The sequence below is a fragment of the Mesoplodon densirostris genome, chromosome 10, assembly GCF_025265405.1.
Source record: "Mesoplodon densirostris isolate mMesDen1 chromosome 10, mMesDen1 primary haplotype, whole genome shotgun sequence".
Taxonomy (NCBI): Eukaryota; Metazoa; Chordata; class Mammalia; order Artiodactyla; family Ziphiidae; genus Mesoplodon; species Mesoplodon densirostris.
The window spans coordinates 4,334,548-4,911,263 of record NC_082670.1 but is presented as its reverse complement, the minus strand read 5'-3'; the positions used below and the strand labels follow the sequence as shown (position 1 = coordinate 4,911,263).

At 46.7% G+C, this 576,716-nt stretch overlaps 3 protein-coding genes and 1 pseudogene across 10 annotated transcripts; 3 read left to right on the top strand and 1 right to left on the bottom strand.

Annotated features, from left to right (window-relative positions):
* Positions 1-45,527: 45,527 nt before the first annotated feature.
* NRN1 (neuritin 1) lies at positions 45,528-54,233 on the top strand. 2 transcript variants are annotated; one of them, XM_060110884.1, is made up of 3 exons: positions 45,528-45,813; positions 49,919-50,063; positions 53,066-54,233. In XM_060110884.1, exons 1-3 carry the CDS (start codon positions 45,759-45,761, stop codon positions 53,292-53,294), a joined length of 429 nt encoding a protein of 142 aa, XP_059966867.1. In that variant the 5' UTR covers positions 45,528-45,758; the 3' UTR covers positions 53,295-54,233. The 2 variants fall into 2 exon arrangements, with proteins under 2 accessions (XP_059966867.1, XP_059966866.1); XM_060110883.1 differs by lacking the exon at positions 45,528-45,813 and adding an exon at positions 48,540-48,856.
* A 77,956-nt stretch (positions 54,234-132,189) lies between these two features.
* Positions 132,190-132,699, top strand: LOC132496998 (peptidyl-prolyl cis-trans isomerase A-like). Its single transcript, XM_060109817.1, has one exon. It carries the CDS (start codon positions 132,205-132,207, stop codon positions 132,697-132,699), a length of 495 nt encoding a protein of 164 aa, XP_059965800.1. The 5' UTR covers positions 132,190-132,204.
* Positions 132,700-186,453: 53,754 nt separating this feature from the next.
* FARS2 (phenylalanyl-tRNA synthetase 2, mitochondrial) lies at positions 186,454-562,321 on the bottom strand. Of its 7 annotated transcripts, none has more exons than XM_060109822.1 (7): positions 562,241-562,321; positions 509,403-510,046; positions 481,299-481,458; positions 469,355-469,486; positions 368,829-368,989; positions 331,471-331,622; positions 186,454-192,654 (listed from the first exon to the last, which is right to left on the bottom strand). In XM_060109822.1, exons 2-7 carry the CDS (start codon positions 510,021-510,023, stop codon positions 192,516-192,518), a joined length of 1,365 nt encoding a protein of 454 aa, XP_059965805.1. In that variant the 5' UTR covers positions 510,024-510,046; positions 562,241-562,321; the 3' UTR covers positions 186,454-192,515. The 7 variants fall into 7 exon arrangements, with proteins under 7 accessions (XP_059965805.1, XP_059965811.1, XP_059965809.1 ...); XM_060109826.1 differs by lacking the exon at positions 186,454-192,654 and adding an exon at positions 246,024-246,099; XM_060109825.1 differs by lacking the exon at positions 186,454-192,654 and adding an exon at positions 259,549-259,994.
* Positions 532,850-533,488, top strand: LOC132497717 (large ribosomal subunit protein mL48-like; annotated as a pseudogene).
* Positions 562,322-576,716: the final 14,395 nt, after the last annotated feature.

Sequence of the window (576,716 nt, the reverse complement as noted above, 5' to 3'; positions counted from 1 at the left end):
GAACAAATATGTTAGAAATCTATATTAGAATGCTGTTTCCCAAGTCCTTTATTGGCCATGGACAAGAAGACACAACTTATTTATCTCTCAGGGCTCTGTTTACCTCTCTGCGTTTCTTTGTTCATTTGTAAGATGAGAGTAATGACAGAACCCATCACACTAGGGCTGTTGTGAGGCTTAAATGGGTGGGTGGATGTGAAGCCCTCAGACCAGTGCCGGGCCCTGCACAGGTTTACTGTTATCTCCCCTGGGCTTCCCAGTTCTGTGAGCCAAACTTACTATCTTTGCTGAAGCAAATCGAGTTGGGTTCCTGTCCCATCTCCATAAAGGACCTGACCATAAAGATCATAAAAGACATAACAGACACAAACCTGTGAAGTAGGTTTTATTTTGCTTGTTTGTATTGGGAGTTAGTGAACCCAAGTAATATTCTTTAGCAGTCCAGAATATTCAGTTTGGGCCTTCAGTTCCACGTAAACCATGGGAAATTGGAAGATGCCTATTTTATGATCATCATAAATATTTTGCACCTTAGATTTTCTGAAACCCCCCCAGTAATATAATTCTCCAAACACCTGGTTCACTTACTTTTTTACTTACTCCCCCACTCCCTTACGTTACTGTCCATTTTAATTATTATAGTTATATAACGTCTTTATCTCTCTTGTACCTCCCTTCTCCTTTTTCAGCTTCTATTGCTTCTGCTTGTACTTTTACCACTGATGCCATTGCTTTTCCAAAAAATTTTTTACTGTTTTTGGCTCTTTGCTTTTCCACATGAATTTTAGGAAAAGCCTATTGAGTTCCATGAATAATTTTATGAGAATTTTATTGTTGATGTGTGAGATTTTTATTGGAATTGCATTGAATTTATAAATTGTTTGGGAAGAATTAAAACCCCTGCAACACTGTCTTCTCATCCAGGAAGGTGGTATATTTTGACATTTATTTGCATCTTCCTTTATGTCTTACAGTAAATGTTTTTAGTTTTCTCCATGAAGGCGTCATATTTTTTGTAGCTGTATTCCTGATAGCCTTACAGTTTGGGATAATATTGTGAATATTGTCTTTCTTACAATCACATTGTCAATCACTGGTGCTGCTGTTGAAGAATGCTATTGATTTCTGTATAAAGATCAATATCTAACAACTTTGGCAAGTGTTTTTATTAGTTCGCACAGTTTACCTGTAGAGTTTCTTGAATTTCCGTAGAGACATTCACATCATATGCAATGATAGCAGACAGCCATATCCTGCCACCAAGTCACATTAGTATTGTTATTGTGGTGGAAATAGGTTATTTTTAACCCCATGTTTCCCATTTACTTATCTTTGCTCTTGCAAAGAGCAAGATAACCACCCCTAACTATTGAATTCAACTTTTTCCCCCCCTGAATTAGAACTTTTGAAGGGTTGCATCCTCAGTTAAAGGGTGAATTAGAACAGGAAGATAAAGTTTGTTTGCACCTAATGGGTTCTGAGTGGAAAGAAGAGGTCTCTTCTGAGATTTCTAATACCCAGCCTTGAACATCATACAAGTTTGAGATTCCAATTTCACAGCTCTTGTGGTCAGACCTCAGGCAAAACCAAGAAATAATAAAATGAAATTCATCTTGGGTTGCTGATACCCCTAGGGTTGTGTCAGAGCCAAACCCAAATCACTCTGGAAGGGCACATCCATAGCCCAGACCACAAGGTGTTCCACAGGGGAAAAGTCCAAATAAAATGAATCTGCATAAAAATTACAAAACTGTTGAGGAAATAATTCAGAAATGGGCAAGAGTCAGTAGACATAGATAGCAGGTTTAGAATTCTCAAGAATGTAAGATAATAGATGACCAAAGAAAGAATACAAATTAAGTATGTTCAAAATAATAAAAGACATGAAACAGCTGAGAAATAAACAAGTAGATTTGCAAAGGTACCAATTCAACTTCTAGAATTTAAGGATTTAGCCATTTAATAAACAACTCTTTGTATATGTTAAATAATAATTATGACCATTATGAAGAGAAAGTTAATGAAATGGATAACATTTTTTTAATTACTCAGAAAGCAACAAAAGGAGTTAAAAAGATGGAAGGCATGATGGCAAAGTTAATAGACATGGAGAATAAAACAAGAAGATATGGTGTGTCTAATAGAAATTCTAGAAGGAAAGAATAAATAAAATGGGACATACAATGTAAAAATGTTAGAACTTTACCAGAATTGAAGAACAATAAGCTTCAGATAGAAGAAATTCTGAGTCTCATGCAGGATAAATAAACATCAACTCACATATAGAAACATTCTAGTGAAATTGCGTAGGACTGAAATCAAAGAGGAAAATTTTAAAGCAACCAGAGAAAGTTACCTACAAAGAAACAACAGACTGTCAACAGACTTTTCAACTGGAAAAATAGAAGCCTGAAGTCAATGAAATAATAAGTTCAAAGGACCAAAGGAAAATTCTACACCCAGAGAAACAACCACTAAAGTGTGTGAATAAAATGAAGATATTAAAAAATTACATTTTCCCTTACTTAAAAATTGATGCATTCACAATGCATTGAAAATATTAATAAAGAAGAAATCACTTATAACCCAACAACCCAGGGATACTTGCTATGAATGTTTGGGTTTCTGTCTTTCCAGATATATGTCCTATCCCTTATATTTAAATAAAAATTCTGTGAAACTGTTAAGAAACACAAAATTATAAACAAGTAAACACAAAACAGAGGGATAGAAGAGATTTTAAAAGTATAATAGAGCACAAGGTATAATTTTTTCTTAAAAAATTAAAATCGCAACAAGGTAGACCACTTTATGCAAAACTGAAAGCTGCTAAAATGACTCAAGAAGAAGTTGAAGCCAGCATAGATTATAATTTTGGAACTATCTGGGAAAATGAAGTATCTCCTCAAAACACTCCAGGTTTAGAATGTTTTACAATTACATTTCTCAAACGTTTAAGAAATGAAATTCCCAAACTATATAAGCTGTTTCAGAGCCTAGAAAAGGAAGACAGGGACAATCCAAATGGTTTGAAAAGCAAGAGACTCAAGAAGCTGTAAAAGTAAACTGAATATAGGCTGCATCATTAGTATATCCTGATGTATGTGTCAGTATTATTCTACACAAATTACTCATAAAAATGTCACAGATTTTATTATCTTATCATCCTATTTTATCTGTTAGGTTGAGAGTTTTGTTTTGTTTTTTTTTCCATTTTTTTAAATTAGTTTCTGCTTTATAACAAAGTGAATCAGTCATACATATACATCTGTTCCCACATCCCCTCCCTCATGCATCTCCCTCCCTCCCACCCTCCCCATCCCTCCCCTCCAGGCAGTCACAAAGCACCGAGCTGATCTCCCTGTGCTCTGCGGCTGCTTCCCACTATCTATCTACCCTACGTTTGGTAGTGTATATATGTCCATGCCTCTCTTTCGCTTTGTCACAGCTTACCCTTCCCCCTCCCCATGTCCTCAAGTCCATTCTCAAGTAGGTCTGTGTCTTTATTCCCGTTTTACCCCTAGGTTCTTCATGACATTTTTTTTTCTTATATTCCATATATATGTGTTAGCATACGGTATTTGTCTTTCTCTTTCTGACTTACTTCACTCTGTATGACAGACTCTAGGTCTATCCACCTCATTACAAATAGCTCAGTTTCGTTTCTTTTTATGGCTGAGTAATATTCCATTGTATATATGTGCCACATCTTCTTTATCCATTCATCCGATGATGGACACTTAGGTTGTTTCCAGCTCCGGGCTATTGTGAATAGAGCTGCAATGAACATTTTGGTACATGTCTCTTTTTGAATTATGGTTTTCTCAGGGTATATGCCTAGTAGTGGGATTGCTGGATCATATGGTAGTTCTATTTTTAGTTTTTTAAGGAACCTCCATACTGTTCTCCATAGTGGCTGTACCAATTCACATTCCCACCAGCAGTGCAAGAGTGTTCCCTTTTCTCCACACCCTCTCCAGCATTTATTGTTTCTAGATTTCTTGATGATGGCCATTCTGACTGGTGTGAGATGATATCTCATTGTAGTTTTGATTTGCATTTCTCTAATGATTAATGATGTTGAGCATTCTTTCATGTGTTTGTTGGCAGTCTGTATATCTTCTTTGGAGAAATGCCTATTTAAGTCTTCTGCCCATTTTTGGATTGGGTTGTTTGTTTTTTTGCTATTGAGCTGCATGAGCTGTTTATAAATTTTGGAGATTAATCCTTTGTCAGTTGCTTCATTTGCAAATATTTTCTCCCATTCTGAGGGTTGTCTTTTGGTCTTGTTTATGGTTTCCTTTGCTGTGCAAAAGCTTTGAAGTTTCATTAGGTCCCATGTGTTTATCTTTGTTTTTATTTCCATTTCTCTAGGAGGTGGGTCCAAAAGGATCTTGCTGTGATTTATGTCATAGAGTGTTCTACCTATGTTTTCCTCTAAGAGTTTGATAGTTTCTGGCCTTACATTTAAGTCTTTAATCCATTTTGAGCTTATTTTTGTGTATGGTGTTAGGGAATGATCTAATCTCATACTTTTACATGTCCCTGTCCAGTTTTCCCAGCACCACTTATTGAAGAGGCTGTCCTTTCTCCACTGTACATTCCTGCCTCCTTTATCAAAGATAAGGTGACTGTATGTGCGTGGGTTTATCTCTGGGCTTTCTATCCTGATCCACTGATCTATCTTTCTGTTTTTATGCCAGTACCACACTGTCTTAATTACTGTAGCTTTGTAGTATAGTCTGAAGTCAGGGAGCCTGATTCCTCCAGCTCCGTTTTTCGTTCTCAAGATTGCTTTGGCTATTCGGGGTCTTTTGTTTTTCCAAACAAATTTTGAAATTTTTTGTTCTAGTTCTGTGAAAAATGCCAGTGGTAGTTTGATAGGTATTGCATTGAATCTGTAGATTGCTTTGGGTAGTAGAGTCATTTTCACAATATTGATTCTTCCAATCCAGGAGCATGGTATATCTCTCCATCTGTTTGTATCATCTTTAATTTCTTTCATCAGAGAGTTTCTTAAGTCTTTCTAATAGCGTGGCTCTCACTCTTGAGAACTGAGTACTATGCAGATACAAGCTTTGCTTTCAGTAAGATTCTACACATTGCAAGTTAATAGTGTGTCACATGACACAGTGAAGAAGCAGATTGTTAAAGTACAGCTTTCATTGAAGGACAAATTGGTTCAAATTTATATTCATTCCAAAAGTGTTACAGCTTCTCCCCCATAGTAGTAGAAATCCAGTGGGCTTTTTAAAAATTATTATCAAAAGTTCTAGGTGTCTGGTTAAAATATGTAGTTTCATCTATTCAAGGATGATTAATCAAGATTACTGCATCTTTTTCCATTTCTTTCTTTTTTGAATCAAACTGCTTCATAAAGTTTCCTACATATTTTGTGATGACTGACTTTAGTTATACAACAATTGCCTAGAGAACAGAGATTGTTTGTCTCCTTCCACAGTGTCATTTATCTAACTAAAATAGCATTTCCTCCTAGTAGGTAAAATACGGCATCAGGACTTCACTATGCTAATAATCTTAAAATGTCTAGCAGAAGAAATAATTCTAGTCACTTAAAACTTACCCATAGTGCTCGGCAAAATTAAAGTCCTTTGTAAAATGTATATGGTCTCTGGGTATTATAAAGGAAAATATTGTAGTGGATGAAATTATCTACCCGTCAAAAAATTCTAAAATATTCGATTGCTTTTGCTTCAAAAAGCCCTTTATAAAGTTAATATTCTATTTTGAAAATTTTAAATGATCTTATCTTTTATGCATATAATAAATGTTTAGTCTGTTAATGCTTCAATGGTATGATAATATATGCTCTTTGAAATCTAGAGATGAAAGGCGTTCCGCAGAGCAAATTATTATTTTTTATTATTTTTTGGCATATAATGTTGCTACTACTGCTTCTATTATGAATGTTTTGAGACATCAAAAATCGAATTTGAAAATTAGAAGGTGCTTTGAAGAGTTAAGGAGTTCTTTTTTCTTTGCTTTTTTCCGTCTATCTATAAATCTTGGAGATCATCCTAAGCCAGTACATACAGTTCTACTCATTCTTTTTAATGATTGCTTAGCATTACTCCATAGCATGAAGAAGTCATTAATGAACACTTTTTTATTTTTCACTGTTTCAAATAATGCTGCAGTGAACAAAAGGATATGCATATATTTTTATACATGTGAGTACTTTGCCAAAGAAGTTTCTGGAAGTAGAATTGCTAGTTCAAAGGACATATGAACTTCTCTTTTGACAGATACTGCCAAATGGTTTATAATAAGGCTGTGTAAAGGTAAATAATATGAGACCTCAGTAAAATATAAAAAATATTAAATTCATGCTGAGCTAGCCAAAAAAAAAGGAAGAAAGAAAGAAAAAAAAAGAAAACAAATGAAAACAAAGCAAACCAAAAAGAAAAAAAAAGCAAAGAATTTACAAAGGAAAAAAGTCAGCATGAAAGCGAAAAGTTTAGATTAAAAGGCATCCAAACTGGCTTTTCCCTGAGGTTGACTTTCAAACTCTAGTGATCTTGGGCCTCCACAGTGACAGCCACATGGATCATGGGAAACAGGCAATAAAATTTAGGGTTCAACCAAAGTAGGAATCAAATAGAAAATAACTACATAAAGCTGAGACCCCCAAAAGTGTAGAGTTTTTCTGTAAGGGTGAAGAGGAAATAAACCTTTAGTTGGAAACTTTCCTCACTTAACTCTTGTACTAAATGAAAGGCAAATAACTTGCCTTAAGAATTTGTAACAACAAGTTGATTCTTACACAAATTTGGAGACCAAGTTCACAGCACGTGTAAACAAAAAAAGCCTCAAATGGATCATTTAATTTACTGTAATCTAAGATAATTAGTACTTCAGGAAACTAGCAGAAATAATGCAAACCCTCTGTGAAGAAATGGAACTTCAATGTGAGTCTCAAAGCATTTCCAAAGATAAAAGTCGAAGGAAATGAATTCATAGCTCAAAGTCTTCCTCAAAAATACACATGGAGATAAGTACTATGAGTGAGAGCCAGCAGGAAAAAAAGGAACAACAAAGTCAGAACCACTAATACTTCTGAATATAAAATTAATATGTTTAATATGTAACAAAAAATAAAACTGAGATTCAAAAATATGAGTAAAGAAAATACAACCTTAAAACAACTAAAAGACTTGAATCTAGGAATAAATTTAACCAAGGAGGTGTACTCTGAAAATGTTAAGACACTATGTTGTACACCTAAAGCTAAAGTAATAGTGTATTTAATTATAACTCAATAAAAAGAAATATTCATTATGTCATACACCTGAAACAAATATAATACGTCAATTACAATGCTTTTAAAGAACTAAAAGAAAGACCAAAGACTTGAAAAATATGCAATAGAACCACTTGGAATATAAAACTCCAGGATGACTTAAACAAGAGTATAGACAAGATTGAAAATAAAACTACTAAAATGGAGAAGTCCAAAGAACCACTTCCAGAATGCACTCGAAGGAGACTAAGAGATGAAAAATATAATATGGAGCTTAAGAAACATGGAGGATAAAATGATAAGACTTATTTTATATCCAAATGAAATTCCAGAAGAGATAAAAGAGTAATATCACTTGGAAAAGTAATATTCAAAGAGATTATAACAGAATTTTCCAGAACTATTGAGAGACTCCAAGCCTCAGATCTAGAACAATTCAATGATATCAAGCAAGATACATAAAAAGGAACAAACACCTAAGTACATTGTCATGAAGATACAAAATACCAAAGACAAAGAGGAGATCTTAGAAGCAGCCAGAGAGAAAGAGAGTTTACTTAGAAGGAAAGATAGTTATACTAATGGATGACAGAACAGAGTGGAATAATACCTTCAGTGAGCCAACCTAAAATTCAGAGTATAAACCTGGAGGTATACACCCAGGGAAACTCTTTCAAGAATGAGAGTGTATAAAGACATTTTTCAAATAAAAAAACAGAGAGTTTACCACCAAGAGACCCTCACCAAAGGAAATCATAATATTTTTAAGAAAAGCTCTGTATCTTTAAAAAAAGAACTTACTGGGCTTCCCTGGTGGTGCAGTGGTTGAGAGTCCGCCTGCCGATGCAGGGGACGCGGGTTCGTGCCCCGGTCCGGGAAGATCCCACATGCCGCAGAGCGGCTGGGCCCGTGAGCCATGGCCGCTGAGCCTGTGTGTCCGGAGCCTGTGCTCCGCAGCAGGAGAGGCCACAACAGTGAGAGTCCCACGTACTGCAAAAAAAAAAAAAAAAAACAGAAAAACAACTTACTAAGCTACTGTGTAAAACTAGTGTTTTAAATTACTAGATAGAATGGATTGTTTCTAGATGAGCACAAGGCAATTTTACAAGTGATTTAAGAATACTCAATCTTTAATCCACAAACTAAAATATTTCAGAAATGTTTTTTGTGATTTGGTTCATTTAAAACTATAGAGCAGAATCTCAACTTTAAATTTACATTTGTACTTTAGTCAAAATTTTCTCAGTGCAGAAGAAATTTTATTTGAGTGTGTATGATCTACATTAAGTTCATGCATGATTTTCAACCTTTTATAAATATTGGCTGCCCCACTTACAATGGAGGGAAAAGTCTAACCTTTATAAAGATGTATAATGCCTAAGAAGCCTTTTGTTGCTACCTGCCAAAATATGCCTTTATCCTGATAGTCTTATAAACTTGGTATTAAAATCCCTATCTCAAAGGAGAATTCTGAAGCTTAAATCCTTTCTCAGTATCCCTGTATCATTAGACACATAGACCAATTAGACACATAGATATATCTTCTGTTGTTATTTTTTTTCCTATGCCTAAGTGTTGTCTCCTCATCTAGACTTAAAGCCCACTGAAGACAAGGATCTTTCCTGATTACTTTTTATATCCCAACTTAGCATTTATGAAATGTTTTTTGCAATTGATGATCACAAAGACAATAATTTTAAACTCTTTCTAAACCTGTTCAACATTCATAATAATCCCCACTTTATCCATATCAGTGTCCACATTTTTATAGGGGGGTCTATAAAAATATCCTCTATCCTGCTTCCACGGGTCTCAACTGCCCCAGACTCTGCCATGCCAAACTCACTGGCCTTGCCAGTCTAACATATAAAGAGCTTGAAACTAACACAACGTTGTAAGTCAGCTATACTTCAATTTTAAAAAATTAAAATTTAATAAATAAATTAAATAGTAAAAAAGAAGAAAGTGAAGTGAAACATTTAAAACGCTGAAACAAAAAAGAAAAACCCATCAACATAGAATTCTGTATCTAGTGAAACTATCCTTCAAATGTGAAGAAAAAATAAAGACTTTCCAGGACAGACAAGCCCCACCACCGGCCTCACCTGCTTCCTTGGCTCCACCCTCTCTGAGCTCTGCCTGCTGCCAGCTGTGACTGCCCCACATCAGTCATTGCCAGACTTCCTCCACTGACTGTCTAGGTCTTACTGGTGCCACACCTCCAGAGTTTCCTGTGAAACAGCTGGAAAACGTTCTGTTTTCCTGTGGCTTCACTCTCCTCCCCTTCAATCTCTCTTCCATTACCCTACACCTGTCTTGCTTAGCTGAGAAGCCTGTATATATCTGAACCCCGAATGAAAATACTATTAATACTTCCATCCCCTAACAGCCAAATGCAATGGATGGACCTTGTTTGGATCCTGACCTCTCCCTCCCAAATAATTTTTTTCTTGGTTATGAGCTGAGTATTAAATGGCACCAAGAAAATATTAATTTTGTTAGGGGTGATAGTAGCATTAGGAATATAAGAAAGTTAATATTTTTAAGAGATGCACACTGAAGCACATAGGGATGAAATGGCATGCTAAATGGGATTTGCTTGAAGATATTTCAGCAAAGAAAATCAAGGAATAGGCACAGATGTTGCAAATTTTGGATAGTTGTTAAATCTGGGTGATAGGTATATGGAAGTTTACACTATTAATTACTCTACTTCTGTGTGTGTTTGAAATTTTTCATAATGATTTTCTTTAATTCCATCTGCACTGCTCCTTCAGACAATGTCTCAGTTTCCATTTCATCAGATGCTAAATAGATGCCAGGACAGGGCTTGCTTACCTAGTTCAAGCTCCATTCATTTCCTAGTCTAGATGTGACCCAGCCAAGACCCATTATAAAATTAATATTTCAATTAATTCACTGGTACAAAAATCTTTGCCTGTGCTTCTTGGTACAACAAATTTATTGCAGGGAAATTCCTGGCTCATACTGACTGTTTGTCAGAAAGGTAAAACCAGTTACATCCTATCCAGTAGTGGACAGGCTGCCCTTTTCACCACACACACCCTTGCCAAAACTAGGTGGCTGTTTTTTTAAAATAACCTCTTATAAGTATGGGGTGGAAAGATAAATAGGATTAAACTTGGCACAGACAAGGGGAGAGGTTGTTTAACGCAGCAGAAACAGCCTCAGCAAAGCCACAGCGGTGGGAAACGATCTGATTTCTTTAGTCCTGCGTTACCAGAGTTCACTCATTTAGCAAATATCTATTTGCCGAGAACCTCTGTATTTAAATGGATATTAGTGGCATTAGCTGCTAAAACTATACCAGTAGCTTACAAAATAAATGAGTCACAGGATAAACTGTACAGCTTGGGGAAAACAGTCACTAATAATGTAGTACCTTTGTATGGTGACAGATGGTAACTAGATTTGTCACGGTGATCATTTTGTAATGTATAGAAATATCAAATCACTATGTTGTACACCAGGAACTAACATATTGTTATAGGTTTAATCAGTTAAACTTCAAAAAAACCCAAACAAACAAACTCATAGAAAAAGAGATCAGATTTGTGGTTACCAGAGGGGGGGGGAGGTGAAATGGATGAAGGTGGTCAAAAGGCACAAACTTCCAGTTATAAGATAAATAATTACTAGGGATGTAATGTACAATGTGATTAATACAATTAACACTGCTGGATGTTAGATATGAAAGTTGTTAAGAGTTCTCATCACAAGAAAAAAATTTTTTCTTTTTCTTTTATTTTCTATCTACGTAAGATGATTGTTCACTAAACACATCACAGTAATTATTTCATGATGTTTGTAAGTCAAATCATTATGCTGTGCACCTTAAACTTATAGAGAGCTGTATGTCAATGACATCTCTATAAAACTGGAAGAAAAAAATATATTAGTAACTAATTGAAGCTTTATTCCTTATAAAGTAAGAAGAAATGAGGGAGAATGTGTCTTTTAAAAGTTAGCAGTTTGCCAGGAAGGAAATTAGCCTTCTGCAGACTTTCTGGAATATCTAGAATCTCGTGGAGTCCAGCCTACACCTCTCCTCTTCCTTCCAGGCCTTCCCCAGTGCACTCTGGTCACTAAAACTTTAGAAACAAAATATTTCTAAATATATTATCGAGACGGCTGACATCCAACATTTTCCTTTATGTTGTTACACTTTAGGAAAGTGTCACAATTTATAGCCCTTTTTGCAGCAGTAGATTCTCCAACAGGAATTTGTGAATCCTTCCAGAACAATTAAAGAGCAAGCTCTCCTTTAATAAAGACAGAGGAAGACACATTCATTTTCCAGTGGGGCTGAAATTCAGAAGACTTCAACAATCACATCCTATTCTCTAGAAACCTTAATGTTTACCATGAGGAGAGCAATATGTGTTCCAGGTTAATTGGAGAGGAAGGATCTTTCCCTTCGGTCGTCGCTGCAGCTAAATGAGCCCTGCATTGCAAAGCCTCGTTGCTCTGCGTTTAAAAGCCAGAGTTCTCAACTCTAAGAAGCTGCTTGGCTGTGTTTAATACTCCGGTTGCTTCAACTTGCTTGGCAGCCGGCGCATTTGAACGTGAATGATTGGAAAGGAGGAAGTGGGAGCAGGGGCGGGAGCAGCATCTCCCGGTGATGTTTTTCGGGGCTTAAGCAGCACCTGCTCGAGCACCTGCACCGCACTGCGCAAAGGGCCCGGGTAGCGCTGCAGCCCCGGACCTCCGCGCCCTTTGCCTAAGCTGACGGTCCTGGCTGACACCAGGTCGGTGCTTTACGGTCAGGCAGAAGCCAAAAGTAAACCCTAAAATCAGTATTTATTCTGGCGTTTTGGCTGTAAAGTCGTTTTCAAGAAATTAACCTTAAAATGCAGTCATACCTTCCCTTAAAAGCCAAAATCAAGAAGAACGGTGATGTTAAAAAGAAAAGAAAAAGAAAAACCCCTACTTTTCTTACTCCAGAAATGCGTTAATATGGATGGGTAAATATACAACAATGCAGTACCTGCTTTTCATTTAAATGCTTTACCATGTGCGTTTCATTTACAAGCCATGTTTTCATACATAAGCAACCTCTCAGCCTTTGGGGAAATACACGTTCTTAAAGGAATGTTAAATATACATATATGCTCTATGTAAGACAATAGTCTTACACTGTTGTAATATAGGGCATATTTAATAGTATATAATAGTCACTTAAATGTATATGCATAAGGACAGAGATGCAGTGCCCTCTGCTGGAGCGAATTGAACTTGACTAACCTCTCCGCTGGGATAGTTAATTTACCTTTCCTGTAAGTGACTATCAACACCAGAAAATAAACCCTAATGGTAGTGATTCTTCATGTCTGGTGATTCCTCCCTGGCTTACACCAGCAACAAGCAAAGCGCCCTTACACGTGCTGTTTGTCTTAATGATGCTTGCTTACTATGCCTTGTGTTCGATCCCTCATGTTCAAAAAGGCTATTCAAGTTTACTCTTAAGGTGCACTTGTGTTACCATGGAGGACAGTGCACAACGCAAAGTAAGGGGAAATCTGACTGATTAATTTATTTGAGCCATTTAAGCAAATAATCCCGGCTCTGTAAATCCCAAACCACATACAGACTTTCTTTAGTATGTGCTATTTGAACTAATCAGATGTAATTTTAAGAACCAGAGAGATGTGGGTTCAATCACAATATCCATGTTAAAAATGCTGGGCAATTCAAGGCATTAGGTAAATTGGGAAGTACTGCTTTAAAAGCTACATTTAACAGGCAACTTAAATAATACAGAAATCATCATTTTGAATAATTTGTTCTTGAGTAGTGCAGAGACCACATGGAAAGACACATCTGCTTTCTTACATGGATTCAAATCTCTTATGTGGATTTTTGAAAATTGGGAATAATAATGAATTTAGGAGTTTGTGGGCAATAATTAAAAATAATAGAAAAGATTATTTTAAAATAAGAATAGTTTCAAAAACTCCACACACTACAATTTAACATGTATGCAGCATTGAGGGACAGCTGGAAAGCAGAGGGATTCTTAAAATATTGGGTCTACCATTGTGCTGTAAGGGTCTTCACTGTGACAATGTTTCCTTCTCCAGAGGAAACCCTTGTCCTGACCTGAATCTCATCTCCTGGCCACTGAGTGCAAAGATCCACGCGGTTAACCCTCCACAGATTTTCAGAAGCTGGACAGAGCTTGTTATGGAAGTTCACAACCTAGGCAAAATAAGCTAGCTGGAAAATCTGCTGCCCGTTTCCTTGGTGCAGGAAATTTAAAAAGAAGATATCAGGCTGATAGCTTTCCACCTCTGCTACAAAGAAACATGGGAGAGGGATTTTCTAGAGCCTCTTAGCCAGTCCTAGTAGTAACATGGAGGAGAACTGCGTGGACTGGTCCCAAAAGAACCATGGCTTACCCCACCACCCCCCGCCCAGGTTTCCCAGAGAGTCTCAGGCAGCCACATGGGCTATTTTAGCTCCGCTTCAACCATCACATGAAAGTGTTTACTCTCCTAAGAAGCTCACTTCTGTCCAAGGTCAAAAGGGTGAGGAGAGGCCATGAACTGCTCCCTTTGTTGTGGTTCTCAACCTGCCATAAATATAGGGATCTCCTCGTGGACCTGTGGAAAATTTGAAGTCCACAGCTGCCCCTGGAAACTCTGGTTCAGTGAGTTTGGAGAAAGGCCCAAGAATCTGCATTTTAGCAAGCAGCTCAGGTGACTCTGGTACAGGTAGTCCTTGGAACACATGTTAGAAACACTGTTTGAGGAAGTGAAGAAACGTACATTTTGCCAAATGCACTGACATCTTAAGACCTTCTCTTTATGAGCATCCATCTTTTAATGAGCTCCTCATGGAATACGAACCCCCTTGTATTCATTTTTGTCCTTACATAAATAGTATTGTAATAAATGTAGCGATTACTTTGAGATTCAACCTTATAACGTAGACACCTGAGACCCTTCTTAGTTCCACGCTAGCCCTCTGCTGTGCTTTTTACTTTATGCACCAGCTTCAGGGACTGGGTTTTCTGCTCCTTCTTAAAACTGTCTCCACCTATTCTTTCTGGCCAGAGTCTTCATCCTGCAGCAACTGCAGTAGAAGCAATCTCATTGCCTCTCTCCACCTATTCTGTCTCTTAAAAAGTGCACAAGACATTTCAGGTTTTCCTTGAAGGTTTATAGCAACCAACAATGAGGGAAAGACAAGGGGAAAATAAATATGGGTATAGAACTAGAGAGAAATATCACAATCTCATATAAAAGTTACCCCCAAAATTCAGCTTCTGTTTTTAGCAGCTATTGACTCTACAATGGCAATACCTATTTTTTTTTTATTTTAGCATCTTTATTGGAGTATAATTGCTTTACAATGGTGCGTTACTTTTATAAGAAAGTGAATCAGCTACATATACATATATCCCCATATCTCCTCCCTCTTGCATCTCCCTCCCACCCTCCCTATCCCACCCCTCTAGGTGGTCGCAAAGCACCGAGCTGATCTCCCTGTGCTATGTGTCTGCTTCCCACTAGCTATCTGTTTTACGTTTGGTAGTGTATATATGTCCATGCCACTCTCTTGCTTCGTCCCAGCTTCTCCTTCCCCCTCCCCCATGCCCTCAATACCTGTTTATTCCTCCCTTCTGTCCTTCCTTCCTTCCTTCTTTCTTTCCTTCTTCCTTCCTCCTTCCCTCTCTCCCTTGCACAGACTTGTATTGATTAGCACTCTGGGCTTGAGGACACATTCCATACATACTCCACAAGGCCACCAAAGTACTGGGAAAGCACCAAAGAATGGAGGTTTCTAAGCGAGCCTTCACTGAGAGTTAACATGAGAAGAGCCTGGAAGAAAGCGGAATTGACTGAGCAGATTGTGGGGAAAAGAAATTCCCTTCAGCAGAAAGAACAGCCCCACACAAGGCCACGGAGGATAAAACATGTCATATTCTGAGAAGCGAGTAGTTCTGGGAAATTGGAATGGTAGGCAGGGCCAACTCATGAAGGACCACATGGGTCATAATAGTGACCATCTTATAAACCATGTATAAATGACCACACAGAACTTTTATAACCTATAAAGCTGGCAATTTTATAAATCTAAAATCTAAGGTAAGGTCCAAACCAAGTTGGGTGAAAGGAAGAGTCGGGCCTAGTAATTATTACTTCGGGATAGCAGACATAAACTGGGCTGTCCGGGACAACCCAGAGGGATGGCTGCTCTAACCATAGGGTGTCCTGGCTGGGGTGATAAAGTCCTTTGACTCATGTCTTCCTCCTCTTGGGGAGAAAGTCTTCATCTTAAGAGCTTCACCCCCTTTAGAATCTAAACACCACGAGTCCAGCTACTTGGAGATAAAACCCAGATGCAATAAGTTCTTTTCTTCACAAAGAAAAACTCTCCTAGGTATTTCCTCAATTTAAAAAATAGTAGCCTCTTGAAAGGCAGGATGGAATCTTTCAAGGTACTGCTGATGACATTGACCACAATGTGACTTACTTGATCAACCGCGTTTTTTTCCTTCTTCAATGATAAATGACAAGACGGATTTAGTTACTACATCATCTTAAAGCTACAAGGTGTGTGATTTCTTAAGTACAAAGAATTCCTTATATGTTTATGAAAAGGTTCTGCATTTCATATTAAATCAGAGTTTCTACAATATACTGTCTTGGGGCTCTAATAGTACTCACCTAACATTATCAATATCATCAAGGGAGCCAATGAGAAAGTCAGTTCTTGTTTCTTCTAGCTAGGAAACAGGGGCTGTGAGTCATTCTTGGGCTGGAATAGTACATAGGACCTTCCAGCTGCCACATGGGCCCATTCATTTTTCTGCTCATGAACAAAAAAATCACAAATGGAAACAAGTATTTGGCTTTGCTCCGGATTTAGAATGAAATATCTTTATCCAAGGACTAAAGAGTCTCCGTAGCAGACGTATTGTGATGTTGTTTCCCTTTTGAAGCTCTTAATCCTTTTTGCCAGTGAGGCCAGATGTGGCCTAAACGAACCACATTAGTCAGATCCCACTCAGGGCCATGTCAAGGGGGAGTTCAGCTCTGGTAATGAGAAATTACAACTGTCTCTGCATCTCTCTACAAAGGTCACTTGGTCCTGTTCTGACAAATAATATTTGTGCAGCCAATTATAAGAGGTGCTCTAGAAACCAGGGGATCTTGTTAATTTGCATACACGAGGTCTGGAGTGGAACCTGAGAGTCTATATTTCCAACAATCTTCTGGGTGATGCCTATGCTTCAGGTCCACAGACCACACTTGGAGTACCGGGGGTTTAGAACATATTCAGAAACTAAAACAGCAGTGTTTCTGAGCTGTTTCAGTGGTGACAGAGACATCAAGCCAGAAAAATTAAGATGTTGAATCATTCCGGAATATCTGAGATGTGCGGCGATCTCTTTTTGCACCCCACGTCCCTTAGAACCACATGTGGGTTACGAATCATCACAATTCCTTACACAATTGTTCAGGCGAGTCTTATTTTGGATTCTCACCGAGGCTACTCATAAGCAAACTGATAACAACACAGTTTACTTGTAGCATTGGACTTGCTCACATTCAGTACCCTTTTCCCATTTCATGGTGCCCATCCCCTTCCTCTTCATCATCCCTTCTCCCCAGCCCTAACCTCCCACCTTCATCTGAATCAAGGACTTCTCAATCCTGACCCCTAATCCCCCTTCCCACAAAAACATCTTTCAGGAGGAAAATCTAACTCGTTCATGTGTAAATAATGACAGCTTAATGAGGTATTAGCTAAACTAAGAGGATGACTCTCTAGAGGTAGGATCCCAAGCACCATCCAGAGGGAAGAAAGCAACACCTGGGAGCATGAAGGCCTTTCCAGCAGTAGTCTGGGGCCGGCCTGAATGTGCATCCCTGAGTCTCCTTCTCGACTTTCCTGTGGCCTAGAATCCCTCACACCTACCCCAGAAGAAGCCTCTTCTCCAGAGTGGTCCTAGAACTTGGCCTTGGGCCACTATGAGGGCATCTAATGCCCTGTTGGATATTATATTCCTGTTATTGAACCCAAATATCTAAATGGGAAATTTCAATCTCAGATTTATTTACTTATGTTTACCAAGTTGCCTGGGTGGAGTTAGAAAACCCCTCTAAGTGAAATCTTCTAACTCCAGAACGTCAGATTTTGCTGTGACTGAAAGAAGGAGGGCCCTCTATTTATTCTTCATCTTTAGGTGCGTTACTTTTGTCAAATGTCTGCAAACTGGGGGAAGCAGGAACAAATGGCTGACCTCTGTTTCCTCGTCTCCCTTCTCCCTTTGTGCCCTCAGAGCACTCCTCTGTCTTAGCTCAGTGGAAAAGTACAGTGATTCTTGTATCACATGGGCTGATTTCTTGAGTTAAATTGCTATAGGGCTGAGTCACGAGGGCCAAACTAAAAATGCTTCTTACCATAGGTTGCCCAATCTGTCCACCATGTCATTTATGAAGTAAAGAAAATATTGAATTAGGATACACAAGGACTATGAATCCAGATGTCCAGCTGGTAGAAAGATCGTAATGAGAAAACAGAGCTGACCTCTTTCAGCAAAGCTAGGAAATGGCAGGGGATGTGAGAAGCAGCTGTTCACTGTTGGCAGCTGCAGCAAAAGGCAATGTTACGGAATGTCAAAAAACGGCATATTTCATTGCCGCTTCGCTACTGCCCTTTAATGATTCAGGAGCGGAGCCATCTTTAACGACACTTGGCGTGCTGTCTGGTTTAAGGGCGAATAAAATGTCCTCATTTCGTCAGCCTTTCCAGAGAAAGAGATAATGGTCCAAATGTGTCCTTCTCGTGTGCCACTTGAAAATCCTTTTATCTAGAGGGAACACAGAAACGTTCCCCTCCTCCATCTTTGCCTATGAAATAATTCCTGCTTTGCTTAGAGGACATCTACTGAGATATTTTTAGATCCCATTTCTACCATGGCATCTAAATACTCTAAATAATGTGGATCATAGTTCTAGGCTATAATACCAAGTTAAAGCTGAGAGAATTTTTACAGCCAATAGCCCTCACTCGGGCTTTCCTAATTCAATAGTGAGGAAACTTCATTATCATTATTTTTAATACATTTATTTATTTATTTTTGGCTGCGTTGGGTCTTCGTTGTTGCACACGGGCTTTCTCTAGTTGCGTTCAGCGGGGGCTACTCTTTGTTGCGGTGCGTGAGCTTCTCATTGTGGTGGCTTCTCTTGTTGTGGAGCACGGGCTCTAGGCATGCAGGCTTCAGTAGTTGTGGCTCATGGGCTCTAGAGCTCAGGCTCAGTAGTTGTGACCCACAGGCTGAGTTGCTCCGCAGCATGTGGGATCTTCCCGGAGCAGGGCTCAAACCCGTGTCCCCTGCATTGGCAGGCAGATTCTTAACCACTGTGCTACCAGGGAAGTCCCCTTCATTATCATTAATTGTAACATATTCATTTAAAATGAGCTCTGTCCTTAAAAGTGTCCTCACCACAAAAGTCATAAAGGTATTTCCTCACAGTTCAGCCTTGTATGCATTGCATGAATAAAGAGGACTTAGTGATTAATCATATTTGATCAAACTCAAAGTAAACCAACTAATGAGTTGTTAAATAAATCAGTTATAAGGTATACCTCTTATAAATTTTACCTAATGTTGACTAGACCCAGGTTCAATGGAAGAATCTCACAGGTTCTTTAATTGATGGCATTTATGTAAGTATGACGCAACATATAAAGTGTGTTATGGGAAGTGCACTATGTTTATGAAATCACTTGTTTTAATGCAAGATGTTATGATTTTGAGACACCTGGCTTGTCAATATCAATTCTGAAGTGCATCACAAACAATTTGTCACATTTAATTATTAAAGTACTTGGATTTTTAAGTAATTTGCCTTTTACATTGGCCACATTTATAAATTACCATTTGTGTGTGTGTGTGTGTGTATGTGTGTGTGTGTATCCCTAATGCCATTACTCCCATTCATATTCCCTCTGAATTGTTTGAGAGAGAGAGAGAGAGAAGGGTGATGTTGGAGAAATAACTATTAAGTCAAAACTGAGTTGCACCAATGGTAAGCAACCACTGTAAATGCCACCAATAATACTTCCAAGTGAGGTCCTCTAATTACCTATCTCATCCATGAAGGCATCTCCCACCAGTCTGTTCCTTGCTGGTACATCCCAAAGGAAACAGCTTTGGAGCTGCTCTCACAGCCCCACATCTGAGGGAGACTCAGACCATGGCCTCCAAAAGCTGCCTGCCACTGCTGGGCACGTGGAAGGGAAAGAAGCCCATCAAGAAGCCAGACAGTCGTTCACATAACTAGTGATAGAGACTACACCATCTTCCAAAACTTACCAACCTGGATGATCATCTTAGAAGTATAAACATAAAATATCCGAGTCATCAAAACAATTTGCTCACACCAACACCGACTTAAAGCAGTAATGGACAGAACTTGTAAAATATTCCAGATTGGACCCTCAGTGAGATTTGAGAGGTTTGGGAAGACAAAACCAAATCAGCAGAGGAAAAATATGAGAACAAGAACAAACTCTTGGGAATACAAAATAAAAAACAGATGGTATGATTTTCCACCTAAAACAATCATAAGGGCTGACTAGAAAAACTTTTTAAAGCCATACTTTTTGGTAAGTTGTTGCGTTGAGGTAATTATAGAGCTTTTTAAATCTCCCTGAATACCCCCTCCCGTCATAAAAAAGAGAAACTAGAATCACATAACCAATAAGCCACAGATAACATCTACAACAAAACTAGATGATATGATATTCCCAAGAACCTCAAACAGGAGGAGCAAGGGGGAGACAAATAGGGCCACAAGATCCATGCGGTATCAGCCACTGTGCAGAAAGACACAGAGGGAGATAACAGGGTGTCTGTCAGTCTCAGAACAGAAGAACCCCACAATTGCCAAGAATTTTACATCACTCAAACTGACATTCAAACATAAAGTCTGCAGAGAAGCTGTTGTGGACATTCAAGAACTCAGGAATGTGTTCCCATGATCCTTTCCTGGAAATCCACAGGAGAATGAGCCACAATCAACCAAACTGAGTTGAGAGACCTTGATGAGGGGACTGGAAGGAATATAGGTACCACGGGATTCAAACAGAAAAAATCCAAATGAGGGGAACTCGACAGAAAAAGAGGGCAAATTTGTCAGCAACTACAACAAACGAAGAAGTGGGCTGAACCTATAGATTAAAAGGCATATGTGACATATCAGATAATTACAACGTGTTGGAATATGTTTACAGCCTGATTCCAACAAACTTTAAAATAAAGACAATGAGGGGCTTCCCTGGTGGCACGGTGGTTGGGAATCCACCTGCCAATGCAGGGGACATGGGTTCAAGCCCTGGTCTGGGAAGATCCCACATGCTGCAGAGCAACTAAGCCCGTGCGCCACAACTACTGAGCCTGCACTCTAGAGACCGCGAGCCACAACTACTGAGGCCGCGTGCCACAACTACTGAAGCCTGCACACCTAGAGCCAGTGCTCTGCAACAAGAGAAGCCACGACAATGAGAAGCCTGCGCACCACAACGAAGAGTGGCCCCCGCTCGCCACAACTAGAGAAAGCCCATGTGCAGCAACAAAGACCCAACACAGCCATAAATAAATAAATAAATAAATAAATAAATTTATTTTATAAATAAATAAAATAAAGACAGTGGGGAAATGTAAACACTGGACATTTAATGATATTAAGAGACTGTTGTTAATATTAATTAGGCATGCTAATGGTATTGTAGTTATACTTTTTTTTTAGAAAGGAGACTGTATCCTTTAGAAATGTATAATGAAATGGGATATCTGGTGATTGCTTCAAAATAACCTGAAGTTGCTGGGGATTGTGCACGTGATACAGATGGAATGGGATTGGCTGTGGGATGATGCCTGTTGGGACTGGGTGATAGCAACACAAAGATTTATTGTATGTTGCCTTTAGTTCTGTGTATGTTTGGAATTTTCTATATTAAAGGCTATAATAAAACTAGATAAATTTATAAAAATCAGAGACAAATAATCACAAATAATCCACAAATAATCAGTTGGGTAATATTATGAAAAAGGGAGTCAGCCATCTTAATAGCAACAAGGAATATATAAAATAACTAGAAATTAACTTAAGAAGTAGAAAAGACCTATAAAGGAAAAACATAGAAGGCTCAATCAATAAAGAGACATTTTATTCTCCAAATGGAAAGTCAACATTTAAAGATTTTTCCACAAATTTATCTATAAATTTAATACAACTCCAATCAATATTTAATAAGATTTTTTGAACTAGACTGATTAGTTATAAAGTTCACCTATAAAAGAAAAGAAAAGAAAAGAAAAGAAAAGAAAAGAATGAGAAAATTTTAGAAAAGAATGAAGACGAGAGGATATTTGCCTTACCAGTTAACAAAATACATTGCAGTATTGGAGAAATTAGAACAGTGCAGTGCTGTTCTGGCCCAGAAAAATCAATCAGTGAAATAGAATAGAGATTTTGGAAACAGACACAGTCATTTATAAGAATTTATTGTAGGGTAAAGATGGCATTTCAAATCAGTGGGAAAAGGATGGATTATTCAGTAAGCACTGTTGGGACAATTGGATCTCCTTTTGAGAAAGAAAGAATGTTAAATTCAATCCTCATGATAATAATTTCCAGACATTAAATATATAAATGTAAAAATTAAAACTATCAAAATATAAGAAATATGAGAAATTATGTTTATAATTTTAAAAGATGGAAAGCTCTTCTTATCAAGACACTCTACAGCTTTAAGGTCTCTATGTACTGATATGGAAAGAACTCCAAAATGTACTATTAATTTTTTTTAAAAAGGTACAGAATGATGTGTATCATTTTATACCTTCTGTGTATAAAAGAAGGAAAAGTCGACATCTGTATTATCTATATATGCATTTGTTTCTATACACAAAAATAAACTCTGGAAAAATACATAAGGCACTAATAATAGTAGGATCTGTCACAGTTGGGCAGTAAAGGCAATGAATGGGAGTGCACAGGGGTAGGAAAAAGATTTTTCACGGCACAACTTTGTTTTATTTATTTTTAATTTTTGAATTATGTGAATGTACTTCTCATTTCAAAAGTTAGAGAAATAAGTACAATGAAAAAATTTTCATAACAGATATTATAAACAAATTGAATAGATAAACAACAGAGGAGAAAAATGTTTGTCATCTAGATGACAAAGAGTTAAACTCCTTAATAAATATAACGCTCTTTAAACTAAAGAAGGGAAAAAATAAACACCAGAATAGAAAAAAAAAAAGCAAAATGTATAAACAATTTACTTTCCAAAAATATAACCCAAACAATGCTTGAAGCCTTAGAGAAATTCAAAGTCAAATGACAAGTATTTTTGCCTTTCAAATCAGCAGATGGGTAACACCGTGTCTAAGGCACCATCATCCCCGCTATGGAAACAACCGGAGCCCTGTGCATTCCCTAAATTTGTTCTCCTCCTCTGTCCACCCATTCTTCACACTGCAGCCACCATGGGCTTTAGGAATGTCGATTTGATCTTGTGTCTCTTACTAAATTCCTCCAGTGGCTCTCATTGCTCTTAGGATAAAATCCAGATGTACTACCAGGCCCTGCACTAGCTGGCCCCTGCCTGCCTCGGTGGCCACCTCTCCAACTACTCCACTTACTGGTGATGAAAAGAATGTGGTAGCTCTGTATGTATTGACATGGAGACTATCCATGCTGTGTTGCTAAGTTTTAAAAGCAGGTTACAGTATGATCCATTGAAAAAAAATGCATCTAAGGTTACAGTATGATCCCACTGGGAAAAAAAATGCATCTAAGCATTTACTTCAAAGATCCTCAGAAAGAATACACATTGGCTAATTACTTACAGAGAGATAGGAGGGTCGTACCCAGAGAGGGGCCCTTGATCTGACCTTAGTAATGAACCTGCTGATGGAGCAGCTCCCTGTAGACACATGGGAAAGGCACCATTGACGTGTCATGCTCCAGATTCTGATACCACCTTCCACCTGTCCAAACACCTACAGTGATGACAGTGATTGTCCTGATGGCCAATAACCATAAATCTTAAGTAACATGACTTCAGAGCTTAGGAAGGGCACAGAGTCATTTAAAAAAAATCTCTGCCTGCTAGTATTAAAAATAACTTTATGAAAGAAACATAGGACTTTACGCATTGTGTTTTCTCACAGCTGTCTGTATCATTTCTCAACTAATATTCCATTCCTCCTGAAAATGTCATGGGCGATTGTTTTGTTACTAACACAATCTATTTTCCACCTCCTCCAGCTGCTTATAACTCCTGAGAGAGAATGGTACAGGGAGAGTATATTTTGTTTTTTGCTTCTGTGTTCGTTGTTTTTAAAAATGAGGCCATCTCCAGCGGTGACGGTGAGGGGTTTTGTTTGTTTGTTTGTTTGCTTGGAGGTTATTTATTTATTGGTTACTCTTCGCCCTTCCTTTTACTCCCCTTTTGACACATGTGTTGGTTGCCTGAACAGCCCTCTGCAGTATCTCAAATCTCCTGATAGATGGACTTCGATCAGCTGCTCTCTGATAGCAAAGGCAAACAAGGGAACCCCCAGTTTAGGATTCAGTCTGCACACAGAATCACAATGGCCTTCATTTGTAACTTCCTCGGTCTTCACCCCCTTGCCTGACTCAGCTCGTAGAATGATCTCTGAGTGCTCTGAACGCTCCAGAATCATTTGTCATTGGTGTGGGCTGCACGTGATCAGCTCCGAGCAGCATCTGGTGGCCTATATGACTTGGTGCAGCGACGTTCCAGCACCTGTACTGTGCTCAGGGTCCACCCACCGGGTCCCGTGAATCCCACTCGGCTTTGGTCTCCACATCTTCAAGTCTTCAGTCTGTTTGGACGTCCATCTGGAGCCACTCAAGATGTCCAGTCTCCTTGCACATGGACCCTTAAAAACCCAAATTCTGAACCTCTCCCACATTTCCTTACCTCTGAAAGATGATGGTCTCCCCTGAGACTGAAAGGAGGGGGAAATGTAACATCGACACACCCTTCCAGAGGTGTTCGTAACCCAGTACACAAATCTCTCCCTCTACTCCAGGTTACTTTCAGCCGGGTATGGGTCTTGTGGATCCCCGTCAGCCACAGGGGATGCTAGAATATCCAGAACCATCCCAGGGTACAAGGGTGCAGGTGGAGGTACCTCAGTACTAGCAGATTAAATCACAATTCCCTTCCCCTCTCACCTCTTTGGCCACAACGATACAAGGACAAGTGTTTACTTAAACTGCAGACAATGGGAGAAAACATGCCCTTCACAGCCCTCCTACACTGCTGTCCACCCTAGCTCGTTCCTAGCCTGACCAGTGCAGGACGAAGCAGCAAGGGCCGCTGCAGCTTGAGAGCACGGTGAAAGGAGCTCTTACGTGTTTTTTTACATGTATCCAGTTGACCTTTGAACCATGATGAGGTTAGAAGCACTGACTCCCACACGGTCAAAAATCTGCGTAAACCTTATAGAAGGCCCTGGTGTCCGCAGCTCAGCATCCACAGATTCTACCAACAGTGGATCATGTGATACCACAGTATTTACTATTTTAAAAATCTGTGTGTAAGTTGACCCACACCCTTGCTGTTCAAACCCTGTTAATCGAGGGTGAACTGCAGTTTCGGCCACTCCATTTCCCAGTTCTCAGTTTCCTTTTTTTTAATAAATTTATTTATTTATGGGTGCACTGGCTCTTTGTTGCTGAGCGTGGGCTTCTCGTTGCGGTGGCCTATCTTGTTGCAGAGCACAGGCTCTAGGCGTGAAGGCTTCAGTAGTTGTGGCACGTGGGCTCAGTAGTTGTGGCTCGCGGGCTCTAGAACGCAGGCTTAGTAGTTGTGGTGCACGGGCTTAGTTGCTCTGCGGTATGTGGTTTCTTCCCGGACCAGGGCTCGAACCCGTGTCCCCTGCATTGGCAGGCAGATTTTTAACCACTGCACTACCACGGAATTCCGTTCCTCAGTTTCTTCATCTCCAAAATAATATAGGTGAGTTAGAATAAACGGTCTTTAATATCATTTCCAGCACCACCCACATGGACCTTTCTGTGGGTGAAGATGCTGTGTGTGGTCACAGGACCCATTTCTGGAAACCTACTGACCAACATGCAAATCAAGTCAACTCAGCTTATGCATCGATTCCAAGCTCTCTGTTGTAATAAGTGAACAATCTCTATTATTAGATTTTTTGCTGCATATCTCTAAGGCTAAGTTAACAGATATTCGTAATTTCCAACTTGAAGCACTACAAAATCTTGGTATTGTCAGAGGGAAAGTACACTCAGTTTAGTTTTTCTAGACTTGAATATAGTCTTTGGAAAATCAGTTCTGTCATCTCTTTCCCTATCTTACAAGAATGTTCTATTCCAAGCATTCTGGAAAACAGCTAGTTTACCACAAATAAGTTAACCTATACTTCTGTCGGTGATGCAATTAGAACATTCTGGCATTCTAGACTTATGTTTTTAAGACTACATTTTGTGAAAAATCTTTTCCTTTGTCAAATGTCGAGAATTATTAAACATTCATAAGAAACTCATTTTGATCCTTTGCCATAAACCGGCACTGGTCAGAATGGTCATCATCAAAAAATCTACAAATAATAAATGCTGAAGACGGTGTGGAGAAAAAGGAACCCTCTTGCACTGTTGGTGGGAACGTAAATGGATATAGCCACCTTTGAACCATGATGAGGTTAGAAGCACCGACTCCCACGCGGTCAAAAATCTGCATAAACCTTATAGAACGCCCTGGTGTCCACAGCTCAGCATCCACAGATTCTACCAACAGTGGATCATGAGGTACCACAGTATTTACTGTTTTAAAAATCTGTGTGTAAGTTGACCCGCACCCTCGCTGTTCAAATCCTGTTAATCAAGGGTGAACTGCAGTTTTGGCCACTCCAGTTCCCAGTCCTCAGTTTCCTTTTTTAAAAAAATAAATTTATTTATTTATATTTATTTATGGCTGCACTGGCTATATAGCCTGTATCAGTTAGTCATTGGCGGCAGCAGGCTACCTGGCAGGGAGGGTGGACATAATCTCCCTACATCTGTGGACAAGGGGCTCCTGTTAGTGGAGGGGAAAGCTCCAAAAAAGGCTGCCGCCTTGTGCTGTCAGCAGACAACAGGAGTTGGAGGCTCCTGCCCAGTAAAGATGACCTGGGCAGAGCATCAACAGCATCTACTCCAGAGAGGTAGCCTATGATTACCCCTGGTGCTGTGGGGATAGAGGGACAGCTATCCCCAAAGCCAAATCAAACACTGTACTCAAAATCATGGGAGAGCCTGAACACTTCACAGTTTGGAACTTTCAGAGGGAATTTTTTTGAACGGAGGGAGAGACGGTAACAATAAATTACCACCCTTGAAAACTGTCAAATTCTTCCACTGGTTTATTGATTCAAAAAATAGGTACTGAATGCTTAAAATTTACTAAGCTAGACTTTGGGGCTATATAGATGAATAAGTCTTGCCCCGGCCCTTAAGTTTCTCACCATCTGTGATGAGGACAGGTGTTTGAACAGATGATGACAGTTGACTTGCGGGACGTGTAATGGTAGGGATATGGGAGCACCTACAAAGAAGAATTGCTACCTTATTCTATGTGTTACTCTGTTCCAGGTGCTTGAGATATACACACATACATATCAATTGCCACAATGACCCTATCAGATGAGGCTTTTTTATACCCCTAAAGCATATGAGACAAAGGAGACCCACAGAGATTAGTTGACTTGCCCAAGGTCACACAGCTGGTAAGTGATAGGTCGGATTTTCTAATTCATGATGGATCCCCAAGTCTCTGCTACTGACGACATGTGTGCTCTCACCTGTTAAGCTGGGAAGGCAGAGAGAAGGAGTAGGAGAAGAATCTCCTGATGATTTAACCTGTGAATCCCAAACTGGGGGAGTCAACTGGGAAGGGAAAATGAGATGAATTCTAAGATCGAGCACAGTGAATATCATGGTTTTTGCATTCTAAGCAACTGGCATATTTTATGAGCAATCTCATGGACTGCCACACTCCAGTTTTGAAGAAGAAAAATAAGGTCATGTGCCAGCCTGATATGTCTTATCTGCTGAAGCAAGGTAAAACTCTTACATCCTTTTTTTTTTTTTTTGCTAAAATAAGGGAGACATATTATCACTGTGACTATCAAAGTATGTGTGAATGCAGAAATGTTCATTATTTATACAGCAACATAAATGCATTCAGCAATTTACCATACATAGCACCTGCTGAACAAACATTTCCCTTCCCCAAAGAGCTGAGGAGAGTACAATATAGGACAAAACAATGCAGGAAAAATACAATCTAGACAAATAGAAAGTAGTTTGTGGTCTATATGGCCAGAAAGCTTCATGGAACGGAAGTCATACTCTGTTTAAAGTATTCTGTGGTGAGACTCTATACATTGCATTTGTAAAATACGGATTTGCCTAATCAGATCTATCATTTTTACATGCTTCAGGAAACGAATGAAACCGTGTTTCAAAATCAGCTCTTTGGAAATCAAAGTTGAAGAAAGGGCATTGGTTTAGGAAATGGAGTTGAGAAGTGGATAGAAAAAACAAAAGGGGATGTAAAAATTAATACAGAATTGGTCGTGATTGAGAAAGAATTTGCATAACAGGTTAGAGAAGGGCTGTTTGTCTTATAGAAATGTGTTTCTGGGTTGAGCAATGGTCAGAGCAAGGTCAAAAGGCCCTCTGCAAGTTACTTACTTTTTTCTGTGGCCACAGATGTAATCTCCACGGTCTGCACAAGCAAGTCATAAATGTGGGTTGTGGATCACAAGAGGAAATGGACTGACAAGGGGCTTGAAGGAGAGAGGTCAGCTCTATTTTGGACAAGTTATTCAAATTAGCTATTGTGATGATGGTGATGAATCAAATTATTATTGGGGAGTTATTTTTAAACTGATGGTGCAAAAGTTAAGGAATGCATATTATTTAAAATGGTGTGAATGTATCATTAAAATACCCATTGGCGGGGCTTCCCTGGTAGCGCAGTGGTTGAGAGTCCGCCTACCGATGCAGGGGACACGGGTTCGTGCCCCGGTCCAGGAAGATCCCACATGCCACGGTGCGGCTGAGCCCGTGAGCCATGGTTGCTGAGCCTGCACGTCCAGAGCCTGTGCTCCACAACGGGAGAGGCCACAACAGTGAGAGGCCTGCGTACTGAGAAAAAAAAAAAAAAAAACCCATTGGCCAATTAATATTAAGGTGGCCATATAATTTATTGCCTAAGCCAGACACTTTTGTAGATAAAAGGAGGTACGATTAACAATCACCCCAGTACATAATGGGCAAACCATGAGTGTTTCAGGCGAATCTGGACCTACAGTCATCATAGTTATTTGTGAGCCATGAACAAAATGAGGACATGGCCAGGTTACCAAGGAAAATCTGTGAAAACTGAACCTTCTTTATTCATCTTCAGCCTTCAGGGAAGTCATTTCCCCTCCAGGAAGTATGCTGACTACAAGCCTGCACTCCATAGAGCCTCCTGGATGGCAGCCAGAATTAGGTTTCAGACAAGTTCGAGCAGTGAGTTTGTCCTTATCACCTACTGCATTTCTTAACCAGTTTCACTGACTTCAAAGAAACTTTGAAGAAAAAAGAAGAACCTTTAAGATGTGTGTGAAACCCACAACTGAAAGGGCATTTTCGGCAGTATTTCTGGCTCACTGCTTAGGAAAATACTCCCTGGTGAATGTGAGTCAACATTTATCCACCCAGCAACTCTCTTCACTCTTCAACAGAAGAAGTCAATGGACTTGTGAAACTACAGGCCAGTGTTCCCCAACCTCACCAATATGAATGTTTGGGGCCAGATAACCCTTTCTTGGGGGTAGGGGCTGTCCTGTGCGTTGCAGCGTGTTTAACAGCATCCTTGACCTCTACTCACTAGATGCCGATAGCGCCCTCCCCGAGTTCTGACAACCAAAAATGTCTCCAGACACTGCCAAGTGTCCCCTGGGGGCAAAATCACCCACAACTGAGAATCACTGGTATAGACCATGACCTTTTTGTGCCATTTTATCTGCTACCAACTTGGCGCATACTCTAAAGGTCTACAAATCCTTGCGTCTTTCAGGTGGAAGGGATCTCAGAGGAAATGACTCCTCTCTTCCACATGTTTATTAAAGCATCTGTAATATCCATGGCAGATGATGATCCAGATTCTGCTTGGCTCTTCCAACAACAGGGAGTTTCTTCGTGAAACAATCTGTTGAATGGTTGGCATTTTGAGTATGAGAAAGTTCATTAATGCTGAGCCTAAATAAGCTTCCCTCCTCTCATCCTAAGTTCATCCAAGGAGCCCTAAGAAAGGCATCTCCTCCCTCTTCTACCACACAGCCCTTCTGATGTATGGATTCTCCTTTTTTCCCAGAGAAGCCTCTCTATTTCCTTCCACAATACCTCCCTTAAACAACCCACCAGTTTATCTCTCTGCCTCAAGACTTTCCCAATAACCAAAATGATGATGGTGATGACGTTGGTGGTGGTGGTGATGACGGTGAGGAGGAGGAGGATGGTGATGGGGGTGATGATGTTAGCCGTCATTTACTGAGTGCCTTCTATGTGCTGTGTGCTCTTTATCCACCACACTGCAGTCCAATGGACCAAGCATAGTCACTGCCCCAAACAAAGTTGGCAGATTAACCTGAACTATGACTGCCACCATGTCATTCCCTGCTTCATGAACCTACCTTGGCTCTCTACTGCACAGCGCTCTCCCAGACTTCCAGAGCTCTTCCTCGGCTGTCTCCACTTTTGGAAGCCAGTAGACTTCCTCACTTCTCCCCTCTGAGAGTCCCCAGTGTCATCTCCCCAGTCCCTTCACGTCCCACCACACACACATTAACCCACAACTTCATACACCCTGATTCTTATTTCCCTGGAATGCCTCCTACTGCCTCTACACCACACAGATATAGTTCCTCCTTCAAAGCCAGGTAAAAGTCCTCCTTGATTTACTTCAATTCACTCACATTTCGAGTAGCTCTTTTTGCCAACACTGTGCTGCCCACTAGGATGCAGAACTCAGACTGGCTCTCAGATAACTTGTGACAGAGACCACGTTTAGTTCCCCGTGAGACCCCTCAGCCTTCCCTCCTCTCGCTTCCAGCCCACTCAAGACAACTTTGGCCAGTTCAGAATCTTTCCCTACCTCACCCCCGAAAGAGAGTTTTACCTTTGCCCAATTACCTTCAGGGGCTTTATGAGACAGAGTTAAGAGAATGGATAGAACAAGAGAACCCGGGCTTCCCTGGTGGCGCAGTGGTTGGGAGTCTGCCTGCTGATGCAGGGGACACAGGTTCGAGCCCTGGTCTGGGAAGATCCCCCATGCCGCGGAGCGACTAGGCCCGTGAGCCACAATTACTGAGCCTGCGCGTCTGGAGCCTGTGCTCCGCAACAGGAGAGGCCGCGATAGTGAGAGGCCCGCGCACCGCGATGAAGAGTGGCCCCCGCTTGCCACAACTAGAGAAAGCCCTCGCACAGAAACGAAGACGCAACACAGCAAAAATTAATTAATTAATTAATAAACTCCTACCCCCATCATCTTAAAAAAAAAAAAAAGAAAAAAGAAAAAGAGGGGCTTCCCTGGTGGCGCAGTGGTTGAGAGTCCGCCTGCCGATGCAGGGGACACGGGTTCGTGCCCTGGTCCGGGAGGATCCCACGTGCCGCAGAGCGGCTGGGCCTGTGGGCCATGGCCGCTGAGCCTGCGTGTCCGGAGCCTGTGCTCCGCAACGGGAGAGGCCACAACAGTGAGAGGCCCACGTACAGCAAAAAAAAAAAAAAAAAGAAAAGAAAAAGAGAACCCGCATAGACAGAAAAGGGAGAGAGAAGCCAGAAAGACCACAAAAAGGTGTGGGTTGGTGCTGGGACAGGTAGGGGTGTTTTGTTTGAAAGGCATTAGAGCAACCACTGCTACCAGGGGCATTTAGGAAAGAGAGGAGACAGATTTCTGAAGAATGCCGCTGTAGATGATAACTTAGATCACCTTCCGTCTTCTTCCCGAGACACAGGAAACATTTTTAATTACTTTTAGTTACTAGATGGTGCTTATTTGACTGCAACAGCATTAAAAAAAAACCAGGGCTCTGTGGTCCTCAGTTTATATTTGAGTTATATTTATAATCTAAACTGGGACTCTGGGAGCCACTTATAATTATTCTAGAATAACAGACATAAATGAGGACTGTGCTGGGCAAACCGGGATGTCCAGTCACCCTATTTATAATCATTATAAAATGTGGCAAATAGAGGGATGAGATGTGCCCCTCTTAGAAGCCCAAAGGATGAGTATCTAATCCAGCGAGTGGCAAGAGAGAGGAGAAAATATCTGGAGAAGAAAAAGGCTTTCTGACTACAAGGGCCTATCGTGCACTTTCTCTTTTCTGAATTGAACATTTTAGATCACCTAAATTACATCCTTTCTCATGTTAATTGTTCATTTTTTCTAGTGTTCAGAAAAGAGTAAAAAAAAAAAACAGTAAAACATCCGTCTTTTTATCACCAAAAGAGAAAAGAAAAGAGCATCATTCTTCTGCACCTCACAATGCTGGGCAGTGTGGGAGATACAAAAAAAAAAAAAAAGCACAATAAATACATGTGGTCTGAGCAATCTTATTTCCTTAGACTGGGTGATGTGCACCCATTTTTCAATTATTTTGTAATGGCCTCTGAGCAAATACTCAGTACTGGGGCAAGAGTCTGATGTCGATACTTTCAGGCAAGCAGGCAGACATTTCTACTTTTGATTAATGGAGACGAGAGTGAACCTGAGTCTCATTTACCAGGCTTCTTCAACATCCCAAAACAGCACCGAAGAGTCCAACACATCTATACACCTACATGGCAAGTCGGGGTAAACACTATTTGGCTTCAGCTTTGAAAAAGAAAAATGCTCATTGCACGCACCACCACTTTCCTCCCTCCACCCCCAATCTGCAGCTCTGACATTGTACTAGTCGGCTTCAGTAAAGAACTTCAAACGCCATTCTGTAACCAGTGGGCAGGGTCCAAGGGAAAATGGATGCTCTCTCTTATTCAGTTAAATTCAATGTGATGTAGTACCCAAGAGAGCGGAAAATCCACACTGCACACTGCCTTAGCAGCTCGCCTGGGGTTCAAGCAGCGTTCTGGCAGCGGGGGTACAGGTTCTGCAAAATCACCTCTTTGGGCCCTCCAGGGTGCAGACGGGGTGGCGAAGGTTGGGAAAAACCAGTGAAATGTGCTGGGGTAAATGCCCAGACTCAGACAGGAATGCCACAGGCACGGAAGGGAGCTTATAGCCATCCGAAGTGGGTCTTTTGATTTAAATGTCAAATGAACATTGATTTCTCGCTGACGAGTACAAGAATGTTCTCTCACCTGCCTAACCCGAGGGGGCACTTTCACTGACTGGTCAGGTCCATCATAAATTACTTCTTGGCTACCCAATTTCAGGATTGCTTAAGACATACTTCTAGGATACAACCAGTTTTCCTGATAGCTGATATTTATTCATTCATCTATGCATGTATTTAATATAATAAAACTCAAGCATTATATTGAAGGAAAGAAGGGGGAGGGGAGGAAGGAAGGGAGGGAGGGAGGAAGGAGGGAGGGAGGGAGGGAGGAGGGAGGGAGGGAGGGAGGAGGGAGGAAGGGAGGGAGGAGGGAGGAAGGAGGGAGGAAGGAAGGGAGGAAGGGAGGGAGGGAGGGAGGAAGGGAGGGAGGGAGGGAAGGAGGAAGGGAGGGAGGGAGGAGGGAGGGAGGGAGGAAGGGAGGGAGAGAAGGAGGGAGGGAGGGAGGGAGAGAAGGAGGAAAAACGTTTCCTTATAACCAATTCAGGCTGAAGAAAGAATCATCAACAATTCATTGGGTTCCAAAGAATGACAGAAGCTTGGATAAACTGCTGGTCAAATTGCACACCATCCCCATCTTCTCTCCACTTTAGTTTTTGAGAAACATAAGGGACTCCAATAAGACAGATCCTATTTTCCAACACAAATGTTATTAAGGAGTTCTGCTTCTAACCAAAACTGAAACACATACGTTAATAAAACCACTTTCCTACTTTTCCACTAGAACACACCATCATTGTCATCATTTGATGGAGACTATAGATGTCACCTCAACTTCAGGCTCAATTCAAGGCAGATTCTAACTGGGAACAATCTGTCACAAGTTTCCGGTACATTTTATCCTGTTTTGTGACAAGACACTAGACAATTAGGCCAAAGGGTACAGGGAATAAAGCTCAGTAAAGTTCTAGGAATCTAAAGTATAATGTGTCCTTTTATTTTGCTGCTAATAAACATTTGATTGTTGTTTGGAGAACATGTAAGTGGAAACAGTGATTTCCTTTCTGTGACTCTCCTGGAGATGGTAGTTACTTCTTCATGAGCAGAAACAAGAATTTCCTTTCAGCCGCTTGCCTGTGAACAAAAGCCCACTTAGCTATGCAGGCAGCATGCCTCTAAAAGACTGGGTAAGAGATTATCTCACGTTAGCTTTAGACATATTTCTTTGCTAAGAAAACATTTGTTCCCATAGCTGAAGTTGTATGCAATTTGCAGTCTCTTGTGGTTTCATAATTTAGAAATCAGTTCATGGGGGAAATATCCAAATCAATTTTCCAAGGCACTTATAATTACTGAAACGCTTTCTTTCTAACAATACTAGGAAGTGCCGTATTCTAAGATTAATCTCCTTGAAAAGTGGAGTTGAATACAAGCTTTCTTTTTTAAGATTTCATCATGTTTGTGAAAATCCCCTCAAAATGTGCCTGCTTTCTTAAACAGAATATGATGTGCATAAACTACTGTCCTTTGTGATTTGAAAGGCTGTCATGACCGATGCCAGATAATTCCAGGGGGAAGAACTAAAATTTGGAAAAGAAACAAGAGGTCTATTTAATTTAATACTTGAATCCTTACATGGGATCAGTCAGCCCACTATCTGGCGTTGTCATACTCCTTCTGGTTCAAGTTTATAAAGTCCCTAGAGAGGAAGACAGGAGCCTGAATCCCACGTGCTCTAGCACCCACCCACCCACTGTCACACAAGCTCATATATGCAGGGACATATGCAGAGGTGCCACACAAAACAAAACCATTCTGTTTACTATAATTAGAGGAGCAAATTCAAGCCCCACAGGGGCCAGGGAGGTAAATAAGAGAAGTACATTGGAGATACAGCAAAACACAGTCGCAGGCTGGGATGGCTGGAGAGCCCACTGTCTGTCTAGAGGGGGAAGCTGTGCTCAATTCCAGCTCGTTGGGCCAAGAAAGGCTGAGGGTCCCATTGCTGCCAGCTTTCCTGACTTGGAAAGAGCAACTGGCACTCCAGATTGTTATTCAATCTCTCCCTGTTATTCAAATGCTGTGTAGAATACACAAAAATTATCTCAGGTCAAATGGCCTGAGGACCATCTTTTGTCAACACCTTGTAAAAGGCATTGGACTCAAGCTCTGATGTGGATACTACTTAATTTTTATAAGTTAAATTGATGAGCTGAGTTAAGCTACGTGCAAGTCCCTAAAAATTTACTTTGTGTCTCTGGACCAAGACCTATATTAGGAATCAATCGACCCAGATCACTCCTGTTGATTCCGTTTCTTAATGTCTCAAGAATCCACCCATTTCTTTCCATCCTTTCTCACCTGCCACCTCGATAGCTTCCTGCACAGACTCCCCGCCTCTTCCTGGCCCCATTCACTCCATGACCCACAGAGCTCTTCTTTGTCCTGTCCAGACCAGGTCACGTTTCCACCTTCACGTGACACTGCCCTCCTTTGAAACCCTCCAGTGGCTTCCCAGGGCTTCCCAGGGCTTTTAGAATAAAATCCAAATTCCTTAAGGTGGATTGCTTGGCCCCAGCCTCTGTCCAAACTCATCTGGTACCACTGTCCCCTTACTATACCCCACCTTCACTGGCTGGGTTCTTTGAGACTCTCACACATGCAAGTTCCTTCTCACCTCAAGTTTTATTATTTCTTGGCTCTTTGCTCAGCTGTTGCTTTTTCTCTTTCAGGTCTCAACCTAAATATCAACTCCTCAGAGAAAACATCCATGATTGCTGTAGTGTCCCTCAAAAGGGTATGGTCAAGTCCTAACCCAGATACCTGTGAATGTGGAAATAAGGCCTTTGCAGATGTAACCAAGATAAGATGAGGTCATGCTGGATTAGGATGGGTGCTAAATCTAATGAATGGTATCTTCATAAAGAGAGAAAGATTTGAAGACACAGAGGAAGCATGACCACATGAAGACAGAGGCAGAGATTGGACGTAGCTACCAGCCAAGGAATTCCAACGGTGCCAGCAACCACCAGAAGCTAGCAGAGCACCCTTCTCTAAAACCTTTAGAGGGGAAGGACCCTCTAGAAGGAGCATGGCCCTGTGACTCCTTGATTTTAAGTCTCTAGCTTCCAGAACTGTGAGACAATAGGCTTCTGTTCTTTTAAGCCACCAAGTTTGTGGTAATCTGTTATAGCAGCCCTAAGACACTGATACAATTGCCCAATGTAAAGCGGTTCTTTCTGTTAGCTCTTCTTTCTCACACCATGAGAAAGTGTGAGCTCCTTTCACCGTTTGTAATTATTCATCAGTTTGTTTGCCTGTGTCTTCCTAGACCCTAAGAGGCATGAGGTTGGAAAGCAGGTCCATTTTGCTCCCCCGATACACCTAGATTGCACGTGTATTATGGAAGATGCTCCGTAAAGGCTCTCTTAGTTTACTCATGGGCGTTAATACTTCATACTCTTTGGGGCTCTTAATGTGTAGGGTGGTTTGTCCTCAAACTGAATAGCCTCAGATTGTTGGTCTGACACCTACTAGTTCTTCTGTCCTCCCAGAATCATGGAATTACAGTGCCGGAAAGAATCTTAGAAATCACCCAGCTCCCCACAACCACCAGCCCCCACGGGTTTTTCAGATGCGAAAATTGTGCCTTCTGCCTATGCAGCCAGCTGTCACTCCTTACAGCTGCCCGTATGTCCCTGCTTCTGAGCAGCGGCCCTCGATTGGCTACGACGGCCTCGCCTGAGGGTCCGAAGGCAACTTTCCTTCACCTGCAGAAGCAAGCACGTGGCTTGTGACAGCTACTCGCTGCTCAGTGGCAGTTTTGTTTAATTAAAATAATAGAATTTTAAGCCTGGAAGCATCCTCCTTAGACATCATTTGAGTAAAGGTATGCCCTCATTTAATTATGTCTCAGTTATATGCACTTTAAATGTGGTGAGATTTATGGCTGTGAATTACCCAATTATCCACTCCCCCCAAATTCGCCCAGATATTTCTAAGCATTTCCCAAAGGGCCACCTCCAATGGGCCAGGGACATTCCCTTCAAATTCCCCTGTTCAAACACCATCCAGGAGCCTGCGGGGGCCCCAGGACAACACTTGTGCTTCTTCTGGTGCCTTCTGTTCACCTCTTGAATCCTTCATCCCGAATGTGGGGCATCACTTCTCACAATACAGCTGTAAACTCTTAGCGAGCCTTTCCTAGGATCAGGAGTGACGGGAGGGAAATACAGCACAGAAAACAATACCCAACCACAACCGCAGCCCACAACTGTCCTGGGTTCTGCCTCACTCCAGCCTGCTTCCTGCAGTCAGAGTAGCTGATGGACGTCCACCACGAGTGGGAGCACTTCAGCCTTCCCCGTGCCCCAGTGGAGCTCTGGCCACAGAGAAGGCAGGACGCCCTTCCTTCAGCTCACACTAAAGCCCGCCTCACTTCCTTCTCCAAGACTGATTCCTCCCAAGAACGCTGCTCCCTTCGGTGACCCACCCCCGCCAACAGTGTCGTCCGGCTCTATGGATTAGTTTGCTAAGGCTGCCTGCCGCAAGCAAGTATCGCAAACTGGGTCACTTAAAAGACAGAGATTTATTGTCTCAAGGTTCTGGAAGCTGTAAGTCTGAGATCCCAGTGTCATCAGGGTTGGTTCCTTCTGAGGAAGTATCTGTGAGGGAGACTGTTCTAGCTTCAGGTGGTTTACCTGCAATCTTTGGCATTTCTTGGTTTAAAGAGGCAACATCCAATCCTGACTCCATCGTTGCATGGCTGTCTTCATCATCTTCTTTCTGTACATGACGGTCTCTGTGTTTAAATTTCTCCTTCTTATAAGGATATGAGTGATATTGGGTTAGGGTCAACCCTGATGACCTAATTTTAACTTGACTACCTCTATAAAGACCCTACTTCCAAATAGCCCATTCTGAGGTCCTGAAGATTAGGACCTCAACACATCTTTTTGGAAGGATGCAATTCAACCCATAACCTATAACCCCAACGAGACAATCACAGTGCAGCTTAACGTCCGTCTATTTCTTAAAGTATGAGTTATTCGCTTTGAAATAATGCTTTATCAACTACAGTCCAGATTTGGCTGCTTCAATCTCTTTCAAATTCTTTATTCCAGTCTCCCTCAAAAAACCTTGGGGTCCAGGTTCACCCAGGGTTATGTGTTTTACACATATGCTTTCATCAGTGACGATGTGCAATGTGTCAGGGTTTTGGGGTGCTGTTCACCCCTCCTTTGGCCCAAGGTCCTGAACAGAGTACACACATGAACACAAACTGATGAGAAACAGAGAAGAGCTTCACCCATCTGGGCAAACACTTGGCATCTCACAGCAAACCTCTAATAAAAACTTGAGTAGAGAAGATGGCTTAATCTCTTTTTTTCTGCATGTATTCTAGCTTTTTAAATTTTTAAAAAATTTTTATGTGATTTTTAATGGTTACACTCCATTTACAGTCTTTAGAAAATATTGGCTATATTCCCTGTGTTGTACAATATGTCCCTGTAGCCTAGAAGATGGCTTAATCTTGAGGCCTAAGTGGGCCTCCCTCGGCCCACTCCAATCTTGGGACCAATGTGCCACGCCCATGTGTCTCTGGAAGGAGAGAGAGGTAAGCAGGCTGCAGAGCAGATTCCAAGTTCACGAACGTAGCAAGCTGTCCAGAGGTGGACCAATCTCAGAGGCTCCTGAAAACAAACAAAGGCCATTGCCAACATAAGAAATGACCAAGAGTGGGAAGTGGCTGGGGGAAGTCACTGGGGGAAGTGACTCCAGAAAAACAGGCACTGAAGAACTAGGCAGAAATTGAGACAGAGAGACCCAGAGTGTTGCTCCATTGCCCCCTGAGTAAGAAGGGTGAGAACCCCTGCAGTCTGAAAACTGAAGCCCAGGAAGCAGAGAAGGTTTCCTCTCTTCCGAGGCCATGCACCACAGTGAGCTTGTTAAATACAACACCACGCTTTCTCTTCTCAACAACTCCCATAGGGTCAATATCTTTATGCCCGTTTTAAAGATAAGAAAACTGAAGCCTAAAGGAGTAAATAACTGGACCATACTTTCACAGCAAATAAGTTTAGGGAGGAAGCCAGAACTCAGATCCCACGGTGGTCTGTCTGACACCAAGTGTCACCTGCAGTGTGATCATTTCCATCCTGTGTTAATAAATGATTCACGACCATCAGGAACTTACTGGCTGAAATCGGTGAGGTTGAGTTTACTGTTTTGTCAGGGTGAGATGGACTGACATCCCAAAGTTTATCACCAGGAGCCTCTTTACACCCACAAATGGAAAGGAAGTCTATCCAAAATGTTTTCATAAAGACTGTCCTGGAGCCCAGCCTCACACAAGGACGGAAATGGGAGAGAGGATGTCTGTGCTGTGGCCGCCGTGCTGCCAGCCAGGCTCCCTTCTCAAAGTATTCACAAAATAATCGATGACATTTGTGGTCAGCCTGGCCTCCAGATCAGGACCATCTCAGTGTTTGAGCAGCACATGTTCTTGAAAATATAATCACATTTTTCAAAAGTATCGTTGGAAAAATATACATCTGGTAAAGTGACAGTTCAAACAGATGAATTAGTTGAACTTATTTTTTAAAAATCATGGAATACTTTAAGATGAGCAAAGACGACACCCATAGGCTCTGTTGGGAGAAGTGTCTGCTCTTTCTTGTGTGGACACAGGATCCTGATGGGCCACTGAAGCTTTCACTCTGGGGATAAATAGCTACTTGATAAATGTCACTTGTAACCCTTCCTCCAGGTGTAAAAGAAAATAGTGGAATCAAACTATATTCCATTGAAAGAAATAAGGAAGAGCTGCCAAATTTAATAAGTTCCCTGAAAACAACTAGTAAGTTCCCACAGCAGGTGAAATAACTAGGACTGTGTATGTACGTGCGTGTAAACACACATCCCGTTCCCAACTCTGTCTTCTGAGGAGGCCCAGAAACGATTGCTCCCGAGCAGCGACAGGCACTGTCAGGGCCTAGATCTTGCTTTTGAAACTGCAAAGAAGCAGAGCTTTTGGAGAAAGGACTGATTCCAGGGCTGGGTCAAGACAAAGCGAGCCCAGAATCTCTCTTTGTGTCAGCTAGTAAGAACTCTCAACGAATGATCAGGATACACTGAGAAGACATAAAAATCAGCTTGAAGGGGCCCCCACCGGCTAAGTAGGGGACAATTTGGGCATTAAAATAGGGGCTAAGCCACCTGGCTAGCTTAGTCAGTAGAGCATGAGACTCTTAAAATAGGAATGAGAGGGGATTACAGCACATTAATAAAACAGAAATCCATGAGATGATACTGATATAAAGGAATAAAGGAAGGAAGGAAGAAAGAAAAGAAAGAAAGAGAAAAAAGCAAGGAAGGAAAGAAAGAGGAAGAAATAAAGAAAGGTAGAGAGAAAGGGAGAAAAAGAGAGAGGGAGGGAGGGAGGGAGAAGGGGGGAAGGAAAAGGGAAAGAAGGGTGGGAAGAAGGAAGCTCTTCCTTACAGTAGAATGTCAAGTAACAAATTTAGAAGAAATGAGGAAAATAGAGAATCACCATTTGGTAACCGTCATAGAGGTGGTTGACTTAGGAGTGGTCAGTGGATTCTAAGGCCTTCATGCGGAGTTATGATAAGGACTAGGAAATCAGTGTAATCTCAGAATACTTCCCTCCAAAATACTTACCAATTACAAAGACAGAAATGATGAAGTTAAGGAAGAGACACCTGACAAACCAGGCAATTGAGGTTAACATCCCCAGTGGTGGAACGGGTCAACATGCTGTTACTCCCTAAGGAGATTCATTGAGAAGAACACCTGGTTTATGAAGTAGTCTCACCATGACTGTTTGGTGTGAGTGTGGTGGTGAGAAAACATCACATGGACCAGGGTGAGATCACCCCCAAAGGAAAGGCTTTCAGGATACGAAAGACACGGAGACACTGAGGGTTTGAACATTAAGCCAGTTTTGCTTACATTCCTGGAATAAACCATACATGCTTTCTCTTCTGTGAAATGCCTTTTCATGTCTTTTGCCCAGTTTTATTTCAGGGTGTGTGTGTGTGTGCATGCGTGCATGCTTTAAAAAATTGGTTTCAGGAATTCTTTAGTTCTTGTTACCAATTTTGGTGATTTTGGTGATTTTCGTAATTTGCCCTTTCCTTTCCTTTAAGGTGTTACTTTATGAGCAAAAGTTTTTCATGGTCAAATTTGTCAATCATTTCCAGCTCACGCTTTTTATGCTTATTTAAAGTTTAAGAATATTCATCTATTGATGTATATTTCACTTAGTTGTTAAAGCTATTGGGCGGGGCACTATCTAAGTCCTTAAACCACCTGGAGGAGATTTTTTTAAATAATTCATTTGAAATAACTTTAAACATAAAGAAAAATTGCCAGAACAGGACAAAGATCTCCCATAGCCCTTCACCCAAAGATTCCCCAATATTAACATTTTATTGTGTTTTCTCACTGCTGTCTATTTATCTCCATTACTGCTATTCCTTTTCTGAATCCTATGGGAACAACCTGCAGGTATGACATCTCATCTCCCCTAAGTACTCCAGTGTGTGTCCCCCCCCAAACAAGGACAACCTTCTGTGTGATCGCCCTACAACTCCTCAATTGGGAAATCAACATTAGTATCAACTAATGTCCCATTCACAGACCACAATCGAATTTTGCTAACTGTCCCAACGATTTCTCTGACCTTTTTGATTTAGGATCTTATCTAGGAATACAGATTGCTTTTAGGTGTCATGTCTGTTCTGTTTCAGTGTGAATGGGGACCACATAGATGTTCACTCTGTGACAAATTAGTGAGCTGTGCAGCTCTGTTTTGTGCATTGTTCTGTGAGTATATTTCATAATAAAAATGTTAATTTTAAAAAATAAAGTATTTATTGTGAAATAGAAAGCTAATCACACGCATACATTTCAAGCATAACATTTGCTCCCAGGATTCAGATTTCTGCATTAAAATCAAGTTTCTTCTGCCAGCCATATATTTAAGCCCTAGAAGTCTCAACTAATTTTAAAGCAGTGATCAAAAAGTGAAAAATCACCTTACCAAGTAGCAGATGCAAAGGGAGACCCAAGCCTCCCAAGGTGGGTTTTTATTAGGACTCTACCACCACATCTCGAAAAAAATTTAACCCCCTCTGGGTTCACATGATTATTTAAATATGGTATAGTTGTCGTCATTTTAAATAAAAGAACTATATACATTAATATTCATATTTTGATTAAGGACTCTAGTTGAAGGTACAAAAAATGACAGACTAAATTTATGAGAGAGATGTATCTTTAGAGCAATCCATTCTAATATAGCAGTGGGTTTTTTTCTGACCCAGGAAGAGGTAGGATTTCCTAGTAGACCAGGCAACTGCTCTCGCAAATAATTTCAAAGAGGTGTTTTTAAAATGGTAGCATCTGGAAAGTCCACTTAGGAGGGATTGGTAGAGAGAGTTGGGAAATGGACTGGCTCAATGCTTTGCCCTATTACCAGTGCAAGAACACACGCACCTGCACCTGGTGTCCGCAAGTGTGTGGAACATTGCATGCGCCGCTGGGGGCGGAGGCGTGCGGTTGGGGGGAGCTGCAGGACCCTGAACCGAGAAAGGAAGGTGGTGCCAACCAGGCTTCAAATTAGACTTGGTCTCTTTCTGGCAGTTTTAGGGACAGGAGTTTTGCACATTTATGCCTTAATTATGCAGACCTACTTTCGGGGGGGGAGGGGTACCTCTGGCTCATTTTGATATGCAGATCCAAACAGCACCAATTTTTTTTTGTTTTTTTAATCCTGAACTGCACACATTTCTTTAACTTTAAATGAAATTGCTTATCAAAAGGAAACGTGCCCTTTGCAAGAAGGCACCTGTAACAAGCATCCTTGCATGGACTTTATTCCTTGGGCTGCACATCCACAGTATTCTAGAAAACCTCCAGTCCACAAAACTCCGAAGGCGAAAACCGCCTTGGAGATCAGGTCGCAGTCCGATCTCCGCTGTTTTTTCAGATTACCAAACTGCAAGTCAGAGAAGCGTGGGGACAGACCAAGGTCACCGCACTACTGACGACACAAGGCCTAGGACCTGCGTCTCCCCACTCTCGGCCAGGCCACTGCTTTTTCGCTTCAAGTATGATGTGGAGTGGACATTTCAAATTAAGAAAAGAAAGGAGGAAACCTTCGCCAAGGCCACCTTCAACCGTGGATGTTGCCCGCAATGTCCCTAAAGAGCCAGCATGCGTTGGTAGCCCTGGACTTCATTATCCTTTAATAAAGGAATTAGGAAAAACCAACCTCTCTTGGAGCCCCGACGGCAGAACGACCAGTACTTTTAAAATTAAGAATTAAAAAAAAAAAAACACTGTTAGCATCTGCTTTCAACCATTTACCCCAATATCGTTTATGCGCGGTACTGACTCTGCTCTCTCACTTCCTCACTTTCCAAACGACCCTCACCAGCGAGGGGAGGCTGGGCTGCACATGGAGGAAAGTGGAGGGAAGGCCAGCGGGGGTTCCAGCGACGGCGCGCCCCACCCCGCGGGATGGGCTGGGACCCAGGACCGGCCCACCCGAAGCTGGTGGCCGTGCGCACGCGCAAACCGCCCGCCCTCTGTTTCACTCTGCTTTATTTAGCCCTTCAGCGCTGCCAGCTTGCACACCCCCAACGCCCCAAGTTCGGATGACAGGGGGTGGGATGGGGAAATCCCAGGGCACTCTCAGAAAACGACGTTTTGTAAGATCCGGAGAGGGGGTGGGCGGGTGGGTGAGCAGGAGAAAGGCAAGGACGTTAGGGGCAAAAAGCCTCACACCGCCCCCCGTCGGGCCCTGCAACAGTCTGGGCTCGGAGCCGGCGCCCCAACTCTGGGCGGAGGAAGGATAAACCTGGCGGGCAGCACGCGCGGGGCCCAGAGGGGTGGGGCGGGGCTGTGGGCGGGGCCTACTGCGGCTCCCCGAGGCCCCGCCCCTCGGACCAACCTCTCGCCTTGCCATTGGAGGCCGTCGGGGGCGGCTCCAAGAGACACCCGCCTCTCGCCACCTGCCCCCGCCCCGCCCCCTGGCCGCCCAAGTTTTCGGCTCCTCCAGGAGCCTCAGAGCGCAGGGAAAGGAAACACCCGGGGATGCCACACCGCCCCTGGACGCTGGAAAGGCTACCCCCACTGCCGCCCAGCCCGTCCGCCTGGTGACGTCAACAGGGTGGGGCCACGAGGCCCCGCCCCTAGGCCCCGGGCCCTGGCCCTCGGGCCCCCAGCTCTGGGTGTGCCGCTCCTACGGGATGTGGGGAAGGGGCCACACTGCGCAGACGTTCCGCGTCACAAAGCGCCGCAGTCAGAGCCCCCGCGCCCCCCTTCATCCCCTCAGCCTCCACAGCACGTCCCACCGCCCTTGTTTTGCCCCCTTCTCGCCCTTTCTCTGTCTCTGCATCTCCAAAGAGATGGGCGCGCAGGTGGCACAGTGCCTGGAGAAGCAGATTCGATTCGATATCGCCTTCATCCGTCTGCATATCTACCGCTTACTTAATATCTTGTTTTCTCCTGTAATTTTGGGAGATTTAGCGGGTCCTTTTCATCTTTCATTTCTTTTTTCTCTTCACGGGCTCAAAGTCGGCCGGCTCCTTCCTTAGCATTTGATTAAAGAAGCTAGGATTTAGGCTTCTTTTGGTGCAGAGAAAGGGAAGGAAACCAAAGCCTAACCGCGTTTAGAAAGAAAATAGCTCTGTTCCTCTCTCATCCTTAACTCACGCTGTCGCGGTAGCACCTCGCGCGGGCACAGGCGCAGCTGCAGAAGCACTTGGTTGCAGAGAAGGCTGCGTCTACACAGGGTTTGCGCCCGAGAATCAAAAGACAGTGCAGGTGTGTGTGGACGCGGGTGTGCGTGTGCGTACGTGATGTACGTGTGTGCGTGTGTGTACGTGTGTGTGCGGCCCAACAATAACCTTAAGAGGCGCATCAGGATCAGAAGGAACCCCTCACACTAGCGATCGCCTCGTAAATTTCCGAAAGCTCTGCGAGTCAGTAAATCCTAGTGTCCGAATCCCTAGTGTTGCAGAGGCTCCTTCCTCCCTGCTCTCCCCGCTCCCCAATACAAGTGTCGCCGTGCCTCTTGAAGCGGCCCCTCGCCCGCGGGGGCGTCACCGAGGACGCGAGGTGTATATTTCAGGACCCCCGCGTGTGCAGATTAAAATAAACCCCGCGGGCCTGGGCGTGTGAGCGCGCTCCCGTGCCGTGTGCGCGGGAGGGTCTGGGGCGCTCCGCTCGGCTCGAGGGCGTGCGCGCGTGTGTGTGCTCACGCGCTTCAGGCTGTGCCCCGAGTGCAGCTGCAGGGTTGGAGGAAGAGAGTAGGCCAGTGCAGCGGGGCAGGCGGCCCAGGGGGCTGTCGAATTACGGAGCCGGCTGAGCACTTCTTCCCTTCTCCCGCTCTCGCTCCTTTAAACCCCGCTGCAACGTAGGGAGGGAGCTGGATTCGCCGAGTTGCTGGTGGAGGAGGGGGGAGCAGGTTGAAACAATCGAGTGGGCGCGCCAGGACTCCCCGGCTCCGGGTGGGGAGGGGAGAGGGAGCCCCGGTCCTGCGCAGAGAGGGGGCGGGGTTGGGGGCCCGGGAACAGCGAGAAGGCGGGGGGACGGCTGCGGGGCTGGGGAAGTGGTCACCTCCGAGAGGCGAGAATTCGTTCGGATCGCACATTAATTGGAGATAACTGATTAATTCGAGCTTCTGATGACTATAAATGGCGATTCTCTACCAAGGTGTCTTTATTTTTTTTGAAAAAAATCATTCCGTGTCATCCCCCACGTCAGGCCTGCTCGTGGGCGTGAGGCTGTACTTCCTCCGCCCCTCCTAATGGAGTGAACCATTCCCAGCACTTCCCCCTCTCCCTCAGCCTCTCTCTCTCTCTCTCTCTCTCTCTCTCTCTCTCTCTCCTTCTCTCTCTCTCTCTCTCTCTCTCTCTCTCTCTCTCGCTCTCGCTCTCTCTCTCTCTCTCTTCCTCGCTCCCTCTCTTTCTCTCCTCCCTCTGCCTTCCCCGTGCATAAAGTCTCCGTCGCTCCTGGAACTTGTTGGCAATGCCTATTTTTCAGCTTTCCCCCGCGTTCTCTAAACTAACTATTTAAAGGTCTGCGGTCGCCAATGGTTTGACTAAACGTAGGATGGGACTTAAGTTGAACGGCAGATATATTTCACTGATCCTCGCGGTGCAAATAGGTAAGTGGCCGGCGGACCGGGCTCGAGGAGGTACGGCGGACGGCCGGGGCCGAGGTGCCCAAAGGAACCGACTGGCCCGCGGCCGCCCGGGGGTGCGGAGAAGTCGGCAAACCTCCAGGGGTGGGAGCATGGGCTCCAAGGGACTCGCGCGTCCCGGGTTGGTTTTTCTAAAAAAAAGGGCGGGGGAGACTCCAAACCTTCGCCAGGAAATGTGTGCGGCCGGCGTTTTCTGGAGGGGTTTCCCCCCCTTTTTCCAAAGCGCACGTCCGTTTTTGCTCCCCTCTCTTGGGTTTACCAGGTTTGGTGCTCTCTGGGGAAATGCACTGGTCCCTGCGATACTGCAAGGTATTATTTTTAAGGGTCAAAAGGTGAATGCAGGAACAAGATGGCTAGGCAGCTACAACTGGAAAGTTTATGTGCAGAAAGCAAAGATATTCTGGGGTTCAGACTGCAGCATTTAGAACTTTGTCATCCTCCCGCCCCCCCCCCACCAGCCCCAGTATCCTAGCTGCAGCATTCACACCGGGCAACGCAGACCGGGCTGGGGGGCAAGTTGAGAAGGATAGGGAACCCCAGAGTACGTCTTTTAATATGCTTATCATTGAGGAGCTTGAGTTCAGCTAAATATATGTGGATATAATTTTCTATGCTCATTTGCCTGTTCCTTTCCACATAGGCATCAGTATTTTCTATATAAGAAGGGGTTAAGAAGTGCTTGCAATATGCCGTGTTGGGTGCCTGTTATTTTTGTTTGTTTGGGACTGATTATGGGTGGGTTTATATAGTCCCCATTTTATGTTCTGGAATCTTGAGTCCTAGCTACCCTGTCGTTGTTTAAAAGTTCACATTTTTTCATCCAAAATGAAGAAGGCATTATGGAAGGGAGCACTAGAAAACCCCCTTCCCTGATGCGGGTCAGAGCATTAATGAATGTGGCCTAAAAGTGAAAGTGAAGCAGATTATTAATAGAATGGACAAGAGAAAAAATAGAAACTCTTCAAACGGGTTTTCTGGAGACGAGGGAATTGTTGGTGCCTGTCACTTCAGGCTGTAGCATTCTTTGCAGACAAATCCTTGCAGTATTGCGGGGGGTGGAGGGGCTTTAGGGAATCGGTTTGGGGCAAGAGATGAAATGCATAACATGTTTGTTCACGAGAAATGTGGAGGAAACAGGCTTTGGCGTTATCTGCATATTAAAATGGATTCTTTGCAGTGGGTTTTTTATGCATTTGACATGATTTTGAGTATCTGGGGTTTTTTTGCATGAACATTGTAGGGGCTTTAGAATGTGTGGATGCAGGATGTTGACGTTGCCTTTAATTCTAAGAAACGATTTGCTGTTTTGAATCTTTGACATTAGTGCAAAGAGCTGCAATGAATAAAGAACATTTCTGATTGCAGCAAATCCCTTAAATCTTGGAAATAACTGGATGTGGCTTTTGCAGTTAGCCTGCAGATTTTTAGAGAGCAGGCGACAGCAGTTGTTTTTGATATAGGGGTTGTAATATGCTTTCCCGGTAGGAAATAACCTTACTATGGATGGGGTAAAAAAGACAGCGATTGTGTATGCGAAATACGCTTGGAACACAGTAACCTCGGCCCGAAAATGACCATTTGTTGGCTGTGGAATTGCAATGGAGCATACTTGTTCCCGAATGTCTGCCCTTTCCCGCACCACAGCCTCGATCTTTATTAATTCCCGGCTGGGAACTGTCCCAAATCACTGACATTTGGCAAGAAAAGCGGGGGGTGGGGCAGGGACGGGAAGGTGGAGGGGTGGTGACGGCCAATGAAGGCTAGGCGGGAGGAAGTTTGGAATGAATGAGAGGTCGAACGAATGAATGAACGGAAGGAAAAGGCACAAGACGCGGACACCGCAGAGAACGGGGAAGTAGCCTGGGTCGCCCGCCCGAGCCTCGCTGAACCAGGGTTCTAGAAGGAAGGACAGGGTCGCGCCGGCTGCCCCCTGCCCGGAGGCGTGAGCCTGCGAAACACTTCCCGCGCGCAAGCCCCCGGCCTCCCCAGCCAGCCAGAGACCGCGGAGTCACAGTTGCAAAAAAAAAAAAAAAAAAAAAAAAAACAGAAATTTTCACGACTTCTTATTTTACACGCGCGCGCACACACACACACATGCGCGCTGTGACATGTCTTCTCCTCCAGCAGCCCCCGGAAAGACAACGCGACAGGAGCGCTTCCCGCGCCCCCCACCCCGGCGAACCCCAATTCTCCTTTAACATAGTGTCAATGCATCTTAGGGGCAACTTTTTCACCACCGAGTCTTGGGGGTGGAGGTCAGGGGTAAGGAGAGACTGGGTGCCGGGGCGGCAGGGCGGATGGACTGTATTTTATTTCGTTTCCTCGCTGCAAAGCAGCATCTGTGGTACGGATTATAGAGGGCGACGCGCAGGGTTGCTTTCATCGGGACCGGACCGCGTTCTGTTGGAACAAAGATTCGTTTATTCAGTGTTCTAGCTGACACTTGAAGTCGCAAGGGCTCTTACTGTTTCGTAGGGGGACCGGGAGATTGATAAAGGTTTATGTATCTGCCCGAGCCGAGGTCGAGTCCCTTCCCCAGAGCTTCCCGTTCCGGATTAGAAAGCGCAAGTCCCGCCCAGCTCTTCCTGCAGCAATTTGCAAACGGTGCGCTCTCGGAGGCCTCTGCAGCTTCGGTCACCTTCCCCCTCGCCTGCTTCTGGCCTGGGCACCGGCGGCTTAGGGTGGTGAGGTCCTCCCCGGAGACACCCACACGCGAGCCGCGGCGCCCTGAACACTGCCGGGAAGGGCCCGGCGCTCAGGGTCCGGGCACTGGAGGCCGATTTCGATTCCGAGAAGATTCGCCCCTTCTCTCCCCTCCCCTCGCCCCAGCAGCGCAGATCTGCGCTTCTTGCGCGCCCTCCTGGGGTCCCGGGTGCTTTTGGCCGCTCGCCTCGGAATCTTTAGCCCGGCTCGTGGGCCTTGGGAAGGAGAGAAATGGCCACGGCAGCGCGCCGGCCGCCTGGAGCCGCGGGGTCTGGCCGACCTGAGACCAGGAGCGAGGACCTCGGTGCGGCCTGGGTTTCTTCCTCCTCCCCCCCCACCCCGCTTCTCCTTCACCTCCTCCCACCGCCCCGACTGCGATCCCGGTCCTCTATGGAGGGAGCCCGGAGCTGGAGGCCGAGAGCCCCTGGCGGCAGCCACCTGGGCCCTGAGACGCACTGCTGGGGCCTGGCGAGGAAGGGTCTCAGCCCCCCGCTGGCGGGAGTGGTGACCGGCCTTTCCAGGGGGAGCCGAGCCGCGGATAGAGGCGGAGGGAAGTAAGGGGCCGGCCTCACGGGTTTGGCCTCCGCGGAGGTGACCCGGGGTCATTAGCTCACACACATCCTGACCCTGCCGGGCCGCGACTGCCCCAGACCACTCGTCGCCCCTCGCCCAGTCTCTCGGGGTCGGGGGGCGAGGACCTCACTAGGAACGCACACTGCATGGTAGACAGTCGGTCTTAGAGTGAAACAATCCATGTCGGTGGCTGCTGGTAGCTTCCAGCGACTTTATTCATTTGTTCAGTCAGCAGTGTTTGCTGAGCGCCCGCCGAGCCCGAGGCTTCTTCGCCCGACGTGGCGCTCGGTTCGGCTGCGCGGCCCCCGGCTCTGCCGCCTCCCAGCCCCTTCCTCGCCCCCGCGCTGTGCTTTCGGACCCCCTCCGTCGCCTCAGAAAGGGAAGATCTCACTTGGAGAGCCTTGACGGGCTCGCTGGGGAAGCGCTGGGAAACGAAGGAGGGCGTGAGGAGAAAGAGAGAAATAAAAGAGGCGGGGGAGGTGAGAAGAGGGGGCGATGGAAACAGAAAAAGAGACGGAGCCACATGCGGGAGGGACTCGCACCATAGGAATGGCCTCGCCTCCCCCTGTCCACCCGCTCACGCACCGGCCATCCGCAGGAGACGCGCAGTTGGGTGCGGGTCGCTCGTTCTCGGGCCAAACCGTTCATTCACCTTTGGACCTGGCGCTCCCCGAGCCCGGGCGCTAGTGGACACCGCTGGACGGGGTGAGGCGCGCCGGGCCCAGGCGGGCGGGCCGTCGGGCTGCGGGGCGGGGTCGCGGTGCTGCTGACCGGTGTCCCCTCCTCCCCGCAGCGTACCTGGTGCAGGCCGTGAGAGCAGCGGGCAAATGCGATGCGGTCTTTAAGGGCTTTTCGGACTGTTTGCTCAAGTTGGGCGACAGCATGGCCAACTACCCGCAGGGCCTGGATGACAAGACCAACATCAAGACCGTGTGCACGTAAGTGTCCTCTCTGGCCCTCGAGGTTTCCGTTCGTGGGGGGGACGCTGCGGAGGTGGGAGGGCGCCCCGCCTCCCGCCGGCGGTCTGTATTTGGCACCAGTGCGAATCCGCGCCTTCTCACCTTCTGGCTCCCACCCTCAGGCCTTTGCCGGGGCCTGCCCCGCCCAAGGGGACCCTGTGGCCTGGGATGGGCAGAGGATGATCCTTTCCGCCGGGCCCAGTCCCACCCTCCGCAGCCTGACCCGCGCGCAATCCACGCGCTGGAACCGGGGACGAGGGTTTGGAGAGCAGCTGGCAGTTCCTCGCTGCGCTTTGAGGCCGTCTTCGTCTCCCTTTCCTGCTGCGCGAATGAGCACTTCCCGAAGAACGGTTGGTTTGGCCTGAGAGGCGTTTTTGGTAGTTCTACTAGGTTCGCTTAAAAGGAAAGGCACTCCCCAATTTTGTCCACTTCCTCTAATAAAACTCCCCTCCGGTGCCCGCCAAGAAAATTCGCGAGCAGCAAGGGAGTGCGGATCCCTCTTCCTCTTTCTAGGAGAGAGACGGAAAGAATATTTTGTTTTGTGCCAATGACTTTGCCCAAGAGGAGCATGTCCCAGATGTCCAGTGATCACCTCTGCGGAGTTGGTAGCCAATTCGGAGCTTTAGAGTAGTTACCCTTCTTGCTTCCCCCCTCCCTCCTGCATCTGCAAGGTGTCCCCAGGCCAGGCCAGGAGGGAGTTCATGGACAGGCCCAGTGGCGTTTTTCCAGAGCTTGGCTGGAAAGCACAGCTCCCACTGGCAAATGAGGGTAGCAGAGCCCTACTGTGGTGGACCAGCCGCATTTTAGCTGCTGCAGACCTTAGAAATACTCCCATCTTCTGCAATACACACGCACACACACTTTTACTTTATTTTTCAAAAATAGTTGTGACCCTCCCCACCCCCATAATGGCCCTTCCAATAAAGCCAAGGCAAAAGGTGTTCCTTGTTTCCCATAGGTTCGAGTGACCATTTTCTGCACCATCCTTAATTTTGCTACACACAGTCTTAAATACCCTGGTGGCCACCAGAAGTCACAGCGGCTAAGTGGCTGCTACTTTCCTATCAGGAAAGGGACAAAAGGCTGGGTCTGGGAGGCACACCCACCTACTTTAATCCTAAGTGTCTGATGATAGGTAAGAAATGTACCTATAACAATGGACAAGAGGTTAAATACGGATCCGCTCTCAAATCCTCCATCATTTGCCAGAACTTGGTTATTCCAAGCTATTTTAATTTTTTAGCAGGACTTTCGTCCTGGAAAATGGAAATGAGGTGGGCCCCTCTCAGAGGTGGCAGCCACAGCTGGGTCAAGGCTCCCACACTGTTGGTGGCACTGAAGCTCACCTCTTCTCAGCGCCACCTGGATTCTGTCGTCTTCCACCATGTCTCTCTTCCAGGAAGGCCCTGTCCCCATCTGGGCATGCATAAGGAAAGGAGAGATTTAGACATCCTTTGGGAGGCGTCATTATGCAGAGAGCTGTCCTGCCGTCTCTCGGTTTCTCTAAATCTCAGTATTTATTACAAATTGAGGAACCTGGAAGCCCTGCACCCCAGGCCCCCCGGTCCTCATAAATCAGAGACTCATGGAGGTCATTAGAAAACAGCCAGAGCTCAAGGCAGTCCAACAAGCATTTATAACTTGACTGTCAGCCAGAAGATGGGGTGGGGGTGGAAACCAGGATACATCGTGCTTACAGGCCAGGCTAGTGAGTAGAAAGGAGAGAGGGGAGAAAATAACAACCAAATTTCGTGGAGGGGCCTCCCTGGTGACCTGGCGCTAAGGGCCCGGGCGAAGTGGGAGCCGGCCCGAGGCTCACTGATCGCCCCAGCCCCGAAAGGAGACAGCGCCCCAGGAATCGATCACGGGTTGGAATGATACTTAGTCTCGAGATCTATTTTGGGTTTTCAGAAGAAAGGGGGACAATAAAAAAAAAAAAAAAGGACAAGTTGGAGGAAGGTTGTGGGGCGGGGCTCGGAGTCGAGTCCAGGAGGAGCGAGGGGCTGAGCTCGGCGCGGGGCTCTGGGAAGAGGCGAGAGGGGAGGGCTGGGAGTAGGGTCCCTCGAAGGCTGGCAGCGGCGGGCACCGCGCCGGCCCAGGAGTCCGGGCCTGGGGGTGCTGGCAATACACCCCGAAGGCTGCGGAGGTCCAGGGCCACGAAGAAGCCTCGGGAGAGGGGGAAGGGCAGGGCCGGAGCTCTGGGGTTTGAGGAAGCTGGAGGAGGCCAGGAAGCCAGCCCCGGGGGCCCGGGCGCTGACACTCACCGAGCCCGTGGAGAGGAGAGGCAGGCCGCAGTCTCCGGACCGAATCAGAGCCGGGGCGGGGGCGGCGTGGAGAGCAAGGCGAGGGACCACGGAGGACCGAAGCAAGTGAGGAGGAGGAGGAGGAGGAAGTGAGGAACGGAACAGAGGAAAACCGATGGGAGGGAAAAGGAGGAAGACAAAGAAGGGGAGAGGGAAGAAGGGGAAAGGGGAGAGCGGGAGACAAAAGGAGGAGCGGAGGAGAATGAAGGCCACGGGGAGAGTGCGCGGCGGCGTGGAGAGGGAGGGAGGGAGACAGAAGGGGCGGGCGGAGGAGAAAGCGGGAAGCCCGGAGGGGAGGGCCGTGCTCCGAGCAAGCAACCCGCTTGCAAGCCAAGAGGCATTAATGGGCCGCAGCTTGCGAGGCTTAGCACTGTTTTCCTAGCTTTGCCCGCGGAGGCCCAGCAATCTGTTTGCGCAGGCCGAGGTGCCAGCGCGGCGCAGCGGGCGCGGCCCGGCTGCCGGGCCGCGGAACCAGAGAGGGAAGGGGCGGCCTCCACCTCGGTCAGCGGCATCCAGGCTGCGCGGAGGTCCCGGGAGCGCCCACCGGGCCCCGCCCGGCGCCGGGCCGGCGGAGAGGGGGTCGGAGGGGGGCGCCGGCAGGTTTGCCCGGGGCGCAGGCCCGGGGTCCTTCCCGCGCCCAAAGTGAACCCGCTTCTGTTTTGTTCTGTTCCTCGCCAGATACTGGGAGGATTTCCACAGCTGCACGGTCACAGCCCTTACGGATTGCCAGGAAGGGGCGAAAGATATGTGGGATAAACTGAGAAAAGAATCCAAAAATCTCAACATCCAAGGCAGCTTATTCGAACTCTGCGGCAGCGGCAACGGGGCGGCGGGGTCCCTGCTTCCGGCGCTCTCCGTGCTCCTGGCGTCTCTCTTGGCAGCTTTAGCGACCTGGCTCTCCTTCTGAGCGCGGGGCCGGCTTCCCCCGCGCGCCCACACACACTCACGCCATGCTCCCGGAAATCGAGAGGAAGATCCATTCGTTCTTTGGGGACGTTGTGATTCTCTGTGATGCTGAAAACACTCATATAGGATTGTGGGAAATCCTGATTCTCTTTTTGATTTCGTTTGATTTTTTGTGTTTTATTTGCCAAATGTTACCGATCAGTGAGCAAGCAAGCACAGCCAAAATCGGACCTCAGCTTCAGTCCGTCTTCCCACAGAAATACGAAAACGGCAAACCCACCCCATTTTTTTAATTTTTATTTTTTGGCACAAGAATCTCAGGAACGGCCCTGGGCCACCTACTATATTAATCATGTTAATACATGACAAATTATGGGCTCCTCCTAATAGGAAAGAGAGGAGAGGAGAAGGCCAGGGGAATGAGTTGAAGAGAGAAGCATCTCGTGAATAATTCACGCTCATGTCTTTCTTACACAGTATCTTGTTTTGATCATTTCCACTGCACATTTCTCCTCGAGAAGAGTGAAAGGACGGATTGTTGGCCTTGTGTTTTAAGGCTAGGAGGGAGAGAGGAGAGGGGTTGAGGAAACCTCGGGTTAGAGATACAGGCTGCCAGAAAAAAAACGCTGCTGAAATCACTGAGAGGTTAAGCTTTACCTGCTCGTGTTGATGCATCTTTCCAAGTCCACTGCCTTGATTTTCCCTCTTGTTTTAGCTGTTACACATACAGTAATACCTGAATATCCAATGGTATAGATCACAAGGGGGGGGATGTTAAATGTCAATCTAAAATATAGTTAAAAAAAGATTTTGACATAAAAGAGCCTTGATTTTAAAAAAAGAGAGAGATGTAATTTAAAAAGTTTATTATAAATTAAATTCAGCAAAAAAATTTGCTACAAAGTATAGAGAAGTATAAAATAAAAGTTATTGTTTGAAATGGGGGTGTCGTCTGTTTCCTGCCCCAAGCCTGCTTTCTTGGCCGAGTTCTCGGGGTTACCTGAAGGGACACAGGATGCCAGATGATAAGTTCACCTGTTCACAAGCCACCTGCTAAGCTACCATCTTCAAGCAGACCCTCCTCCACCAGGACACCTTGCCACGTCCCTGAAATTGTGTTTACTTAAGAGAAAGGGGAGGTTATATTTTAAATAAGTAAACGGCAAGGATCCTTTCTAGGTGAGGTCTGGGGGCACTGGGCTTGCGCGCAGCTGACAATGCACACGCACACCCACGCGGGTCGGAGCCTCAACGACCGGCCCCGCAGACCGCGTCCTCCCGGCGACACGCCGCTTCCTCTGCGGTGACCAGGGGCTCCTTGCGGAGGAACCACCATTAAGGGCTCTCTCAGAGGGGCCAGGCGCTGTGGTCCCTGGCAGGGATCAGGTGAATCCTTTCATAATTAGTAAGACAGCTCAGCTGAAATGGCGAGGAGATGGGGCCTATCGATCTGGCAGTCGAGCTGCTTCCACCCCCCCTATTTATAGGCCCGCGTGGCCTTACAGAGAAGTAAACATCCACGAATAAATGCAAGCAGAGGAGCGCGGGGTCCGGGGCTGCTGGATGCGAGCAGGCTGCGGGGAGGCAGACCCGAATGTGGGTCTTTGTGCTCAAAGACAGCGAAATCGGATTTCTTGGACAAGGTGAGGGTGGGAGGGGGCTGGGGGTGGAGATGGGGGCGGGGAGGGAGGCTGAGAAGGCTGCAGCGGGTTCCCGCGACGCGCTCCTGGAGGGTGCACGGGGCCCTGAAATGCAATGTGTAAACAATCACTAGAGTAACAGTTCATAAATCAAACCCAGTAGGTTGCAGCCCAATCTGCATTCCCGCCACGGATTGAATTCCAGCAACACATGCGTCCCTGCGCCCCGAGCGCTGGAAGCCGCCCGGTTTCTTAATGGCAGCATCTATTAGCGCGGCGGGTTCACGCACGCCACCTCGCCTCCACTCCTGGGACTATTTCCCTCGCTGCCCCCAAGCCGCCCCCTCCTCCGCCGACCCCGCAGTCTCAGGCCAGACCAAAGGAAACCCTCGCTGCCTGCGCTGCGTGGCCACCCACCCCGGAACGCTGGCTGTTTGGGTACATAGAGTTTGGTTTTGATCGTTTCATCTCAATGTAATTTTCGGCCTAAGTGTAAGTGGGACGATTCTAGCCTGAGTTCAACCCCTGGAATTCAAATTAAAATGTCTGAGCCTGTTATAAACACGAATCTATTTAATGATGGGGGGGGGAGGAGGAGAAAGAGGGTCTACTCCGGCTAGTCTTGCTTCGATAGCCTCCCCGCGCTATTCGTGTGTCTACCTCCGCAAACTGGGGGCGAACCAGCGCGCACCCCTGGGCCCATTGCTCGCCAAAGGAAAACGCACGCGGCGTTCACCCATGCTTTGGGGTGGTGGTGGGGGGAGACCCCCGCGACACGAGGAGGACAGCCCTCCCCTCACAGCGCAGGCTTCCCTCCTAGAAAACGACCTCCTCCGAGATCTGCAAGGAGGCGAGGCTGAGGGAGAGGCAGAGGGGCGGGGATTGGGACCGCGGGCTCGGTCGCTCTCATCTCCAGGAACCTGGTCCTCCTGCTGCGGCTCCAGCTGCCTCCCAGGTGGGGCCTCCCTCCAGGGCGGCCTGTCCCAGGTCGTCCGGGGGAGCCTCCAGAGAGCCGGGTGCCGTGTCGGGGCTCCCTCGCCCTCTGGTAGGCCGGGGAACACCCTCCAGCGCTCTTGGAGAGGGAGCCCAGGGAGGGAGGGCCTTGAGCCCCGGAAACGCTGCCGCACCTGGCTCGGTAGAGGACTTTTCTTCTGGTTGTGGTGATTGTTTAGATTATTCTCGCGCCGCCTTCGACTATAATTTGTTGTTTGATCATGATGACATCTCCATATGTTAGCTGGTGTTATCGTTTTTAAGCAGCAGCGCGGTAAGCCCTGCGCCCAGCTCGGGGGAGGTAGTAACCAACCAACGTGAGCACAAGTCACGTCCCATCGCTGAGATGGGGTTTGGGGGTGCGGGCGGTGAGGAGTGGGTATCAGGCACCGAGCGGATCGTCCTCCCGACCTCCGCCCGGCGGTTCCAGCTCTGCGCATCGCTTTGCACGTGGCCCACTCGCGCTAGGCTGCCAGCCCTTGAGGACCTGGGGTCGGGGAAGGGCCCTCCCACTCCATCCCTTGCCCAGTAGATTCAAGGCACAGAAGTCCACTGGAGTGTAATGTCTGGTTATCCTCAGGAAAATGTCAGAGAGGCCAAGTCCAGAGTCCCCGGCTCGGCCCCCCAACTTCAGGGCCCTTGGGAGGTGGACGTATGGGGGGGGGGAGGAGACACGCAAAGGAAGAAGAAGGACGGGGGCGTGGAAAATGGAGGAGAAAGATGGGGAGAACCGGTCCGGAAGCAGGGCGAGCGGAGGGGAGAGAGGAAAGCAGGCATCTTAGACTGGAGACGACAGCGCTGTGGACAGAGGGGGAGGAGAGAGATGAATCTGGGACCTGTTTTCATTCAGGATCCTCAGGGAAGCGAATCAGCCCAAGGACCACCACGTCGATTCTCTTTCTGGGCATCTGGAGATCCTTTCACTCCTGCTGAAGCCTGGAGGGCGAGGGCCCCACGGGTGGCAGCGCCATGGGGCTGGCCAGGCCGAGCCCAAGCGTGGGAACTCGAATGGACGACACGGAAAGCAGCCTTTCCCCTTCTCCACTTCCCGAAATTCCCTCAGTGCTGGCAGAACTGCTTCCGGAAAGGTCTTCCTTCGACCCTTCTCTCCCTCTCCTCGCCCCACACAAGGGGCGGCGCCCTGGCAGTGCCAGGCTGGACGCGGGTGGTCCCAGGGAGAGGCCCACTCTCCGGAACAGTCTACCGCCCTGTCCCACGGGACCCGAGGGAAGGTTCGCTGCCTCTCCTTTCTTCCGAACACCCACCAAAGGAAATCAAAGCGTTGGTGCCCTTGCCCCTCGCCCCTGGAGTGAAAAGAAAGTGGGGGGCGGAGAGCCATGAGGACACGCGCTGAGCGGTTGGCTGCTCTGCACTCCGGAGCCTGGGCATCAGGGAACTTTCTAATGAAGTAGTTTGGGGGTTTCCCCCAAGGAGAAGAACGGCATCTCCCAAGGGCCTTTCCTTGACATTGAGGCGGGGGCGGCCTGGGGCCCAGACCCAAATACCGGCATAAAAAAACTGGGCCCACAGAGAACAGACTGGTGGTTGCCAAGGGGCAGGGGGTTGGGGGAGGGATGGAGTGGGAGGTCGGGGTTAGCAGGTGTCAGCTTTTATGTAGAGAATGGGTAACAATGGCTCTACAAGTCCTACTGTAGAGCACAGGGGGTTATGTTCAATATCCCATGATGAACCATAATGAAAAAGCATATTTAAAAAGGGATATATATATATATATATGTGTGTGTGTGTATAACTGAATCACTTTGCTGTACACCTGAAACTAACACGACATTGTAAATCAACTATACTCCAATAAAATACATTTAAAATAAATAAATAAATAAATAAAACGAACCAAGAAGAAAGAAGGAAAAAAACTGGGCCCAGCACTGCCCAGCCAAGCTCGGGCAGCCTCCCGGCTCCAGCCCCCGAAGGAAGCGGGGACAAGGAGTGTAACCTCCTGTCCAGATTCTCGCCCTGGAAGGACATGCGTTTAGAGTGAGGACCCAGGAGCCAGAAGACTGCTGTTACCATCCACATAACCACGGGTGGCTTCCTTAACCCCTCTGGACCTCAGTTTCTTCCTCTGTAAAATGGGGATGGTCATACCTACCTCATGGGGTTGTACTTTGGGTCAAATATGATAACACGGGTGAAGCACTACAGGCCTCTTACCTACTGTTGGCTATTATTATTCTTGTTTCCCCCTGCCTCCGAACAGGCTTAATCCCATGGGTCTCACTGAGTTCTTCAGAATAACCTGGAGGAGAGAACCTCTTTACAACCTTTAATACTGTGGAGCAGTTTTCCCTTATACTCCAGCAGCTTAATTTCCTCTTGCTACAGGCTACCCAGCACTCCGGCCCACTCCGGCCTTCTCAGGAAGCTCTAGATAATCTCCCTGAATTAAGTCAGCCTCTGGACAGGCTCTGTGATTGCAGACCCTACCCCACCTCCAGCTGGCGCCAGAGCCCAGGCCGGGCCCCTGGCTCTCCCTGCCTTCGGACTCCCAATCTGGGGTCCCTGGTTTTCTCACCGCTCAGGGGTTTGCTCCTGGAGTCTCCTCCACAGCTTCCCTCCCCACCCCTAGCCCATCCCCCAACGCCCGCCATTTAGAGTAAACTCCTCTCTCAAAATTTAACCCAAAAAAGTCATTCATTTATTGTAATCCGCCACGCAATACAATGATACATAGAGCGAAGAATATTAACCCAGCCTGCACTAATGGTAGTAGACACATGGGTCCTCACACACCTCTCCCCGTGCTCATGAAAACATATCCTGACATACACCCATACTGGGCCTTTTTTCAGTTTTACAAAATTAGGATATATATTTCTCTTCTACTAATCCTTCAAGATCAAGAGCTAAGCAAATAACTCCTTTTAAATAGTTACACAATATTTCTTAGACAGCCATACTACAATTTATTTAATTTTCCACCCATTGATGGACTTTTAGGCTTTTCAAGTTTTGTGTGTTTGTCCTACGAATATTGTCGTAATAAATATTCCTCTTCAAACAACATTGTGTACTAGTATTTTTATTTCTTCGAGAGACTAAATTCCCCCAAACTTGGATTGCTGGACAGGAGGGTATGCATGTGTGTTTATTTGTTATTTTTTAAATGTATATGTGCTTTTCATTTTTTTAAAAAAAACGTTGGATTACTTTCCCAAAGAGTGTGGATTGCCCATTTCCCCACATCCTGATCAACACTGTATGTTAACATTTTTTTGGTTTTGTCAACCCAGTAGGTAACTGGCAGCTTTCTGGAAGGTCATACTTCCCAGCTCTGCATTGGGTGCTCTGGGCCCCTCTCTGCCTTGATCACCACCAGAGGCCCCCCAAGACCACCACCCAACTGCTGGGGAAGGTCCAGCTAAGTTTTGGGTCCCCCTCCCTCAAGCAGTGGGCAGCGGCAAGGGCCAAGTCAGGCATAATCACTCCTGGAAACCCCCTGACTTTGTCTCTAATATAATCCACATGCCTCCGGGCTTGGCCAGGGACCACGGGCAGGTGCAGTGGGGACTCGGCCACTTCCACTAGGGCACGCCCCCTGAGGCTCCGTGGGCCAGTGCCAAGGCTGGATCCCCTGGCCTGTCTGCAGTGGAGAGTGAGGAAGGAAGAGGTCCACAAAGATGACAGCTGAACATCTCTTTTCCATCCAATGAGACCAGCTGGGAGCGAACCAGGAGGAAGGGGGATTCAGGGTACAGAGACCTGGATTATACTCCATCTCTTGTCTCTTCCCCACTTACTCTGCCCCGCTTCTTAAAAGATTTAGCTTACTTTTATTGAGCACTTACGACGTGCTAAGTATTAGGCTAAAGCTTTGCCAACATCATCCCATTTTTGCACCCATTTCTGTAGGCTACTGTATTAGTCTTATTTCACAGATAAGAAACAGGTTTAGAGAAAGGTTAGAAATTTGCCCCAAATCAGCAGGCAGAGCTGACATGTGAGCACGCATCTGTTTCAGGAAGCTGTTTTAAGACTTCACTTTGCTGGTTCTATTACTATTTTGAGCAAAAAGAGAGATAGAGAGCACGAGATAAAAAAAAACCAGAAATGACAAAGAAACATGAGTTCTGTGATAGGTAGAATAATGGCCTCGAAAAGATTCCTAACCCCTGCAAGCTGTGAATATGTTAGTTACACGGCAAAGGGGGGTTTAAGGCCGCAGATGGAGTTCGGTTGCTAATGGGCCGACCTCAGAATAGGGAGGTTATCCTGGGTTGCCCCTGAGGGCCCGATATTCTCACGAAGGTTCTTAAAAGTCAAGAGGGAAGCAGAAGAGGTCGGGGTCAGGGGATGTGAGAAGGACTCCACCCACTTTTGCTGACTTTGAGGATGGAGGAAAGTGCCCACAAGCCAAGGAAGTTGAGCAGCCTCTAGAAAGTGGAAAAGACGAGGAAATGGATTCTCCCCCAGAGTCTTCAGAAAGGCATGCAGGCCAGTGATGTTAGCCCAGCGAAACCCATGCCACACTTCTGACCTACAGAACTAACTGTAAGATAAGAAATTTGCATTGTTTAAGCCACCAAGTTTATGGTAGTTTGTTATAGTTGCAAACAGAAAAATCATACAAATCCTAATTTTTATATTACAGATAGTCAGGGAGCCTGGGTGTACAGGATGTATGTTTGCTGAGAACTGCTCAGGGCCCTTCTTTGAGTTTTGGGAGGTAGAGGTAGGGGTGATGGCAGCTTTATTTCAGCCTGGGGGGGGGTGGGCAGTAGTATATGTGAAGGAAGGAAGACATCAGGGAGTAAGTTTCAAAGGACAAGAAACAAAAAGTTGTGTTGACGTTTTACCGTGTGTTGGCATAGAAACTTTCTCATTATCTTCTCCTTTTTGTGTCCCTTTGAGCTGCAAGCACCTCCTGTTTGCTTCCTTTTCCTCTGGTAATTTAATGGACATGCAGATGAGTTACTTGATTCTGTACCAGTCGCTTGCAGGCCTGCTCAGATATGAAGAGTTCCTCTACAGTAATAGATGGTTTGATGGGACATTCATGAAACGTATCACCAGGTGGTCATTCTCTTGATAAATCACAGCAACTGATATTAGCTACAGACATTATCACCTGGACAAATCATGTGTTGGATGGAGTTTTTAAAGGTGGTGGTGTTTCCAACTTCGTACGTGACCCAGAGAACAGGAGGAAGTGGGTCCAATCTCTATGGACGTCCTGGAATGAATCGCTTGCTATGGGTGTCTAGGAAGGGAGGTGAGTAAGAGAAACACAGGAAAAAGCAAAGCCACACCGGCCACAGGCAGGCACTGCCTTCCACATGGAGAGAAACTCCTTAAAATAGGCCAAACCTGCTAAAGAGGAGAGGAGAGAAAAGGACACACTTGTCCATCTGGGTTAATCAAGTCACACATTGCTTTGTTGACATCAAGATACCACTGTGGGAGTCTGTTCTTGAGTAAGAAAGAAGCAAGATGAAGCAAGCAAGCTGGTGGACGAGGCCAGGCACGGAGAGTTAGCTTCAGCCTGATGGACAGATTCCTGCCCCTGGGCCAGCCTTATCTTTCCACTGCCTTGGGGGGTCTGCAGAGCTTTGGGCAGTGACTGTGAGAAATGGCTCTGGGACACTCCTAGCTCTCTGGTTGCCTCCCCAGGCTGCTGGATTGTGCCTCCTTCAGGCAGGAGAGAAATCCCAAGCAAAGGGTTTCATTTAACTCTGGCCAAACACTAATTCATCACAGTAGGCAACCTTGAGGGGGACAGAGAGCATCTCAGGTGTGTGGAAGGTACCTCCATCAACGCCAACTCCACTCCGGAGCTGTGACAGCCCCCGCCTGGGTGCCAGCCAGCTTCTGGAGGCGTTCTCTCTGCCTAGTGCGTGGGGCCGTCACGTCTGTATCAGGCACACCTGCTACCTTTCACAGAGCAGCCTTGAGCCAGTGCAGTTTCCTGTGTAACTATTCTCCTGCCCTCCTTTTTGCACTGTGTCCTGCTCTTTTGAACAGAATGAGAGGGCCAACTGCATTTCCTACATTGCTTTGTTTATAGGATGTGTTGTATATTTTTTCCTCTTTCTGAAATAGTCTTTGGCACTTTTACAGATAGCAGAAAAGAGAGGCTCAAATCTTTATTTTCAGGAATTGCTATACATGTATATTCAAATCCAAAATGTATTCATGTATACCCACTTACACAGATATTCATAATGACAGTCTCCAATTCAAATACTCTCTAATTCATATACTCTCTAACTCATATGCATTCTCTCTAAGACACACGGAGATACACACAGGCTCAACACACGCACACATTGCACTTGGTGCTTTGACCTTATTCCCTCCAATTTGCTCTTGGATCTTGCTTCCTAGGTACTAAATTGTCTCTGCCATCTTGTATTTCATTCTCCAGATGCTCCTTTCCCTCAGCTTACAAACACACCCAAATCTCTGGAAGCCTAAAAGATAACCCCCTCCCCTTATCCATCCTATTCTCCCCCCACTGCTGACCCATTTCTCCATCAAGCTCCTGGAACAACGCCCAGCCCACGGCAGGCACATTGGAAGAACGTGTGAAAGATGCATGCTCCTTCCCGGTCCGCCAGCCTCTCACTTCCCAGCCCCCTCGCTGCCCCAGCGCTGGCCTCCAGCTTCTCCCCTTCCAACTACAGACACGTCCTCCTCGTTGGCCTCCTCCCTTTTCCCCATTTGTATTTTACTATATAAAAATTATCTTATCTGTTTTATTTTCAAATTTACCAAGAATCCACACTCACTGTAGAAAAATTAGCAACTGCAGGTGACCCAAAAGGGGAACATTAAAATAACCATCATTTCTCCAGCCAGCAACATGCATTTTGGTCTCAGCATCTCTTCTCTTTCTACATGGATGTGATCACGTCATTTCCCTTCTCAACAAGCTTCACTTCTTTTCCATTGCTGAATCATTGCTGAGAGGTTCAGGCTGCCTGCATGGCACTGAAGACTCATCAGGATCTGGCCCCTTCTCATCTGGCCAGACTCTGCCCCCCACCCCGCCCCCGGAGCCCTCTGGGTCCCCACCTATACCCTGCAGCCACAGGGGACTCTGTGCCCCTCCTTGAAATGAAATGTCCTCCCCGACTGCATGCCTTTGCTCACTTCGTTCTTCCAGTCTGAAAAACATCGCACTTCCATCCATCACCTCCCTCCACCTATGGATATCTTACTCTTTCTTCAAGACTCCTTCAGGCCCCATCTTTCATGAATCTTTCTCTGACCCCCTAGTCAGAATTCTTGGGTGGCCCCTTGGTTGCCTCTTGTCGTTCTTAATTTTGTCTGCTGATCTGTTTTGTCTTTAAACCAGAAGTACCTTGAGGTCAGGGACAGTGTCACAGTCATCTTTGCATCTCCCACAATGCCTAGCACTGCACGCGGCACAGATATTTATGGAGTGAAGAACACTTCCAGCCCCTCTTGCCTCACACATATGTAGTTGTACATCATAATCTTGGACGCATAAAGAAAGGTATTGCTGATGCCAACCCATCTCTGGGCTGCTTCTTGCTAATGCTTTTTCTCCCTCAGAAACTTTTTCCTGGCAGCCTGGGAAAGTTTATCCCTGGGAAAGCAGAGGCATAAAATTGTTGGATGCATGCCATGGAGTCCATCCAGTGGTTAGAATCAAAGGAATAGACATGCCCTTGACCATGTGTATAAAAGGAAATGAATGAATAATAGTGAAAACAGGAGGGTAGAAAAAGAAAAGAAGCAACTCCTCCTTGGTATATCCTTTTCATGCTTCTCAGAACAACTTACTATACATTTCATTAGCTGCTGTGTCCTTTCACAAGCTACAGGGAGACCTGGAAGACTCATGTTCTTCCCTTCATTCCCTCCCTCTCATTCAAGGAACTCTTGGAATCAATAACTTTCCTGCCTCCTTGTTTGAAGAAGAGAATTCTCCCTGCTTCCTCTTCACTCGGATTATGCACTTATCACCTCAAGTGTAGACTATGATAGTGCATGCGGTGACCAGCCTCTGGGATGACCTCCAAGGATCCCTGACTGCTGGTCTACGTGCCTGTGTGTAGTCATTTTGCACAACGAACCAAGGCTGGCCCCGTGTGACCAATAGAACATGAATGAAGTAATGATACGTGACCTCCAAAGCTCGGTCATGTAAGGCATTGCAGCTTCCTCCTCAGTCTCTCGGATCATTTTCTTTAGGGGAAGCCAGTTGCCATGCCATGAGGCGACTTAAGCTTCCCTGTGGAGAAGCCCACATTGAAAGGAACTGTATCTTCCTGCCAACAGCCAGTGTTGACTTGCCAGCCCCATGAGTGAGCCCCCCGTGGAAGCGGGTCCTCCAGCCACAGTCGGAACTTCAGATGGTTGCAGCCCCAGCTGATCTCTGACTGCAGCTTTGTGGAGACCTGGAGCCAGGACCACCCAGCAAGCTGCTCTCAAACCCCTTACCCACAGAAACCGTGAAAGATAATAAAAGATTCTTGTTGTTAAGCTGCTGTTTGAGGATGTGTTGTTATGCAGCAATAGCTAATAAAATGCATCTGGTATTTTCTTTCATTTTATCCTTCAGTGTTTGTGCATATGTCCACGTGAATTTTGATAGGTTTTATTTGTGACACTCAAAAAGAAAGGACTGCCTCTATTGATATTTAACCGCTGTGTAGTGAATAGCAAAGTACTTCGAAGGGGTTGTCAAGTATCTAAGTACTTTAAACAGTGATTGCCATCATCCGGGAAGCAGGTACCCTGAGGCAGTTTGGGAATATATCAGTGTGTCCCAACAGGAAAAAAGAAGAGTCCAGGTGTTTCAGACAGAGGTAACTTAATACAAGGGAATGGCTAAAATGTGTCAGAAAGTCTGGAAGAGGAAAGGAAGTGATGTTACCCAAAGACAGTAGGAAACCACTGCAGTGCTTAGGTCTAAAGGAGCCAAAGAGAAAATGGCATTACCCAAAACCCCGTGGCCACTGTGACAACGGAGGCTGCTGTGCTTTTCTTCCCACCTCCCAACCTCCTGTCAGAGCCTCCCATTGGCAGAAACTAACAGGAAGCAGTAGGCAAAGGAGTCTGGGAAATGTAGTTTGTGAGCTTCCAGTCCTGGCAGAAAAGATAAAGACAGGGCAACTGAGGAGCTGAGGGCCCATAGACATTATTTGTCTCTGGGAACAGTAACAGAGAAACGGAAATAAAGGTGTATGTATTTGACAAGCCTCTACTCAAAACTAAAATATCCAACATATTTGTGACTGGAGAAACTCAGAGAAACAGATGCTCCCACATTCATCTTTCAATGCATAGTCCAGTAGAAATAGGTTCAAAACTCTAAATTCTTCTGAAGAGCCGCCACATCAGAGCCCTTTTTATTAATTGTAGAAGAACAAATCTAACAAGAAGAGCCAACGCCCTGAGCACTAACACGGGTCAGTCACAGTTGTAACTGCTTTTCAATTGTTAACTCATTTACCTGCTACACATTTCCACAAAGGCGGTCCTACTAGGATCTGTTTTGCAGGTTAGCAAACTCCATCCCAGGGGGAATGAAGTCACGTCATGGTGACTAGCAGAGTCAGGGTCCCAACATGGTAGCCTGGTTCAGAGATTCCACTGTACTGTCCCGCGTGCCTTCATCACCTTGCCTAAAATGTGGGAGCTACACATCAGCTTGTACCTATGCCCAGAGTATTCAAAGAGTTTAATAATATCAAGAGGAATAAAAGACAAGGCCTGTCAGAGCACAACCCCTGAGCTATGGGGCCAACGTTAGACTCGGCTGGTCCAAATGTCCACTCTACTATAGTGCAGCCCATTAATGCTTCTAGAATTAGAAAGGTCATGGTTATTGAATTATCTAGGACTCACTGAAAGAGCCTTCTTAGTCTGGAAGTATCCAACCCCAAAATGGAGAAGATTAATAACCAGTACCCAGGGAGGGCTTGTGAAAGGAGAACCATGAGCTTGGACAGAGATGAAACCCCAGGCAGAACACTACAACCAGGCGGCTGTTTCTCTGCAGCCTGCACCCCTAAAAAACCCTGAAGCTGACCATTTCAACAAGCTCACTTCAGGTCTTCCCTTTTGATGGAGAGGCAGAGAGGAGGAAGAGATTGGATCCTCAGAAATTTCATTCCAGCGTCTAGGACAACTTTATTTTTTCATACTTTGGGGGTTTATCTCACTTTTACATTGTGATATAGTTGACATATAATGTTAGTTTCAGATGTACAACGTGGATTTATCTTGTTTTTAAACAGCTGGTGATTTGTACCGTTTTGAAATAATCAGTGACAGGGTCATCATACCTTGCGAGATTCTAGGCTGAAGGGAGAGGAGAACAGAGAACATCACGTAATAGCCCCAGACACTCCCACCAACCACTCTTATCTTCTTAAGATGCTGTTTCTTTCCTGGAGACTACACATTGGCCCTACTTGTTAGGTTTTAAAAGGAGTGGGGCAGTAGTGGAATGTATGGATTCTCAAATAATTTTAGATAGCAGATCCCCGGTACTGAGTCCCCCTGAGTCCAACACGAGGAGCACAATGCTTCTTCTGAACTAACGTAAATGGCCCATGGAGGGTGGAAGGGCAGGTCCACTCTGCCCAGGAGCTGTCACCAGGCACTTTTAGAACACTCCTGTGTGCTGGGTTGCACTGTTCAAGGTTAACCAAAATGGATCCAATTCCTGACTTCCAGGAGGGGTATTCAAACAGAGAACAATGACATGGAAACATAAAGCCTTACATAGCTCTTTTAAAAATTGAAGTATAGTTGATTTACAATGTTGTGTTAGTTTCTGCTGTACAGCAAAGTGACTCAGTTATACAATATATATATACATTCTTTTTTATATTCTTTTCCATTAGCTTTGACCGTAACGAAAGCGACTGATTTTCACGCAATTTATAGGAAAAAAATGTTAATTGTTTTATAGCCATTCCATGTACAGATTTATACAATAAGCCAGTCAGGCTTCCCTTTGCCTCATTCACGACCAGAGGAGAAAAGCTGGTGCACCCTAAGAAGAAAAACAAACCTATTTTGGGTGGCCGTGTGCCTGTGTGCAGTTATGAATAGAGGCATATGGAAAGAAGAATTAATACAGAAAAAACTTTCTCAAAATGAATGACTTGTTTTGAAGAATATGTGTTTCTTTCTTTACAAATACAGAGTTACAACAAGACAGCCATCTCTGCTGCAGCTTTGCACCTCAGCAGGAAGGAGCCATTCTCTGCTCACTCAAAGGACACACAAACTGTTAACCCTTCCGTCCAAACATCCAACTCAGGGAGGTGGTAACTCCAAAGCTCACACTTACATACGCCCGAGTAGCCTTTTATAGTTTTGTCCCTCTTCCGTTAGGGTCTTTTTATAATAAAACTGTCAACATGAAAAGAAAGCAGTTGGCTCAGTACCACAGACAGTGATTTCCGAGCAGGTGCATCATTACGAAACGGGGTGAAAAATACCAAGTCACAGATGTATGTCTGCTACAGGGACGGGAAGCAAAGAGATGCAAGGACCCGTCAGGGTTTGGATTTTCATTTGCTGTTTCTATAAAATGCCTGTCCCTACTTGGCCCAACATCTGCCTTATTCTCTGACCTCACTTCCTTCCAGCAATTTCTCTGTCCCAGATGTCCCAGGCTTATCAGCCTTAATGCCTTTGTAGTCATGATTTCCTCTGCCTCTCGCCAAAATCTTTGCATAGAATATTCTTTCTTGTCATTTCGTTTCAACCTCAATATCACCTCTTCCCAGATACCTTCTCTGATCTTCCATTGCCAAGTGATAAGCACCTTCCCTGGAAATCCCCCCTAGCAAACAGGCACTATCACATTGCCTGGATGTGTGTTTCTTTTTTTACAGCACTTACCACTTGCACAATTTAATAAATTCGTATCAACACTGTTGCCTCCTCTAAGTTTCAACATCCCAGGGCAAAGCTGTTTCCCAGGCACTGGGCAGACAGACACTCTGGGTAGCTCTCTCTCCTAAAGAGGCTGAGCTTCGCCTCCGGGTCTCCCCTTTGCCCCCTCCCTGTGGACTGCACAGGTAGTAACTGCTCGGCAGTGTTGGGCTGGCTGATTCCTCCTGGGTGAGCTTGGTGCTGGGGCAAAGGTGGGTTTCTGACCAACTGCACCCCATAGTCAACAGCCCCAGAAATTGATATCTGATTACAGTAGAAGGGTCCAGAAGGTACTACACAGCCCAAAACCACCACTGGGTCAAAGGCCCTGACCAGATGTCATCTGCACAAACACAGAGCGTGTCAAGGGTAAGGTGGTATTTATATATTAATTTTCGCTTCGTGGGAAACCATACTATCTTAGAAATACCTCATACTTTTTTTTTTTTCCCTTCGGTACGCGGGCCTCTCACTGTTGTGGCCTCTCCCGTTGCGGAGCACAGGCTCCGGACGCGCAGGCCCAGCGGCCATGACTCACGGGCCCAGTTGCTCCGCGGCATGTGGGATCTTCCCGGACCGGGGCACGTACCCGTGTCCCCTGCATCGGCAGGCGGACTCTCAACCACGGCGCCACCAAGGAAGCCCCATACATTTACTTTTTAACAAATATCATCCCAGTGAGAAATCTCCCTTTCTTTGTAATATGCTATAAACACATGTAGCAAACTGCCACTTTCCTAAGTAAAATCAAACCCTGGTCCTTCAGAGTTGGCAAAGAAGGGAGAATTTCCATGAGACGGAAACCCCATCTACCTCATCTACCTGACGTCTGGGAGATTCACTGCTCCCTTGAGAGTCTCTGGGAGATTGTTTCTGTCACCACTGGCCTGGCCTCTGGGGGGTGCTGTTGCTTCCTCTTTGACAACTTGCTCCCCTCCCCCAACCCAGGGGGGGTTCCACCTTGGCTGTACTTCCCAATGTCCTGGGTGAATTTTTTTAATACTTATTTATTTATTTATTTATTCATTCATTCATTCATTTCACTGTGTTGGCTCTTAGTTGAGGCACGCAAGTGGGATCTAGTTCCCTGACCAGAGACAGGAGAAGGGCAAGTGGGAACAGGGAGAAACAGGAGCTCCTTGAGACTACCAGGTGAGGACATTGGAGAGGGAGAGGATGTGTGTTTCTAGGGTTCCTACTTGAAATTCGGAACACTTTCCCCATAGATCAGTGCTTCTCAGCCAGGGCCAATTTTGCTCCCAGGAGACTTTTGGCACGGTCTGGAGACAGTTTGGATTGTCACATCTGGAGAAGGGGTGCTACTGGGGTCTAGTCCACAGAGGCCAAGGATGCTGCTAGACATCCTATAGTGCACAAGGCAGGCCCCGCCACAAAGAACGGTCTAGCCTAAAGTGTCAACAGTGCTAAGGCTGAAGAACTCCGCCAGAGCCCAATGATGCATTTGGTAGTTGGTTGGTGATTTGGGAACTTGGTTTAATAACTCAGGCATGGTGGCTTAAAAAGGTTTTATAGGTTGACTTGAACATGCTGCTAAAAATGTCTCCATGAGATCACGTATTTTAAGCTCCACTTGGTGAAATCACACAATTACATGGCTCATACTAGGTTTGTTTGCCTTGTTCATTTCCTTGTGAAACACCCTTTTTAAGTTGTTGTTTAATTGCTGACCAATCACCCCAACTAGGATAGAAGCTTCTAGAACATTGCCTGATCTAAAGTAGACAATCAACATGTGCTGAATTCATTAATTAAGGTGGCTGGGACCTGCCTGGTTGTTATTATAAGCAGAGCCCATCTCGCATACATGTTTCCGTACCTACAGTCTTGGCTAGGATCTTTGCACAGAGAAGAAACTTAATACTGACTACTGAGGGCATGAATCAATGAATGTAAATGAATGACGAATGAATGAATGAATGAATAAGCAAACAGCCCAATATCTCCGTGTCCCACGGTAAAGACTGAGTGAACACGCATGCTACTTTAAAGGACTTTTTTTTAAAATAAATTTATTTATTTATTTTTTGGCTGCGTTGGATCTTTGCCACCGTGCCCGGGCTCCCCCTAGTTGCGGTGAGCGGGGGCTACTCTTCATTGCGGTGCACTGGCTTCTCATTGCGGTGACTTCTCTTGTTGTGGAGCACAGGCTCTAGGCACACGGGCTTCAGTAGTTGTGGCACGCAGGCTCAGTAGTTGTGGTCTGCAGGCTCTACAGCGCAGGCTCAGTAGTTGTGGTGCAGGGGCTTAGTTGCTCTGCAGCATGTGGGATCTTCCCAGACCAGGGCTCAAACCCATGTCCTCTGCATTGGCAGGCGGATTCTCAACCACTGTGCCACCAGGGAAGCCCCTTTAAAGGACTTTTAAACTCATGGTGTGTCGAAAGGCTTTGCTGCCTCATGTTCCTGGTCCTGCTCATTAGAACCTCCTCCCAGGGAGTCAGGCGGAAAGTGTAGACTGAGTCCTAGAGATGGGGCTCTTAGCAGAACTCCAGACCCGAACCGAGGAAGTGATTACTCCCTTCCCTCTGAACCACTTTCTAAGAACGTTTTGGAGCTCTGCCATCATAGGATGAATGCCTCATGTGGTGTAAGTTAGTAATACGGGAAATCTGATGATTTAAATGTCTTAGAGTAGGCAAAAAAAGAAAAAGAAGCCTTGTGACAATCTTCTCTTTCCTGTTGTTTTCTATGGAGAACACGCTGATTTTTATGAGCTATTAGGACTTTATAATCTTTCTTTCCAGAGTGATCTATCAGTGTCAAGCATTGTTACCATCCTGTGGTTCCCAAATTCCTCTCTTGTGGGCAGTAACTTAGCCTTATTTTTTTTTTCTCTGTGATAAACCTTTGCATGATTAGCGAGTCTCTAATTAGGAATTATAGTCACCTTGGAGGTCCCAGCAAAGAAAAAAGTCAACAACTTCAGATGAGAAAACTAAATGGTCCCCATAATATCTCTCACAGCCATTTTCTTTCTGAACCAGATCCACCCAGGATCGTGTCTGCATCTGGCTGTCGTGTCTCTTTCACCTCCTCGAATCTCAGACACTCACAGGCTCACGGCACATCAGCTTGGTTAACGGGAAAGCTGTGAATAATCATTTTTGTACATGAAATTAAGAGTTTCCAAAGGAATCATTAGTAATGCAGGATTTTACTCTTGAAATAATAAATATTTATTTGTACATCAGCTGACAATGGAATTTCAACATATAAATCACCATAAGAAGACTTTTTACCCAAAGTTGTGTAGAATGCTTACTTCTGATTGACTATTCAGGTAGTGACAATATAACCAAATGGTGTATAAGCCATCTTACTTGTGCTGTTATGCTGATTACATGGGATAACACTCCCAAGCTTGTTTATCATACCAGAAGTGACACAAAGGTTGGCATTGTATGAGTTGTTTTGGAGTCTCTTTTTCACTTGATATTATAGTTTAAACAATTCCCTATTCAAAAAAAGCAAATTTCATTGAATTGTTCTCAAATGTAAAAAAGAGACAATACCATGGGTAAATTTCATACATGACCAGAAATGGGAACTGAAATTTAGGGTCTTTTAATTAACTAAATTGATGCATGCAGGATTTTTTTTCCTCTCTTTAATGTCAGCTCTAAAAACCTCTGGATGTCACACAACCCAAAATTGGTCAGATTATCAATGTATTTGTCAACTCAGCTGTTTTGAAGTCCAATTATTTCAGTTTCTTAATGGCTAAATTGCATCAACTGTGCAAAAATCCAGTGACTATAAAGGGAAACACGTTGAGTATGTTTCTTCTTGAATATTTTTTAAAATCTATGGTTATATTCATGACGTGAAAGGAAGATGCAACGCAATCGCACAAACAGTTCTGTTCAAATATGTCCTTATGGAAAACTCAAGATGCAAGGACTGTATAAAAATGTGAAAGTCTAAGGAAACAAAATAGAAAGTTAGTGAGGAAATGCTTTCCCTCTGCTGGAGACTTCTTTTTCTTTCTGGAAAAATAGGAAAAATTTATCATCTGTGCCCTCTCGCAAAGACCTAACAGAAAGAAAATAAACCTATGCAACAAGGAGAAGCAGGGCTCATTATAGTCAATGATGCTAAGGGAAAAAAGGCAGCGTGAGGAATAAAATAATGGTATTGGGGCGCTGCGTAAAGCTCGGGGGAGGGTAATAATGTTCTTTGAGAGTTTACTAAAATATAAAGGGGTTCTCCAAGGAATGGCAAGCGCTGAAGCGCTTAAATATCAGAAGTGCAAGGCTAGAGGCTTTACGAGGATATGTTTTGTTCACGGAAAAGTTCAACGTTCTAAAGAAAATCTCTTCAACACCCAGCACACCTAAATCAAATGAACACTTTTGAAAAGGCAAAATAATGGCCCCTCAGCGATGTCTACCTCCTAATCCCTGGAATGTGGTACCTTACTTTGCAGAGAAGGTTAAGGACTGAGAAAGAGAGACAGAGAGAACTCTGGGTTATGCACATGGGCCCCAAAAAATCCTTCCAATGAAGGAATGTCCCAGCTGCTGTCAGAGACAAGAGGGAAAGAGGAGAGATTCAGAGTGTAACAGTTGCAGGATCTGAAGGTGATGGAAGAGGCCATGAGCCAAGGGCATCAGTGGCCCCTAAAAGCTGGAAACAGCCCTCAGCTGACAGACAGCGAGGAAACAGGGAACCTGGTTTTGCAACCACCAGCAATGAACTCTGTCAATAACCCCACTGAGCAGGAAATGGATTTCCCCCAGAGCTTCCAGAAAGGAATGCAGTCGGCCCACATGTTGCTTTTAGCCCAGTGAGACCCATGCTGGTCTCCCAGAACTGGGAGATAATAAATGTATGTTGTTGATGTTACTAAGTTTGTGGTGATTTGTTATGGGAGCAATAGAAAATGCATACAACTTTTACCAGGCAAAATAATGGCCAAGTCAGCACGGGTAAAATCAGATACAGATCTTCCTCAACTTACGATGGGATTATGTCCCTATAAACCCTTCGCAAATTGAAATTTTCGTAAGTCAAAAAGCATTTAATACCCCTAACCTACTGAGCATTCTACCTTAGCCTCACCCACTTTATTTTTTTTTTAAGGCAGAGAAGACAAAATTTATTCTAGTAGAAGAAGACAACGATAAACCAATGGCTTTCGAATATTTTTACCACCACCCACAGTTGCAGCACATTTTACGTCACCTTCCAGTAAACACAGACACATACGCATGCACATATATGAAACTGAAGCTTGTTTCACAATGCAATACTTATCTCGTAGACTGTCAGCACCTCAAAAGATGACCAGGAAACCTGCTGTCCAGCAAAGCTAACTTTGTTAGACTCGCTGCAGTCATGGAGAACGCGACCTTGACGATCTGAGTCGGGGGAGGTGAGGAAAGGAAATTTATAGGTTTGGGGTCTGGACTCAGGTAGCTCAAAACAGGTCTTTTAAGACAGGCATCAGTTGGAGCCTGACCTACTTTAAACATGCTCAGAACACTTACATTAGCCTGCAGTTGGGCAAAATCATTTAACACAAAGCCTATCCCTTAATAAAGTATTGACTGCCTTGTGTACTTTATTGACTACTGCCCTGGAAGTAAAAAAAGAGGATGGCTGTCTGGGTACAGAATGGTGGTAAGTGGACGGGTTGTTTACTCTCGTGATGGCGGGGCTGCCTGCGAGCTACAGCTACCACCCGCTGCCCAGCGTCACGGGAATGTATATCATCACGTGCTGCCAGCCTGTGAAAAGATCCAAATTCAAACTTCGAAGTTCAGGTTCTACTGAAGGCGTACCACTTTCGCAACACCATAAAGTGGAACAACCGTAAGCCAGGGACCATCTACATCTGAAACTTGGAGTTTCCACATACAGAAATGGATGTCTTGAAGTAAAAGACATCAGTTAGGGATTTCCCTGGTGGTGCAGTGGTTGGGAATCCGCCTGCCAATGCAGGGGACATGGGTTCGAGCCCTGGTCCGGGAAGATCCCACATGCCGTGGAGCAACTAAGCCCGTGTGCCACAACTACTGAGCCTGCGCTCTAGAGCCCATGAGCCACAACTTCTGAGCCCACGTGCCACAACTACTGAAGCCTGTGCGCCTAGAGCCCATGCTTCACAACAAGAGAAGCCACCACAATGAGAAGCCCACGCACTGCAATGAAGAGTAGCCCCCGCTCACTGCAGCTAGAGAAAGCCTGCACGCAGCAATGAAGACCCAACGCAGCCAAAAATAAATTAATTAATTTTTAAAAAAAAGGCATCATTTAAAAGTGGAGAAATTCTATTATGGACCCACTGATGCTGTTGCACCTTTCTAAGAGTCAAGATTCTAAGGCAGGATTTGAGGGCGATGGTGGCCCTGCGTTTGGCTCTGACTGGGTCACAGACAAGGACTTCTCCCTTTGTTCTTGGGGCCTTGATCCATCTTGTGTCTGAATGTTCCTGCTTCAGAGGAACATTCTCTCTGCATCATGCCTTTGCCCACACAGAGGACCTAGTCCACTTCTTTTTGGTGGGAAAACTATGTTTTTAAGTGGAAGCTCTGCTGATGATAGAATCCCATTTGGTCTGAAGCTTGGATGCCATGGCACCCCTACGTGCCAGTCAACGCTCTTGTGAAATGTGTAACCATTTCATGCCTTTGGTTGAATGAAAGAAAGAACACAGATGCTAGAAAACATAACTTTATTTATTTTTTGTCAACTGTAGATCTTTTCTTGTGCCCTTGAGTGTTTTGCCTGGCCCTAACTAGAAGATATTAAATTATCTAAGTTCAGCTGCATTTGTAAATATCTTGGTTAGCAAATCTATTAGTCTTTGTCTGGATAAACCCAACTTCTAAATTTAATGTTTCCATTTTTTTTTTAAAAAAAAACAAATCTATGCCTAAATTATATCCACGCCATGTGTGCAGATCACATTCTGCAGACCTGGTCAGTTGGGCATTGTGGCAACTCAGATTTAGGACCCTAGTTAAATACAGAAAGAAAAGTTTGGTATTAAAAAAATATTTCCATGTCTCACAAAACTCATCATAGTAAATGAGCTTGGTTGAGATTATTAGTTTCTTCCTTCCCACCTGCCTTCCTTATTCCTTTTTCCTTTCCTTTATTCATCAAATATGTATTACATCCCCACTATGTATACTATGTTAGTGCTAGAAATCCAATGACTAGCAAAACATGTATATTGCTGTCCTCATGGGGCTTGCAATTAAGGGTTCTATCAGGACATTAAATAACAGCACCAATATATATATGAAGACACTGAAAAAAACGTGTTTAAGAGGGGCAGACTTACTAGAGAATAGACTTGAGGATATGGGGAGGGGGAAGGGTAAGCTGTGACAAAGTGAGCGAGTGGCATGGACATATATACACCACCAAACGTAAAATAGATAGCTAGTGGGAAGCAGCCTCATAGCACAGGGAGATCAGCTCGGTGCTCTGTGACCACCTAGAGGGGTGGGATAGGGAGGGTGGGAGGGAGGGAGATGCAAGAGGAAAGAGATATGGGGACATATGTATATGTATAACTGACTCACTTTGTTATAAAGCAGAAACTAACACAAAATGTAAAGCAATTATACTCCAATAAAGATGTAAAAAAAAATGATTTCTACCTCTCAGCCATGTGAGCATACAAGGAGAAGAAGGCCATATGCAAACAAGGAAGAGGACTCTCACCAGATACCAGATCTCTCAGCGCCTTGATCCTGGACAGCCAGTCCCCAGAACTTAATAGTGGAAATATTAAGATGTTGTCAGATTCTGGGTATATGCTGATGGCGGAGTCAATAGGATTTCTTGGAAGGCTGGATGTGGATTGTGAAAGAAAGTAGAGTCCAGACTCGTGAGCCTGAACACCTGTAAGGATGGAGTTGCCATCAGCTGAGATGGGGAAGGTTGCAGGTGGGGAAGGTGTTAGAGGAGAGACTGCAAGTTCAGCTTTCCCACGTATGGATCTTAGAGGTTTATTAGATGCCCAAGGGAGACGGTGGGTAGGCAGAGCACACCTGGGGTTCAAGAGATCTGGGCTGGAGACGTAAAATGGGGAGGATTAGTACATGGGTGGATTTGAAGTCAAGAAAAGGCCTTGACGGGGAAGAGGATCGGGGACTGAGCCCCAGTGCACCCTGGCATTAAGAAGTCGGGGAGAGGGACTTCCCAGGTGGTCCAGTGGGTAAGACTCCACGCTCCCAGTGCAGGGGGCCCGGGTTCAACCTCTGGTTGGGGAACTAGACCCCGCATGCTGCAACTAAGAGTCTGCATGTCACAACTAAAACATGCTGCAGGGAAGATCCTGCATGCCTCAACTAAGACCCGGCACAGCCAAAATAAGTAAATAAATGTTGTGGGGTTTTTTAATCTCCTTATAAAAAAAAAGAAGTTGGAGAAAGGGAGGAACCAGCAAAGGGGCTGAGAAGTAAGAATTTCTGCTTCCAGCCCTGCTCTCACCTCTCTCCACATCATGACACGAGCGCTAGGACACAGCCAGGCGTGTGGTGGCCCCTGGAGAAGTCCACGCCTCAGTGTCCGAATTGGGCCTGAGCCGGGGGCACGCAGTGCAAGATGACTAGCAAATGTGCACAGCGGGCCTTCCACGTGCAGGTGCCAGGACTTGTCACATCTCTGCTGTTTGCATGTTCGCTCTCAGTCACTGGTCCTCATTTATAAAAGGGAGATGACACACCGACCTCACGGGGTCCTGGTGAGGATGGAGTGAGAAGAGCCCCATAGAGCATCCAGCCCAGGATACGTACAGGATGACGAATGATTAGTACCTGCCCTTTTCCGGATCACTTACCCTCAGTTATATAATTGGATGGTTCAGAAGCTAAAAATTCTGAGCTCTTCCTCAAGTCCTGCTGCTATTTTTACCTGTCCTTTCACAAAAGGTTACAGCCCTGTTGGACTGTCAGGAAGAGGGCAGCCCTGAGTCACTTCCTCCCTCCCCTCTAGGGTCCTGCTGAGCCAAGCTGGACAGGACAAGGCTGTCCACCTAGCTGCCCGGGCCACGAGGGCTCCCATTCCTTGACATCCAGGAGGGTTATCATAAAACCACAGGCCTTGCCAGAGATGGGCTGACCTCCGACTTTCTGAATTGATCGAGCATCTTCACTGCCCTGAAACCCACTTCCTGAAATTGATTGCTGTTCCTCCCCAAAGTAAGCAATGATTAGCAGGTGGTTGATGTTAAAATTTGAGGCTGATGTATTTGGACTTCAGATAGTGATAAGGCTCCTTCCTTTAAAAGATAAGAATGATGACGTATACACACTACTATATATAAAATAAATAACTAATAAGGATCTACTGTATAGCACGGGGAACTCTACTCAATATTCTCTAATGACTTATATGGGAAAAGAATCTAAAAAAGAGTGGATATATGTATATGTATAACTGACTCACTTTGCTGTACAGCAGAAACTAACACAACAGTGCAAATCAACTATACTCCAATAAAAATAAATTAAAAATAAATAAATAAAACATGAGAGTGAGTGTATAGCTGTGGTCCACAACCTTGGCTGCAGATCAGAATGACCAGAGGAGCTTAAAGATACTGATGCCAGGGTCCCACCCCAGAGGCTCTGATACAGTCGGTCTGGGGTGTGGCCTGGGCACTGGCATATTTTAGAAACTCCCCAGGTGATTCTACTGTGCATGCAGGTGAGAGCTGATATAAGGTAAGTGCTTAGGTAAATGTCCTTTCTCTGCCCCCAGCAGGTGTCTCGTCGTCTGGGGAGTTGCAGAGTACAGCTTGCCTTTCTCTGGCTCCTAGACTCACCCATGTGCTATGGGTGCAGGTGAGACCCTTCCAGGTCATGGAAGGCAATGGCCATGCCAAGGAGTCTAGGCAGGATCTTGCTAGAACTGTTGTCAAAGTGTTTGCAGAGGGTTTGCAGCTTGGTCATAGGAAATGTCTTCTGGTAGCACCAGGGAGGATGGATTGGCATGGGGATGGCTGGAGGAGGCCAGGAGACCACTGAGGTCCCAGTATGAGATGACAGGAGCCTGAATCAGGGAGGAGTGGTGGCAAATGGCAGGGATGTGGCGAGCAGGGAGGCGGGTCTTCACCTTCTCCCATAGGAGCTGGTCCAGGCCTCCCAGCCCTGCTGTGTGGAGCCCGCCCTACCCATGGCCTCTTGGTTTGCTGGGGCTTTTGTTTGCAGGCCTCAATGTCTTCACTGAGTTATCTCTTAATCACGATCATGATCACATTTATTATGCTTTTGCTTTGGGCCAGGCTCGTGATTAAGAACATCTGGCTTTACCATGAACAAAACTGAGGCTTATCAAGGTTAAGTGACTTGCCCAAGGTCACACAGCCAGTAAGAAGTGGAGCTGGACAGAGGCAGGTTTCAGACTTAACCCTTGACTAACCCTTAACCCAGAATGACTACCTGTCGCCCACTTCCCACCCGTGATGCACAGGTGCCTCTCCCCTTGGCTAAGGTATCTCTTTTTGAATTGAGTCTCAGAACCAGCCATGTCCACGGGCTTCATGTGATTTCATCCCGGTCCTTTCTGACCAGCCTGGCCTTGGAGTCTTGGTGCCAAGACCAACAGGAAAATCCAACTTGTGGTTACATCGGCTAGACTGGCCCAACTCTTAAAATCATCCTAATGCACATTATTTCACTCATACTTCCTCAAAACTGGAAATACCCTCGACTCCCTTGAGTTTTCCACAGGCTAAAGTATTGAAGCTCCATAATTTCTCTATTTTTTCAGAAAAAAAAAATAGAAAATAGTGTTGGTAAGTGAACTTAAACTTTGTGAACCATCAGAAGTTGCTATGCTAGACTTCGAGTGCAGATTCCAGCACCCCTAGAGAAATCCAGCAGGCAGGGGGCTTACACTTCAAGAACTATGTCAAAACTACTGGAAATGCCACCTGGAATCATGGCCACGATAATTGGAACTAACCTCTTAAGGCTTTGTCTGTTACCCAAGTGACAATTTATTTAATCTACATTATGTGTATTGTGATTAACATTTAATGAAGACATAGTATATGGCAATACCAGGCTAAGTACTTCACATAGATTATCTCTCATTTTGACACCTCCATTTTATAGATGAAAAAACTGAGGCTCAGAGAGGTGAAGTAACTTGCACAAGTTTCCAAGTTGGTGTGTAATAGAAACTGTATTTGAAACTAGACCTAACTTGAACCCTATGTTCCAAACCATTAACTGTATTGTTAAGACCCTTGATTATAAAAAATTGTTGGCTCATTTGTATATTAATGCTGCCACTTTACACATTGCAGTTATTAGCAACATTCTCTCTGAGCTTTGCTTTAAAATGTGTGTATTGGAGCGTTTTTTCCTATAGATAGTATTGTTGTGTTTCCATTTAACTCTGTAATTTGTAAAGTGCCGTTACTGGTATGTTTCAAATAGATTTGCAGTTGGTAACGGTTAATAAGCCAAGGGGTGATGATGGGGAAGTCGTTTCTTCTCAAGATCTTGAGCACCGACTGTGTGTCTCCTTGTCGTGGGGTGCCCTAGGGATGAAAATCATCTGGGCAGCCTGGGACCAGGGTCCACTCAGCCTTCAGTTCCGTGCGGGGCACAGGGCTCTGAAATATAAGGGGTCTTGCAGCACCAGCCTTCTATGGTGTCTCTGGTCAGCTGCTGGTGGTACTCTAGCAGCTCACTGAAGCGTCCTCTGGCTCTATGATTTTACAGCTTCATTGTTGGATATAATGCTATCCTCTTATAAAACAAGAACCCATCTATATTTTGCAGAACTCGGTCTATGGCATTTATTAACATCAACCTCTTGTTAAACAGTTGATTCAGTAAGATGTTTCTGCAAAAGTAGAATCATCAGGGCTTCCCTGGTGGCGCAGTGGTTGAGAGTCCGCCTGCTGATGCGGGGGACACAGGTTCGTGCCCCGGTCCGGGAAGATCCCACATGCCACGGAGCGGCTGGGCCCGTGAGCCATGGCCGCTGAGCCTGTGCGTCCGGAGCCTGTGCTCCGCAACGGGAGAGGCCACAACAGTGAGAGGCCCGCGTACCGCAAAAAAAAAAAAAAAAAAGTAGAATCATCACAACACAGACATTTACATCCTCTGAAGAATATGGAATCCGGTCACCTGGTCTCCCCACCCGCAAAAGCCAGGCAACTTGGAGGGGCACCCAAGTGCAAGACCAAGTGCATCCAGCCATCCCATTCATCAGATGGCTATGCCGGAGCCACCTGCTGGCAGTATCGCTTTTTCTCTACAAACTGGAGTGTAACTGCAGTTTTGGAAATTACAATCTCATCACCAGTTTGAAAGAGCCCTTTGGTAATTCTTTGGGGAAAGCTAAGCACTATTTGGTGACATGGAGAGTTTCCTCTAACTCAGTTTGGAGAGGGGAATGCTTGTGTGCTAGATGCTATTTAAGTATGGCAGTTCTGAGACTTTGGTGCCCCAACTGGGAGCTCCTCTGCCAGACAGGGACCCTGAGGGTAGGACTCATAGACAATTTCACCAGGCACAGGGTAACTATTCGAAGTGTGTTTGCTGAATGAATGGGCAAATTAATAAATGGTTACATTCCAGGATCAAAAGCGTTTTGAATTCAAATTTCTTAACTTTTACTTCATAAGAATTTCCTTGGGGGCCATATATATAATTAACTCCTGTCTGTCACAAACATATTCTATATGTTTTATAGATTCTTCTAATACTGAAGAGGATGGGCGTGAGAATCATTGTTTACGGTGGCTAAGATTTTCCAGTAGGATTTATGATTAGAATGTAAGGCTTTCTTTAGTATAAAATAATATGTGAACAAAGGCAAGAAACCATATAGGAGAGAAATAAATGTCAGAAGAATTTTCCTCCTTCTTTTAGGTAGAACATAAGGAGGAGTTTTTTCAGGTTTTACCATACAGAGGAGTCTTGTAAAAACTTCAATATTCTATTGCATTCAGCTGAAATAATATAAAACCTCAGTAAATTTTTTTTTTTTTTTTGCGGTACGTGGGCCTCTCACTGTCGTGGCCTCTCCTGCTGTGGAGCACAGGATCCGGACGCGCAGGCTCAGCGGCCATGGCTCACGGGCCCAGCCGCTCCGCGGCATGTGGGATCTTCCCGGACCGGGGCACGAACCTGTGTCACCTGCATCGGCAGGTGGACTCTCAACCACTGCACCACCAGGGAGGCCCCTCAGTAAATTTTTTTAAAAATTTAGTATCCAAGTAAAACAATCCCTTAACTATAAATATTAATCTTCAGTTTAGATAAATGAATATATAAATGGGTCTACCAGAGCTTTGCAAGTTCTAGAATTAGTGTAATTATCTAGATGATTGTTTTAAATGTCACTTTCTGTCTTGGTCAGGATAGAGTGACATATGGAACTTTGTGTCTTCCCCCTCCAGAGAACAGTCTGAATACATTTTCACTTACATTGGGGTGGGCAGGAGCATGGTATGGTGGTGGCTGCAGTTTGGAAGTTTATGGGAAGAAGGTGAGATGGGTTTTCCGCACAGTCTGTGTCAAGCCAGCATCATCCCTGCCCCTTCTGTGTTGATTTCTGCCTCGCCGGAGAAAAGCCTGCAATTTCTTTTCCCACTGTGGGTCAGGGTTAGGGCTTCCCAAAGACAAGTGGAAAAAAATCACTTCTGTCAAGCAGCTGAGATGATTTGCTGTAGTTTTAGGGAGAGAGGCGATCTCCTCAAGAGCCGTGCGCTGCGGGTGGGCAGCTGAAGTCGGTGTCAGCAGCTGCTGGTGGCGTTGAGACGCCCTCCAGAGAACCACCTGCTTTGGCGCTTCAGACAGCTGGAGTCCGGTGGCAGCTCCCCTGGGATTCCTGCTCTTCCAGATTTCCTGAGAGCAGACGTCCCCAGCCCTACTCAACCGCCATGTGTTTCTTCGAATTAAATCTGTTTCTACTCAAAATACTTCCTGTCTGCTTTTTTCCTGAATGAATCCTGACTATTCGACCATTGTCACCTTACTAGACACTTTAGGGAAAAGTGAGATGTAAGGTCCGTGTTGTCCAATAGCACTCCCAGGTGACCTCCCTTCCAGGTGATCCTGGGTCCAGTGTTCCGGCAGTCTTGGAATGGGGAGGGGGGAAGGGGAGGAGCTGTCCAGCGCCTGGGGGTGAACAGAAGTCCCACCTGGGCAGGTGTAGAGCATGGGGTCCAAGGGAGTCAGGGGGAGGGCAGGAACGGGACCCAAGGATCGGGTTGGCAGCAAGGAGTGGGGGTGGGGTATAGAGGGGGAGCCCAAAAGTTCAGCAGAAACTATGGCCAGGAGAGAGAAGGACATCTTCAGAGCCTCTGGGTGGGAAGGTGGGCTGGTGGGCTGGTGGGTTGCTTCTCATTGCCACACTTCTCTGGCCATTTGAGGGCAGGTATAACAAGGAAACAGACCCAAAAGCTGAGCAAACACGTTGTCTTCAAGGGGCAATGACATCATGCGCAGATTTCACTTGCTCTGTTGACTGAGCTGGAACCATGTCTTTTATATAATTAAAAATACTATACCTGAATGACTTGTGCCAACTTCAACTGTTTGTCCTGTTGCCTGACTCCTTGGTGCTAGAGAAACACACCTGGCCATGGCCTCGTGCTGCGTGAGTTGTACTCCCTTGCCCCTTGATTCGGGGCTTGGCCACGTGACTGTCTTTGGTCAATGGAATGCTAGCAAACATTGATACAAGGAGAGGTTTCAAATGCACTTATGTGATCAGGCTCATTCTCTTGTGCATCTGCTCTCAGCGTGGGAAGACTGTACTCTAAACAGGTAAGACCTCTCCATCCCGGGCCCCAGAATGAGGTACACGGAGCAGAGATGCTACAACAAACCCACAGGCACAGGGGTGATCATTAAATGCTTACTGTTGTTTTCCATGTTTCCATGGAGATTGTGGGGTTGTTTGTTATGCAGTGAATTCGCATCAATGGCTATATGATACAGGTTGCACACATCCTATCATATCATAGATACTGTTCTTTATGGAATAATTAAAGAATTTTCAAGGCTAGCTTTGACCCCATTCAATTTTCACGATCAACGTACTCTGACTTTAGACTCAACTGCATGTGCAAGATGAGATTCCATCCTACCTTCAGTGATAACTGTGTTTCAGTCTTATCTCATCAGAAAAAGTTGTGCCGATTTGTTGTAGCTGATAAACTAGCTGGTGTCTTTACACAACGAACAACTGGCTTAGAATTTACCTGGACAAAAAATATGCATTTAGAGATCCATAAAAGTCTCTGTCTTCTTATCGGCATTTGAAACCTGTACTTCTAGATAATTTTATAATTGCTTTCATCCCTCATTTTGCTTAGAGAAGTTTACACAGCAGAGAAGTGTCGTTAAGAATAAACAAACTAAAAAAAAAGGCACGATCGAACTGAGAAACATACATGATCATTCATTTGGCACCATCTTCTAAAGTTTCACACTTCAGGGATAAGCAAAATTAGTATAATTCGCTTCTTAAATTGCTTACTAACATTGCAAGTGAGCCAGTGCAAGAGGAAGGAAATTGTAGCTTTCAATGGGATGTGACAAGGCAAGACTTTGAGGGTTTTAGAGAACAGAGTGATGCTGACAGATGCCAAACCTACTGACCCCAGCACTGATGGCTCCTGGAAGGGGACCTGAACTGTCTGACCCCTGAGTCTCCCTTTGCCTACAACTTCAGACTTGCGTGGTTGAAGGGCAATATTTCAGTCACCAAATTTCTCCACTGGCTTTTCACTCCCCGACCTGCATGTCGATGGTAAGTCACCCTGGCAGTTGTTTTTTAAGACAGAAGCCTCTTGTTTCTATGGGTATATCATGGTTGCTATGGTTACAGTCCCTTCCTTGAGTTCGGGTCATGCCATGTGGCAGACAGGAGGACCCTACTTTCGTGAGCCCCATCTCCAAACACTCAGTCTGGGGGAGGGGGTCCGGAAGTTTTCCCAGTTGATTTCTCACCGTCTGGGTCGAGAATGAACAAGAGGTGTCTCTGAAATGGCTTCCTCAGGTACTCCTGTGTCACCTGTCCCCACATAACCGCCCCCCCCCCCGCTGTGGCCCTGCTTCCCATTTTTCTCTCCAGGTTTTGGGTGGACAAAGTACAGTGAGGCTAAAAGTGCAGGACAGTTGGGTCTGAGTCCCTGCCTCAGTCCTGTCTTATTAGCTGAGTGAACATGGGCAGGATACTCAACTAATTTAAACCTTAACCATTTCGTCTGTAAAATGGAGATAATAATAGCACCCACCCTATAAGACTGTTGTGAGAATTAAATCAGATGATCCTATAAAGGGCTTCGTACAGTACTTGGCATTCAGTACATTCTCTATTAAGGTTAGCTGCTCTAATAGAAATGACATGTTCATGGCAGCACTATTCACAATAGCCAAGACATGGAAGCAACACATGTCCCTCAGCAGATGAACAGATAAAGAAGATGTGGTCCATATATACAATGGAATATTACTCAGCCATAAAAAAGAATGAAATAATGCCATTTGCAGCAACATGGATGGACCTAGAGATGATCATACTAATGAAGTAAGTCAGACAAAGACAAATATTATATATCACTTACATGTGGAATCTAAACAATAATGAAACTAAAAGCAAATGAATCTATTTACAAAACGGAAACAGACTCACAGACATACAAAACAAACTTATGGCTACCAAAGGGGAAAGGTGGAGGAGAGAGGGATAAATTAGGAGGATGGGATTAACAGATACACACGACTATATATAAAATAGATAACCAACAAGGATTTACTGTATAGCACAGGGAACTCTATTCAATATACTGTAATAATTTATAATGGAAACTAATCTGAAGAAATAATATATATATAACTGAATCCTTTGCTGAATGATTATATAATAATGTGCATACTACTCCTGAAACTAACACAATATTGTAAATCAGCCATATACTTCAGTAAAAAAAGAAAGAACAGTTACCCTTATGAAGGGACGATGCCAGGAAGTAGCGTCCCTCCTAGGCATGGAGGCTTTGCCACAGCAACAGCAGAGCAGAACGGTCCCCTCTCCACCACCACGCCCTGGTAGCCGCCCCCAGAGGCTCCAGATAAGACAGCCGGGTATTTGAGGATGTGGTGTCCGGCAACCTGGCCCTTCACCAGGCTCCAGTGGACCCCTCCATACTCTTTAGGACCAGAGGGGCACAGCCCCGAAGTCTCAGTCTCTCTCAGCCCCTCTGGGGTGGGTGGAGGGGAGGCCAGTCAGGGTTCATGCGGCACCGGCCCTGCCTGATCCCTAGAGGAACAGAACGTGAGGTGGGACGGTGTCCCCAGCTTCCGGGGCCTGAGTTTGATATCGTACTTCAGACCTGCTGAAGCTGCCCCAGGCTTCCCCAGGCTGCTGTCTGTCCTGGTTTGACACACACGTCTGTCATTAGGTACATGCCGTGTGACCGGGAGGCCGTGTCACTGGCGAGCCACGCGGTGACACTGTCTCTGGGATGCATTTGTAGCCCTTGTGCCTCCCGCCTCTCACTGCTCTGCTGTGCTCAGCTGCCCCCTTTACCCCTGCCTCCCATCTTAGCTCTCGACGTTGGGGTTTGGAAGGCGCCCACCTGTTCCAAAATGCACTGAAAGAACACAAGGTCCTGTGAGGAGAGGACAAACCTCTTCAAGCGTGGTTTGGGGACCCTCACCGCACCAGCCCTGCTCACCTTGGCGGGGGATGGGCTTCTACCTTCCCTGACCCTTATCTTCACTTTTTCAAGCTGAGCTGTAAGTTATGTCCACTTGCCCTTTAATCCAAAGTGACTTGGCTGGATATTGTAAAGAATGCTCGCTAGGGGCAAGGCCCTGCCTGAACGGGAGGGGCCGCCAGGAAGCAACATCACACGACTGTGGACCAGGAAAGGAGGAGGACGGGCAGGGATGTGCCTGCGTCTTCCTGATGGACAGGGCCAGGGGCAGTTGGAGGAACGTTTACCCAGGACCTGATATCTGAGAAGGTGTTTAAAAAACTCCCCAAGTGGAGGGAAAAGAAAATGAGCCAGGTGGGGATAGGAGAAAAGATATTTCAACCTAAAAGAAAAGCATGAGAAAGTCAAGGGCGTGAGAGGCCGGGAGGACCCCAGTGGATCCTCTGGAGTGGCTGGAATGTAGGGTGCGAAGAAAATATGATATTTAAAAGGCTGATAGGGCTGAAATAGGGAAACACTTCAAATACTAGAATAATATATTCAGGGAACTTTTGTGAATTTTCCACTGTATCATACCCTTAAGACACACCTGTAAAACCAGCCAGTGGCCCCAATTTCATATGGCATCACAGGGAAAAAAAGAAAAGGAAATAAATAACGGAAGTACCCCTTTCTTCAAGATCAACGTTTTTGTGCTGCCCTAGATGAAGGTCAAAGGTAAATCAACCTAGAAATGGTCTTATTTTAGATTAAAATTTTATTTATTTATTTATTTATTTTTATTTTTATTTTTTTTGCAGTACACGGGCCTCTCACTGTTGTGGCCTCTCCCGTTGCGGAGCACAGGCTCCGGACGCACAGGCTCAGCGGCCATAGCTCACGGGCCCAGCCGCTCCGCGGCATGTGGGATCTTCCTGGACCGGGGCACGAACCCACATCCCCTGCATTGGCAGGCGGACCCTCAACCACTGCGCCACCAGGGAAGCCCCAAAGTTAGTTCTTAACAGAGCTAATTCTCACCTGGAGAGCCTAGTGCTGCTTTCAAGTGGTCAAGCAGGAACTTCATTACTTCACTAATAATCCTTCTACAGATTCTTACAGAGTCTTAATTCTTGTACAGATTCTTCTGTACAGTAGGAGGAAGCCCAGCTAGACCCCAATAAGAGAAAAGTCAAATTGGATGAGATCATTGCTTCGATGTTTTCTCTTTTAATATTGGTATTCAAGGTTCTTGGAGACATCTTGATGTACTGTGAAGAACTTTGATTGGACAAATACAAGTTCAGACCTGGTGTAGATTCTCTGGAGGCAACTGTGCAGAGTTAATACCATCTTTATTCTCATTAATTTGTTGTATTTCTCCATTAGTTTCTTAGGCTTTCTGTCGAGCCAGTGGTTCACTGTGTGACTAATTAAACAGTACTTGACTAAGATTACAAACAAATCACACAATGGTTGAAAATCTCAGGGCAGCCAGATGCTTTAGCTAAGAAATAAACCAAGTTTTGGAATATGAGCAGGTTCCTCTGATCTGTACTGATCACCACACACGTTCACATGATATGGGCTCAGGTTCTCACATGGTTCCATCTAAAATGTATGTATTTTGAATAAGAAACACATTTCACATTTTCCAACATTGCAAAGTAAAAAGTATGTAGTAAAAACTTTCCTTCTGACTCTACAACCCATTGCCTCTTTCCATGGACAACTTACAATTGCTTGGTCTCCTGCTAGAGATACATTGTGCACATATAAACAAATAATATATATTTGCATATATATATGAAACCTTATTTATTTTGCTTACCAATACATCTTGAAGATCAGTCTCTACCAGTACGAAAAATCTCTCATACTCCTTAATGTCTACTAATGTTCATTAGATTGTACAGATGTACCATAATTTTTTTAAATTATTTCCTCTTGATGGACATTTAGGTTGTTTCCAAGCTTTTGCCATTACCAGCCATGCTCTAATAATTAATGACTTTGTACATTGATCATGTTTCACATTAATAAGTACACATGTAGGATAAATTCCTAGAACTGGGAATTAGTTGCTCAAAGAGTTCATGCATTTGACTATTTATAAAATTGCTAAATTGCCTTCATTTAGAGATTGTGCCGATGGAAGCAACATGGATCTCTAGATCCATTCATGTTGCTTCTAAGTCCATTCATGTTTTCATGTTTCTGAGTTCAGACTGCTTCATAAACCCACTGTGAGTGTGAAGTTTGCAATGACAGAGAGAGCAGGGTGTTGTGAGAGTGGAAGTGTGACCGCCCAGAGAGATGGTCACCGTTAAGGGGCAGAAAGGAGCTTCCTGGGGCTGAAGCTTAGAGGGCAGGATGTGAAGGCTGGGGTACGTTAGGAGCAGGTGGTGAGAGATGGTAGCAAGGTAGGCGGGAACCAGATCCCAAATGGACTTGGAAGCTGCCATTATCCTAAAGAGATTTGGAAGTGGTGAAAGTGTTTCAAAGCTGGTGGGAAGGGGGGTGCAAGAGGAGACATGGATTGGAAGGAGGCAGAGTGGAGGCTATTGTACTAATCCAAGCACAGGAGGACAATGAACTGGCTCAGGGTCATTAGGAGAGAGAACGCAGAACACTGGAAAGATCTGAGACACATGTGAGAGCGGCTTCTCCCAGGATGTGGAGTCCGGGGATGGAGAGTGGACAGGAGAGATGGACCAGAGGGTTAAGAAGAGGATGACGCCCAGGTCCCACTGTACCTGATCTTTAATTAATGACGGCAAATGGACCTTCAGCATCCTGTTTAAAAGTACACCCATTGCTTAACTTAGACCCTCTGAGTAGTGTCCAGTTCTCCCAATCCTTTTTTGTTTTTTAATGTTGAGCCTTCTTTTAATTTATTTATTTTTATTTTTGGCTGTGTTGGGTCTTCGTTTCTGTGCGAGGGCTTTCTCTAGTTGTGGCGAGCGGGGGCCACTCTTCATCGCGGTGCGCGGGCCTCTCACTGTCGTGGCCTCTCTTGTTGCGGAGCACAGGCTCCAGACGCACAGGCTCAGTAGTTGTGGCTCACGGGCCTAGTTGCTCCGTGGCATGTGGGATCTTCCCAGACCAGGGCTCGAACCCTTGTCCCCTGCATTAGCAGGCAGACTCTCAACCACTGAGCCACCAGGGAAGCCCTCTCCCAATCCTTAAAATACCTACTCCCCACATCCCGAGTGGAACTCTTACACCCCAACTAAGCAGACTAATTATAGGGACCAATTAAAAGACAAAAAGCCTAATTCACTCTGAAAAGGATGGTATCAATTAGCTAGTGCTAGAATAATGCTAAACTACAAAACACTCCCCAAACTCAGCTTCTTAAAAGAATATCTATTTGTTCTCTTGCATCTGTGAGTTGGCTGGGGCAGCTCACCTAGGCTGGGCTTCGTGGGGCCTATTGCATCAGCCATGAACGTGGCTGGGTCTGGCTCCGTATGGGTTCCTCCCAGGCTGCAGATGCAGCAGTTACCTAGAGAAAGTGCATCTCACTGAGATGGCAGATTGAAGAGAACACGCCCAAGTCACACAAGTGCTTTCCAGCCTTGGATCACATCAGGTCTCTTAACATAAGATCGACTAAAGCAAATTCCAAGGCCACACTTGAAACCAAAGGTCAGGGAAGTATGGGCGCCCATGAGGGTGAAGGTGGCTGGGAGTGAACAGTTCTGGACGAAAATCTGATCCACCACCGGGATGCAATAGAATCCTGTATATTATAGCTTGTGAAGCTAGTTGGGGGTAATAAACATACTACCTCAAGCAAGATTACTGCGAGAGGAAGCAAAATCCAAACTCAACAGAGTGTGGAAAGAAACTCCAATACTACTGAAAATTCCCATCATGTTATAAGTGAGAGGTTGCAAGGTTTGCCCTAAAAGGGCTTCTTCTTTCTTTCTAGACATTACGTCCAAAATTTCAATAGCAGCCACCAGGTGAGCAATGGCACCTGATCTATGATAAAGTGGACCAACTGCTTAAACCTGCAAATCACAGAGAGACCCAACAGGAAACACATCATTCAGCCCTTCATGAATTTTCTACCAGAGTATTACTTCTGATTCAAATAACAGCATAAATATTTAACCTCTTGCTGTGTAGAAGTGATTTCATATTCAGCTTCAACTGTTATTAATCATTAGTTGATAGAACTCTGGTTTTAACTTCCAGATTTGAGGTTAGTGACCTTCTGACATACACACATTAGCTTCAGAGCTTGGCTCCGATGTTGAGGCTCTAGAGAAGTTTTCTCATAAAAACCCTTGCCATTGACTTGCAATTTGCCATTTCCTTCTGTCTACTGTGCTAATAACACTGTTCCCTCCTCCATTGCCTTAATGAAAGGTTTTTATACAGGACTGCAAAGTGCCAATCGCAGAGAGGCTCTTGGAACAGCGTTCTAAGGGGGTTTCAGGTGTGTTGCCAACCTTTTAAAGTAGGTGAGATTTCAAATAAAAATCCAGTTTTCTGGCCTTGCTTTTTTTAAAATTTCTTTTTAAAAATTTTTATTGGTGTATACTTGATTTACAATGTTGTGTTACTTTCTGCTGTACAGCAAAGTGAATCAGTTATACATAAACATATATCCACTCTTTTTTAGATTCTTTTCCCATATTGGTCATTACAGAGTATTGAGTAGCGTTCCCTGTGCTCTACAGCAGGTCCTTGTTAGTTATCTGTTTCATATATAGTAGTGTGTATATGTCGGTCCCAATCTCCCAGTTTATCCCTCCCCCACTTTCTCCCCCTGGTAACCATAGGGTTGTTTTCTACATCTGTGACTCTATTTCTGTTTTGTAAATAAGTTCGTTTGTACCATTTTTTTAGATTCCACTTAAAAGCGATAGCATACGATATTTGTCCTTCTCTGACTTACTTCACTCAGTATGACAATCTCTAGGCTTTTCTTTTTTTTTTAACATCTTTATTGGAGTATAATTGCTTTACATTGTTGTATTAGTTTCTGCTGATTCACAAAGTGAATCAGCTATAGTATACATATATCCCCATATCCCCTCCCTCTTGCGTCTCCCTCCCACCCTCCCTATCCCACTCCTCTAGATGGTCACAAAGCACCGAGCTGATCTCCCTGTGCTATGTGGCTGCTTCCCACTAGCTAACTATTTTATCTAGGCTTTTCTTGAAACTTGGAAAGATCTGGCCAGTCGGGCTGCATTCGCAGGTTCTGAGGCCTGGCTGGGGTTGAACAATGCTGCCCCCTACAGGCCGGGCTTGCACTCTCCAGTTGGGCCCTTTCGCCTCCATTTCCAGAGCTGGCTTGGCCCCTGGGGGCACGGCAGTAGTCACCCTGCTTTCCACCCTTGTACCATCTTGGCATCAATGATGGCCTTTCTCTAGTCTGTGTGATATTTCTGTGCACAGCATCCTCTCTGACAGGAGAAGGGAAATTGGTCTGTGTCTCCCCTCCGTTTCTTCTGCAGCTCACCCCGTATAGCGTCCTAGGTGAGAAGAAGGCTGATCTCCTGCTTCAGCATAAAAGCCTTCGGTGGCGCTTTTCAACCAGAAAACTGTCTCCCTGGTCATCATCCAACCCCCCTCCTCCCACCCTCTCTGTGGCCACTACATCTCAGTTTTGCATAGGACACCCAAGTCTCTAAAGAATCATTCTCTACCCCAGTGCCTCCAATTTACAAAAAACAACTTCTTCAAGTCTCAGGTTTTCTTCAGAAGACCTTTGGAAAACCACAATTTTTAGTTAAAATTATATAATAATTTTTTCACACCTACTTTACAAGTTTTATTCTCCCTTCTAAAATGTCTAAAGGATTCCCCACTGAGTAAGGAAGGGCCTACGATCCCTCTTTGTGACCCTTCGTGGTTTCTTCAAGCTGTAAAAACTCAAGGCTTCTTTTAACAAATTTTCCAGAACATTCCAGCTCTCTACCCAAGGATCTCAAGGGGGATTCAAGAACCACGATAAGTATGTGAGCAGCACACCTCAGCTGCTAACTGCATTCTCCCGTAATCACAAAGCAAAAGACCAAATCGATGTAATTTCAAGGGAGAATAAAACAGACCGTGAAAGGTTAGCATTCGCCTTGCTTAGAAATTGAAGCAATTATTTTTCTTCTGGGTTGTCTGTGAAAGAACGCACGTGCGTATGTGGTCTCGGCTGTCCATCGCTGCCTCCCTCAAAGGAGCCCTGGGAGTAGTTCCAGAAACCCCCCGAACCACACTGACACGGAAGCCCCCAGACTCCTCCCAGGCAAAGGCAAAGTTTAAGCAGAATAGACTTAATCTAGCTGTTTGGACACATCCCGTGTTCCTGAAAAATCTATTTCTGGCTCTAGGCTTCATTATAAATGTCAGGACATGATATAGTTATGGTTTAAAAGGCACTTGCACTAGAAGTCCCTCTTCCCAGACACTTGCACTGTTTTGAATATATTACCCTTTGGGGTGAAATTTCTGCTCTGCATAAAAAGGTAAATTGGTATGGAATGCTTAACAAAATCCAGGTTTTGTCCTCTTATCGGGATGCAATACCATCATCAAGGAAATGAACGATTCCTTCCATTAGAATCTCAGGGGCATTCGTTGCCAGAGTCATGGTGGGACACCTGTTTATCTGGTCTCAGGGGCATTCATTGCCACAGTCATGGTGGGACACCTGTTTATCTGGTCTCAGGGGCATTCATTGCCAGAGTCATGGTGGGACACCTGTTTATCTGGTCTCAGGGGCATTCATTGCCAGAGTCATGGTGGGACACCTGTTTATCTGGTCTCAGTATTTGCAGACGCGTGAATTTTCTTATTAGTCTAAGTAGTGAGTTAAAAGCGGGGGTGACGAAGAGAGAAGGGAGAGAGGAGGAGAAGGTTTGCCTCTGTTACCCTGGTATATACATGGTCATGGACCTTCTCCCCTCACGAGGGCGGAGGTTGAGACCCAAAGGTCAAAAGCCGTTTTCTGTGAGGTCAACGTTAAAGCAGGGAATCCTCTACCTTTACAAGTAGCAAGGGATGCTGAGAGTTGAAGGGCCAGCTAAGCAAAAGAATGCAAGGGCAAAAGCCGAAGTTCACATACCGGCTCCAGGAGGGCAGGGAGAGGATCGAGGTCAGGAGCCTGGAGTCAAGAGTTGAGTTTACTGGCAATGAAACTGGAACGAATCCTGACTGGTAAAGAGCTGATGAGGCCGGAGGGGCTGTCTTGGGCGGTTGTCCTTAGCCTGCCAGGAGACGCTGAGTTCAGCGATGCTTTCAAAGAAGGTCACCAGCCACGTGGAGAGTGTAAGCCGTGAGGCCAGTGATTTCAGGGACCGGTTTCCAGGACCCCACCGTCTTAGCTGGAAGTGCAAATGCCTGGATATCAGTGTCATCGACGTGACCTGAACATCTCGTGTGCCCCATGTGTCAAAACCCAGAGTGGATGCTTGGAGGCAGGTGGCCTTCTACATAATTGCCCAGTTACTCAACTGCTTAATCCTTCTTGGTTTTGGATGGCAAACAATTAGTAACTGTGACGGTCTCATATCAGCCCGAGTAAGTGCTTTGAATTAAGGAAGGTTTTTGTTGAGAACTTGAATGTTTGGAAACCCAGGGCTGTGTCTGACTTTCCGACCGAGTGGGTGTGGAGAGGTGGGTTGCAGTAGCTCTGTCTTGACATGGCCCCCAGCAGCGTGTGAAGGGCTCCTTTCTGCCAACAGAGGAAATTCCTCCTGCCACCCCGGGGGCTCTCATTTCCTCTATATTCTGTCTCCTGGCTCCCCTGCGTGTGTGGGTGAGCAGTAAGCGCCTTAGACACTTTTGAAGAGACCTGTGTTAGGAATGAATCTCTAAGGCTTTTAAAAACCTCCCAGTGAACAAGGAAAAGTGGTCTTTCTCACCCTGATAGAGACTTTCCAACTTTTAACAAGGTATCAAGGTAGAAAATGGGGTGTATTTTGAGCCACCACACTAGGAATGAACAACCACAGATTTCTCCTGGTACATTTATAGCCCAAATAGACCCTTCCAACCCCCAAGCATTATGTAAACGTTGACTTACTGGATCTTTGCAATCCTTGCAGGATGTGGGAAAGGCAGCCCCTATTAAGTCTCTGCCCCTGCAGGGTCCAAACTACAGTTAGAAGAGTCCACGGCTGAACTGAGCTCCAACAGTAACTGAGCATCTTGCCAAAGGAGCAAGGAAAGGGGTTGGTTGGCAGGTACTCCCATAATTACAGCAGAAGTCCTCTTTAAAATAGGGATCATTTGAGCCATATTCTTGTGAGAACGGGACAATGATGTTGGTGGAAGCATTTAGCTGCTTCTTACTTTAAAAGGCTATCTAGAACAATTCAAGGTAGAAAATAATTTGAGATTCTTTTTTTCCAAGTAAGATGTTTATTACTTTCAGCATCAAGTTGCTGAAGATTCTATAGCAATGACAGCCAGTCCTGCTATGGTATGAATGTTTCTGTCCCCACAAAATTCATATGTTGAAATCCTAACCCCTAAAGGTGATGGTATTAGGAGAGAGGCCCTTTGGGATGTACTGAAATCAAGAGAGTGTGGCCCTCATGAGTGAGATTTGTTCCTCATAAAAGAGACCCCGCAGAGATCCCTAGCCCTTTCCTCCAGGGGAGGGTACAGAGAGAAGTCTGCAACCCAGAAGAGGGCTCTCACCGGAACCAGACCCGCTGGCAGCCTGATCTCGGACTTCCAACCTCCAGAAATGTGAGACAGAAATTCCTGTTGCTTACAAGCCACCCAGTCTGCGGCATTCTGTTTAGTAGCCTGCATGGACTCAGGCATGCTCCTTGGAGGGTGCTGCTGCTGAGCCATGTTACTAGGGCGTGTGCGGCCATAATTTTTCTAGCTGTCCGCCAAGGTTCAGGCCACAGGGTGAAGCTCATTCAAGGACCAAGGTCTTAGTTTTGTCAAGTGACAGAGTTCACAGTCTCTGGGGAAGAGGCATGTGAGAAGCCCCACGTCCTCCATGGCTATGAGCCCAGGAGCTGGGGCTGGAGGGAATGACCTATCCACAGCCCTTCTCTGTCCCTCACTGTGGGGGAGAGGTTTGGACCACTTTACAAGGGTCTCCCTTGGTTCCTAATTAGCACTCTAGTTCCCTTGCTGGAATGGCCATGACACCATGAGCAGGGAAAAACAGCCCTTGGGTCTGCCTTCACACTGGTTTTATTCTTTACCTGATCTGGAAGAACACGAGCATCAAAGAAGCCAAAGGTCCTCATCTTAATTTCATTCAACACACGTCTGCTGAAGCTGTATATGTCAGAATGCATCCGTCATTAGTACTTGATCATAGACTGAAAGGGGAATGGCTGGGAAGAGAGGAATTCGAAAATGACTAAGTCGCGGTGGCTGCCTTCATGGACCTTACAACGAGTTTGAGAAACATCACATGCAACTTACCTGTCAGGTCACTATAAGCCTGAATATGTGGCCCCAGGTTTATACAAGAGCCTGTTGGGGACTTGTCATCTGCTGGGAGATGAGGGTTACATCAGTGAAATCCACCTGTGCCTTCAGCTGTTAACAGGAATTCCATGCGGGGCTGGCTGTTTTGGGGAACTGTTCTAATATTTTAGTAAAGCATGCCAGATATACTCCTGGTTTTCTTAATCCAAAGAAAGCTGTTCTTTAGCTATAAGTTTTGTTCCATTTACTTTTGATCACCATGGAGGTAACTTCTACCTAAGGCAAACATCACTGGTGTATGATTCCATGGCACCTATGCACCAAGGCATTGGCTGATTTGTGATTGGCTCCGGTGTGGTCCCCAGTGAATTTAGGAACACGACTTAGTGACTCATTTTCAGCCTCACCAGCAATGAATAAGAGCTGGAGGGAGACAAAGCCAGGCAGGACCACCAGGACCTTTAGGCCAGAGCCCTGGGCGCCCCTTTCCCGTGGGCTTGGTGAGGCAGGATCTGGACGCTGCAGAGAGGGATGTGAGGAGTGGGCTCAGAAGAGGTGGGGAGGCGAGGGAGGCTGTATTGGAGGGTGATGAGTCTCGGTGTTTCGTCATTCGCCTTGCAGAGACTGGGGGCTGGGCGGGGGGACGGAGGGTTCGGCCAGTGTGAAGGGAGCCTTGGGGCCCAGCCTGGGTGTGGGAGTTGGAGAGAGCTGAGCTTTTCCAAATAAGAATCTAGGAGAGGGCTTCCCTGGTGGCGCAGTGGTTGAGAGTCCGCCTGCCGATGCAGGGGACACGGGTTCGTGCCCCTATCCCGGAAGATCCCACATGCCGCGGAGCGGCTGGGCCCGCGAGCCATGGCCGCGGAACCTGTGTGTCCGGAGCCTGTGCTCCGCAACGGGAGAGGCCACAGCAGTGAGAGGCCCGCGTACAGCAAAAAAAAAAAAAAGAATCTAGGAGAAAATGAGTTTGCAGAAAGGGCTGAGTTTTTCTTTTCTTTTCTTTTTTAAAAATATTAATTAATTAATTTGGTGGCGCCAGGTCTTAGTTACGGCAGGCGGGCTCCGTAGTTGTGGCTTGTGAACTCTTAGTTGCGGCATGCATGTGGGATCTCGTTCCCTGACCAGGGATCAAACCCAGGCCCCCTGCATTGGGAGCACAGAGTCTTATCCACTGCGCCACCAGGGAAGTCCCATGAGTTTTTTGACAAAAGCGGTGCCCAATCCACACTTCAGGAACGGCTTTATGTGGGCAGGGAGGGGCTGAGGTCCTCTGGCTAACTGGGTCCTCGTGGTCAGTACTGTAGCTGCTGTCATGGGTCAGGGGGCGATTCATAAACGGAACTAATTCAGAGGAGCAGGAGCCAAGGTGCGAGGAAAATATGAGCCCACCTGTGTCCCCTGCCCTCTGCCCAGGACAGCTTGGGAAGGACACAGGGCCCCTCTACAGGGGACCCTCCCCTTCGATCTGGGACACCCCACGTGTGCCTGATGTGCTGCCCTGGCCATGGGCCTTTTCTGACTAAGAGCTGGCAGGATGCACTGAGGAGTAACTTCTCTGCTTCTCAGATGCAAAACCGGAAGGCAGACCGACCTGCTTGGGGCCATCCTGAAGGGAGGACTCCCAGCAGCCAGAGCCTCGGGTACACGGGAAACCACCCTTCTCAGACGCATCCCACAGCTGACAGAGGCTGGGAGCATCCCCGGGTCCTGCCTGGGGACCTGCACGGGCTTCCAAGGAGACTGCTGGGGCCTTTGTCCACAGCCATCCCGCGGGAGGTCCCTCCCCCCCAGCCGTGTGCTCTCTTCCTTTCCGCAGCGCCAGCCCCTCACCTGCAGAGACGTGGGTTTCTCACGGGTCTTTCCAGCATTTCTTTTTAGGAGGATTGTTCAGAGGGAAGATGCTCATTAGGGGGTGTATGTGCGCATTTGCTTCATCTGTGTTTGTCTTATTTTCACGCTGCCTCTTAGGCCTTAAATTCTAAGGGCAGGAACTGTGTCATTTCCACATAAATTGTCAGTGTGCCCTGAGGTGCAGGCAGCCCGGAGCCGTGAGCCCAGGAGGGAGAAGTGATGACAGTGCCCCGCATGCGGGGGCACCGGGGCTGCAGGAGGTACAGTCACCTCTCACGGGGGTGAAGGCCCCCCGGGGCACAGCTTTGTTCCCCTCCCACCCAGGGCTGAGCCAAGCTCTGGCCTCGCGCATGACCTAACTAAAGCATCTGGGGGAGAGCTGTCTATTTCTAGGCCACCCAAAGGAAGGGAGAAGAGTCCTAGTCGGACTCGCTCAGTCATGCAAACACAAATCTCTTGAGCAGCCTTTACATTCTAGCTTCCGGGGAAAAGCAGTGCCTAGGAGTGGTACAGTCTTTTTCAAATGGAGCTTATACTCTTGCAGACTTTAAAGGACTAGTTAGACAATTTGCTGTTTTTTACAGTTATCAGTAGGGATATAAGGAGGTACAGGAAACGTGAGAGCAGATGGAAGGCTGGCCTCACGTGGGGCGTCCGCAAAAGCTGCTCCTGGGAGCTACTGCGTTTCATTACATCTAAGACGCCTCCCACTGTAAGACACACCGTTATTCTACGTACGCTAAGAAAGAAAAGTAACACCTCCAATTAAATAGGACATGAGGCTCTCTTACGGCTTAGAATATTTATTTTATTTTTAATTTGACATAGATTTTTATTACATGTCAGTGTGCATAACTAAGAGAGAAAATATACTAAAACAGATTCTTAAGGAACCACTAAAATGTCTTCATATTCAGAGCCCATCTCTTCCGAATCACCTTCAGCCAGAGCTGATGTCTGTGCTTCTCCTCGAGTTATCAACCTCTGTGCCACCAAGTGCACTGGTGACATGATATTTCTTAAAAGAATGTGTAAGAGAATGAAAGGCTATTGTTACTTGCCCTTACGCCAAGTATGCAACCATGTAGCGCTAGTGTATTTTTTGTTTTGTTGTTGTTGTTGTTGTTTTGCGGTACGCGGGCCTCTCACTGTTGTGGCCTCTCCCTTTGCGGAGCACAGGCTCCGGACGCGCAGGCTCAGCGGCCATGGCTCACGGGCCCAGCCGCTCCGCGGCATGTGGGATCTTCCCGGACCGGGGCTCGAACCCGCGTCCCCTGCATCGGCAGGGGGACTCTCAACCACTGCGCCACCAGGGAAGTCCGCGCTAGCGTATTTTTGACTCTTGCTCGGGGTCTGCTGCTAAACAGATCTGATCCGCCATTTCCCCAACCCAACACCACGACTATTATCTCCTAGGGGTTAAAAGAGTGCATAACACCGTGGTGGAAACAAAAAAAGTAGCACAGAAATTCTTCCCTTGAAGAGATTTTAATCTAATCGTGGAGCAAGAGAGCATCCCCTAAAAAATAACAGTACACGATGATGAGTTAGAAGAGTTGGATGCCTGTATCAGAAAATCAATACCACAGGAGCTCAGAAGAATAATCAGTTTAGTCCCAGAGGAAGTAAGGCACGTGTCAAGCTAAGTGCAGGGGTCAGCAATTTTTTTCTGTAAAGGACCAGATAGTAAATACTTTAGGCTTTGTGGGTTGTAGGGTCTCTGTCACAATGACTCAATTTCGCCATTGTAGTGTGAAAGTAGCCAAAACAATACATAAACAAATGAGCATTCCTGTGTTCCCATAAAATTTTATTTACCAAAAAAACAAAAAAGGGGCTCATATTGTGTCCCTCATCCGCTACCAAACCTGTAGGACTATTCTGCAAGTTCGGATGCTGGCGCTGTTGATGGGTGCATGCACACAGGCAGCGGGCAACTGTGTCCCAGCTGCTGCCAGCAGAAGCCAAGGCACCCCCATGTGAGGCACCCCAATTTCAGAAATGTTACGACATGGAACGCATCTTTTAAAAGCAATGAAACATGGTAAATAGTTTCTAAGATGATGTCTTGAGGATGAGCAAGGACTAGCTGAGCAAAGAAGGGAGTGGGGGAGGAGCTGTCCTGAAGGGAGCACACAGAGCTGGGGGGCGCAGGTGCGTTCCAAGAAATTAAAAATACGGCGAGGCTGGTGCCCACGACAGGGGAGAGGCATGTGCGAAGTGAACTGACAGGCAGGGCTTGTCTCTACCTGTGCAAGGCCTCACAAGTCGCCTTAGGGATGTGGAATTTCACCGTAAGAGCAAGGGGAAGCCCTTAAAACGTTTCCAGCAGGAAGTGGATACAGGAGGGAGAGAGGGAGGCGCATGAGAGGAAAGGTAAGACCTTTCCATTTAGAATCTGAGGATGGGCTGGGTGAGGCCCGAGTGGAGGTGGAAGGTCAAGCAGAGGGCCTGGCAGTGACCCCGTGGGAGAGCAGGGGGGCTTTGTGATTGGAATTTGGGGCTCTATTCACGACTGACTGGATGGGAGGTGGTGAGAGGGAGGCGGGGAGTCCAGGTCGCCTCCCAGGGAACTTCCTGGAAGCAGGGCGACTCACTGAGTCAGCAAACACGGCAGGGGGGCCAGTTTGGGGATGGGAATAACACTGGTTAATATTGGCCACGTGGCATCTGAGGTAGCCCTGAGACCTCCAGGTGGAGACCTCGTGTAGGCAAGAGAACAAACGGGTCTAGAGCTCCGAGACTGGGTGTCTAGGCTGGAGAAGTGCACTGGATCCCCTGGTCAAGGAACTAAGATCCCACAAGCCACATGGTGCAACCAAAAAAAAAAAAAAAAAAAAAATTTTTAAAGTCCAAACCAATATAACAACTTGGTAATAAATCATTCAAAATGAGACACTGGACTTCAGAGCCTGATGTACCATTCAAGTAAAATTATAGAGATTTAGTTCAGAAGACTGTGTAACATTTATGGGGGAAATGTGCGCCTTGTTTTCTCTTCTGAGTCTGTTTTCAATTCTTGAGCTGAACTCTCCAACGTTCTGTATCAACTCTCTGGAACGTGTGTCCCTCGTGTCCTTTTCTGATGAAATGTCATGAGTTGCCCTTTGACATTCAGCATTTGCCAGCCTTGGCACTGAAAAGCTTTCCCTTTGTTCACTGTAACACAGTTCTCTTTTTCCTAAAGTCAGATTTCAGATTCTCTTCCTGTGAGCCCAGAAAATGTATCTCCCTCACCCCTTCCACCCTGATTTTGAGTCTGTGGGCTTGAAAGTGATGTTGTGGGAACCAAGCAAAGGAGCCAGAAGTCAGAACAGGTGGCTTGATTCAGCTCTCCCCTCCTCTTCTCCTGGAAACACCTTCCTCATCCCTCTCAGCCTTGCTAAACCCTCCCAATGCTTCAAGGTCTGCATTGCTTGTTCCCTTAGAAGGCTTACAGGAGTTCCCACGTGGATCCTCCTAGGTGAAAACTTCTAAGAGCAAAACGAACCCATTTGGTCTTGTTCATCATTTCCCCAGCATCTAGCACTGTACCTGGCGATTGTCAGACACGAAAGAATATATGCTGAGTCAACTGATGGCTTTAAATGAATGGATAAATTCGGGGTGCTTCGCCCATCTCAAGCAACTGTGAAACATCAGAAAGGGCGGAAAGGAAGAGAGGGTCATCCTTCCCCAAACACACACCATCTATATCACATAATTCAGCAATTAAGTGCATTGAGTGCTCATTTGACAGGACACAGAATCAGCAGTGTTTGTTTCTGTGCCACCTTGACAGCAATTCTAACTCATCTGACTTACTTAGAGGGGATGATAATCACAAATGACAGTGTCTACGATGGCCTCGCCCAAAACATAAAGTGGATCTTTGTTTTCTGGGATTAATGAGCATTGAGGTATGATACGCTTTGCATTTTCCTTCTCTTGTTTTATTGTTTTAATAGTATCGTATTATCTGTTGGGCTACACGACATTTGGTCTACATGGCATCATCTTGTGAAGAATATACATGCTGGGTGTGATAGGTAGACGAATACCCCTTTCCCCCAAAGATGTCCATGTCCTCATCCCCAGAACCTGTTATGTTACGTGGGAATGGGGAATTAAGGTTGCAGATGGGATTAAGGTTGCTAATCAAGTGACTTTAAACTATAGGAGACTATCCCCAGTTTAATCACAAAGGTCCTTTGCGTGTGGAAGAAGGAAGCAGGAGACCGGGTGTCCTGGTGATGCAGTGTGAGCGAAACTCAGCTGGCCGGTGCTGTCTGAGAAGATGGACAGACCATGAGCCGAGGGTGCAAGCAGCCTCTAAACTCAGAAACGGCAAGAAAGGCGATTCTCTCCTGGAGCCTCCAGGAGGAATGCGGCCCTGCCAACACCTTGATTTTAGCCCAACAAGACCCTTTTTGGAATGTTGATCCCCAGAACTGCAAGATAATACATTTGTGTTGTAAGCCACTACACTTCTGGTAATTTGTTACAGCGGCCATAAGAAACTAATACACTGGGGTGCTCAATCAAATAGACCAGGAGGGGGTACAGACGTGCTTTACAAGTTATCAAAAAAGATACAATGAAAGCATTTATTTTTCTCATTTTGTCCATTTGTGTGTATTTTTTCTCTCCAACCATTCCTCATTGGCAGAGATTGGGACCTATGCTTTTGCAGGATTCAACACAGAGTGACTTCACACCATAGAAGGTGGCCAGGAAACAATGGTGGGTTAGAAATACACAGAGGAGAGAAAATGTGTTCAGTGATTCAGTGAAACCGAATTAAATTGGTGTTCTTCCAGGAACTCTTTGGTAATAAAGGGAAAGCTCACAACCCGAAACAGAGTGATAACAGAAGCGATGCTCTCCTGTTGCCTAGAAGCTTGGGGTCAGGAGATGTCGCAGGAAGGTCCAGGGTCCACGACGGGGAGTACACGGCTGGCGTGGCCCTCGGCAGGACATCCCATTTGTTTCTAGCTCTTCGTCCACCTGGTCTTTAGCAGAGCCGGTAACAGGTAACTGCGTCTAACAGATGTGCATTTCTGCTCATCTCTTCTTCCGTTTGCAGACGTGTCCAGGAACAGAGAGCATCAGAAGGTGGGCAGGGGAGGGATAGCCAAGGGCAGTAATGAGCCTGGACTATTTTAAAACTTTGGTAATTGGTGCCGGATGGTCAAGAATAGGCACGAGGGCTTCCCTGGTGGCGCAGTGGTTGAGAGTCCGCCTGCCGATGCAGGGGACGTGTGTTTGTGCCCCGGTCCAGGAAGATCCCACATGCCGTGGAGTGCTGGGCCCGTGAGCCATGGCTGCTGAGCCTGCGCGTCCGGAGCCTGTGCTCCGCAACGGGAGAGGCCACAGCAGTGAGAGGCCCGCGTACCACAAAAAAAAAAAAAAAAAAGAATAGGTATGTATTTTATATAAAATCCACAGCTAAAAGAGACTATTTTCCAGAGGGAGAAAGAAGTATTAGCAAACTCGGGGTTTCATGAAAACTTGAATAAAATTTCACTTGTCTTTTCAAAGCATTAGTTCATGAGCCCAGACCCTTTTTCTGAAATGAAGGCTAATGCAACTCAAACACACTCGTGGGCATTTATTTGCTCATAACTTTCCTGTTAGCTACCTTAACCTGAGACTGTTGGAAGGATTACCTGAATTAGTGTTTGCAAAGTGTTCAAACAGTGATAGGCACCGTGGAAGCACTGTGTGGGGGTTACTGACCATTATTGTTAAATCCAAGTAAACCACCTCCTTAGAACTCTGAGACAGAAATGGAGCACGGCTCTTTCTGTCTCTTTCCATCTATGCAATGACACACCAGAGCTTAAGGAATGATTTGGTGGGTCCAAGTTGACTCTATGCAACATGCCAGCCCAAGAGAAATCACAGGAGCTAAGTAAGTTAAGTCCCTCGTAGAGGTGGGGCAGCGGCAGGGTTAGAGCCTCACCGAGCAGCCCAGCTCAGCCACCAGCAATGCCACATCAGGAAGCCACGTGGCTGGAGAGGGAGGGGACTCTCTATGCATCCGTCTGTACATCCTGCACGGTCTACAAGGAGGCCAGCTCCAGTCCTGATAAATATCCATTGAGTGAATGAGTGAATGAGCTGGGCAAGTCACACACACACACACATGCACACACACACAGCCTCCATGTCCCATTCTGTAAAAATAAAAAATAAAAAAAAGTGAACCTCAATTGTTTCTAGAGACCATCCCAGTGCCTTCTTACTAATTTTTTTCATAAAAAAGACCAATAATCTTTTAGAGGAAAGATTATTGAAAAATAATAGGGAAATCTGTGTTTATAAAGCATAAGCAAATGAAAACAAGGTCACCAGCACCAGTTCCTCTCTCAATTGCCTCTTCCTTTAGCTTTCAGACTTTAGGGTCAGCACATGACAGTGAGTGATGTATTAAAGAAAATAATTATGACTATTTTAGGTCACGTTCTCTGGGAATGTTCCCTCCCCGAGGAAGAGATGGGCATGTAGGAAGTATTTTGTAGAGTGATCTCAGGATGCACACGCAGGGGAGTAAAGAAAGCAGGATTTGGGAGAGGAAGGAGTTGAACTGCTGGGCAGTCACGTTAAAGTCCCCAGTCAATCCACCGAGAGCCCAGGCCTGGTCCTTCCGAGCTGTTGGGGCTGGAAGCATGCGGGCTGTGCTTTCACATCGCCCACTGCCCAATCTTGACCAGTCATTGGACCTGATTGCCACAGAGGAGGAGGGACATGGCCTTGGGGGAGGTAGCTGTCCTTGATTAAGGACATTTCCCAGAGAAGAACACAGCCACCTCCACCGCAGGGGCTGTGGAAATGAGAACCTCAGTCCTTGTGTTGGTCATCTGTTGCCGTGTAACAAATCACCACTCACTTAGCATCTTAACACAGCACACGTTCATTAACTCACTGTTTCTATGGGTCAGGGCTCTGGACACAGCTTCACTGGATGCTCTGGTGAGGGTCCCACAGGCTGCAATCAAAATATTGATTGGGCTGCATTTCCATCTGGAGCTCCACTGGGGAAGAACCCACTTCCAACATCATTCAAGTTGGTGGCAGAGCTCACTTCCCTGTGGTTGGATGACAGAGGCCGGATTTTTGCTGGCTTTTGCTGGAGGCCACCCTCAGTCCTAGCGGTCGCCTGCAGGTCCGAGAAGTGGCCCATGTTCCCTGCCACATGGGCCCCTCCCACACAGCCAGTTTCTTCGTGAAGCCCACAAGGAGTCTCTCAGCTCAGAGAGGCTGGTGCCTCTTTCAAGGGCAATAACCTGATTAACTCAGGCTCACCCTTTTCATTAACTCAAAATCAGCTGATATGGGGACTTTAACTCTCTCTCTCAAAATCCCTTGACTTTTGCTATACCAGGGGGTAGAAGCAAGTCCCAAGGCCCACCCACACTCCAGGGGAGGGGATTATGTAGGGAGGGCATGAACATCATGGGGCAGGAATCACGGGGACCACCTTGGGGTCTGCCTGCCATAGTCCTCAAGGGGGAACCTTGGTGGTTCACTATCTATTCACTATAATAACTCAGACTATAAAATTCGGTAAATAAGATTCTCCCAGGGCCAAGTGGTTTTCGGTTTTAGACCCATTTTGCAGGCAGTTTTCGCTCTTTGGGGTTCTCACAGCCCACACAGGCAGTACCAAGACCTCCATGGTAGCAGGGGACATTACCCAAATCTGTATTTATTACCGGAAAAGTTGTACCTGGGTGAGCACTGGCACAGCCAATTGTGGAATTGTGGCATAGCCACATTGTGGAATTCCACACGCACCTGGGGGGTGACATTTGTCAAGACTGAGAGCTGTGTTTATGCTGCAAGGGAGTGGGTTAGTCTCTCCAATCCGAATCTTCCGCCGAATGTCTAACCACACATCAGTGGCCGGACTGTCAGACGCAATCATGGCTAAGTTTGCTTGTAAGAGTCAACAGGAAAGTGTTCCCTTTGTCAAGTGAAAATGGCAAGGGAATTCAAAAAAAAATCTTCCCTAAACTGTGTAAATTCAGTGTTATAAAAACAATCTGTGTGTAGGTTACACTTATAAGTTTTTTATGTTTTACTAGAAGCAGAGTAGAGGGAAACATAAAAATTGATCTGAAGATGCAGGACAGACCCTTGCAGGAACCCCAAACTACCAATAACAGCCCTGGAATTTTGGTGTGCCACCAATCCCAGCCATGGACAGACCCAAATGGAGAAAACTGTTCCAGGCAGGAAGGGAACTATCTGTTTAATTCTCTATGGATGTCATTGCTATCTCACTGTCAGTTAATGCTTCCAGATAAGTACAACACCTACTCACGCTCATTTTACGGAAGAGGAAACCAGCTTTGCCTTCTTGTGGTTCAGAGTCTACTGATGGCCACAATAAACCCATAGATCCAAGAAGCACACTAAACTCCAATCAGGAAAACAGAAAGAAAACTAGACCAAAGCACATCAGAATCAAAATTCTGAAAAACTGTGAAAAGGAGACAATTTTAAAGGCAGCCAAAGAAAAAAGACATATTTTATGGAGAGAGTAAGAAAGCTAAGAATTAAAACAGATGTTTTGTCACAGACAGTGCAAATCAGAAGACAGGGGGATGGCATTTTTCAAGTTCTGAAAGAAAATCTGTCAAACTAGAATTCTATATCTCATGAACATATTTTTCAAAAATAAAGAGTAAAGATTTTTCAGACAAACAAACAAAGAAGTGAGAGACTGGCACCAGCAGACCTACGCTACAAGGAAAGTGCAAAGGAAGTTTCACTGTTTCATTACAAGAAAAGGAAGTCTTTCAGGGTGAAGAGAAATGATGCCAGATGAAAACTTGGATCCACATGAAGGAAAAAAGAGCCCCAAAAATGGAAAATGTGGGGAAATATAAAAGACACTTTTTCTTGTTTTTAGGTTTCTTTAAACTCTCTCTGTTCCAATAAGTGGTGTGAATTCTGTCTCTGGCTGGTTCAGCCGCCTTATTTCTTTCCCCAGGTCTGTCCCATCACCAGAACTACACCATGACCCTCCTCTCTCATGGCTTCCCATTGTTCTTAAAAAACTACAGGGACATCCCTGGCGGTCCAGCAGTTAAGACTCCACGTTTCCACTACAGGGGGCGTGGGTTCGATCCCTGGTCGGGGAACTAAGATTTAGCATGACTCACGGTGTGGCAAAAAAAAAAAAACTGCAAGGCAAAATTACATTCAAGATGTACAAAGTCACCGAGATTAATAATTATAATGTAGAGAGACTTCCAAGGATGGTCATCAAGATGCCAACAACCAATGGACCTAGCTGGCTTCTTCCTTCTTTCCTTCCTTCCTTCCTTCCTTCCTCCCTCCCTCCCTCCCTTCTTCTTCTCTCTCTCTCTCTCTCTCATTTTTTAAAATGTGAAACATTCCCCTCTTTAAAAACACAAATATTATAGAGAGGCCAGAAATAACCCCACGCATATACGGTCAATTAATTTACAACATAGGAGCCAAGAATACACAGTGAGGAAAGGAGCATCTCTTCAATAAGTGGTGCTGGGAAAACTGGACAGCCACACGCAAAAGAATGAGACTGAACCACTGTATTACACCATACACAAAAATTAACTCAAAATGGATAAAAGACTTGAATGTAAGACTTGAAACCATAAAATCATAGAAGAAAATAGAGGCAGTAAGAAGCTCATTGATATCCGTCTTGGCAACGATCTTCTGGATCTGGCAACAAAAGCAAAAGTAAACATGTGGGACTACATCAAGCTGAAAAGCTTCTGCACAGCAACAAGAAGCCATCAACAAAATAAAAAGGCAACCTACTTAATGGGAAAAGTATTTGCGAATCATCTAACTGATAAGAGGTTAATATCCAAAATATATAAAGAATTCATACAACTCAATAGCAAAAAACCAAATAATCTAATTTTTTAAATGGACAGAGGATCTGAAAAGACATTTTTCCACCAGCACCACACAGGTGACCAACAGGTACATGAAAGATGCTCAATATCGCTAACTAGGAAACACAAATCAAAACGAGATATCACCTCACACCGGTTAGAATGGCTGTTATCAAAAAGACAAGAAATTGGGCTTCCCTGGTGGCGCAGTGGTTGAGAGTCCGCCTGCCGATGCAGGGGATACGGGTTCATGCCCCGGTCCAGGAGGATCCCACATGCCGCGGAGCAGCTGGGCCCGTGAGCCATGGCCGCTGAGCCTGCGCGTCCGGAGCCTGTGCTCCGCAACGGGAGAGGCCCCAACAGGGAGAGGCCCGCGTACCAGAAAAAACAAAAAAAAAAGACAAGAAAGATGTTGGTGAAGAGGTGGAGGAAAAGGAAACGTTGCACACTTTGGGCGGGAGCATAAACTGGTGCAGCCGCTATGGGAAATAGTCTCTTTCCATGCTTTTCTAAAAACATGCTTTTCTTTTTCAACTATTTTTTTTTTTAATTTACAGAAACTTGAGAATCAGAGAGGTCAAGAGATGGATCCAAGGCCACGGGGGTCAGTAAACAAGCTGGGATTGGGGGTCAGATAACCTGACCCAGGGGCAGTGGACAAGAGGATGGGCTGCCCGGATCTCCTTCGGGAACAATGTACTCCCCAGCTGCTGTACATGCTACCCCAAGAGAGCCCCCAGTGTCCAAGGTCACACACCCTTTCTGGGTGGCTCTCACCTGGATGGAGGGTACAAAGGACTCCAGCCCTGTGGGCACTGTACCACAACTCGACTCCTTCCTCTGCCCAGTTCTGCTTCTTTCCTCTCCCTTCCATGAGTGGGGGTCCCCAGACCCCTCCCTCAAAAACATGCTGTACAATAAGCTCCATCTCAGAGCTGGCTTCCCAGAGAATCCAACATGTGACAATTGGTATCAGTAGTGGGTCAAGAAAGCAGACATTAAGATGTGACATTGGACCTGGATCAGCTGCCACCAGACTGACAATAAAAACCCCATTGCTGTTGCAGGCAGAGTCCAGACACCCCAGCACAGATTGTTATAGCTTTCACCAGTGGTCAAACGGGATGGCCGGTCGGTGGGTGGCGGGGAGGGGCGGGATGCATTAGCTGGTGTGATGCATCAGACGTATGAGAAATACAAGGGCATCATTGCTATAAGGACAGCAGAACTGGGGGGTTACTGCTGGAGTTGATTAACTTCTGGAAGAAGATAACCAAAAGCTGATAGTGGTTAATCAGCAATTAAAAGCTAGGTTTGAGGATTCCCTGGTGGTGCAGTGGATAAGACTCCACTCCCAATGCAGGGGACACAGGTTCAAGCCCTGGTCCGGGAAGATCCCACAGGGCACGGAGCAACCAAGCCCGTGCGCCACAACTACTGAGCCTGCGCTCTAGAGCCCACGAGCCACAACTACTGAGCCCGTGTGCCACAACTACGGAAGCCCGCACACCCTAGAGCCCGTGCTCCACAACAAGAGAAGCCACCGCAATGAGAAGCCCGCGCACCGCAGCAAAGAGTAGCCCCCGCTCGCCACAACTAGAGAAAGCCCGCATGCAATGAAGACCCAAGGCAGCCAACAATTAATTAATTAATTAATTTTTTAAAATTTCTTTTTAAAAAGCTAGGTTTGAAAGCAGGAGGGAAGCATATGAAAAGGCTCTCATCTCCTGTAACAGGAGGGCAGGAAAGGCTGAAGGCAAGGACTTCATCTCCAGGGCAGCAGAGTTTCAGGGAAAGTTACACTAGGAAACAAGGCACGCCCGCCGTTCTGGGAAAGAATGGGACCCTGGCACATGGGATGAGGACATCTGGGTTGATGCTGCTGAGAATCAGGGAAGGCCAGATTCTGCTGCCCCCCCATCCCCCCCAAGCCTGCAGGAGCGGCCCCTCCTCCCCACCGCTTGCTTGAAGATGGTGCAGAGGCCTCGCCCCATAAGACATGTGCTCCTTCCGGGACCCCATCCACAGCCCCTCTGGCCACAAGTACAACAAAGGTTAAGTCACATGTGCTCCTTTCGGGACCCCATCCACAGCCCCTCTGGCCACAAGTACAACAAAGGTTAAGTCACAAGTGCTCCTTTCAGGACCCCATCCACAGCCCCTCTGGCCACAAGTACAACAAAGGTTAAGTCACAAGTGCTCCTTTCGGGACCCCATCCACAGCCCCTCTGGCCACAGGTACAACAAAGGTTAAGTCACAACGTAATCCAGCCAAGACAAGGAGGAAACAGACTACAGCCCAGGGCAGCTGCAGGGCCCGGCCAGCTGGAACAGCAGGACGGGCCCCGTGTGGGAGGGATGGCCTTGGGGGTGCTGGAAGCAAGGGGTACAGAACGTGAGGCTTGATGAAGGAAGTGTTCTTGGTTTGGGAGCGTTCTGCTGGGATTCAGGGTGGAACATCCAGGTGAGGCCCTAGGAGATGGTGTGGACATGCTACCAGGATGGCCTCTAGAGATGGAAAAAGTGACAGCTGTGCCAGGTGAGACAGAAACGCCGGCACGTCGGTGGCAGGTGGCGCAGACACAATTAAACTGCCAGGGGGATGGGCCTGGTCAAGTGGATGGACTGTGTAAGGGCAGAGGGCATGCTCCACAGGGGGCCCCGGCCTGCCCTGCCCCCTCCAAAAGGGCTCCAGCTGCACGCGGAGGTTCTGGGCGCCTCTACAGAGACGCTGCTGCACAGCCGGGCTCGCCGACAGGAAAGGGGACAAGAGGACACCCAAACGGCAGAGGCCACCTGCAGAATCAGGTGGAGGCAGTTATCCCAGGGAGTGTCCCGGTCAGAGGGGCAGACAGAGGGCCTGACCCACAGGGAGTTAAGGAAATAGTAGACAGAGCACAGGGCCCTAGAGGCAAAATAGATGGGCGGCCAGTAAGGAGAGCGCTCCATCTGTGCAATCAAGGAGGGATGAGCTGGAGGCTGAGGGTGAGGCCCCAGTTTTGCTCAGTTTCCAGACTGGATCCAGATTTGGGGTCCAGAGCCCAGTGACTGAAGGGGAGCCTGGGTCCCCAGGAGGAAGGAAGGAGGGAGGGAGGGAGGGAGGGAGGCCTGCAACACATGGCAAGTACAAGGGTAATGGTTTCCCAAATCTTCTCCCAAAAGACCCATGGTTGGTTACGTGGATAACCGTACACTGAAGAAAGCCCAATACTCCAACATTTTGGGGACCATTGGACACTGGGTCCAAATTGACATTGTACAGTCACAGAGCAATGTCAAGTCTGTCTGCCTTAGTCAGGAACATAATAAATGGAGCCCTGGCCTAGGCTCAGCTCACACTGGGCCCCCTGTGTCCACAGACACCCCCCTACCCCACCTCCAGTGCTCATTCCCCTGGTCCCTGAATGTCTAGCTGGGGTGGACATACTTGGAGGTCGTCACAGCATCCACACTGGGTCCTTAGCCTGTGGGCTAAGAGCTGCTGTAGTGGAAGAAGCCAAGCGGTGCCTCTGACATCACTGCCCCTCCCCCGGCCAAGTGTGTAGGGAGGGGGAGGGCCTTGCTAGAAAGGGCTTTGGGGCCAAGAATCAGTTTCCTCAACTCCTCCAGCAACCGGTCTCCCCAAAAGGCTAATAGAGGTGTTTATGTTTTATACTGAAAAATGTAAAAACCATTCTTCGCTTGCAGGCTGTACAAAACCAGACAGCAGGCAGGAGACACCGTGGTGTGGTCTTTGTCAAGTTCACCGTTTTCACAGCAGGCCAAGTGGACTGTGAGATCTCCTGAGAGACACAGTGAAGTGCAACTTTCCCTTTGGGTCAGGTAGTCCCTAGGACACTGGACTGTTGAATCTTGGACACATCCAAGTGTATTTACTTTTTTTCAAAACTCCGAAGTTAGTCCTAAACAGAACAAACTTAGATCAAACGTATGTAACCTGGGAGTCTAGTTCCTCCGTTAAATTACATGCAAAGTTCTGTGTGCGTGTGTTTTTCTGTGAGGAGGTCCGTGCATAGCTTTCTTCACATGTTCAAAGGCTCTGTAAGCCAGAGTGTGCCTCAGCCTGGGCCCCTGCCCTGGGGGTCAGGGGTGGATGCCGCCTGGCTTCCCCGGTGAGGACCCACCATCCACAAAAGGCTTCTGGGCTGCCACCAGCTCCAGAGGGCTTCGGGCATCCGAGGGATGCAGGGGAAAGCTGCCCCCATCGATAGAGTGAACGGTTCAATAACTCATTTTGCTGCCGAGGTAGTAAAATAAATAAATGAGAACCTGGCTGGAAGTTGAAACCGTCCGTGTCCAGAGCTTCTCAGAGGCCGAGCTGAGGGGCTTTAATAGCCTTGGTCGGCACAGGACACAAGCAGACTGTCCCAGCAGTGTGCCCTCTGTTTCCTCGGTAACCGGACTTGAAATAAGATGATGGCTGGAACTGGGTACCAAATCAATTTGCTCTTGGTAGAAATGTGGGGAAGGCAAGCTTCCCATAACACCACAGACTGCACTGTCCAGTTTACTATCATTTTAGCTTGTGTGTATCTTCCTCTCAGTTACCTCCCTTCCGGCTTACCCAGCCCCTTCCTCCCAACCCCAGACCCACCCCACAGCCCCGCAAAAAAAAAGAAAACCCAAGTTCCAGTCATGCTATCATCATCAGTAGGATGCTTCTTTCCGGGCTGTCTGTTGGGGGAGGATCAGGTGAAAAGAGCTAAAGGCAGATGCACTCGGGCACAGCTCTTCTGTGCTATGAGCCTCAGCAGTGGTGCCCTGCCCGAAGCAATGATGTAGGAATTGCTCCCTTGTGAGGCCGGGTGTGAAGACATTGTTCCAGGCCTTACCTCAGAGGGAAGAAAATTCCCAAGTATTCCAGCAGGTGAATCAGCAATTCTTAGACTTTGCCTGGCTTCAGTCTCAGGGAATTATACCAGTTACCACTTTGGCTAGATCAAGAGCAGGGTAAACATCAGGAAGACCCTTCCCGGAGTACCATACAGCTCTTCTGCTAACACTTATCACACTATAGTGTAATTGCCTAATGATTTCTATGGGCTTCTATTCAGCCATGGACTTAGTAAATGACAGCAGCTGACGACATGTATGAGGAATGAATGAATGAATGGATTTTAATGGAGATTGTGGTGAGCAGTCCCTCAGCCCATGCAGAGTCCTTGGGTTTTTTATTCTCTTGTCATAGCCTCCTTCCCACTTTGAGTCCTTACTTCCCAGACTTACAAAGGAGGGGACCCCCACTCCTGAGCCCAGAGGGCCCCAAGGAGAAAGCGTTCTCCCCAAGTCTGACACATAATGGCATTCGATAAATGCTTGCCAATTAAAGCTGCACTGATCATCATGCAAAATAATCCGATGCTATTTTACAACCAGTTTTGGGCTTCCACCTTTTATATGGTCAAGTTAATAATTCAAGAAGCTTTCATTGAGTGTATCAGTCAGGATAGGCAGGCATCAGCTAACTTCCTCTCTAAAGGGCCAAATAGTAAATATTTTCTGCTTTCCAGGCCATGCAGCCCCGTCAGAACTATTCCCCACTGTCATGGCAGCATGAAAGCAACTTTATGTATATGTAATGGGTGTATATGAATGGGCGAAGCCTGTGTTCCAATAAAACTTTATTTACAAACACAGATGGAGGGCCAGATTCAGCCCATGGGCAGTAGTTTGCCAACCCATGAGCTAGGCTGGGTTCTAATAACAAACACCACCAAAATCTCAGAGGCCAAGCACACTGAAAGGCTATTTCTTCTCATGCTACATGTCCAGTATGGGCTGGTGGGAGAGGGGGGCTTTGCTCCAAAGTCACTTTACCCCATCTCACAACACTGCCATCTCCATGGGGGGCTTCAGTGTCCCCCACAGCAGGAGAGAGAGGGCCTTTGCTCAGGAGGGATACACATCACCTTTAGTCTCACATCCTGGTCTGAAACTCATCACCCGGCCACGACTGAATTCAAGGGTGTGGAAGATTGTAATCCGAAAATAGAAGAGAACTGAATATTGGTGAATCAGAGTACTATCCATCATATGCAGCATTAGCGATGTGCAAAGTCCTGTTCGGGAAAAGACAGTGGCTAAAAGGAGGCCTCTGCCTGACAGTGGGTGGCACAGATATGACTGTGCAAACAGCAGTAAGGCAGCAGTGAGAGGGGAGAGGAGTCTGCCGTCTCTTTAGCCGAAAACACTATAGTCAGATCTGAGATGAAAACACAACATGTGGCCAGGCTGTTGGGGCGAGTGTTCTAATTACTGACACATTCAGCGGACAATGCAAATTCAGACAACATCCCTGCCCCATCAGTGCCTTCAGCCTGTGTCTGGACTGAGGAACGTGGGCCTGCAGGGGAAGCGGGGAGAAGGACGGAAGAGAAGGAAGCAAATGCAGCCTTCCAGGCAAGCGTTAGGATGCAAAATTTTAAAATAATTAAATGGGGGCTTCCCTGGTGGCGCAGTGGTTGAGAGTCCGCCTGCCAATGCAGGGGACACGGGTTCGTGCCCCGGTCTGGGAAGATCCCACGTGCCGTGGAGCGGCTGGGCCCGTGAGCCGTGGCCGCTGAGCCTGCGCGTCCGGAGCCTGTGCTCCGCAACGGGAGGGGCCACAACAGTGAGAGGCCCACGTACCGCAAAAAATAAATAAATTAATTAATTTAATTAAATGATTACCTGGGAAACTGTAGAAAAACTTCTACAAAACAAAAGGCAGACATTTACACTATGTCAGCCACAAACACCAGTGGACTCGCGTTTTGACCCTCATGTGTAACTTGTGGGAGAAATCATAGTCAAATTCATTTCCTAAGGAGGGGAAAAGCTGGAATTGGAAAAGCCTGGAGTGAGGCTACCAGTGAAAGGGAAAGAAAAGAGACAAACGCACACGTGGCATGGCCCTCATCCATCCCTGCCTCCAAGCCTGGGGGCACAAGGGCCCCCCAGCCTGGGGCAGAGAACCCCTGAGACACGAGTGGCTCCAGCCTCAAGGCGAATGGCTTACCGGCCTAATGAAACAATCCATTTGTCAGTTCCCAAGAACACTTACCTTCTCCCCAGAGACGTCCAAGAATTAATTAATACTAAATGCTTGTCAGGCCCTTTGTCAATGTTAAGGATTTGTTTCATGTTAAAGGCCAGAGCAAGCACAAATAGAGATTTTGGCTTTATTTTGCAAATACTCCATCTGAGGATGCGCAAAAATGACCTTGCCACGTGGATAGCACAAGAGAGAGAGGCTCTCCTATCAAGAAGGGTCATCTCCACACCACACAGAAGGCAGATGATACACCTGCCTGCACGCAGCCAGATAATAAGTACACGATTTTTATTATGATCTTGTATGAACGGGTAGGTACAGCTAGAGATAAGAACCTTATTATATCCTCCAAGAAACATCGTTGGTATCTACAATAAGCTACAAGAGCATGTGACTGTTTCTTGGGATGACAGTGGAACATCTGAAACACAAGGCAGTGGAAGGTTGTCTGTCGTCTAGAGCAGATACAGAGGCAGAGGGGGCCTTACCTGGAGCCAGTCAAGCTGCAAAGTCCGAGGGAACCGTCTCCAAGGCTGCCCTGGCTTCCGACCCACCTGCAAGGTCAGGCGCTTTCCAAAACGCCCCTCACTTCCCATAGTTTACGGGGAGAACTCACAGAACTCACTGAAAGCTGTTACACTCACAACTACAGTTTATTCCAGGGAAAGGGTTAGAACCAGATAAAGGAGACACACACAGGGCAGAGTCAGGGTCCCAGACACGAGGCCTCCACCGTCCCCAGGAGCCCACCCTCCCAGCATCAGCGTGTGACCGTCTGTGTCGGGTAATCCCCACCAGCGAAGCTCACCTGTTACGGATGCACGACTGATGCTCTGCTGGCCCACGCAGCTGAATCCACTTCCGGCTCCCTTCTCTGCAGTTTGGGCCGATGTCAAACTGAGGGCTGTGAGTCCCCCCGTTAGCATAAACAATCACGTGGGGTCCAAGGGGCTCCTCGTGAATCACCAAGACGCTCCAGGCAAGCGTTAGGATGCAAAATTTTAAAATAATTAAATGGGGGCTTCCCTGGTGACACAGTGGTTGAGAGTCCGCCTGCCAATGCAGGGGACACGGGTTCGTGCCCCGGTCTGGGAAGATCCCACGTGCCGTGGAGCGGCTGGGCCGCCTCCCAGGAGCCAGAGACAAAGGTCAGCTCTCCTTGTGGAAGGACACATGCCTTACCACCCAGCTCCCCAGGAGAATGAGGAGATACCCCCGGTAGCTTTGCCTGGGAAGCCTGCTGGGGGCAGGGGGTCTGAGCAGCAGTGTCCAAAAGTTCGAGGGGAAAATGATTATGTCCCCAAGGGGCAAGTCAGGGGATTGTTTATTTACGCTCTTCAGCCTAAGTCCATCCTGGACGGCACAGTTTCCCGGAACAAGATTCCAGGCCTGCAATCTCTTCTTTCTTCTTCTGTTTGCTCATGGGCCTCACTTATCCACGGCTCAAGGTCTTCTCCAACCTCACGTTCTTTGTGAAGTGTGACCGTTTTAAAAAATGGCTTCCACACATATGGAACTTCCTGGTATTTCTCAAAGTTGACGTGGGTGTGGGAAAATGGGATACAGCTGCTGACGTGAGAGGCCCTTGAGGCAAGCGTTTTGGAAGTTAAATTGGCACTATGTATCGAAAGGCCTAAAAATGTATCCCTGATCCTGAGAATTTGTTCTAAAGAAGTAAGTGGTGTATGAACAGCATGGTTTATTTTTATGGGTGGGGGATCATCGCAGCGTCATCCGTAAGAGTAAAGAAAAATTAGATACAGCCAGGAGCCCAGCCATAGAGGCTGTCAGACATCTCATGACCTGTCCAGAGGCAGCATGCTATTCCTTCATTCAACAAATGCTTATCGAGTACCTACTCTGGGCCAGGCACTGCCCGGAGGTGAGAGAAGCACAGAAAACCTGGCTTGTGGAGCCCACATGTATATATGGGGGACAAGGGAAGGCAACAAACACAATACACTTTTCATAAAAGTACAGCATGTGGCGTGTTGGAGGGTGATACTGGGCTGTGGGGAAAATGGAGCAGGGCTGGCAGTTGGAGAATATGGTGGGGAGGGGCTTGGGGAGGAGCTAGAAAACACAGTAAAGAGGGGAGTCAGGAAAGGTCTCGTTGAGAAGAGGACGTTCGATGGGGGTGGGGGAGAGAATGTTCTAGAATGTTCTAGAAAGAAGCAAGTGCACATCAAGGGCCTAAGGCTGGAGCACATCCAAGGAATAGCAAGGAAGCCACTGCACTGAAGTAGAGTGAGCGAGAGGGAAAGGGGGGGCAGTGAGTCTGACCACAGTGAGACCCTTGCTGTTTCCTCTGTGGAGGGGGCGCTGTGGAGGGCTTGGGACAGACGAACAACGTGAACCCCGGTTCTCAAACGACCACTGTGTGCTGAGTGTTGGGGACAGACTTAAGGAACAAGCTCAGAAAGTGGCGGTCTGTGAGGAAGCTACGGCGATATTCCACACGTGAGGTGAGAGTGCCTCGGACCCGGGTTGAAGCAACGGCAGAACCTGGATCAACTGCAGAGGTGGAGCCAACAGGATTTGCCACCATATTGCCACCATATTGGATCCAGGGTTTAAGCTGTGACAAAGCACGAGAGAGGCCTGGACATATATACACTACCAAATGTAAAATAGATAGATAGCTAGTGGGAAGCAGCCGCATAGCACAGGGAGATCAGCTCAGTGCTTTGTGACCGCCTGGAGGGGTGGGATAGGGAGGGTGGGAGGGAGGGAGACGCAAGTGGGAAGAGATATGGGGATATATGTACATGTATAGCTGATTCACTTTGTTATAAAGCAGAAACTAACACACCATTGTAAAGCAATTATACTCCAATAAAGATGTAAAAAAAATAAAATAAATAAATAAATAAAAGGACAGAAAGCAAGAAGAGTCCATCTTTCCGAACCACGTACAGGAGAAAGCACAATGACGTTGAGAAAACATTCAGAATACGTTTCTCGGTGAAAAGGCGTGCTGTAAATCAGTGGGTTCAAAATGATTCCATTCTTGGAAAGGAAAAGACATAGGTGTGCACACAGATGTGAAAAGGCTTGAAGGATGTCAGCTGAACTGTGAGCACTAGTTACCTCTCGAGAGGGATAAGCAATTATTTTTATTTTTCCTTTTGCTGATTTTTAATTTCTACTTTCCCCAATATGAATATGCATAGCTTTTTAACTAGGAAAAATAAAGCAAGTCATTTAAATGTGATGCTCTTTCCCATGCTCAGTACAGAAACCTCCGCCAGGTCACTTCGTGGCTTTCTCTGTTTTCCTGATGGTAATTAGAGCTACTAAAGACGTTATAGCTCCAAAGAGAGAAGACAGTAAAGATGTAGAAATCTTTGTTGTATTTCCCAGAAGCAATCTCAGGCAGAAGGGGGTCTGCGCCTCATGAACTCAGAGGAAACAGATGCTTGGGAAAGCTTTCACGGCAAAATATAGTATAGTAACATCTCAGCTTTCAATTCATGACAAATTGTTTAACACAGATGAAGTGCCCAGAATGGTATCAAGAGTGACTGGGTCCATCTGTTGGTGCTACCTTGCTGTTGAGGGTCTGTCTCTTGTGCTGCCAGAAGCAGCAACACAGGGAGGTGGGGAGAATGGGGAACTAACATTGTGTAGCTCAGACCTCAGGCGTTACCGGTGAGTGGAGAAAGGTGGAAGGATTTGCTGGGATGTTCAAGGGCTGCTGCCTGGAGGTTGCAGAAGCTGACATCGATCCTAAAGAAAGAGGAGGGAAGGATGAAGGTAGGCGCAGAGGAGAGGAGAAAGTTCCAGATTAAATAAAGGGTTTGTTCTCTTTACAGCTCTTCAGTAAACGAGGACAGCTTCTCTGGAGAAATCCCCTTAGGAACATCCTAGTCCCCTCCTCATATGAAGCCCTATTACTTCCGGCGCGTGGGGGCTGCTCACCCAGGGTCTCCTTGTCTATGGAAATGGTCTTGTCTCCCTAAACCAAAACCTGAACAGAGTCAGGATTACTTAACTAATCCTTTCCTTTTTTAAATGAACAGTGAAAACGGAAACCTTTAAATGATGTGCTCGAGGATATTTATGTGTCTAAGAAATGCGTTTCTTCGGCATAATTTTAACCAGCCTCACAGTTAATAACTAAATAAATGGCTCCCACTTTTGGTTTTGGTAAATATTTCTCTCTCCATCGTCACTTATTCTCTTATGGGAGCCATAGACTGCACCATAAACTCAGCACAGAGAACTGGTTTAAGTTTCTTTGATGCCATATTTAGTACAAATTTCCGATCGCATCCATTAGGGAAGATAATGGATTTCTTTCCTTTTCTAGAAAACCTGTACTTCTATGAGAGTGACAAAATGAGCGTTTTCTCCTCCCTGGACCTGGGCCTACCCCCGTTCTCAAATTGTGCAGATTTAGAAATCGGCACGAGGATAATTCTCTCCCATCCTGTAAATGTCCAACCTCTGTCACCGCCTTCACTGGAAAAGACCTGGCGGTCCAGGACGGGAGGACCTGGCCCCTCCCCCGAGCCTGCGCGGGCGCAGCCGACTGTAAACTGAGTCAGCGACCAGTGACCCGGCCAGCGTGACGCGAGCTGGCAGGGTGTCGAGTTCGGATGCTGCTTCTCCCTCCTTAGCAACGCATCATCTGCCACCACGGCAGACGTGACCCACGGAGGACCATGCTGTGCCCACGTGTCCTGGAGGATGTGCTCCTGGAGGGCAGGTGCCGTGACTCGTCACCAAGGTCAAGATTCCGTGGTGGGAAGGTGGCGACATCGCCCCCTCCCAGCCCCACGCATTTCTCTAGTCCCCTTCCCTCCTCTGGACTTTTTCCAAGGCACCTGTCACCATCTGACCTACCAAACGTGTGTTACTGTGTCTTGCTCAATGACTGTCTCCCCCCCTGCAGTGAGAGCTCTGGGGCAGGGGCTTTGCACTGTTTTACACTACTTCGGTGAGTGGCCCTCAGTAAATACGTAGTGAAGAATAATTAAAGCGTCCCCCGGCATCGAGGAGAGCACCTGGAACACAACAGGCACTCGAGAAATCATTTCTGAATGCATGAGGTGTCTGTGGGTTTACACATGTCATGTCATTTAATCCTACATGACAGGCATTATTATTCCCATTTGACAGACAAGGAAACTGAGACACGACAGGTTCAGCAGCTTCCCCGGGGTCCTGTGAGCGGTGAACGGTGGAGAGAGGATGCAAACTCAGCTCTATCTAGAGCCAAACCTCTTGTAATTATGCTAAACTGAACAGGATTGTTTACTGTGGAAACAGACCATTGAGAATGCATAGATTTATGGATATAAACATGCACATTTTAATTACAGCTTGTAAACACGAGTAGCTTGGAGACAAAAATCTAATATCTGGCCCAGGTTCTCTTTTGCAGTTACCTGTTTATCCTTGGATTGCTTCTCTGATTGCGTCTGCATCATCAAAATATATTTTAAAATATTTATTGTGCATCTATTTTGTGTCAGGCACTGTTCTATATGTAGGACACATCAGTGAACAAAAAAAAAAATCCTGTCCTCATGAAGTTTATTGCCTTGCAGGGGAGAGAGATAATAAGATATGAATATGAGAAAAAAGTATATTATACAGCATGTTAGAAAGCAGTAACTATGGAGAGGAAAAGACAGCTGAGCAGGGTAAGGGGGAGGAGTGCCAGGAAGAGTGTACGGAGAAGTGCAGGGACCACGCCTAGATGTGCAAGAGTGAGCCAGGCAGGGGGAAGGGCCAGGACTAAGGCCTGAAGTGTGCCTGGCACATCCAAGGAAGGAGGAGGCCAGTGTGGTAGCACTGGGGTGGTCCAGGGGACAGCAGTGAGAGATGGGACCGGAGGGAACAGGGCTAGATGTTGCAGGGAAGGACCCTGCTTTTATCCGGGGACAGGTGGGAAGCCACTGGAGGGTTTTAGAAGAGCTGTGACACCATAAACTTTGGTCTCAAAAGGATCCTCTGTGGCTGTGTTGAAAGTAGACTCCAGGGGACAGAGGTTGGAACAAGAAGGTCAGGTAGGAGGCTATGCATTAACCCAGACAAGAGCGGATGGTGCCTCGAAATAGACCAGGAGCCATTGAAGTGGAATAAGACATCCAAACTCTATTTTCCAACATACCAATTATTTCTACCTTCAACCGTGCAGCCTCTGCGGCTGCTTCTCTGTCTCTCTTTTTGTTTAACTTTTATTGAAAAGTGCATACATTCTCAGGGTACAGCTTGATCAATATTCACAAAGCGAACACACCACCCAGATGAGAATCTCGGAACCTCACCTGTGTCTTCTGCTAATCACCACCCCCTTTGCCTCCAAAGGTAACTAGCCTTGAACACCATAGATTAGGGTTTTTTGGGTTTTTTTTAATTTATATGACTTTAGAGGAATTATACGACTCTTTCGGTATCTGGCTCTTTTTTTTTCAGTGACGTTTTAGTGTATAGCAATAGCTGGTTCATTTCATCAGATTTCCAGCCATTCTGTCCACAGTTTACTCTATTTCCTCTATTATTTATCATAGTTATTTAAAATCCAGATCTGATACACTCACGTATCTGTTAGCAGCAGGTCTTTTTCTATTGCCTATTTTTGCTCTTTGGGTCAGACGCCAGTATTGTGCTTGTAAAATTGTAAAGGTTCTGAATGACGTCTCTTGTTCCTGAAAGGATTTACTTGTGCTTTTCACAACTAGAATGGGAGCGGAGCACGTTCATCTCACCTGTGGTTGAGCTGATCAGGAACAGTTTCAGCCTCAGAGGCCGGTCCACTTCTCACTTGCCCTTACCGCTGGGGTTCCACCTGCCAGCCTGGGGGTACTTCAAGGATCCCTTCTCATTGGCAGACCCTGAATCCAAAGTCCTGTCTTCCCAGTATTATGAGACTGTTGAAATCTCGTTTTGGTTTCTCAGCCACAGAGCTGCCCCTTTCTGCTGGTCTTCTAGGCTTTTCTGCTACAAATAAATTGGCAAATACCTCAAGAGAAAAGCAACAGAGAACACCAGGCTCATCTCTCTGTGGTTCTGAGGGTCTGAGGATCCACCCTGCGGTCCTTTCCTCTGTCCTGGGATGTACAATTACAATGTATAGACTTAGCAGCTGGCAGAAACCCAACCAAGAAGACAGGAAGGAACAAGTGGAAACTCCAGAAAGTGCTCCCCACACCAGATAAGATAGCAAATCCAGATGGAAAGGCTGAGAATGGTGCTATTCTCAGGAATCTAATGAGCACGGGGGTGGAGGTCACCATCCTACCCCCATTCAATGTATCTGTTATGGTTTCTGCAAAAATCAGGTGGATTTTCATGACTGATGGTAGATTAGCAAAAACTTATCCAAGTAGGAGTCCCTACGTAGCTGCTGAATGAGATGTGGTGTCTTTTTTTTTTTTTTTTTTTTTTTTTGCGGCACGCAGGTGTCTCACTGTTGTGGCCTCTCCCGTTGCAGAGCACAGGCTCTGGACGCGCAGGCTCAGCGGCCATGGCTCATGGGCCCAGCCTCTCCGCGGCATGTGGGACCCTCCCAGACCGGGGCACGAACCCGTGTCCCCTGCATCGGCAGGCAGACTCTCAATCACTGCGCCACCAGGGAAGCCCGAGATGTGGTATCTTAACCGGAACAGCCCAGCACAGACTTTGGTACTGGGGTTGTGGCTGTCCATCTGGAAAATGCGTTCTTTTCAAACCTTCTCAGGAGAGATAACCCAAAGCAGCTCTGTGCTACATCAAGAGGATGGAAGTGTGTGTTCACTGCCTTACCCCGGGGGTATGCCCGTTCTCCTGCTCTCTGTCATCTTGACAATCCCTGGAAGATCATGCTGCTCTACTATATTACTGGCATTATGCTAACCAGAATGGCAAATAGGAAGTGGCAAGGGCTTTGGATGCTAGAGTAAAACATATGTGTGTCAGAGGGCAGAACATGACAGCCCTTTAAGCTTTCAAAGTCCCGACATATTGGTGAAGACTCTAAGAGGTCAGTGGTCTGGGGCATGCCCTCTAAGTTAAATGATTACCGCCTTATAAAATGGTATGTGGCTTGAGGACACTTTGGATTTGGCGGGGGGGGGCAGCCTATATTGCACTTGATAGTATTTCTATGACCTATTTCTCGAGTGCCAGTCTTGAATGAGGCCCAAATTATAAGAGGGCTCTACAGAAATTCTAGGCTTCAGTGCAACCCACCCTGCTATTGAGGTCATATAATTTATCAAATCCACCAGTGCTAGGGGCATCCAGAGTAGAGAAAATACTGTGAGGGCTCGTTGACAAGCTCTGGTAGGAGATCTGCAGTGCAGAATGCCTAGGTTACTAGAGTAAGGTCATGGCCACTCCATTTCAGGGACTATTTGTTGTGAAAACACTCACCATTTAAAAACCAGCTCTTGAAGTGATAATAGATAATAGACATCAAGTTGAAAAGGGAACATCAAGTGATTATATGACCGGAGCTGGACATCATCAGATCCACCAAGTCGTTCAGGCATCTGATGGAGATGGTATGTTTAGGGTCACGTCTGAGCAAGTGCAGAGGGCACAAGGTGTCCCAGGTCTCCATGTCACCTCCCTCCATTGTCCTGATACCTCTCTCAGCTTTACATCTATAACTATGGGGGCAGGAGTGGGACTGCTATGATCTATTGGTAAAGGAAGGAAAACAGCTTGTTCCTGGCTCATGGAAGTGTTGGTTCCAGTCGTCAGTGCTGGCTAACAGTGGGCTGCTGTCAACACTATGGCTCTATCAGGGGTGACCCTAAAGGACAGTGGTGAGGGGAGATCTTCCTGGCAGGCAGAGCTGTGAGCAGTGTGCCTGCTTGTCCACTTTGTATGGCCTGAGAACTGTCCTAAGATAAGGATGTACACAGACTACTGGGTTAGTGGATAGCTTGGCTGGTTGGTCAGGGGGATAGAAGGGACAGGTTTGGAAGATCAGAGACAAAAAGGTCTGGGAAGAAGCATGTAGATGGATCTCGGGAAGTGGTCACAAAATGTGCAGATCTTTATGTCACTAGAGAAGATTCAGCACGGAGTGGTCACTCACTGGCCAGGTCGACAGGAGGGACTGGCTAGTGATATCAGCCATCCTCTGTCCTCAGCCACCCCAGCACTTGTACAATAGACCTCTGAATGGCAAGAGAAAAAGAGATGGGGGAATATTAATTATGGCCTCAGAACCGGATGCACAAGTTGGCACCTTAGCTTGGGATGCACGCTTTTGAGAGAGCATAGCCTGCCATCACCTTGAACATTCAGTAACAGAATGGACTTGACGTAGGGATGAGGGGATCCAGGCTGTGCAAAGGGCGGGCTGCAGAAGATGCCCGTGATGCCCCTACGTCACCTCCCTTTACCCACCTCTGATCTCAGCCGCCGCTGCAGGGGATAGTCCCATGCAATCTCACACTCAAGCTGATTCTGCTTTCTGCACCAGGGCTTTCTAGTATACGTGTTGCTGAAGCGAGCACTGCACCAGGGCTTTCTCAGAAAAGCTTTGAGCCCTTCAGTCCACGCACAACACAGCCCGGAAGTGCAGGGTGTTACCACGCCAGGGGCAGTCCTCACCAGCAGGGAGCGGATAAATACTTCCACCTCTCATCCCTCAGATGGGCAACTGAGAAGCATCCTCTAGACTTCTCAGAGGTCCCAGCAGAATCAATTCCCACTGCTTACGGCAGCAACCTCAATAATACACGTGGTTCTTCCTGTCTCACCCTCCCTGCCCTCGCGCCCACCTCCTGCTTCACCTCTCATTTAAAGAAACTGCTCCCAAGCCTTGTCTCTGGCTTTGCTTTCAGGGATTCCCAAACTAAAGCAATAGATGCACCTGCCAAAAAGAAACTATGTATTAACATCTGACAGGAACCAGAAAAGCAAGATTCCATCCAAAATCAGAGGAGAATAATTCAGAAGAGTAATTTGGGTGTGGGTATGTGAAAGGGGGCATGGGGAGCTATTTTATAACTTCAGACTTAGCAGGTCCAGTTCATTCCACAAGCCAGTATTAAATATAGGTTTTTCGAGCTGACAATGTGAGCATAGAAATCAAAATTTAGAAAGGCATAGGAGACGTTTGTCTTTCTCCTGTGCTTTGAGAACATATGCTCACATTGTGTGCACATATCACACACACACTGGCCTATAAGGGAAAAAATCACTATAGCCACACAGGGGAACCTGGCTCTTTGGACCACACAGGTATTATGAAGGCATCATCCGTGGGAGAGAACCCAGTTACGAGCCAAAGACTAGAGAGGAAAAAGCCTTTGTTGTGAATAAATAGCCTGATGGACCCAAACATACTCAGTGGCTGGAGAATCACAGGACAGAGGAAGTCCTTTTTCATCTACAGAGTGAAGGGGTTTGCGTGTATTAACCACGTCTGCTGCTGGCCACACTTTCAAGAACCACACATGTGCCTTCTGTGACTTCAAGGTTTTGTGAAACACAGTTTGAAAACCTGGGCCAACCCACCCCTTCTTCTAGAAGTGTCTCCACTCCATCCATCTCTGGAAGAGAAGAACCCTCCAACTTTGCTAGAGCGTCCCAGAGAAGGGGACTGGTGCAGATTCCCAGTTACAGTGTGGCGGCGCTGGACTATTTTGACCCAAATGGATATTCCTTTAATGCTTTCTCACTGCAGCCGAATTCTCATTCTTCATGTCCTGATCTCAGTGGAAACAGTAAGACATTGCCGTCATTTTACAATATCCTTTTACAGCCCTCAAGGTAGTTAATAGTTTTTATACTGGATTGGGCTGTGATTAATGGGAATTAAAGGAGGCTGAGACTATAACTATCAAGCAATTCCTTTTTTTTTTTTTTTTGCGGTATGCGGGCCTCTCACTGTTGTGGCCTCTCCCGTTGCGGAGCACAGGCTCTGGACGCGCAGGCTCAGCAGCCATGGCTCACGGGCCCAGCTGCTCCGTGGCATGTGGGATCTTCCCAGACTGGGGCACGAACCCGTGTCTCCTGCATCGGCAGGCGGACTCTCAACCACTGCGCCACCAGGGAAGCCCAAGTTTCTGTCTTTTAAGCCAGCTGGCGTGTGGTACTTTGTTATGGCGGCCCTAGGAAACGAATGCACTTATATTAATGATTTCTCTCTGATCAAGTCTCTAACATGTATTGATCAGGATAAAAGTGTGTCTCCACAATTCACCCCTTTCTTTGCTTTTTGAGAGACTTTGGAAGCTTATGAATTAAGAGGCTATTTTCAGAAATAGTGATGCAAGTTTCAATTTTGGATGTATTTAATTATAATCTATAAATCAGTAGCACTTCTCCCATAAAGATGTATCCAAAGTCCATCTGGGATTCAAAGAGGTACTGAACTCAAACAGCTCAGTACCCCAACAGTCCGTAATAGATACACAATTCTCTCTAAGCATAGCAAGGCATTATTCTAAAATTAAAATCATCACTAAAGCTGGGTGACAGAATGCCTTTATGTGGGCCTCTACAGGCCCGGCTATGCCAGATTTAATTAAGGTGTTTTATTTGCATCGATAAATTCTTATCCAAGGTAAAATAAAAGTGATTCGATTTGTTCACACTCAATTTCGTTTAGGGGTACAACTAGTGGTTTAAGTCTATTGCAAAATAATTCAACCAAGAAATCAATTTTAGCACCTACAAGAAGCCCAACCAGGCTATAATTACAATCTTCCAAATGCTAATTGCATACATTTTCAGATAGGAAATATACATATGTATCGTGTATCATCTTACTGTTTACCACCAAAAATTATACTTGCATAAAACATGGGAAAATTATCTTCATTATTTATGACCCCCAAAGGGTAGGATGTTCCTTTTATAGCCCTTTCTGGATCCATCCAGGTTAGTAAATTACTGTCTTCCTTGGCTGTCGATGTATCTTTTATTCTTCTTGAGCTGTTGGAAGCTAAAAGGGGTTGAGGAAGAGAACCCCATAGTAGGAGGCAGTGGGGACCAGAGATCACAGCAAGAACTGGGACCTCAGTGCAGAGCCTGGGTTTCTGGGGGGCTTCTGCCGCCTGGCTGGTCAGAGTGTCCACATCGAATAAGACAACAGGCCACGAGCTGGGGGATGAGTGACCTAATGGAGGAAGTCATGAAAATGAAGCTTATTTCCAAACAGGAGACTAAATACATGCTCCAGGGAGGCTGTAAGGTGACCGCACCTGACGAAGAACCAGGATACATACGACAGCATTCAACAGGTTGTTCTGAAAGTCTTAATGACCTCTAGAGCATTCTGCATCTAAAAAAATCTGTGTGGATCATTTGCGTGGAGCAATTTAAGAATGCAAAGGCAGGACACACTTGAGTTGGGGTTTTGTTGTTTTGAAAGACACAGACCTACTAGAGAATGGACTTGAGGATATGGGGAGGGGGAAGGATAAGCTGTGACAAAGCGAGAGAGTGGCATGGACATATATACACTACCAAATGTAAAATAGATAGCTAGTGGGAAGCAGCCGCATAGCACAGGGAGATTAGCTAGGTGCTTCATGACCACCTAGAGGGGTGGGATAGGGAGGGCGGGAGGGAGGGAGATGCAAGAGGGAAGAGAGATGGGAATATATGTATATGTATAAATGATTCACTTTGTTATAAAGCAAAAACTAGCACACCATTGTAAAGCAATTATGCTCCAATAAAGATGTAAAAAAAAATAGACAATATTCTCTTACTATCTGCCAAACCACACTCTCTGTGACAAGGATGCTCGCATGAGTACAGCAGGTCACAGTCTACAAAGGTCCAACAGGGGCCTCTCTCCCTGGGAGGCTGATTTGCAAGTGATTGTTACTGTCGCGTCTGCTTTAGAGTCGATGAAAAAACCAGGGGAAAGGAGAGGAAACTGAGGATGGGAGAAGCTAGGTGGTTCAGCCAAGACCACACAGCTACTGTGGTACCACATTTTGCCACTATGCCTATTTGATGCTTACATTTCACAAGGAATGGCGAATGTCCCAACAAACACACATTCACTATTCTATTTACTATAAGGAGTTATTTTGTATAGTTCTCATGTACCACACAGCGTCTTCTTGCCTGGGACTGTGGAGGGAAAACTCTTGATGTCTTAGCACATAAAGAACTGTTCTCCTGAGCACGGGGAGAGGGGGTCCCTTGTCACACAGCCCAATATCCCTCTGGAGAAACGGATGGATGTTCTTCTGGGCCACCTTTACTCCTAAGGACACCTATGTGTCTCTCCAAGGTGCCCAGGTTTTGAAAGGGAAAGGCAAGGATTGACTCAGAGAATGAAGGTGGGAAAGGTGGGGGGACAGGTGGAGGTGAGGAGGATGGAAGGTGTCAGCGTCCCTGACATTGACCACGACCCGCTCACTCTTGGAGAATTTCATGTGACTCTGGCACTAAGTTTATGGGGAGATGGTGACAAATGCAACGTGTCCAAAGGGAGCGTGGTGGGCAGTTAGGAAAGAATCCTCACGCAGAGCTGTTGAAGAAACTGGGCGTGGTTAATCTGGATTGGAGAAGTCTCGAGGAGACATCACACCTGGATCCTGCTAGGCCAAGGACTGGCACAGAGACAGGCAGACGTTTTTTGGTGGATGCACAGGACATAGTGAGATAATTAGAAAAAGAGTACCAGGAAGGAAAGTTCACCTCAGTTTAAGGAAAATCATCCTAACAATTACAGCAGACAAACAGTGATGATCTATGGAACTTTCCATCTTTGGCTGGAATTATACAAGCAATGACTGGATAGCTGTCCCAAAGAGCACCATCTGGCTCAACCAAATGGCCTTGGGTGTCTTCTAGATCTAAGTGCTGTGCATCTAGGAATAAGGTCTTGCCTCCCTGGTTTCATAATTCCATGGTGTTTGCTATAGACCTCTCCACAGTGCAGTAATCCCTTTTTAAAAAAATTTATTTATTTATATTTGGCTGCGTTGGGTCTTCGTTGCTGTGCGTGGGCTTTCTCTAGTTGCGGTGAGCGAGGGCTGCTCTTTGTTGTGGTGCACAGGCTTCTCATTGCAGTGGCTTCTCTTGTAACAGAGCACGGGCTCTAGGCACGTGGGCTCAGTAGTTGTGGCTCACAGGCTCTAGAGCGCGGGCTCAGTAGTTGTGGCACATGGGCTTAGTTGATCTGCGGCATGTGGGATCTTCCCGGACCAGGGCTTGAACCCGTGTCCCCTGCATTGGCAGGAGGATTCTTAACCACTGCACCACCAGGGAAGTCCAGTAATTCCTTTTATCTTTTATGATCTCAGGGCCACTTAGAATATTATTTCTTTGGCTGACTCCTTGGCTCTGAAGAGCAATGCCAAAACCTGAAGGAATCATGAAGTTCTGATGTGAAACCTCTATTAATTTCGGATGAATTTCTTATCTTAGTAGATATTTATTCCCCCTAGGTACCTCACAGTTTGTAGGCATTCAATGAAGTTTTGATGGTTGAATGAATGAATGCATGCATGCATGAGTGTGAACATTACTTAGCTAATTATGAAAACAATATTCCAGGCTTCGAGGACAAAAGAAGAGGGGAAGAATCCAGAAATCTTTTGAACATTTTAAAGCAGATGTAAGTTAAAAATTAATTAGTAACAGTTGTTCATGATTTTTTTAAATACCCTTAGCATTTTATTTTTTGCTCTAAAAATAGAAAATTCCCTTAAAGTGATTTTTTAGTCTATAAAAATATATAGCATACATTATACTAAATGGTGAAATATTAAAAGCACTTCCTTTAAAATTGAATAAGACAAGGAGGCTTGCCATTGACATTTCCAGTAAACAGTTTACTGAAGGTTCTACATTGTGCAATCAAAAAAGTAAAGAAATAAAAAGGTGAAGGACTGCAGAGCAAAAAGCAAAGTTGGCAAAATTTCCAGATATGATTGTCTGCCTCAGAAAACCCAAATGAATCTGAGTTTAGTAAAGTTTCTGGATATAAAATCAATATGCAAAAGGCTGCACATCTAGGGCTTCCCTGGTGGCACAGTGGTTGAGAGTCCACCTGCCAATGCAGGGGACGTGGGTTCGTGCCCCGGTCCGGGAAGATCCCACATGCCGCAGAGCGGCTGGGCCCGTGAGCCATGGCCGCTGAGCCTGCACGTCCGGAGCCTGTGCTCCACAACGAGAGAGGCCGCAACAGTGAGAGGCCCGCGTACTGCAAAAAAAAAAAAAAAAAAAAAGACTGCACATCTATATACCAGCAAAGAACAGTAAAAACTACAAAATAAAAAATTTCAACTTCTAACAGCATCAAAAATAGAAAGTATGTAGGAATAAATATGGCAAAGATTAAAGGACTTTCAGGTGAACGTTTTCAAACTCTCTCAGAAGTTGGTGATGGAATTGTAAATTGTTATAACCATTTCAGAAACATAACATTATCTACTGAGGTCTACTCATGTACACTCTATGACACACCAATTCCATTCTTAAGAACATACCACAGAGAAGCACTTTTTCACATATGCCAAAATATATATGCAGAAATCTTCATAGAAGCACTGTAATAGCAAAATTTAAAAGCAATGTCCATCAGTAACAAATGTCCATCAACATCAAATACTCATCAACAGTAAAATAAATATATGACAGCATATTTATTCCGTGAAATATTCACCATGAAAATGAATGAACCGCAGCTATACACATTAGAATGGATTAATCTCAGAAGTAAGACATGGAATGAGAGACTAAGGGACTAAAGAATACACACAGTGTGCAAAGAAAAAGGCAAAACAAACAATTTGTTATTTGTGGATATGTATGTATGTGATAAAACTATAATGAAAAGTATAAATTAATTAAAATTCAATATAGTGTATTTTGGGGAAGAGAGAGAAGACCTTTATTGGGAATGAGCTTAAAGGTGCCTCCAAAGGTCCTGTTGGTGCTCTCTCTCTTAGGCTGGGTGTTTATCTTACTATTATTATGTACACTTTCCTATGTCATATTTCTCAGCTCTGTAGTTTTTTTTTCTTTTTCCAGGAAAATGCTCTTTAACACGATGTGGTACTTATCGAAATTTATCCATTCATTCTATTGATGGTGCATTACTGAATAACATCTACTTAGAATGACCAAAAATACAACTGAGCGTCATGGACTGTATGTTTTCAAAATGTAAAGATTAAGAACTGGCTTGAGGAAATTATATAGGAAGCATGTTATCTCCCTATTTCACAATATTGAAGGTCTAGAAAGACCTCGTAGCATTACTGAAATGCTACCACTGGTCTTAAGTAATGGTCAAACTGAGGAATTATTTGCAAAATAATTGGGATCGATCATGATGAGAATATATCAGGCAGTACTCACTTTACCTGCGGGCCACAGACGAACGACTCAGGATTCTTGGTTGCAAACAAGAACCGACACTGGTCAACACAAGAAAAAATGATTTCTCAGAAGCCTGTGAAGTACAGTTGAGCCTTGAACAACTCAGGGATTGGAGCACCGACCCTCCAAGCGGTCCAGAACCCACCTGTAATTTATGGTCGGCCCTCCATATACATGGTTCCTCCACATCCCTGGGTCCGCATCCTCGGATTCCACCAGCCTCAGACCATGTTGTACCATGGTATTTACTACGGAAAAAAATCTGCTCTAAGTGGACCCGTGCACTTCAAACCCGTGTTGTTCAAGGGTCAGCTGTACTTGTGGAGCTGGGGGGAAGCCTAGTCGGCCAGGTTTGAAAAGCAGACATGACTGATGGAAGTCTGTGAAGGTCATGTCGCAGGAATCAGCCAGTTAGGGCACCTCTGCTTCCTCTAGGGCTGCCACCATAGCTACAAACCCGAAATGACCCCTGCATCCTGGCCCCTCTTACGCCCTATTCCAGGCTCCACTGAGAGCATCCAGTGGCCAGGTTCAGGTCACACATCTACCCCTTTGGTGCCAGGGTTCAGGGTGAACAAATGGCTGAACTTTGTGACTTCTGTATTCCATAAATTTAGGAAAGGAATACAGGTGTCAGGAACCACAGATGAACGAGTGAGAGAATGAATAGAAGCAGAGGAAAGAAGGAGGGAGAGAGAGAGGAAGCTTAGAAATGATCTGCCATGTTCATCAAAAAGTTTGCTCCTGAAGCCCCATCTAAGACTCTGAATCTAAATTTCAGAAGTTGGTGGGGAGGGGGAGGGTCCACAGAAATCTTCCATTTATGTAACCTGCATGTCAGGCGATATTTTTAAATTTGAGAAGATTGCTGGCATCAGTAATGCAGGCCCGTAAATCTACTTACTCTTTCTATGACTTTGCTTTTACTCTGTGAAGGTTGGGGCGTGTCCTAAAAGAATTCCAAATTTCTTTTCTCCCTAATTGTTCCTTAACCAATTTAGTCGTCTCTGTGTGCATTTCTTGGAGATGCATAGCAGTGATTTCAATTTATGAATGAAGAAGTTCAGGATTTGCCTACTTAGAGCCCCAAGAAAATATCATCTGAGTATTTAAAATAAACAGTATTTGTCACTTAACCACGATGCTCATGTGCCAGGCACTATTCCGGTCATTTTACATGTCTTACCTAATATAAGCCTTCCAACAAGCCCCATGAAACAAGTCTCCTCACTTTACAGATGATGAAACTGAGGCATCAAGATGTAAAATAATCCACTCAAGGTAATGAATGGAGGAGCCGGGATTTCAATCTAGTTAAATTTGCTCCAGAGTTTCAGCCACTATTTAATACTGGCTCAGTAAATGTCAATTTCACCAGAGCAAAACAGACATTTTAAAATTCACTTATTGGTCATAAATAAATCAACCAATAAAAATGGAGCACAATCAACAAATACAGATTTATAACCACGAAAATGATCTCTTCTTAATTTGGCCTTCCGAAATCTGCTTTGACTGTCTCTGCGCTCACGGCTAAACAGCATGTAAACAAAAGTCTTGCACTCAGGGAGCACCCGTGAGCTCCCAGGCCACTCGCCGGCTGTTTCCCGGTCAGCTCCGCCCGTTCTCAGTGGGCAGGTTTCCTCTGGGGAGCAGCGTCTTCCCTCCCATCTTTACAGGGAGCTTCCTCCTGGAGAAGCTTAAAGCAAACCTGCTCTTCCTGCCGTAATCTTCTCTGCAATACACCCGTTAAGGATTCAACCTGGGTTAAATGTCGTGGATTCCTTTAAACAAGAATTTAAATCAAACTGAGGCTTTTTCCCACACACCCTACGTATTAAATAATTATGAACAAAAACATGTTATGGGGTCAGAACAGGCATAAATAAGAAAATAGGCATATCTGTATATATATATAATGGAACACTACTCAGCCATAAAAAAGAATGAAATATGCCACTTTCAGCAACATGGATGGACCTAGAGATGATCATACTAAGTGAGATAAGTCAGACGGAGAAATACAAATATCATATGATATCGCTTACAGGTGGAATCTAAAAAATGATACAAATGAACACATTTACAAAGCAGAAGTAGACTCACAGACATAGAAAACAGACTTACGGTTACCAAAGGGGAAAGATGGGGGTTGGATAAGTTAGGGGTTTGGGATTGACATACACACACCACTAGATATAAAACAGATAACCAGCCTTGCAGACACCGCTACCCTGGAGCCTCCCGCGCTGCTCAGCCATGGTCAACCCCACTGTGTTCTTCGACATGGCCATCGACGGCGAGCCCTTGGGTCGCGTCTCCTTTGAGCTGTTTGCAGGCAAAGTTCCAAAGACAGCAGAAAACTTTTATGCTCTGAGCACTGGGGAGAAAGGCTTTGGTTATAAAGGGTCCTGCTTTCCCAGAATAATTCCAGGATTTATGTGCCAGGGTGGTGACTTCACACTCCATAATGGCACTGGTGGCAAGTCCATGTATGGGGAGAAATTTGATGATAAGAATTTCCTCCTGAAGCATGTGGGTCCTGACATCTTGTCCACGGCAAATGCTGGCCCCAACACAAATGGTTCCCAGTTTTTCATCTGCACTGCCAAGACTGAGTGGTTGGATAGCAAGCATGTGGTCTTGGGCAAAGTGAAAGGGGGCATGAATACTGTGGAAGCCATGGAGCACCTTGGGTCCAGGAATGGCAAGGCCAGCAAGAAGATCACCGTTGCTGACTGTGGACAAATCTAATAAATTTGACTTGTGTTTTATCTTTTTAATTTTTTTTTGCAGTATGTGGGCCTCTCACTGTTGCGGCCTCTCCCGTTGCGGAGCACAGGCTCCAGACACGCAGGCTCAGCGGCCATGGCTCACGGGCCCAGCCGCTCCGCAGCATGTGGGATCCTCCCGGACCGGGGCACGAACCCGTGTCCCCTGCATCGGCAGGCGGACTCTCAACCACTGCGCCACCAGGGAAGCCCGTAACCTGTATTTTATCTTAACCACCAGACCATTCCTTCTGTAGCTCTCAGGAGGGCCCCCCTTCGCCCCCATCTGCTTGAAATATCCTATAATCTTGGTGCACTCACTGCAGTTCTTTGGGTTCCACACTGTCCTTACCTCCCTCCAAGTTTAGCTGAATTGCAAAGTTAAGTTTATGATTATGAAATAACAACTAAACAACAAAATCAAATAAATAAAATAAAATAGATAACCAACAACGGCCTACTGTACTATACTCAATATTTCGTAATAACCTATAATGGAAAAGACTATGAAAAAGAATAGACTGTACACATATATAAAATATATAAAATTATATATATAATTCAGTTATATATATATATATATATATATATATATATATATATATATATATAACTGAATCACTTTGCTGCTTTGCTGTACACCTGAAACTAACACAGCATTGTAAATCAAGTACACTTCAATAAAAAAAAGACAAAAAATAAAACAAAAGACATGTACAATCTATTAAAAAAAAGAAAAAAAAAAGAAAACAGGCATATCGATTGAGCGGTGTGACTGAAAGTTTCAGGCATCCAAGGGCTCCCTGGTTACATCTGGCACAGTCAACATAGGTGTCAACAAAAGAAAAGTAGGACGTGGCCCCTGCCTGTGATGCCACCTAACACAGGTAGGCAAACGACACCAGGTATTGTAACAGGACAGCAGTAGATAATATATGCTAAGGAGCTAGATTGAATATTCCCCTAAACAGATGGGGGAAATGTGGGCTGGAGGACTGAGTGTTGGGTGATTCACACATAACTGCTTGAAAAAACACGCCTAGCGGGGACAATGAACGAGCAAGTGTCAGTACATAGTGAGATCTCTGTTGGTTCTACCCATCCCAGTCTTATCCAACATTTTTACAAATGATCTGGAAAAGAAGAGAGATGGCATAATTGATCAAATCTGTGTTGTCATGAAACTAGGAATGATAGCAAATACATTGCATAAAAGAATCAAAATCCTAAAGGCGTGAGGTGTTTCTCCAATCCGCCAGCACGGTCGGGGTTGTGATGTGTCCAGGTGAAGGGGGGCATGTTCTCATCATGCCCAGGGTGGACTCACCACACCTGCGGTGGTCCTTCTAAGCAACACGTCCAAATGGGAATTTTAAGATACAACAGATTCTAGGAAGTGACCAGGATAATGTGACTTGACACCCGTGTAAACAAGGGGAGATACGCAATCCAGTATAGGGAATATCGCCTATGATTTCATGATAGCCATTTCCATACATTTAAGAGAATATATATGACATGAAATAGGGCTTCAATTTCTTCTGTGCCATTCCTCAAGGCTAAACTAAGACAAGATAGATTTTTGACTTTAAAATATAAGCTGTACAAGGGAAAGAAAAAGAATGTTTATGTAGTACCTATCCAGAGCCAGAAATTGTGCTTCAAATTTCCTATCATCCTCCCCCAAATCAAATAAAATAAGTAGTATTATCCCATTTTATATATTGTTCTGCATATCTATTGCTGAATAAACTACTGCAAAACTTAGTAGTTTAAACCAACTTATTATTCTTATATCTCATCATTCCGTGGCTCATAAATTTGAAGAAGGCAGAGCAAGGAGAGCTAATCTCCGCTCCACGATGTCTGGGGCCTCGGCGGGAGCGTCTGGAATGGCTGGGGGCTGTCCGGGCATCTCTCTCTGTCTCCCCATCCAGCCCCTTCACGAGGGGCAGGGGGGCTTCCTCACGACACGGCGGCCTCAGGACAGGTGAGTCTCTGCAAAGGGCTTGGGGCTCCAAGAGGTGAGGCAGGTGCTGCCGTTCCTCTCAGGGCTGGGCCTGGACCAGCAGAGCATCACCTCCTCTGCGTGCACTGGCCAGGCCGTCCGAGGGTCAGCCCGCATTCAGAGAGAGGAAGTGGGAGGAGCCTCAGAAGGATCGGCGGCGTCCATAGTCGATACACAGGTGAAGAGGCACAGGATGGTGGGAAGCAGCAGACCCAGGACTCAAACCGGATCTAACCAGTTATCACGCCCTGGCGACCACTCAACACCACGTCTGTGCTCATGGATTCAAGGGCGTCCTGCAAGGTGACCTCTAAGGCCATGTACTTTCAGCCTCACAGTCTCTTCCAAGCTCCAGCCCTTTATCTCCAAACGTGAACTGCACGTATCGATTCAAATGTGTAGCAGCAGACATGAGTTCTGAACTCATCACGGGTCCTCTCTCCATCCCAAACCAGCAGCCCCTAACACCCGCCTAGGCTTGCTGGCTCAGCACCTCCTGGGGACTCTGTCTCTGCTCTCACTCGTTCCCTGGGTCCTCTGTCAGTCACCAAGGCCGTGGATCTGCGTGCACCACAGGCTGCTCAAGGGTCTGGTGCACCTGCCTCGCCAGCCTCCCTCCCCGGCCCTCTCCCCACGCTCGCCCCGACCCAGACCCTGCCCTGTCCACCCACCCACCCCCTACCAGGTCTCTGCCCAGCCACAGTCTCCTCAGAGAGACCACCCACCAAGAAGAGCATCTCCCATTAGCCCTGCCCTCCGCCAAGCTTGCTTTACTCTCCTCCACTCGATTTATCGTTTCCTGATACGGCAGTAGCTGTTTATCTGCTTATTTACTTACTGTCCCTGTCTCTCGCTGGAACAGTGCTGTTTGGTAGAAATACAACACGAGTCACATACATTTTACATTTTATAGTCGCCACACGTCAAAAGGCAGAAAGAAGCAGGTGAAATCAATTTCAATAATATATTTTATTTAGCCCAAGATACCCAGAATATTATCATTTCAACACATAACCAATAGGAAAAAAGTATTCATGAGCTCCTTTACATTTTTGGTCTCAGTTTTGAGTTCTGGTGCATTTACAGCCCTTCTCGTGCAGATGGGCCACATGTTAAGGGCTCAGCAGCCACGTGAGGGAGGCTCGAGAATATAAACGCCGTGAAGGCAGTGGCCTTGTTCTCCAGTTCACCTCCGACTTCTCAGCCTGGAACAGCGCCTAGCACTTAGCAAATGTTTGTTGATCACCTGCGTGTATGCAGGCATGGATACAATAGATGACGTGCATCCCTTGCTTTTGACCGTCCTCCTCCTACACCTGCCTGCTTACTCCTCACCTCCCATGAGGCACCTGTCAGCCCCCACTGGTGCGGCCAGCAGCTACTCCTTTTCAGCCTGGGTTGCTCTAACCCTGTCAGCAGTTCCAGAGGCCACCAGAAAGGGGCTCCGAAAGTCACAGAGCTGAAAGCCCAAAGGCCTTCCTTCCGTACCACCTGCCGCCTGGGAAACCTCAGGCAAGTTCCCAAACATCTGTGACTCTCATTTTCCTCTCTGTAAAATGGGGTTTCTCTATAGCTCTACCCCCAGCCATTCTAAGAATCAAAATAAAGCAACATAACTAAAACAAACAACTCAGAAAATGGGCAAAGGGCTTGAATAGACATTTCTCAAAAGAAGATATAAAAATAACCAGCAAGGGCCTCCCTGGTGGCGCAGTGGTTGGGAGTCCGCCTGCCGATGCAGGGGATACGGGTTCGTGCCCCGGTCTGGGGGGATCCCATATGCCGCGGAGCGGCTGGGCCCGTGAGCCATTGCCGCTGGGCCTGCGCATCCGGAGCCTGTGCTCCGCAACGGGAGAGGCCACAACAGTGAGAGGCCCGCATACCACAAAAAGAAAAAAAAAAAAAAAAATAACCAGCAAGTATACGAAAAGATGCTCAACATCACTAATCATTAGGAAAATGCAAATCAAAATCACGAGTTACCACTTGTATACATTAGGATGGCTACTATCAAAAAAAAGACAGAAAATAGCAACTTTTGGCAAGGATGTGGAGAGATCAGAACCCTTGTGCGTTGGTGGTAGGACTGTTAAATGGTACAGCCGCTGTGGAAAATGGTATGGCATTTCTTCAAAAAATTACAATAGAATTACCATACGATTCAGCAATGACTCTTCTGGGTATACACCCAAAGAAAGTGAAAACAGAGTCTCGAACTGATATTTGTCCACCCATGTTCATAGCAGCATTATTCACAATAGCCAAAGGGTGGAAACAACCCAAGTGTCAGTGATGGGTGAATGGATAAACAAAATATGGTCTATGCAGACAATGGTGTATTGTTCAGCTTTGGAAATTCTGGAACATGCTACAAAGTGGATGAAACTTGAAGACATTGTGCTCAGTGAAATAAGCCAGTCAATAAAAAACAAATATTGTGTGAGTTTCCTAGAACAGTCAAGTTCATAGAGACAGAAAGAACAGTGGTTGCCAGGGGCTGGGGAAGGGGGAACAGGAGTTAGTATCTAATGGGGACAGAGTTTCAGTTTGAGAAGATGACAAATTTCTGTGGATGGATGGTGGTGATGGTTGCAGAACAATATGAATGTACTTAATGGCACAGAACTGTACGCTTAAAATGGTTAAGATGGAAAATATTATGTCTATTTTATCACAACAATAAAAACTAAAGCCATGTCAGTGAAAGTGCTCTGTTAGCTGTAACATGTACACAAATGTAAGTCGACATCATTCCTGGTAGTCTGTTACCCACCCTAAGCTGCTCACCCACACACCTGTGCGTCTCTGAGGTCCCAGTAACATCACTAACGCAATGCAGTGAGTCCCCTAGGGAAGTACATCCTCCTTTCATCTGTCTCCTTTACCTGTCCCTCTGCAGACATGTATAGTGGACCATCTTACCTGAATATGTCTTTTAAACTATACCAGTCTGGGGGGCTTCCATGGTGGCGCAGTGGTTAAGCATCTGCCTGTCAATACAGGGGGCACGGGTTTGAGCCCTGGTCCAGGAAGATCCCACATGCTGCAGAGCAACTAAGCCCGTGCACCACAACTACTGAGCCTGCACTCTAGAGCCCATGAGCCACAACTACTGAGCCCGTGAACCACAACTACTGAAGTCCGCATGCCTAGAGCTCGTGCTCCGCAGCAAGAGAAGCCACTGCAATGAGAGGCCCACGCACCGCAACGAAGAGCAGCCCCTGCTCGCCGCAACTAGAGAAAGCCCATGTGCAGCAACAAAGACCCAATACAGCCAAAAATAAATAAATCTAAATAAACAAACAAACAAACAAACAAATAAATAAATAAAATAAACTATACCAGTCTGAATACTTTTAAGGTGACAAAACGTGAAAAGGGATGGAGAAAGCAAGATAGAGAGATGTGTGTGTTGTGCATTCATGGATTTGTGTCTAAAATACAGCAATGTTATTTTTAAAGTCGGCAAATGTTGGTTCCACCTGCCGGTTTCTTCTGGTGACCTGAATCCGGGTGTGCCTTCTCCTCCTGCTTTGGACTCAGCGCCTGCGAGTTGTTTGTCCCCAGACCGGCAGCGCGTAGTGGATGCGGCAGGAACAGGACTCAGCGTGCAGCCTGGGGAGCCTGAAATCTGTGCCTCCCCCACGCAGCGGACGCAGGAGCTGAGGGAAGCAATAAGGCCTAATAACCTCCCCCGTCCTCCTAATTGCTTTCTTCTCCTGACGAGGAAGCACACCAGCGGCTCCAGCAGCCCTCAGGGAAATCTCTGCTTGTTATGAGGCCGGTGGGCAATCCTTTCATCACCGTGAAATGCTGGCAGTTTGTGTCAACAAATCCAATTTCAGTCAATCAATAGACAGCCAGCCTCCCGGATCTGTCCCCCATGCTGGCAGAGCTGAGGCGGGCCTCCCCTGCCCAAGGAGCCCCTGCAGGAAGGAGGCCGCTCCCGCCAGAGCCCAGGATGCTCAGGCAGTCCTGCCACCAACAAGGATGACCCCACTGCCAGGGGTGCAGCCAAGAGCCAGCTTCACGCAGACAGGCCTGGGTACCAGCTCTGGCTCTACCACTGCTGGCTGTATGGCCTTTGGCGGGTTCTTCACCTCTTTGAATCCTTGTTTCAAAAGCGGGGCTGTCGATGGACACTAGGTTGCTTCCATGTCCTGGCTATTGTAAATAGAGCTGCAGTGAACATCGTGGTACATGACTCTTTCTGAATTACGGTTTTCTCAGGGTACATGCCCAGTAGTGGGATTGCTGGGTCCTATGGTAGTTCTATTTTTAGTTTTTTAAGGAACCTCCATACCGTTCTCCATAGTGGCTGTACCAATTCACATTCCCACCAAGAAGATGTAGTACATATATACAATGGAATATTACTCAGCCATAAAAAGGAATGAAATTGGGTCATTTGCAGAGACGTGGATGGATCTGGAGACTGTCATACAGAGTGAAGTAAGTCAGAAAGAGAAACAAATATCATATATTAACGCATATATGTGGAACGTAGAAAAATGGTACAGATGAACCGGTTTGCAGGGCAGAAATTGAGACACAGATGTAGAGGACAAACGTATGGACACCAAGGGGGGAAAGCGGCGGGGGGTGGGGGTGGGGGTGGGATGAATTGGGAGATTGGGATTGACATGTATACACTGATGTGTATAAAACGGATGACTAATAAGGACCTGCTGTATAAAAAATAAATAAAATAAAATTCAAAAATTCAAAAAAAAAAAAAGTGGGCTGATGATAGTGGCAGCCTACCGGGCTGTATGGTGGGGAAACTAAGTGCACACGAGGCACACCAGCCTGGCCTTGGCGACCCGCCAACTCTTAAGCCAAATAGGGCAATAAATGGAGCTACTGCAGATTCTACAACCATCATTAGCACCTTCATCACCACCACTGTCATTCTGAGGATTGTATGGAAAACAGCTCAGGAAAGAGCCCACGTGGCTCTACCAAGACGAGGAGGCATCCAGAGCTAGTTCGCCAAGGTTCACTCAGCAAAGATGCTCAGGATGTCATCAATGTTTGCAAAAAGAAATAGCCAGACGGCAATGTCCTCATCAGAGGCTGGCATTTGCAGGTAGAGGGGCCTTAAGGAGGCTGCTCTGTTGTATGGCAGACACAGAGAAGGAACCTCGTCCCAAGAGCAGGGCAAGCGGGGCCCAACGGTGCTTCCCTGAGATTTCTGCATTTCCCCTGAGAAGCCAGAAGGAATGAAGGCCTCCCCACAAGGAGCCCTCTCCCCTGTAGGGGAGACCCCAGCTTCGTCAGTCTTTGGGGGCTAGAGGTCCCTGCTGGGTAACAATGAGTTAACACAACTCTCTGTTTCATTTCCTGCCAGGTGGGGGGACTGTCGCACCTGCTAGATTGGGGGTGATACACGATTGCCTTAGCATGTGAAGTCCCCAGACGAGAAGCCTTCAGAACAGGATGCAGCAATGGGAACCAACTAATCAAGCAGCTCAGGGCTTCCCACGAGGTCCAGGAGCCTGTCATTTCTAACGAAGCACGGAGGCCGATGTTCCTCCGGCAGGAAGTGGTTAGAACAAGTAGCCTGGACTGCATTTTGTGGCTGCTGCTGCTGCTACCTTTGTGTTTAACTGGGGAGGAAAAGAGAGGAATTAGAGGTGAGGCTTTCAGACACAGAATATGCCCTGATAGCGACGGACCTTCCACTCCAAGGCAGGCATGGTGAGAGGCCCTTCCACATTTATGATTTCATTTTATGTGTCACAATTACTCTGCAAGGCGGGTATATTGACCTCTTTTGTTAAATGAGGATGGGGAGGCCCAGATGTCACCAGAGAGCTCGCGGACCTGGCACAGAGCAGGTGCTCGGTAATGAGAGAGGGACAGAGGCTTGCCTGGGTCACAGTCAGCAGGAGACGTTCAAATGCAGGTTCGAAAGGTCCAGGCCGCTACTGATCCCACTGTGCTCTCTCCCTGCTTGCTTGTTCCGGGCGGGATACTGGGAGGCCTTCATCAGGAATGGGTGTTGGCTCCTGGGAAAAAGTTCCAGATGGGGAAAAAAAGCTTTTTCTAGGGAAATCTGCCTTTAGACGCATAGCCAGACTGCTCCATGCAGCCCAAGGGCAGGCCCCTTTGAACACTGAGGTAGTTCCGGATATTAGGTAGGAGAGAGCCAAAGATTCTGAATAAAAGAAAGACAGACCCCAAGCCAGTAAAACGTGAGTTATGTTTGCTATGAAACTGGGCTTTTCTCATGTGGCAGGGGGGTCTTCAAAGTGCCTGATTCTTTTCTGAAATGTACTTTATATTGACAATTTAAAAAAAAAAAGAAAAACCACAGAGCCGTGCATGTTGGGGAAATTTTGAGATTTGCATGTATGGTGGGAAGATTCGCTGCTCCTAGAAATTTAATTGCTGCATAGAAACAGACATAGAAATCTGGGTTTGCAACCAGACTGCCCCTTGAGCTCCGAACTGGCACATGAAACGGCCCCCCAAGCCCTCCGTGACGTCCCACAGGCGTATACAGCTCAGCGTGCCTGAGACCGGATGAACTGCTACCCCCGCTCCCACCCCTACCCACCATGAAGGAGAAAGTGGCCTGCCTGCTCTGCTTTGGTTGGTGGCATCATCGTCCACCCAGCCTCTCAACCTGGACACGTGGAATTCCTCCTAGACCTCCTCCTCCCCGGTTTAGCAGGTCAGTCCGCTACTACGTTGTCCTCTTACCCCTGGCACTGCCCCTTGGCATCTCTTTGTTCTTCTATGCCAGCTTCTAAACCGACCTCCCTGACTGCAGGCTTGCCCTCCTCTACCCGTCAGTGGGTCCAGAGAGATCTCTCCAAAGCCCAAATTTGACCATGGCACTCCCCTACTTACCACCGTCCATCACCCCCCAGCACCGAAGAATCTGGAGCCCAGGCTCTTTGCGCGGTATGAGAACTTGCCTGACCCCCAGAGATGAGCAAATAGTGCCTGCCTCCAAAGTCCCCACAGTCTTGGTAAAGAAGCATCATCGCAGGGGCTTGCCTGGTGGCGCAGTGGTTGAGAGTCCGCCTGCCGGTGCAGGGGACACAGGTTCGTGCCCCGGTCCGGGAGGATCCCACATGCCGCGGAGCGGCTGGGCCTGTGAGCCATGGCTGCTGAGCCTGCGCGTCTGGAGCCTGTGCTCCGCAACGGGAGAGGCCACAACAGTGAGAGGCCCGCGTACCGCAAAAAAAAAATAAATTAATTAAAAAAAATAATAAAAAAGAAGCACCGTCGTGACGGTTCATTTTATTGCCAACTTGGCTAGGTCAGGTGTGTTCATTTGCTCGGGCTGCCATACAAACTACCACAAGTTGGCTGACTTAAAACACAGAAGTGTATTTCCTCCCAGTTCTGGAGGCTGGAAGTCCAAGATCAAGGTGTCAGCAGGGTTGGGCTCTCCTGAGGCCTCTCTACTTGGAGAGCAGACAGCCGCCTCCTCACTGTGTCCTCACATGCTCGTCCCTCTGTACACCCACCCCCCTGCTGTCCCTCTGTGTGTCCTAATCGCCTCTTCTGTTAAGGACATCTGTCAGACCGGATCAGGACGCACCCTAGCAGGCTCATTTTAACTTAATTACCTCTCTAAAGGGCCTATCATCAAATGCAGTCATATTCCAAAGTGGGGGGGGGCTAAGACTTCAACATAAGGATTTGGAGGGGACATACGTCAGCCCATAACAGCCATAGTAGACACTTTGGGGTCAAACGCCAGCTTAGAGGTTGCTGTGAAGGTATTTCTTAGATGCAAATAAGATTTAAGTCAGTAGACTTTGAGTAGAGCATATTATCCTCCATTATGTGGGGGGCCTCGTCCAATCGGTTGAAGGCCTTAAGAGAAAAGACTGAGTGAGGTCCCCTGAAGAAGAGGGAATTCTGCCTGCAGACTGGCTTTGGACTCAAGCTGCAGCATCAGCTCTTCCCTGAGTCTGCAGATTTCAGATTTTTCAGCCTCCACAATCATGTGAGCCAATTCTTCAAAATAAATCTCTCTTTATAGATATACACATACCTTATTTGTTCTGTTTCTCTGGAGAGCCCTGATTAATACAATCATATACCCCCCAAAATACCTCATAACACATAAAAATGTATGTCCAGAGGCAGGCAGTCCAGGGCTGATATGCTGTTTCCACAATCATCAGGGACCAGCCTTCTTCTATCTCACTATTCCCCAATCCTAGTGTGCTCCCTCATGGTCCAAGATGGCTGCTTGAGCTCCAGATATCATATCTCCATTCCAGCCATCAAGAGAGCAGAAGGTACATTAGAGGGCACACCTCCTCCCTTTAGGAACATTGTCTTGAAGCTGAACATGAACTTCCCATTGGCCAGAACTCAGTGACAGCTAGTTTAAGGAAACTGGGAATGTAGTCTTTATGCCAGAATATGTGTGCCCAGCTAAAATCAGGTTTTATATAATGGTAGAAAGGAGGAATGGATGTTGCATTGCACCACAATACAACATTTGCAACAAGTACCAAATGATGGATACCAACAACGAATGAGTTACTGAGAAATTAAGAGGAGATTAATGTCGGCAGGGGCAGGCAGAGGGGGCTCCTTAGTGGAAAGGGGACCTGGGCTAACTTTGAAGGAAGGGTTAATCTGCTCAAAGAGGAAAACATCCCAGCACCCTTGCCCCGGGGTGGGCATAAACACCACTGTGACAGAAGTATGACAGTGCAGGTCTCAGCCCAGGATCCGGTGATGTGAGACCAAGGCTGGAAGGCAGGGGTGCCCCACCACAGGCTTGCAGGATGGACAGGCTGACAGGCTAAGGGGGCCCACAGCCAAGGGCATCTCGACTTTTCCAGCACCCCGAGTCCTCACAGAAGCCTCTTAAGGCTGGGGATGAGGGGAGGGGCTGGGGAGTTGCAGCCATCTCCTCAGGGCCAGCCAGCCAATGGGCGGCCTCGCTGATGCTGTAATGCTCCAGCTTGGCATTTCATTGGCCAGCTCTATCTGGGCTCAAACTATTTCTTCGTTTTTTTAGAAATTGCAAGTGGGCATAGACAAAATACAGAGGAGAGGGGCTGACGGCCTGATCCCAGATGGGAGGACGGAGTGTGGTGTTGTCTGTGAGGACAGAAGCCCAGGCCCCGGGGAGGCCGGGCTCCCCCCCGAGGCACCGGCTTCACTCCCGGGTCAGCGGAGGGACTTCTCCCTTAGTATTTAGCTTTTGGTTTTACAGTTTTATAATTCACATTTCTTACTGTAGCGTCACTCAGAGCTTTTAATACACCAAAGGGTGCTGTGAAGTTTCAACAGGGATATGCCTGTAAGTCAGCAGCCTTTCCCACACCTGGATGATCTCAGAACCTTTTATTCCCAGAGCACAGCAGGGACCCAGTGTTCCACAGACACACTCTAGAAAATGCTCCTACCAGGATGGGTCACTCTGGAAATCCAGCTTGTCAGGCACGCTCCAGGGCCCCCTCACACCCACCTCGAGGTCTTGCCAGGCTCTGGTCAGTTGAGGGTTGTGACATAACAGGGAACCAGCAGCTGCCCTGGTCACCCGTGGTCCCAGCTAGAGGGGAAAAAGGAGGGGGAGGGGAGAAGTTTGGGGCTGGGGGAGCCATGCTCTATCTCCCATCCTCCCTTTGCACCCAGATTTGGATCCCAGGTGCCCAGGATCCCAGCCAGCCAGCAATGACAGAGGCAACCTTCTCAGCACCAGCATCCTTGGGTGCTGGAGACAGGTTCTCCCCTCAAGGAGACAGAGACTAAGCAGGTCACTGCACTACAGCTTGCTGGGTATCAGAGTAGAAGCCATACCAGGTACGGTGGTGAAAGAAGGGAGCAATGACTGTGCCTTGGAGGCGATAGGGGGAGGGGCATGGCACCGGGGGGAAGGCAGCAGGAGAAGCTCAAGACACAAGCCAGACCTTAAGCTTGTCAAAGGAAACCCACACCCGGTCCAGGGGCCTCCAAAGTGCTCTCGTGCCAGGGAAGCAGGTCTGGAATCTGAGAATCAGGCTCGTGGGACAAGGGCCAGCCTCGCCGGTGCCCTGGGAGTTACTAACGCCCAGCGCCCGGGGAGAGGCTCAGCGAGCCTGGTCTGCCGCGTGCCCCGGCCAAGCCCACTCCTGGCCTCCAGACTGCAGCTTCCGCCTGATGACATGCAGGGAGCTTCGATCAGGCGATGGCCACAGGGTCAGAGGCCACAAGCCCCTCAGCGCCCAGCTGGGTTAAGCGCATTGCATGGTGGGGGGTGGCAGGGGCATGGGAGTTGCTGGCGTGGCGGGTGTCCCTGCAGCTGTGGTCGTGGCTGAAGCAGTCAGAAAAGGCGGGATACAGATGGAGCAGCGACGGGGGAAGGGAGAGAGAGGAGGAAACGGAGCGAGGGCAGCTGGTGCGGGGCCGGCGCCCTGGGATCGGGACGTTTTCATTCCGTCCCCAGATGCTGCTCTTCCGGCCTGCGTGACCCGGGGCGGTCATCTCTGCTCAGGACCAGCTCGCTTATCTTTAAGAGGAGGTGGGGAGAGTAGCTGTGATCCTAAAGCCCCTTTCTCCGCAAGGGCCATAACATTCTCTTTTCTGGATGGTCCCTCGTCAACTGTAGCCACTGTGACCAGGCGTGGGCAGGCGGGTGCAGATGGCACAGCAGCGCTGGAAGGGAGTCCAAAGTGCTGCAGCGCACAGCCCGCCCTCCCTCCGCCTACCTCCCACCTGCCGAGCCCCCCAGGACCCGGAGACTAATGGGAGAGTCTCCTCCAATGCCCATAACGGTCCTGCAGCAGCTTCTGCAGGCCCCGCCTCTCTGCCGGCAGCAGGCTGTGAGTTCAGAGGGAAAATGAGCTCCCTGCTCTCGGGAGATGAAGCCGGGGCTCAGAGTCAGCCTAGGACAGCGGCCGGGCTGCGGTCCTCCAGGCGCGGGGCCGGCACAGAGGAAACCTGGCTCGTTCCTCCGCCCCACGGAACCTAAAGAGAAGCACCAAAGATCATCCTTCGCTCCTCATTTGATATGGTCCTTTCCTGCCACTGTTTTCAAACTACATGTAGCTAAAAATCCTTTATTTAAATGCATCTTACGTAGAAGTGTAAACAACACATTATTCAATAATTATTTCTTGAAATCAATATGTATTAAGTGCAGTGTTGAGACCTGGGTACCCCCTGATGTTCCACACAGACTTGCTCTCTGCCTTCATAGAGCTTGGTTTAGTGAGTGAGGCTGACCACAGACCAACAAATATTTAATGAACTCACGTGATCAATGGAGTGAAACGAAAGAATGCAGGGAGGCCCTTAGGTTGAGTTGCAGGGAGGGCTTTCCTGGGAGGGGGTGCTCCTGCCTCTAGCCAGGACCTGGCAGCGTGAGAGCTGGCGCACGGCAAGGTAGAGCCCTCGGTGGCCAAGAGCACCCTGGAGGACAAGCAGCCCCCGTGGGCAGATGGGACAGTGAGACCCCCTGCCTGGTGGCAGGTGCCGACCTTCCCCACATTGCAGGCTGAGGCAACACCTCCCGTTCGTGTCCCCAGTGGCCTGCCACAAACCAAGCTGTAGTTTACTGAGATGCAGCAAAGGCAGAGATTTTCACACCATCTGTACACATGAATCATTTGAAGATGACCAACCCCATAAAACCCCATAAAAGAGCATCAAGAAATCCAACAAAAGAAAGAACTTTTAACCGAGGAAACTGAGCTACGAGTGTCATCAGAACAGGAAATTTCCAGTCCGAGCATTTAATGTCTGTAGAGAGGTAGGGAAGGTATCTACATGTCAAATGAAAAAAGACGGTTATGATCTAGAGCTGGCAATTATGAAAAGAACCAATGAGAGTTTTTAGAGATGAAAAATAGAATTACTCAAAAAGCATTCTGACTATAGTGTGGAGAATGAATGAAGGAGGCAAGATGCATGTAACCCAGGTAAGGGATGATTGTGGCTTTAGCTGGGGTGGAGACAGAGGAGAGAGAGAGGAGTAGATGGATTCAAAATGTATTTTATCGCAGACCTGCAGGACTTTCTAACTTGCCAAGGGTTTGGATGTGACGGTGAAGGAGAGGGCGCACACAGGGAGGATGAGTGGAACAGACACGGAAATACTCTGGGCAAAGGATGCTCAGAGACTGTGATCCCCTGCCCCACCACAAAAGCCTCTTCACCTGCGTGCGTCCAAACGAGGGTGCCGTGGCTACTGCACCATCCCCCGAAGGCACCTTCTGAGGCTTTCTCTTCTCTGTGTCCTTGACCCACAGGGCTTGCGTCCATGTGTGGGCATCAGGTTTTACAGCCCTGGTGCTCTCAGGGATGGTCCTGGCTGTTGAAGGAGAGAAACGTGACAGGTGCAGGTTGGGAGCCCTTGAAAGCAGGCTCTGAAATGGAGTTTTTGTACAGAATGTTGATTAAGGAGTCAAACGCCTAGGTAAGGGAAAGGAAGGAAGGAGAAACAGGCAGAGAAAGAAAAGGAGCCAAACCCAGGGACGGTCTTGGTCAACCCCATGGGAGGAGGCGGGCCCAATGGCTCTTCAGAGTTGTTCCCAGTTGGGCTGTGATGCCCAGATCTTTGTGGCCGCACATCCCTCAGGCATTAGATTTGGGCAGCCTCCCCACGGCTGGACAGCAAGTCCTGACTGAGGGTGTCTGGGTGGCACTTTGCAATGTTCAGTGCAGTGATTAAAGCCACAGAAGCTCCTCAAGTGACTCGAGGTGCAGCCTTGTACGTACCTGCTCTGAGATCATCACTGAGCAGATCTCCACAGTTGGGGTCAATCAAAAGCTCATAAGCAAGGGCAGCCCTAATCAGAGCCAAGGAGACTGTACTTGGGGCAGAAGAGAAAGGAAGGGCTTTGCACGTGGTCGGAGCTGAAACGCCTCTGCTGTGGCCGATGGTGCGATCTGAGCGCGGATCCTGGGAAATGCATCTTCTGCCATCTGGGGTCTACCTGTTCACAACATAATAGCCTGCTGAGAAGCACAAGTCTAACTCAATTGCTAGAGACCCTCTCTGCTGATTCAAATTCCTTTTTCAGAGGACCTGGCTACCTGCGGGCTGAGCCCCAACTCTCGGAACCCTTTGAAGCCCTAAGTGTGTGCTGATGAGCTGCTATGAGCTTCTCTGAGTCCCCACAGGGCTCAGGGGTTCTATTTCACACCAAAGTCTGTGTCTGTGATATCTTGATTTGTGACTGTGAAAACTGTGGTGGGAGGTAATGTACCCTAAGACCCCTCTCAGCTACTCAACAGGGCCTGGGATTTTTGAAATTCTGATTCTCCAATGTATCTGCTATTTCAGGTGGTTCCCCGGAAGCTGACCCTGAGATGAGGACTCGTGTGAAGGTGATTTATTGGGCAGGAGAGCGAGGAAGCAGGAAATGGAGGAGAAAGCTGGGCAAAGGTGCGGACAACAAGGCCCCAGGCTGGCAAGTGACCGGCTCATCCACACGGAAGGTCAGGACCATGAGCCCTCCACCCGGGAGTGCAGGGCTGGCTCAGGAGGAGGAGCCTTCCAGGTGTCTCCTGCTCTCCAGACACCTACCCCATCCTTGACCATGCAGGGAAGTCTGTTTTTTTGTTTGTTTGTTTTTTGTTTTTGCGGTACGCGGGCCTCTCACTGCTGTGGCCTCTCCCGTTGCGGAGCACAGGCTCCGGACGCGCAGGCTCAGCGGTCATGGCTCACGGGCCCAGTCGCTCTGCGGCATGTGGGGTCTTCCCGGACCAGGGCACGAACCCGCGTCCCCTGCATCGGCAGGCAGACTCTCAACCACTGCGCCACCAGGGAAGTCCAGGGAAGTCTGTTTTTAAACCCTCTTCTGGACTCATTGTCATGTGAAGCTTAGTGTGAATGTTTGATGCTTTCCCACTTGTAGGCGTTGATGGGGCAGAGAGGAGAAGAGGGAAACTCTGGGTCCCTTGGGTGGGATATGGGGTGGGGAGAGAAGACACAGAATGGGGAGACCCCACCCATCAGAAGCCGAGCTTTGGGCACTCTACCACTTTGCTAAGGGCTTCCCCCCCGCTCACATACAGTCTGGTCCCCAGCGCTCTCACTGTGACAAAGTTGTCTCCTCATTATACACTGCTTTGCTCATTTGTCTCTTCTGGTTCCAATGACTACCTGCGGCTGCAAAGAAGAAATGAGACGATCCAAGGGGCAAACCCTGAGTCCCCAGGGCTGCGCCCTCAACTCCAGGCCGAGGAAGCGGGAGCCTCTCGTTTAGCGTGGACACCTCGGTTGCCTCCTGCTCCGCCATCCACCCATTTCCTTATAAACAGAATCTGGTTTTGTTCATCTTCATCCAAGTCCTTTGGGGAAATCTCGGCCATCACCTCAACCAGGGCTGCGAGTTCATGGCCTGGGCTGAATGTGATGGACTCCTTTCCCCTGACAAACGGTTGCTTTAGGCTTGGGCATGGGTGCAAATTTAGCCAGTGCACCTAAGCAGGAAGTTCGCTGATAAAACCTTGGGGCTTGGAGTCTGCGTATTGTTCTTAAAATCAAAGCAGTCTTCTTGGGTCCATTAGGAGAGCAGTCGATGAGGATAAGCCAAAACGTTTTGGATGGCAAAGTAGAAAGATGGAAATAACCTGCGTGGTTGAGACATTGGTGAGCTGGTGAACTAAGCAACCCTGGAGCTGCTGTCCGTCTGGACTCATTATGTGAGATAATAAACCACTTAGTTGTTCCGATCGTGGTGAGTTAGGGTTTCTATTCCTTGCAACCAACCTCATCTCCATGGATTCAGCTGATATTTTGTCATACGCTCCATCCAGAAGAGCACCTATGAGCTTCTAGCTCCCTCAGCCTCTGACTCAGTAGCTCAGCTGGCTTTGGGGATGGATTCTAGCTTAGATTCTAGCTTACACACCGCACCCTGACCTATAATAAACTCCTCCCCTTTTCTTTTACTCTCCACTTGTCTTAGCCCCCGCCTGTTCGAGGGCTTCTCCGCTGAATTACAACACAACACATCCTCAAGATCCTATTGCTTACCCACCAGCCCATTCCTGCGGTTGCAAGCAGGAGAAAGATGTTGAAAACCTTGAGTCCTGACAATGCTTTGTAAAGGGATGGTGAATGTTCTCTTGGCTTTTATAGGTGAGTAACAGGAAGGAGAAGAAAATAAGCTCATTTTTTTCTAACATTGATTAATTCACAGAAGGTCACATTTTACATCATTTTAATTAACTTTCAATGAGTTCATGTTCAAAATGGGAAAAAAGGTTTATTAAAATAAGTCATGAGGACCCTAGGTATAACAGCATGGGGTATTTAAATAAGATAGAAAATTGGAAATCTTTTCCTTCTGCTCTGATGCATGGCGGGGTTTTGTGAGTACCTAACTTTTCACAAATAGATCCCCTTTACAGATGACGGGAAGAAATAGATGTAAAGGCATTGGCTACTCCAGGGAACCTTTCCCCAGACTTCTCACCCCTGTTGGTCCCCCTCCTCAGCCACTGGTTAGGGCCCCGTCCCTGTTAACACTCTGCAAGCCATTGTCTCACAACCACTAGGTTATCTTGACATTAACTGTTTAATTTTTTATTTCCTCCACAATATTGTGAGATTTTTGAGGGTAAAACTTTGTGTTATTTATTTCTTTGTCTTCTAGCAGGATACCTGGCATATAGTAGGTGCTCAGTATAAGTTTATTGAATGAATGAAATCCAAGAAATTTTTCCTGGGCTTCATTTCAATTCAATAAGGGACAAATATTTCTATATTGCACTGTGTAAAGTGAAAATGAAAAGGGAAAGTCCATTCACAATAGTATTCAAAGGCTGCAGGATCTGCTGTACATGCAGGGTGGCTGGTGGGACACAGCTCGTGGCCATTCTCTGAAATGTAGACTTGGGATGAGTGCGGGTCCTTGTGCTTCACACCTAGGAATATAGTAGCAGAGTCTTAAAGCTGCCCAGTGGCACGTCTGCGCTAACCTGGGGGGCTGCCAGAGATGTTTTTGCCCAAATTAAGCAAAAGTATTTTTCTTGGCTGAGCTGAAACTGATTCTCCAGATACCTGCCCATCTAACTCATAAGCTCTCCACCACTCATATTCATTTCTTGACAATCCTGTCAGGTGAAATCTCATCCCACGGGGTCTCGTTGAGCACGCCGATGTGCCCAGTTACATAACAAGTCCCATTGCAGGACTACACACCCTCCTCAGTTGCCCCACTGTCCACCAGCTCACTGTCCTTTTCACTCCAACCCCTATGGGATGACCATGCCCATCCCCCTTGGCAAACCAGCATGAAATGAACTGGAGGAAAAAGCAATTGTCTTCTTATGTTTCAAGAGAAGGCTTTGTAGCTGGGAAAGTTTGAGGCTGAATTTCCCCAGGCTTAGATTTATCTCCCTGTTGAAATTTGTAAGTACTTGTGTGACTTACTTCTGAGAAAACCCAATATTCAGATTCCTAAAAGTAGAGTCAAGCACTATTCATACCACAAAAGGATTCTCCCATTTTCAAAAGAATTGTCCTCGTAGCACTCCTACAAATCAGTAAGAATAGAACAGACAACCCAACAGAAAAATGAACAAAATGTTTGATCAAGCATTTCCTTTAAAAGTTTCTCTAAGTGGCTGGTAACATAGAAAAATATGCTCAATTTCATTAGCCATCATGCAAATACAAATTAAAACCATAATCTAATACCAACAGACACCCACCAGCATGGCTAAAGTGAAAAACACAGAGAATAGTTAAGTGTTTGTCGACAGAGATATGGAAAAACTGGAACTCCCATTCACTGTTAGTGAGAGGGGGAATTGGTACAACTACTACGGATATCAGTTTGACAGTATTTATAAAACTGCATATATGCATAACCTCTGACCCAAGGATTCCACCCAACAGAAATGCACATACATATGCACTGACACACATGTATTAGGATGTGCCTATCAGCACTATTTGTTGTAGAATACATCTACACCAAATTGGTAAATTGTAAACTGGTCATTATACAAATGCCAATCAATGGTTGAATAGATATAAACAGTGATATAGTCACACAATGGAATACTCTACAGCAATGGGAATGAACCCACAGCTACATGCAACAACACGGATGAAATTTACAAACACAAGGTTAAGCCAAAGAAGACAGACACAAAGGAGTATAGACTCTAAGAAGCCCCCTAAAAATAAAGTAAAACCTGGCAAAAATAACCTATGTTCTTAGAAGTCAGGACAGTGGTTGTCCTGAGGGGGTAAGTGACTGGAGGGGAGGGGCCATGGGGAGGGGGTTTCATAGGTGTGTTCAGTTTGTGATATATGCACTTTTCAGGGTGGGTATTATACTTTAGTAAAAACCTTTCTTGGAGTATGATTCAATTTATAAAATTTCCATGTCACATGGAACTTTCTAGAAACATACCTGCCATCCCGAGTGAAATGCACCCACTACGTTCAATTGGTGTGGGTGTTTTTCCTCCGGCCGTATCTTCGCTTGTTCACGATTCTGCCAGGATAGGGAGTTGAGCTAGGATTTAGGGAGCACTTCTGTGCAGGGGCGTTGGATCATGAGCTTCTAACCGCTCCATGGCATGTCCTCCAGCTGAGTTTTACATTCTCCTCCCTCTCCACTCCACCCCTTCCTCAATGCCCAGCTGACCAGAGGGACTCTTCGGCAGACATGGTGCTGGGCTGCAGAGGATTCTTTTTTCCTCTGACTCGTCATGGAACAAGCTCTGAGACCGGGTGCCTGTCCTTTAGGAGGCAAGCATTTATTATGTGCCTGGAATCACCTCCATTCACCTCTACATACTCCCTAGTCTATGCCCATTTTACAGAGGAGAAAACTGAGAAGCATGCCCCGAAAGGCTGCGTCCCTGGGATGTGATGAGCTGGTCCCAGGATCCAGCTGGCCTTTGTCACCACCATCCTGCCTGCTATTTCCTAGAGAAGCCTGGCTCTGTGATTTTCGTTTCCCTGAGTGGCTACCTTCCTTCTGCAAGTAACTACCTGGGTGACCCGCCATCCCTGACCCGCCATCAGTGGGGAGCTCTGCTGTCACCTCCTCCATCCCAGGGCCTGGGGACAATCTCTCAGGATGCACCTGCTAGAGGCCCTCCCCAGATCCCAGTGGGTCTGAGAGAGTGTCACCAGGCTCTGCTCTGAGCCTGCTTGTTCTTTCTCTGTGAGAGAGAGGAAGCCCCAGAGCTTTGCCAGCTTCTCTGCGGCAGGCAGAGTGTGGAAGCTGGGCCTGATCGGTCCCTGGGGAGTGTCAGCTCTGGGTGCATGGCCTGCAGATGCTGTCAGCCTGCCCCGTCTACAGATAATGGCTGGCCGCCCAGATTCCCCCCAGGCAGCCTGACTGCCTGCTCTACATCACAGCCCGGCTGTTCAGAACTCACCACCACTGCTGATCACAGCAGCTCACCTCTGCAGACATAAAGCCGCTCTGTAATGTGCTGGGCTACTTGGTGATGTGATTACAGCTCGGCTTCGGGAAAAGAGCCACAGGCCCTCAGCTCAGCCCACAGCCTTTTCTTCAGCCTCGCATTAGAATTTCCCCCAGGCTTGCTTGTCCAGACCCAGGGGTAGCACACTGACCTCCCCTCAGTGCCCTGGCGTTGTCATGGAAACAGTCAACTGGCACGTCTCGGGAGAGCGTGGACACCCATGATCTCTGTGCCCGGGGTCCCCAGGCGCCAAGCGTCAGCTGGCTTCCCGTGACCATTTTCCACACTTCACGCCTGCCTCGCCCTTGGAAGAAAAACTGCTGCAGGATCCCAGCAGGAGTCACAGGGTTTCAGTTCAGATGGCCAGAACCTTAGAGATCATCTGTTGTTCCTTTTACCAATGAGGAAATAAGCCCAGAGAAGCTCAGTCACTTCCCCAAGGTCACACAGCCTTGTGGATGGAAAAGGTGCAAAGAGAATGCAGGCCTCCAGATTCAAGGACCCCACACACCGAATCCCAGGCTGGTTTCTCTGAATTGAAGGGAATCCTCTAGCCTCGTGTAGGTTCAGGTGGCCATTTCAGGAGTGTCTGGAGTTCCTCTCTTTCCTTTGGGAGGCTAGAGAGATTTTCGAGGTGGCTCTAAAGGAGGGCAGACCCCAGCGCTCACGTGGCTCCTGAGAGGCAGGCAGAAACCCGGCTTCTGCTTGGGCTGCGGGAGGGAGCGGTGAGGGCCTCACTTCTGGAGTCGTGCCCTGCAGAGCCGCGCCCAAGTCAGGGCCGGCTGCCCCCGGCACCCAGCTGTCACGGTTCTTCTCGGAGCGGCAGCAAACTCGGGCTCCCCGGCACCTTGGATACCCAGGGCAGCGTCGTGCTGCTGGTTCCTACATCCCTTGAAACCGAAAATCCATCACCCTCCTGGAGCGGTGAGCGGCCACCATGCAGCCTCTGTGGCCACTTCCCATATTCACAGATGGCCAGCCGGCTGGATGGCAGTATCCAGCTGGCACCTCTGCAATCCCTCCTCTCCTGCCGTCGGCCCCAAGCAGGGCCACAGACCTACTCCCCTCAGCCACCGTGCTCACCGTTTTCCAGAGTTTCTTTACTAGGAGGATTCTTTTCGGGGCAGAACACGGCTTTCTCTTCAGCCATAACAGCGGGCTGGGCCTGAGCAGGTAGCCGCTTGGGGGCTGGGGGCTTCCTGCGAGGCTGTAGGGAGGGGGACCCTAGGGGCAGGTATGAGGTTGATGCTGCTTCTCATCATCACCGTCCCCTTCCTGCGTCCCCCCAGCGCCTCGCCTGCCCTCTGGGTGCCCAGGCCACCCCCTCTCACCCCCAAGGGAGGGCTGCCCCAGGTCTCAGCTTTTCCTCCTCTGCCTCCGCCCCATCCGGACTTCCCAGGCCTGGACCCCACTCTGCAGGGACCTGCCTGTGGGGTGACTGGCTGGGGACTCAGCCGATGCACAGGGCAATGATGGTGGCTGCTGATTCTCATGGTCGGCCTCTCCAATTACATCCCAGAGCGAGCACCCAGGTGCCCTGGCCAGGTCCCTCGCCTCTAGCCTCTGTTTCCACACCTGAAGTTCCAGCACTTTTTAAACAAGAGCAACCGTGCCTCCAGGGAGGATAGTGTTATTATTTTCAAATGTTCTCATCCCGGTTCATTCGTGCTCTGAACTCCGCAGAACAGACTCACCGCCTGTCTCCTAAGCCTCCGTGTCCTCGGCTGATCGGGGACGACAGTGATGCCAACCTCACGCCACGTCTGAGGACTGAGGGGGGTGAAGCACAGGAGGTGCTGCCCCAGCAGGTGGAACAGATGCTCAAGCCCATCACCCTCCCGTGAAGCAGCTGGGGTGGGTTCTAGAGCATCAAAATAACAATGAAGTCACTGTGTAGAGCCAGAGGGGGTTTAGGCCATACCAAGATGGGCACCGCAGAACCCCCCGAGGGCTGCCTGCTCGCCGTCCTGTTTCAGCATCCCCGCTCTTCTCTGGAGGGTTTGGAAGAGGCCGAGTGTGGAGTTCTCATGGCTCACATTGTCCTGACTGCACACAGAAACCCAGAAAAAATCTGTATCCGACCCTCCTCAGAGTTTGCCCTAATGATTTATCGTACAGAAGAAGTGAAGGCCCAGAGAGGTTAAGTGACACCTTGGGATCACACAGCCTGTTCCCCGTCTCCGTGCCCTGAGGCGCTGTCCCTTCCTATGGTCCAGGGTTTGGTCCAGGATTTGGTCCAGGCTGTCCTTGACTCACCCTCTCACAGATCTGGAGACGGAGCTCAGGGCCTGGTAGTCCAGGACCCTCGGGGGCCAGAGACCTCTCTCAAGCCCCGCCTGATGCAGCCTTCTCTAGCCTGTTCCTGAGGTGACAGGTTTCCCCCGGGCGTGCTTGACCCCTGCTGTCCACACAGCTCTGGTCACCCAGGGCCTGTTCCTCTGCTCAGGAAAACGGGCCTCTCTACCCCACCCAGTGGGCAGCGAACCATGGGAGGAGGAGATTCAAGGCCGATCTAGGAGGGAGTTGGTCCATGAGGACGGTACTTAGGGTCCAACCCAGTTTTAGGAAACAAACAAATGTTTTCAGGCCTCAAGTGAAGCCAGGCATGTGAATCAGCTCAGAGGAATTCTCACAATGAACTTGGGCACCGGTCTCGCCCTTCACCCGGGGGCTCAGGACGTCATCCCCAGTATCAAGCCCGGCCCAGGGCCTCCAGCCACAGAGTCCCCTGTCCCAGGACTGGGCCTGACACCCAGGATGTCCTCAAGAAGTGTAGCTGTTACTATTACCATGGGCCCCATCATCACAGTGAACCCACACGTGGGGAAACGGAGGCCTGGGTGGGACGCGGCTGCAAAGTCAGTGAGAGGCCACATTCAGGCCCAGAGCCTCGCGCCGAGGCTCGGACGTTGGGGGTCTGACGGTGGAGCGGAACCTCTGTGCAGGCCTCACTGAGTGGCCGCATCACCGCTGGGGGGCAGGGCTAGACGGGTGGGGAGTCCCCCCACGGGACTGGCGTCCCCGTCACCACGAGCCTCGGTGCTCAGGCACCTGCTGGAACCCCAGCGACCACTCACTGCCCAGCATCCTGCAGCCCCCGTGTCATACCCCATCCTCAGCCATTTTAGCAGCTATGCTGCTGCGCTCATTTCAAGCTTTTAATTTTTTTCTCCTCTTTTTAAGTTTTTTCCTGCTCCCTCTGAGAGGCAAATGTTCTCAAAAGATGTGATGCCAAATCAAAGATGTGATGCCGGAATGAGGCATTAATTTCCGTAGTCACTGAAAAGCAATTGCCGGGGAATTATCTCATTTTCCCATTAAGCGCTGCGGAGTCAAAACCTCGGGGGGTTCTGCTCCCACCCAGCCACCCCCCGGCCCCATCCTCCAGCTCTAACTTCCCCTCCCTCCCCTCCCAGCATAGTGTTATAACCTGCAGATTGTTTCTTACTTCCTGTCTTAAACGCACACCCCGGTAGATAAATGACTCTGATTGGCTCGAGACAGAAGATGCCCGACAGGCAACTTACTCCGTGGAAACCAGGCTGGAGGGGCTCCCCGGGCTGACAGACGGGTGTCTTCCTGGAAGCGCAGAGCAAGCGGCTAATCGCCTTAGCAGCTATGGGAACATGTGGGGCCGGGGGACCGGCGGGCTCCCCAGTGGTCCCCCTGCACAATGGGATGTGGCTGGTGTCTGGAAGGGGTTTCCAGTCTCCCGGGGGCCTCTACACAACAAGGGTCTGGAAGAGGACACGTCTTCCAAGGTCCTTCCCCGGGGAAGCCGTGGTCAGCAGGTCAGACGTGCTGACAGACGTTGACAGCTGTGGTTGACTTGAAAAAATGACGGTGCATCTTTCTCTCCAAATTGAGAGGGAAGCCTGGCTGCGTCCCTCCCGCCCCACGGAAGGCCCAGGGCTGGCAAAGGCGGAACCAGAGGTTGGGGGGGGCCCCCCGTCTCCCCCGTCTCCCCCGTCTCCCCGTCTCCCCCATCTCCCCGTCTCCCCCGTCTCCCACGTCTCCCCCGTTTCCCCATCTCCCCGTCTCCCCCGTCTCCCCTGTCTCCCCTGTCTCCCCATATCCCCCATCTCCCCAGTCTCCCCCGTCTCCCCCGTCTCCCCCGTTTCCCCGTCTCCCCGTCTCCCCCGTCTCCCCTGTCTCCCCTGTCTCCCCTGTCTCCCCTGTCTCCCCATCTCCCCCGTCTCCCCAGTCTCCCCCGTCTCCCCCGTCTCCCCATCTCCCCCATCTCCCCACGCCCTGGCCACCGACCCATCACGGTCCCAGCCACGGGCTCTCCTCCCGGCTCTATTCCTGCAGGCCCTGCGCTCTGCTGCCAGCTAATGTCCCATCAACAGATATCAATAAAAAACTACAAATAGAACTACCATACGACCCAGCAATCCCACTACAGGGCATATACCCTGAGAAAACCATAATTCAAAAAGAGTCACGTACCAAAATGTTCATTGCAGCTCTATTTACAATAGCCAGGAGATGGAAGCAACCTAAGTGTCCATCATCAGATGAATGGATAAAGAAGATGTGGCACATGTATACAATGGAATATTACTCAGCCATAAAAAGAAACGAAATTGAGTTATTTGTAGTGAGGTGGATGGACCTAGAGTCTGTCATACAGAGTGAAGTAAGTCAGAAAGAGAAAGACAAATACCATATGCTAACACATATATATGGAATTTAAGAAAAAAAAAGTCATGAAGAACCTAGGGGTAAGATGGGAAAAAAGACACAGACCTACTAGAGAATGGACTTGAGGATATGGGGAGGGGAAGGGTAAGCTGGGACAAAGCGAGAGAGAGGCATGGACATATATACACTACCAAACGTAAAATAGATAGCTAGTGGGAAGCAGCCGCATAGCACATGGAGATCAGCTCAGTGCTGTGTGACCACCTAGAGGGGTGGGATAGGGAGGGTGGGAGGGAGGGAGACGCAAGAGGGAAGAGATACGGGAACATATGTATATGTATAACTGATTCACTTTGTTATAAAGCAGAAACTAACACACCGTTGTAAAGCAATTACACTCTAATAACGATGAAAAAACAAAAAAAACAGATCTCTATATTCCGGATGTGCTCCACCCGGGGCTTTCTGCTCTTTTACAAAGAGCCATTGTTATTATTATTATTTAAGGTATCTATTTTATACATATTTTAAATATTATACAAAAATAATAATTGTTATTAGAATAAGAGCTGAGGGCTGTGGAGCCCTTCTTTACGTGACACGCATCCCCAGGCTCGAGTCCATCCATTCGGTTCAGTGACCATGTGTGGGAACTGCCACAGCCCCAGTTTACAGAGGAAGGACTGAAGCCCCAGGATTCAGTCATGTCCCCTAAGGGCACACAGCCGAGCTCTGAGGATTTGAACCCAGAGTCTCTCGGCTCTGGGGCCTGAACGTTTGATCGTGTGGCCGGACTGTCCATCCAGCCTGCCAGACTCAAGGAACTTTGTGTCCGGCGAGGGTCCTGCGTGGAGCCTGGCAGGGAGGTGCTCTGGGGCAGGGGACCCGCAATGCCCACGTGGTCCCATGGCTGCGGACACCTGCAGCCACTCCTAGGTCTCGCCTGAATGAGAAGACAGACCAGGAGACCACAGCCACTATGCAAAACAGTCTGAGGGTCCTCAAAAAAATTAAAGATATGGGGCTTCCCTGGTGGCGCAGTGGTTGAGAGTCCGCCTGCCGACGCAGGGGACATGGGTTCATGCCCCGGTCCGGGAAGATCCCACATGCCGCGGAGAGGCTGGGCCCGTGAGCCATGGCCACTGAGCCTGCGCATCCGGAGCCTGTGCTCCGCAACGGGAGAGGCCACAACAGTGAGAGGCCCGCATACAGAAAAAAAAAAAAAAAAAAAAATTAAAGATAGAGCTACCGTAGGATCCAGCAGTCCCACTCGTGCGTATGTATCCAAAGGAAGCAAGATCAGTGTGTTGAAGAGGTGTCTCTACTCGCGTGGTCACTGCTTCTTATTCACAATAGCCGAGATCTAGAAACAACTCAAAGGTCCTTGGAGGGATGAACAGATAAAGAAAATGTGGTATATATTGTAGATATCGAGGAACATTGTTCAGCCTTAAAAAAGAGGGAAACCCTGCCATTTGCGACAACATGGATGAAACTGAAGGACATTATGCTCGGTGAAAAAAGCAGACGCAGGAACACAGAGAGCGCGTGGTACTCTTACACATGTGGACTCTGAAACAGCCCAACACACAGAAGTAGAGAAGCCAGGTGGTTGCCAGGGGGGTTGGGGGAAGGCGGGAGTGGGAAATGGGAGACAGTCAAGGGCAACAAAGTTTCAGTGATGCCAGATGAGTAAATTCTGGGAATGCAAAGTACAGCGCCATGACTGTGGTTAACACTGCTGTGTTGTACGCTTGAAATGTGCTAAGAGGGTAGGTCTTCAGTGTTCTCACCACCAGAATAAAAGAAAAGGAAATGGTAACATGCGACGTGATGGATATGTTAATTAGCTAACTTGTGGTGATTATTTCACAGTATACGCATGTATGAAAACATCAAGTTGTGTACCCTGAATAGATACAATTTTTATGTGCTAATTATACTTCAGTAACACTTGGAAAAAGAGACCAGAAATGAACAGTTAACAACTTTGCATATGTTTTTCATGTCTCAGAACAAAGCCTTTCCTACTCTGCAGGTGAGAAGTTGAGGCTCAGAGAGGTTGAATCAAATGACAAGGTCACACAGCTCTAAGGTCTCTGCTCTTTTGCCATTAGACAGCGGTTAACGACTCTGTTCTCTTCCTCCCTGTTCTTGGAGGGCTCCTAAGTTGCCCTTCTTGGGCTTTGGTGCAGCCAAGCTCTTGGGTTGGCTTTTATACAAGTGTGAACTCAGACGTGAATGCTGTGACCGCCTTGTTTACAGCCCGCCCATCGGAGCTCAGGGCTGGAAAAGGGTGGGAGAAAGCTCTTAGGGTCCTGGTCCACCTGGCCAGCCCTGCAGAAGGCCACCTGAGCCGGCTGGATGCTGCGCGTGGTGTGGCTCCGCTCAGCCAGCCCGGCTCCTGCAGCCACGTGACCCTGCACAGAGATGCACCTCCCCTCCAGGAGCTGCCCTGCGGCCTGGAGGAGCTCCTGCTGGGGTCTGTCCACCCCGGCCTGGGGCTGGTCTTCCCTCCAGAGCAGAAAGTCAAAACGCATTTAAGGGAACTCTGAGAAGGCAGGCTTCTTCTCCCTCGAGCTCCTGGGAGCACTCTGGCAGGGAGCTCGGAGGACTGACTTTTGCAGAAAAAGAATGCCCCTGGAGGAGAGGATGGCTTCCTCCGTCCTTGCTGCCTGGTCCACCAACGCCCGCCTCGCCAGCGCGTTGGCAAGGAAGAGGGATTGAGTTCTGTGACCTAAGGGGTCCTAAGAGCACCGAGGCAGCCGGAGAACCCCCCATTTGGAGAACCCACCCCATGCTCTTCACAGCCTCCTCCACCAGCGCTGTGTGGTCTCGAGGAGGAAAACACAGGGAGACCCACAGCAGCAGCACAGGCCCGGCGGCGCGGAGGGCCCGGTGGCTGTGTGGAGGGAGAGCACAGGCCGGGAAGGCACGGGCCTGGCTCCGTGCTCCCTGCCACCCTGGGGACGTCGCCCAGCCTCTCTAAGCCTCAGTTTCTTCACCGACAATGGGGACGGTGGTGTCAGCTTTGCAGAGCTAGTGTGACAAACGAATGAGAATCTTAACAGGAGCCTGGGAATGTCAGTGTCATAAGGATGGCGCTTCTACTGCTGCTGACGCTATGCTGAGTGCTGACTGTAGACCAGGCTCCGTGCTGAGGGTTTCATATTAATTATTCCATTTAATTGTCTTAAAAATCTAAATATTCTTACTACCCCCATTTCACAGATGAGAAAACTGAGACTCAACAAGGCTAAATAAGTTTTCCAGAATCACTGGACAGGGGCATGCCGAGAGTGAGCAGTGACCAGGCCTCCCTCCTGCCTTTTCAGCCCTTTGCCCAGCACGTGGTGGTCCGTTTAACTGATGAATGCGCTGTTGTTCTGAAGTCCACTGGCACAGAGCTATTGAGAAGACTGGTGTTGAACGGTGCCTAGAAGGGTCGTGGGAGCTAACAAAGCCACGGATGAAGGCAGAGGCTGCCTATGGCCCCTGAGAGGCCCGGGGGGACCCTGGTCATTCTCTCCAACATCAGGCCCCATCTTCTTGCTTACTTCCAATATCAGTAAAATAATTTCAGGCATGCACCCTAATATGATTTATAAATTCTATAAATGTGCTCCTGAGCTAATGAAAGCATCTCAAAGCAGACACAAAGATCAACGTTCTAGGGGAAGAATACAGAACTCCAACTAGATTTCTGATGTTTTCCCCCTGCACGCCCCGCAGGTCCTGGCTTGGGCCCTCTGGGCTGGAGGCCACGGCTTTTGGACCTTGATGGGGAGCTCTCTGGGGGCTGGCACCATGCCGTGGCCTGGGTGGCCACAGGACAGGCCCTTCCCAGCAGGAGCCCATCAGGTGAGGCGTTTGCAAGCATAGCCTTTGGGGTCAGACGGGAGCGGGTTCTGAGCCCAGCTCTCCCTCTGAGGAGCCATGTGGCCTAGGAAGTGACCTTTCCTCTCAGAGCCTCCATTTCCTCCCTGAAATGAGGGAGACAGACCTCCGTGCAGAGCGGATGAGGCGACAACCACAGGGCATGGCACATGCGTGGCACACAGTAGGCGTTCAAGGAGCCCTCCATCCCCACCGTGCTGGGGAGGCACGTAAGTGGCCTGGGTTTGGGAAGATGAGTCCTGAGGACGAGTCTGAATGGGAGCAGATGGCCCGGGAGAGAAGTCCCCAAGGCCCCCTTGGCTCTCGGGGACCCTGTCCCCCACCACTATGAGTGAGGTGGGCCTCCCGCAGGGCAGGTGTCCCTCCAGGTAGAATTCCACGAGCAGAAACACACACATGCATTACTTTGGCTTAACCCTTCCTTTGGCATCTTCCCAGTTTTATTCACAAGTGCCTGTAAGTCTCTTTGGCAACTTAGAAAGCAGAGTAGAGGCAGGAAAACAATCCGGGAGCAGCAGAAATTTATTTTGGGCCTGAACAGCCCCGTGGACGTGTACCGTCTCTGAGCCAAGGTCATTTCGCCTGACCCACACCAGGCTCACTTGGCCACCAGAGAGTTGGGCCAGCTCCCCGGCCCCCGGCTGCAGCCCCGAGGGGGGAAGGCTCGTGCTCTCCCGCCTGAAGGAGCAATGCTGGCTTATCACAGCTGCTCCCCATCTGGGGCAGGAAGCACCAAGCCCTGCTGATGCTCTGACCCCGCCCAGGGTGGCCCAGGCACCCTGTGGCCTGGGACAGAGAGTTTTAAGATAGCAAGATAGTTCTTCCGTCTCCCCGGGAAGAACTGCCTTCAGACTGGCATCAGATCAAACCTGCATTTCAGCAGGGAGTGGGGCAGCGGTGTGTAACGGTGGAGATGGGATACCAGAGACGCGGCCACAGGCGGAGGAGACGGCATTGCTTCTTCTCGGGGGCTGCTTGCTCCCCGGGAGCCAGAGCACTGTCCCCCAATATCCCTGCCCCAGGGCTCTCTACGTCGGAGCTTTAGGTGCAAGTATTAGATTCCACTGCAGGGGCAGCCGGCACGTGGACAGAGAGCCCAGCGGGCTTCAAGGACGCCTCCCCGGCGCAAGCCCGGCTTGCAAAGGCCTGGGGGGAGCGGGTGCTGGAGCAGACCCCTAGTTACCCGTGCTCCCTGCTAGTGGCCTGCAGTGCACTGTGCCCTGCCTTCCTTGCCCAGTGCATGCCCCCGCCCAAAAGCGAAGGGCTCATTACCGCCATCACCATCCTTACGGAGAGTTTAGCGCAAAGTTGCATAAGCTTTCCCTCCCCTGGCCTGGCCTGGCCTGCCGGTTCCTCTCCAGCCACTGTGAGGACAGGACGAAATCATTTGCAAAGGACAAGCTCAAACCTCTGGTGGAAAACCAATGCATGTACCACAGTAAATGGGAGCCCCTTTTAAAAAAAAGCACAAAATCCACTGGGAACCCTGTTGCCATAGGAACTGGCATTACAGCTTGCTTCTGATAATTAATGGAGGGTTTTGCTATTACAGTATTCTTGAAACTTCGCTCTCCCCTGTGCTGCACTGCAGCAAGCGGCATCCTCTCGCCATTCATAAATATTTCATTACCGCCGGCTGCTGCGTTTCATCACCGCGGACCAGGCAGGGCTTGATCCACTGCTCGCCAAATTCCCGTGTCCTGTCAGAGAGCAGCTTCTGTTTCTCCCTCCTCCTCCTGTGTCTCCATTTCCCTGCCTTGACATTATCTACCTCCCAAACCTAGAAGGGTGGCTTTCCTGCGCCCTGGTTTTCAGATCCAGGCACCTGCGTCCTGGGCCTTGTCTTCTTTCCTAAGGGTCTCTGGCCTCACCCTGCGGCATCAGTCCGCTCGGGCCCAGCCGCCTCTTGGTTTTCCCTCTGAGGGCGCCCTGGGAGCTCGCAGGCTCCGGGGTCGGGCCTGCAGTGAGCTGCCGAGGTTCAGTGACCGTTGAGGGAGATTTTACCTGCCCCGCAGGGCTGGACAGAGGGTGAGGCCCACCCCACCTTCCAGCCCTGCCGTCCGTCCCCTGGATGTGCTCAGATGCCGGTGCTGGTGACGGCTGGAGCTGGTTTTCATCTTGGTGAAATAACATCCACATGTTTTTTTAGCAGCATGAACTCCATGAAGGGATGGCTCCAGTGAGGGCCCTTCCAGGTACGGGGAGAGAGGCAGCTCCCTGCCCAGGGACCCTGTCTGGTGCTGCCTGAAGGCAACAGGAGGGGTCCTGAGCTGGAGTCATAAACACTGCGGTCGATTCACAGACCTTACGTGCAGAGACCAGTCTCAGTGCCCCTCCCCCAGGGCCCAGCCGAGCACGGCTAGGCTCCTGCGCACCCCGGGAGAGCGTCAGGACTCAAGGTGCAGACGTCGCTCGGGGCTCCACGAGCCCTGGTCTGGAAGAGGCACCGGTGCTGGGTGGACGGCACCCTGGTCCTCCTATCAGGCAGCCACGCTGGGAGAGGACAGCCCAGCTGGACCCTGAGCCCGTCCTGGGGGAGAGCTGGGGACACTCCCAAGGCCCCAAGGGCTCTGGACTTGTTTCCCTCCCACAAGGATATAGACCCTGCCTTGTCACTCGCCACCTGCCCCGTCCCGTGCAGCCTCCAGGGCTTTGACCAGATGGCCCGTGTCCTCTGGATGCCTTCGCTCTGGGTCAGGGAGGCCTCCCCTTTCCGAGCCTTCCCCAGCTGGCAGGGCAGGGGGGCGATACCCGGGAAGCCACTTGTCGCAGGCAGTCCTGAACGCCCATCCCCACTGTCTGCCCTTCTCCACGCTGCCCTCACGGGCCCGGGGCCAGGCAGAGGCACGTGGTGGACCCAGAGGCCACAGCCTGGTGGGCCGAGGACAGAAAGAGCCAGAGCAGTCAAAACGGGGAAGATCAAACTCCGGCACGAGGTCCTGGCAAAGAGCTCAGGGAAGGAGACGGAAGACAAGGCCGAGAGGGCTGGAACTGGTGGGGCTTCTGATTGGAACCGGGACCCCGAAGCAGAGAGCCAGGCGGGGCCGGGCACGGAAAGGTCCAGGGCCAAGGGCAGGGGCACCTGGATGCTGCACTGCCTGATATCCACCGTGGGCCCGAGTGGGTTGGGCTGGCAAGGAGTGAACATGGGGTCATCACAGCCACTCTGACTGCGTTTCTTTTATGGCCTTGACCTCCTTCTCCAAACCCTGCCTCAGTTACAGACACGTCCCAGAGTCCCCACGCCCCCCAGGCCTTCGGTCATGCCAATGGCTACCCTAGAGACACGGTCCCCTGCCCCAAAAGTCCCCAAGCTGCCCATGAGCTCAGGATCGTCTTTGACAGAACTTGCAACCCTCTTCTCAGTCTGAGTGGGGAGCTGGTCCAAGACTCTGCAGAAACCCCGGATGCCCGGGGACCATCTGATAATCCTCTCCAAGTCCTTGACTGCTAAGGCCAGGGACCTTGGGTGCAGCCCCGCCCTCCTGCCCCGGGGACACTGGCTGGAACACTGGCCCCTCTGATGCTGCCAGGCCCCTCTCGAGGTGGGCTCATACCAGCCCCAAGGAACCCGGACCCCTCCCTCCGACATCCAGCCCTGGTGGGAGGACCCCCGGCAGAACCCTCTCTCCCGCACCCCCGTGGAGCCCTCTTCTGGCCTCCTGCCCCGCCCCAGGTCCTGGCACACAAATTCAACCCCCTGCCCACACTGCTCACCACCTTCCCTGCCTATCTTTTTTTTTTTTTTTTAAATAACTGTAGTAAAATACTCAATGACATAAACTTTGCCATCTTAACCATTTTTAACTGTAGTAAAATACTCAATGACATAAACTTTGCCATCTTAACCATTTTTAACTGTAGTAAAATACTCAATGACATAAAGTTGTCCACTTTAACCGTTCCTAAGTGTCCAGCTCAGCGGCACTAAGTACCTTCACGTTGTTGTGCGGCCGTCACCACCGTCCTCTCCAGAACTTCCTCATCTTCCCAGACTGGAACTCTGTCCCCATTAAACACTAACTCCCCTCCCCCAGTTCTCCTCCCTCCAGCCCCCTGGCAACCGCCGTTCTACTTTCTGTCTCTATGAATCTGATGACTAGGGGCCTCGTATAACAGAATTCTACAGTATTAGTCCTTTTGTGATGCCTTATTTCACTCAGCATAACGTCCTTAAGGTTCATTCATGGTGTAGAGTGTGTCAGGATTCCCTTCCTTGTTAAGACTGAGCAATATTCCATTGTATGCATGGACCACATCTCGTTTATCCATCACCCGTGGATGGACACGTGGGGCGCTTCCACCTTTTGGCTGCTATGAATAATGCTGCTGTGAATGCAGGTCTGCAAATAGCTGTTCAGTTCCCTTCTTTCACTCCTCTTGGGTATGTACCCAGAGGTGGAATTGCTGGATCATATGGTAATTCTATGCTTCATTTTTTGAGGAAGCGTCATACTGTTTTCCACAGTGGCTGCACCATTTTACGTTTCCACTAACAGGGCCCAAGGGTTCTGATTTTTCCAAATCCTCGCCAACACCTGTTCTTTTGTTTCTTTCGTAGCAGCCATCCTGACAGGTGTGAAATGGCAGCTCACTGTGGTTTAATTCACATTTTGCCCCAGTGATTACAGGTGTTGAGCCTCTTTTCATGTGCTTGTTGGCCATCTGTATATCTTCTCTGCAGTAAGCCTACTCGAGCCCTTTGCCCACTTTTTAATGAGGGCGTTTGTATTTTTGTTGCGGAGTTGTCGGAATCCAGCCTGTTCCAGAGCTCTCTGTGGCAGGCACCTTCTCTATGAAGGAGCCCCTGTGACCTCTGGTCTCTACCGTCACATCTCTCTCTTGAATCGAGATCATCTTAACTGCCCCGGTGGGAACCATCTCCAGGTCTCTCGCTTTGCAGGCAGCAGGAAGAAGCAAGTGCAGCATTTGCAGGCTTGAGTTCACAGCAGCTCCCCTTAGGCAGGACGTGTGCCGCGTTATTTTCGTGACCTTAGCCTTCCTGTTGGCGCCAGGGCCTTGCTGGCCTCGGGTCCCTGCACACTTTCCATTGATGGCTTCCGGGAACCGTGCACAAATTCCTCTACCGCATCTTCCTGGGTCAGAGCAGAGAGCCCAGAGCCAGACACTTCGTAATCACCGCTTCAAAGATTCTGCATCACGCACTTCAGGGACAGGGAGAAAGCACGTGGGTACCAGAACTGCCGCCACCATTCTAAGTGTTTCCGCGCCCCCTCCAGACCCCAGTGCTCAGGGCTGGTTTGCTGAGTGTCTACTCTGGACTGCACTCCAAGCCCTGTGCTGGTCCCCATGCGGGGGACCAGACTTCTGCTCATCCGGGCAGGATCCTACTTCCCAGCTCCAGGGAGGCTCCCTGGCAGAGCCGGAGAAGGTAGAGAAGACAGAAAGACAGGAAAGGGCAGGAAGAAGCGGCGCAAAAGCTCACGCAGCCTCCCCCCGCCCTCTCCTCCGCGGGACGGGGAGACCCGGCTGCACTCATTTGCTCAGAGACTGACCCACTTTCCACTCTGGTCTGAACCGGGTGGCTCCAGACCTCACTAAGCAGACGGAAGCCGGGATGAGCCCCAGGGCACAGAGTCTGACCTTCAAGGAACAAGCTTCCCCCCAAACAGGGCAGATCTGATGTACCTTTGGGTCAGCTGTGCCATCTGACAGGAGCTGCCTTTCAGGGAGTGGCATCTGTCCTTCAGAACAAGCCCAGGGAGGGGGTGAGGGAGCGGGGATGGGGGAGGGCAGGGCAGAAACAGTGGTGGACGGAGGTGGGGAGTAGGGAGGGAAAGTAAGGGCCACCCTGCGGTCCAGGGAGCCCTACGTCTCGCCAGATGATGGAGAAAGGTTCAACTTCCAGCCCACTGTCCAAGGAGGGTCACTCAGCTTTTCTCTCTTCTACGCAGACTGGAAGGAAATCCCACTGCTTAGACACAAGCATGTAAACGACTGGCCTGAGCCCCTAAGGATCCGGCCCCCTCGGCCATCCTGAAGTCCCCACGCTGCCACGGGCAGACAGCGCTGACAGCCGAGAGGAGGTGGCCAGGTACGAGGTGTCTGCCGGGAGCAGGGAGCTGGCCCGTATCCCCTGCCTGGGCAGAGCGGGTCTCTGTCGGTCACACTGACAACAGTTGCCCCTGGGATCTGGGATCTGTTGGCACGGTCTGAGGAGGCCAGGGTGTGCCCAGGGATGCTGGAATCCCATAAAACGAGAGCTCAGGGACCTGGTGTCAAAGGGAGTGCAAAGGGGCAGCTGTTAACTTACCATGAGAGATTTTCTAGAAAAATGAAATTGATTTTTGGTCAAATGCAGACCACTAATAGACATGTTTCACAAAACCTAACAAACAGTTGATCTCTTGACCCTTTCTCTGTCACTCTCTAGGTCTGCACGTCTTTTTCTACATGTTGAGGCTGACCAGAAATCCATGGAAACTCAAGAATCTGGTGTCAGCATGTGAATGAGCGATTCCCAACCTCAGCCGCCTGGTATGTTCACCCAACGGGTTGGTTTAACTCGTGTTCAAGCTCCACACTCCCTGAGTCTGATTTAAATGGCCTGGGGTCTGGGGTGGGCACAGGGATTTTTTCAGTGCTCACCGGGCATCTAAATGCTCCCAAACGACAATCACATAACTTCCAGCAATCACACTCCTTGGTATTTGCAACGCAGAGGGGTTGAAAACTTAGGTCCATACGGGAACATCCTGCACGTGGATGCTTAGAGCAGCTTTCTTCCTAAAGCGCCAAACTTGGAAGCAACCAAGATGCCCTCCAGGAGGTGAATGGATAAACTGTGGTCCATGCAGACAACAGAATATTACTTGGCACTAAAAACAAAGAAGCTATCAAGCTATGACAAGGCATGGAGGAAACTTCAATGCATATGACTAAGTGAAAGAAGCCAATCTGAAAAGGCTACATACAACCGTATGATATTCTGGAAAAGGCAGAACTATGCAGACAGTAAAAAGATCAGTGGTTGTCAGGAACTGGGGGGAGGGAGGGGTGAAGAGCTAAAGGATTTTTAAGGCCGTAAAACTACTCTGTATGACACTGTAATGGCGGATACATGTCCTTATACATTTGTCCAAATCCACAGCATGTGCAACACCAAGAGTGGCCTTACTGTAAACCATGGCCTCTGGGTGATGATCACGTGTCTGTGTAGGTCCATCCATTGTAACAAACGCACCACTCAGGTGGGGATACTGATGGTGGGGGGCAGGGCAGCTCATAAGTGGGGACAGGGGTATAGGGGAAATCTCTGTACCTTCCCCTTAGCTTTGCTGTGAACCTAAAACTCTTCTTAAAATATAAAAAAAAAATGTTTAAGTTGCATAACTTAACATGGGCAAGAGTCTTCTCATGTGATTCACTGTATTGAACATTCCATCGTTAAAACAGAGGAGTGGTGCATTTTTAGAGGCTCTAATCCGGTACATATGGATCAAAGCGGACTGTCTGCTGCTGGCTGGCGGGGCGGCCAAAGTGCCTTTGGAGGGAAAAGCCTCAGCCAGTCTCCGAAGACATTGAGAACCGCCCATCAGAGGAGATACCCCAGCTCAATGTCGCCTAGAATTCTGCACCCGGTGATTCACCACTCTCCTCCCAGGTTAGGCGTGGCAGAAGTGTCTGGGAGTGTCCGTGTGCAAAGTGTGAGCAGTCAGGCACCCATCGTGACTGTCAGAGCTCTTCCTGGGAGCAGGTGTTCGTGGCAGAGAGTGGGACCTGGGGACAGATGAGGAGCACAGGGTTGGGAAGACGGCGCTTCCCCTCCACCACCACCCTCCGTGTGACGTCTCCAGGGGCAGCTCAGTGGGCCTTGCTGCGGGGACAGCGTGCAGGAAGCTGGTGGGTCCTGCCTGTTATGGCCTAACCCAAGCCGGTGCCACCCCCAAAGAGAGGCTGAGAGAGTGCGCACCGAGCCCCTGTGACCACCTGGCCAACTCCTAGACCCACACATCCTAAGATAAGGTAAAAGAATCCACGTAACCTAGAGGGTTGGGATAGGGAGGGTGGGAGGGAGGGAGATGCAAGAGGGAGGAGATATGGGGATATATGTATATGTATAGCTGATTCACTTTGTTATAAAGCAGAAACTAACACACCATTGTAAAGCAATTATACTCCAATAAAGATGTTAAAAAAAAAAAAAAAGAATCCACGTAGAAATCCATGCTAAAACCTGTCTCCGTCCCTCTCCCCGCCAGAAATTGCCTTGGGAGCCTTGTTCTTGGAGAAACCCTGCTCTTTGGCCCTCATTTCAGTACTGTCTATGTGTCCCTGGTGAACGAGGCCATGCATTTCTCAGGTCTGAACCTTTCCTAACAGGGCTCTAGTTTGTCACTCCAGTGACAGTGACCACAGAGGGAACGGTGGCCCTGGGAGGCCGAGGATGACGAGCCCTGCAGGGTATCATTTTGTGCAGGGCACATTTCACTCGGAGGCCTCTGCACACAGGGCGCAGGGGGACAGTTTCTGAGGTCTTTCCCAGTCCTGTCCTCACCCACATCCTTTGAGACGTGAGCCAGGGGCTGGGATGCGGGCACAGCTCTGGCAGGAAGTGGTCTTCACTCTTGGAAGGGAACCTGGGCTGCTTCTCGCCGGGGATGTGGTGAAGAGGGCCTCAGGTGTGGAGTTGAGACCTTCCTCTTACAACCGGATGGTTTTTTTCCCTCCGTCTTCAATTGCTTCACCTATAAGCTAATGTAAATACCTGCCGTGCCTGCATCCTGGAAGGTTGTAAGGTCGGGGTGGGGGTGGGTAGAAAGCCCTTGAAACTGCATAGAGTTTTCTGGATTTAAGGAATCCTTATTTTCTTGACCTGCCCCTGGCTGGTGGGGGGCACAGGGTCTGTGTTCAACCAAATGCACCTTGCAGAGAAGTCAAGACACAGGGCGGGTGGTGGTCGAGGCCACCTGTGCCCACCACTCACGTTACAGATGCAGTCATTCTTTGGGGTTGCACGATGCGTCTGAGTGGCTTCCAAAACAACCAATCCTTTGATGTTAAATTTAAATATATAAACTTTTAAGTTTCTCATCAGAGTTCCCCGGGAACGGGAACTTTGGTTTTGGCGTCTCTTTTTTGCAGAGGACAGCTAATAATAATTTTTAAATCCCTGGTTCGATGGGTAGACCCCCTTGGGCTAGAATCCTTTGGCATTCCTCAGGAGAGAGCCCTGCAGGCTTTGACAGCTCCTGGCCTGCCCAGGGCACCGACTGGGTGTGCAAGAAGGGACAGGGACCCGGAGGAGGGTGGGGTCTCAGTTGCAAAGGGCCACCCTCCCCGCCCACGGACAGCTCCCTTTGCTTCTGCTCTATGCACCCCTTTCGGCTTCCCCAGACGGCACATGCTAACAACCCACCGTTACACACAAGTGCCTCCAATGTGGAGAGTCGACAGTTTCAAGAAATCCGTTAGAAGAAACAGCCAGTGTTGCAAACCTGGCAACGGTCTAGAGCTCTTTTTCTCCTTTCTCCATTTTAACTGTTAAAATTCATCTCCGACACCACACACATGGATGAAATCAACAGTCTCTTATCAGATCCCAAAGCTGTCAGCCGATGTCTACCAGCCGCCTGGAGCGGAAAGCCTCTTAGCACATGTGTGACTTGAGCTGAACAGGGGCCGGGACGACAGTGCAGGCAGCTTCGTTCTGGCGCCCGCGTTCCCAGACATTTGCTCTCTTAGAGGCGGGGAGGCAGCGATGCCTTCATTTCCTCCCGTCTCAGATCCATGCGCTTCCAGGCACGCTTCAGTGGGACCAGGAACCAGGCTCATCCCTCTTCTCCTGCCCTTTCGTGCAGCGCCAGGTGTCCACGGGTGGCGGAGCTGGGGCGCCGCCCAGAAGGCACAGGCGCCTGACCAGTGGGTGGCCCAGGTAGAAGGGGAAGGCCAGCCAGCCCTGGGGCGGGGCTCCCCCCACGCAGCCCCTCCCAGTGCTTACAGGGCTGGGTGTCCTGCTCCCATGGAGGGTGGACAGCTCCGGGAGGGCTGGGCCCCTGGCCAGATGCCACTGCACCTCCTCCAAGACACGCCTGCTCTCACGACATCTGCTGGAAAGAAACGTAACGCGTCACAGAATGTAAGCATCCTGAGAACAGGGCTGCGCTTCATCCATCTACGTATGCCCAGGTCTGGCACAGAAGTACCGGTGTTAATGAGGACCATTCACTGGGCATCTGCTGTGTGCCAGGCACTTTATATACGTCATCTTGTGAGTGTTAACATTTTTTTTTAAGCAGATGAATGGAAAAAGCTGGAAATTAAGAAAGTGTCCTGAGGTGGTAAAAATGGCAAAGCCCCCTGCGTTTCCCTGGACTCTTGTAAGGAATGAACGAACGAATGAATGAAGGGGGGGTGAGTGAATGAGAATCAGTCTCTGCATCTACCTGTCTGAAAGGCAGAGGAGTTCAGGTCTGTGCGGCAAAGGTAGGGCCACCAGCCTCGGCCGGGTGGGGGGTGTGGGCTCAGGCTCACGGGCAGCCGAAGCAGGAGAATATCCTTCCTCTCCCACAGCCTTCACGCCTGAACCCAGCACCACAGTTGCTGAGACTGAGCAGCCCCAGGGTCTGCAGCTGGCACCCAGGACAGCCAGGGTTGTCATTCCAGCCTGAGGGCAGGAGGGCACGTGCCAGCTCAGGCAGGCAGGCCAAGTCCCCTCGTCCTAAGCCTTTGTGCTCTTCAGGTCTTCAACTGTTCCAGCAAGGCCCACCCATACTGGGGGGGCGGGCGGTCTACCAGTTCAAGTGCCAGCTCATGCAGACACCCTCATGGACACACCAGAATAATGTGTGATCAAATATCTGGGCACTGGGGCTCCATCAAGTTGACCCACACATAACATTAGCCACCACTCTACCCAGACGTCCCATAGGCTCTTAGACCCTAAAATGTCCAGAACTGGCCTGCGTGCCATCCCCACCCCCAGCCACCCCTCCCCCCGCGAGTCGCCCAAGCCAGGACAGGCCGTCATAGCCTCCGAGCCCCGTGGATTCCACCACCAGCCACATCTCTGAGTCCTCTCCCAGGTCTCCTCCCCTCAGCGCCCGCCTGACTCTGGGCTCCATCACTTACCTGAGTCTCGGCCACTGCCTGCCTGGCGCTCTTTTCTGCCCTCCAGGCTTTTTCTCACTTTCTGTCCTTCTGAAAGGTGGTGCCCTGGCCTGGAGCCTGTGGGGCTTTCCTCCCAGGATGAACTTCCCACTCCCGGGCTCGTCAGGGAGCACTGCCTGCCCCTCCCCAGGGGGATCTGACCAGTGACCTGGCTGCCACTCCCCAGCGGTGACCCCTGGCGAGAGACGCAGCCTCTAGCTCCCCACACGCGGTCCCCTCCAAGAGGCCTGAGGGTGGAGGAAGGACACGTGGTCGGTCCCATAGCGGGGACAGCGTCATCCCCTGAGGGGTGTCCATTCTTTCACTCAGCAAACATATCCTGAAACAGGATTTCATGACTGCACCAGGCCAGGCCTGGAGAGGGGAAGAAAAGTAACACTTGATCTATAATTGAGGAATCAAGACGTGCTTGAAGTGCAACTGACAATGCAAGGCCATAAGAGGGATATGGTTGGTACCTACAGTTTTCTAGATACAGGAAATGCTAATAAAAGGAAGGAGGGCGGGCTTCCCTGGTGGCGCAGTGGTGGAGAGTCCACCTGCCAATGCAGGGGACACGGGTTCGTGCCCCGGTCCGGGAAGATCCCACATGCCGCTGAGCGGCTAGGCCTGTGAGCCATGGCTGCTGAGCCTGCGCGTCTGGAGTCTGTGCTCCGCAACAGGGGAGGCCACAACAGTGAGAGGCCCGCGTACCGCAAAAAAAAAACAACAAAAAATAAAACAAAACAAAACAAAAATAACGGAAGGAGGGTGGGAGGAAGGAAGGAGGGAAAGAGGGCAGAGGAAGGGGAAAAAGAAAGGTGTTTACCCAAAAGTGCTGAAAACTTAGGGCCACCCAAACACCTGAAAACAGATGTTAACGGCATCTTTATTCATAATTGCCAAAACTGAGAGACAGCCAAGACGTCCTCCAATAGGTGAACGGATAAATGAACCGTGGTCCATCCAGACAACGGGATACTCTTCAGCTCTAAAAACAAATGAGCTATCAAGCCACGAAAAGACATGGAGGAATCTTTAATGCACGTGCCTGAGTGAAAGAAGCCAACCTGAAAACGCTCCCTGCTGTATGATTCCAACCGTACGACATTCTGGAAAAGGCAAAACTATGGAGACAGTAAAAGGATTGATGGTGCCTGTGGTTGGGGGGAGGGAGACATAAATAGGCAGAGCACAGAGGGTTTTTAGGGCAGCAAAACTGCTCTGTATGAGACCGTAATGGGGGACACGTCATTATCCATTTGTCCAAAGCCGCAGAACGTACACCACCAGGAGTGAACCTATGCACACTACAGGACTCTGGGTGATAATGACACGTCAGTGTAGGTTCATCAACTGTAACAGATGCACGCATGGTGGGGAGATTGACAGTGGAGCAGGCTGTGCACGTGTGGGGTTGGGGTGTATATGGGGAACCCCTGTATCTTCAATTTCCTGTGAACCAAAGACAGCTCTAAAAAAAGTGTCTATTGAAAGAAAGCAAGAAGAAAGGGGAAAGAGGGAGGAGGGGTTCTACGGGGAATTGAAACCAAGTTTGTGAAATCCCTTTTTTTGGAAACACAACGGCCCCTCCTGGACCCCAGTTATCACATGGTCTGTGATCCCTGCCTTACTTTAGGTCTGAATCGCCTGAAAGCAGCTGTCCGCCCACCGGCCCTCAGTTCCCCTGGGGCAACAGCAAAGGCCCGTTGACATCTCTGGTCTCTGGCCCCCCGGAAGCGGGGTGACCCCTGGGCTCTGTGAACAGGCACCCGGGCCTCCCTGCGCCCGTCTGCTCGGCAGGGGCGTCTGGGTCTCCAGCCTCATGTTTGCATCAGCTTCCTCTGGGGCTCAACCTTCCTGGACCTCCTCCCATAGGTCCCCGCCTCTCTTTCCCTTCTCTGTGTCAACGCCCCTGCCTCCGTCTTCTGCAAAGGGCCTTGTAAAAGCTGAGCTGAGCCCAGAGCCCCTGGCTCAATTGGGACGTCTTCAGGGGACTGTGTGGGGTTACCTGGTTTGCCTTTTCCTCCCTTGGACTTGAATATCCAGAGCTTAAACTTTAAACTTGGCTCTCGATCATGGCAATTCTATACATATACTTCTTAAGCCTTTCTTCTAAAGTCTACAGTACATGCATATATGCCCAACACCAGGAGTCCTCAAATGACATTTTCCTTTCTCCCAAAATTCTGACTGATTCTTCTTCATAGATCAAAAATTAATCTAGATAGTAGTCCCCGTTACTGCTTCCCTGTTTCTTTTTCATTTCATAGCTAATTCAAAATGTATATGACTGTACTGTGAAATATTCAAGATGTACACAATGTATATAGAATAATTCAATACACTCCTGTGCACCCACCATCTGATTAAAGAAATAAAACATCGCCCCTATGTTTGAAGCTCTTATGATATCAGCTCCCCATGAACAGGTAAACCGTGAAATCAGACCTTACAATCACCATGCTTTGCTTTATATGGTTACTACATATACATGCATCTCTACACAGGATATAGTATCATTTCCATGTTTTATATTTCTTATAAATGAATCTCAGTATATGTATTCTTCTGCAACTTGCTTTCCTTATTCAACATTACTTTTTTGAGATTCACGCATGTGTCTCCTGCATTTTTCATGGCTGCATAGTACTCCCTACATGAATACATCACAATTCATGAATCCACTGTTTTACTGATGACCATTTAAAGAAGCGGCACTGTGAGCATTCTAGGACAGGTCTTCTTCCATCTCTCAATGTGGTCCATCATCTTAACAGATTTTCTAATGTTAAACCAGCTCTGGATTCCCTGGAGAAGCCCAACTTGGTCATGATGTCTCTTTTTTCTTTTTAATAAATTACTGGATTCAGTTGGAAACTTTAGCACGGAGGCCTGCAGGCAGTTGCAGGTGGCAGTTGGCCGAGCCCAAAGCCAGGACCCTCCTTGAAGGGCCTCGTGTAACTTCGGGGAGGTATCATAACCGACGCCTTCCTGACTGTTGCAGGCGCCCAATCCACACCTCCCGCCTCCCTCCCCTCCCCCTGGGGAGGCCCTCCACCCGGCTCCAGGCCCCCGGCCAACGTTTGCTTTCCTTGTAGAGCAGAGAAGGATGGCAGCTGCCACATGCCCCGCCCCCCCCCGGCTGGGTCATTGCCAGGTAGCAGGCCTGCCTCTCCTCCTGTCCCTAACTGAGACTTGGCCATCTGCTGGGAGAACCCCAATCCACCCAGTGTCCATGCTCACCTTGCCACCCCTAGGGCAGCAGGAGAGAATGCCACCTACATAGCCAGGTGCCACCTTGCTGGTGGAGGCTAATACTGGAGAATCAACTTGGGACAGAGATGCAGGTCGCGTCTTATTGAGAGGTGATGGGGCACTTGGATGAGAAGCACAATTTCTTCACAAGGATGCAAGGACTTTAAGGGATCATTTGGTAGAGTGCTATTTGAGGGGAGGGGAGAGGGAGGGGAGGGGGAGGGGAAGGGGAGGGAGGGGGAGGGGGAGGGGAAGGGGAGGGAGGGGGAGGGAGGGGGAGGGAGGGGGAGGGAGGGAGGGGGAGGGGAGGGAAGGGAGGAGGGGGAGGGGAGGGGAGGGAGGGGAGGGAGGGGAGGGGGAGGGGGGAGGGAGGGGGAGGGGGGAGGGGTCTCCAGGACCTGCCTCTTCTGCTCCCCTCCCCACTTCAAGCAAGTCAGCAGCTGTTGTGTTTGATGCCCTCGGGGGAGCATGTGGTGGGGTCTCCCTCTGCCATCACCGGAACTCCCTTCTGGTTTTTTATTTTGTAGGAAACCCTAAATACTTGGGGAAAGGGAACTTGGAGCACCTTGAAGAAACGTACATGATCACGCAGGCTGCAAAGAGGTGCCCAGCCACTTCTGCCGTCGTAACACAGGCCTGCCTCTCTGGGAGGACAAACCCCAGAAAGGAAAGAGCCGCGGGGGGTGTCTGGCCCGATGCGCCACAGGGATTCTGCGCCTCTGGTGCGACAGTGGAGCAGTGGCACCTGCTCTCAGCAGCAGCCTGGGTGTGCGACGTCCGAGGACCAGAGGGACGCCCGCACATCAGCACTTTGTTAAACCCGGGGGCTGGGACGGACGGAGCCCTGGGGACTAGCATAGTCACACGCCCCATCTGCCAGCGTGCACGTTCAGGGTTAGAAAATGCACTGGGGAAAATGTGACACGGAAGGTCATCCGGTCTGTGGGCCACGAGGCACACTTGCCACACCTCATGCAGGGGTGGATTCGGCCCGCTGTGTCTCTTTAGCCCAAAGCTGCAGCTCAGGCTGTGACTGGCTTGTGGCTGCAAATTGCAGGCACGCCTGGGGAAAAAACAGCAGCATCCCGAGCGCCTGGCTCGCACACGGGGACCCGGGGACCGGAAGGGACCCGCCAGGCTGGCTTTTAAGGCTGCGAAAAGCCAGCGCAGGGAGAAGGGTGCTGGAAGTTTCCAAGCTTCCTGCCAGCTGCGGGAGCCACGTGCTCCCAGGTCCTGTGCGTCCCCACGGTAACACATCGTGCCAGGATCGGGCGTGTGAGTTTGAGACTCCTTGTTTTAATTTCTCCCCGGCTGTAATCATCATCTTATTATGCCTCTGTGCTTTTCCCGTTGGGACAGGGGCATTTGACACTCCACAGGCTGCATGTAATTAGACGCAGTGGAGCACATTGGTGGCTCTGTTTTATGAAGGGAAAATGGAAACAAATTCACTGCACAGAAAAGATCAAACCATGAAATCATACAGAAACAGGAATGAACCAGGTTTCTCTGCATTGTGCTCGGTGCCGATTCCTCAGGTTAACCATTAAATTGTCTTTTAAAGCCACTTTCTTTATTTCTCCCCTTTTTTGAACTAATTCTCTCCAACCATCCAGCACAGATTCAGAACCACTAACCTAGAAAAGAGGGGAAAAGTGAAGGTCGCCTTGGTAACGGGAGACTTAGAGCGGCTGCATCTCCCTGCCTGGAGGATCTGATCTGTGCATTCCTGAACCGCTCTTGTGGCCAGGCTCTCAGTATCCTTGCCTGGAGGCAGGGAGGAAGCTTGAAAAAGACAGTGCCAACCCCCCTGTGTTCGCAGGACCATCTCTGCCTGCTGATACAGCCCCTGCTTCTCCCTCAGGATTTCTAAATCTGCTCTTGGTGTCTGTTGCAAATCTGCCTTTCCCCCGTTTTATCCATTTTATCCTCACGTCTCTGTTTAGATCATCAGAAATGATTTTGGAAATAAAATAATACCCTTTGACCCAGAAATTCCCACCTGGGAATCTAGCCGAATGCACTAATCCACAAGACAGAAAAAGCTGTGGGCCTGAAGATGTTCACAGCAGCGTTTTTTATACGGGTGACAGATGGATGGCAACTTGCATATGAAATCGTAGGAGGATGATTATGCAAGGTGTAGTATATACAAGAAATGTATAAAAATGGAGTCAACAAAATTATAACTAACACTACCTGGCAATACACATCTCACAATCTTAAATCTTCAAAGAATACAAAATCACACACACAGCAGATAAAATATGTACACCCAAGCGAGGGCTAGAAGGAACGTACAAAATACTATCAGTTGAGGTGTTAGGTGAGTAGCCTTAAGCATGATTTCCCCTGCTTTTCTAATTAATAAAATGAATAGCACCCATAACTTCTTAAAATATAAAACAGCATCATAATTTAGAAAAGGTTTCTTACCAGTTTTTAATTTAAAAAAAAACCAAAAACCTGTTAGAAGGCTTGGGTTCTCCTGAGCCTCCTTCTTGGCCGGCTGGCCTTCGCCGGCACAGCCCAGCCTGTCAGGATGCTGGCCAAACCATTTGAGCAAGACTCCCCCAACCCTTGACACCTAACCAGCTCCTCTTGGTAACTTCCCACTCACTGACCCCCTCACTCTGACCTCACCCACTGGCTATAAATCCCCGGCTGCCCCTGTTAAATTCAGTCTCTCTCCTATGACCATCGTCTTGAATAAAGTCTTCCTTGCCTGTTTCACTCTGTCTGATTTTTCTTGGACGCCCCCCAGAGTCCCCAAACCTGTGCCGTTTCTCCACCAGCGCCCCCCGCAGCTGCCTGAGCCATGAAACCAGGGGCCGTCACCCTTGGCACCGCCCTCCCCTTCTCCTTTGCATCCAACCAACCATGTCAGATCTGTCCACTTCTCCCTCCCTCCCTCCCTCTCTACCCTGGTCCCAGGCACCAGGATCTCCAGCCAATGTGACTGCAGGCTTCTCCAGCTGGTCTCCCCACGTCCACATCGGCCCCGCTCCAATCCACTCCACGCAAGGCTGCATGAGTACACTTCTGGTAGGATAACTCATAGCACTCACCTGCTTAACCCTTTCCAGGGCCTTCCCTTTCTCTGAGATTGAAGTCCGACCCTTCACCTGGCTACGAGGCCATGGACGATTCGTGCACGTCCTTCTCCTCGGCCTCATCTCACTGTCACCTGCCACCCTGTCCCCTCCACTATGAGCCTTGCTGATCATCTGTTGGTCCTCAATCACCTCTTCTCTGCCTTTGCCCAGGCTCCCAGCGTCTTCCACTCAACAGCAGCTTCTCACCTTTGGGTCTCGGTTTAAATATCAACCCTGCAGAGATCTTCCTGGCCCATAAACCTAAAGGGGGACCCCGCCGCTCCGTTTCATGCCTGTGCTTATCTTAGCAAGTTGTGGTTAGGAGTTTATCTCATGTACCCGGCACGGTCATGGGTGTGTGACAATGATACGGCTGCCTTCGTGGGGCTGACATTCTAGCGGGAAGGATGCAGGATGACAAATCGGCAAATAGATATGTGCGGTTTGTGATGGGAGCTATGAGGGAACTAAGCACAGGCTTGAGTCTGATGAAATACCCTGGACTATTTACAGGTAGAATGAAGTAGTCGAGAGAATCGGGGGGGTAGATACATAAATGGGATAAAACGTAAACGAGTGGCCAATCGGCAGAAAAGGTATATGGGAGTTCCTTGTACTATTTTTGCAACTTTCCTGAAAGTTTAAAATTGTACTAAATTTTTTTTCTTAAAAAACCCCAACTCTGGGGCTTCCCTGGTGGCGCCGTGGTTGAGAGTCCGCCTGCCGATGCAGGGGACATGGGTTCATGCCCCAGTCCAGGAAGATCCCACATGCCGCGGAGCGGCTGGGCCTGTGAGCCGTGGGCTGCTGAGCCTGTGCTCCGCAGCGGGAGAGGCCACGACAGTGAGAGGCCCACGTAGCGCACACACACACACACACACACACACACACAACACCCAACTCTGGTCCCATCCACCGGTTTGGCTCATTTCCCTCCTGCCTTGTCTGAAGCTGAGATTGGGGGTGCCACGTCCTCCCCACCAGGTGGGTGATCGGCCGGGTTGGGACAAGCGCAGGGCAGGGGTTTTGTCTCCCAGCACAGAGGGCAGAGCGGGTCCCACAGCTCTCACCCCACCTGGGCACCATCTCACTGTCATTTGGCTTCTAAGTGACAGGGTCCGTGGGTTAAAGTGCAAAGTAAATCACAGAAAACTAAAGCCAGGGACAGTGTCCACTGGATAAAGGGCCAGCGGCTGTTGTCACCTTGTCCAAAGGGAGAAAGCCCTGGAGGGGACGGAGAGGGAGCAGTTGTCTCTGCTGTGTGAATTGGGGGTGGGGGGTTCAGAAGGGCTGACAAGGGAGGGCAAGGTGGCCTCGCTCCAGGAGTCCTTTAAAGAGCAGAGTTTCCTTTGTGACCTGTTTCCTTCTTGATGCCCCACAGGAGGAAGGACCCGTACCAGCATTTCATGCCCCGGCCAGGTCCTTTCCATGTGTCCTCTGCTGTAGACAGCTGGCATTCTGATCTGCCTCAGCCTTCCTGGCAGCGCCCCGGGGATGGGACCCAGCCTCCCCCATCAAGACGCATCTGTGCAGAGTCCCAGGGACTTGAGGCCGGAGTGGCTGCAGGAGATGGAGAGCCCGGGCGGGCAGGGCCAGTGGCTGGCGTGTCTGTGTCTGTGTCCCCACGGCGAGGCTGCGGGCGTGGCTCCCAGAGGTCCTGCCACCCTGCAACTTAGCCAGCATACATATATATTTGCATCTCACTGTCTGTACACTATTTTTATTGTGGTAAAATACACATAACACAGCATTTACCATTTTCACCATTGTCAAGTGCACAGTTCAGGGGCATTAAGCACTTCCTTGAGGTTGTGTAACCGTCACCACTCTTGAATGTTAGAATTTTTCATCCCCCCAAATGGAAACCTGTACCCACTAAGTGATCACTTTCCACCCCTCCACCCCCCAGCCCCTGGCAACCACTGATCTGCATTCTGTCTCTACGGATCTGCCTGTTCTGGACGTTTCACATAAGGGGAATCATACTCTCTGTGGCCTTCTGTGTCCGGCTTCTTCCCCTCAGCATAGTGTTGTCAAGGCTCATCCCTGCTGTAGTGTGTTGTCAGAACTTCACTCCTTTTTAGGGCTGAATAGTATTCCATTGTAGGTATAGACCACACTTTGTGTAACCATTCACTTGTTGATGGACATTTGGTTGTTCCCAACTTTCGTCTACTGTGAATAGAGCTGTTGCGAAGATTCATGTACAAGTTTTTGTTTGAATTCTTTGTTTCAATTCTTTTGGGTCCAGACCCAGGAGTGGAATTGCTGGGTCATGTGGTAGCTCTATGTTGACTTTTTGAGGAACAGCCAGACTGTTTCCCTCAGCATCCTTCTAATACATTCTTTTGTACTTAAGAAAATGGGCAGCTAAGAACCCTGACTGCTCTCTCATTCCCATATTACTGATGGGAAAACTGAGGCTTGGGGAGAGAGAGTGGTTTGCCCGAGGCTCCCGGCTGGCAGGGGCTTGATCCAGGCCACAAACCCTTCAACGGTTTAGTGGCCAGACTTTGGGACGGTGAGATTCCCTTTGTGCCTTATTTCCTGCTGAAACGATGCAGTGATTCCCAGTAGGGGTCCCTGGGGGCCAAGGCTCCACACATCAGTGACAAGGGTCTGGAAGCTGTTGTGAACATCTCACACAGCGAAGTGAAAACCTCCACGTTCCCCCAGCGAGGCTGCTCAGGCTATCTAAAATGTCAAGTTTCTTTGCTTTGGGCAGGAATTAAATCAACCCGGAGTGGTAATAAGGTTATATCCTGCTGATCAGAGACCCTGGCTGGCAGTTATGCATATCTTTGATTAATTTTAAAAATGAGAAAATGAATAAATTATTGCTTGGTAAATGCAGTTGTTTGGTAGATGAGAATCTCTTAAAACATGGGGTCCTCGGGGAGAAAAATCACAAATGTGTTTCTCGGTGGTTAAACAATTCATGAAAGCGTCGGTCTGCTGGGGAAATGGCCTTGGCTGGGCACCCAGCGCTCTGGGTCTGGTCTGGGATGCGCTGTTGACACTTTGGACTGCACGCAAGTGACCACGGCTGTGAGGGCCTCAGTCCCCTCCTCCCTCCCAAGAAAGGGCGACTCTGTGCTGGCCTGTGATTCTGACCCACGACAGGGGTAGGCGAGAGATGCCTTTCTTCTGGAGGCTGTGGTGCAGTCTGGCCTCTGCCAGCATCTCAGCATCATCAGAGACAAGAGATCCTGCCAGCGGGGAAGGCCCAGCACAGCTCCATCCCTCCAGACCCCTCTGCTGCCATCCCTCCATCCCAGAGATGGACGCTGCTATTCACCGTCATCGTCAGCTGGTCCAGCCAGGCCCCAGGCGCTTCCTCTCTTTCCAGCCTCCCGTCTGCGCTGCTTCCATAGGGACCGCCACTGGGCTCCCCCGGCAGTTCCCCACTGCTCCCCTGGCCGCCTTCTCGCATCATGCGTATTTTCTTCTGCTCTTTGCCTGCAGACCTGTGGCCACATCACTCCTCAGTGTCTAAGGTAGCCTCGGCTCCTGCCCTTGCCGGTACATCCCCACCAGCCTTCTGGAAGCCTGGGGCCAGCCACGTGCAGCCCCCAGGTGGGGCTGGCTCTTCCCTGCCTCCAAGCCTTTGGCTCTTCCATAATTGCTTTCTTGACATTTGGCTTGAAAGAGTGACAGAGAGCTTAGCATTCTGATTTCTGGCGACATGCGGTGTCCCTGCCAACAAATGTGTTAAGTCCCAGGGAGCCAGAACACCGGGCTCCTACGTGACTTTGTACCGGTCCGTCCACCTGTCTGGAAAGCATCGTTGCCACCTACAGAACCATCGTTACAGACACACACAAAATTAACATCTGTAAAGGACTTAAACACGCGAGGACAGGCACCTGCCAGGAGTAAACGCACTGATGAAGAGCCAGCTCCAGAGGGCAGGCTCTCGTGCCGCGAATACCAATGTCCCCATCTGATTAATCCTCCAATGCATGTCGCCACCCTCTTTGACAAACGTCCAGGCAGAAGGGTCTTGAGGGATGGGCCCAGCGGGAAGGAAGCCTGGGGAAGCTCTGGGCTGAGCGGCTTCCTCTGCTTCCCTCGCCCAGCCTCCACGCACTCGGCTCAGTTTGGACTCCAAGCTTCAGCTTCACTAGTCCTCTGGCCAGAGACTAGCTGCTCTTCACATGGCCCTTCACTACACGCCATGTCTAAAGCCCTTGCTTACCAAGGAGGCAGCAAAATACAGGAGGAAACGATGCTGGGCCTGGAGCCAAGTGTTCTATCCTGGGCCCTGCAGGGGTCTGGCCGGCAAGCAGCCGGATGACTTTGGGCCAGTCTGGGAGGCACTGTTAGTTGCCTATGAAATAGCATCCCCATCCCCCTTATTGTTTTGGTGGAGCCTCTTCTCCTACAATAGAGGCTGGAAATGACAGACACTTCCTTTCCCAGGTCTTAAAGCTGGAGTGTGGGCCTGTGAATCACGCCTGAACAATGAGACTTGAAGGGAAGGCTGAGAAATGTTTTCTCTATGAGAAAAAGAAATTTGTGAGGAGAAACTGAGCTCCCTGCCCTCTCCATTCCTGCTCTTGGAGGCTGTGTGGAGATATGCTGGTTGGTCCTCTTGCAGCCACGTTGTAGCCATGAGGGGAAGACCCACCTGCTGCAGCTGGCAGAGCAGGAGGAAGAGCCTGGGGTCTCAGTGCCAACACTGGACCACGGAACCAGCCCCGCCTCCTCCAGACTTGTTGTACTATGAGAGAATGGTCTAGTCAGGCTCCATTGGTTCTTCATCCAAGTAATACAAGTCATTTTACTTCTCTGGGCCTCAGCAACTCATCTCTAAAATGGAGCCACCGGACAAACAATCTCTAAGGTTCCTTCGAGTCCAGACCTTCCAGGATACCGCCATGTGCCACCATAATTTTCCAGAAGCTTCCCAGACCTCGCAATCCCTTTAGTTGGGAGTGTGGCCTTCTCTGAACCCACAACCAGATCTCCTTTTTCCCTTTCACTGTCTACTTACCAAGCCCCACGCTAGCAGCTTTCCTATATGCGGTGTCACGTAGTCCTTGCAGCACCGACTGTCCCATCCTGCAGACGTGCACCACGAGGCCGAGAGGTGTTCTCGAGGAACCCACATTTGAGCTTACCTCTGCCTGGCTCCAAAACCCAGGTTTTTAACCATTTTGCTAAACCTCCTGTGTTTTCTTGAAAACGTGCTTTAAGTGACCCCATTCAACAGTATTCTTCAGGTCCTGAGGCCCACACATGGCATCAGTCCAAGAGTTAACAGACTCTGTCCTGGCCTGGGTTGAATAGCCAGTGAACGCTGCTGAGAGCCTGCTGGAGGGGCCGGCACAGGAGAGGCTGGTCATCTGCGTGCGGGGACCCAGACTGGGATGGCGCAGCGTGACCTCCGAGCCGGCCAGCCCTGGGGCCCGCTTCAGGGAGGCCGGCCCTGCTTCCTCTGCCTCGGCCGGGTTCCGCCTGTGTGGACAGAGGAGCTCAGGCAGCTGGCCTCCCCGTGCCGCCCGCCCAGCCCGGCCGTGGCGGTGAGTGACGCACAGCGACATGAGCGCTGGCTGCGGCCCTTGCTGGGGAGCGGCCATTTGCCAGGCGCTGTGCCCTCATCCAAGGGGTGAGGCTGTGAACAGGCCCAACGTGCTTCCCTCTGGCGGGTCTGGGACTTCATTCTCATCACCTGGGTCTGAATTAATCCAGGCCAGAGGGGCAGAGGGGAGGAGGCGGGGGGAGGGGGGGGAGGGGAGGGAGGGGCTGCTTGCCCGAGGCCAAGGCCTCGCAGGGCAGGGCGAACGTGAAAGGACTGCAGATGTTACCTGGACGACCTCCAACTCCCCGGTGACCATCGGGACCACCCTCGCCTGGGCAGACCGGAGAAGTGACTGGCTGGGGGCACAGTGAAAGCCCCTCACAGCACCGCCTGGGATGCCCTGCCCACAGGGCCTGGAGCACAGCCTGCTCTGGGGCGCTGCAGTCAGAGCCTGTCAGCCCCTGCACTTCCTCCTGCCCCCAGGGGCAGACCCCTGGGCGGCCCAAAAGCCTGTCTCTACCGGGGAAAGCACCTGGGAACCGCTCCCCTCTGGTCACTGGTGTCGAGGGCATCCACACCCGCTGTCTCTCGCACCCCGCCGGCCTGGCCCTCTCTGCGTGGCCGGGCCCTGCCTGGCTGGCTTTGCCTCAGTTCAGAGCCAGCTGGGAGGCTCCCCTGAGTCTCAGCTGTGGGTTCTGGGCCCTGAGGCCGAGCTACCAGTTCGGACACCGCTGCCCTCCGGGTGTTCTGCCCAAGGGGCTGCCCGGCCGGGTGCACTGAGGCTGAGAGAGACCGAGCCTCCTGGGAAGGCGAGACTTGAAGGCCTCCCTCCACCCAAAGACACGGCAGCCCCCATTTACTAGGGGTTCCCTCTGCGGGCACGTGAAGGGCTGTCTTTTCAGAGTCCGAAGGACAAGGGGTTGCTCCCTCTGTCTTGGGATCCCTATTTGCTTCCTAGGGCGCCCACAGACCGGGCGGCCTAAAACAACAGAAAATATTCTCTCACATTTCTGGAGCCATCGGCAGGCCATGCTCCCTCTGAGACCTGTAGGGGGTCCTTCCTTGCCTCTCTTAGCTTCTGGTGGTCTGTCTTCACATGGCTGTCTTCTTATAAGGACACCAGGCACCGTGGGAATCTTAATCATTGCATCTCCATGGACCCCGTCTCTAAATGGGGACTCACCCTGGAGGTGCTGGGGTAGGACTTCAAGGTCTCTTTTGAAGGATGGACACCCTTCAAATCGTAACAGGGCCCCAAGGACCTAAGGGGGGCATTTTCTTCCTTGCTGCCTTGCAGCCTGGCTAAGCCTCAATCCTCCTGGCTAAGGAGCACATGGCTCCAGCTCAGAGCATCTCTGGACGTGACACACACACACACACACACACACACACACACACACACACGGATCATCTGGGACCTGGATAAATGCAGGCTCTCATTCAGCAGGTCCAGGAAGGGGCCTGGGACTCTGCATTTCTCGTGCTCCTGGTGGGGAAACCACACATTACAGAGCAGGGAGCAGGGAGCCTTCCTGAGGAGGTAGGTACCAGCGGCCCCTCCCCCGTGGAGAGGCGGATGGAGGAACACCGCAGCTTAACAGTTACCCCCAAACCGCATCCACATGTACGCCAGGCCTGACTCTGGCCCAGCTCTGAGGGGCCAAACCCCTGGGAAGGAGAGGACGGCAGACTGAGCTGCCTTCACCTCTGCCTGGGTTTCCATGTTCACCCAACTCAGTAACATCCTGTGCTTCATCTCTCCTGCGAAACGCCTTAGGAAGGGGCTGCCGGGTCATACAGTGAATGCATGTTTAACATTTTTTAGAACAGCTTTATTGAGATATAATTCTCATCCCATAAAATTCACCCTTTCAAAGCACACAATTCAGTGAATTTTCATGTATTCAGATAGTCAAACAATCATCCCCACCTTCTAACTCCAGCACGTTTTCCCGACGTGGGTTTTTAAGAAAAATACGGATTCACTTGTAATGGTCAGCGTATCGTGCTAAAAATTGAGAGTGTTGCCGGCTTCAATCCATTCAACCCTCCTCACAACCCCCGAGGGACTGGAATCCCCATCTCACGTTAAACGGGGCTGCATGGAGGTGTGGGAACTCCAGGTCACCCCCCACCGAGTGCAGTTACCATCTGGTGCCCGGGGCACCACTGACCATCCGTACAGCCTCTGTGCCTCCCAGGTGTGGGCGGCTGGTGGCACCTGGGCAGCTCAGACGCGTGGTGCGGGCTGAGGACAGGGCTGGAGGGAGCGCCGCGGAGTCTGCTTCTCGATCGGGCCACGTGTGAGCCACCCCGGTGGGGGAGACAGATGTCCCGTGGAGCCAGGAGGCCACGGCAGCTGCCCTGGCCTCCCGTGGGATCCCGGCGTGATTCCACCCTGGGACGGGCGGGCTCTGTGATACGCTCAGACCGCAGCTGGAGCAGGGGAGGAGCGTGGCTTGCATCCATGTGCTGCTCTGGCTCCAAGGGACTCCGGGGGTTTAGGAAGAAACAACAGAGATAAACCAGAGGCTCCATCGGCAGTCCCCACATCCTTCCTTCCCCTCTTGTCTCTGTGCCCTGAGCCCACCCCAGCCGGTCCCCAGCATCCTGCCTCCTGGGTGAAGTGAGCTCCAAGGACACCACCGAGGGATGGAGAGTTGGGGTCGGCAGGTCCCCGGTGCTTCTCTTCCTGTGTCTTGTGCTGGCACCTTGTTCCTCCAGCTCCACCCTGTCCCCTCCCCCATGCGGCCACTCTCCTGGGAGAGAGCTGCCTGCCCCAGGTGTGCTGTCCACTCAAGGATGATCTTGCCCCCAGAGCCCCAGAGCCCCTTCCACACCCACCTCTAGGCCTGCTCCCTCGGCGCCAAGCTGCTGTCCCCACTTCGGAGCCGCGGTGCGCATTTGGTCGTGAGATGCAGCACGTGTAACTTGTCTCCTTTCCTTTGTGGTCTAGTTGACGCACAGCGAAAGGCACAGATCTTAAAGCATACAGTTTGATGAGTGTTGACAAATGCACCCGTCCATGTAACCTGCATGTCTACCAAGATAGAGAACATTCCCATGGGACCCTTTCCACCAGTCTCTTCCCAGGCCCAGGCAACATCTGATCTGCTTTTTGCCCCTATAGATGAGTTCCGGCTGCTCTGTAACTTCCTGAATGCATTGCCCTGATGACTAATAATGTTGAGCATCTTTCCAACTTATTGGCCATTTATAAATCTTTTTTTGTGAAGTGCTTGTTCATTTTTGAAAAAGCTTTTTTTAAAAATTACTGAATTATAGGAATTTTCCCCATTTTTCAAAAGATTTTTTAAAAACTTATTATTGAATTGTAGGAATTCTTTGTATATTCTGGATATAAATCCTTTGTTGAATATATGTGTCACAATATTTTCTCCCAATCTGTGGTTTGTCTATTCTTTTTTTTTTTTTTTCTGGCCACACTGCGCGGCATGCAGGATCTTAGTTCCCGACCAGGGATCGAACCTGTGCCCCCCTACAGTGGAAGGGCAGATTCTTAACCACTGGACCACCAGGGAAGTCCCCCTATTCATTTTCTTAATGACGTGTTTCAAAGAGCAGATGTTTTAAATCTTGAAAAAGTCCAGTTGATCATTTTTTTTTCTTTACTAGCTGTTTCTGTGTCCTCTCTAGGAAGTCATTGCCTACCCAAGGTCACAAGGATAGTCTTTACATTTTCTTCTTTAAGCCTGATAGTAAGGTTTGGGCTTTTACATTTAGGCTCCATCTTGAATTAATTTTTGTGTGACGTGTGGCATCGGGATTGAGATACTTTTCTTTTTTTCTTACATGGGGACCCAGTTGCTCCAGCACACCTGTGGAAAAGACTTTCCTTTTTCCATTGACTTGCTTTGGCATCCTAGTTGTTTCTTATTAGTAATAAAATATAGATGACTTCAAACGAGTCACTCAATAGATTCGAAGCCGTTAAAAATAGATTTCAAAGTTGCCTCTGTAATAATGCCAGTCTCACACACCTGCGTCCCGAAAGCCCTTCTTGTTTGGGAGAGAAGGGTGACTGCACAGCCAGCAGGCCATGGTCGGCACACAGCCCTGGGCACCCACCCCGCCCGAGGGCTCCAACAGCCCAGGGTGTAGCCGGGACACAGCTGGGACGTGCTGCTTTAGCGTTGAGCCCACTGTTAAACTGATTTCCTTCTTGGATCGATCCTTGTAGTTTAACGAGCCTCATGCGCACTCCTTGAAGTCTCCTGTTTAACTCAGTGTGGGCTGGTCTCCCCGCATCCTCTGGAAGTGTGTGCAGGCCAAGCCCTCTTTGAGTCTTGCGTCCGAATAGACAAACACATGTGCATGTGCGGGCCTGCACTTGGGGAGCAAAGGTTGTGGAGGGCGCCCCCCATCTCACACCTGAGACTGCAAAGGGCGAGGCCCGGCCGCTGTGTTCTCATCCGTGTCAGTTCTTGGCAGACACAGGGCACAGCAGGAAGACCGTGGCTTTGGTCTTACAGAGAGCGGGCCTTAAATTCTAGGTCAATTTCCCGCTCATGGGAGGACCCTGGGCCTGGTCCTTGGCCTCATGTTCTTTGCCTAGGTGGACGTACTGCGGTTAAGTTTCAGAGTTTGTGTGAGGCTAAAATGAGATGCTTAAGAGTTTTACACACGATCTTCTTCCTCCTTGCTGAGCTGTCCACACTCGGTCCCTGGAGGGAGGAGAGCATCATCACCTCCATCTCAGAGCGGAGAACGTTTAGCCTCAGGGATGCTAAGTGACTCACCGTGGCAGAGCCGGGTTTAGACCTGATCTAAGCTCAGCCTGGGGCTTGTTCCAGTGCTCCAGGAGGCACCTGATCCACCCGCCCCAGACCAGCCCCAGGCTCGGGAATGGGCCAGAGAGGAGGCCCGAGCCGGGCGGTCTCCTGCCTGTACAAGTGTCTGTAGCCCCTGCCTTTGAACAGGGCACCAGCTTTAGGTGTGTGTGTGTGTTGTTGGCTTTTGTAGACGCCATCTAGGAGACCAGAGCCACTAGGATCTCGAGCAATTGGTCACCGAGGGCAAGAAGAACTTTCCTCCTGCTGCCGCACCTTCCCGGGGGCTGGGACGCAGCCTCCTGGGAGCACGCAGTACCCTCGCAGGGTCCTAGATTGTTCAGTTCTGGACTTTCCTGTCGCTCAGCAGCTGACCTTTCCAGCTCTGACTGTGGCCCTGAATCGGACCTGCCGTCCTGAAGCAGCAAGTGTAACTCTATTGACCACTTGAAGCGTCAGATGATAAAGAGGACCTTCCAACGGTTTTGATACAGAACCCATGGCTGGCCCCGAGGGCCCGTGTCACATGCCCTAGCACCTTGTGGACAGGGTCCCGGGGCTGGGCAGTCGTGCTACCACTGTCCTGGTGGTGACATCTGCAGCGCAGCGGTGGCCCCTCTGCCTTGCGGTGTCCAGAGTGAATCCCCACCCTGCCTGTCGTAGGCCGAGCGCCCGGGCAAGTGCAGGGGGTGTAGCTGGGGGCAACGTGAAGAGCACAGGCTTGGAAGTCAGAGAGGCCTCCTGAGCCCTGGCTTTGCAGCACCTCCCCGAGCACACTGACCTCACTCCTGGAGGGTGGAGGGGAGAACAGGACCACCGGGGCCGTGAGAGTGGAAGGAGGGCACGCTGGGCCCGGTCCATCTCTTCCTGGCTCATCTATTGCACGTGGAACAGCGGCGCAGACTCAGGTGGCTGAACACACGCAGTGCGCTGTGCCTGGGACACCCAGGGGGGCGGGGGTCAGCCACTGTCAACCCCACCGTCGCTGTTATGTGTCCTCCCTCTACTGTGACCTGCGTTTGGGTAGGGATGGCCCTGCCTGGTGGCTGCCGAGCACGAGTGCTGATGGCCGTCACGGAGACTGGACAGCTGACGTGGGGACAGAGGACCCCATGTGGCCGCTGAGACGTGGGGGAGGGACAGCCACTGTACGGGTCATCCCTTCTGCACCCGGTTCCCGATGTCCGTCGCCAGGGCAGATGTCACCGGCAGCTTCTTAGGTTCCGGGTTCCACGCCTGACCAACCTCTGCAGCAGGCAGATTACTGTCCCGGCTTCACGAAGGGCGGGAGGGAGCCTCCCGGCGGGTGGCGGGCGACACTGGTGTTGGCCACCACGCTCTATTTATACGGACTCATCTGTCACCGAGCTGCAGAGTGCTGCTCATCTCAGGGGTTCCATTATCTTTCCTATTTTTTCTGCTTCACTCTTTAGTCTCCTGCGGGAGTCCCATGAGAAAAGTGAAGAGCTGGATGTCCCCTCGGCCCCCCGGTAGGCGGGCCCACCTTTGGCACGCGCGCCAACACCCAGAGCGGAGGCGGGGGTCGCACGAGCCCGCGCGGCTGGGGGCTCGCAAAGCACAGGTCCCGGGAGCAGGGGGGAGGTGCAGACCTGGCCACGCACCCAAGTCCGTCTAGCTACAGGGTCTTCACTGGGAGGAAGCAAGCTCGGGGGCGCTCCTGGTTAGGGCCCGAGACTCCTCCGACCTCACAGGAAAATGTAGGGGAAGGTTGACTACATCTCATGCAGTGTCGAGAGGAACGTTCAGCAGAGCCCTCCCCCCTCCCCAATGTTAGCACTGCCCCCAGGCACTAGCACAGCATTTGGCATCTGACAGATATGTGCTCAGGTCGTGGGCCGTGCCGTGTTTTCTGGGTGTTACGCCAGGATTTCCGTGAATGCCTGAGGGGCCTTGGGGATAAAAGGGGTCTCTGGAAATGCAGCCCCAGGCCCGATCAGGAGTGGTCTGCTAGCAAATGCGCCCGGAGAAGAGATCACCAATCGCGCTGTGCATTCGACCCCTTCTCTCCAGGAAGAGCGCCTGGGGCCCCAGGACCCTGGACAGCAGCTTGGCCAGGCTGGGATGCAGCTCTGGATCCCCTTTAAAATCCAAGGGACACGTCCCCCTGGGTAAGAGGGTAAAATGACATTGAAGCCATTCCTTGCTGTTGGAGCAGCTGCCCCCCCTCACACCGCTGGCTGCTAATGGCCGCCCTCATCAAATATTTATCCCAGTGCTCACACGGTCCTCCATCAGCCGCCAGCATCACACCGGGGAGGGAATCTGATTATGAAAACTGGCCAGGAGAGAAGCAGGCAGACTACAAAGCGCTCGGGATGGAAAAAGGGGAACATCAAAGCCCCGTATTCCTCCATAAAGGTCGTCTCCGGAAGCAGAGGCCTTCCATTAGGAAACAAACTCTCCGGGGCTTCAAGGACCTGGCCCTGCAGTGCCGGGTGCCACCCAGCCCCGGGGCGCTCTCTCTCCTCTGGGGGTGGGGGTGGGGGGCGGGCAGGAGGCAGCTTTGTCCACACCCTGGGGCCAGAGCCCTGGCTCCAAGCCCCACTTTGTGAAAAGGAAGTAAAGTCCTGCTCGCTCAGAGGTGCGACTCCCTCCACCTCTGAGGGATCCCTGGCATTTCATCTGCGCCCTGGCTGCAGCCTGCCCTTTGCAGAACAGAAAAAGGAGGGAGAAAGGAACGGGAGCCGATTGAGAAAAGCTTCTGTGGTCTGGAGTGTGTCCCTCTGTGTAGCTCCGCTCATTACACGGGGGGAAGAGCCTGTCAGGCAGGAAATCACGTCTGGTGTTTACACTTTAACAGAATCCAGGGACCAATTAACCGCACTGAGCGCCAACGGGCAAAGCATTTCTAAAAGGAAAAGAAGGTAACTCTCGTATTACTGCTCCTTCCCCCAACTTTTCCCAAATAAAAGACACATGCTATGGCAACAGCTGCTCAAGAGCGATCCTTTACCTTCTGAAAGTCCTGAAACTGACCCATTTACCACAAGATGACGGATGCCTCTGTCCACAAACAATATCTTTTTCTCTTTGGTTCAGCAAACCCGGGGCCCTGGGAGGGCCGCGGCCAGGGAGGTGGCGACATCAAAACCTGCCCTCGACACCCAGCAGCCGTACGGCCGCCTCCTGCACGGCCTGGTGGACGCGCCCGACCTCTCTCTGCGACATCGTGCGCTCCATGTGGCGGTAGGTGATGCGGTAGCAGTAGCTGGTCCTGTGTGTCCTGGAGAACGGGAGAGAAAGGCAGGTGAGCGTGGGGCAGGCGCGTCTCCTGCAGAAGCAGTGGTGAAAGTGGAGGAGGGCACAGGGCCGCCGACGGGGCGCTACAGAGGCGCACCCCTGCTGACGGCCGGCGTGTCCCTTACAGAGGAGCCGGTGACAGGAACGCTGACCGCTGGGTCCCCTTGGACGGAGTGCATCCATTGGGAAGGAAGTTTCTTGCAAATCGATTTCCTGGGCCGGCCCTGATTCAGCAGCTGGGCGGGAGCCCTGGGCTCCGAGGCGGACCCTGACAAGCAGAGCGGTTAGGGACCAAGCACGCCCCCTGCAGGCCGTGGGGAGCATACGGACAATCGTGCCATCTCTGTGCCGTGCAGACAATCACTGTAATCCTGGTTCTACCAGGAGGCTGCTGGCCTGGCTGCCATGGAACAGCTGGGTGATTCTGGAACACGGGGTCCCGACAGCACTAAGGCTTCTACTGCATGGCAGCTGCTGAGACACACGGGTACACAACAGCTTATCAGGAAGCCCCCGGGGCCCTGGCCAGCAGGCCTGGCCCTCCCCTCTCCAGGCACTTCTCTTTCTCTCCTTCAAGCCACCAAATTCCTCCTTTCCAGCCCCCTTCCTGGGAGAGCCAGCCCTGCCTGCCTCGCTGCAGGTGGAGAAGCTGGAGCAGACAAGTGGGTCCCGGGCAGAGCCCCGGGGACATCAACACCACGCGCCACACGCCCGCCGCCCAGCGGGAGGCCGCCCCGGGCCTGCAGGAAAGCTAGAGCCGTGAACAGGGGCCTCTGGTAGGGTCGGGAGCTCCGTACGCCCTGGGAGGCCCGCCGTTCCCCACAGGTGCCACAGGGCCCCGGGCCCGTGCTTCTCGGGGTCTCGGGACACTTTGTGGATTTGTTCTCGGTGGGGCTCCCCCGTCCCTCTCCGCCCGTTTTGCCGCCAGGCCCCTCGCTGAGCAGGATGTCCCTGCCTTCCTGATCTGCTCTCTTTCCTCCTCCGCCCGGGGCTGGTCACCTTGTCCTGCTCTCCGCCTCCAGGAAGGGTGAGGACTGTGCCTCACAGGCCTATTCGCATTTCAGTCCCCTTGTGGACCCAGGTAAGGGAAGAAGGTACCTCTGAGTGGCTGGGGGAGGAAGCCGGTCCTCGGGGGGTGGGGCAGCGCTTCCACCTCTTCCCGCCCCACGGCCATTCGATGGGGAAATGTCTTTTCAACAAGTGGTGCTGGGACCCTCTGTGTCCTCACGCAAGACAACGAAGTTGGCCCTTTCCTCACACCAGACAAAAATTAACTCAAAATAGGTCACACATCTAAACGTAAGAGCTACAACTTTAACGGTCTTAGAAGAAAACACGAGAGTCCATCTTCATGACCCTGGGCCAGGCAAAGCTTCCTTAGGTACGACACCAAACGCACAGGTGACAAAAGAAAAAATGGATGAATTGGGCTTCATCAAAATTAGAAACTTTTGTGCTTCAAAGGACACCATTAAGAAAATGAAAAGATAACTTACAGAATGGGAGAAAATATTTGCCAATCATATACTGACAGGGGACTTGTATCTAGAATATATAAAGAACTCCTACAACTCAAAAATAAAAAGACATAATCTGATTAAAAATGCACAAAGGATCTGAATAGAATTCTCCCAAGAAGACATGCAAATGGCTGGTAAGCACATGAAAAGATGCTCAATGTCATTAGCCAGCAGGGAAAATGCAAATCAAAACCGCGTGAGATGCCACTTTGTACTAGCTAAGACGGCTATAATCAGAAAGACAGAAAATAGCGAGTGTTGGAGAAGATATGGAGAAATAAGAACCCTCACGCGTGGCTGGCGGGGATGTAAAATGGTGCAGCCGCTGGGGAAAGAGCCGGAGGAACCCCTGAAAGTTAAACACGGCAGTTCTTCAGACCCTGAAACACAGTCGCCCTATGATCCAGCAGTCCCTCCAGAAGGTGTATATGCTCGAGAGAAACGGGAGCGTCTGGCCACACACAAACCTGTACGTGGATGTGCAGGGCGGCATTCTTCTCGACAGCCAAAAAGTGGAAACGACCCAAACGTCCTTCAAATGATGACTGGATAAACAACCTACCTCTACGTGGACTATTATTCAGCCATAAGAAATAATGAAGTTCTAATGCTACAACCCAGATGGCCCTTGAAAACGTTACACTTAGTGAAAGACGCCAGACACAGAAGACCACATATTATATGATTCCATTATCTGAAATGTCCAGAGGAGGCAATTCCATACAGACAGGAAGCAGACTCATAACTGCCCTGGGCTGAGGGGCTGGTGGAAAATGAAGTGACTATTAATGAAGACGGGGCTTCTTTTGAAGGTAGTGAAAATGTCTGGAATGGGATAGTGGTGAGTGTTAGAAAAAACACTGAGTTGAATATTTTAAATGGATGTATGACACGTGAATGACATCTCAGTAAAGCTGTTCTATTAAAAAAAGAAAAGAGACTTGCCCTGCCGCGCACTGGGCAGGCTTGCGCCTCCATATCTCCCCAGCGAGTCCCCTAGACGCTGGTCTCCATCGCGTGTGCTGTGCGCCCCTGCGGGACGGCACCCGGCCGTGTTACTCCACTTTGCTCCTCTGGTGCCCAGGGCGATGTCTGGCACAGGGCAGGTGCTGCGTAAAAGCTGCTGAACGAATGCTTATGCAACCACCGAACCCTGGGGTGGGAGGCTGCGTTCAGGCCTAGAGGAGGCCGGTCCGGCCTCGCACTGACCTGCCGGGGTTCCACGGCCCCTGCCCGCGTTCAGCCACGGCATTCTCCTTCCCTCTCCCACCCCTGCCTCCAACAGTGAGGGAGGCGGACGCTGTCAGCTAGGAGGCAGCGAGGGTGGCCGTAAACGCCGGGGCGCCCCAAGCCCTCCGCCGACGTGAGCCTCACCCCCCTCCGCGGGCCACGGGGCAGAGGCCTCGGGGCCGGCGCCTGGTCCACGCCCAACGGTGCCATGTCCTACCCCGGTGACCCCGGCCGGTTCCCGCACTGGGCCTCAGGATAGAAGGTGGGTAACAGTCGTGTCGACCGTGGAGAACGGCTCAAAGCAGCACCACCAGACAGAGCACACAAGGGCGTGCCACAGAACCGAAGGAGCTCGGTAAGCGGGGCCTCTTTCTGTGCTTTTTAAAGGAGGTGAGCAGGGAACCCCGTGGGCACAGCGGTGAGCTGGCGGCACGGGCCTCTGTGGTTCGTGGTTCCTGGTGGCAAAGCCTTTTGTAGAACCCAGGCGCCCAGAGACACCAGGCCACGGCACCCGACGCAGAGGCTGTGTGCGCCGCAAGACGCTTCCCCAGCAGGCCTCGCGCTGGGGCTGGAGGGCCGAGGTCTGCCCTGCCGGGGCCCTTTAGGGACAGTGTGCCCTGCAGGGGTGGAGCCCAGCTGTGCCCCGCTGCACTGGCCTCTCGGGGCAGCCGGGAGAACCACCTTCCTGCCCCCGTGCACAGCAAGGGCGCTTCTCCCATCCCGACATCACCAGGCAGCATCCCGGGTTTCCAAGGGATGGAGGGTTCTAGGGGGGAGAAATTAGTTGAGCAAGAAAAAGGGCAGAGGGACTGCGGGCTGTTGGATGACGACGCAAACATTCACTAGAACAGGTGCGGCGACAGATCTGGAGACCCAGCAAGGGTGGGAGGATGGTTTCCTGCAGGGGAGGCCGCTGTCCCACCGGCCTGGGCAGGGGCCCGTCCTCCCCGCCCCCCTCCCCGACTCACAGGGGCCTAGAACGGGCTCCTCATTTCCAGGCTATGACACACGTCCTGACTCTGAGTTTCTCCTCCGTTGAAGGAGTAACAGCAGTGACCCCAGCGACTTTTCCCAACTGCCTCGGAGACAAGGTGACAGGGCCCGGAAGCCATCAAGCGCCGCACGAGCGTGAGATGAAAGCATCCTCACAACACTGTTGTTATATTTTTTTGGTGGTTCACTCAGGTCTCTGTCTCTCAGCTGAAGAGCTGGTAATACGACCTGTACAAGTTGAGATTTCCAACCAAAGACGAATGGGAAAAAAATTTATCTCCTTGCTTCTAAGTGCTTCCAAGAAGGTCCCTATAAGGATTCTTGGGATTCCAACAGCTTTTACAAAACACTGTGATGAGTTGGGTGCAAATGAATCATAAACATATGGATTAATTTTAAAAATTGAGAGAAACAGTATTTGGCAGAATATTTGGCCACAATTCAGTAGACGCGACTGAAAATCAGCCAGGTTTGCCTTTTCCTAACATCACTGGAGAGGGAGAGGGAGAGGGAGGAGTGCCTTTTGTCTGTTTGCTAGAAACTTCTTTTTGGAGCTTTCAGATGGTGGATTACTTGGTCCTTCTTTCGCTGGCGGGGAAACCGAAAGCCACGGACCTGGCCCCTGGTCTGAGCGGAGGACGGAGTCTCTCGCCCCTGAGGAGTGGTCCGTCCACGAAGACCACGGAGCTGGAGGGTCTCACAGCTCAGCGTGGCACAGGTGAGAAGGTGGATTCCCCAGAGGGAGGGATGCCCGGAGGGCCAGCCCCAACTGTCTGGGTTAGGGCCTTTCTGATTCTTTTACATCCTCCCAATGCGGCCTCTTTCAGCCCAAAAGCTTCTCAATCTTTCATCCGTCATGGCCCCCACTGGCTCAGAAACAGCAACAGCAGCAGACATTTATTTACGTAGCGCCTCTTACATACCAGGCACTGATATGTAAGCCCTTTACATCCACGGACCCATGTAAGCATCACACCCCCACTGGGTAGACAGCATCACTGTCCCGACACACAAATGAGGAAACAGAGAGAGAGAGAGAGAGGAGAGACAAGCAGAGAGAGAGAGAGCAGAAGTCACTGGACCACGTCCACACAGCGAGTAAGTGGCAGGGCTGGATCTGAAACCAGCAACCCTGCGGGAACGTAAAATAGCGTGGCCACTGTGGGGAACAGTCTGGTGGCTCCCCACAAGGTAAACACAATTACCATGTGACCCAGCACTCCTACTCCCGGGTGTACACCCCACCCCAAAGAACACAGAGCGAACAAACTAGTGGTGACCAGAGGGGAGGGGCAAAATAGGCGCGGGGGATTAAGAGGTACACACTGCTAGGCATAAAATAAACAAGTGGTAAGGATGTAATGTACAGTACAGGGAATACAGTCAGTATTTTTGTAATAACTTTGTATGGAGTATGACCTACAAAAAACATTGAATTACTATGCTGTACACCTGAGACTAATATCACATTGTAAGTCGATGATAAGTCAGTGAAAAGGAAGTACTGCTAAGCTCACTGCCGCTCTCCAGGTAACAGCGTGCCAGTGATGGATTCTGTGCAGGGACCAGGGCCACCAGGCTTCCCTGGACAGAAGGGACAGTGGGGCAGGGGGCCGGCGAGGGCTGGACCACCTCCATCATCCCACCATCAAGTTGACCCCAGCAACCACACAGGCTCCGATCTCGAGGTCAAGTCCTTCCCTGGAGGCCGCCAATACCTGCTCCCGAGACAGGGGAAGTGTCTGCTTTTCCGTCGGTGACGAGAGCAGCCCCTTCACGTTCTCGGTGGTGCGCTGGGCACCTCCCTGAATGGGTCGCTGCGCCCACGGTCCCTGCTGACGCGACCTACCTACAGGGGATGCTCCACAGCGGGGACGGGGCTGTGCTGGGGCAGGTGCTGTTTTCAGGGTAATGGGCGGTGGGACCACTGACTCGCTCCTGCTCGTGTGATGCCGAGGCTCAGCGGGACGGCCACCCGGCCGCGCCCTTCTCCCGGTCGGGAGGCTCAGGTGAGGGGAACAGTGTGATGGGACGGGGATCAGGGAGGGGGCTGGTTGCCAGGGAAATGGGGCGTGAGGTGGGGAGAAGAACCCAGACCTGCAGCAGGGGTCCGACTGCCACTCCGTCCCCCGGCCTCTGCTGTCTGTGTGACCGAGCCCTTGGCGCCCCCCTTGTGACGTGAGGATGACACGTGCCTCCTGGGGCTGGTGCTGACACGCCAGCAGACGCTGGTGAGACCCTGGTGGCCCGGGGTGGGCGCTCAGGGCCCGCTGCTTTGTCCCCCACCTCCTTTACCTGCAGGGCTGATGGGGAGAGGAGGGACGCCGGGGGGAGGGCAGGGGGGCACGCTGGGGAGCCTGGCTGGGAAAGTGGGGGGAGGCTGGGAGTCAGGGAGGCAGGGGAATTACTGCTCAGCATCGGGCACGACCTAAACAAGTGCTCTAGAAACTAAGAAAGTCACTTCCCCCCGTACCTTCCCCGTATTTAAAAAAAGAAGCCAAAGGGAAGAGGAAAAGGTGAAATCCTGGTCCTAAGACCTCAGGTCCGATGACGGTGTGCCCGTCTCCTCATGAACTGCCCTGGGGGTTTCGAGGACAGAGGCCGCGTTGGTTTAATGCAGGAAAGGGCCCAGGCCCCAGCCACGGCTGTGCGACTGGTCAGGCCACCTGACCTCACCAGGGAGAGGGCTGGACCGAGTGACAGCCCGGGCCGCCCCCCAGCTCTGCATCCCAGGAGTCAGTGCAGAGGACACAGGGGATTCTGGAGGGGCCTAGTGGATGAAAGGGAAGGGGCGCCCATCAGAGGGATTTCGGGGCAGGCGGCGCAGGGACGCCGCAGGCGCCCTGGGGGCCGCTGGGTGACAGCCAGGCCGGCTCTCCAGGGAAGAGGCCCCGCAGGAGGTGGGTCTCGGGTTGGAACAGACCCTCTGGACTGAACCGGCCTCCCATCCACTGCCTTCTCCCGCCCCTGCCCCATCACGCACGCTCCGCCACCGAGCCGTCTGTTTCCCACGCTCAGACGCTCGGCCTTAGGCCTGCCGCCCCCGACGGCCGCTCGGAGCCGAGGCTCCGAGTCCCTGGTGTGGACGCCACCGCCTCTCACTGCCGCTGTGGCTGCAGTCCCTTCCCACAGGGATTTCTGTTCCTTGGCGTCAGTCACCAGAAACCAGACCAGATGGTTCCCCCACGGTTAGCACCGTGGGAGAGACAGAAGGAGGCAAAGCGGGGCCGGGCAAGAGAAGCCCGCTTCCGGAGCTGCCCCCCGCTGCCGGGCCGCCCGCACGCTGGCAGCTGAAGAGGTCCCAGGAGACACCCGCTTTGCAGGCAAGACGCGCCTTTTCACGTCAAACACTTGGCAGGTCCTCAGGGGCGCTTCACGTCCCCCAACACCCCTTTCACTCCCACCAACCCCCCTAACGTTCCCGGTTCTTCCGAGGCAGGGTCTCAGGCCAGGCAGTCAGGAGGAAGGAGGTCGTGCCCTTGCCTCCCGGGGAGTGGGCCGGTGCTCTTGGTCCCCACGTGCACGTCCATAGGAACGTAACTGCTCTGGGGAAGTTTTCTAACAGACGCTCCCGTGGGAGGCTCGGGGATGCAGCCCAGCCCAGCCGTACTGCTTCCCAGCTCTCGGATCTTGGGCCGGTTCTTAATCGCTGGTCCAGGTTCTCATTCTAAGATCCAGATCGTGTACTCACAGGGTTTTTGAAGGACTGCATGAAAATAGTATATGTAAAGCGTTTAGCACAGTTCAAGCTACAGGTAACAATTGGTATTATTTATGTGGCTCAAGATTCTAGACCCTCAGTTGGGGCCACACAGAAAGGCCCGAATGACCCTCGACAAGTCATCTGAGCTTCAACTTCCTCATCTGTACAAATGGATCCTAATAGGATACATGCGACAACCTGAAGGAACCCTGAAGACATTATAGTCAGTGAAATAAGGCAGACACGGAAGGCCAAACAGTGTACGACTCCTTTTCCATGAGGTCCCTGGAGTCATCAAATTCAGAGACAGAAAGGAGAGTGGTGGCCATCAGGGTCTGAGGGACGGGGACAGAGAGTTAGCGTTTAAGGGGGACAGTTTCAGCTGAGGAAGGTGAGGAAGTTCTGGAGGTGGATGGAGGTGACGGCTGCATAGCAGCGTGAGTGTCCTTAACGCCGCTGAACTGTATACTTAAGAATGGTGAGAATAGTAAATTTTATGTTGTGTGTATTTTATCACAATAAATTTTTAATTTTGGAGGAGGAGAGTTTGCCCGAACAACCTAGCTGACAATTACTAGAAGAGGAAGTTGGGAACTCAAATTTGTACTAAAGATAAAGAAGCAGAAAGCAACAATAGAAATCCCTAGCAGACCACTGCTTGGCCAGTGGCAGGACCATCGCAAGAGAACATGTTTGGTTTCCACCTGCCCAGATGGCTCCTCTTCTCGATTTCATGAACTTAGCAGCCAGGCTGCCCTGCGTTTTACACAAATGGTTTCTAAGTCCGCTGCTTATCGTGCTCTAACCGCATTTACCGTATTTGAAAAGTTCTTTTCAACTATCCATTGTCTTCCAAGCCGTCCTCCTACATTTCTAACAAGCCTGAAGTAACGTCTCATGTTGCACAGATTTCCAAAGCTCTGTGCTTTTCCTCCGTGTGGGGAATTTGGAAGAGGTTTTCCTTTTCTCCCTGGCTGCGTCTGCACAGCCCAAGTCAACAGAGCTAACTTTAACTCCGTGCTGGTGCACCGCAGCTTCCCGAACGCGCTGGCACCTCAGGGGATGAGCCAGGTCACAAAACACAAGATGTTTGGCAGGTGAAGTGCTACATTTTCATCTCCATCAATTGATCCACAATGATTTATTCTGTGCGGAGGCAGACACTGAGGAGGTACAGAAGAGGGATAGGCATTGCTTGATCAATACATAAATATTCATGGGGTGGCCATTCTGGGTACAACAGAGCGGCAGAGTGAGGGGGAAGAGGTATCGCAACATAAGACAAAGAAGGATGAGTCTAGATTACCCTCTGTTTGGGGGCTGAGACGTGGATGCAGGAGATGATAGCTAGCAGGACTGCTGTTAGTGCTAAGTGTTAAATGCACGGCATAGATTGTAAACGACTTAGGGGTTAGAGAAGACTGGCAGGGAGATGAGATTAGCTCTAGATCTTAAGGACGAGTAGGATTTTGGCAGGTGAAGGGCAAAGAGCGTAATCTAGGGAGCGAATGACATGGGGTACTGGTAGGGGCGTTCATTATGTGTTTCCTCTTCTGTTTCAACAAAGGATGCTGAGGGTATGTTCCAGGTATAAGTGGTCCGATGGAGAGCCATCTAGAGGATGCATGATCTGCAGGGAGAGGGCCTTATCACCCTGGCTAAGAAGGCTCAACTGAAAATCCATCATTCAGCGATCAACCCAAACCACCGGGTCCAGGATGAGGTCTGCATGGAGTCCTGTGAAAGGCTGGTAGGACCTTGCTCTGGGCAGTTTTGCTGCACCTAGAGGTGGGCCCTGAGATCTCCCAGCCCCAAACAACAGAGAGTTCTGAGATATAAGGGCATGTACGATGTCACCCATGTGGTATGAAGAGCCACCCCACCAAGGAGCATGCTACAGAGCTCTCCTCAACCCCACTACTCATGAGTAGAATTAGCCATGAGTGTGCTATGTCGTACAGCTTTTATTTCTTCAGTGAGTCTTGGAGAAAGTGGGCTAATTACTTTGAGAGACTCAGTGTCTAGTTAATTATGAAGGAAGCACACATTAGTAGAGAGAAATTTATATATATTTCCAATGATTTATGGTTACTTTGCAAATGCTTTTGAGAAGGGCCTCCCTGGGGCTAACTAATAGCGTCATCTCTCGACAGATACTGAGGGAGAGGTCACGGGAGAGAGGGACTAAACTGGGACTCGGCTGGGAGGGTGAGCTTCCTCTAGCCATGATACTCTAGGCTGGAATACAGCAGGGAGAGCTTGATTATATACGATTCATCCAAGCAGCATGTTTTACGGAATCACAGAATCCAGGGTCAGGAACCGTGGAGATTTTCTGGTTCAAGCTTGAGTTCTCTCTGCAGAGCCTGATGCTGGACCACTTCCGGGGCAGCCCACCCGGGACTCACAGAGCAGGCCGAGCGGGAGCTCCCCTCACAGTGAGCTGGCGAGGGCTTCCGGGCTGTCCTCGCTGGCCCTGGATCCACCCCAGTCCTTCTCCCCCGGGACAGCCCTGCCCACCCCTCAACTCACTATCAGCAGCAAAACAGCATGACGGCCCGTGCAGGGACTGCCAGGACCACTGGTGGTCAGAGTGAGAAGGGATCTTGGGGGCAGCAAACGTAATGTTTAATATCACTGCCTGAGAGGCTAGACATTTGTCTGTCCACCTACTCCATTCATTCATTTATTCAACAGATGAAATGAACATGCACTATATGGCATGTATTCTGCTGGGTACTGAGAACCTAATGATGGAATAAAACAAAACAAAGCAAAACAGACCTGACCTCATGAAGCTCACAGAGTAGCGTAAGAGACAGGTGTTAAAGAATCACCAAGCAATGAGAATTGCAACTACACTAAAGCGTTTGAAAAAGAGGAACATGGAGCCATGGGGCCACAAAAAAGGGCAACTGACTTAGATGGTGGGTCAGAGAAGGTTCCTGTGCAAGTGCCATGCGCTGACCTCACAGGGGGAGGGACTTACTGGGTGAAAGGAGGTTGGGGGAAGCGGTTCCACCCCCGCCAGGATTCTGGGTAGAGGGAATGGCATGTGTCTGTGAACTGGGTTCAAATCGCAATTCCTCCTCTTCTGAGCCATACGATCTTGGTCAGATCATTGCCTTCGCTAGGTGTCGGCTAGAAGATGGTTCTTTTTTTTTTTTTTTTTTAGACTTTTTTGATGTGGACCATGTTTTTTTTAATTTTTTTAAATTTATTTTATTTATTTATTTTTTGGCTGCATTGGGTCTGCATTGCTGCGCGCGGGTTTTCTCTAGTTGCGGCGAGCGGGGGCTACTCTTTGTCGCGGTGTGCGGGCTTCTCATTGTGGTGGCTTCTCTTGTTGCGGAGCACGGGCTCTAGGCACGCGGGCTTCGGTAGTTGTGGCATGTGGGCTTAGTAGTTGTGGCTCACAGGCTCTAGAGTGCAGGCTCAGTAGTTGTGGTGTCTGGGCTTAGTTGATCTGCAGCATGTGGGATCTTCCTGGACCAGGGCTCGAACCTGTGCCCCCTGCATTGGCAGGCAGATTCTTAACCACTGCGCCACCAGGGAAGCCCCTTGATGTGGACCATTTTTAAAGTCTTTGTTGAATTTGTTACAATATTGCTTCTGTTTTATGTTTTGGTTTTTTGGCTGAGAGGCACGTGGGATCTTAGCTCCCCGACCAGGGATCGAACCCACACCCCCTGCACTGGAAGGCAAAGTCTCAGCCACTGGACCACCAAGGAAGTCCCTAGAAGACGGTTCTGCTTGTCATGTCATGAAGCCTTTGAGCTCAACCCAGGGTCATCACAAGAGCACCGTCACCAGAGGGCCTCAAGGTTTAGGTCTTTTTTGTTTTAAAACCCAGAACCCTAGGCTCTCTGCCATGTGACACCTTTCCAATCTGTTCCCTCTAAATCACACAGCATCTATAGCACAGCTCAGAGCAAAGCCGCTTTAGCTGATGTGGGCATGAGGAACCCGCCCACTCGGCCTGGCCTCCTGCCCACAGCAGCCCCTCCCCCAGCAGCTCATCAGCATCCCGAAGGCTCCAAGGAGGGTGATTTAAAAACCACCCCCCCAAAAACAAACAAACAAACAAAAAATATAAAATAAAAAAATAAAAACCACCCAATATTCTACGATAGAAGGCAGCAAAGCTCAGACAGGCAATGGTTTGCCTGAATTCAGCTCAAAACTTAACAAATCCAAGTGAAATTTGCTTAAAATAGGATTGGAGCTCATTTGGGAAACACATTCTTCCAAGTAAAGAGAAATCCTTGATCCCATGGAGCATAAACGCAGCAAGCGCAGCAGAGAGCAGACAGGATGAGGAGGTCGGAAACCCGGGTTCTTCCCCTAGAGCTTGTCACCGTAGGATGAGTGACTTAACAGAAGTCCTTTAACAGCTCTGAGCCTCAGCTTCTCTATCTTACAGAGGGGATTACAACTTCCTCGCAGTGTTATCAAGAGTTAGTAGGTTTTGAAGGCACTTTGTAATTACAAATGAGTCTTTACATTTATCATGATAAAAGAGAGATTTCATTTTTGCAAATGGCCAAATATTTAGTGCTAAAATTGAGGAGGAAAAGTAATCTAATTGCATAATATTCCAGATGCGCTAAAAGAAAGCACAGCCATAAAATGAGATGATATGTTTTCTGATGTGGCTTATTGTTGGTCCTATAAAAATTCCTGCAGAAAAAAAGGGGGTGGTGGTCCAAACAGCTTTTGAGAAAAAACAGCATCACATGGCCTTCAGCACACAGCATTTGGAGGGGGTAGTGCTATTTGAACTCAGAAGTTGCTGGAACGTTACAGTCATACCCCAGTCACCCCACGTTCCTAACGGATTCATTTTCACATCTGGAGAAGGACGTGACGACCCCAGACTCCTATTCCCCTGAGGAGCTAACACGATGAACCACACTGATGGAAACTTGTTCTAGAACCTTGTACGACTTATGTAGGGAAACAACTTTTAAATTCCAAATATTGACAAGGTTAAAGAAAGCTCTGGGCCTTGCCATCACACAGTCTTTGCAAAGCTGAAGCTACTTTGTCAATAGTAATAGTAGCAGCAAGAAGAAAATGGACAATTATAAAGCTATGAGGCTTCCAGAACCTCGTGCCCGTGTGATCTCACTGGCTGTGACCACAGGGCAATCCCGAGAGGTGGACACTGTCACCTCTGTTTGCAGAGCAGGGACAGGCCCAGAAAGATGGCGTGAGTGGGTGAGGGCTGAGGCTGGAACCTCGCTCCCTTCCTTTGCATTAAACTCTGCTCATCTTTTCTCCCAGACATACTCTGCCGGCCTACTGATGTCCACTGCAGTCACTGCTGACTGCCGTTCAACAAGGATATCACAGTAACAGATGAATTTCAGGCTCTGCCAACGTGACAAGGACTTTATCCCCAAAAGGGAAAAATTAGTGCATTAGTAAATATTACTTGGCAGAGAAAGTGTAGGAAGTATAAAGAAAGAAAGGGCTGGGCCTCCCTGGTGGCGCAGTGGTTGAGAGTCCGCCTGCCGATGCAGGGGATACGGGTTCGTGCCCCGGTCTGGGAGGATCCCATATGCCGTGGAGCGGCTGGGCCCGTGAGCCATGGCCGCTGAGCCTGCGCGTCCGGAGCCTGTGCTCCGCAACGGGGGAGGCCACAGCAGTGAGAGGCCCGCATACCACAAAAAAAAAAAAAAAAAAAAAAAGAAAGGGCAAAAGAAGAAAAAAATACTTTAAAGGGAAGAAGGATCTACTATGTATAAAGTGCTGGGCACTTTAATGGTTCATTTTATCCTTGCCATGAATAGACAACATGGATGAAAAAAGCCAGAATGAGGGACAATGTTAGGTTGATGAAGGCAAAGTCAGACCCGGAAAACACAGAACACAGATGTGCAGGTGGTGAGCTGAATGAGTAAAGACATAAATCTGGTTTAGAACTCGCAGCCACAGTGAAAGAAGCCTGATCAATTCCAAGGTTCTCACTGCCCGAGGGGAGAAAAGATCATAGGTGTTCTGGGAAGGAAACCCACCCCAAGGTAATATTCTAAGATAAATGTCTAGGTGGGGCTTCATACAGGGAGCTTTAGATGAGCAATGACCATGATCTCTGGGTCACTTAGTACGCCTGGGTGCAACCTCTCATTTAATTCTCATTACAGTCCCCTCATATCGGGAATTATTCCCCCTATTTTGCAGGTGAGAAAACTACAGCTCAGAGAGGTTAAAAGCGTCTTCCCAGGTCACTCAAGTAGAAGGTAACAGAGGTGGGATTCCAACTTAGGGGTCCAGTTGTCTCCAAAGCTATGCTTTTAGTCCCAGGCTGTGGATGCTGTCTGACTTAGTGGCCAGTATCTCAACTATATTGCTATTTCAAAGCAGTCGTGGGTTTCATAAGGCTAATCCCTTGATGAAACTTGAGGGAGTAGCTCTAAAACGTACTTCCACGAAAAACCAATTTTGTTTGGGGCCATGGAGGTTGATAGGTTCAAGTGCACAGCGTCTTTGATGGTCTGGCTATCTTTGTTACTTGGATAAATCTATTGACCTCTCCAGGTCTCAATAAAACCAAAGGAATGCTATCTGCTCCTAACTAGTCCTTCCGTCAGGAAAAACTGAAGTCATGTGAGCAAAGCATTGTCAGCAACTTGGAAGAAAGCACTAATAAAGTAAAAGCCCAAGTCAATAAACCATTTCAAAATATTATTGAGTTGAGGTTGTCCATTTTTCAAACTCAATGAAAAAAAAAGTGTTCTTTTTTTGGTATTTTCTTACTTCAAAAAAAGAAAAAAAAAAGACATCAAACTTACATTTCTGGTGTACTGGAGAAAAACATAATCAATTTTCTGAAGTTGAATTCTGTCCATTTTAAATGCTTAGGCAAGATTCAGTAAGACTGCCCATGAGTTCATTTCAAAGGCAAAGTGTCAACAAGACACTTCAATTGTGGGCTTGAGGGCCAACGTGACACTGTCACGCCTTGAAGAAACTACTTGTGGTGGTCCAGCATCTTTCAGCTCCCTTACTTCACGCTGAGTTTATTTTACTGGGCAAAGGAATGAGTGAAGAGCTGGGCACAGAGTGTGCTTTGGACAGATTTGCTAGAACAGGTGATCAAAGAGTAAGTCTGTCTCTTCCTCCACCACAATCTGTTCCATGTATGACAATTAGAATAAGATAGCAGCGAGCCAGGAAGACTCCAGAATGATGGCAGAATATGATAAATGAAAGATCCTACTGCTACATACTCTTAGATGTGCTGAATAACATATAGGAACATTGGCATTTAGAAGTGGATAGCTGAGTAGATTATGAAAGCAAGGGGAAATCTCCAGGTGCAAAAAATAAAGAAAAAAACCCTGCAACACTAAGTACCTAGTACTTCAGCCACCTAGAGTAGGAAGCAGTATCAGTTATTATAACCTAGAATTTAGATTTTAATGTCTACCTGAGAACAGAATATGAAGGCTTTGGTCCACATGAAGCAAGAAGTGGGACCTGAGATTCCCACACAAAACTGGAACTCTGAAGGGCTGCATCCTTGATGTGATAGTAGCCTAAGAAATGCCTCAGATCTGCAAGCTGAGAAATCAACACAAAATTGGCCCTGGGATAATGCTAACCATAGCATACCTAGACTCCTTGGCAGAAGAAAATGCATAACAGCCCTGGAGACAAGTGTGGCCACATGGGATCACTTCAGGAAAGGCCCCAATGAACATAATCTCACAGTCAAAAAATACAGAACACATGAGGAGACAACCCCTTATATGCCACAGTCACTAGATAAAAAACACAACAGGATTAGTACCCCAAGAATTTCTAATACAAGAACAATCCAGAAAGGGTTTAAAATGATTAAAAGTTAATTTAAACATTTAAAAAGACTTCAAGACACAAAAGATATGAAAGAACATTATGAATAAAAAACAGCAGATCTGAAAAAGACCAACATAGAAAATGTATAGAAATAAAAATATAGTTACAATTTAACAATGAGTGGAAGGGCTAAACAACAGATTAGATACAGCCAAATGTAGAATTAATAAACTGGAAGACACATGTGTGGAACTGTTTAGAATGCAGTAGAGAAGTACAGAAATGAAAATATGGGAGAGGGTAAGAAACATAGGATAGAATATGAGTACCAGAAGAAGAATAGAGAGAGAACAAAGAGAGACAATATCTGAAAACATAATGGCTGGGAAACTTCCAGAATTAATGAAGTCCTCAGACTCAGGAAGCACAATAGGTTCTGAATGGGATTAAAATAAAAGTCTGCCCTAAGCACATTGTAATGCAACTGCAGAAAAACTAAGACCAAGAGATGACCTTGACAACAACTACAGAGGAAAAATAGAGAACTTAACAAAGGAACAATTAAAGACATAGGTGACTTCTCAATAGCTACAAAGAGGTCAGGAGGTGATGGAATAATACCAACAAAATGTCAACCTATATTAGTTATACTCAGCTAAGCTGTTATTCTGGAATAATGGCAAAATGAAAACATTTTCAGACAAAGTTAGACAAAGTGAGAAAGTTTACCACTCAACACCTGCCATGAAAGCCCTGTGAATGGTACAATTTAAGAAGAAAACTGAACTCAAAAAGAAGTGGATGTAAGAAGCCAGCAACAATAATATGATGGCTTAGATCACAACCTAGTGAGCCAGGTTCACTCTCCATCAGAGCTGTTTGAAAGCTGTGGTTTCAGACGTCCCGGCTTTCCAGGGGTAGTCTCCATCTTAGATGATGTTCCAAATGCCCTAAGTTGGAGTAACTAACTCAGGAAAGCTGATCTCTTGTCTTGGTTATTTCCATCAGCCCCAGGCTTCCCACAGAACCTGACTACTCATGGAAACACACGGTGAAGCAGGTCAGCAGAAGGACTGAGCCTAGCTCTGGAGTCACACAGACTTGCTCTCATTCTGGCAAGTTACTGACTCTCTCTAAGCCTAGTTTTCGACACCTTTAAGTAGGGCTAATAAAACATACTTTATAGATATATGAAATAAGATTAAAATATAATGACTGGCACAAAATGAATACTCAATAAAAGATAGGATTTACTATAATAGTATTAGCATTATAAGCTTTGTTAGTTAATTTAATGAGCAATGCATATATTTAGATTAATAAAAGGTTATGTCCCCAGATTTACCTAAAAAGAAAAAGCAAACAAGGGCATTGATATTAACTGTGTTGTACCGGGTGCCAGGTGCTAAGCCCTGTCCATTCACCCTCACACTGTCCCTGGCCCACGAGCACCTCTGCCTGCAGGACATCTGAGTACTACCTCTATCAGCACTACCATGGTGCTGGTTCAGTCTGGACCTCCCACTTGTATCAAAACTATAGGGAAGTGGCTGGTGAGTCTCCCTCTGAAACACTGTGTTGACTGTACTTGATTTGGAAGATATATCCCGGTTGTTTTTGTTTTTTTAAAATCACTCTCTGCAGTTACCTCTGGGCACAGGAAAACTCAAAACAGAGCAGAGAGAAAAGCCAGCTCTGTGGTGCCCTTTTCAGCAGATAGGACAAAGCCATGAAATTTATATGCATGTTAACACGGGGAGGTGATGCCTGGGTTACTGACGGCTGTATGCCATGGCCGATCATTTTACAATTCATTAAAATATGCTCATTCACTCAGCCTCTAGGTGTAGACCTAGGTCTGTTCCAACGAGAAAAATAGCAACTCACAAAACACAGGCAAGTGTCCAAGCAGAAAAGCTGCAGAGCGATCGAGTATCTATTGACAGGTGCGGGCAGAGCTCTGAGCTGGGACAGAGGTACCAGTTTAATTCTGGGCCCTTGAGCACAATGCTGGAGAGGGCCCCTTCCTCCTTGTCCTCAGCCACGTAAACCCGTGTCCAAAGCAGCGCCCCTCTGGCCACCTGCTTTTTTCAGTGTTTGTGGGAGTGACTGGTTCATAATGTTTTCACAGAAACGTGTTTTTTCTCTCTCTCCTTCTCCCCCGCCCTCCCTCTGCGCCCAACTCAAGATGGAAGGGACTTTTGGGTGCTGAGTTCCTACTCTGTTTTGGGCACCTTCATTAAAGTATCTTATGTACTTTTCAAAACTCCCTTACAGAGTATCACTCCATGGTGACAGTAAGGAACCTGAGAGCCAGAGGGGCTGTGTAACTCACTCACCTCACCTGCCCTGCCAGCTGGGGCAGAGTCTGCAGGGGCCAAGAGGATGGGGCAACACGGGGGGTGTCAGAGGCTCGGGTCCCCCTGGTGTAGCCTTTCCCTAAATACTGGGGTAACCCCGAGCAAGCACCTCCTGTCTCTGGGCCTCAGTTCCTTCCCAGGGACTGGATGGTTGCTAAGATCTCTGGCTGCTCTGACCATGAATGTCCAAGCGCACCCACGTCAGTCACAGGTTAAAGACAGAGAAAAGCGGGGACCCTGGGGGAAGCAGGATTCTAAGTCACCATGACCCCTGATTCGTGTTCTGGTGCACTCTGGCTGCGGTAATTGCTGACGACAAACAAGCAGACCATGGGTTGGGACATCTGGCTGCTGGAGATGTCTGAAGCCAGACTTTACTACAGCCGCCTTGAGTAAGTAGCTGCAAAGCTGCTAATTGGATTCTGCAAGTTGCTGAGTCACTGTTGGGCAAGATCAAGTCGCTGTGCACAGGCGAGGAGGCCCAGCCTGTCAGCAGCTGAGAACATCTTTGTGATGAAAAAGAACAGGGGTGTGCAGAGCAGTGCCTCGGACTAGCTTTCACAGTTTACGATCAGTAATTAAAATCTAACAGACCACAATTAGAAAGCACTCACCACAACCGTATTTTGCCATTTGTCTTTTAATTAAATACGCTCCGGGATTTAGCTTTAATGCACAGAGATTTCGATGGGGACGGGGTAGAAACCACTCAGATGGAGCCTGATGTGCTGGTTGTAACGTCTTCTTAGAGGAGGAGGGTGGGGAGATGCTGCTCACATGTTTCGTGTAAGTCACGGGTCCCTCCATCCTGGGACCTCAGCACAGCACAGCACAGCACAGCAGAGGTATTGGGCGAGCCCGGCCCTTCATGAAACCACCTCTGGGCATAAGAAGGGTGCCCCACAGAGAAACCAGGGCAGACCTGGTGGCAGACTGTTTTTTAGGATGGTAAGTGGGAAAAATGTACTGTTAGGCCCTAAAACAGAAACGTTTGATGGGGTCCTCTGGCACAAACTGGGGGTAGAAATAAATTTTGAATGGAAGGAATTCACAGAGCCCCCTTTCTCGTGATGTCAATGGCTTCTCACAGATGAGCAGTCACTTAGTGCCTGGCAAGTCCAAGGTCCCGTGTGGAATCGGGCCGTGGAACAAGGGTGCGGGAGGGGTATACACGGCCTGCCGGGGCACAGCTGGGTACTGCAGGCCAGCTTGGGCTTCTGCCAGGCTCACCCCTGGAGCCAGAGACAGGCAGGAGGGAAGCATTTACTCATCTGCTCCATTATCGGGACTTGGCGTGAGGGGGGCACCCCACTTTAGAAGCTCCGGGAGGACCCATGATTGGAATTAGTTGAACTGACCCCCCTTAAAGGACTTCTCACCAGAATGGGTGCTGCTGAGGACAGTTCACATAATGGATCATTAAGCTTGCTTTGCTCACCAGGAGAAAGCTGTCTGTTGCACACTGGGAATTGCTGCGTTTTTACTATTCATCAACCACCAAGTGCCCACGATGGCAGCACCTGATCCCCAGGTTGGAAGATGCCATTTGCCTAAAAAAGTGGACACTGAATGTCCAATCTATTGGCCTAAGTCACGACATTGGCTACTCCTGGCTTTTCTTTCTAGACTGACACACCAAGGAGGTTCAACTTCACGATTTCCCGAAATAGTTGAAAATCACTGAGGGAGAGTTATGTTCCAAAATACCATTTACAAGACAGCGAGCTTGTACCTAGAATGCATGTGCCAACCCAGAAGCAACGTCGTATATACAGTTAGGATTCCAGCCCAGCCTCTCAAAACCCACCTGACTCATTATGTTTATGAAGTTCACCTGAGCACGAAAGGGTGAAGCAAAAAGTTCTACGCTGATTTGGAGGGGGCCTCGCTAAGCGATCCACAAAATGGTGAGAAAAGACTTGGAAATCCTATAAGGATGGGTTGACCAAGAGAGATGCTTAGAGATGAGTTGCAAAGTTGAAAGAGAGCCTATTAATAGTCATCTTTTAAATGGTCTTGCCCTCCTTCCAGGTAGGAATAAGAAGTCACCAAGAAACCCCTTCAGTTGCCTGTCGGCAAACCCACAATCCCACCAGCACTCACACCACCCTTTTTCTCTTCGGTTTCTCCTCCCGCCTGAGGCTCAGTCCAGCACCGCGATGTACGTTCCAGCGCCTTCAAATTCTGGGGACCTTCCGTCTACGTTCCCCCTCTCCCTAACCTTCCATTTCACCGATTCCTACTCATTCCTCAGTGCTGCTGAGTTGTGATGTCTGTCACTTGTCTGTGCCCACCCCCGGCCCCTGCTAACTTCTGAGAAAGCAGCATTCCCTGCTGGACCCTGGGCACCAGCACGATGCTTGGTCCACAGCAGCGGCTCAGCAGACGCCTGCCAAATGGCAAAGAGCAGACTTCCTTACCGGTGGGATGCCTGCTGGGGGAGAGAGCAGTGCTGGGCCCACAGCAAAACCTCCCCACATGCCCCAAACACCCAGCCTCCCAAGAGCTGTTCCCCGTTTACACTGGCATTAGGGGAGTCCACATACAAGTGTGGGCCCTGGTTTCCTGGTCCTTCATCAGCAGCAATCACATCTTCCCCAGTGCAGGGGAGGGGCCACCTGGCAGCTGCACCTAGGTGAGAGCTTTGAGAGGGGGGAACACATCTCTTTATGGGCTTTTTGCTTCATAAACTGTAAAAATGCCAGAAGGAAGAAGTTTCCACACTGAGAATGAAGCTTGAAGAGACAACACCTTTCACAGGGGCCTGCACGTGGTCTGAGGGTAGGCACAGCGGGGTCGGTCGGTCGGTCTTCTCCAGGGTCTGGTAGAGCCCCAGCCTCCCCCGGTCTCACTGCAGCTGGATCCACCCCCGTGGCCACCAGCACCGTCCCGGAGAAGGGAGCCAACCGCAAGAGGCGAGGGCTGGGGTCCCTCGCTGGCCTCCACGCTCACCAGTACCTCTGCATCCTGTCTCCTGTCCCCCTGTTCCCCTCCACCCCCCAGTTCTCCCCACCGCAGCCCGTGTGATCTTCAACCATATAAATCTGATAACGAGACGCTCACGATGCTAAGGGCTCTTGGGATAAAGATGAAGGTCCTGCTGGCCTGGCCCCGCCCACTCCACTCTCCTTACCTCTCCCTGTCCATACATGTGAGCGCACAACCTTCCTGCTCGTCTTCAAGACACACGTGCTGGGCTTCCCTGGTGGCGCAGTGGTTGAGAGTCCGCCTGCCAACGCAGGGGACACGGGTTCGTGCCCCAGTCCAGGAAGATCCCACGTGCCGCGGAGCGGTTGGGCCCGTGAGCCATGGCCGCTGAGCCTGCGCGTCCGGAGCCTGTGCTCCGCAACGGGAGAGGCCACAGCAGTGGGAGGCCCGCGTACCACAAAAAAAAAAAAAAAAAGAGACACACGTGCTGCCCCTGTCTGGGACGCTTCCCTGGGGGAGGGGTTAGTCTGAAGTGAGTGAGGGCAGGTCGGAGGAACGGGGCCTGTGGGGCTCAGCCCCCACACTGGCCCCAACGACTGCGGCTACCAAATTGAGCCAAAGCCCCTCCTCATTTCACCACATCAATATTCAGGCTGTATTCTGACCTTTACCTGAGTCCCGTATCTATCTTGTAATTACATGTGAACTCAGTGAAGAAGGAGGCCGTTTCTCGGTCCTCCTCGGAGCATCACAAACCCAGTCCGTTCCCGTTTCAGGTGAACCACACGCAAGGTCGGAAGCAGGGCAGCCAGGACGCAGGGTGTTCGCTGCAGGCAGACCTGACGTGCACCTGCTGAACAGCCCGGGGGTAGCACTCGGTACCGGCGGCAGCTGCGCTGACTCCTGGCCACCGCCCCAGGCTGGCAGAGCCGGGAGAATGTCTGGGAACAAGTCACTCAGCCCCTGAGCCTCAGTCATGGCCTCAAGACAAGAGGACCTACTGCGTGCAGTACCTTAGCACCTTGTCAGATACGCACCCATAATCGAGGCTCGTTCTTCTTGTTTTCGGTTTTACTCTCACCCATGATTCTCGTCTGTGGCCGTGAGGGCTGCTGGACCCTGCCCAGCCCTCCCCATTCCTGGTGGGGAGAAGGGTCAAGTTCCCACAGCACAGTGGTCGCGAGGGCTGTGCTGCTCCCATGCTCCCAAGAGGATTTTCTCTGCATTTTCTGCACCAAACAAGCTATCCTTGTCACTAGAAATGAGCCCCTGAGACACACTTACTTGTCTCTCTTGCTCAAAAAGGGAGGTGGTGTTTGCTCCCTTCGTCAGCTACGAACTTGAGGGGGAGAGGGCCAAGCTCTGGGTGGCACAGACACCTGCTCCCACACTAGCGTTGTTGGTGGGAGGGTAGACGACAGGGTGAATAGACAGGAGGCTGGGGAGGGAGGGAGGGGTCTCATGGGAGGTTTTTTTTGGGGGGGTGGAACTGGCTTGTGGGCAGATTTTGAATGAGACTACTTGTTAAAGCCATTTCAGATAAAGTCTTGGTCTTCAGAGATGGTCCAGGATAAAGCACAGAATATTAAAGAAAGGAATGAGCTGAGGACTGGAGAGAATGGAGGCTTTAGGTATAGATTTTAAGAACAATCAATCTCTAAGTTCAATAACTGAAAAAAGAGAGGCATCTTAGGAATCCACAATGGGTTGAGAACTCAATATATTCTGTCATCCATGAGAAAAGATTATTTAGTAACAAAGTGAAGGCTGATAGGTGACTGTAGGCCCCTGTCCCCTGACTCTCAAGATCAGATCACGTGTGCAGTATCCCAGCCTCGCTGTAGGGACACGGGTGGTTGCCTCTCCAGCACCCATTCCACCTCCCACGTGGTGGTACCCAGCCTCTAACATGGCCGCGAGGATGCCTCCCACCGGTGTTGATGCCCTTGTGCGATTCCTCCCACATCACACCAGAGCTGGCCTGTCTGACCAGAGGAGATGGCAGACGTGATGTTGTGTCACTGACTTCCATGCCCCACATCTAACCCCAGAGCGAACCCCACAGGCTCTGGCTTCCAGAATCTGACCATTGCCCACCACCTCCATCACTACCATCCGAACCACCACCGTCTCTTGTCTGGCTTATCGCGAGCGCCTAACTGGTCTCCCTGCTTCCACTCTACCTCCTTGGAGTAGCCAGAGCGATGCTGTTAACATACATCACCGCATGGAACCCTGACCAAAGTCTTCTAAGATCTTCCCGCCTCGTTCAGAGTCAAAGCCAATGCCCTTCAGTGGCCTCCACGACCCTGTGTGACCTGGTTTTACCTCCTCCAGTGCCCGTCACTCACTCTGCTCCCACTACCATGCTCCGTCTTGGTTGGCGCCCACCGCCCACCCCAGCCCTCAAATGCGGGGCAGGCTTCTGCCTTAGACCCCATCTCATGCTCTTGCCTTTCCTCCACGGCACTTATCACAGTCTAAGAACACTACATGATGCTCATTTATTTTATTAGCTGTCTCTCCCCACGAGAATATAAGCTGTCTGTAGACAGCGCCTGCTCCACACTTCTGTTCACCACGCTAGTCTCACCTGGCAAATAGCAGGGGTGTAACACACATCAGCAGACCTTGATGCCGATTACAAGCAAGTGATGTGCACTGCTTTGGGCACTGAGGGGACAGGAGTGAATGAGACCCAGCCCTGCCTGAGGAAGCCCCCGACGCCCCCTCCCCACAGCAGCTCTCTGCCCAGCCTCCTCCTGACCATGGCCCAGCATCACCAGCCAAACCTGGCTACTGCCTGGAGGCTGGACCACTTCACTGAAGCCCCAGGCCTGAGTGGGCGCTGTTTGCAAAGAACTTTGGTTTACGGAAGCTAAGAGCACTGTGCCACCCTCCTTGGCGAGGGGCTCTGAGTGGTCGGAGCTCAACGACAAGGGGCACAGAAAGCCACCGTCTGGATTATATTCTAAGTGCACGTGAATGTACGGCAAGCAGACAAGGACCCCTACTGTCAAACGTAGAAACCGGATACCACTGGGTGTGGGTGTGTGTGTGTGTGTGTGTGTGTGTGTGTGTGTCCCCTCTTCCATGCACTATCTCAGGACCACTGTCTTGTACCACTGTGTGTGTGTGTGTGTCCTCGTCTGTGCACCATCTAAGGACCACTGTCTTTGTTCTCAAGGGTGGGCTCTGACTTCCAGAAGAAAACCTACCCAGCTCTAGGCTGGTCTCAGCAGTGCAAACATAATTATCTGCTGGCTGCCTGGGAATGTAAGGTATCAAATAGATTGCTTAGTAATTAAAATAATGAAGGCAGTCATCAGGGCTGAAAGATATTTTTTGTCTTTTTAAACTGAAGACTCCAAATAAGGGTTAAAATATGAATTGGAAACACCATCCTGATGAATCCGCCTCCTAATTACTGGCAGGCCCGTTGGAGGCTGGTTCCACATCACAGGCTTTGGGGGTCCTTTCAACGGTGAGCCGCTCCCAGGGTTCCCCTCTGTGACTCCACCACACAGGGTCACAGAGGGCTCCCTTTGGTATAAAAGACCCATTGATTTATTTATTCTCTTATTGCAGCCATGGACCTTCTGTGCTTTCTTCAAACAGGTCTTTTTATTCCACTGTCTTTGAAAAAAGCTAATAAAGAATCAATTACAAGAGATACGCACACATAGAAATTAGTATTTATCTAAGCAGGATATCTGCTGAAAAATAACAAAGACCATTAAACCACAGGTACACACAGTGAAGCCTGTCTACCTAAGATCTCCCACTACGGATGTGACTGCGTCCTGGCTCTCAAAGGAAAGGATCGTCCCTTCCCAGCAGGAGGAAAAGGAGTGAAGGGTGAGGCCATGGGTGGGGAGCAGTCATCCCCTTGCCCCGAGAGCCCTGGGACCCACTCCATAATGTAGGATTTCCAGGAAATCTCTTGAGAAGCCATTTTTTCCCTGAGAATCTGGCATCACAAGAGCCAGAAAGTAGAACAGGGCTAATAATAACTTCATCATCACTACAGCCCTGGTTCAGAAGTTGGTTTTATCTTTTTAATGGCTCTTTTCTAGGATAGCATCTTGTGGGTCTATTTGTGGGTGTTAATTGTGGCATAAATGTTATAGATCACGGCATAAACACCATTGCTTTTCCTAAAGAGTGCCAAGTGCTACAGGTAAAGTTAACGATGTGACCAGGCTGGGGAGAATGACCAAGACCATCATGACCATGTTCTTTGCCACCAACACTTAATGACCAAATGCAAACAGATCTTGACTGGGGTAGTTTCTTCACGGTTGTTCGTCATACCTTACATTTACGTTTTCTGCACTTTTCTGCACGTGGGCTGTATTTAGCAATAAAAAGGCAAAGTGATTTCATGTGCTGCCCACCTAGAGGTTTCTGTGCTGAAATCACAGGACGGCCCAGAGCTCCCGGGTCCATCTCTGTAGAAGTCACTGAGCGCGCGGCCTATGCACAGGCGGAGAAATGGAGGGCCTCCTCCCGCCCCCAGAAAAGGGAGTGCTTCTTCCCAACAGAAAGCTCGTCAGGAGATGGGAATGGACGGGAAACACTGGGCAGGGGAGCAGGCTTAGGACTCAGAGAGAACTGGGTTTGCATCCGAGATCTGCCACGTACTAGCCACGTGCCCTGGTGAAGTTATTTAATCCCCCAAAGCCTCTGTTCTCACCTACAAACAGAGACTCTTAGAGCGGCTATCTCAGAGAGCCGTTGTCATGGTAATTTGCTGACACACAGGTTCAGCCAGGATAGTGCTGGCTGTGGGTACCAGAATTCCCAATGCAAATGGGCTCACAGAACACAGACATTTGCTGGGTCGAGTTGCTCTGTTAAGAGCGGGGCAGGCGAGAGGGGTGGCCCGTAGCTGGCCTGGCCTCTCTGCCTCTGCCTCAGCCCTGCTCTCTCACACATGCCCTTCAGCTCCAGACTGGTGTCCACAGGCCGGGAAAGCCATCCTCTCAGGGTGTCCCTCATGAGTGAGGAAAGGTCCAGAAGCCCTCAGCTACCTCACACCTTCCCGCACAGATCGTGGGCCCCAGGTGGGTGACTGCCCATTTGAAGCTGGTCCCTGTCACACTGTAGGTACCAGTCGCTGGCTGGTGGAACTGGTGGAAGAGATGAAAGACCATCACGAGCTGAGAGCCATCAGCTGGGGTCAGTGCCCCAAACCGTAAGTGTGGAAGTACGCTGAGGAGAGATGCACATGTACATAAAATGTTCCTGGCGTGGAATTAGCCCTCAAGGAATGGAAACTGTTACTGTGGTAGTTGTGTACATAACAGACATTTATTAGACGCTTCCTAATAGAATACATTGGTTTTTCTCTTCCTCACAGCAGAGTGAAACAGCCGACTTTAAACTCAGCACGATTTCAGTGACTCTGCTTTTCCAGCCTCCACTCACCCTCTCTCCCAGCTCCTCCAGACCGTGGCACCTACCAACAACGGTCCCAGCGAGGCCTCCTGAACATGGAAGCACCTTCAGTGTAAGTGTGAGCCTTCAGCAACGGCATCAGAAACATGCTTTTCTTCTAAGCGAGGCTTGTTACTGATCAAATGCTCCCATGAAACTTTCATAAGGTTATTATGGAGCCTGGCTTTCACCTTCTAATACTCAAGCTGTTTCATACAGTCGCAAAGAGACAACAGAACCAGAAGCATTGATTAAGTGCTCCTGTAAATCAATACAAGCAACCATAGCCTTTCGGCTGCTGTAAGGAAAGTGATGCATGATCTTGGCCTTATCTGTTGGCCTCCAGAGCTTGTGGTCAAAGTCCCCACCACAGGGGGCTGTGGGTTTCAGTCTCAGGGCTGGGATGGACTAAAGGAGGTCTCCATGGTTTCCAATGTGACAGATCAGTTTGAAGGGTGAAAGTCACCAATTTTAGGTCGTCCCATCAAGGGAATTTTAGAGACGAGAAAAGTGGAAGATTCAAAAGGGTGTGTAAGTTGCTATTTAATAAGATACTGGGATCCTTGAAGGACTTTCCTCAGGTTCTCAAGAGGCTGCATTGCAGCCAGGAGAGGCTGCGGAGCTCAGGCAACTAGACACGGCCTACAAGGCAGGTAGATGAATGATGCTACTCATCTGTCGAGTCACATATCCTGTTCCTGCCCCATAATCTCACATATACCCTGGCCCCGAACCCACACAAACACACGCACACCTGTAGGCACCACACCGGCCATTAGGCAAAAGCGTCATTTCTCTCAGGAGCTCTACGACCCATTTCTCAGCAGGACTGTGGACTTCTTCTTTCCATATCCCAGAATTCCTTCAGAGACCATGACTATTTTCTTCTGTTTATGGGATAGGACGTTTACTTGTTCAGAGTCATACTCCCAGATTCCTGTTCCTGAGCTTCACTCTGGATTGAAATAATTCGGTGGTGGAGAGCAAGGACTCTGGGGTCCTTTAAACCTTGCTTCAAGTCCTGGGTTTGCTCTATGACCTTGGGGGAGCTATTTACTTTTTCTAAGCCTCAACTGCTTCACCTGTAAAATGGGGCGAGTAACAGTATCTATTCTGTATAGCTGTTGAGAAGATGAAATAAACTAATGCAAGGAATGCATATAGCAGGGTAGCAGGGACATCAGAGGTCCCAAGATCTGGGAGCTGGGAGGCCTAGACCCAGCTCACCTCCCTCGCCTTTGCTCTAAAATGCCGTGAACACGTGGCAGCCGGGGAGCCCTCCTGCCTGGACCTGCCGTCTGGGTAGGAACTCACCCCCTGCCCGCCTGGGCCCAAAGCCCAAAGCAAGGATTATAGAAGAAGACCTAGAAGGGAGATTCCTTTTGACTAAGACTCCAGGATTTTGCCATGAGGAGTGAAGTAGTCAGTGAGCCCTAGAGACACGTCTGTCTTGTTCACTCTGAGCTGGTCCCACCTCCTATGCGCAGGTTCTCAGGGACCCCAGGGGCCCGAGGCCACAGTTCCTCCTCCGAAGCAATATTAAATTTACTCTCAATGTAAAAAAAAACAACCCAGTGCTGGGACTTCCCTGGCGGTCCAGTGGTTGAGACTTTGCCTTCCAATGCAGGGGGTGTGGATTCGATCCCTGGTTGGGGAACGAAGATCCCACGTGCCTCGCGGGCAAAGAAACCCCAGAAACATAAAACAGAAGCAATATTGTAACAGATTCAATAACGACTTTAAAAAATGGTCTGCATCAAAAAATCTTTAAAAAAATGAAAAACAACCCAGTGCTTTGGTTTTCACTACTGCCCCCCAGGGAGGGAATCTGTCAAACAACAGGCCCGGGTCCCAATTTTGCCAGAGTTGGAAGTGGCTGAGCCCGAAGTCAGGATTCTTGGGTCTTTTGTTTTGTGTTTTGATTCCTGCATGGATCTCAAGGGCATCACGCCGAGTGAGAAAAGCCAGTCGCAAAAGGTCACATACTGAGTGATTCCATTTATACGGTATTCTTAAAATGACAAAATTATAGAGATGGGTGGTTGCCAGAGGCTGGGAGGCGGGGGAAGGCAGGCCTGTGACCGTGAAGAGGAGCCCAAGGGAGAGGGTTTTCACGGCGGCCCCATGCTGCAGGAGCCAGCGGCAGTCACGCCAGTTCGCACATGCACGCCGACACCCCCCGCTCGGCTTCTCGGGGAGCCATCATACCATTATCTTTCAGTGAAAGGGTGCCATTTGCAGCAACATGGATGGACCTAGAGATGATCATACCAAGTGAAGTCAGTCAGACAGAGAAAAGACAAATATCGTACGATATCACTTACATGTGGACTCTAAAATGTGACACAAATGAACTCATCTACAAAATAGAAACAGACTCACAGAGAGAACAGACTTGTGGTTGCCAAGGGGAAGGGGGAGTGTGGGAGTTTGGGATGAGCAGATGTAAACTACTATACACAGAATGGACAAACAACAAGGTCCTAGTGTGTAGCACAGGGAACTATATTCAATATCCTGGGATAAACCATAATGGAAAAGAATATGAAAAAGAATGTACACATGTATGTATAAGTCACTTTGCTGCACAGCAGAAACTAACACAACATTGTAAATCAACTAGAGTTCAATAAAAAAATAAATAAATAACAGTTATGTTTCCAACAACAGGACAGCGTTAACTTCCTCAATGTTGGAAATGACTGAGCTAGAGGTGCAGATTCTTGTTTGCTTTTTGTTGCTCTTTTTTGGGTGGCATGCGGTGAGGCCATCTTTTATTGTATCTGAATGTGGGGCACTAGGGTGTTTTAAAAGCCAAGCTAAACTAGTGAAGAGATAGAAGCCACACAACCCAACCTACTTCCTGGCGCCTTAGATTCTGCCAGTTCGAGGTTGCCTAGATCGCAGATGTTCACCCCGAGTAGGGTATGAATGATGCAACTACATTTCAGCGTCGCACACACAATGTCCCCCGCCCCCGAGGTTTCCCAAGGGCTGACGCCCCGAGGCTTGGCACCAAGCACCACCACAGCTGCAGCCGTGGCTGACGGCTGCTCTGTCACTGCCCAGGCTGCACTGGTTGTTAAATATTTAAAATAGAACTCCTAGGTCTTACAAGACCTTATTGTGTATTCTAGAGAACGAAAACAGAAAACGAAAAGCAAAACAAATGCACAATTCGTTGATGAAAGTTTCATACTTTCAGGAGTCTTGAAACTTCTAATTTTTTTTTCTAAATGTAGGGCCTGTGATGAGTATTTTGAATTTAACTGTTGGAAAGAAATCTGTGACTAGCTTCGTGACTTGTAACTAACTCTTCTTGCTGTTACCATATGGTGTTTCCTTTAATAAAAACATTTTGCAGAAATAATGATAAAAAAATTACTTCAAGCTTCTAAAAAAGTTAAGATGTTTCTGGCAATAAAAACACTCCTTATAATCATGTAGATAACTTTGCATTTGATAAACAGGAAAAATTCTGTTCTCCTTGTCACTTTATTTCTAAGTAAAAATGACGCACTGCACTGTCACTCATCCTGGGACATTTTCTGAGTATCTTCTTATTCATTGACCTCTCTCTAGATTGCAGGAATGTACATTCAAGGATCCTGTTCTATTCACGTATCTGTTATGACCCCATTTCCTTTGCCTTTTTGCAACAGAATAACATACGCTACTTCTGCAGAGCTTTGAGCCACACTGTGTGTCAGTTCTGATGGGTTCAGCTCCATGCAACAGGAGACGCTGAGCTGGCTTCAAGGCATTAAAAACTTCTGGAGCTGCAGGGCCAAAGTAGCTGTCTGGGAGGCCAGAGGGATCAGGACCCTTTCTTCTTTCTGTTTCACTGTCCTTAGCAAGCAGGCCGCCATCTTCATGCGCATCCCCTAATGGCTACAAGATGGCTGCTCCGTCTCCGGGCCTCACATCAGCATTGTGGACAGAAGGGCGGTAAAAGGCCAAAGCGGCAGGCTGGGCAAGAAGGCTTCCGGAACCCGCATCCAGAAACTTCCGCTTCTTCTTATTGGCCGGAACTGGGCGGCATGGCCACTGCCAGGCCAAGAATAAGAGAGCTGTGAATGAGGGGTCAGGTCAGTGTCGCTCACACTGCTGCAGAAGAGGGGCTCGCCTGCCCTCCTGCAGGGTCTTACCTCCGGAGTGCGTCCTGTTTCTTGCTTCCCCACCACTTTCTAGGGTCCCCGGGAGTGGTTCTCAGTGTAAGAGGCTTTGGCTGCTCAGTTTCCCTTTATAAGAAGTAACCGTGCGATCTTCCTTCACGTGGGCTTGATTGTCTTGCTAACGTGTGGTACCTAGGAAGTTTGATTTCATTTCCTTCCATTAATTCACAGGGCAAAGTGAAAGTAGAGTGGGTTTAAATCAATGTCTTCACCCTAAATAATCGGGCTTAGTGTGGAGGGAGGGAAGAAACAGCCCCGCGTACTAATGGGAATTGTAGAGACAGGAAAGAGATGAGTGAGAAGGAATGCACATTATCCTTCCTCACAGAAGCCGGAGCAGTGTATTGGTTTGCTGTGTATTTAACCATCACTCTCTCTCTCTCTCTTTTTTTCCCCCCTCCTCTTACACTTTAATAAGCAATTTAACATAAATCCTAGGTCTTCCTTAGAATGCCTGGCACCTGTTTTGACAAGGTTCATATACAAGAAACATAAACAAACCTTCCTGTACCACAGGCTTCATTATTAATTTTACTCATTACAGTTAATGAAAAATCAAACGCCCAAATGGCTGGGCATGAGGTGGGCAAATAAGCTCTCCTCTCCTTAGATCAGAAATCGTACAGGAAGGAAGATAAATGGTTAGGGCTCAGATAGGCGCACGATTAGGTATGCCTGCTTAAACCACCCACTTTACTGACACTTTAGCTCAAGCTGTCATCTCCTGACAGATCTGCCTACTGTTTGGATGGAGATACCACCCTTCCCTACCTGGGAACCTTGTTTCCAGACTTCCTTGCCCAGCGGCAAGTGGTAGCTGGGTGGCACAGACTCAAGTACAGGTCTTCACCTTTCTGCATGAACCATCACTCTCAGATACCGCCCCCCTTTGGAATGAATGCGGGGATTCTAGCAGCTATGACGGCTTGAAATTTACGAGTTGAATTCATTCTGGTCTGTAATGAAGGATCTGTAGTCACCTCTGTCATAAAGATCCAAGGGTACGTGTAGTAAACAAACAAACCAACCTGGAGGTTAAACTGGAAATATGTTTCTTGCTTTTGTTTCAAAACTAATATTATCAGTTGGGTTTTCTACATTTTAATATGACCCACCACTTATAAAGTCCACAGTTCCAGCTGATGGGTCTTTATGGGAATAAATGTGGACTGAATCTTCTAAGAGACTGCTTGGCCCACTGGGTGGGTCTTTGTAGAAAGGAAGTCAATGGATGGAAAAAAACCCATGTTTTTAGAGTAAAAAAATGCCCCCGTTTTTAGGCCATGGTCTTACAAAGATTAAAGAAAAGGTGCCATGAAATTCCCTGCTATAATCTGAAATGAGTCAGGACACACTTCACTTAGATTGGAAAACGAAAACCACGTGACTGACATAGCTTCAATCTCCTCTGCTGAAAACCAAATCCCATTTTCACTGGTGGGTATTTCATTCATCTTTGCTTTTTTGGTTTTTTAATTACATAGCAGAAAGTGCTACTGTAATTTCCTCCCTGTGTAATGACAGCATTATTCATCAAGAAGCTTTTAATTCTACACAGCAATTGCTTCTCTTCAAAAATCTGATTTCAATCTCCTCAGAGGCAGAAGGGTATGATTTTTTGACCTGAGGGTTAATTATCTGCAAAGAAGTTAAAATCACACAAAACCTCACCCTGGGAAAAGGGAGTCCAGGCATGACCTTCAGGTTACCTGTCTTGCTGTCAGAGGGTGTGGAGCACAGGTGGCCTGGCACCCCTGCCCCATGGATCCCTTGTCTGTCCTGTCAGACTGCACCCCGCCAGGGAGGCCACGAGCGCCTCGATCTCGGCTTATCTTCAGAGCTCAGTTTCTGGCACATAGGAAGGGCTCGATAAACGTTTGCAGAAGTGACCTGAATTGAAGGGACAGTGAACGGAGGAACAGGCTTTGAAATATTCCTGATTAAAAACAAAGTTAAGTGTATGAAAAGGCCCTATTTCTGGACAAACATAAAGAGCGAAGCAATGAGGAGACTCACTAGGGGCCGTCTGGGGACCAGGGATGGGGCTGGGCGGGGCATGGCCACCCCGTGGGACCCGGTCTCTTCTTCCCAGACTCTCCTCTCACAGCCACCCCTCCAGGGATGCCCGCTGCTCTCCCCAGCTTCTCCAGTTCTCTTTTGGTGGGCCCAACACTCACTTATTCATTTGTTTTATTTTAATTCGGAAGCCTTTCTGAACACAAGTACCCTTGATGCTGGAACTCGGGGCAGTGGGCTGGAGGGAGACAAGGATCATTGACACCTGAGTGCCAGGTGCCAGGTGCCATGTACCACCGCTTGCACGGCCCAGCACGAACCAATCTGACACCCACGGCCCCTGGCGGCTGAACGCAAGGTGGTCCCTGCCCTCAAGGGCACCCGATGCTGGCACTTGGTGGGTGCTGACCAATGAGCTGTATTGTTTATGAGGCTTCGGGTCCAGCGAGGAAGGATGCACGTTAAGAAGCAACACAGAGCGTGTACAGAGCTCCAGAGCAGCGGAGCGCAGGAGGGGCCGGAACCCTGAGGCACCCAGAATCCTGGGGCAGACTCTGTGATGGGGTCACAGAACCCCAGGGAGGAGAGCTGGAGAAGGGAGGCAGGGGCTGCTAAGGATCTGCACGGCCAGGCCACGCTGCAGCCCAGACGACATGGGACACTGGACACGTGACGTGATAAATCACGCTGGGACATGGAGACGGGAGAGGTCCGCAGCCGTGCTAATGAATGCCGAGGCCCCGACACGGGCCAAGGGGCCCCATTTTTATGATCTTCAATTTTTAATGGGAAAGGATGTCTGAGAAGACAGGCATCAAACAGCGCATCCCAAACCAGAAGCTCCACGGGCCTCGCTGGATTTCACCGCAAAGGGACTTTGAGCTCCAAGTGCACAGTACGGCCCCGCTCTGCCCTCGGACACAACGTGACCCACAGGAGGATATGCAGGAGATCAAGGGCAGGACAGAGGGAAACTGTTCATTAAAAACCTCGCTCGCCGCGGCTTTGAAGCCGGGGGCCAGAGCCGAGGGTGGGGTGGGACACACGGAGTAAAGAATGACCCGGTCCAGGACGTCAGTAGTGCTGGGGTTGGGAAGCCCGGCTCAGGGTGATTTAGGTCAACCCCTTGGGAAATGGGCAGGTTTTTCTGAGGGTAAGTGAAGGAATATAGTGCGTAATTTTATACTTGGGAAACTGTGCTTCAAAACCAAGCAAACAGAAAACAAAAACAAAGCAGGGAAGCCTGCTGCTTAAAAGACTGAGGGCAGAGGCACCTGAGAATGACCCGGACCCCAGCCCTCCAGAGGGAAGAACGGAAGCCTGAATCTATAGGAATACACAGCACGGTGATAGATCCTAAAACTTTCCAAAGAGAAAAATAAAATGAGCACACATGTCATCTTTGAAAATACAAATAGTTGGATGCATGTTGCCTTTTCTGAACAAGGCTTCTCTGTGATGAGACTGTGTGCCTCCCCCTGCTTGCTCCCCCGAATTGCCTCAGATACCCCCTGCTCCAATCTCCTCATCCCCCGGTACTCTCTGTCAAGTCCAGGCCCGGCCTCAAGGCCAGGCTCTGAGACCCCTCCGGCCGGGCTGGAGCTTGGGCACCACATAGGCTCAGGCTGCCTGGCCCTCTGCCCTGCCCTTGGGAGCGCCCAGGACAGACAAGAGCCCTGACCAGGCGCGGCCCGAGACCGACGGGGCTCTGGGGGCACCTCATTCATCAGCACAAGCCATTCATTTCAGCTCCCGAGAGAGGAAGTTGAGTCAACACGCACTCGAGACCACGGCCACCACCAGCTGCACAGGGCCTGGCTCTTTCCCGCAGCAGGAATATTGATGCCGCCTGGGACTAAAGCCTGCTTTGCTTAAGTGCCCCTTTCGGTTAAGTTGTGAGAAGTGGAAATCATAGCCATCTGCAACGTGAGTGGGCACTTTGGATGCTGAGAGCCATCGCAATCCAGTGCCAGCTTCCCAAGCAGCATGGCTCCCAACAGGCTGCAGGATGGGTGCTGTCAAAAGCATGCTGCCCAGCACTACAGACAAGGGACCCTTTGCACCACCTTCAAAAGTCAATGGAAGGGGCTTCCCTGGTGGTGCAGTGGTTAGGAATCCGCCTGCCAATGCAGGGGACACGGGTTCGAGCCCTGGTCCGGGAAGATCCCACATGCCACGGAGCAACTAAGCTTGTGCACCACAACTACCGAGCCTGTACTCTAGAGCCCACAAGCCACAACTACTGAAGCCCGCACACCTACAGCCCATGCTCTACAACAAGACAAGACACCGCAATGAGAAGCCCGTGCACCGCAACGAAGAGTAGCCCCCATGCGCCACAACTAGAGAAAAGCCTGCACACAGCAACGAAGACCCAACGCAGCCAAAAAAAAAAAAGTCAATAGAAGGAGGAGTGGTGAGTCCACGTGGGGTGGCGTCTGGGACAGCTTCCACACAGCAGGCTCAGCAACTCCTACAAAGCTGGGTCCCCAGATGCAGGGCCAGCAGCCTCAGAGAGTGGAAAATGTTACCAGAAAGCACAGCCCACGTGGGGCAAGTACCTGGTTATTTCCTCGGGAAGCCCGATCACAGGAGGCTCAGGACCGGGCCCGACATTTCCAGGACTTGAAACTGAGCCTCAGCATCCTTCCCCCGGCTTGGCTCCCCTGAAGTTCCGGGCTTGCCTTCTCATTTAAACCACCTGGCTGCCAGGTACAGCTCTCCACAGTACACACCATGTTTCTCTGTCACTTACTACAGGGACATGCAGTAGGAGAGAAGCACGTGAGCACGGTCTCCACTTTGCCAACAGCAAAAATCATTTTGAAGAAGGCATCCTTTCTAGATGAACAAAATTATTCTTCCTATACGTCCATGCCCCACTCCCCATCATAAATAGTCAATTTCAGCTTAAGGAAACCTTGCTTCAAAAATAGCAAAAAAAAAAAAAAAAAGCAAAAAACCCCCCAATAAATCTGTAATGCTCTAAAACCCATAATTTCCCCTCAAATGTCACAATGTGAAAGCACCAAGTCCCCTGAAGCACATCAGCAAGCAATATGAGACCATCCCCAGCTATTAGACTACTGAAACAAACCCAAATTATGGGGTAGAATTGCAGGCCAGGCATAATTCCTCTATTTACATTTCTCATGATACTATCCCTGTGACTGGAAACTCCTGCTACCGTTCAAAATTAACAAAGGATTCAGGCACTGTTGATGAAACATTAATGACCAATTTGCAAATGTTCTAGGACCGTTTGAGTCCATCACGGCCCATCACTGCGGCATTCACCCACCTCCCAACTTAGTTTCTCAATTATTCAGCATCCATTAGGCGCCCATGGTAAGCTAAGCTCCGAGAGACCTTCACCCACAGCACCGCCCCTCTGACATTCCATGCACCTGACGGTCTTCTCTCTGCACAGGCAACTCGACCTTGGCCTTGAGGCAGGAAGCTCATTTAGAAATCCTCCACTCTGGGCTTCCCTTGCATTACATCTCCAAGTGCTGAGGACACGGGGCAATGATCCTGGTGGGCTAGAAAGCTCCAGGAACTCTTCCGGGTGGTCCCAATGCATTGGAGGGAAACACCTGAAAATGAGGTCCTTGTGGTACCTCAATCTGTGAATTCTTCAGAGACCCACGTTACCTGGCCTTAATTAATTCAGCCAGTTATTAAATATTTACTGAGCGCCTACTGTGTTGGCGGCACCGTCTCACACAGAAGAAGGTAAGAGTAACTCAGCGGAGGGCTGAGCGCTGCGGTGTGTTAAGAGCCGAGTTCCGGTCGCACAGACATGGGCCCACCTTCCCCCACGTGGAGCCGGGGACCACGGAGGAAGGATGAGGTGAGAGACATGGAAAGGCCCTCCTCACTCCAAACGACACCCCCCTCTGCCTGTTACAGACTCGGATGCATCCTGAGTCAAAAAGCCTGACTCCAGAAGGTCCCCAAGTGCGCTTTCTTCACAATTACCTGAAACCCCCCGGGGTGGCATTTCTGGTCTTTATTTAGACAGAAAGTCCGTGACCTGGTCTTTCCTTCCTTCTGGCCACTCAGCACCATGCTGTTACCTCTGAAAAGTGATAACGAATATAAATGACACCGTGACCAAGGTGAAAGCAGCAGATGCTGTGAAACAGGTACAAACGAAATGTTCCGGGGGACCAGGGGAGAAAGAAAAGTCAAGGCAGAGGGACGGGGTCTGACCGCAGAGGCGGCATAATGGGAGCTGGCCCCCCAGTGATGGTCTCTCCAGTGAAACCCAGGATGGTGAACGCAACCTCTATCCCCCACCACGGCAGCGGCAGCAGCCACTGCGTTTATAAGCATTTTCCTGGGTGCCGAGCACTGGAGTCATGCTTTTCCTACCACAACAGCGCACTGACAAAGGTATTATCAATCCCATTTTCGAGATGGTCAAAGTGAGCTCAAGGAGGCTAAATGTCTTAACCAAGGTCATGCCATTTGCACATGATGGTGGCAAAGCTGCAATGTGCGTCCTGTTTGTTTAACTGAGACCATCACTGAGATGGCCTGAGGACGCTGCACGTTCATCCCGTAGTCCGGTTACCCAGGACGCCCACTCTGTGAGGGCCCGAGTCCCGGGGGAGTGTGGTCTGTTGCCGAGAGCTGGTGCAGGAGCCACAGGCTGCTCAAGGGATTTCCGAGCCTAGAGAAAGCGGTGTGCTCTGGGGCTAAAGCGGGCAGCGGAGACCTCGGCTCTGGGGACCATGGGCTGGGGTTCCTTTAACTGCTGGTTCTTTTAACTGGTTCTTTTCCCACAATGGCTGTTCTGCAGTAGCGGGTCTCTGAGGCTCAGGGACCCTCAGGCTCCCTCCTTTTTTTTTTTCTACAGTAACCCAAGTGGGAATAGAAGAAAGGTTTTAAAAAGAAAAAAAAGGGCAAAGTTTCTCTTTGTGTTTCAACTGCAGGGTGGGAGGAGGAGGTGAGAGCCCAGAGCAGGTACCACGGTGTGTGTGTGTGTGTGGGGGGTGGATGGAGTGCGGAGGGGGAAGCAGGCCCAGCCTCCCAAAAGCAGGCCTTGCCAGGCTGCTGTGGCCACTGCCCTACTGTGACCATCACTTAACTGCTCAAATTCACCCACATTCCTTCCCACGAATGTTTCTAAAATAATGACCATGACTATGATGATAATCAGAACACAAGGTAACACCTCCATAGCACTGTTTCACATGCCAGGCACTATTCCAAGAGCCTCACACCATCAACTCATTCCATGTTTACAAGTTCATAGGTATTATCGTTGCTGTTTTACAGATGTGGAAACTGAGGGCCAGAGATGGCCAGGATCTGAACGCAGGCAGCTGGGCTGGAGAGGCCATGCTTAGATCTGTTTTATAACAACTGCCTCAAAACTCAGATCGTATTTCTCTCCCCACTCAAACTCTTTTCTCACCTCTTATTGATTATCAAGCTTCGTTACTGATTGTCAAGTCCAGTTCTGACCCGTCAGCTGGCACCTAAGGCCCCGCACAGCCTGCCTTCAAAGTCGCGTTCTCCCCACGAATCCCCTTCGGCCTCTGCTCCGTTCCCTGCGTGAGGCCCAAAGCGTTGCTGTTTTTGGTCAGTGGTGCTTGGTCTCTCTTCCCCATGCGTTGGCCGGGAATGTCCTCCTCTCTGTTTCTGCAGATCCAGATTTCACCCACTTTCCTGTTCTAGGAGCTTCCTTCCCATATGCTCACCCCCCACCCACCCCCGCTGGCCCTGAGCCCCAGAAACAACGCTCTGTGACGTCTTTCTCCCACCTTGACATTGGGGCTTCATGCAGGAAAGGAGCCGATCCTAATGCACAGCACATATGTCTCTGCTCTCATCGGTCCCTGCACTGCCCCCTTCCCACATTTCCCCTCCACTCCATATTTCTGACTGACCCTCAAAGTCTGGAAGCAGCAGTTTTGGGAGGGCATTCTTCTGCTTTGGTTTCCTTCTAGGGTCTCTGAGGCTTTGAAGGGAGGAAAAGCTCTGGCTCAGCTTTTCTTCTCTTAGGTATAGTTCTTTAGAAATTATCCTTCCTGCCAGAATCATAACAAACAGATGCATACTTCTAACCCCCTTAGGCCTAGTCAGGCTTTATTTATTACTAAACCTACCCCATCTCCTGGGCTAGCAGGTAACCCAACCTACAACCTGGAGAACACAGCAGGGGCCACCCTGATCTATCACTCTAAGTTCTAAGAAGCCCTCTGAGCAGGGATGGGAAACTGCCTGCCTCCTTCTCAACCTCACTCGGGGGCTTCACCCACTTAGTACCCGGCCCCAAGGGGCTATGGCATGACCCTTCTCATTGGGGAAAATATCTTGTATTTTCTACATGATCCTAAGTTTCCTAGAGGTTGGCTTAATGTTCTATTTTTCTTTATATCTCCCACAGTGCCTTGTATACAACCTGCCACTTAACAGACATTCAATACATTTTTGATGAATGAATAAATGACTTTTTCCAACAGGACCAATATGATACACCCACAAAGAATAAATTAATAATAAATAATAATAAACATCATATTAGAGGTTCTAACCAGTGTAATAAGGCAAGAAAAAGAAAAAGAAATAAAAGGCATATGGATTGGAAAGGAAAAAATAAAATTCTCTTATTCACAGATGACATGATTTGCCTCAGAGAAAACCCCAAAGGATCTATAAAAAGGCTACTAAACTTTAGTAAGGTCACAAAATACAGGGTCAATATTAAAAAATCAATTATTTTTCTATAAACTAGCAATGAACAATTGGGAAATGAAAAATAAAAACAGTACCATTTGCAATAGCATCAAAAAATATGAAATATGTAAGAATAAGTCTAAGAAAATAAGTGCCAAATACATAGCCTGAAAAGTACCAACACTGATGACATAAATTAAAGAAAATCTAAATAAATGGCAAGATATGCTATGGTAATGGACTGAAAGACTCAATAGTATTTTGATGTCAATTCTTCCCAGACTAACCTACAGATTCAACAGAATTCCAATCAAAATCTGAGGAGAAGTTTTTGTAGAAATCAACAAGCTGAATTTAATTTTTTTTTTATGGAAAAGCAAAGGGATAGCTAAAACAATTCTGGAAGAGAACAAAGTTGGAGGGCTCTTACTACCTGATTCCAAGATTTACTATAAAGCAACAGTAATCAAGCCAGTATAATATTAAAGGAAGGAGAGACACATATGTAAAATGAACAGAATAGAAAATCCAAAACAGGCCCACACATACATGGTCAGTTGATTTCTGAAAAAGGTGAAAATGCAATAAAATTTCATTTTACTCAGTGGTGAAAGGAGAGTCTATTCAACATGGTGCTAGAACAACTGGATATCCACAACCAAAAACAGTAAAAAGAAACCTCAATTCACAAAAAATTATTTAAACTAAAACTATAGAATGTCTGGAAGAAAATCTTTATAATCTTGGATTAGGAAAAGATTTCTTAGATACAACACCAAACATAGGATCCATAAAAGACAAAAACTGATGAACTGGACCTTAATATAAAGAAAATAACTTAATTTAAAAAATGGACAAAAGATATGAACAGGCAGTTCACCAAAGACATACAGATGGCAGATAAGCACATGAAAAGATACTTAACATCATTTGATATTAGCAAAATGTAAATTAAAAGCACATTAATTTATCACTACATCTATCAGACTATCTACAAAACTAACAAACACACCAACAAACAAAAAAGTCTGACAATACCAAGTGCTAGTGAGGATGTTGACCATGTGGGACTATCACACATCGTTGGTGGAAAGGTAACTGGAACAGCCATTTTGGAAAACAGCTCGGCGGACTCTTACAAACTTAAACACACACCTACCAGAGGACCAGCAATCACACTCTTGAGCAGTGACCCAAGTGAAATGCAAACGTGTTCACACAAACACCTGCCTGTGAATGTCTAGCAGCTTTATACATCTTTGACAAAAATCGGAAACAACCTAAACATCCCTCACTCGGGAAACAGGTAGACAGTGTGGTTCATTCACACAATGGAACACTACTCAGCAATGAAAAGGAACACACTCCTGACACACGATGACACAGATGAATCCCAAAGGCATCATGTGAATGGAAGAAATCAGGTGCAAAAAGTTATTTCATATGATTCCGTTTATATGACACTCTGGCAAAGGCAACAGTATATGGTTAGAAAGCAAATCAGCAGATGCTACGGGTTGAGGGTGAGAGGCAGGGCCAGCTACGGGGGCACAAGGGAAAAGGGAATTGGGGTGACGGTGGGACTGTTCTGTGTGATGACTGGCAGTGACTGCATGACTGTCTGGGCTTGTTGAAACTTGCAGAACTGTCCACAAAAGGAAGATTTTTACTCTATGTAAATATACCTTAATTTAAAAATAGAAAAAAAAAACTATAAGGAAGTTAAAGAAAACTTTAAGTTCATTGGAAACTTGTGAAACCAAAAAAACCCCTTCTTGTCCTGGCCTTGGTCCACGGGGCAAAATAGGCTTTTTTTTCAGTCACCTAAGCCCTACTTTGGCAGCATTTTGGAAACTATCCACAGAAGTTCCCTGAAGTTCTTCTGTCTTGTCCATCCCATATGTTGCCTATTTCCCCACCTGCCCCTCACTCTCCAATCACCTCCCCTCTGCAGCCCCCTAAGCTCTGCCCAGCTCTCCATTCCTATCCAGGCTGCCGCACAGGAAGCCTCCCCGATGATGCAAGGTGACAGGATTACCACCCTCCTCCCAGGAATCGCCTGCACCGGGAGGCTCTGGGGCGCCCCTGCTGGGGATGGCGCTGGAGGCCACCTTGGGTCTCCGATGGCTCACACCCCTGCGCCAACCCCTTCCTTAGGAGAGGGTTTAAGTTTCTAGAAGCTGCCTGGCCTGGCAGATTCCAAGCGTCTATAAGAGAACTGAGGTCATGCAGTGGGAGAAGAGCCCTGAAATTGAACACAGCGGCCTGGCACCGTCTCCCGGGTCACCCATCCCCACTGTCCTGGAGGAACGTGCCTGTCACCAGCAGGGCCCCTCACAACTGGGACTGCCTGCTGCTGCGGCTGCTTCTAAAATTCATTTCAAGCCACATTTTGGCCCAAAGCCCTGAAACCTCTTTTCAGGAAGAAAGCATGGAGCCTCCCGATTTCATTTTGTTGTTGTTGTTGTTTTTTACTGCTTGTTCAAAGAACAATAAGATAAAAATATCATCCTTGGGTGAAGTGAATTTAATTCAAACATTCTTAAGAACAGATTCAACAACCTTTTCCTCACAAACAAAACAAAAAAACAAACCTGCTTCATTCTTGGTTTTCCTCAGTTACACAAAGAAAGAAAAAAAGGAAAGAAACACGGAGGATTTACAGGAAAGAGAATTTTCACCCGCCCGTCACAGGTGACCAAGAAGCCTTATAACATGCACTTCCGGCATTACTCTATTAAGCCTGCTCAGCAAGTCTATGACAGGGATTCTGCTACTGTCCCACATTACAGATGAAGACACCGAGGCCGGGAAGGGTAGCGATGTGTCCACGGGTGCAGAGTTGGCGGTGCATAAAGCGAAGATTTGAATCCAGGCAGCCTTAGCCCAGGACTCACGCTCTTAACCAGACGCTGCTGCCATTCTACGTGCACAGCTGTGGTCAGATCGAGGTGCAGCTGCCTTTTGGTTTGTGAAGAAATGAAAGAGGTGTTAGATTTGTTTCTCCTCCACTTTCATCTTCTTTTACACCACCTCTCAAGGTCAGAACTGGCACTCTGATGAGGACCCACGTCTCTGGGTGGGCTTCCCCTAACTGGTCCTCCCGACTCCTCAGCCGAGGTTATTACCCTTCCGAATTTCTGTCTGTTATCCCATGGTTTTCTTTTCAGGCAGCCTTATCACAAACTATAATAGTTTTAGAAGCTATTTTCCTTTTATAAACAGGATCACTCTATATGTGATCTTGTGGGACTTTTTCCACTTATGTTCACAACGTTTACAACCAGGGGTTAGGATTTCAAATCGAGCTGTGGTCATTTAGAAGAAAGGAGGGGGAGGGGGTGAAGACACAACCTCCTGGGGGCAGTACAAGGTGGCCATCACCCTGCTGTTGGACTCAGTCACCTCCGAGTCCTCACTGAATGTAGGATAAAATCCTGCTCCTTCCCTTGGTTTCTGAGGTCCAATCCAGTGGGACATCTTGACGATCCTGCTGACCCCTTCCACCCCACCTCACTCACTATGCTTAGCAATGTGGTCCTGGTCCTCTCTCTGCTTCCAGAACATTCTCGCCTTGGGGGCTGAGCTACCTGTCCCACTCTACCTGCCTGAAGTTTCAGCCGAAAGTTTCCTTCTCTGAGAGCCTTTCATGATCATCCAACCTAAACTCCCCCCTCTGTCACACCGCCCTGCTTTATTTTGGGGACAGCATCCATGGTGTTTTGGGTTTGTTATCTGCCTTCCCCCTCCACAGGAAGGAAATCTTGCACAGGTCAAGCTGTGTACCTACTGCAGACCTCTGGGGTTCCCCAAGACCCTTTCAAGAGTTCATAAGCCCCAAAAACCAATTTCACTATAGTAAGACTCCATGTGCATCTTCCACCATGTTGACATTTAAGCTGTCGGTGCAAAGGCGAGCGAGGATAAGACTCTCGGTGCCTCAGCACGGATCCCAGGAGTGTTCATGGAATGTTTCACCATCTCACACTTGCAGGGAAAAAATTCCAGTTTCACTTAAGCATCACCTCTGTCAACTCTTTACCCTTGAGCGCACAAGTCTTGTGTACATTCTGTGGGACTAACCAGGACACACAGAGCACATCCGCGACACCCGGAAGTACAAGGGTTGCCTCAAGGAAGAGCACTTCTGTGATTGAGTCGTTCGCAGCTTTCTTCATGGAACAGCAAGTTTAGGTGAAAGAACTGAGGATGGCAGAGATTTTCTCAAAAGTGAATGAAGTGACCCTGCCACTTCAAGAGGTGACAGTACTTTTTTTGCCAAAGATAAATTTCAAGCTTTCAGGTGAAAATCTGAATTTTGGAAAACTCGTATCTGCCAATGCTTCCCAATACTTAAGACATGTCTGAGGAGACTGGTGGTGATGTTAGCGAAAGTGACTTTTTTTTTTTTTTTTTTTTTTTTTGCGGTACGCGGGCCTCTCACTGTTGTGGCCTCTCCCGCTGCGGAGCACAGGCTCCGGACGCCCAGGCTCAGCGGTCATGGCTCACGGGCCCAGCCGCTCCGCGGCATATGGGATCTTCCCGGACCGGGGAACAAACCCGCGTCCCCTGCATCGGCAGGCGGACTCTCAACGATTGCGCCACCAGGGAAGCCTGAAAGTGATTTTTTTGATCTTGGATAATGAAAGGTGTCGACATTGGAAAGGGCTGCACAACTCAGTGAACCAATATTTTCTAACTGCCTCCTGCACGTGTCACTAAACCACGTGCAGGTAAAAGAGCCATTCAAATTGCAAGACAGACTAATGGATTTTGAAGTAACTAATAAAAAGTTCACTGATGGGGTTTCAGATCCCTCAGTGCAACTAACTTGTAAGAAACTACTACTTGTTGAGTTTTAGTGTAATATCAAAGACTCCCCAGAGTCTTTTCAAAAGGCTATTAGGACACGTCTCCCTTTTTCAACAACATATCTGTGGCAAAGTTGAATTCTTCATGTACTTCAACCAAAAGAACTTAGAGCACGAGATTGAACACAGAAGCTGATATAAGAGGCTGGCTCTCTCTATTAGGTCAGACATTAAAGAGATTTGAAAAAACCAATGCCATTCTTTTCATTAAAACTTTTAGTTATTTTTCATAAACACGTGTTATTTCTGTGCATGTGCAATGGTTTCATGATTATGTCTAAATGAATTAATAAAATACTTTAAAATATCACATTTAAAATTTTCACATGGTCGACACCAGTAGATGTAACCCCATGTAAATAATAGCTCCCTGGGGTCCTCAATGATTTTTAAGAATGTAAAGGGGATCTCGAGACTAAAAAGTTCGAGAATCTCTGTTCTGGTGGCTAGTACGTGCTCGGTACTTGATAAACGTTGTTGGATGAATATACTAAAGACACATTCTCTTCAACGTTTGTCTACCCTCCCTTCTCTCTTTGAAAACGTCTCCGTGGAGGTTTAACAACAGCTCACAGCTTTAGAGTTACAGCAATGAGAGGAAGACCCCGTAACAAGAACACGTGAACCCCTGAAGTCAGGGGTCTCCCTCAGAATCAGTATAAAGCCTCCGACATTATTATTTTTTCCATCCTTTTCTTTTTCTTACGTGCCCACATCAAGATACAAATTTTCAAACTAGTTGTAAATGTGCTTGATGCAGCTGCTTTAATCTTAATGTACTGCGGTACTGCAGTGGAGTTTCTTTGTTTTTGCTGTGGTGCATGAGGACTGCAGTGGTCTAGCTATGCTGCCTGCTGCGTGGGGAGCCTGACTACCATTTGAACACCACGTTTTAATAGGAAAGCATGTGACATGTTTTAACAGTGACTCCCAAGCTTCTGGGAGACAAGTGACATTGTGACTGTGACAACTCTGTGGACAACAGTGAGTGCACGGAGTGTTTGCCTTGCAGGACAAGGAGGCCACACTCGAAGCTGCCTTACGTCAAAGTAACACACGGTGCTTTACAGGGTTATCTGTGAATGGACTGCAATACATAGAAGCAACTACAACTTTTTAGATGATGCTGCAGATCCTGAACTTGGAGCTGTCTTCCCCTAAAAGAGGGACTCTCTCTTTCCTGTGTCCCAGCAATGACGAACCTGGGACAGCCCCAGCTCTTGGCTGGCCAAACATCCCAGAAATTCTCCTAAAGCCACATAACGCTCTGCTTTGTGTTGAAGCCTGGAGAACGTCCGCACCCAAGGGCACTGACTGGACTCTCACAGCTGCCTGGCCTGTATTTTCCAAAAAGGGTCTTCTGCTTTCAAAGGCCCGTGTTAGCATCTAAGTGCTTCCCTCAGCCACAGGGAGCCTATGTCTTCAGACAAGTATCACTGAATCTGCCGGGAAGGGGTGGGGACCAGGAGAGGAATCTCAGGTCCTGACTGTGATGTAAACGTCCCCTTGCAAGAGGCGAGACTCCCAGTGGATTGGAGATGTTCCCCCCATCTTCCATGGGAAGACTGAGGAGACCCATACTGGTTTAGAAGAACCAAAGATTCGATGTTAACAGGAAGATTCTAGAAAAAACTTCCCCGTCCTTGCAACACATCTAACCTGAATCTAATAAACCAGAATTTAATGAAGACATTTTATTTTCAAATCCCCAAAAGCAGCCACATGGCTTTGGGTTGAGAGTTGGATTTCACAGGTCGAGCAGGAATAGGTTCAACTTTCATCAGCTACTCGGTTAGGAGAGGAGAAGTGGGCCACCCAGAGAGGCAGAGAAACACCACATATTTTTGGGTTCAACAAGATGAAAAAGGTTTTGGTTAAAAAGAAAAGAAATGCAGCTTGTGTTCTGAGTGGTCGCCCTTGACTGTAATATTCTTTTTTTTTTTTTTTTTTTTTTGCGGTACGCGGGCCTCTCACTGCTGTGGCCTCTCCCGTTGCAGAGCACAGGCTCTGGACACGCAGCCTCAGCGGCCACGGCCCACGGGCCCAGCCGCTCCACGGGATGTGGGATCTTCCCGAACTGGGGCACGAACGGGCGTCCCCTGCATCGGCAGGCAGACTCTCAACCACTGCGCCACCAGGGAAGCCCATTGACTGTAATATTCTAAATGTCTCCTCCTGTCGACCTATCAATTACAGCCTGTTTCACCGAGTTACTGTTAACACTGGCATCATCTGAAAACAGGTAAGTCACTACATGCCTATCAGCAAAGACATGGCCAACACCGGGATGACAGGAAATCTGCAGAAGAGGGTATACAGTGATGAGCACAAGGTATTCACCCACTCCTGCTCTCAGCATCTACTCAGTAAGCTCCTACCGTGGGCCAGGCTTGGCGTGGGCAGGCTGTTCACCAAGGGCCCAGACTTGAGCAAGACAAACCTAGTTCCTGCCCTCAGGAGGTTTTCAGGCCAGCACAGAGAGTTGAGTAAATTATCACACAATTAATTGTTTAAAAAGTCCCCTTAATTACTGATCCATCCTCGTTTTCCTGCCTTTGCAATTAAGGGAAATAGGGATGGTAGAACAAGTGCTGATGCATTCTTAGGAGACAGCGGACTAGAGGGATCAGGAAGGTGATAAGTAATGGATGGAGACAAAGCTCATCAATGGCTGCTAAAACCATTAGGAGAAAAGCTGATGGGGGTGGGGGGGATTTATCATAGGTGTAATAAGCTGATGACACCTGAATCTACTGCTTAATCTTAATGGCACAAAAAGAGAGGCATATGGAAGTACAGAACAGCATCTGTGAAGCAGTCTTGCCTCCTCTGTAAAAAGTCAAACTTAAGTCTGACTAAGCCTGTAGATTCAACTAGCAGTTATAGGAAACACGGAGGACATAAGAACATGGTAAATGACACCACAGGGATGCAATCGGCTGCATCTCAGAATGTGGGAAACTGCATGGCACAAACAACCCAATTTCTTCAACAACAAAAAGGACCCAAAAAGAGGGAGAGAGGAAACATAGATTAAAAGGCACTGAAGAGACACCAACCAAATACAACTGTGGGCCTTGTTGGGACCTGGATTCAACCAGCCACTGGGAAAACAAAGTATGAAACAAACAAGAAAATTTGAACAGTGACTTCATATTTGATAATTTTTTTCAGGCAGCGATAAAAATATAGTGGTTATGTTTTTTTGAAGTGTTTTTTCTTTTTTCCAGTTACAGGTACTTACATGAGTATTTATGGATGAAGTGGGATTAGCTCCAAAAGAATAAATGGAGAAATAAGCACATGAAAAGATACTCAACATTATTATTATTATTCAATAAAAAGAAATGAAGTACTAATACATGCTACAATGGGGATGAAGCTTGAAAGCATTATGCTAAGTAAGAGAAATCAGTCATAAAGGACACCACATATGATACGACTCCATACATATGAAATGTACAGAACAGGCAAATCTATAGAAATAAGAAGCAGATCAGTGTTTGCCTAGTGCTGGGGAGGGGGTGGAGGAAGGATAATATTGGAGGGTTATGGCTAAGAGTTCCTGGTTGTTTTTGGGGTAGTAAAAGTATTCTAAAATTAATTGTGGTGACAGATTCACAGCTCTGTGAATATGCTAAAAGCCGTTGAATTGTACACTTAAAAAAAAAGAGTCAGAGTTGGGCAGGGAGTGGGTGAGGATACAGGTGAAATATAACAGACCATGCGTTATACACTTTTTAAATGTGTAGGTTCTCTCCCAGAGGGTCAAACCCCGCCTCTGCCAATTACTAGCTGTATGAGCTTGGCAAGATATTTAACTTCTTTGAACTTCAGTGTCCTAAGATGTAAAATGGGGGTAATATAGGTTTATATGGACAAAATGAGGGTGATACATTTAAAGTGTGTGGCACGGTGTCTGGAATATATAAAATGCTCAATAAACAGTGACCATTATTATTCTCAACTCTTTTTTTTGCTTTTTTTTTTTTTCATATCAGCCCTTTCAGGAGCATCTGTTTCTTCAGCAACTCCCTCGGAAACCACCGTAATGATGGACACCTAGTAGATGCTCACAGAAGTCTTCCCGACGTTTCCAGATGCTTCCTTGGCTTCGTCCTTATTTTTACGGTTCTCCTTAAGGAGACTGTCCTTCCCAGGGTTCTGTTTCCTGTGACTATAGGAGTTAGTTTTCTATTTGGTCTCAGGCTACGACTGAGGATTTAGGAAGAGCAGCAAGAGACGTAAGGAAACCAACTGTAGCCACATCAATCAACTCCGTGCCAGAAGGCCGACTCCCCCGCCCAATGGCCACAAACGCTGGGAGAGCAAAGGGTAGAGGCCCACAGACGATCCTTCCGACCCCCTTCTTAGGCGGCACCTTTGGTATTCACGTCTGGCTCAGCCCAGAGGTGGCTGCATCTCGCTGCTCCCGTTAACTCTGGACTCTTAACCGCCACAGTCACCTGCCTTGGTTCCTGCTCTCACATCACAACTGCGTCCTGAACTAGCAAAGTGCTTTGGCTCCTTTTCAATCAGAAAGGCTCTCTATGAACCAAGAACAGTAAAACTAGGATAAATATTTTATAAAAGGCACTCTGAAAGCACCGCTCAGACAGACAGACACACGCTCAATGGAATTTCTATGCTCCCATATGCTTTCCACACAGAACAGCAGCATTTTCTCCCATCCGAGTTTGCTCCAAAACTGATTTAAAAATTTTTGTGTTGTTGTACTGTGCATATCAACTGCACAAGGCAATCAGCCAGGGAGAGGTTTTAAACATATGGACTCAATTGCAGGGCTTTGAAAAACGCTGTAGAACAAGACGGGGATGGGCTCTTTCACTCTGCTCTCTGGGACTGCCACCCGGCAGGGCAGGAGCTGAGCCCAAATGATTTACCCTGGGGACACGGGGCCAAAGGGCTGCCCCCAGCTCTGCAGTGGTCTATCCAGACATACAAAGGTGCCCGCGAAAGCTGTCTTAAGAGCAACGCTATTCAGCTTTCTCTCCACCTTGGAAAATGCCCAGATTTGTGTGGAAGGCCTTCCCCACAGACGCACACAGTCAGAAATGTCTGTGGCTGTGTGCAATGGACACATTCTGGTGATTAACTTTATGTTCCTAAATGTCAATTTTCCCAGACCAATCCATTTGCAAGGTGAGTGGGTGTGCCCTACAAAAGAATGAACCAAGGAACCACTTTATTTGACTGTTATGGTGTCTAGAATTGACACATTTTACACATTTGCTAAAATGAATAATGCTCTTCCAATGTACCTGCGCCGTCTCTTCGGTGTCCTCTGGTTTAGAACTTGAAACAGAACTGTGTCTTTGCTACTTCGTTCAGATACACTGATGGTGATGTTCTGTAACCGAACGGCTGCCTGCTCTGGGAGCACAGTGTGGCCTCACCTACCCTGCAGACACCCTGCCTCCTTCCTCATCCAAACGTGTCCATTCCCAGGCAAAGGTAAGAGAAAAAGAGTAAACAAAATCACAACTCAGCAGTTCTACCCTCATGCCAACTTGCTATGGCCACTAATGGTTTGCGGCTGCTCACAGGAGGTCAGGATAAGGTAGGGAGCTGGCTGTACGCTGTCACGTGGCTCTTTCTCTTCCTTCCAGAAAGCTTACTGGGACGGAGGTATCACGATGCTGCCCTGAGCGCTCTGTAGGCAGACCTGCACGCTCCATTTCAGGGCGGGTACAGGACTAGGTCCAGGCGTACGTACCCGTGGGGTGGGCACGCTCTACCACAGCTTCCTCAGCACATCCCTGCAGCGGGTCCCTGTAACCGGGCAGCTGTGTAGCACGTGGCACATGGGCAGAGCTCTCCCCACCCATCCAGGGTTACAGCCAGGACAGGATGATGGCAGCAGCAACCCGGCCCCCACCATATTGTGGCTGTTTTTTGAGGACTTCCTTCCTTTCTGGCGCTGCAGGATGCTTTAGGCTCATTCTATGCAGTTCCTACCCCAGGCCTAGAACCAGCCATTCCTGCAGGCAGCCCTGCAGGTGTGCTGTTAAGCTCCGTTGGTGGGTACCAGGGCGGCCTCTGGTCTAGGGCTGGTCTTCCCCATCACTGAGGTGTCACCCTTCTGAGTGCTGTGTCCAAGCTTTCCTACTGTGGCTGGTGGGAACATGAACTTTCCCTGCACCCCCACCCCCACCCCCCTGCCCCAGACACTGCTCTGCCTGTTCCTTTCTGGTGGTACTCTCTTCGGCTGCTGGTGGTTTCCTCACATGGATGTGCTGCTGGGCACCCAACTGAAGACCGAGGGGAACTGCTCTGAGGTCTCCGGAGCACCTCTCCGGGCAGCTCTGCCCTCCTTGCTACCTGGCCTGGTGGATTCCAGCCACCGTGGCCTCCCAGACACCTAACTCTGTGTCCTCGGCTTAGAGACTCCCGGGCTCGGCTCAGGTCCCCCTCCTGGCGCTGAGCCGGGGACCCTCTCTGGGCAGTAAGCTGGGCAAATGGAGGGCTTGCCTTGACCGTGTCCAACACAGGGATTGCCGTCCTGTGCTACCTTACGTCCAGTGTCTGAAAATCACAGCTTCATCTATTTTGTCTAGATTTTCAGTTGTCTAAGGCAGGAAGGTAAACTCAGTTCCTGCTGCTCTGTCTTGGCCTGAGCAGAAGTTCTGAGGTTCACCACACAGAGGGTCCCACTTAGCCTGTGATGGACTTTCCTGGGACACTAGTCTCGTCAAGGTCAGTAATCTGCAGTGAGTCACCTCCCAGATGAGCAAGTACACAGCTCTGACCACACTGCACCGCACGGCCCAAATGACAGAGCGGGCATATCTGTCACGGTCGCACAGGAGATCGCTGGAGAGGTAAAGTGCAAATAGGATTAAACCGGGAGGCCCTGGAAGTCACAATGCCTTCCTGCATGTTCGACAGGACGCCCAGGACACTGCAGGGGGGGGGGGGGCGCCCTGCCAGGTGCACCTGCCCTTCCCAGGAGACAGGACCCTGGATGGCCAGGGGCGGCCAAGGGTTTACACAAAAACAGCCCACAGGAGAATGACTGTTGCCCGGGATGGTCCCTGCTGCCCGCCAAGCTGGGAAGACGACTCGCCAACAGTGTGAAAGCCCACTCGGCTAACGAGGGCACAGGGGGGATGGTGTGGCGGGAAACGCCCCCTGGGGCTCTCCGTCTCCAGGTATCCCATGGAGTGACACACGCACACACACTCTTATGGAACATAAACAAGGAACTGTAATTTTCTTCTCAGTTCCATTGTCTTAGGTCTTCACAGCCTTCTTCCCAAGACAGTGATGCAGGCTTTAATGATTTTCAAGCAAATTTTAAAACCCTGGGAACCCTACACCAAAGGAAAGAACACTTTTCACTTGGAAGTGCTTTAATCACCGTAAATCAGAAGTGCTGCGGAGGGAATTTTCTCCAGGCAGCTCGTCCTGCGTGTCGGTGACACCCGAGTGGCAGCTCTCCCTGTAAATGGCAACACAGAACCACGCGGACATCCGCAGCCGGCGGATGCTACTGCTTTCGTGGTCCTCCTTCAAGCAGGGGGGCGAGGCGGCTGCAACCAGGGAAGAAAAACAGCCGAGGAGCGGCCGCTTTCCCTGCTCTGCTCAGAGCCCAGCGCCAGGCCACGGACGCGCCCTGAGCGTGGGGTCCACTCCCAGCATCCCCAGCCTCACCCCCCGCCCGCACTTTCTGTCCCCCCAAAGCAAATAGGCACGGAGAGAAAGGAAAGTGTTTACCCTCGTAAAAGAGTAGGAGGCTCCTAATTAATGAAGTCACCATAAAGGACCCTGAAATTCCCGACTTCAGATGTGCAGTTTCTCTTAAGACTCGTTTACGGTCACGCATGACCAGTTAGGAAGGGTCTCGAGAAGGCTGGCTCCCGGCCCAGGCCCCTGGCCTCAGAGTTAGTTGACATGCTCGTGTTGAAAACAGGGGGCTCGTGAGGAAGAGAGGCGGGGGGGCGGCTGTCAGCAGCAGCCACCTGTCTGGGAGTGTTGCGTTCAGTGGGCACACGACGGAGCTCTGCTGAATGGCACAGAAGCACTTGCAGTGACTTCCCCGCTGCGCCCCCCTTTTACCTCATTCCCTTTAGGACAACTGCCTGGGGTCAGAGCTGTGAATTCCCACACCTGGGAGGCCACAGCACAGGCCGCAGCTAACTGACCGTGCAGGACCTACTGGTAAATGACCACAGCTGGCCACTGACATGGCCCCCTTGATCTCACATCCTGACCGAGAGTGAAATGAGGTGCACGCACAAAATCAATCCAGATATAGACTTAGGCTCAAACCATAAGGAAATCCCATATATCCTGGGCAAATCCAAGGGATGGAAGTTTCTAACAAAAATATGATGCTATTTGCTACAATATTTGCTCATGACTTAGGGGACAACGTACAACGCCCTTCAGCTCGGGCGTACTGCCCCCACACCAGACCGTTCGCCGCTCGGCAAACACGCCAGAAGCTTCCAGGCCTGTGAGTTTGCATTCTAGCACAGCATCCTCCCCACCTGCTCTACCTGGTGGATCCCTGTCACTCTTTAAGGTCCGATTTGAACGTCGCCGTCCCCATGAGGCAGCCCTAACGCCCTGGTGATAGGAGCAGATGGCCAGGGCCCCTTCCCCACGCCCCCCGGCCCTACCGTTCCCCGCAGTCAGGCAGGCACCCCTGCACCCCACCACCTGCCAAGGGCCTGCCTTCGGCTTTGGGCTGTGAGGCGGCGAGGCAGGGGCTGGCTTCACTCCTCCTGGGACCCCCGGGCCTCACAAAGTGCCTGGCAGGGCGGGGGGCTCCGTGAGAGGAAGGGGAAGAGGCTGTGCTCCCCGGACAGCGGGACCGCCAAGCAGACGGACGTGCTGTGTCTCTCGTGCTCTTCCTGCTGCAGGAGGCGGGACGTGTGCTCCACGGATGGTCTGGCAAGGCCGAATGAGCAGGGGTCTGGTGCCGGGCAAAGCCCTGGACTGGACCAAAGAGGCCTGCTTAGCTTTTCTGTCCTGCAGAGACTTCCGGGTGAGTGAGCAAGTCTGTGGTGGGGCTGGAAGGAACGGTCTCAACTGCCCCTCATCCGGCTGGAAGCGTCTAGGCCTCCTCTATGGTCACGGGCCTGCACGCGGCCGGGCTGGACCGACATCGGGGCTTTCTGACGCTTGGCCTGTTTCAAAGCTCACTTCTGAACTCTCTTCATTGTCAGATGCTGAAGTTGTTTTCAAAACCATGGACTATTGGAATAATGGCTGTTGCCCATCTGCTCACGAGAAATGACTTTTATGAGTGAGGCTGTGTGGCTACCCCCCGGGTAAGCCCTGCTGCTGACCCTGGACCCGGGTCCACGGGACCCCGCAGGGCACAATTGTTTCTTTCGGCAAACACGGTGACAAGGTGTGACATCATCCTAGTAAAGGAAAGTGGGAAAAGGCCACACAACGGGATAAAGTGAGTAAGAATGAGCAAGCGCTGAAGGGCCTCCGTTAGGACGAAACCAAAACATGTGGGTCCATCACGGCACTTGGGAGGAAGTCGAGTTGTGTCCGCTCGGCCTTTGCAGAGCGTTGCCGACTGTGAGATGGGAACCGCGGGATCTTCACAAAGGACGGGGGCGCTGCCACTTCCCGGCTGCCCCCAAGGCTCAGAAGCTTGTCTGACTGCCGCTCTGCTCACCTCCGCCAACATCTGGCACATCTCGAGGCTGAAGAACTAGTAACAGAATCAACAGAAGAAGCGTAATGGGAGGAGGAGCGGACGGAGGCCGGGAGCATCTGGTCGACCCTCCTCTAGGGCCGGCCAGTGAGTGGCCTGGCGCTCGGGGGTGCAGCCCCTCCCTTCTGGTCAGGGAGCGGGGCTCTCAGCAGCGACCCCAATGTACTCCTTCCAGCCTACAGCCTGCCCCGGGGTAAGCATTACCTAAACAATGGAAACTGCTTCACGGTGTGGGCTTGAGGGGATAAACGCCACAGGAAGCTACCCAGGAGCTCAGCCACCTACCCCATGGTGTGGAGGGGGACCGCGGGAGTGTCCACTGACCCCCGAGAGGGACTGGTCCCTGCGGTGCCACACCCAGGCTGTGAGGCCTCCCACTCCGGCACTCAGCAGAGGGACTTTGCCAGTAGTTCGCTCTGCTTTTTCCTCTGAGCACACTGCTAAGTTGAAACATACGGATTTCCTAATATTTAACATTTTAGACTTCGAAAAATGGCAACTTCAGGTTTTCGTAATATTTGCTATTCACTTTATGGTTTATTTGGCTAGACTGTAACTTGTGCAGCACTTTGCAGCTGTGAGTGGTACTGCTATGATTCTGGTCACTTCTCCACCGTTAATGACAAAATTTTATCACTTCTGTACTGAAAGTACTATTCTTTTTGTGTGCTCTGGAAAAACTCAGTAAGCTTATGGAGATTACTGTGCTTCAATATGATATTAATAATAATAACTGTAATAATAACAGCACAGGAGTGTGTACGTGAGCATTCCACATACACTAACTCGTTTATTCCTCACAACAGCTCTGAGGTAAGTGTTGTTATTACCTCCGTGGAAGAGGAGGAAACTTAACAGGATTCCGTAAAACAGACAACGACCAAAACTAGAGCTGCATGGCTCCCCAGTGCAAGTAAGTTCAAGATTTTAGATATTCATGATCATGCTTCCTATTTGTATGTTTCTTTTTTGGCTGCTTTGGAGAAATCATCTTGCGGACTGATAATCCACAGTCACATTAGAAACCTGTTCATTATTACCATCTGCACGTTGATTTGAGTTCTACAATTTAGATATGACTTTCCCTTTTTTTGGACTTCAACGAGCCATTCTGAACCACTGATCCAACCACTAATGAAAAAGACAACGTAGCACATGTAAATATTAACATGCAAATGAGACAAAAATACATCTGCAGATAATTACACCCTTTTAACTGATTGTTAGCTGAGAAGTAACCAAGATGGTCCCTGTAGCGTATGTTAAATATTTAATACCCTTTATTACCATGACTTATTAAGAAAAAAATCTGACGAGTGCTAAAATTTTTTTTAAACTCTGATCACCCCCACAACCACAGGAAGGAGAATCTGGCATTGTGTTTCTAAAGCCCACCAAGGGGAGGTGACACAGACCTGCCCAGAGAGGCAGTGAGTGGAGGGCCAGGGGGCGCCGGATTAGAGGCGCGTTACGGGGCCCACACTGGGAAGCACCAAGGGTTTGGAGGATCCCGGGAGCAGGGGAGGCCAGTAGCCTGTGCCTGTATAGCATCTCCTAGGGGTGGCAGGACCTTTCTAGGAGAGATCAGGGATGCAGGGCAGACTGAACATCCAGAGCGGAAGCTTCTAGAGCCCTGATGAAAGACCATCGTGCCCAGCTTTGTACAGAAGCAGAGGACCTGTTGGCCTTTAAGGGCCCCCCCAGGCGTGGACACAGAGAGTATCACAGCTCTGGCCAGTGTGGTGAGGTGGAGAGTGCTGCTTCCCACATTCTCAAGGCTTTCTCCCAACCTGGTATGTGTCTGTGGGGGTGGGGGTGGGGTGGGGGGAGAGCGTATGAGACGGATTACATCCAATTTAGACACGTAAAGGAAGATGCCATTTCTCACACCCCCAGCTGTGTGATAAAATGTATACCTGCTATAACCCTAACTATTACGAAGAATGCAGTGGGATAATGTAAAAATCTCTGATCTGATCTTGTATCTTACTTTCCTCTAAAATTGTCAAAGGCCAGTAGACCCACAAGTTTCCCCACTAAGGACCACCAGGGGTCCATGAACCTTATTTTACAAAACAATGTATCGATCCTAAGTAACATGAAAGAAGGGACCTCTCCGCACCAGGCAGGTAGTAATAAGCATACAACCAAAACGTTGACCTGATGTTTTTTGATCACAGAAAAGTCTGTGCCCTCAGAATCATTACACAGTATGAAGAGCTCCTATCCCAGGGGTTACCACAGGGTCATCATTCTTTGGAACCATAACACATAATCCACAAGACCTGACAGTTACATTTGTTTTTAACGATTGTCTGGATGTTATAAAATGAGAATTTAAGGGAAAATAATTCGTTCTGGTGTAATTTACTGTTTCTTTCCTTCCTTCCTCCCACCCCTCATTGTTTTAGCCTCCAGTGTTTGGGGCACAGCAGTGCACTGGAGGGAAGGGAAAGCCAAAACAAAGTCACCAAATCTTTATTAACTAAAATCCAAGTAACCAGAATCCTCAGACAAGCTTTATCTTACTGTCTTATTTCACATGTAGAAGATGGCACGCTGAGCATTTATTTTTAAACAAATAAAACAAAAACTTCCTAAATATGGCTTAGGGACAGTCCAACTTTAGCCCAGAACTCATATACCTTCTAAAGTTTTAAAATAAGAACTGGCCTGCATTAATTTGTTAAATTGGTTAATTGCCGTTCCACCAGGTTCTAGGAATACTTGTGATCATAGCCCATTAGGAAAACATTTCAATTATCAAACAGAAGTTAAAGCTAAATTTCAGGGAGAAACTAAAAGCATTTTCTGTATGAATTCTGGTTAACAAAAATATTGAACTAATCAGAACATACACTTCACAAGACATTTCAATTGACTGAGGTTAATCAAAATAGACACCAGACTTCCGGGTAAGATGGCGGAAGAGTAAGACGCGAAGATTACCTTCCTCCCCACAGATACACCAGAAATACAGCTACACGTGGAACAACTCCTACAGAACACCTACTGAACGCTGGCAGAAGACCCCAGACCTCCCAAAAGGCAAGAAACTCCCCACATACCTGGGTAGGGCAAAGCAGAGAGATTCCCGCACAGAGGAGCAGTGCCGAGCGGCACTCACCAGCCCGAGAGGCTTGTCTGCTCCCCCCCCGGGGCGGGCGGCGCTGGAGCTGAGGCTCGGGCTTCGGTCAGAGCGCAGGGAGAGGACTGGGGCTGGCGGCGAGAACTCAGCCTGAAGGGGGCTAATGTGCCACAGCTAGCCGGGAGGGAGTCCGGGAAAACTCTGGAGCTGCCGAAGAGGCAGGAGACTTTTTCTTCCCTCTTGGTTTCCTGGTGCGCGAGGAGAGAGGATTAAGAGCGCTGCGTAAAGGAGCTCCAGAGACGGGCGCGAGTCGCGGCTGAAAGCGCGGAGCCCAGAGACGGGCGTGGGACGCTGGGGCTGCTGCTGCCGCCGCCAAGAAGCCTGTGTGCGAGCGCAGGTCACTGTCCACACCGCCCTTCCGGGAGCCTGTGCAGCCTGCCACTGCCGGGGTCCCGGGATCCAGGGGCGGCTTCCCTGGGAGAACGCACGGCGCGCCTCGGGCTGGTGCAACGTCACGCCGACCTCCGCCGCTGCAGGCTCGCCCTGCACTCCGTGCCCCTCCCTCCCGCCCGGCCTGAGTGAGCCAGAGTCCCCGAAGAGGCTGCTCCTTTAACCCTGTCCTGTCTGAGCGAAGAACAGATGCCCTCCGGCGACCTACACGCAGAGGCGGGGCCAAATCCAAAGCTGAGACCCAGGAGCTGTGAGAACAAAGAAGAGAAAGGGAAACCTCTCCCAGCAGCCTCAGAAGCAGCGGATTAAAGCTCCACAATCAACTCCATGTACCCTGCATCTGTGGAATACATGAATAGACAACAAATCATCCCAAATTGAGGAGCCAGGAGTCAGTGCTGTGCCTCTGAGGTGGGAGAGCCAACTTCAGGACACTGGTCCACAAGAGACCTCCCAGCTCCACATAATATCAAACGGCGAACATCTTCCAGAGATCTCCATCTCAACACCAGCACCCAGCTTCACTCAACGACCAGCAAGCTACAGTGCTGGACACCCTATGCCAAACAACTAGCAAGACAGGAACACAACACCACCCATTAGCAGAGAGGCTGCCTCAAATCATAAAAAGTCCGCAAACACCCCAAAACACACCACCAGACGTGGACCTGCCCACCAGAAAGACAAGATCCAGCCTCATCCACCAGAACACAGGCAGTAGTCCCCTCCACCAAGAAGCCTACACAACCCACTAAACCAACCTTAGCCACTGGGGACAGACACCAAAAACAACGGGAACTACAAACCTGCAGCCTGCAAAGAGGAGACCCCAAACACAGTAACATAAGCAAAATGAGAAGACAGAAAAACACACAGCAGGAGAAGGAGCAAGATAAAAACCCACCAGACCTAACAAATGAAGAGGTAATAGGCAGTCTATCTGAAAAAGAATTCAGAATAATGATGGTAAAGATGATCCAAAATCTTGGAAATAGAATAGACAAAATGCAAGAAACAGTTAACAAGGACCTAGAAGAACTAAAGACGAATCAAGCATCGATTAAAAACACAATAAATGAAATAAAAAATACTCTAGATGGGATCAATAGTAGAATAACTGAGGCAGAAGAACGGATAAGTGAGGTGGAAGATAAAATAGTGGAAATAACTGCTGCAGAGCAAAATAAAGAAAAAAGAATGAAAAGAACAGAGGACAGTTTCAGAGACCTCTGGGACAACATTAAACGCACCAACATTTGAATTATAGGGGTTCCAGAAGAAGAAGAGAAAAAGAAAGGAACTGAGAAAATATTTGAAGAGATTATAGTTGAAAACTTCCCTAATATGGGAAAGGAAATAGTTAATCAAGTCCAGGAGGCACAGAGAGTCCCATACAGAATAAATCCAAGGAGAAATACACCAAGACACATATTAATCAAACTGTCAAAAATTAAACACAAAGAAATCATATTAAAAGCAGCAAGGCAAAAACAACAAATAACACACAAGGGAATCCCCATCAGGATAACAGCTGATCTCTCAGCAGAAACTCTACAAGCCAGAAGGGAGTGGCAGGACATACTTAAAGTGATGAAGGAGAAAAACCTGCAACCAAGATTACTCTACCCAGCAAGGATCTCATTCAGATTTGATGGAGAAATTAAAACCTTTACAGACAAGCAAAAGCTGAGAGAGTTCAGCACCACCAAACCAGCTTTACAACAAATGCTAAAGGAACTTCTCTAGGCAAGAAACACAACAGAAGGAAAAGAACTACAATAACGAACCCAAAACAATTAAGAAAATGGGAATAGGAACATACATATCAATAATTACCTTAAATGTAAATGGACTAAATGCTCCCACCAAAAGACACAGACGGGCTGAATGGATACAAAAACAAGACCCATATACATGATGTCTACAAGAGACCCACTTCAGACCTAGAGACACATACAGACTGAAAGTAAGGGGATGGAAAAAGATATTCCATGCAAATGGAAACCAAAAGAAAGCTGGAGTAGCAATTCTCATATCAGACAAAATAGACTTTAAAATAAAGACTACTAGAAGAGACAAAGAAGGACACTACATAATGATCAAGGGATCAATCCAAGAAGAAGATATAACAATTGTAAATATTTATGCACCAAACATAGGAGCACCTCAATACATAAGGGAAATATTAACAGCCATAAAAGGAGAAATCGACAGTAACACAATCATAGTAGGGGACTTTAACACCCCACTTTCACCAATGGACAGGTCATCCAAAATGAAAATAAATAAGGAAACACAAGCTTTAAATGATACATTAAACAAGATGGACTTAATTGATATTTATAGGACATTCCATCCAAAAACAACAGAATACACATTTTTCTCAAGTGCTCATGGAACATTCTCCAGGATAGATCATATCTTGGGTCACAAATCAAGCCTTGGTAAATTTAAGAAAATTGAAATTGTATCAAGTATCTTTTCCGACCACAATGCTATGAGACTAGATATCAATTACAGGAAAAGAGCTGTAAAACATACAAACACATGGAGGCTAAACAATACACTACTTAATAACGAAGTGATCACTGAAGAAATCAAAGAGGAAATTAAAAAATACCTAGAAACAAATGACAATGGAGACACGACGACCCAAAACCTATGGGATGCAGCAAAAGCAGTTCTAAGAGGGAAGTTTATGGCAATACAATCCCACCTTAAGAAACAGGAAATATCTCGAATAAACAACCTAACCTTGCACCTAAAGCAATTAGAGAAAGAAGAACAAAAACATCCCAAAGTTAGCAGAAGGAAAGAAATCATAAAAATCAGATCAGAAATAAATGAAAAAGAAATGAAGGAAACGATAGCAAAGATCAATAAAACTAAAAGCTGGTTCTTTGAGAAGATAAACAAAATTGATAAACCATTAGCCAGACTCATCAAGAAAAAAAGGGAGAAGACTCAAATCAATAGAATTAGAAATGAAAAAGGAGAAGTAACAACTGACACTGCAGAAATACAAAAGATCATGAGAGATTACTATAAGCAACTCTATGCCAATAAAATGGACAACCTGGAAGAAATGGACAAATTCTTAGAAATGCACAACCTGCCAAGACTGAATCAGGAAGAAATAGAAAATATGAACAGACCAATCACAAGCACTGAAATTGAAACTGTGATTAAAAATCTTCCAACAAACCAAAGCCCAGGACCAGATGGCTTCACAGGCGAATTCTATCAAGCATTTAGAGAAGAGCTAACACCTATCCTTCTCAAACTCTTCCAAAATATAGCAGAGGGAGGAACACTCCCAAACTCATTCTACGAGGCCACCATCACCTTGATACCAAAACCAGACAAGGATGTCACAAAGAAAGAAAACTACAGGCCAATATCACTGATGAACATAGATGCAAAAATCCTCAACAAAATACTAGCAAACAGAATCCAACAGCACATTAAAAGGATCATACACCATGATCAAGTGGGGTTTATTCCAGGAATGCAAGGATTCTTCAATATACGCAAATCAATCAATGTGATACACCATATTAACAAACTGAAGGAGAAAAACCATATGATCATCTCAATAGATGCAGAGAAAGCTTTTGACAAAATTCAACACCCATTTATGATAAAAACCCTGCAGAAAGTAGGCATAGAGGGAACTTTCCTCAACATAATAAAGGCCATATATGACAAACCCACAGCCAGCATCGTCCTCAATGGTGAAAAATTGAAACCATTTCCACTAAGATCAGGAACAAGACAAGGTTGCCCACTCTCACCACTCTTATTCAACATAGTTTTGGAAGTTTTAGCCACAGCAATCAGAGAAGAAAAGGAAATAAAAGGAATCCAAATTGGAAAAGAAGAAGTAAAGCTGTCACTGTTTGCAGATGACATGATACTATACATAGAGAATCCTAAAGATGCTACCAGAAAACTACTAGAGCTAATCAATGAATTTGGTAAAGTTGCAGGATACAAAATTAATGCACAGAAATCTCTGGCATTCCTATATACTAATGATGAAAAATCTGAAAGTGAAATCAAGGAAACACTCCCATTTACCATTGCAACAAAAAGAATAAAATATCTAGGAATAAACCTACCTAAGGAGACAAAAGACCTGTATGCAGAAAATTATAAGACACTGATGAAAGAAATTAAAGATGATACAAATAGATGGAGAGATGTACCATGTTCTTGGATTGGAAGAATCAACATTGTGAAAATGACTCTACTACCCAAAGCAATCTACAGATTCAATGCAATACCTATCAAACTACCAATGGCATTTTTCACAGAACTAGAACAAAAAATTTCACAATTTGTATGGAAACACAAAAGACCCCGAATAGCCAAAGCAATCTTGAGAACCAAAAACGGAGCTGGAGGAATCAGGCTCCCTGACTTCAGACTATACTACAAAGCTACAGTAATCAAGACAGTATGGTACTGGCACAAAAACAGAAAGATAGATCAATGGAACAGGATAGAAAGCCCAGAGATAAACCCACGGACATATGGTCACCTTATCTTTGATAAAGGAGGCAGGAATGTACAGTGGAGAAAGGACAGTCTCTTCAATAAGTGGTGCTGGGAAAACTGGACAGGGACATGTAAAAGTATGAGATTAGATCACTCCCTAACACCATACACAAAAATTAGCTCAAAATGGATTAAAGACCTAAATGTAAGGCCAGACACTATCAAACTCCTAGAGGAAAACATAGGCAGAACACTCTATGACATAAATCACAGCAAGATCCTTTTTGACCCACCTCCTAGAGAAATGGAAATAAAGACAAAAATAAACACATGGGACCTAATGAAACTTCAAAGCTTTTGCACAGCAAAGGAAACCATAAACAAGACCAAAAGACAACCCTCAGAATGGGAGAAAATATTTGCAAATGAAGCAACTGACAAAGGATTAATCTCCAAAATTTATAAGCAGCTCATGCAGCTCAATAGCAAAAAAACAAACAACCCAATCCAAAAATGGGCAGAAGACCTAAATAGACATTTCTCCACAAAAGATATACAGACAGCCAACAAACACATGAAAGGATGCTCAACATCTTTACTTATTAGAGAAATGCAAATCAAAACTACAATGAGATATCATCTCACACCAGTCAGAATGGCCATCATCAAAAAATCTAGAAACAATAAATGCTGGAGAGGGTGTGGAAAAAAGGGAACACTCTTGCACTGCTGGTGGGAATGTGAATTGGTACAGCCACTATGGAGAACGGTATGGAGGTTCCTTAAAAAACTACAAATAGAACTACCATATGACCCAGCAATCCCACTACTGGGCATATACCCTGAGAAAACCATAATTCAAAAAGAGACATGTACCAAAATGTTCATAGCAGCCCTATTTACAATAGCCCGGAGATGGAAACAACCTAAGTGTCCATCATCGGATGAATGGATAAAGAAGATGTGGCACATATATACAATGGAATATTACTCAGCCATAAAAAGAAATGAAATTGAGCTATTTGTAATGAGGTGGATGGACGTAGAGTCTGTCATACAGAGTGAAGTAAGTCAGAAAGAGAAAGACAAATACTGTATGCTGACACATATATATGGAATTTAAGAAAAAATGTCATCAAGAACATAGGGGTAAGACAGGAATAAAGACACAGACCTACTAGAGCATGGAGTTGTGGATATGGGGAGGGGGAAGGGTAAGCTGTGACAAAGTGAAAGAGCGGCATGGACATATATACACTACCAAACGTAAGGTAGATAGCTAGTGGGAAGCAGCCGCATAGCACAGGGAGATCAGCTCGGTTCTTTGTGACCGCCTGGAGGGGTGGGATAGGGAGGGTGGGAGGGAGACGCAAAAGGGAGGGGATATGGGAACATATGTATATGTATAACTGATTAAATTTGTAAAATAAAAAATAAATAAACAAGGTTTAAACAAAAAAAAAAAAAAAAAAAAAAAAAAAAAAAAAAATAGACACCATTACCTCTGTAGTCAGTGCCCGCTCCCAAAAGTTCACTGTATTCCCCTCCTACAGCGAAGAAAAGTGCTACCAAAAATCTGACTGAGCATATACTTTTCTAAAGGAACACTTTGAAATATTTCACTTTCTGGTGCCCCAATTAAAAGCATAAAACCCACTTTCCAACAGGGAGAAAATTGTTTTTGGTTTTTCTTTTTGTTGTTCATTTGTTGACTCTTAATGAAACACTTAAAAAGGTTATATACCACTGGCTTTCAAACGTCCCAGATTTTGGGATACATTTGATAAGTTTTACCAAATTTCTAATTTGGGGGGATATCAAGAACAACAGTGTAATGAAACAGAACTCAGAGAAAGGCCTAAGTTAAAAACAATAGCCAGTATGAGTGTGAAAATGGGGTAAGAACACATATACACACATACCATACTGGTATTTTATATCTGACAAGTCACCCATCTATTTTCCACCTACATGACTGCTCCCAAGATCTATTTTAATATTTATTGTACGTGTTAATAAAAATGAGTAGTGAAGAGCACCGCACTCAGCCACACGCCACGAGGGTCCCATTAAAGCACAAAACAGCTTAGTAATAAAAAGTTCTTGTTAGAACACACTGAGCATTTCAATCAGCCTTTTCATTTACTCACGTTATCTTAAAGTTGACACAAAGTTAACCACTCCCCACTTTTCAGTTATTTCATTTAATGGCTATTTCTTCCTCATTTCTACTGTTCTTTTAGGGATGAATCCAGAGAAAATGAAAAACCAAAGTCCCATCAGCACCAGAATTGCCAGCTCTTGATACCAGCACTTAAAAAACTCTGTGCATAGAGAACAGACTTGTGGTTGCCAAGAGGGAGGGGAGGGAGGGAAGTATTGGGAGTTTGGGATTAGCAAATGCAAACTATTACACAGAGAATGGAGAAACAACAAGGCCCCACTGTATAGCACAGGGAGCTACAGTCAATATCCTGCAATAAACCATAAATGGAGAATATGAAAAAGAATGTACGTATATGTATAACTGAATTGTTTTGCAGTACAGCAGAAATTAACACAACATTGTAAATCAACTCTACTTCAATAAAATTAAAAAAAAAAAATAACTGCCTGGGACAGAGAACCCGTCATTCTGGATACTAAAAGGACATCAGACGCCTCCGTTCTGCACCCGCCCCGAGATGCTGCTGTGCGCATGCGCAGTGTCTGGTCTCCGGAGCCCTGCGCGAGGTGCGGGCGTGCTTCCACGTTCACGGTCAGGCCCCCTTGCGGGCCTGGGCAGGTCATCCCGATGAATGAGAGAACCCCAGGCCTCCGGCGCCCGGCCCCCCCGCCCTGCAGACGCGACACAGGCAGGCAGCCCATTTGTCTGCCTCGGCCACCAAATCCCACGGGGCCTCCCAGCCTTCGCCGAAGGCTTTTCAGGCCTTGAATCTTATTTAATGTTCACGGGAAAAAGCAACTGCTGCCTGCTGGGCCCATAAAAGTCTTGTTGAAAATGAATACGTTGCTTAAGCAAAGGCACGAAGGAAAGCGTTTATCCTCTTCTGAGGCCATTTGGGAAGGAAAACAATCTGCCCCGCACAAAGGCGGGGCGTTAGAGGGCCCTGCAGGCCCCTGTGTGTCTGACACCTCCCTTCCTTAGCAAAGGTATCAAAGAGGTCGAGGATCTTTATTTGATTCTGTCTCCAAAGCCAGGCATCCCCCTCAAATACGTGTCACCAACCACAAGTGCAGTGAGCAGTGAGAATCATGACAGATTACCACCGCTTCTGCAACATATATTTTTTAAAAGCCCCCTCCATTTATAACCCCAAAAGGTAACTAAATGAAATCAAGCACATTCTTTTCATCACCTAGATTGAACTATAGATATGACGTTCAATAAAAAATAGAACAAAGAAGGAACCATGGCAACATAGGAAAGCATCCTTATACTGTTGTCTGGGGGCATTGAGTTTTAAATTCCATTAATCGGGAAAATAGTTTAAATGTACAATTTAGTAAATGGATGTGTTTGTATCACCATGACTTGCAGTCATGGCATCTTCAAAGCGCAATTCAGACGTGGTGTCCTGCACCCTCTCCAGTTGTGTACAGAATGCCGGGTAGTTTCTCGGAACAGACACAAACTGAACTTTCTCTAAAAGCGTAGAGCGCATTTGGGGATCAGAGGTCAGTCTGACACAGTTGAGTGGAAACGGCCCTGGGAAGGTTTGGGGGGCACTAAAGGTGGCTGTGAATGTCACCTGGGTCCCTGCACAGCAGTGGTTCTCAAACTCTGCTGCACGATAAGGTCACCTGGGAGCTTTAAGAGTCTTGACGCAGGACCTCCCTCCACACGTGGGAACTGAGTATTAGCAAATTTTTTAAAGCTCTCTGGATAATTTGAATGTGCTGCCCAGTGTGAGAACCAGCGCCATGGTTGACTGCCTTTCAAACTTCAACGTATCTCCCGGAATCTTGGGAAGATGTGGATTCTGATTCAGTAGGTCTGGGGTGGGGCCTGAGGAATGCGTTTTAACAAGATCCAGGTGATGCTGCTCTGGCCAGCGGACTAGTTTACGTAGCAAAACCAGAGACAATGGGAAACCACTGCAAATGTCTGTGTGGGGGTGATGTCATCAAAGCTGAGCTTTGCCATGATGGACCAAACGCCCCTCACCATAAGCAGATTTAAAGGGGCGGGAAGGAGGTAGGGGAGCAGTAAGGAAGCAACTGACATGTAGTCAGACAAGTCTGAATGGATCCTCAAGACAAGTAACCCTGTCTCACTCAATGCCACCTGCAGGGGCTGCTGCTCGGGGACGGGCTTGTAAAAGGCTCTACTAGGCATGCAAAGCCCACAGGAAATGAATCTACTTTAACTACTATACATAAAATAGATAACCAACAAGCACTTACTGTATAGCACAGGGAACGTGGCTCAATATTCTGTAATAACCTAAATGGGAAAAGAACTTGAAAAAGAATGGGTACTTGTATGGGTACAAGTAAATAAATAAATAAATAAAGTGCTGTTGGTAATATCCCATGCTAAGAAAAGAAAAAAAAAGAAAAAGAAAAAGAAAAAAAAAGACTCTACTTTAGTATCTGGTCCTTCCCCGAGGTCTGAGTTACTGAAAAAAACAGTGTGGGTAGGAATGCCAGCGCCTCTGACTTCTTGTGGAAAAGACTGTGTTGGCCTCTCTCTTCTCCTCTCCTTCCAGGCACTGGGTGGGGGGGTGGGCGGTGGCACGGGATCGTCGTGCCTGCCCTCTTGCACTGATGGTGTGTCCATGATGTGGACAGGCAGACAGGTGGATGGAATGAGAAACACTTCTGTTGAGTTAAGTGGAGATTTTCAGGTTGTCTGTTACCACAGACTTCGCCTGGCTAACGTAATCTAGACTGATGCACCGACCGAGAGCCTCCCCTCCCTGTGGACCAGTCCCAGGAACCCAGCAGAGGTGATCTGAGGCTCGTAGTGGCCGGGTGAGCCCGCTGATGAACTGCCCAAATTCCAGTGAGGCTGTGGCTGAGGCTTAAGGACCCTGGTCCTAGTGACTCCCATGACCATGGGACCTCGGGGGACACTTCACACGGCCCACGTCTCAGAAGGGTTTCCTCAGCCCTGGAAGCACTCCTTGTAAATAAGATGCTTCTGAAAGAAGCGCTCTTGGCCGGGTGCTCTCTTCCCTCTCTGGCCCCCGCACATCACGGCGGGAGAGGCCCAGACATTATTACCTGGCTTCCCCCTCTGCTCTCTGCTCCATCCAGACTCCTCCCAAAGCCACTTTTCTACATCCAGAGTTTTAACTAAAGAGCGTGACACAAATCTATTGTTAAGAAGATTCAAACGATATCGGATGCATTTTTTTTAATTTATTTTTTTAATTAATTTATTTATTTTTGGCAGTGTTGTGTCTTCGTTGCTGCATGCAGGCTTTCTCTAGCTGCGGCGAGCGGGGGCTGCTCTTCGTTGCGGTGCGCGGGCTTCTCACTGCGGTGGCTTCTCTTGTTGCGGAGCACGGGCTCTAGGCGTGCGGGCTTCAGTAGTTGTGGCTCGCGGGCTCTACAGCACAGGTTCAGTAGTTGTGGTGCACGAGCTTAGTTGCTCCGCGGCATGTGAGATCGTCCCGGACCCAGGTTCAAACCCGTGTCACTTGCATTGGCAGGCGGATTCTTAACCACTGTGTTACCAGGGAAGTCCCTCGGATGCTTTTTTAATTTAAAAAAATAAGTGTTGCTTTTAAGCTGAGATGTAGCTTGAGATTCTTCTCCGACCTCTCACTTCACACCCAGCCAAAGACAGTTCAGAGGCCTCCAATGTCACTCAGCCAAAGTCCACCCGAAATTAGATATGTGAAGGCTGCAAATGAGTGTAAAACAGGTCCTGTGAGAACACAGTGTGAAAACAATGACCTGAAACCACTTCAAAGGCCAATCATCAACTTCCCTTGTATCTCATGATTTTGTCTTTGTTTATTGAAAGTCAGACCTATTTATTACTCAAGTGAATAATGAGCAATGTCCTAGGAAAATATTCTTCTTGCCTCAGACGTTATCGGGAAGTAGAAAGAATACCTCACTGAGTACTTGATAAATATTTTTAAATTAAATTAATGAATAAACGGACTCAAATTTCTCATTTGCAGGAAGGACTTAGATGTCTTTTCATCTCCAAAGTTTCTGCAGTGCTGCTTTAGGACCCCCTCCCGCGGGGGATGTGAACCTACCTTGCCTGGAAATTGGAGTACGTTTCAAAGAATGCTTTTAGTTCTTCTCTCAGACTCTTAAACACCCTCCAATCCTCCACCCATCAGTTGGTTTCCTTCACCTCTCATATAAAACAGTCCTCCCCAAAAATCTCAAAATTCATTCTAATCAGTCCTCAGTTAAGCTCCCTGTTTAGACATAATCTTGTCATTGTTATCTGGGTCTAAATTTATAGCCCATTAAAAATAAAGCCTATGTGAGATTAAATTTTTTTCTTTGAGCTTATTGGTATTTTCCAAATTTTGACAATGAATGTGTCACTTTGGTAGACAGGAAAGAAGATATTAAAATACGTGACAGTGGATGACAACTCAGAAAGTGTTTTCCCCCCCAAAATATTTTTTCCTATTTCTACTGAGCTGAAAAACTCATCTAGGCAGAGACTTATCTGCCAACAGATTCTAGTTGGTTTTCCTAAAATTTTTATTACCTTTACTGTTTATTAAGTCGTTGATACCTGTTCTCGATGGTCGGGTAAGTTCTGTCAACAAGGATGATCCGCTTATATAGGCTGCTTCTGGCGAATGGAGCCCCAATAAGTGCATGTCTTCCACACGGGGTATTAAAATTATTGTTTTATTATAAAAATAATATATGCTCATAGTAAAAAAATTAAATTATACAGCAGAGGGTATGAACTGAAGAATAGAATATATCCCCAATTCCAGTCCCCTGTTGCAGAGATAACAATGGTTCACAATTTCCTTTGTATCTTTTTAGATATTTTCTAGGCACAAAGAAGTCTACATGTTTATAAAAATGGAAAATGGGATAATAATCTATAGAATGTTGTACATCTTGGTCTTATTTTTTCTTAATTTTTGAATTTTATTTTATTTATTTTTTTATACAGCAGGTTCTTATTAGTCATCCGTTTTATACACATCACTGTATACATGTCAATCCCAATCACCCAATTCATCCCACCACCCCCACCACCCCCCGCCGCTTTCCCCCCTTGGTGTCCATACGTTTGTTCTCTACATCTGTGTCTCAATTTCTGCCCTGCAAACCGGTTCATCTGTACTATTTTTCTAGGTTCCACATATATGCGTTAATATACGATATTTGTTTTTCTCTTTCTGACTTACTTCACTCTGTATGACAGTCTCTAGATCTATCCACGTCTCTACAATGACCCAATTTCGTTCCTTTTTATGGCTGAGTAATATTCCATTGTATATATGTACCACTACTTCTTTATCCATTCGTCTGTCAATGGGCATTTAGGGTGCTTCCATGACCTGGCTATTGTACATAGTGCTGCAATGAACATTGGGGTGCATGTGTCTTTTTGAATTATGGTTTTCTCTGGGTATATGCCCAGTAGTGGGATTGCTGGATCATATGGTAATTCTATTTTTAGTTTTTTAAGGAACCTCCATACTGCTCTCCATAGTGGCTGTATCAATTTACATTCCCACCAACAGTGCAAGAGGGTTCCCTTTTCTCCACACCCTCTCCAGCATTGGTTGTTTGTAGATTTTCTGATGATACCCATTCTAACTGGTGTGAGGTGATACCTCACTGTAGTTTTGATTTGCATTTCTCTAATAATTAGTGATGTTGAGCAGCTTTTCATGTGCTTCTTGGCCATCTGTATGTTTTCTTTGGAGAAATGTCTATTTAGGTCTCCTGCCCATTTTTGGATTGGTTTCTTTAATATTGAGCTGCATGAGCTGTTTATATATTTTGGAGATTAATCCTTTGTCTGTTGATTCGTTTGCAAATATTTTCTCCCATTCTGAGGGCTTTTTGTCTTGTTTATGGTTTCCTTTGCTGTGCAAAAGCTTTTAAGTTTCATTAGGTCCCATTTGTTTATTTTTGTTTTTATTTCCATTACTCTAGGAGGTGGATCGAAAAAGATCTTGCTGTGAGTTATGTCGAAGAGTGTTCTTCCTATGTTTTCCTGTAAGAGTTTTATAGTGTCCGGTCTTACATTTACGTCTCGAATCCATTTTGAGTTTATTTTTGTGTATGGTGTTAGGGAGTGTTCTAATTTCATTCTTTTACATGTAGCTGTCCAGTTTTCCCAGCACCACTTATTGAAGAGACTGTCTTTTCTCCATTGTATATCCTTGCCTCCTTTGTCATAGATTAGTTGACCATAGGTGCGTGGGTTTATCTCTGGGCTTTCTACCTTCTTCCATTGATCTATGTTTCTGTTTTTGTGCCAGTACCATATTGTCTTGATGACTATAGCTTTGTAGTATAGTCTGAAGTCAGGGAGTCTGATTCCTCCAGCTCCGTTTTTTTCCCCTCAAGATTGCTTTGGCTATTTAGGGTCTTTTGTGTCTCCATACAAATTCTAAGATTTTTTGTTCTAGTTCTGAAAAAAATGCCATTGGTAATTTGACAGGGATTGCATTGAATCTGTAGATTGCTTTGGGTAGATATAGTCATTTTCACAATATTGATTCTTCCAATCCAAGAACATGGTATATCACTCCATCTGTTGGTATCACCTTTAATTTCTTTCATCAGTGTCTTATAGTTTTCTGCATACAGGTCTTTTGTCTCCCTAGGTAGGTTTATTCCTCCTAGGTATTTTATTGTATTTGTTGCAATGGTAAATGGGAGTGTTTTCTTAATTTCTCTTTCAGATTTTTCATCATTAGTGTATAGGAATGCCAGAGATTTCTGTGCATTAATTTTGTATCTTGCAACTTTACCAAATTCATTGATTAGCTCTAGTAGTTTTCTGGTGGCATCTTTAGGATTTTCTATGTATAGTATCGTGTCATCTGCAAACAGTGACAGTTTTACTTCTTCTTTTCCAATTTGTATTCCTTTTATTTCTTTTTCTTCTCTGATCGCCATGGCTTCCAAATCTATGTTGAATAATAGTGGTGAAAGTGGACATCCTTGTCTTGTTCCTGATCTTAGGAAATGCTTTCAGTTTTTCACCATTGAGAATGATGTTTGCTGTGGGTTTGTCGTATATGGCCTTTATTATGTTGAGGTCGGTTCCCTCTATGCCCACTTTCTGGAGACTTTTTATCATAAATGGGTGTTGCATTTTGTCAAAAGCTTTTTCTGCATCTATTGAGATGATCATATGGTTTTTATTCTTCAATTTGTTAATATGGTTTATCACATTGATTGATTTACGTCTAGTGAAGAATCCTTGCATCCCTGGGATAAATCCCACTTGATCATGGTGTATGATCCTTTTAATGTGTTGTTGGATTCTGTTCACTAGTATTTTCTTGAGGATTTTTGCATCTGTATTCATCAGTGATATTGGTCTGTAATTTTCTTTTTTTGTACTATCTTTGTCTGCTTTTGGTATCAGGGTGACGGTGGCCTCATAGAATGAGTTTGGGAGTGTTCCTTCCTCTGCAATTTTTTGGAAGAGTTTGAGAAGGATGGGTGTTAGCTCTTCTCTAAATGTTTGATAGAATTCCCCTGTGAAGCCATCTGGTCCTGGACTTTTGTTTATTGGAAGATTTTTAATAACAGTTTCAATTTCATTACTTGTGATTGGTCTGTTCACATTTTCTATATCTTCCTGGTTCAGTCTTGGAAGGTTATACCTTTCTAAGAATTTGTCCATTTCTTCCAGGTTGTCCATTTTATTGGCATAGAGTTGCTTGTAGTAGTCTCTTAGGATGCTTTGTATTTCTGCGGTGTCTGTTGTAACTTCTCCTTTCTCACTTCTAATTTTATTGATTTGAGTCCTCTCTCTCTTTTTCTTGATGAGTCTGGCTAATGGTTTATCAATTTTGTTTATCTTCTCAACGAACCAACTTTTATATTGATCTTTGCTATTGTTTTCTTTGTTTCTACATCATTTATTTCTGCTCTGATCTTTATGATTTCTTTCCTTCTGCTAACTTTGGGTTTTGTTTGTTCTTCTTTCTCTAGTTCCTTTAGGTGTACGGTTAGGTTGTTTGTTTGAGATTTTTCTTGTTTCTTGAGGTAGGCTTGTATAGCTATAAACTTCTTTCTTAGAACTGCTTTTGCTGCATCCCATAGGTTTTGGACCATCGTGTTTTCATTGTCTGTTGTCTTTAGGTATTTTTTGATTTCCTCTTTGATTTCTTCAGTGATCTCTTGGTTATTTAGTAACGTATTGTTTAGCCTCCATGTGTTGTGTTTTTTACGTTTTTTCCCCCTGTAATTCATTGCTAATCTCATAGCGTTGTGGTCAGAAAAGATGCTTGATGTGATTTCAATTTTCTTCAATTTACTGTGGCTTGATTTGTGACCCAAGATATGATGTATCCTGGAGAATGTTCTGTGCGCACTTGAGAAGAAAGTGTAATCTGCTGTTTTTGGATGGAATGTCCTATAAATATCAATTAAATCTGTCTGGTCTATTGTGTCATTTAAAGCTTCTGTTTCCTTATTTATTTTCATTCTGGATGATCTGTCCATTGGTGTAAGTGAGGTGTTAAAGTCCCCCACTATTATTGTGTTACTGTGGATTTCCTCTTTTATAGCTGTTAGCAGCTGCCTTATGTATTGAGGTGCTCCTATGTTGGGTGCATATATATTTATAAGTGTTATATCTTCTTCTTGGATTGATCCCTTGATCACTATGTAGTGTCCTTCCTTGTCTCTTGTAACATTCTTTATTTTAAAGTCTATTTTATCTGATATGAGTATTGCTACTCCAGCTTTCTTTTGATTTCCATTTGCATGGAATACCTTTTTCCATCCCCTCACTTTCAGTTTGTATGTGTCCCTAGGTCTGAAGTCGGTCTCTTGGTCTTATTTTTGTATCCATTCAGCAAGCCTGTGTCTTTTGTTTGGAGCATTTAATCCATTCACGTTTAAGGTAATTATCGATATGTATGTCCCTATGACCATTTTCTTAATTGTTTTGGGTTTGTTTTTGTAGGTCCTTTTCTTCTCTTGTGTTTCCCACTTAGAGAAGTTCCTTTAGTATTTGTTGTAGAGCTGGGTTGGTGGTGCTGAATTCTCTTAGTTTTTGCTCGTCTGTAAAGCTTTTTATTTCTTCCTTGAATCTGAATGAGATCCTTGCCGGGTAGAGTAATCTTGGTTGTAGGTTCTTCCCTTTCATCACTTGAAGTATATCATGCCACTCCCTTCTGGCTTGTAGAGTTTCTGCTGAGAAATCAGCTGTTAACCTCATGGGAGTTCCCTTGTATGTTATTTGTCGTTTTTCCCTTGCTGCTTTCAATAATTTTTCTTTGTCTTTAATTTTTGCCAGTTTGATTACTATGTGTCTCGGTGTGTTTCTCCTTGGGTTTATCCTGTATGGGACTCTCTGCGCTTCCTGGACTTGGGTGGCTATTTCCTTTCCCATGTTAGGGAAGTTTTCAACTATAAGCTCTTCAAATATTTTCTCGGGTCCTTTCTCTCTCTCCTCTCCTTCTGGGACCCCTATAATGCGAATGTTTTTGTGTTTAATGTTGTCCCAGAGGTCTCTTAGGCTGTCTCCATTTCTTTTCATTCTTTTTTCTTTATTCTGTTCTGCAGCAGTGAATTCCACCATTCTGTCTTCCAGGTCACTTATCCGTTCTTTTGCCTTAGTTATTCTGCTATTGATTTCTTCTAGTGTAGTTTTCATTTCAGTTATTGTATTGTTCATCTATGCTTGTTTGTTCATTCTTTAATTCTTCTAGGTCTTTGTTAAACATTTCTTGCATCTTCTCGATCTTTGCCTCCATTCTTTTTCTGAGGTCCTGTATCATCTTCACTATCATTATTCTGAATTCTTTTTCTGGAAGCTTGCCTATCTCCACTTCATTTAGTTGTTTTTTCTTGGGTTTTATCTTGTTCCTTCACCTGGTACATAGCCCTTTGCCTTTTCACCTTGTGTATCTTTCTGTGAATGTGGTTTCTGTTCCACAGTCTGCAGAATTGTAGTTCTTCTTGCTTCTGCTCTTGGTCATCTTTTCTTATTGATGGATGTAATCCTTTATAGTGATGACTAGTATCCCATAGAATGGACACTGTATAATTTATCAGTCTTATACTGAAGAACAGTTTTTGACGTTATATGAAACACTGCAATAAACAGACAGGCACACACATCTTTGAATACCTATATTAAGATATTTGTGGGGTAAATAAAATCTGGATCAAAGAGTGTGTGTATTTTCAGTTTTTTTTTTTTTTTTTTTTTTTTTTTTGTGGTACGCGGGCTTCTCACTGTTGTGGCCTCTGCCTTTGCGGAGCACAGGCTCCGGACATGCAGACTCAGCGGCCATGGCTCACGCGCCCAGCCGCTCCCCGGCATGTGGGATCTTCCCGGACCGGGGCACAAACCCGTGTCCCCTGCATCGGCAGGCGGACTCTCAACCACTGCGCCACCAGGGAAGCCCTATTTTCAGTTTTGATATATATCATGGAACCGTGTTCCAGAAGAACTGTACTGATTTGCATTTCCTCAAATAACGCAGGCAAAAGCTCCTATCATCCCATACATTTGACAGCATGGACTATGACCAACTTTAAAATCTTTGTCAATTCAACAGCTGATAAAGTATGACTCTCAGTTATTAATCTGTATTTCTCTAATCATGAGCAAGGCTGAGCCCCCTTTCCTACATTTACAGTCTGTATTTCCCACTCTCACTGACTGGTAAGAACTCTTTGTCACATTAAGAAAACTGGTCTTTTGTCACAGCCTGGTGATTCTTCCTCCCCACTCCCATAGTTTGATTTATGGCCTTAATCCAAATTTTGGGTATGTTTTGTTGAGCAGAAGCTTTAAATTTTTATGTGGATAAACTCATCACTCTTTTCCTTTGTGACTTCTGAGTTTCCCATTTAGGTTTATTTTTGCAAGAAAGGAGGAACTCCTTCTAACCTAAACTCTGAACCCCCTGAAAGTAGTTTCAGAGGCTGGCTCCATCACTTACACACAGTGTGACCTTCTACAAGTTACTCATTTTCCCAGAATTTCAATTTTCTCACCCGTAAAATTTGGATAGTAAATAATAGCTACCTCCAAGAATTACTGTGGCATAGTAATATATATAAAATGACATAGCTGTGATTCAGAACACAGCACATAGGAAGTGTTCAATAAATGGTACCTCGGCTTCCCCTGGATTCAGACATCACCATCCCTGGAGGCACAGACAGGGCTGGGAGTCACAGCATGCCACCACTGGCCCAGGACCTGGCTTGCTGGGCTACTGTACAAATGCTCATGCCGTGTGATTCCTCACAAAGCAGGATAAATCCTCAGCACCGTTCTTAGAGCACCTGGGGTTCTATGAGATTTTCTGACCATTTGGGGATCTGAGCTCACCGAAAAGGCTCAGGACAAATGCCAGGGGTGGCTACGTGGGCCCCAGCTCTGGGGGGAATGCAAGGTCTTTACCTTAACTTTTGTGGGAATGAAAAGGAGAAACTGTTCCAGAGCAAAGAATAGAATTGAGACAAGAAGTGAAAAGTGTAAACAGGTACTTGGCATTTCACCAGTCCCTTCTGTTAACTGAGGATCCGTGAGCACTACACACACTGACAATCTCTTTCACTATATGAAGAAATGTGTATGTGCATCTCGTGGAAGGAATCCGTCTTTTATCTGACTTTATTTGTCATGGCTAAATAGGTCAAGAAAAAGAAAAATAGAAATTCCTTCAAATAACTCAATTATTTTAAAAACTTCTTACTTTAACAGAGTATGGAGTCAAATCTTAAGCAATTTTTATATGAAGGAATCTACTTTTCCCACACATTGTTATCCGTGTAACATCACTATTAGTCAAGAAAAAATCTAGCCTGCTCTAAGGGTCATGATGTACCTGTTCAGAGTGGCAACAGCTTTTTTGGTTAAACCTTAATTTTTAAGTATCTGGAAAATACTCGTATTGGTTATCCATTGTTCACTTAGCACTCAGATCTATCTTCAGGCACCAGGCCAGGTCTTAGCTGATCTTAGCTGATCTTAACTGATCTTAGCGCCTATGTGAAAAACTACAAGATTAGTTGTAGTCCCATAAACACATCTTCAGCTGGATTTAAGCAGAGAACCCAACTCATTCATTTCCTACAGAAATCTCCACTGGGATTGTCACATGATCTGTCTGTCAAATGTGGCAGTGATGGTGAGTCCCATCCTACATATGCTTCTTCAATGTGACCTCGACAATCCTCCCTTTGAGAGGTGCAGGCCTCGCCCTCTCCTCGAGAGCAGATGGGCCTTCATGGCTGCACTCATGGACACCTGGTAGCAGAAGCGATGCTATGTGACTTCTGGGGCTGGGTCACCAAAGAGTACAGTTTCCAAATGCTCACTGGGATACCCACCATTGGAGCCATCAGCCGCCATATAAAGAGTTTACAGATCTGAGGCCACTGGCAAGGATACTCAGGCCACACGGAGAGGCCACGTGTTCTCCAGCCCAAATCCCAGCAGTCCTAGCTGGAGCCCCTGCCAGAGTCCAGAGGGAAAATGTCTCAATCCACCCACCGTGCATCTTCCCAGACTCGGCCCCGACGCCACGGAACAGAGACACGGCTGCACCAACAAGCATAACACAGCGCTGAGTCACAAGGTCACAGTTTGTAACAACACAGCCACAGATAACTAACTAGACGCTGACTCTAGGTCCACTGGAAAACAGGCCACCTTGTAACTGCTCAGGATAAACAACTCCCTAAAGCACTGCAGCACGTCTGCAGGAACGATGCCAACAGATAAGCCACACTGTCCACGAATATCCTGCTAACCGCCTTCACCCCACCCGGGAAGCAGTGATCCCCCTCTTACTCCCTATCTAAAAGCTGAACAACGGAACCCCATAAAGCATCAGGCTGCTCAGAGGTCAGAGGTGAAGGGGCAGATCTGGTGAGGGCTTTCCAAAAGGAAAATAAAATATTTACGTCTTCTTGCAAGTCGCTCTTCAGATGCTGCAGTTTTCTCTTTCATCAGTTCTAGCTGACAGCACATGACAGTTGTCTCTGTGGCTGTTAAAGCTTAAAACCATTTATCCTGAGAACATGGAAGATAAATGCAGACTGGACTGATGTGTACAAGACTTAACTAATAGGATGTCAGTGGGTCCCAAGAGTACCATAATAACTTACGACTGTTGTTAAATTTATTTTGCATAACAGATGAAATACAAATTCTCTGATAGAGGGTCCAACATGGGTATGGGGAACAGGAAATATAGTACTGATTAACCTGAGTTTATAAGGACGCTTGCTTCTGGTGGCAAAAAAGTGGAGAGTGTGGAATACAGAGCTGGAATTACCTCGATGTAGCAAGCTGGGGGCCCTGAGGATGGCACCACCAACTTGGTCTTTATGACACGTTCTGAACCTCTGGACCAGCACAAAAGGTAGGGATGCAAAATACCCACACACACACGTCGTGTCCCACATGTTCACATGGCACAGATTCAGTATATCGGTGCACACACATTTTCACGTCGGCAACTATCACAGTAGATTTTGGGGGGGTACATTATACAAATAATTTAGCATTCCTCTGTCTAATGCTGGTTAGTAAGTAAACCTTCTAACCATCAAGCTTGACATTTTTGAAGTCTGTTAGCTTCTGCAGGTATGTCTTACTTCCCTCTAAGGTTTTCAAAAATCTTATTTTTAAAGTAAATTCTGAACATGACGGCAGAGTGCCCAGCTTAGCTACAATTTTTGATGGCTAGAATAGGAGAGCGGAAGCCAGTTGATGGCTAGTTGCTATTTTAAGAGCTGGAGTTGAGATCAGTTTTCAACAGGATAAAAGGTTCATGGAAGCCAAGACCATTCTCCCCAGCAAGAGCAAACCCGCGGGGCTTGTACAGACTCATCCTGAGGGCCCATGGTGGCCCAAGCACCTCCTCACCCACCTGCCCTCCTCGGGCTGCTCCCGGGCCCTATCAAGTCAGCCCCCAGGGTCATTTCACCATTTTACATGCGAATCCTAAGGCAGCAGAAAGGGGCCTGTCTACTTAGTCACATTGTGGAGGCCGTATTCTAAGACTCTCCCATCTAAGTAATACCCCTTATAAATCACAGTGCCCTTTCTTCTGGCTATGGTAAGAAGATGTTCTCACCCAAAACCCAGGAAAATATCGCCAAGGCAACTAGACTTGAAAAGTAACAGACCCCGCTACGAGCCTCTTCCGGGAAGCCTTTGGACATGACCTTGCTCTGGTCTTGGGGGCAGCTTGTTGAGGCCAGTCCAGGTGACGGTGTGGCCTCCTGTCCAGTCCCTGCGGCGGGAACCTCAGACACTTTTTTACTGCAGGGCGAGTCTAAAATGAGCTCCCCAGTCCAGAGAGTCTAAACCTGGTCCTCAGACTAAGTTTTCCTATTATCTGTCGAGCAGTCTGATGGGCTCCTGGAAATGTCTTTCTTTACACGTTGCTCACACATTGAGGTCAGCTACCTGAGATTAAAGCTGCCCCATCACAACAGCGACTTGCAGGATGTCGCCAAGAGGCCTGTTGACCTGCGCGGTTACAATCTGGCAGTATGGAAGGGTCAGACAGGACGGTGTGAAGACAGCCACTGAATCTATGGCCCAAATTGGCTCGATACTCTGGTCTGAGGAACAGAGAGGGAGGAGTGTGCAGGAAACTGAGCAGGAGATCTCAGCTCCCTTACCTGGCTCAGGAACAATGAATCCTTTGTGCAAAAGCAATTATATATATGAGGAAAAAAGATTCTTTCCCTGAACTGGCAGACATGAAGAAACTATTGATTGGTTTTATCCCCAAACAACAGGACCACTTCCCCTGTGCTTTCAGCTGCCTTTGGGGTGGGTCCCCTGCCTCCTTGCTGGCTATGCCTCCGTACATGCACGTCTGCTGGGTGAGCATCTTCTCAGGGTCATGAGCCTCCCTGAATCCCACAGGGTTCTGGGTGATGGATTCTGAGTTTCTTCAAGAAGAAAAATTATAAAAGAAAATGAATCTCTGGCTCCACTTAATTTAATTGCTATAAGGAAAGACACACATTTTCCCCTCACTGGCTGGTGAACTGGCAATCTGAATGACTGGAAGTTGGAATCGAGGACCATGAGTCCAAGGAACACTCTCTTAACAGAGTCCTTTCACAGACATGATAGAGTTAGACTCCTGCTAGAGAGAGAAACACCTGATGGTGTAGATCAGCTCCCTGAATTGTCCTTTCAAATTCCATTCTACCTCTCCAGTGTACGAGGTGTCTCCTTAGGGGATGGGTCCCAGGCCTCTTCAAGATGCCATTTGAGAGGGAGAAAGGAAAGAAGTCGGCCGACTAGCAGTGCTGGGAGGGGAGAAGTTGGCTTCCTGTTGTGGCTTCTCATTTCTATGGTTGGTTCAGTCCAGGAGAGGCTGATGGACAGGTCTCTGGAAACAAAGCTCAGCATTGCTAACCCTGGAGGGCATGGCAATGCAAACAAACCAGCACCTCAGCTGGCAGGAATCCTCCGAGAATAAAATGCAAATTTAATTTCTGGATCCCAGGGATTCATCGGAATATGCCTTGTCCTGCTCTCGAAGGGGATCTTGTAGGGCACTGGTTCCGAGCAGCCGTGCCCAGCGAGGCTCGTGATGGGTGTGCAGCGGGGGCTGGCGTGGGCCCAGTGAGGCCACGGGCTTTGCAGGCTTTGTGGTACAGCTATCAGGGGTGATCCTCTGATGATGACCCATCTCTCACACACGCTCCAGGTCATGATTCTAGATGGGAAAGCTCACTGTACAGGAGGGCAGGGGACGGTGGTGGCACCATCATGTGTCTGGATTCAACTGTAAGTGGTTTACAAAGCTCTACAAGGCGGGCCGGGCAGAGGTACAGAAAACTGTGATTCTGGGAAGCAGAACAACGTGCCTGGGATCAAGCTGCTACCTTGCAGCAGCTGTGGACTAGACTCGGCTGTCCGGCGCTCAGGCCGAGGTCACCCCACTGTCCCAGGAAAGCCTCTTCCTGCCCTTTGGCAGCAGCTGCCACCCTGACCCAGCACACGCAGCTCACATCTAGGTCACCTTTTTACCAAGAAATAGGAAAACCTGTTCCTTCTGCCCCTCAGAAAACAGCCTCACCTGCACCTGGTGACTCAGCCCACGCCCGGAACTACCCCTGGCTCCCGGCGTTTCCTCACAGCCATCATCAGCACGGCCGGTGTGCTCTGCCTTCAGAATGGACCCTGACCCATGCCTGTGCCCACCCTCCCAGGCCAGTGACCCTCACCTTTCATCAGGGCCTCTAGTGGGCCCTGACTCTCCTCCTCTTCTCTACAGAGAAGTGGTAAATCTGCTTGCTCCGCAGGCTTGCCCTCACACTTAGAATGGTCCCCCACGGCCCGACATTTCCCGGCCATCGCACACTGCCCCGAACCCATTCGTCTCACAAACATACCAGACTTGGTCCTGCCTCAGTGTCTTTGCACAGTCTCGTCCCTCACCTCCCCTACACTTTCATGGTTGTCCCTTCCCTTCCCCGCTTTCTCAGCGGGTCTTCCCACTTCCTCTCCATCTCAGGAGCTCTACTTTACTGCATGTATCGCCGCTTGAAATCACACTGCTAATGAACCTGTTTAGGTAGTTAGTGTCTGTCCTTCCCAACAGCCTGGAAGCCCCATGAGGACACAGCCTTATAGTCTTGGCCCCTGTGTACTGTCCACACCTGGAGGAACCCAGCACACAGCAGGACCCAGCATCTATTGAGGGCACGTGGGAGAGAGAAACATGCATTGCAACGGGAGAAACCACACCTGGCTCTAAACAGACAGGTAAGAGCCCAGCAGAGTGAGTGTCACGTGGGTCCCGTCTGGGAAAGAATGGAGGGGTCTCCTCTAGATACAGTCAACACTGCCCAGAGTAACACCTTCGAAGAGGAATTCCACCACCCCTACCTTATATTTCTCTAGGATTTCACATGTTATACAACTACCTTCCAAAAATAAATAAATACATGGGCCCAGCACAGTGTCTGGCATGTGGTGAGAGCTCAATAAATGTTCACTGCAGAATTAAAAAAAAACAAACAAACCTATCACCTGCCATCAAATTAATCATTTTCATTTTTCCATGCCTCCCCATTTCCTTTCAATAGGAGTATGTAGTTTTACATTGTTGTAACCATAAACAGGTATTGATTTGTTTTCTGTCTTTCATAACATTTTTTGATGTTGCAGCCTAGTCTTTGATGTCTAACAACTGTAATATTCCATCAAGGTGTATGGTCTTCTCTAAATCAAGGTAGTATCAGGTCTGTCCTTTGAGCAGAGCCCAACCCCACTGACCAGGGCAGAGCAAAGCTGTGTGACGGTCTGTCACCAGGCAGCCTGAGCTCTGACTATCGGCCTAGTTGACTAGAGCACCCTGGAGGTTGTTCTTGGAAAACTTAAATCACGTCACAAATTATTTATGAAACGATGACTTCAACCATGGACCAGACGTAACCAGCTTCAGGAGAAAGCACCAACCGGCAGGGTAGTCAGAGGAGAAGGCAAAGCGACAGCTGTGAGTGAGCTGAGAAGACTTTAATAAAGGCGCCGGCCAGGGCCTGCTTTCTTTCTTTGATCTCTTGAGAAAACAGTCAGCAGTTTCTTAGCAGATGGATCATCCATTGTCAGAGGGGAAGCACGTGCCATATGTCCTGGGATTTTCCCATCTTGCATTGTTAAAACGCTTAATAAGATGCTGTAAAGGAGGGCAGTTTTCTTCTTTTTCCTCTTTAGGTAACTTTTTCTCTCCTGTATACAAGTGAAACACGTATTCACTGAAGATAATCTGGGAAATATGGGAAAATGTACAGAAGTAAAAATCGCCGGTGGTCCTGCAAGCCCAGGATAACGTGGGTGCAGCTGTATTTGCCCGCCATCCCCTGTGGACACTTCTGCCCACGTTCATACAATAACACTCAGATCACACACCCTCCCCCTTCCCTCTAACCTACTGCTAGCTTGTGAACCTTGTCACCGATGTCCATAACGATTCTTTAAAATGTTTTAAATATGTGCCAAATAGTTCACGGTTGGGATAAGTAAAACATAATTTATTTGTTTCTCGATGGATAACATTTAGGTTGTTCCCAAATTCTCACCCTTGTACGTAATAGTACAGAAGCCTTTGAACGCTGCTCAGCTAAATCCCTTGGCACAGATTAGAATCGCTGGATCAGGGTATAGACTCCTGAAGGTTGAGCCACAAGGCAAAACACACTCATTCCTGGAGCTCTACACTCGATCCAGCCTGCACCAGGCTGGTTACATCAACATTTTTTAAAAATTTATTTTAACTGTGGATGAAAAATGAAATCATTATTTTAAATTACGTTTCATTGATTACTGGTGAGACAGAACTTTGAAATTTTGTTTTCTGGCTATAAGTTTAGATAAACTGCTTAGTGAACTGTTTTCTATTGAACTGTCCATTTTTCTGTTACAAGAAATTTTTTTCACTGATTGTTTGCACCACCGTAATATTACTTTATGAAAGTTAAAAAAATTTATATACATTTAAGATGCAACTTTGCAAAAGAAAAGAAATGCATGGAAACAAGATTAGAAGGAAATATACCAATATGCTAACTATGTCAGGGATTAGGTGGTATGAGCACAAGCTGAATTTTCTCGAAGCAGCATCTTCAAAAGGGAACGATAAATCATCTTACATGGCTGCTGCCTGGGGTGATGAAGGCAGTGAGGAGAGGACAGGTGTGTGGGAACCAGAGCTCAGGTGTGTGAGGGAGCACAGGGAGGCCAGTTCACCATGATCCCCACTTCACAGTGCCCGGGGTCCACCCCCATCACTGATGCAGACGCCTACCAGGCATCCTCCTCCATCTGACCCTGGGGATGAACAATGCGGGTGATGCCTGCACCAGCTGGTGGTAAGGATGACGCAGAACTCGGAACCACTATTTTATTTCTTTTTAATTGAAGTATCGTTGATTTACAACATTCTGTTAGTTTCTGGTGCACAGCAAAGTGACTCAGTTACATATATATATATTCTTTTTTAATATTCTTTTCCATTATGATTTATCCCAGGAGATTGGATATAGTTCCCTGTGCTATATGGTAGGACCTTGTTGTTTATCCATTCTGTATGTAAGACTTTGCATCTACTAATCTCAAACTCCCAGTCCATCCCTCCCCCAGCTCCCTCCCCCTGGGCAACCACAAGTCTGTTCTCTATGTCTGTGAGTCTGTTTCTGTTTCGTAGATAAGTTCATTTGTGCCATGTTTTAGATGCCACATATAAGTGATATCATATGGTATTTATCTTTCTCTGTCTGACTTGCTTCACTTAGTGTGATAATCTCTAGTTGCATCCATGTTGCTGAAAATGGCATCATTTCGTTCTTTTTCTTTTTTTAAAAACATCTTTATTGGAGTATAATTGCTTTACAATGGTGTGTTAGTTTCTGCTTTATAACAAAGTGAATCAGTTATACATATACATATGTTTCCATATCTCTTCCCTCTTGCGTCTCCCTCCCTCCCACCCTCCCTATCCCACCCCTCTAGGTGGTCACAAAGCACCGAGCTGATCTCCCTGTGCTATGTGGCTGCTTCCCACTAGCTATCTATTTTACATTTGGTAGTGTATATATGTCCGTGTCACTCTCTCACTTCGTCCCAGCTTACCCTGCCCCCTCCCCGTGTCCTCAAGTCCATGCTCTACATCTGCGTCTTTATTCCTGTCCTGCCCCTCGGTTCTTCAGAACCATTTTTTTTTTTTTTTAGATTCCATATATATGTGTTAGCATATGGTATTTGTTTTTCTCTTTCTGACTTACTTCACTCTGTATGATAGACTCTAGGTCCATCCACCTCACTACATATAACTCAATTTTCTTCTTATGGTTGAGTAATATTCCATTGTATATATATGCCACATCTTCTTTATCCATTCATCTGTTGATGGACATTTAGGTTGTTTCCATGTCTTGGCTATCGTGAATAGTGCTGCTCTGAACACAGGGGTGCATGTATCTTTTTGAATTATAATTTTGTCTGGATATATGCCCAGGAGAGGGATTGCTGGATCATACGGTAGCTCTATTTTTAGTTTTCTGAGGAACCTCCATACTGCTCTCCATAGTGGCTGTACCAACTCAAGGTCACTCTTCCCATCAGGGCTGCAGTCCTGTTTTCCTGGGGAAGTGTCTCCCTGTTGGAAGGGCATGAACACTCCAGGCCATGGACTGAATTCAGCTTTGCTACATCTGCATGATGTCCAAGCACACACTCGTGCTCTGACCACACAGCTTTTTTACAGACCTCCCCAGGCCTCAGCATCGACCTACACTGTAATGGTGGCCGCGGAGTGACGTTTGCTGAAATCAGATTTTCATTATGTAGCAGAAAGAAACAATGGCTATTAACTCATACCTGGACGCAGCTATTTCCACACTGGGTTAGAGGACAAAATTTAGCTTTAGAGGGAGTGTAACTCTTTAGTTTGTGAAAACACTTGAATAAATTTTTTATTATGAAAAGTAAGGCCCTGGAGACAGGGACGTTGAAGCAGAGGAAGGGAAGCTGCCCTGCACAGTTAAGTACTGTAAAAGGATCGTGCGGGGCTCCTACGAAGGAAGCAATTTGCAGGGGTTTCCTTGGCTCAGGCCTAAGAGATGGGCATTTTGGGAAGAAAGGCCTTCACGGGAAGCCAGGATATGAGAGCAGATTTCCTAAAGAGACCGCTGCTTCCTGGTGTTACACCAGGGACGAGACAAGAGTGGCCAGTGAGTGACTCAGGTGGTGACACTGATAAACCGTCACAACTGAGATGCACAAATTCCGTTTTAGATTCCTTTCCATTATTTCCCACCTTTTGCACACGACTGCGCTGTTTAGGGCATCCTGGGGGACAGAAAGGGGTCAATGTGGGGAACCAACAGCCTGCAGTGTGGGCAGGACAGCAGGAGTGATGGAGGGGGTCCAGAAACAAGGGTTCGGAGCTAGAGGAGACAGCGGGACAGAACCACCCCCGAAATCTGCAAAGACACTCGACAGGGCCGCCGGGGAAGCAGGGCCTACACTGCATTCGGAGTTTTCTAAAAAAGGGGGGAGAAGGCTCGTGACCTGAGGGCACATGTGGTTATCATTATATTCCTGAGACCGGTGATCACTCATTTTTGAGGTCGTAGTTTTAACATCTTGCAGGTATGGTCTCTCTGGATAGAGGGTGTCGCCCCTCAAAAAGCATAGCCCAGAAGGAAACAGCAGGAGGTAAAAGGCCTGCTTTGTCGCCTGTTTTCTGGCTTCAACAGAAGCAGGTCAGCAGCAGACAGGTGTCTCTTCATCAGCAAAAACCCTGAGAGACCGTCTCCTAAGGACACGCCTCTGGCAGGACGTTCCTGGAGCCCCGCTTTCTCTTCCAGCCCCAGATCAACGTGTGTCAGACACTCCTCTGATCCGAGGGGGGCGCTTCTGGGTCGAGACAAGACCACAGCCTGATTCACGGGGATGCAGACACAACAGACGAGGACTCGGGAGCACTCGGCATCCTGTCGTCTGGCGGAGCTTCAGAGATGCCCTTGGGACATCAGGGGGCTCAGTGCGCGTCGTGAAAGAGTGAGGGGCTGGGAACGGATTATTTGCGACACCCTCTGTGGGGCTCCCGGAGGCCAGCGAGCACACACCGGTGCTTCCCCCTCGCTTACACACCCTCAACAATGTACATCTTCTGCATTTCTAAGGGATTTGGGAACAGACGTGGTTTAGGCTCCAGATGCCCGAGACAGTGGAAAGTGACAAGGCGGCCCTCGTGTCACAAAGGGTGGCGGGGGCGGGGCGACGTGACCCAGAGGACAGCCAGGCGTGGCTCAGGGCACCGACTTTATAGCAGATGGTAAGTAAGGGGGTGCCGCCAAGGCCGAGGGGCTGGCCCTGCGTCCCCGCGAGGCACCAGCCTCCATGTTCTGCGTCCTCAGCCCCCAAGTCTACAGAGGACAGTGACCTTCAGGAATTGAGGGAAATGTTCTATAAAACACGTACATCTGCTGGGTCTATAAAAGAGTTTTTTTCCTGCTAGAAAGTGATTTATCTAAAAACAGACCCCAGGAAATTAGGTCGGGCGCGCTAAGGGGAGATGTCACAGGCTGGAAGGGAGGCGCATTTTAGAGGAGGTTTTTCTTTGAGAAAAAGATTTTTGACACAGTTTCTCAATGTTCATTCAACGTGTCTGAAGGTGTATTTGTCATCTTCCCTCACGACACTTCGCTGGTTGAGTCCCCGTTTCCGCCTCTGCCCACGAGCTCTCCCTCTACCTGGGAGGCGCTGACTCCCTGGATCTCTCTCACTCTTCTCTTAGTTCCCTCCTTGCAATTCACGTCCATCCATTTCTGCCATCTTCAGTGTCATCGTCAGAATCCAGACTCTCATCGCTGCTGCCAGGCTTAACTGACTGGCTGACAGAAGGATCCACTCACTCACTCTGCGCCCATTTACTGCGTGCCTGCTTTGTGCCAGGCGTGAGATACAATCCCGCCCCTGGGAATTCCACAATCAGGTGGGCGAAATAAGACCTGCAAACAATCATTTCAAACCAGTGCAAGGCAAAACTAGAAGCGCTGGAAACGTACGCACAGTTGCACAAGCACGCAGGTGACAGGAGAATTCGGCTTTGGCAACAATCCCTCGCTGGGCTCTGCCTGCGGTGGGTGCCCAGTCCTCCCAGTCCTACTCACGGAAGCCAGGTTCATGTCCCAGAGCAGCTCGGCAAGGCCACTGTCACCAGCAGGGATGTACCCAGCACCTGCAGGACCTCCTCCCTCGCAGGTGGGCTACTGAAGGCAGCTCCTATGTCTTTGTGTTACGGCTCTGATGATGAGAAAGTGTTTGGAACAGAGCATCCTAGATGCCCCGCTGTAAGAGAAGTCTGGCCAACAGAATTGTATTACGTTGGTTCATTGCCAACTTCTGAGCCGATATTAAGGTGCGAAGGGGTAAAGCAGAGTCAGGCGGGAAGAGCGAGCTTGTGGAAAGGGAGCGAGCAGAAGGGGATGAAGACAAGCTGAACACAGATACTGCCTGCTTTTCGATTCTCTTAGGGACTGGTCCTTTCTACCTGTGTCTGCTTCAATTCTCAGCAGTTACACCATGCCCACTTAAAGAAAAAAAGCAGGACACATGGCTTGAAAAAGAATTTGTTTTGATTCACAAATTTATACAAAAGTTTTATAAAGATACATTTCCAATATTTTTAATGAAAAGAATAACAGCTCAGGAAACTAATCATGAACAATCTTAGGTATGTGAGCACTTTAAATATACAAATGCCTCCAAATTTGAGATAGATTTTTAAACCACTATTTTGGCCACCCTTAAAGTAAAGCACGGCAAAACGATTCTTTCCAATAGTAATAACCATCTCTTGGTTGTTCCAGGAATGGCCATACTCTGTGGTTTTCTCAAATGGAATTTTCTCTGTACTCGGTAAATACTGAGAGAACACTCCAGGTGGCTCAAGTCTGTCTGTATTGACTTCAGGAGGCAGCAAATATCAAGGGACAATGCAAGAGTGAGGGAGGGAATCCTGGAGTTGTGATCACCAAGGCAAGATGGGGCATATATCTAGGACTGATACAATCAATCTTACTAATATACAATAAAAGCCCAGAGGCTTCAGGTCTATTAAGTTTGGGAGAATTTAATAAATGATTAAACAAAACAAGACTTTCACATTCAAAATATGTCTCCATACAAAAATTTTAAACTGCTTTGAACATTTTCTATATAAAACCGTATTTACAATCATTTCATATATTATTACAAGGCACACGACTCACACACCACCTTAATGTGACGTTATAAATTCCTCATGGCTAGCTCTGCTCTCTGCGACACTCTTCTTAGGATGCTATTGAGAATTTAAGCAGTTCCCAGACTAGGACACCAGAGGCATGTACAATAAAATATATTGTTAGTCTCATGATTTAAAAATGGGAGATTAGGACTTCCCTGGTGGCGCAGTGGTTAAGAATCCACCTACCAGTGCAGGGGACACGGGTTCGATCCCTGGTCTGGGAAGCCCCCACATGCCACGGAGCCACAAAGCTCGTGCACCACAACAGCCTGCCCTCTAGAGCCCGTGAGCCACAACTACTGAGCCTGCGCTCTAGAGCCCACGAGCCACAACTGAAGTCCACACGCCTAGAGCCCGTGCTCCGCAACAAGAGAAGCCACCACAATGAGAAGCCCGCGCAACGCAACGAAGAGTAGCCCCCGCTCGCCGCAACTAGAGAAAGCCTGAGTGCAGCAACAAAGACCCAAAGCAGCCAAAAATAAATAAATAAGTAAATAAATTTTTTAAAAGGAGATTATATAAATGCATATTTCTGAATATGTATCCAGTCTAATATGTATGCTGTTGTTTGTATTTAACGAATGCAAAATCCAATTGAAGGTATAAGGACCTAATATGAGAATGGAGGAGAGGAAAAAAAGAATCAAATAAAACAAATCATCAATAACAGACACGTACAAAGACCCTCTGTTCATCTAATGCTCCGTACAAGTGAGTTTCCCTGATAACCAAAGCTGACAGACACCTTTAAGTAGTGTTAGGCAAATCTTCTTGCCTGCTTAGATGGAGTGTATTAAATTAAACTTTTTTGTAGCAAACTTGAGTCAGGCTGTTTTGACAGTTATTTTATTATTTTTCTGTATGAGCCTAACCAAACTGAATAGTTGTTATCTTTATTTTAATTTATACTTTAAATGCCTCCTTCATTCAATAAAAAAGTGAAATTTCCCTTAGGTGGGAGGAAAAGAATGATTTCACCACAGTGTCAGTGTAGCATATGCCACGATTATGACCAAGGTGCTGTCCAATACGGGGAAAAGGTGATGAAGAAGACACAATCTGTGATATGGGAAAGGAAATGAGAAATTCACCTTCCCGCTGGACACATTAACCACCGGAAGACACGATGAAAGTGATGTACCTTCTGTAGGGTGTTTATGAATTAGTCCACATTACTTTATTTACCTCTGAACTTTTCCCTCTATTTTGTTGAAAGATAGCTCTTCTTTTAAGGTTTTATAAGTTACTCTTGCAAAGTAAAATAGAAGCAACTTGGAAACACGAATCCAAAACAAAGCTACACTGTGTAATTACCGGGTAATGTTCTTCCTACACTTGCTCTATGATTTATCCTCATTTAACAGGTCTCTTAGGTGTCATTTGGTACCTGTGGAGAGGCAGCTAACATATTTTATGACTAAACATAGAGTTACTGTAGACAATACTACACTGATACCAAAATACCTGCATGCAAGTGTGTATGGCTTTCTCACCTAAAAGCACTTCTGCTAGGTTTTCAGTGAAAAGGAGTATATTTTCTCTGTCTCCTAAAATTCTCTGTCACTCCCCTCCAGAGCTTCTTCCTTTAAAGAGAGCCATGCAGACTGGGGACACATGATAACTAAATCCTTGTGCAGACAGAGAGCACACATGCTGGTGCTACGTGCTACCTAATACATGTCATCAATCTGTTCATCCATCCATCCATCCATCCATCCACCCATCCATCCACCTACCTATCTATGTGTGTATATGCAGATGTGCTATGTTTTTTATTGACTCAGTGGGTCAATATATGCAAGTTTACTAAACACCGTCTTCATCAAATATTGATTGACCACCTACATTGTACCAGACACTGTGTTTTTCATTTATTTTCCCCTAAAAATTGCAAGTTAGAAAACACTGCTTTAGTTCCCCATAATAGTTGGAAATCTTAGGTTAAAAAGTAGCACATATTAGAAGTAGTAAAAGGAGAACTGGGCCCTGGGTGTAGCCCTGCTTCCAACTACTTCTTGGGGCTTTGGGAATTTCCCTTTGACTGTGCTGGTCTCAACTTTTTCTTTTGAATAATGAAGAAACTGAACCAGACAATCTCTTTTAAAGAATCCCTCTGAGTATAAAATGCCACAGTTCCAAATATGGAAGTATTTTATAATGTTGGAAACTGGAGAAAATAGTACTTTTCCCAGAAGATCCTAAGGATATCGATCTCATTTAAGTTAAAGGTATTCCAATTTGAGAAAAAAGTACATATCGTGCCCTCTAACCCCTAGTTAAGAATCTGAGCCTAGGTAAGAAGAAGTGAGGCATCCACAGAAGTCTTGTGAAGAAAACTAACTTGGATGAACATAAATGTTTTATAAATGCAGCATGCCATAATATGCAACTGTCAACTCATTACTCCTTGCCTATGGCTGCTGGGTAAGTGGAGGATGAGAATGGTAACAAGATTCCCAGCTTGCAGTCTACTACTTTAGCGTGTGTCCATACCCTCCAAGGGTCAACCATCAGTGTCCTCTGTGGTCTGGCCAATTAGAACTAACATCCAACCAACGGTTTTTCTCTTAATATTTCTATCCAACACATCCTTAATAGGAGGTTAAGGAGGTTCCACAAATGGGGAAAATTTGGGCTGTTACCAATATTAGTTTTAGAAGCAAAGAAAATAAAATCTATCAACATGGAACAATTTCTCCGATTTGTGACCTCTGCTTTCCTATTTTTTTCTTTTCTTTCTTCTTCTTCTTCTTCTTTTTTTTTTTTGGAAGAGGATTCACTGCCTGAAAATAGTCATCTTTAAACTAACAACAACAACAAAAAAGGACGTATCTTCAGGACAAATGGTTTCCAAGTCAGTGCTGGAATATAACATACCCTTAAATCTTTGGCTGGACCACTAAACCTTGGTAAGTCTAAATTCAACATTTTGCTTAGTATTTGGTTGACTTAATTACATGATTAATACATATAAATGATTTTAAAATGAAAATAAATAAATAAGTAAAAAAAAGTCAAATGCTGCCATAATCCTACCATCCAGAGAGAAGCACAGTTAACATCTTGTTGCATATCCTTGTACTCTTCTGGAACGTATATGTATACGTACGTTATATAGGCTAGATATCTACATCCGCATCCATATATAGAATCCATCCCATACTCCAGACATATCTAGGTGTCCACAGAGCTCATGATGGCACGCCTATGTCTGCGTGCACATCTGTATACCCTAAGGCGCCCTAAGTAAGAAGCTCTGCTCTACGGTTCCCATACCTACGAGTTTATCGGGAACAAGCATCATCAGCAGTGCAGTGCAGCAGTTTTGTTTCTTGCAAAGTACCCGTGCTTCTTATCTCTGACCCTCACTTCCAAAGAGCTGGCAGAAGTCCAGCTGACGTAAGTTTAGCCACATTCTGCACAAATGCCCGGAGTAGAGAGTTCCTTACTGCCCAAGTCCCACTCTGAGAACAAAGCCATAGTAACTGCACGCTTGCTGATACAGATAGATCTCCTCTGCATTCCCCAGATACTTGCACCAGGGTGGCCTGGCCCAAACGTGTGCCCCAGGAAGGGCAGGAAGGAATGGTGTGGGGACCGAGTCCTGATGGCAGAAGGGGGCAAGCAGGTGCTGCAGCGCCAGCTCACTTCAGTTCCATGAACTCACCGACCCCTCCAATACGTGCCAGGCGTTGTGCGTGAGCACAAGACGTGGCTCCTGCTCTCAAGGCAGCTGGCTGGAAACAGACACGTGATTAGAGTTGGCACGGGAAGTGCAGGCTGCTGTTTTCACTGGTTTACGTCTCCCCAAGTTCCTTTAGGGTAGGGACCACATCTATTCAATCTTTTGTCTCTCCTTGGTGGGGTGCACGGTCTGGGGCTCACAAAAGCTGCTGGGGCACTCAGCTGGTAGACTGGGTTGGTATCAAGCTGCAGTGGTGGATGAGATACATTTCCTGTACAGCTATATTCTCCGTAGGTCTTCAGTTATGCTAATTACACATACTTCCCCCTAATAAATGGTTGGGAGTTCTGTGTGTCATAGCAGGAGGGCCCATCTCATCCCGTTAGTAACTCTATGCAGAGGTGTGTCTACTCCAAAGGCAAAATATGGTGTCGCCAAACTCCAGGAAGAGAACAGAGAGGAACCTGTTGTCAGTGGCAACCAAACTTAGCTTCCATCATGAATCACTCTGGCCTCATTCTGACAGGTCCAGTTGCAGCCTAGCACTGATCACACCAAGCAGTGACTCAGCTACAATGAGACTTCAGATGCTATTTTTAAGGCCGGGGGCAGTGGGGGGCGGGTGGGGAGCAGGGGGAGGAAGGAGACACAGAAAGGCTTTATTATTTTTTCCTGAATTTTAACAGCCTAAACTACATCTCCACTTTGACACAAAATTCTGGAAAAGTTAACCTGGCCCTGAAATTACGTAACCTATACAGTTTACTTTTTGTATCACAGCTCGCTCATTAAATTCACAAACCACTGCCATGGTGAAAATTTGTTTGATTAAAATGGAAAAGGGGAGTTTTCAGAAGAGTCTGGGCCCAAGGGAAGCACCTGTGGTGCAGAGGAGAGAACACTAGCTTGAGGGTCCGACGCTGGGCCTCTGTAGGCCGAGTCCCCGGGACCGCAGGGCCGGGATGTGCGCAGGGTGGATGGCTGGGCACGGCGGGCGCGCCTGCCCTGCTGGCTGCGCACCTGGGTTTGGGGAAGGGAACCGCCCTGGCCTCAGCGGACCTGTGTCCGGCCCCACGGGCCTCGACGCGGTCTGCGTCCTCTTGTCCCTCCGCTGCAGGAGCGTTGCTACCTCTTGGTGTGCCATAGCCCCGGGAGCCCCGCACCGTCCACCCATCCACACTTCCCTGACTTCTTCCAACTGCTCCTGCCATTAGAACAGCGCACGTGTGTCCGGCGTACACATGTGATATTTCTGTGGAAAAGCAGGACAATGCTTTCCTCACGATGGGCAGAATTCTGTCCCCTCTCCTGGCGCAGTCCCTGTCTGCGGGGCTCTGGCCAACTACAGTGATTCTTGACTTTTGTTCCTGGACACAGGCTGACGGCGCCCCAGTACCCGGCTCAACGCTGGAGTGGCTTCTGCCCCGAGGGTCCCCTCAGCGTCACCGGTGGAGGAGCTGTCAGGCCAGGGGACCTCCCGCGGGGCCAGCTTTGCTCCTGACATCGTGCACCCAACGGAACATCCTCAAACGGTCAAACCATCCGCTGTAAACACACGTTTGGCTCTTTGAAGAAGCCCTTCTTTTACACTGTTTTCCAGAGCACACCCTCTTCCAGGCTGGAAGGCCTGGGAAGAAACCACCCCCAAGTTGGCCCTGTGATTGTGAGGGGGGGCATGAAAGGAGGGGCTTAACGACCTGCAGAGAAGACCGTCTCATGGTGACCCTGGACGTGGGTGTTCTTTCTGCAACCGGGGAAGCTCTGAACCCAAACCAGAACTGGACGGAACCCCTGGGCAGAGCTGCCATCCTTGTGCCGCCCCACGTGAACCCATGGCAGGGATCGCTCCTTCGCCAAAGGCTCTCAGCCACGAGCGCGTCCAGCTCCAGGGACAGGAAGAGCAGGGACGGAGTGGGAGTAGCTCTTCCGTCAAGTTCTGGAAGCTGCGTCCTGGAGTCTCGATTTTCTTCCTGCGGAGCTCAGGGACGCGGAAGCTTCTTCCTCCTCAGCTGCTGGCCAGCAACAGGCCCAAATTAGTTAAATGTAACTATAATAGACATGCTGCAAATGAATTATATTTAACTCTAACAGCCACCTCAGGGTTTGTCTCGAGATGGAATAATTTTAGCTTCTGCTGCCATAAGTCCCCAACTAAGGCAGAAAGTAATTACCTCAGGACTTAGCATAATGAGCTCACTGACACTCGGTATTTATTCCAGTGGGTGAATGTTCAGACGTCTTATACAGTCAGGCATGGACTGCGGAGTGTATAGTCCTGAGTGGGCACAACAAGGCCAGGAAAAATAAAAATGTTTTAGGCACATACAAATTCAGTGAAGTCATCTGATTTCGGTCTTCATTAAGAATTAGTAATTGGGCTTCCCTGCTGGCACAGTGGTTGAGAGTCTGCCTGCTGATGCAGGGGGCACGGGTTCGTGCCCCGGTCCAGGAAGATCCCACATGCCACGGAGCGGCTGGGCCCGTGAGCCATGGCCACTGAGCCTGTGTGTCCGGAGCCTGTGCTCCACAATGGGAGAGGCCACAACAGTGAGAGGCCCACGTACCGCAAAAAAAAAAAAAAAAAAAAAAAGTAATTGGGCTTCAGTGCTGGGCATGCTGATCAGAAACCATGTTTATCCATTAAAGCAGGCGCTTACTCAGCATTTGGTGAGGGGAAGAGTTTGTGTTCCTAAAAGTATGCACAAGGAATAACAATTTGTCCAACATGCTGTTCATATATTCTGGTATTCTACATGTCATTCTTCTGAATAATCTCCCCAGTTAAAACATCCTCGGGCTTCCCTGGTGGCGCAGAGGTTGAGAGTCCACCTGCCGATGCAGGGGACACGGGTTCGTGCCCCGGTCTGGGAAGATCCCACATGCCGCGGAGCGGCTGGACCCGTGAGCCGTGGCCGCTGAGCCTGCGCGTCCAGAGCCTGTGCTCCGCAACGGGAGAGGCCACAACAGTGAGAGGCCGCGTACCACAAAAAAAAAACAAAAAAAAAACAAAAAAAAAACAAAAAAAAAACAAAAAAAAAAACAAAAAAAAACATCCTCATCTGGCCCCTCACGCCCTATGCATTTACGCTGCGTCAGCCGTGGGCTCAGCCGTACAGCATGGGTACAAAGAACATCCGACACGGTCTCTGCTCTCTCGACACGGCACAGGAAACAGCCCAGGAGCGAATGATTTCCTGCATCGGGTATCTGCACTGATAGTGAGGGGTGTGCCTTCAAATACAAAGTCATAGGTCAGCACCGGTCTATGGGATTTGAGGGGACACGCCTAATGACTCGGCCACCTACGGCTGCCCGGCCATGAAGGCCCTTTGAACACACGTGCTCAGGGCATCCTCCCCCGCGGGTGGGTGCCCGTATCAGTAACACACTACAGTTAACTTGGATACAGGATCTCTGAAGCTTCGTGGTTTTACATCTTGCCTCATTCTACAGAGGGTTTAAAGAGGCTTACGAAAGAAAATACACAATAAAACAACGTTGGAATGTGAATAAAACTAAAGATTCAACGTGAAGGCTGGGATGTTATCGACACACTTCTCAAGCCAGACTCCTGTCTGCGCACTCCTTCCCCGTCCCCTTTGCATGAACCAAGGAAGCGGGCATGACGGGATCTGGGGTGGCAGCCCCTCTCCCCTCTGCTGCCCCACACGGCAGGGCTGGGCGCTCTGCTCAGCCAGGTGCCACCCTGGCAGCCCCTCTGCTACGTGTCCCGCCTGGCGTGGCTCCAGGAGCTGGGATGGGCAGGAGTGACCCGCGGGGGAGGATTCGAGTTGTGGCTGAGATATCAATACCATCTAACCACATCTAACAGGACATGGGGAGGGAAGCTCTTCACAAGAGCAGGACTTTGAGATCGGGGACCAGGGCAATGCAAATCGCCAGCTTGAAGGCTTCTGCAGGGAATTAGCTGAGCTTCAAGTTGGGCTCTGTGACTTACAAAATCCATGAGATTAAATTCACCTGCACCTCGAGGGGAGCTGAGTTTCTCTTGGTAGTTACTTCTTAAGACAATTCTCACAAAGGTTTTCTAGAGGGGCTCTGGGTGATACAGTGGACCAGGTCCCCAGCAACCTTCCCACCGTACAGGGCTCATCTTACAGCAAGCACCGTGGATGGACATCGAAAACAGACCTCTGAGGTGACTGCCATCTATCCATCCGAGATCACTCTCTATTAGGAGGAGGGGAATTAACATTTGTTTGTTCAGCGACTGCGCTAAGTACCTTATATTTATTATTAAAATACAACCCTCTTGAAAACACTATGCAGTAAGTATTACCATCCCCATTTTTACAAGTGAAAACACTGGGCCCCAGAGAAGTTAAGTAACTTGCTCAAGGTACAGAGCAACTGAGCGGTAAAGCCAGAATTCAAACTTGAATTTGGCTTCAAAGCCGTACAGTTCTGTTTCAGCTGTTCCTACATAAAAAAATAACAGAGTAAATGTTTTGCCTGAATCAAGCAGTAAAAACCAATTCATTTATTTAAATAAGTTTTAGGGATTCTTTTCCCACTGGTTTCTCTGATTGGCTGAAACGACCAATTGACCAGCTATTTCAGTGTCATGGTGACATCTGGATAATCCTAACCGTGTGCCCGGCATCTACCAAGCTTTCTCAAAGGCAGACCCACGCTTGAATCCGTACAATATCTTGGACGTTAGTGGTTGCTGTCCAACAGTACAAGACTGAAAATAAATTAAATATTTGCCTATGTGCATATAAAATACATATAAAACAGAAAATAAAACTCATATTATATGTGAGTCATCACCGTTCATAAGTAAAATTCAACATAACTGAAGCTACTAAACCTTATCTCAGCCCTTGAGGGGCAAAAGCCAACTTTAAAAAACTCTCCTCTTTTCAGACTTATTGTCAGTGTACAGAGACTGCTGAAAGAGCAGAACTGAGCAGAAAGAAACTCTGATGATGGGCATTAAAAGAAGATGGCCACAGGGCTTCCCTGGTGGCACAGTGGTTGAGAGTCCACCTGCCGATGCAGGGGACACGGGTTCGTGCCCCGGTCCGGGAAGATCCCACATGCCGCGGAGCGGCTGGGCCCATGAGCCATGGCCACTGAGCCTGCGCGTCCGGAGCCTGTGCTCCGCAATGGGAGAGGCCGCAACAATGAGAGGCCCGCATACCGCAAAAAAAAAAAAAAAAAAAAGAAGATGGCCATAAACAATAAAATGGGGGGGGGATAGGTGGGTTGTGAAAAAGCTCAGCAGCTCCAGAAGCTCGCACAGCACAGGTGTAATTCTATGTCAATGCCAGAAGTGCTTCTCTGGCTCTAAGCATTGGTCACCAGCAGCCAAAAATATTTTAAGATGAGAAAGCATGAGCCTTCACCAACCCGGGAAAGTCCAGGTGCCTTTACCCACTTTCTGGCGTGCAGCCAGAAAGAAATGTAAACCAGCACAGCCTGCCTCTTCACCTCTGCCCCCTGGGTCTCTGCTCCCCGTTCTGTGAAATAGCAGACTTGGAGAGATTGTTCTACGAGCTCATCTGGCTCTGAGATTTTCTATAAGTCTATGGATTCAGCTACCGGCTCCACAACTGGTATTGGTAGGTTTTTTTTTTAAGGAGCTATCTGTAATGTCAAACGATACTTCTGTTTTCTCCCCCAAATTTGATTTTATTGGACATGTTCTTAATCACATTTTAATTATTTTGTTTCTTTGTCTATCTTTGCATCTCCAGTGTCTAGCATTGCATGCGCCTGGTAAATGGTAAATCTGCATTGTGCACTAGATATTGATGAAACTTCTCTCTCCCCTTTCAACTGGCAAGTGTCCTGGAGCTCCTGGCAACATATAGGACAGAACTCAATACTGTTCTTGCACAATCAGGCTGGCTGCCCTCACGTGAGGAAGGGTCACACCAAGGGCATCCAGATGGTGCCTCCTCTACCTCAGCCTACATCCTGGGACCTGCAGTGGCCTCTTAACCAGCTGCTGTTAACTGAGGACGTTAACGTGCCTCGCTCTGTATAACAAACAAAAATATTTGCAAACTGTATCTGATAAGGGGTTAATATCCAAAACATATAAAGAACTTATGCAATTCAATAGCAAAAAACCAAGTACCCCGGTTGAGAAAAGGACAAAGAATCTGAATAGACATTTCTCCAAAGAAGATATAAGAAAAGCCAAGGGCTTCCCTGGTGGCACAGTGGTTGAGAGTCCGCCTGCCGATGCAGGGGACACGGGTTCGTGCCCTGGTCCGGGAAGATCCCACATGCCGCGGAGCGGCTGGGCCTGTGAGCCATGGCCGCTGGGCCTGCACGTCCGGAGTCTGTGCTCCGCAATGGGAGAGGCCACAACAGTGAGAGGCCCGCGTACCGCAAAAAAAAAAAAAAAAGAAAAGCCAAGAGGTACATGAAAAGTTGCTCAACATCACTAGTCATTAAGTAAATGCAAATTAATATCACAATGAAATATCACCTTACACCTATGAGAATGGCCATCATCAAGAAGACAACAGAGAACAAATGCTGGCATGGATGTGGAGAAAAGGGACCCTTGTGCACTGTGGATGGGATATAAATCAGTGTGGCCACTGTGGAAAACTGTATGAAGGATCCTCAGAAAATTAAAATTAGAACCAGCATATGATCAAGCAGTTCCAATTCTGGGAACATATCCAAAAGCCATGAAAACACTAACTCGAAAAGATATCTGCACTTCCATGTTCACTGCAGCATTATTTATAACAGTCAAGACATGAAAATAACTTAAATGTCCACTGATTGATGATGGATGGATGAATGGATAAACAAGTAGTTGCCGTATGTATATGTGTGTGTGTGTGTGTGAGACACACTACTCAGCCACAAAAAATGAGGAAATCCTGACATTTGCAACAACGTGGATGGACCGTGAAGGCATTATGCTTAGTGAAGTAAGTAAGACAGTGAAAGACAAACGCTGTATGATTTAACTCATATGTGAATTTAAGAACAAAAACAAAAAAATCCCCACAAACAAACAAACAAATGAAACAAACTCATAGAAAAAGAGATCAGACTTGTGGTTATCACAGGTGAGGGGTCGGGGAGGGGAAGTGGAGGAAGGTGGTCAAAAGGTACAAATTTCCAGTTACAGGATAAATGAGTACTAGGGATGTAATGTACAACATGATGACTATAGCTGACGCTGCTCTATGATACATAAGAAAGTTGTTAAGAGATTAGATCCTAAGAGTTCTCATCCCAAGGAGAACATTCTGTCCCTTTATTCTTTTCTTCTTTCTCTTCTTTTTACTGCACCTATATGAGAAGATGGAGGTTAGCTGAACCTACTGTGGTCATCATTTCACAACATATGTAAATCAAACCATCATGCTGTACTCCTTGAACTTAGACAGTGATGGAGGTCAATTACTTCTCAAGAGAACTGGAAAAAAATTGGTCGCTCTCAGCTATGTTCCTTTTCAGTAAGAAACAAGTGTTAGCTGAGGGAATTACTAGGCTCTTCTTTGTATGGCACATCATTCCTATTACAGGGCACTGCACACAGGAGGGACCCAGTATCTGCGGGTCAGTTCAGCTCAGTGAATCAATAAACACAAGAGCCTTTTCAAGTACAGCACCCCAGGCCTTCTGTGGCTATGAATGCCCCCCTCCTACCGCGGGGCCAGATGCACTGCCCCACTCTGGGCTTCTTCAATGCCAACGCTTCCACAGTTCCAGCCACCTCCTCCCCAACCCCCCCTGACACTTTGCCATATCACCAACTCCTTCCACTCAGAAGACTGGAACTGCCACAGAAAGAAAACAGGAGGCTAAGATGTCACCTGGTAGCTGGCTTGTGACTAGCTTGTCATTTACTCATTTGAGTTCTGCCAGGGTCTGTTTTGCAAAAGCATTAAAAAGGCAAGACAATATAGTTAAACCTCAAAGGAAATAGTTAAAAGAAAGAAGCACAATTTCCATTATCTTTCCAAATGGTGAAATGCATTTCAGTCCCTTATGTTTTCAGGAAGCGTCTGTAATGTACTTTTCTCTTTCCCAGGTCACCAAGATGCCTGCCCCGCGCTGTGTTTCCGGCTCAGACACCCTAATGTGCAGGCAAAATGGGTACAATAGAAACACAGAGCTTACAGCCTTATTATCGAGTAGATAGAACCCACTTCATCCATACACACACACGCCTCTCTGTCTCCTTGACTTTCTCATCTCAAATCTCTCAGGTGTGTGTGAGTACTAAGTCTCTAAGAAATGCTTTCCATTTTGAAGACAAGCTGCGTCACCATCCCGTCCAGCAGGCCTGCCCGGTCAGCACCCTCTGGGTCGTCTCCTCGCCATGGCCCATGGTTTGGCAACACGGTGGGCCGCCAGCCCCAGATTCACCCACTCTTCTCTTCCATTCCCTTTGTCAGCCAAGGTGCCAGCTGCCGGGGCTGAGAGGGTGTCCGAGGTTAGCCATCAGTCAGCACCATGGCCCGCGGAGCCTTGGGGCAAGTGTCCTCAGGACGGTAGTCTCCTTAAGCAGGGTCTGCTTAAACCCTCCGTCACACACAGCCTCCGTCGCTGGAAGCTCTTTGAATGGAGCTGAAAGCAACCTTTTATAACTCTCCCATTGGCCCTAGTCCCGACCCTGAGCAAGTATCCTTCCTTTTCATCATGAATTGTCCCTGCCAAACAACATAAATAGAACAAAAAGCCAGCACCATCGTGTGTGGAAGGACACAGAAAGCTAGGTGACAACTGCAGGACCAAACTGATAGAGCGGTGTCTTTGTGAAACCAGGTAAAGAGCAGTGAGAATGACTGCCAACCTCTCCTTTGTTCAGCTGCCCTTGAACTACGAGGGGACAGACCGACCGGAGCCTCCAGAGACCAGCTTTAAAATTCAACATGCGTGTAGGAACGGCCTGCCCTGAGGAAGGTTCCATGATGGCGCTGAGGCTCAGAGGTGAGGTTCCCACGCTCAACATCTCATGTTCTACCGAGAGAAGCAGGTAAGACCAGAACTAAACATAAAACAATGTCCACTTGTTCAAAGAACTTACAGGCATGTAATTACGGGTTACTCTGTACTTTTGAGATGGTGCTTTTCATGAGTTAATTATTCATTTAAAACAGCAGTGGAGGAAATCCAGGGAAGTCAATTTTGGGATCTGGATATACCAGGGAAGGGTCTGCTGTAAGAGCAAGGAGAAAAGTACAGACTCTCCTGAAGGCACGAATCCACGCCCAAGGCCGGGGAGTCGGCTTCCTGGGTGGGAGGTGAAGCCCTTGGATCCCCCAGCACGGCCCCCAGTGCAAGGCTGGGTGTCTTGAGGGCCAGGCCAGCCTAGAGGACATCTTCTAAGTGGGACTGAACTGAGGGGGGTGTCCACTTGGCTCTCAGAAACTCAGACCGTCTTGGATTTCCAGCCCCTACTCTCCTCTTCCTAAGCAGGAGAGTTCCTATTTTCAGCATAAAATTAGCATAGAGATGAAACCATTTCAGGGGACATAGAGTGAACTGGCACAGGAGACATTACATTTTTCATTTCTAAAATGAAAAATTTTCCTTTTTCTTTAAGCCTCGAGACCGCCACTTAATTTGCCTCCAGACTGTGCTTGCGCTGCCGAGGAAGGCTGAAGACGGGGTGGCGGCGGGGCTGCGAGCAGAGCTGTCTACGGTGGGGACGGCCGGGCGGCCCTGGGCCGCGGCGCCAGGTGACCCGGACCGTCCACCCTCTGTGCCTCCTGCAGACACGCCGGTGGCCCAGGGGCGAACCGCAGCGCTGGACGCATCTTTCCTCGAGAGCCGCAGGGCAGGACCTGGTCCAGCTCCACTCCATGTCTGTCTCTGGCTTCCCTCGCACCATTTCAAAGACACCTTCACGGCTGGTAAAGACAGGATTTCTTGTCATCTCTTCCCACTTGAAAAAAGATTCTGAGCAGCTGCGCTGGGACGAAAGGCAGCCCCACCCCTCCTGCTGCACCAACTTTGGTCTTTTTTTAGCTTTTCTCACATCCCTCCTCTCTGCTCTCCTAAGCTCTCAAGTTCCCTCCACTTTTTCTTTCTTTAGTGGGTTGCTTCTGATCTCATCGGAAAACATTCTCTGAGTCATTAACAATACAAGACGGTAAAGAAAGCTGTCTGCTGGTGGTCCCAAAGGCAATCCCTCTTCAATTAAGGGAGCACAGAGCGGCTCTGAATAATATTGGATCTTTACAGCAAACCATTCCATCCAACCAGACTTGGGAGGAATGTTTTCTTAAAAGTTCAATCATCTGATTCCTCTGTTTAAAAGAGCTGAAAAAGAATGTTTTTATCTGTACCAAGCTGGCGCAAGATATTCCCTGTATCTGAGAGCCACACAGTGCCCTGGGGGGACGGGGTTGTTTTGAATGCAAAGGGAGTAAGTGTAGCTTATTACATATATGGGAGAAGAGATGAGAAACCAATATTCCTATCATATAAAGCCTTAATACTGTGGATAGTATTAACTTAGACATTGTGAAAAATTATACGATAACCTACTTTTTGAGTTGTATGTGATGAGAACTAAGTGTCTGCGAAATGAAGCTGCCAACAGGTGAGGGCAGCAGAAGATCCCAGACTTTTGAAGCTGCATTGCGGGAGAGGACATAATCTCATCACAGCTAGAATTTACTAAGTCCTGACCCTGTGCCAGGCATTGTTCTAAGAGTTTTATGTGAATTCATTCTTTTCATCCTTACAATAATCACACGAGACCGGTAGTGTTATAGAAGTTATAACCTGCCCAAGGTCACACGTGGCAACAAAGGGCAGGTCCCTTTCATTCAAACCCAGGCAGCCTGACCCGAGAATCTCCCTCTTGACCACTACACATGCCAATTATATGTTGCTAGCTTCTCATGAAAGGACCTGAATAATGACTACTTAGTACCGCTTACTTAGATAATTATAACTTTGATTAATAACAAAGTAGAATTGTGTGTCTTTACACACACTTGAATTAATCTAGAGACACTTGTCCTTGAGTTAGTTCAAATGGTAAATGCCAGAAACGGGGGTGGGCAGCCAACACTTGCCTCTCTGCTCCATCCTGGGGGGAACCCAGGAGGCTCCTTCTAGATGTGAGAGGCCACGTGAAGCTCTGGAGGCTGGCCGTCTGGGTAACTACCCCACACTGCTGTTCAGTGAGCTTAACATACAGCACAATGTTACGAGAATGACTGTCATATTTCATAAATTACATTCTGCTATTCACAGGGAAGTCCCTGCAAAACTAAAGTAATAACATGCACAGAGAACAGGAGTAATAATATTGTAAGCCACGCATCCTAAGGATGGACAACACAACACAACACATGAAAAACACAGTCTGTAATAAAAGAGCTGACAGAGAAGAAAAGAAGATTGAAAAAAAAAAGTTCCGAATTTAAAAACATGTTGAGGCAGGATAACCCATGGTAAGAAGTCAACCACAATGACAGTGGCCTAGATGCATGTCAGAGAGAAACCCAAGGAGAAAATCTAAGCAAAACTATAAAAAATAGTCCCCCTTTCCTTTTCCATTCAATGTAAAATATCTTTTTGTCCAGATGAACATACTAACATCTCAAGAGCTTGGTTTGGTAAACGGTTTCCCGAGGAAAGCAGCAGGCTGGGATGTACCAGCGCTGCGGACCCACAGGAAGGACCTGTGCCTGGAGCCCACCGCTCAGACGGTCTCCCCTCACTCCCCAGCGTGCGCCCACCCCCCGTAGGCCTTTGAGAGCTTGGCTGCCCTGTTCCCCACCCACCACACGGTTTCAGATGTTCCCCATCGTCCTCCAACCGCCATGACCTGACCTCCCCTTTGTTCATCTTGGGGAGGTCCTCCCATCTACGTCTCAGAGCAGCACTCAGGCGGGAACCCCATCAGACTCCAGGGGCTGAGCCGAGAAGCCTGTGGTCCCAACACCCACCCAGCTCCCCGTCTCCCCTCCTGCCTGGCGTCAGCTGTGTCCGTCGGCGACGCCCTCTGTCCAGCTGTGACGTCCTGCCTTCTCAGAGGAACGCTGCTCTTCTCTCCCATAGAGTCACCCTCTCCTCTGCTGGATCCTTCTTTTGAATTTTTAAAAACAGACTTGATTTCTTAGAGCAGTTTTGGGTTCACGGCAAAACTGAGAGGAAGGCACAGTGTCCCACACCCTCTGCCCTACAGACTCTGCCGTCAGCACCCCGCCAGATGGTGACTTGTTACAACCGATGGACCCACGTCCACACATCGCCACCCGGAGCCCACGGCCGACATCTGGGTTCACTCTTGGTGTTCTTTTCCTTCTTCTTTTTTTTTTCCTAGAACATCTCTCTCTCTTTTTTTTAGTTTTATTGGAGTATAGTTGATTTACAATGTTGTGTTAGTTTCAGGTGTACAGCAAAGTGATTCAGTTATACATAGATATATATACACACATATTCATTCTTCTTCACATTCTTTTCCCATACAGGTCATTACAGAATACTGAGTTTGGTGCTCTTCCACTGACTTTCGAAGACGCTGACGTGCACTGCATCTTGACCCTGCAGCCCTCCAGGTACCACGCGGTCCCCTCCCCTCCTTCAGTTGTCTCTCCTCACTGTCTCCATCTTTCCCACAATGGTCATCCAACCTTGCTGCTGCCCACACCCCGCAAGTGAGCACCTCTCGCTAAGGTCACCGAGACCCTCATGTAGCTTAAGTACAATGGCTCCCCGTCAGTCCTTATAAAGCACTCGTCTCTGATACGTTGTGATGAGTCGGCTGCTCTCATTACCCGGAAACCCACACGTCCCCTGGCCTCCGTAACCCCACGCCCGGGCTCTCCCATCCCCAGCTCTCCCACCGTCCCGTTCACGTCCTGGTCCTTCATCCGGCCACTAAATGCCTGTGTTCCTCAAGACTCACCAAAGTCCCCTGTCCTCTTGCTTGGTACTTCTCGTCAGTCTTCTCCACACCCTCAAACGCCCGCTAAAGTGAAGGCTGCTCACAAGCTGACACCTCACGCCCCACATCTCCCGTGAGATCCAGACTATTCCAAACTCCTTCAAGCCTGTGCAACATGCTGACCTCAGCCTCTCAGGGAAACTTCAAGGTCGTCGTGCCCAACCTCAACCTCAGCCAGTCCTGTCCTTTTACCAACACCTGGCAACACGCCACGTCCACAAGTTCCACAAGTCAGGCACTCGGTACCGTCCCTCCTGACCTCAGACTCAATCAAGTGGCAGGTTCTGGAGATTTCAGTTTCTATTAATCTTGGGGTGCTCACGTCCCTCATCCCCTTGGCCACAAGCTCGGTCTCACCTCTTGTGTAGCTACTGCAATCACCTTCTCCTGGCCCCGAGGCCCCTCTTCCTCCCCGGCCCCTCCTCCATAGAGCAGCCAAGTACATCGTTCTGAAAACCAAGTCTAACCGTGTACATGCTTTGCTTATGTAACACACTTTGGGGGCTTCCTGCTGCTCCTGGATAAAGTGAGAGAGCCGGTGTGGTCTGGCCTCACCACCTCCTCAGCCTTGTTACCGTGTCCCCTCCCGTCCAGCCACGCTGGCCTTCCCACGGGGCCCACGATGCCCCCATTTTTCCTGCCAGAGCTTCGCTCACGCTGTTCCTTAGCTTTGAAAGTTCTCCCCCCGACCCCCACCCCACTGGACCTTGATCCCAGCGCTCAACCATTCTTAAAGCACCATGTTGATAACCCTTCTCCCAGCTGTCATTTCACATTTATACGTGTGATGATTTGATCAAAGCTAGTTTCTCCAGCTAGTAGACCAGAAGCTGTTGGAGAACATCAGCCAGCTGTCTGCTTCCTGTCACCTCTACAGCCTGTGAGCACAGCAGGCATTCAGCTGACTCAGCAAACAAATGAATGAACTACTTGTGAAGGGACTGCCCAGTGGGGCGGCAGCCGGGGCAGGGTCGGGGTGAGGGGGGACGGCTTTTCTCTCTCTAGATGGGTCAGGGTGGAGGGCGGCTGCTCAGTTCCGGAGCACAGGGCTGGTCTACCGGCAGGCCCTTCTCCAGAACCGCCCATTCTAGACACGCCCCCAACCTAAGAGGAAGGAAAGGGCCAGAGGAAGCGGGGAGAAGGCAGTAAGTACGGCAGGATTGCCAACCTACTCTAAGGTGCAACTGTCCCTGAGGAGGTACATTTTAAGGTTCGTTCCATGAACTAACACATGAAACATATGTGAAAACCCTGGGAGGATTTAGCAGGAATGAAATGGTGTGTTCGAGGTACCTTGCTATGTTTATTTATATCACAGTTCCTTTGACACATCTTTGTTCTTTACATGCCTGTCTCCTTCAACTAGGCTATAAATTACTTGAAGGCAAGGACCCTGATTTTCATTGCCTGGCACATGGTACTGAAGTGAGGCTGGTGTCCAGCACAGCTCAGGCACCTGTGAGTGTTCTCTGATCCATGACTCATAGATAGAAAAATAAATGACTGGATATAGAAAAATAAATGACTGGATAAGTGGAAAGCCAGGCATCAAAAACAAAGTTGCCACCTTTACCACTGTGTTGATGAACTGAAACAGTATCTACTAGATACTTGTATGACCCCGACACGGGGCACTTCAGTGGAAGGAATGAAGACAGTTCTGTAACTACCTGTTTACCTGACGGTCACCTCTCTGAACTGTGGGCTCCCCGAGGATGGCAGGCCTTTTTATTTGTCTTTGTGCTGAGCAGATGTGAGTGATTTTCTCAACCCCTTTAATTTAGTTACCAGATGAATCAAAGTCTAGTCACAGCTCTTGAATTAACACGGTTAGTCTCAGCTGGAAGAGTCTTGTCTTTGGGGGCTTTAATACCTCAACAGTAAAATGACACAGTAGGACAACATGATCTACGAGATCTTCCTCTCGGCTCTAACATCTGATGAATCTGTAATCAACCATCCAAACAAGCAGAGGAGAGCCAGGGACAGCCAGGGCCTAAGCAAGTGTTCTGATCACAGTGAATCACGTGTGACTTTAAGAAATCTTGCATATTGCTAATTTTATCAGGCACTGCTCACAAGGATCATGGTGAAGGAACAACTGTAGCCCAATACGGGCAATGTGCATGGAAGTCTCCTGATACACTGCAAAACATTATTGGGAACAATTGTAAAACAGGGGTTAACATCAGTGCCAAGTAACCCGACAGCTCAGGAGGCAGTAATTCAAATAAAAAACAACCCAAATCTGAAATTGGATATGAGCATATATAAAATATTGTTATAATCAGCATCTGTGGAAAGGATGACTATGCAATGTGACATGAATTTAAAATTATCTAATAACTTGGTTTTATCTTAGGGGAGAAAACGTTTATTTCTCCCAAAATTCATCTCCTTTAAAATTTCTGACAGAAATTCCAGTCATATATTTTGCTAATAATGTATCTATCTTGATCTGGAAAAGTCTAGTTCTTTAATGGAAAATTCTTGGCAACTTGCCTCCAGTTTATACAATGTAAATGCCATCATGACTATGACAACAAAATGCTGTGTAATAAGTATTTCTCAAAGAAACAAGTGTAAAAATAGAAAACTACTCTAGTTTTCTGAAATGCGGTTAAATGACTGTCTCAGACCCCAGAAGGATACAGTATCAGTAATAACCACCAACGTTCACTGAGTGTTTGTTCTGTGCCAGGCACCAACCTAAATGCTTCTATGTTGTTAACTTACATAATCTTCACAACAACTCTGAGGAAGGCACTATTTACTGTCATTCCCCATTTCACAGGTGTGAAAACTAAGGCACAGAGAAATTAAGTAACCTGCCTAAGGCACCACGGCTAGTAAGCGGTGAGGCCCAGATCTGAACCCAGGCAGCCCTCCTCCAGCTCACACTCTTAACCACGACTAGACCACACCTTTACAAGCTACGGGCCATAATGTAAACTTTTACTGAAAACTGAAAGTTACAATTCTGAGCATCAATTTTTGAAAATGCACTGTGTTCCCTTTCAGTATTCTCTGCTTTTAAAAACCATTAATGCAATACAGGCTTCAGGCAGCTAACTGCGTGGAAATCCCAGTGGGGTACTCATAAACCAGAGCCCTTCTGAAGCCAGAACCGCACTTACGAGGACCGAGGACTCTGGGACAGCACACCTCCAGGACCCAGTGTTACCACTGCCACCTTCTTGCCTCTTCATGGTGAAAACCTCTGGGTCCCATAGGAGGCGGACTGCAGTCATCTTCTATCAGGAGGGCAAATATTTAAATGATTTCCCTCATCAGATCTTCCATGTCATTTCCTCTTCTAAGCTTGACTGGGCAAACTGATCAGTGCAGTAAAGTAGAAATATGCCTTTACTGCACCAAGCGACGCTTCATCTGTGTTCGGTCAGTGGAATCTAAGCTCTTGGGCCTCTTAGATAAAGGCTTTCACCTAAAAAGACCCAGGGATCGGGGCTTCCCTGGTGGCGCAGTGGTTGAGAGTCCACCTGCCGATGCAGGGGACACGGGTTCGTGCCCCGGTCCAGGAAGATCCCACATGCCGCGGAGCGGCTGGGCCCGTGAGCCATGGCTGCTGAGCCTGCGCGTCCGGTGCCTGTGCTCCGCAACGGGAGAGGCCACAGCAGTGAGAGGCCCATGTACTGCAAAAAAAAAAAAAAAAAAAAAAAGACCCAGGGATCAGTTTTCTAAGCTGAGAGGGAGCTGGTAGCTGTACAACAATAAAGGGCACTTCTTATTATATTTTTAAAAAAAAAACTATATCCCATGAAAAGAGAATGAGGGGAGAACAACTGAAAAGAATTTTCAATGCTTTTACATATTACTATATATTTTTACATATTATTATACATATATACATATACAATGCCTGTAAAATACACATATATAATGTGTATACATACATTATATGTATATATATTCCAAAATAATACGTAAAATAGGTAACAGTTCAGTATCTATAATGTATCTATGTAATAGTAAGGCATCTGTCAAAAGCCAATCGGGTGACCCCCGCTAGATAACCAAGACGTAGACAAGCACGCTTGGCTATTCACACGTCTCTCATTCTCACTGGGACACCCCGCACGGGGGCTTAAAGCAGCCGTATGGGTGGACAAGGTTAAGGAGAAAGGCGCTGCTGGTCTAGGGTGTGTCCAGGCTCTGGAAGGTGGGCGAGCACTGGAATGAAAGGGAAAGTGGGCCGTGCACTTGAGCTCAAGCACATCGTCCACCCCGCTGACTTCCTCTCGCTTACAACAAGCTTGCTGTCCGACTGTAGACGGGCGGCAGATGGAAGCCTGGAGACAGAGGAGGGAGCGTGTACGTGAACGAGGGTCCAGGTTTCTACGGGGAAGGGCAGTGAGGCTGTGAGCAGGAACGGGGGCCCCCAGAGACGGAAAGAGTCCACAACACAACGGTGACAGTGACGGTGTCGGAACAACCAAGCACCATCCTCTTCCTCAACCTCCGTTTTACTTAGAGACAAAAGGCGATTTCCAAGCACGTGGAGACAGTGGTTTTTCCAGGTTCTGACTCCCTAGGATTTTGTCCAGTACACTTGGGAGTTCAAGTTTCACAGTGATAACTCCCAGTCACTCAAAGAGAGCCGATTTGTTTCTGAACTATTTTAAAGAATTAATAGAAGTGTTCTAAAATCTCTTAACTTATGACCTGAAAGTACATTACGCATTTGGAAAACCTGGCCCATAATTACTTAGGGACGGAGGAGGGGAAAAGAAACAACCAGCTGATTTAAAAGTTTTTAGAATTAGCTTCTGTGGTAGGCGAAAGAACAGCCCTCCCAAACTATCTACACCTGATCCCTGGAACCTGTGAATACATTACCTTACACGGCAAAAGGGAATTGCAACTGGAGCTAGGGAGCCTGAGATGGGGAGGTGTGCACATCTGCGTGGGCCCAGTGTGATCACGAGGGTCATCATGAGAGGAAGGCCAGAGGGTCACAGACAACAGGAGATGTGGTGCCAGAAGCCAGAAGCCGGGGAGTGCAGGCGGCCTCTAGATGCTGGGATGGTAGTGAGTGGTCTCCCCCAGACCCTCAGAAGGAACCAGCCCTGCCAACAGCTTATCTGTAGTCCAGGGAAACGATTTCAGACTTCTGACCTCCATGGAGGTGAGGTGATAAATCTGTATTAAGCCGCTCAATTTGTGGTAATTTATTACAGCAGTTAATACACCTCCTACATAGTGAAAGGTGAGATCCTGAGCACATGAGTGAGTGAAAAACATAAATCAAGATGAAAAGGAGTATCACTCAAATGGTAAAAGAGGATGTTCCCACATCACATACACGGAACTCCAGCTCCGTGGGGTTTAAGGAAGACTAAATTTGGCTAGAAAGACACAGTGAGAGAAAAGTGTATAATTAGAATGACAGATGCTAAAATGTGCCCACGAACTGGTCTCAGGCACAGTGGAGGACGGGGGGGCGCGCCACACCGAGAGGCACAGGAAGTAAGTAAATAGCTTCTGCCGGTCTCCAGTGGCTGGGGTCCACCCTCACAGAATTTCAGCTCTTAAAACCTTTTTGGTCTTAGGGTTCCCCTTACCAAACCTTTGGTTAATCCCCGACTCTATGGGCAACTGACGCAGTCCAAGCTATTACTCACAAAGTATACATAAGTCTGACAGCATCTGTCTTTGAAGGCTAAATATTTTGAATAGCAACTCCAGGAAAGCATTGTGAAATTCTGACTTAACCTCTCTGAAATGACTCTGAAGACAGGGACTGGGAAAGAGCTGGCTGACCCATGATCTGCCAGGAGGAAACACATGGACATGGCAATAGGGAGGTCCAGGAGAGGATGTCATGACCCATCAAAGCAGATCCTGCCCTCCTATGACCCAGCCGGGCAGGGGCAGCCCCGGCTTTCACCATCTGCCTGTTCCTGCCTCTTCTTAAAGGCCCGAGGGCCCTAATCAGACTCTGACTCCATGGCCAAAGGGCCAGACCAGGAGCTTCTGTAATCTGATGGCATTGCTCACTCCACCAGGGATGTCAAAGATGCTATCAGAGAACCCAGGGTGCCACTGATCCTGTACTTACATACGAGCATCTATGTCAGCCAAGCCTGGAGGCCGGCAAGGACTGCCCAGACTTGCTGAAGGTTAATGTCACGTGTGCATCACACAGGGAACTTCTGACCCTCTCTGGAACGCAAGTCAGGGTCAGAGCAGAGGAGGTGCAATCTACCCTGTTCCAACTCTTGTCTAAACACCGCTGATGGAAGGAGGTCCAGTTGGGCTGCTCTCGCCATCAAGGGGGCTTTGTTCACTGCTGCAACCCCAGTGCCCAAAGTGCCCCGACACAGAGTCGACACTCGCATTTGTGGGACAAGTAAATGAACGCCTGGGAGGAGGCTGGAGACGTGTTTAGCTTATTACTACAACGTGGCAACTCCCTAAGACTTAACTCACCCTGATCCTCGAAATGAGATCTTTTCCCTTCTGAGCCCCTGGGGGCGGGGGGGCCTGTTTATTCCTCTCAGATGCTATTCTTTTCAGATGTGTGTTGCTATCACTTCATTCGTATGAGTTTCCTCCCTAAAATAAATGATAAGAGGCTAAGGGTTGAGCCTACCTTATCCATCATCGTATCCACCACAGCCAACCCAGCACCCTCCATGTAGTAGGTGCTCAATAAATACCAGTAGATTTGAATCAGTGAAGCATGTTTTCTCTAATTTTTTAGGAGATAGGATTTGCATCTCAAGGTCACTTGGATTACTGAGTAGGAGATCACAGCAAATCAACATACTCCTTTTTTCAAACTCCTAATTACCACATATAGAAAGAACTACTTAAGAGTGACCCTCCACTAAGAGGATCCAGATTTACCAATACCCAAGTTTTTGTCAGAAGTGAAAAGCATTTTTAAATAGATTTATGAACATATAAACCTCGATATTAATATAGATACATGTGGATATACACAGATGTATGACTAGATTTACTAATCAGCAGGCGTTCCTTATCACTGAGGTAAGAAGAGATAAAAATACAATGCATATTGCATTGAACAAATGGCATATGGCCTGCTTTATAAATACACACATTTTGTCTCTCTCTCCTTCACACACACAAACCCAAAACTCTGCCTTTTAAGATGCTGGCCTCTTGCCCTACTTTGAAGGGCCCAAACAGAAACTGTTAGGACCTTTGACACCATCGTTTCCTTACAGACTGTGTGGGGGAAGCTTGTCTGTTACCCCCAGTCAGGAAAAGCCCTGGACACGTGTTCCTCATACACACACAGTGAGATGCTCTTAACGCCCTGCCCATCAAGGCCGGAGGTCTCTCTAACGGTACTGGCTGTACCCTGGATCCGGGCATTGCTCCGCCTTGGTCCAGGCGCCCATGAGGCCCACAGATGCTAACAAGCGCTGAGCACAGGTCTCTGTCCACAGAATCCCTCACTTTTCTTTGCTGGATGTCAGTAACAGACGGTGAAAGGACTGAAGGGTAGCTGAGCACAGTTCTCTGTCCACAGAATCCCTCACTTTTCTTTGCTGGATGTCAGTAACAGACGGTGAAAGGACTGAAGGGTAGCTGAGCACAGTTCTCTGTCCACAGAATCCCTCACTTTTCTTTGCTGGATGTCAGTAACAGACGGTGAAAGGACTGAAGGGTAGCTGAGCACAGTTCTCTGTCCACAGAATCCCTCACTTTTCTTTGCTGGATGTCAGTAACAGACGGTGAAAGGACTGAAGGGTAGCTGAGCACAGGTCTCTGTCCACAGAATCCCTCACTTTTCTTTGCTGGATGTCAGTAACAGACGGTGAAAGGACTGAAGGGTAGCTGAGCACAGTTCTCTGTCCACAGAATCCCTCACTTTTCTTTGCTGGATGTCAGTAACAGACGGTGAAAGGACTGAAGGGTAGCTGAGCACAGGTCTCTGTCCACAGAATCCCTCACTTTTCTTTGCTGGATGTCAGTAACAGACGGTGAAAGGACTGAAGGGTAGCTGGGCACAGTTCTCTGTCCACAGAATCCCTCACTTTTCTTTGCTGGATGTCAGTAACAGACGGTGAAAGGACTGAAGGGTAGCTGAGCACAGGTCTCTGTCCACAGAATCCCTCACTTTTCTTTGCTGGATGTCAGTAACAGACGGTGAAAGGACTGAAGGGTAGCTGAGCACAGATCTCTGTCCACAGAATCCCTCACTTTTCTTTGCTGGATGTCAGTAACAGACGGTGAAAGGACTGAAGGGTAGCTGAGCACAGGTCTCTGTCCACAGAATCCCTCACTTTTCTTTGCTGGATGTCAGTAACAGACGGTGAAAGGACTGAAGGGTAGCTGAGCACAGGTCTCTGTCCACAGAATCCCTCACTTTTCTTTGCTGGATGTCAGTAACAGACGGTGAAAGGACTGAAGGGTAGCTGAGCACAGGTCTCTGTCCACAGAATCCCTCACTTTTCTTTGCTGGATGTCAGTAACAGACGGTGAAAGGACTGAAGGGTAGCTGAGCACAGGTCTCTGTCCACAGAATCCCTCACTTTTCTTTGCTGGATGTCAGTAACAGACGGTGAAAGGACTGAAGGGTAGCTGAGCACAGGTCTCTGTCCACAGAATCCCTCACTTTTCTTTGCTGGATGTCAGTAACAGACGATGAAAGGACTGAAGGGTAGCTGAGCACAGGTCTCTGTCCACAGAATCCCTCACTTTTCTTTGCTGGATGTCAGTAACAGACGATGAAAGGACTGAAGGGTAGCTGGGCACAGTTCTCTGTCCACAGAATCCCTCACTTTTCTTTGCTGGATGTCAGTAACAGACGGTGAAAGGACTGAAGGGTAGCTGGGCAATTTCGAGAGGAAAATGGTCCGTCAACAGAGCCATGCGCTGATTTCTGTATAGGAGGAAAAGGTGGGGCCTTGAAACAAAAAGGAGGGAGGAAAACGAACATTTACTGAGTTCCTAGGAAGGTGAAAGTGCTTTATTTTATAACCATCCTGCACCGTCTTCCTCTCTGAAATTTAGTTTTATTTTTATCTGCACATATTTGAAGAACCAAATAACTGTAAAGGCTTGTTCTGAGGGACAGCAGCCCCCAGCCCACTCCTCTGGTCGGCGCCCCAGAGGGAACCTGTTCCAACCCTCCCATTGAATCCCTTAGCATTTATCTCTATATCTGTGAATAAGATGCTTTTATCGCCACCTGCCCAGGAGCGGTGGGCTGACCGGTCAGTGCTCACACTGCTGCGTGGAGCAGACTGTGGTCACTTTTCTTTTCCTGTCAACTTTGTTTTCCCTCCTTTAATAACTGTGTTGACTTTCCATCCGCATTGTTTCTGCCACCGTGTGCTTCCCAATGCTCCACTCCTGCGGGGAGGGACCGCACAGCCGGGTTATGAGTGCACCCCGCCTGGGCGCAAACCTCGGCCCTGCCACTAACTAGCTCTGTAACTTGGCAAATTATTTGAGCATCGAGTGCCTCAATTCCCTCATCGGCACAAGGAAGATAATCACGACCATCAGTCCAATAGGGATGCTACCAGGATTCCATTGTTACTACATGTACGCTTAGAACTGTGTCTGACACACAGTGGGTTCTCGGTACATATAAATGGAGATGACTGTTACTAGGTACTCAGGACATCCTGCTTAAGACTCTCTGGACCCTTCTGATCTGCTCCCGGCCTGTCGGATCACCCTCGGGAAGACCGCCTCCAGCAGGGGCTTGGGGATGGCCGTTCTCCATCATCCTGGGGATGCCCGTGGCCTTTCTCCGCTGCTTCTTCTCCTGCTTCCTGGGTCCTGCCTTGTCTTACCTCTCATTTTGGGTAGGCCTGCCCTCTAGATTCGGAAAGCATTGTTCTTCTACCCTCAGGTTTGATGGACAGTATGGCTGAGCACTGGATTCCAGGTTGAAAATTATTTTCGTTCAAGCTTTTTTTTTTTTTTTTGCGGTACGCGGGCCTCTCCCTGTTGTGGCCTCTCCCGTTGCGGAGCACAGGCTCCGGACGCACAGGCTCAGTGGCCATGGCTCACGGGCCCAGCCGCTCCGCGGCATGTGGGATCTTCCCGGACCAGGTCCCGAACCTGTGTCCCCTGCATCGGCAGGCGGACTCTCAACCACTGCGCCACCAGGGAAGTCCTCATTCAAGCTTTTGAAGGCACTGCTCTTCTGGCCCCCAGGGCTGCTGCCAGGACCTGTGAAGCCCTGATAGCTTCTGACTCACTTTCTCCCTCGCTCGGCTTCCAGGCTGTTCTCTGGGCCTCCGTCACTCCGTCAGGCCCCCAGGCGCTCCGCTCCGCCCCCTCCCCCCGTCAGCCCCCCCCCCCAACTCCGTCCCCCCACTCCCACCCCCGTCCCTCCATCGTCGTCACTTCCTGGCTCTCGTTTGCTCGCTGCACTGGGTGCTCAGGGAGTCCTGTCAATGTGGAGACCCACAGCCTCCGGTTCTGAGAGGTTTTCCTTCATTATCTGTTTGAGGGGCTCCTCCCCTCTCTTTCCTCTGCTCTCTTCTTCTTTGGTGGTTGGACTTCCTGCATCGTGCTCTAGTTTTCTTATGTTTTCTCTAAAATTTTCTTTTTCTTTCTTGAAGAACTCAGCTTTAGTTTTCAGCCCTTCTGCTGACTTCTACATTTCTGTGATCACTTTTCTGCTTTCCAAGCACTCCTTTTTGCTCTCTGAGTATTCCATCGTATAGAGAATCTTTTCTGCTTTCGTTACTAAACGCACGCTCATCCCTTAGTTCTCTGAGGATGTTAAGGGAAAGCTCTTTTTTTCATGTCTCCTTCTCCCTCCACAGTCTATGCTTCCTGCGATCTGCATTTCCTGTTTGGTTTTAGTCCTACTTTGGAAATGCCTGGTTATTTCTCGGACGTGTGCTCACATTTCAGAGTGAGCCTCTGGAGTCCTGGGTGCTCGCGCCGTGGAGAGCTGGGGCTCGCTGGAGGGTAATCTGCATGCTCCGTTTCTTGGGGAACCCCTGATGCCCGTATATTAAGCCCTTTTCCCACAGGTTGGTGAGATCCCCCAGTGCCCAGTGTCCAGGGAGGTGAGACAGGGAAGAAGTCAGGGGTCTCAACATCCAGCTAGTAAACTTTCACTTCATCCCCCAAACTGGAGGTTCTCTGCTTTGTCCTCTCCAGGGAATAAACCTTCAGATTTCTACCAAGATGAAGGCCTGTCAGTAACTGGAAAACCTGGGGTTCTGCTTCTCGGCACACTTTCAGCTGACGGCTCTGTTTCAGCTCCACCTTTACCCTGCCCCCAAGGGGAAACTGTACTTCTGATCCCTGCACCTTTGGGGCTCACTCTAGTTTAAGTGGGGTTCCATCCTGACTCTCCCCACTGCCCACATGGATTTCGGCACTTCTGGGTCTGCTTCAAGTAGCTACCACTTCACCATCTGCTTTTCAGCTTCCAAAATTACGTTGCTGACGTAGTCTCCCCTTCACTTGGTCCTTGATTAATTTACACCTCAAAAGAAAGCAAACCCCCAAACCCTTTACTGTTACTGTTATAGTATCTTGAGCGGTAACTGAGGTTAAGGCTTGTGTTCAATCTGCCATCTTTAATCAAAAGTCTATTAACTGTACGCCCTGGGTAAGGTAACTGAAGTACCAGGAGAGGGTAATTTATTGAAGTTCACGAAACCAGTGAGAAAAGAAATCAGAACCTGATCTCGGGTCTGCCTGATCCTGAAGCCCAGCCCTTTCCAGGACAGCTCACCGCCTCTCCCTAGGAGCACGGGGTCTCATCCATCCGGAGCTGAGTGCTGGAGATCTGCCCCCTGAAATCGGCACCGGCCTAAAAACTACCAGCCCTGGGAGATTCCGGCGACTCTTGGCGTCTGCTGTTGCCACTCCCCGTTCCACACCGTGTCCTGAACGCCCTCCACGGTCACTCCCTGCATCCTACCCACAGCCCAGGCTCTGCCCTCTGCCCTTAGTTTGAAAGGGTGGCTGACAGGGAAGGGAATGGCTCCCAACAGTGGGGCCCTGGCCTAGGCATAAGGATGCCAACTGTCACCTCCTCTGGTGATCAAAAGATTTCTGGGAGATCCAACAAACTCCTTCTCAGAAAATGTCTGGGGTCTTTTTACCAAAAAGGCAAGAGGGGGACACTTTTAAGTCTCACGCAGCAACAGCCATCGCTTTATCTCATGATCAACCCTAGACCCTGTTTGACAAGCTTGCCCTATGGGTCCCGAGCAGATCAATCACTTCTCTATAGCAAGTGGGTAAGAGCACAGGCTCTAGAATCACACAGGCTGGGGTTCAAATCTCTGTCACTTACTACTTGTGTGGACTTTGGGCAAGTTACATAAGTTCTCCAAGCCTTGCTTTCTCATCTATAAAATGGTAATAGTCACCGCATACACTTTATTGAGTTGCCATCGGTTTAAATGAGATATTGTGTGTTATACATTAATTATAATACCTAGCAGTGCACAGTTAATAAACACTAGCTCCTGTTTTATTTTTCCTGCTATTATCACATTCAAGAAATATTTACGCACAAGAAAAAATTGTAACCATGTATGATGACGGATGTGAACTAGTCTCGCTGTGGTGATCACTTTGTCATACATACCAACACTAAATCATTATTCTGTTACACCTGAGACTCATATAATGTTATATGTCAATTATACCTTAATAAAAAAGAAATGTTTATGTCACAAATTCACTGAAGATTTATTAAAACATCAACTGTGTTTAGAGAGTTATGTTATACTTTGTGGAGGATACAGGAAGGAGCAAACATCATGTCTATCTTTAAATGGTTTCTGGCCAGGCGCCAGGCGGGGTGAAGAGCACGGCTGTCCTGTTCAGTGTTAGCCAGGAGTGAGGCGGGAGGCCAGCGCGCGCAGCTCCCGGCCCCACAGGGAGCCTCGGGGGCCCTGGAAGCTGGCCTCCGGGTTCCTAGGGCTGTTGCCAACCACTCAAATTTCCCAAACAACGTAGACCGGGGACAGAAACTTTGGTTATGTAAAAGCGTGAAGTGATGCAAGCTACTTGAAGGATACCGGAGATAAACGATCTATTTATATTTTTATGCTGAAGACATAAATAGAAAAAAACACAGCACCCAAAGAAATGTTCCTTAAAATAGATGTACAGCAAGGATGAGAGATATATGCACAGAACAAGCAGATGCTATAACTATATACCTTTTCACATCAGCCAGGACTCTGCAAGACTCATTAATTCACGGAGATTTACCAAGCACCGTCGTAATGACAGACATTAACCCTCTGACAAACTGGGACATGGTGTGCTTTGGTGATTTTTTAAGACATTTTGTAATAAGACCGTTGAAACGGAATAATGAGGCGCTCCTAAATCCCAGCCCTGACTATTAACCCACAGACATCATGAATCTATGGGACAACGTTATTTTATACAGCATTTATTTGCTCAGCAATGAGGGACTGGGTACCCACTAAGTGCCAGGGCCTCTCTGGGCCCTGGGGACAGAGCAGGGCAGTTCCAAGTTCTCATCCCTAAACTAACATCTTAGTGTTTGTTTAGACACTGAACATGCTAATAAAGAATATTTTTATATAACTAAAAAAATGTCATAAAGAAAATTTTTAAATGGTAGCAGACTTGAATGATATACCTCAAATAGAGTTGGGTAAAGAAAACCCCAAAATCTAACCTAAAGGATTTGAATTATTTGAAGGGTAGAGGGACAGAAAAAAAAAAAAAGACAGAGGGCTTCCCTGGTGGCGCAGTGGTTGAGAGTCCGCCTGCCGATGCAGGGGACACGGGTTCGTGCCCCAGTCCGGGAAGACCCCACATGCCACGGAGCGGCTGGGCCCGTGAGCCGTGGCCGCTGAGCCTGCGCGTCTGGAGCCTGTGCTCCGCAACGGGAGAGGCCACAGCAGTAAGAGGCCCACGTACCGAAAAAAAAAAAAAAAAAGACAGAGAGACAGAGAGACAGAGAGACAGAGAGAGAGAGAGAAAGGGTGGAGGCAAAGATTAAGAAAGAAAGCACCAGAGAGGAGGGTAAGGAGTTCTGGAGCTCATCAAGTAGGAACCAAGGAAGGATACATACTCCTCCCCTTCACCCTGTGAATGGCCCGTCCTCCAGGAGGGGAGGGGGAGGCCCTGAGGCAGCACCCACCCAGAGAGGAGGAGGCTCCCCAGAGACCTGTGATTTGAACCCGGCTTTCTGGCTCCTGATTGCAAGCTCTTAACCATCAGGTTACAAGCCAGTCGCAGGAGTGTCAGAAAGGGGGAGATCCCGGCAGTTTGTTGGGGTCACGAGCTTGTTGGGGACGTGCGGCGGGGTCGTGCTTGGTGATCCCATGGAGGTCAGAGCACGTGCTTGTGTTCTACCCATGTTTGATTCTCATCATCTCAGCACCTGCCCCTCCACAGGGAAGCATCAGGCTTTATCCGGAACCTGTTCTTATTCTATTGGATTCACGTGCGGTGCCTCACATATAAAGGGACAAGCTTCTCTAACTTTCCAAATGAAGAAGGCAGTGATTGGGATGAATCTGACAGAATAAGTTATACATTTTCCATGGTGATACAGACATCAGAGGCCATCAACCAAGCACCGAAACTTCCCTGATAATTCTAATCAACATTCACGCAGGTCCAGCTGGTAAACGGATGCACGCTCTGTTTTTTCTACCTTGTAATGTTAATTCCATTTTACTTTGAGGACATGGCTGATTATGTTAAATTTCAGTTTTAATTTCCAGTATTCCTTCTCATCTTCTTGGCTTACTTCGAACCAAGGCCGTCAACCAATATATCCTGATGATCTGCTATGTGCCAAACACTCCGCTAAGGGTACAAAGATGAATAAGAAGACGCTGGTCCCAAACAGGAAGGAGGAAAGAGGAGGCGGAAAAAGGTGGGCAGGACCAGAGTCAAGCTCCCTGCTTGGAATGGGATGAGGGCAAAGACCGTCCCTGGTAAAAGAGTAGCTTACCGCAGAGAACAGCTGTACCCTTGCTACCTGTGGGTGAGGAACGCAGCAAACCAAACCAAACCAAACCAAAAGTACATTGGAGTCCGTGTTTTCATTGTGCTGTGCCTACATCTCAAACACTGGCAGCAAGAAATGGAGACATGGGGGGTTTCCTCTCTCCTCCCAAGGTATCTCTGCTGAAGACAGTTACAAGGAGCTAGGAAAACCATACTAGTTTTAGTAAACAGATTCATAATCCAAACCCTACTAGGCATTCTTCTTAAAAGGCTTCCTCTTTTCTAAAGCAGAGGTGCCCTGGCGAGGCTGGAGTGGACGGGGACACAGAATGATCCCACCCCTCACTTCACAGCCAGGAAGTGGGTTCTCGGGTGTTAAGGGACTTGTCCAAGGTCACACGGCTGGTGAGTGGCAGGGCCACTGCAGCCCAGACGTGTTCTTCCCTAACCTCATTCTCGTCGTGACACTGTAGCCTCGATACAAAGGGCAGCAGGAAACGCGTTCTGAGGACAGCGAGTGGCCATGGGAATAAGAATGACATTAAAAGTCAGAATTAAGGGCACCAAGTAACCCCCAAGAAAACCTTCCTGTTCTCATCCTGTGTCTCCCCACCTGTATGCTACACGAAAACTCACCCTCATCTCAATCCACCAAACCATGAGGCTTTAATTTAAAACAACAGCTGGACCTGAAAACAGGATGGCCTCCTTGCAACACCCTAATTCCAATTAACTAGTGAGTAAAAAACATGTAAAAATGCCTCACTCTTTGAATGAAGTGTGAGACAATCTATCGCCACATGGCACTAAAAAATGAGAGCGTGGAAAATGTTCTTTGTTGCAACACGTGGTTTATTTATCCTAGAGCCTACGGAAACATATGAGGCCGGGCAATTAATTTTATACTTCACACGTGCCGAGTTGTTGAAGCACCAGCTTGGTTCAATGCAGCGCCCTGTGCCAGACGCACATTTGCCAAGACAAAGGCCCTATCTGACCGGACCAAATCCCCCTGGTTCTCAGGCCCCCTTCAACTTGAAAGCCTCCACCCACGCCAGCTTCATTTCTGCTGCAGTTTCACACCCATGGAGGAGACATCAGAGGACGGTGAAGCAGGAATATGACCGCGTGGCCCTGAACAAAAGGCACGTCTGCTGTTGGGCTGGGACTCTGCTCCTGCGGGGATGAATCTGCAAAGCTCGGCCAGGGTGTGGGGACCATGTAGGGACCAAGGGAGGAGCCTGGCACACTCCCTCCTCCCACCCTGGGGTCTGTTCCTCTCTTTACGCTCTCCTCCAAGGTAATATTCAAACCGACCCCAAGGCTCAGTTTCCTTTGCTTGTGACTCTAATTAAATAAGTCTAAAATATCAACAGATGCACTGGCCCAGAGCCTTGGCCAAATTCCTCCTTGGATACTAAAAGCCCATTCTGGCTGTTTTAACTCTGCCTGCAAGCAGGTAAGGGCACCCTGGGCAGAACCCAGCTTTACACCAGAGGCAGGATGACTGTCATTCGCTGTTTCAGTGGTTGCTAATATTTATTAATGGGTGAAAGGTCTGCAGGATAATCTGAGAAGAATTTAAGCATCTTTGAAGGTGGGGAGGACATTTTATCCAAGTCAGTCAGTTTTAGTGCAAAGACGTTCAGTGAAGCACTGTTCTGTGCCTAAGTATCGCTGCTTCAGAATCCTAAGATCTGAGTCAACTAAGAGTTTATTGAGTCTATTTTCATTAAGATGACCTGAGTTTGTAGCCATTCCCATTTGTAAACACATTCAGAGGACGATCACTAAAATAAACCTGTCATTCCTTTTAGCTTCTTTCAGTCCTTTTGCAGGGGGTAAAAATTTTAAAAACTATATTATTACCTACTGGGAGTAGGAAGGCAGGTCATCACATGAGCTAGCCATTGACGCTGAGTTTAAAACTGGAAGGTCAAACCCTGGCGCGTCCAGGCTTTTCTCTGGGGAGAGCATCACCGGGCGAGAATGCTTCCAAGGGAATCACGTGGCTGAGCAACCAAGATCACACGGGTAGACCTGCTGACATCCTTCTAGCTATTTGAGACAAGGGCTAAAAGGAACCAATATACACGACTGGCCCCTCTCAACGAAAGGAAGGGGCTGTGCTGTGACCGTGGGCAGAGGGCTCCTGTCTCGCTGACAAATGGGGACAACCTTCCCTGCCCACCACTGCCCCGCAGGCGGCCGTCACCATAAAGAAGCTTCCGCTGCTCCGGGTGCACGTGTTTTCATCACACTTTCCTCGTATGCTCTTAAGAGTTTGGGAACTTGTCCTCAGCCTGCAAGCACTTGGGGCCACAGACCTCCTGTCTCCTTGACAGAAACCGCATGGCCCTCCCCGTCTCAGTCACCCCGCCGACACCTTCTCGCCCCTCGCCTCTTCTCACGTTTTCCTTTCACAGGTAGAATTGTTCCAAGTCTTTTACCCCCTTTCCCAGGCCCCTGTGTCTCTTCTTGGACTAATAAAGACCAGGTTCAACTACCGCGTGGGCTGGAGACTGTGTATCGAGCTGAAAACTGGCCCCCGACCTCCTGGATGCCGGGCAAGAAGGTGGTCTAGCAGCCCAAACGCCTCCCTGCTGCCAGAACGAACGCCTTCACGAGAGCCAGCTGGTTGCCTCACCTTTGTGTAGCAGGACATCCTGCGGCCATCACCGATGCTGCCCCAAAGAGCGGGGACATCCCCACCTGGAGCAGCCTCCATGCTTATGAAATAGCCCACAGCCTGTGCATTTGAGCGCCTAGGTTAGATTTTTCCTTCTTATCTTCCTTTTCTGCCCCTCTGATCTCACATCTTGCTTCTAATCACAGCTCAGAGTGAAACACATGTAAGCGCTGTGGTAGCACTCATTGATTAGAAATCATTTTCAGAGGGAATGCTGTAACAAGGGGTTTTGATCAAAGCTGGACTATTATTTTGGTTCTTTGTCTCACCCACGTACATTTGCTCCCTCCTCCTGGAAGAAAATTTTTGTGTGCGTGAAGGTAGATCATAAGGGAGTTAAGAGTTTTTCTTAGAGTGGAGCTATTTATTTCCTTAATTAGCCTAAAATAAACACTTCTTTAAAAAGCCACTTTTTTTTTTTTTTTTTACTGACGCTCACGTTCTGAGCTCATAATGGCATTTTCTTCGATCCCATCTCTCTGGGATGAAGCCATGCTCAGGTCAAGACGCTCTGTGTTGCAGGGCCAGAGTGAATGTGCCCATCAAGGCTGCCCCGTGAGAGTATCACGAGGACCCAGACAGACCTCTGAAGACGTGAACCGGGCTGTGGAGGGTTCGATGCGTCCGGTGAGTTTCCCACGGGCCCCATCCTTCTGTGCTGCCCTCCAGCACGCTGGACTCAATGACAAACACCCACACGGCACAACGCATCCCAAAGCCGGCTTCCTTTACGTTGTTTACAGCTGTGCAAATTCTTCTCTCATCTCGTCCTGGAGAGCAGGCAACCAAGGTCAGACCGAAGCTGGAGAGAGTTGCACAGGAAGAAGTTCTATTTTTCTTTTTTTTTTTGACATTTAAAGAAACCCTCTTCCATTCTTCTTCCAGAGGTGCTAGGTTAGATTCCACACACAGGGGCAAACACAGGATATATTACATCAACCTTCAGTTACTGCTTTAGATGGGGAAAGAATGATCTCAGATATTCCAAAAGGTTTTTAAAGTGAAAATATGTTTTTCAGAATAAAAGTTTTATCTTGGAGTAAACCATCAGTGGTCCTTACTTCGAATAATCAGAAAGCTTAAACGATGGACAGGTGACTGAAAAAGAAAGTCGTATCAGGGATTTCCATGATTCAGGAGCACACTATACATGGATTGTCCTGGCTCAATTATAGTTCAAGCTTAAGCCTGTACTGTTCTACATTTACAGTTTTCTATGCAGGTATCTAAAGTATGTATTATATATATGCATGTTATCCACACATATGCATTTATACACATACGTATGCATGTATTGATAGTATTAGCATAAGACTGGCTAAGGGACTTCTATTCATTTAATGGATATTTACTAAATGTCCAATCATTATGGTAAGCACTGAGGATGACAGACCAAGAAGACAAGATTCCAGCCCTCGAGGGTCTAGTCTAGTGAGAGAGACATGAAAACGCTAAGTGCAACACAGTGTTAGTGGCAGACACATAGGTACAATGCACACCAAAGACGAACAGCTCTCCTCAGAGGACAGGGGTATCGTGAAAGGTTCCCTAAAGAAAGTCATCCTTGAGTTGCATTGTGGAGGTGTTTGCCTGGCAGCCTGTGTATTTGAACTCTGTTACCTGGTAATCCAGGCTTGGTGTGTGTGGTGACCCACAGATAACCACGGTGGATAGGGAAGCATCTTCTGTATTAGTTCCCTGGGAACCATCAGTATTGTGTTTCATTCCCTGCCCTTGGCATCAAGGGAACAGAGCCTAGGAGTGTGCTGTCCTTAGACTGTTGACATGCAAAATCCAATGGACAGCTCAGTTACAGAGACCCCTGTGGGACAGAGTTGCTGCTGTGCCCCTGCTCGTGACTCTGCGATGACACACCGCCGTGAGGAAGAAGAGCGCCAGGGAAAAGAATGGGGTTTTGAAAATAAAGACGATCTTCTGAAAGGGCTGTTTGCCCTCCTCACCGCGCCCCTCCCAACAGGAAGAGGAGGTGGCCTGTCCCCAGCTGCTCTGGTCATGAAGCCTCTGCTGTTAGAAGCCTCTGCATGAAACCTCTGTTGTTAGTTACTATGTGAGCAAGCCAGGCCTCTGGTCTATTACAATGACCTGGAAAAATAAGATTCAGGTGTTTCATCCGATGCGGGGGGAGGGGTGGGAGGCGGCCAATGCCCAGATTTGATTTGGTGGTTCTGCGTGATCTGAAGCAAAGTGGGAGCGGATGTGTCTTTAAGTCTTGCCGTGACCGCTTAAGAGCTGTGTGACCTCAGGCCAGTGACTTAGACTCTCTGAGCCTCAGTCCTCCCACTGTACCAGCATATAATACGGTAGCTCATACAGAACAGGTACTCCATAGTCCCTGCGTCTGCGTGTGCACATGCGCGCATGTGCAAGCGCACACACACACTCCCCCTAATTAAATTGCCCACATAGGATTATAGGAAAAAGAGACTTGAAAGACACATACTCATGAAAAAGTTCAACATTACCTTGGGGATACAAGCTTTAAAACTTAGTCCAAGAGTGAAGCAGATAGCAGCAAAATGGAGCATGATTTAAAAAAAAGGATTATGCAAAACCCACCGGAGTATTTGAGAGTTGATTGTTGATTAGAGACACCTTACCTTAGGGAAGTATGTGACCCTTGGGCGCTCTGCTCAGAACAAGGAGAAGAAAGCAGGTGAGCCTTCGAAGACCTCCGTGTTCTAGCCAGACGCCCAGACCTGAAGCAGCAAATGGGCAGCTGCAGACACCAGTGTAGGGGCGCCGACCGCGTCGGCAGTGGTGAGTGACAGGCTGGTTCTCAAGGACCCTGCCTGTCAGTCAGTGAAATCTGCAAGTACACAGACACCTTCTCAAGGCCCTACACCTCAGGGGCCTCACTGGCACTGTTCTCACTGAACCATTTGCAAATAAAGAACCAGATGTCTAGTAAAGAAGAGAGGAAGGTAGGTCTGATTCCCCAATTTACAAGACAATGTGGCCTTTCCCAGGCACCCCAGAGTTTCCTAGGGGGCATTTATGCAAACGGTCTGATAAACTCTGAACCAGTTCACTCTACCTAAGCAAGAAGAATCAATCTACTTTTCATTCCTGAAAATCCCCAAAGATATTCTGAATACACCTGATGGGATTCCCAGATGAGTGCAAATCTTCAGGAGTTAAGTGCAGAGTACAAACATCGTTAACATTTCATATGCAAATTCTAAATAATGACTGAGACCAATATGGCTTCTGGTTACACTACATGATAACTCCCATGATGGGACACGACAGACAGAGCACCAGGCACTGGGAATATGTCCGCAGCCACAGAGAAGGCTGCAGGACACGTGTTAAAATTAAAAATTCAGTCATTCTGCTTTAAAGACCATTTGGATGTACTTTTACCAACTTCATTTCATTTTAGACTTTACAATGCTGCTTTTAAGGTAGGGTTATGACACCAAGTTTTTAGGTGATGAACCAGAGGCTCGTCCAGATGAGAGAGAAGCTGGGTGAGAACACTGACAGTCCATCGACCTATGGCACAGGGACGCTAGAGAAATGTCCTGAGGAAGTAGGACTTTACCCTGCAGTGCGCAGGCTCTGCAGGCTGCGCCCCGTGCCCTCGGGGCTCCTGAATAAGTCTCGTGCTCAGGCCACAATGCTTTTTGTAAATTAGTGTAACAATGCTATTTTAAAAGACATCTAATGATCGATGTGCTTTGGAAATTATTTTACCATGAGATAGATTTTAAAACACCAAGAGATGATGGCAAAATAGCGTCATCTCCTAAAAATGACTGATCTCCCCTGTTTCATGGACACTGACAGCAACTATTTGGTAATCACTTCTATCATCAAATCAGCTGCTCACTGAACTCCAGATCAGAATACGGCTGTCTTGTGCAGGATCCCTGTGGAATTTAAGACTCTACGGGGTAGGCTTCTGTCCAGAATCAAAACCCTGAGAAACACAGACGCAGGGTCTGTCCAGAATGGAAGTCTCATGAGATAGAGCCCTGCAAACAGATGTGCTGGCTGCAGAGGCCAATTCTGTTGTTTCTTCCCATTTCCTCTACCAATAATATCAAACCGCCTACATCCTAAAGCATTTATTATGCTCAGAAAAAAAAAGTACATTGCAACCTTTTCTTAAGGTGTTAAAACAATTCCTTCTCAGATCTTAAACCCCATCACACTTTTTTTCTTTCAAAATATCCTCTACCTTCTTTTCTCCTCTTCCTATCCAAAACAATTAGACCTCAAGAAAGCGACTTGGTTGTTTACTATCATCAAGCAGCTGGACGGCTCTTTTGAGTAGGAGCTTAACTATGGTAAACACAACACGCAGACCTTCTAGCTGGAAGCTCTGCTGCTCTTGGCATGTAGTTAGTGCTTACATTCAATTACAATTAGTTTCTCCCAGAAGAAACTCACCACTAGGATCTCATCACCACCACCAACAGTAGTTAATTCTGTATATGTAGGTGCCAGGCCCTGCAAAATAACCTTTAAGGTAGGTTCTAACCTTAATTCCATTGTAAAGACAAAGAAACTCAGAGAGATAAAGCAACTTGCTCAAAGTCCCACAGCCAACCAGGTGACAAAGCCAGGACCTGAACCTGGGGCAGCCTCCAGGGCCAGTGCACTGCTCCGTGAAGGCCCGCCAGCCCCGAGTGACGATGTAGTCCATTCCTCCCAGGACTTATAAGAAATAAGACAGAATATGACAAACCCACATCGTGTAGCCATTGCAGGTCAACTGAGCTCCAGAAACCACGACCCAGCCTCAGGAGAGCAAGTAACACTTGTGAAGACTGTTTGGATCTATTTTTCCATAGAACACTCCCATGTGATACTTAACAGATAAAACTCCCTTATCTTTATTGGGGGATAGGGTGAGAAACTGATTTTAAAAACATAATGCAAAGGCCCAACTGATAAACAAATATAAAGGTTTAAAATGATTGATACTGTTTCACTCAAACTTTAATGTTCACGTTTGGTGATGATAAAGAACTAAAACCTCCTTCTAACTAAAATTATTAGCCACTCAAGGCAGCATACCAACAGATCATAATAGCTATTTTTCACAGTTGCTTAAAAGTGTGTCAGCACAACTGAATGTAATTTTTTTTTTTTTTTTTTTTTTTTTGTGGTACGCGGGCCTCTCACCGCTGTGGCCTCTCCCGTTGCGGAGCACAAGCTCCGGACCCGCAGGCTCAGAGGCCATGGCTCACGGGCCCAGCCTCTCTGCGGCATGTGGGATCCTCCCGACCCGGGGCACGAACCCGCGTCCCCTGCATCGGCAGGCGTACTCTCAACCACTGAGCCACCAGGGAAGCCCCTGAATGTAATTTTAATTAAACAAATTTGCAATTATGAGTACAACAACTGCCTTGCCATTTTTACATTACAGCATGAGCTAAAAGAAAAAAAAAATCCCCCTTGTATTGCAAGCAGGAAACCTAAGTAAAAGTATTATTTAAAATAGTTAAACAGGGACTTCCCTGGCGGTCCAGTGGTTAGGACTTTGCCTTCCAATGCAGGGGGTGCGGGTCCGATCCCTGATCGGGGAGCTAAGATCCCACATGCCTCGTGGCAAAAAAACCAAAACATAAAACAGAAGCAATATTATAACAAATTCAATAAAGACTTTAAAAATGGTCCACATCAAACAAACAAAAAAAGAATAATCTGATATTATTAAAATAAAATAAAACAAAATAGCTAAACAGTGTGATTACAATATATAAATGTGTAAATCGGGTCATATGTTACAGAGTCCAATTTCAACCTGCACCTGGTCCAGCCACTGGCCAGGCAAAGCTGCCTGCAGAGTGATGTCCAGGCAGGGGGGGCGGTCCACACCAGGTGTGGAGCGTGAAGGAGGGGGCACCACTGTCCGGGGGCCCCGCTGAAATCTCTAAGACACGTTCGTTTCCTGAGGAACACTTGCTCTGCTTTGAAGGTTGGAGAGACCTTGAATTTTGGTTTCCTACTAACTATTAGGACTTTTCCATCTTGAATATCTCTATTGATCTCCTTTACTTAAACAATGCCAAGAATAGCTTCTATTCAGACCAGGCTTCTCAGGAGTTTGATCTGCTTAATATTGCCAGACATATTCCTGCCTCAGACATGACATAACATTATTTGAGATTCGTGTTTAAATCGGGCTCTTGCAGGAGGAACCCTGAAACGGAGGAGTGCAGTGTATAGGTATCCATTGATTCAATCTAGGTCAGAAAAATAACGTTCTAAATATAATCAAGTCTTCTCTGTTTCCCTTGCAATATGCTCCACACGCTGCTTTCCCTCCTTGCTTCCTCTCCTTTTGGGAAGGCTGTTTTTGGGCTGAGAGGTGAGTGGAGGTCAGATCTGACCTCTAGGACTGCGCCTGCGTTGGACTGGACTGCACTTCCGTCCCCCAGGTGGACTGCAACCCCCCCGCCATCGGGTGAACAGACCCCTGCCACACAAAACCAATGGGAAGTATACGTGATATTAAGGAGTGTTTCCTCCATGTGCCGTTTTAAGAAATGCGGATCAAAGTATCGTGTAAATCCTAAATCCTATTCATATGTTTAGGTCCTAATTTTCAGGCCACATCCTTTCCTGAGTTGATACATCGGCTACACCCCATGAATGAATCTAATGAGGCTTGTATTAAGTGGGCCACCCCTGCGTGCGGAGCTGGTCTGTAATCACCGCATCTGTGCGCCTCCTGCTTTTCAGAGGGCCCGGACGCGGTCCTCCAGCTGTCTTAGTCCATCCTTTAAATGAACCGCACAGGGAGGGAAAACAGAAACAGGGAAAGGACAGAAAAGTGAACCTCCCCTACAGCATCCCTCCAAGTGAAAACGGCCGGACACACAGCTCTGAAGAGGCGGCGCTAGGCGGCAGAGCTGGGACATCTTGTTTGCTCTGTAATACACCAACCCTCGGTGTAGATCCATGAAATCAAACATTCCCTAATTACTAACATTTGTGGAATAAATCTAAGTGAAGCCACGACGGGAGGAAAGGGGATTATCCGAAGCATTTTCTAGAACTGAACTTTCTCAAGGCCGATCTGTGTGGCCTTGGTGCCCGCTGGCTGGACCCCATCACCGCGCTCCGTCCCCAGCCGCTGCTTCTCCACCTGGAGGTCCTGGGTCACCCTGCTGAGCCCCTCCCTCGCGCTCTCTCCCTCTCTCCCATCCCCTAAGCCTTCCCTGGGGCTCTCTTCTCATCCACCTCTTCTCCTGTTCTAGAACCTTCTGGGGTCCCAGTCACGCCCAGTGCTCCAACTCCCGAGTATGTATTCTAATCCTGGCCCCCGCCTCGGAGGCTCTTAGGTCCACTTTCCTGTGTGCCCCACCTCAAGCCAAGAAGCTCAAAGGCACCAAATAATCTCCCCCAAAGACTGCTCTCCCCACCTGCTCCCTATGGCATGATCAACCTCCATCCTCGTAGTCACACGGGTCCAGGTCCTGGGAGCTGTATTTCCTGCAACAGCCCACCTCTCCCGGGGATCCTAACTCCTAAATATCTCCCCCACCAGCCAGCTTCTTCCCACAAGGCTCCTGCCACCGTCTCGGCGAGAACGCATCTTCTCTCACTCAGACTGCACACGTGTGCTTCTACATCTTTTCCTACGACCCACCTCACCCCTGGCCAACACGGTGGCCACAGGCAAGACAGATAATCCTTTGTGAACTACAAGTAGCTGGACCAGCTCAGTGACTCCCCACGAGCTCGACCAGGTAAGTCCACTGTTTATAAGGGAATTCAAGGCCTTCACGATCTGACCCCCTGCAAACTCTCGGTTCATCCTCACCCCCATGTGCCTGCACGCCAGCCCCTCTGACCTCCTCTCCCATCTCGGTCTTCCTGTCTTTGCACAAGCTGCCCGCTTGGCCTTGGCCCCTTCCATATCTAAGTCCTGTTTGCCTTCAAGATTCAGCTGAACCATGACCTGTGAAAGCTTCTTGAGCATTTAAGGCAAAGTAAGGCATTGCCCTTCTTTGAAATCACAGTGGTGCATCGCTCATCCGAGGCCTCTGACTGCATACTGACTGCAAATATCTATCTGCACTGACCTCCCTTCAGACCGTGAGCGCCTTGAGGACAGGAGCTCATTTCTAAAAATCGTTTTGGTATTTCCGGGTGATGAGTATCACAGATAGCACGGTGCCTCCCCCAGGGTAAGTGTGCAATGCATGTTCCCTGGAATGAGTGCGTCACACCAAGAGAACATTAATTTTTAGCCACTCCAGCTCAGAGGAGAAGAACCTTTTTAAAACTCATACTGAATAGAGACATCTGGAGACCAAGGCCAGCTGCAGCTTATCTCCATGCTGCTCCAAGTTCTCTGACAAGGAAGCTGATGGCTTCAGCCTGCTTCCTCTGCCTTCTTGCCCTCTTCCAGGGCCCAAAGCGACTGGAACTCATTTGGTCTCCAGGAATGGAAGCCCACGTCCCAAGAGCTTAAGGGACAGGGGAGTTGCACTGACTCATGGAGTCTGAGGAAGGGCTGTGGGAAGGGCTGGTGCAGCTGGGCCCCAGCACACGGTGGGACGAGGGACTCCACCTCGCCAGCATCTTCCCTCCACCTCCCATCTCTACTCTGCCACTTCCTTCCCTCTCTCTCTGCGCACCTTTGGAAACATGGCCAGAGATGGCTCCCAGGAAGATCACTTACAGCTTAAAAGCTCTCTTTGGTTTTCCACCCAAACAAGACCGAAAAGAGGCCCATTTGCCCAGCTTTGTTAGGTGCTCACCCCTGGACCAGTAAACTGGGCCAAGGGGCAGAGACCTACCGGAGCAGTGCGGAAGCTGCCCTATCAACGCTGCATACGCGGGGGGGAGGAAGCTGCTTCCAGAAAAGGATGCCAGGGTCCGCTACTCCTCTGACTCTGGACAGGACAGCTTCGGTGCATGTTGGTTTGGAAACTCCACTTTCAGGAGATCGAAAGCTTCTCTGCCTTCCCTGTGCAGACAGCTTTTTTCTTCCTTTCATGTCACCTTCCTTCAGAAATTTTCCTCGCTCCTCAACTTGTGGCAAACAAACATACATATAAACACATTACAATCTGATTCCTTGAATTTCTATACTGCCTTGTGATCTCCCCTCTTCCAATCAGAAAAGGGTTTTCTAGGTAACCATGGATAATTTGCATACTTCCAACACCCCCAGTTTCCTGATCCTGAGAGCTCAGAGCTTTAAAATATATTTTATATAGGATATGACCAACCTTCTTAAAAACACCTTTCCCCCTTTTCTTTCCTTCCTTTTCTCTATCTGAACATTTGGTCCAAACTGCACTATTTTTAAACCAGCCGTTTACTCAGAACCCAACTTATTGAAGCCTAATTCCTGTTCCTACGTATCAGTCCTCAGCCCACTTTTCTCTCCTGTAAGAAACTATCATAACTGATAGGAAAGAATTCCGGTCACTCGACCAGAAAATGTTACCACCTGGGGTGTCTTTTTGGTCTACATGGAAAGGGATGTCTGTTATATCCTGAGAAAACATGACCTAACGTATGAATTTTCTTTCTTTTCCTTCATCATTCATTCATTAAGATCTTTTAAGTGAGTGTGGTTACTATGCTCTAAAACCCAAGGATAGTAGAAAGTTCAAGACCCAGTGCTTGACACTAACTCACGGTGCAAGGGTGGAAAAATGAATAAATGCAATGCAATATGGCAATTGCTAAAACAGAAGAATGTGTGAGAAATACTCACTCTACCATCACCACAGAATTTCAAACACTGCATACTGGGTGCATGACTGGACAGATGATCTAGGGGAAATTACCACAGTTAATGAACGCTGGGGAAAGTGATTATTTATTCCAGTAAAATTTTGTGTAAATGTCTAGACCACGGCTGCCATCTCTCGTACACATATTTCACCTGCTTACTTTTCATCACTAGTTTCCTCTCTCCTCATCTTACTACGGTCTCTTTGAGGAGCAAGTGAAGGCTAAGTAGCCACACCTGCCGAACACAGACCCCAAACACTTCTGTGAGGTGTTCTTTCTCTGAGAAACAGTACACGCGTGAGACGTCTTACGAAATAGTTATTAAGGCAACTGGCATTTTGCTGATCTTGTCCTTGTTGCTGAACAGCGCTCACATGGAAAAGATGTTAGTGCAAACGAGACTTCGCCAGGTCCGACCTGGAATCCCCAGCCTTTGTTTGATGTGTTACCTGAAGGGAAAAGCCGAGGGGAGGACGTGCGGGAGGGGCCCTACGAGGCAGGTGGGAAGATGGGGCTCAGGCGGAGGTGACAAGCGGGGCCGGACTCAGCGGTGCACAAGCCTGGAACACACGGGACGCCACGGGGGCTCCGAAGCTCGGCAGCGCGCCTGCTGGGGAGGCGGCGGGACCGGCGAGGCCCGGCCGGAAACCCCGGGGACCTGATGAGAGTCCTCGCCGCGCTCAGTGGAGGAGGGCTGTGGGCGAGCACACACGACGCGCCCTCTGGGGCTTCCAGAAGACCCTGAGGCGGCTCTGCCGGAGACGGAGACCCGTGTGAGCAGGTGGGTGGTGGCCACCGTGACACCGGAACAGAGGTTCCTTCGTTCGCGTCCTCGGCGTCGGACTCGTCCTCTCGCCGTCACGAGCGGCCCCATCCCTGTACCACGCTGCCTCGAGGCGCCCTCCTCTCCTCGTGTAAATCTCACGGAACCTTCTACCTTCTCCTTCCTCACTAGACCCCGATCAAATTCCCACGATGATAACACCCTCCCTGGCCCCTAACTACACTTGAAGAAAGAGGCCACAGTGAAGCTATGGACTATTAAAACGAAACAAAACAAGCACAGCAGGACGCTCCGGTAAGGACCTGCTGCTCTCCTGGGTTTTCTAACTGCACCGCTTCCCGTGTCCCCCCAGCACCGGGTCTCAGATTCTGCCTCGTTCTGACTCGGACCCCGATCCCGACTCTGAGGGGGAGACCAGCTGGAGCCCTGGGCCAGCAGCTCCCAGCAGACCATCCAGGCGGCCCTGCCGGTGGCCGTGCCGCAACGCCTGGGGCTCGCACCCCAGGAAGTGGCCCCCACGGCCCTCCGAGACAGCCTGAGCCGGGCTCCACCCCAGTCGCGGCTGGATGGCTGCCCCGAAGCCTGGCTCCTCTGGGACGGCCTGTCGGCCCCGCCTCACACCTCCCCGTGGTACTGAGCGCTCGGCCCTCTACCGAGTCCCTAAGACAGACACCCTAGACGGGGGGTACCAGCGGGCTCACCTGTGCACACCGCTGGTCCTTCCCCCTGGAGGGACCCCTCATCCCACACGTGGCCGCCCCCTGCCTTCTTTGGTACACCTCCTGGCTGCTGCTTGAGCCTCAGCTGGACCAAGTTAAGGAAAATAAGTCGCCCAGGAGACACTGGGGCGGCTGCACGGTGCTGTGCCCGCCCGCTCGCGGTGGGAGTCGCGGCCCCGGACTGTGTGCTTCCCCCGCCCAGAGGCGCTGGTGGCAGAAAAGGCTTGATTCTCGCTCAGGACACCAGCCAGGTGAGGCCCAGGTCCACCAAGGCACCTCTGCTGCTCAGAGATCTGAAGTTTTGAAGACTCTCCCAAACAGGCCTCCCCTGTATGCCCCTGAGACAGCCTTACAAATGCAGGCCCACCTGTAGAGACTCGGCCCCCAAATCTCTAATGAGGATAACTGTGGTGGCGCTAGGTACAATTCTGAGCTCACACAGCGTCAGGCTGTATCTGGGTTCATGCGTCTCTCGGTCGCTAGGACGACACGACTAACTCTGAGGGGCCAAGCCTCCGCGGGCTGTGAAGAATGAGGTGACAGACACGGGGACAGATGGCGAGGGAGGGCGGGGGAGGGCTGGCTCCCATGGCTGTCTCTGGGCCTACATTTGGGTGGCAGCCCGTGGAAAGAAGTGACCCTGCGGACTTGGTTAAAAACGCTGAAGACCCAAAATGATCGAAAGCCTTTCTCATAGTTGCCCCAAATGGTGGGCTGCCTATCCCATTTCTGCCAGCAGATTGGAGACTTCCCGTCCCCGCGCACACTGCCCTCGGTTCTCACTTGCTTCACTCTGATCAGCACCGTGAGGGCGGACAGGCCACCATCAAGGGGCGTGAGGTACACTCACCTGGCATCTTGGAAAGAGGGTGTGCAGTCTCCACACTACAAAAAGGTACACAGGATGCCAAGCGGAGGCACAGCCAGAGGACCCCCTGAACACTGCTCGTTTCCACAGAGGTGTGCAGTGACACAGCAGGCCACTGAGGATGCAGTCCACCGGGCGCCTGGCCTCTGGCCCAGCCTCACCGGCATCAAGCAGGTGCTCATCTCCCTCCCCACCTCCTCCGTGCAGACCTGCTCCTGTGGGACCTGGGCAGCCTGCGGGTAATCCGGAAGGATCCTTCCGCAAATGGCGAGGTCCTGGGGGACAAGGCAGAACAGGGAGTTTGGGGACTGAACTAATTGTGTCTTAGTGCGTCTCATGCTGGTGGCCAGCACGGCTGCCCTGTGATCACAATAAAGCTCACACCTCGTGGGCTGCTTTAAAAAGAAGGCTCGGGGAAGGAGGGTAGGGACGGGATCGGGAAAAAGAAATATCAGGCCCAAAATAGTCTTCTTAGAACTGCCTTCCGGCCGTCTGAACCACAACAATAGAAGTTCTGATACTCATGCCACCAGCCTTGCAATAAAAATGAAGGAAGAGCAAGGAGACAGGAGAGTTCTAATGCCGTCTCCTCGGTACCGCACGCTGTCAATTTCAAGGCGGCGCAATTTCTGACGAGCTCTCCCAAGATTCACTGGAGTTGGCTTCTCATTGCTGGCCAATCTTTTAGTTCCAATAAGTGCACTTACTCGGCTCTGTCTAAAGAAACACGACCAGAGATGCAGACCAGAGACGTCAGTCCACCTGCCACTGCCCATAGCATTTTCCCAACGTACAATCCAGAGAATGGTCCTGTGGATTATAGAGCCCTGCTGGCTGGCGTCTATGCCACTGCACAAAGTATTTTTATTTTGTTCTGCTTAAACATTTACTCCTCAAGTTGCAGGAAGACCAGGCACCGTTTCAGATGACAGCGTTATGTGAAGTCTCATTCCCTTCCCTCTAGTATCAGAGCTTCCCCATCATCTGTATTGACTGCCAAACCCCAGCTGACTCGCTCTACTGAGGTCATTCTTTATTTTAAAAAAAACAACACAGGTTGACCATGAAAGTTACTGATTTATACTCTAACACCTAGCAATTTTTTTAGAACTTTGTGCACTTTTCAAAGCATTCACATAGATAGGCTCATCTTATGTTTGCGGCTACCACTTAAAGACGGTATTTGTGCTCATCCCAAGTTGGTAGGTGGGGACACTGAGGCTCAGGGAGTCCCAGTGCTAGACATCTAGGATGTGAAGGGTCAGGAATCAAGGCTTCCGACTCTGAACCCTGAGCTCTTTGCATCAGACTACACTGCCTCCCCTTCCAATGCCATAAGCCATTCCTAGTCATCTAATAAAAGCTCCTCCAAGGCATGAAGGAGGATTATTAAGTATCCACCAAGCATCAGGTGGTGAGAGCCTCCTTCCACTAATATAAACCCTGAGGGAGGGTGGAGGGAGTGACCGTGCCCTCAGCCCCCAAGGTGTGTCCCTCAAGTGGAACAGCCTGGAGAAGTTTAAGAGCAAATGAAGAGTAAAAGACACGACTGAGCCGGCAGGCAGGAGCCGGTACCGAGTCCCACACGGGGAGAAGGAAGGCAGTGCTCCCGTGTTTGCTCTGAAAACTGTCCAGTGAACCCTTCTGGCTGAAGGTGCTCAGCCTCTGGCTTCGTGTCCAGAAAGCGGGGCCGGGCGGTTTAGGGTGGCCCCTGACTAGACCAACAACAGGCTCTTGAACCAACAGTGGCTTCTCCACAGCCTGCTCAGACCTCAGGAAGCAGCCTGGTGCAAAGCGCTCTGCCCAACAAGTGGGATGACGGTTTGCTCAGTTAATTAGGCTGCTTCCTCCCAGAATTAGTACTGGGACAATGGAGGGGATGGGCCAGAAAAGACTTTGGCCAAGGCAGCAAGGGGCGGAGACGTGAATGTGTGTGTAAATGGGCTGGGGGGTGGCGGAGGGGACGGAGGACGCAGACACTGGCCAGGAGGGGCAAGGACAGGGACAGAGCCAGGGTCCCAGATGCAGAAGGTCTCTGGTCTCAGACCTGCCTCGGTTCTGAGTAGCTTTCCAGCCCTGACTCAGGTGTATCCTGAATAAATCCCCTCTGTCCTGAAGAGGCCACCGTGAGGGACTCTGTCCTGGCAACAAAACAGCCTAACAACCCAGAGCTGTTTTTACAGAAACTGAACGTTTCCAGTAAAGAGCGCTGACTCACAATCACAATCAGGACTGAGGACGGGTCATTCACAAGGTGTCAGAGAGGAGACAGACACACAGGGCCCGCTATCCTGGCTCCTGCGTAACTCTCCCCAGACCGATGGCCTCTTCCCGCTGAATCTACAGCCCTAGACACGGGCCTCTCACTTCAAGTCGATGAACGTTACTGAGCGTCAATTATGTGCAAGAGAGCAGGCAGGTCTTGATTAGGTTAACCAAGCTTATTGTACGTCATGCCTTTTATTGCTAAGTTCATTTCTCCTATGTTATTTGGCTCCATAAGAACTGGGATCTTGCCTTGTGCCCCCAGTGAAGCCAACGTTTCCTATAACACAGGCACTCAAGAATCAGTGGGTAAATTTGTTTATGGCCTGCCCCTTGTATTTATCATCTGTTCTTCAGCAGAAAAAGTCTGCCACCCCCTGCCCTAGATATTTCCTGAGAGTCTGTACGCAGTGGGCCACCATTACTAAATAATGTATTATTTTCCTCAAGTATGTCCTTTTCCTCAGGGCTGTAACAGCAAGGTTTACCTTGCTTTGGTTGTCCATAACAAAGATCTGAAAAATAGTGGCTTAAACAAGATACTTCTCTCTCTTGTGAAAGTCTACAACTGAATCGACTCCCCAGTGTCAGAGACCCAGGCAACTTCTGTGCTATTGTTCCCCACACACAGCTTCCACTGCCAAGGTCACACCATGGTCCAGAATGGCTGCCAAGGTACCAGCCGTTACATCCACATCCAGGTAGAAGAAAGGTAAAGGACAGCCTCAACCCAGTTTTTAAGGAAACTTCTGGAAATGCCACTAAAAACTTCTACTTATAAATCACTGGCTAAACTCAGCTACATAGATACACTTTGCTGTAGAGGAATCTCAGAAGTGTAGACTTTTAGTTGGCTAGGTTGGTTAGATAAAAATCAAAGTTATATATTTTTATAACAGGGGTTGGGATGTTGAGAGATAACTAGGAATCTCTGCCACAGGAACCTTACTGCCATCCTAGCCCCTTAGTAAGACAGTACAGGCGCTGGGCAGGTTCTCCACTGTGCCAGGGCCCCGGGCTACCCCATAGAGTCTATTTTCTGTAAAGTTAGCAGACAGATATCATCTGCAAGCTCCAAAATATATTTAAAATCTGCCAAAGCAGCTGAAACCAAGTAGAAGCCAAATGGGAGGAAGTGAAGAGAAGGAACAGATAGGCAGATCTCAGAAAACACCAGCATAAATACTTCTTCAGAGCCAAGGGTTCCAGTTTAAAGTGCAAAGTCTACATGACCAACAAGCGTCAAAACTGGGGTAAACAAAGGTAAATCTGTGTGTAACAAGTGCAGATTTGGGGCAGGAGGCAGAACTACACAAAGAACCTAAGAGATGAATGAGCCATATTTAAAGAGAGGTTGGTTTTTGGCAGTGGAGGGAAAAAAACGCCTTACAGCTGTGAAAACAGCAGTCCTGAATGACGGCCTTAGCCCCTCCCACCATGCCAGCCCCACCTCAGCCCTCAACCTTGTGCGAAGAGCTGGTTCCGAAAATCCAATGCATTCAAATATGAGTGACAAAAAGGCAATCACATGCACACCACTGATGCATCAACCAAAATAAAGAAAAAAAGATAGGAAAAATGGCAGAAAAACTTACTGACGGGGAAGTCACAGAAAGATGTTGCCTTTGGAGTACATGAAACTTCTAGCCAAATATTTTGCAGTGAATTTTAAAAACCAAACGAAGCAATTTGTTTAAGAAGGAAAAATCACAAAGCAGAAACGACTCTGGGAAGAGACAGGAAGAAAACAGGGAGAATTGAAATGTGAGCTTGAAGACCTCAGAAAAGGAGGGGAAACAAAGTAACTGAAGATGGAAATGGAGTGTGGGCAAGAAGAGACCACAGAAGACCCAGGGTGGGGAGGTGGGCAGAGAGGGTAACGATGGGGAAGCACCCGAAAGGAAGTGGCGGGACAGAGAGTTTTAAAACATTAGAGAGAAAACAGCAGCAGGCAGAGGAGTCAGATAAAGAGGGGCGGGGCACCCATGTCTGGATCCCCAAGGGAGGGGTCAGAAGAGATCCTCACAGATATGATTCAAGAAGAATTCCCTAAGACCCAGGTGGAGCCAAATCTGATTAGAGAGAGACAAGAATTTACACCCCAGGGAGAGCAGGTCAACACTGAGAGGGATCCTGCTACAGTTATTAAACTTTAAAGGTAAAGAATCTTTTAGGAAGAAGAGGAAAACAATCAAGCCCGGCCTCAGATTTCTTTAAATCAAGTTAAACTGGAGAAGACAACTGAGCAACACTTACAAGACCCTCACCAAAAAATGGGTGAGCCAAGGATTTTATACCCAGTCAAGCTGTCATCTAAGTATAAACAGAGAAACACGCAAGAGCTCATGGGATATCGCTTCCCCGAGTCCTTGAGCACACTTCTAGATCCACATTTAACTCCTAGGACGTAATACAGGTCTCGGCGTGTGCTAAGTGCTTAATAAATATTCAGTGAGAGACTCTAACAAAACAGCTTTTTCTCCACAAACTTCTCTCTCTGCCTCATTTCCTTGGTACTTGGAATGTGATATGGTAAGAGATCACTTCCCAAAACAATACCAAAAAGCTCCAAGATATTTAAAACCTTCTGTTTCATATCCTTTGTCTACTAAGGCAGGAAAGATTAAAAATGTATTTTAGAAAGATTTTCAGAAAGTACTGATATGCTGAATGTTCACTGTAAATTCCGAATACATTTGTATCTTATGCACTAGGCTGCAGCAACATTTTATTACATACTTCCACATGCCATTTGCCACATGTAAATAAAAAAGGATAAACTCAGAAAGTTTCTTACTTACTTTGGATGTTCAAACTTGTCTATAAGATCAACTTTTTCCACCAGGTCTCCTCCAATTGTTCGGACTAAGTCATAGAAATCGTTCTCTGTGTAATTCTCGCGAGGTAACCAGAATGAGATGTCATTGATCACAGCAGGGTATTTGCTGAGAGGCTAACAAAATGAGAGAAGAAAAAAGAGATTGATTTGTTAGTTGGATGACAACGTTGAAGTTTTTCATGGCAAGTTTCACGTGGGCTAGTTAGAAAATGCTGGCAAGACATTATTTCAGCACTTGAATTTTCAGGAACAAAATGAACTTAAAAGATAAGTCAATATTCAAAATTAGCAAATTCCATTATGAATATTATAGATTCTTATCACTCTCATGTGTAACATTACCATATATTATACTCACATTGCCATTAATGTTCAATTTAGTATAAAGCAATTTGAATATATCATATTTCAGTTTTTTTCCATTTGAATACTAGAGGAGAAAAGTCCACATTTAATGAACAAGCAATTCATTAACTTCTGTGATACTTTCAGGAAGCCGTTTTAATAGAGAAATAAGTAAGGGCTTGTCAAAATTGATATTTCAATTAGTAATGTCATTATTTGTTAGTATTTCTAATTATTAAGGGAGTACTTCTAATTATTAATTATATAGGGGGTTATTTTTCAAATTATGCTTCTAAGGATGTGAAAGACACAAAGGTAGCCATTCCCCCATTTTATCCCATTTTTTCCAGTTTATTAGGGCTCACTAACTAGTTCATTATATTAGATACATATAGATATTTTTAGAAGTTACCACATTTGTTTACATGGCTTAAACATGTACGTCACAAATACATATTTATATATTACATACACACACATATATATAGATAGCTGTGATGTTATGTAAGTCTGTAAGTTACCACCACAATAAAAAATGTTTCATTAAACGTTTCATTATATAACTATGAAATCCATACAACTAAGGAAATATCTGCCAATTTGTTAGGAGAACAAGTTTATAAATTGATTTACACCAAGCCTGATATCATCATAAACCCCCTGGTGAATCACTGATTAGAAAAATATAAAACTTTTTAAATGGCAAAACCTCTGAAGAGCCAAGTACTCAAACATAAATGATTATTCAACTTGAAATATCAATAAAGTTGTCAAAAGCATCGGTTCAGAACACACATTTCAAACGAACATAATAAAGCTACCACCCAGGTGCTCCTGAGAAAGTACCACAGCTCCTGAAAAACACCCTATTTTCTTGGAGTCAAGATGCTGTGATAAATAATACGTGGGTTAATGTACCATTGCGAGATGGTGGCAGTTGGGTGGTTACACAGCACTTTTCCTTTTCCACCTGAGGAACGTGGAAATTCAGGGGTATTCGATAAGAGGCAGGGGTTGCCAAGAATTAGCATGAAATCACCTCTTCGATGACAGACACGGGAGGAGGCACCCGACTGGGCACTGGTGTCAGGAACCCGAGAACAGCGGTCAACGTGATAGAGCAGTCAGCCAGAGTACAGGCCCCAAGACGTTAAAAAATACATGGTATAGGGGCCTCCCTGGTGGCGCAAGTGGTTGAGGGTCCGCCTGCCGATGCAGGGGATGCGGGTTCGTGCCCCGGTCTGGGAGGATCCCGTATGCCGCGGAGCGGCTGGGCCCGTGGGCCATGGCCGCTGAGCCTGCGCGTCCGGAGCCTGTGCTCCGCAACGGGGGAGGCCACAGCGGTGAGAGGCCCGCATACCGCAAAAAAAAAAAAAAAAAAAAAAAAAAAAAAATACATGGTATATGTTACGGTAAATACATAAAAACCAAGGAGAAAAACCCAGACCATTGTACTGCAAACCTAGTTCAAGCTAACAAGTGGGAACAAGTTTAAAGTAATGGTGACTGGTTCCTTGTGAACTTGCAAGCAGGGTCGAACCGGAGGCCTTTCACAGCTCCTGAAACTTCCTCTCTCTCACTTCTCCTCTTCTTGCACGTGAATATCTTTTCATCGTTTTTTTTTTTTTTTTTTTTTTTTTTCCCCAGTGAAAGCATGTGGGAAGCAAACTCTCGGAACCGACACGGCTGAAATCCCCACTCGTGAATCATCCGGCAAAGCACAAAATTGTAGGTTTACCGTTGTCTCCCCTCAGCGCTTGGAAAATACTTCTCTGTACCCGTTAGCAATGAGGACAAGTCTGCTGTCGGTCAGAGCTGCTTCTGCGCAGGGAGTCTGCCATTTCTCTCTGGCAGGGTGGAAGGGCTTCACCTTTATCCTGGCAGCTCTGATGAGGCCGGGCCTGCATTCATCTTGGGGTACATTCTGCCCGGGACTCGGCATGTGCTTTTGCTCAGAGGCTTCATGTTCTCATCCAAGTAGGAAAATTCCAGCCAGGACCCCTCTGTCCTCTTCTTCTAGGACCGCAAGTCTCCATGTTGTGGGGCTTCTCAGTCTATCTTCCACTTCTCTTACCTGATGGATTTTCGGGTTTTAATCTTTACGTATTTGTGCTGTATTCTGGGTGAATTCTTCAGTAACAGCTTCTTATTTACTAATTCTCCCTTCAGCTGAGTCTAGTCTCATCTGTTTTTTTTTTCTTCTTCTCTATTTCAGTGAATCTATTACTCATTTCTGATATTTCTAATTGTTTTCTTCCATATCTACTTACACTTCACTTTTGCCTGTTTTTGCCTCTTATTCAGAATTTCCTGTTCTTCTTCTTCTTGTTTTTATGGTTGTTATTCTTCCATTGATCTCTTTGAGGACATGAGGCATTTTTTCTTTTTTTAAAGAATGCCTCTTGCTTTTACTTTACTCTCCAGTGACTCAGATTCTGAGTGTGGATTTGGTTGCTGATACGCTCAGGTCAGAGTTCTTCACGTGGTTTGGGGTGAGTGTCTGCAGGCCCATCTGGGATGGGAATCACTCACCACCCCTCCTTGGTCAGAGGTTTTTGTGGTACCTCCCTCCCCTTGTGCTCCTGGCCCAGATCTAGTTAGTGGTGGCATCTGGGTTCCTGCCCGATGGTGACAGGGCTGATGATGCCATGGCGGTGACTCATCTCAGTTCCTGATGAAGAGGGCAACTCTCTTCCTGGGCTCAAAGCTCCTTTGAGCTAGAGGTCACAGCAGGCAGCAGTTTGAAGCAGTGGTGGCTGCCCCCCTTCTAGAGGAGGGGACCGCCTGCTCCTACTTTCCAGCAGAGATCATGCTCTGGACCAGCACATCCTGCCCCCTCCCCGACCAGAGCCAATCACTGTTTCCCCTGCCTAGGAACCTGCAGCCCACAGAGTCTTCGGCCTCACTCTCTGCTCTTTGTGTTTGTCTCTTGTGCATGGATAAATATCTTTTTAGGGGGAAGAGGGGAAGGCATGGTTCTGGCTTTTTCACGTCCTCTTTTTATCTATCATGGCTGTGTGTTCGGAGACGGTAACGAGCAGTTTACAAAGCAACAACGACCTGACTCTAAATTTCCTTACACAATGGTTCTTACCTTCATGGGGGAGGGACACAGATGTCTCTGAGAATATGAGGAAAAATTCAAATCTTGTTCCAGAAAAGTACATACTTTCACAAACACTGATTTTTCCATAGAACATCTGGGATTCACAAACCTAGTAAAAGTCATTCAAGGAGTCAAAATAAGGACTGCCCCCCGTCCCTGATCCATATTCAAAATTGTGTCATGAGTTCAAATACAGACAATTGAGATTATGGTACTAAGGGAGCTAAAAATATCAGAATCATCCTCTACTAACATAATAAATACATGTCTGTGTGTCTCCTTTATATGCATACATATAAAGGATGTATGTTTTATGATAATGAAAAGCATACATGAAGGCATCCTCGTTTGTCTTGTGGTAGCTACTTGAGATGCAGTCATACTTGTATCATACATTTAAACCTCGGCTTTTTATGGGCTGGACTAAGAGAGCCCGTACTGCCACCGCCTGGGACAATGCTGAAGGGCCACCCTCGCTTCAGAGCTCCCCGGGGGTTGGCCAAGGCCTCTGCTGTCAATGCCTCACAGCCCAACCTCCCCTCCCCCTCTGCCTAATCCTGCTCTCCTCTCCCTTCCCCCTCCATAGGCGTGGACCCTGACAGCACCTGGTTAGAAGCTTCCAGAAGGCTAACCTCTGTCTGAGAGTCTGCTCTCCAGGGAACCTAACCTGTGACTCCAAGACAGAAGCAAAATGTCAGCAACCAGTTGACGAAAGAATTTAGTGCATCCACGGGGACGGCAAGCCTTGAGGATCAGGTGCTCAGAGTGAGGCCCATCTGGATGGGCACAGGGGTCCCTCTCACCAGCTGTGTGACGTGGTGCCTGCAGCCTCGCCTGAAGCCCCCTCAGCCGCTTGTGACCCCCCCGGAGGACTTGGGAGGCCCGTGAGGGGCTGCACAGACCACCCCCTCCTCGCCTCCTGGTCTCCCCTGCAAGCTGCGGGGCGGGAAACCTCTCAGGCACGGTCTAGACCCGGCTCTTCACGGCAGGGCATTCCACAGCTGGTGGTGTCATCAGCTACCCTGTTACAGATTGAGTTGTGTCCCCACAAGAAGATACCCTGGAGCCCGAACCCCCAGTAACTTAGAATGTAACCTTACTTGGAGAAAAAGTCTTTACAGAGACACTCAAGTTAAAATGAGGTCACTTGGGGTGGCATCTTTAGAAAAGGGGAAATTCGGGCACAGAGACGTGCGTGCAAGGAGGCCTCACGCAGGGAAGCCAGACACAGGGGCGACGCGTCTGCAGGACAAGGATGCCCCGCGTGGCCAGAGCTGGGGTGGGGGCTGGGAGCGGGTCCTGCCCCCAAGCCCTCAGAGGAGCCGGCCCTGCTGCACCTGGGCCTCGGGCCTCAGCCCCCAGGACCAGGGGAGAATGGGTCTGCTGAGACCCCTCTGGGGCAGCGTACCCTTCTGGGCGTGGGGGAAGGGCCAGGGGGAGCTGGCGCCTCCACCGTCTGTGAAAGAACAGCTGTCGAATCTCAAGGTGGCTTCGCTGGAGCTTTGAGCCAAGCGTCAGGCCTTGGTCTTGGCCTTGCAGGTGTGTTCACTCGTCTGAGGAAAACCTGCCTCACGGTTTCCTCGCCTATACAACGGAGACGGTGTCTACTTGAGCAAACTGCAGTGGAGATGCCATGAAATAACACTCATGAGGCACATCCTTAATGGTTTTCTAGCCGAAACAGATTCGGACAGTTCAACGGATGCGTGATTTTGACAGCTGTCCGAGACCCAGGTACCGAAGCGACCAGGGTGGGGAAGGAGCTAGTCGAAAAAGTGAGATTTGGGTTTAATGGTGCCCGTCCTAGCTGGCCCCTTGCTCTGGGCTCACCCCTCCCGATATGTAAGATACAAACGTCTCCATGCACCTTCTAAGCTGCAGACGTCACAGGTGCCCTTCCTATCATCCATGATAAAGCCCACGTGCTCCAGTTCTGTACCTGCTCAGGACATTCCCAAGGAAGGTAACCTTACACTGCCGTCGGTGATGCAGCCTAGTGCGCCCGAGCTTTGACTCCGAGGAAGTTGTTGCTACATCAGCGCCTCCCTCTTAACCGACACGCCCGTCTCTTTTCTAACGTTGCTGACGGAGGATACAGGTTACCCGCCAATAGGGCAGGTTTTCTGGACGATCCGCCGTTATTCCGTCTCTGGCTTCTTCCCTTTACGCAAAGCTATTAGAATTTTTTTTTTTTTTTTTTTTGGTGGTGGTTTAAACATGATTTCAACCGTCGTTCTAACAGGGAAGGGTCCGCTTCCCCGTCAAGTTCTCCACAGAGTTCTGGAAACACCAAGGTGACTTCCACTCAGCTTTTAGCCACAGCTAAGTGTGGCCAAAGGCTGACTCTGCAGCCGCTCCAAGCTATGCGTCTCCTCCGAGACCACACATCTGCGCCTTGGTTTTCATGGTGATTATGTTACTGGCAGCTGCCACCCGTGGGTGCGGTGGGCCAGGGACGCGCTGGCACTTTCCGCAGGTCGTCCCACTAACACACAGCGTGCTCCTGGGACACGGCCACTCTTACTGTTCCCACTGTGTCCACGAGGAAACTGTGGCTTACAGACCTTAGCTGAAGCGCTCAAGGTCAAAGAGCCCCTAAGCAGCAGAGCCAAGGTCAAGTGCAGGGCCAGGCTGTGCTCTTAACTCCACGCTGTGAGGCCTCCATTTAAAACAAGGGGCTCAGGGGAAACAGCTCAGCTTCTAGTGCTGTTTCCGGAAGAAGTCTATCCAGCGCCATTAAAAACTGTGTAAATAAGACCAAATCTAACATGTATCCCTCTGGTGCCTTCCATGACATTTCCTTGGCAAATGACTCATTTATCTTTTTGATTAATTATCCTGACTCATAAGCACTTCCAGTCTGTTTACCATCTATGTGCTTGTGTTCTTAACTAAATGAACTTAAAAATCAGTTTTTCCTATAAAAATACTATGCACTACCAGTTACTCTCCTTACAGCCCTTACTTTAATTCCACCTACTTATTTTGTAATAAAAACTGCTTCTTGGGCTTTGCTGGTGGCGCAGTGGTTGGCAGTCCGCCTGCCGATGCAGGGGACACGGGTTCGTGCCCCGGTCCGGGAAGATCCCACATGCCGCGGAGCGCCTGGGCCCGTGAGCCATGGCCTCTGAGCCTGCGAGTCTGGAGCCTGTGCTCCGCAATGGGAGAGGCCGCAACAGTGAGAGGTCCACGTACCACAAAAAAAAAATTAACCTGGAGAACTTAAGACAGCTGATTCCCAGCGGCACCCCGTAATGCCAAAGAATTAGCCCCTGGGGGCGGGTGGGGGGGCAGACCCCACCCTGTGTCTGTGTCTAAAGCTTTGTTCTCCATCCTGCTGGTGACAGAAGGGCACAGGGGAGGTTCATTGGGCAAATGACTTCCGAAAACATCTACTGACTTGGTTTTTCCAGAAAATAGTCTAATATCAACTCTCAGTCATAGGGTAGAAATGGATATGGAACAGAAAGCTAACTGCGACCACCTAAATTTTTAAGACAAAACATGGCAGCTGCCCCGGGCAAGGAGTGGGAGCAGGGGGATGGGACGGGGTAGAGGGGAGCCCTTGAGACGCAAAGCGCTGGTGATCATAGCTGGGCGGTAGCTTCTTGGGTATCCATTGTGTTATTATACTTCCTAAGTAAACATTATTTTCCAAATTTTAGATAATGAGAAAATTAAAGAAAAAAATGGTATCAATATTTACTCATTTACACGGAGGAATTATGCCACAGAGGGAAACAATGGCCACAGCTTATGCATTCATATTTTTTAAATTGTTTTTTCTCTATTTAAAATAAAATTCCACCTGTTAATATTAGATTCTATTTCAGTAACAAAAACAGTGAGTTCAGCTTCCTCCCGTTAGGGAGAAATGTGAAGCGTTATTTTCTTTTGCACCAAATCCACATGAGTCCAACAAAGTTTACCACACAGTTCACAGAGGCCAAGTGTGATCAATGCCTCAGTTCAAGGTAAACGGAAGGTGAACACGGGGCTCTGATGGAGAAGCCCCCCATGCCCTACTCAGGTGGCAGCTGGCAGAAGAAGGTGCACTCAACTGGAGCCAGGGGACAAGACGGCCAGTGTTCACCAGCCGCCCACTCGGGCTAATCACACCCTGTCCCTGCCACCAACGAGCTCACAGGCTCGAGGGAAGGCGGCTGTGAACAGCGGTCCCTGCCCTGGAACAGAGGGGCTGACACAGCCTCTGTGTACATATGGCTCGAAGCCTGAGTGGGGTCACCAGACTACCCTCCCGTTCCCGGAGGAAGTCACACTTCCCATCCAGTAAGTAAAAGTCCCAGTAAGAGAAGCTCATTAAAGTAAGAAAACATGGAGTGCATACTAAGGAGTTTTGGGCCATCTGTCTGGTCAAAGGCCAAACCTGACAAGGAGAGAGAGAGATGGGCAGTGAGTAATTTCTGGGGAAGAAGCGGCCATAGGACGCCCACAGAGCTCCAGTCTGCTTCTCTCTGGTGGACACACTGCCAGCTCTCCGGGACCAAGTTTCCACATCTGCAGAAGAAAGCACTGAGCACCCCACACTGTCGTCCCATCAAAACTGTCCCAGGGACGCCACGAGGGGCAACTCCACCAGAGAGGTGCTGGGTTTAGCCAAGTGAGGCAGGGGGACCGGCCCCTCCTCTTCAGATTGGGTCTCCCCAAAATTTAAACTACAAGGACCAAGTGCAACCCAAGTGTTCCACCCCACTGGTTACCCGAGCCGTGTGTCTCACCTCCACTCAAATCACAACTCCTTTCACTTGAAGTGACCCTGGGTTTCCTGCCGGTTTAAAATTTGAACTACTCAGAGTTGGAAAAACAAGCTTTTCAGAGTTCCATCAAATAAACTTCATGCCAGATCGCTGAGGCTACGAGCAAGCAAAATCGTCACTCAGGAGGTACCATTCCAAGGTCATTAATGATGGATTTCCCTTACGCACAGTGAACAGGATATTTCCACACACTGGCTCAGCCACGAAGGCAACTTCTGGGGTTCCTTCTCTTCTCCCCAAACCACCACATGTGCTGGTTGCCTGTACACAACGTAAGGTTCTCACGTTCACGCAACCATCCTCACAGAGGGTCAGACAGGCCATGTCATCCAGGCGAGGCGGATGGGGAGACAGAGGCGCAGCAGCTGTTGTGCTCACGGGCGCACACGTAACAAGTAACGAGTGGCGGCAGAGGTGCGGTCTGAACACAGGTGCGTGTGGCCCCAAACCTCCGATTCACCATTAAGTCACACCTCCCCACCGGGGCCCCTTGTGAGGCCCCCTGAATGTGGAGAACGCACGACGGCCGCTCCGCCTTCCCCACGACTCCCAGGAGCCCCTGCCCCTGTGTGAGCTGCGGCTCTACGTGCTCCAGGCTCCTAGACGCCTCTGTGTGACAGGAGCCTTACATCACCGAACTGTCATGAAGATTAAATGGGATAATATATATTAAAAGCCCTTATAAATTACAAAACACCATAGAAGGTAAGATATGATTAATCATCCCTTTCTTTTTGTTTTGTGAGCTTTTTTTTTTTTTTTTTTTGGTACGCGGGCCTCTCACTGCTGTGGCCTCTCCCATTGCGGAGCACAGGCTCCGGACGCGCAGGCCCAGCGGCCATGGCTCACAGGCCCAGCCTCTCCGCGGCATGTGGGATCTTCCCGGACCGGGGCATGAACCCATGTCCCCTGCATTGGCAGGCAGACTCTCAATCGCTGCGCCACCAGGGAAGCCCTGTTTTGTGAGCTTTTTAAAAACAATTCATCAGATGAACAACCTAAAAATGTTACCGTTGAGTTAGGGTTCACCGCGTGCCAGGCACGGTGACCTCCTGCATCTTCAGATGAAGCCTATGGGGCGATCGCTCAGCTGGGACATCCCAGCTCTGCCACTTACTAGTTTTGGTGACTTGGGCAGTTCCTTTAGCTCTTGGTCCCCCATTTTCAAAAGCTATACTTCCACCGACTAAGAGAAAATCTAATGGGACAGTTACTACATATTTAGTGTTAGGGGTAAAAGAGGAATGTGACGGGGCTGTTAGTCTCCTCTGGTACCCAAACCCCGATCAGCAGATTATCTGCTGGGCATATGTTCTCAGAGGCAGGGATGGAGCTGAGTGAATGCTGGCAGGCCCAGCCTATCCTGCATCAGCCAATGCACATCCTCGTGCAGGGTGACACCAGGTACAGCCTGCAGAGAGGACGGCCCAGGCCGTGACCTCATTACCTGTGGAGCCCGTGCTCTGGCCCAGGGGTTCTCACTCTGGCTGGCTGGTACCGGAGCCCCTCACGAACAGAACCGACATCCCTGGTGGCACCACCGGGCATCAGTCTCTTTTCAGAACTCCCCAGGGGATGCCATGCACAGAGAGCATCGGGAACCACTGCTCTAGCCTCATGCACTGGAGGAGGACAGTTTTTCCCTCTGTAAAAGGACACTGGCCACACACGCATCCCTCTTCACTGTGGCTTTTGCGTAGCTCTGTCAACTTCAAATATAGGGTGCTGTCAGAGATGGCTGTCGTCTTAATTGGGGAATAAGAGGCCAGTAAGTGCTTTCAGGCCGCCCTCTGCCCCCACTACCTCCAAAACCAGAGTTTCACGTGTCTGTCAATGTGTTATCTCATAATTCACATACAATCATACCTCATTATCAGAACATATTAAAAACATACATCACCTCACTTAACAACCTTATGAGATAAATATTATTGCCCCCCTTTGAAAAATGAAAATACTGAGGCTCAAAGAGTTAAGTAATGGGCTCAAGGTCACAATAACCAAGACCTGAACATGGGCAGCCCACCTGCAGAGCTGTGAACTTGAAGCAGCAGGGGTGCTGGACCTCAGGGATGTTACAGATGTTCTCTTGAGAAAGGTTCCAAGGTAATATCTGTGGGCAGCTGGGGCTTGAAGGGGCAACTCAGAGGCCAAGTCCTCACTAGCTTCTGATTGTAGATCCTCACCCGTCTCACTGCTTCTTGCTTATTACCAACAATTCCAAATTAATCTGATAAGAAACCAACGTAATTTACTAAGAGAGTGGATCCTAAAAGTTCTCATCACGAGGAAAAGAATTTTTTTCTTCTTCTTTTTTGTATCTATATGATGGATGTTAACTAAACTTATCGTGGCAACCAGTTCACAACATATGTAAGTCAAGTCATGACGCTGTACACCTTAAACTTGTACCATGCTCTATGTCAATTACATCCCAGTAAAACTGAAAAATAATAATTTATTCATTCTATAGGAAAAATACTGGGATCACAGCCATCAAGACCCATTCAAACAATAAATGGATGCCTATACTCCAACTCTCAAACAAAAATAAATAAAAATAAAAGGGTTCCATGGTCAAATAAGTTAGGGAAATGCTAGTTTCAGGTTTCTTACAGTAAGACATCTCAGAACCTTTAAAACACTAAGAGGCTTTATGAATCTCCAAGTAACAGAAGCCATGTCCCCAGATTTAGTCATAAAATTTTCTTTTGCCAGAAACACAGTATGGATCGTGTGGATGTAGAAAGGACAGGATCTGGAGCCACATGGATGGAAACTGAAAATTATGGGTTGAGCAGTACAGGTTCTCTAAACCAAGTAAACGTTTACAAACTTTATACTTTTGGAAAATATTTCATTTACAGGAATCTACTCACCTTTTCCTCATGCACCTGAAATCTCCTCAATTAAAATAAATCCTGTTGTTTTATCTCTATTTATCTGAAATGCTATTAACCACCACTCCACAATGCCTCTACAATAGGAAGACAATCGAAAATAATCTTACACGTAGGGATATTCTGACACTTACTGTTTTACATATTCAGTTCAACTGACCTTTGTGAAATAGAAACCACTGCGTTCCCATTCTATAGATGAAGAAAATGAAGGCCAAAGAGGTGAAATGAATTGACAAAAGTCAAAGAACACCAAGTAGGTGCCAGAACATTAACCCACTTTTTTCACAGAAGCACATCCTCAAGTGCTGCCTGATGCTAAGGTCCTGATCGAACACTAATGATGTCTGGTACGGTTTTTACTTGCATTTTTACAGGTTTTTAAATGCATTTTGTTTCAGTCATTTGAAGATTAGTCCTCTCGCTAAGTTATACAGCTCCCGGTTAACCACACATTTTGATTAACCCCATTCCTCAACCGTGGTGGTTTACAGAGAAGATATTATAGCGAGGCTTCTAAATAACATGGCTGAGTCTCGTTATGATTACTAGGGCTTTAGTACATCAAGGAGCCAATCCTAAGGACCAACAGCCTTTAAAAAAAAATACAGGTGGTTTTTTTGTAGTGAAGTAGATGGACCTAGAGTCTGTCATACAGAGTGAAGTGAAGTATTCCCTTTGCTTCTATCCTCTGAAAGAGGCTGTAGAGAATTCATATAATTTCTCCTTAAATGTTTGATAGAATTCACCAGTGAACTCATCTGGCCCTGGTGCTTTCTGTTTTGGAAGGTTATTAATTCTTGATTCAATTGCTTTAATTGATATAGACCTATTCAGATAGTCTACTTCTTGTGTGACTTTTGGCTGGAAAGAGAAAAACAAATACCGTATGCTAAGACATATATATGGAATCTAAAAAAAAAAATGGTCATGAAGAACCTAGGGGTAAGACAGGAATAAAGACACAGACCTACTAGAGAATGGATTTGAGGACATGGGGAGGGGGAAGGGTAAGCTGTGACAGGGCGAGAGAGTGGCATGGACATATATACACTACCAAACGTAAAATAGATAGCTAGTGGGAAGTAGCCGCATAGCACAGGGAGATCAGCTCGGTGCTCTGTGACCACCTAGAGGGGTGGGAGGGAGGGAGACGCAAGAGGGAAGAGATATGGGGACATATGTATATGTATAACTGATTCACTTTGTTATGAAGCAGAGACTAACACACCATTATAAAGCAATTATACTCCAATAAAGATGTTCAAAAATTAAAAAAAAAGAAAAAAGTACAGGTGGTTTTTATTTCTAATCTACAAAAAAGTAAATATTTATTTTCTTCACAAAACTCTGCTTTCTTTTTATACAGAGTTATTCCTAAAGATCTCTGGCACCATGGTTTGGAATGAGAAAGAATACTGGAAGAGGGCTATTCCAATAATAAAAACAAGGCATTTTCATTCCTTCTGCTGCCCCTTGTCATTTAGCTTCCATGTAACCTAATTCTTATTCCGATCAGAGGAGAAGGAACTGAAACCAGGATTTTATTAACCCCATCGATATGTACCCGCGCTCAGGCACACGCACAAACAGTCCTCTGCTTCTAATTAGGCATTTTACACGTGAGCCTCCCTAGCCGTGCTCCACGCAAATGATGAATAAAGGAGCTTTTGTCTTCAGAGATTTATTTCAAACACCTCTTCATTAAATGCTACTTGGAGGCAGATACATATCTATGGAAGGTTAAAAAAAACATGCTGATAAAATAACCATCAAGGAAACATGTCAACGCAGAACCTAAGATGGTCCTCCAAAGGACACACTTGACACACACACACACACACACACACACACACACACACACACACACACACACACACCCTAGGGAGGAAGGAGAAATTTATTACAAAAAGGCCTTGAAAATCTCTTTTAAAATATGACATTCCTATGCAGAGAGTAATAAGCACTTGAAGATGCGGCTGGAAAATGGTGGCTGCTTGTTTGCTTGTTTGTTTTGATGGTGGGAGTGTTTGGGGGTAGGGGGTGATGCCCAATTCTACCAGAGGGTCTGGTGAATTCTGCTGTTTCTGCCTTACAGCTCGAACGATGGGCTTATGAACGTAAAGGAAGCGGAAACCGGAATTCTGATTCGGCGTGGCATCCACAGCCAGACAGCAGGGAGCTGACCACTTCTCTCCCCCCTCCCCTGGGCCCCCTGTACACTCTCAGGGGCCGAAGGGGTGAGGCCAAGATGGTGCTGCTCCAAAACAGAAATAGAGAGGCTCCTGGAAAACCCATCTTCCTGCATCTGAACTCCACAACAAACTGGATGAATAAACTATTGAACCCTGAGGCAGAAGCAATAATTTCCTCAAAAGGCCTCGCATTTAGGGACACAAAAGAGAACCCATCCAACACAGGCATCCCCAGCAGAAACAGCCACCTGCCTGTGCGAAGGCCAGGCCGGGCTGTGGGGTCATTGTGTGCCCTCCTTCAGGGTAGGAACCAGGATGCCGGCACTCAGACCCAGCTCCAGAGCCAGTGGCCATGGGCCAGTTATGTGTCCTTTCTGGGTCTTGGTTTCCTCATCTGTAAAATGGGGATATTAACAATATATGTGTAATACGTTTTTATGTAAAGTGCTTACCACAGTGTCTGGAAGCATGACAGAGAGATCTGTTAAACAAACAAACAAACAAGTCTATCTGTAAATACAGGAGAGAATGAGCTGGTTTCTGATACTGAACAATCTGATTTATTAATAATTTAACTGGCATCCGTGTTTCAGAGGGAGGGTTTAAGTTGTCATACAAATGAAATCCCTTAGAAGTAGAGCCGTCTACATTTTACAAATGGGGAAACCGAGGCACCCAGAGGGCACACAGAAGCGTGTATGCTTCTAGGGCAAGGCCTGCCTCACGCTTCTCATCCAGCGGCACCCACCACGGGCGCTGGATAAACACTGTGACCCAACTGACTCTCCCAAGGTCTGAGACTTCACTGGGAACGTAACCTCGCTAGAAATGCTTTTTATTCTAACTTCATCCCTTTGACAGATTCTAATTGCTAAGATAGAACTGTGATATATTTGGCATGCTGAACCATTCTGTTTCTACAATGGCTTTTTTTGAGCATGGGGATTATGTACCAGGCACGGGGAACACTCATTCGTTGGTGAGATGTTTGTTTAGAGCGTCTAGGGAAGAACGTATGAAGGCTGGAAAACACCACGCTGGGCAGCACATTTACTCCTTAAAGCCCATTAGGCCTTGCTGAGCCACCGTTCACATGCCGCACACGTCCCTAAGTGTGCTTCACTGGTTACCCTGCCTTGAAAAAACACACGTCATCAAAAATAAACTAACAGGGCTTCCCTGGTGGCACAGTGGTTAAGAATCCGCCTGCCAACGCAGGGGACACGGGTTCGAGCCCTGCTAGGGGAAGATCCCACACACTGCGGCGCAACTAAGCCTGTGTGCCATAACTACTGAGCCTGTGCTCTAGAGCCCACGAGCCACAACTACGGAGCCCGTGAGCCACAGCTACTGAAGCCCGCGTGCCTAGAGCCCATGCTCCACAACAAGAGAAGCCACCACAATGAGAAGCCCACGCACAGCAACAAAGACCCAAGGCAGCCAAAAATAAATAAAAAATAATAAAAAATACTGACATATCACATCACAGAACCTGCAAGGTTGAGTGCCCTTGTGTCAGCAATGACATCAGAAACTTCATTATTTTATGCCTCACATTTTAACATAAAGGACCATCCTATTTTGCTAAAAGATAGTAGAAAAAAATTTTTTTAACTTTGGTGAAGGTCATTTTTTTTCAATGGATGGAGTCTGATTAAAAGTTTGCCTTGTCGTGGAGAGTTTTACATTAGTCCACATGCACGAGCTTGGAACTGTCTGGTAGCCAAGGCCCTGCCACAGGTGATGAGACTGAACACAAGAAATTTCTGACTGTTCTAACCGCCTCCCCACAAGGCAATCTCATAACGTCCAACCTGACAGCTGTATAACTTCGGACAATTCTCAGTTTCCTCATCTATAAAATGGGGATATTCTCAGTACCTTCTTTATGGTGTTATAATAAAGATTACAGAAAATTTACAGAAAGGACTTAGCATTGTCACTGTGGGTACATTAGTGCCTAAGGTACTAATGTACATTAGTACACTGTAGTAATGATACTCGCATCTGGTCCTCATGCTGATTTACAGGAGTAAATCCGGGCGGGCACCTTCCTGTGGTCACGGTAAAGGGTCCTGAGAAATGAGAGCCCGGCTCCAGCCAGGACACCTCCCAGCCGGTGTAAGCCTGCCTGCCCCCTTCGCCCTCCCTCTCGGCATTAACTGCTGTTAATGCAGCCTCAGTTTTGACAAAGCAGCTGTCAGCTGGAGGAGGGCCCAGAGCGCAGAGCCCAACACCTTGCACACCTGGGTGGGAGCCCACCTGTGCCATGCCTGCGTGATGCCCTGGGGATATGGTTCAACCAGAATGCTGGCTGCTACTCCAGCAGCAGTGCTGGCAGGAGAGACACATGACTGTTTTTAAAATAAAAAGCAAAATACAGCCCATATAAAGGCTTTCCACTTTTCTGCCCACTATAGCCTTCCTCCCTTCTTGTTTTCTGTTTTGTTGTGTTTTTTTGTTTTAACTTCTTTTGCATTCATAGTCAAGAGAGCACGCACGTGTTCTGGAAAGCGCTTCTCTCCCCAGCGACGCCGGCGCCCCTGAGGCAGGAGCCATCTCAGTGCTGGGCACGGACCAGACTCTCAATAAATGGATGGTGCATAATTGATGCTGCAGATCCAGTCATGGCAGCGGCCTCTCTCCATCCTTCTGAACGGGGCAGCGCTTGACGGCTGCAAAGCCACGTCCTCTTCTGGCTTCCCATCAACTCTGCCATGCTGCCGCGATTCCAAGTACTTGACTTAATAATTTTATGCACGTTGAGGGATAATTTTCCAGAACCCATGAGTAAACAACTTTCCCAATGGTTCTGTTTATCCTTTATACTAAACAAAGGTGTGTTTTGGCAAACTATGTTTTCCGCTAATTGCACATCTTGGCAGATGACGTAATATATCTATAAATTTTAACAGATAGAAACCAGCACTCCATTTGGGAGAGAGAGGGCTGCCTCGACCCAAAGGGTGAGGTCCTGTCCCTAAGAACGGCTTTCTCAACTATCACAGCATAAGTGCTGGGCTCCAGCAGCACAGTGATAACTTACATCCTCAGATCACTGTCCGGTACCAGCTCTGTACACTCAGTGACTTCTCACACAAGGTCTAAGTTACTCCTGTCATTGCAAGCTAGAAGGACATCATGCCCATTTTACAGAAAAAGAAACTGGGGTTTAGAAAGAAGGAGCATCTGGCTATAGCGCCACATGGCGGACACTGCTGCTGGCCATTTGGGTATCTGGGTTTTAGATGTGCAAAGCTGGTAGCACAGGGCGGCTTGGTTTCTGGTGGTGGCCTTCCTGGTAATTGGACCACAGTGTGGTAGAAACACCCTGGAGCCTCAGTTTCTTCAAGTGAACTCCACCCTTTCTTCCCACAGGTACTAAGTTATGGCAAAGAAAAAGCAGATAAAATCAAGGGCAGAAAAAAAAAAAAGACAAAGAAAGATAGGATGAGGACTGGATCCCCAACGGGAAGGTGGTATTTTTTTTAAATGGTATTTTATTTTTAAACAGATTTGCAGGTATATGTAAGTCTTATTTGTGTCACCTGTGAGTGACAGTGTTGCCATGGTGATTACTTGTATGTTTACAGAGAAGAAATAACCGTAGAGAAATCAATAGTGTTCGAACAAGACACACAGTGCCATTCACAGACCATCTCCATCCCTCCACACGGGATGGAGAGAATGTTCAAATGGGTAGAAGAAAACACCACCCTGGGGGAAAACCAACTTGATTCCTCTGCTGAACTCAGAGAAAAGGCATTAAAATGGCATTATTTTTCCTTTTTGTGGGCAAAGCCATTCTAATGAAAAGTAAGAGCTATCCAAAATAAGATCTTGGTACGTTTACTCTTACCCAGATACAGTAAGGCCTAACATGGCAAGAGGAGAAGGGTTTATACACAGTACTTAATATTTTCATTTAAATACGTTATTTAATACACTAACATTTACTGATATAATAGTCAAGATCTACTTAACGTTTACGATATGTCAGGCACTGTGCTAAGAATACCATGCATATTTAAACTGATTGGTCCTCATGACAACACTACCCTCTAAGTAGGAATTAATATTATTCCCATTTTGCAGGTGAGAAAACAAGCCCAGAGAAATCTTGTAACTTGTAAGTAGGAGCGTTGGGACCTATTCAGGCAGTCTGGCTATGGAGGTCCTGTCTTACGAGCATTTTGTTTATCTTTGTATCTCTCTTTTAACTGAAAAGGTAACGAAGTCCACTGCTCCCACACCCCCCTTGCATGTGGGTTTCTTTGTGGTCATTTGTCCAGGGAGCAAAAGGCACACGGGGCGTGGGGGGGGGGGAAGGGGAGGCTGCAGAGGCAGCTGTTTGAGCACAATCCCTCCAGAGTCCAGAGCGCCCTCCCCGGGTGGTGGACCCCGTCCAGTGGGAACAGGCCATCCACTGCCAGAGCCGCCAGAGCGGTCGGGAGCAGGGCTCTTGGACACCAGCAGCAAACGGGCTGAGGAAGAGGGTGCCGGGCAGCCAGCAGAGGACCACCCATAATTTATTCTCGTCTAATTGAGGGGAAGTGTTACCAGATTTCAGGAAAGGCTGCAAGAGGATACTACAACACATACAATGACAATCTCTCTTTTTCTTCTGAAGTATGGCTAGATGTTAGTACATCCTGCTCTCCGGGTCTGTGCGCTCACAGAGGCTCCACTCTCTTACTTCCCTATAGATTCAGTAAGCGGTTTAATGGAAAAAGTGAATGTAATTCTATCCTTCAGAAATGATTGTGAGGAGGAAAAAACATATGACAGAATCACATCAAGCTCAACAACATACTCCACCAGGCTCATCTTACAGTTCTCCTGCTCTGGCCGTGGGTTCATTCTTTTCTACGAGGAGCCCTGCTTCCTCTCAGTGGAAAATGGTATTTAGAAACCAAGACCTGGGCACCAGGTGTGCTCACCGATACTGTCGTATCATTGTTTCTAGGCCCTCAAAGTGGGCAGAGCTGAGGTAGGGGAAACGCACACACTCATAAACACAAACACATTTATATTTCTATCTAGAAAACCATGAATTTATGTCAACTCCTCGAATTCCAGTCTAGCAACCAGGGTTCATTCTCGCCCCTCCTTTTCTCACATCTGTAACTTTCCTTCAACAGGGAGAAACCTCACTGCCATAATCCTCAGTATTATGTGCTCTTCTGCTCAAGCTAGAATAAATAGAAGATGGTCTCAGAATCGCCCGCCCGTACCATTGTGTGAAAAAAAAAAGACCCTGGTGACTAGAGTTCAATATGTTTTAGTCTTTTTTTGTGTAAAATTTACACACGTGAAATGCACAAATCATAAATGTACATTTCCATGGGCTTTGATACATGTATACATGCTTGGAACCCAGCTATCAAGATATAGAACACTTCCAATCAGCCCAGGTAATACAAAAGTTGTCTAAGAACCAGAGAGACACATCAAAAGGGCCTAGGGGGCAGCTCGCAGGGTCTCTCACTAGCCAAATCTGGGGAAACAAGAGATTCACAATAAAAAAAAATGATAATAATGGAATACAACTCATTGCCTAAAATAAGCCGTAAGTCCTTCTTATGTGTACAACTGAATGAATAAATACATAAATAAACAAGTGAGGGAGAAGGGAGAGCTCTTCCTGGTAGAAGCATGTCAATTCAAACACCAACTTTCACTAAGGGACACTAACATCTGTGAGTAAAATTTTGATGAGACACAAGAGCTTCAGAGAGCCACCCTGTCAATAAATTACCTGTTATTTACAAAGGGAAAAAGTGACCTTCTGGTGGAGAAATAGGGCAGGCATTACCTTAACCTAGCGATCAAAGCTGTCACCACCCATATAGGCACAGACTGACACGGTCCTCCTGATACAATGCAAAACACTGGAAAAGACAAAGCGTCACTTCTGTGGTCTTCCCGTGAAAAATGCACAATCTGAGGACACTTTGGACAGTTCAAATTGAAGCCCATCCTAGGATACGACTTTTCAAAGAATGTACTTTTCAAAGAATGTCAAGGTCAAGAAACACAAACAAAGGCTGAGAAATTGTTCCGGATTAAGGGAAACCAAAGAGATGAAACAACGAAACACGATATTTGAAATCATACTGGACCTTGGACCCAGAAGAAAATAGCAATACAGGAAGTTATCAGGAAGGCTGACAAAATTTGAAAATGGGCTACGGATTAGATGTTGACTCAACGTGAAATCTCCTGACATTATTAGCTGTACTGTGACTAAGTAAGAAAAAGCTCTTCTGAGAAAATACCTGGTTAACGCATTTAGGAGGGAAGGGCACATGTGTGCTGCTTGATCTCAAACGTTTGGAGGGGGTATATCTATATCTATACCCATATCCATACATGAACACTAGGTATGTACGCAATCCTCATTACGTATCTCATAAAAGATACAATATGTGCATATTCGATCCTCATTATTCACAGATCCTGTATCTGCCAATTTGCCTACTCCCTAAAATGTATTTGTACCCCAAAATCAATACTTGGGCATTTTCTTTCTTTTTTTTTTTTTAGCATCTTTACTGGAATATAATTGCTTTACAATGAATGGTGTGTTAGTTTCTGCTGTATAACACAGTGAATCAGCTATACGTGTACATACATCCCCATATCCCCTCACGGTCATTCGCAGACATGAGCAAAGTGCAAAAACACCTGAGTTACCCGATGCTCACATTCTCACCTGAGGTTGAATCAGGCAACCCGCTGCCTTCGTATTTCTGATCATACTGTAAACAAGTGTCCTTTTCGATGTCTATTTAGTGCCACGCTTTTCTTATTTCTGTGCTTTTTGTGGGTGGTTTTGCACATGCACTTGGTATGTTCCCTGTTCAAATACAAATGCTGCTGGTGAAGGGTCCCTGGAAAAAGTCTGTCAGCCTTCACTCTGTAGCAGGCTGACCATTTCTCTTATTTCATCCTGATTTTAGTCAGCAAATACCTGTAGTCACAGATGACAGAGAGTACAGTTCAGCCGAAAGCGTTCTGCTTCCCTTATGTCAGCCACCAGACGTCCCTGAAGGCTGCAACGACCCCACACCGCCCAGTGTCACAGAGAGCGCCAGCCCCGGGCGGCCGAGAGGAGAGGGGGCAAAGCTGCACGGAAGGGCCTCCCAGGCCCAGAGGCAGAGAGAAAACAGGGCCTCCACGGGACAGGCTGGAAAGGGCCCTGATTCAGCCCCGTGTGGAGAAGGCACCCAAGTTTTGCTCAGTGCTTGCTGAATACACAGTGTTTAGTGCGAACACTCCAGTGGAGGAGGGCGGGGAGGGTGTGGGACAGGAGGACGGAGCAGGTGTGCTGAGGAGCCACGAGTACAGGGAGAAGCACAGGCTCCGGGCTCAGCAGGGCAGGGCTCTGAAGGCGCAGCCCCCCCGGACCGGCTCCGAGACTCAGCTTCCACGCCTCCGCTGCAACCGGGGTATCGGAGAACAGCACCTAGGCCGCAAGGCTGTGATCACGTAAAATCACACACACGCGCGAGGGCACCAGAGAGGAGGGCCAGCCGAAGCACACTGTGTGGCATCTGGTAAGAGCTCAGTGAAATCTGGCCACTGTTTCCAGCGAGAGAAATGGGGGGGCAGGCAGGGCCTTCCTAGGAGGAGCAGCGGAGCAGAGGCATGGCTGGAACCCCAGTGAGGACGGGGACCCCATCTTGGGCACAAGCTCAATGCTGAGTGCAGAGTCTGGGTCCCAATAGACTCGACAAGGAATGTGCAATCAATGAACCAATAAGTAAGTGACTTCAGAGAACAGAAGTCCTGTGTGACTTAAATAAGAGGGCATGAGAGAGGCAGGGGCGGCAGACAGGACAGGAAGGGATGGTTAGCGAACAGAAAGCCGAACATCATGCTAAGGAGCTCCCAAGTCCGTTCTGGAAGCAGCAGGGTGCTACTGGAATCATGAAAACAAGACAGTGACATCGTGATACAGGCATGATGGCTGGAAACGGCAGAACCAGAGTTGGGGGACCACTTCGGCGGCTTTTACAACAGCATCGGCTAGGCGGTCTCAAGGGCAAGGCACGTGAGAATCACCAGGAGCACAGGAAGAAGAGGTTTCTGGGTCCCATCCCCACAGGTCCCGACGGGGGAGGTCTGGGATGGATGGAGGGATGCTGAGAAGAATCAGAGGTGGAGAAGAGGGCAGATGAGGGATTCACGCTGATGGCCTTGGCTTTTCCCAGTGATAAAATGGGGTCATTTGTCAAAGGCTGGAGCGGGGTTGGCTGTGGCACAAACCCAGAATCCTGACAAGAGAGCACACGTCTGAGGAGGGCTGCTCAGCTCAGTCCTGCTACTTTTAGGCATATTCGGGTGTGGGAGCCTGAGGGCTGTGACTTAAAGTCATCTCTGAAAATGCCAGGCTCAGGGAATCCCGACCATGGTCCCCCGGAGCCTCCTGTCCGCCTTCTGCTGCTGCGACAGCCGTGGTTCTCCACGTGCTTCTGCGAGAGCTCCGTTTCTATAGGACCCGGCAACCTTTTCCATTAAAGCATCTGTTATTATTTAATAGCTAGGTAAGCATCTAAGTCATTTTGAAACGCAGGTATTATGCCCATATGTCACAAACGAGGCATGAATTAAGTCAGGCCAAAACGCAACGGACCTGTGTCTCTATGGCTGCTGGTCCATCACGCAGGGTCCCACCCATTCCTACAGCCCCTCCTCTGATTACAATAAACTGATTAGTCAGTAAATCACGCTTGGGGCTCTACCTCATTTGTTGGGTGCCCAAGTTCAATTTACGTACCAATGGCTGCACATTTGCCTTTAATAGATGTGGCTGTGTGGATCTAAGTATAATAAATGAATAACCATTTAAGTGTCAACTTACATCTTCATGAGAAATCTGAAAAATGAAACAGCCAGTGAATCTGTTTGTTTCTTCTATACTAGGAAATAAAGCTAATCATAGGATGAGAGGATAAATGCAAATTATTTCAGAGTGAAACGGTAATGGAGGTGCCTCTTTCACAAAGAAACGCGTAGAAGCTGGCGTGATCTCTGGTGTGCAGCTGGAAATGCACAGCGGCAGGGCCAGTGCAGACGCTCTGCCTGATTCCAGGGGCCTGTCAATCATCTTTCTTGTTCTAGGTCTAGAATCTGCTAAATAATCACGCGCTCTCTTCGCAATCGCATTGAGGCTCCACACCCAGAGACATCGCTTTCTTTGAGGTTGAATCAACCGATTAACGAGGTGTGTTTTCCATTCTCTCTTTTTTTCTTTTAAAAGGTTAAATGGCACAGTGCAATTTTCTGTGAAGCAGGTGTGCAGCTAACAAGGTGATAATTGGGAAACTGAGTGAAAAGGAAAAACCCTATACAACTAGAAATCTGCCATATCTGGGAAGAGGGCAACTGAATTACCTCTAGAAGATGCAAAAGTTATGGTAATACAATGCTAAAGATGCAAACTGAAGTCCATAAGAGTGAAAAAAGGAGGCATTATGGTTTTTATCATTCCCCCAGGATGCAGAGGGCGCACCATAATATTCAAGATTGTTGAAGCTTTAAACAAAGAGTGTAAAAGCCAACCTGCAATATCATATTCCTTCTCATTTCCTCACATTTTCAACAAAATAAACACTTTAGGAAGATCTTCCAAATATTCAAATATGGATAGCATTTACTAGAATATTGGATTTTAATTTTTTTTTCCTTCCACTATTCCGTCTTGGTCAAGAAAACAATATTTTCTGCTTAAGATACAGAAATGTTTGGGAAGAAGAGATCTCTAAAACCTTCCAACAACCGTGATTTCCTCTCTCTCTCTTTTGTAGTAATGTGATGTTAGCCTTCATTGATGATCTGCATTTATATGTAACCGTCCTCAAGCGAGGTCCAAGAGCCTGAAGCATCTTGCGCGTGACATCAGCAGTGCCCCCGGCTGAGCGGACGCGCAGAAGGACTGCGCGTGGTCCCTCTTCCCTCCCCGCCCCCTCGTTAATGTGGACCTCTGGTCTGGAGGAAGCTTCATCCGGACCTGATTTGTTGGCCCTTACACGCTGTCTTCGTTCTAGCAATTCACTGGCACCAACGCTGGGCTCACTCACCAGCCGCGTCTCGCTCGGAAGCGACACGCCCACCCCGCCTCGCCCCACCCTGGGCCATCCATCCCCGTCGGAGCTCGGCCCTGACTCGTCCTGCACCATGAACAACACCCCTGCTCCAGTTTCTCGTTTCCGCCTGGGCCTGAGAGGCCACCTGGACCCAGCCTCACCTGCCGCCATACCCTTCACCGAGGCCCTGGCTGTACCAATTAAAGCGAACAAGACAGTGGCAAAGGCGATACTGACGAAGAGCAGAGCCTGCAAAGGCGACATCAACGGATCATGAGCTCAGATGCTTCCACCCGGGTAAATTCTCCAGATCTGTAGTTTTCTCCCGTTTCCCATCCACCCAGCCCCAAAGCCAGAAACCTGGGGATGGCTCTCTTTCTATCTTTTTTTTTTTTTTTTTTTTTTTTTTATTTATTTATTTTTGGCTGTGTTGGGTCTTCGTTTCTGTGCGAGGGCTTTCTCTAGTTGTGGAGAGCTGGGGCCACTCTTCATCACGGTGCGCGGGCCTCTCACTATCGCGGCCTCTCTTGTTGCGGAGCACAGGCTCCAGACGCGCAAGCTCAGTAATTTTGGCTCACGGGCCCAGTTGCTCCGTGGCATGTGGGATCCTCCCAGACCGGGGCACGAACCCGTGTCCCCTGCATCGGCAGGCAGACTCTCAACCACTGAGCCACCAGGGAAGCCCCTCACTTATCTTGACCTAAGGTGTGTAAACACCCAGGTGGCCCAGGTCAGCACGAGTCTGCTTGTGTAGCTGGAGCGCAGTGATGAACAGACCCCTTCGACCCACAAAGGGAGTGGATCTCAACTTAGATGACAAACCACATGGTCACTGCACCCCTGCTCCCAGGACCCAGGGCCCTTCAGTTCCATCTCCTAAAATGTCTCGAGCCCAAACCCGACCGTCTCGTCTCTCCATTGCCGCCCTCTTCGATCTCCCATCATTTCTTTCCAGTCCTGGAGTGGACTCCTGGCCTTGTGGTCCCCACCCGTCCTTCATATTTTCAGAACTGGGATAATCTAAAATGGAAACCTGATGATGAGACATTTGGTATCTTGCTAATTGCCTTTGAGAGAAAATTCAAACCCCAGCCTTCACATCATCAGCATGCCCCCGCCCACATTTCCTCTCAATCTCAGTGGAAGCACCGACGAGCTGGGTCGGGCCTCCACGCCTCCACTCGGCCCAGGCTCACCTTCATCAGAGCCCTTCACTGTGTTCCTGTCCCCCCACCAGCACATGCGCTACCCGAGGGCGGGGAGCTGCGCTCTCTGCATCCCCAGCGTCAGGCACAGTGCCTGGCACGAGAGCAGATGCTCAAAAGGTTTTGGAATGAATAATTGATGAGGTTCTCGTGTTTGGGAAAATCCTGTCACATTTCATTCACATCAACTAGTGTCTTGATGAACAGCAGGGAAACAACTCCCTTTGTGGATTTCACGCAGCCTGGGAGGGATCACTTCCCCTCGCTGTGCTGACACCCTAACTTGGATCAGAACCACATATGAAAAGAGTGACAGAGAGAGAGAAAATGTCACAAAGAAAAAGACAGCAGGAGAGACAGAGACAGAGAGATGGAAGGATAGAGACAGACGCAAGATGGAAGCAAGAGGGAAAGGCAGAGGGAAAGGCTGACATCAGCACAAACACGCATCAGCCAAGAGAGGCTCTGCGATAGCCACAGCCTTTACCGATGGCCAGCTGTGTCACCGCAGGGGTGGAAAACCACTCTCCTTCTGTACCTGCAGCAAGGAGCGAGGGGGAAGGGTGGCCACAATGAGCTACGTAATACATACGTCATTTCCAGAGGAAATGATTTTAAAAGACAAAGGTTTGGTTCTCCTTCCCTAATGCTGTACTACCATCTTCTTTTTGCTCTTCTTGATCTTAGAATCCAAATTCCGTTTTGAGGTATTTCAACCACCTGGCAGGACTTCTCTGAGGGATAAGGGCCCAGGAACAGTCATAACCTCTTCCATGAACAAGTGTTTTTCAACTGGCAAAATTAAGTCTAAACAAATGCCGGGAGCGGCAGTGCTGTCTGAGGTGGGCAGAGGAGATAAGGAAACCCCATTCACTTTCAAATGCATCATGGACTGTGGACCGATCTCGTCTCGAGAGTGACCGAGAGGACTTATGTCACCAGTGCAGAGACTTAGTGACCTGGCGCTCAGGAGAGCGGTCCAAGGCAAAAAAAGCTAGTGACTACCTGATAGGTCTAAGGCCCAAGGCTTCTGAATCCCAGATCAATTCTTTCCCAACACCCACTCAAAAATGATGCTGGGTACTGATAGGACCAATCTGTCTAAATTATATGCACAGTTTGCAAAGGCTGCTAGAATCAACTGCTTCTTCCATCCACTATCTGAACCTTAGGAACCTTAACATATAAGACCTAAAGTGAGAGCACAGGCTACACTCAAAACATAGATGAATCTAGAAAAATAACAGAGAGATAACAAAGAATGGACCAAGAAAACCATATGCAAATAAGACCAGTGACCCTGTAGCCAGTAATGGCCTCAATGTGTTATATAAAGAGTTTTCAACCACGATGCTTGACAATTGTGATCTGTAATGCCAGTAATTTGTTGCTAGCATGACAATGGCCAAATCTGCAAATGATTTACTTTTTAGAACATATAAAAACAAGAACAAAAACCAAACGGCCTGATTAAAAAATGAGCAAAAGACTTGAATAGACATTTCTCCAAAGACAGTACACAAATGGTCAATAAGCACATGAAAAAATGTTCAACATCTCAAATCATTAGGGAAATGCAAATCAAAACCACAATGAGATAGATACAACTTTACACCCACTAGGATGACTACTATATTAAAAAAGAGAGAAAATAATAACTTTTGGCAAGGATGCACAGAAATTGGAACCCTTGTGCTCCGTTGGTAGGAATGTAAACATGGTGTAGCTATGGTGGGAAGCAGTATGACGGTTCATCAAAAGAGTTAAAAACAGAATTACTATATGATCCAGCAATGCCACTTCTGGGGAAAAGAATTCCCAAAAGAATTGGAAGCAGGGTCTTGAAGAGATATTTTTATCCCTATGTTCACAGCAGCATTATTTCACAATAGCCAAAAGGTGGGAGCAACTCAAGTGCCCATCAACAGATGAATGGACAAACAAAATGTGTCACAGAAAGATGCAAGTAGATGAGGTCCCCACAGTGATCAATTCAGAGAGAAAGAAAATGAAGTGCTGGGTTCCAGGGCCTGTGGGGTAGGGGGCTGGGGAGCAATTATTTAGTGGGTGCAGAGTTTCAGTCTGGGACGATGAAAAAGTTCTGGAGATGGATGGTGGTGATGGCTGCACAATGAGCAGAGTGGTCATGATTTTTAAAAACGGGGAAAAAAATGAAGATGTATTCAAGATGAGCTTGCAAAGCCAGATTTTTGAAACACTGAAAGACTATAATATGCAGAAACACAACTAACTAAATCAACAACCATAATACGAACTGGCTTTAGATAAAATTAACATCATAAAATAGCTAAAGATTTTGAAATAAGCATAGTGAAGATATTCAGAAAGTTAAATGTAGTAACAACCATTTTAAAAAGCAAGGAATTAGGAAAGAAAACCAGACAGAAAGGAAACAAGAAGGTGGAGAAGAAAAGGAACTAATTACAGATCTTAGAAGTGAAAAGTAATAGTTATTAAGTTCAAAACAACTCAGAGAAAATTATGGAATTGGTAGAAACTACTGTGAAATTCACCAGCACAGGAGGACAAAGAAATAAAAAATGTCCAAGAACAGTTAAGATATATGGCTGATAACTAAGAAGCTTTTTAGGAGACCCAGAAAAGGGGGAGGGAGGGGATAGAGGGGAACCACTCCTCAATAACAACGCAGACTCTCCTGGAGTGGAAGGTACCTTTGGGCACCAAGGGGGATAAATAAAGATAAATCCACACCAAGTCGCTTCCTCATGGGACTTCCCCGGTGGTCCAGGGGTTAAGAATCCTCCTTCCAATGCAGGAGACGCGGGTTCGGTCCCTGGTTGGGGAACTAGATCCCATATGCCGTGGGGCAACTAAGCCCACGAGCTGCAACTACTGAGCACACGGGCCACAACTAGAGAGCCCACGTGCCGCAACTACAGAGCCCACACGCTCTGGAGCCCACGCACCACAACTACAGAGCCCATGCACCGCAACTACTGAGCCTGCATGCCACAGCTAGAGAGAAGCCTGAGCACTGCAACGAGGAGCCCAGACGCCACAGCGGAGGATCCTGCGTGCTGCAGTGAAGATCCCACGTGCCGCAACCAAGACCCGACGCAGCCAAAAATCAATCAATCAATCAATCAATATTTTTTTAAAAAAGGAAAACTTCCTATGAATGGAGGGATTATTAAAAGATGTACTTAAAAAAAAAAGACACATCCTTGTAAAATGGGAGAACATCAAATGTAAAGAGAAAGCCTTAAACACTAGCCAAGAGAAAAGGCATTATTATCTACAGAGAAGTAACACTTTGGTTCACATGAGACTTCTCAAGAACAAAGGCCAGAAGGAATGTCTTCAAAGCCCTACAGGAGAATGACTGCCCTTCTGGAATTTTAGACTCCCTGACATTATCACCCAAGAATGAGGCAACGTGAAGACATTTTCACATATACAGAGACCACAAGAATTTACCACTTGTAATGGCTCACAGGAAAAATAGTCAAAGAATATATGTCATTAAAAAGAAAAATAAACTCTAAGAGGAGGCTCTGTATGGAAAAAAAAAAAGGTGAACACAAAATTTGATAAAATGTTAGTAAATGTGCTCAACTACTGACTAATTTTTAAAGATTTTTTTTGAATGTCAGGATAATAAGAGAATATTAGAGACAATTTTATGCCAACACATTTGAAAGTTAGATGAAATGGACAAGTTCCTAGAAAAAAATACAATTTAACAAAGTGACACAAAATAAAACAATCTGAATAGCCTAATAGCGACTAAGAAATTTAATCTGTGGTTTCAAATTTCCCACAAAGAAAACTCCAGGCCCAGACAACTTCACTGGTAAATATGATCAAACACTTAAGAAAGAAACAACATCAATCTTCAAAATCCAGAGAACAGAAAAATACTTCCAAATTAGTTTTATGAGGATATTATAAATCTTAGCATCAAAACCTGATAAGGACATAAGAAAGAGAGAATTCCAGGCCTATCTCACCCCTGAACACAGATTTTTAAATCCTAAACAAATCTTTACAAATCAAATCCAGAAATGTATAAAAAAGATAATATATCCCAACCAAGTTTTGTTTATTTCAGGAACAGATGATTGTTTTAACATCCAAAAAGCAATCACTATATGTCACTACATCAACAGAACAAAGCCAAAAAATCATGAGATCACCTCAAAATATACGAAAGTGTCTGATAAATTTTAAGAGTCATGTATGATAGAAACTCTTAGCAAACTAGAAATAGAAGGAAACATCCCTAATTTGATAAAAGGCTTTACAAAAAACCTACAGCAAACACTTTAAATAAATACTTATTCCAAAACTCTCAAGATCAGACATTTAATTAGGTTTAATTTTATATTACCATAGTTCATTTAGTTCAATCTCCCCAATTCAATTTACTCCAATAAGAATCAAAGAATCATTCATGGTAAGATGACTTTTTCAAAGTCAGTAGCTAATAAATTGCCTTTTCCACTTAGATCTGCAAACCCCCTGGAATCCATTGTTGAATAATTAGAGGAGTCTGGGGTCAAGCTTCATTTTTTCCATATGGATACTCAATTATCTCTGCTTCGTTTGCACAGAAGTCTTCTCCTCCAGCCCGTTCTATAGTGCAGGCCATGCCATGAGCCCAGAAATAATACAGAGGTGTGTTTCTGGGTTCCCACCTTCTCCGGGCCTCTGTGTCCATCTTGCATCAGCTCCACACTCTCACAATTACTGTAGCTTTTAAAAAAAGACTTGACATCAAAGTGAGCAAATCCTTCAATTTGGTTGTTTGGCTATTTCTGGCTCTCTGCATTTCCACACAAATTTTGGAATATGCTCATCAAATTCCTCATTAAATCTCTCCGAGTTTTTTAATTAGTTAATTAATTAATTTTTAATTTAATTTTTCATTTTATATTGGAGTATAGTTGATTTACAATGTTGTGTTAGTTTCAGGTGAAATTCACAGCAAAGTGAATTTCTTTTTTTTTAGCTACTGTGGCCGTTTAATGTATTACATTTTGAAGCAATCCTACAAATTGTTTTTGGATATATGCAAATGCAGTAATAACATGAGGATGGTAAACATCAAACTGAAGGCAGTGGTCACCTCTGGGGAGGAAAGAGGAAGGGGGTGTCCATCAGGGAGGCACAGGTGTGTCAACTGCATTTCGAATGCTTTTCTTCTTTATAAGAATCTGTGGTAAATCCCAGCAAATTTGCTGGGTGGAGGGTACACTGTTCTACATTATTAGCAAATCAAATCAGGAATTGTATGTTTGTATATTTAGAAGATTCCATCATTTTAAAAATGAATAAAGATAAATATACAATAGCTACTTGGTTCCCAACCAGCAATTAACTGGGAGTTCAAACTCTGCCGAATGGGCTCTACAAGGGTCATCTATTTATAATCCACTGTCCTTGGTCGTGAATTACAGTCTATAATTGTTATTTATAAATCTCACAGGGAGGCCCTTGAGAAAATAAATTCTTCCCTCAAATGGAAAGAAAACAGCTGATTCATTACTCAGCCAAGTGACAGAATAATTAAGCTATCCACCATATACATCACTGCCTATGCTAACCATTCTTCATTTTCAAGACCACAAGATTATACATATGAAACGCCAACCGAAATGCAGTTTGAAAAGCTGTGTGATAATGTCATCACCAAGTAACCCTCATTCTTCTGTCTAAACACAGGCTGACTTTCAGTTTCCGATGAACCCAAATGCTCCTCTCATCCTCTGAGTAAAGGAGGAGAGCACACTCCTAGTTGAAAGAGTGAAGTTTTGCTTTTCCTTTCGTACAGGAAGAGGCAACGTAGAGACACAGAACGACCATACTTACCTTTCTTGACTGGTGACTTAGTAAGGTAAATTGTTTTCATTTTATTCAGTCCCCAGATTATTAATAAAAGCCTTAAATTTTTCGCTTGAATGGGCTCTGATCAACGTTTGCTATTCCTCCTTTGATAGCTCTGAGGGTCTCATTCCCAGGCTGCACCTTGAGGTTAGCCTTCCAGCCTTCTTCCCTTTGGCCAATGTGGTTAACTCAGGTGGATGTGCCCTGGTGACCCTGATTTCTATACTCAATTTCAAACAGAGAAAAAACTATCCCATAGCCACATCCTGTCCACACAACCCATCCAGCTGTCCTATGAAAACAGGCACAGCCAGGTGTATGCAAAAGGAGTACTTTACATTTGACTAGGGAATCAAAGCATTAAATGGAAGGAAGCAAACTCTAAGGGGTGATTTCAAACAACAGGCAGCAGAGGGTAAAAATTTAAGGCTGGAAGAGCTTTTCCAGCAGCCCCATCATCGCATTTCATAGGTGACTGTCTATTCATAACAACGGCTGCTGCAGTAAGAGATGGTGCTGCCTGTAGGGTCTGCTTGTCCACATCTGGCATGGTTAAGCCTTATTCTAAGAGCTCAGGATAAGTACAGCAGGCTAAGTTCACAGACCATTCCAACTCCCTCGAAGAGGAGATGTGACAAGTCTGCGGAGGACTTCTGGAAAACTTCTTCACACTTAAAAAGGAAACAAGGGTGTTTCCTTTTCTGCCTCTGGGCCCCGTTGTATGAGGTGATGGTTAGCGCTCCTGCCCCCGTCGTTCAAGCCTGAGGGGAAAACACTCAAGGATCCAGAGCATCATCCAGGGCTTCCTGCTCTTGTGCCTCTCATTTAAGCCATTTCAGTTGGGCCTTCCTTGGTTGAAGCCAAAAGCATCCCTACTGCTGTCCTGTAACTGATACCTCCCAATACCCACACCCGGGAAAACCCACTGACCTACCCGCCACTGCTCGATTGACATGTTCTTTCTCCCTGTGGCAATCCCTCCCTTCATACTTGTATTTGTTTCTGGTCTCTATTCTCATGATCTCCTTTTAAAATGATGACTCCCCCCACCCAGCTTTATGGAGGTATAACTGACAAGTCAAAACTATATATCTTAAAGTGACAGTCTGATATACATATCCATACATTATGAAGTTATTACTAAGACTGTAAGTTTTAACTTATGATCCATCAATTATTAGTATTTGGTCTAAATGATCCTGTACAGTATAAACTTATCCCTCTGGTTGCGAAGATAGAAAGGCCAGACTTTTTCCTAAAATATATTGCACATGATTTGTCAAATTGGATAGATAATTAGCAAGATTAAAGGTTTAATGTGCTGTCAATAAATAGGAAGTTCTTTTACATTTCCATCGGGTTAACGGCCAAGAAGCTGTAATATGGATGTTGAGTGTGTGCACATAAAAGGTCACATAACGCCATCTTCCAATCTACACTACAAGAAGATAGTGAGGCCCTCACTCTTAGTTTTCTAAAAAAGTGTATTAAACAAGAAAGAAATTCATGGTAGTCATTCTCTAAATATGTAAATGTATCACAAGACCCCCTGCTTTCACAAAAATAAAAAGCAGCCATAAATCCACAGGTCTCTGCTGACAGAGGCCCCAATACAAACACGGGGCCACATTCCATAGGACTCGGTAGACCGTGGGTCGGTGAAATGTCCTCGCATCATAAGGCTGGCAAAGCAAGCTGAAGGTGGAAACCGCGGGCACGAAGGAACAGGAATCACGAGGACAGTGGCCTCTGCGCTCACAGTGGCTATGGTGGCGGTGATAACAGGAATAACGGTTAACATGGATGAAGTGCTCACTGGGCGACAGGGTCTGCTATGAATGCTTTACATAAAAGCACCAGGAGGGTCCCCACGGCAAACGGGCCCGCTCTCTTGCTCACTGCTTCTCTCCGCACCTGACTATCAGCAATGACTACAGGGCGTGTATAACAGGTCCTACGGCTGGTCATCTTCCCTGCTTCCCCCTCTACCTCTTCCTACTACTTTCTTCCGGGAGAAAGATCCTCCTTCCGGCCAAAGAAAAATATGTACATGCTTTTTTTTGGTGAGATGGAAAAAATGCACAGGGAAATAGTGAAAAAAACTGAGATCCATTAATTTAACTACGACACAATGAAGCTGATGGGATTCTCCCAGCTGGATTTATTTGGGAATAGAATGAGGAAACCATGCATAATCCTGCACTAAGTCTCTACCAGACAACATTTATGACAATGACAGCGAAACCAGATCTAGGAGCTATTCCAAGCCCTGGAGATTAGCAAGTAATCACAGGCTCAAGTCCTAATACGATTCTGGAGAGACATGGAACGATTCAGAAATTAACTAGCAAAATAGGATTTAAAAAAAAAGAAGAAGAAAATTTCGACCTCCATGTGCACTGGTTAGCATCAGCAAAAGTCTACATTCACCTATGTGTAGCCCCATCATTGTACTTCATATTATTTGATAATTATCTCTTGATAAATCTGTCTCCTCCTCTAGATTGGAAACAGCCTGAAGTCAGGAACTGTCCATTTCATCTTACTGACTCCAGGACAGTGCCTCGGTTTAGGCAACAACAGCTTACCAGCTGAATACTAGGAGCTCCCTGGAGTCAGCTTTCGATAAAATTCTAGCTCCGTCCCTTACTAGCAGTGTTATTATGGTTGAGTTCCCTGGTGGTTCCAAGCCTCAGTTTCATCATCTGTAAAATGGGTTAATAGAACCCACCCCATTGGACTGCGAAGAATGAAAGCTATAATATAGGCAAACTAGTTCAGTGGCTTCTACACAGCACTCTACAAATGGCAATTATGATAAGGCACTAAACAAATTAATGCCCAGACTACGGTGCACTGACCGCGACTGCAGGAAGACACAAAATAAGGGAAACTGGCCAGCCGTGGCCGTAAGAAACTCCCAGCCCTCGTACAGCACAGCACTCGCCGTTGATGCCTGGTACCCCAGGGACAGCAAGGACTAACTCTGACAGTTTCCCAGGAGTCTGTCCACGACTGACCTTGGAGCCCACGGGGCTGACTGGAGACCCTCTCACAGTCACTGCCCGGATTACATCAGCCTAACTCTTTGTACCTTCAGTCTCAGCTGCGCCATCTTCTTATAATCATGTTAAATGTTCTTCTTAAGCCAGGCCAACAACGTGAACTGACAAAAGGAGTCCCTTAATCCCCTCATATGTAGAACCACGACTATTCCACACAAATAGTTAAAAAAATCGCTAACACTTTCATACTACCTGTATTACTTACACCTAACAACAAAATCTGCTCTATTCTATCTGAAGCAAGCAGTCTGCCATGATGGAAATGGAATAGATAAAGGTATATGTGATGGGCTGAATAACAACCCCCAGAGATGTCCACATCCTAATCCCTGGAACTGGTGAATATGTTGCTTTACACTCAAAAAGAACTTCACAGATGCGATTATGAAAAGATCTTGATATGTGGAGATTATCTTGTCACAAGGGCCCTTGGAAGAAGAGACAAAAATTCAGAGAGAAGGCAATGTGACCACACAGGGAAGGAAAGGAAAGAACGTAAAGCAATACAGAGCCAGGAGCCGGGGAATGAGGTCGGGCCCAGAAGCTGACAAATGCAGGAGGTGGGGTCTCCCCTGGAGCCTCCAGACAGAGCCAGCCCTGCTGACACCTGAGACTGAGCCCTGTCAGATCAATTTTGAATTTCTGACCTCCAGGACTGTAAAATAATAAAGACATACTGTTTGAAGCTGCTAGGTTTGTGGTAAGTTGTTACATTAGCAATAGGAAACTAACACAGAATATAATCAATAGATAATAATTATAAGTGAATAATTAGGGAATAGCTCTGTGATCTATAATTTACAAAGCATTTTACAGACATCTACTTTTTCAGCAATCAAATCCTAACTACCCCACCAGAAGTTTTTAAGTTTATTACATAAAGGTAACCATATAAATTATATAATAGTGCAGGTATGCACACGCCGATTTTCTACTTTGAAGGCAGGAAAGATTTTTTTAATGACATTTAATACAAGAGACCCATTGTCTACTCCTGGATTCTCTGTGTCTCCTAAGAGAAGACAGTTGTGAGCCCACTTTAAACTTGACTTCAACCACTAGCTTGTGGTCACAGCTGTGTCATTGATCTGTGCTTGCCCCACTGTGGTGTTGAGCCCAATGCTCCATTCAGTGCTGGTTGGTGTTCCATCAATGTTGGCCAATTTAATAAATGACTGACTAAATGAAAGAGTGAATGAGAAAAACTGAGAGCCTTAGCCAGGTTCTGCTTTTGATCATTTAGATGGCGTTTTCTTCCAAATTAACCAAGACGGACCTGGTGCTACAATAAAAAGAAGCAGCTTAGCAAAAAGTAAAAAAAAAAAATTAAAGTTAAAAAAAAGTAAAAAGTTTAAAAATAGGTTTTTTTATTTAAAAAAAAAAAAAAGGCCAACAAAAAATGAAACCAGACCATCAAATAAATGAAAGAAGGTTCTACTTTTAGTTAGGCTATAAAAGTCACAAAAAACCATTGGTCCCACTATAAGCATGAGAAAACAATAAATTTAGAAATCTTTTGTCATAAAAGATACCGAAAGAGATCTGGATGCAAGTCTGAATGAACAGAATTCCAGACAGAGACGAGCCCTAGATTCCAGAGCTTCCACCGCTGGGCATGAGTAGGCGGAAGGCAGCTGCGGTTGGTAAAGAAACTCTGCTGGAATGAGGAGGGATGAGCCACACGTTGCCTAGCCAGGCCTGGCTCTTGGCAGATTGGAAAACGCAGAGACAGCCAGCCCTCGCTGCAGCCCAGTCTCCCTCCTGATATTTTTGCTCAGCAAGCATCGGTGCTGGAGGAAGCTGGCAGCTGGGTGTAAAGCAGAGAGAGATCACGTAACCTCACACGCAGACCCCAAACTCTACCGCTCGGCCAGGTCTCACCGCAGAGAGGAGAGGAGACGTGAAATTCAGTTCGACTACTCCTTACGACAAAGGGATCCGGCTCATCACCTTCGCTGCCTGACCAGGGAAAGGGTAGGGCTTCCCGAGGAAAAGTGCTGTCCACCATTTAAAAAGTAGGACCAGTGAAGAAGCAGGAAAAATGCAACCCATAGCTAAGAAGAAAGAGAAGATTAAAAGGAGAACAACAGAGAACTAAAGGGTTGGAAGTAACAGACAAGGACTTAAAAATCACTACTACGAATATGCTAAAGAATTTAAGGGAAAATGTACAAAATGGGTGAAACGAGGGAGAATTTCATCAGTCATAAAAACTCTAAAAAGGAAGCAAATAGAAACTGTAGAACTGATGAATACAATATCTGGAATGATTAACTCATTGGAGGGGCTTAATGGTTAACTGGACACAATAGAGAAGATGCATAAACCCAAAGCTAAGACAAGGAAATCTATCCAAAATGAAGCACAGGGTGAAAAAATAAAAAAAGTCAAACCCCGGGCATCAGAGTTCTATGGCATACGTCCAAATGGCCTGATATACATGCAGTTACCACCTGAAAAGCAAAGAAAGAAAGGAGGAGAATTGTTGGAAGAGATACCAAATGAGAATTTTCAAAGAGGGCTGAAAATCACTAATTCAAGACAGCAAAGCCCCGAGCAAGATAACAGACAGAAAAGTCATACACAGGTCAACCTGCTAAAAACCACAGTGAAATGATAGAGGCAATGAAATGACATGTTTAAAGAGCTAAGAGAGAGAAAAAAAAAAAAAACATGCACAAACATTGGCAACCTAGACATCTATATTCATGGAAAATAGTCCTAAAAAATAAAGGTGAAACAAAGGCATTTCCAAACAAAAGCTGGGAAAATTCATGCTGCACTACGAGAAATGGTAAACGAAGTTCCTCAGACTTGAAGAAAATGAACACAGAGAAAAATCATGATAAGCAGAAAGCAATGGTGATCAGTGGGGCAAATATCAAGGAAAATATAAAATAATATAGTTTTCAATTTCTTTAAAGGACAATTGGCTATTTGAAGCAAATAGAGCAACATATTATGGGATTATAATACACAGAGAAATAAAATATGACAATAATAATACAAAAGAAGGCAGAGTAAATAGAATTACACTATTGAAAGGTTGTTAAATGTTTCATGAAGTTGTAATAGTTACTCATGGTAAAGTGTGATGAACTATACATATTGTAATCTAGAATAACCACTTAAAAATAATACAAAAAATGGTGAAACTAAACAGCAATAGAGTAATAAAATATAATACAAAAGCTATCCGAAACACACCCACAAAACCTCAATTTCCAAATAAAGAAATAAAGAACAGAAAGAGAAAATGAGTAAGAACTAAGATAATAAAATTAAACCCAAGAACATCCCATGTAATTATGTTGAGTGTAAGATATATTCAACACTCCAATTAAATATGGGCTTACAAAAAGACCCAACTGTTTACAAGAGACACATTTTTAATATAAAGACAGAAAGTGAAAATAAAATGATGAAAAAAATATACACTGCAAACACTAATCACAGGAAAGCCAATGTGTCTAGATTAGCATAAAAAAAAACTGAACTGTGAAAGTATCATCAGTGATAAAGATGGATATTTCATGATAAAGTAGCCATTAATAAAGCCCAAAATTTCTTCTCTGCTTAGACTAACAGGCTTGATAAATCCTCTTTTTTCAGCATACAATTTCAGGAGGTGTATGATCTCCTGTGTGTTTATGAATCTCTATTTAAAACCTCTTTTCAAAGTCACACTATCTTTAAATACAATGATTTTATTTTTGGGCACGTGACTCCCTCAATTATCATCTACTTGATTCTTGCATGTCAGTTACCTGGAACTTCACCTTCTGGTTGATGTCCTGCACGCAGAACTGCTTCAGGAAGCGCTCATCCTCACTCCAGAAGAGGCGGATGTCGGGGATGTCGTAGAGGACCATGGCCAGCCGCTCCAGCCCAAGGCCAAAGGCCCAACCGATCTGATCTTCAGCACCAGCTACAAAGAAGAAAGAAGACAAGACGACAGGTTAAAAAGCACAAGGGCAATACTCCAAGATAAAATAAAAAGTTAAAAAGAAAAAAAAAGAGCATGAGGGTCCACAGGTCCATCCCACTCCTGACACCCAGATAAGGCCGTGGTGAGTGCCGACCAGAAGGGTGCTGGGGGGGAGGGGCCACGGAGACACCCAAGGGGACCCCTATCTCACAGTTTTCGTGCTCCCCATATTCCTCGCTCCCCTCCCCGAGGCACTCTGGAGTCGAACTTCTCTAATACTGTCTTTCATTTCTGCTTAAATCCCAGGCTGGCTAAGCCCTGGTTCCTGCCTCTGAGATGCTTTCCTGTAATCTGTGCTTGCCCTTTTTCCAACATTCAGCCTCTATGTTCAGGTTACACAGAGGAGAGAAAACACAGGCTCTGTGCCCAGGTGGCTTAAGAGATGGGCAGGTTTGTTCAAAACATGCCACAGTGGACCACTGATATTCAGGAAGTGTGTGTCCAGCCTCCAAGAACCCTCAGTTTACTAGAACACACTCTGACTCTTAGTAAAAGCTGCCCCGGTAACACACAAGGAGCAAGCCCGCCAAGGTGACGTGCACACGTGGCACCAGCCCCTCTGAGCGTGAGCGTGTAGTTCAGACCTGTGGCAACACAGGAAGTCTCGGGTTTGTTCACGTGAAGCCGAGTGAAATGGAAGACACAAACTGCTGTGCAAAGGGGGCCCAGCACAGGGAAGCCTCACGAGACAGCGTCATTTCGACTGGACGCTGGGGGGTAAGCAGGATGCTGGGGCACTGAGATGGCTCAGGACGCCCACCCCCATGCACACGCCCTGCGAGGGGACCCCTTAGGGACCACTCCCCAATCCCTAGGGTTTCACTGCTGGGATTAGGTTACTTTATGTGAGTCCATCTTAGCAAACTCCAGAGAGTCTCCTGCTGGCTTAGGAGAGCTGAGCTGACGTGAACAGAGGAGGCCCAGGTGTGGCCAGGCCTGGAGGGAGGCCTCCAGGAGCCAAGGGAGGCCCTGGCGGCAGCAAGAAAGTGGGAAGCTCACTCCCGCGATCGTGAGCAAATGGACTCTCCCAACAGCCCGAATGAGGGAAGACAGGACCCTGAGCTCCAGAGGAGAACGTGGCCTGGTGACACCCTGATTTCAACCTGTCGAGACCCTGGGCAGGGGACCAGGCCCTCCGCACCGGACTCCTGATGCACGGCGGTCATGACATAACAAGTGTGTGTTGCTTTAGCCACTAAGTATGAGGTTAATCTGTTACCCAACACAAAAAACTAATGCTGATCCAAATGTGGAGAAAGATGAGGGCAAGTTCCAGACTGAAGGAACGTCTTCACTGGCAAAAGGATGGAGGTGCAGCAGAGGAGGGTTTAGGAGTGGATTCTGGCAACACCGGCTGGGCAAGCTTCAGGCAGGAGAGACACGGCAGAGAGGACCTACCTCTGGCCAGGGGCTGGTGCCACTGTCACTAATATATGAAACCACAAGGATAAACTACAACAACGGAAGCCACGAAGAAGTGTAGGCCTCACTGGATGATCTGTTTAAAAGATGAATGGATAAAAATATTCAAAATGAGATCTCAAACGGACAAGGTACAGAGACAGAGAACAAGGTAGTAGTGGGAGGGAAGACGCAGGGAGAAAAGCCCGTGGCTGGGCGAGTGCGGGGCGCACCTGTGTCCCGGGGGAGAGGACCTCTCATGCGAGGCGGGGGGAAGGGGGGGCTCGACCACAGACAACAGGGTCACGAAGGAGGGAGCACAACCCCTGACCCTTGGCCAGCTGCCTAGAAGAGCAATTAAGGGTGAGGCACACTCTTTCGAGTAAGTCATACTGATGCCTGAAAATCATCAAGAAGGCTGCAAGGAAAAATGTAAAAATTAATATAAGTGTGATACACTGCTTTTGTGTCCTAAAAGAATAATTTTCTCTTTAAGTGACACTGCCCAGTCCTGGTGGTGTGGTTCCACACACCAAGCACTGCGTGGTCCCAGTGCCCTCGGTGACTGCTGGTCACACTATTTATTCTGATAACAATTTGGAAAATACAGCAGCACATACAAAGATCCATAACAATGCTCGAGCTCTTTATCCTTATGATTCCATTAGGAATTTATCCTAAGGAAATAATTCAACAGAAGAAAAAAGATAAACGAAGGAAGATATTCAAAGCTGTATAACTTATTAGAGCAAGAACATGAAAACAACCTAAATGCCCCAAATTAGGGAAGGCCTTAAAATTATAGTACATTTTAGTGTAGTCATTAAAAATCATAATTATACAAATAAATGTTGATTAAGTGACAGACTATAAGAAATTATGAAAAATATCTATGATAAAATGAGTATGTACTATGCCACTACTCTTTAATACAGGTGCAAATGAGGGTTGTAACGTAAAAAAATAAAAACAAAACCTGATAAGTAAAAGATGGCAACAGTGCATTTTTATCTTGTGTTTATCTTAAGTAAGCTTTTCATTTGCTTAAGGATCATTTTTTTCCTTTTCTGTGAATGTCTTCATATTATATTTTTCACCCATTTGAAAAATGAGATTGTTGTTCTTTTTCTTGCCTACTTCTAGGGGTTCTGTGTTATTCTTGTTTTGCTTTAGGAAAGTTTCAGAAGATGAGGAAGAAAGGGAGGGTAACAGACAGAAGGAGCAAAAGCTAAGACACGAAAAATTGCTGGATGTGAAATAAACTCAAATACCCTAAATCTACTGCTCTTTCAATTACAGATACTGGGCTCTAGATGGTTGGTTTTATCTAAAAATTTCATTAAAAAATCTAAAAGATTAATAATTAAAGAAAAAGTCTAACTCACAAAGCAACATTAATATTACACCTCTCTTTATTATTTTTTATTTGAAAAGACGTTTCAGAAACACGTTTTAAAGTTGTTTGAAAACTAGTACCATTATGGGATGTCATGGTTATAAAAGAAAAGCAGCAGCTGTCTGTCTGTTTCGGGGGAGTAGGGTGGGAGAGAACTGGGGAAGTGGAGGATGATAGGGGGACTTTATACCATGTGCCTTTTCTATAAAGCGTGAGAAGAAATATTTCAGATAAAAATTTTCATGGCTAGATAAAACACAGTAATTTCTTTTCTGTTTATTTGTGAGAAGTTATAAGAACAAAGCACTCCTCCCCTGACACAGTGGTGCCAGACTTTCAAGAAAATCATGTGACTAGCGAACACGGATTACAAGCTGAACTGACCTCTTTATTTCTATGAGAGCCCATACATTCCCAAGCCTGGAAAATCAGTGTCATTATCTGTGGGGTTTCAGAAAACGACCACAAGCTCCTGCATATCCTCCCCTTGAATCCCAGTGGGCTGTGACTGCCTCAACCCACAGGGTGTGAGGGAAGTGATGCTACGTGACTTCCAAGGTTATGTTAGAAAAAGCCACCCAGCTAGTGCCTGGTTGCTTGGAACGCCCACTCTCCAGACACTCCCTGCCAGGAATCTCCCTGCAGAACACCCTCTCTTAGAACCCAGCCTCCGAGCTCCGAGCAGCAGTCACACGCAGAGGCCGCGCGAGGCACTCCAACGGACAGTCCCAGGTGAACCCCGTCATCCTAGCCTCGAGGCAGGCAGGTGAGTGAGGCAGATTCAGGAGGATTCCATGTGCAGCATGAACAGAGAAAAACAAAAAACTATAACAGAACATTAACAAATGGAACCCAGCAATACACAAAAGGACATTATATCATGACTGGATTTATCCCAGGAATGCAACGTTAGCTCAGCATATGAGAACCAATCAGTGTAATTCATTTAATAAGCCGCTTAAAAAAGAAAACATGATCATCTCAATAGATGCAGAAAAAGCAACTGGCAAAATTCAACATCCATTCATTATAAAAACTCTCAGCCAATGAGGAACACAGGGGACTTCTTCAATCTAATAAAAGACACAATAAAAAACCAACAGCTAACAGTATACTCAATGGTGAAAGGCTGGTTGCTTTGCCCTCAGGGTCAGGTTGAAGAGAAGGATGTCTACTCTTGCTATTTCTAGTTCTGTCTGAGTTCCCAGCTAGTGGGAAAAAAAGGTAAAGAAGAAATAAAAACAGCTTAATAGATTGGAAAAGAAAGAGTAACACTGTTTTTATTTGTAGATGGCATGATTGTTTACATAAAAATTCCTCGGGAACACATCTGACAGGTAACAAATACATGAATTTAGGAAGATCACAATATACAATAATCCATGGTGTGTATGACTCGGGGCCTCATCCCACCTGGCTGCCAGTGAGGACAGGCCTGGAAGGACGCCAGGCTCAGGCCAGCAAGGGGCCATCCCATCAGCACCTGAAATCCCAACCACCTTGTGTGTCGAAGCTCAAGGACTAGACCTTCATGAGGATCAGAGAACAGCTGGCCTCCAGCTTCCTGCCGCTGCCCACAACCTTTGATTCCCACAATCATTCTTACTGAAAAGCCTGCTTGGGACAATCAATTACCAGGAAGGGCTGTAAGAAAGGGCGTCTATTTGCTGAGCTGTACCAAATTTTGTTTTTGAAACACTTTGTTTTGGTCCCATCTAGATCTGCTTCTTCTGAATTGCACCCCCTGCGTTGAGCTACCGGCCTATTATATTCGTAAGGTGCCAGGAACTCCTTGTCAAGAATGCCGGTCACTAGGTCACTCAGTCTTCCTACAAGTCTGCATGAAATAAGCTAACCTCAGATACAAGAAAATGGGAACAGGAAAAGCTTCCTTCTCGTGAACAACTGGATTGTTTTCAGTTTAAGGATATCCCGACTTACATAACTGATCCTAATCCACTCCTTACTTTGGCCCCGTGGACGCTTAAAGCCATCCTTACAAGGTCACCTCTACAACGGTACGTTTCTCTGTGTGACTCTTGTCCCAGTTTTATTTTCTTACCCTTATATCCTCTTTGTCCTGATTATCTGAACTACTTATTTTATCCTCTTGTACATACTTTTATATGGCACTTCAACTTCTTTATGGAAGAAAGAGAGCCATAAATAGCTAGACACTTAAAGGTATTGTCATCCCAGACAGGTCTAATTTTCAGGTCTTTGGCAATCCTCGGCTGTAATTTGTTGCCGGGTGCTCCTGGGCTGACAGGGTTTTAAGGCAGTATTTTTTTCTACATTCCAGTACTGGAGGGTTCCAGTAAACTAGTCTCTGGAGCATAAAACTGACTGTAAAGAAGCACCTCAGTTAAACAGAATATTCCAGATGGAGGCACTTAAGTTTTCCCTCCTCCTTCTCCTCTTCTTGTTTTTAAACTTTCCCATCTCTGGACTCTTATCTCACATTATTTTGGTTTTATATGTAGGCTGACCTTCTTAGAAAGATTTTCAGCAACGAATCCCCTTACTCTGCTCTGTTTTCTTCAGAGAATATCATCTCTTAGACCCCACAACTTTTCGTATTTATTTTGTTTACTGTTTACTGTCAGACTCTGCCGGTAGCATCTGATCCACGGGGCCAGGACCTGGGCTGGTTTCCATCTCTGACACATCTGGAGGGGCTGGACCAGTGTCCAGCACGTACAAGAAGGGCTCAGGCGTTGTGAGGAAATGAGTGAATGGCAGGAAGGCAAGGTTTAGAGATTTTTCCACTTTTCAGTTTATTGGCTGCATTTACATGGGTTGTATTAGGAAGAATTTCATACTTAAAATGAAGTTTTCAACAGAGGCAGTGACTTTAATCTTTTATCTGTCAGAGAGTTTATCCATCATGAGGTGACATGAGAGATACCATTTGGGAAAAGACATCTCGGAAAGGAGAGAACTGGAACATAAAAGAAAGGAAGGACAGGAAAACTGAATGTGCTGTCCCCTCACCCTGCCTCTGTCACTGTCACCGAGCTTCTTCCATGTGGGGCGGCAGCTCCCAGGGCCTAGGATCTGAGCTGCTTCTGCTCCAACCTTCCTTCCTTCCAGCTTATTTTCCTCCCAGTGACCGAACCCTGCACCCTGAGGTTCCCTCTCATAGACTGTTTTGTTGCAAAGCCAAAGGTCAAATTAAAATTTTAAACGATTACATATTGGAACAAATTTTTTTATTATATTACGTACTTCCCTGTTAATAGGGGCTGATTTCTAGGAATTCTTTGGCTCAATGAACTGACACTTTCCCAAAATAACTGTGAAAAGAAACACTGAAACAACCTAGCAATTAACATTCATATTTTATAGAACTTAACCAATTACCAAGCACTTCACCTATATTACCTTGATTTTGATCCTCACAATGACCCTACAGGGGATGTCAGACTGGTATTATTAGCGATGTTTCAAAAGTAAATACCATTTAAGCAAGATCACACAGACATTGGGACTCAAATCTATGTTGCTGTTGTCTTTTTCACTTCAAGTATATATCCAGTGAATATTCCCCCAGATTCACGTTCAAACATTAACTTAGAGAAGAGGCTCTGTTCCAAGTATTTCAAAACATCAGAAAGTTCCACTTATGTCTGTGTACTTTCTGCTTTGTTATTGCCAGTTTCCCGATGGACTTTGTCATTATTCTATGAAAGCTAGTAAAATGATTTGCATACATAGCTGTTTAAATATATCAATAGGCTTTTCTGAAGGTGGGGTTTCATGTCTCCAAGCGCGCCTTTCACCCTGCACCTGACCAATAAACACACAGAGCTGCAGACGGAGCTGACGGGGCCAGTGTTGAGCAGCGGTGTTGGACCAAGGCCTCCGCTTCCCTTGACCACTAGTTACAACGACAGCCACTCAGGGACAAAAGGCCCACAGTATCCCAGCACGACACTGCACAGCCACAGGCAGGCCTAGAGAGGCCAGCGTAGCTACATGAATTCTGATTTCTTCTCTTCCCCACCGTGGACTTAGTACTTGATCCCCTGCTTTCCAGCTACAATCCTTGAACTGTTTCCTCGGAGACTTGTCACTGGATGACTGACTTTCTGAGCTGTGCCCAGAGATCAATCTCCCGCCTGAAACTTCCCTAGTTGTATATATCCTTGGTGCCACACGCTTCTGCCAATAAGTCCTTCACATGATCCAAAGGCGGACCTCTTTGAAAAGAACCTTGCCATGGAACGGAACAGACTGTGATCGGATTCTACAAGCCTTGAAAACAGTGGTCCTTCATACGGTCTGAGCTGGGCTGCATCCTAATCAACATTCTCTAGTAAAACCTTGATCACCCGTCTTAAAACACTCCCTTTGGAACATTCCCCTTTCCTTTCTGAGTCCTAGACTTTGGTTTTCTTAACAAAGGAGACCGCAATTTCTGGTGCAGATATTAATCAGTAGTACATGGAACAATCCCCAGTGGTCTTATGCAGTCAGAATTCTCCTTATAATGTCTCCAGTTTCCCTTAGGAATCTATGTCCTAAAAATCTGTATCCTTCCAACAAGGGGGAAAAATAAAAGCAAACATATGGAAGCAGAAACATGAAATGGAGTTGAGTTGACCAAGTTGACAACAGTACAGGGTAATTCAGAACCTTTTGAAAATGTAAAGGCAATGGTCATGCCTTGCTTAGCACTTATTAAGAGTTAAAAACTAAACATATTGACTTGGGACTTCCCTGGTGGTCCAGTGGCTAAGACTCCGCACTCCCAATGCAGGGGGCCCAGGTTCGATCCCTGTTCAGGGAACTAGATCCCACATGCTGCAACTAAGAGTTCACGTGCCGCAACTAACTAACTAACTAAATATTTAAAAATAAATAAATATATTGACTTGAGTATAATCAACCGAGAACTCATCTGCCACTTCGTATACCTCCTTTTGACTGGCCGCCAAAATATAGTAGTTTTATCCTTTACCCCTTTCCCTCACATTTCAATCTAAGGTCCTAGAACTCAGGAGAATTAAGTACTATTGTGCAGCACATTGCAAATAAAGGTTTGCAGCGAGCAAAAGTTGGCCTTCCTAACAGTTTACTAGCTTTGGACATTGTCCATTTTTGAGAGAGCAGTTGCTTTTGTTCGATTGTTTGTTGTATTTTGTTTTTAACTTCCTGAATTACATACAGCACTGCAGGTAACAATATATTTCCAAAATTTGTATGTGAGACTTTTTTTTTTTAACCAAATCACATTTTAAGTGCACTAAGATGGTCATTAATTATAAACGCTTTCAACTAAATGGGGATTCTTCGTACATCAATTTTCATAAGGTGACCCAGGTCCGTAATAGGTGTTTGAGGAATACTTGTCAAACCCTATACGGAATTATTAGTGTCGGGATATGCTTTTACCTACTTCAAATGTATCGTTGAGGTTTCTTATTAACAAGAGTTATCAAAACTGGGCCACAGGGCCTCCCTGGTGGCGCAGTGGTTGAGAGTCCGCCTGCCGATGCAGGGGATACGGGTTCGTGCCCCGGTCTGGGAGGATCCCATATGCCGCGGAGCGGCTGGGCCCGTGAGCCATGGCCGCTGGGCCTGCGCATCCGGAGCCTGTGCTCTGCAACGGGAGAGGCCACAGCAGTGAGAGGCCCGCATACCGCAAAGGAAAAAAAAAAAAAAACTGGGCCACAGCAAAAAGTGAACTAGAATTGAGAGGTCTTTCAGGAAGAAAGGAGCAGAAATGGAAAGTGTAACCCCCAGAGCCCAAATGACAGGAACGATGCGGCCTTGGGGACAGGCCTTTGGATGGCGGCCAACACAGCCCTGCCCACAGATGCCACTGACCATGAAATACAGAGGTACAGGGCCAGCTCCAACTGGAGAGAGTAACGCGGCCCAGCCCCCAGCTGCCAGGGGAAGCACCGTGGAAGAATGCTCTCTTCCTTCTTAGTATGGAGGACGTGAAAACTGCTTAGGTGGCTTTTAAACACATTAACCCACCCCTGAAACTCCTGAAGTATTAAGTTGGATGTCCGTATCTATTCCTTTCTGTTACAGAACCAAGGAATAATACGGCCCGCCTCGTAGCCTGAAAAAGTGTGCCTTCGTATCTGTTAGAAAAATGACCCTCCAAAATAAAAGTTAATAGTGCTCTATTTCTTGTCACACTGTTATAATATTTTAACCATGAAAGGAATTTAATTTAGAGTAAGTAATGCCACTGTCACTTAAATATATGAATGATAAAAGAAACGTGAGCTGTTCTAATTCCATAATTTCCAAGTAATGACAATTAATGAAACCCTCTTTCCTAGTAGGAGTTGTTTTCGGCAGCAGATAAAGGAGCTGCCGAGCCTTTTAGGATGTGCTCTCACAAACGAATTGCTTCTCGCTTCATCATTATCCAAAATATAATTAAAAGATGACATTTAAAACAAACTAATAGTCAAACAGTATCCCACCCTCAGAGAAAAAGCAGCTGAGAAGCAACACTCTGCCTCCACTGAGGGCTGGTAGAAACTGCTGGAGAAAGCCCACTGCCCAACATCTGCCTTCTGTGCTGCACCTGTCCGCCTGAAGCATCAATCCCACCTGTCAATACACGAAAAGATGCATGAGATTATCACTGGCTGCTATTGCGTAGACAGATATTAATTGGGTTGTTTTACCGCTGTGGACATGTTCTCTGACCTTTCCAAAAAGAAAACAAATCAATAGGAGTATCTTATACAGACTTCTATTTTCTTCCTCAGCTTGCTCCAATAGTCTAAAATTCAGAGTTACATGTTTATGGTCTTTACTGTTTTAGATCGTCTATCTAGTGACTATCTACATGCAGAGAAAAATCAGCCTTTACTGTTATAGCCCGAACACAGTTCAGTAGCCTTTAGGACCTCTTGGCTGCGTGGCTTGTGGGATCTTAGTTCCCCAACCAGGGATCGAACCCGGGCCCTCAGTGAGAGCGCCAAGTCCTAACCACTGGACCGCCAGGGAAGTCCCGAAGCCAAGTTATTTATCAAAACGCAAAAGATTTCTGAGCAAAAGCCAAACAGCTTGATCCGGTCTATCCGCAAATATCTTAAGGACAAGTTATCCAAAACGTCCTTGGCGAGCTGCTTGAGTCACGCTTTCCTCCTTATTTTCAAACCGTAACCCCATCCTCTGTCCCCTCATTGGCACCCCACAGTGTTCTCTCTTGTAGGAAGCCAAAGTAATCAGGGCTTGATTGGAGGCCCGGGGCCAATGTCCACCTTGGAACTGTCCAGGGCCTGACGCGCTCAGCTGTGGGCACTACTTAAAACAAACTTGAACAAATACGGCTCAGGACCTAACACAACCCTAAAGGGATACTGCTCGTTTGCACTGTAAGGGAATGTGTGCACAGTGCTAACATTACACGATGTCACATATTGTCTCCCCACCGTACGAAAGCCAGGGATGTAATAATCATTCGAATATAACAATAATAAGCCCCTAATAGTATTAAGAACACACTGAATGGCTTTTTTTTCTATCAACATATGATAATATACATCATTCCAGAAGCTTTTGGTCTATGGATATGGTTTAAAAAAAAACAAACAAAAAACAGGAGATACGGCAAAACCACCACTGAAAGGCCAATCTGCCTATGACCCAAGAGGTCAAAAGCAAGGGTACCAGATGTCCTTCCATGGGTGAATGGCTACACAAATAGTGGGACATCCATGCCACGGAACACTGATCCATACAACACAAAGAAGTGGACTTTGTAGGGACAAATGAAGCAACTTTCGTGAATCTACAGAGAGTTATGCCCAGTGGAAAATACCAATCCCAAAAAAGGGTATATACTAATGATTCAATTGCTGTAACATTTTAAATAACAGAATTTTATAAATGGAGAACAGATTGGTGACTGCTAAGGGTCAGGGATAGCAGGTATGGGTGAGGGCGAACATGATTATAAAAGGGTAACAGGAAGGATCCTTGTGGAGATGGAGCTATTTTGTATCTTGCCTTTGGTGGTGAATAGGTGAATCTACACATGATAAAACTGTATAGAACTAAATACACAAACAAATGAATCCAAGTCAAACCGGGAAATGTACATAAGATCAATGGATTGTGTCACCGCCAATAACCTGGTGTAGCTGGACTATAGTTTGGCAAAATGTTACCATTGGGGGAAATAGGATAATGGTACACAGGATCTCTCTGTTCTTATAGCTGCAAGTGAATCTACTATTATCCCCCAAAATTTCAATTTAAAAAGAAAAAGAAAAGAAAAAGCAAGTGCAGCTCTATACATTTGTGAAGGGTGAAATCCTGCCCTCCCCATCGTGGCAGTCTGGTAAATCCTTCCTAACTGGGCTGTCTACAGTTCTGACAGGTCAAGTGAGGCCCCTCGACACTCACCCGGCAGGGGGATGCCAGTACCCTACGCCCCTCTCACTCTTTACCCCTTTCCCATTAACCTACCCAGGTCACATCCAACTATTACTTCTATACCAAGATGCACCATGAATAAAGGGGAGCTTTTTTACTTGATAAATAGTATTGATTGGATCCCTGAATGAAGAAATTTTCATGCCTTTTCTCCCAACATAAATCTGAGCTCCCCTGGGGAATCTGCTCTTGCCCTGTCCCCTTCCTTTTTCTGGACATTTCTGGGCTCTCAGAACCTGATGGAGAGGAGGGGACGGGCAGGAAACAGACTCATTTTCTGGGTCAGGGCAGCCTGTGTACAAATAGGCAAAACAGTTCTTTAGCGGGAGGGTTCTGCTTGCTGGGAGGAATGTAGAAACTGGGTAGAGAAAAATCTCTCAGTAAGTAGAGGCCAGGTGTTCTGTTTCTAGGAAATTCCCCAGGAGTGAGTGCCCAAGAGAGGAAGGAAGCCGGCCCTTCTGTGCTCCACAAGGGCCTGGTGATGGGCCCCTCCCCACACGACGCAGCCCCTGGCCTTCGGTAGAGCTTGGAGATCTGAGAGAGCCGCTGCAGACGGACAGGGGCTGTGTCTTCCTCAGAGCAGAATGGGGCCCTGTGGGAGTTTTTCCCTAGTCACCACCGTTAATCTAAAGAGCAGACAGGTTGTGGGGCTTCCCTGGTGGCGCAGTGGTTGAGAATCTGCCTGCTAATGCAGGGAACACGGGTTCGAGCCCTGGTCGGGGAGGATCCCACATGCCGCGGAGCAACTAGGCCCGTGAGCCACAACTACTGAGCCTGCGCGTCTGGAGCCTGTGCTCTGCAACAAGAGAGGCCGCCATAGTGAGGCCCGCGCAACGCAATGAAGAGTGGCCCCCACTTGCCACAACTGGAGAAAGCCCTCGCACAGAAACGAAGACGCAAGAGAGCAAAAATAAATTAATTAATTAATAAACTCCTACCCCCAACATCTTCATTAAAAAAACAAACAAAAAAAAAGACTTCCCGACAGCCAGATGTGGTATGTGGGAGAAAGACAGGCATCAACATCAGGGGTGACACGGAAGCTTTAAAGATAAATAAATAAAGACTAAAGAGCATACAGGTTGGGAGCGCTGACTCTGCACCCAGCCCCATCCTGCCGCCCCACCCACCAGCCGGGCGACCCTGGGCCCGTTATTCCTTTACTGTCTCTCTGGCTCCACGTCTCTGTCTGTAAAGTTGGGACAGTCAACAGAACCCCCTTGTGGGGCCTTCGTGAGGCTCCTGTGAGTTATTAGTTAGTACCCAAGAGAGGCCTAGAGCAAAGGAAGGGCTCTACAGGTGCTCGTGACGGTCACCACCCAGGTCTGCGGAGACGCAAACCCAGAAAGCAGCAAAGATCGGGCTCCCCTGGACCCTTCACTGCGAGCAAGTAGCTCACGTCAGAGGCCAACACCTCCTCTCATGTTCGCGGAGGTACTCTTGTTGTTTCAGTAGAATGTTAAATGGGATATCCACACGGTCGGCAGAGGTCCCAGAGGCTGAGACAGGTGGGTGGTGGACATGCCACGGGACAGTGGGATGGGTCTGCTCCCCACGCCTCCGCCACCTCCACGCTCTGTCAGGAAAGCTGAGAATCCGCTGTGCTCTTGGAGACATGAGCTCTGTGGAGAGTCACGTCCTGTTACCGCTGCCCCTTCCTCCCTCCCAGGGGAGCTTGGGAGTGACCCCCCCTCAAGGAAGTGGGGCAGGGGTTAGCGAACCACCTAGAGAACTTGGCAAGTGTCTCCTTGGGTCTGGGGGACCTAGAGACTACCCCTCACCCACACCTGAAAACCTATAAAGGCTGAACACTGAATGGAAACGGCTGTGGTCCTGGGCAGGAAAACAGGTCTGTGCTGGACAACAGAATTGTGAGATTCCTGTAGCCCAGGTGGGCCCTCAAGCTCGAAAAGCACCCCACCCCCAGGTCCTGGAGTGCATGAGCTGACCTCAGCAGCACCAGCCTATAAACACACCACTGAATACAGAGACCCAGCCATCAGCCAGGTAGGACGTCACCCATTCCTGAAGCTTTCAGTCCCCACTAGTGGTGAATCGCTAAGGGATCCGCCAAGCACCCCCTGAGAAAAAAGCCAGCATCTGGACACTGGTCCCTCCCAGAAGTCACACTGCCAGATCCCAGCTCCCAGCTCTGCAGTGACAGAGGCCCCTCCCTGGCCATCGCCTCGCTCCTCCCCTCCGAGCCCAGCCCTCTCTCCCTGTGCTCTCCCTCCCCCATCACCACCCTTCCAGCTTCCACCCCGGGGCCCTACTCTGAGCTGAGGGAGGGGAAAAAGCTGTCAGTTGGATGGAAGACGGAAGCTTTGCCATTAGTCTGGACTGTACTTGAAAGTGACCAGGAAAGCTATGGATCTGCTTGAAATCTCACTCTGGATGAGGAAGAACGGTTAGACAGAACTTGCTGAAGGCAGTGGTGTGAAAAACAAAACAATTTTAGAAGTTTACATCTACTGAGTCCAGCTCAGTGACTTCATGTTGCAAACGGTTTGCTTATCCTTCCCTCTCCTCGCCCGCAACCCAACGGCCCTGTTCGGTTCTCTTCCTTTGTGCTTCCCAACCCAGCACCCCTGCTCTTGCTTCCTTATGCCTCTAGGTCACACATACGTATCTGAAATATTTAAATATTTTACTCCTGACCCCAGTGAGAGTAGCGTATAATATTAAACCGAATAGAAATGACGGGGAATAGACCAAGGAAACAGAAGAATGGGGATGAAACATGATCAGTTTCTCCATTCTTCTTCCCAAGGAATCCGATGCATTTTTAACCATTTGGCTATGGAACCTGAGAGATAAAACAGATGGAGGGGAACTTAAACGGACATGGGAATAGAGCTGGATAAAAATAAGATATCGGTTGGCAAAGCTAAAAACACAATCCCACGGGTCTAAGCACACGAAACGTCTATAACATCATGTATTCGTCAGATAGACCAAATTGGTAGTCGGAACCATGATACAGATTGTCTCTTCCGTCAATAAACTCTGTCAAGTCACATCTAGGCCATAAGAAGGATCTCTGTGCGGGGGAAATGCTGTGTGAAAACCAATCCCTGCGTCATTCTCATCTTCCTGGACCCTCCCAGCAGAGCCGGGCGGTCATGTGACCGTGCTGCAGCCAATGGAACTGAAGCAGGCAGAAGCGAGACCCCTCCCCCCCAGCCCCCTTGGAGACCCTCCAGCTCTCCCGTCCTCTGCTATGGGGACCGTGGCAGCCACATGTTCCAGATGTTATCACTGTGGCTCTCTCTGACTGACACACTTTCAATGGATTAAGCCACTGAGATTTCAGGGGGTCCTCTGTTAGCTCTGCACGGCTGGGCCTATCCTGATGATTAATCAGCCCTAACATTTGGACATGACAAAGGAATCTGCATAACCTCCGATTGGTACCAAACTGAGGATCAATGCCACTTTTCCTTGTCCTATAAAAATAATTCTGCTAGCTCAGTATAAACATTTCATATAAACTGGAAGAGATTTATAGAGAGCCTACCACTTATAAATTGTTACTACGAAAATGGTGTTCCTACACTGTGCAAAGGTTCAGTAAACAAGAATTTGGCTAAAACATAAGGAAAAACACCCCTTGAATGTCTAAGGAAGTCAGCACTAAAACAGGTGACCCAGAGAGGTTAGGGAATAAGAGATCCTAGTCAGGGAACTAAGATCCTGCATGTCACGAGGCATGGCAAAAAAGAAAAAAAAATTACAAAGGGAAAGAAAGGATTTCTAAGAACTCCTAAAAGTATGTTTGTTTGTTTGTCTGTTTTAACAAAAAAAGCCTTTAAGAACCCGAGCTTGTCTTTGGTGTAATTTTATCAGGAAAGAAGCAGGTACATGGCCATCACTCTTCCTGCTAAATAGCATCTGTCAGAAGTAAGCCTCCCTTGCCTCCCTTGGAGGGGAGCAGCCACATCCATCATTCAGTGACCAATCCAAACCCATCAGGACGCTCAATATATTCTGATTCACTAACATACATATCTGTCGATATTTTCTCATTTTTAGTTTTAATAAATGTATCATGAATTTTTTTAAATAAATTTATTTTATTTACTTTTGGCTGCGTTGGGTCTTCGTTCCTGCTCACGGGCTTTCTCTAGCTGTGGCAAGTGGGGGCTACTCTTCATTGCAGTGCGCGGCTTCTCATTGCGGTGGCTTCTCTTGTTGCGGAGCATGGGCTCTAGGTGCACAGGATTCAGTAGTTGTGGCACACGGGCTCAGTAGTTGTGGCTCACGGGCTCTAGAGCGCAGACTCAGTAGTTGTGGCGCATGGGCTTACTTGCTCTGCGACACGTGGGATCTTCCCAGACCAGGGATCAAACCCGTGTCCCCTGCATTGGCCGGCGGACTCTCAACCACTGCGCCACCAGGGAAGCCCTATCATGAATTTTTAATCAATATTTTATTTCCTTTGGGGGCTCTATTTCTTTGCAAACTTATCCTCCACGTGTTATCTATTCTCAGGAACTCGAGGTAATTTGAAAAATATGGCTTTATCATTTTTCACTCATCAAGCTGGCAAACATTGCAGTCTAACAATGAAAAATGCTGGCAGGAAGGTGGACAAACAGCAAGTTCACACACTGCCGCCAGGGGCGTCAGTCCCATCTCTGATGTCTTATTTCCTGAGATGGCATTTTGAACAGAGTATCTACTATATTATTCTCTAGACTCTGTAGAACGCTTAAAAGTTTTCTTAATAATAACTTAAAAAATTTTTATTGGAGTATAATTGCTTTACAATGTTGCGTTAGCTTCTGCTGTATGATGAACTGAATCAGCTATACATATACATCTATCCCCTCCGTCTTGGACCTCCCTCCCACCCACCCCCCATCCCACCCACCTCGGTCGTCACAGAGCACCGAGCTGAACTCCCTGGGCTATGCCGCAGGTTCCCACTAGCTATCAGTTTTACACATGGTAGTGTATCTATGTCAAACCTAACCTCCCAGTTCATCCCACCCTCCCCTTCCCACCGTGTCCACACATCCATCCTCTGCATCCGCATAAGATGTGCTCTTCCAGGACAGGGACAGAACCGCTCTCGTCCTCACACCCCGCCAAATACAGAGAAGTCACTATGCAAGCTCGACCTAAGAAAGCAAGAGACATAAGTGCTTTTCTAATGGGGCAGCTTTGAACTGGATGTGGGTGTTCCCAGCAGGAGCCACAACCAAGACGGGAAGTGTGACTATCTGGGTACCAGTGGCCACCACAGCCTCTTCTGACATGCCTGCGCTCAGGCCTACAAACCTGAATAAAAGCATTCTTTAAAAAACCCACCACCACCACCACCAATGCAGCACGATGCTCCCTCTCTGAACTAACTTTACGACCCTCAGGTTCTGCTTAACGCTTGCGGGCAGCAGGGCCCCGGAGCACCTCTCTGTCTTTGGTCAGGAGGAACTGTCGTCCACTCCCCCCACCCACCGAAAACTGCTAACAGCCTGGCATTGTGGGGAACTGGCCAGGACTATTTGGCAGGAAGACCCCAATCTTGGTCACTCTATTTGACAGGAAGCAAAATTGAATTGAAAGGAAGTCACCTAGGGTCACCTACGGCTTCTGAGCTTGAATTAGCTCTTCTAATCTCATTTGCTTGTTCAAAGCAACACAAGAAAACTATGAATAGACAAATCATCTACCGTCTCAATGTAGCTCAACATTAAGACCACAGTCAGATCCACCCAGTGAGACGTAATGGAATACACACTGTGGTGGTATCGACAGCCAGACAACTAAATTTGGGAACACAATGGGACCCTTATTTTATTTCAGTTTTTAAAAAAATGACATAGGGGACTGGGCTCAGAGAGTCCTATAGTAGAGAAAAAAAGGATACTTGGATACAGAGCAGCTCCTTTGTTAGACACACCTCCTTATGGGGCCCTGGGTACAGGATCAATGGATTAATTTCCACGTCCAGGCTTCACCCAGCAAAGTGTCCACTTCCTTCAACCAATGTGCATGTTTAAAGCTCTCCCTTGAAAATGTTCCGTGTGCTGCTTCTAGCATATTTTACGTCTTCCCTTCTGGACAAGCTTCTTGAAAGGGCAGTTTACACTCACCGTTTCCAATCCTCAGCCCCTGTTGACTCCTCAGTACGATCCGGTTTAACAGCACTCTGGCTTCTACGACACCGTTCTATTAGGGTTACCTTCGCAAACACTGACAAGAGCCCCACCTGCCAAAAGCGGCCTCCTAGGGCCGACGTCTCAGTCAGTTCAGGCTGCTGTAACAAAGTACCGTCAACTAGGTGGTTTATAAACAATAAACATTCATTTCTCTCAAGTCTGGAAGCTGGGAAGTCCAAGGTCAAGGCACCAGCCTATTCAGGGGCCCACGCTCTGGCCCATCCTTCAGTGCTGGTGTTCATCAGGCAACCACTCTGCCTCCCGTCCTTCCCGCTCTGTGTTCCCCTAGGTAATTACACAGAATCCCATCCTTTTATCACCTGATCACTCCCAAGCCTCTCTCTCCAGCCCCGACCTCTTGCCAGAGCTTCAGATTCATCTACCCAAACACCTGCCAATGGGCCACAACCAAGTGATATCAACATTTCCAAACCTGAACTCACTGTTCTCCCCACCGACGCAGAGCCCACTTCTCCAAAGCTGAAAACCCCAGTCTGTGACACACATGCCCCACCAGTCGCCCAAGAAAGAAACCCGAGAGTCACCCACGACTCCTTGTTGCAAAACTGCAACTCCGACCTCCATTGTTACTGCCTCTGCCCTATGCAACCTCACACTGGCCCCCTGGATAGAGCAACGGCCATCTGGCTAGTATCCCAGCCTCATTCTAGAGCCAGCACAGCGCCATACACATGGCCCAGAGCTGACTAAAATGCACACACGACCGTGACTCTGCTCTGGAAAGTTCTCCAGTTTAAATACCAATAGTTAAAGGTGAAGCTGATTACAGAGCAGCACCCAAGACTCCCCACCCCTGATTCCACCCCTCTGCCTCAGCAACTCCGGCCCCATCTTCTTTCACAAGTTATGCCCTAGGACAGCCTCATCCAACAGAGAGAGATATAACAGGCCATATAGGTAGTTTTAAATGTTCTAGAAGCCACACTGAAAAGCGGGGGGGAATAGGTGAAATTAATTATATTAATATACTTAATCTAATATATCTAAAAGATTCATTTCACCAAGTAATCAATATTTTTTGAAAGTATTAATGAGACTGGTTACATTCCTTTTTTGAACTAGGTATTTGAAACCTGGTATATACTTCACACTTAAACAAATCTCAGTCTGAACTGCATTCCATGTGCACAATAGCTACACGTGGCCAGGGGCTACCATGTTGGACAGTGCAGCTTCAGCACCAACAAGATGGCTGATACATTTCCCCATATATCCTGCTCTTTCACGCCTTTGTTCTTTTTTCCAAACTTGCTCATGTTCATCTTTTGAGCGTCGGCTCAGACAGCCCTCCCTACCTCCCAAGCTATGCCAAGTACAGACTCATATTCCATTCACTGCTTGGGCTAGTCACCGTCCAAACACTGAATTCATCTACCTACACGTCTGTCTCCAACACTAGAATACTAGTTCCTCCAGAGCAAAAGCCTACCAGATTTATTCTCTTCTATACCCCAAGCACCCTGCAAAAAGCTTGTACATAGTAGCAGAGAATTAAATCTTCATTGAATTAAAATGATTCAGAGTAGCACAGGCACCACTGAAATCACAGTTGTATGTTTAAACTCTGGGTTCTGATTTGCATTTCTCTAATAAGAAGTGATGTGGAGCAGCTTTTCATGTGCCTCTTGGCCATGTGTATGTCTTCTCTGGAGAAATGTCTATTTGGGTCTTCTGCCCATTTTTGGACTGGGTTGTTTTTTTTTTTTGATATTGAGCTGCATGAGCTGTTGTCTTTTCATCTTGTTTATGGCTTCCTTTGCTGTGCAAAAGCTTTTAAGTTTCATTAGGTCCCATTTGTTTATTTTTGTTTTTGTTTCCCATTTCTCTAGGAGGTGGGTCAAAAAGGATCTTGCTGTGATTTATGTCACAGAGTGTTCTGCCTATGTTTTCCTCTAAGAGCTTTATAGTGTCTGGCCTTACATTTAGGTCTTTAATCCATTTTGAGTTTATTTTTGTGTATGGTGTTAGGGAGTGTTCTAATTTCATTCTTTTACATGTAGCTGTCCAGTTTTCCCAGCACCACTTATTGAAGAGGCTGTCCTTTCTCCACTGTACATTCCTGCCTCCTTTATCAAAGATAAGGTGACCATATGTGCATGGGTTTATCTCTGGGCTTTCTTTCCTGTTCCATTGATCTATATTTCTGTTTTTGTGCCAGCACCATATTGTCTTGATTACTGTAGCTTTGTAGTATAGTCTGAAGTCAGGGAGTCTGATTCCTCCAGCTCTGTTTTTCTTTCTCAAAATTGCTTTGGCTATTCGGGGGTCCTTTGTATTTCCATACAAATTATGAAATTTTTTGTTCTAGTTCTGTGAAAAATGCCATTGGTAATTTGATAGGGATTGCACTGAATCTGTAGGCTGCTTTGGGCAGTATAGTCATTTTCACAATATTGATTCTTCCGGTCCAAGAACATGGTATATATCTCCATCTGTTTGTGTCATCTTTGATTTCTTTCATCAGTGTCTTATAGTTTTCTGCATACAGGTCTTTTACCTCCTTAGGTAGGTTTATTCCTAGGTATTTTATTCTTTTTGTTGCAATGGTGAATGGGATTGTTTCCTTAATTTCTCTTTCTGATCTTTCGTTGTTAGTGTATAGGAACGCAAGAGATTTCCATGCATTAATTTTGTATCATGTAACTTTACCAAATTCATTGATTAGCTCTAGTAGTTTTCTGGTGGCATCTTTAGGATTTTCTATGTATAGTATCATGTCATCTGCAAACAATGACAGTTTTACTTCATCTTTTCCAATTTGTATTCCTTTTATTTCTTTTTATTCTCTGATTGCCATGGCTAGGACTTCCAAAACTATGAGGTATCAACTCACACTGGCCATCATCAAAAAATCTACAAACAATAAATGCTGGAGAGGATGTGGAGAAAAAGGAACCCTCTTGCACTGTTGGTGGGAATGTAAATTGATACAGCCACTATGGAAAACAGTATGGAGGTTCCATAAAAAACTAAAAATAGAACTACCATGTGACCCAGCAATCCCACTACTGAGCATATACCCAGATAAAACCATAATTCAAATAGATACATGCATCCCAATGTTCACTGCAGCACTATTTACAATAGCCAGGTCATGGAAGCAAACTAAATGTCCATCAACAGTTGAATGGATAAAGAAGATGTGGTACATATATATAATGGAATATTACTCAGCCATAAAAAGGAATGAAATTGGGTCACTGTAGAGACGTGGATGGACCTAGAGACTGTCATACAGAGTGAAGTAAGTCAGAAAGAGAAAAACAAATATCGTATATTAACACATATATGTGGAATCTAGAAAAATGGTACAGATGAACTGGTTTGCAAGGCAGAAATAGAGACACAGACGTAGAGAACAAACATATGGACACCAATGGGGGAAAAGGGGGTGGGATGAATTGGGAAATTGGGATTGACATATATACACTAATATGTATAAAATAGATAACTATTGAGAACCTGCTGTATAGCACAGGGAACTCCACTTTGCTGTACAGTAGAAACTAACACAACATTGTAAAACAACTATACCCCAATAAAAAAAAGAAAATTCTGGGTTCCTGGGTGAACATTTTATATTCTTGGTTAACAAAAAAGGATGGAAAGACAGACTGCAAACATACTCAATCCTTTTATAGGACATATTCATACATACGCAATCTCTTTCAATGCAGAGCCTACTTATGAAAATATTCACCTGTGGCATACTGTGAGTAGAATAAAGAAATTCAAATTTTGAAGTTAAAAGGGATCATAGTATGATCTAGTTATTTTATGTATAAAGAGAAAAGAGGTGAAATAATTTAAATGGCAAATACAAATGTACACAACTACCTAATGCAGAACCAGCACCGTAACCACACGCCCGGGTCCCTAGAGTTTTCCACTGCACCACTCTGCTTGTGTGGTCAACTGTTGATGGTAATCAAATAGAATCTGTCATTAAAATCCATTTAACATTAGAGAAAACCCGTACAGTTGAAAATCTAGCTGTCAAACTCCTTTCAAGATGGCATGGCCAGGAATACACTGCTCAACAAACCCTCCTCGCGCTGCCCCTCTGTTCACAGACCCATGGGGCCATGTGCCCAGTTCTAGCCAAGGAAACGTGTGGGAGTGGCTCATGTCCCCTCGGGGGTGAGGCATTTAAGAGGAGGTGTGCCACCTCCATGTGCCTCCCCCCAGTCACAGGCTGGGAGGGGTCTGTCATGCCGAGCTACCAGACGGAGGGGTCGGGCCCGACAAGAGCAAGAAATAGACTCTGGCTGTGCTGAATTATGGGGATTTCGAGGTTGTTCTTCAGTCACGGCAGATCATACTTAATTAGCCTGACTAATAACTGACAGAAGACTAAAGTACAGATCTAAGAACCTGTACCTTGAAATTCAGTACTGTGGCAAATGTAATTAATATTACTCTAAATTACTAAATACGAATCCACTTTAAAATATTTCCTGCTACTATTTTATTTTAAAATGACATAATGAACTATACGTTAAATGTAAGACGTAGCAGGTGTAAGATACGGTTAATGGCATAAAATTGTCAATGTGGAAAACACACAGCCAAAATCAAACACTGAATCAGGATTTTAGCACCGATTACTTTTTCTAAATACTGGTCATAAATATCCTCGTGAAGAGGCTATACCAGTCAAGGTCACTGTCTGAGGCTAGGACCTAAGGTTTTCTTTCCACATGGGACATCATTCCACGAGGAATTCCTATTGGCAAAATTCTCATGGAATTTTAAGGAGGCTTTGGGGGAGGATTAATGATGTACAGTTTGAATCTCCTGACTGTACATATAGGGATGTCAGTGTAAGATTGTATCGAAACATTTGGAAAGAGTTTATAGTTGGCATCAATTTTAGAGAAAATAGTCTTCACCAGGCAGAGCTGCTCACAGCAATACATAGTTATTTTGCAAACTGAAAGCATGATTACCTTGTGTTTCAGCCAGAAGAGTTTCAGCCAATTGCAGGGTGAATACTCTGAATGTCTGAATTTTTAATTCATACTGAAAAACTTTTGGACATTTAGAACAGACTTTCATAGATGTTTAGACTTTTAACTGCTGATAACCCTTTCTAAATAATGGACTGAACTAGGTAATTCCCCAATACTATTACAGAGTAACTAATTATGCAAGGCAAGGCTCCCCACACCTCTGAGACGATCCAGACTTGTGTCTTTTTAATGTTCCTCTGAAGTACATTTCCTTCCATTAAAAATGTGTACTTGGTTGGAAAGAACTTCATTATAATTCACACAACTTGTTTTAACTAGATGGTTGGCAGATTACTTGTGCTTCATTTAAGAGTTTGGCTGAGTATTTGTGAATGTGCAATACACAGAATTTTCTAAAAATCAAAACATATCTGGGACTTCCATAGATTCACTTTATCTTATATTTTCCCTATCCTTGATTTTTATTAACTTTTATTGTTTCCTATTTTGCTGTATTGTGTGTTTTCCTGTAAGCATCCTCACACCTGTAACATGGGAGAACAGAGATGACCAAATGAAGAGATAAAATATCACATCTTACCTAGAGATAGATTTTTAAAATCTAAAATATACCTCAGTGCTTCCCTGGTGGTGCAGTGGTTAGGAGTCCACCTGCCAATGCAGGGGACACGGGTTCGAGCCCTGGTTCAGGAAGATCCCACATGCTGTGGAGCAGCTAAGCCTGTGTGCCACAACTACTGAGCCTGCGCTCTAGAGCCCACGAGCCACAACTACCAGGCCCGCGTGCCTAGAGCCCATGCTCTGCAACAAGAGAAGCCACTGTGATGAGAAGCCCACGCACCACAACTAGAGAAAGACTGCGTGCAGCAACGAAGACCCAATGCAGCCAAAAATAAATAAATAAAATAAATTCAAAGAATAATAATAAGTAAATAAAATATACCTCATAGAATCATGTCTTCTGACTCTTAGTGTTTGTAATGGTTTATAAAGCCTTCCCCATCCTGGGGACTTGGAGGAACCCTGATTGGGGCCCAAGTGACAACTCAGATGGCAATGAGCCCCAAGGACTCAGCATTCATTTGTTCTGGTGGACGGCTGCTGAAATAGACTGGTTCAACCAAACTGCTTCATAAATGGGAGTTACCCTGACAATCGCCATCATCCTCGTCACCCTGGCCGGCCCGCTGCCCTCCCAGACACACAGAAGAACCTCCCAGAAAAGAAGCTCGAGGCAAAACGAGGAGTAGAAGGGGGTTGAGGCGGCAGCCGGAGCAAAACGACAGGCGAACCCCAGACGGAGTCAGAGTCACACTCACACGTGAAGGTGTACTCCCTTCCCTGGCTGGTCCCCCTTCCATCCTCCACCGCACGTTGAATGTCACTTCTTCAGGAAGCCCTTCTATGACCTTCTGCACTGGGGTAAATTCCCATCCAATACTTCCACAGAACTCTGTATTGTCTTTTTTGTTATATTCAGGTATTCATTATGCCCCTACTATGTGCCAGGCACTGCTCTGGGTAATCATTATGCCCCTACTATGTGCCAGGCACTGCTCTGGGTAATCATTATGCCCCTACTATGTGCCAGGCACTGCTCTGGGTAATCATTATGCCCCTACTATGTGCCAGGCACTGCTCTGGGTAATCATTATGCCCCTACTATGTGCCAGGCACTGCTCTAGGTAATCATTATGCCCCTACTATGTGCCAGACACTGCTCTAGGCATTCATTATGCCCCTACTATGTGCCAGGCACTGCTCTAGGTAAGCATTATGCCCCTACTATGTGCCAGGCACTGCTCTAGGTAATCATTATGTCCCTACTATGTGCCAGGCACTGCTCTAGGCAATCATTATGCCCCTACTATGTGCCAGGCACTGCTCTGGGTATTCATTATGTCCCTACTATGTGCCAGGCACTGCTCTAGGCATTCATTATGTCCCTACTATGTGCCAGGCACTGCTCTGGGTATTCATTATGCCCCTACTATGTGCCAGGCACTGCTCTAGGTAATCTGAACACGACGTGAACCAAATTCTGCTCCTCTTCCCAGAGTTCCAGCCTCAGTAATGATCTCACTGTTCACCCAGATGCTCAGAATCTGTCTGGACTCTGTTCCCTCCCTCCCCACATTCAGTGAGTCACTAAGCCTGGCCGATTCTGACCTGGGGATTCTATCTAGAATCTAGCTTCTCTCCATCCTGACCACCAACGCCTAGCATAGCTATCTGTTCTCTCCCTCGGGAACGATTCCCACAGTCCCGAGTCCCCACCATCTCCAACCCACACACACGCCTCCAACTGGAGCTCATAGGATGGAAATCGCACCAGGAGGCTCCCTTGTGTTCAGTCTGTCTGGGGTCCCCCGTCCTGTCGAGATTTGACACTGGTGATTGCCCTTGGATCCGCCTCCTTCCCAAGTATCCTATACTTGTGCCATGCTGAACTATGTGCAGTTTGCCACATATGATCTATTATGCCCACCAGCGACACCTAACATGGTTCCTGGCACCTCCTATATGCTTAACACATATGTGTTGATTAAAAGAATGAACATCTGAAGATAATCCTATTTGCACACTTTCTGGGCCTCCTGCTTGAATTGTCCTTTATCTGCAACTGTCAATGATCTCAGCACATTTGCATCCCAAACACTTAGCACGGCACCTGTAACCTAGGCAATGCTAAATAACGTTTGTAGCGTAAAAGGAGGGACATGTGACTGCTGGACAAATCACCTGCCTTAGCTGAGGATGCAGAGTGAAATAAAGCAAGTACAGAGCAATGATTTTCTCCTTCGTGAGGAAGCCCAAAAGCCTTTACAAGTTTCCTTCAGGAACATGAGCTGGGCAGGTCTTGACAGGTAGAATCAGAATAACCTATTAGAGACCCCAGGGAGGAGACATGCCCTTCTTGTTTCATTTTGCTTTAATTCAGCGGATATTGATTGAGGTGCCGTAAAGGTAGCAGCACATAATGGAAACAGAATTGCCTGGGAGTCGGAGGACCAGAAGTAAATTCTAGTACTGGCTCTACCTCTAATTAGCCTCGTGATCTGGATCCAGCCATATCAGAAGCCAGTTCACTCGTGGACCTCCTATTTATGTAAGCAACTGAAATCCCTTTTTCTGCTTTAGTTGGGTTTCTGACTCTCGAAACTAAGAGTGCTGACTAATACCCCATTCTTATTGTCTGTGTGGGTGCATTACCATGTGGGTAAACCAAAAACGGTCTGGGATAAAACATATTTGGATTTCAGCAAAACACGTGGTAAGAGTCTCTCAAGATAGCCTCACAGAAGAGAGCAGGGCCTGACCGTTCACTTAGACGCACCTGAAACTTGTTGAACCAACATATGCAAAATATCCTGATTAACGGACACGCACGCATGGGAAGAGGTCTCCTGCATCATTTTACAAGCCCCTGAACCTGCCCCTCTTCTATATGGGGTTCTCAGCTAATGTAATGAAAGGCATGCTTACCAGACTTGTAGGTCTCTCAAAGCTGGAAGAAATACTTAATGTAAAAATGTACGAGTCAAGATTCAATGGTCTAAAGAGGCCCAAGAGGATGACTTTAATAAGGAGGACAGAGAAAAGGCCCATTTAGGGCCCCGTCTCTGAAATGACCCTTAAGTTTTTCCCCAAATACATTTGGAGACATTACCTGGCCTAGGAAACGAGTCTCCTCCGTTTTTCTTTTTGGTTTCTATGGCTTGTAATTAAGTTTCTTGTCTATTTGTGTATTTTATTCTACTTGGAAGATAGGGTATTATTTCTTAATTGTAACTGTTCTTAGAGTTTGTTGGGAAAGTTGCCCATTTGTGATTAATTAGCTTTTTGATTATTTTGTGTTTAAGAGCCTTGAGGCCTTTAGGCACATGCACCTGAAAATTGAAATTTATTAATATCAACATAATGAAATCAAAATGATTTAATGTAACTTTATGATTTATATTTCTTATTTAAATGTAATTTATAGGCTTTCTCCCACTAGCACAACTGCGTTCATTCTCCTTGGCAAGAAAACCTCAAGATTCAAGTCCCTTCTCAATGTAAAAAAAATCTGCACCTTGGCTTTTATTGTTCTTTCTTGCTATTGCGTCCACCCCTCTACTCTTCCTCTGACTTACTGGTTTTGACCAGCAAGTGCAGCCACGCAGGGTGGGCATGTGGACACTTTCACCCCCTTGCCTCTGGCCCACTGTGTCTCCAGTCCCCTCGGAGCTCAGGGAAGGGGGCAGGGACAGCTCAGGCTCGAACCCTCCTGCTCTCAGCAGCCCCGAGGAGGACAGGCAGCAGGAGAACTCGCATCAGATTCCGGCCCCGCACACGTACGTAAAGAAAGCCCCGCACAGAGGGAGGGGCTCCTGGGCGCTTGCCCAGCCGCGACTGGACGGCAGGAGCTCACTGTTCGCCTGGACGTGATTTCTGTGAGTTCAGCTGCCCTGGCAGTGCCCCCCAAGGACTCAGGAACAGAGCACGGAGCGCGCTCTCACCCACGAGGTCAGGCTCTGCCCCGCCGTGCACACGCCTGCTCACTCACCCGGCCGGCACTGACGGGCGTCCAGGCGCGCTCGGCACGGGGCTCGCCAAGACGGGCAGCCCTCAGGCCTCGCGCTCAGGCAGCTCAGCCTCCTCCATCCATTCCACAACCGTGACGCGCCCGCAAAGCACAAGGCCCCGGACCCACTGCTCTGGGGGCCTCCGAGAACTTCAACACGAGGGGGAAAGCAGGCTACACTGCAGCAAAAGGAGGGTTCAGAGAGTGCGCCGGCGAGTCTGAAGAGCACAGACTGCCCTGGCTCCGTGACGAGGCTGGTGGGACAGTGTCACGCAGGCAGAGGGACCGAGTGGGACCTCCTGGGGGGCCGCCTACCCGCGCTGCCATCCCTGAAAACAGAGCAGTGCATTTTCACTCTTGAGATAACCAGAGAATCACTAAATTTAAAAAAATTTTTGAAATGAGGCAGAATCTTTGTTTAAACAGAAAAGAGAAAACCCAACCAACCAACCACCCCACCCTTTGCCCCCCTGTCAGACTCTCAGGGTTCCCGCTCTTCCTTGCCGTCTCTCTGTGTAACAAGCTCTGTAATTCCCAGCCCGACTCTGGCAGGCCTCACAAAATGTAAAGCTAAAATTCCAGTCAACGCCACCCGACAGAGCTCCACGTTACATTAGAAAACAAAACTGGGAGACATCATGTATTTTGAGTAAAAGAAAAATAAATAAACCAGAAACCATGTGTATATATAAACACACAGAGGAATATAAATATGCCACGTGCTGGTCTATACAGATGTTGTGCTGTGGATGGCGCTCTCCCCAGTAACCTGTTTTCTAACACATAGTACACTGCGGCAGGCATCCACACAAAGCAGCTGCCCACTTTGCCAGGAGATGGTCCTGATGCTCTGCCTACCCTCCTTTTGGCCCCCTGCCTCCAGTCCCGGTGCCAAGCGTGACTCATTACCCTCCTGACACCCTTTTCGCACTCGTCAGCTCCTCCCCAGAAAGTCTGTCACCTGGACGTTCCAAGGACCCCATGCCTTATCCTTAAGAACCCACGTCCCTGGCACCCGCCCCCCCCTCCAGCCTGCCCCCCAAGTTCTGAGCTGCATGCGAAGTGTAAAAAACCAGGACCAGTTTGTCCTGCCGCGATCAGCTCGCTTTGCCAATATGCTCACTGAAATTTCCTTGCAACGTTTTCATCAGCTCCATAATGTAAGCTGGGGCCCATGGGTCAGGCAGAGGCCCAGCTGAAGCAGCCGGTCATGCTGGAGCCCATGCCCAGGAAGGTTGAGGTAGGTAGAACTGGGCAATGCTGGGCAGTTAGTATCTCAGGAAGGAAGCACTCACAACAGTTCTGGTTCCGTGAAGTGAAGTCTTGCTCAGGAGGTTACCAGGCTATACCAAGGTCCACTTCTACTCCCTAGGGCTAAAATCGATTGGTTTTTGTTTGCTCCTTTTTTCTTCATCCATGTATCACTGGTTGGCAAACTGCAGCCCTTGGGCCAAATCTAGCCACGCTGACTCACATTTGTTTTGTCTGAGGCTGCTTTCACGCGACAGTGGCAGAGTCGAGCAGTGACAAAGACCAGCTGGAGACCGGCCCACAAAGCTGACGATATTTACTATTTGGCTCTTTCCAGAAAAGGTTAGCTGGTTCCTTCCTACCTCATATTTATCACTAATGCCATTTCTTCCTCCAATTTCTCATTACTAAATTTCTCAATTATAACAATGCCCCTCGTTTCCGATGATGGCAGCAGAACTCAAGCCCTCTTCATTCCCACCCATCCTGCACGTTGCTGCCAGGCGGATCTGACTGCTGACCAAATCCTCTCCAGCCCACACCCATATAAGGACTTACGCGCTCTTAGGTGCCCCCAAAGCCAATTTCCTAATTCTACCTTTCAGGGCCCCCAAGTCACACGTACGCCTCACTCCTCTGCGTCCTTTGGCTGGTGCTCACGTACCCTGGGCTTTCCTCCCCTGCCGTGCAGGCTTCCGGGGCTTCCTCTGCCCGGCCTGCCCCCCGTTGCTCCCACTTCCTGCCCCACATCTTCCCCTGGGCCACAGAGTCCCCATCGGCCACTCTAAGTCCTGCCCTTTTGTTCACTTCATGCTGTCAAGAACTCACTCGCTGCCAGTTCATTTCTGTCTGAACTATCTGCTCATCTTACAGATTCCACTGGTGACAAAAAATAAATCAGGACAAAGACAACAGGAGAGACTCTGCTCAGAGGAATCCATCTGGGGGGTGATCCTCTCTGAGACGTGGTTTCCAAAACCATATGAGGTCTCAACACGCAGCCCACCTACACATACTCGAGGCAAAACCTATCTCAGCGCACACTGCGCTCAGAGTTTATGTCACATACTTAACTGTTTTCCAGGTACTTCACACTTTGGCCTTTTATCTCCTCAAAGAGTTTAGAAGTTCCCACTGGGATACGGGACATACTCTGCACTGACAGGTAATAATAAGAGAAACTAAAAAGATAACTAATTCTAAGACACAGAACTATATGCCCCGCTTCAGCAAAACCCAATGGCTTGCTGACTTTCCATAACTACATATGAAAAACCAGAACTCTTAATCACATGCTTACCACATACTATGGATTTGGAAAGGAAAAGGAAACTCCCCCAGTGGGGCATATGCTCTGGCCTGACATCCATTTGGATGGCTGGTCTCTAACAGGCTCAATGTTTATAATTGTACTCTTCTGGAGGCTACTGTACTTTCGAGAAAATAACCAAACCTTGCTGTAAAAACCCTAAGAAAGAGAGGCTAGAAAATTTCCTCCCCTGCTTTGTTCCTCTGCCATCTCCTTGGTCTCCCCTCCACGTGCCGTCATGATGTGCCAGCGACACCACTCAGCATCTGACCTGCTATCCCAGAGATCACTGACCACCGAGCTGGGCCACTGGACAATGAACTTAGTTTAAAAAGTAAGCTCCAGTTGTAATTTCTGCCTCTCTTGAAAGCTATTATCATTATTCTCTTAAAACCATCGCCAGCTCCCAGCTTCTACCTCGGCTGGCCAATTACTCATTCTTGTCTGGGAACTTTCACGTCTAACTGCTTTTTTAACATAAATGAAAGTACTAAAAATTAATAGGTGGAAGAAGAGATGAAAAGGAACACGCTTCAAACTCATTTATAGCCATTACAAGCCAGAAGGAGCCCAAACGGTAGTCTTTGGAAAAAAAAGAAAAGAGCTTCTTTTTGTATGAATTGGTACAGCACATGTAGGAGATGATACCTCAGACCCCAAAAGGGTCCTGGACACAAACATTTGAGTCATGTGTCCAGTCTGTAAGTCGACGTTAGCCGTCAGGACCACAGTCAACAGGGGAAAGCTGGTCGGGCTCGGCACAGGGAAGCAACCGCTAATGTGTTGGGCTTCATCAATTTTTTGCTGCCAAATTCGGAAACCTGTCTTTGAAAGGCTGTGACCACTGTATTCACAGAGAAGGTAGGTGGCAGAAAGGGGCTGGAGAGGTTAGGTGTGTGTGAGAATCAGTTTCCAGAAAGATCTGAAGCCCCAAACAGCAGTGTGTGGGCACCCAAATGTGCAAAGCTGGAGAAAAGTGATCCTGGGTTGAAAAATCGAAGCCACTGACAGTAGACACACATCCAGGAACGGGGGGCAGTCTATAAATAGATAGTTAGCCTTTTGTCCTCTCTCTGTGGAAAATTCTGGATTGCCACGAGCCACACCGAAGACGTATTGTTATAGTCAGATCTCCCCGCTCTCTTATTGTCTGCTGGCTTTCAGAGAGGTTTTTCCATCTAGCTGCTTTCACACCTGCCTAAATGATCAACCACTGCAGCAGATGGCTTTTCTCACCATCACCACGTCTGTGAGCTAAATCTGCTCCGTCCCCCAGAGCAGACCCTTCCCAGGTCCAAAGCATCATCACCAACGTGACCGACAAGCATTAAGGATTCCACCTGCCGTCTGTAAATGCCCTTCGGCAGCCGGATACACACGGGGAATCTTCAGGTGGTGGTGAGCGTGCTAGAGACAAGCCAGGGAAGCTTATTCACTGATCCCAACAAGCCCATGGGGAGGGCACTCACAGAACCGCAAACAGAAAACAGCAGGGCCGCCAAGAGGGCTGCCAGCCTAGGGATCGGCGGGACGTCCGCCCAGCCCTGCCAAAGGCCCTCGCTTGCCAGCCGACACCTGAATGCTGGCATCCACTCATCTTGAGAGTTGAGGTTCAGGCTGTGGTTCAAACTCGTGGCGGGGTGCCCTCGTTTCAGCGGGCCTTGCATTTCCATCTGCAGAGAAATTTCCAGTAGGAGATTTACGCAGAGCTAATCTACTAAAAGACCTCAAACACTGGGAACCTGCTTTGTTCCTCTACTTCCACCTCAGCCAGAGGAGAGATGACGCCTGTTATACCAACCCCACAGTGCCCTTAGGTGGGCTGGAGAGAAAGGCGGGGGCCGGGGGGAGCAAGTGATAACGGGCCCTGCTGGACGGACAGGTAAAGTCAGGGCGCCCAAACACCTTAGGAGAAATCAAGTTGGCCTTCTGTTCCTCCACCTGCTTCAGTGTCTTCTTCATTTGCTTTAGGCTCAAGAGGGTAAGATATGGCTCTTCCGGCTGCAACTGACAGCAATTAAACTTGAATTTACAAGAGCAAAAGGTTAATTTATTGTAAAACTGTTCAGGTGACTGGTGGAACCCGAAGGGAGCCTCAGGAAAAATTCCACCCGAGAATTACGTATCCTCCTGCCTCTCATCCTGCACCCACTTCCTACCTTCTGTCTAGTCTGTCTGCTGACGCTCAAGTCCCAACTGGGAGCCACATGGCCACCCGATGCTTCCTGGCTTCCCATCATACAGCTTCAGGCACTGAGAAGGGTCTGTACTGCTTATTGTCTTAAAGCCAAAATCCCTGGTCACAGATTGCCATTGCGCAGCCTGGTCCGGGGCCACTGCTGTCAGCTGTCTGGGATGCAGTAGAGCTCAGCCACGATGGGGGTGGGTGTCCTCGGTGGAGCGAAGCAGCCGAGGCAGGATGGGGCTCTGGGGACCACGCTGGAGCCCCTGGGTGCCGTCCCCAAAGCTGCCGGTCAGGGAGGAAGGTCACTGCAGGGCAGATTCAGATGCCGCTGGGCACCCTGCCCACTGCACACGCACTCAGCACTGGGGGCGTCAGGCCTGAGCTGCCAGCATGGGGCACAGGCTCAGCCAGCCCGCCCCGGCTTAGTTTAATGCAACCGGTAATAACGGCACTTCACTTTAAAATGAGAAGCCGGAGACACGAAGGCAGAAACTGCAACTGTCCTGAGCAAATGGACGTGTGTTTGGGTCACCCCATCCGTGAACGGCTCTGCTAAGAAAATGGGATTAAACAGCTGAAAACAGGGAGGACCTGCTCCCCATTAGGCGCACGCTAACAGCTTTACAGGCGTTACCTTTTTGACACCCCCAGAGACAGGGGCTGTTTCTTTGGTGGACTAGTTCCGTCCGTTTTCTCAGCCCAGAGCTGGGGGACTCTTCCCCGAGCCCCTGGGGTTCTACCCCAGGTTCTGACACGAGACCCTGCAGGGCGGTGCTCATCTGCATCCCACACCCGTGTGGGCTGAGCCCCTAACCACCCTGAGCCCTTCCTTCGATGGGGGGAGCACGGTTTTCCCGGGTGAGCTCACCCTGTACGTCGTCATCTCTAGGACCCCCAGCCGGCCCACCGCCCAAGAAAGTGCAAGCCAGGACCCATCATCGTTCTCTCTCAGGCGTTTGGTTAAAACGCCGCAAGGACAGAAAACGCTTTACTGCAGGTCACTGCAGGGGCAACTCCACGGAGGTCCCAGAGCCACCTGGTCACGCCCCTTTCGTGGCCACCCCTGCATCTATGAACCACTCAGTGTCCTGTGAATACGTTCTAACCCCACCCCCCTTTCTAAAATTTAGCCAGAACAGGATCCTAAGGCTTACAGCCTAAGCAGCCTGACTCTGCAAAGGCGAGCCCCGGGCCTGCCTGATCTAGAGTCTGCGCCCCTGACCACAGGAGTGGGCGCCTTCCCTGGTCACCACGTGGTGCCAGACAGACCTGGTCCTGCCACACCACGAGGGGACAGACCTGGTCCCGCCACGCCACCAGGGGACAGACCTGGTCCCGCCACGCCACCAGGGGACAGACCTGGTCCCGCCACGCCACGAGGGGACAGACCTGGTCCCGCCACGCCACCAGGGGACAGACCTGGTCCCGCCACGCCACCAGGGGACAGACCTGGTCCCGCCACGCCACCAGGGGACAGACCTGGTCCCGCCACGCCACGAGGGGACAGACCTGGTCCCGCCACGCCACCAGGGGACAGACCTGGTCCCGCCACGCCACCAGGGGACAGACCTGGTCCCGCCATGCCACCAGGGGACAGACCTGGTCCCGCCACACCACGAGGGGAAGCCGCTGGGAGGACCAGCCCGGCCTCATCGCGGGAGGCTTCCCCCGCGCCCACGCAGCGCCTGGCCTCACCCCTCTTGGCCGGCTAGGCTGGCCTTGATGTCCCCTGCGTTGTCTGGGAGAGACACTTTTCAGTGTGCTACCTTCCTCCTCAAATCGTATTCAGTCTGCACCTGCTTCGGCAAAATCCCAGGCGGCTGCCAGCAGCCCTGAGAGGAGCAGCACCTCTGTGAGGACCCTGCCAGCCTCCACAGAAGCCTCTTTCTCAAGCTGCCGAAGAAAACGCATCTCCAGAGTGGCCAGAATTTCTCACTGTACCACACACACTCTTCCTGGCTGGAGAAAATAAAGTTGCCTGGAGGAGAGGAGGGAGGGAAAGGGCAGCACAGCCGAACGAGGGAGAACTGGCTCACGTCCCCAACAGGCTTGTTAAACGACGTCAAGTGGCGAAAGTGCTGATGCGAACAATCAGGTAAAAATTACATCTTCATAAAACAACACATTTGCAAAGGACACTGGCCCCAGCACTGCTGCCGCAGCTTGGAACAACTCACATTTGCTTCGGCAAGAATTCTGGATGCCGCTCATCAGCACCCATGCGGAGGGAGGAGAGAAGGCCGAGAGAAGAAAGCCATCCCATAGGGAGAGCCTGAAACCAACACAAACGAACAGGAAATACAGGCCACGGCTACACCCAAAGTTTAAGTAGGTAGTGACAGCTATTAGAGTCAGACTTGGTCTTTAAGAGTAAAAGAGCGGGCCTCCCTGGTGGCGCAGTGGTTAAGAGTCCGCCTGCCGATGCAGGGGATACGGGTTCGTGCCCCGGTCCGGGAGGATCCCATATGCCGCGGAGCGGCTGGGCCCGTGAGCCATGGCCGCTGGGCCTGCGCATCCGGAGCCTGTGCTCCGCAACGGGAGAGGCCACAACAGTGAGAGGCCCACATACCGCAAAAAGAAAAAAAAAAAAAAGAGTAAAAGAGCAACATAGGATCTCATCAAGGATATTCTGGCATACAGAAGTGGATACATGGCTTTGTACCAGTTTTCCACTTCTGCATGCAATGGCGTCACCACGCCAAAGGGAACCAAACAGGGAGAAATGATCCCGAAGTTGAAAGTGCAGCCAACGCTGAGATCTCAATGGGGAACTTGGGGAATGCACGTTTTCTAAATGCATCAAATTTAAAAGCTGCGATCAGTTGCTACTAATCCATTACCTCCCTCAGCTAGTAGATGGGCAAGTGGAGGCCCAGAGAGAGAAAACACTTGCCCCAAGGCCATATCCAGTCGGTGGTAGTTTGGCAATTAGAAATCAACCTTGTAATTCCATTTTTTTTTTCTTTTGTTTTTTTGCGGTACGCGGGCCTCTCACTGTTGTGGCCTCTCCCGTTGCGGAGCACAGGCTCTGGACGCGCAGGCTCAGCGGCCATGACTCACGGGCCCAGCCACTCTGCAGCATGTGGGATCCTCCCGGACCGGGGCTTAAACCCGTGTCCCCTGCATCGGCAGGCGGACTCCCAACCACTGCACCACCAGGGAAGCACCTAATTCCATTCTTAATCACGCTCTCCTTTTCACACGTTGCCCTAATTCACAGGAGCTGGGTGTGAAGGACCCCAGGTAGAGTCTGCATCTCATCAAGCAAAGACGTGGCCCCATCTCCCTAAAAACTCCCAGGGAGCACCACACGGCCTGACTCGCTTCACCTCTTTCTGTTCCCAATATTCATGACTCTGAAAAAAGGTGTTTGCTCCAACTTCTCACGTTTCTTGGGGTTTCACTCTGCCCAGGACCGGGTTTTGGAGGACAGCCAGTGGAGGGCTGCGTGCAGCCGCCATGCGATGGCCACCTCCAGACTCCCAGCGTCCTGGCTCATTCGTGCTCCTGGTTCTCCCGATTTCATCAAGAAGCCCCTCTACTCAACTCAGCAATCATTACCCTGTCTTCATGCTGCTGTCCTGCTGTGAAAAGACAGGGGTTCATCCTGCAAAGTGGCTGAGTGCTCGCGGTCGTCGACGGGGAGCAGCTCTGAGGAGGGCTGCAGGGGTGAGTTTGTGGCCGGCAAGACAAGGTCAACGTTATTCTTTGCAGAAACTGCAAACAAAAAAATGCATGGATCCCAAACCTCATTCAGCAATCAGCACAGACAGCATGGACTGAGTGGCTGGTGTGGGTAGATCCCGCTGCTGTTTGGGACACAGAGGTGAACAGGGTCCCCCCTCCAGCAATCTGAAATCTGGAGAAGACACAGAAGGTCTCAAGGCGCTTAGGCTGACGAGAAGTAACATAAGCCCGTCAGACTTGTTGCTGTCAAATAGCTAACGTGGCTGATCTGAGTTGCACCTGGCATTTCTGTTCCCCTGCGGGTGCTCTTGAGCAGTGACTATAAAATAAAAGAGCCAAAAGCCTAGTGATGAGGAGGAGAGGGAAAAAATAAAGTATCTGAAGATGCTGAAAACTCTCCCACCCAAATAAACATGTCTTCCCAGATAATCTAGAACTATTTTATTGTCAGAGGAGGTTGTATTTCCAACAGAGAACTCTAAAATACGAAAAAATTAAATCATTTCTTATCCTTTAAGATTTGTCCCAGATTCCATTCAGCGAAACTACAAGTAGCTTCAAATTGCCTAACTCAACAAATATTTAGGTCCTAAACACCCCCAGAGAGACTCCCTGGAGTCCCTAGCACAGGAGGCTAAAGCAGATGTATTTGGAAGATTTTTATCCCTCTCAAAACTGGCTCTAGAGCTGTATAATCAGCTATAAGATCCCTAAGTTATAGCAGTGTGTGGAAAGGGGACTGAAAACTATTTGTTTATTCACAATGAACAATAATGTAAAACAATCAGCATCAGATGCTCCAGCTCCTATTACAATGAAAGGTTAATGAATTACTTATTTGGGGCAGAGGAGAATGAATTAAGGGGTCATATTTTTAAAGAGGACGTTTTCTAAAACTCTACTTAAAATGAAACCAAGGGTAATAAAACCACACATATTTATAGCTCTGGATCAAAATAACACTGAGAAAACCATTTTAAATACATTTAGGAAACTAAAAAGTTCATTCATTTTCAATGTTAATACCTTACTTATCATGGTAACAGTTACAACGGGCTTATAACTGAAGGAGGGAAATAAAGTTTGGTGAAACAAGTTGGTTTCTACTTTTAAGAAAAGAGCACAGTGTTCCTTTCACTCATTTTTCTGACATTTAATCATGACAGTCAACCATTTCAGATGCTGTCCAGTTTGTCCTTTTCTCACATTAAGAATTTCATTCTCGGGCTTCCCTGGTGGCACAGTGGTTGAGAGTCTGCTTGCCAATGCAGGGGACACGGGTTCGAGCCCGGTCTGGGACGATCCCACATGCCGCGGAGCAACTGGGCCCGCAAGCCACAACTACTGAGCCTGCGCGTCTGGAGCCTGTGCTCCGCAATGAGAGGCCGTGACAGTGAGAGGCCCGCGCATCGCGATGGAGAGTGGCCCTCGCTCGCCGCAACTGGAGAAAGTCCTCACACAGAAACGAAGACCCAACACAGCCAAAAATAAATAAATAAATTTATTTAAAAAAAAAAAAAAAAAGAATTTCATTCTCAACAGGCCTGGCAAAAGATCCACCCTTTAGAGATGCTGAGAACCCAGAGAGGTGTGATGGTGCCAAGCGCCTGTCCTGCGCCAGCATCCCGATGGCCTCCTCTGCGTGCATGGCTTTCTCTGGGACTCTGGGAAAAGGTATCATAAATTCAAGCGCTTTCAAGTCTCACATGGATTTGGCCATTTCAAATAACATTATCATTTTATATCATAATCATCACTATGTTTCTGTCATATGTTATATAACAATGAAAATGACACTCCATTCTTATTAGCAGGAATTTGGAGTTTTCAAAATCCTCACACACAAAATTGCACTTAATTCTTTGTACCAACCTACGAGGGAGTTATTCTGTCTCATGTTTCCATTGAATTCTGTTCACTTGGGATTAGGTCTTATTCACCCCGTTATGGGCTGAATTGTGTACCTCTCCCCCAAATCAGATGCTGAAGTCCTAACCCCAAGACCTCAGATTGTGACTATGTTTAGAGGTGGGGTCTTTACAGAGGCAATGAAGTAAAATGAGGCCATTGAGTTGGACACTGATTCAACAGCACTTGTGTCCTTGTAAGAAGAGATTAGGACACAGACACACACAGAGGGATGCCCGTGTGAGGACACAGGGAGAAGGTGGCATCTCCCAGCCAAGGACAGAGGCCTCAGATGGAACCAACCCTGTGACACCTTGATCTTGGACTTCCAGCCTCCAGAACTGTGAGGGGATACATTTCTGCTGTTTACACCGCCGCGTCTGTGGGACTTCGTTACCGCCGCTGGAGCGGACTAACACAGCCCCATCTCCTGTATGCTGTGCACAGGTCTCCAGCTCTTAGGTAGAGCAAATTCACCAATTTCCCAAAACTCTTCCTTCCTTTGCTGACAAAATATTCTGAATGCTGAATATCTCATACGGTCTGACTTTTACACCGACACAGAAGTCATCAACTAAAAACATTCAAGTGACAAATGACCCACTTGAGTACCCTGGTCTGCTACCAGGAAAGCAGGCAGCACATTCCAACACTGAGTGTCAGAGTGAAGGTGACACCCCCTCCGAAACGGAGAGGAGGAGGAAAAGAGACAGATGGTTATGTGTTGGGTGGCCAAAGGACTTGAGAAGAAAGTCAGCAGAGGAATCTGCTGGTGTAGGAGGAGAATCCTAGTGGAAAAGCAGGTCACAGTAATTTGGGGATGGGGGTGAGGGGGTCCACTGATGATTTTAACGAAACGAGTTTTCTCCCACATGGAGATGGGAGCGGAAGCAACTGAACATTAGGCCAAATAATGTTTGCCAAACATTTAAGAACAAAACCTTTATTCTTGCAGGAAGGATGCAATCTTGAGAGAAGCATGGAAGTCTTCATGCTAAATACCATGGTGCTCAATTAAACAAACAAAGGACATGCTGTCTGTGAAAGAGCTAAGTATTCTGGTAGCTTCTCAACAGGACACAGGAGTCCAATGGACAAACTCCCTCTTCACACACATTTTCACAGGATTCCAGGTGTTATTTCATTAAGCAAGAAAACTGATTCTTTTCTCCTTTATGGAACTTTTGAGGCTACTTTGCTGCTAGACATTATCTACTTAAAAGTAGACAGGCAATCAAAAGGTGAAATTATTGATATATCATGAGAGTCAGAAAAGATTTTAGAGGTCACCTCTTCCAACTGTTAATCTGAAAACCGACTAGCAATTCTTGTGACTTACAAAGGCTACTAGAGGGTGACCATGAGGCTGTTGGTCACAGATGTGTTTGTGTCGTTTCTTCCCGGTGCCCTGGCCCCTCCTCCCATAGGTCAGCGTCCAGTGGTTCACTACTGAATCAATTCTATGTCCAGCCCACCACAGTGTAGAGGCAGACCGAGTCCCTAACTTTAGGACTTGCCAGTTAAAGTCAAAAGAACAAAACCTGAATGATTAAAAGACTGTCATTTCTTTCATTCATTCATCCAACACCTACTGAGTGTCTACAATGTGCCAGGCTCAGATCTAGACACTGATGGTACAATGGTGAAAAGAAAGACATGTTCCTTGTCTCTGCAGAGCTTAAAGTCTAACTGGCGTGCAATGCAACAGTGTGAGAGTTTAAGGAAAGGTGATATCAACGTCAAGGGTTGGTTTGCTGCTCAGAGAAGGGCTAACCAGGCTGCAATATTTTAACCGGATTGCACATCTAGTCCTGGCAATCCTTCCAGCCCTGTACTCTGGGAAGCCAGTCAATTAGGGCTGATACATGGGTTGTAATCTATTTACTGTTCCTGCTTAGAGCCTGAGAATTTAAATAGCAAGCTCTCTCAGCTCCAAATAGTTCTATGTAGGTTTCTGCTCTCAATTACTTCACCTGAGAAGATAATTAGCGTGGATCAAGCCAATCATGAGGACATGAACTGCCACCTCCATATTATGGGTTTAATTGTGGATAAAACTTAAGAGATGGTCTTCTGACCCAAATAAAAGAGCAAATTTGGAATAGACAACCCAAAGGCTTAAGGGTTTATGCTCCATTAGGAACCTTTAGCCAGAATAGCATGCTTCCATTTTCTCTTCCTATAGATTCTCTCTTTGCACCTTTCGTGTTTCTATTAGACTAACCCCCGGAAGCATCGGCAGAACAGAGGCAGTGTTTGCATTTCCAATTCACTTTTAATTACAGAAAACAGGTGGCAAAATATCAAAACCCCACGGACGGTTTCTTCTGGTTCCACTGGGAGCACAAACGTTTACCAAGAGAGAGAATAACAGAGAAGATATAATAAAATTAGAGAATTATGACAATGCAGAAAAGGAAAGAAAAGATGAAACACGGGCAGAAAAGGATGACGAATTTACATCTTCCAGGTGGCACCATACCTTGGATCAAAAGCTGGAACCGTGCACCCTAATATAAGGTGGCTACAATTTTCCCTGGGTTTAACCTGAGTCACATTTTTGACCTCCACAGATTTTATAGCTGGAAAAAGATTTCATTATTTGAGAAGGCAGAAAACAAAGGTGATGACAGGGAGGGAGGGAAAACAATGAAGTCCCCCACTTCTGCTGACCTTCGTCACCCAAACGCACCGCCTCACTCTGCTAGTCATTCCAGGAAGTGTGTTCCCAAGAGAAGAGCAATTACCCCTTAAATGGGCCAATGTGTTCTCAACCGTTTACAAGGATTAAAAAGAAGGAAAAGATGAATCTGAACTATGAGGAAGCATGTAACAGAGTTATTTTCCGTTGCTTTTTCCTCACCTAGTTTTCTTTGGACACTTTAGACCATTAGGATACCTTGAATGCTTTAGCTCTGGGGGGGGGGGGAGGGTGAGGGGAGAGAAAAAGGAAACTAATGTAACCTCTCAGCATAGGCTGTGTTTGAAATTCCATTCATCAAACACGTGATCTCGGGCAGGCAGTATGGCGAAGGGGACACTGAGAAAGTAAAGAAGGATGGACTGTAAAAGGGACAGCAGAGGGGACGCGAAGTCAGCAGGACGGGCAGTGGGCAGAGGCGAGGAGGGGCAGGCCTGAACCTGACCGTGGTTTGCCCATCCACCAGGGGCTGCCCTCCCCAACACGAGAGATGCGTCTCCACTTGGCTCCCATTGGTAATGGGAGGACACAGGGGTGAGGACGTGCCCTTGGCACCGGGGCACAGCAGGGGCATCAACTGCAGAGGCGCTCAGATGAGAAGAGGAGGGTGGAGAGCTGAGGACACAGGCAGGTCCCACCCAGGGCTGGGCAATTCGGGCAGGCTGCCTGGAGGTCCTGAGCCTCACTTGTAAACCTGGGAATGGCTGGACTGCAGGATCACTGGGATTTTCTTCTAGAATTTTACTTTTTAAAACCAAATCTGGGGACTTCCCTGACAGTCCAGTGGTTAAGACTCCACGCTTCCACTGTAGGGGGCACGGGTTTGAGATCCCACATGCCACACAGCACAGCCAAAAAAAAAAAAAAAAAGAAATTTGACTCAAAGAGTAGTACTAACTACTAAAACTTTGAGTATATACGTGAAATTTTAAACCATCCCCAGAAAAGTAGAACTAGAGAAAAGCAATACCAGGAGTACTGAAGTGTCTCCAAAAGGACCAAGGTCAGCTTTGGACATGACTTTCAACCACTGCTGCCCATGGCTACCGTCTCAATGACACTGTCACTGTCACTGCTACAGATGGCACTGTTCACTGCATCTTCAAATTAAAATAATATAGAGGGGTGTGCCATTAATGCCATAGATAGGATAAAAGCAAATAACAGAAAAATAATTATATAACACTTTGTACTTTCTAAAGTAATTTATCATTGCATCGTTAGTGCTTTATAACAAAAATGTTGTAAATAACTTCTTAAATGTTATGTGAGAGATACTCAACCTAAGTGCTTTTTGTGCATTATTTCTCATAATCCTCAAAACAACACTATGATTAAGTACTATGACTGCCCACATTTTACAGGTGAGGAAACAGAGAGACATTTAGCAACCTATCCAAGGTTGCAGAGCTAGTTAGCCATCCAGCTAGAGGTCAGACCTGCAAGTCCTGGCTTGGTGATCTGGTGGAGCAATACGGTTGCCCGGGGAGAATATAATCTTGACTACCCAGGTCCTCAAAAGTCAATCCGACGCAGCCTTGACCACACAACAAAAGGTGTTTATTCTGCCAATGTTTTATCAGACCCTCTTTCATTTAAAAAAGTAGTTCTTCAACACTGCTCTGTACCAAGCACTGTGCCAAGGGATATGATGACCCCTACTTTCAAGAATATTAAAATCTCACTGGAAAGATGAGGAACAAATGAAGGAAATGAGAATTAAAAGCAACTATCCAAGGCTTCCCTGGCGGCTCAGCGGTTGAGAGTCCGCCTGCCGATGCAGGGGACACAGGTTCGTGCCCTGGTCCGGGAGGATCCCACATGCTGTGGAGCGGCTGGGCCCGTGAGCCACGGCCGCTGAGCCTGCGCGTCCGGAGCCTGTGCTCCGCAACGGGAGGGGCCACAACAGTGAGAAGCCCGCGTACCGCCAAAAAAAAGCAACTATCCAATAGTTAAACAGTGTAGTATGTGGCTCATTTCTAGGTGAGAACGACACAGAATACGGGGCCAGAGGAGAAAAAGGCCAAAGAAAGGAATCTGTAGGTGGCTGTGGAGCACCGAGAGTGCACCGACGGGGATTAGAGGCTAACAGTGGACTCACTTTCACGCTGAAGTCCTTCAAGGACAGGGCAGGCCAGGCCAGGCCAGAAGCGTGGCTTGCTGCATCCAGTGCAGTGCCACCCAGCTACAGTCAGTCACTTGGCAAATCGCATAAGCAAAGGCTGCAGGGAGAAACATCAGACTGGTTTAGCACGACAGAATTTATCCAGTGAGAACAAATTATCTTTCTGCTACATTAATTGGGTCTCCAATTATGTAATAAAGGCATTGACATAAATTACATAACATTTAATAATCACCAAAAAAGCAGCAGCAGCAGCGCACGCACTAATAAAGTGAACATGAATAATGTGGGTCAGCGCTGAGATAAAGAGTAATGAGTCACGAAAGCAAAACAGGACAATATCAGATGCAGTCCCGTCCCCCTAACATCTGTCCGTTTTGGGCGACTGGAGACAGGATGGCGGAGTAGAAGGACTGAGCTCACCTGTTCCCACAGACACACCCACATCGCAGCTAACTGCTGAACGACCCCCATAAAAAAGACTGGGATCGACCAGAAAAATACACTCTTTATCCAAAGACGTGACATCTGTCCATTTTTGATCCCAGCAGACGCCGCCTTCGGCAGCGAGGATGGTGGGGCGCCCGGACCCTGCGGTAGACGCTACTTCTCGGCGTGTCGCATCACCCTCGACCCTCTAGGATGTCCTTGCCGCCTGGTGAACTCCTCCCGGCCCTTCAAAATTCCGTCCCAGTGCTACTCATCGGGAAGGTTCCTGGCAGATCCAGGCAGGACTAGCCCTGCACTCCTGGAAGCCGCCTCCGTGCTCATTTACAGTCACCACATGGGGACCTCCCGCCGCCATGTCCGCCCTGCCCCCCACCAGCTCCCGGAAGACAAGATTCCTGGCTTCTTCACTTTCATACATGTGCTGCCTGAGGCTGCGCCCGAACACGGGCTTGATAGATACCTGCTGAAGAGCAAATAAACTAAAATTCATAGGAAATATGCCAAGCACCCCTTGGCACTTTCAGACCTAGCACAATGCTTAACACACAGCAGATACTTGATAAGTATTTGCTGATATGATTCCATTGCTGGTAGAATTTAAAATCTGTGCTTAACCTAAAGCTGCGAGATGTTCATTTAAACAAGACCAGCAGTAAACAGCGATTTTGTATTAATGTTTGCATAATAGATTTTACTTTTTTTGGAGTCTAACCTTTAGGTCATTTCTTAAGATCAGAAAGTCAATATATACTTATTCTGTCTTATTAAATCTTTACAATATCCACATGAGGTGCATGTTATGAAAATTCTGCTAATCTGACTGAGGACCACTCTACTAGAATTCCTTGTTATTTTTAGCTAATTTTGAGGTGTTAGAATAATAATATGAGTCTCCTGACATCTAGAAAGTACAAAAGCAGTGAGTGTTGGACAAGTCAGAAAGAAGGTAATATCATGATGGAAACAAAAATTATTGATGATTATACAATGGGAATCAGGTAATAAAATGATGAACGTTGTACATGTGTATGGAAATGAAGCAGATGCTAGGAGAAAAAATCCTAAGGGCAGAGAAGGAATTAGGCAACACGGAAAAAGTACACCTCTCGGTAACTGGCAAGAGACAAGGGCAAGTGATTAATGACATGGAAAAGATTTTGAGTGGTGACTAGAGAATTAGCTTCAGTAGTGCACGATCATTAACTCAATGTCACTCCAGGAAAAGACAGGGAGATTGAGAACTTAAGGCTAAGCACACTCAAATACTGCTAAAACAACATTACTGCAAGGCCTACTTAATTCTGCTCAGCAACAATCACACAGGCCATGACTGGTAAGGATTCTCAACTCCTGTGGAGATGGTGCAACAGATTTGCAGGACAGAATAAAAAAAAAAAAAAAAAAGGCAAACAAACCTATTTTTAAAGTGTGTGAAAGTAGGAATAGACACTTCACAAATGGCAATTAACAACATGACTGATGCTCAACATCACTAAGTCATCAGAGAAACGCAAATTAAAAGCACAACGAGATACCACTAGACACCTGCTAGAATCCCTAGTTAAAAAGACTGACGATGCCCAATGCTGCTCAGGATGTAGAGATACTAGAACTCTCATTGTTATCCACTGCTGTGTAACAAATTACCTCAAAACCCAGCAGCTTGAAACAAAAAACATTAATCCTCTCACAGTTTCCAATGGCTAGGAATCTAAGAGCAGCTTAGCTGAGGAGGGCTGACTCTGGGTCTCCCAGGACGTTGCAGTCAAGGTGTCCCCCAAGGCTGTGGGCATCTGGAGGTATCACTGGGCCAGAATATGTGCTTCCAAGCTAACCCACAGAGCTGTTAGCTGGAGGTACTGGTTTCTAAGTGGGTGTTGGCAAGAGGCCTCAGTTCCTCATCACGTGGGTCTCTGCACAGGGCTGCTTGTAACCATGGCTTCCAGCCAATCCAGGTGCAAGTGTATTTTATAACCTAACCTCGGAAATAACATACCCTCATTTCTGCTGTATTCTACACTCAAGCCAACCCTGATGCAATATGGGAGGAGACTACACACAGGCATAAACCCCAGAAAGCAGGGATTGCTGGGCGTCACTGTGCAGGCTGGCTACCACAGTCATATATTGTTGGTGGGAACGCAAATGGTACAATCACTTTGGGAAATAATACAACAGTATTTTATAAAGTTAAACATACAGTTACCAAGCGACCCTTCTTTCACTTCCAGTCCTATCTACTCAAGAGAAATGTATAGACACATCCACACAAAGATGTGTCCGTGGGTGTTCACAGCAGCATCATACAGGATAGACCCACACTGGAAGCAGTCCAAATGCTCATCAGCTGGTGAACAGACAAGCTGTGATAAACCCACTCTATGGAATGGATACTACTTGGCAATTGTAAAAAATAGAACATATTGGATTAATAATCATATTAGTTCAACATGGATGAATCTCAAACGCTTAGTGAAAGAAAGCAAACACAAATGTCTATGCATTGATCCCACTGACATGAGACGAAATTCTAGAAAAGGTAAACTATCATGACAGAGACCATATCAGTGACTGCTTGAGGCTGGCATGGGGATAGAGGACAATTTCAAGGGGCATAAGGAAGCTTTTTAAGGGGGGAAACTATCTATGTCTTGACCACAGAGGTTACATGACTGTATATAGTTAGCAAAACTCATCAAACTGCACACTTGAAATGGATGTTTCATTTTATGTAAATAATACCTTAATAAAAAGTATTATCATTATGTGCATGACATTATTGTATGCTTCTCAACTCAAAGAAAACAACAGAAATCCATTAAAAAGTACAAAAGTTCATAACCTATTTTTTCAGATATAAGTTCACTATACACGAAATGCAAAAACACTTTTACATGCCAGCAATGACTAATGAGAAAATCAAATTGAAAAGGGACCAGTGACTTGTAGGCCTATCTGGAGACCAAGGCAACCGTGTGAGAGAGAACGATGAAGGCCTGAACTAGAAGTAATGGTCGCTGAAGAGAGAGGAAATGAACAGAGCCATGTCTGAAATCTGTCAACTGACTGGAGGTGAAGGACGATCAAAAGAGACATTCACATCTGACTACTGGGAGGGTCATGATACTATTAAAATGTCAAATGTCACCTTCCCAGGGAGGCATCTGCAGGCTTTGCTATTTTAGATGGAAACACCAGCCCCTCTAATCAGAACTTCCCACCCTTCTTCCCTGCTTCATTTTCACGACATCATTTACAATCCCGTGACACTAGATAATATAGTTTACTCGTTCACCTTGCTGACTGTCTACTCCTACCAGACTATCAGCTCCAGAAAGCAGAGTTTTGTCCTGTTTTATTGACTGCTGTATACCCAGTGTCTAGAAAAGCACCTGTTACATGGGAAGAGCTCAATAAATATTTACTGAATGAATCGAATAAAAACATTAAAAGAAATAAGAGAATCAGGAATATAAATGGGTGTGAATGTATGTGTGTTTAAGAAGACTAAGAGAAATGATGGGTTTGGGTTTAGATATGCAGAGTCTGAGCTATTTCACTAACCTATTTTTTCAGATATAAGTTCGCTATACACAAAATGCAAAACACAAAATGCAAAAGGAGGGCCAGAGGCTGCAGCGGAAGCCAGGGTCAGTGCTTTTTCCTAAGATGATGGCTGAAGCTCTGCAAAACCATGAGCTCTCCTAGAGGCACCTCAAATCCCAGCCCCCAACCAAGCACTCATGCTCCATTAGACCTGCTGTCTTTCAGCAGGGATCTATGGCAGACAAACACACACCTAAAACATCTTCTCTGGCACTGGACTTCACTGTGCTGCAGAAGTGTTCATCTCTCTGAGTGTGGAGATAACAGACACTTTATGATGTGTGATGATGACTGTGATTGTCAGATATCATTACAGAGTAAGTAACTCTGTCCGTGGAACCAAATGGAAGCACATGAGGTCGGAAGAAATATTTAGGCAGTGCGATGGTAGACTTCAACCCTCCTGACTCTTCAAGCCCCGAAAGACGAGCTGGTAGAAGCCAGGGTGCCTGATATACACAGAACCAGGGAAAAGGTTCTTCGCAAGGAACAGGATCACAGCCTGACTGCAGCCAGCCTTGCAAACACCACCACAAACGTACAGCTGTGCTTTACCCTGGAAGCTTGAGCATTTCAACCACTGCTGTTTGAGGGAAGATGGGGTGGAGGTGTGGGCAGGATTCGGAGGGACTCTTAAAGGAAAGGTCGGGGCCCAGCAGAAAAGCTAAAGGTTGACTCCGGGGCACAGGACCTAACACCTGTGTCCCAGGACACAGCTGACCTGACACCTACTTCCCAGCGGAAAAGAAAGCCTTGAAGAAATTATTCTCAAGTGTGACAGACGCTGCCTCAAGGAGAGATGATTCTCCGGGGTAGGCACTGCGCCGGGGGCCGCTCCCGCAGCCCTGCCACCACGGAGGAGCGGGAGTGTCCTTCACTCGGTCGCTACTCCCGGAGCCTCATCACGTGCCAGACAGCGCACATGCCCTCCCAGGGCTCGTCCTGCAGGATTGAGCATCCCCTACGATGCTGGGATTTAAAAAACTCACAGCCTGGCGACGACCAAAGGGGCCAGAACAGTCTAGTCAAACCACTCATTGTCCAGACGAGGAGAGGAGGCCCAGAGGGTGAGCCGAGTGTGGGCACAGTCAGTGCGGGGACGAGAGAAGAGAAGCACCTGAAGGAAGAGTGGGGACCTGCGCCCGACCACCGGGGGCTGAACCCGGCTCCCCCCGACGGACACGTGCGACTTGGGGCGGTCACCTTCTCCAGGGCTCCCCTTTGGCATCGGGCAGGCGGGAATAGCGGCAGGAGTGCCCGGTGGGTCGCTGTAAATACTAAATAAGGTCTCTGAGGTGTGTTTCTGCCTTGGCACCGGCACAGGCTGCCGAGCACTCTGTGTCTGTCGGCGCTTCTAGAGCTGGTTGGTACTGCTACTGCCCTGATTCTGTTTTATCCACTAGGTACTAGGGACTGATCCGTATAAACTCTGTTCCAGGATTTATTAGAGACACTGAGTTACTGTGTCTAACGTGCTTCCTGAAACTGTCAATCCAGATTCCTTGGTTCCTAAAACTTCAGCTCCCCGCCTAAGGGCTGGTCCCTAACTGCTCCAGCACCCTGCACGGAGGGCCCCTTTTCTGGCTCCCATCCATCAGCAATCAACGCTTCTCCACCCGACGCTCCCCAGGCGGAGACACCACCTCTGACCCCTGAGGCCAGGAAGTTCCTGGCGGGGCCCCGCTCCGTCCCGCCATCTCCCGTGAAAAGGGATCCGTCCGTGTGGTGGCCCAGCAGCTCAGGCACACACGCAGGACCACATGTCTCAGAGGGGAAATGGGATGCCTCGATGTGCAAACTGAAAAACAAACAACCAAAACAACTTCTCTGTGTAAGCACTGTTATTTCAGCTGAGCCCATCTTGGTATACACACCTCACCCTGTAACTTCTCTGAAATAATCACCAATATCCCTGGACGTGAACAACCAAGATCTAGCCGCTTCATTTCTATCAGTGATGGGGTCCTTCAAGGATGCTAACAGTATGATGCATACAGCGCGCACACACAAGACTGAGTTATAAGTCACACAACTCAATCAGTCATTTGGAATTAGTAATATATTAGTAATATATTACTAACAGTATTACCATTACCAGCCGCTATCAGCTGGTAAAGACCTTGCTCTCTGTCCAGTGAGGGCACAAGCAGATCACTCTACATGGAAAGGCCTGGCTCTCGGCAGCCTGTTCACACATTCACACGATGTAAATGGGGCTGACAGGTGCCCACGGGGAGGGACAGGAAGCAACGCGGGCTGAAGAAGCCCACGACTCCCAGGCTGGCCCCGACATCGCACCGGGCTCAGGGTACTGGATGAGAGAAGTCTCGTTGCTCGGCAACAAGTAATACACTAGCCTTGAAGGAGAGCTAATCAATACAGTGTCGGCTGGAACTCCTTCATAAGCAAAAGTAAAACAATAATTTACTCTGCAGTTCTGATTGTGGGGCACTGTCCTCTGCGAGCTAATCTTTATCTCTACCCCACCACTAAGCTGAACAAATATTTAGCATGGATTTTTCACAAAACTACTGTAGGATGAGCACCAACCGGAACAGAAGGTTAAGCTGGAAACAAGTCATAGGAGTGAACAGACAAGAAGGCACCTGCTGTGTGGCACTGAGGTTCAGGGCCCAGAGCACGTCTCCTTCACTGGGCAACTATTAACCAAACGCAGTCTCATACTTCACAAATGTCCTGTAAAAAGGATGATGACCACTTCTTCCAAATAAAATTTTTAGAAGTGGAGCTTTATTAGAATTAACAGTAGAGAACTGCAGCTGCTTCTGTAATATTCGCAGTGAACACTGAGTGTGGTCAGGCCCCGTGCTAAGGACTTCAGATTCATCGACTCTTTACCACGTCCTCGAGAGAGGCAACGCTCTCATTTCCATTGTATGGTTTCATGAACAGAGGCTCACAAAGAATAAATAACTAGTCTCGGTCCATCAGGCTGGTTCGTGGCAAAGTTAGGATCCGACCGAACTCTAGAACGGGGTTGCCCAACAGAGCGTCCCGTGTGCTGGGAACACTCTGCCCTTCTACCCAGGTCAGCAGCCACCAGGCACGTGTGGCAACGAGGCACCTGGGATGTGGCTGACATGAGCGGGAACTGAATTTCACTTTTAATTAGGTTAGATTAAATATACGCAGCCCTGGGCAGGTAGCGGTCACCATGCTGGACTGGACAGAGCAGCTTGGGAGCAGGGGGTGTAAGATCTGGCTAGGGCCTGCTTCCATGTAACCATGAGCTAAGAATGTGCTTTCTATTTTTTTTAAAGGTTTTTAGACAAGAAGAAGCAACAGAGACAGCATATGGCCCACAGAAACACTAAAATATTGACAACAAGTCAGTGGGCCCTGGCCCCGAGCTGTTCTCTCGACCACAATCGCTGTCCCTGGGAAAAGAGATTTCAAACCAGTTCCCCAGTTTAAATCTTAACAGTAAGAAGACGACATTAAAAATCACATCACATTGAGTGTTTTCCTATTTTCATTCTCGTGTTTAAGTGATCCGGGCTTGAGCAAATGCAAAAATGCTGACCAAGATCTGGCCTAATTAAGTTCTGTACAGTCAGCCACCAAAATAACGCTTCACGTTTACAAACTGCTTCTGCGTTCATTATCTCATGCTTTATTGAAAACAAGCTCAGGAGCGAGGGTGCGCATCTTGTAAAGGACAAAACAGAGACCTGCTGGGACTCAGTGTTGCACGGAAGACGTGGTAACTCCAAGTCCAGTGACTGACTTATGAACCGATATGCCTGAAGAAGCTGCAGAAGATGCCACAAGATGAGCACCCACGAGCTCCACTGATTCAGGTGGGACAGCTCAGGCCGTGGGTGTTCTGCCTCTGTGGGACAAACGTCTCTGTTCTTCCACCAAGAAGGTGGATGCAAAGGGAGCGGTCGGGACAGGGATCTTCCCGGGCCACCTCCCGTTTCTGGAACATGAGCAATCTCTGGAGGATATGGTGGCGTTTTCGCAGGGGGGCTTAAAAATCAACGGGAATGTGGCTCTCATGAGTTGAGGCCCCTCAAAGTCTAAGCAGCTCTGCCCCTCCCACTGGGGCCTCAGGTAGTGCTCGCATTAAGGACACCCGTCCCTACTACCAGCCAGTGGTCTTCCCGCGGACACCCTTTACCCCACTCCGGGGTCCTGGGACTCCAAGCGTGTGACAGACTACACTCTTTTGCCCTGGGCCTGCTGACTGTCCCCCACTTTTCCTGTAGGTTACATTCGACCCTTCAGTATTTTGTATCCTTTTCTTATGCTCTATACAGAGCCATCCAATAAGGTAGCCAATAGCTACAGGTAGTTCCTTCAATTTAAACTAATTAGAGCTAAATAATATTAAAAATCTAGTTCTGGTGCTTTGTGACCACCTGGAGGGGTGGGATAGGGAGGGTGGGAGGGAGGGAGACGCAAGAGGGAAGGGATATGGGAACAGATGTGTATGTATAACTGATTCACTTTGTTATAAAGCAGAAACTAAAAAAAAAAGAAAAAAAATCTAGTTCTGGGACTTCCCTGGAGGTCCAGTGGTTAGGACTCTGCGTTTTCACTGCTGTGGTCCGGGTTTAATCCCCGGTTAGGGAACTATGCGTGGTGCAACCAAAAAATAAATAAAATTAAAAAATAAAAAAATAAAAATCTAGTTTCTCAGTTACATTCAGGTGCAACTTCAGCTCAAGAGCCACATGTGGCCAGTGGCTACCACACTGGACAGCATACAGGACATTTCCATCGTCACCAGAAGTTCTGGTAGACTGCATTGTGGTCTACACCCTACACTCACACAACTCTGACCAATGCAAATACACGATGAGGGAGATCACGCTTTCCTCCTGACTAATGACTGGTTACACTCCAGGGCCGTACCACTATCACCAAATTATTTCTATCAATGACTCATCCCTTCACAGCACCACAAATTCAACTCCCTCGTGATTATTTTTTGAACACTTCCCTCCACAAGTCCCCTTTGCCCATCTCACAGTTGAGTCATTTATTCACGTGCCTGAAAGTTTTACTTGGCAACATAAGCTTCCGAATCTTCTTTCTCACCTGGGGTTCTCTAGCCTTGATGGTTTGCATTAAACCTACTGAAGGTATATGTTCCATGTATATCTCTAAGGCTGCGAAATGCACGTGTATATTTATCTTCTATCCAGTCAGCTCTTGGTCGCCTCTGCTGAGCAGCTTCCTCGGCCCACTCATTCTCCCCTCCACCTCGTGGGCCCACTTTGTCAGCCAGTTTTACCACATGTGCTGACACTTCCTTGACAGAAGCCTTAGGTAATTACTTAGAAATGGTTTCAGCGGTGAATTCGCTTGGGTTGCTCAAAGCGGAGCCTGAGACGAGGACTTTGTCACAGGTAGGATTTTAGGAGAGTTGATCCCAGGAAGATGGAGTGAGAATGCAGGCCGAGTGATGAGGGGAGAACAGCTAACAAAGAGGTGTGTTAGGAGGTTGCTCCTGTGAGCAGCAGGGTCTCAAAGCCACCACGCAGAAGCCCTGCAGGAACTGTCGACCTGGAACGTCAACACACCAGCTCCCCCTCCCTGAGCTGAGAGGGCTGCACTTCAAGGGAGCTCTTGGATGGGGCCTGGCGAGTGCCCATGGCGCCGAAGTCTCCAGGCAAAAGGTGGAAAGGGGAGCCCGGCAGCAGAAGGGAGTCTGAGTTTGTGCGACGCTTTCCACTGCAGCCGGGGCTGTAGCAGAGCTGGGCAGAGACGTGGTGAGGCAGCTGCCCAAGGCAGGCTTCTCTGCAGGTGAGACAAGCACTCTGTGCCCCACTGTAGTTTCTTAAAAGTGCCATCTGGGAACTTGCCCGGCTAACCGTTCATCACCCTGTAGGACTCAGCCAGAGTGGCTTTCTCCTTGAAGCTTACCCCGCTCCCCACACCTGCAGCACTAATCACGGTCACGCGTCAGTGTGTGTTCACAGACTCTCTCTCTCCCTCTGCTAGACTCGGAGCTCCCTCAGAGCGCTGCCGGCCTTCACCTCTGGGAATCCTGCTTCCTGCACACCGCCAGGCACGCTGGAGCTCAGTACCTGAACACCCACTGGACGGAAGGAGGAAAAGAAGGAGACAGGCACGCTGGAGCTCAGTACCTGAACACCCACTGGACGGAAGGAGGAAAAGAAGGAGACGAGCACGCGCAGACGCCAGTCAGGGAGGAAGGAGGCTGGTCTCTGCCCACGTTTGCACCGTCCACTCCTGAAGCGTAAGGGGAAGGGCCCAGTCCCAACCAAGGCAACAGGCCTTTGCCCAGCTTCGCCTTCCTCAGGTTACTTCATTTAACCCACCAACAGCCCTGCTCGGTTAAACCATATTTCGTCAAACCTAAGACACCACTGACTGTCAGATGCTGCATGATTTTACTTACGATTAGGAAACGCTGCCAGAACAATCCAAAGATGCTACCGGCTGTAAGACAAACACGGGCTTCAGAAACATACAAACGTGGGGGGGAAAAACCTCTTTATTTCCTAGAATTTTTGAAAATGTGTTATTTGTCTCCCATCTGATTCCAAAAAAGATTTAAGTTGGCAATCCTTTGAGACAGAGACTATAATTCACATTTACCAATTAAAGAAATGGAGGATTCTAAGGAAGACAGTCTGGATTTCCTTGGCATCCTCCCTCTCCATTTCATGACGCTCACTCCTCACTCTGCCAAGACCTCCGCTCGAGAAAGCCTTTGATGACCTCATTCATGCTGGGAAGGAACTTACAAGGATAGTCTCCCAGGAACGGCCAGGGATTCTTCCTCTCCTTACACTTGGCACAGAGGAGCCAGAAGCCATCACTGAGGTCGCATCTCCAGGTGAGAAAATGCAGGATCGTGCAGGCGACCTGGAGAGTGCATTTGGAAGCAGGGGCGTGTTTCCCAGAGGGAGAGTCGTCCACGCCAGCCCCGCCTCAAGCATCTCCGTCACAATGTGTACTAACACAGACACTCCAAATTCGCAGGGAAAGATGACTGCATACACTGAAATAACTAGTGAGAAATGTAAAAGGAAATCCTGGCAAAGCTGTGCACAGCTAACGCAACAAGCAAGGTTGCGATTCTGAAAAACAGTGGAACTGGTGGAAGGAGATGACATCATAGTTTTGCTTTCTTTTGAAGAGTCAGCCGAATGGGTGCACATCCTGGCTACTGATGACCAACGGTTGGAGTCACCTTCCCATCCTGAAGACGAACAGTGGAGCTCAGGGGGACTCAAGAAAGAGGAAGAAGGAAAAGAAACCATGGTCGTAATTACAACTTGCACCCTGCTTGCAACTGCTTGCGGTGTGCCCCAAGCCTTTTAACCCCCTCCTAACACCACAGGCGGCCTTAACCAGCTAATAAAGAGGGCCTGGGGCTGGATGCTTCCTGAAGCTTGGCACTCCCCCACCCACTCCCCTCTCCCCGGCCTATTAGCAAGCAGGCCCGGCACAGGGGCCACGTCACCATGTGGCTCTCGGGCAGCAGCACACAGGGCTCCCCTGGGCTGTGGAAGCAGGTGGCACCCGATCCAAACAGAGACGATGAGAAGATGCTCATGCCAGAACATTTTTCTTTCCAGGGCACAGAGATGGAATTGAAAGGGAGGTGTAAGACATGCATAAAGGGCTGACTGCCTTTTCCTGCTGCCAAGAAACACCATGCTGCAGGCTAACTGCAAAAGAGAATTTTTTAAACAGTGCTTTCATTCTTAATTTTGCAAGATGGATTCAACCAACAGACTAGCACATGCATGTACACAATACAATGCTGTTTTCATTTTTTCAATCCTCTATAGAGGCTGCAGAAGTCTATTCTACAGAGCAAACTATTTTAAAGAAAAAACTCTTTAAATTCACCATATAGTTAGCTCTGTATAAAGATTTCAGTCAGTAAGAAGACTGATTTGGGAGCTTTGTTTTAGGTAAAAGTGGCAGCGGAGGTTCTAATTTCAGGGTTGGGGGGAGGGTGGCAGAGAGCCGGGAAGGAGAGAACAAGGGCTGGGCTTTTTCTAGATTTTTAACAATTTCCCAAGACGTCTTTTGAAGTAGTTATTTCTCCATGTCAAAGAGTGTATCTGAAAGTTCTGTATCTCACTTTGCAAGTAAATATTTTTACTTAACTCATAAAAATAGGCATACTGCTTTGTAATCTTTGGGTTCTGGTATATCTCCGGTAAGGCAGAGATGATTCGATACAACAATCCACATGGCCTCTCAGCGTTAATGCTTTTCTGGAACTGCACACTCTGCTTCTATCACATCATCTACATTTTCCAGCTGCCTTATCATAAGTTAACTCATATTGAATTTGTGACAAATTATATCTTCCACTTCTCCCCATGCTGGAGCTGTGCAATTCACTTTTTAAACCTATTTTAAAGGCTTTATATTTATCTTTACTATTTTTCACCCTGTTATTTTTGGCACGTCATTTTAGATTATCAAGCTTTTCTTGACTCAAGATCAAGTCACTAATCCTATCAGCTGTCGCTCCCAGCCTTGTGTCAACTGCAAATTTGATAAACATGTCTTCATCAAAGTCACTGGTAAAAATTGTGAGCAAGGGGCCTCCGTGGTGGCGCAAGTGGTTGAGAGTCCGCCTGCCGATGCAGGGGATACGGGTTCGTGCCCCGGTCTGGGAGGATCCCATATGCCGCGGAGCGGCTGGGCCCGTGAGCCATGGCCGCTGAGCCTGCGCGTCCGGAGCCTGCGCGTCCGGAGCCTGTGCTCCGCAACGGGGGAGGCCACAACAGTGAGAGGCCCGCATACCGCAAAAAAAAAAAAAAAAAAAAAAAAAAAAAAAAAAAAAAAAAAAATTGTGAGCAAGACAAATCTGAAGGCACTCCACTGTAAATATTCCTGCAGGTCAACAGTAAGCAGATAATCCACACCTGGACAGATGTGTCCAAATAAATACAGATCTAAGTAAATGCATTATTCGTCTGCCCAACCCACAAATCTCCACATTACTCACAAGGGCTGCTGGGGATATTTTACCAAATGCCTGTGGATATCCAGATGCACAGTGTCCTACATGGTCTCTGTCTGCTGTTAGATAGATGTAGGGACTAAGGTCAGCGGGAAGGGGGAGGAGTTTTCGGCTGAGTCCTGGCAGCACTGTGGCCTTGACGACCTGGTCACAGCTGACGAGGCATCCCCAACCCAAACAATAGTCAATAACTATAACCCCCTTTTCACCCAGAACTTCGTCCTCTCTACATCAGGGAATGATCATCTGATGGGTTATATACTCCATTTTTGCATATTGGTGGGTTAAAAACCTGAGGTTAACACAGAAGAAATAAAACAAAGTAAATGCAAAACCTGAACTTAACTTTAAAAAAACCTGCCTCAAACAGTGAAAGCCTAAAAGATGAGCCCTTGGTAATGTCTTCTTCACCATGTGCTTGAGCTGTTCTCCTGGAAGGGGCGCTGAGCCGAGTCTCAGGACACCCGTCCCTGGAGCCAGCAGTAGATGCTGTGACCCTGGTCCTGTGGTTTGTCTTCCAGGCAGTTCACCCACCTTCCTGCGAACAGAGGGAGCTGCCTGGGAGTCTCCCAGCTGCAGGCCTCCTTCCTTCTTGTCCTTATTCAGCCTGGCCCCTCTTTTAGGTGTGGGAGCTGGGGCCTAACCTGCTAGAGACAAGAAAACTCAACATAGTGTGTGTGTGTGAGTGTGTGTGTGTACACGTGTATGTGTGCATGTGTCTACGTCTGTGTGTGCATGTGTGTGCGTCTTCTGTCAGTGTATGTTTGCTTTTACTCCAGCGGGGAGGAAGAGGAGCCAGCTACACAGATTTGAGAGAACAGACTACTGGCCCCCAGTCCTCACAATCTTCCCTCCCCTGTCCCGTGCCTCAGGAGCCGAGGGCTGCGTTAGGACAGGTGCATCCACATGGTGAGCTGATGTCCACCTGAGATGACTAGACTCAGGTGTAGCTGTGTAGGTTTTGGCTTAACTGCTTTAAATTTGTTAACCTTTAAACTTAAGTTATAAGGTAGTCAGTGCTATTAGTTCAAACCAGAATGCTTTGTTTTTTGTTTTTTTTTTTACTTTTCTGGAATTTTATATAAACAATACCATCTGAACTGGGTCACTGCACAGGGCTTTGACAATTGTTTTATTATGCAGAGACTTGAGCTGAAACAGCATTTGCTACAAGAGGCGATGACTTTTATAGATATATATGCAAAAGCAGAAGCTGGGAATCAGAAAAGTGAATAAAATTTAAAAGATAAACAGCTACATATTAAAAATGGTTTTATCCTGCTGGGAGACAAAACTGGATGAGTATGTGGAGACCTCCTTGTCCCTGTGTTTTCAAGGAGAGACCACCCAGCAGTGACACATAAGCACAATCCCTGGTCCAGAGTCCTAAGTCGCATCCTGTCATACTGCTTCTCCGGTGGTGAAATAAATCTACTGGAATAGAAGATAACAGATTTCGAATAGAATAAGTAAATAGAACTATGCCGACAAGAAAGAGCAGACCAACCTAATCAATTTTGTAGGCAGCACACTAAATACTAGGTACCACAAGTGAGGCCCAGACATCTTTAACGTGGGGATGAGGCATGTCCAAGTATGCCCAGGAAATGCAGATTCACAGCTGAAGCATGATGGAATTCTCAAAAGCCACCATTTTACTATATGACAATCTTAAGTGCTTTTACATATTAAACATGAATACACAATGGTTTCAACAATTTGTATATTTTATAGTCAAGAAAAGACAGAAAGCTTCTAGAAATATCCACACTTGCAGCCAGCACTGGGGACTCTGTCTTACTCCCCTGAGGGCCTGAGCTCCCTCTCCTGGGCCAAGAATGGGGGCAATCCTGGGGCACTGCCACGTGGCCAGCAAGCGTACATGATCAAACTGCCCCCAACAGGCCATTCACAGTGGCTCAGAGCAGGTCAAGACAGCCCAGACCAGCACCGAGCTGGGATGAACTCAAGTTACCTACCACCATTTTAGCGGTGATGGTTGTCTTCCATTTGCAAGTTGAGAGCCCTCAGTCAACCTGAGAGAACTACAGAGGTCTGAACGCTTTCACCTCACGCAGCTTCTGGGCATTTATTCTACTGGGCGTTGGTAGCAGAGACTGGGATTAGCAGATGAGCAGCTCCAGTCGGGGGTTAGGAATGGCTATTAGGTATTAGGACACTTAGCCACGCTATCCCTAGGCTTCTGGTTTGATAAAATGGGAATGATATTCCCTGCCTATTCCCCAAACAGGCCAAGATCAGAGGGCAAGTGAGAAAATAATCTGTAAAAGTACCACACAAGCGGAAGATACATTATCGTCACCTAGAAAATTATTTCTAACATTCTCGAATTTTACCTACTATAGGAAAAGGCTACCAATGGACCAACCACCTGGTCACGGAACAGGCTAATGAGATTACTGCAGACTGCTGCTGCCGCAACAATCGGTGTTCCTGCAATTAGACTCCACACGTTTTTTCATGGTTTTCTTTTTTTTTTTCCCTTTCCCCCCATCTTTAAAGTGTTATAATTCACAAATAAACATTGTATATATTTAATGGGTATGACTTGATGTTTTGATACACGTATACATTGTGAAAGGATAACCACAATTAAGCTAATTAACATATACATCACCCCTCATAGTTGTGTGTGTGTGTGTGTGTGTGTGTGTGTGGTGAGAACACTTAAGATGATCTACTCACTTAGCAGATTTCAAGTACACAACACAGAACTGTTAACTACAGTCACCATGCTATACATCATCTCCCCTGACTTATTATTCATCTTGTGTAACTAAAACTTTGTACCCCTTGACCAACATCTCCCCATTTTCCCCTCCCCTCAGCCTCCGGTAACCATCATTCTATTCTCTGCTTCCATGAGTTTGACCCTTTAAACTCCACACATAAGTGAAGATAGGCAGTATTTGTCTTTCTGTGTCTGGCTTATTTCACTTAGCATGGTGTCCTCCAGGTTCATCCATGTTGTCCTAAATATCAGGATTTCTTTCTTTTTAATACTATTCCATGGTAAACCACATTTTCTCTATCAATTCATTTACCAATATATATTTGTTTCCATATTTTGGCTATTGTGAATAATACTGCAATAAACACGGCCATGCAGAGATCTCTTTGAGATACTGATTTCATTTCCTTTGGATACACACCCAGAAGTAAGATTGCCAGATCATATGGTAGTTTTATTTTTAATTCTTTGAGGAACCTCATACTTTTTTCCATAATGGCTGCACCAATTTACATTCCCACCAACAGTGCATAAGGGATTCCTTGTCTTTGCATCCTTGCCAGCACTTACCTTTTTTTTTTTTCTTTATTTTTTTAAAACAATAGCCATTCTAATAGGTATGAGGTGAGATCTCACTGTGCTTTTGATATATATTCCCCTGAGGATTAGTGATGCTGAAGCCATCGTATGTCCTCTTTAAAGAAATGTCTATTCAGGTCCTTTTCCCATTTTAAAAACCATATTATTTGGTTTTTTTGCTATTGAGTTGTATGAACTTTTTATACTTTGGATATTAACCCTTTATCAGATATGTGGTTTGTAAATTATTTTTGCCAGTTCCATAGGTTGCCTTTTCACTTTGCTGACGGTTTCCTTTGCTGCACAGAAGCTTTTTATTTTGATATAGCCCCACTTGTCTGTTTTTGCCATTGCTGCCTATGCTTTTGGTGTCATATCTGAAAAGTCACTGCCCAGAGCAATGACAAGGAGCTTTTTCCCTATGCTTTCTTCTAATAGTTTAACAGTTTCAGGTCTTATGTTTATATCTTTAATCCACTTTGAATTGACTTTTGTATATGGTGTGAGATAAAGATCCAATTTCATCCTTCTGCATATGGATATCCACCTTCCCCAACAACATTTACTAAAGAGATTATCCCTTCCACACTGTGTGTTCTTGGTATCCTTGTTGAAGATCAGTCAACTGTAGATGTGTGGATTTATTCCTGGATTCTCTATTCTGTTCCACTCTAGTCTGTATGTCTGTTTTTATACCAGTACCATACTGTTTTAATAACTGTAGCTTTGTAATGAAGTTGGAAATCAGGAAGTGATGCCTTCAGCTTTGTTCCTCTTGCTCAAAATTGCTGTGACTATTCAGGGTCTTTTGTGGTTCATTTGAAGTTTAGGATTCTTTTTTTCTAATTCTGTAAAGAATGCCATTGAGGGGCTTCCCTGGTAGCACTGTGGTTAAGAATCTGCCTGCCAATGCAGGTGACACGGGTTTGAGCCCTGGTCCGGGAAGATCCCACGTGCTGCAGAGTAACTAAGCCTGTGCACCACAACTACTGAGCCTGCGCTCTAAAGCCTGCGAGCCACAACTACTGAGCCCGCGTGCCACAACTGCTGAAGGCTGCGTGCCTAGAGCCCGTGTTCCGCAACAAGAGAAGCCACTGCAATGAGAAGCCTGCACACTGCAACAAAGAGTAGCCCCTGCTCGCCACAACTAGAGAAAGCCCGCGTGCAAAAACAAAGACCCAATGCAGCCAAAAATAAAATAAATAAATTTAAAAAAAAAAAGAATGCCACTGAAATTTTGATGGAGATTGCACTGAATCTGCAGTTAATTTTTTTTTTTTTTTTTTGCGATACGCGGGCCTCCCACTGCTGCGGCCTCTCCCGCCGCAGAGCACAGGCTCCAGATGCGCAGGCTCAGCGGCCATGGCTCACAGGCCCAGCTGCTCCGCGGCATGTGGGATCCTCCCAGACCAGGGCACGAACCCACGTCCCCTGTGTTGGGAGGCGGACTCTCAACCACTGCGCCACCAGGGAAGCCCCATCTGCAGTTAATTTTAAGTGATATAGATATTTTCACAATATTAATTCTTCCAATCCATGAGCAAAGAATGTCTTTCCGTCTACCTGTATCTTCTTTAATTTTCTTCATCAATTTTTTATAATTTTCAGTATATAACTCTTTTACTTCTTTAGTTAAGATTATTCCTAAGTGTTTCATTCTTTTTGTTGCTACTGTTAATGGGATTGTCTTCATTTCCTTTTCAAATAGCTCATTGTTTGTGTATAGAAACATAACTGATTTTTGTATGTTGATTTTGTATTCTGCAACTTTGCTGAACTTTTTTTTATTAGTTCTAACAGTATTTTTGTTGGACTTTAGGGTTTTCTAAATATATGATTATGTCATCTGCGAGCAGAGATAATTTTACTTCTTCCTTCCAAATTGGATGCCTTTTATTTCTTTTTCTTGTCTGTTTTGGCAATCAGTCCTATTTTGAATAAAAGTGGCAAGAGTGGGCATCCTTGCCTTGTACTGTATCTTAGAGGGAAAGTTTTCAGTTTTCCCCCATTGATTATGTTAGCTGTGGTCCACACTTATTTATTGAGTGCCCTCATGTGCCAGGTTAATACTGACATAACACTTTATATGTGCCAAGCGCTAAGTGCATGGCTTAATTCATTTAATTCTCAAAAGATATTAATTTTGCATGTGTGTAAAAACGTGAATGATATATAAATTATGTTAATATATATAATTAGGTATGTATGTAATATACAGTACACACAAAAAAGAATTTATAATACTTAGTAAACTGAGGCTCAGAGAGGTTAAGTAATTTGCCTCAGGTCACCCAGCTAGTAAGACAGGATTCAAACTTGGACAGTGTGCCTAGCTGGCACTTATCGTCTATATTTCCAAACGTCACTTCCTTGTTCTCCTGCATCACACCTGCTCTGCCTCCTACACCCCCTATTCCTCTCAATAACCCCGGGTAGCAGTCTCAAGAGAAAATCCCACTCCCCTCAGCCAGTTGCCAAGTCCTATTAAGTCTGTTACATCCTTCTGGGCTGTCCCTGCCTCCACTATGATGCCACAAGGGGCAGGTTCTCACCACCTCTTTTATGAGCTTCTCTGCAACAGCAACAGCTTTCCGCCAGCCATCTCCAAACCCCCTCCATGATGTTTTATACAAGGCCACATTAACCTCCCTCCTTCATTCCATTCATTCAGCCAAGAAATATTCATTGAGCGCCCACTAATACACCTCACACTGTTCTAGGAGTTGTGGACTCAACAGTCACAAGACAGATAAGTACCTGCCCAAATGAAGCTTAAATTCTGGTAAGAAACTCAGACAATAAACATTTAAATTAATAAACAGGATAATTTACGGAGTGATAAATGCCATGAGGAAAATAAAGCAGGATGGTATAAAAGAAAGCACGTCAATTAGAATACTTTTGACTCAGGTAATAAAAAATCTAATTTCAGGGGACTTGAATGAGAAGTGACACCTCAGAAAACGAGAAGTCTGGACATGGAGAGGGTTCTGGGCATGCTCCATCAGGGTTCTGGCGCTTTGTAGTACTCCTGGTGCTGCCTTTCTCTGGGTGTTGGTTTTAACCTCGGACAGCAGACTCAACATAATGCCACCTGATATTCAACCTCCAGGGGATGAAGAGGAGACCACCTCATCCTGTGACACGTTCTTAGCAGTGAGAACACGTTTCCCAGACGCCCCTGGTTGCCTGCCCCTTGTACAATATCTCATTCGTCCAGCACTGGGTCACATGCCCATGACTAAACCAATCACCAGAGAGAAGAGAATCTACCCCTGGAGAAGGGATGAAGCACCTTTTGCTGAGTTACCAAGGGTCAAAGTGGCTACCTGAGCAAACTCAAGGGAGAGAACAAAAAGAGGGAGCACTGGCCAGTGTCCACTACAGCAAGCCACTTAGGGTCAGGGTGCAGGGAGGGAAACTGCAGGCTGGGAAATAGGTGAACAGTGAAAGAGCTGCAGCCTGAATGATAAGAAAGAGGTGGACTTGCAAAGCCCGAGGTAAAGAGTGATCAGACAAAGAGACCAGTAAGAGTAGAGACACATGCACCCCCTACGTTCACAGCAGCAGTATTCACAACAGCCAAGACATGGAAGCAACCTCAATGTCCGTCGACAAAGCAATGGATAAAGAAGATGCGGTACATATGTATACAATGGAATACTACTCAGCCATAAAAAAGAACAAAATAATGCCATTTGCAGCAACATGGATGGACCCAGAGATGACCATACTAAGTGACGGAAGTCAGAAAGAGAAAGGCAAATACCATATGGTATCACTTACATGCGGAATCTAAAATATGACACAAATGAACCTATCTATGAAACAGAAACAGAATAACAAACAGAGAGAACAGAATGGTGGTTGTCAAGGGGGAGAGGGTTAGGGGAGGGATGGAGTGGGAGCTTGGGGTTAGCAGATGTAAGCTTTTATATATAGAACGGATAAACAACAAGGTCCTACTGTATAGCACAGGGAACTATATTCACTATTCTATGATAAGCCATAAAGGAAAAGAATATGAAAAAAGAATGTATATATATGTATAACTGAATCACTTTGCTGTACAGCAGAAATTAACACAACATTGTAAATCAACTATACTTCAACTAAAAAAATATTGATATTAAAAAAAAACAAGGTCAGCCTGTTCAGAAAACAGAGACCAGTGTGACCACAGTGCAGGGAAGGAAGGAGAGAGTGGCCAAGGAAATCAGAGCAACAGGCAGAGGCCAGATGGGCAGGGTCCCGAAGGTCCTGGACAGGAGTTGCCGATCTGCTTGCAGCTTCACGAGAAGCTTGCAGAGTGTGGTCAGGAGAATGACCTGGTCTGAAACACACGTGCTTCATGAAATGTCTTCTCATACTCTTATTATGACTCAATTCATGGACTAGAATATGAAGTACAAACTCTTTGGCTAAGCATCTAAGGCCCTCCATGATCCGGGTCCAACAACTGTTTCCGTATCACGCATTCAAATTAGATTCTGTTCTCTTATTATGTCCAAAGCAGTACTACAAACACATTCTTGCACATACCTAGAATATACTTCTCTTCAAGCCTACATATCCAACTCGACACCACGACAAATGCCATAAAACCTTCCAATATCCAGGCAGAAGTCATTTCTCCCATCTGCAAACAATCACATCACTTCGCCCAGTTTTCCTCAAGTGGCACTTGCCAACTTCTACCTTGCATATGGTTTTTTGGAATAAGATTACAGAAATGAGATGGTGGCTCAAGAAGTGTGCAGTTACTTTAGTTTGGTGAGTATGAAGAATATTTCATGAATGAAGTGTTTTTCTGCCTTGCTATTAGCTCCTGGCAGAACTGAAGAGCTATTAGGAGGCTGACATGGAGACCACAAATGTGGCACCAGGAGGGATCCCGAGGTTCCTAAATCACCCACAATTAGACTGGGTTTCTTGGTTGCTGTTCTAAAAAGTGGTGATGCCAGAAATTAGGGATGGAAGTTTCCAGGGGTATCTAACAGGGCAGCGTCTGTGCTGTGCCACCAACCCAGTAAGATCTTTGCTTTGCTGATGATCTTCCTGTACACTGCAGCCCACACCGCAAACAGATCCTCTATCTTTATAGGCCTGGGTAGATCAGGCTAAAATGCAAGTAACAAAGATAATCCACTTCAGTCTGCAAATTAAAAAACTGGGTCTTCTGCAAAATTCACTTTAAGCAAGCAATGGAATAAGCCGAAGGAACACTGAACACAGAAAAACCATGCCTGTATGTGTAATTTATGTTTTCTAGAGCTTTAGATGCCCTATCTTGAATGAGGAATGGGATATTCTTTTTTTTTTTTTTTTTTTTTTTTTGCGGTACGCGGGTCTCTCACTGTTGTGGCCTCTCCCGCTGCGGAGCACAGGCTCCGGCCGCGCAGGCTCAGCAGCCATGGCTCACGGGCCCAGCTACTCCGCGGCATGTGGGATCTTCCCAGACCGGGGCACGAACCCATGTCCCCTGCATCGGCAGGAGGACTCCCAACCACTGCGCCACCAGGGAAGCCCAGGAATGGGATATTCTCTTAACTTACACATGCGTACAACAGACGTGAGTTACAAACCACGAGGCTTTGCTCAGGCTGATTTGTTCACCACCTCCTTGGCATTATTTAAATGCAATGTTTTGTACACAGATATGAATAACTTCAGAAATAACAACTAAAACAAAAAAAAATAAGAAGGCTACATACTGGTTCAAAATAATCCCACATATGAGCATGTCTGTGGACTGCAAGCATTACCCTTTGATTCTATGAATATATATCGGCAGATACTTCATCCAAATGTTAACACTGTTTTTTCTTGTGCACAAAATTTTGTATTTGTGCTCCTCTCATTTAACAAAAAATGTGTGTGTTTGTGTGTGTGCATTCTCATTTCTTCCACCCAAATAAACAAGCAGACTGACATCACAAGGCTTCTTTTTTTGCTTAGGCAGAATATTGAGCAAACAAATATTTATTCTGGGTTACTCAGCTGTGATACATAAGGGGATTCATGACACGCTGTGTCTGGTGCCTGCTTAGCTTTTACAAGATAATTGCACCTTGGACCACCTAGAACATCACATTAAATGCAGAGACCTGATTTTAAAATTTAAAAAACATGGAATGGGCAGAATTTAATCAGTCATGCCTCCATAAAATTATGGGAGATAGAAATAAATGGGCAATAGAAAGTTGCAATAAACCAGGATTAATCAAACTGTGATTAATTCAGGATCAGATTAAAACCCACAGTGGCAGCTGCACCAGGCCCGTTCTGCAGCGCTATTCTCTCCCGCTCCTTTCTGTTCCCCCTTCTTCCTCCTTCTCATTCCCTTCTGCTCTCACCCCTAGGGCATCCTCCTTGGTGGATAAACCTGCAGGAGAGTTAATTGTCACATACATGGATTTAATCACATTGTCCATCACATTTGGGGGCCCTGCCTTTAGCGATCCGTGACTAATTGTTGTGGTAATTTTTCAATCATTAACAGCAGCACATATGCTGCAGACAAATCCCAAGGTGCCTACTAAACCCCAGTGACAAGCGGCACACAGGCTCCAGAAGGGCCAGCACACGCCTGGCCTCAGCCCTCACCCCCAATCCTATTAGTCATGCATCATCATTAATATACATCTATTCCAAGGATGTGTCAGGCTGCAAGAAGGTCAGAGGGGCCCGAGTGTGCTTTATAACATAGCCGCGTCTTCAATCTATTCTTTGAAAAAGGAAGTGGGGGGGCGAGGAAATTAAAACTCTATGTGGGACAAGTAGCTGAGGGCCTATTCTAAATTCCGCTTGTTTCTCATTCATTTTCAGGCAGGCTCCTGAGCTGCCGCAAGTTCCCTTTCTTGGAGTTTCAGCAGTATTAGCGATCTCCATGGCAACCACCGGTGCTCATCTGCGGTGCACACTGCAGCTTCCTGGGGCTCAATTCTCGAGCCGCGCTGGTGTCAGACGGGGCAGGCCATGTGCACTAGTGGGACCAGACCCTGCCTTGGGGAATCCTCCTGCTGATTGAAGCCCTGCTCTAATCACCACAGAATATGAGCCAACAAGATCACACGGAATCTCAGTTGCCCATACGGGTTCCAGGAATGCTATTTATTTATTTATTTATTTATTTATTTATTTTTTTTGCGGTATGCGGGCCTCCCACTGTTGTGGCCTCCCCCGTTGCGGAGCACAGGCTCCGGACGCGCAGGCTCCGGACGCGCAGGCTCAGCGGCCATGGCTCACGGGCCCAGCCGCTCCGCGGCACATGGGATCCTCCCAGACCGGGGCACGAACCCGTATCCCCTGCATCGGCAGGCGGACTCCCAACCACTTGCGCCACCAGGGAGGCCCTATTTATTTTTCATTTTCCTTTTTCTAAGGGTCTTTGTTGCTTAAAAGTAAAGAGCCACTATCTTACAAAAAGGATTCAATTTAAAATAGGTGGTATAACAGGGAACTCTACTCAATTCTGTAATAACCTACATGGGGAAAGAATCTGAAAAAGAATACATACATGTATATGTATAACTGAAGCACTTTGCTGTACACCTGAAGCTAAGACAACATCGTACATCAACTATACTCCAATATAAAATAAAATTTAAATTAAATTTAAAAAATAAACTAAAAAAATAGGCGGTATATATAACGTTGTGGGTAAGTGATTTATTTGAGGCATCCATCTCATATACCTCGCATAAAAGGGAAATTTCCTACTCAGGAGGAAATGAAAGCTCCCGAGCTCTCCCTGTGGTTCTTCCTAAATGAAGGAACATTTGGGATATTGGCCAGAAAAGCAAGAGAAGGTTTCCTGGGTTATTGCTGAAATTCTGATTCTTCCTATGGAGGCTTAGGAAATTCCCTCTTGTATCTAGTTTCCCCAAGATTAAAATAAGATCTACTTATTTTAGGCACTTAGCAGTGGATCACTGCACAAGGTCTCGGCAAGACTTAATTAGTATGTGCAATTTATTTTTAGCTCCTTAAATGAGAGATGTTTGGTGCGGCTCCATTATGGGGAAATGAAAGGCCGAGCGCCCTCTACTGCTGCTTCTGGGTCAGCCTCTGAGTTCTCTGAAACCCCACCGCTGGGGTTCCCTTATTGCTCACAAGTATCCTGGCTTGGAAGGCATTTAATGATAAGAGCAGGACGAGAGAAAACAGACAATAGGCTGACGGTTAAAAATGGAATATCTCACACCAAGGTGACTCACAGCACCTACGTCTGCTCAGAGCAGGGTGAGAAAGGTCTGGGAAGATTCAGAGCGCCCAACCCTGCATCACGAACAAACATTAAAGGATAAAAAAGTAGTCTCTTACTTTCTGCTCACATTCTTTCAGGACAAGGAGGGGGAAAAGGAGGATAATCACAGGATCTCACTGACTGATCTGTTTTCTAGAAAAGTCAGGGGAAAAAGAAAACCTCGTTTTGCCTGAATTTTTTTTAACATTCACAGCACTAATTAGTTCCTGACTTTGTTTCTGAGTTTAGTTTGAACAAACCCAGACCCACACTCCATAACACTGTATGAACAAATCCACTTTAGAGCCTAGATGTTCTTATTAGTTATCACCATGAACAAAAAGTTATACAGATGAAAAAGAAAACAATTTGACATGACTTTTATTCTTTTCTCCATTATGTAAATAATGACCCTTAAATAACATTTAAACAGCTGCAAATACAAGTTCAGCCTGGAGCTGAAGCTGGACAGCATATAAAGAAATTCTGCTTCTTTATTAAAGATTAACTCTCTTTGGAAGGGTGTTGCTAACCATAATAGTAATAATAACAACACACTAAATACAAATATATTAACGTCTAAACTCCGTTGACCTCCTTCTGTGTCAGGAACTGTTGTAAGTGTTCTACATGCACTATTCTTTCACCTTGAGAGCTCTTCAAGGTCAGTACCAATATTATTACCATTTCTGAGTCAGGAGAATGAGACACAGAGAGAATTAGTATCTTGTCCCAGATACTGTCACACAACTGACAAGTAACAAAGCCAGAATTCAAATCCAGGCCCTTGAAATCCTAAACCCACCAAGCTAACCAATAAACTATGTTGAAAAACACAGTAGAATCAAATTCTGGGGAGACCGAACCCAAGCTGTTCATCATGGAATCTAGTTCCTTTAAAGAAAAGCCAAAATTACAAAAGCTCTATCCAGCTTATATATTTCCTCCTCCAAACCCAGACCTTATCTTGTTAGAAGCCAAGACCACATATTTTTCCATCACCTTTCATTTTTTCACGGGACATCATCAGTTTACCCTTGAACTGAGTCAGTGTCCCTGACAGAAACGCGCTCCGATAAGGACACCAGGGCCGGTGTCGAGCACACGGTGGACGTGAGCAGCTGCAGGGGCCGCAGACAGCCGGTGCTGGGCTTCGACCTGCTGCGTGGGGAGAGGGCTTCTCTCTCAGCCCTGGGCAGTTGACTAGGGAGAAGGACGGGGAAGTATCCAGTGGTGGGACCAGCTATTCATCACCCCACCCCCGAGTCCTTTCAGCTGATGGCAGGAGGGCCGCAGGGCAGCGGAGTGGGGGAGACGGAGAGCAGGAGCCCCGCAGGAGCGCAGCTCTGCCACAAAAGAGCCTCATAGGCTGTGGACAGCGAGGGCCAAGATGGGCAGCTGACCGTGGGGCTGCCACCGGGAGCCCCCCAAGGAGTGGTCAGAGTGCAGGCAGCAATCGCTGAAGACAGGTTTCCATCAAGGCCTTCATGTGAAGGGTTCACATTAGTCTCTGGCTCTTTTCAAGGACCCAAATCCCATCAGACTTGAAATGACTGGACTCCAGCGAACTGAGATTGTCAGGAAGACATATTTTCACATTTTCCCTGTCACAATAGCTGGAAAAGGGGGTTATGACATGCCACTTCAAATACACATCTGCATTTGTATCCACAGATACAAATTCCAGATACAGAAATCCTGAACTTTATCCTTCAGAAAGGGCTGTGGACTACACACAAGGACATCTCCCACACACCACCCTGCAAAGGCAATGAAATGGTCTCTCCATTCTTATCTCATTACGATTCTCCGATCAATCTGTCTGAGAACAGTAAATGACTGCAGCATCCCAGGCATCCCACTCATACAAAAGTGTGAATAATTCGCTAAATGTGAGGAAGTGAGATAGTTTACAGATCACGCAGGGAATCCATAATAGGAAAAAGTTGCAATATCAAACACTAGTGTTTCTAATTACGTCATTATGTTTGATGAGTGAAATGGCCCCCTTTGAAATAGATTTAAAGATTTCTGGTCAAACTACATTTTATAAAATGAGTATTCTTTCTGTCATGTTATGGATTATCCTTAAATAGTTCTCTCTTTAAATATGAAATGCTTGAGGAGAATGTGAAAGGGAATTCAGTTATTACAAGATACAACGTTACTTTACCATCACACAAATTCTCCTTTCATTATGTGGCTAATTTCTTTTTTTCCTATTACCAGCCAGGGAAAAAAGATGTAATTGGCATGCTCTGAAATATTAAGCTAACTCTGGTACTAAAGATGTGCAATCTCTCACAGCTTAAGAATTTTATTTTGCAATGCATTGCAGGATGAGAAATACCACTTAGAAAAGCATCAGCTTTGATGTTGCTGACCCTAGGGTTTCCATGACACTGTATCTCTTAAAAGAGTTTACCTTGATGTGTTCAATATCACCAGAAACCTTGGGTTGAGAATACCCCTGACTCTGCGGGGGACGGTTAAGACACTCCTTCCGGTCCCTTCCTGCTCTGACTTTTGGTGACTGTAGGTTTTTACTGCTGGCCTCACTCTCTCTATAAGGAAAATGGATGCTAAACATTGCACTGGTGCATATTCTATTCAATGGAATTCTGAAGTAAATCACATTATTAAGAAAATATATGTTTTGAAACATGGCTTATTCCCTTCTGATAACATTAAGGCAAGGAACACATATCACCATCAAAGTGCACATCTAAAATCACAGAACTATAAAAATGGTGACGGCATAAGGAATCTTAGAAATAATCTTTTAGTGCAAACCTGTTTATTTTACTGATAGGGAGACAGAGAAGTCTGGAGAAATATACTAATAACAATAATACTAATAAAAATATCCTTTCAAACTAACATCTACCAAGAGGTAATTATGGGCCAGAAACTATTCCGTTTTCCATATATCATCTTCTTTCACCTTTTTAAGAAGGCTAAGAGATAAACATTAGTATTATCAACCTCATTTTGACAAATAAGGAAACCGAGGCTCAGAGAGGTTATACCACATGTCCAAGTGCATCCAGACGGCAAGGACAGAGCAAAGACGGGGACCTAGCGGTGTCACCCCATGGCCCTGCTCTTACTCTCACAAGACCACGAGAAATCACGGCTTAAGTTCACGGATAAGTTCTCACAACAGTTAAAACTCATAGAATTAATGAAGGTAAGACTGACTGTACATTTCAGGATTTCCATGCCCCTATTTTTAGGACCGTCTCTGTGCCAGGTGCTAGAAGTACATAGAAGATGAAGACACTGCCCTCTGAACGAAGACCTAAGGAGAAACCCGCCCCCCCAAGGACGTGACAGTCCAGAGGAAGATGCAGACAGCACGTGCTAGGAGCAGGGCGGTGACTCCACGAAGAGAAGCCCACCCTCAAGCCAGGCAGAACCTAGGAGAGCAGCCCTTCCTGTGAGCACCTGGGCCTCAAAAGCCGCCAGAGCTGTGAAATGGGACTCACCAGTGGGCCACCCGGCAGTGTGAGCTCAACAGACAGGAGGGAGAGAGGTAAAACTGTATTTATTTGACAGTTACTATCTTATATATAACAAAGACACTTTTTTCTTCTGGTATTCTACCTTACTGGAAGATCCCAGAACACCATGTGAATATTCACAGCCTCCAAAGAAATGGAGATGGCAATTCTCACTCTCATTTTTTTATGATGAGAAAACCTGGCTGTGAAGTGGTTGAGTGATTTGCTAGATGCCTCCAGAGGGGAACGTGGAAGCTACTGGAAAACATTAGACTGCTCAACTACCAGATGTAGCATGTGATGCAAAAATAAGCCTGTCAGGGCTTCCCTGGTGGCGCAGTGGTTGAGAGTCTGCCTGCCGATGCAGGGGACACGGGGTCGTGCCCCTGTCCGGGAAGATCCCACATGCCGTGGAGCGGCTGGGCCCGTGAGCCATGGCCACTGAGCCTGCGCGTCCGGAGCCTGTGCTCCGCAATGGGAGAGGCCACAACCGTGAGAGGCCCATGCACCACAAAAATAAACAAACAAACAAACAAACAAACAAACAAATAAATAAATAAATAAAATAAGCCTGTCAATACCAGAAACCTACACTTTGAAAAGCTGGCAAAGGAAGAGGATCTAGCAAAGGTGACTGACAAAGTAGATCAGCAAAGAATATAGCAGTTGAGAATTCCTCGTGGATAAACGTTATCAGTTCACAAGCGGGTAGCAATGGTTTCAAGGATGCTCAGGTATTACAATGAGAAGCGGCTAGGGCAACTGTCACGAAGAACTCAGAAATGGAACAGGCCCTGAATTAGGGCTTCTGAACCTCAAAAGCAATTCTTCAACAGCAGCAAAACGTTTTTACTTAAAGCTTAACCTATCCATGTAAGGATCGGTTAACAACAGGTGACCACCTGGGGAAAAGAATCATTATTAAATTCATACAGTCAAAAAGCTGAAGCCACATACAGAAACATCTCATTTAATTTAAACAAACTAATGCTTTAAAATGTACATCTTAAAAACCAATAAATTAGGGAGTGACTATTCAACTTATAAAAGAATTCACTACCGGCTTTCTTTTTATAAAACTTTAATTTATTCACCTTTTCAGGGGCACACCTGTTGCATGAACTGGGGACTATGTGCCTCTTACTGTTACTGCCATAAGGTCACAGGCCGTGTCAGTGGAGAAAGAAGCCACTGCAGCTTACAGCCTAGGTGTCCCTGTCCTCACGGGAGGCATGGACCCCAGAGAGGAGCCAGCACAAACCACTCCCAAACCCGGCATCTCCCAGAGGATGGTCACAGCCCCCAGCACCAGAATCACCAGGACACTGCGTCAGACTGCAGACCCTGGGTACCCCACACAGCCGGAGCTGAATCTCGGGGGACCTGCACCCCCCAAATTTGAGAATCACACGCTAAGAGGTAGGCCTGAGAAGGAGTTCTCGCTGGATGCGTGGGTGACACTGGGGCCATTATGAAGGTTGACATCCTCTGGGTTGATCTGAACGTGAAATAAGCAAAACCTCTGTGGAGGAATGTAACCCACTGCCTCACTTTCCTCCATCGAACATTTGTTGATGGTGTTTTCAGAGTTAAGCCTGGGGGAACAGGGTCGACTGAGACCCAGCTCTTGCCTTGCAGGAGCTCAAAATCTCATGGGGGAAGAGTAGAGAAACTCAGAAATCACTGAAGAATGGCAATGGCAGTGGAGAAAGATGCACGGAGCATCTTCGGAAAGAGAGGCCACATCCTGGCCGGGGTTGGGGACAGGAATGGAAATGGAAGGCAGATACAGGATCTTTGAGGACTTTGCAAATGAGGGGTTAAATGAGGGGCTGAGGTTAACTGTTCCAGGACGAGCAGAAATTACAGGGAGGAAGTGGAAAAGGAGAAGGGGACAGAAGGAAAGGCCTGTGTCCAGGAGAGGAGAAGCACTCGGGGGCCATTACCGTCACATTATTGGAAAGGAAAGGACCACACGGAGCTGCGTGTAACAAAGGAGGCTCCTGAATATGCAGGGGACAGAAAACAGAGGCAGGAGCAAGCCTGCAGGGCTACGTACCGCAGGGTTAATGAGCTACGTGGACAATAAGGGTAAGGTTTGTTCCTCTACTTCAGAAGCAGTAGAGACCTGGGAAGAGTCTGAAAGGCGTCAGTAATATTTTTTTAAGAATATGGCTGTGAGAGGTCTGAGTGACATTTTAAGTTGGAACTGCAAAAATTAAAATGCTAATCTTGCTTACACCAAAAACCTCCCAATATGAAAGAAAAAAGGTATCTCCTAGTGCTTGTCAAATCGTTTCCAACAAATACAGCTGCAGGACTGGTTTTCATAGGAGCACTGATGCTGAAACAGCTCTTAGGAGGTACCAGGGGATGGACAGCCAGGTGTGCCCATCTGTGCAGAGTTCACGGGAATGAAACACACAAATGGGAAGACATGCCAGGGGTCTTTAAAAAGCCATAAGTAAGAACAGAAAATCAACTGCAGGTGTATTCCGAAGCTAGCACAATAGCTCTGCTACCAAAGCAAGCTGCTCAGCTAGTCTAGTTTTGGTGAGATGTTAATGAGCAAAATTATAAATAAGCTGTAATGTGTAGATAAGACTGGAAGGTTGCCCAGGCCAGGTTAACTTTAAATGATGACCATTAACATAAAATAAAGAAATAAACAAATAAAACGCACGCACACACAAACACACACACACAACAACCACTTTTCTATCCATTCTCTCAGAATCCTCCTCATTGCTTCGACTTTTTCAAATGACACAGGATTAACTGACAGTCACCGAAGACGAAGAATGTATGTTCAATTTCCATCCTAACACAACTACCAAAAAATAAAGACGTTAAAATCTGGATATTTTTCACCTCTTTTTTGCATTTAAATAGAGTTGAGAGACACTTCGGGTTAGAACTGTCTTGCCAGAGGATGTGCTAAAGATCTTTACATTTCCAGCAAGCAGCACACAGCTGGTACTCAGTAAGTGTTGCTGAATAAATTAATAAATTGGTTAATAAATTAATGAAGGAACAAATGAACAGCGGTCGCTAAAATTAGCCTCCAAGAGACATAACCAAGTAAACCAAGCCTGTGGTTTACTACCACAGGCTTCACAGAAAGATGGAGAACAGCAACCAGAAGCGATGCCTAAGGTCACAGGCTGAATCTTGACCACTTCACAGGCCTGGTATGAATTCCCTGCACTAGGGTGCCTTACAAAACCCCCTTCACCTTAATATAGTAACATGACTGCACTGCCTTATTAACACCTTATTTAAGACTTTTCTATTCCTCCCCATTAACAAGGCAATTCCCAACTTGATATTACTGGGGAGAGGGGAAGGAAAGAGGAAATCAGTAACGGAAACCAAAAGAAAAATGAAAGCAGTCCAGGGTTGAAACATGCTGTGAAGGGATTCTACCATGCAGAATCAATAAAGTATTTTTTGTGCACAGAAGCAACAAAAAATGGCATGTGTGATGTGTCTTAACCCAGCATTTTTTAGAAAACGAATCTGCTCATAAATAGTACACACAGAAGCAACCATACTCTGCAAATATTGTTTATGTATTTATGCCACAAGTACAAGAAATGAAATATACAGATAATCTGTATTATAATACGTTTTATCACATCTATTATCATTGTAAATTTGTCCTATGATATTTTCAGCAGAGATATAATAACATAACTGCGCTGTTTTACTTTTCCTTACAAAGGCAAGCAACAAAATAAACCCTCTAAACTCAAGAAAAGAATTTCTCTGTTAGTTCTGTTACAGACGACAGGAAAGTCAGCTCAACACGATGGATCAAGTGGGTCCAGGCCAAGGTATACCATGTGAACTTTCAGAATAAGGGACAAAATGAGGTTCCTAAAAAGTTCCAGGAATCCAAAAAGCCTTCTAGAACCAATGAACAAGTTCAGCAAGGAGAGAGAATACAAGATCAACATATAAAAATCAAACGTATTTCTATTTACTAGCAATGTAAAATCTGAAAATGAAATTAAGAAGGCGATTCCATTTATAATACCATTAAGAAGCGTAAAATACTTAGAATAAATTTCATAAAATAAGTATAAGACTGTGCACTGAAAACTACAAACCACTGCTGAGAGAAGGTCAAGACGATCGAGTCAGAGGCCCACAGTCCAGCCTCCCATTTTCGCAAATCAAGTGTAATTGGGACACAGCCTCGGCTCACTGTCCATATGTCCCACTACAATGGCAGAGTTAAGGAGGTGGGACAGAGACCCACAGAATAAAACGTTTACTACCTGGCCCTTCAGGAAAAAGTTCGGCAATCTCTGATCTAAGTAAATGGAGAGACATCCCATGTTAACACAATACCCTTAAGATGGCAATTTTTCTCAAAATGATCAACAGTCAATGTTAATTACTATCAAAATCTGAACAGACTTTTTTTTTTGTACAATTGACAAGCTGATTCTAAAATTTATACTGAAATACAAAGGAGCTAGAATAGCCAAAAGAACCTCGAAAAAAAGAACAGAGCTTGAGAACTCACACCACCCCATTTTAAGTATGCTCTAAAGCTACAATGATCAGGTCTGTGTGCTACTGTAGACAAATTTTTAACAGAGACACCAAGGCAATTCAATGAGGAAGGAACAGTCTTCTCAAAAGCAGATCTGGGACAAATAAATAGCCACATTCAAAGAGACAAATTTAGAATATGTCCTTACATCATATACAAAATTTAAATCAAAATGGATCATACACCTAAATGCAACAAATAAAACAACAAACTTCCAGAAGAAAATATAGGAAAAAAATCTTCATGACTTGGGTTAGTCAAAGAGTTCTTAGATACAACACCAAAAGCACGATTCACAAAAGAAAACAAGAATTGATAAACCAGGTTTCATCAAAATTAAAAACTATTCCACTTCAAAAGACACCATTAAGTAATTAAAAAGATAAGCCACACACTAGGAGAAAATATAGGCAAATCATATGATAAAGATCTTATATCCAGACTACATAAAGAATTTTGCAACTAAATAATAAGACAAACAACCCAACTAAAAATGGGCAGGGCTTCCCTGGTGGCGCAGTGGTTGAGGGTCCGCCTGCCAATGCAGGGGACACGGGTTCATGCCCCGGTCCGGGAAGATCCCACATGCCATGGAGCGGCTGGGCCCGTGAGCCATGGCCACTGAGCCTGAGCGTCCAGAGCCTGTGCTCCGCAACGGGAGAGGTCACAACAGTGAGAGGCCCGCGTACCGCAAAAAAAAAAAAAAAAAAAAAAAGGGCAAAATATCTGAATAAACACTTCACCAGAGAAGATATACAAGTGATTCTAAGCACATTAAAAGATGCTAAATGTCATTATTCATGAGAAAAATATAAATTAAAACTATAATGAGATACCTCTACACACACTGAAATGGCTATAATCAAAAAGACAAACAATACAAAGTGTTGGTGAAGATGTAGAAAAACTAGAACCTTATACATCGCTGGTGGGGAAGTAAAATGGTACAGTCACTTGAGAAACCAGTTTGGCATAAGCTTACCTACAACCCAGCAATTGTACTCCTGGGAACCATCAAAGGGAAAGGAAATCATGTGTCCATGCAAACACTGTGACGTGAAAGTGCATAGCAGCATGACTCAGCCCCAAACTGAAAACAATCTAAATGCCCATCTACTGGCAAATGGATAAACAAAGTGTATATAATACTCCTCAACAAGAATAAAAAGCAAACAGCTGAGACACACTAACAGGATGAACCGCAAAACATTATGCTGAGTGAAACAAGCCAGGTACAAAAGACTACATATACATATACATATACATCCCATTTACATAAGATGTCTAGAAAATACAAATCTATAGTGACAAAAATTAGAACAGGGGCTAACCCCCCCGGGGCTGATGAAAAGCTGCATGTGGGTGATGAAAAGCTGCATGTGGGCACCAGAAAATGTGTGGGGTGATGGAAATGTTCTAAAAGTGGATTGTAGCAATAGCTGAAAAACTATAAATCTGCTAAACAATCCTTGAATTGTATATTTACAGTGCGTAATTTTATGTTCTATAAATTACTCCTCAATAAAACTAAAAAAAATTTTTTTAAGTCCCAGGGAGAAAAAATGGTCACAAATAAGTGACCAGGAATTTAAATGTCTGCAGAATTCGAAACAGGAACACTGGAATCTGTCGGACAATGTTCATGATTCTAAAAGAAAAAGATTTTCACAAAGAAGTTACACCTGGACAAATTACCATGCAAATGTGGGGACAGAGTAAATGACTTTCAGACACGCGAGGACTCGAGGAAATTGCTTCCCAGGTGTCCTTTCTTAGAAAGGCGTGGGGGGATAAGGCCCCTCAAAACAAGAGAGTAGCACGCACAAAGCACTGGGGCAGTGTGTGGCGAGGCGACAACCAGCATTCACACCCACCCCTGCGTGCCTTCCTGCGTGGCAGAGGCTGGAAAGCCGAACACTGCCTCCTGGCCTTCCTGGGAACTGGGTTCTTGGAGTTAATTAGGCTCCTCCAACGAGGTGCACTCAAGTAAGAGTTGGGATGTGAAGGTGGAGGCCACCCTTGGGCGGTCAGCACGGCACAGGGCCCAGCGGGGTTTCTACAAGTGTTCAGTGTCCAGCTGTCATCAGCTTCATGGGTATCAAGAGACAGCAGCTGTGACAGGGTCTGACCCTTGGGCTGCAGCTACAGCAGAAGGTTCTCGAAATGAGCAGCCCCAGCGGTGGTCCCCAGACTCCTTCCCATCCTAATGTGGCAGAAGATTCAGCACCTTGACAGAGCAGGGCAGCTGTGTGGTTCCAGGGCATTCGTGGAGGCCCAGCCTCTAGCCCACTCCTCCAGCACTTCCAATAATTTGCAAGTACTCATCTCTATTTTAAATCCCTCTCTGTTTGAAACAGCTGGTGTGGTTTTTGTCTCCTCCAACTGAACCCAACTGATGATATAACACACAGGGAAACACAGGAAGTAGTATACCCGATACAAAAGAGAGGCAAAGGACATTTCCGGGAGTACGGTAAAGAGACACGGGAAGGCCACTCCAGAGCAGCACATGCAGAAAGCAGCCCACCCGGATCGGAGCGGGTCCAAGGCTCTGGGAGAGACCAAAAGATGAAACAGGTAGAAAACCTAATGCATGTGAACATATGCAGGTGAGAGTGGGTTCAGACAATCTGAAGAATGAAGTTTTGTATTTATGAAAAGTACATAGAAAGTAAGCAAACAAAAAAGACTACATAAAAAGCTGGGTAGGAGAGAGAAGAGAATCACAGTTCACTAACTATTTCACCTGTGGGTGGCACTGAGCCAGTCACCGTAACCGAAGGCAGAGCACTGATCCACCCCCCGTGACACGCTAACCATGGAGGCAGCTGGGAGATTGGAAGGGCGCCTGTTTGGGTTATTAGGGTGGGGCAGAAGTGGCTAAATCCTCTTATTTCATATCGCATAGTTAAAAAAAAGAGTTTAAAGTGGAAAAACATCAAGATGCAGCAATGTGGGCGTGTTACTTGGAGACAGAGAGGATGTCAGGAACCTGGCTGCCTCTGGGGGAGGAAACGGGAATGCAGGGGCGGGGCAGAGGCATGGGGATTGCTAGGGTATGTTCTCAACCTGGTTGAACTATCTGACCCCTAAGATATGCAGGGACTAAACTTTAGTAAAAAGAAAGATTTTCAAAAGAAAGAATAAAGGAAGAAGAAAAGGAAGTGGCCCAGATTCTCCCATCACTCCGCGGCCGAGACCCTCTGGGTACAGATGGACGTCCCCCCTGCCCTGGGCCCTAGGCCCTGAGCACAGCCCAGGTCGGGCCCACCCATGCAGGCAGCACGTACCGGGCGCTTCCCGCCCCCTCTCCTGTCCGGAAAGGCGGCCAGGTCACTGCAAGCCAAAAGCACAAAAGAGGGAAGAAGTTCAAATAAAACTGTAGCTAGCGTCATAGGAAAAGGTCAGATATAAAAGCAACATTTCAGTATCCTGGGGGTCAAATAAAAAATCATACATTGGTTTTCAGAGAGAAAGAATCTGAAATAAGTTGGAGGCAACCACCAGCAACTGCCTCTATCTAAAAACAGCTGTGAAAATACCAACATTTTGAGCTAAAGGTTAACTAGATTGCCTAAATTCAAATTTGCTTCTGAGGTATCCAAGAGCCATGGTTTCCAGAAATATAGAAAACTAATTTGTTTTTCTTGGAAGTAGAGTAGGTCTAAGGAACTCTCAGAGGATTCATATGTCCCTCCATGCTGTCCTCGTGGACCAGTTTCTAGCAGTTCTGTTAAACAGTATGGGTGGTGCAGTCCGTGCAAAAGTTTTACAAAGCAACACATCCAGCTCAAAGATTCCATTCAGTCAAATTAACATATGTCTTCCTTTAATTTTTAATCTAATGCAGCTGAGAGAACAAAAGAAGAATAAAAGCCATGACCATTGTCTCTGCTAAAATTTATCTTCAGGGTAGAATTGTACCATTTATACAGGCATGACCATTCTCACCACAACAGATAAATCTGCACTTGCCTGAGCGAAATTTCGTTCTTCCTGCAATCAAATTGCTATCAGCATGTTTGCGAACACTGTAAATCTGCCCATGTTGATTCTTAAAATGAAAAATACCAAGGGAAACACAATCCTTTACTCCCTGCCATTCTTAGGAATAAGAAACAACAGACATTTTGTCGAGGCAGAAGAAACTGTCCTTCCCTAGCAGGCCCTGGGTGGAGGGGCTAGGCTCGCCAGCACCCATGTGTACTGGGTGGGTTACGTAACCGTCCAGGGCTGATGGGCCTGATCTCTCCGTGGAAAACAAGATCTCAAGTTTATGCTGTTAGTAATTCACAATTATTAGCAGTTATTTGGGAGGGGGGGAATCCAGATCACATGCAGCTCTCTCCATTCGTGAGTTCCTGTGCCACTTGAGACAACGGGGGGGCTGCGGACTGGCTGGCCAAGCAGAGAGAATTCTGCCCTGCCCAGAGAGCAGGGCTCCAGGGCCCCGGGGACGGGGCAGGGGGGGCCAGAAGGCCAGCTTTGCCCGCCCAGGCTCCCTGCCTGCCTCCATGGCCTCAGGTGTTGTAGACACAGCACAGCAGTTCCTGCCCAAACCCCCTTCCAGCTGTGGGCAGCGGTCACTCAAAACGATCACAGAGGACTAAACCCAGACAGACCTAAGGAGCAGAAGGCTGAGTCAGGCTAAACCAGGGCCAAGGGGAAGAGAGCCAGGGGCGTCGGCGACGGGAGTGGATGCAGGAGCTGTGCCTGGAGCTGACCACGGCCCGCACAGGACGGTCGTGGGCAGAGGACACACGGCAGCCACGAGGAAGCCACGGCAGAGGGATCTGCGCCCCTCTCCACCGTAACTCAGGGACTTCACTGCTGCCAAAGCAAACCCGTTCAACGTCGGGCTTTTAAAACTGCAAGCGAAGCACGATTTGTAGAGCAGATCTGAGTGCAAGAGGCAGGAAACACTTGTACGTTAAGGGAGAGATTTGGAAGCCTTTAACATCACCATGCTCTTCTACTGCTCTCAGCTACATCCCCCAATTTCCAGCCCTGGCTGAGACATCGACTCATGAGTTCTTTAGTTTTCTTTGACTCAGTTTCCCTCCAAAAGAAACAGGAATGAAAATCATATGCTTATTTCCACCTCTCAAATTCAGCTCTCCAAGAATTCAAGTCTGTTTATTTCAGGTCATTAAATATTCATCAAGTCCAGGAACCAGGTGCTTCAAGGGATTAAAAAAGAAATAAATAAAAAACACAGGCCCTGCTGTCAAGGAGCTCAGATCTAGAAGGTTAAAAAAAATCCTCAAATGATACCAGAAGGTAAACTCTGGTAAATATCGCAGGAGAACAAGTCAACAGTCCACTCAACAAACAATTCTGTGGATCTGGAATGTGCAGGGCAACGTGTTAGACACAGAAGAAGATCTGCAGACGTCGGCCAGCCCTGCCCCTGACGGTGCAGACGGTGCAGTAGGGACGGTGTCGGGCCGGGGGATGTTTCAGGGAGGGAGGAAGAGTGTCTGGTCCCTAAGTGTCCAGAGACAGGAGTCGAGCAGGCTGTGACGGCATGGCCACTCCACGGCCCACCCAGCAGGGGTGACACTGGCCAGCAGAGACGGAGACCCAGAGCTGTGAGCTGAGAGGACCGCCCAGCACCCTGGTGATGGGGGCTTGCGCCCGCCTGCCCACTGCCAAGGGCACGGGTAGGTGGCTCGAGGGCTCGCTGGAAAAGCGGGCACTTGTAGTTTGTCCGGCAGCGAGGGGAGGATCCCTGAGCGTTTGCAGTGTCACAAGTGGAACTTAAAGCAGCAGCGGGAAGACTCAGGACCAACCCGTCCTCCCTGCTGGCCCTTCCTTCCAGCCTGTGAGAAGCGTCCCTTGGGCTGGGGGCTTGGCGCGGAGGGGGAGACCACCAGCCAAAGCCGGATGGAGCCGGCTTTCCAGCCCTGCCGCCCAGTGGCTCTGCCATCTCTCCAGGCCACACTCCCAAGCCACAGCCCTTTCGCCACACAGAACTGTGATAAGCTGGTGCCAACTCGATCTTCAAATGTCCCCAGAACACGGGCTGCAGAGGGCGGGAAGGCTCACTTGTTTGCGCCCTGCCGTGTCCCGAGCACCCAGAAGAGTAGCAGTCGCGTAATAAGTATTTGTTAAATGAACAAACGAAGCTGAGCCCGTGAACAATCTTAAATGTCACCTTTAGTCTCTTCCTTTGACAGATGAGGAAACGGTGGCTTGGAGGTGTCCACAGCTTTCCCCGGAGCCAGGGAGCTAATCAGTGAGTTGTAAAACCACAACTACCCCGGGGTCTCCTGAGGCTGAGTGTGAAGCTCTTGGCACTGTCCCACGTTACCCCTGGTTTGCTGCATTTTCAATGCCCTATAATTAAGAGCAATAAAATTAGAAAGCAGCAGTTTATAGATCTCCAAAGAATTTTATTTTGAAAATGTTTAGAACCTCCACGACACAGAATATTAAGGTAACAAAAACCAGTAGGGAGCAGGATAGGAGAAACGTCCTGATTTCAGGCCAGTGAAACGAAAGCAACACTCTCTCTGTGCTTTTACAGCGCCGCTGCTTAGAATTTCTGAGATTACCTCCATTACTTTGCTTTGAAACTGCTCAGGAAACTATAGCAGACATTACTCGTCTACCACAGTTACAGTCTGGCCTTCCCCGCTGGCTCCCCGGAGACCAGTACCTACCCAAGCTTCAAAAATCTTCCCTTGGCACTAAAAGTGTATATATTTTGAAAGGCAACAAATAGAGGCTTGTGTCATCTTTGGAGTGGCTTTTTGGAATCTTCTGCACGGATTTAAAATCAAAAAGCTGCCTGGGAACCACCTGCAGAGTAAGAAACAAATAACAAATTTTAAGCGATAACCAAGACAGTTTTCAAAGAAGACCAGAGATGGGAACCTCCCAATGACACCACTGCTCCAAAATTAGTATTTGTGATCAACAGCTCCACGGCCGGCAGTGCTAGAGGCTGGGGGATGCTGGGCCTCGTCCTCAGGGTGCTTACGGCCTTGGGGCGAGGCTGGGTCAGGGACACAACACCATCAGTCCATTGCCATGGTGACGCTCCCCTAGGTATGCAGGTGCTTCAGGCATGTCCTACAAGGTCCTCTGCTGGGCCAGACTGGTCTCAGCAGAAGCAAGGGCACGTGCAGGGTCTTGAGCACAAAGGAAGAACTTAGAGGCCTGCGTGGCAAGAATGCCAAGTGCCACAGGGACAGGCTTGGTGGGGCCCGAGGGGTGGCCCAGACCAGAGCCCAGCAGGTGCTGCCTGGAAGGTGTATCATGCAACTGAGGGCTTGAACTTTACCCTCTGAGCATTGAGAATCCAAAGATTATAAGGAGATCATAATGACAAAGACTTGACCGTTAAAAGATCATCCCTCAAAAAACAAGTGTTTATGTTTTCAGAACAGTACAAACCACTTGAAATAAAAGAATGTAAACTAGGACGTGAGGATTGTTGGCGTAGCGTTTAGGAGTGACAGCAGAGAAGCACGTCCAGGCGTCCACGGGACGGAGGGCGTACTTAGTAACCCCACATGGTACTGAGTAAACTACCAGGCACACGTCTACGCCAAAAAAAACCTGGGGAACATGATGTTTCTAAAGACTGTACTAAAACTCAAAATGTACTGAAAGAGTCAACTAATGACTCAATTTCCAATTTAGTGCATAAATGAAATAATAAAAACATGGAGGCTCCCTCAAACAGATCATTCCTTCTTCTCAGACCTCCCTCGGTCCCTCCAGCCCACACTGGCCTGTCCATCTGCTGGATTCACAGACACCCTCTAGTGTCTCAGCCCACTGCATGGAACACACTTTCCATGTGTTTACACCCAGACCACCCACTGGGACTGTGAGCTCCTTACGGAATTCTTACACACTTGTACCGCCCAGGGCACCTGGCCACATGCCCTGCACATGGGGGCTTGCAAGTATGGACTGACTCATCAAGTGAGCAACTGGTAAAAGACAGAAAAGGGGATTTGGAAATAATCTGTGCATCTGAGTTAGAGAGATCTCTCACAATTAACTTCATTATATGTTAAGCAGAGCAAATTAAATCCTATCACACTAGTAGGGAAAGACCAAGGGATGTAAGAAAAGCACCATGAAATTCAATTGTGTTAAAGACACCATGGCTCACAGATGATGGGGGATTTTCTCACAGCTCTCTGTGCCAAGAATATTGTGCTTTCCCTGAAAAAAATGGGCATGCTTTTGTCGTGCAGATACTACAGACTGTGTTGATTAACTGTGTTTCCCTCTTTCCTTTCGCCATTAGGCAGCTACAGCCAAATTTATGCCTCCTTACAGCAATGAGATCAATGTGTATTTCTTTGTTGCACCCTTAGCCCAGCTTTGTCATTTTCCTATTCTTATCTTCCCTTTCCCTTTTCTCCCTCGGATTTTCGTTTTATTTAGATATATCTATATCTACAGAAGTCACTCTCTCCCAGACTTTGTAGAACTGTGTTATGAATAAATCTAAATTATCAAATAATTAAGCAAAGGATGCTTTAGTGCCCTCACAATTTACTCTGCCTTAAGTAATAGAGGTTTCCAAACCAAGGCAGCTAACCCTTAGCTAAGCTGACTTTCAATCAAACCTACACAGAATGGCTTCCCCATCACCCCACAAAACATCTGGAGGGTGACATGACCAGGTGCACATCTGGTGCCCGTCTTACTTTTCTCCTTCCCTCGGCTCCTTGACTCTGCACAACAGCCGTCTCCTCGGTGGGTCGCCGGCGCCTGTCAGCTCTGCTTCCTCGAGTCTCCAGAATCTATTTCCTCCCTGGAATTTCTACTGCTGCGGATATAGTTCACCCTCTCGCATCCTCTCCTAGGCTACTGTGAGATGCTCCAGCCAACTCACTGCCTCCCATCCCTGCTCCATGCAACCTATCTTTCAGTCCAGAAGTGGAGGGTTTGTGCCTAAATACATCCACCCATCCACGCATTTGGTAAACACCTACAGGGCACCTACTAACAGCGAGGTGTGTGTGAAGCACGGTGACAAAGAGGTAAAGAAACGACAGCTCGGGAACAGTGTGGAGGCAGAGCACGAAGCCGACCGCAGCCCGGACGACGCCGAGCGCTAGGGACGCTGGTCAGAGCCCAAGCGGTGCTTTCCGGATTCCTGGGAGCAGGGGGTGTCTGAGGGCGAGAGCGGGGGCCGGTCACCCTGATCTCAGCACAGTTTGTTTGGAAACCCCCAGCGTCCCTGTTCCCACCTGTGCCTCCTGAGCTAGGCCCCGGTCTACCTTCCCGATCATGCCCAGCTCTCAGTCCTACGCCTGCTCCTCAAGGACACCAAGCAACCAGGCCCGTGGCCGGAGTCGAATCGTCCCCATGCCATCGCACCCACCTCTGCCTGCTGAAAACCCTACTTAGCATGTCTTCAATATTCTGTAATACTGCAACCGCTAACAAGGACGAATTAACTATGGTTCCTACCCTCTAGGAGGTTCGAGTCTTGGGAAGAAACTGGGAAGCTGAATAACCATCAGACAGATTCCAAACAGATTCTATATACAGTAGATTCCAAGGCAAAATTATTAAGCAGGTACAGCATTATCCTTCTCTTGGCTTCTCTTAATTCTCAGAAAAATCTAGCAGGAATAGTAGCTCATATTAGCCCGATACCACGGAGACAGATGTTGTCCACAGCCCCAAATACAGGGTCAGGGCTCCAGGGATAAAAAGTCTCCACTGGCCATTTCTCCATGGATTATAAAGGTAAACAGTGCGCTCAAAATCCCAAATCCTTATGATAGTTCAAGAACCATCATACTGACTTACTTGAGAATTAAATACAAAGCAGAACATGTTTCCTGGAGATGGGAATAATTGAATTTTCATGAAATGTAATGCAATGTTTGTTCATTCTATGTAAACATATACAGATTGCAAGTAAGGCTACATTAATTCCTTCAAAGCACAATGGATTTCCACAAACATAATGAAGCTGCCTGTGGTAATAAAGACTTAAAAGTCAACATTTGAAGACTTTTTCATTTATTTCACTATACATGAAGTGGCAGGATAAAAATGAGATGAAAGCACAAGACTTTTATATGTAAATTAACCCAAAAGTAACTTTCCTAGGAAATATACAAAAAGCTCAGAATGAAAGTAAACTCTGTATGCAGATCTAGGAACGAGCAGTGACCCAGAAAGCGTTGACAGCACCTCCAATCACATCGAAAATATGACGTTACTGCCAGGGGAGCAAAGCTCCTCCCACATCCTTCCTGGAGGGAAGGTAGGCAAACAAAGCAGACAATGAGGGGAAGATCTCAACTACCATCATGGAGAATCTCTGAGAGTTTCCCAAAAAAGCACAGAAATAATGAAACAGGTTGCACAAGAAGATCCATGTAGTGACTGCACGTAGGGGTGGACTGGAGATCCCGGATGCAAGGGGACCAGCTCAGGAAAAGGACGTCCCAGGAGCCCAACGTGCTGACCTCTGAACAGACTCTTCCTCTCGCTTCTGCAGGAGTCGGCCCTACGCTCTGCAGGCCAAATCCGGACCCACTCCCTCTGCTTGTGCATGGCCCGCAGGCTAAGGATGAATGCTACATTTTTTTTTTTTAATGCGGTACGCGGGCCTCTCACTGTTGTGGCCTCTCCCGTTGCAGAGCACAGGCTCCGGACGCGCAGGCTCAGTGGCCATGGCTCACGGGCCCAGCCGCTCCGCGGCATGTGGGATCTTCCCGGACCAGGGCACGAACCTGTGTCCCCTGCATCGGCAGGCGGACTCTCAACCATTGTGCCACCAGGGAAGCCCGAATGCTACATTTTTAAATGGTTGAGAAGTATTGAAGGAAGAATACCGTATAGTGAGACATGAAAATTACACGAAATGTCCAGCGTCCATTACATAAAGCTTGACTGGAATGCGGCCACACGGGTTTGTTTACCTCTGTCTGCGGCTGTTCCCACACTGCGATGGCAGCGTCCAGTCACCGCAACAGGGACCAGGTGGCCGGCCCAGCCTGCCGCGTTTCCCCTCTGGTCCCTCGCAAAGCAGGTCTGCCGACTCCCGATGCCTTCCACCCCGACTCTCACTCACTCTTCCCACCTCAGATTAGGGGGCTTTTCTGAAGACTCCCCCACCCAACGTGGCCCTTGATGCCACCCCCTGCTGATCCCCCAGCATAGCCATACTCCTCCACAGGGTGGGCGTCCTTCCACGTGGTCACTGCACACGGACCTGTGCACACGCCCCAGCTGACTGCCAGCTCCTCGAGGGCAGGGACCGCGTCCGGTTTCACATCTCCATCATTGCTGGGTACCAGGTGCTCAGCAAATACCAAATGAGTGAATGAACAAATGATGAATGAATGAACAGAAACCTTAACCACGTGAAAACTCTCCTCTTACGCCAACGAATAACAGTGAATTCAATAAATAAAAGAACCCCAGGGGATGTTTCTTCTTCTGAAACCTCATATTCCTCGGTCTTTCTCTTCTTTCTCTGTGATGATTTCCTTACACTATCTTAATTTCATGACTTTTACCAACACTGATGACTCCAAAATCTCCTCCAAAGCTCTCCTACACTTCCCAATCTCACATGTCGAACTATCTCCTAGGTATTTCCACCTGGTGTCTTACAGGCACTTCAGACCTAAGAGGTCCACAGCTTGGTTGCACTCTCCACCCCCTTCTCTGTGTCCAGCTCAGGAAATGGCATCAGAGTCACTGAGGCTAAACTCGCATCACCCTCAGCACCTCCCTGGGCTCGCCCTCACCCCCATCCCATCCACACACCAGATACAGCTGCTCCACCCCAGAAGCATCCTTGGGGTCCACCCTCGCTTCTCCCACTCCATCACCACTGCTGAAATTCAGGCCATCATTTTCTCATCTGGATTCTATCAGCTTCTATCTTGCCTTCCTATCACCAATTCTTGACTGTTCTGGAATTCTTTTACAAAATAACTAAACTAAACTAAACCTGGTCACACTGTTTCCCTACTTAAAAATCTCTGCTGGGAAAAAAGTGAGCAGAAAATATGAGGGTTGTTCATAGCAAAGGACATAAAAATGTCTCTTAAACACATAAAAAAAAGAAAATACAAATTAAAAAACACACAAAAATAATTATAAAATAATAAAAGAAAATACATTCAAAATGACTTCTAGATACAGTTTTCGTCTGTCAGGTTAGCAAAGGTCCCAACGCTAGATCACACACATATGGCAGGGCATGAGGCAAACGCTCTCACACATCACAGGTGGGGATGGCAACAGGTGGCCTGACCCCATCAGGGCTTCTTCATAGGTACGATGTCTATACAAGGTATAAATGTATATACTCTGCGACCTAAGTCCACTTTTAGAAACGAATTCCATAGAGAGACCTGCACATGAAATGTGACATGTACACAGCTATTCACTGAACCATTGTTGTTAATAGTAAAAGATTGGAAACGACACAAAATGTCTATCAGCTCAGCACTCATTAAATACATTATGGTTCATACATGTGATGCACAACCAGGCAGCTGTGAATATGAGCGAGTATGCTCTCCAACATACAAAGACCTCTAGAAGTACACTGAAGTGAAAAAAAAAAGATGTAAAATAATCTAGTAGAGTATACCACTTTTATTAAGAAGGAAGGAAAAGAATATATATTTGTATTTGCATTAAAAACTGGAAGGATCTGGGAATTCCCTGGTGGTCCAGCGGTTAGGACTCAGCACTTTCACTGCTGAGGGCCTGGGTTCAATGCCTGGTCAGGGACTGAGATCCCACAGGCCGTGCGGCACGGCCAAAACAAGAAAAAGAAAAAGAAATTGGAAGCATCCAAAAAGAAAAAACAACAAAAGCAAAATGAGTGAAAGGAGAGTACACACACACACACACACACGCATACTCGTGAATCAGTTACTTGGAAATAAATTCACATCGTACATGGACGGCCGTCTTCTTCTGCCCTCCACCCCTCACCCTCCCAAAGAAGCCCTGCTGGCTGTGGCAGCCACAGTATGAAGCCCACACTCCCTAACGTTGCAAGCAAAGCCCGTCACCCTCCAGGCCCCTCAGGACCCACGCCCACACCTTCTCCCCCAGTCACACGCAAGTCCTGTCCGCAGGCATTCATTCCACATCCTTTAGAGGCCCTTTGACCTGCTGTGCCCTCTGCCTAGAAGGTCCTACCCCTTCCCTTGCCCTGGCAGAGTCCTCGGCGTCCTTCAACATCAAAGTCAGACAACAGCTCTGCGGGGCCGGTCTCCTGGGACGGCCTCCCCAATGGCACTGGCTGCCGAGCCCCGTGCCCCCAGCCTGTTAACCCACCTGGTTCTGGGCCCTGTGTGTGACTGGACCCCTCATTAGACCATCAGCTCCTCGGAGGCAGGAGCTCCGCCTTATTCATCTTCACCTGCCCGGCATCTATCTTTCCAACAAATGCTCCCGGCCTCCCTCGCCCTCCCCTCAGTAAACAAGTGAGAATGTTTTGCCCTCCAGGGTAACAAGCGCCTTCACCTGACGAGCTGCCCTTGTCTGAATAAGGTCCTGACGGCAGACAGCATTAGCCGTCACGAGCGGGTCCGTGCCCTCGATCGCACCTGCCGCGCACACCTACAGCCGCCTCAGCAAAGGATCCCAGCTCCTCGTGTGCAGGACGAGGGTATTGGACTACATGAGCCGTCTGCATTCTTTTCAAGACACAGAATGCTGTGAGGGTCCAGTGAGAACTACAATTACGCTCCTTTCAGAACCCCCGCCTCCCAAATGCCCCTACACAAATAGATGCAAGAGCTAACATGTAATTTCAGGAGATCCACAGAGCGAATGACATCTGAAATCACTTCCAACTTCAACACTCTCCAAAGGATGGAAGGGTTAAAGTGAGGGGAGAAAGGATCTAACACTCTGATCATTTACTGAGCGCCGGGCACTCGGCTAAGCACATTATATGCATTAATTCATTTATTCTCCATCCCAAACCAGTGAGGTACACACTATTATTCTCACTTTATAGATTAGGTGCTGGGATGCAGGGACGTTACGTGATAAATGTACTGTCGGGGAAGGTATATCTTTCTGGCTTAAGGCTCCCAGTACTTTCCGTAGGGACGTTCGCATCCTCCCCACGGTGGTCAAGGGAGCCGTCAGCCGTAGCCAGTAAGCACCAGAGCAGCGGGTCTGCTCTGCCCCCCAGCCGCTCCCCACGTTGCTATTCCAGGCACCAGCAAGATAGGACACAGAGGTAAGTGCAACGAACAAGGAGCTCCAGCGCCCAGGCCCCTCCACAGCTGGCAGGGAAGTAAACAACCAGCCACGGACAAGGAGGGAATGGCTTTGATTAAGGGAACCACTGAAAGAGTCCCAAACCCAAAGAAAGGGAGCAGCAGCACAAAGACATTTTCAGGTCTGGTCCCTTGGAGGCCACACAACCGAGGCAGACCCCTTGGCAACCTCGCCGGGAGGCAGACACACTCGGGCTCAGAGAGGACCCAGGGGAGGCCCGTCAAGGAGGGCCAGAGCCACAGTCCAGAGCAGGCAAGAGCCATCCTCACCGCGTGCATCTCACCCAGGAGGGAATTCAGGTTTCGGAGGGCTGGGAGCCTACACCATCCAGAAGAGCTCGCTTTGCAGCAGGAATAAAATGGTGCTTCTTCACCCTCGGAGGTGGTCTGCCTCCTCTTAAGAAAAAGCCTGCCTGATGAGAAAGGAGGTATGCTGGTTACCTAGGTAACTGAAGGTACAGAAGGGGGCGGGGCTTGTGGAATCCCCTGGGTCTCTGGAGGGCGTACGGTGGGTCCCAGTTAAGCCCGGGAGAGCTGCACCCAGAACCCTCTGCCCCCGAGTGCGTGCCCTCTTCATGAAGCTGAGGACGAGGCCCCAGGCACACAGAGCCTGGTGGGAGCTCCTAGACCCACTCCGTCCGGCCCCTCCCTCCTCCACGGCCTCGTCACACTCAGTCTAGACTGTTCACCTGGTCTCCTGCCTTTGAACTTGCATTTGTTCGACTCACTCTCAACAGTGATTCCATCTCCCAATTGCGTGCTACGACCTGAAGGGTGAGGTTTAAGGTCTTTATGTTGCCGCCCGGGCCCTTCCGGACCTGACGGCTGTGGAGGAGCTCAGCAGCCTCCTCCACCTGACTCCCAGGCCCCGGGTTTTCCCCCGAGTCTTTCCAGAACATTCAGTGCTGCCTCCCACTCTGTGTGTCCTGCACAAGCCACACTTTGCCAGGAACGACCCCTCCTCCCCCGTCACAAAACCTGCCCCCCTTCACCGCTCAGCTCAAGCACGACGACCCCGGTGAGGCCTTGCCCGTCTCTCGAGGAACCAACAACTCCTCCTCCAACTGTCCTCGCAGCCTCACGGACACAGCCCATGACCTGCCGTCCCCAACAGTGGACCGTGAGCCCCTCAAAGGCAAAAAACGACCTCTGTATCTGCAGCACTTCGCGTGGTGCCTGCCAGGCAGATACTTCATAAACGTCTGTTGAAGGAATAGACGGAGACGGGAGAGGCTGATTTAATAAATGGACGCATCAAACAATGGATTTTGAGAGCTTTCCCTTCCTAATGCTTTCAAAGCCCACAAACCCTCAATTTCCAGGACTCTGTAGACAAATAGCCTAAAATATCAAATAAATGTTCTAAATTACGTATACTGATACCAGCTGCTTCCCTTTACATTGAAGGCACTCCTCAAGGTAAAATTTAAGAATATCTCACTAGGCTTCATCATTACTGCCCCAAACTACACTTCTATTAGCCTCCCAGTCTACCATCAACCCCAGCAGCCAACAGACAAGCCTTTCCCCAGGTGTCCCTCTCAGGATGTGCTCCACAAAAGGGACCTTTTCACAGAGCGATTCCGTGTCCTGTGGCTCTGGGAAATCTGCTCGCTCGGCCCAACTGAGAGATAGAGAGAGACATACAGGACCTTTCCAACTCACTCTTTTCCACACTTAGTTGAATATCAAATCTTCTTTTTCCTTTGAAAAACCTAATAATACCCCGTGTTCTATGTCATACACTTTGAGAAATGCTGCCCTTGGCCAGTTTCTGAGTTATGTCCATTAAAAAACACAATCTGAAAATCTGACCTAACTTTTGTCTAATGACATCACTTCATTTTATCCACGGACATAACAACTTGGCCATTTCATGAAGACATTGCTTCCAGCCTAAAATGCAGAAACGAATCTTGAAAAAAATAACTTAGCAGATTGTGTTTATCCCCACAGTACCATAAATAATTCCTAAACTTCTAAATTGCCTCTTTGCAAGGGAGAAAATAAAACTGAAGCACTGAGCAGCACATCACTACCTGCCTTCAAAGCTGCAGTGATCCCATGAAGCAAGAGTTTCATAAATAGTTTAAATAAAATTCAATTATATGAACAGCGTTTTTTATCTTTTTAATAGTCTCGGAGAGTTTCTTTAAGGGGTGTGGGGAAGAAACCTGATTAACCAACCATAGATACCAAAGTCCAGCTGCTGTGCAATTTTCCATGTGGTGCTATAAAATAAACCAAAATCCCCTGAGGGCTGTATTAATACTACACATCTCTGGCTTGTTTAAGAGGCCAAATCATGGGATCCGAGAGCTAAAAGGAAATCTGGATGTTATATCATCTAAGACCCTTATTTTATAGATGAAGAAACTGAGACCCTCAGGACTTGCCCGAGATCTCCAGCACAGTGCGTGGCAGGGCCTGGCTGTAGGCAGATCTTCTCTCCGAGGGCCTCCTGGATCTTCTTCCTGTTACCTTAGGAGCTGCACTGAGCAGCTAAGGACAGACAGGCCAAGGGTTAGCCTGGGAAACTAGGATATTTCCCTCCACATTTACTGTTTAGATGAGCCTGGAGAAAGAACAGTACACATTGGATGAGGAAATGGGGGTCCACCCAGTCATGTGCTCATCATTCATTTTATAATATATATATTGAGTGCTGACTGTGTGCTAGGCATTGTTCTAGAAACTGGGAATACAACAGTGATCAAAACCAAAAAAGCGGGGCTTCCCTGGTGGCACAGTGGTTGAGAGTCCGCCTGACGATGCAGGGGACACGGGTTCGTGCCCCGGTCCAGGAGGATCCCACATGCCGCGGAGCGGCTGGGCCCGTGAGCCATGGCCGCTGAGCCTGCGTGTCTGGAGCCTGTGCTCCGCAACGGGAGAGGCCACAGCAGTGAGAGGCCCGCATACCGCAAAAAAAAAAAAAAAAAAAAAAGTCCCTGCTCTCATGAAGCTTATATTCTAGTGATTCCAGAGTTTTCTACCTGAGACTGATTAAAGACAGACACCTGGAACTAAACCTTTAAACAGGTTATAGTGAGAACATGTTTGCACACGCACACACGCACACACATGATCTTCCATATGTCAGAAGCATGTCCAAAAACTCCCACAAGGGGTACTTTCCAGATAAATCCCACCCCCAATCCCTGTCTGATTTAGGAAACCATCACCACACACATCAAAATACTGGGAATCTATTTCAATAGCTTCTCTAGGGAGGGAGGAAAGTAGAAAAAGTCTAACTCTTTTTCAATCCTTCTCACTAAGCTAGAAAGGGAGATGGTGAGGAAAAGCAAGAGAGAAATAAGTGAATTCTGTGTCATGGTACTGGAGGAGAGATGCTTAAGCACACTGTGAGCCCCAGGAAAGCTGAGAAAGAATATGCAAGACAGCCACAATGTACATCTTACCAGCCAGCTACTGTGGATGGACAAACCACCACAAATCTCAGCAACCACACAGCTGTGGGCCAGGGCTTCAGCTGGTCCAGACTGGGCTGGCCTTAGGGCTCCAGGGTTGGTTCAGGTCCACTCCACCTGCTTCTTACTGTTCTAGAACCAGCAGGCTGTGCATGTTCATCTCATGACAAAGGCAGAAGCAAAAGAGGGCAAAAGCAACTGCCAAGGACTTTCGAGCCTTTTTTCCTTTATCTGCTAATATCCCTTTAGCCAAAGCAGTCAGGTGGCCAAGCCAAAAATCAACTGGGCAGAGAGAGAAGGGTCCTCCTCCCACAGTGGAAAGTGCTTCAAAGTCAGGGGGCAAAGTGCATGGATACAGGGTGCGGGGGTGGCACGGGAATAGTAATAGAGTCTGATGAAAGACATGACCATTTGCAACAATCCAAACTTGCCAAATTTCCATTTCTTTCTAATCTGAACCTTTTATTTGGAAACTCACAAACTAGTTCAACAGCTTCAAAATGTCAAAAGCTAATAGCTAATATTTGGATTGTATTATTATTATTATTATTATTATTAGGGTTACTGCTTCAGGAATGAGGAGATGATAGGAAGAAAGAAAACAGTTGAAAATGGAAAATTAAGTCCACATTGATGGGGGAAGGACAATTGCTTTATATCAGCTAAATATCCAAGACCTTAGACAATGACAATAAGACATGGGACAGAATCTCAGCTTTCCAGAAGTCTCCCACGTACAGAAATGATGCCACAGACAGTATGTCACACATAGCACAGCTATCAAAACATCAGAAATATGTACACGTACCGCAGCTTGAAGCAAGTTACCAAAATCTTTGCTCTTATTACAGTAGCGGAAATACTGGAGGGGATGGCATGGCTTCTAAGCAGGATCAGAAAGAACTACAAAATACACCAGGAGACAAATCCAATTCTGTGCAAACAGTATAACTGAGTCCCCAAGCAAGCTCCACATTGCCTTTCCCAGTCAAACAAGAGCATCCCAGAGTCTGCCTTCCCAGCCCCAGGAACTGCCACAGAGGGTGGGGCCAGACTCAACAGAACATTAGGAGAGAGAGGGGAGATGTTTGAAAGTCATTAAATATGCAGAATCCCCACGCTGAAAATATGAATGATACAGCAATCACATCAGAGACTTGAACCACTAGAGTCAAGCATGACAAGCAGAAGGGTTATCTTTACAGAACTTGTCAACTTACACCCACTCACATTCCCTGACAAAGTGACTTTTTGGGAGAATGATGTTATATAAAGAAACCTAAAGCTACTCAAGTAAGAAATATAGATATTCCATTCAAGAAAGAGCAACTTAAAGAAGAAAAGCCACAAACCTAGAGAATATGATTTTAATATATAAAAATGACAAAAGATTAGTGTTCAAAATAGATGATGAATTCCTACCAATCAATTAAAAAGAGACAAAGAGATGGGCTTCCCTAGTGGCGCAGTGGTTACGAATCCGCCTGCCAAGGCAGGGGACACAGGTTCGAGACCTGGTCCAGGAAGATCCCACATGCCGTGGAGCAGCTAAGCCCATGAGCCACAACTGCTGAGCCTGCGCTCTAGAGCCCACGAGCCACAACTACTGAAGCCCGTGTGCCTAGAGCCCGTGCTCCACAGCGAGAGAAGCCACCGCAGTGAGAAGCCCATGCACCACAACGAAGAGTAGCCCCCGCTCGCCACAACTAGAGGAAGCCCGCGCGCAGCAACGGAGATCCAGCTCAGCCAAAAGTAAATAAATTAATGAATTAACTAATTTAAAAAAAGAAAGACAAAGAGAAAAATGAGCCCTACCCCAAAATGAGCAAAAGAAAAGCTGCATGTGTCAAATAAATTTACAAAAAATGTGATCAACCTCAACAGCAATCAGCTAAATGTAAACGAAACCTCAGCGACAGACAACTCTAAACTCACCAAAGAAACTGACCAAAGTCAAGCGTCCACGGAGAGGATGTAGAGCAGCAAGAACGTCCATGCAAAGGCTCAAGGCAGAGTGAACTGGCCCAGCTGCTTTGGGAAACAGCCTGGTGACACCAACAAAGCTGAAGCTGCTCTGAAGTGCTGATTTAGCAACTCCACAGCCAAATAAAATACACCTCAGAGACACTCTCACTCCTGTACGTACAAGATGCACAAAAGTGTGCACAAGTAGCATTTGTTAGCAGCAAACAAAAAAAAGGGGTAAACGGCGAAGTGTCCATTAAAGAATGGATGAATAAACTGCAGCATATTCACCCAGTAGAATTTAAGCAGTGAAAAATGAACGAACTAAAACTCTACACATGACAACAGAGATGAACTTCATAGCACTGCATGGAAAACCAAAGTCATGAAAGGATGGGTAGCACGATTCCATTTGTTAAAGCATAAAAGCTGGTGAAAGTTAGCTTGTTTTACAATATGCATAGAAAAACTATAATGAAAATCAAGGTAACAACACAAAGTTCAGAACAGTGATTGCTCATAGGAGTGGGGGGAAGGGAAGGTACTAACAGGGAGGGACACAGGGGACTTCAACTATATCACGTCCTACCTCTTCAGCTGGGTGGGGGACACTGGACTGATCTATATGGTAAAGGACTGGAAGACAGACAGAGACAGAGACGGGCATATAAAGTATCAGCATGAAGTATTTCAATGAAGAAAAATTTTAAGGAAAAAAATTATTTTTTAATTAGGGAGACTTAAGCATGTTACGGCCAAGAGTAAAGAATGAATACAGGAAGAACAAAGTTGGACTAACACTTCCCAATTTCTAAACTTACTACAAAGCTACAGGAATCAAAACAGTGTGGACATGAGGACAAGAACGTAGAACAACGGAATAGAATTGAGTCCAGAAATAAACCCAAACATGATTTTCGACAGAGGTGCCAAGATCATTCAGTGGTGCCATCAGTTGGACCTCCAGTGGTGTAACTGATGGACAGAGCTCCCTCTTCGCATACCCCAGAGCCTCATCTCACGAACAGCACGTAAGCTCATGCTCTAATTACACAGCCTCATCTTCCCTGCCTCACTCCAAGTTTTACAGGGAGAAGTCACGTCTTACCATTTTTTGTATCTTCCTCTTTGTCTAGCACAGTGCCTTATATGCAGACAAGATGCTAAGTGTAGGAGTGGCATGTCTGCTTGTATACAGTGCTGGTACAGTCTTGGTCTGTGCCATCTGGAAGTTCACCAACTTAGATCAGTAACACTGAGTGATATAAGTGTGTGTAGAGACTTCCACCAAAGAGGGATAGACTGCAGATAGATTTATTCTTAGATAGGAAAAGCAGCATTAGGTATGCCAACTGGGCATCCAAGCAAAGACAAAGTACACAAGCCTTTACAAATAGGAACTGAACTTCTTCTAGGGTGCATGCTTCATGTGTGCCTATCACCAGTATTCCACCCTGAGTGCAACCAGGACGAGGGCTTGGCACACTCCTCCCCAGTCCCTCCCCTCCCCACTCTGCCCACCGTGCCTCTGTTACTAATGTGGACCACATGGCACCCTAATCATTCATGTATACATCTCTGTGCACTGCGCTGGTCTCAAAGGCAAGGACAATGCTTATTTGCTTTTCTATAGCCTTAGAAGTAATTCAAGAAATATTTGACAAACAAATGAACAAAAGAATGATTATTTAAAACTAGAAACTGTTCACGTATGTATTTACAAGGTTTTCCCCAAAGAGTCAAGTTTTAAATTTTAATGAAGAGGTAAAGAAGGCAATTCCGTTTTTAAAGTTATTTTCCACTATGGAGACTTTTCTGCTCCCTGGCCTAGGTATAATCTTCTAAATTTCACAGGGGCTCAATAAATGGTAAATTCCTTCCAGGCATGATTACAGCCCATAGTCACCTGGTGATGGTTTCAGATGTTCCTGCTCCGTATTCTACCTGCGAAGACAGCAGCCTGAGTCAGCCTAATGGGAAAGAAGTGTGTCGTATTTGGAGATGTGACTCACTACTGTCCTCAAGGGAAAAACAATCAGATCATCATGACAGCAGTCGCCACCCAGGTCACAACTGCCAAATCTAAGCAGTCAGAAAGCAATGGCGGGAATTCCCTGGTAGCTCAGTGGTTAAGAATCCTCCTGCCAATGCAGGGGACACAGGTTCGATCCCTGGTCCAGGAAGATCCCACATGCTGCAGAGCAACTAAGCCCATGTGCCACAACTACCAAGCCCGTGTGCCACAAGTACTGAAGCCCGCATGCCTAGAGCCCATGCTCTGCAACAAGGGAAACCACTGCAATGAGAAGACCATGCAATGCAACAGAGTAGCCCCCGCTCGCCGCAACTAGAGAAAGCCCACGTGCAGCAACGAAGACCCAACGCAGCCAAAAATAAAATAAATAAATTTACTTTAAAAAAAAAAAAAGAAAGAAAGAAAGCAATGGTGAAGGCACTAGAACTTAAAGAAGAAGAAACAAAATTCTCTAAGCTATCCGGAACAGCCTTATCTTATTCTGTGCGCAAAAACACACACATGCCATAGTCAACTTAAATGTGTAATAAAGTGTTTTCATTGCCTGTTCAAATTAGGAATCTAATCTCATGCTTTTAATTAAATGCACTCGATCACAGAGATACTACACACGGGGGATGAGCCCCTCTGCAGGAGTAACGAATAACTACACAACAGAATTTTGTTTGCTTTTGTATCATTTGGTTCCAGCTCTTCATTCTACGTTAGGCAGAATCATTTATTTGAAAGGAATTTCTAGCCACTTCAAAATCATGCAATTTACTGTTCAGGTAGCAGAACACAGTAGTTGATTACTGTCGGAAAGATCTGGGCAAGCGGCGCTGCCAGCCATTCGAGCCTGATCACCTTTCTGAGGCTCTGTAAGATGGGGTTAATAACAGCATCCACCCAGAGCCCTGTTGTCAAGGTTAAATGAAAGAAAGCCTCTAGGGCATTTAGTGAGAGGCTGGCACACAGTCAGGGCTCCACTGACGTCTGCTATTATCACTGCCCCATCAGCCTCCTCGGTTGTGGGTTGTCATTTCAGCATTTAGCTGAACCTCTGAAGGGCCATAAAGATGGAGAATTGTAACCATCAATTTTAGCATTTCTTGGAAGTTCTATTTTCAAAGGCAGGGGAGGGGAGGAGAGGGGAGGGAAAAAAATACAGGAGGAAAGACAGCAAGAATGGCAAACTGAACAGAGGCATAAAGTGCCCGGAGCCAGGCTTCCGCCACACCGTAGGAACTCAGAAAACAGAAAGTTAGCTGCACTTGCAAATGCTGTCTGTGGTTAGTGACTACCAGGCACACAGTTTAAGCATTTTAACTACAGAAGTCAAAACACATTCGAGTCTGAGAACACGGAGCAGAACTCTGTCATAATAACTTCAACTTCAAATAGCAAAGCCCACACAGAAATTATTTTATAAAATCATTTCTTCTTCCTTTTCTTTAGTCTCTCTCTCTCTTGCAAGGTATTTAATTTAAATTTTATGTGTACCATTTCCCAACAAATGAAAGCACATCCCACCACCACGGTGAATCTCTCAGACACATTTGCATCTTGGGTGTCTTCTTTTTTTTCTATTTTTTTCACTTTGTCATTTCCTCCAAGAATCACCTGACATGGCTGATCTAATTGTAGAACAGCAGTCTCATTAATGTGTAATAATGACTTGGAAACCTGTTTCAGAGACTGTATTCAGCCAATTACTGTGTGAATAAACCTCATAAAAACCCATCAAGGATACTGAAAACATACAAGGAAGCACGATTCCAAGTGGCAACTCATATGTGACTCACCCTCCCCCCGATTTGCTTTCTGAGTTCTGGTCCCTGACACCATGTGCTCCTGGGAGGAAACCTAGGATTCCTGCAAACCTTTTGTCTAAAAAACAAAGCAAAACAAATAAAAACACCACAGAAGTATTTGAAGTTAGTTCCTACTCAAGAGGAGATTAAAGCTTACATATTTGCTCCCAGTATTTTGTGTTTTCTATTAAAATACGTATACATCTCTTTTATTTTCCTGTTTCCTACCACTCTCAATTTTCTTTCTCCCTCTAAAATCATTCACTCAATCCAGAATCATGGATACTAAAATGATCAGGACCAAAGAGGTAACCTAGTTCCAACTGGCTAGAAATTGTTTCTATGACGTGCAGGATAGGCTCTGTTTAAATATTTTCAACTAAGGGGGCTCTCTGTTAATAAATGGCTCTCACCATTTGAAAACAATGTTTAATAACATCAGAGATTAATTTTTACTGAAACAGTTTTACTACGTGCCAGGCCCTGTGCTAAGCACGTCACGTGCATCACCTCCGCTAACCCTCACAAAGAAACCTGGAGGGCGGTATCGCTGTGCTCAGTTAACTATGAGAGAACCGAGACTGGCGAGGTTCAGCAATCTGCCTGAAGACACACAGCTGTCAACTGACAGAACACATGCTGCTTCAGACACGCAAGCCCGGGCCTCCCAGCTTTTACTCACAGGCCCTCGTTTGCGACCTCTCTGCTCACTCTTCTCCAGGACAGACCTTCAAATATCGGAAAACCATCCAAGGAGCATGTGGTGCTGTGCTGGGCCAGCTCTCCCGCAAGCCTTGCTTGGCCGAGTGGAGAGGAATCTGTGAGCTGGCTGGTCTGGGCCCCTGGGGAAGAGGGGGCGGGGAGGCCAGGCCCCAGGTGTCCCAGCCCAGGCAGCAGCAGCTCCTGCGTTCACAGCCGCCCCATCTCCCATCTCCCTCCAGCCGCGTTCTCTAACCCCACGACCTTACCCATGGTCCATCCACAGCTCTGAGGCACCAGGAGGGACTGCTGCCCTCCAGTCTATGGTGGGAGGCCCGTGACCAGCCCTGAATCAGAGCCACCATCCTCCCAGACCACAGAGCGCGTGTCCTTCTCCAGGAGGGAGGAGCGGGGGCAGTGTGGAGCCGGCGCATCGGGTCCCCTCTGCCTGCTGCTCAGGCAGTGACCCCTCGCCACATGCCCAGTCTCAGCCAGCTTCCCATGGAGGATGTACACTCTGAACAAGTTTTTTTAAATTTAAATTCAGATAGTGACTTTTAAAAAAAAACCTCAGAGCTCTGAAATTAAGTTTAGAGATAATCTTTTTTTTTTTTTGGCTGCACTGCACGGCTTGTGGGATCCTAGTTCCTGGACCAGGGATCGAACCCGGGCCCTCGGCAGCATGGAGTCCTAACTGCTGGACCGCGAGGGAATTCCTAGAAATAATCATTATTATTAAGCAATGGTCCTGCAGAGGAGAGCTGGAAAGATCCTTCTCGAGTTCTTACAGGACGGGGAGAATGTCACCAGAGCCCCCATTTTCCTCCCTCCCCCCCCCAGTCAGGGAGCACTGCCAACGCTGAGGGTGGCAAACCACCAAACATCACAGGCCAAAGTATTTTTATATTGTGTTTTTAGCATGTTTATGAAATACCTGCCGAATCTGGTTCCAAATGCAGTAGGAACAAAAAAAGGGATTATATGTTGGTTTTGTTCTTAAATAGTTTGGAAGACAAACCACTCTCCTGGGACACGCATCAAAGGTCTGTGGGCAAATACAAAGCAGCCGATCAACAAATACGAAATCACTAAGTACAAACCAACGCCGGGCGCTGATAAGGAAGAGCTCCAAAACCAAGAAGCCTTTGCAAAATTAGCCGTGAGAATGAAGTTCTTCCAGAGTGAAGTGCCAGAGAAAAGCCTGGAGGGCAATACAAGGAGAGAAAGACGGAGGCTAGTCCTACAGGAGTAGGTGAACGTGGATGCAAATGAGCCTGTAAAGGAAGTTAGCTGGGAAGAGAGAACCTGTAAATAAACGTGGATTCTCCTCTACCTGAATTTACCAGTTGCTGTTCCATCACCCCACAGCCAAGAATTTCTAGCCATTCCCCGTGGAAGTTGATCTCCATCTCGAAGGAAGGATGAGTAAAAGGAAAGTAGCAGTCCACCCATCTGATGTCCAGCCCTGCAAAGACACCAAAGAAAAACACACGTGGAGCATTAAAGGCAGCCTTGCCTTTCCTGTAATCAAAGCTGCCCTTCGGCTAGTGACACCGATTCCTACATTCTGACTAAAATAAATAGCAAACAAATTAATTTGCAACACTTTTGGGGGAGGCAATAAATCTTAAAACTTGTGAAAAACTGGGCATGTCTTTTCCAATATGAAAAACACTTTGTGTAGCTCCAGGACCCTCTAAAACCAAATCAATCACCTGCCAAATCCCTGCAACCACTGGGCAGAGGAAAAAATTAGGTCAAGATAATGGGAAAGCAGGTAATTCTGCTAGTTTCTATAAGTGAAAATGACATCTTCTCAGAGTTAAAGAAAAAATACTTTTACTGTTCTTCAAACCTACATATCAACAATATGACTAATTCAGGATAAACTAATCAACTTTCACTTCCATAAATAGATACATTAATTTTTATTAACTTTATATAAGAGCTAATAAAAGGCTAAATAAAATAAGATCAGCTAAATTTGAGCAACACATTTTAAAAAGTCAAAACTTTTTTTCTACAGATGAATGATAAATATACTCACATCCAAGACAAACCAAAAAAGTACATGCTAAATGCCAGGATGAATTTCTCAATATGCAATCATAAATACGTCACTTACAAACAATAATATTATCATTTAACAAAGGAAAAGACTAATGAATTCAAAACAAGTAAAGCCTGCAAGAAGAGAAGAGAAGGCAGAACAGGAGGTCACCTAGCAGCCAAATGCCCACTGTGAGGACACCCAGAGTCCCCACAGTGCAGGCACTGAATAAAACCAGTAACAAAACTTGCTTCCGTTTATTGAGCACTTACTACGCCTCTACCATTCCCATTTCATAGACAGGCGGAAAAACTATTAGGAAGGTTGTGTGTCCTGCCCATAGGCACATGGCTAGCAGGTGACCAGGCTACACCCGGGGCTGCCCAACTCCAAACCTCCTGCTCTTGACAATTAAAACATAATTCCCTGCCCATCAAGAAAGATATTTCAAGAATCAAAAGTCACATACGAACAGAGTTATAAAACAAAGGAGCCCTTGCTATGCTCAAAATGATATAGGAGAAGATAGGTTTTTCTTTCATTGTTCTGTTTTAGTTGCATTTATTTTTCTAGATACCTGCTGTCAATGGCAAGTGACAACTGATTTCTGTTTACAGTCGTAATACAATAGTTACCCCTTTTATTATACATGTGGTATACCAGACAAATATTAAACTCCACATACACACAGTGCACACGGTTGATAAGTGTTGACATATGTATACATCCATGAAACATCATCACTATCAATATCAGGAACATGTCCATTACCCCCAAAAGTTTCCTCTGTAATACTCCCCACCTGCCCATCACCCCCGCCTCTTCTCCTCACCAGCCCTCCATCCCCAGGCAACCACTGACTTCCTCCCTGTCATGACAGACGAGCTGGCACTGCCTAGAACTTTATGAAAATGCAGTCACACAGAATGTATTCTCTTTCTGTCCGGGTTCTTTTATTCGTTGTGATTATTTTAAGATTCACCCATGTTGTTGTGCATGTCAACAGTTCATTCGTTGCCATTACTGAGGAAATTTCGCCAACATTTTTTCTACCCGGGAAAAAAATGTAGATGTTGGGGCAGTGTCTGCAAGTCCCCCGACATTTCTGTGCAGAAGCCCCTACGTGCAGACCAGTTGCTTACTTGCCACTGAATTCTGCGAAGAAGGGACCTGGACACCTGTGTGCTCATCCATCTTTGGGACCAATAATCCCCTACCAATATTGTATGAAAAAGCTCCAGAGACAACCCCAGTGGCAAACAGAAATGTGTAAAGTGTTGGGATGTATAACTGAGCACAGAGGGCGGGCAGACAAAACCATGTTATTCGTTCTTTTTGTAACTCCTGGCAGGTGAGCACAGATCACCTTCTGAGAACAATTTAGAAAAACAAATTCTTTATACATGGCTTTTTATACCTGGATCAAATTTTACCAAAAGCAAGACGACTTTTCAGGGTTAACATGATGATTTCATATAATTCAGCGCCACTAAGTGCCTGGAACACAGTTAGGTACGGTCTACACAAATTAATTTTCCTGTATTTCCTTATTTTATTCCTTTGGGTAAAGTTTCTCTCTTTACACCTCACACCTAGAAAGCTTAGGTTCCCCCCAGCCAGAGAGAAAGCAACTTGAAAACATTAGTAACGCTCAAAATAACCACAAGGAACTCTATGCTCAGTGCTCGTTAAGCCTGAACTCGACCTCTCCTGCGTGCACACCCACCCGAGCCGTCCGTGCCACTGGCGTCAAAGCGCAAGGACTGGACTGAACGGCAGCGTGGCCGTCTCTGCCCTTCTCTAGGAACCTTCTCGTATCGACGGACTTTGGCTTTACCACTTGCAAAACTACAAAACATTATAACTTTGGATAAAAACTTTTTTAATGTTAACTAAATTCTCAAGATAAAATGTCCAGATGTTGGTCGCATCAAAGCTCGCTCTCTTTTGGTTGAAGGTTGAAGGCATGTCCAAATCATATGGATTCATTATGCATAAGACTATTCTCCTTATTGGTGATTAGTTTAAATTAAATTAAGTGTACATGTATTATATACCTAATGGAAAATAACGCCGAAGTTCGTTCTTTCTTTTTTCTGTTTTATGTGTGTGTCTGTCTTTTTCTTTTTGGTTTGGATGTAATAATTTACTAAGACATATTTACAAATGAAGTTCAGAGCTTTTTAAAAATTGTCTCAGAACGCTGTGAGATTACAGCAACGGTCAAAAATTATATATTAATTTTTAGGCTAGAGCCAAGTAGAAGAATAAACCCAAAACCTGGATTCAAGTCTCATCCTGCCCTTTCTGCTGTGAAACCGGGGGTAGGTTAATCAACCTCTCTGAGCCCAGCTGCCCCATCTCCACGCTGTACAGCAACAGCTGCTCTGCCCGGTGGTTGTGAGCAGAGGGCCTAGCAAGCCCCAGTTTTCCCAGAGGCAGAGATGCTCTTGGAGATGCAGGCACCTGCTCTGCTTTCTCTCCTGAAAGAGGATGCTGAGAGCCCAAAGTCTAGGATCATTCCCTCAGCTGGGACCCCAGAAATGACTGGTGAGCATTCCTTCAGAATGGTGGTGTCACAGAGAACAGGCTGGTGGTTGCCAGTGGGGAGGGGGTGGGGGAGGGATGGAGTGGGGGGCTGGGGTCAGCAGATGCAAACTGTTACATGTGGGATGGATAAACAACAAGGTCCTGCTGCATAGCACCGAGAACTATATTCAGTATCCTGTGATAAACTATAATGGAAAAGAATATGAAAAAGGAATACATATATGTATCACTGAATCCCTTTGCTGTACAGCAGAAATTAACATAACGTTGTAAATCAACTATACTTCAATAAAAAAAAAATGGATAGTGATGTGAGCCTGAGTGGAAAAGGACTAGCAAGACCTTGAATTCTCTCAGCTCTGGCGGGACACTGCCGGCCCCACCTGCCGTAGGGAACCAGGGGCACGGGCACAGGACGGCAGCACCACGTACCAGGGAAGACCAATCAGGGCCGGACGCAGGGGGCGGGGCAGGGGCCCGGCCTCTTCCCACCAAGCCCTGCCACCAAGGCAGTACTGCAGCCCCTAACACTCGACACAGACACGTTAAACAGATGCCATTCCAGGTCACCCAACCCGCCTTCATCACAGACCTCATCTAAACACACCCTGTAATTCATTTCCCTGACTTACTCACTCATGAAGGGACTCTTGCTCTGCTTCCCATACCTCTTATATTTAAAGATGGGACGGCGCTATCAGAACCACCTCCCAGAGCTGTTAGAATCTAAATTTGAAAAGGCTGGTGGCCCAGACCAGAGCATATACCAGTGATTTTATATATGCTACCAAGGCTACCCTCCACCGAAGCAGAGACTTTTCCATATTGGCTACACAAATATGCAATTAATAACTGCTCTTGGGCATTAATTTTTCAATGCTGGTACCCGAGAAACAGCCGAATGTAGCAGAACTCTGATTCTCCTGCTTTCTACACTGGACACGGCAGGCACCCAAGGAAGGAAAGCGAAGCCAGGGAGAAAAAGGATGGAGGGGTCTCTCTGGCTAAAAAGAAATCCTTAAAAAACTGGGACCATCCCAGGTGAGCACAACCTAACTAGAGAAATTACCCGGCCCTCACTGTCAAATGCACCTGACAATTCCATCTCTTCTGCTTCTGCTCCATTTAAATCAGACCCACAGCCTTTTAAACTGAATATGTACCAAGCAGCGGACAGGCAATGTTTCACAGTTCTCAGTATTGCTCTGTTCTCATAGCCTTCTTAAAAAAAATTTTTTTGAACAGTAATATATTCACAGGGTTCAAACTCGAAACACTGTAAGAGTATACATTTCCCTGTATAAATAGGGCATTGGTGACATCACAAGAAAAAAACTGTAAATATGTGAGGTGACTGATGTTAACTAAACTTACTGTGGTGGTCGTTTTGCAATATATACACGTATCCAATCATTATGTCATACGCCTCAGACTAATACAGTGTTACAGTAAGGTCCCCTACATCCGCACCAGTTCTGTTCCCAGAGCACTTTCGTTCATTAAGTCCAATTTATTCGTTAAGTCCAACAAAGTTACCCTAGGTACCCAACTCACACAATCGGCTGTATAGTACTGTACTGTAATAGGTTTATAATACTTTTCACACAAATAATACATAAAAAACAAACACAGAAAATAAAGAAAACATTTTTATTCTTACAGTACAGTACCTTGAAAAGTACAGTAGTACCAGCTATATCACTGCTGCTTTTACACTTGCTTCCAGACATCCTGGGCTTGAAATAAAGATACTGTACTACTGTACTCTATACAGTCCTGGGCAGTAAAGTACACAGAAGCACACCCACTTGTAGAGGATGCACGCACGTGACCATGTACGCCATAGCACACAGTGTAAGATGTGAGCTCTATTTCAGCCACAGTGACTCCCTCTGCTGAGACAGATGCAAAGTACTAGGGGAAAAATAAAAGGCTAGCAACTTCTCCGACTGTTGCTGACAGTGTAACTGGTCCCACTGTTATGAGTCTTCTGCTTGGTGGAGCAAGCAGTGAGATGAAGTGTCCTTTCAGACTCCCATACGCAGGAATCCTCTTGATTAGGGCTTGGATCTTAAAATGATATTAGCATTTCTCTACCTCGCAGTGGGGTTAGAAACGGAGTGCAGCACAATTCAGTGCTCCCTCATCCTAAATCTGGGTGTGGGGTCCGAGGCACTGGGGTAAGGGGCCACACTCTGGCGACACGGGGAGCACAGGGGACAGCCTGAGGGGAACCTGGTCCAGGGGAGAGCCACAGCCACGCGCCCTCTGTCCACAACCTTCCTCCCCGACCCACTGGCACAGGACGGCTCCGCAGACAAACCGCAGACAGAAGGTTCATCCTCCGCCTCCCACGCCTGATCCCAGAGACGTGGGCAGGTCCACCATGCAGGGCAAGAGCAATCCTAGACCCGTAACTAGATCCAGCTCCAGCACCTGAGGCCGAGTGACCTCGAGCAACTTCCGTAACCTCTCACTGCCTCAGCTTCGTTCAAAATAAGAATAATAGTCATCTCGCAGAGTTTTGGTGACAATTCAGTAAGGAAAAGTGTGTAAAGAATCTAAATACTCAATGGGTGATTTTTGGGGCTTCCCTGGTGGCGCAGTGGTTGAGAGTCCACCTGCCAATGCAGGGGACGCGGGTTCGTGCCCTGGTCCAGGAAGATCCCACATGCCGCAGAGCGGCTGGGCCCGAGAGCCATGGCCGCTGAGCCTGCGCGTCCGGAGCCTGTGCTCCGCAACGGGAGAGGCCACAACAGTGAGAGGCCCTCGTACCGCAAAAGAAAAAAAAAAAAAAAAAAGAAACATTTCTCAAGTGCACGCTAAGGTCATCGTCGTCTGCTGTTTATTTACTCTGGTGCCAAGCTAAATACTCACATGCCTCCTTCAGCTTAACCTTTACACTCATGCCAGGCTGCCATAAACATTGCACAATAATCACCACTGTTCCCATCTCACAGATGGAGGAACTGTGACGGAGACAGCTTACATATCTAATCCAAGTTTACACAGAAAATGCCAAGATCAGAATTCAAAACCAGGTGTCAGACTGCAAAGCCCAATGCTGCCCTCCACTGGAGCAGACCATGAAAACTGCACTAACTCGGCTTCCAAGCAAAGCGCCCTCCAAGACCAAGAAGGCACCATCGGCCTCCTTGTTCTCCTAACACACAACGACAGGTAGGAGAAAAAGGAGGAAACCCAAAAGCCATGGTCTATGTTCAAAGATAAGAGAAATACCTCCACTGGCCGGAAACAGAACAAAAGAGCAAACAGGGAGAGGGGATAAATCACAGTGTTGCTGGGCTTGGGGTCCACAGTCAGGAAGAGATGCCAGGAGCCTGCCTCCTGCAGGATAACGTGCTGCTGGCTTGGCATCTGAGCGAGGCTAAAAGCTTGCAGTCAGAAGCTGGGACAGAATAGGCTCCATGCTGGTTAAAGAAAGGTGACAAAAATCGTCACCAAATACAGCCTGGGGCTGTAGCTCTGAAGAGCTATAAGCTTGGAGAGCCAAGCCCTGGGCGCTGGACCTGCCATGCCCCTAAATCAGGGCTGGTGAGTACATCTGACAGGTCCCTACAAAACCTCATTCTGGATTTAAAGTCGGAAGAGCTCAGTGTAAACCCACACAGGGGAGAAATAAGCAATGCGGGGAGGGCAGGAGGGAGGAAAGCAGAGAAAGGGAGAGAAACAAAAACAAAATCTTCCACTGAACATGACCTGCAGACCATAATTCCAACTACGTGATTGCTAAGTAAGACAGCCAACACAACCAACAACCAAACCTGAAGTCACCCCAGAGGAGATTAATTTTATAAAACAGCCTGAGAGTCTAAAGTAAGTATATTTCAGTTACCCCAAGAGATCCATGAAAGCACAATTCACTGATCGTTCTAAAAAAAAAAAATCATAAGGCAATCCTTTTGTAAATCAGACCTAAACAATGCATCTTTAGGATTTTATCTATCTCCTGATCAAATTCTTCTTTGAAAAGGAAAACACCAGCCCCCAGTTTCAATAAACTAAAAAAAAAATAATAATTTTTTTAAAGACAGAATATATGAAACAATGCCACACTAGACCCTGGATATCAGGTAACCAAGGACACTGATCCCTGAAAGATGCGCCCTAACGCTGCCCCGGAAGAGGAAAACACAGGAGGAGCCTAGAAGTCTTCCCAGGTTGAGGAAACAGTCTGTCCTGACAGTTCACAGGTCAGGGTGAAAGAAGAGGGCTGTAGAGAGAGAAGTCTGAAGATCTGCAGAAGACTCAATACAAATGAAAATGTCAGTGCAGGTGTGTTGAAGAAACTCCCCAAGGCCAGGGAACAGACCACACAAAAGGATTAGCAGGAATAATGCTGGGAGCTCACAAAGACCAGAAAGGGGCCAGTTCCCAAACAGCCGCATGGAAAACCTCATAATTCATGGGTTATCAGTTACAGTACTAAGAAGGGCCTTAAACTGGTTGTGGGAAAAACTAATCCTGGACTGAAACCCTACACTGGCCCTGCCTAACAAGGCTTAAAAGGAGATGGGAAGGATCAAAGTGTTTCTGAGTAATCCCAGAAGAAGCTCAGAGAGATTATTAGGAATACAGAAATATACAATGCGTTACAAGGTAAAGTTGACAGTATCGGGCATCCTATAGAAAGTTATCAGGCATGCAAAGAAGAAGAAGAAAAAAAACATGAAGTACAGGAAAAGACACAGCAATTCACCAAGAAGTAACACAGATGACAGAACTAGTTGACAGAGGCACTAAAATATGCATATGACAATGATATTTAGTATGCTCACAGAGCTAAAGGGAAGACTGAAACTGTGAGGTAGAGACAAAGAAGATCATAAAAAAGACACCAACTGAAACTAGAAAACGGGGTGGAAAGAACACTGGATGGAATTAACAGCAGACTAGACACGGCAGGGAAACAAATGATGGATGAATTTAAATATACAGCAGTGAAACCTATCCAAAATGAAACACAGAAGGAAAAAACATACTGAAAGAGACGTGAACAGAGCACCGGTGGACTGTGGACAGGTTCCAAGTGGCCAAATAGACACGTAATTGGAGTCCCCAAGGGGAGGGAGCAACAGAGAAAACATCTGAAGGAATAATTTAGTAAAATTTCTCAAATGCGATGAAATATATATATGTATCAAGAATTTGAGCTTTCTACAAACCTAAGCAGAGAAGGAACTTTCCCTCATCCATAGGTCTTAATGTCTCCAGGTTGCCTGTGTAGCAAGCTCCTACAGGTAGTAAGAGTATGAAACAGGCACAGTCCTGGCACATTAGTTGTCTTGATTAAAGTATCTTGAAAAATTTAAGTACTTTTTTCACTGTACCTCGAGGCCCAATAATTTCATTTCATGTAACATAAAACCCCACACAATTTCAACTTCTTACTTCTCTAGGGTAGGGAACCTGTTTCTTAGCCCTAGCCAGTCACCAGAGAATCAGCAACTTTTTTAGGCTCCTTAAAAGCATTCCAGTTGATTCAATCGCGGCTATCTCACACTTTCTCCCAGTTTACTTGTACCAAGTCCTTAGGACAGAAAGGTTAACGCTAATAAGTATTTTCTCCACTCAGCAGACTCTTAAGGAAAGGTGGGTCTTAAGTCTCTCTCCACCTGAGGGCTAAGGTGATGATATCCTCTTTCCACTGAGTATCTGTACTCAGCACAAGGCACGGCTCTCTGTAGCCCCACTTCAGAGCGTGTGATCCAAGGCTCCGACAGGCGGACCTTGCCAGCCAGTTTTCCTCTGAAAGTGCAGCCGGCCTGGATGACACCCGAGCCCCAAGGACCAGAGACAGCTCCACACGGCCTGAGCCAGCCGCTGCTCTGCTACTTCACCTCCAGGTGTAAGGCGACCTCCTCCCAATCAGATAACACCAGACAGCCCGAAAGAGCACACTTCACAATTATTCAAGCGACATGCTTCAACACTCGGTAAAGTTGACTCAGTCTTAGGAGCAAAGTAGGACTAACAACCATAAACTCAATTATTATCCTCAATCACTTTCACTTCATTTATATTAACAGGGATGCGTGGACAGAGAAAAGTATGAAAAGATACGGAAGACACAGCATCCTCACTACCGACTGACCTCGCTCCCGACCAGGACAGCACTCATAACACAGAGCCCTGCAACGTAAGGGCCGCATACAGACCCCTTGGAGGTTGGGTTGACAAGCAAGTTATTTGGGGAGAATTAGCACCTATGGAAGGAAGAGGGTGGCAACTGCAGCGGGCGGAGTCAACCAACTGCAATCAGGCCCAACAAAGCCTTAACCTCGCCAGAGCTCTTCGGCCTGCACCACCCATCAGAACTGCCCCGTGGGGGGTGGACGGGGGGAGGGGGGAGGGGAGGGGGAGGGGGATGATGGAGCTGGAGGTGGGGTGGGCAGGGGCTGGTGGCTGGGGGCAAACTGCTGGGCCTTTATATTCCTCCCACAAGCAGTCTTTGGCTGTGGGCAGCTCTGGGAAGGGCACTGTCCTTGGGCAAGGGGGCTTGCCTGCAGCTGCGGCGGCCCCAGAGGGAGCTGACGGCTGAGGCCACCTGCTCTTCCACCAGCAGGGTCCTGGGACGGGAGCTGCAAGTGCATCTCAGGGACAACCCTGAGCCTGTTTTGCTCTTAAACGGAAGAGACACGACTTGCCCACAGCAACATATCGAGCCGGCAGCAGAGGATCACCATCCACTTCTCCTCAGAGGCGTTCATCCACACTGTGCTGGGAGGCCAGCGCCTCCTAAAGGGAAAGTCCAGTGCTCAGCAAGGGACTGTGCCAGAGGCGGCTGTACACCGTGAAGGGCACCAAGTGAAACTGCAGTGTGAGGACTCCTAAACCCACCTTAGCTGCTCTGACAGGAGTGATCTGCTAAACACGGTACAAAACAGAGGGGAAACCATTCAGAAGTGTTTAAAATGTCAGTGTATCCCACAAGCATATCAACTGTCTAAAGCACATTTTCTTTCTTTCCAATTCTAAACCGATAACCTCTCTCGTAACAGCCTTAGGATGCTGGTGCAATTGAAATGTTTGCAGAATATAATCAACTGCTTTGGAGAGGGAAAACAAGCCCTGACACTAAAGCAGCTGTAATAACAAGAAATTGCCACAAGGAAATAGTGTGCTCTAATTTTTAATTTTGCTTTTCAAGAACAAAGGAATACAACACTAACAATTTAAAAGAGGAAAAAGCTCAGACCATAAAAACAGGTATAAAAAGAGTTGCTGAATAATTCTGAGGCCTGCTGAGGCAGTTCCTATTATTAGCTAATTAAAGAAAGACTGAATGTGAAGTTTCTAACTGATCTTTGGTATCTGAAATGTAACAGAGTATGCCCCGACCAGCTACAGGGGTCAGAGGGCAGGAGAGTCGGAAGGCAACACCTAGGGGGAGGCCCCATCTTTTTAACATCACGGCTTCCGTAAGCCTCACAGTCTAGGAATATTATTGAAATGATCTGTATCTCTCCTTTCAAAAGAGCTAATGTCTAACATGGGCTCGGAAGTCAAAACGACAGGGCCCAAACCAGGCCTCAAGTACTCCCGAGCTGCAATGTGGTCACGTGGTACTTCGTTGCTCTGGGTCCGGGTTCCCTCCTCTAAAAAAAAATGGAGATGATAATAACACCTACATCACAGATGCAGGTCAGAACCAAAGAATCCTTGTAAAAGTGCTTAATGCAGCATTTGACACTATTAATTACTCTCTCTCACTGTCATCCTCACTACTATGGCTATTACTACGCTAAAGGACATCCAGGTTGCTGGGACCCGGACAGGTTTACTGAGACATTTTTCAGCATCTAGCACCCCGACCCCAGATAAAACAATTAAATGACCCCCCGAAATGCCTGAAGTAAGAGCACGGCACTTCCCTTCGGAGTGAGAGAGAAGAGCCAGGTCCGAGGGCACTGTGAACACTTACCTGTTGTGAGTGCTGTGAGAGCAGGCGGCACGCTTCCTGTGACACCATCCCCTCATCCTTCAAGTTCCTAACACGGGCCTGGCTGGGGCACCTCCCCTCCCTGCCCTGCATCTCCCCTGAGAAGCATCCCAGCAGGTGATACAAACACGCAATCACCCCTTCAGCAAGGGCTGAGGTGTATATATATATATATATTTTTTTTTTTTTTTTTTTTTTTTTTTTTTGCGGTACGCGGGCCTCTCACTGTTGTGGCCTCTCCCGTTGCGGAGCACAGGCTCCGGACGCGCAGGCTCAGCGGCCATGGCTCACGAGCCCAGCCGCTCTGCGGCATAGGGGATCCTCCTGGACCGGGGCACAAACCCGTGTCCCCTGCATCGGCAGGCGGACTCTCAACCACTGCGTCACCAGGGAAGCCCAAGCTGAGGTATATTAATACTCTGACGTTAATCAGCCTGTTCACTTCCTCCCCATCGATGATATGGATCTCAATCCATTATCATTCTTATGAAAGGCTGTAATCATTTTTCTTTCTCTAGCTAATTACATTTTCATATCCTCCTGCTCCTCACACGGAATAAATCAGGAAATACGTAAGTTCTACCTCACTAAGGACCTAAACCATTAAGCCACAACTTAGAGCAAAAAGTCTAGACACAGTAGGCTTAATGATTTCAGGAAGATGGTAACTGTTGAATATTTAAGCCCCCAAAGACAAAGGCATTTAGTACCTACCATCTCCAAAAAGATGTGTCATAAGCCTGGTAAGTGTTTGCTTAAGGTCGAACTCTACAAGCTTCGTGGCCTCCAGGGTATGTGTCTCCTGTTTACAGGCAGAGCGAGAACTCTGTTCAAAGAGCTGCAGGTTTTCTCCATCCTTTATGCCAGCAAATAGCTGTAAACCAAGAGAAATAATACAAATAAATAAAAAGATCATCGTGACCAGTCTATATCAAAAAACATAATGTGGAAACAAAACCCAGTAAGTCTTAAGAGTCAGTGAGCATACTGATAGTAACATTCATTTGGTATCAACTTTGAATAAAGCACTATGCTACATGTAATGGAGAGTCTTTAGGAAATTAAGACACCATTCTGATCTTTGCTCATCTCTCCATTTTCCTTCTGCACTAACTTCTTTGCAGTCATTTCCTCACAGGCCACGTTATTCTCCATGCTAGTGGAAATACCAGTGAATCGGGTTTTCACTGTCCTTACAGTGGGACCTGAGACTAGGTAAGAAAGCACAGTCTAGGAATGAAGTCCTGTGAAGCCCTCCTAAACTGGAAGTGTGCTGGACTTTGCTACCCTGTCATTCCAAAGGTCAGGACAAGGCCTGAAATGTGTCTCTGCCATTTGCTATCCAGTAAACTCCAAAAAGTGATATGGGAGCTAAGCTTCAGGTAATGGTTTGAAAGATGGGAATAATAAATTAAGAGACTTCATGATAACTAAATAAAATAATGCAGGAAGAGCAGGGAGTACCTGGCACATTGCAACGGCTAATACAGTGTCCTCGTTGTCGTCACAATCACCATTACTAATCACAGCTGTCATCAGTCTGAAGCTGCTTAAGCACTGACATAAAGTAGTTCATCTTTAACAGCAAAGCAGGCCTTCACCTGCTGGGAGACTGACTCAACATGGAGAGCTGACCAAGTCAATCTGTCATTCTTTCCACCCGAAGTCCCATGAAATCAAAAATTATTTTAATCAAAGAATGAAACAATTGCTGTTTCAAGGTAATAACGGGCTGGATAATTAGAACCAAATCTCCTGATAAAGCTACTAAAAAATACAAAAATTCTTAAAAGCAACAAAGAAGTAACACAATAGAGAGGACTTACTACACAGAGCTCTGTGAGGAAGCACAAAGCCAGAAAAAAGCCCAGCACGAAGCCAGAGAGAAATACTGAGACTATCTGCCTACCCCGATTTCAACTGGACACTGAACATTGCTTGTGACAGCTTATCAATAAAAGGGAGGCCAAATTGGAAGCCCACAGTGTCTGACCAAGTTGAGATGCTAGATAAGTGCTCTGAAGGATGTATCCTCATGGTAAGAATGAATACAAAAGTGACTAGTTCTTATAAAGACTTCCAGCCAGGTGTCACCTTACCTGGGTAACAGAACTTCAGGCTGTGAAAATGGACTAAGGCAACCCCAGAGTGCTGGTTCCTCTAAGTGCTCAGCAGAATCAAACACAAATCTTTTCACAAAAAAGACTCTACTTCCCAAGGTCTCAAATTATTCCTATGAGAGCTAAAGACAATGCAGCTGCCAAAGTCTATGTCTTTCAATATTTCCTCTAAAAATAACTTGGAACAACAAAAACAGAAAATTAAACTACTAAACACCATGCCCTCAGAAGGAAACAGAACAGTGACCCAACTTCAAATAATTGTATGTAGAAAGCAAGGAAGGAAGAAAGGAAGGAAGCAAAGCTAACTGCCATAGAGAAAGAGTGCTATTATATTCCCACCCTGCTCTTTTCGTTTGGGGTAATTAAGGACAAGCTGAGAAAAACTGAGGGGAAGAGAGAAGGGAAACAGTGAGGAACTAGGTTGATCTAAAATCGCCACCAGAGAAGTAAGTGTGACCATCCTAAGAGTATCCTAGCAGATCTGATGAGGGACTACAGAAAAGGGATGCAAATGTATGCCCAGTTTGAAGCTACGGTTTTCAAAAGGCATGGTTACAATGAAAGATAAAGGGGCAAAAGAAAGTAAGATATTTTTTGGCCATTGGGTAGGGAGGAGTAAAAGAAGCAAAAGGGAAAATTTAGGGTTGCACAAAATAAAACAAACCTAAAAAATTAGAGGATTTACAAAACTATTCCCCATCTTCCACTAAAACAAACAAAAAAATTCCATTAAAGACTCTGCACTTTGCTACACTAACAGAAGAGGGCACCAGAGAACTACAAAATCTAAACAACCCACAGAAAGGAACAAAAAATACTTCAACAGGACTATAGAAAATTATCACAAAGAATTAAAAAATTTTTTAAATTCACTCAAAACAGCTCAAATGATGAAAATCTAACCTTCTTCCCCCAAAAAAGAAAATCAAGAAGCAGAAGAAAAGTGTAAGATGATACTTGTAAACTAACTTAAATCTGCTCAAACAAGCATTTGGGAATATTGCTTGAGCCAGAAATGCAAATGTTAAGACAAAAATGAATGAAAAACAGAAAACTGTGAACTGAGGAAAGAAAGAGAAGGAAAAATATCATTTCAGAACTTAAGTTTAAATTACAAGATATGCAAGGAATAATGGACTCGAAGATTTAGCAAGAAGAATTGAAGAAAAGCAAGAAAACAACCAAGAAAAGGACAATGAGATAAAGAAAGAAGAGTCAGAGAGAAAATGGTGGAAATGGACGACAGGCAAAGAAGAAATAACGTTTATATAACTGAAGTCAGCGAAAGAGGAAAAACAAAACAGCGGAGGAGAAATAATGGGCACCGTGTAAAATGGATACCTGAAGAACCAAATATAAGACATGTCCTAGTAGAACTATTAGACTTCAAAGATGAAAAGAAAAAATCCTCAAGGCCTCCAAGCAAAATGATCAAACAACTTAGAAAGGCAAAGCCACTGGACTAGCATCAGACTCTTCAAAAACAACATACAAAAAAGGCAACAATGACCTCACATTTTCAAACAACTCAAAAAAAAAAAAAAACTGGACCAAGAATTTTATACCCAGCAACACTGGCCTTTCAGTACCAAGTCTATAGAAAAAGCTTTAAACATACAAGAGCACAGGGAATTTCACATGAAGGAGCTCTTTCTGAAGGATCCACCAAAGCATGGGCTTTACTCAAGCAACAGGTAACTGGGAAAATTTCAAACCCCCCACCCAAAAAAAACTGATGGATAACACATTAATACACGAAATTGTAGATATGAGACTAAAACAAAGCCAGATATTAAGTTGGAAGATTAAAATACAATTCTTATATGTCATGACAAAGTAGAAATAACCAAAAAATGGAAGAAGAGAGAGTGAAAGTGGAATAAACTCATTGGTTTAAGGGCCAAAAATTAATAGAAAAATGGGATAAATACATGAACAGACAATTCACCAATATATATATATATACATATATATATGAAAATGACTCTTAAACCTATAAAAATGTATTCAAACAGAGAAATGCAAATTAAAACAACACTGACATTATTTTTAAACTGTTGTACTGGTAGAAATTAAAAAGCAAGACAACATTCTTTTGGTGAGGCTTGGGAAAAGATGTACTCTCATACACTGCTGATGGAAGTGAAAATGGGTAGAACCCTTTTGGAGGTAAATTTGGCACATATCCAACAAAACTACATTTGCAATTCACCTCCTGACCTAGTTCTTCTACTTCTGGCTATTCACCCTGAATACACCTCCAGAATTAATATATACGTAACAAGGTTTTCACTGTAGCATTGTTTATAATTGCGAAGCACTGGAAACAAAGAAGTGTCCTGACGAAAGAGAGACATTAAATAAACTATGGTCTACCCATATAATGGAGTACTTAAGAGGCCTAATAAAAAATGAGGATGACGTCTCCGAAGTGATATGTAATGATTCTAAGCTACACTGCTACGTGAAAAAAGCAAAGTGCGAAGATCATACATTATATGCTACTTTTTAAAAACTTATTATGGTACTTTTCATGTAAGAAAGAAGGGAAAATAATAAAATATACATGAACCTGCTCGTTCGTATAAAACAAAACTAAACAAACTTCATAGAAATGATGAATCAGAAATGAAAGAGATTCACTGCCTACCAGAAGGTGGGTGGTAGCAGACTGCAGAATGAAAGGGGCTGGGGAAGAGGATGGAGTAAAAAGAGGAGGTGGCGGGAAGGGGGCAAAGAGACGAGTGACACTCTTCTAAGTCGACTTTTTGTATAGTTCTGACTTGCGGAATCACATTAATATTTGATGTACTCAAAAACTTTAAATAATAACTAAAATCCACCCAGATGTGGTGAAAACTCAAAATGGAATACAATCAGCAACAATAGAGCCAATTCTACTCTAAACAATTGACATAGCCACGTGGAAGAGAGTGGAGAAGAAAAGAATTAAAGAAAGTAAATTTGAAAAACAGTATTTTAACTGGATATTCTAAGGTTAAAGACAAAATAATCATAGCAAGTATTGTACACTAGATAGTAAACTTTGTTCCACAGAGGTATGTGTTCACTTTTCTGAAACTACCTTATGTTCATTCAAGAACTGATCAAGTGAGTAAATATATTGTGGGTAAAGGGACCCAGGTTTCTCATAGTCACTGTCAAAGAAAATGGGGAGGGGCTAGAATAAGCCACAGGGTAGTGACTTGGAATTGGAGGTACCCATATGAATTCATGTTTCTAAACACATATACAGATAGATATAGAAACAGAAGTAGGTGTGCATATATTGCCCACTTCTGTCCTTTGAGGGGGACCTAGAAGTGGTGACATCCCAGTAGCAACAGGTGCACTCAGGTCTGGGCTTCTAAATACCATTTTTTAATTTAAAAAAAAGCAGGGCTCCTTAGAGAAATGAATGACTTTCAGGGCTGGGTCAGAGAAAACATAAGATGAACCTGGGACATCATTTGGGGCCAAAAAATGATGAGAACATGTCAAAGGACACTGAAGACTACCTGAAGAGGCTCCCAATGGCCGAATCTGGGTCAATTTGAGCAATAAAACAAGTAATTTTAGTAATGGACCCTAACCCACAAAATAAAGAAATATCCACATGAAACCATGCTAATATAAATGATTACCTTCTCCCATATACATTTTATTCAATTAAAGATCTTTGTAAAATTCTAAAAAATAATTTTAAAAGGAATGATGGATAAAGAAAACAATCATTTGGCAAACACCAGAGTAGTAATCATTTCAGACAATAATTAGCAATGGATGATAAAGATACTGGGGCAAAATATGATGAGAAAGATGATATCATCTCAAAGTATCTTCCCCCAGGTAGTACAGCTTAGGACAATGCTGAGTAAAAGAAGTCAGTCACTTGAAGACTACTTTTTAAAAACGGTATCTACAGTATTTACAATACATAGGTATAACCAAAAAATACCCATAACGTATACTAAAGACTAAAGTTTGGAAAACTCTGAAAGGAAAAGCAGTAATTCATAACACCGTCAGCACAAAACAGCACAGGAGAATAAAACCATGTACACAAGTCAGCTCTTATTTCTAGAGGAAATGTAACATTGGAGCTTGAGAGCGCAGCCCAGCAGACCTCAAGTAAGGAAATGAACTGCAGAGGGGTGACGACCCAGAGAACCTAAGATCACTTAGCCAATTAGTCCCCACGCTGGGAATAAATCACTCATCTCAGCCTTGGTTCCAGGGCCCTTAAAGTGGCTGCCTCTCACTTAGCTTTCTGTTTGAGAGACATCCACTGGTGATAAAATTAAATTAGATTTCCATTAACTGCACACATTAGGCTGTGTCATTTGTTTTTCCACTAGGATTTCTTCTATTTCTCTGACATTTTCTTAAGTGTCCTTCCAGAAACCCAGAAGACAAATTCCACCCCTACTGGAACAGCTTACAGAAGCCAGGACAGGGAGTTCACAAAGGAGAAAAGAACAGGTGCGGGAAATTAATTCTAATCAGGCTTAAGAATAAAAATGGATTGCGAAAGCCAATTCAATTTAAAATTCAGAAAGCCAGAAGGATTTTTCAAAATGGCCCAGATTTTAACCACACATTTAAAAGCAAATAAAAAGGCAAATGGTCAGAAGAATAACATACATCCATGCAAAATCCTATGAGAGGGCAAGTATAAATGGGGCTTGGATGACAGCAAAACTTCAAGCAGTTATTTAGGGCTGGTCTGTGGTTCCCAAAGCAGCCATTTTTCTATTCAGCCATTTAGAATTATCCATTGATCACTGGTTTAATCCAGATCGTCCACCTTGCATATTAATGCTAAACAACCCCTCCCCCTCCCTCACTGCCTCTCTCCAAGTTTCCGTGCAGATGCAACGACCCTGTAACTGACTTCGCTGCAGTTGCTGCCTGGACCACTATTGGCTAAGTTAGTGATTGTTTACTATATTTGCTGACTTACTGAGGGCTTACCTTATTTACTCTAGGGCTTCACTTCATCCTCACCATCCTTATTCTTTCCCCATTTCTCATATAAGGAACTTGCGGCTTACAGAAGTTAAGTAACTGACCATTGTTGCACAGCAAGTGATGAAGCCTGAATTCAAACCAAACTCTGATTTGTGACCCCATCTTCCACGACATTATTTCCACGACAGCATATACATGATCATCTCTTCGGCTTTGGTGTAAAAAGGATCTATGGTCAGATGGATGGGATTAAGAACTGGACAGAAGACATGAGCAGAGAGGAGAAGCCTGGAAGCCTGGCTCCACACACTGGCGCTGCTGTAGCACCCTCCATAAAACAGTGACGGTTTATCCCAATGAAGCCATTATTACTGCACAAGGGCCAAGCAATCCCTCAAAAAATGAAAATTAAGGTCTGCCTTTCGAATGCCTTCATATGTGCCAGTGCATCGGTGTGAACAGTAATCTGAGGAGGATTGCACTAGAACCAAACGTTAGCTACGACAGTGTTGCACCAGTAACAGGCAGGGTCTGTGTGGTGGAGGCCACGTGGACCTCAAGGGCACTCTCGGGTGTAGGGAGGCTGGTGACCCTTGGGTCCCTATCAGGACACCAGTGCTTGATGCAGGTTATCTCAGCGCTGTCCTCCTTATCCAAGGAAGGAAGAGAACCAAAGGAAAACAGCAAGAGAAATGAGGAAAAAAAACTGCTTTGAGTGCTAGACAAAGAAATAATCCTAATGCAGGTGAGAAAGAGGAAGAAATGCTGCTCAAACCCAAAAGTGGTTCAGAAGAAACCCTCTAGAAGGAAAAGACATGGGTTTGTGATGCTGTTGTCCATTTGATAAAACTCTGAAGGATGACAGAGCATAGGATAATCAAAATAAAACCTGAATTCAAGAAGTCCCTATGTGGCTGCGGATGCATAAGAGCACACGTTCACTGCATCTTAACTTGACCTTAATGCTGATGAAATAAGCCCACCTCTTCTGCCTGAGATGCTTGGGCTCAGGCAACAGGTTGGGGGCCGGCCCAATGCCACAGAGAAAGAACCAGGCTCATTTTCTGAATAACCTCAACAAACTAAGGAAGTATGGGAACAGGAAGCTGGTAGCAGCATCAAGACAACATCTAGGAAGGTGAATGAGACACAGATACAATGTTTTCCAGTGACAAAGCTCTTCTGCATTAGAACATTAGAACAAATACCATCAGGTCACTGCAACAGCATCTGAAATTTTAACCAGCTGGTCAGCCAACCAGCCCCTACTTTACCACCAGTCTAGTTAATTCTACGTTCATTGAGTCAATCTGCGCCCGAGGTAAGGGAGCAAACGTCTAGAGCCCTCGGAGACAGAGCACGACAGCATCCTTACCTGCACAATGTCAACTGCAAGTGCAGGAAACACGAGTAGTGAAGGGATCACCCAAGGCAATGTTCATGGGAAAATGTCACAGGTGCTACAGCCAAACAAAAGAGTTTGAAGTACACAGGTTGAATGAGGTGCCAGCAATGAATTCAGACATTTTAATAAAGAGGAAGAGGGGAGGAGCAGGAGGACCGGGGGAGGAGGAAGAGGGGAGGAGCAGGAGGACCGGGGGAGGAGGAAGAGGGGAGGAGCAGGAGGACCGGGGGAGGAGGAAGAGGGGAGGAGCAGGAGGACCGGGGGAGGAGGAAGAGGGGAGGAGCAGGACCATTAAAATCTCAACAACAGCACCCAAAGGACATTTTGGCCTGCTGAGGTGCTTTGTCTTAGAATGAAGCATTTCTGCAAGCTGCTGTTTAAAAACCGTTTAATTTGGCTGTATGACTCTATTTAGAAGGATCCGACTCAAAAGATTAGCAGCTTAATTAGATGGGAAAAAATAAAAAACAATCATCTCCGAGTAACAAGGAAGGAGAATCCTTTGGCAGTTGAGGAGAGCATAAGGGGTTCTTCTGGCGAGATAATAACCTGGCTGGGAAGTGAAAACCTAAAGGTGCCACGAAATACAAGAGCCGCCTGCATGACAAACAGGGTTTCTTTTTGAAGGATTTTGAGACTTCCAGGTGCTGGAACGTGAGCGCCTGAGAATTAAGTTCTACCTAGAGGAATGGCTCAGGCCAGCAACTCCCGGCTGACAACAAAAAAAGGGACTTGGAGAGACGGGAGGGGCTCATTTAAAAGGTTTTCAGGGGGTGGGATAGGGACAGTGGGAGGGAGGGAGACGCAAGAGGGAAGAGATATGGGGACATATGTATATGTATAACTGATTCACTTTGTTATAAAGCAGAAACTAACACACCACTGTAAAGCAATTATACTCCAATAAAGATGTTAAAAAAAACACAATTAAATAAATAAATAAATAAATAAATAAATAAATAAAAGGTTTTCAGGAGGATTTCACTGCAGATTACATGATGCAAATGCTCTCCTCCTTCTTACTTACAAAATTACCAGCAATCTCCAAGGTGTTCCTGAATGACTGTTACAACTGTACTTTAGCAGGAACTAGAAGAACGGGTTCCTAGTTCTGTGTTCGGCTGAGTGGGACGTGAGACCAGAGAGCGCACTAGTGAACATACATAATTTTAACCAGAAGAGACTTTTTTATTTCCAACTGTATAGATTGTAAATTACAGGCCAGTATAAAATCAGTGCCATCTAGAGGCACAGAGGATAGGGGGCTGTGCTATCACTGGTGATGATACACCATCTTTTCACCAAAACAAAGAGTCTTTTCATTATTTAGCGTTCATGCAACCATTTTTTAAAAAAGATTTCTGTCTAACCAACTGCATTTACTAGGTAATAACACTTTCTAAATAAGGCACATATAACTGACATCAGGGTCATATTGACTTGATAAAATTCCAGTTGATATTTATTTTCCTCTGCAGCATTTTTCTTTTCTGCATCCATTGTATGATTTCTGCAGGAGATGAGAAACAGGGTTTAGGACAAACCAATCCCAAAAACCCAGAGAGGGAGGCCATTCAAATTATTGGTTCGACTCAAGTTTCTGAATCTTGAGTAAACAAGAGTTCCTCCCACTGCAAAGGTAACTGAAAAGGCCACAGCAAGAAGGTTTGGAAATAAAGAAATAAAATATAGGTGATTCTTTAAAAATTGATTCACCCACTGTGACAAATATGCCAGACCCATGTAAGACGTCATCAACAGGGGGGACTGGGTGTGGGGTACACGGCAGCTCTGTACCTAAGCTGCAATTTTTCTGTAATCCGAGAGCTCTTCTAAAATTAAAACTTTATTACAAAATTGAATGTAGGGGATGTACACTCCTCTGACTGAGGTCAGCACGCTCAACGACACGACAGCCCAAACAGCAGCCTTTCACACCGTCACTGCGGAGGAAGACGAGCCAGCACGATTTCTAACCCGCTCGGGAGCAGCAGGACAGGCTCTGGGTAGCGGGCAGGACCTCCAGAGTAAGGACCGTTGTCACGGTGCCCTGAACAGAGCAGAGGCTTCGTGCACTTCTTCTTGACGACGTGATTCATTCAGAACCACCTCTACAGGCACGTGCTGAGTCCAGAACCAAACCTTGGAGTGCTGTTCTCTCCAGTGAACTTCAGAGAGCACTCAGCCACGCATCGCCCTCCTGCGGATGTCCTACACCCACACTGCGTCACTAGAGGAAAGGCTTTGCCTTCTTCCTTCCTGAGAACAGAGAGGTCATCAGATAAGACCCCCACTTCCAGCCTCCCATTCCCGCCCCTAAATGCACCTGCCATGCAGCCATGCTGCAGTCCTCCATGCCCACCTCCAATTACAAAACAAAAACAAAACGTGCACCCTCTCCCGTCCAGCTCTAGGCGCTACCGACGCCCCTGCAATGACACCCTGTCCACACGCTTCTCACTGAGAAATCCTCCCACGTCTCCTGTGCCTCTAACCTCTCTTCCGGCTCCTTCTCCTTAGTAAACACGGTCAGTTCTTCTCTTTACACAACAGTCCACAAAAGAAACGCAACTCCCTCTCATCCCATCTCCTGCTACGACCACCCTTCCCCTCACAGTTAAACTGGTCACTCTTCCTCGGTCCTCTTAACAGCCTCCCTTTCCTTCCTCTGCGTCACTCAACATTTCTATTCCACGGGCCTCCTTTTCCGCTTGTACACACCTTAGTCTGCCGACTGCCCTAGATGATTGGGGCTAAAGCACCCACACGTGATGGAGCGTAAACCTGCACCTCCATCCCAGACGCACGCGCCGGCACCTGCCCACCAGACATGTCCGTGTGCAAAGCCTCCACCTAAACATGTCCCAAAGTCCACTAACTCTCCTGACCCCCGCTCCAAAACACTTCTCCCCCTGCAACCCTTAACTCTGAGAGTGGTACCAAGAAGGCAGCCCAAGAGAAATTTTCAGTGGCTTTTCCCTTTCCCTCACTTCCCCACACGCAGCCACCAAGCCCAGTAAATCCCGCATCACCCCTCAAGTTCACCCTTTCCTGTCACCTGTGCCATTTCTTGGGCTTGCCCTGCGTTGGTTCTTTGATGATTATAAATAATCTAGTCTCCTCAAATCCAGTCTTGCCCTACCCTGCTCCATTCCACGGGCTGCTATGCAGATTTCTCTAAAATGCCAAACTGATTACAACCCTCTTATGCTTAAAAATTACTTAAGACTCCTCATTCTTTTTCAACTAATGCTCAGACTCCAAAATGTTACGTCGAAGGCCCTTCAAGAACAGTTCATACCTCTCTCTCCAGCTGCCTCTCCCATTGCTCCTCCGAGCCCCGGCCACGCCACTGGACACACTGCAGGGATTCATCACACTCTGCGTCTCCGTGCCTTCAAATCTGCTACTCCCGTTACCTGGAACACGGCGCCCCCTTCCCTGCCGGGATAACTTCAAATTCCTCTTCAAGATTCTTTGGTAAGCCTTCCACGATTACCCCAGGGATAAAGATTTCCTTCCTCTGTGCCCTGGCCATATCTTTTTCCTGGTGCCGACTGCGTGGTGTAGACCTTCTAGTTCATCTGTCTCTCTCCCTAGGCTGTCCACAAAGCAGTGACACTTAGTCAGGATCTTACTTTATAACAATCCTGTTTAGGATGAGGTTCCTAAGAACACATGGCATCCAATCTATATCCAGTTCAGCTCAACCCAAACCTGTCACTGAGCAGATCATCTCTGAGCCCCAGAGACAAGCCATTCACCTGGAGAGTGACAGATAAAGCCTGGAACTCTGATGAATACAGCCTCATCTGTCTGGCAGGCCCACTGCTTATTAATTCTTGGCTCACAGACAGAGAAATAAGTAAGAATCACTTCTAAAAATAAGCTCATCCACATATCTTACCACAGGAACTCCCAAGCCTTCATGTACCCTGAATGCGGCAGGAAAAATTCAATTACGTTATTCAAATCCAACTAAGCATTTCGGCAAATATTAAGTATTCAAATCACTTTGGGGGAAGGATTGGGATGTCTCAGTGAGATGAACAGACATACATATTAAAGGGATAGCAGACTCCTCCAAGTGGATTTCAGCTGCTAATTTCAGTTTTTAATTTCTTTAAACAACTAGGCCCTAAATGAAATCTTCTACGGCTCATTCTTTGGGAAGACCTGTGTTTGAAAGGGCCCCACTGAGTACAGCTCCATCCTGGAGTCTCTGTGGGAAGTCCGTGCCTGTTGTAGCTAATTGATACTGACTCAGTTTTGCCCTTGCCTGGATTTCTGGTGATAACACCACATGCAGGTTAATCAAGGTGCAGAGTGGAGCGGCGGGGAGGGGCCTGCCGAGGCCGAGCTCCACGGAGAGCAGAGCGCACCTCCCCCGCTGCTCCCTCCTCCCCGGACGCCAGACTGGTGCCAGGGCAGTAATGGGAAGATGGGAAAGTCGACTTGCGTGACGCAAGATGCTACAAAAACACCTTGGAGGTTGAAAAGCTACTTCTGCCAGGCAGCTGAATGAGCACCGGCTGCCAAGGGTGCTACAAGGACTGGAAGCTCAAGTTCCAAGTGATTTCCGTCCAAGCTTTCTCAGGAGCCCCACCCCAGACCTTCAGGTGCAAACTCAAACAGGTCCGCACCGAACAGCACGGTCTTTCCAAATCTCCCCTCGCTCAAGCCTCCATGAGCAAAAACTCAGGTTGAATAGATCACAGAGGCTGTTCAGTTCCTCAAGGACGCATGTTCCCGAGAAGCCAGTGTCAGGAAGAGCCTGGGGACAGCAAGTTACACGCCTCCACGGGGCCGCTTCCCTGGCACGCGGGAGGCTGCTCCCCACAGAAATGTCATCTGCACCATCAGCAAGTGACCTCTGCCCTCCTGGGTGCTTTGGAAATCCAGCCATTTGGCTGGCTTTCATCAACTCCGACCCATGATGAGGAGTGTATTGTTCAGCACTTTTCTTCTCTTACGGGTTCTCCTAGGGGTACCAGTGGGAGAAGGATGTAGATTCGCACCTGCCAAGCTCTGGTCTATGCAGAGAACACATCAGAAACCTCAAAGCCTCAAAGTGGGGAACTTACACGAAGCCGCACGTGAACCACACGAGAGCTTAGAGGTCTGGACGTGTTGAGGCAAAAACCACAACAGTGGTGACAACAGTGCGTCCCGCGTGAACTGGTTCTCACGACAACCGCCATTCAACAGAGGAGGAAAGTTCACCCATTCTGCTGCCGACTTTAAAACCGTGGTCTCTCATCCCCCTCTGCCTAGGCCATGATGACAGATGACACAGAGAAAGAGACTGCAGTTTCCTCTTCAGATGGCTAAACAGCTCATTCGTGATATCAGTGGGTGAAGCATAACAGGACCAAGTGAGGCTCTGTCTAAATTCTATCATCTCCTCTCAAAGAAGATGACAGGAGACACACTACTAACCAGTCCACGGAAAAGATAGCAGTGGCTTAAAAAAAAATACATCAGACCTAAAAGGTAGGACCCACGAGGTCAATGATTCACGCCGATGATACACAGGGAGACGTACACGTAACCCGGCATCTATTTTTAAGATAACTATGGCGGGGGCGGGGGAGCGGTGCTGACACTTGCTGAGCGGCTCAAGCTCATCAGCCACCAGCCAGGCTCTCCAGCCACATTCAGGAGTGGTCCTTGTGTCAACTAGGGAAACTGAGGCTCCAAGTGGCTTAAGACTCATCTCAGGTCGCAGACAGTGAGGTGCAGAGCCAGGACTGGACTCCCCGGAGCTGGCGTCATTTCCAGAGTGACAGGCACTGCTCCCAGAAACATTTTCCGTAAATGATGCCAAGGCCCACAGCTGGCCTCCAAGAGCCAGCCACCCGAAAGTTCACGTCCTTTACTCAGTCCCGATTGGCGAGAAGTGCACAATTCCATACTTCTACACTGTCATGTATAAATGAAGGCTACTTACTAGTAACTGACCAAGCGGTTTACGAGGAGGGTCTAAAATGCGGCATCTCTAGAACAAAGCTGAGGAGTTATCAGAATTGCCTAGGGACTCTGGGTGTCCACTACAGAGTCTGGCTGCCCAGGACTGTGATAGGGAATTCTGTGTCCACTTATCTGGGCCACGGGGTCCTCAGGTATTTAGTTAAATATCATTTCTGTATGTTTCTATGAGTGCGTTTCTAGATGAGATTACCATTTGAATCAGTTGACTGAGTACAGCAGAAGGCCCTCCCGATGTGAGTGGGCTTCATCCCATCTGCTGAAGACCTGAATAGAAGAAAGGCTCAGGAAGAATTCTTTCCCTCTGCCTGTCTTTGGGCTGGGACACCAGTCTTCTCCTGCCTTCAGACTCGGATTCAGACGGAAACTCTACCGTTGGTTCTCCTTGATCTGGACTTCTCAGCCTCCATGAGCAAGTGAGTCACTTCCTTATAATAAATCTCTTAGTATAAATCCTCTCATCTCATCTCTCTCTCTCCACACACACACACACACACACACACACACACACACACACACACACACACACACCCTCACACCCTATTGGTTCTGTTCCTCTGGAGAATCCTGATTAACACAAATGGACAACACCAAAAACCCCTGGAACACATTGGAAAAGTTGGAATCACCACAATTCACAAGAAGAAAATGATTGCTGGATCTTCAGTGGTGTTGTGGGTTGGTTGTAGATTTTGAATGCTGGTAGAACCTTTCAACCAAAAATTATTATTAGTTGTATTGTTATAGATGAATTTATTGTGTGTTGTTTAATAAACACTACACCATACGTGATGGAATCAACATCTAACAACTAGATGTTAAAATTATATTTAAGGGACTTCCCTGGTGGCACAGTGGTTAAGAATCTGCCTGCCAACGCAGAGAACACGGGTTCGAGCCCCGGTCCGGGAAGATCCCACATGCCGCGGAGCAACTAAGCCCAGGCGCTGCAACTACTGAAGCCCATGTGCTCTAGAGCCTGTGAGCCACAACTACTGAGCCCGCGCACCGCAACTCCTAAAGCCCAAGCACCTAGGGCCCATGCTCCGCAACAAGAGAAGCCGCCGCAATGAGAAGCCTGCGCACCACAATGAAGAGTAGCCCCTGCTCACTGCAACTAGAGAAAGCCCGCGCGCAGCAGCAAAGACCCAATGCAGCCAAAAATAAATAAATAAATAAATAAGTCTGTATTTAAAAAAATTATATTTAAGACACTGTAGTTCAAATAAGAATCATGTACACCACTACTGCCAAAGCTGACGGACTGTATTCTACATGGACCCAATGCCAAATTCCCCACAAAATGACACAGGATTGCTACCACAGAGTTCTTTTTGCACCGAAAAGGTGAAAGAGTTGGGGCAACTCAACTGAGGGGTCTTTCCCTTCATCTAAGAGTCCATGTCCGAAAAATATTGAGAGGTATATCACCCTGGAGATCGTAGCCCAAATTCCCTTTGAAAAACAGTCTCTCACTCCAGATCCTTTTGTGAGAAAGTTATTTTTTCCATTTGTCTGGTATAAATCCTTCCTGTTTTAAGTCTTGGTCATGAACCTTAAATAATACATATAACAAATTACTAAACCCTAACACGGGTCACCTCCTCTTGGGTGTGTGGTAAGATCTGTTCTCCACAAGATCCACGCTCTCAACTCTGTACCTGCGTCCAATCGCCAGGTAGCTGTCTGCCTTACAAGCTTTCTAAACATAGAACAACTGTTGCCATTTTTTGGATCTGGAATGTTCCCTGCCCCAGGAGAGAGGCTCTCAGACTTACATAGAAATCTTTCCTTTGGCTTCCCCAAATACACTCAACCCACCCTCCAGCTCTAGGCAGCATGTGACGCTTAACTTCTGACTTCAGCCTGATCCTTGAATCACCCCGAGAGCTAACATCCAGTCATTCCCAAATTAGGAGGCATTCTCTGCCTTCCTACGGCTAACTTAACCCTAACGTCTGCTGTTCACGTAATGCACCACCAAACACAATCCCAGCATGGTAATACCCCAAGAGAAGTATTACAGAGAAGCAGCAGAAGTGGGAAGAGAGCTGCTGAGAGAATAAAGAAGAGGTTTTTCCAATTTACTACAGACTTAGGCTGGAAATCAGCAACGTGGAGACTGAAGTGGCTCCTTGACACTCTCTTCTAATTTCATCATCTAATCCGGGTGCCTATAGCACCTCTTAAGCTACATATATACAAAGTGTGTGTGTATCTGCGGAGGGTGTCCAAACCTCTCAGCAGATTCTCAAACGGTAAAAGAAAAATGTTGGAAATCATTGCTCTGATGAAATGCTATCAATTCACATACAACATTGTACAAAGTCTCTATAAAGCTGAAAAACAGCACGGTGTTTAGATGATGTATCCAGTTTAAGAAAACCCTACTTTATCTTTCAAATTCATTCATGTTAACAAGTTTACAGCTTCACAGAGACCTACCCCAGGCTGAGTCAGGAGCATGACATTAGGCAAAGCCTCAGAAAGAGGCAATTTAAAGTACCTGATAAAGGGCACGCTATCAGCTAAAGAGCAGGTGTCACCTTGTACGTCCAAGGGTAGACTCAGGGATCTGGACACGCAGTCCGACGGGATGTGAGCGTCACGGGCTGCTGGCCCATCGGAGGCCTTCGAAGAACACTCCAGCCCGTCACCGCCCACCGGCACCGACCAAGGTAAAGACGTGAAATTCCACCACCATCCACACAACAGCTTCAGGAATGGGCACCAGGCCAAGAAACGTGGTTTCTAGCAAGGTGTGAAGTCTACCGTGAAAGAGCGTAACATCGCTGTGAAAATATTTCTGTTGCTTTCACACAACACCTGAGCTAGTACAAAAAATATTGTTATTGTAATTATGTGGACTCAGTAAAACCCAACAAGGCCCTCTTGGCCTCCAACAGCAAATGAAGAATAGACATGGTAATAGTTTTCTTGAGATCCTGGAGGACTGAGATAGAAGATATTCATCTGTTTTTCTCCAGATGCTGTGTTGGTTCAGAAGCATGAGCTTTTACCCTTTAAACCATCCCCCATCCTTTATACGTTCCATGTACTAAGAACCAAGAACTAGAGGGCTTCCCACCACCTAAACTGTATTCGGAAACCTTGAGTTGGCATCAAGGACAAATGTCTTTGCCTCCTTCAATGTGACCTTCCCTAGCCACTCACTGATTGGGGGAATACAGCCTGTCTCCCTGAGGCCTTCCAGATATTCAGGAAAGGGAGCCAGCTGCCTGTTGCCTCTCGGCCACAAATCAACCCTGCATCGACTGCCCGTGAACACTGAGTTGGGCCCTTTAAATGTTCGTCCTCTGCCCGTTGGTGCAGTGCTGAGCTGGGCCACCAGCAGAGGTGCTGGAGAGACCCTGCGAGCGGCCTCTGGCTGGATCCCCGCGCCTGTGCCCTGCGGTGCGGGCAGCGGCAGCCGCCCCCCAGGACTGCCCCTCTTGGGCGGTCTCACAGCACAGTGCTTCCTGCAAGACACCTCCCCTGCAACAGCTTCCCCTGGCACCTCAGAAGCAGATTTCCAGCAAATTCCAGAGGGTGGATGTCCAGCGATTCCATCAGCATGAAACCACTACCAGCTTGGTGCCCCTCGGGAGCCACAGACTGGGGTGCGGGGGTCGGGTGGGGGGAAGCTCTTCCCTTGGGGCTCAGCCTCAGGCTGGGGGTGTCAGCTGCTCCTGTAGCTGCTAGTTCCACGCCGTCTAGAGTTCTCTTCTTACCCGCCAACCCCTCATCCCCCGATTCTCTGTGTTACACTTAATAATCCTGTATATTAAGCTTGCCGTGATCGAGTCACAGGCGCTCACTGCCTTGCAGTCCAGCCCTGACTGATACACCTGCTCCTCGGGAAGCCTGGGGCAGGAGAAACAGCTCTGAGAGTGAAAAGCTGAGGGGTGAACCGCCACGCACTTGACACTGAGCGGCCATGTTTCGCAGAGCGGACGTCGGCAGAACGAGGGAGGCGTTCGAACACCACGTTCACCGACTGCTACTCGGTGCAGGACCCTGGGTTAGAGAAAGGACGAGGCACGGGGAAGGAAGAGGGACCTTTTAGGCACTGACTGGCCAGTTGGAGAAACCAGATATACGCAAACGAGCAGCTCCAGGCAGTAAGTGCTGACAGCTCCCCGAGGTCATGGACAGTAAGCCACGGGTCAGTGTCGGGGCCTCAGGCTGAGAGGCCATCGTTCCGACCTTGTCATAAGCAAGAACTAATTATCTGCACAGGCCTTGCGCCACAGAAAACAGAGACCGGGCTCGCTTTAAGCCCCCCTCTGCCCCCCAATAACCGGGTGTTACCCAAGTCCAACGTATCGTGGGTCCTGGCTGTGACCAGCCGCCTTTTGCTTCACTGTCAAGAGATATACCAGAGTAAACATTTGGGTAGAGAAAAAGAATTCTAAGAAAGAAAAGCCATTTCTGTGTAAGTGTGTCTCTGACAGGGGGAGTCCTTCCTAAAAGATTTTCAGGAAGAGATTAGGGAAACATGGTGACTATAATCTATCAAGGCCAAATAAAAACGCCTTCAATAAAGCCCACTCCACATGAGGCTATTAAGGAAACCCAATCACCACATGGTGGAGAATTAAACCTGTCATTCACTGAAGGACAGAAGAGTGATTCGGGGTAGAGAGCAAGAAGAAAGAGACTGTGCTTGGATCCCCACAAGACTGACAGTGGGGGAGCGCGGGCAAAGCAGCCCAGGAACAGCAGGGTTCTAATGAACCATCTGTAAAGTGGGAGAGGGTATCAAAGGGAGAAAAATAAAATTTTCTAATGATAAATGAGAGTGGTTTTCTAACAAGGATGGACCACGATGGAGGCTAAAGGGGTTGTCTGTAATGAAGGATGTCTACTCCACCAGGACTGAGCCACTGCAGACAAGTCTATGGAGAAGTCCCTTACCCGCACTCCTACAGGGGGAAACGGGGAGCAACAGTGTCACTTATAAAAAGGGGCGTGGGATGGGATATGAACTTGACACAGACATCATGATGAAGTAGTATATAGCAATCGTTATGGTCAAAATTATGATTCATGAATCATATATTAATTATAAAATATTTACAACTTCTCCATAATATCACCACATCTTCAGTTATTAAGACCTAAAGTTTTGTATTTCATAGACCAGTAAAAATTTCAAAAAATTCAAGGCAGACAAAAATAAATAAACAAATTTACCAAAAAAAAAATAAAGAAAGGGGGGAGGGGAGAAGGGGAAAAGGAAGGAAGGGAGGAAGAAACGTAGCATTTAGAAATTTTTTTTACAATAATGAAGACGGAACTAGGCAGGAAGGAAGGCTCAGCATGAATAAACTATCACTTGCACAAGTGTATGAATAGAAAGACCCTGGATAACACTGACCCAGAGGAAACCATCAAACGGGGATAGAGACACGGAGGAAACAAAGCCTCTGCAGCCAAGAGTGGAGAGTAAACTGCAGAATGTCTGCCCGCTGCCTACCCCCTGCCCACCCCGTGCATTCGCAGGCCCCCTGCACAGGGCACCACCAGCGAGACAGGACAGGCATCTCCAGAGACCAAAGGAAAGTGGAGCTTCTTCGAGCACTGGTCCAGGTGTGTACTTTTTAATTAATATATTTAAATCAGATTGCTCCCTCCAGTGAGCCCAGCAAACACATGAAATCTGCTATCTTTTGCAAAAATAAATGTCTCAATAAATGTTTTCAAAAAATTTAGTTTTGAAGCTATAGAACAGCGGTTCTCAAACTTTTCCGTCTCAGAGATCCTTCTACGCTCCAAAACCCCATAACATCTTGATTCCTTCGCAAACACTGATGGCGCCTGTGCCACCAGCACTCGCCCTGACTCCGCCTCACAGGAAATCACTGTCTTGCTTTTGTTGTTTATCGTTCCCATGTACTTTTTTCACACCTACCTACATATTTATGTAACAAAAAAACTGTGTGGCTGTGGTGTGCATGCATGTGTGTATAGTGAGGAAGAGCTGGAGCTAGTGCACGCAGAGAGAGAGACAGAGAGAGACAGAGAGAGAGAGAAAGAGAGAGAGAGGGAGCACAAACTAAGCGCACAGTGAGAGCACGTAGTGTTGGGCATATTTTGAAATACCTATTAGAAAGATATCCTAGTTTAGTATCACTCATAATTTATTTGCTTCTCTCAACGTTTTATTAAAACCTCATCCAAGTTGACATGGTACCTCTAGTTTATTTATGTTAACTGCTGTGAAGTACTCAATGTACAATTAGAGCCCACTGTCCTTTATTTGTAACGCTTAAAAGAAAAATGCCAGATCCCAGAGAGTACAATTTGAGAAAGAAAAAAAAAAAAAAAAAGGAAACTACCAAATAACTCTACAAAGTGGTGGCAACTACATACACTCGCCATCGAAGGGTGTAAGATTTATGCTTCCTCTAGATACTTGGTATTGTCAAGATTATTAAGTTTTGCTAATCTAATCAGTTTGTAAGAATATCTGGTTGCTTTAATTTGCACTTTCTTATTTACCGATAAAACCGATCCTTGTTTATTGGCTGATCTCATGCTTCTTCCATCAACAGGCTGTTAATGTTCTTTGCCCATTTTTCTTTCTTAAAAAAATTACACGATTGATTTATAAAAAGTGTATGTCATTTTAAATAGTAATAAAAGCACATACATGTTTGCTCACCACCCATAGCCATTTTCAGAAAAGAGAATGGTACCAAAAACTTTGCAGCCCCTTTCATGCCCCTACCTGATCACAATCCCCTGCCACTCCTTGTAGAGGTAACACCAAACTTAATGTTTAAATTATTCCCTTGCTTTCCATAACTTGTCCACACACGCACGAACCCCAGGATAATATATTGGTTAGTTCTGCCCATGTCTTAAACTTTACATAAATGCAATCATACAATGTAAGCTTTGAAAACTGTCTTTGCCTAATGCTACTTTCTATGTCCATTCATGTTAATGTATTTGGTTGTGATTTATTCATTTTCACAGATATATGAATACCGTACCATATTGACAGTGCTATGAACATTCTCATCTATCTGCTGATAGAAGCACTCAAGACGCATCTGAACTGTACACTTGAGAGAGCGGGGTTCCAGGTGTGGGTTTTATACTCCCTCAGAGCATTCTCACGGCTCCACATATCGGCCAGCTCTTGGTATTTCAGATTTTTCCCTACTGGATTCTTCTTATCATACTGAGACCTTTACATTTGATCAACACTAATCCTCTGTTAGTTATATGCATAGCAGATTTCTCCACCCAGCCTGATGCTTGCCTTTTAACTTCATTTAAGAATTCTTTTATTAGGTGTTAAGTTTTACCTTAACGCAGTCAACTTTAAAATTTTTCTTCCATTAAGGATTTTTCTTGTTTAGGAATTCTCGATTTAAGAGACTGTGTTCTACCCCCAAGCTGATAACAATAATCTCTTATACTTTCTTCTCAAGTTTTGAAGACTTCCTTTTCACAGATGGATTGTGAAACCATCCGGAGTTGAACTTTGCATTTGGTGTGAGGTAGAGACCAAGTGTTCTTCCCTCTATAGACAATTGTCCCAGAGCAATTCATGTGGAATCCATCATCTCCCCACTTATTAACATCACTTCCATTTTATAATGAAAACGAATTCCCAAATATGAGGAAAGCTGTTTCAAAGTTCTCTATTTGACTAAACTTGTGCCAATGTAAAACCTTCTTAATAACTGGAGCATTATGAGTCTTGATGCTTGGCAAGGCATGTCCCCTTACACTGGTGCTCTTAAATTTTTTTCTGGCTATTTGTAAACTTGCTCTTCCTATAAATTTGAAAATCAGTCCTTCAACTTCTCCAAAACACGCAGTAGACATTTTTATTTGATTTACGATGAATTTATAGATTGATTTTGGGAAAGCTGTCATCTTCATGAATCTAGGAACATGGTATATGGTTCTTTCTCTCTTCTTCCTTTCCTTTGTCTCTTCTTCCTTTACGTCTTTTAATAATATCTGATAATTTTATCTACAAGTATCTTGAACATCTTCTGCAACAATGATACCTAGATTCTTCGAAGTTTTAGTTGATGTTATGAATAAAACCTTTATTCCATTTTATTTTCTAACTGGCTATTACCTGTAGATAAGAAATATATTTTTGTATATTGTCTTTGTATCCAACAGCACTGCTGAACTCTCTTATTAGCACTAATAATTGATCTGGATATTCTATTCAATTTCCTAGGTAGCCCATCATGTCATCTATAAATGAGGCAGCTTTATCTCATGTTTCCCAATGCTTAGATCTTCATTTCTCTTTCTGGTTTACTGCATAAACTAGAACCTCCCACACAGTGATGGCAACCTTACCCTGAATTGTTGCTAATTTGATGGGACTGTTTATAATGATTCACCACTAATTATGATGTATGCTGTGAGTGCTTGACAAATATCATTCATAATGTTAAGGAAGTTCCCTTCTGTTCCTAGCTTGCTAAAAGTTTTTATCATAAGATACTAATGTCATCAAATGCTTTTTTAACGTCCTAAAACATTAAATGCCACCAAATGATTTTCCCACATCTACTGAGGTGATCACATTCTTTTTCTCCTTGTATCAGTTAATATCGTATAATATAATACATGCATAGTAATAATGTGGTAGGACACAATACTCCAACAAATTAAATTTGCAAACATTTCATTTAATAATTCTGTACTTGTTCATTAAAAATGAGAATAATCTGTGTTCATAAAGATGAAACCTCTAATGTTATCCTTTTTATCTAATTTGTTATTAACAAGTCTAACGTGAAATGAGTTTGATAGGTCCTTCTTTTTCTGTTTTTTGAGAAAGACTACAAGTCTTTCAGATTTTATAAAGCCTCACAGTAAAATCATCTCAGAATGATGGAAGAGAGGCTATTAATTCTAGATTTAATCGGTTTCAGTTTTCTTCTGAATGTCATCTGTGCTCACGCTCTAGTGTTTAATATCTCCTGCCTTCCATTATTTTTTTAACCTTAATTGTTGTCTTCCCCGTGAAACCAGGGACCTTCTCGTGACTGTGTGATACCTTCTTACAGCCCCAGATCCCAGTTCATGTTCAGCAAATTTTTTTTTTTTTAATTGACAGACTGACTGATCCCAGTGTTTTCCTTCAGTCTTTTTCTTCGAACTTTTATTAGGAAAATTTCAAACACATGCAAAAGTAGAAAGGATAATGTTGGATTCATCATGTATCCAACACCCGGCTTCAATAATTGACAATTCATGACCAATCCTCTTACATTCATCCCCAGACACCTACCCCCCATTATTTTGAAGAAAATCCAGACATCATTTCGCTCACATGTATTTCAATATGTATCTCTGAAAGAGAATGACTATATAAACATATACTACCATTGTTATACCTTAGAAAAGTAAAAATAAAGAACTCCTTAAATTCAAATATTCAGTTAGTGTTCAAATTTCCAACGGTCTCAAATCTTTTTTTCTTGAAAGATGTTTTCTCTTGATAGGATCTACACATTGTGAGTGATTGAGATCTGTCCTTTTAACCTATAGGCACCATCTACTGTCTTTCCCTTTTGTTTTCCTTGCTTTTATTTGAAGAAACTGAATCATTTATCCTGTAGAGCAGTGCTTCTCAAACTGTCTACAGTAAAGAGACAGTTTTAGATTTCTAATCGGTCTCGAAATCATACACGGTGCTACTGCACGAAACCACCACCCAGACTGAGCACATGCAGCTCACCAAGATCATCTGGGAACACCTGGACCAGTCTGCACGCAGATCCACAGAAGTCCTCTGACCACAAGCTTGACTGTGACGGTCTAAACATTTCTAATCACTTACTTCTGATTCTTGTACTTACTTCATTATGCAGATCTCATCTTGAGGAACATTGCTGTAGAATTTCGCCGGGCTGGATTTTGCTTATCACATCTACATGGTGTAGTTTAATGTGTTTCTCTGTCCTCTGTATCTCCTATAAATTTGGTTGTTGGATCTATAGCTATTTGAACTGATTTAGGTCCAGAGTTTTTGGCAGGACGTCATAGGTGGCACTGTATTCTTCCATCAGGAGACACGTAAGTCTGGCTGCCCCTCTTTCTGTGATGGTAGTGGCCACTGGCGAACAGTGTTACCACCAGGACTTAATGTCAAACCCCTCTAGTGAATCTGGTTCCCACAGTTTGTTCTCTGGGAGACTCCTAAGGAAGTTCTCCTCTTCTCGGACCCCGGCTTCCCCCACCGCCTCAGTTTCTGACACAGTGCAGATCTGCCAGCCAGCAGTGAAGCACTTAGCGAGACCCTATCAGCCAGGGTGCTGGGGAGTTGTCTGTGGTTTGGGGTTCTGCTATTCCAGGTGCTGCGTCTGTTTTGTAAGACTTGGGACTACTAAAAACTATACAACCCACGTCCCACTTTTGAGAACAATGTTGTTTGCTTTTAGCAGGGTTTTAATTTTTTTTAATAATATATTTAAAACGAAATGTATGGCCCGTACTTTTTTTAGCTGCATCCTGTCCATTTCGCTTTATTAATGTTAACTGTGATGGTACAACTTAAGTGGGTCGACCAAGTTCCTACATAATAAAGTGACTATTTACCCCACGCCCGAGCAGTTTGAAGTGAGTATTTTCATTGTTGGTGAGTGATAAGTAACTTTTGATACATCCTAATATTTCTCTTTAACCCATGAATCTATAGTTGTGAATTTTTAGATGGCTGAGGATATGGAAACTTTTATTATCCTTTTCTTACTGCTTTCTACATCAACTACTTTGCAGTCAGGCATGGTTCTATTAATGTTACTGATTCTTTGACATTTGTTTATGACTTCAACTGTCAACTAGTACATGGGCAACTTATTTTTTTTTAATAAATTTATTTATTTATTTATTTATTTATTTATTTATTTTTGGCTGTGTTGGGTCTTCGTTGCTGCGCGCGGGTTTTCTCTAGTTGCGGCAAGCAGGGGCTACTCTTTGTTGCGGTGCACGGGCTTCTCATTGCGGTGGCTTCTCTTGTTGGGGAGCACGGGCTCCAGGCACGCGAGCTTCAGTAGTTGTGGTGTGAGGGCTCAGTAGCTGTGGCTCATGGGCTCAGTAGTTGTGGCGCACGGCCTTAGTTGCTCCTCGGCATGTGGGATCTTCCCGGACCAGGGATCAAACCCGTGTCCCCTGCATTGGCAGGTGGATTATTAACCAATGAACCACTAGGGAAGCCCCTTATTTTTTTAAGTTATTTCATGTGACTATATACCTCCAGCTGTTGGGTATAGGATTTATGTATATGTCTGTCTCTCTGTACAAACACAAAGAAATACACACACACACACACACACACACACACAGTTACAGCATTTTAAAAATAAACATAAATCAAGCCTGTTAATCATATTTTTCAGATTTCCTATATCTTTACTCATTTTGTCTGCTTAATCCATTGGTTTTTGATTGAGGTCATTTAAAATCTTCTACTATGATTATGAATTTGTCAAACTTAACTTTTATTTCTTCAGTTTTGGTTTCTATATTACGGCTATGATGTGGGACACACTAAAATTCCTAAGTCATAAAGCATCCTGGTCGATGTATTATCCCTCTTTATTCATAGTTAATATTTTTCCATATATTCTATTCTATCTAATATTAATAATTGCTTTACCAGCTTTCCTTTAGTAAGTATTTGCTTGATATATATTTTTCCTGCCCTTTACTCTCAACCTCTAGTGTGATTCTATTTCAGGTTTCTCTAACTGAAAAATGTCCAATCTGATAATGTATGTTTTTAAATTGGCAAATTTAATACATTTATATTTGTGAATACTGATACATCTTACCGTTTTTCGAAACACAAAAGGGTTTTATTCACAATTAATAGTTAAATAAAATATACATTGTCATAGTTCATCCATTTCTGTGTTTATCCTTGTTCCTTTACCCCATACGTCTCTATGCACCTTCCTCCTTGCTGAAATATACCATGTAGTGATGAAAACAATGATGACCGAGATTATGAAATAACAGGAAAACTTTAAAGGAGGATAATATAGTTTTGTAAATTATACATGTAGCATGATTAAAACTATTGAAAAAAATCCTATTCATAGGGTAATAAACTGAAAGAAGGAAACGAATTTTTTCGAGATTTAAGATTAGGTCAGACTTAGTACCAACACTTTAGCTGAGGCCAGGAATCCACAAAACTCCACCCTTCTCTCCCCCACACCGTTCCTGGAACTAAAGCCCCGCTTGGGTCCCAAGCAGCTCCTCTATGAAAAGCAACAGACCACAGTAGAACAGGTGAAGTTCAGGGTGGACTCTGCCACCAGCTGGCTGGGTAATACTGGGCAAGTCACCAACCTACTGGGGCTTCAGATTCCTCGTGGTAGAAGTGGAAATGATCTGTCTCACAGGTTTTTATTACGAGTAAACGAAACACGGCACGTGAAATTACTTTATCAAACTATATTCTTAGACACGTACGTGTACGTGTGTGGGCGTGTAATCTTTCTAACTAGAAGCAGAATAAACAGTCGCATCATCTGAAAACGAGCCACGCCTGCTCCCCGCTCAACTGGACCAGACCCCGCACAAGTGTGAAATGAGGTGAGGTTAATTCCCTACCCGCTCCCTGTTTCCCACCTTCTAAGGGAGCCTGGATTTTTTCCGCCACCAGAACACCAGTGTGTGTCTCGCAGCCTCCTCTCCTCTGCCATTCCCATGGCTTGCAGCCTTACCAACCAGGGAGCACTGCCCTTTCTCGTTTTTGTAATGAGACAAACCGGGCTGTGCACCTGCCAGTGCCGTGACCTGGACACCCTGTCACTGGTGTCCCACCTCCACTGGCTCATTAGCGGTAGGTGACATTCCATCACTTGGTCGTATTTCCCAGACTTTGACCTGTCTTTGTCCATTTCCCTTTTGTTTCCTAATAAATCTGTATCCTTGTTAATAGTTATTACTCCTAACATAGAAAATAGCCAGCTTTTCCTAGTAGCATAAGCGCTCATCTAAGCAGCTCTGGGATCAAGCTTGGTTGGCCTTTTGTGTAAAGCGAATACCTATTTCTGAATTAGCACGAATTCCCAGGAAGGCAGCACATCCTGAAGCCAATGGTCCTCTCCTAAAACACGACTCATTTAACACAACAAATGATGGTTACTTATCAGCCTAAGGATCCTATACTGTTCCTGCTCATATCCGACAACCCACTTACCTGGTGTTTTGTGGGAAGGAGTTTTGTGACAATTATTCCTCCTGTTTCAGTGCACATGTTTGGAAGAAATACTAAAGGAGTAATGTCTCATTAATTCCATTTGTTTCTCACATAAAAACGGAGACGGTTTTAAAATATGTTAATGAAAGACAAGTGATATTGCACTTTTTTAGGAAATAGACTCAAGCTTTAAGGAATATTCATAAATTGCCAAAAAAAAAAAAAGCTGCGCACAACATATTAGGATGTCAGCTAACAGATGCAAGGAGTTGGGTGCTTTTGAGAATGGCCGGAATAGCAGATTTCCTGACCAGAAAGGCTCTATGCATCCAAACACATACTTCAAGAAGGGCAATAATGAAGATGTCTCAAAAAGAAAAAATGTAGGGCCTCCCTGGTGGCGCAGTGGTTGAGAGTCCGCCTGCCGATGCAGGGGATACGGGTTCGTGCCCCGGTCTGGGAGGATCCCATATGCCGCGGAGCGGCTGGGCCCGTGAGCCATGGCCGCTGGGCCTGCGCATCCGGAGCCTGTGCTCCGCAACGGGAGAGGCCACAACAGTGAGAGGCCCGCATACCGCAAAAAGAAAAAAAAAAAAAAAAAAAAGAAAAAATGTAAAGCACCCACAAGTGTAAAGCAGGGGACGGTAAGGAAAGAGTGTGGGACAAGACAGCTTACAGTCTCAGCCACTAAAGCACCAGTCCCCGGGCTACCTAAGAAATTCATTGGTGCCCAACACCGGGAACGTGTAATTAACCTCCGCTAACTGAGATCTGGGGTAACCAGACCACGGGTCTCAGGGCTGCATCTCGAGTCATCCGGGATTGGGGGTAAGTGTGAGCCACTGACTACCCACTCATAAGGAGAAACCCAGAGACAGGCACGTCGGGACTGGAAGGAAAAGGACAGACACGAGGAAACAAAGGCCTGCCAATTCCTGCGGCTACTGACACAACACGTCAGCCAGAAAACACTGAGCTCCGCCTACACAGAGGACGCCACCCGGGATGGATAACGCACGGGTGCCGAACACGGTCAAGGACCCCGTGGGGCTTGGCTGAGATAAACCGCAGTGGCCTCCACGAGACCACACAGCCCGTCCTCCAAGCCCGACAAGGGCCACACTCACCTGGTGCCGGGAGAAGAGCCGCACGGCCTCCAGCTGGTGGAACACAGGGTGGTGCTGGGCATCGATCTGGTCGCGCCGGTACACGTCGCCCACCACCAAGAAGGCGTCCAGCCCCGCGCGCAGCAGGTCCCACTGGTGCGCGGATGTGTGCGCGCGCAGCATGTGGGTCGCGTTCAGGTAATAGCTGTCGCCCTTCTTCCGGCTGGGGTGGTCGGCCGGGACAAGCAGGCTGTCGAAGTTCTGCCAGGTGGTGACCACCGGGGAGAGGTCGTCGTAGACAGAGAAGAGGGGCGTCCCCGAGCGGCCCACGTACTGCGCGTAGAAATGCTGCTTCACCCTCTCCTTGATCAGCCACAGCGGGTGATGCAGCCGGTTGTGCAGGTTCTTGCCGACCCTGGACAGGACCTTGCGGGACAGGTTGCTGTAGCCGTCCTGGGGGTAGGACTTGCCCAGCAGCTCCACCGTGCCGCCCGGGGCCCCGGGGGCTCCCCGGGCAGCGGGCTCTGGGACAGCGGGCCTCGCGCCCAAGGCCTGATGCTCAGGGCCTCGGCAGAGCCCGCTGGCCTTCCTCGCCAGGTGGACGCGCACCTGGGCAGCTCTCCTGAGAGCCCAGCAAACCATCGCAGCAACTCCTTTCACGGGTTCTGGAAAGAGCATACACATAAGCACCAGTCATGTTTCACTCTGCAGAAAGTAATGGGGGAGGCGGGAGGGCCCTGTCTCCTACCAGCTCCCCACCACCCTACTGATACCTGCCTCCCCCTCCGCCACTCAGACAGAACAGCCAATTAAGGAAATCTGCCCAGAGAGGCTTACCTTCTCTGCTCTACATGGAGAGAGTCATGAACGTCATGCTTAGATCCCTAATCTCTAGTGTCCTCCCCTTGACATTTAGGTCCATGAGTGTAAAGAAAATTTCCCTTATCAGGTCACATCATGTCCCGGACCCCTCACGTTGAATAAAACTATCAACGTGATGACTTTCTTTCTTTTTTAATTTAATTTATTTTATTTTTTTGTTTTTGTTTTTGGCTGCGTGCGGGCTTTCTCTAGTTGCAGTGAGCGAGGGCTACTCTTCGTTGCGGTGCGCGGTCTTCTCACTGCAGTGGCTTCTCTTGTTGCGGAGCACGGGCTCTAGGCACGCGGGCTTCAGTAGTTGTGGTACGCGGGTTCAGTAGTTGTGGCTCGCGGGCTCTAGAGCGCAGGCTCAGTAGTTGTGGCCCACAGGCTTAGCTGCTCCGCGACATGTGGGTTCTTCCTGAACCAGGGCTCGAACCCGTGTCCCCTGCATTGGCAGGAGGATTCTTAACCACTGCGCCACCAGGGAAGTCCCATGACTTTCTTTTATTCTGACTACTTTTGGGGGTCTCATTCCTTAAAGGCAGCCCATGATTACGTCCATGTCTCTGAAGGATGGAAGGAGGATGTTTGAAATGCCCTCCTGCCCATTTCATCCCCATAACCACCAAGTTCTGCTCACTCCTGACAAAATGTGACTTCTGGATTAGTTCACCACATTACAAGATGACATGAACAACACTTTTCTTTTGGATGTTTCCAATAAAATACACTAATTTAGGTAATGGTTATTTTTATGTGATTTTTAAAAAATAAAAGTGAAAAACTTAAGGAAATATTACACAGAGTGATAGACTATACCAGTGGACAGCTGAAATTATTTTTATGGATGCAAATCTTTTCTGTCCTCACATCTGGTCATGTCATTTAAACTTAATTACCATCGCAGGATCCCATCAATTACATGTCTCTTTTGTAAAAGAGCAACTTTCTACTGGGCACCCACAGGAAACCAGGAGCAGGCCTAAACTCACTTGGGAAGAGACACAGAGCAGCCAGGACACAGCGTGTTGACCAGATCTTCTTTCTAATGCCCAGAATTTAATAAGAAGAGGACCAGATTTCACAGCTGGAACTCACTCATAGGCTGTTCACATCACAAATGTGGTGACAAAGATCCAGGTGTAGCGGCCCAAACTCTAAGGTACAGGGAGTATTAGGACAACACTGAAGGATTCTGGATACTTCCCTGCTGGCCCACGAGCAAGTTTAAATTGACTCGGGGATCTCAGGCATGAAGATCTTTAGAGGTCAAATCCCTAGGTTCATAAAAAATTTACCATGAACTTAAATCTGCCAAATAACATCTTCTAAAACTTGGCATTTTTACCCACTGGGCTACTATAAAGCATACAACCAGGTAGTGATTTGACCTCCAGGACTCTGCGATCATACCAAGAAAATACATAACTTCATGCTAATAAACTGCATTAGGAGGGGATGACATTGCTCCAAGTGACCATCCAAAGCACACCTGGTATGTACCCAGACAGCACAGCCCACTCAGCTTACGGAACCGAGACCTCCCAGATCCGAGTTAAATCACGTGTGACACCTGGGGAGAGCCCCTTTGTCTGAGACGGCCATCACGTTAGAAGCTTGCAAAGATACCCAGAAACTCTCTGGGTTTATTCATTTATGGCACTGTTTTGTCAGAGCTGTTGCGAAAAGTGTTTTTGGCCGCACTTCAGCAGAAATCCATCTTCCCCCTCCACAGCGCTCAGTGGCCTGTCACTGCAGTGGATATAAATTTTAAATATGCCCATGCCGCCTCTTGCGTCTCAGCACTAAGTCACACTGGTAGGTTGTCAGGGACCCAGCTCAGCGACCTTGGCAAGACACGACAAGCATCTCTCCCTTCCAAAGCCATGTGCTGTCACCAAGCTCAGGATTCTTCCAGGGAAGGTGCTCCTGAGGGCTGCCGACCCCCTTTCTTCGGTTTCTGCTCCACACATGCCCGTGCCCACCTGCACCCCCAGGGTCTGTCCCACCAAGGTGCCCCATCCACACGTCCTTTCTTGGTTCTCCTGACCCACCCCTAGCTTGCTAAGGAAAGTTTACTTTTCTTGTCCTTTTTTTCAGACTTTTTAATCTATCTGCTCAGCCCTCATCTGTCATTTCTCCCCACCCAAAACAATTTGTTGTATTTTTATTATCACCTCTTACAGAGAGAGAATAATGACCATGCGAGATTTCCCACCACCATCTGAAAAGTAAATGCCTTTCTTCTTTCCTCTGTCAAGTTTCTCTGTGAGAAAGTCCATCTGGAAAATACAGGAGACCCAGAAAGATAATGCCAACCATGGTCCTGCCTCTATGGAAAGTGGTTTTCCATTTCATCCTTCCAACAACTCTGTGAGGCAAGTATTACTCTTACTATCTTACAAAGAATCTAGGCCTCAATTAGATCTTGTAACTTGCAAAAACTCATACATCTACCTGTAGACAAAGTTCAGAACTCTGAGCAACTCAACTATTTCTCAGTCAAAACAGACCCAAGACAATTTCTAGGACTCAGTCTGAGGTTTGGAAATAAGGTAAGAGCTCAGTACTAGCAATGGAGACCTTGGGATTTGTTTGTAGAGAGGTAAGAGTTAATGTCGTAAGGATGTATAAGAACCCATGGGAAAGTGACAGTAAAAGCAGAAATGGGCAAAAGACAGAGCTCTTGGTAATTATCCTCTTTAACGGAAGGGTATATAAAGAGTGAGAGAACCAAAGGGGTCTCACAGAAGCCTAGGATAGGAAGTTTCTAGAAGGAAACCAAGGTCATTTCTGAACCAAGTGCCACTGTATATACAATTCTTAATATGCTGTATTATTACCAATTGTCTGTCTTCCTGCTAGACTATGTGGTTCTCGAGAGTAGAAGACACACAACCCCTCTCTTCCCCAAATGTCCACGCACTCAGAGGCTAGCACTACACCTGACACCAGGCAGAAGATGAAGGGAGAAGGGAAAGTGGGAAAACAGAAAAGGATGGAAAGGAAATTGGCCAACAGGATCAAATGTAGCAAAGATGTTAGGCAGGGGGCAAAGTAAAGAACTATTTGACAAGATGACCATCAACAGGGCAATTTCAATGGCTGGGTGAAGACAGAAGTCAGATCATAATGGGTTTACATGAATGGAACATATAAGAATGAAGGAGGTTACCAGTGAGAAAATGGATTAAAAATATTTTAAAACTTCTGAGACCGAAAGAAAGGAAGTTGAGGGAACTTTCAATAGATGACCCTGATCTCCCAAGCAAAGCTTTAGACTTATAAAGAAAAATATTCTGTACAATCTCAACATTCACCAAGTAAATGTTATTTTGTCTGTTAGAATGAATGAATTTTGCAGCGGTTTAAACAGTCCTTCCTTCAATCTCCCTTAGTCTTGTGTGTAAAGGAGAAACTAAGCAGTGGCAATTTCTCTAAAGCACAATTAGCTTACCGGAAAGGGCCATGGTACCCAAATGTGACCCACATGTGCTCACGGCCACGCAAAAGAGATCAGGTGGTCCCATTAACCTGCAGAGACAGGGCTGAAACAGCATCTACCCAGAAAAATGAAGCTGGGTCCAGTCAACACACAGCTTATATACTGTACTGGACTAAATAATGGCAGGGAAACAGCCAATTTCCATTAACTTTTGCTCAAAAAGAGCGGGCAAAGAGTATGTTTTTGTTCCTGCTGAGTAGATGAATGCAAAGAAAATGTCTATAAAAAGGCCGTTCCCTATGTTACTGGTGCAGCCTTTCTGGGCAGCCATTTAGCACTAGCAAGAGACTCAAACCTGTTCATACCCTTTGGCACGGTAACTACCCTTCGAGGAATTATCACAAGAAGTAATGTAAATTAAGACAGAAGTGAAACACAAAGAAGTTTCATTACAGTGTGATTTATAATACAGAAAAATTACAAACAACATAAACTTTCCCCAGAGAGGGGGAAATTAAGTAAATTATAGTAGAACCATACAGTAAAACATTGTGCAGTCATAAAGTATAATGGTTGCAAAGAGTTTTAATGACATAACTACATACTTACAAAGTGATAAATAGAATATAAAAATGTACGATATGATCTTAACTATGTAAATATATATATATATATATCTATAAATACACACATACTATATTTAGAAACCATGGAAGAACTATTCAGATTCAATAGCTAATCCCTGGTCCTTATTTTCTATTTTTATAGTTCTAAATTTCCTAAATGGACATCTATTACATTTTTTATTAAACGTGTTATTTTGAAATAGTTGAATTATTATAAGAAAAAGTTATTTAAAAATATGGCGAGTTGAGTTCTAGCCATTTTAATAGGTTGTATTAAACCCACTTATAATTGTATCAAGAATAATGCCAATATATGAACATATATACACTCTCAAATGTAAAATAGATAGCTAGTGGGAAGCAGCCGCATAGCACAGGGAGATCAGCTCAGTGCTTTGTGACCACCTAGAGGGGTGGGATAGGGAGGGTGGGAGGGAGGGAGACGCAAGAGGGAAGAGATATGGGAACATATGTATATGTATAATTGATTCACTTTGTTATATAGCAGAAACTAACACACCATTGGAAAGCAATTATACTCCAATAAAGGTGTTAAAAAACAATAACAAAAAAACAAACAAACAAACAAAAGAATAATGCCAATATAAACGTAACCCTGCTGTAGTTTAATTACTGCATTCAGTGACCAGGTAAGAGATTACTTTTAACAACACAGGTGTCCACTTCGGAAAGAAATGCACAACGTGAGAGCTGTGAGTTTCAGTTTTATCTGAGGACTTACTGAGGACTGTGGTCCAGGAGACATTCTCTCAAGTGACTCTGAGAAACTGCTTCAAAGAAGTAGAGGGAGAAGCCAATATATACACGATTTTGGTGAAGGGGTACGTGCAATCAAGCATACATCTCGCTAGAAGGTTACCACTAGTCACAAAGAGTATTATTTCAGTTAATGAACTTTAAGTGCTTTTCTAAGTATGGGAAGATGCAAGAATACATGTCATAAAAAATTTCTCCTGGGGGCTTCCCTGGTGGCACAGTGGTTGAGAATCTGCCTGCTAATGCAGGGGACACGGGTTCGAGCCCTGGTCTGGGAGGATCCCACATGCAGCGGAGCAACTAGGCCGGTGAGCCACAACTACTGAGCCTGCGCGTCTGGAGCCTGTGCTCCACAATAAGAGAGGCCGTAACAGTGAGAGGCCCACACACCACTATGAAGAGTGGCCCCCGCTTGCCACAACTAGAGAAAGCCCTCGCACAGAAACGAAGACCCAACACAGCCAAAAATAAATAAATAAATAAATACTATGACTTGCTGAGGCTCAGATGATGGTTAGCATTAAAAAAAAAATTTCTCCTGAAATATTTCTAACTATCTAAGGGCCGATAGACCCAAAATATTGCCTGTTTTCCCAGCACACAGAGTGCTTCATTCTGATCTTCACCCTGAATTCCCTCCAGGGTGTACGGTATTCTAATTTTTTTTTTGGCTGCATGGCATGTGGAATTTTCCCTGACCAGAGATCGAACCCGTGCCCCCTGCACTGGGAGCGTGGAGTCTTAACTACTGGACAGGTCAGCAACTGCAGTGGCTAATGACATGATACTTGTAGAACAGGACGGTGGGCAACATTCTTCGTTTTCCACAGAAGAAATGCTTGGCATATAAAAAACTTCTCTGCCTTTCCAAATTCCTTTCCCTAGCTATAAATCAACTGTCAGAAGCACAATGCCAATCAGTCAATGCTTTTTTCCCCCAAGACATTCAGATTTTCTAGGAAATTGATAATACTGGCTCTTATGCCAAACAGATGTTTCTCAATGATACCTGTTAATGAAATCTTTAATACACGTTAAAGCTAAAATGTTACGCTGTCTTTTAGTAAGAAAAAATCTTTCTTATTTCTAAGGAAAATAGTCACTAAAGCTTAGTTCAGTCTAAGCTAATACCTATGCTACATGCACAGCTCATTGTATGGGGCTGCAAGGGGATCTCAGAAAAGTACAACAGCATGGCTATCACTGTGGTGATCGTCAGCCTCAACCTGGGCATCTGATGATGGGCATGGAACATCAGTCTTAAATGATGGCTCCCCACCCCCCACCCCCACCCCCGCACACGGCCTTTAGAAAGGCTTGTTTGTCTCCTGACACTTTAATATGGGTTTCTACCCTCATTAGCATAAACTCAGGGATAGTAGAAAAGGGCTTGTTCTATGAATAACAATAGACACATTTTTCAGGAACTGAGAACAAAACTGAACATTATAACAAAAGGGTTTTAGGAGCTACGTGCTAGGAACAATAGAAGAAGACCACATATATATTCCTTACTGTAAATCCCACTATCGCACCTACATTCATGATGTCACCCTCATCCTCATCACTACTCTCCTCACGCTTGTCTGAATTTAATACCATTCCAGCAGTTCCGCCTTCATTCAAGGAATGCACAAGAGGTGCAACATTACCAAATTCAGCTTTTATTCAACTTATCTACCACACTGGCTGATCACCTTCCAGAAGAAGAGAAATGTGGATAGTCTCTTCGTTAGTGACATGAAATCCTTCAATGTCTTCTCTGTGGGTTCACAGTCAAACCTCATTGTGGTCCAAAGTCAGTGCCAAGCATTTCTTAGTGTTGATTTATCAGCCTCATTTCCAGCATTAGCAGCTGCAGAGATAGCATTTCAAGGCTGAGTTCTTTCAGGTCTTGGAACTTCAGGAATCCGTGAACTACAGCAAGCAGTTTTATTTTACTGTGTAATGACTGTATACTTGTTCTTCAGGGACATAAAATTCCTTGGTCACCAGGTTCCGTTACAGATGTTACGCTGTTGAGTAGGCAAATGTCAAAAATACTACTTTTCACAAGAAGTTGAAAAGTAAGGCTGTAAGCAACTTTAGGCAGGAAAGAGCTCTCTACGGGGAAGAGGCCCTTTTGTCCTGTCCCTAACCTTCAATCAGGCACCCCCATGCTCTACTCATCTCAGGCCCTAGCACACCTTTCACATCTTTTGACCACACAATACCTTGCCTAACCTGTTGGTTCTTTCCGTAGATTAGAGGACTAGAAATGAAGAATAATTAATTAACAGATGACCAGATCTCTCCTCTACCCTAGCTTCCGTTTCAGTAATCTCACGAACAAACTATGTGAACGAAATAGCATCTAAAGAAAAATCACAAGTCAACAAGCCTGTACACAAGCCTGCAGACAGTGGGGGATAGTGATGATTGTGACCCACCATCTCAATGATTAACTGAGATTACTTCCCTTTTTCCCTTTAAAAACTTTCATGGCCGAGCAGAATATTTATTCAGATATGGCTTTGGGTGAACACAACCACCTTTCTTGCCCCCTCTTGGCTTCCTTCCCAGGACACACACCATGTTTCACTTCTCAGGCACCTATGTGTTAAGGAGTAACCCTAGGATTTTGGGTCCTTCCATAAATAGCATTTTCTTTAATTCTGCTGTATCAATATGGGTACGTTAACAGGCTTTTTGGAATTTTAATTACATGACAAAACAGTAATTGGGTTCAATTAAAGTGTTTTCACCTCTCCTATCTCATAGGTGACATTAATCAGAAGGGAAATGTAATTTAATATGGTGGCGAAATAAAATATATCACGTTATGTTAGTAGAAGCCAGCTCTGAATTCAGGAAAATCTATATCAAAATATTTATACATCTGAGAGAAACAGAGAAGATTAGGCTACATAATGTTTATATAACCTAAACCAAAGGAGTTAAAGAAGCCAAGAGCACAGTTGAAACTTGGTCCAATAGGGAAAAGGTCTTACAAGCCCAGGCCCAGTCCTGATGACCCAACCAGAGTCCTGTCCTCGGGAGAGCAGGGCCATAAGGAAAAGGGCCACGTGCAAATGAAGCCAGTCCTCAGAGACAAAGCCACACATTATCTGGCTAGCTCCACCTTGGAGAATAACTAGGGGTTATTCTGGGAGGGGTCTTGTGCAATACACAATGCATAAGACCACGGAGAGTCCAGTCTGGATGTGCAGAAGAAGAGAAGATACTGTTTCTACAAATTCTGGAGCTAACTGGGCACCAGGAAAACCTATCTCCTGCTGGCTTGGTTGAAGCCAATATAAATTACCTAGATGTTTAACATAGAAAGAGTCACACTTTTCATGCCAAATGAACCTAGTGGTAACTATCTGTGGACATAACCATCTCTCCCACTAGAAAATAGCCAATATAGGGTGAAATGGACACTGCGTTTTGAAATCAGTACCTTGCAGTAACATGAAATGCCTAGGAGAATGTTTTAACACACAGTTTTACTAAGAGCATCCCATACTCTTTCCTTGAGTTTTGTCCATTTGGACACAATTATCATTTTTCCCAGCACCTGGTGTGCCTAATTCCTAGCTATGATTGTGGGCGCTGATACCAACAACTTTGCTTTTGTTCTTTGGGTACTTTAACACTGAAGAGAATAAAGTATACATAAACTCTTTCCTCTAAAGATTTACCGCGGAGATGCGTTTTTCTGATTGATTCAGGAGCATGTAACTAACAAAAGGGAAGCCCCCAAGGCAGAAAGCTGTAGCTCCAGAACGCAGGAGGGTCTACTGCCCAGAAATACCAGCAGCCCTTTACCATTCCCAAATGCTCTTACTTCGCGCCAATGAACGCAGTTCTTCCCTCCAATGACTACTTATCCACCATCGGTTTCAGCAATGTACTTAAGGCATGGCTTAAAGCCACCAGCACGAAATTGGCACTGGATTTTGCGGCCAGGGGCACATGGCTTCCACGGGTTGGCAAGGCCCAGCTGCTGTATAAATGAGCACACCACTTGTCAAGACAGTGACGCAAGAACCTGGCAGCTCCGCTCAGAGGGCAGGCCCGACAAGGGACAGGGCTAGGGCCAACCGATCAGAGAGCCCGAGAAAGCCCCTGCCACCACTGCCTTCTTTGGTAATAGGCACCTTTTGGGTAGATAATGTCTTTGATTAAAATTAAGTCTAAGGGGGGAAAAAAGGAGTGAGGAAAGCAATTCTACACACAATCATTATGTGAATATACAAGGCCATGTTATTTCTTATTTCTTTCATTTAATCCTCTTGACAACACTATGACAGACATAAACTAATTTGCCCAGTGCTGTGCCTGCCAACTGAAGACTGCATCAGGGTCCAAGCCCAGGCCACCTGCTGCTCACCTGGTCCCAGGCTGCCCCTGCCATTTCCACTGCTTGTCCTCTCCTGATAAACACCAGCCAACTTTGCTTTTTTCAACAGATACAGTCCTGAGAAGCTCCTTGTGAGATTTCTTTTCAAACCAAAACACATCTTCCCACTGACATGATCCGTAATTCCAGAGATGTTTTATCTCTGTGAAACCAGGTCCTACCCTTCACATTCTGCTCAGACGGAACTGACCCATTTCTTCTTTCTTCCCCAAAAGCACATAAAACACTCACTGCACCCACCAATCAGGATGCTGCTCCATCTGTTAGATCTTAAGCTACTGGAGGACGGGGACAATGCTTCTGTCCTTACAAAGAATATTTTCCCAAGTCAAACAAGTAAACCCCACTAGGACTATCCATGTTGTATATTTCCATATCACTGTTTCACTAAGAGAAGACACTATTCCATACCTCACAGTGATATTTCCACTGCCTGATCCTCTCCCCACAGCAGACCTAATGATAAAAGTCACAGCACAGCACTGAGTTTCACTCAGCAAGTCATTTACAAGGGTGGAAATCAAACAACACTCCTTAGTTCTTTTTTTTTTTTTTTTTTCTTTTTGCGGTATGCGGGCCTCTCACTGTTGTGGCCTCCCCCGTTGCGGAGCACAGGCTCCGGATGCGCAGGCCCAGCGGCCATGGCTCACGGGCCCAGCCGCTCCGCGGCATATGGGATCCTCCCAGATCGGGGCACGAACCCGTATCCCCTGCATCGGCAGGCGGACTCTCAACCACTGCGCCACCAGGGAGGCCCGACACTCCTTAGTTCTTAATGCAGAGAAGGCTGTCACGTGCCGGCTAAGTCATACTCTGAACATCGTGGCGAGATGGCAGAAGAGTGAAATTTAGGCCTACACATCGGGTTCCATCAGCCCTAATCAGCCACAGCCAGTCCTGATTATACTGTGCTCTCTGCTAAAATCCCCTGTAAAACACATAGTTCTGCATTCTTCTATAAGTTTTGCAAGTTTTAAGGATTAGCTAGTACATGAAAGCATTGAACTCAAACTGCAAAATATCTGGGTCATGAAAACAGTGAAAATAATACACAGTCAATTCTCATGTTTCAAGGTAGTTCTGATCTAGAACATCTCTGAGGACACGGAATCAATGGACACTGAACCACCGCTCCTCAGGGACAGAGAGCTAGTGTCCTGAGAGGCCCTGCGCACATTTTTGTCAACTAATCAGCACATAACCTTGGTTTACGTGTCTTTCTGTTTAAAGACATCTTATGTAATATATACGGTTGATTCATGAACACTGACCTCACAGCCAACTGCACCGTAGCTCACGCCTGAACGAAGTTCATCTCACACACGCATTTTCCCCACAAGGCATGTCACAGCCTTCCTGCTCTCAGGGACACTAGACAGCACTTCAGCACTAGGCCTGGGGGCCATCTAAACAGCAAAATCACCCCCAAAAAGCATAAAGATACAAAAAACACGGCCTAAATAGATGGCAAAAAAAGATACTTATTTACGTAGGAGCTGAAATGAGAAGGCAGACCACCTCCCTGTCTGACTCAGCTGGGAACATGTGGGAACATGTGGGTGGGAGACTCTGATTTGTGATGTTCTGCGCATGTCCTCAAATGACCATGAAAGCCCCAGGAGTGCTGATATTGAGGTTATAAATAAATTCTAGCAACTAGGCAAATTCACAGATACAAAATTGGTAAATAATAAAGACTGCATGTATATCAAGAAACTACTAACAGTAGATGCCTCCAAGGAAGGGAACTGGGTAGCTGGGAGACAGAGGTAGGAGAGAAACTTTTTTTTACTACACAGCGTCATATAACCTTTTGAATTTTGTAGGGTGTGTATGACAGAGAGGAATATATGACCTATGCTCAGGAAAAGAGCATTGAGTACATTAGTAATCTAAAAAAAAAGTAAAACTAAGCTTTGGGTTCCAATAGTAAAACGACAACCAAATAAAATTAAGGATAAGAAAGAATGAAAGTAGAAACAAATGAATTCAAAAATGGAAGAATCACAAATATTTGGAGTTTCTCTGCATTGAAGAAACTGAGAGCAGATTCTCATAGGAGGGAATGGCACAGAGGATTATGTATTTGAAAGCGAAAAAATCCCATGACCTCAGGTTCCCTTAGGAGGGGGCTATGGGGAGGATGATACAAAATGAAGATATTTTGGAAATAATTATGTAGTAAGCAATGAGCTTTACACCTAAGTTAATTATAGGAAATTTACACTTATGATTTTAAACAACACTGAAGATGATTTTATGTAGGACAGTGGCATTCAAAGTGTGGTCCCAGGACCAGCTGCACCAACATCACTAGAGAAGCTGTTAGAAGTAAGACTCTGGCCCCACCCCTGATCCAGGAAATAGGGACTTGGGGCAGGGCCGGCAGGCTTCAGGCGGATTCTGATGCCAGGAAAGGCTGGAGAACCACTGGTACGGAAATACCGTGAAATGTTACTACAGTATTTAACAGAGGCGATAAACAAAATTTAAACTTTTCTCAATGACAATGGTCATCCTTTGGAAAGGCTATGGCTATTCTGGGCCATCATACAGTTTTTTGTTGTTTTTAAATTTGTTTGCCTCCTTCCTGGATTTCCATTGGCCAGCAGATCCTCTACCACTGTAAGAGTAGTACTGAAAGCTCTGCCATACTCTGTGAACTTGAGGCTTCCACTCTGTTGTAAGCCGCGCGGAAGCAAAACAATTCAGCTCATTAGAACTGAATACCAAGTGTGAATAAGGCTGGGTGCGGACCTAAGGAATAAAGGGCCTGGTCTGAGTGCAGAAGGATGGAAATGGCCTTTTCTTATTCGCAGACCTGGACTGCACACCAGAAGGATGACATGGGTGGAAAATTACTCCCTGGATACGATGCAGATGGTAACTTACTGAGGTGTGGAAAATATCCCATCACTTAGACTAGAATATATGTCTGTTACTGTTGTTACAAAAATTCACTTAAAAGAAAAACAAAGCTGCAAAGAGGAGGCGCTCAGATGCCTGGTTCCTCCCTGGGCTTCACTCCCTCACAGCGGTTCCAACAGTAGGAAGGATGGCGCCCTCTGTGGCTAGTTAGGAAAGTATTTAAATATTTCAAAAACACTTAAAAATCCAAAGTCAGAGGGAGCTTCGAGAAGAGTTAGCCCAACCACGGCATTTGACAGATGGGAAAACGAGGCCCAGAGACACCCTCTCCGCAGGGACCAGGCCCCCTTCTCCTCCACAGGTCACCCAGTGCCCCCTCATGGTCCCACCTGCATCTTCCTTCACACCAAGAAAGCGCCAGCACGGTGGCAAGCAAGTACCTGAGCAGAGTGGGCATTACATACTTGCATTATTTTTATTTTAGATTTTAAAGATCAATGTTAATCTTCTTTACTTTTTTTAAGGCTTCCTCCCAGAAGTCAAAGTTACCTTCAAAGAACATCCTGACAGTTGATGACCTAACTTACAAGTGGAAAAAACCAAAAGCTGTTTTCAAATTTTTATTGCCAGAGATTTAGTCTGTTCCCATGGTGTCCTTGACTTTTTATAGAGATTGTAAAAGTGTGTACTGCCTCTAAATGACTGAATAGGGCAAAACAAAAACAGTGAGAATTCCCATTTGGAAACAGCCTGAGGACCCAACTCTAAAGGGCTTGTGAAGTAAAATACTTTACAGTTAAATTAACTTCAAAAGGAGGGGGCAGTCCTAGTGTTATGGGACTGAGCCCCTACCTGGTGGGACGTGGGATTATCTCCGGGAACCCAGTGCCAGAACTGAGTTAAATTGTAGGACACCCAGCTGGTGTCTGAGAACCACTTACTGGTGTGGGGAAAAACTTCACACATTTGCGGACTTCCCAATTTTTCTATAAATCTAAAACTGTTCTAAAACAAAAATTTGTATGTATATTTCTAAAAAGGCAGTGCTCAAGGACTGATATTTAATAAGGCTGATAATTTTTAGTACTTTATCGGGATGACTTTAAGTGGGAAAAAAAAAAACCTTTGCTGGCATTTTCACAGTAATTGGACTGAACAATTTAGGGAGAACTGACACCTCATTATGTTCAGTCTTCCAGCCTGTGAGCACGTCTCTCTCCCTTTGTTTAGGTCTTTGATTTCTTTCATCAGCATTTTATAATCTTCAGCATAAAACTCCTACACGTTTTGTTAAATTTAGTCCTATTTTCTGAGAGTGATGGTAAATAGTTTTGTGTCTATACTTTCGGTTCCCACACGTTTGTTGCTAGCATATAGAAATGTGATGGGTTTTTATTTGTTGATATTATATCCTGAGACCTTGCAGAACTCACCTATTAGTTTTAGGAGAGTTGTTTTGTTTTGTTTTGTTTTTCATACATTCTTTGGGATTTTCTGCACAGACAATCGTATCATCTTCAAACAGGGATGGTTTTCTTTCTTCCTTTCCAATATGAATGGCTTTCATTTCCTGTTCTTGCCTTATTGAAGCTGCTAGAACTTCCAGTACAATGTTGAACAAGAATGCTGAAAGCAGATATCTTGGCCTTGTTCCCGATCTCAAGGGAGAAAACATCCCGTCTCTTAGCATTAGATACGATGTTAACCGGAGGATTTTTACAGATGCCCTTCATTAGATTGAAGAAGTTTCCCTCTATCCCTAGTTTGCTGAGAGATTTATCTTGGATGAGTACTGGATTTTGTGGAATAATTTTTCCATATCAATTGATATGATCACATGATTTTCTTTAGCCAGCTGATACGGTGGCTTACAATGTCTGGTTTTCAAATACTGACTTAAGGTGAGTTTTCTAAGACAAATAGGACTTCACTAGACTTGAATATAAAAGCATTTGTGTTCATTTGTTTAATGTCTATTTATCCTTACTAGACTACCACCTCCATGGTGACATGGATTATTTATATTTTGTTCAACACTATATACCCAAAAACAAGCCCAGCACCTAGCACATAATAAACACTCAGCAAATATTTGTGGAAGCGGGGTAAAGAAAGAATAGAATGTACAAGGGCGCAGCCATCAGTGTATGTACACATTAGTCAAACAGGGAAACAGAAGATCATGCTGAGGAGTGGCCAAAAGGCAGAGTCCCCACCTCACAGTATATACATAAATTAATTCAAGATACATCAAAAAACTACTGACCAAAATGTGAAGCTTTTAGAAGAAAACATATTAGAATATCTTCGTAACTTGGGAGTGGACACAGGTTTCTTAAAACGTAGCAATAATCATGAAAGAAACCATTGGCAAGATTGTATTTGAAAATTAAAATTTTCTGTTCTTCAAAAGACATCTTTATGACAATTAAAAGGAAGCCAAAGACTGGGAGAAAAGATTTGTAAAACATGAACACGGCAGCTGTGACATATAAAGAACCCCTGCAATTCAATAATAAAAAGACAAGGAGTCACAATAACAGAAGATATGCAAATGGCTGATAAGCACATGTAGAAGTGCTTGACATCATTGGTCAGACCAGCGCTTTTGTCTGAGAGAGTGTAAAATGATACAACCGCTTCAGAAAAGAGTCTGGCAATGGATCCAGTAATTTGAACCCTAGGTATTTAACCAAGAGAAAATGTCTACAGAAAGATCTGTATGAGAACATTCATTGTAACTTTACTCATAGCAGCCCCAAACAAAAAGAGCCCAGGTGTTCATCAACAGGAGGATGGATGAGCAAACAGTGGTGAGTTCCTACAGGGGACACCATTACGCACACACACACACACACACAGACACACACAGACACACACACACACACACACACACCCCTACTATACACACAATAACATGGGTGCATCTCAGAAACATGATGATGAGTGAAAGAAACCAGTCACAAAAGAGAATATCCTGAATGATTCCCTTTATGTAAAGTAGTATAACTAGTCTACAGTATAAAAAACTAGTATACTAGTTTACTAGTATAAAACTAGGCTACAGTAGAAAAAATTCAAAACAGTGCCTTCCTTTGGAGGGTGGAGGTGGAGATTAATCTTTGAAAGGAGCATGAGGAAGCTTTTTGGGGCTTTCATAGTGTTTTGCATCTTGATAGGGAGTTTGAATGACACAGGTGTATACATCTGTCAGAACTCAATGAATGAATGGTATACTTAAGACCTGTGCATTTCACTGTATGTAAATTTTACCTTAAAAAGAGGATTGTGCTGGGGCTTCCCTGGTGGTGCAGTGGTTGAGAGTCAGCCTGCCAATGCAGGGGACACGGGTTTGTGCCCCGGTCCGGGAGGATCCCACATGCCGCGGAGCGGCTGGGCCCGTGAGCCATGGCCACTGAGCCTGCGCGTCCGGAGCCTGTGCTCCGCAACGGGAGAGGCCACAACAGTGAGCGGCCCGCGTACAGCAAAAAAAAAACAAAAAAAACAAAAAAAAGAGGATTGTGCTAATTATATGCATCTAAGGAAAGTCTGCAACTTACTTTGAAATCTATCACACCAAAAAAGATGTGCTGTTGGACGGACAGAAGGACAGATGACTGTGTGGCAACGTGAGTGTTAACAGGTTAATGGTAAGAATCCAGGTGACGGCTATTCAGAAATTCCTTGTAAAAATGTTTCCAATTGTACTGTATGCTTGAAATTTTTCAAAATGAAATGAAAAAGTGAGAAAAAAGTAAAACTGGGATCAGATCAAGAATATAATGGTGCACACAAGAGTATGGGTCTAGTTTTCAAATCCTATGGCTCTGTGGAAGAGGCTCGGGGTGAAAATTCAGGAAAGTGGGGTGTAGGCCCGAATGGCACCACAGCATTTACTTTTATGTATCTTATAAACTGGCATTTCATGCAAAGTAGTTCTAAGGACTCCAACGACGTAAAAACACACACACACACACACAAACAGGAAATCATTGCTGGGGGTGGTAATGAATTTCATCTGCACAAGCACCGTGAGCCTGAGTGAGTAACGAAGTACCATTACCTTGTTCAGGAATGGCTGAGTAAAATATGCATAGTGGTGCCTCCTCTGTACACTCATAGAAATGAACACTGGAGAGGACACTGAAGACCACGCTCCGGGTGAGAAGCGTGGGTCCAGCTGAGGGCGAGCCTTCCAGGTGACAGGTCATCCCCAGAGCCAGCAGGAGGCGGACCAGCCCAGGGGCTGCCAGTGCACGGCGCACTCTTCCACAGGGCCACGTCCTGCCACAATCCCAACACCCTCCAGAGTCTTTAATGAGATGCCCTAGTTATTTTGGTGACAAGGTATTTGAAAAATAAGGTCTGAGCTTCATATGACAAAATGCTTCAGCCACAGAAGCACATTTTCTTCATAGCCGCCCGTGAAGGATGAGCGGTCTGATTTTGATGTTTATTTCAAATTCAGATTCTACTGTATGACCTCATGAGCTGTGGAGATAATTAATATAAATGTGAAAATCTCAGGGTGAAGCGGGAGAGCGGAGGAAAAGGAACATTCTTAAAGTTCAGGCCGCTTTCCTGTGCCACTTTACAGCATTTAATTGTCTGTTCTTCTCAAACACAACATTCAAACACTAAGCTGAAATTCCTCTCCTCTCTGAATCTGTCACCTGCTCTGAATGAGGAACAGGTGAACCTCGTCTACACATGCGTGTCTGAGAAGCTGCGGGCACACTGCTACTGAAAGCAGCCCGGGCGTGGACCTTCTGGAGTACAGGAGCCAGCGGGCCTCCCTGCCTGGAGGGGAGGAGCCCCCCTGAACAAACATACTCCCAGAAACTAGCAGTCTTCCAGTCTCCGCAGTCCTGGGTCTTTCTGATATCCTTCAAATATCAAAATAGCAGCTTGCCTTCAAGAGTTTTCACCTTTACAGCAGATCAAAGAAAAACATCTCTGAAGGCTGCTTATTGTTTTACTGACACCTCTTGCAAAAGGTCTGGTGGGAGAACAGATGAATAATAAAAAGAATAATCACAATGGCATTATTATGACTATTACTGCTTGCGTCACTAACGGGGCGCTGCACAGAGATCACCTCGACTAGTCATCAGCACAGTTCAAGAAGGATATTTTGTAGAAAAGGAAATTGAGGCTCTACACAGGAAAAAGGAGTCCTGGTGAGAGTCAGAAGCCCAGGCCTAACTCCAGAGCCCACAGTCTTCCAGTGACTTGGAGAATGGATGAACTTCCACCGTCAGACCAAGGCCAGCCTCACTGCACTGCTTCCGGCAGGTTGAGCAGAGTCTACCCTTTGGCGCAACACGCCCCTCGACACAGATGGAGGCTGCGGGGAGACGCGCGGCCTCCTGAGCGGTCACTCGAAACCCGGGCCCCTCCTACGCCACCAGCTCACAGCCGACGCCGGGCCCTGCTGCCCAGGAGCCAGCGAGGCGGAGCGCGTTCCAGAGGGCACCACGGGCTACTCGAGACACGAGGGAAGCCCAGGCAACCGCCCTGAACAGAGGAAGGAGGAGGTTTGTCACCCACCCGGAGGCTCTCCTTCCAGGCCCTGCGCTGTCACAGATCCCTGCCGTTGCCCCTCCGGGCCGGCGACGTCTCCTGCGCCCTTTACTGCCTGGATCTCCAGGGCCCTCCCCGGGGCAACGAGGGGATGGGGAGCCAGCACTGCCCACCCACGGGGAGCGAGGTCTGTGCCTGCAGCCGCAGCCAGGCTCTCCCCGGGGAGCAGAGGCGGCGGCCTTTCCGAATCACGACCGCAGACGCAGATAAACTGAAACGCAGTGGCTTCCGGGACACTGGCTCCAGACAGGGTCCACGACCGGCACCCTGCACACGAGCTCGCCCCCTCCCTAGGACCGACCTGCCTCTCTCTGCCTGCCGACACCCTCAGCACCTGCAGGCCCTCATGGTCAACAGGCCTGTCATCTTTCTAGATGGGTCTTTTCCACTTTAATTTCTATTTCCCTGCTTGGTCCTCTGTATTTTTACATTTTACCATAAATTTATATCCTTATTGTAAGCTACCTTCAGTTATTTGAGTTAAGAGGCAGAACATAAACAGGAATAACTACCAGTTTCTTACCTGTACTGGGCTGGAAAAAAAAGGGATAAATAAAATAAACTTGATTTTTAATTTTTTCTTTTATTATATCTATGTAAGAATACTCAATTTCTGTGTAAGGACCTGAATGGCCCAAGTAGAATCACAGTATCACATTGGAAAGAACCTTAAAGATCATAAAGACCAGCTTGGTCATCTTGCAGAAGAGAAAACTGAGACCCAGAAAAGATTCAGCTTAACAGAGATCACGACGCTCTTGACGGGCACTCCAACACTTTACAGTACGACTTTCAGGCAACCAACACTGCCAAACATTGAAAAGGGATATGCTCAAACCACCTTTCCTGAGCCTCCCCGAGATTTCCATGCATCAGCGGATGGACACACATATCCCACTACTTCATCAGAGTAAAGCACAGCAAGCAACAGTTCCATGTTGCCAAGCAACATTTATTTGTGCAATTATTTAAATATTGCATCATATTTACTAATATTTGTTTCTAAAAATGAGCAGAGATGGAAAACTATAAGTGCTGATACAATGCAACTGAGACAAAGATGGACATAATAAGTGTATAAAAGTGATGCCTCACGGTCAAGTGGACAGTTATAGGACATAAACTGATTAACTCAGCGTGCAAAGGTAAGAGGGAAAAATGTAAAGAATCCCAGATACCAAGACCACAATACCTAAAGGTTGTCCAGGCGATGAGGGGAAGTGATAGAAAACTTAAAGAAGATCACAGAAATATGACAGGAAAACTGGCATCAGAAGAACATTCCAGGGCTTCCCTGGTGGCTCAGTGTTTAAGAATCCGCCTGCCAATTTAGGGGACACAGGCTCGAGCCCTGGTCCGGGAAGATCCCACATGCCGCGGAGCAACTAAGCCCATGCGCCATAACTACTGAGCCCGCGTGCCACAACTGAAGCCCGTGCGCCTAGAGCCAGGGCTCCGCAACAAGAGAAGCCACGGCGATGAGAAGCCACGCACGGCAACAAAGAGTAGCCCCCGCTCACCGCAACTAGAGGAAGCCCGCGCACAGCAATGAACACCCCATGCAGCCAAAAATTAAAAAAAAAAAAAAAAAGAACATTCCAGTTACTCAAATACAGAGAAGGAAACCATGGGTCTGTTCACTAGGTGTACAAACAACTTACTACAGAAGCATTTATCGAGAGGGTAGCCAGTTCCTTAAAAAAAAAAAAAAAAAAAAAAAAAAAAGATAAGACAGCATCCAACTCTACATCACTACTTTGTACTCTTCCCCTTACAAAACTAGCACTGATCACTCCTTACTTCCAACAGTATCAACAATCTAGTCTACTGATTATAGGCAGTACTATTACTGACAGAAGCAAAATTTGAGCTACAAAATTACCAATACGTCTATTAAAACAATTATCCACAAAAGTTGGATTTTAGTTTAGAACCACTGAAATCATTATTTTTTAACTCTGAATTTCGCTTTCCCAGTATCACCAAGCTTTCACCTAGAAAAATAAAAAGAATATACAGTAATCGATTTAAAAATCTGCTTTAAATAAGTTTCCAAGGCTTCTATTGTAACAAGTTTTCCCTAAAGTTGTACTTATTCTACCAAAAATAGGAACAGATACCACTGATTCAAAACAAGGAAACGTGTTGATTTCCAAAAACCCTTCTACACAATAAAAGGTAACCTGCAGTCTCTAGGTAACTTACAAAATCATTTCTAACAGAGAACAGGTACTTTACAAGCGATCATTTTTTTAAAAATTTTAGGATTTTAGCCCATAAAAGACCATAAGACACAAAGTAATGGAGCATGACTACTAGAAGGAAGAAACCATAGCATTATTGGCTACAACACAACTGTCTACCTAGAAAGCCCAAATGAGTTGACTGATAACTATTAGAACAAATAATAGTTTGGTGAAGGGAGTGAATTTTGAAATTTTAAAAATCAATAGCATTTTTCAATCCCAACAATAACCAACAGGAAATAAATCTATCTGGAAAAAAACATCTTCTATAATAACAAATATAGAGAGGGGCCTGTTTGAAGCAAATTATCAAAATTTACAAAGAACCACGAAAGAAGAGCAGAATAAATAGAGATATGCCTTGTATGTATGGAAGATTGAATGCATAAAATGCCAGCTCCACTCAAATTATTTTAATGTAATTCCCAATAGAAATTTCCACAGGGGGAGGGGGATGGTTAGGAGAAAGACTTTAAAAATAATCCCCAAGTTCATTTGAAAAATAAACAGGTGACAGAAGCTAGGAGCTTTTGAAAAATAATAAGAAGAAAACAACAATAATGAAAACTGGCACAAAAACTGACAGAGCAAATAGATTCTGAGATATTTGAAAACTTAATATATATTCTTATTAACCAATGTATCAATAGAAATAGCATATATAAGAAATAGTGTTAACAAATTGACTAAGTAGTTGGGATAAAAATGATCTGATCTTCACTTCATCCCATGTGCCAAAATAGACTGTAGAGAGTTCTATTATGTTTAAAAAGAATTTTTAAAAAAAAGAATTGTTTTTAAAAAATGGAAGAAATATTGGTAATTTTTCAACTGATCTGTGGTTAGGAATGACTGTTAAACAAGTAAATAAAATAAACAAAAGATAAGTATATTTGACCCCATGAAAATGCAAGACTTTAGATGTTTACAAATATCAAAAAATTTGAAAGGTTAAAAAACAATTGGGAAACATTTCTGCACTGAATGATAGAGTCAGCCACTGTTTACTTGAGCTCTGGTACAGAATATCAGCTCTTTGAAATGCTGATGGTTTTTCCGCATCTGACACCATATAAATAGCTCTTCGCATCATTTTAAATACAGATCTGGGAAACACAAGCATATATTTTATTTCAAAAACAAATCTGGGCTTTTGAAAATAGTTTATTTGCCCATAGATTTATGAGATGTCATATACGCGAAGAAATATCTTTGGCTTGAGAAACACTTTGAAAAGACTCCCAGCTTCCAGTTACACAGGTATGAAATAAAGTCTCTGAGACCTTTAAAAACCATCAACTGCCACGTCTTTGTTCTTTCAGAGAAAAAGCGCATCTTATTTTATCAGTATATCTTGAGAATGATATATTTAGAACTAAGATATTTTTCCTCCACTGTGAGCTTTCTTACCAAAACAACCTTACCTTTTGGGTTGTTTTAATCCCAAAGAAAATAGTATCTGATAAATAAAGTCGACTGAAAAAAAAATGCACAACGTGAGAGCTGTGAGTTAAGTTTCATTTGGGGCAAAATGAGGACTATAGCCCGGGACACAGTCTCTCTGAGAGCTCTGAGGAGCTGCCCTGAAGAGGTAGGGGGGGAAGTCAGGATATGTGTGATTTTGGTGAAGGGGGTGCGTGCAGCCGAGCACACAGTTTGGCAGAAGGTTGCTGCGGTTACGAGGAGCACACGTCTCCGTTAGTGATGTTAGTACTTTTCTAGATACAAAGAGATGCAAGAATTGGGCTCGTAAACTCCTCTTCTGGAAAGATCTAACTCTCTGAAGGCCTGTTCTGCCAGTTTCCCCAGAGCACAGAGGGCCTCATTCCTGGTCTCCACCCTGAACTCCTTTCAGGGGGCGATGAAGGTCGGCGGCTGTAGTGGCCAGTGGCTTCATTCTTATAGAACCAGATGGTGAGTGACAATTTTTAGTTGACAATAAAGAAAACATGATAGGGAAAAAAAGTTGAAAATTAATGGTTCAACTACATTTACGCCTCTGTAATTTTTTCATATTAAGTCTCACAGAGCTCTGTGCTGAAGCAGCAGGCCCACTGCTTCTCTAGATCTGCTCTAGAAGGACACTCAGCAAGCGGGGACAGCACCTCTGAGTTCAGCACAGTCCGAACAATAAAATCTCCTGTCTCTCTCTTCTCTGCAAAAGGCAAAACACCTGTCCCAAAGGTATGAAAAGAATGGAGCTAAATGCCTAGGCGACCTCTGGTGACTACACTCACTGTATATAAAAGTACCACCACTTACTATTCGACAACGGGACTAAATAAAAATGCGTCTGTGTTTACATACCAAATATTAAATTTTTTTACCTTCTACTTAGTTAAGTATTATATTTGCTTTGATGACTGGTCACCCAATTTCCCCATAAACTTAAATCTCTGGTAATAATAGTGAAAAACTAATTCATGACAGTTCTACACATCGAATCACCCAATGTAATTGTATGTCACCTAAAAGCATTGCTAAAATATTAAAGAAAAATGATTTACATTATAATTTCTAATTGCTCAGGAACATGTTGACTTTCACCTAAGAATATGTGTTCAGAAGAAGCAGGATTGGTTTTCGGACGCCCAGGGGTCGCGGCTGCTTGGGCCGCTCTTCAGCTGGCACAATTACAGGCCGCGCAGCAGCAAAGGATGAATGGAGCTCTGGGAAAGGCGCTGTGTCTAAGGAATGACACCATTTTTAAGTAAGCCTTTTCCCTCTTGAGGTTCAGAACTTCAAGAGAGAATCCCATCTGTTCTACAGGTGGCATTCTGCTGAGCACCAGTCGGCACTACAGGTCACAGCCCACGCATGGCATTGGAAGATACAAGCACCTAGTTAAAGCATAAGAGCCCAAGAAGAAGAGGGGAAAAGTGGAAGTGAGACCCATTAATCTGGGGACAGATTATGAATATGGCGTTTGAAACATTCACCTGACTGCATATGACATGGCCCTGGCAGAGAGTTACGCCGAATATGTTCACAACCTCTGCAACCATCTCTCCACTAAAGTCGAGGAAAGTTATGCGAGGCCCACCAAAACCATGGAGGTGTTGCAGTTGCAGAACCAAGGTGGCAAAATGCTCCTGGACTCAGTTCTTACCACCCATGGGCGGGTGGTTCAGATCAGCGGTTTGAGCGCTACATTTGCAGAGATTTTCTTGGAAATAATCCAAAGCAATCTTCCTGAAGGAGTCAGACTGTCAGTGAGGGAGCACACTGAAGAAGACTTCAAGGGAAGGTTCAAAGCCCAGCCAGAAGTAGAAGAACTGTTAGCCAAGTTGAACTAACGCACTGCAGACCCTTTCATGCCAGCACTGGTGATAATGAGTGCCAAGGGGAAGAGCTTCCTAGGTGGCCAAAGTCAAGCAGGCGACCCTGACCCTCAATATCGTAAGTACCCATCTCCACAGCCAGGGGAGCCTCCTCGCCTCTGTGGAGGAGTGCTTGCCAATCGTCACCACCTTCCTCTGAGCCAGCCCTAGGTATCTTCCATCTAATAAAAATCTGCTGAGGATGGACGTGGGTGTGTATGAGAGAAGTCACTCCATGCTGTCAAGTACCTTTAACTAAGGGACTCAGTTTCTCTTTGCCTGGCACTTTAGCACATAAGCATGTTCCCCTCCAGTATTTCTCCAATCAGAGTGAACTCATCCTTTCAATCAACCCGGCACGGAGTTCCTTTAGTGAAGGAGACAATCTTAACATAAGTAAACCCTCTGTGGATAGAAGACATAGGGAGGGAGATTTTGTATATGAAAAAACCCTCCAGATAGGACCAGGGTGTGTCCATAAGTGAAAAAAAAGTACCTTGTGGGGTAGTGAGTGACCTGTCATAAGTATGCAGGTAGATGTTACATAACTGCAAATTAGGGTTGCCTGGAATGAGTTTAAGCAAAGAATTAAAGGTTGATCTTGGTCACGTGTCAGAAAACTACTACTTGTGAGCCAAATCCCATCAACTGCCTATTTGCTTTTTAAAAATAATTTATTGGGACTTCCCTGGTGGTGCAGTGGTTTAGAATCCACCTGCCAATGCAGGGGACATGGGTTTGAGCCCTGGTCCGGGAAGATCCCACATGCCACAGAGCAACTAAACCCGTGCGCCACAACTACTGAGCCTGTGCTCCAGAGCCCGTGAGCCACAACTACTGAAGCCTACGCACCTAGAGCCCGTGCTCAGCAACAAGAGAAGCCACCGCAATAAGCCCGCGCACCACAACGAAGAGTAGACCCCGCTCGCAGTAGCGAAGACCCAACGCAGCCAAAAATAAATAAATAATTTTAAAAATAATAATAATAATAATTTATTGAGGTGAAATTCATATGTCACAAAACAAACCATTTTAAAGTGAATAATTCAGTGGTATTTAATGCATTTGCAGTGTTGTGCAACCTCTATCCAGTTCCCAAACCCCATTGCCTGTTTTTGTAAATAAACGTTTATTGGAACAGAAAAAAAAAAAAGAAGCAGGGTTTGAAATCATTTCTATCTGAATGACATATGTGCATTTAATTAAATCAATTCTAGATTTTTAATATTGGTCAAAAAAAATAACATCAATACCTAACTGTGGGACACAAAGATTAAAAACACATCTATTAATAGTCTTATGAATACAGCCCATCAAACCAGAAAGCTGCATCACTCTGAAGAAGAAACATGGACACAAAGCACTGCACGTGGTCTCCCTGCAGGTCACCCGTGGATCTCTCCCCCCTTGTTATTCCCACTTCCCGTGGCCACGGTTTCCAGGAGAGCACCTGTTCCTCTCTCTGGCCTTGGTCCTCACAAAGGATCAGATGGGGCAGAACTGAAATGGACAAGGAATTTGCAAACATGTGAGTCGCTGACAGCAATAAAGACCCGAGATGAGGACGCGGAATTGGAAGCAGGAATTCCTGACAACCACACCTGACAGTCACACGTGCCGGGGACTGATGCTCTCACAGGTCAAGAGGCAACAGATGGCACATGACTGAGAAGCAGCCTTCCGTTCCAACGACTTCACAGAAATCACTAAATCGTGATGGAAATCATCAAAAGGCAACATCAGATCCTAACCTTAATTTATAGAGAGAAAGCCTCTTCTGGAAACAGGGTTTATACACAGCTGGAGCTAGATGGCAGTGGACAAGGTTCCACAAGCTTCCAAGATGACACGGCTCATCTGTCAAGACTGCAAAGTTTGACTGAATAATTGCTTTTACCCAGAGGAGATACATTAGTTTTTAATTTTTTTCTCTGATATTAAGAGATACACAATTATTTTATGTTAAAAAACAAACATGGAACTACAGAAAAGAACAAAGAAAAACATTTTTTAACTTTATCATTTAAACCGAAGCACCAGAACTATACACTATGTCCCACTTTAGACCACCTCTTTAAGACAACTCAAATGTCCAGGTGAGGCAGAGATGGGGGATGAAACACTAGCTGTTCTCTGTCACAAGGGGTTCTTCAGCGTAAAGTTCTGACGCCCTCATGCTACTCCACCACCATCTCTGCCATGACCACCACTCATGCGAATTTACTGAAAACCCATTATTATATCTGGATCTATGCTAAGCTCTATATACACACTATCTCATCTACTGTTAAGTCAATAGACTTGGGAATTTTAAGCTGTACTACCAGACTTTTGAAAAATTAATCTAAGGGCTTCCCTGGTGGGGCAGTGGTTGAGAATCTGCCTGTCAATGAAGGGGACATGGGTTCGAGCCCTGGTCTGGGAAGATCCCACATGCAGCAGAGCAACTAGGCCCGTGAGCCACAACTACTGAGCCTGCGCGTCTGCAGCCTGTGCGCCGCAACAAGAGAGGCCACGACAGTGAGAGGCCTGCGCGTCGCGATGAAGAGTGGCCCCTGCTCGCCGCAACTGGAGAAAGCCCTCGCACAGAAACGAAAACCCAACACACCCAAAAATAAATAAATAAATAAATAGATTTATAAATAAATAATTAATCTAATATTTTTCATAGAAAAATCATACATAATAATAACATTCAAATGTTATGAAAGGGTAAGCAGTGAAGAACAAACTTCTACTGCCTCCTGGACCGCCCTGTAAGCAAGTTTCCATGCTATACAACTGTATGCATCTATACACACACATATACCCCCCAACCCCACAGACTTAATTTTTACGTAAATGTTAGCAACTGTTCTGCACCTTATTCTTATCAGTTAATTTATACAGAAGATACTCCACACAAGTCCAGTAGCGCATGTGGATCGACTTCATTCTTTTACAGGGTGCAGAGTATTCCATCATATGAAAGCCCCACAATGTATCTAGCCACTTCCCTATTGAACATTTAAATTTTTCCAATATCTTGCTAAAATGAATAAATCTATAAACAACACCCTTGTTCACATGTTTGCATATACATAAAAGTATTTTTAGGATCAACTCCTAAAAGCTGAATTGCATGGTCAAATGGTTTATGCATCTTAAACTTGAACAGATAGGGTCAAATGGATGCCCCCAACGGGAGTGCACTGGTTAGGAGTCCCACCAACGATGTGTAAGTGTAAGGCTCCCTGCACTCTTTGTGACACTGTGCACGATCAAACCATTTTACGCCTGTATTGCCGAAGAGTTTACTAAAATGAAGTCACATGAAATACTTTGTAAGGAGCTTTTCTTTTTAAGTTCTAAAATACTGTTGTTCAAATCACCATCCATGACATCAAAGAGTTTAAAATATAGGAAGCTAGAGCTCTGTAGTATTCACAGTGAACAGAGAAATACACGTATAAAGGAGCGTATGGTTAACCAGAGGACAGCCAGAGAATCCCGCAGAGGTGTGAGAGGAGGAGCAGCCAACGCAGAGAACGATGGGGGACGTGTCTACGGGGGAGCTGAGGTCCCGAGCGGATGGTCAGTGATGGATGCGTTAAGTCTAGAGAGCCAGAAAGGATCAGGGAAGACACAGCAGATGGTGCACAGACCAGATGAGCGAGGGCAGAGTTCAAAGTCACAACAGACACTTAGGTGGTGTGCTGCTGGTCTGATAGCTCGCTGGGCATGGCTCAAAATGCCAAGGGGCCAGTCAGACAAGTGAAGTAAAACGGCCGCCAAACAGCACGGTTTCACAAGTAACAGCTGCCAATAAAAATTTCTAAAAATCAATTATAAGCAGAGACCAGCAATTCAGAAAGCCACCTTCCTCCGCTCTAGGTGATTATATCCTTGAAAAAAGGCTCAAAACCTAGCAAGGCAGAACTCTCCTCACACATTTTCTAGACTCACCCTAGGACCCTCTCGAAAACATCTACTTAATATGACCGTGTTGCTCAAAACAAGTAGATCGAAAGTGACCTACAACTTCACCACTCTGTGTTCTATGATCTCCTGCTAACTGCAATTCAGTCTTTTCAAAACAGAGACGGCAGCAAACACCAACAAAAACAAGAGCTTTGAAAGAAAAAGTCCTGGGTTCAAACTCTAAGCCTGTCTGAACTAGCAAGTCATTTAATCTCGTGAAACCACAATGTTGTCATCTGCAAAATGGTTAAAAGTGCTATGCAAAAAAATGAGATAACATCATATAGACATATAACAATATGTATACACATGGCATCTAAGACGGTTCCTGGCACACAATGGGTGAGTTCTACACACAAATTTCTTTCTTCTCCCTTCCCACCTGTTTCAAGTAAAATCAAGATACACAGCATCACTTAAACATTGACTCTTCCCAAGCACATGGTTTAGTTTAATTTCACTGACAGAATTCCATCAAAACAGAACAAAAAAGTACTTGGTGAAAGAAAATGCCTAGACAATTAAAAAAGTAGAATGGTACATTTTACAAGTTACTAATACCAAAAAACCCCCAAAAAACAACAACAAAAAAACCCCAGGTATTTTGGATTAAATTTAAAAATCATATCAGAAACTCAGTGTTAGTATAGCATTCTTGATTTGGCCTATAAATCTGAGAACTGAGTCAACTCAGAATTACTCACTTTGCTGAATAAAAGCAAATCTAATATCTGCTCTCCTATATTCCTTATTACTGAACCACTGTGGTTTTAATCCCTTGTCCTAGTTGGAACCATCTTCCCCTGTGAGCACTGACACCCCCTTGCCCTTCACACTTTATCACTATGAGCTCAGGCACGCTCTCACAGGCAGAACACTGATAAATGGTGTTGAAACCACGTAAGACTGCCTCTGTTTGCATTTCCTCTCTGACCCTAAAGCATCTTATACCCAATGTAACACAGGTGCGTGCCCTTCAGGTGCACGAAAGTAAGGTTCTCTGAGAGAGCGTGCTTTTAGATAAAGCTCTGTTGAGTTAATCTGAGTAGCTCAGCTACTTTAGGTGCATCATCAATCACCAAAACCAGCCAGAAACTGCTAGAGTAGCATCTTCCAAACTTCACATAAATAAATCTGCAGGTTTTCTAACATTCCACACTTTCAATTAGCCTTTCTATGCTCTGCTCATTTCTGTTCTATAACCATATACTTCTTCCCATTGATTCTTAGCACTTCATATATCGGCAGGAAACCACTGCCAACCTGGTATAATGTCATGCATTTATGCAGTGCTTTTAATTAAGTCACTTTGGCACCTCCTTAGCATTCCGATGAGGACAACGTGTCACCTTTCTTGAGGTGAAGGCAGCTTAGCTTTCTGTGCATTTCTGGGGTCCGCCCAGGGCTCTCCACACAGTAGGTGCCCAGGGTCCGGCGGTCACCAGAGTGATGCAGTCCTGGGTTTGATTCCTGGCTCCAGTACTTTGCAAACCTAACCTGGAGCCTGACAAATCATGTTACCTCTCAGGACTTTAGCTTCTTGTCTGAAAAATGGGGGTGAAGAATACCCATTTCACAGTTTCTGTGAAAACTAAATGAAATAATGTTTTTAAAGTCATTTGCCGAACAGCTGGCACATATGGTCTGAAGAAATTGTACATGATTTTCACTGAACCACACATACATCCTCACACAAGTTCTGCGACCACAAATTACACTGGTAACAGTGGACAGTGGGTTCAGAGTAACGCCCCCTTTAAGACCAGGAACATGGGTAGAACCCGCCCTGAGAAGCAGCCAATGTTCTGATATTCGCCTGGACCACAGGGAATATTCCACACACCTTGTTATGTGGTCCATTTCTGTCCATATTGATCTCACACTTCCTTTAGACCCAACCCTACTGTGACCCAGTAACAACCAATGTGGGAGTGGGGCAGCTAACCCCCAGCTCTCCCTTACATACGTCCTTGTATCTGACCTTCCACTCCTGGTCCTAAGATGCCAAAGTAACATAGAGGTGAACGTCCGTCAAGTTAACCTTCAGGGTCAGATAAGAGGAAATCCCAGCCACCAGGACAGCACCATTTTTTGAGCCCTTTTCTGTGATCACTGAATCCTAAGGAGTAAAACAGGTTCAGCAGGGCAGGCTGGACATGGTGAAAGCAGAGACATTTAAATGCTCCCAGAAGATGTGAACCATGGGCTCCAGTTAATCTCTCATTCTGAGTATCTACGTACAAAGCACCTTAAGACTATAACTCATCCGTCTACTAAACATACTTTGAAAAAGGAGACATTAAAATGCAGACCACCACAATTAATTCAACTAAACAATATAAGACAGAAAATTAAATCTTTTATCCACGGATGGCTGACTGAGGTAGATACCTGAAAACTTCAGAGTTCATAAGAAATGATGGTCCCAAAAATATTCAACAGAGTCTTTAATAAGATGATCAGCTAACAGTATTGACCCAATAATGCTAACATCTGTACAGTGTTTTAGGAGTTACAACGTACATATGTTCACATGCTCACATGTTCTTACTATTCAAATCTAACGACCCCATCAGAGTTAATGAATGAAGACATCTCTGGGGGAGCCTGGAGGCATAATCCAAAGAGGTCTGTTAATGAACATGAAGTTTCTTTGATGCCACGTTTCTGATTTTTTTTCTAATCCACAATATCCCTGTACTTGTTGTAATCATGCCTGCATGATAAAACTTCCATAATCATCTCTAAATTATGGGGTTTGGAGCGCATACGGGTGGTGAGCACATCACAGTGTTGGGAGGGTGGAGAGGTCCCGCTCTCCCACCCTGCCCCCTTTCCACACATTCTCCTACGCAGCTCTTCCATTTGGCTGTTCCTGAGTTATATCTTTCATCATAAACCCGTAATACTGAGTAAAGCACTTTCTGAGTTCTGTGAGCCAAGCTAGCAAATCGTTGAACCTGAGGAGGGGGTTATGGAAACCAAAGATTTACAGCTAGTTGGTGGAAGGTACAGGTGGAGACCCAGATCATGACAAGCATCTGAAGGAGGGGACGTCTGGTGGGACTGAGCCCTTCACCTACAGGGTTTGAGCTGACGCCGGGTAGTCAGTAGAGAATTTAATTTAATTGTAGGACGCCCAGCTGGTGTCCAGAAATTTGGAAGAAAAAAATGTATCTGGTATCACAAACGTTATGACTAAAAACAGCTCACAAGCACCTCAACCATGGCAGAACAGCAATTGTAGTCAATTTAGAGACACAGGTGAGTTCATTCTAGATGTTCATAATTTTGGAACATCACTCTAATGTTGGGAGAAATTGAATAAGGTAGAGTACATGACTGATTTTGGAAATCGGCATCCCACAGAAACTTAAACATACTGTACCAGCGGGTCTACTTCAAATTGCGAAAGAGTTACCTTCTATCAACTTGTTTATGAGTCCGTTGGCCAGGACAGCCCTGTGCAGATGTTAGTGACCTGATGGAGGGAAGTGAAAAGTGTTCCTTCTGACAACATGTCAGGGCCCCTGCTCTAGAATCTGTGATCATTCTGTTCAGAATAAATGTCCTTTCAGTCACCAGCACAGCAACTTGGGCTTCCCCTGGGGCTAAGTGTAAGCCCTGGATGCAGTGGGTTAGAGCTCAGAGGGACCGCGCCCAGTAAGCGACCCACTGATGGTCACGTGACATAAATAATGCCGTACTTAGCAATCCTGGACAAAGGTAACCATCATGTCAAAAAAGCACGTGCATCCTCTAAGTTGTCATAATACTTAAAAAAGCATACCTATGATAAGAAAGAAGTCACACTTCCAGTTCCTCCCTGACACTGAGTATTATTTTTTCATCTCTGCCAATCTGATGCTTTAAAATGTATGCTTTTATATTCACTTCACTGATTACTAGTGATGTTTCTAATGTCTTCATATGTTTATTAAACTTTGGACTTCTTTTTTTAAACTGGCAATTCTTGACATTTTACTACTAGAGCGATGATTGTTTTATAACTAATTCATCCATCACATATACTGCACATATTAGAAATATTTGGTCATCTGCCTTTCACCCTTCTCATGGTGCTTAATAAGGAAAATATTTTGGAATTTTTGAAATATTTTATCACAAAGCATAAATCATGAGAGGCACCTTCCTCAACAAGTGGACATTTTTTTCCCATAGGTAACCTGAAAACGTATGCAAGATCGTTCTGACACTAGTTTTTTAGAACCTGTTGCTTGAGCTGCAGGAAGGTCATGTGCCCTACGATAAACAAACAGAAACGCTCGTGGCCCCTGCTCTTCAGCACCTGAGTGATCCTCGTCCTCCTGAAGCTTGGAGGGAGGACCCAGCTGAGCGCCCCTGTCCGGGGAGGCAGGCAGAGCAGCTGGGGTCTCGCGAGTCCCCGCCTGCTGCTGGATGGCAGAGGGGGCAGCACCCAGCAGACTCAGGTGCACTTAGCATCAGGGAGCACAAGTAACAACGCGTGACTCTGGCAATTTCCTTAGTTGTGATATAAAAGCTGGAAACAGAGTTGCTTCAGGTGCTCTGGCACACAGTATATGTCAGCAATTCCTCTCCCCTTTGACAGAGGGGGGAAAATCCAAAACATCCACCAGGGCTGCCAGCCTTCGAGGGGATGAGATGTCCAGAAGGACCTGATATGCTAATGTGTCTCTGAAGTAGCCAAGCAACATAGCAACATTCTTTGTTAACCTAAAAGGAATAACCAAACTAAAAAGGAGTACTAAGAAAGGTGAAAGCCATTTCTGATAAATGATAAATTCTCGAGCTCTGCGCCTGTGAGCCTCATCGACGTACAAGGATGCAGACGTTTGCAGTGCTGCTAACAAATGCCTTCCCGCAGCAAGACGGCTTGTCTCTCAACATGACAATCTAAGGAGGCGGGGAAGTGACAAGGGAACGCGGGGTGTGTTCTCGGTGGACAGACAGTTGACATTGCTTCCACTGAACCCGTAACCTCAGTGCACATCTTCCCAGAAACGGGACAGCATCCCAGGGGCCGCCAGCCAAGCCCAGAAAGGCAGAGGGAAGGCTGGACTCTGTCGTTCATTTCATTGAAGTGTTTCATTTCATTGAAGTGCTACATTTTCTCCAACACTGTGTGTACAGAGTTGTTCACATATCTATGCTTTGGGTCCCGGAATGTGTGCTCTTCAGACATTGGCAGAAGGAAATTCATCTCACCAAAATGATTCAAATGTTCCTTCACCGACATGTTCAAAAAACTTACAAGAAACAGAACAAGAACTGAGAAAGGGAAGAAATGATTGTTGAGAGGTGGGAGGATCCACACTTTCACATAATAGCAGAATGAAATTGTGACAAACACACTGATAGAAAATCATAGTCTCTTCTTCCTTGCAATTATCCCTGAAAAGAGCAGTGACTGGCAGGTAAGGGAAGAGAAAGGTGGAATAGATTATAAATTAATTGGTAGAGAGAATAAATCCCAGAGGTAAGTTGTCCATCAGTTTCAAGCAGGTAAACTGTACATGCATCATCCTCACTCTTTTATGAATACATTTACAGGGCTGTACAGCAGGACCTGCGGTCGCTGCAGAACAAGGGGCAGCGGGGAAGGTCCTCGGTGAGGCCAGCTTCCTACCAGCTCTTCCCTAAGGCCCAGCAGTAATGAGCCCCGCACCAAACTGGTCATTCTGCTCTGTCCTCCCAGGGAGCTGGCAGTAAACCCCAAACCCAGGTAAGATTCTGGAGGACAGCTGCTTTCCACCCTAAATATTCATATCATAATAGAAACTCATAATTAAAAGTATATGACTGAGAAGTATAACTTGCTACTTGTATAATTTGGAGTATAAGGAAAGCAGGAGCAGGTCTTGGGAGCAACTCTTAAATCATAATGGAAAAACAGCCCCATCTTCATAAGGCCAAACCTTGGTATCTCTCTTGGGAAAAGCAGGGCAATTGCAAGATGGCATGAAAGACAGGTTGTATGCAACATCATTCTGTCCATCAGAACTGTATCAGTTTAAATGACCCAGTGGATCTTTAAAATAAAAGAAGTTAAAGGGAGAAAAAATAAACCTTTTTTGAGAGGGAAAATATTACAGATTGGAGGAAAAACTTCTAGAATTTTCATGTCTTATGACAATTAATTATATGCCCTATTCTATCTTTATGAGTATTTCATTGGTACCTCCATAGTAAATAAAGTTGTCCCACAGTATGTGCTGGGGACTGGTTCCAGGGCCCCCATGAATATCAAAATCCAGATGTTCAAGGCCCTTATATAAAATGGTATAGTATTTGCATTTAATCTAAGCACATCCTAACCTATACATTAAGTCAACTCTAGATTGATTTAACTAGTACTACAATCATTGATCCTATAGAACTACACATTTAGTCAATCATTTCAAGTCGCCTAGTCATCATTACTTTTATGGGAGACTAAGTCACACACTTGACAATGCAAAGCCAATAATCTTGTAAAATAGACAGTATACAAGTAATACAACTAATGACAGTAAAAAGGTCATAAGTAATTACTTAAGCTAAGAACTTCCATTAGGTTCAGCCCAGTATATCCCCAGGTCAATTGTCCCAGCCTGTTCTATACCAATTGTTATCTTTAAGGGAAATGATACTTTGCATTGTACATAAAGTTCACCAAAGATATGTCCAGGGGCTTCCCTGGTGGCGCAGTGGTTGAGAGTCTGCCTGCCGATGCAGGGGACAACGGGCTCGTGCCCCGGTCCAGGAAGATCCCACATGCTGCGGAGCGGCTGGGCCCGTGAGCCATGGCCGCTGAGCCTGCGTGTCCGGAGCCTGTGCTCTGCAACGGGAGAGGCCACAACAGTGAGAGGCCCGCGTACAGCAAAAAAAAAAAACACTCCAAAGTACAAAGATATGTCCAAGTACAAGGCATGGATCATCATGACCCCATACAGGATTGAGAAACGAATGTTATCTTCTAAGGAGTAACATGGCTGGCACCAGGAGAAGAAAAAATATCTTTATGGCTGAGCAGGCATTTCTGCCATTGGGGTGGGGGTCTGGTTAATGCACACTGCAGACACGCGAGACACACCAGAGGGGAGGGAGGAGCCCCAAACAACGGGCAGAGAAGAAAAACTGATTAAATTTTTCTTTTCGTGCCTTAAAACATGAATTGTTTTACCAGATCATTTTCCAATTAAATTTATATCTACTTACGTGATTATGTGATGGACATCTGTCTGACCCACCGGACTGTAAACCCTTTTGTTTGTTTTGGTCACTATTATATCCTAATTCCATAGCAGTACCTGAACTATACCTGTGTTGGGAAGGAAGAAATTTCCTCTCCCCTTCTAGGTTCTTCTGGCTGGTCTAAGAATTAAATTGACATGAAACAGATTAACAGGAAAAAATAAAAAGTTTAAGAACATGTAACATGGGAGAGACCCAGGAAACCTGAGTAACTCACCAAAATGGCTGAAGCTCTCAGCTTAAATGCCATCTTCAGCTAAAGACAAAAGAGGATGTCAGGGATAGTGGTTTGGGGTGTCAAAGGGGAGAAAGGCAATTGACATGGAGATAGAAAAGCACTGTTTGGTAAATAAATGTTTGCTGGGACATGCACAGACAAAGGGACACAGAGTGGACTCTAATCTCTTGCCTTTTCTGAACTAATTGGACCCTAGTACCTATTTATCACATGGCATTTATTAATATCCAAGCATCTTGTGTCCTACAGAACATCTATGGAAAGCACTGAGTTCATGCATCCAAAATCTTCTCAGTTAATGTCTATGTTCCAGGCAACCCAGGAAGGCACGTGGAGCGTGCTGTGTGCCTCTGCTGGACCCCAGCAGCCCAGAACTTACCTCGTCCACCCTACCTTTCCAGGGGAACAGTGTACTGTTTTCACCACGCACACGGCTCACTGCTAAATGCACTCCTGACATGTTCATTCTGCTCTGTCAGGGTCGGGTCTCTGAAGGCCCCTGCTATCCTGTCCTTCCTCAGCCAGCTCACGTCCACCCACCCACGCACTCAGTCCTCACTTCCTCTAGGAAGCCTCACCTTCCCTCCACTCCCCGCAACCTCCCAAATCCCCAGGCTGGGTTCAGGGCCCAGCCTCTACACTTATCTGCACCATTCACCAACTACAAGTAAAGAGACGCTTCTTTATTACTTGCTGGGTGCTGGGCACGTAATAAACACTTGTGAATCAATCTCCAGCTAAGTACTGCTCCTGGAGGACAAGCAGTATGTTTTATCAGCTTTCTAGCTCTAGCACCATCCAAGCACATAGTAACTGCCCAGTAAATACATCTGTTTAACAAATATTCATTATCCATACTTACATACCCAGCTCCTAATATTCCCTCAGGAGTCAAAATATTAACGACTTGGATAAATTAATTTGTACAAAATAAGAAAGGATTGGCCAGGGGAAAGGAGCTCTTCCAATTTAACAAGTGGCTTTTAAACAGACAGCTCAGGCCGAAGGCATCGCTCCGTGTCTGCTCTGAAGCTCGTAAGCAGCGGAGAGGAGCAGGGAGGCGGCCCTGAGCCACGGCCCTCCTGTGAGATCTGGTCGGGCTCCTCCTGATGCTGTGACTCCTGGGGCGCTAGTGTACCCCGGCCTGCAGGGCACTGTACCCTGAGCTGAACGGGGCTCCATCATGCTCAGCGATTCCAGCACTCTGGACAGCTCCATTTTTCTTTCAGGTTTTCAGGTAGAATTTGTGCTTGGGGCCCTGCCCTGCTTGTGCAGAGAAGGACTCAGGGGACTGCAGACAAGTTAATTCACAAGGAACTCTGAAAAGTGCTGCCCACCATGGCTGGTTGTCTCATCTCTCCCACGACCGAACTGGCCACTCGAGAGACACAGTGTCACCAAACAGAGGCCACAGCCCTGAGCCCGGGAGGCTGTGGAGCCCGAGGTTTAGGGTACAAGCTCACAGGCCGGGGAAGGACTGCAGCTGTGGGTGGGTCGGCTGAGGGCGGGGCTTCGTGGGGACGGGGACGGTGCAGCCCTCCAGCTGGGGTATCCTGTAGCCCAGGAGCGGACAGGTGGTCATCACTTCATTATGCTCAAGCCCATCAGTGCGTCCTGGACCGATTCCCATGTGTAGTCCAGGCACAGCACTGACTCCGTCTGCCGGGTCCTCCAGTAGCCGGGGGGTTCCAGTCCCTCCCGGGGCCCCGTGTATCCATGGGTCCCTCATGATTCCCTCTAACATGCCTCTCACTGGGGTTCAGGGCCAGGAATTGATCAAGCAGGTTTTCACTCTCTATGAACACAAAGAAAAACAAGTCGTATATTCTGCTCAAACCTGCTCACGCAGCCCTCTGAATCCCTTCCCTTAAAAGGCAGGGACCGGGTGACCACTGAGGGGCCACGATAACTGTCTGTGGAGGAGGTCCAGGCATAACAAGGGAGACGCCACGGAAGGCACTCAGCTGGCCTCAGAGCTGAATCCCAATTCTCTCACCAACTAGCTGTGGCTTTGGGCCAGGAATGTAACTTCTGTGAGTCTGTAAACGGTCCTTGCCAATAATGTAAGTCTTGGGTCTCTGATCCTATTGGGCAAACAGTCCTTGTCATCACTGATTAGAAACACTGTAAAATTAACAGAGAATGAAGAGAAAAATGGAAAACAGATGTTTGTTTGTGTGCTGTAATCAAGAATATACCTGGAACGAAAGAGAAAAGAAGGTATTCAGCTTGCTGATGGCAGTGAACGCACTGTTGAAGCCAGTGTGCCGTCGCTCTTGTGCAGGTCAACGCCCGAAAGCAGGTTCTGTGGCTTTTGGGCCTGTGGACAACACCCCCCGGTGGCTGCACACCAGTCCTGCCCAGCGGACACCACCTGGAGGAATCTGCCAAGGCCTCTTTCTCTTCCAGGCGGCCGGGGGTCCAGCATGGAGTCGAACATCTCTCCTCCAGTGATGCACCCCATGACCAGGAAGAGTGTCTCCTGGGTCTCAGTTACCTCGAACAGTTTCAGGATATTGGTGTGATTCAAGGCCTCATGCTCTGGACTTTGAGGAACAGTCTCTGCAGGCTGGAGGGGCTCTGTGGCCTCGTTAGTTAAAAAGTAAAAGAATGAAGAAAAAAGGGAAAATGTTAAGGAAGAATAAGAAAAAAAATAGTAGAGGAGGAAAAAATAACATACAAAATAGACAAAGAGCCAAAGAGGAAAGAAGCTAACTGTGGTTCCAAGTCGCTCAGGTCACCAACAATCAGCTTCCTGGGTTAAAGGACCAAAAACCTAGACCCAGACAGGGACTCACACAGGTACCTGAAATTTCTTAACAGTGGTTCCTGATGAGGTCATAGCAAGAAATGCGCCAGTCACAGCTGGGGATAATCCACAGCGATTGTCTTACTTTTTGGTCTCAAGAACCCTTTATTCTTTCTCTTTAAAGGGAGGAGGACTGACCGCAAAGGGTTTTCTGCTTATGTAGGTGACAGCAATCAATATTTCCCTTATTAAAAGTTAAAACGTACAGGATCCTTCAGTGGCCTTTTCATTTCTAGTTTAAAAAGCTATAATAATTTTTGGCTTTTAAAGAGCTCATCATGTCTACCCAACATATTCAATTCCGTTTTTTGAAGCTCTGAGTGATTGGCCTCAGAATGTGGCTACAATGTAACTGGCAGGATGACACCGTAAGAAAATGTCTTGTGGCATAAAACACAATAAGGTACATTACCAATGTCAATAAAGCCATAAAGCCAGGGGAAGGTGGCTTTCATATTTTCATTCCTTATTTGCAGTGCTGCCCAAGAGTCTTTGACAGAGAACTTGCTGTGTCCGTTTCAGTTGCAGCTGTGGGTTGAGAAAGCGTCTCTTCCTTTTCTGAACCGACAAGGCACTGTGCTTCCTGTCTGTATCGTTCAGCATGGATGGGCACATGGGTGAGGACGGCATCAGGGCCGGGAACCGAAAGGCCCCTTCATTTATTCCTCCTCTCGCACTCTTCCTTACTTTATGCATATCAGAGTCTCTGACCTACATCATTTTCCTTTTCTCTGAAGAACTTCTCTTAACACTTCTAGCCAGGCAGATCTGCTGGTGACAAATTCCCTCAATTTTTGTTTGTTTGAGAAAGTCTATTCCTCCTTCACTTTTAACGGATAATTTCACTGATTTTAGGTTGGTGAGCTTTTTCTTTCTTGCTTGCGTGATTTGTGAAAAACCAGATGGAATTTTTATCCTTGTCCCTCTATAGGTAAGGTGTTTATTTCCTCTGGCTTTCTTCAAGATGTTCTCTTTGTCTCTGATTTTCTGCAGTTTGAATATAATGGGTCTAAGTGTAGATTTTTTGGAATTTGCCTGCATAATGTTTTGTGAGCTTCCTAGATTAGTGGTTTGATGGCTACCATCAATTTGGGGGAATTTTTCAGCCATTATTACTTCAAATATTTCTTCTTTTCCTTTCTCTTTCTTTCCCTTTCAGTATTCCCATTACACATGTATTACAGCTTTTTTTTTTTTTTTTTTGCGGTACGCGGGCCTTTCACCGCTGTGGCCTCTCCCGTTGCGGAGCACAGTCTCGGGACGCGCAGGCTCAGCGGCCATGGCTCACGGGCCCAGCCGCTCCACGGCATGTGGATCCTCCCGGACCGGGGCACGAACCCGCGTCCCCTGCATCGGCAGGCGGACTCTCAACCACCGTGCCACCAGGGAAGCCCGTATTACATCTTTTATAGTTGTCCTACAGTTCACAGCTATTCTGTTTTGGTATTTTTCATTCTTTTTTCCCTTTGCCTTTCAGTTTGAGAAATTTCAACGGATCTATCTCACTGACTGTTTCCTTGGCCCAGCTCAGTCTACCCGTAAGCCAAAAGGCAGTCTTCATTTCCGTAATGGTGTTTTTTATTTCTAGCATTAACTTTTGATTCTTTCCAGAGTTTCTACCTCTCTGCTTACACCTACCTGTTCTTGCATTTTGTTCACCTTTTCCATTAGAGCCCTTAGCATATTAGAGCCCAAATCATTTCTACTTTAAATGCCCAGTCCGATAACTCAAAAATCTCTGCAGTATCTGACACTGATTCTGATGCTTCACTTGCCTCTTCAAAGTGTGTTCTGCCTTTTGGTATGCTTTGTAATTTTTTTGCTGAAAGCCAGCCATGATGTATTGTGTAGAAGGAACTGAGGGAGACGGGCCTCTAGTGTTAGGTTTTATGTTTCTCTGGCGGAGCAGGCTGGGTTTACTGTTGGCTGTGGCTGCACGTGTCAGAGACTGAGGGGTCCTCGTCTCGTCTCCCCCACTGCCTTTGGCTTCCCCTTAAGCAGGGTCTGGGCCTGCAGTTTTTTCAGCTGTAACCCCTTGTTATGATCCAGGAGCCTGAGGCTGTAGTCACGTGTTGGGCGTGGGAAGCCCCCTGAAGTGCTAGGCTCAGCTCTCCGTCTTTCACCGAGCCTGTGCCCCTGGACCGTGACTTTCCCAAGTATAAGCTTTTTCCCCTGATTAGGTAAGACCAAAAGTCTAGAGGGGACTGGAATCGGGTATATCCCATCCCCCCAAATCAGTTAGGTTCTGGTAAACCCAAGTCTGCCAAGCTTCAGTAAAACAGTTTTAATTTTGGAAAAATAAGAGAACACAATGCTCTGGCTATATTTCAGACTGGTTACTCTTCCCTTCCCACTGCCAGAAGCAGAAGAAGATGTTTCTGAGACTCTGGCGGGGCTCCTGGCTTGTGCCAGCCAAGCGCCCAGCCATTCACCCGTTACAGTCTAACTGTTCCTACCAGTCCTGGGGGGAGTGGGCGCTTTGCTCCCGGACCTCTGCCTCGAGTAAACTGCGAGTCTCGGTACCCACTTCTCTCTCCATTCCTCAGGGTAGCTGTTTACCATGGGACGTCAATTCTCTGACGGACCTAAGAAGAGCTGCTGACTTTCAGTCTGTTGAGCTTGTTTTCTTATTATGAGGACAGGAGCGTGGCCTTCCAAGCTCTTTGCATGTTGTCCTATCAATTTTTTTCGCCTGTTAACGTGTCGTTTTGGTAGTTTTACAGACTCCTTTACAATGTTCAAAACGTCAAGAATCTGTGTATGTTTCAAATGTTTTGCTTGTAACATGTATTCGAAAGTACTATTTACACACAGGAAAAACACACTCAACACAAACAAGTGTTTAGAGAAGGAGCTAATCCCTCCTACAGTGCCACTCGCCCTAGATGAGTCTGGGAGTAGTACATCTGACATCTAAAATCCTCTCTGGCTGTTTTGATTACAGTGATCTTTCCTTTATAAATAACTTCTAAATGCATATGTCAGCCAACAGGGATCTGGCTCCATCAGTCAGTTAAGGCTGCCAGTTAAGCATCTGGATAGCCACCAGCGCCCCTCTCCGTAATGATGCCCTCACAAGACGACAGAGTGAGCAGCAGCAGTGCACTGCTTTATGTCTCATGCACGACTCATCTGCTGATGCCACGCAAGGTGGCAGGAAGGAAATGACTTCATTGAAATGAAGCAGGTTCCTGTATGGTAGTTTATCATGGTCATTTGCCTCTGAACGTGCATATATGACCAGCCCATCACAAAAGCATTAGGGATTCTGCTGCCCTCTGTTCCCCTTTTCTTTAAAAACCAGTCTACTCTTTAGAAATAAAGCAAACAAATTCATTTCAAAATGATATGTTGCCAACAGTAGATCCTGATGCTTTGGAAAACATATGTTTTATTGCTGGCATGGCAGTCTTCCTTTGAAAGATGGGGGAGAGATATTACTTCACTGCAAACACTTAATGAGTAGGTCTTGTATTTTTCGATGTGGGTTCTTTTTTTCAGGTTGTATTATGATAATTTCTCTTTGTTCCTTTTTCTCACTCAAGTGAATTTCCCATCTCCCTCTATGATTTTTGGCTTCAAAACTCATTCATTTACCTAGGTAAATCTATAGTGAATTTCATTACATATAATGTATGACTTTAGAATCATATTTATGTCAACAGACCAAAACGTCACACACAGGGTTAGATTTCACTAGGCAGTTCTGCAGGCGCTATGTGCAAGGAAAGAGATGGGACAGCTTTATACAAAAACTACAGTAAAGGGCAAAGGTCAGGCATCACATACATAAAGAAAGATTCTCCTTGTCTGACGGTATCCAGCATTTCGTGGCGGCGAAGGGTCTTAATCCTTAATAATGCTTGCCCAAGATTCTCATAACAATACTAGTTGATTAAATAACAGCCAGGTAGGCCATTCCTTATTCCAAAAGATTATTCCTGAAATCCAAGTCATGTAAACATAGGAACCTTACATTACAAAAGATTCCTAAAGCACACCTAGTCACAAAGCCAAGAATCCACGAAGCAACATCATCAACCACCAATTATCTCTACCCAGAATTTGCCTGCTTTGTCATTTAAGACTTTTCTGTATTGGGTTTTCTTAAAATAAAGCACAACTGAATTTTTGTTTTTGTTTTTGTTTGAATAAATTTATTTCTTTCTTTATCTGTGCCTGTGTTGAGTCTCCGTTGCTGCGCGCAGGCTTTCTCTAGTCACGGCGAGCGGGGGCTACTCTTCGTTGCAGTACACAGGCTTCTCATTGCGGTGGCTTCTCTTGTTGCGGAGCATGGGCTCTAGGTGCATGGGCTTCAGTAGTTGTGGCTCGCAGGCTCAGCAGCTGTGGCGCACGGGCTTAGTTGATCCGCGGCATGTGGGATCTTCCTGGACCAGGGCTTGAACCCGTGTCTCCTGCATTGGCAGGTGGATTCTTATCCACTGTGCCACCAGGGAAGTCCCTGAACTTTTGTGACATAGATTTCTCTCTTTTTCAAAAAACTCCAGATTACTGTAAGAAATTTGACTCAAAAGTCTCCAAAAACTTTTCAGATAAAAGTAATATAAATTTGTAATTCAACTAAATGAAAGAGTAACGAATCTATATTTCCCCAACTATTGCTCAATCTTGACAAAAGGGAGCTGCAGATCTCTGGATGCCCCTGAGCCACGGGTAAGCCCCATGCCACCGGGCCTTCCACTGATCACAAGTGTGGGGAGAAGCCCCTGAAATGGAGCCCTTATGCAAATGAGATATGCAAGATGATTAATCATTAGAAGAAAAACACGTACCCGCTCAAACTGAGGTGAAACAAGATATAAGGAGACTCCACCTGAGGAGAAGTCAGACTACAGGCAGTTTATCAAGCGAAGTCAGAGCTTAGCAAACAGCCAATGGACTTTCCCGAGCTACTTCTTGGAAGCAGAAACCGGCGGGGCCGGTGATCCGTACTGAACATGGAAACAACCCACTCCTTCCCCAACATCATCCCTCCTCTCCCCAGTCCCACCCGCCTCAGTCAACTGATCACCCTCCTCCGCCCCACACCCGCCCCCATCACAAGCTCTGCTGAATCCAGCTCTTCCATCTGGGATCCACCCACCTCCTTCCATCTCTACTGCCACCCCCTCCATCAGGCCACCTTTATCTACAGGGGCTCCCTAACTGGCTTCACTGCCCCCAGGCTTAGCCTCCCCAATCCACCTTCCCCAAAACCAGCAGCAAGATCTTCCAAATGTATAGGTCTAATCAAGTCACTCTACTGGTTAAAGTCCTTCGGTGGCTCGTTAATACCAAAAACTTCTCTACAGATAAAATCCATATGCCTCGCATAATTATAAGGCTTGGAGGCTCACAAATTTTGCTGTCCATTGAGATCTGGGAAGCGTTACAATTCCCAGTGCTGCAGCAGACCCCGCACCCGTGGAGCCGTAACATCTGCGGGTGAGAGACAGTCTTCAGCACCACCACCTGCCAAACACACACACACACTCACACTCGCCACCCAGAATCCTCAAATCTGGGTTAGAGGCCATGCCTTCGTGCTCTATGGCAACTTGTCCTTCCCCTGTTATACCACCAAAGACCAGACGCTGGGTCTGCTGTTGACCTCCGGTTTCCCCTGCCTAACCCAAGGCTCTGGGAGCAGGGACGCTGCCCATCACCTACAGACCTTGAGGCTCTCACTCACCCTCCGCGCCCATGCTTAAAAAGAGGCTCATGGTCCTCTCCTCAGCTGACTAAGCCAGCATGGTCAAAAGCTGAAAAGGTCTCAGTCTTAAGAGGTTCATATATCTAAAGAGGACAGGCTAGAAATAAGTTGATCTGAGTTCAACACCACGATCTACAAATAAAGAAAACTCCGTATAAGTCTTTTTTTCCTTAGTAACATTTATCAGGGTTGCATACATGTGTGTATGTCTTAACACAGAGAAATTAAAAGAGAAAGAAAGCCCTGTAGTTAGAGAAAACCCCTTGTTCTGTTAAAAATAATAACACTCGGGGCAGCCAGAGTCCCGTGGATGGACAAGGACGAGTCTCTGGCCCAATGCTGACAGAACAAGCAGACATTTCAATAAAGGCCTATCAATGAAAAATTAAACTTCTGTAAAGGGAATCCGATAGTAACGAGGAAAAATATAGATGTTAAGTAAAAGCAAAAGGAAAAGGCAAAACTTTCATAAACAGTCTAATTAGAACCACAAAAAAGTTATACAGGAGAAAAGAATGAAAGAAAACATTTTAACGTTATGAACGGTTTGCATTCAGGTGGAGGGAACTTGAATAAATTTTCCCTCGTCTTTCAATGTTTCCTTACTGTCTAAATTTTTGAGAATAAGCTTCTATTTCCTATCCTGAAAACAACTTTAACCCCGCCAAGACCAGACAAAGTAAAAGGTGCCAACCTCAGCGTGTTACAGCAAAATGCTATCAGCAGGTCAGTAAGTCTCTCCCAGCTGCTCTGCACTGAATAATAACCACATTAGCAGCTACTGCACAGAAGGCAGGACGGAGCTAGTTTCGTGGGGATGTGGAAAAAAGTCATCCTGTCTACTAGGCCACAAGTGGGCCTAAGTAGATTATCCCGTGCTCTCCCAGGAAGAAAGCAGTGTACACACTGAGCCGGTTTTAAACACTCCAGCACCACACAGAAGAGAGCCATCTAGTCACATCAAGGACAAACGTTTAGACTGGAAAGTTACAGAAACATAGGAAAAGCCCTCTTGACGTGTAAATACCCATCAATTCCAAACCCGATTACCCAGTAGCTATGACCACGGGCAGCTTGCGAGGTTGACATCACTTTCAAGGGGCCTGGAGCCGCCAAGGGCTGAGCAGGCTCCAGGTCCCACACACCGTTCAAGTCCCAGGGTGGACGCCACACGGCGTTAAGGAAGCGGTGGGCTGATGATTCTCCTGCTCTGACGTTCACCACGAGTGCTTTCTCACTAGTAAAGCCCTGAGCTTCAGAATGTCAATGACCACTGTGCCTGTCCCCTTGCGGGGGGCAGGGGGCGGTGGAGAGGAAGCCAGGGCAGCAGCACAGCCGATGCAGGGCGTCTGCTGTCAGATTGCAAAGTCAATGCTCCCTCGAGGACCGGAAACCTCTACTCTGTGCACATGGACCGTAATGAGAGTTTTCTAAGAATCACAATGGTGGCAAATACACACTCAAATCATGTACCACCGCTAACACTGAACATTCTTCCCTTGAAATGAAAAAAAGTTTATATTCAAACTTGGAGACACTATGAAGCTGTCATTTGGTAGGGAACTGGGTTTTGATCCTGCACTATCTCTTGGCTCTCAAGACAAATCTCTAGGTTTTTACTGCTCTGGACCCCAGTCTGACTGTTGCCTCAAGGTCACAATCTCCAAATACATTTCTATGCAGCCACAAGGGAGAAAAAAATGTGCGCATATAGCAAAGAACACTCCAAATATACATCAGTTGAGGGCATGGGGGCATGGAAGTAGCAAAACAAGCACCCCAAGTTCCCCACACACAGCGTAGCATAAAGGACACTGGGCCAGGAGCCAGAAGGTCCAGGTCTGAGCTCCCAGCTGCCGTCCACTCTCTGAGGGACCGTGGGGAAGACACTCAGCCTCAAGGGCTCAGCTTCTCCATCTGTCGAACAAGGAGGTCCCGACAGGTGACTTGGGAGGTGTACATATACATATAAATCAAAGGTCTTTTCCAGCATTACCTTTCCTAAATTTCTCAGCTCAAATTTCCTCTTCCTTTACCCCTGAGAGCATCTGCTGCAGGTTCTACACGTGGGACCCATCACCTGACCACAGGGCTTCGGTACAACTACTGGAACCATGAAGACAGAGTATAAATTTCCCTTATTCATTCATCCTTCTATTAGCAAGGACAAAACCATCACTTACATCATAATATACAAAACCATGTGCTACATACTTTAGGGGACGGATATAAAAATGAACAACTTCAAAAGGTCCGGTCTCTACTTAAAGGCATTTAATGTTTACAATCCAAAGGGAAATATAAAGCATTGAAGAAAATTGCAATGACAAAGATCTAGAACAAACTGCTAACTAATCACAGTACCTTTCCCATGAAGCCTCGGTGGGACCTCAAGATCCTTCTCAACACAGCATTCCAGTCAGCATCCTAAAGACTGTAGTTGGCAGATGAGGTTAATTTTGCTGCCAGGTTAGGCTCGCTCCCGAGCACGTGCCTGGGCACTTCCAATGCCCTCCTCCCGCCGGTCCCCCTAACCTCCTCGACTTTCACCTTCACCTCCAAACCATTAGATATTCCCGAAAAGCCGGGGGCCCCTCAGACCCTCGTCACAGTGGCTGAAAGCCCTTGCCAATCCACCTTTGCCAACTTTAAAAATTTCAAATTCCAGGGAAACAGGAAATATATACACTTGCTTTATTCCATGTCTACCACACTGCTATATTAAACTCTGAACTGCATGACTTATATTGGCATTGGACATCTAGTATATTCCTACTAAGAAGAACAATGCACAGTGTCACTGAGGCTTAAATCAGTGCACATACGCACCAGCAAGTTTTACGAACACACACACCTCCTCCTCCTCTCCTGCTGTGAGAGGCTGCATCCCTGATCCTAGCTGGCCATCTGGGAAACAAATGACTTTGTGATGGCACTGTAAATTGGTTCTACTCCTCTGGAAAGCAATCTGGCAATATGCTTTAGAAGCCATAAAACTGTTCATACTCTTTGACCTAGTAACACCACTAGGGACTCTATCACAAGAAACTAATTCAAAATACGGAAATAGCTACATGCACAAAGATATACGTCGTGGTGTTGTTAATAACTGTGAAAAGCTGGGAGCAAGATACTCCACAACAACAGAGTTAAGTACTTAACGGTACAGAATCACAACAGAGAATGCGACCATTAAAACGGTAACGATGACGATTATGTAGCAATAAGGGGAAATGCAGATGCAAAACAACAGATACAACGATGTAAAAATCATTGAAGAAAAAATTGATGATATTAAAAACTGATAATCATTGTTTTAGGACAGTGAAGGGGGTGTTTTCTCCTGTTCTGTTTCTTAGCTTTTTGTGTTATGGCACTGATGCTTCTACCATTTAAAGATAATCTTTGGAAAATGAACGCAGGCCTTGATCGTGAGGATGAAGAGGAAAAGGACCACATCGGAAAGCCCAGCCTGCTACCTTCCGCAGTGGGGAGGGGACAGGGCCCTCCACACCCTGGGGGCCGGGGGCACGTGCACAGAGCAGCGCCACAGAGAGGCAGCCGGCAGTGCGTGCGCCTGTCAGTGATCAGGGAATATGAGCAGCGCCCATCTGCTAACCCCAGTCAATCCCCTCCATTACCAGCATCCCGAGGCCAAGAATTCCCCGGGGCACACCGCACTTGCTGTCAGCTTAGTTATCTGTTTACCAGATAACTAAGTATCTGTTTAGTAACTAAGTAACTAAGTACTGCTTAGTAACTAAGTAACTAAGTGTACCAGTTATCTGTTTACCACGTCACACGGGGCTGTTTGACAATTTATTTAAAGCAAGTAAGCTCAGATTTTCACGTCTGGAGCAACAGGGAATGTCTGCACCGAGAAACGCCATCATCATAAAGATGGGGGAGGGGGAGAGAGCAGAAACCACCTGCCGCCTCTGGTGAAACGGACGAAGCGGCGGCACTGATGCGGCCACTCGGGGGTCTAAGGACCGGGCGCCCGCGCGAGGGCAGGCCTGCCTCTCCAGGGCTGCCATGGGGATGGAGGGTGCAGGCCAGGAAGAGGGGTCCAGCCTAACAGACATTCATCCAGGTGGACACTGATCTCGACTTGGGGCCCCTTGACCCCGTGTGCAGGTTCACCCTGCGTCCAGCCGGGGGCCAGTCCCGCGCAGGGAGACTCAAGGGGCTCCAGCCTCCGCCTGAGCGGCCAGCACCGAGGCTCTCGCAGGTCCCCTGCTTCCCTGCTCCAGTGTTCGTGCCCTCCCGCCTGGGGCCGAGGACCTCTCTATACTGCAGGGTCAGTGACCACGTTCTGATCTCTCCGTGTCTCAGTTTCGGCTCCGAGTCCCTGCCAGGGAGGGAGCAGAGGAAAGAAGTCTCAGAAACAGATTTTGAAATTAGACAAAACTGACGTAAATTCAAATTACGTTACCCTCCTCCCTGCTGACCTTGGGAAAATTTCTTAATCTCTCCAAACGCGGTTTCTTTTTCTACAAAATGTGCACCTCGCCATCACATCACCATCAGGATTAAGTGAAGTAAGGACCCCAGCGTCGGACGCCACGAAACGCTCGTCAGCCCAAGTCTGCTGCACGTGCCCTCCCGCTCCTCAGCCCCCGGCGCCCCATCTGCCTCTGCACCCCCCCAATCCTGTCCACTAAACAAGGACTGCACAGCCCCACCCTGCCGCTCAACCCTCCTGTGCTGACCACACACCTGGACCCCACCTGTATTCTGGAAGTGCCCACCACCGGAACCCAGACACTGTCCTCTCTGAGCCACGATCTGACGCCCGCGTGGGCCTTGAGGCCGCGCCGCCTGGGCTCACAGCCCTGCCGGTTCACTTGTTAGGAAATGCGACTTGGGTCAAGCTATGGAACCTTTCCGTGCCTCAATCGCCGCATCTGTGAGACAGAGACAATGGCAGTGCCTACCTCATACGACTGTGAGGTGGATCCCTGTGTCTACAGGGGTCTGGGAGCCACGTCCAGCACACGGCAAGCAGGCACTTTGTACATCTTTGACTCCCTGTGAGAGTGGTTCGTCCAGATCACTTGGTTAGCTGCCTGCGCTAGCCCACGTCATCAGATGAGCGAGCATCCCCGCTACCCTCCGACACCAAGGGAGATGAAGCGGGCTCTTAGAGTGAAGGCTTTCTGGTGCCCGTGTGGTCCACAGGCCAGCATCAGCATCACGTGGGAGGTCATTCGAAATGCAGCCTCTCAGGCACCCCCAGCCCGACGCACATGGAATCTGCATATTAACACATTTTGAAGGCACAAGTCCTCTGTCACCTGGGGTTCCTGCTATAACACAGATGGGGGGCGGGGGACCTGAAACGCTGCCATCCTAGGACCTCACTGGGAGTACCAGGTGTGAAAAGACAGCACCGAACTCCAAAGAGGAAGTGCACCAGGATGTGAGACAACGGCTGCCTTGGAACCTGCAGGTGGAAGACGAGGGGGACGGGCGTGACCGATGACTTGGGAGAGTCCATAGCAAAGAAGTCAAACGGCGCGGGGCGCTCCCTGCTCAGTCCTTAGAGGGTAGGGACCACGTCTTACTCATCTTGGTTTTCTCAACAGAGAACGCCTGGCACAGAGGAGGCAGGTCACCGTAACCATCTATCTCCATCTCAATAAAACCAGAATAGCACTTGTTAGCTTTACAAAAACACAACTGTTTTACAGCTGTATGAGCAGCCCCTCCCCACCCTACTCTGATATAATATTTGCCTCTACGTTTCCTACATGAAGATGACACCACCTATCATTAATCAAAGGGAACCATTTCTAAACTTTTTCTCTTAGAAATGATGCTGGCTTTGAAAACCCGGGAGGCAGGGGGTAAAGGTGGGGTCGGGGTAGGAGGAGTGTCCGGCAGAACATCCTACACAAAACAGGGGCTACATTTTTAAAGAGCATTTGCTGGTACCTTGCTGACTCTTTCATTTTAAACATCCAGCATGTTGAAAACTAGGTGAAGGCAGAAGAGGGAGTGCCCTGTGGCTATAACCCTTGACCTTTTCTTAGTGACACACGAAACTAATCAGCCCCTGGAGGTCAACAACCAGGGACTAGTTAGAGGGAAGGAGACAGGGAAAGCAAATGAGAGTAGAGGTTAGAAAAGTCACGCCAACTGACCCAAGAGTCCCTTGAAGTCCCTCCTTCCTGGGGAGCACAGCCCTCATTTTCCAAGACAGCAGCAATGACCAGGTGCCCTTGCTTCTGATCTCAGCAATCTGTCCCCTTGTCCAACAGGGCCCTGCCCTACTGCCCACCTCCACACACACCTGTCACCAAGGTAATTGACTAAGGGGAGAAATCTACACAAATGTGAGAAGAAAGCTATCTTCCCAGTCCAACGCCCACAACTACCATAAAATCACCTAAATGTGAAAGCACGTCAACCCCAAACGTGCCTCTCTTTGAAAAAACAAAGGAAGATCACCGGCAGATGTGTCCCTAAGAGAAGCTCCTTTACGTCACTCTGAATCAGCAGCTACATATGAACACAGTAACATTTTTACACGCTTACACTACATAAACCTACACGTACAAACACACAGGTATACGTTTCTCTGTTCTGCCTGTATCTGAAAGGGGTTTGGGGTGGGTAAGGCAGTCCTTGTCCTCAGCTACTGGTGTAAGCCAACCATTTTCTGCCCTTAGGTGAGGTCTCTAAGCAATTCCATGGATCATATACATGCTTTCTGCTTCAACTACTGATGGAGCTCTCACAGAAAAACAGAATACAAAACAACGACAAAGTTTCAAAATTTTACATCTAAACATTCATTTTTAAAATGAAATCAAAGCAGGGAGAACACTTGTTTCCCCAAACCTCATCTCTAAACTTTCACGAACTTTCAACCAAATAATCTTAAAGCCACAGTCACACAGGGAGGATGATGCCAGCCCTGTCACTGACTTTTTAAAGAAGCTCCGAGGGCCCAGGAGAAGCTAGGGCAAAGCATCCCTCTAAACCGAGGAACCCTCGGAGGGCCTATGTGGTGTAGTCAAACACACAGCCACGTTTCCCAAAGTAATGCCACACTGAGTGTTACAATGCACAGGGGTGGTGAGGCTCTGGACGAGAAGACTTCAGCAACTACAGAAGCGTCAGCTTGAACCCATCACAGTCTTCAGTTTATAGAATGAAACTGCCCTCGGAACGCAGAGTGACCGGGAGCCGGCAGTGAAATCTAGGCGAGAGGATCCCTGTCCTTCCTCCAAGTTCCTGAACTCAAGTCTCCGCAGAGTAAGTGAGACCCGTCCGCTACAGACACCAGCGCTAAGTCGCATGAATAGAGAGACACACTCCATAAGGACGTGAAAATCATCTTCCAACACAAATAAACAAAACAGAAGACAGTCCCTGTGTGCGTGAGGAATATTTTCCAGCAATCCCTGCTAATAAGGACACCCTGAGAAAAGGCATTTCTGTATCTTTTGTGATGAGAAAAATCTTAATTACAGCCCAAAGAACAAGGTAGTCAAGGGGAATTAGACCAACGATCCCATACCTTGACCATACATTTAGAATCATCTGTGAAGCTTTTTAAAAATCCCAATGGCCAAGGCACACACCAGGCCAGTGACATGGGAATCTCTGGAGGTGGCCTGCAGTGCACGGCCAAAGTTGGGAACCACCGAATTAGGATTATTCTAAAGATACCATCCAGAGCAGAGTCATCTGAGCATGACTTTGGGCCCTTGATACGCTGGGACCTTTGTCTAAATCTCACACCCAGCTATGACAGTGGATGGTGCAAGCCACTCACCCTCAACCCTAGGAGGGGCTCGGGGCCATGCACACACAGCCCTCCCCTTAAAATACAGCACAGACAAGGTCGCCCATCCAGAGGGCCTGCCGGGGTGAGCAGGGTCCAGGAGACCCTCGGTCTGTATCTGCAGGGGGCACCTCCCTGGCAGCAACGTGAGGGGCTCCGGAGACGGGCTGGGACATGAGCTGACACACGGGCCCAGCTGAGCCAGTGTCCCCTGGGGAGCACGCTCTTTTCAGGATGCTGCAAAGCCCCACGTGACCACTCTGTGAGGGAGAATGCAAACCCTCTTAGCAAAATACACACAAGGATTAAAGAAATGGGTACATTTCCTTGCTGTTGCTCCTCTATTGATAAAGATGGAAAATTCACTTTATCTGAATTTTTTTTAAAAGTCCTCAGTGTTTACCATTGATACTCTCCAAGTTTCCCCCCATTTCAGTTCAGTTTAGATAGTTTTGTTTGGTTTTATTTGAAAGCAAACTTCTGGCAGAGGTACGTAGAGCAGAGATATATACAAAAGTCCAGCAAAATTTGACCCAAGAACTCAAATAAAAAGAAAATCAAACATATTGTATACATCTTGAAAGATATTTTAAATAACAGAACATTTTAAAGCGTAAATGTAGAAAGGCAGGGGAAAGACATACAGAGATACTCAACATATAATATCTTTCTACAGAATGTGGATTTTTTTAAAGTGCACTTTTGTCCAGAAAAAAAAAGAAAAAAGAAAAACCAACCCCTAAATCTAAGATGCTTACCAACATGAGCTGTGAAGGCAGGTGGCCCGGGCTTGAACCCACACGCAGTGTCCTGGACCACGTCTCCGAGCCTCTGTGCCTCCTCTTATCTTTACATCAGAGGCTCTGGAGTCGACTGCTGGGCTCAGATTCAGGTCTGCACATGAGCTGTGTGAGTGCATTTAACCTCCCCGCCCCTCTCCCCCTCCTCTGTGACACTGAAACAAGAACAGGACCTACCTCCAATCTGCAGAAACTGGAACCTGGTGCACAGCTGATGGGAATGCAAAATGGTGCAGCTGCTGTAGAAAATAGTCTGGCAGTTCCTAAAAATATTAAACATAGAATTACCATAAGATCCAGCGATTCCACTTCTGGGACTCTGCCCCAAAGAGCTGTGAGTAGACACTGGAACAGATAGTTGCACACCCACGTTCACAGCAGCATATTCACAATAGCCAAAAGGTGGAAGCAGCCAAAGTGTCCATCAACAGAACAACGGATAAAATGTAGTACATACATATAATGAAATATTATTCAGCCTTAAAAAGGAAGGAAATTCTGACACATGCTTCAACATGGATAAACCTTGAAGATAACTATACCAAGTGAAATAAGCCAGTTATATAAAGACAAAATATTCTATGATTTCATGTATATGAGGTACTTAGAGCAGTCAAACTCATAGAAACCGAAAGAATGATGGTTACCAGGGGCTGCAGGGAGGGGGAATGGGGAATTAGTGCTTAATGGGTACGGAGTTTCAGTTTGGGAAAATGAAAAAGTTCTGAGATGGAGGCAGGTGATGGTTTACCCAACAATGTGAATGTACTTAACGCCAGTGAACTGCATACTTAAAAATGGTTCCGATAGTAATTTTTATGTTTTGTATATTTTACCACAATAAAAGAATAAAAGTAAATAAGAAAGCCTAGTCCCTACCTCCCAGAGTTGCTGTAAGGATTGGATATATGTGAAGTGTTTAGAGAGTACCTGGCAGGGAAGCCCTCCATAAACACCAGCTACAGCTACTCTCTTATTGTCCTACCTTTGGAGCTCTCTCCAGGCCCCACTACCATGTTCTGCAGAAACAGATGCTCACTGACTAGATTCTGATCCCCCTCCTGGAGCTGTATACCTTCTGCATGAGACAGTTCCAGCCCTGGGCTTCCTTCCAGCATAAATGCTCTATTATTGGGACAAAACTTCCACTGCAATCAGATAAAGATGAAGAGACCACCTGGTTCCTGCAGCGTCTTCACACATAAAGCTGAGAAGACCACAATTAAAAAAAAAAACAAAACTGATTTTATCATCTACTTCCTAAATGGCTTGTTAATAATTTTGCCTCAAACATAGGTTCATAGGCTAATGCTATCATATAGGTCTGACAGCGGGGAAGAAAGCAAAAACATTCCCCTACTATTCATAAATATTCTTTCACCTTTTATCACAATCAAGACTATTTTACTTCTTTGCTTCGTCATTTAAAAGTCCTTTTATTATGAAAATTTCCAAGCATATACAAAAGTAGAGACCCGACTATCCCTCATGTACCCAGCTTAAGAGCCAACTTCAACCTCTCTGACCCTACCTATGACTCGACATTCTCCCCACCAAAAAACTAGAATAAAAACACCAGGGCAGCTACATTGAAGCAATGTTCTTATCTAACAATCATAATCATCATCATCATCACCATCACTATTTTACTTTTAGAAGTTCTTTTTGGATATCTTCTCACCTGCTTTCCTTTTTTTCTTTGAAACTACAAATAATTTCCATACCTACTATGCCAAGGTTATTGTGAGGATGTAATACACACGAAAATGCAGAGCTTGGTGTCTGATGTGTATGAAGTTCCGGAGAAATCTTAGTTCTCCACAGACCACCACCCCACCCTTCTCTCCAAGACAACACATACCAACCACCGCCACCCCTCTCACACATACCCTTCTCCATTAAAGAATGTCCTTGCACATATATACAATGGAATATTACTCAGCCATAAAAAGAAATGAAACTGAGCTATTTGTAATGAGGTGGATAGACCTAGAGTCTGTCATACAGAGTGAAGTAAGTCAGAAAGAGAAAGACAAATACCGTATGCTAACACATATATATGGAATTTAAAAAAAAAATGTCATGAAGAACCTAGGAGTAAAACGGGAATAAAGACACAGACCTACTTGAGAATGGACTTGAGGATATGGGGAGGGGGAAGTGTAAGCTGTGACAAAGCGAAAGAGAGGCATGGACATGTATACACTACCAAACGTGAGGTAGATAGATAGTGGGAAGCAGCCGCAGAGCACGGGGAGATCAGCTCGGTGCTTTGTGACTGCCTGGAGGGGTGGGATGGGGAGGGTGGGAGGGAGGGAGATGCATGAGGGAAGGGATGTGGGAACGGATGTATATGTATGACTGATTCACTTTGTTATAAAGCAGAAACTAATAAAAAAAAAATTTAAAAAAAAAAGAATGTCCTTGCTTGTCCCTCACTCCTCCCTTCCCTTCCCAAACACTGGTCCTTGCTTCCCTCCTGTCCCCTCGGCCTGCTTCGAAGCCAGGGATCCCAAACACAAATGCCTGATCACAAATCCAATCACCTAGAAGACCCCAAATATAAAGACAAATACAGAAAGTGGATAAACTGAACTGATCAATATATTTAACATTTAGGGTACCAGCCACTAAATTAAAAATTAAAAACATACCCAATCTAGTACCTGTATATTATTTAACAGAAAAACCAGGCTAGACACTACATGGTAAAAACAGCACAAACAGGGATTCCTATGCAGGTCGTGTGTATGTGTATGTATTTATATTTTAAACATTAAACCCTTTTTGATGATCCAAGAAATTTTACCTGCTGATGAGATTCATTTCCTTGCAGTACTTTTCGCCAGCGGCAAACCTTCCACATCTAATCTGTTTTAAAAGGAATTCTAATCACCCAATCAATCATACTCTTGACCTTCAGCCTTCACAGTCACTTCGCTGTAGTCAAAATTGCCTCTAAAAATTCATGTTGTAACAGTTCTGTTGTCCTCAAGCTCCAAAACGCCAATGACAGGAATATAATTTGACCAAACCCTCTGGTAGAAGAAAAAACAGTACCTGAAGTTTCTAATTCGTCTTCTACCAAGATTCTTTAAATAAAAGTGAATGTCTAAGATATTATTAAGGAATAACTTTTCCTCTACTGGGGTTTAAAGACTTATAAATCATCCAAGTCTCTATGCAGTGAATCTGGTCTCTTCATTACAAAAATCACACGTCTCACTTTTGCTTTTAAATAACTTTTCTTACTGCAGAGATATAATGACCAAGTAATAATCCTTCCAACTCTCCGCCCTCCCCTCCTGGCACACATTCAATCTCAACCGCACTGGCATACATCGTCCTGGCTTGAAAAGGCGTCCGCATTTGCTGCCTGCCCTCCTTGTCCCCATCCTCCCTCCTGGCTACCTGGCTTCTCAGGGCCTGGCACACAGCAGGTACGCAATACATGATGCTGCCAGGATCACTAAGAAAACTTTAGGTGTAATAAGAGACAGAAGCAGTCACATCAAGTAGAGAAGCTGACTCGGGGTGGGGAGAAGAATGCGATTATTTTAGACACACTGTTTGAGGGGCTGGTGGGATATGCAGATGGACACATTCAGTGATGTCCACCTCGGTGATGATGTCACACAGGGATGAAGCAGGTCAAGGAGGGAGGCCCGGGGAGACAGACGGAGGCCCTCTGCAGAAAGACTCCATCCACGAGCAGAGAGCTCAGCTCTGAGCATCACCGAAGCTAAGAAAGAACCGCATTTCAAGGTGACTGAAAACACTGGTTGGGGTGTGAAACGCCACAGAGAATTAAAGACCGTAAATGAGGGGATGGGTAACTTAACCACTATAAAGTTCTCCATCTTTGAGAAGCTGTTTCAGTGATGAATAAGATACAAACTTATAGCTATCTGCAAGAATCCCAAATATAATGTAGGCAAACAGAAACCACGAAGGGAACACTATACTAAGGCCACGGAGGGGGCGGGGGTGGGGGTGGGGGGTGGCCACCATGCACAGCACAAGGATAAATCAAGGCAGGAGATCCAGTCCTCTAATTGACCCAATGATCAAAGGAGAAAAAGCAAATGATCAGCCCCCAGATGCTCTGAAGGCACTTGACAAAACATAACATTCACTCTTCATTAAGACAAACTCTTAATAAGATGGGAATAGATGACTATTGCCTTAATATGATCCCAATATATCCACCAAAACTCCAGAATCATGATTTGAGAAACCACTATAGGCATTCCATGAAAGTCCACCTTCTGAATAGAGAAATGGGAATCAGCAAGTGACAGAAGGTTCCCCCAAAAGCCATTAGAAATGTCTCTGGGAGGTATGGAAAGATGCTCAATTTCAAATAAATGCAAATTAAAATGACAATTAGATTTAAAAATATCTACAGATTGGGGAAGATCATGTTCTTTGATATCACAGTATTATGAGGGTCTAAGAAACAGGCTTTGCTGGTAAAACTTCTATGGAAGGCAGTTTGACAATACCTATCAACATTTAAAATACACATATTTGGGCCTCCCTGGTGGCGCAAGTGGTTGAGAGTCCGCCTGCCGATGCAGGGGATACGGGTTCGTGCCCCGGTCTGGGAGGATCCCATATGCCGCGGAGCGGCTGGGCCCGTGAGCCATGGCCGCTGAGCCTGCGCATCCGGAGCCTGTGCTCCGCAACGGGGGAGGCCACAACAGTGAGAGGCCCGCATACCGAAAAAATAAATAAATAAATAAATTAAATAAAATAAAATACACATATTTAATTCAGCAATCCCACCTGTAGTAAATTAAATTTATAGATATACTTCTTGTATGTGTGCAAAATGATGCATGAACAAGGATATTCACTAAACAATTTTTAAGAGCCAAAGACAGGAAATACAATTCCATTAATCGGGGACTCGCTAAGTAAATTAAGAATAAGGCAGCGCTACATGTATTGACATAGGATATCTCCAAGATATATTCTTAAATGGTAAAAAAGAGGTGTTGATTGGCCGTGCATGGTAGCTACCATTTTTCAACAGGAATATAAATGTAGTTTACACATATACACACGTATATAAGGGCAGACACGGTAGGAGCTGAGAGACAGAGACAGCTGAGAGGCTACTATTCATTACATGCTTTTGTACCTTTTGATTTTATACGACGAGCTTTACAACCTAGTGACTTGGGATCACCCTTGACTTCCCCTTCCCTCGTTCCCGCCATCCAGCCAGTTGGCAGGGCCTGAGAATTCTGTCTTTACAACATCACTGCCGCTTCAGTCCTCCTTTCCACTCTCACCACAGGTGACATAATTTAGGGACCCTCAGTACCTTCCTCCAGGATAATTAAACAGCCTGTAACACCTTCCACTTCAAATAATTACCTCCTCTGATTCACCTTATGTACCGTGCCGGATTTACCTTCTAAAGCACACATTTATTAAGCTTCCGAAGGCCCGAATTCTGCTTGGCCTATCCAAGTGCCCCCGCAGACCCCAATTCCCCGGGACCACACCCCACACTTGGGCTGAACAGAACTGCTGCCAGGGACTAGAACTACAGCTGTTTCCTCCCACCCTGAGCCCCAGCGCCCGGCGGTCTCCTCCCTTAGGAATGTTCCACGTGCACCAGCTGAGATGGGTTGTGGCCCCCAGCACCCACCGTGAAGGCCTTGACCTCAGGACACTGCCCCTGACGTGCATCCAGGACATGACTACAGAACTGCACGTCTCTCTCAGGGTGGCCCCGACACTCCCACCTGCTTCCTTCTAAGCACCCACACCAGTGGTCACTCTTCCCCTCGCAGCTGCCCCTCTGCTTTGTTCCTCGGGCTTCTGAGAACAGTGATGCACCCACAGCAATAAATAAAGAGCAAGTCATCTGGTGAGGGTAACACTTCCTTCCCTTCAGATTCCCCGGATTCCAATTGCTCATTAAAGGGCTAAAAAGCCATCCTGAATCTGTAAGTTTAGATGTGCCCAGTGGTCACAGTGATATTATACTAAGGTAGGAGGGACTAAAAATGCTAAGTAACTGTTTCTGATTCTTTTTGCCTTTCTCAATGGACACTGGTAAAAAGTTTGGAATCCCAAGCACATAACACATATGCAAGAAGGTCCATCTTACCTGTCACTTAAAAGTCATTTTCTAGAGTTACTGTTTTTTTAAATGAGAGAAATGATCTTTCTCAGGGTGAGCATGTAAGGTTAGTGATGGCTGGGAGCAGGGACTAAATTGGGTGATTTTGGGTCCTTGACAAGAAGTGTCTACCACTTCCCAGCATAAGGCAATTATGCATTAGTTAGGTCAATGTCATTTTAAAAGAGGCGATTCCTGGGCTTCCCTGGTGGCGCCGTGGTTGACAGTCCGCCTGCCGATGCAGGGGACGCGGGTTTGTGCCCCGGTCTGGGAGGATCCCACATGCCACAGAGCGGCTGGGCCCGTGAGCCATGGCCGCTGAGCCTGCGCGTCTGGAGCCTGTGCTCCGCAACGGGAGAGGCCACAACAGTGAGAGGCCTGCGTACCATAAAAAAATAAAGAAAGAAAGAAAGAAAGAATGGAAGGAAAATGCAATGATAATCCAAAATCACAGAAGGTCACTGAGGACATAAGAGCTTCTGCTTCTCAAGTAGACCATAAAACACACCTATTATGCATCATAAAATGAGCTGAATGCAGGTCACTGCTTTTAGAAGGACTTTTCAGCTGCAGAAATTACCTATGTTTAATGGGTTAGTATTCAGTGGTAATATTTTTCAATGCCAGAAGCTAATAAAATCACATCCTCTGGATCTGTGGTGTCTAATATTGTAGCGGCTAATCACATGTGGCTATTTAAATTTAAATTAATTAAATAAAGTTAAAAATTCAGTTCCTCAGTTGCACTAGCCACATTTCCAGTGCTCAAGAGCCACATGTGGGTGGTGGCTGCCACACTGGACAAAACAGGTAGAAACACTTCAGTCATCCCCGAAAGTCTACTGGACAGAGCTGCTCTAGGGTACTAAGTGTCTTTTCCTGAAGCCATCACAGCATTTCTGTTCGTTCATTCAACAAATGTTTGCTGAGCTCCTACTATGTGACAGACACAGGGCTAGTTGTCGAGCATGGCAGTGAGTAAAACTAAGATTTTAAGTAGGAGATAAAGAGAAACCTCCAATATACGAATGGAGCCCTGATTTTTAAAGATGAGCAGCCAGGGAAGGGCTGTCTGAGAAAGTAACGTTTAAGTCAACATTAGGAAGATAAGCCATTCAAAGAGACAAAGTTTCCAAACAGAGGGATGGAAGCACCCATGTGCTCAGGTGGGGAGGGCTTAGCATGTTCCAGAAACTGATTTTCATGCATTTTGCAGCTTTCTCATTAAACTTGAAACATCAAGCAAAGCATTTAACTGACACCGAAATCTATTCCCATGGGGAAGTCAGGCAACAGTCCATATATTATCCTCAGCCGGTCCCCTTCTCCCTCTAAATCACCTGCCTTTCTGTCATTTCATTTCTTGAAGGACTGACTTCTGAGTAGGCAGGCAGAGAAAGAGCAATTAATTTTGTAACTTCTTAGCAGAGGAAATAGGGGCTTAGGCGAGGTTTCTGAGTGACTGTGGATTGTAACTGGCCGTGCTAACACGGCCACGGAGATGTTCTCATCACAGGTCGAGGATGGCTGTCAGTATTCCTGCCGGGGCAAACCACTCACACGAACTTCGGACAGCACGACCCAGCCGCTGGGCAGGCCGCTCACTGGGTGGAGGACCTCTCCCTGGAAATGCAGCTAGGGGCCACGCAGCGGGTACCACCGCCCCGTCACGGCCCCACACACAGTGCACGGGGGAGACTGAACACACCCACTCAGGCCTTTGAAGCCTCTGCCCCGCAACTCACTCTGTGCCATTCACACACCTCGTCGTTCTCCCGGCTTCTCCTCTTCCCGTCATGCCCCCCACAGCCCAGGCTCCCGTCCAGGGGCCGCACGAGGTCTGCAGGACGCACGCCCGGGGCCTCTGCACACAGCCGTCTGGTGCACCCAAGGCAGCTGAGGACAGCATCCCTCCTCCTCCGGTCCAGCGGGAGCCAAGCCACCGAGGAAGCCCCTTCCCACCCTCTTCACTTCAGGGACAGAAAAACAGAACCTCTACTGCTGGAAAGAGCTGAAATGCCGGGACTGAAAAAAAAGGCTGCCCTCTTGCACCAAATTAATTAAGAGTCAAATGTGGAAATCATGCTTATCACGTCAGGTTTTGATTTTTCAGTCTTAATGAAGAAAAGGCCAATGCTAATAAACAGAAAACCCCGGTGAGGTGGGACAGTTATGAAAGATAGTGTTAAGGAAGGTACTTTAAGTCCACACATGCCATAGCATCCATTGGTAGAGACATTTCTGCCCAAACATATTTCAGTAACTAAGTATGCCATTAACATTTTGGGTAAAATCTTATAAAAACACTTCATTTTCCTACATTTTGCAGAAAGCATAAGCTTCGGATATTAGAATACCATGTGAATGTAACACAAAAAAGGAAACCAAAAAAAAACCCACTGAAACCCACAAACCTGGCAGACCTAGTTCACTCAGGACACCACCCACACCCTCCCTGCACACTCTCTTCTTCCAGAAAACCAAAGCAGAGTGTCTTAGGGTTAGGGTTAAGGTTAGGGTTAGCTGCTCTAACAAAAATACCACAGACCTGGTGGCTTATAAGCAACAAATATTTATTTCGCAGTTCTGGAGGCTGGGAAGTCCAAGATCAAGGCGCCGGCAGATGTGGTGCCAGGTAAGAGCACACTTCCTGGATCTCACACAGTGAGGGGTGAGGGAGCCCTCTGCGGTCCCTTTTATAAGGACATTAATCCCATCCTGGGGGCTCCACCCTTATGACCTGACCACCTCCCAAAGGCCAACGCAACACATCTCACTGGGGGTTAGGATCTCAACATATTCATCCGAGCTGGTGGGGAATGGGGGAATGGGGTGCGGAGGACCACAGCCATTCAGCTTACGGCACAAGTAATGAGAATATGTTCTTAATCTTGGCAATGTCCCTAGAAGTAAGGAGAGCACAGCCTATTTCAGTTCCGATTTGGACTGAAGAGAGGAGCTAAGTAGGAAAAGGCAATCTGGTCACAGGTCACACACCTGGGGCAGAGCCTGGCTGACCTCTGACCTTCCAGGGCTATGTTCATTACTTCACCCATTTCAGGATCATACTGCAATAGTTGAAAAAGGTCAGTAATCAAGGGTTACTTATTTGAAATTAGAATTTAATTACAGATAAAGTGTTAACTTTAGAGAAAATATTTGTGAAGAGTAGGCTTCTAGTCCAAATGGAGGGAGATATAAGATACCAACTCAAAAGTACCCACTCTGCTCAACTTCCCTCATTTACTATGTGGAGCAATCCACAGTGGGCTGGGCACAGGGACAGTCCTTAAAGTGAAGGGTGAAAACTGACAATGTGATGTTGGGATTTTACTGAAAAAAATATTTAAGTAACGCTGAGCAAGGGAAAAATGCCTTTCTTCCATACTACGAGTAAATTACGATATATAAATATTTAATTTTTAAAAGTCCATAAATATCTTTCAAATCTTAAACACATTCACTTCTAAACATGGGATGTCTGATAATATGCCATTACAGAAAAACAAATTTTAGCTTTGGTGTTGCTAGCACCCTTTACACCCTAGAGAGGTTATTTGGGAAATCATCTGACTTTAAGAACAGATGTTTAAGGCATCTGGGAGTTGGTGGTCCTTAACTTTAGCAAGTTTTACTGCATCTTCTTTGCTTCTGAGCTGGGATCTTTCTGGTAAATATAAAAATGTTTGTTGTAACTAAAAATAAAAAGTACCTACAGCCACCCATTTGGAACTGGTACCCATTTTTCTTTTCCTCAAAAGTGTAATTGCAAAGTACAGTCTGCCGGCTTTCTCCTTCCCCCGCGGTATTCCGAGGGTGATTCAGGAGTATAGTGAGCGTGCATCTGAGAAGCACAGGGAATTTTACTTGAAGGTATAACTATGACACGTATTTGGCCCTGTGTTACCTGATGTATAGGCAGGAATAGATGGGCAGAGAGAGCCTTCCGGGTGCTCCCAGTCCCACGGGGAGCCTGGACAAAGGGACATCTCCTGTCTGCTGCTCCTACTCAGGAATCCTTTCCCCTCCACCAGCCCATCACTCCCATAACACTGGGCCTGCCTGCCCTGCTTTAAACTTCCTGAGAACAGCCTGTTTGGTCTTTCATGTGCCTTTGTTTTAATATTTGTGCACATAGGCCTGTGCTCACCTAAGGGAATAAAATCAGTTTGATCTAGAGGGCAGCTTGAATTCTGGAACACCTTACAAGAAATGAAACTGATCTGCAAGTATTCACCAGGCACTTAGCAGAGGTGCTGGGGAACAAAGAAGAGTTAGCAACAAGTCTTTGCCCTCCACAATTGCAGGAGGCCAGCTTTGCAAGGTTCCCAAAAGCCTCATGGGCATGACTGTGCCTTCACGAGTCACTCATCGTGGTGGCAGCACTGGGGCCAGAGGTCCTCAGTCATGGCCGAACATCAGAATGACCTGGGGAGCTACTCAGAGGTTTTTACTTGACAGCTGTGGGAGGAGTCCTGACATCAGCAGTGAGCCTGACATGCACCCCGGATCAAGAGCCACCGCTCTGGACTGACAGCTCGCAAATTCCCACCGCTGCTAAGGCCACAGGTTCTCAAACTGTCAGGGTTGTTCACCTTGGCCTTGAATTTCATGAACTATCTAGCATCCTACCCATATATATATATATATATTTTTTTTTTGCTTTATGCTCCAAAAGACGACTCGTGTCGTCTGAACTTCAACTAGCACATAACCCTGAGGGAAGCTATAAGCACCTTTAGATGATCATTTTAAAAATTATTTCCATTTCCTCCACAAAATCACTTTTTTTAAAAAAATAAATTTTTTTATGTATGTGGCTGTGTCAGGTCTTAGTTGAGGCATGTGGGATCTTTTGTTGCGGCACATGGACTCCGTAATTGAAGCACACGGATTCTACAGCACAAGGGCTTAGTTGCCCCATGGCATGTGGGATCTTAGTTCCCCGACCAGGGATCTAACCCGTGTCCCCTGCATTGGAAGGTGGATTCTTAACCACCGGACCACCAGGGAAGTCCCCAAAATCACTTTTATTACAAGTACTTCTTCATATGAAAATCTCATCCTTAATGAATTACAAAATGTTATTTTTCATTCAAAATCATCATTCAAAACGTTATTTGATAAACATACTATTTTGCAAAAAATAAGAAGAAATACTGGCTCTTTTCAAAGGACTCCTGAAATTATCTTCACATCTTCCACGGAATGTTTTGCTAAGGCCAGTTCTGATAAGATATATATTCAGGCCTTTGTATATGCAAAATTAGATTTTGATTTATAGATTTACTGTTAGAGTTTGAAAGAATAAGGCACATATGTCACAAGAAGATAGGCTGGATGGGGCAGGGAAAAGTCTCGGTGGAGGGTCAGCTGTCTCATATTTCAAGATCAGGGACAGAATCAATGCTAAAAACTGCTTAAGGGAGGAAACGTTCAAGTACAGGATTTATTTTCCCTTAAGACGAGGTTCTCCCTCCTGTAAAAGCGGCTGACAAGGAGAACTTTGCACACACCTGGCCCACGTTCATCTGAGCTGTTCCTGGACACCGGGATGTGGGGATGGGAGGTGTTCTTCCTGAAGGTACTCACATCATCCTGCTAAATGAGGGCAGTGCTGGAAAGAACCAGCAGTGGGTCACGTGCACAGGGGCAGAAACATGGCTGGACCTTCTGTATTCCAGTCAGCTGTCTGACTTGGGCCGATGGCAGTGGTTCTCCATCCTGATGGCACCCTGAAACCCCTGACACTTTTTAAAGACATTACTGCTGGGCCCCCAACCCAGAGCTTACGACTGCCTTGATGTGAGTGGAACGAGAACACTGGTATTTGTGAAAGGTTCTCGGGTGTGTGCTGTGAGGCCAGGGTGGAGGACCAGTGGGCTAATGAAACCAGTTATCCATCTAGCAGCTATTGTGACCTGGGAACAACTAAAGGGACACAAGTTCAGTTGAAAACAGATCTGACCTCTTAGCCTAGTCTCTCTCCTAGACACAGGTAGGAGGGGAAGGTAGCTTTTGAGAGAGATGAGCTTGAACTTACAGACAGGCAGACAGAAGGCAAAGAAATAATTTGTTTAAAAAAAAATTCCTATAAGTGACATTTGATACACTTTATACAAACTCAATTGTCAATTTTACTGCTGTTTCCCACAAGTAAGGCAATACTTAGTCTCCAGAGAACGGAGCTCCAATATCTGGTTACTTTCTACAATTCTCAAGGAAAAGATTTTAAGTATATTTGAAAAGAGCTTCTACAAAAATGTGAATCTCTCACACACACGAGTAGACAACCTAAAAAAGGCACTAAGTCTTTTCCAAGAGATGTTAATAGAAAAACATGTAAATTTATCTTAAAAGACTAGAAAGCTAGTATAAAAATCAACATTTGAGATTCTCTGAATATTTGTAATACTTCCTATATAAAGAAGTTGGCTTTGGAAGTAAGTGAGAATCTAACTAAATTAAAATTCAAATATGACTAAAATTTACCCATGTTACCCAAGAAAACTTAATAAACTTCAAACTCCTGAAGCTGGCTCTGAAGACCTTCTGTGAAGCAGTGCAGCGTCACAGCCAGTACCACAGCTAGACAGAACACACCCCAGGCCCAGGCCCACCCCCTCGGATTCCTACCTGTACAACTGGCTAAGTAACCTAACCTCTCAGGTCCCTTTCCTTAACGGGGGTAAGAGCTGTCCTATCATCTGTCCACTGAGATCTTATAACCTAGAAGAAATGGACAGGTTTCTAGAAACATACAGCCCACCAAAACTGAATCAAGAAGAAATAGACAATTTGAATTGATGGATCACTAGAATTGAAATAGAACCCGTAATTTAAAAAAAACTCCCCGCAAAGAAAAGGACCAGATGGCTTCACTGGAGAATTCTACCACACATACAAAGAACTTATACCCATCCTTCTCAAACTCTTCCAAAAGACTGAAGAGGAGGGAACACTCCCAAAGTCATTCTATGAAGCCACCATCACCCCGAAACCAAAACCAGACAAAGACACTACCAAAAAAGAAAATTACAGGCTAATATCTTTGATGAATATAGATGTAAAACTCCTCAACAAAATACTAGTAAACCAAATACAACAATACACAAAATGGATCATACACCACAACCAAGTTGGATTCATCCCAAGGTCACAAGGATGGTTCAACATACACAAATCAATGTGTTACACCATGTCAACAGAAGAAAAGACAAAAACCACATGATCATCTCAATAGATGCAGAAAAAGCATTTGATAAAATTCAACATCCATTCACAATACCCCACAAAGTGCGTATATAGGGAACATATCTCAACATAATAAACTACTAACTCTTGGAAAACAGGATCAGTATTTGATGTATAGCCCTCACGTAACCACAAGAACTGGGACTTGAACTACCAGCTGGTCAACTACTTGTTGAATGCAGAGGTAAAGAAATAGGATTTCAGCACTGCTAAAATAGAGGATTCCAAAAATAGGGTTTGAAATAAAAGTCTACCAACACCTGAAAACCTAATCTGTATTTCAATAGCTCAGATGATAAGTTCTACTTCACTTGTATGAACTAGCCAATGCATCAAAGAAAAAAATGACTTATCCCCAGAACAGAGAAAACATCATTAAAATAAACCAGGTAGGGACTTCCCTGGTGGTCCAGTGGGTAAGATTCTGCGATCCCAATGCAGGGGGCCTGGGTTCGATCCCTGGTCGGAGAACTAGATCCCGCATGCATGCTGCAACTAAGAGTTCGCATGCCACAACTAAGGATCCCACATGTCACAACTAAGACCCGGCACAGAAAATAAATAAATATTTTTAAATAAATAAATAAAAATTTAAAAAATAATAAAAATAAAGCAGGTACAGGGCTAATCACATCTGCTCATCGATGGTCCCTCTCCCCACCACATAGCGTTCCCTGAATGGATCCTGCGCCCTCGTGCCTCCTTGCTTTGAATGTACACTACAACCTGTAACTCAACACATTCTCCATGTTCGCCCTCTGGCTCTTACTACTCACTGTGGAAATACCTTCTCTGATGGAATGCTTTCCCTTAAGATCAAAGTCCTAGTTGAATGTCCCTCCTCTGTACTCCCCTAACACTTCGTAATATTACCCCTATCATAGCACCTGTCAAAAATAAATTGTTACTTTGCTTATCTAGTTCACACTGTAACGCCACCATGTTGTATGATCTATGGCTCTTAGGAAGCTTTCAGTGAGTGCTGAAGGAATGAATGAGGAAAGGGCCTTCAGTTCCCTGTTCATCTCTAAAAATGAGGGAGCTGATGTACAAAGCCTCTTCCAGCTTCCTATTCTATTAGTGTGAAGGATTGATAAAACCAAATGACGATTATGTATAATAAAGACTTAGATCCACATTTGGAGTTGAATAACTTCTAATTCGTAACATCACAAGTTGCTCACCTATACAAGATTTTCTTTACACATTGTTGTAATATTTAAGCTGCAAGACAATAAATTGCTGTTAATAATTGCTTGT

Excerpts from the sequence above, each read along its gene's own strand:
- FARS2 (XM_060109822.1), bottom strand. The coding sequence starts at position 510,023 with ATGGTTTGCTGGGCTCTCAGGAGAGCTGCCCAGGTGCGCGTCCACCTG. Across the intron at positions 469,487-481,298 it reads GACACATCTTTTTGGAGATG|GGCTGGACATCAGATGGGTG; the intron begins GTAGGTACTAAA and ends GTGTCTTTGCAG. Across the intron at positions 192,655-331,470 it reads GACAAGTTTGAACATCCAAA|GACACACAGGACCAGCTACT; the intron begins GTAAGTAAGAAA and ends CCCGTTCTCCAG.
- NRN1 (XM_060110883.1), top strand. The coding sequence starts at position 48,784 with ATGGCCACGGCAGCGCGCCGGCCGCCTGGAGCCGCGGGGTCTGGCCGA. Across the intron at positions 48,857-49,918 it reads GACCAGGAGCGAGGACCTCG|CGTACCTGGTGCAGGCCGTG; the intron begins GTGCGGCCTGGG and ends TCCTCCCCGCAG. Across the intron at positions 50,064-53,065 it reads AACATCAAGACCGTGTGCAC|ATACTGGGAGGATTTCCACA; the intron begins GTAAGTGTCCTC and ends GTTCCTCGCCAG.
- LOC132496998 (XM_060109817.1), top strand. The coding sequence starts at position 132,205 with ATGGTCAACCCCACTGTGTTCTTCGACATGGCCATCGACGGCGAGCCC.